The 466,718-nt window shown below is 42.3% G+C and overlaps 2 protein-coding genes and 1 long non-coding RNA gene across 24 annotated transcripts; 1 reads left to right on the top strand and 2 right to left on the bottom strand.

Moving 5' to 3' along the window:
- Positions 1-627: 627 nt before the first annotated feature.
- LOC139004947 (uncharacterized) lies at positions 628-21,148 on the top strand. The gene is made up of 3 exons (XR_011470630.1): positions 628-1,006; positions 12,114-12,395; positions 20,744-21,148. It is a non-coding gene; the product is annotated as an uncharacterized lncRNA (long non-coding RNA).
- Positions 21,149-30,205: 9,057 nt separating this feature from the next.
- On the bottom strand, positions 30,206-77,147 carry SLC15A1 (solute carrier family 15 member 1). The gene is made up of 23 exons (XM_070408687.1): positions 76,890-77,147; positions 60,377-60,393; positions 59,895-59,976; positions 59,652-59,793; positions 58,167-58,286; positions 55,767-55,866; positions 55,442-55,532; positions 53,599-53,682; positions 50,537-50,619; positions 47,505-47,591; positions 46,856-46,945; positions 45,180-45,224; positions 45,001-45,033; positions 44,828-44,916; positions 43,226-43,307; positions 41,394-41,513; positions 39,956-40,102; positions 38,861-38,910; positions 34,372-34,479; positions 34,144-34,249; positions 33,164-33,307; positions 31,967-32,074; positions 30,206-30,990 (listed from the first exon to the last, which is right to left on the bottom strand). The coding sequence occupies exons 1-23, from the start codon at positions 76,891-76,893 to the stop codon at positions 30,796-30,798; spliced, it is 2,127 nt and encodes a 708-aa protein (XP_070264788.1). The 5' UTR covers positions 76,894-77,147; the 3' UTR covers positions 30,206-30,795.
- Positions 77,148-123,718: 46,571 nt separating this feature from the next.
- On the bottom strand, positions 123,719-394,685 carry DOCK9 (dedicator of cytokinesis 9). Of its 22 annotated transcripts, XM_070408686.1 has the most exons (56): positions 281,605-281,872; positions 261,189-261,305; positions 242,181-242,270; positions 238,343-238,425; positions 236,366-236,435; positions 234,219-234,314; positions 233,102-233,236; positions 227,557-227,731; positions 224,509-224,576; positions 214,978-215,052; positions 213,573-213,713; positions 213,109-213,312; positions 212,706-212,828; positions 206,897-206,979; positions 206,148-206,270; positions 202,733-202,812; positions 202,464-202,651; positions 202,263-202,328; positions 200,995-201,087; positions 199,838-199,961; positions 199,375-199,496; positions 198,177-198,263; positions 197,697-197,786; positions 196,290-196,405; positions 195,977-196,046; positions 194,991-195,116; positions 194,336-194,407; positions 187,518-187,664; positions 187,214-187,297; positions 186,470-186,581; positions 182,895-183,073; positions 182,577-182,690; positions 181,096-181,216; positions 176,893-177,029; positions 174,775-174,889; positions 171,111-171,177; positions 169,434-169,481; positions 166,514-166,581; positions 160,302-160,417; positions 158,091-158,228; positions 157,792-157,974; positions 155,785-155,898; positions 155,450-155,665; positions 154,170-154,227; positions 153,149-153,226; positions 151,770-151,876; positions 142,363-142,485; positions 141,314-141,427; positions 141,098-141,103; positions 140,611-140,646; positions 139,654-139,800; positions 135,930-136,140; positions 130,690-130,880; positions 127,304-127,404; positions 127,030-127,168; positions 123,719-125,015 (listed from the first exon to the last, which is right to left on the bottom strand). In XM_070408686.1, the coding sequence occupies exons 1-56, from the start codon at positions 281,728-281,730 to the stop codon at positions 124,893-124,895; spliced, it is 6,336 nt and encodes a 2,111-aa protein (XP_070264787.1). In that variant the 5' UTR covers positions 281,731-281,872; the 3' UTR covers positions 123,719-124,892. The 22 variants fall into 22 exon arrangements, with proteins under 22 accessions (XP_070264787.1, XP_070264783.1, XP_070264767.1 ...); XM_070408682.1 differs by lacking the exons at positions 141,098-141,103; positions 281,605-281,872 and adding an exon at positions 394,542-394,685; XM_070408666.1 differs by lacking the exons at positions 140,611-140,646; positions 141,098-141,103; positions 281,605-281,872 and adding exons at positions 186,125-186,166; positions 317,002-317,247.
- Between the last annotated feature and the right edge of the window lie 72,033 nt (positions 394,686-466,718).

The raw sequence follows: 466,718 nt of genomic DNA, 5'->3' as shown, positions 1-466,718 counted from the left end.
CGGTCTTTTTTTTTTTTTTTAGTTTTATTCATTTCAAACGGGCCGGATCCGGCCCGTGGGCCGTAGTTTGCCCACGTTTGGTCTAGGGAAAGCTTAATTGGATGGGTGACGCTGATGAGTGGGGATACTACCACCATGACTGGTTCTCGGGCAGAAGGACTTGATATTCTGTATGCTTACACTTTTGGCTGCAAAGGCAGCAGAAAGGGAGGCGATGTACTGTGCTTGCAGGGGAACAAGTGATAAGGAAGAGTCAGACAGATGTGCTCTGTGCCTGACTGGGGCCAAGTCCCAGGAGCAACCCTGGCTAAGCTGTGTGAAATATGCTTGTGATGGATGTGTGCTTGTTGCCATGGGAAACCTAAAAATAATATTTTGTATGATGCCTAGTGAGGTAAGACGTTGACCTTGAGAAACCGTTTTTGGTAGAAAATGTCTAATGTCGATTGCTTTTGCACACTGTAGTGTAGGCAGTTAGCACTCAGGTCAACCACAGCTTTGCATCTGCTGGTTCTGTGCCAACCCCTGAAGCGTCACCTTCATTCATTTTGAAATTGCACTGCATTCTGCGACATGATCACGAGCAAGCGAGATGGCACAGCTGAGGTTAGGAATGGTTAACTGTGTTCCTGTAGTGCACAGCGAAATGCTGGCCGAGCCCCAAGCCTCTCCTAAGTATCTCCATTAATCATTCAGGCTCTCTGTGACATTTCCAGACCAAATGAGGACACACGGCTTTAGGAGAGAAAAGAACACGACCCAGCCTGGGACTTATAATTATTCTCATGAAGAAAAACGCTGCACGTTGCCTCATCCTAATAAAAAAACATTTGAAACCAACTGCTCATCTATCGGTCACTTGTTTTTATTGGAGCATCTTAACAGCGTTAGGGCGATCGGCGCGCTGCAAAATGCACTGGTATCCAGGTCAGGCGAGGCTGTTTTCTTCACCAGGCGCCGCTAATGAAAAGGACGCCAGGGTCTGGATGCTTGGCATTCTCCGTCGGTAAGCACGTTTCAGTTTTGTCTTCCACATGTTTTCCCCTTAATGGAGTTTTAATTTGATTGAAAAGGGTAGTCACTAAAATAGGGTCGGTGATAGCGAGGAAGTATCAAGATGAGGAAGCACAAAAATGGAACAGGAAGTGAAAAAATTTCCAGTGTGATGACTGACAGTTAAAAACGAGAAAGGCTGAGAAAATCTCCCAGAGCTGATAATGGCCTCTGACACAGTAATTACACTAAAAGGGATCGGAACGTGATGGGAGACAGTGGAGTTTGACAATGCTCGGCTCAACATCTCTGAGGGCTTTTTCAGAGCTTTTTTTTTTTTTTTTAAAAAAAAAAGGTCCATAAAGTGAACCTTAGTGCATTCACCAGGTTGAATATTCACAGGGGTGTCATTTTGAGACATTCTCAGACCAAGCAAACGTTACCGGTGTCGCCATCTGACGGGGACAGCTCCTCATCCATTCTGGCTACGTTTTGATGATAAGATCAAACCTAAACACCCCTGTTACCTGGTGCTTTCAGCCACACAGATGCTTGTTAGCATTTGCTTTGTCAATTCCTCTCTTTTCATCCCAGTGCCTTATTTCTCTGAGGCCTACAGGGTTTTTCTGTGGACAATAGCAAAAGCAAACAAAAGAAGAACAATACTGGAGTTAGCAAGGACACTTAGTGTCCAATCTCATCTCTGATGGGTGCTGACATCTGGAGGCTTGGTTATGTATGCTTCTTTATAATCCTTGGGTCATCCCACATGGCTGAGTTAACGTTCTCTCAAAACATGGGAGAATCAGTTTTAGTAACATCATAGTCTTTCTCCTAAGGGTTTAGCATAAAAGATAAAGGCAAGGGACATTTCTGAATATTTTTCTGGAAAGTTATTTCATTTCATGAAAGAAGAGCTGGAGAAGGTACGTGAAACTATCTCAGGAGGTCTGAGTCACTGTTTCTTTTTTTAAAATATATTTTTATTGATTTCAGAGAGGAAAGGAGAGGGCGAGAGAGATAGAAACATCAATGATGAGAGAGAATCATTGATCAGCTCCCTCATGTACGCCCCCTACTGGGGATTGAGCTCGAAACCTGGGCATGTGCCCTTTATTGGAATCAAACCCTGGACCTGTCAGTCCCCAGGCCAACGCTCTATCTACTGAGCCAAACCAGCTAGGGCTGAGCCACTGTTTCTATTGGTAACCTGACTCAGCTTTGTCTGAACGTGGTGGTTGGGATGGAATGAGGTGGCAGGACCGATGGTAGGGTAATGGGAGGACTCTGGAAGGAAGAGGGCCTTTATGCTGCAAGCTGGAAAATGGCATGATATCTTTCATAGCTTCTGCCTGTGGTGACCTTGACCATCATGCCCAGTTCTGCAAAGCATCCTGGCTTCCTGGACACATCCTCACAAACTTACTTTGGCAGGAGGGGAGGCCTTTGCCCCATCATGCACCCCACCCATTTCCAACCCTGGAAGGAACCTTCTCTCTTCTGAGATAAGTGAAGTTGGTCTTATCTTTGTGGAAATAAACAAAGACCAACCCAATGAGAAAAGCAGAGGCTACTTATTCAGAGCTTGCCCTAGCAAGAGAGGCAGCCACCAATACTGTGGTTGGCAGAGACTCAAGGCAGGCAGAGGAGTGGAAGAGCTTCATAGAGGCAAGAGGGGAGGCTCCCGGTGTGCCCTGGTTGGAAGCTGCTAACTGGAACTGGGGTGTCCTGGATGATTGGCTAAGGGAGTATGTTCAGCTTTTCCTGATTGTTCCTAAGTTGGAAGTGGGGACAAATATGAGGGAAGCTTACAGTTATTAATCAAGTCCTAGCCATTTTTGGCCAATTGTTAGAAGGGCTACTGTTTAGCTTCATAGATGGGCTGCTAGAGCTAGTGGTCTGACTTACTACAAGTCTGACTTGCAGATAGGGGTCCGGCTTCCTGAGCTGGTTGCTGCAACTGCTACTGTTATATCTGGTCTGGCCATTGCCCATTTGTATATTTAGTCTCTTTCCTTCATTTTATTGCCCCAAGTATCTCCCGAAAAGGATAACAGATTGAGGACCACCAATAACAAGATGAAGAGTAGAATGAGGTGGAGGAGCCCTGTATTCCCAAACCAAAACATGTGGACGATCAACAGCCCTCTCAGGTCACTTACAAAATTCTGTTCCCATAGATTAAAACACATAGATTCAAAGCCCACAGATTAAAAAAAAAAAAAAAAAAAAAGTCAGTGGCTAGGACTCTGGGAGAGAAGCCACAGAGAGCTGGGTCTGAACTGCCTTTGTTGGGTCTATAGAGAGGTTTCCATGTCTTCCTGCTTGTCCTTGACATGAAATTCATGTCCCTGGTGCTGTACAAAGTGTGGGGAATATAATCGAAAACAAAATACATGCCTAACCTCCCAAATCTCTCCACAAAGGTGGAAAAGAAAACAGTTATATTACTGAATAAGCATTAAACCAGAATGAGAGGAGGATCACAGGCAACCTGCTGAAGGGACTGCAAAGACAAAATAATCTTGCTCTGATGCTGCTACATGGATAAATTGATTACATTAGGTAGGTTTCCACAAGGTGGAGTCAGGTAACAAGTTAGGCCATTGGCTCCCAGGAAACTGGGAGATAGAGTGTTATCTTCCTCAATGATTACATTGCAATGAGGTGGCTCCCAGGTCCTTGAGTTGTAAGACTGGCAAGTGACTTATATGGCCACGAAAAAGATTTAAATACATTTGAAAAGGACAAAGAAATTCTGAAAGAAAAAGGAGAGGTGAGGTAAGCCCTTTCCCTTTCCTCTCACCTGGGAGAATTAAGCCTCTTATTTTTAAACTAGAGGCTTGGTGTATGACATTCATGCACTAGGGGGGAGGGGGAGAGGGGGTCCTCAGCCCAGCCTGTGCCCTCTCACAGCCCGGGGAACAGGCCTAAGCCGGCAGTTGGACATCCCCCGAGGGGTCCTTAGCACTGCCGAGGAGGTGGGAGAGGCTCCTGCCACCACCGCTGTGCTTGCCAGTCGTGAGCCTGGCTTCTGGCTGAGTGGCACTCCCCCTGTGGGAGTGCACTGACCACCAGGAGGCAGCTCCTGTGTTGAGCATCTGCCCCCTGGTAGTCAGTGCGCATCATAGCAACTGATCGTTCTGCCGTTTGGTCAATTTGCATATTAGCCTTTTATTATATAGGATTTATAGTTGCCCTTAGAACAGCCCCACCTGATTCAGGACTCAAGGACTTGGGCAGGTTTGGAGGGACTCCAGGGACCTGCAGCCACCAAGCCTGGCAGGGACACCGGGCTGTGCAGGCAGTTTCCCTTCCAGATGAGGTTCTGTCCTCCCTCTGCTCCTGCAGCCCACAGTGAGGGAAGAGGGCTCCACATTCCTGGCTAGCCAAGCCCTCTTGGGCAAAGGTGGGGGGTTTATAAGGGTTTATGTTCCCCTTTGCTTCTCCCCACTCAGCCTTAACCTCCACCCACCCCCACCCATTCAATGCTCACGTTTTTATCTCTCACCCTGACTCACAAGATAAGGTTTCTATAATAATGGAAATAAGAGCAAAAACAAGCCTCAGGTGGTGAGTCAGAGTCATTCAACAAGCAACTTAGGAAGCCCTGCTCCCAAGGCTGATGCTGGGCTGCAGCAAGAGGTGGGAGAGAGCAGGGACCTGCCAGTGCATCACAGTCCTATTTGCACACACTTTCCCCATTTCCTGCTGTGCAGGCAAGATGCCTCGCCTCGCCTCAGGGTCCTTTTGTAAACAGACTGTTAGCTCCATTTTCTCTAATACTTTTCCTTATTTCTTTAAAGGTATTAAAGGAGAGTGGTCCATGCATCCAATTACCTTGCTGATCTTGCATAACTGGGCAAGCCCAAAGCTCTCCTTCTAATATAGCTTGCCTGAGACATGATCCCATAACTAAGGAACTAGTCGATGAGCAGAGGTGGAGGATCAGGAAAGGGTTCCTCTGGCGGTGGGGCCTTAGGTATTACAGGCTCTACTTTAGGAGGAGGAGGCGGTGGTAAATCCTCCTGGCATTCTGAAGGCTTTTGATCCTCAATATGAAGTGGGCATAGTGCAGCTCGAACAAGAGCCCACATAGTTAATGTTGACAAGGGCACTCGTTTTCCCTGGGCTGATTTCTCTTTAAATTCCTACCTACTTGTTCCCAGAGATCAAGGTCTAATGATCCAGCATCAGGGAACCAGGGATTATCCTATATAATAAAAGGCTAATATGCAAATCGACCAAATGGTGGAACAACTGGTCGCTATGATGAGCACTGACCACCAGGGGGCAGATGCTTAATGTAGGAGCTTTCCCTTGGTGGTCAGTGTGCTCCCACAGGGGGAGCACCGCTCAGCCAGCGGCTGGGCTCATAGCTGGCAAGCACAGCAACAGCAGCGGGAGCCTCTCCCACCTTCATGGCAGCACTAAGGATGTCCAACTGACAGCAATCAGTTGGACATCCCCCAAGGGCTCCTGGACTGCGAGAGGGTGCAGACAGAGCTGAGGGAGCCCCCCTGAGTGCAAGAATTTCATGCGCCAGGCCTCTAGTAAATTATAACAGTCTGCAGCAGGCTCTTTAATTGTTCTTCTATAACCGAGGCACCATTTGCTTTTAATAACTGTTTCAGTAACAAAGAAATCTCTTACTTGGTGAACAGCTGCTGTCCTATTGTGAAACCTTAGCTGAGAAACAATTCCCTTGAACTTGGAAATCCCAAACAAGCTCCAATGACTTATTACACAGTTACTTTCGTTTCCTTCCTCTTTGTTTTCGAGGTTTCCGCCATGTCTCGTTGTGTTCCTTGGTCCTCACAAAGGGCACCACTTTGCCGAGGCTGACCAGCAGACCCTGAGTGACGGATGAATCATTACTCTGACACAACGTTTGCTGTGAAAGAGAGGGCTAAGGGACTGCCTGGCTAAAGGAACCAGACAACCTTGATTGCCTGCCTTGTTAGGCTTTTATTGTAACAGCAGTTTGAGATAAAGTTTATCTTTTAGACACAATCAGTAGGGTAAGTAATCTTGGGAGGGCACATGTGTCTGCAGTGTTCTTTAAGCAAGGACACCCAAAGATTAAGCATAAGGATTCCAGTAAACACCTGGGGGTCTGCACAATGCCAGACTTGTTTGGAAAGGTCAAGGAACAATTAGGGGCACCACCTTCAGCACTCCCCTAAATTGGAATTCCGATAAACAAGATGGGCCGTTTTCAGCACACTCATTTTTTTTCAGAATGTCCTCCTTACAAACTTTCCAACCAAATCCCGTGCTTCCCTACATTGTAATACTATATGTAATACTTTAAACAAGAAAGAATTAAAAAAAAATCCTCTGTGCTCTTCCTATTCATTCTTTCCTTTCCCCAATCCCTGGAAACCACTGGCAAAACTACGGAGACAGTAGAAAGATCAGTGGTTAGATATTGATTTTGAAACTCAGCTATCCCATTCAGCCAAAAAAACCCCAAAAACATTCAATGCCTCTGTAGTCCTAGAGGACACCCTTACTTAGGCTGAGTGGTCTATGGGGAAATTGAGATGGGATGAGGTGGGAGTGAGTGAAGGACAAAGAAGGCAAAGGTAAAAGCGTAACCAAAATAGCTGAAGAAGCTGTGAGCTCAAGAGCTTATGATAACACTAGAAGCCTGGTGCACAAATTCGTGCATGGGTGGGGTCCCACGGCCTGGCCGGTGATCAGGGCTGAGGGGCAAACTGGGACAGGTCAGCGGGGGGGGAGGGATTGTGGAGGTTGACTGTGGGAATGCACTGACCACCAGGGGGCAGCTCCTGCATTGAGCGTCTGCCCCTGGTGGTCAGTGCACATTATAGCTACTGGCTGGTCATCTGGTCATCCGGTCGTAATGGCCGTTTAGGCTTTTATATATATAGATTAGTCTTGCAGCTCATCCTGTATGGATCCCCTCTTCCTTCTCAAGGAGGGGATATCTGCATATCTTTTTGGGACCGGTGCCCTGTTTGGTAGGAGCATTTTAGCACCTGCATCCTCATCTTGTCTCTACTCCTGTTCTAAGTTCTTTTGTCTAGAGACCTTGTTCCTCCAGGACTGGGATCTCACCTTGTCCCCTACAACTTGAGGGCCCCAAAGCCTGCCCTTGAAACCCTGAGCTTGTGGCTACACCCTTATTGCCCACTGTCAGGTTCTCTTTCTATCTCCCAGAGCTTAACCCTGTATCTCTCTCACTGCATGGTCCCCTCCTGAGCTGAGCCCCTGGATGGGCTGGTTCTGCTCCTGACAGGCATGTGCTAAAATCCTAACAGTGGCACAGATGCCCTATTAAGTATAGAAATGTACTTGAGCAGATCTTTAAGACAGAATGAACTGGAATTCAAGAAATCTTTGGAACAAACAGGTAAAGGGAGAAAAACATACCACAAGTATAGGCATTTTAAAAAACAGCTCTTATATCAAGCCACCCCATACCGGTCTTGAATAGATACTGATTACATCAGTAAACAGGAAGTGGGGACCCCAGGAGTCAGATAGCTGGGGAAGGGTAAGAGAGCAACTCACTACAACAATATCTTACTTCACCTTGATTATATGCCTAAAGCAGTGGAGCAGATGCTCAAGAAAATTTGCCATATAATTAAATGAATTGAAAATCTTATGTCTGCCTTTTCAAAGCAGGTTTGTTCATATTGGATTTTAAATTTTACAATGCTTATGGTTTTTTTTTTTTAACTTAAACTGTTTATTCTGAAAAAACTGATACCAGAAAACTTACAAGAATAGTATAATGAACTCCATGTACCCTCTGCCAATTTTAGCCATTTTTATGCATTTGTTTTCTTGCTTTTTTGTGTTGTTGTTAATCCTCACCTGAGGATATTTTTTTCCATTGCTTTTCAGAGAGCAGAGAAGAGGGAAGTGAGGAGGGGAGAGAGGAAGATATCGATGCGAGAGATAGCAATTGGTTGCCTCCTGCCTGCACCCTGACCATGGGCAGGGAGTGAACCTGCAACCGAGGCTTGTGCCCTTGACTGGGAATTGCACCTGAGACCCTTCAGTGAGCAGGCCGACACTCTAACCACTGAGCACACCGGCCAAGGCTGTTTTCTTGATTTTATTCTCTACTCTCTCTCTCCTTTCTCTAATAAGAACAAAGATATTCTCATATCTAAGTACAATTAATCCAAGTCAGACGATTTCACAATGCCACTATATTATGTAACCCAGTGGTTCTCAACCTTCTGGCCCTTTAAATACAGTTCCTCATGTTGTGACCCAAACATAAAATTATTTTCGTTACTACTTCATAATTGTAATGTTGCTACTGTTATGAATCGTAATGTAAATATCTGATATGCAGGATGGTCTTAGGCGACCCCTGTGAAAGGGTCGTTCGACCGCCAAAGGGGTCGCGACCCACAGGTTGAGAACCGCTGATAACCAATTATCCAGTAATATCCTTTATAGCAATTTGTTTTTCTCATCCAGGATTGCACTTTGCATTTAGTTGTCATGTCTTTTTGAAGAGTACAGGCCATTTGTTTTGTAGATTGTTGTTCCATTTTAGCTTTGATTGTTTCCTCATGATTACAGTCAGCTTTCTTTTTGATTAGAATTGGGTTGTTCATTTTGGGCAGGATTTCTACATCGATGATATTGGGTCATTCTTAGTGCATTGCATCAGGGAGCCTATGATGTTGGGTTCCCTCATTATTAGTGATCACTCTGTGAAGGTGATAGCTTCTATGTCTCCACTGCAAAGTTCCCTTTTGTCCCTTTGCAATGAATAAATGAATTGTAGGGATATATTTTGACATGTTTAATAGCCAGTAACCCATTGTATTAAGGTTCTCCAGAGAAACAAACAAACAAATCTATCTATCTATCTATCTATCTATCTATCCATCCTAGAGGCCTGATGCACGAAATTCGTGCAAGAGTAGGCCTTCCTTCCCCCAGCTGCCTGCACCAGGTTCCCTCTGGCACCCGGGACCCGGGCTTTCCTCGCAGCCCCAGCTTCATCTGGAAGGACGTCTGGTCTAATTAGCATATTACGCTTTTATTATTATTGATATAGATATATAGACATACTAGAGGCCTGTTGCACGAAGAGATTCATGCAAGAGGCCTTCCCTTCTCCTGGCTGCTAGCACTGGTTTTCCTCCGGCACCCGGGACCCAGGCCTTTGCTCTGGCCAGACCGTCTTCACTGCTCCAGATTGCCTTCAGTCTTCGCTCCACCACTTGGAGCCTACGTATGCAAATTAACTGCCATCTTTGTTGGGTTAATTTGCGTACTCTCCTGATTGGCTGGTTAGCATAGCGAAGGTATGGTCAATTTACATGTTTGTCTATTATTAGGTAAGATAGATAAGTCTATATAGAAAATAGGGAAATATTAAAATTGATTGATAGATTATAAGAGATTGGCTCATACAGTTATGGAGGTTATCAACTCCATATATCACCTGTAGGGCAGGTGAGGATATGTTTATTGACTATTTTAGAGAAAGGCCAGGGGGAGAGAGAGAAACATTGATTGGTTGCCTCCCATATGGGCTCCAACTGGGGATCAAAACTACAACCTAAATATGTGCCCTGACCAGGAATCACACACGCAGCCTTTTGGTGTACAGGATGACACTCCAACCAAGTGAGCTGAAAAGTCCATGTTTTTTCCAACAAATTGATAAGACACTTTTATCAAATTCTAATTCCCTTATAATTTGGGTTTATTTTGATTATTATATTCTATTCCATTTGTCTGTCTTTTCATGACCTGTATTCATTATAGAGGTTGTATAATATGCTGTGCTATCTGTTGAGAGACAATTGTCTTAGGGTTTCTTGCATTTTTTACATCTTTTGAACTGAAGATACCTTTGTTCTGGGCCTTTTTCAAGGGGTATGTGTGTAGCAAACAGCCTTGTAAGTGAAAGAGTGTCTCCTGAAAGCAAAAGTTATGAAAGATTTGGGCTTCCTCAGCTCAGTTTCTGCCTCTTAATGCAACCCAACTGGCCCTTTGTGTCACCTGTTGGAATTAGGGCTTGGGGAACCCATACAAACAATATCAGGTAGATAACGCTGCCTGGGCCAGGTGGTTCAGTTGATTTGGAGTGCACCAAAAAGGTTGTGGGTTCGATTCTCAGTCAGGGCACATACCAGGTTGCTGGTGCGATTCCTGATCAGAGAGAATACAGGAGGTAATGGATTGATATTTCTCTCTCACATTGATCTCTCAATCTCTCTCTCTCTCTCTCTCTCTCTCTCTTTCTCTCAAATTCACTCTCTCTCACTTTCTCCCCTCCATTCCCCTCTCTCTAAAATCAATAAGCATATCCTCTGTTAAGGATTTAAAAAAGAAAAGAAGGTTGATAATGCTGACACTTTGACTTTACCCAGCATTTCATGTCTCCTACCAGCCATGTAACGGTGCCAGACTAACTTTTAGCTTGCAAGAAGGGTACTATCTCTGATTCTTCCTAGTTCTTGACATCACCTCTTAGGGGAGTCCTTTCTCAATGCTCTTCCTGTTTAGTGTTTCCCTGGTATTCTTGCATGTTTATTTGTACAACTTTAGAATTAGTTAACCCCAAAGTAATTCAATCAAACAAACAGAAATTTGTATTTTTATACGGAGTGTGTTTATTTTTCAGATCAATTTAGGGAGAACATATAACTTCATTGTTAAATGTTCCTCTTTTCTATTCTCATGGTAAATGTTTTAATCCAGGTCTTATCGATTTATACCTGAATTGCAGCTCTTTTTAAAATCAAAACTTGGATTTGTTTTAAATAAGTTGGGGGAAAGCCCTCTTAAACCCTGAAGATGAAAAGCATAGTGGACAAACACATGCTTGACACTTAATAGACCCTAAGCTTCATCTGTAAATGGGTAACAGAACACACCCCACAGGGCTGCTGTGAAGAGGAATAAGTTCATCCATGTGGGTCAGGCATGGTAAGAGCTCAATAACTGGTAGTAATTGTAACTTCGTTATTATAACTATTTTTTTTTGTAACAGGGATATTTTGTTTCATTTATTCAGAAAAATCCCAGCTCTAACCACTCTAATATGTACAAATCTGTATGGTAAGGAAGCCTGCGAGAATTCTTAAAATAATTTGATTAACTGGACACCAACCTAAGGTGATTCATTAATTTGACTATATGATTGTGATCATTTATAAATAAAAAACTCTTTCTCAAGTGTATCTTTTAATTAAAAAGCATTTCACATTCCTCATGGAGGCCACTACTCCATCATTTTTACAGCGAAATGAGAAGGAAAGCCCTGCTTATTCAGGAAAGTGATCATAATGGATGGCTTTGTTCTGTATCAGAACTATTACGGTAGTTCTGAGTCCCCTGTCCTTGGAAATGCTTGGTTCATAGATGAAAACTGATAGGAGACATAGCAATCTTAAGAGCTTTTAACTGGAATTTGGTTATTTGCTCTATTCTAAGGCATATTTTTCAATTCTTATTATTTCATTTGGATATTAAAAGTCATGCCTTTTATGATATAATAAACTACCTGCATGACATGCTAGCCTTTTCTTTACAAAAGCCTAAATCTAAAACGCAGAGGGAGTTCTGGGCTGTTAAGAACAAGCAAGGTAGCCTCCCCAGACGCAGGAACAAAACTGAGGCAAGGCCTGTGTGGGCATTTGGAGCAGCCGGTGGGGTTTGAGGCCTGGTCTCCAAGCCCAGCCCCACCATCCCCTAAATCCTTAAGACCCAATCTAATGGGGGAAGGGAAACCAAGAAGCTAGTTTCACATCAGCTGGTTAGCAGGGGTAAGAAAACCTGATGAACACATTTCTCTGGAAGAAACATGTTTTATGAGGAGTTACGGAGGCGAGCAGGAAAATGGCTGTAACATCAAAGTCAGCCCTGACGGGCGCTCTGGTTTTAAGACTCCGTCTCGCTCAGGATCCCTCTCCCACTCTTGGCAGTTTAGAGGATCAGAAACTGCCGTGATCTGTAGGAGCAGATACACTGCGGTGTGGCCAAGCTCCCGTCTTGTCATGTTAATAGGTTCTCTCTCTTCGGTGCTTTACCTTTCAGAGAAAGCATCCAGGGTATTCACTGGTTCTCTCAGAAGGTTGTAGCTGAAACCACATTTTGTTTTTTCCCAGGTATGGTTTCCAGAGGCCCTTCGAAGTCCACTCTCCATCCATCTCCACTCTGCTCTCTGCCCTAGGGGCCTGGTCTGTCGGAACTGCATCAACGGGCTGCCTTGCTCTGGCTTCTGGTTGGGTTCGGCCAATGGAAGAGGGAGGCCAGGGACACTACTTTCTTCCAGTTGCCGTGAGTGAGCTGCACACCTCCATCGAGGACCCCAGCCCTCTCCTGCAGCCTCGCTGTTCTCTCCGGGTTTCAGAACGGCTCCCTTCCTTTGCCCCCTGAGAGTGACATTGGTAAGGTCTTTTTTAGACCCAGGTGCTTATCCTCATGTTTGGGTACCAGCAGGCTCATCCACACTTTTGCTTATGGTTCCTATAGATTCTCTTCATTGCCCCGTTTGAGTGTGCTCTCTGTCTTCTGCTGGGGCCTGCATTAATTTCCTGCCCTAACCAATCATCACAAACAGGGTGGCTTAAGGCAGAAGAACTGTGTCCTCTTACAGTTCTGGAGTCTAGGCGTCCTCGATCGAAGTGCCAGCTGCTGCAGAGGCGTGCTCTCTCTGAAGGCTCTGGTGGACCTTCTGTCCAGGAATTTCTGTTCCCTTCCCGAGTGCCAGCCGGTTGGCATGCCTTGGCTTGCAGCTGCATCACTCCAGTCTCTGCCTTCCTCATCACATGGCACTCTGCCCTGTGTGTCTGTGTCTATTCTCTTCTTACAGGGACACCTGTCATATTGGATTAAGGGCCACTCTATTCCAGCACAACCTCATCTTAACTCAGTGGTCGGCAAACTCATTAGTCAACAGAGCCAAATATCAACAGTACAACGATTGAAATTTCTTTTGAGAGCCAAATTTTTTAAACTTAAACTATATAGGTAGGTACATTGTTATTAACTTAATTAGGGTACTCCTAAGGCTTAGGAAGAGCCACACTCAAGGGGCCAAAGAGCCGCATGTGGTTTGCGAGCCGCAGTTTGCCCACCATGGTCTTAACTTGATTACATCAGGAAAGACCCTATTTCCAAATAAGGTTACATTCACAAGTGCCAGGGGTTAGGACTGCACACAATTTTTGGGGGTGGGGAGGGGACAATTCAGTCACAATAAGGCTTGACTAATGTAGTGTCTTAAGGGGGCTTTTCTCTCCCTCCAGGTTCCCATGCCCCCAAATCTCCCTCCACTGGTCCTTCCTGCCTCGCCCTCTTCAAGTTGCTTTCCTACTTGATTTCCCAATTACTTCATGTCCCCCTGAAAATTCTTCTTTCTGTCCTGGTCCTATTGCCATCACTCTCGTTTTAAGGCATTCATTTGCTTTGCCCTGTCCGGTTGCCTGACTAACTCTTACCCCACCTCCAAGACCTGAGCCCATTGTCCATTCTCTGCTAACAGTTATCAGAGCAGACATGGCTGACATGTGGTATACAATGAAAATGAAAAGAAGGAATTTTGTTTGGTGAATAGGGATAAGACTGTTTCTTCTTGTCTTTCTTTGAGCCAAACTGACGACAACTGCCAGGAAGCAAAATCTCAATGGATTAAGAACATGCTCAACAGAACGGCAGTTTATTTTACACATTAGAATAAAAGGAGCCATAAGGAGTGTTCCCTGAAAATCATTGGTGGTAGATTAAGGGGGCAGAAGAAAGCAAAGCAGGCAATTCTCTGAGATTGGATAAAGAGTAAAATGAAGAGACAAATACTTCTTTTACATTGGCAGGTACAGGACAGCTAACAATGAACATGTACAGCACATAGAGCTGGTATGTGGGAAACAAGATAACCACAAGGGGTTCTGTGGTCCCCTGCTCCAGTGGGAGATTGTGTCCTGAGGGGTCTGAAAAAAAGGGGATTACTCTGATGTTCCAAAGGTATATTGCTGTAGAGGCACAAAGACAATAGACAGGCTCATTTAAGGTAAAGATTGACCTTTGTCAAGGAAGATACCGGCCTAGGACATGACTACCTTCCATGACTCACTTTTAGTTAAGAAGGTGTTTTTTTTGTTTTGTTTTTGTTTTTTAAATTTTATTAATTTGCAAGAGAGGAAGGGGGAGGGAGGGAAAGGGGGCGGGGGGAGAAACATCGACTTCTTGTTCTGCTTATTTATGCATTTATTGGTTGATTCTTGTGTGTGCCCTGACCAGGGATTGAACCTGCAACCTTGGTGTATCAGGATGATGCTCCAACCAATGAGCTACCTGGCTAGGGCAGTTAAGAAGTTTTAATTTCAGACCATCCTATGTGGTTACTTTAGGTCTCTGTGCTGTGAGGCTGCCATGCAGGCCTCCCCTGAGCTTGTCAGGGTCCGTATGTGGCCCCTTTGCCCACACTGTCCTGTGCACACACACTGAGCATGCCTCTGGAAGCACTGCTACGGGCACAGCCTTCCATTGGCCACGAGGGGAACTGGCTTTAGAACGAGACAAGAATAGTGTGGATGGAGAAAAACTGGAAGGAGAGGAAAAGCCTGAAAGAACTGGGTTGCTGCTGACACTGTAGAACAGCTGGATCGACCAGCCCGGAAGGCTATCACGCCTTCGGACTTTCAACTATGTAACTTAAAACAGTGTTCATGTCACTTAAATTGGTCTCGGTTGGGGTTTCTGTTACTTGCAGCCAAAGGCAAGTAAGTACATGACTGGGGCTTTTCCTGTTTCTATGTGACTAAGCAGACAGGAAAAAATGAAACACCAATCAGAAAACAAGTGTCCTGGATGCAAGGTGGCCGCATGGGATCCTGAGGCTGCCTGGTTCTCAGTGAGGAAGGTGATGGGGACCACGTTTCCTCTTCCAGATCCCCGGGTCTTCAGCCCCATGGCCTGTGTGCACCGCGTGCCGCACTCTGGCTTACGGCCTGAGACCCTGAGGGAAGGAGAGCGGGTGGCCGGCTGGCCTCTGTGGGGCCCAACAGACGGCTTTGGGTTTGGGAAGGACAGGTTGGCAAGCTACCCCTGGAGGGAAAGGCAGCTTCCCCAAGCATTTGAGCAAACTGTTGGGAAGAGTAGAGACGGAAAGCATGTTTAATATAAAGAAGGCTGCACTGGGACTTGTGGATAGAGATGAGAACGAAATATAAACATTTACATTTACTTCCTCCTTAAGCTCACTAAATGACAGCGAAGATGGTAAAATATATTCTTTTAAATGTATAAGCCCACAAGAATTGGAGAGGAGACAATATTGACAATTTTGGAAGCCAAAAAGCAGTGGTAAGTAACTTAACTGATTTCAAAAAACTGGATCAAAAGCTTGTTTTATAGGCAAGCCATAAAACAAGTCAGATTGCACGTGCGCACACGCGCGCGCATACACACACACACACACACACACACACACACACACACCTTGGGATCAGCAGACTGGTACCTGAGGAAGCAGGGGGAAGGTGGAGCAACAAGCAGGGATTTGATCCTTAAAGGCCCTCCTGCCCCTGCACAGTTGAGAGCTTTTCCTGCCCCACCACCCCGGTGGCAGCCAGTCTTTGGGGAGGGTAAAACCCAGGGTCTCCGGCTCAGGAGGCAGCTGGCACCATTGGGGGCAGGGTACTAGATGGCAAACAGAGTGTAAGCGAAGCTTTACACCCTGAATGCTAAGCTCTTCCTCCTCCTCCCCCACCTGGAGCTCAGGACAGTCATCCTTTCATCCTCCCGTCTGGATTAGCTGAAGGGAATCGGATCTAAAAGTGCCACCTTCCGGGCCTGTGCATAGAGATTCCAAGTGGCTTTTTAGACCCCTCGTCTTCACTATGAGCAGACAGCCAAGAATCATAGGACACTGGAGGAAATGCACTATTTGGAAAAACAGAGTAAGAAACAAACAAGCCAGAAAAAGAGCAACTTGGAGGGAATAGAGACTATACAAAGCACCCATAGGAATAGTGTAAAAGTTAGACTAGAGGATGCTGTCATCAGGAAATAGGAGCTGGGTACTGCCATAAGTAACAGTTCAGAATTAAAAAGACTCTGGATTAGAGACATGATGGTAGAAACTTAAAAAATACATTAGAGAGTTTGGAAAATAAGTTGAAGAAACCTCAAAAGTAAAACAAAAATAATAAATTAGGAGAGAAAGGATAAGAAAATTAGAGGGCTGTTCAGGTGTGAATAACATCTAAATAACAGGGAGTTCTAGAGAGAACAGGAAATGGAAGAGACAGAGTTTTTTAAAATTCATGAAAATGGCCCAGGCTCAAAGGACATGAGTTCCCAAATAAAAAGGCCCACTGAGCGTTCAGCAAAGTAGACAAAATGGACCCACACCAACATACATCACCATGAAATTTCAATTACTAGAAGCCAAGAAGCGACCTGACCAGCTTCTAGAGAAAAAAAGTTTTCATACAAAAGGTTGATAGTCAGAATGTCTTGGGCTTTCAATAGTGACACTGAAAGCTAAGAGATGATGGCTTTCACAATTCCCGGGGAAAATGGCATTCAGCGGGAATTCTATACCCATGTCAATCAAAGGCGAAGGGAGAATAAAAGCATTTTTATGCATTCACGACCCTAGAAAAAATTTACCTCCCATGTTCCATTTCCCAGGGAGATATTACAGAAAAGTGTACAACCAAAAACCCACAAAAGGAATGAATCAAGAAAAAAAGGTGACATAGAAGAGACCAGTGGTCAGCAAACTCATTAGTCAACAGAGCCAAATATCAACAGTACAACCATTGAAATTTCTTTTGAGAGCCAAATTTTTTAAATTTAAACTATATAGGTAGGTACATTGTTATTAACTTAATTAGGGTACTCCTAAGCTGGCCTTTGCTAAAAATGTCCTCATCTACATTAATAAAAGACAAACATGCAAATTGACCATACCTTTGCTATGCCTTAAGCAATGCCCACCAGCCAATCAGAGCAACTATATGCAAATTAACCCAACCAAGATGGCGGCCGGCAGCCATGGAGCTGAAGCGAGCAGGAGGGTTGGTTGCCCCAGTGATGGAGGAAGCCAAGCTTCCCACCTGCCGCCGCTGGCTCTGAGCTCCACTCAAGGCAACAAAGTTTCAATTATAGAAGATAAATAAACCCCAGATACCTGCTTTCAGCTGGCTGTGGCCATGGAGCTGGAGCGAGCAGGAGGCTTAGGTTGCCCTTGGCGATGGAGGAAGCCAAGCTTCCCGTCCCGCCCTGGCTGGCTCTGAGCTCCACTCAAGGCTACAAAGTTTCAATTATAGAAGGTAAATAAATCCCAAAAGAAAAAAAAGAAAAAAGAAAAAAAGGAAAGGCTGGGAGCTTCCGTCGCCGGGGGGCTTGGCCAGCCTGAAAATGGCCCTCAGCCCCTCACCCAGACTGGCCAGGCACCCCAGTGGGGACCCCCCACCCTAAAGGGGGTGTGGCCAGCCTGCAAACAGCCATCAGCCCCTCACCCAGGCTGGCCAGGCACCCCAGCGGGACCCCCACCCTGATCCAGGACACCCTTCAGGGCAAAGCAGCTGGCCCCGACCCGTGCACCAGGCCTCTATCCTATATAATAAAAGGGTAATATGCAAATTGACCCTAACAGCAGAACGACTGGGAATGACTGGTCACTATGACATACACTGACCACCAGGGGGCAGATGCTCAATGCAGGAGCTGTCCCCTAGTGGTCAGTGCGCTCCCACAGGGGGAGCTCTACTCAGTCACAAGCCAGGCTGATGGCTGCCAGCACAGCGGTGGTGGCGGGAGCCTCTCCCACCTCCTCAGCAGCGCTAAGGATGTCCAACTGCAGCTTAGTCTGCTCCCTGCTGGCAAGTGGACATCCCCCGAGGGCTGCCGGGCTGCCAGAAAGATATCTGACTGCCAGCTTAGGCCCAATCCCCCGGGGAACGGGCCTACGCCAGCAGGTGGACATCCCCTGAGGGGTCCCAGACTGCAAGAGGGCACAGGCCGGGCTGAGGGACCCCCCCCGAGTGCACAAATTTTTGTGCACCGGGCCTCTAGTTTTATAATAATAAAGCCATCAACACAAAAGAATTACAATTCTTAAATTGATGACAAAAATACCTGTAGTATTTGCAGCTGGTTGGAAAAATACAGGTAACTTTATGCTTCGAGTAGGTACTTTTGTCACCCGCATGCGATTTGTGGACACGACTGGCACTAACCACTGCACATGAGACTGCTGACTGACTGGCTCACTCAACTGGTGCATGAATCGCGCACACCTCCCCCGTGCTGTGTATCCCACGGCCTGCCTGTGCCGCGTCTGCCGTCGCCCAACCGACCGCCCCCCCCCACTTCTTCTAACGCCACTTCTTCATAATAGACTCACCCAGGCCGAAAACCAACTTCTGCACATGGGCCACGAAGTTTCAATCGCACTGTAAGTGCACGCCTGCATGTGGTATTTTGTGGAAGAGCCACACTCAAGGGGCCAAAGAGCCTCATGTAGCTCGTGAGCCGCGGTTTGCCGACCACTGGGATAGACAATGCAGGAGGTGACAAAGTAGAGAGGTAAAGGAAACCCCAAGAAGGATCCTCCTGGCCTTTAGAAGGTTCTAGACGGAACCTCTTTAAAAGTGATGAAATGACCTCCCCTAAGCCCCCAGTCTTTAAAACCCTCAAAACAAAAGTCCCAACAAGTGGTCTCTCTAACCTCCCTAACAGGCGTGCACCTCCTAACCTCCAAGGGACCCCAGGAGACTTGTAACCAGGAAGCAATGGGCAGTAGCAACTCCTCCAGGGCTAACCCCGGGACCTGTCCTCAAGGCCCCCCCCCCTGTTCTCTGACTTTGTGAGCCAAAGCAGCCCAGCCTACACTCATTTCCCTGCCTAGTCGCTTTCCTGTTGCTTCGTTTAGCCTAAACCCTTCCTTGTTTCAGCTTTAATAAACATCTCTAATAAAAAAAATGGTTGAATGAATGAAATGGATAGAACAGTTAGTGTCTGTGATCATACTGAGAGAAGATTTCCTACACCAAGGGAGATTTGGAGGTTGAATTAGTAAAAATGTGTAGAAAGTAAGCAAAATTGTAAAAGAATGCCAGGGAAACCAAACTACAGTATTGTGCAGAGAAGAAAAAAGTTGTAGTACACTATGTGGCTTATGTGAAAATAGAGCTTACAGGAGCATAATAATGTGACAGTGAATATTAATCTAACAAAAATCACTATATAGCTATATTGGGGAACGGGGACCCGCCCCTCCCCACACAAACAAGTCTGCATTTATTTGTAACTGGTGTAAACGGCAGCTGTGCGCAAAGAACCAAATTCTCACCCTCGATAGTAGGAAGTTAATACGGAAAGTTTAAAACTGGAGACCAACAAGTAGTTTTAGAAGAAGGCTACTTAGAGATCAACAATCAGATGAAACAATTCAAAGTGGTTCCTAGAGAGAAGGAATTGGGCGGGGCAGGGGAGATGGAGAGCTGCTCTTTTTCAAAATAAGTCCTGTAGAGATCTTTGCCTTCTAGATTTTGCATATACAGATTTGATCAAAACACTGATGCAATTAATTTAAGAAATATACTACATCAGTGGTTCTCAACCTTCCTAATGCCGCTCCCCTTTAATACAGTTCCTCATGTTGTGGTGACCCCCAATTTCATTGTTACAAATTGAACATAATTAAAGCATAGTGATTAATCACAAAAACAACATGTAATTATGTGTTTTCCGATGGTCTTAGGCGACCCCTGTGAAAGGGTCGTTCGACCCCCAAAGGGGTCGCGACCCACAGGTTGAGAACCACTGTACTACATTAAATATAGAGTATTTGAAAGAATGGATTGAGTTGGACAAACATTTTGATTCGGGTGGGTGTGGAGAAATTTCATGCACCCAAAGCTCTAGTGAGAAGCTGACTGGAGCCTGAGGTAGCAGGTGACCAGCCACTCGGCATGCGATCTTGCCCAGCCGTTGGTTAAGGGCACCTGCTCTGCAAGCCTCGCGCTCCACCATGTACTGTGCCTTTGCACCTCACTGGGTGCTCTGGAGAGGAACAAAGAGGGGCCAGCAGGATGCTCTTTCCTATCTCTGCTGCCAAACCACATTGCTGAGGGTGCACCATTCTTTGTGGTGTGTGTGTGTGTGTGTGTGTGTGTTTAGTTGCAAGTAGGTAGAAATGTCAGAGACCTGTCGAAAAGTTTCATTTAATCTCTATTAAATGCTATATTCAACTGATATTTGATTTTGATTCACATGAATTTCAACCTTCAGCTTAAATGTGGGAAACATGGAGGTCAACATCTACATCTAAAGGCTTCCTGGGCCCAGGGCTGGTGCTGCTGGTGCGGCGATTGGAGGAGTCGGGTGAGGAAGGGGATGGTCGAGAAGAGGGCTTGCTGGGTTCAGGAGAACTCCTGGAGGGAGTTCCAGCAAACGGAGGGATGTCCAACCTGTTGGTAATCGGTTATCTTTCCAGGGCAGAGATGGGAGCCCAACTCAGGCCAGGAGGGAATCTCATCACATTTTACTTCCCAATAAAATGGGGTCCAAGCAGGGCATGTGTACATAGTACTCACACTTCCTCTGTGCAGAGGTCTTGGCTGGCATACCTTGCTGGAGAAAATGATCTAAACATTACACACATCTGTACCAGGGTCCCAGGCACCACTGAGGTCTGCTTAGGAGACCCCCAATATAATATTTTTCTCCAGCTCAAAGTCAACATGCTCACTCAATTAAATTAATATCCTTGTTTCCATAGATTCCTTCAGCAGATCACATGCGGATGTGGACAGATGAAAGAGCAAAGGCCCACAAGGAAGGGCAAGGATGTGAGAAGGCTTTACACTTTACGGAGATGTGACCACCAGCATCTCATTATGCTTGTTATTAACCACAGCACCACGGAAATCCAAACCTTGCTTTGGAGAAATTTATATCTAAATTTCACATTCTGAAAAATATACAGGAAAGGAAATATGCCTGTACTTAGCTCGATCACCATACTTATTATGCCAGTCATCACAGCACTGAGCGACTCATGATGCTTCAGAAAATGCATTTTCCCAATAAAGATTCACCTGGGTTGATGGGAGGCAGGAGTTCCCACGTAAAGTGCTTCGTTTTGAAGGGCTGTCTTCCATGACCCAGGCCTCATTTCCAATCACTGACTAGATCAGCCGTGGGCAAACTACGGCCCGTTTGAAATGAATAAAACTAAAAAAAAAAAAGACTGTACCCTTTTATGTAATGATGTTTACTTTGAATTTATATTAGTTCACACAAACACTCCGTTCATGCTTTTGTTCCGGCCCACCGGTCCAGTTTAAGAACCCATTATGGCCCTCGAGTCAAAAAGTTTGCCCACCCCTGGACTAGATCTAAAGTTGTCTTTCCAGAAAGGCACATATTCCTAACCACAGTGTTCACCTCATGTTTTTGCAGTTTTTATTTTGGTTTCACACATGATTTCGAATGCCGTGGTTTTGAGCCGTGGCTACTTCTTAGAATCCCTGGGAGCACTTAGGAAAAAAACAGCTGCCCAGCTGCAACCCCAGAGCTCTGATTCCAGGCATGAGGGTGAGGCCCAGGCATTGGAGTTAGAGCTCCTCAGATGGTTTTAATGAACAGGCAGCATTGAGAGTCCCTGACCTGATAGCTTCCCAACATGCAGAAGACAAATCCCAAGGTCCCTATCATGGCCCACAGGCCTTCAGTAGTCAATCTGGGTCACCTCTCCCTCATCCCTTGCTCACTACACTCTGGACACAGGAGCCCCTTTGCTATTTTCAAACACACCAACCAAATTCCCATGTCAGGACATGTGGCCTCTTTAGGACTCCTTCTGGAATGTTCTTCCCCTAGGCATTTTTAAAAATAGATTTGTATTATTTCAGAGAGGAATGGAGAGGGAGAGAGAGATAGAAACATCAATGATGAGCCTTAGATGGTTTGGCTCGGTGGATAGGGCATCAGCCTGCAGACCAAAGGGTCCTGGGTCCTATTCTGGTCGGGGGCATGTACCTTGGTTGCAGGCTCCTTCCTGGCCCAGGCTTTGGTCAGGGCTCCTGCAGGAAGCAACCAATCAATGTGTTTCTCTCACATTGATGTTTATCTCTGTCTTTTCCTCTTTTCCATTCTCTCTAAAATTCAATGGAGAAATATCCTTGGGTGAGAATTAACAAAAACAAACAAACAATCCTATATAATAAAAGGCGAATATGCAAATTGACCAAACGGCAGAATGATCGGTTGCTATGATGTGCACTGACCACCAGGGGGCAGACGCTCAACATAGGGAGCACTGCTCAGCCAGAAGACAGGCTCACAGCTGGCAAGTGCAGCTTGGTGGTGGGAGCTTCTCTCACCTCCATTGCAGTCGGACATCCCCTGAGGGCTTCCGGACTGTGAGAGGGCGCAGGCCGGGCTGAGGGACCCCTCTCTGAGTGCACGAATTTCATGCACTGGGCCTCTAGTAAATAAATAAAGGTGATTAAATGTTAAAAAAAAAAAACAAAAAACCATCAATGATTAGAGAGAATCATTGATCAGCTGCCTCTTGCATGCCCCCTACTGGGGATTGATCCCATAAAACCCCAACCCAGGCATGTGCCCTTGACTGGAATTGAACCTGTGACCCTTCAGTCCCCAAACCGATGCTCTATCCACCCACCCAAATCAGTTAGCCCTTCCCCTAGGCATTTGCCTGTCTTGCTCCCATACTCCATTCAGGTCTCTGCTCAAATGTCACCTCTGAGGAGAAGGCCTCCTTGGTGACCCCATCTAAAATACCAGCCTCCACCACTCTCTATCCCCTTACTCTGCGTATTTTTGCTTCATTGCACTTATTGACACCTGACATATATTTATTAGTTCATCTGGCCTACATAAATACATGTAAACAGTAGAAGCTTAATAAATATTTTTGAATGAAAAAAGAGTGGACAAGGATAGATGTAAAATAATGCAAACGCTGGCATGTAGACAGTGCTTGATAAATGTGAGTTTCTTTCCCAAATCACATAAAGCCAGTACTTCCACATGCTGCCTTGTGACATACTGAGAAACAGTGACCCCTGCTGGAACTTGTATCCGAGTCCCAGGAGGCTAGAAGTCCGCTAATCGCCAGGCCCAAGAAACTTTTAGAGATATAAAAACCCAGTATCTGATGAGGCCTTTTGATGTGCATTGACGAAACATTCCCAATAAGACATTTCTGACATTTGCAAAAGCCTTTTTTTTGGCACCACATTTTCCAAAACATGTTCTCTTCTGCTGTCTTGTGGCCAAGATGGGGAATTTCCAGGCTGTGTGATGAACCCGTTTAGTCAAAAGGAAAGTTCGGGGCAGCTGGGCTGGCCCAGAGCCATTTGGCAAAACACCTGTGGTCATTTGACCCGGCCCGGCGCTACCCAGCTTCTCGGGCTTCCATTTTTTAGAAACATGAAACAACTGAGGTGTCTGCCTTCTTTGGTGACTTCTGCAGGGTGACACCTAAGATCAGTGCCTAAGGGCCACCTCCCGGGGCCCAACCCCGTCTGAACTCTGTCCTCCCATCTTGACACAGCTCCCATTATCAACCAGTCGCAGCCAGACCCTGATCATAAATTCTTGTAAGCTCCACAAGGGCAGGCTTTATCTATTTTGTACGCCCTATTTTGTGGTTTTGTATCAAACCACGTTTAGCACAGAGCAGGTTACTCAGTAGTTGTTGAAGGAATCAGATAATTGCTAGCACTTACAGAGCACTTACTATACGCCATGCGCTGTAGCGAGCCCAAGCACTTTACATACATCCGTTCATAAGTTTGTGTTCATAAACTCGTCCTGGTTTGCTCAGAACTGTCCCTGGAGCTCCCTCAGCCCCTGACGAATGGGGACAGTTGGCCCCTGTACAGAGGGGCCTTGACTTACGAGTTTAATTCGTTCCGAGACTGAGCTCATTAAGGAACTCGTTAAGGAGCTCGTTAACTCAAATTACTCTATCAACTCAATGCAAAAAATCCTCGAGAGACAGCTGGTATCTCAAAAAACTCGTTAGTCGGGACACTCGTAAGTCAAGGCCCCACTGTATGAGTCATATCAGGTTGCCAATCTCTACACCACAGGCCGGGGAGCTTAAACAACGCAAAGGAAATGGATATTCTCACGGTTCTGGAGGCTGGAGTCTGAGCCGCCATCAGGGTTGGTCTCTGATGGGACTCTCTTCCTGGCTTGGAGGCTGTCTTCTCACTGCGGGGTGCGGGGGAGCTCCTTTCCTCTTCTCGGTGATTCCATCACGAGAGCTTGCTCACTCCCTCGTTCCCGGCATGCCTGCTGCGGGGCCTTACTACTTATTGGGCACACACGGGCTGTGGCTTTCAGTAGCGGCGTGAGACATACAGGTGTACCTTGTCTCATTGCGCTTCGCTCTATTGCGCTTCAGAGAAGTTGCGGTTTTTACAAACTGAAGGCAATAGGACCACGGCTCGCTTTATTGCGACGCCTGCTTTATTGAGGGGGTCTGGAACCAAACCCACCATATGTCTGAGGCATTCCCTGTGCAAAGAATTCTTGCCAGGCTTGTAAACCAACCAGGACCTAAGAAAGACTCGTGACCTCCTGAAGTTTAGTTTGAAGGTCCGTCCTACCAAAGACTAAAATCTGGGCCGAACAGCAGGGGGCAGCAGAGAACGTCATCTCTGCCCAAAGGTACAGTTTGGGGAAGGAGGGGCTCTTGGTCTCTTCGGCTGCAAAGCTGGGGAAAGCTGGCAAGCAGAATTCTGGCAACCTCCTCTCTCTTTCCTGGGGGTGAGGGTGGGCGGTGGGGGTTGGGCGAGGGGGGACGAGAGGGGAAGAGAGTGTTGTAGGAGCCTCCTATGAAATGGAGACCTACGGGAAACTTCACTGACCCAGTGCGTAGGATGAGGCAGTGCCCAAGCACAGCGGCCTGCGGTGGGGACCAATCCTCTGCCTCCCCCACAAGTAGGAAGCTCTTAGGGCCCCACACTGGCCCCCAGAACATTCAGCCTTAAGAAGTACAAAGCTCGTTGTTCCAGGGTCACCAGGATGGTGACCTAGCAGATCCGACCCACGTTCCTTTTGAGCCTTTAAACACATGTGTGGATTCTGCAAGTCTCCTTAGAACAAGCCAGGTCTCACATCGATAAAATCTCTGGTGGTTTTCATTGCCAGAGGTTAGTAGAATACAGGAAAGTGAGATGGACAGCCATCCTGGTCACACCGCAGTGGATGGAGGAAACTGGGGTCCTTACCCACATACCTCAGGGCCCCGAGAGGCCTGGGCTCTCTCGTTTACCGCCTTTGATCAGGTTGGAGATGGGCCCCCTGACACACGGGGCTCCCTCTGACATCACACGATGAAGGCAACTGGAAGGAGAAGTGCTTCTTGTTTCTCTGGAGGCCCGGGGGGGGGGGGGGGGTAGGGTGGACGAACGGGGGGGCGGGCGCAAAGGGAATGGGGAGTTGGTATGAAGTTTCAGGTTTGCAAGATGAAAACAGTTCTGGAGATGGATAGAGGCGATGGTTGCATAGCAACGTGAAGGCTCTTCATGCCACTGAACCGCACACTGAAAAAATGGCTACATGGTCAATTTTGTTACGTATATTTCACCACAATTAAAAACAAAACAAAAGGGCCTGCACTTCTCTGCTGTCCTGTGTGGTGACCTCCCTCCTCCTTCCTTCTCCTGCACGGCCACGGCCACTCCTCCTCACACCCACCCCTCCCCTCAAGCCAACTGCCCCTGAAGGTGAGACACTGGCCTCTGCATGGCAAGCGTCAGAGCGAATCACCTTTTAGGAGCCAACACTGGGACTCCCATTGGCAATGGGGATGTGTAAACCTCAGACCTGCAGGGCGGGGCTCCAGCATTGTCAGGACGTCAGAGGTCCTTACAGGAGGCCCTGGCTCCTTCTAACGTGGTAAATGTGTTGAATCTTTTCTGTTTAATCCAAAGAGCAGGACTTACAGCCTCTCCTTCCTACACACAGCCCCTCTTGTCCATCTAGGCCAGCCCTGGGGTGTCCAACCTGGGTTTCAGGTGGACCATTGCCTCTCTGAGGCCCTCCAGCATCCATTTTGCTCTTGGTCCCTTTACATCACTCCCACCATCACATGTTTGCCTTTCACTGTGTGAAAGGAGACAGTATAGCCTGGTGGTTAAGAGACAGGCCCTTCTGTTCAGACATGCTTAGGTTCAAATCCTGCCTCAGCCAACTACTTGGTATATGGCTTTAGGTAAGTTGCTTAAGCTCGGTGTTTCTCAGTCTTCATATCTTTAAAACAGGGGTAATAAGACCTCCTTAGTGTTATAAGGATACAATGGGGTTAAACCACACTGGCAATTAAACATTGGCATCAAGAGGCAGGTTTGTGGAGTGACTGGCAGCCTGGGCTCAGGACCTAGACCAACGATGGCGAACCTTTTGAGCTCGGCGTGCCAGCATTTTGAAAAACCCTAACTTAACTCCGGTGCCGTGTCACATATAGAAATTTTTTGATATCTGCAACCATAGTAAAACAAAGACTTATATTTTTGATATTTATTTTATATATTTAAATGCCATTTAACAAAGAAAAATCAACCAAAAAAATGAGTTTGCGTGTCACCTCTGACACGCGTGTCATAGGTTCGCCATCACTGCCCTAGACGCTACTTGGTTTCTCTGTGCCTGCTTTCTCCTCTGTGGAATGAGGATAATAATAATGATGATGATCTATACTGCAGAGCTGTTACAAGGGTTATATGCTTATAAACTTCATGCAACAGAGTGCATAACATGCTATCTACACATACTCAGTATCCAATAAGTGTCAACTACTATTGTTTGTCATTAAAAAAATGAAGCTGAAAAAAAAAAATCCCATGACAAAATCTATGGCTAAAATGTCAACAAAAATCAAACTTGAACGTACATTTAATAAAGTCATTTTATGAAGCCTAAGATAGACTGCAAAACAAATATTTTATTACCCGGAAAGAACTAAAGAACACCCACAAAATTAAAAAAAAAACTTATAGAGAAATGTGGAATCAAAACAAGAACAGGTTGATATGAAAACGACTCATATGAACATTATAAACACTTTTCATAATGTTCTGGCTTTTTGGTATAAGCAATGAAGTCCTGCTATTTTCAATGAAAGCATTCCATTCTCTCCAACCCATGTTGAATTGTACTTCAACAGTCAGCCAGTCTTTCAAGTGTACTATTTTTGTTATACACTGGTCAGCCCAGAACTTAGAGAAAGGCATCAAACACAAAAAAATGGGGGCCGAGGAAAGGGAAGAAGACCAGAAGTTATTGACCTGGCCTCATGCGTCCCCTCCACCATCCCTACCCCATGACATTTGCCATTGTCTTATGTCTCACATCTAGAGCACCCATGTTGGCACCCATCAATCTTAATTATGCTTGGAAGTGGTCAAATAATAGCCAGAGGGAAGATTACTCTGAAAACTCTACCCTCATGACCCAAGTGCCCCAGCTCTCCTCCGTGCCTTTATCATATCGTTTAAAGGCCTATGAAGATGATGTAGGAGTCGTTTCCATCCATATGCAAAGCACCCTATACAGGGGCGGGCCTTCATTCAAATATTTGGAAGCCCATTGTATGCCAGCCACCCTCAAACAAAGGATTTTTGAAACGCAGATCATCTAGGGTTCTCTCTGTTTCATAGAAGAAAATGAGATCTAAGAGGTCCAGAGGTTCCCAAAGTTACCCTGAGGCTGCAAGAAGAGTTAGAAGTAGCATATCTTTCAATTACTGACAAGGAAAGAAATGAAAATTGAGTGCTCATCACTGTTAGCTTCCCCCATCAAAGGCATAAAATAGAAGTTAGAGAGTAGAAATCATCAGAGAGGCAAAATTAGCCGTCCTGTATACCCAGTCTTTTACACTAGACTTCATTAATTAGGCTCATTCAAATCACTACTGAATGTTAAGTTCTTCATCTCTTCCATCTCATTCCTCCAGCCCAAGGTTCACATTTACTTAACACATAGAGGCCTACTGTGTTCTCGAGAATAAAAGCAGAACAGGGTGCATGCAGAAAGCTTCAGTCTAGGGCAGGGGTGGGCAAACTTTTTGACTCGAGGGCCACAATGGGTTCTTAAACTGGACCGGAGGGCCGGAACAAAAGCATGGATGGAGTGTTTGTGTGAACTAATATAAATTCAAAGTAAACATCATTACATAAAAGGGTACGGTCTTTTTTTTTTTTTTTTTTTTAGTTTTATTCATTTTAAACGGGCCGGATCCGGCCTGCGGGCCGTAGTTTGCCCACGGCTGGTCTAGGGAAAGCTAGATAGTTACAATACAGTGAGGGTGTGTGCTGGGAGAGACCTCAAAGGAGACACAACCCGATGCAGAGGAATGGGGGCAGGGAAACTCTTGGAGGAAGTAGCCTCAATCCTGAAAATGAAGAGGACCGAGCCAGACGGAGAGGTTGAGTGAACAATAGGTAGAGATTAAGTATCTCAGGATTTGATTTTTCTTTAGCCTTTGACCTGGAAGTGAGAACCTGATGCATTCCAGGAACTTGAAGAAACTCAATGTTGGTTAGATCAGAGTGAACAGAGTAGAGAGCTATGTCCAGAGAAAAAGGAGCCTCATGGGCCCCAGTTAAGGAATGAGCACTTGATCCTAAGGGTCGAGAAGGTCTTCAGTGAGGTGTGATCATCTCATGTGCATTTCTCTCTGGATTTTGAGTCCCTCCCCTCCCCCCCCACCCCCCCCCCGCCCGCTTCCCCCACCAGCTTCAATCTGTGTCCACAGTGCAATGACAAGCATGTGCATGAAACACCTCAGAGATCCAACATGGGCCCTTCCTGCCAATCCAGGAACCAGTTCCAGCATTCAGGGCTGTGTACAAGTTTGTCTAAGAACAGAGCTTGTTTTTATGAGTGCTAATGTAGACTTGTTTTGGGTCTGAAACCTGGGAATGGTTAAATGAAATGTATCTATAGAATGAATTAGGCATTCAGTGTTTATAGTGGTTTAGAAGAATTTTTATTTAAGCAAAAAAATGCTTTAGTGTTGAGAAAATCACTTTGAGATGGTACATAAATATGCACATAGAAAGATCTTAGTAATAAAAGAGAATATATATATATATATATATATATATATATATACATATATATATACTAATAAAAGGGTAATATGCTAATTAGACCGGACATCTTCTGGACATCCTTCCAGACAAAGCCATGGTGGTGGGAGCTGAGGCAGGGGCGGTCAGGGGTGACCAGGCTGGCAGGGGAGGGCAGTTAGGGGTGACCAGGCCGGCAGGGAAGGGCAGTTAGGGGCAACCCGACTGGCAGGGGAGGGCAGTTAGAGGTGACCAGGCAGGCAGGCAGAGTGGTTAGGGGTGATCAGGCAGGCAGGCAGGTGAGTGGTTAGGAGCCAGTGGCTCTGGATTGTGAGAGGGGTGTCCGACTGCCGGTTGTGTCTCCTGCGGGATTGGGCCTAAACCGGCAGTTGGACATCCCCTGAGAGGTCCTGAATTGGAGAGGGTGCAGACTGGGCTGAGGGACCCCCCCCACCCCATGCACGAATTTTGTGCACCGGGCCTCTAGAATATATATATACATATATATATATATATTCCTATATAATGAGAGGAATATACTAATTAGCTGTTACGCCTTGAGGTGTAACAATCAAGCATGTCACGACCAGATCATGGATCAGCAGGAGGGTGGGCCAGTGAGGTACAAGTGGGCTTCGGAGAGCTACAGGAGGAGGCAGGGCAGCAAGCTATGAGGGGGGGTGGGGGAGCTACAGGAGGGCGGGGCAGTGGGCAGAGAGCTACAGGAGGGCAGCAGCAACCTACTGGCTACAAGTGGGTGGGCAAAGAGCTACAGGAGGGGGCCGGGCAACAAGCTATGAGGGGGTGGCGGGGGGAGAGCTACAGGAGGGCGGGGCAGCAGGCAGAGAGCTACAGGAGGGCGCCAGCAACCTACTGGCGCAGGGATTCGTGCTCAGGGCTACTAATATATATATATATATATATATATATATATATATATATATAATCCCTGGAGAGAATAAAACCAGGAAGAAACAAACCTCCATATTTCATATTCCTTTCATTTGTTAATGTGGGCATTTCTTTTGTTCATGCTTTTATCAATCTCTGATGAAATTTTAACGTGTGTACAGCTTTAATAATCAGGAAACATGTTAAGAATTACTCTACCCAAAGACATGCAGACATTTATTCTTAAGAACAGGAATTTATTTCATACCATTGAGACTCTAAAAATCATTATTGACTTTTACCTGAGTGGTTTTTTTAAGTTACACATAATTTAAAAAGAGGTAGGGAATGGAAAAACAAAACAAAAGACAAAAGGTAAAGGTATCACTTAATACTAGCTTATTATATACCATCCATAAGCCTATAAATTCACTTTCACATTGTCTCTGGACTTGTTTAACATTGTTTCCATATAGTGTTAGGATGCAAACCATATGGAACGTGGTCACTTTTTCCAACAATTAAGTTAGTCCCAAATAACTTCATTTGTGTGACAGGAAAAGAGTTGAATGCAGGGAATGCTCATAGTGGTGTAAAAATGTGTATGTGCACGCATGCGCACCTTAAATAAGATTTCTCTTTAAAAAAAAAAGGCTTCTTCCAGAGTTTTAGGTTCACTGAGGGCTGCTTAGAAAATTGCTTTCTTGGTTTGGTTCATAATGGTGACATCGTCCCCATTAGGGGCCACCCAACAGTGTCCTGCCACCTGGAGACACAAGTCAGGCATACTCTGGGCCCAATTCGTCCTCCACTGGCTTCCTGACATTCACATCTTTGTCTGCAACGTCTGTGAGGCGGAATCTATTTCGGCATATGTGGTTTCTGGCTTCTTCTTTTTTTCATCCTGATCAAACTGAGCTTCAATTTCCGCTGGATTGATGTAAGTATACAATCGAGCCATGATGGCAAAGATGACGCAGACAACCAGAAGCAACGAAGCAAACAGAATGTACTCGGCCCACTTTGAAGGAATTGGAGTTGGAGCAGAAAAAAAAAACAAAAACAATCCCGGTTATAGTAGTGGATATAGCACATGTATATTCTCTTGCTATGCCCAGATGGGAGGTACTTTGAAATTAAATTGTGAGGGAAAATTGGTAGGCTTCTGCCATAGACATAGAATGGTCAGTAATTGCCAGATACAGAAGGGCCAGCTTTCGTGAATGCTCAAATATCAAGATAACATTCTTTCTTATAGCACCGGAAAGTAGAAACACAAGACTTTGGAAAGATGAGGGAAAATTTTTGAAAAACCCAAGTCATAAGGCACATAGCTGGGCCCTGGGAGACCAAAGAAACACCAGGCAGTACTCTTGAAAGAAACAGAATATGCCAAACTGTTTGAGGGAAGAGCCCCATGCTCTCCTTTGCTGTACCTCAAGCCCATGAGCACACAGCAGTAGCGCATGCTCTGAGGGGACCCAGTAGGGGAAGTAATGGAACTGATAAGGCGGGGTGAGGGACAACCCCCTTATGAGGATATGCTGATGTGCTGAAGGAGAGAGTTTACTAGTAAGTGTCATAGAAAGCCCTTACTTTATTTTAGCCGGAGAAATTACAACCACCTTTACGATGCCTTTAACTTTAGGAATAATGCCAGTTTCTGGATAACATGCCTAGTTTGGGGCCATTACGTTGCATTCACTGAAGCCAGGACAGAACTTTTCTTTGATAGTAAATGGCATCAGGGTGTATGTATGTGAACTCAATCTGGTTATTTGGGTTGTTACTTTTCAACTGTATAACGCCCAGTGGACGTAAGAAGGATCAGCACATACTTGGCCATAAGACCATTTGGTAACCGCCCCATCTGGCCGGCCTGGCAGTTTTATCCAGCCGCTCACTGAGATGACCGTGTATATATAGATGGCTAGGAAGGGTCACTGTGATGACCACTGATGGGTGAGACAAAGGTAGCTCTCCTCTCCCACCCCTACCTGTTCCTTGATCTGGCCCGCTCCTGCCACGATGAGCACGATGATGTTGCCCACAGCCACTGTCAGCAGCCATCCTGCTTGCAGCACCGACTTCATGTTGGAAGGAGCCTGAGGAAGCAGAGCAAAGAGAATGCCAATCTGGATCTCAGCCTCAACAAGAGAACACAACCAGTGATTCCTGCAGGTAAGCAGTCACCCTAAACATGCACATGAAAGGTCAGGCTGGTTTGAATGTAAAAGGGATAATTGCTTGGGTGGCAAGATACCCCAAATCTTCAAGTGGCACGAACATACAAGGAACCCTTGTTTTTCACTCTCAAAGTTGCCATCCTAATTAGACAGACAAACGTACAGGTGAACGGATCCTATTTCTACAGAAGGGCTTCCAAGCAAAGCCGTCCAGCACAACACCTTTGCGCCCCCCACCCCCTTCCCCCATGGAGGCTGTGCTCTGGGCGATGAGCTTGCTCTCCTGTGAGCTTCTCTGCCACGTCACCAAAGGCTCTCTTCTAACTTTTGTCATCTATGTTATATCATCTCCTGTGAGGTCACCACAGAAAGGGATCATCCAGCTCATATTAACGATTTTTACTGCAAAACTTGAAGGTACTAGACATGATGGGCATACCCTGACTATAACTGTAGCTTTGATAAAATCATTCAGAAATTAAGCTCTGAGTCAGGTATCGGCAAACTTTGCCTCATTAATACACTAAGCAATGTTTTGTTTTGTTTTTTTAATGTTTAAAAGCTAGGCCCTAATCTGTGTGTTTACTAGGAGCTATAGAGAGACCATGACTGAACCATAAAGATAATGAGGACACAGGCCTGGAAGTGAGCACTTTTATGAATCATTGATACCATTGGTTTGTTTCAGAAAGAAGAGCCCCCTCGCTCTCATGACCCTGGTGACGGTTGTTAATATAGTTTTTCCTACTTAGGACTATAAACCTCTGAGTATGACTGTGGGAATATAGACACAGATGATATACACACTCACAAAGCTAAACAGTAATGCTATCAGTCAATAAAAACAAGGCGTGGTGACCTCAAAAACCTGGTTTGGTGGAATATACCAGAATGCTTTCTAGAGCTTTTTTAAACTATAAATGTATAGTTAACACAGATTTCAATGAAGTCCCAGCAGTGTTTTGAAGGCAGGGTAGAGGAAGGGTGGTAAGAAAATGAACAAGAAACCTGAGAATATGAGAACTCCAGTCCGGTGACAGAGAAAACCACCTCGCCGCAGGTCATGAGGAAATACTGCGGGATTTGCAGGGCCATGTTAACGGTGTTGGGTGCAATATCTTCAAATTCATCCAGTTTAGGGCATCTATCACTCTAAACCAATAAGGCAAAAGTGAGAAAAAGAAATGAAAATCAAGACTGCTGCTAAAGTAAAAATTGCTCAAATTGGAAAATTAAGTTTTGACTTCTAGAGTTACGTCAAATGATTTACCAAGTAAGTACACATTTTTTTCTTTAAAATTTTATGTCTGTTTATCTATCTATCTATCTATCTATCTATATTTATTTACTAATCCTCACCTGAGGATTTTTTTCCCATTGAATTTTAGAGAGAGTGGAAGGGAGGGGGAAAGACGGAGAGAAACATTGATGTGAGAGAGACATCGATTGGTTGCCTCTTGCATGCTCGGGGATCAAACCTACAACAGAGGTACATGCCTTTGACTGGAATTGAACCCGAGACCCTTCTGTCCGCAGGCCAATTCTCTAATCACTGGGAAAAACAGGCTAGGGCAAGTAAGTACACATTTTCAATGTAAATATGCAGCCTTGCAATCTGTATTCATGATGAGATAGCTATGGTGGGATTTGGAAATATGTTCCCTAGTGTATTCCTTTTAAATAAGAGAGTAGATTGGGAGTCAGATTTGTTTCAAAGATCGCCATCTCTGTGCACTAAGAGCATCAGATACTGGTCAATGTGAAGTTTTGGTGAGCGTATGTCAGTCTGCTCAATGTTATTCTAACAGTGAACTTAAGTCAATGACAAGTTAAAGACTTGGTGGTGAACTTGATTAATTCTAAGCCCATTTAAAAATACAGATCCTAATATTACTCTGGTTAAAACATGACTGTGTCCTAAGTGTCTGTGAGACTCAGATGAAGACGGTTTGAGAGGCGCTTCCGGCTTGATGGAATGGGCTACTCACCCTGGTGATTACATATGTGTATGCGCTTCCGAATCCGAAGTCGAATGATTTGAAAGAGTTACTGCAGCCTCCTGGAATCTCTAGTGAGCTCAGTGTGATGTTTTTTCTATGGAAAGAAAGAATAATATAGGTTAACATTCTGGGTATTAAAAGTTTCAATGTACTGTTTAAAGAATAAGACTTGGAATCCATCAACTTTGGAACAAAGTATTCAGTATAGGTACTTACGTGCCGTAAGAAAAAAACTGGTATGTGCTGGCATTGTAACTGGTAACGTCTTCATAGAGGATCCCATCCACTGTGACGTTGAAGCTCCCACCAAAAGCATTTACAAATCTGAAACAGAAAACCATCTTGCTTGTGGCTGGACTAGGGAATGATTTGCTCTCAGTCACAGTATTTTGCACCTGAAGCTGGGTTATGCTCCCTCATCAGAGGGAACTGAAGATTTCTAGAGTAAAGGCAGAAGGTAAGCCATCCCAGGCTCACCCACTCAGGAGGACACACCTAAAGCAATTTATTTAATACAGTTAAATACCAGGAACTGTTCTAAGTACGTTGTAACGAGGAACAATTTCAGTGATGTTTGGGATATTAGGGACAGGCTGAAATAGGTGCTGATCCCTTCCCCTTTAAGAAGGTAGCCATGCCTTTGCGTTCCTTGCTTCAGAAGCTTTAGAGCTAACGCGGTGAAAGACCAAAAGCAGAAGTTGCTGAGGACGTATGAATTAAACTCAGGTCTGACATCCTTAGGCATTCCCCTTGGTGTAGTTTGATAGGTGATTAATATAAAAGATGGAAGCTGGTGTGTGTCACCAGGAGCCTAATATGTAGAATGAACACTGCTTCAAATGGTCAAAGCTGCTTTTATTGAAGACTAAGATGAACCATTCAAACACGTGACAGTGGGCAGAATATAAAGTTAGGAAGTGTCTTTATAACTTATAAGGCTCTGAATAAATCCCACCCTCAGACTAGAGTACTAGGGTACTCTTACCTGCCTGACATATGCCTCAGGCTGGTATAAATTCCAAAAAGAATGAACATAATCTAAAAAAAAAATGCAACATCCTACATATCAGATGTGTTTTCACATGAAAACACATAGAAAATGTAGAAAATAGTTGAGCCTAAGCAGCAAACACACTCTGAGTGTTTTGAAGGGTGAGGAGAGTCCAGACCCATGATTTATTGAGCTCTACTAGCTTTGATCAGACACAGCCAGTCCTAGGCTCAGGGTAGCTTGGGCCTCTTAGGAGTGCCAGGATCGAACGCTACAAAGTGAACCTGGAATGAGGTATGGAGAATGGGAACCAGCTGAGAAAATGACAAGATGGGACCAGTTCCTTAAAGAATAACCAAGGTGCTGAGAGACTGCGTCCTTCTCATTTTTTTTTTTTAAAAAGTGGGTTTGTGAATAAATTTCTATACCACCAAAATTCAGGCCAATTTAAAGTGTACAATTCAGTGGCTTTAGTACGTCCACAGGGCTGTGTAACCATCATAATAATCTAATTCTCATCACTCCAGAGAAACTCAATACCCATTAGCAGTCACTCCCTTTGCCCCTGCTCAGTCCCTGGCAACCACTAATCTGCTGCCTCTATAGATTTGCCTGCCATTTCATGTAAATGGAATCATATAATATGGGGTATTTCCAGTTGGCTTTTTTCACTTAGCATAATGTTTTTAAGGTGCATTCATGTTATGTAGCATATATCAGTACTTCATTCCTTTTTATGACTAAGTAATATTTCATTGAATGGGTAGACCTCAGTTTATTTATCAGTTTGGGCATTTGAGCTATTTCCACCATTTGTCTATTGTGAGTAATGCTTCTATGAACATTCATCTACAAGCTTTTGGGTAGACATATGTTTTCATTTCTTTGGGGCATATACCTAGGATCATATGGTAACTCCATGTTAAACATTTTAAGGAACCGTTTTTCAAATTGGCTGCTTCATTTTACATTCACACCAGCAGTTTATTATTGTCTGTATTTAAAAAATTAGAGCCTAGTGAGTGTGAAATCTCATGGTGGTTTTGATTTTCATTAGTCAAATCACAGTCATTCCCTAATGAGTAATAATGTTGAGAGCCTTTTCATGGGCTTTTGGGCATCTGTATATTTTCTTTGGAAAAATTTTAATTCAAAAATTTGTCCCTTTAAAAAACTGGGTTATCTGTCATATTACTATTGACTTGTAAGAATTCTTTAAATATTCAGAATATATCTCATCAGATACATGATTTGCAGACATATTCACTAATTCTGTGAACTGTCTCTTCACTTTTCTGATGATATCACTTGTAACACAAAAGTTTTCAATTTTGATGAAACCAAGTTATTATTATTACTTTATTTTGTTGCTTGTGCTTTTAGTTTCATACTTAAAAGACCATTACCTAACCCAAGGTCACAAACAGTTACTCCTGTTACTCTTCTACAAAGTTTATTGTTTTCATTATATTAAGTTTATGATCCATTGATTTAATTTTTGTGTATGGTATCAGGTCGGGAAGATCTACTTGAGTCTTTTGCATGTGAATTTCCAGTTGTTCTAGTATCTTTGGTAAAACCTTCACAACTTTTTAAATGAAGATGTTTTTTTTTTTTTTTAAATCTATTTAAGGCCACTATGCCTCTCTCTCATTTCCTCCTTAAAGTATTTTTATCAGTATGACAGGGTTGAAATAAACTGGACTTACAGCTAGACCTTTGCATAGCTTTTTTTTTTTCAAATTTTAAGTTTGAGATTTTTTTAGAAACCAAGGAAGCATACAATCACATTATCTACACGAATGATTTCTTTACCTATAATGTGACTGTATTTGAAGACAGGATCTTTAAAGAGGTAAAATGTAATTAGGATGGCCTTCATCCATTGTCAGTTTAAAAATATGTTATAGTCATCCAATAGGTGTCATGAACTCACTGTGGTTTCAATTTATATTTCCTTAGCGGCCAATGATATTGAACATCTTTTCATGTGTTTACTTGTTAATATTTGTAAACATTAGTATATCTTCCCTAGTGAGATGTCTGTTAAAATCGTTTGCTCTGGTTTTTAACTGGGTTATTTTCTTATTATTGAGTTTTGAGAGTAATTTATATGTTCTAGATACAAATTCTTTGCCAGATATGTGTTTTGTACATATTTTCTACCAGTATGTAGATTATCCTTTTATTCTCTTAACAGTGAGATTTATAGAACAAATGTTTTTAGTTAGGATGAAATCTGATTTATCAATATTTTCATACATATGAAAGTTTTCATTGTGTATATAATATATATTATATATAATGGAACATGAATCAGTCATAAAAAGAGGAAAATCCTGCCATTGTGACAGCATGGATGGACCTGGAGGGCATATGCTAAGTGAAATAAACCAGTCAGAGAAAGACAAAGTACTGTATGATATCATTGATATGTGGAATCTGACAAAAAAAAAAAAAGCTGAACTCATAGAATAGAGTAGAATGGTGGTTGCCAGGGACCAGGGAGTGGGAAATGGGGAGATGTTCAGTAAAGGGTATAAACTTTTAGTTCTAAGATGAGTAAGTTCTGAGGATCTAATGTATGACATGGTGACTATAGGTAATAATACTGTATTGTATACTTGAAATTTGTTAGGAGATTAGCTCTTAAGCAATTAACACATCCATTAACAATTACGTTAATGGATGTGTTAACTTAAGTGTGGAAATACTTCACAGTGTATACATATATTAAATCATGATATTGTATACTTTAAATATATATACAACATTGTCAGTTATAACTCAATAAAACTGGAAAAAAATAAACAAAAATAATACTATGATTTTGATAAGAATTTCAATAAACCTCAGATCAATTTGGGGAGAACTGACATCTTTACAATATTAAGTCTTCTAATCAATGAACCCAGTATATCTCTCCATTTATTTAGCTCTTCACTAATTTCTTTCATAAGCCTTTTGTAGCTTCAACTCTCAAATCTTATATATGTTTCCTTAGACTTATAACTAGTATTTCACCTTATTTTTGAGCTATTGTAAATGTTATTTAAAGTTTCAGTTTCCAATTGTTCATTGCTGGTGTATATAAATATGTTTGTTTTGTGGTTGGCCATGTACCTTGGACTCTTTCTAAACTCACTTATTGATTCCATGAGATTTTCTTGTAGAGTTCTTGGGATGTCCTATGCAGATAATTATACCATCTGTGAGTAGCGAGTTTTATTTCTTCCTTTTCAATCTAGATATTTTTATTTATTTTTCTTGTCTTATTGCATTAGCCCCTGGAAGGATGTTGAATATAAGTAAAGAAAATAGATGATCTTACCTTGTTTCTGATCTTATGGGGAGAGCTCTTTGACTCTGACCATTAAGTATAATGGTAGCGTGGGGATTTTTTTTTTAGATATCCTTTTTCTGAGTAAGAAAGTTCCCTTCATAGTTTGCTGGGAATTTTTCTCAGAAATGGATACTGAATTTTATCAAATGTTTTTTCTGCATCAATTGATATGATTTTATGGATTTTCCTCTCTATTTTATTAAGATAATGAACTATATTGGTTAATTTTTTTAAAATATTGAACCAGCATACCCTCTTGGGATAAATCCATATTCTCATTTTAAATCCTTGTTACAGTTGGACATTACTATGGGTATACATTACTTCCATAAGAAGCTGATACAACTTAATTTTTAAAGGCATACACATACCTGATTCCATTTTGTCCTTTTTCTGGCTTCTGGTTAAGGCCATCCTTTATCTGAGAAAGAAAACATTTTAAAATCTAATCCATTGGAATACATTTAGATGATCATTTCAGCCTCTGAGAAGAATGATGTTGACATTTATCCTGGGAGCTAAGGGCATGATGATTACATTTGCAGGGCTCCATCCTTCAGCCCTAGTTTTCCTTGAAGTTAACATGTGTTTCTACAAGTTTTGATGCTTGCTTCCCAGTGGTTCTGCAGAACACTGTGCTCCAAGAGTTCAGAACAATCCAGTCAACAGCTCCCTAATTAAACACACGACTCAGAAGTCTTAATTCAATATTGCAGTTCTATAGAAGCTCACTTACATTCACCTTGCAGAATATCCACAACTCCCTCATTTAGTTCAATGACACCTTCACAGCTTCTTTATATGCATATCTAGATCCTATACTTTGTCATAAAATATTTTATGTGATTTTTATTGCTTTTTGATGTATTCACTATACTTTTTATAGAAACTGCACCAATTTCTCAATTACTCAGGGCAAGATTTTAAAATTAATACAATTAAAGATATATTTTAAACTTTATTTCAAAAAGTCACTGAGAATGCACACACATACTCTGTGTGACTTATGTATGTGCACACACACACACCATGCTCAAAGGTTCTTTTTTAAAAAAAATCCTCACCCGAGGATATATTTCTATTGATGAGAGAGAGAGAGAGAGAGAGAGAGAAGAGAGAAACATTAAGTTGCCTCCCATACATGCCCCGACTGGGGATCAAACCTACAACCTGGGTATGTGCGTTGATTGGGAATCAAACCTGCAACATTCTGGTGTATGGGATGATGCTCCAACCAACCAAGCCACCTGGCCAAGGTACTCAAAAGTTCTTTATAGATTTTTTAATATTAACCCTTCACATCCACCAGTCAAACTTTTATTGGGAGTCAACTGACTTGTGTGATTGAAGAAGCAAGAAATTGAGGGTTATCTAACATATTATGACATAGAAGTAAAAGTCACACCACTAAAAGACCATGTCTCCAACAGCACATCTAGTAAAGAGTCAGCTGCCCAGCTACTTACCACTCGGTAATCATTGGGGCCCCACACTAGAAGGGTATGGCGATGGCCTGGCTGAAAATCAGGAGTTACTGGAGTGACTGGTGATCCAGGAGAAGAAATGTTTATACTTGTCAATTTGTCCAAATCAAAAGTCCTAAATTCATTTGTCTGTAACAGGGGGAAAGGAGTCATAGTTAACACTGTGTAACTGAACACTGTCATGGCATATTATTCGACATTCCCAGTGCACGTTCGTACATGTTAAAAAGTGCCTTGGGGGAGCTGGCATGTCTCAGCCCCCCACCCTTACAGACTCTGCCATGAAGTTGTTCAGTATTACCACAGGAATTACACTTTCCATCCAGCATTTTACTATCATTTTCTTTTATGAAGATACATGCTATAGAAATCATTTCTATCATTGGGCAAAGAACAGCATCAGCCCTGGAGATAATCAATACTGGGTTGCCCTAAGCATTAGGAGTCAAACTTTTTTTTTTTTTTACTTCAAGATTATTAATTTGGCAAGATCTAAGGTAGTGGTTCTCAATGGTGTCTAAATAGGAATGAGATAAGATAAGTTCAATAAAAATCTATGGGGGTGGGACCCAGATATCAGAATTTTCAAAGCTCTCCAGGTGACCAAATAAGGACTCAAGATTGAGAACTTCAATCCAGACCAATGAATGTCCACATTAGGGTTTTCTAACCTTGGCACTATTGACATGTGGAGCTAGGTAATTCTTTGTTGCGGGGAGGGACTGTGTGGTGGCATCCTGGCTTCTACATAGGAGAATAGCACACTTCCAGGTGTGATAATAAAAAAATTTCTCCAGAGATTGTCAAATGTCCCTTAACTACAGAACACCTGATTTCTAGGACCTGATCTGATTTAGACTAAAGGCATTAGGAGTCAGTGTGGCTCCATTGTGGGTGCAACAGGCATGTGAATTAGCTTGGAAACTAACCATTATTAGTAGAGTTAGAATACAAAAGGGAAGAAGTCCATAAAAAAGATAATTTACACACTTTTGAAGTATTTTGTGAGTGCTGAATTTCTTTTAACTAGATCTTTTAGGAGTTCATAAAAGAACAAGTTTTATAAACTTCTCTCCCATTATATCGCCCCTGCTGGAGGACCACTGACGCAGATCTTGCTGTTTAAAGTGTGGTTCATGCACCAGCAGAGCAATATCACCTGAAAGCTTGTTAAAATGGAAGGTTTCAGACCTACTGATCAAGAGTCTGCGTTTTAACAAGCTCCCCAGGTGATTCATATGCACATTAAAGTTTAATGTGCACTGGTCCAGAGCGAAACCAAAAGGAGATGGAGATATTAAGACATTTCCCTCTGGGCTTATCTTGGAATTTATACCAGGACCAAGAAGATCAGATTCTGCAAATCCTATTATAACTCAGGCCAGATGATGAAAAATAAATTTCTGTTCCTTCTACTTACTGCAGATATTTGGCCAACGTGCACCGTCTCTCCAGGAAAATATATAGTCATGTTATTGCTTCCTATGTTCAATACTTTAATTTGGACTTGGTTTCCTTCGGGAAAGACCGGAAGAGTTTTCTGAACAAAATAAAAGACAATTGGCAGTGAGGTCTTCAGTTTGTATGGAATATACCTCAACCAGAGGACTAGAGTCCCCTTCCCCAGCCACGGAAAGCTGTGCTGGCTGAGGCACACCACGTACTTAACCAGCCCCCAAAGCCTCTAATCACTCCCTTCCTGGCACCCATAGAAAATGATGTTTGTACAGAACATAGAAGTAATCAGAAAGAGGCTTTCTTCCTCTTACCTCCAGGCCGAGGGATGCCAGGTTACGAAGCCTAATAACTGGGGGGCAGGGGTAGGGGTGTCAGAGGAACCATAGCTTAAATGAATGCCTGTCTTGTGGCACCTGAGAGCTGCTTACTCGGGATGCCTCCCCTCCAACTCTGGACGCCCAGACCTCAGCCCTGGACATGGTGCTCTAAACAGCCTCTCACAAATGTTTTATGCCCTCCTGCCTCCACACCTTTTCTCAGAGTTTCTGCCTTTTCCCTACATGTCCTCTCTCAAACCCCACTGTCACTGAAGCAATCTATTTCTATTTCAGCTCCACAATTAATTTTCCACAAAACTAGCTCTGTTCAAGAGAAACTGAGTACACCCATGATCATAATAGCATTATTCATAATAGCCAAGAGGTGGGACAACCTAGGTGTCCATCAACAGATTAATGGATAAACAAAATGTGCTATATCCACAAAACAGAATATTATTCAGCCTTCAAAAGAAAGGGCATTCTGACACATGTTCCACATAGATAAACCTTGAGGTCATTATGCCAAATAAAATAAGTCAGTCACAAAAAGATAAATACTGTGTAATTCCACTTAATATGGTACCTAGAATATTCAAAGTCATAGAGACAGAAAGTAGAATGGTGGTTACCAGGGGTTGGGGGCTGGGGAGGAGGAATGGGGAGCTATTGTTGAATGGAGGTAGAGTTTCAGTTTGGGAAGATGAAAGCGTTCTAAAGATTGTGTGCACAATAATGTGAATATACTAGTATTTAGCACTGCTAAATTCTAACGGTACACTTAGAAATGACTAAGATGGTAAATTTTGTTATGTATATTTTTATCATAATTAAAAATATAAATTAAAAAAGAGGGAAGGAAGGAGTGAGGGAGAGAGAGAGAGAGAGAGAGAGAGAGAGCTCTTCTACCTCTTATTTTACATACTACATAACACCAGGTTCCTAGGACCTGATCTTAGACTAAGGGCATTAGGAGTTTAGTTTAGCTCCATTGTGGGTCCAATAGACATGTGAATTAGCTTGGAAACTAATCACTATTAGAAAAGTTGGAATACAAAAGGGCAGAAGCCCATTAAGAAGACAATTGACAGAGTTTTGAAATACTTTGTGAGTGCTGAACTTCCTTTCACTAGCTCTTTTAGGAGTTCATAAAAGTACTAGTTTCATAAACTTATCTCCCATTATAAAAACTGAAAAGGAAGTTCCTTATGTAAATGTGGTCCAGCTTTTCTCCTAATTAAGTGTACCTATCGACCCTATTCCTGGCTGCATCCTTTGCAGAGTTAACACCCAGCAGTCCATGCGTCAGAAAGGGACTATTTTGCCCCTGGGGTGCATTGTCCAGTTCCAGGACAGTTTATTAGCAAAGATCCTGGCCTCCCCTAATCCTTTCACTCCTGGAGAAAGAAGACTTCTGAACACCCCACCTGAATGCCTGAGCCAGGAAAGGCCACTGGAGAATCAGAGGACAACTCACATCAATTTCCAACTGCACAAACGCAGCCACCACGAAAGACATGGAAGCCAGGAACATGCCGACTGTCATCTTCTTCAAAGGGCTGATGGGATAAGCAAGAGAGTGACTCCCAACCAGTCTCATACAAACAAGCTAATGCTATGTCCCCCAAAGACACACTCCTCTCCCACCATCCCCAAACAGACTAACTTCCCTTCTAAAACACATGCGATTGAAAGCAGCTCTTCATTTGTTATTCATGACCAAGACTAGGGACACTAAATGTAATGGAGAGTCTCATTTGTGTTTTTACATTTACTTTCTAGAAATTATAATTCGGGTGATACTCTGGATGATAGTTAACATTTTATCATCTAGATCAGCGGTTCTCAACCTGTGGGTCACGACCCCTTTGGGGGTCGAACGACCCTTTCACAGGGGTCGCCTAAGACCATCGGAAAAACACATATATAATTACATATTGTTTTTGTGATTAATCACTATGCTTTAATTATGTTCAATTTGTAACAATGAAAATACATCCTGCATATCAGATATTTACATTACGATTCATAACAGTAGCAAAATGACAGTTATGAAGTAGCAACGAAAATAATTTTATGGTTGGGGGTCACCACCACATGAGGAACTGCATTAAAGGGTCGCGGCGTTAGGAAGGTTGAGAACCACTGCTCTAGGTTATGGGGGAGGAAGACATTTCCCTCTACCCTTCTAGGTTCTTTCTGTTGGTCTGATAATTAAATTGACATGAGATAGATTAACAAGCGAAAGTAACCAAATTTAATTGCATATATATGGATGGGAACCCCACATACATGAGAGGTTCAGAGACAGAAAGGGAAAGTGGGATATAGATAGCATCCTGAGTCAAGATGCCTTGGGCTTCAGAGGGGAGGAGGGCAGCTTGTAAGATAACAGAAAAGCAGTTGTTCAGTAACTTGGGTGTTTATCCTGCCGTTTAGATATGTCATAATAAGTTATTTCTGGTAATGACTCATTATAGGCAAGCCCCCCAATCTAAGTTCTCCAAGGGAGAAACAGACAGTTTTTTTTTTCGTGAGCCCACAGGGTGTAGATTGGGTTCAGCTCAAAATATAAAATACTCTCTGAGCCAAAGTGGCACATCCTGGCGACACCTGTTCTGAACAACCTTCAGCATATCTGAGAGAGCCTTACTCAGAGGCTACTTCAGGCGGCTGGTAATAACATTTTATTTTAAGGGAAAGTTTTCAGAAACATCAGCACACAGACATCTAATTCAAATGTACTTCTTTTTTTAAAATCCTCACCTGAGGATATGTTTTTATTGATTCTAGAGGAGGAGGAAGGGGGAGAGAGAACATTGGTCGGTTTGCCTCCTGCATGTGTTCCAACTGGGTATTGAACCCACAGTCTTTTGGTGCACGGGATGACACTGCAACCAACTGAGCCACTTGGCCAGGGCTCAAATGTATGTCTTTAAAAGCCCCATCACATAGATGGTGTTGTGGGAGGGAGACAGCTTCTTTTTTCCACGGAGGCCTGGAAGCTGAGGGAGTGCAGCCTATAGTTGCAAAGTCCTAGGACTAACGGAGCCTCCACCCAACCCTGCCGGTCACCTACGTGAAGTTGAAGCCACACTTTGCAATGAGAGGATACACCACAGCGTCTACGATGGGGACCATGACAACGATCAAGATGGCATTCACAGTCTGCAGATGAAGTGGAGATGGACTGTTACCACTGACTCACAGGTGACTTGGATCTCTGAAAGCAACTTAAATATTGTCTCTTACCTGCATCTGATCCGGCTGAATGTCAAGAAGTCCCTAAAAACAGAGGAGGGGGGTGAGTCTCATTGATAAGTTCCCACAGGTGATCAACTGGGGGGTTGGGAATGTCATGAAAACGAAGGAGAAAGGGAGCAAAGGGACTAAAACAAAGGAACAGTGACCAGGGGATGTCTTAAACTTACAATTTTCCCATTCATCGTTGTTGCTTGCAGCGTCCACCTTGAGCCCTTAAAAACAAATAAGTTCACTGCATCATTTGGGAACATGGGCTTTTAAACATTTTACAAGTCAATGTTGATTTTTTTTCCAAATCAGGAATGAGGTCTGAAATGTTATGGGATTTAAAATTTTTTCAAAGCCGAGTTCATCTCCCAGCTCCATGTAATACTGGGTGAGGAGAAACAACTTGGATTTCTGCTCTGCAAGTTAACATAACATATAATACCCCGACCCCAACAGAGCACCTACACAGCTCTGCTCTGAGATAAAGCTGCCCTGAGGAAAGACAAAAATGCATTTCTGAGGTTGGTGGGACATTAGCTGCCGGGTGAAAGCAGCTTCACAGTTTGAGAATATTCGATAGTCACTGGCACCACAGTTTCGAGAGCATTGTTATGGCTAAGAGCCATTTTGACAGCCCAAGCTGTCCCAAAATGTGATTCCATGAAGAGAGTGACAAATTTAAACCTGAGCGGCCTCGTTATGTTAAACCTATTTCATAGGAAAAGATGACTCAGGACTGTACAAGTATCATTATTCCCACAGAGGACTAAAGATGTACATGTTTCAACGTGACCGATCCACTCCACTAGGAGGACATCAGAGGAAGTCAGGAATATGGCACTGTTCTAATTCTTAATACAGGGGTATATGCCCTAGTTCTCCATGTTGATCCTCACAGCCTTGCCACGGGTTACTATCCTTTCAGCAGGGTTAAGGGATCACCTCAAGACACACAGCTACAAGGTGGTGAGTGTATTTCTAGTGCAAGTCCACATCCAGTAACAGGTTTGAATCAATGTGCAAAACTGCCCCCCTGGTGTGTCAAATGCTGTTCTTGATTTTGTACTTACCAATAAGGAGGTTAAATGTGTACACTCAACTTTCTTACAAGAGACGGTTTACCCATACAGTAATCCTCCCTGAACCATAAAATTACACATGCCTGTGAACTTGTTAAAAACTTCAGTTTCTAAAAGGAATAATATCTTATTCCTTTGACTAATAGGCATCATACATTCAGTTATGTAACTCTACGTTGAAACATTCCTAGGCCAGCATCTCACAGCTGTGGGAGAAAGAGCAGGTGACAAGGCAATGACCGGGGTCTAGTTCCTGCTCCGGTTAGAACGACTTCGGGCGTCACCGTGCATCCCTGGATGGTGCTTCTAAACCACGCATCCCATATAGATGGGAAGATGTCAAGTGCCTGTCAGTTACAATATTCTGTGGATCCCATAAAAGGGACTGCATCTGTTTACCATGATGCATCAATGGGAAAACGCTTTATTCTCAGTGTTTAGTTTTCTTTTTTTCCTCAGTTTTTCTTTTCTCAATTTTTCTTTATTCTCAGTTTTGATTCGAAAGAGTGTTGGACACTCTGATCCAGTCTTTCCTAAGTCTCGTTTACTTGAACACGCCTAATTTCTTCTTGTTTTGCAACAGAGATGAGGTGGCTAGAACCATCTAGAGTTGATTTTTTAAAAAGAAACTCAATGTGATTAAGTGATCAAATAAATGAATAAAATTGAAATTGGAAGAGAACGTTTTAAAGAACCAGATTCTATGGCTTGGTACATGGTAGCACCCAAAGAACGTTTGCTACATGAAGATGTACGAAAACATAGTTTCACATTACCTGCTGGTCGAACAAGGCCCAGAACATGGGGAGTGGAATATACAGGAACATCACCTTCGTCACCATCTTAATTTGAGAGATAAGCCGCTCCTGTGGTTGGAGTGAGGGAGGGACTAATCAGGCAGGATTATGTCACAGTCATCAGCAATGTTAGGTTCAGTGTGGGCTTATCTGCATCTGGAGACACGCTGGGAGGTGATGAACAATTCCGAAAAACCCTACCCCAGGTTCCTTTTGAAAACAAAAACTTCCAAAGCTATTTCAAATATGAGTGAAACCGTCTGTGTAGGAGGTAAATTGCTCAAACTTATATAAACTATTAAATGTACACTCCACCACCATCACCATTTAACTCTTCTAGATTCAAACTGAAGTTATGTGATCACAATTACATATATTAATTGGCAGATTGTACCGAATGAAAATCTATGACAAGATAATATTGTTCCCAGGTACATTATATCTATTGTTAATCAAGTTCATCTCAATATAAAACAATCACACTCCCAGCGTCTTAGTTAACACGCTGTTAAAGGTTCTGAGGACACAGTTGGTGATCTCATCCAGGAAGCCCTAAGAAGGTGAGTTGTAACTGTGGGCACAAGCTAGAAGAAGGTCCCTGGGACTCTGCAGCAATATGATCACTTACGTCATACTTCTCCTGGGCCCAGTCCAGCCAGTGCTCCCTTTTGGGAAATTCCTTACTCCGGTGCCTGAACCTATTTTTGATGGCAAACTGAAGGAGGGAAGAAAAAGCAAATTTCAGAATAGAACTGGTTACTTTATGAGGGAAACACATTTCAATTAAACTCCTTTTAATGGAAGACTTGTGAGAGACGCAAAATATAAAATTGTATGCACTAGTATAATGACATTGCTAAAAGGCATGATGCATTTATTTCTAAACTCTTGCTATCTTCAAGTGAGTTGGGGTAAACAAAGTCACACTGTTACTATTGTATTCTATAGAGTGGCAGTCAATAGAAACATAACCTGTAACATTTATGTTTTCCCGTAGCCATATTAAAAAGCAATGGTGATTTATTTCGATAAATAAATAAGTAAGTAAATAAATAAATAGCTCCAGAAGTGTGATTCAAAGAAAAGAAAGAAAAGCAAAAGGGAAACAGGTAAAATTAATTTTAAATATTTTTTTTTTTTACCCCACAAACCTAAAACATGATCTTAATATGTAATCAATATTTTAAAAATTCATAAAAAGTTTTACATTCTTTTTTATACTAAGTCTTTGAAATCCAGGGTATACTTTACCCTTACAGCACATTTTAATTTGAGTGCTAAATTTTTATCAGGAATATTTGATCTGCATTTATATTTCATAAAATTTATCTTTGAAAAACTAGAGTTAAATACTTAAGTTGTTCCAAAGATACTTAAAAATTTTCCAATAAATGAATTAAGTATCGGTTTTTAGATTTAAAAGGATCCACTCCATAGAAATACATATATAAGGAATTATATAATTTAAATTACTTTAAGGGAAATTTAAAATTCTGTTCCCCAGTTGAACTTGCCACCTTTTATTTTACTTTTTAAAATAATTATTTTATTGATTTTTTTTTTTTACAGAGAGGAAGGGAGAGGGATAGAGAGATAGGAACATCGATGAGAGAGAAACATCGATCAGCTGCCTCCTGCACACCTCCTACTGGGGATGTGCCCGCAACCAAGGTACATGCCCTTGATCGGAATCAAACCTGGGACCCTTCAGTCCGCAGGCTGACGCTCTATTCACTGAGCCAAACCAGTTAGGACAGACTTTCCCCATTTTAAATGTTCAATAGCCTCATGTGGCTGGTGGCCACCATATTATACTGAAGGTCTATAATAAATGGTACAGCCATATAAAGGACAGTGAGAACCCACTACACAGAAATGGGTTTATAAAAAGTAATGGCTACAGTTAAACATATTTTAAAACACGGTAACACTGATTAGAAAATATACTGACCCACCATCATACAATTAGGGGCTTATAGGATTCCTTGTTGGTAAGAGGCCTTCCGGAAAAGCCACGTGCATTGTAACTATGCATCAGCAGAGAAGCTGGTGGTGGGGCTAGCTGGGGTCATGCATGACGGAAAGGCAGTAACTCAGAGCTGTGGGCTGGTTTTGGATGCAGGGTAATACAAGTCTCATGATTCTAAATAGCATGAAGCTGTTCTTTTGGAGTTTGAACAAAGTTGTCAGTTACTTGGGAAGGAAGGACTTGGAGAGATCATTGGTAAGATCCCCTCCTGGCTTGGAAAAAAATGTGTGATGGGGATCGATGTAATTAATGTTAGAGGAAAGTACGGAAGGAAGAAGGAATAGCTGAAAGGGAAGAGAACAAAAACAATTCTGAGAGGACACGTTAATTTCACAAAGTAAAGTGCCCATATGTAATTTAATGCAATAAAGCCAGGCAAAGAGAAAGAAAGTGACCTAACATTATCTTTGAGGATTTTTTTTTAACTGATGTTATTTAGAGAGAGAGGAAGAAAGGGAGAGACAGAGACAGAGAGGGAGAGAGAGGGAGAGAGAGAGGGAGGAAAGGTTAGAAAGAGAGAGAGAGAGAGAGAGAAACATCAATTGGTTGCCTCCTGCACAAATCCTGACCTGGGATGGAACTAGCAACCTTTTGGTGTATGGGACGACCCTCCCACCGACTGAGCTACTCAGCCGGGGCCTAACTTTATCTTAAGGCTGCCTTTACATCCAAAAAATTATTCCCAATTATTTTTTTATAAAGTGAGACATTTCCCCCTGATTATACAATATACAGAGTCACTAAAAATATGGGGCGTAAATAGGGGAATCAAGTTATTTGACTCCATTACTTATATCCTGACTTTAAATGTGCCCGTATGTGCATACACCACGTAGCTGTATATGGAAGAAACTATGTTCTGCATGTTCTCATCACCAAACAGTCTCTGAAGACGAGACTTCCGAGGGCTGCGTAACGCGGCACAGACGTGAGTTAGCCGCTGGCCTCCCATTTTTGGTGGACTTATGGGTTTGCTGCTGCAAATATTTGTTTTGTTTTGTCGTTTTTGCTGTTGTAAACATTACATTGATAATCTTCAAATGTGAATTTGTGCTGGTTTTTTAGCCTTGATTTGTGTCCAATTGTCAGACTCCTGACACGCAGCACCAAACCACGCCTCTTCGTTGTCACACTGCTGCCCAACAAACATCAGACACTGCCTACCATTTTGATAGGTGAGGGGTCGCTTGGATTTGATTTTCCATGTCCATTGATCTCATTTTGTAAGTTCAAGAGTCATTTCCATCCCTCTTTAGTTGAGTTCTGTTTTGTGTCCTTTTCCATGTGACGAATTTTATAAGAAAATTCAATTTATCAAAATACAGGGGTGGGCAAATGTAGGTTTACAGTTGTGAGCATGCAAAACAGTTTATCCTTGTATTATTATTTATTAATTATTGCACTGTTTATTTGTGTTATTATTATTGTTTTTTATTTCGTATCCTTACTTGTGATTTACCTTTTAGGTAATGGTGGCTGGTAATTTAGCCCACTTTTGCCCACCCCTGTAGTAAAGAACACTAATACAATGCTCAAAGGAAAGTCGACACTTCATTGAATTCTAATTTGAAGGAAGTGAAAGGTTCTGGGGTGACCAAATGCCACAGAGAGAGCGAGACTGAGATACTTACCCCAATGCACTTGGCCACCTCACCCATGATGTTCCCCTGGGGCTGGTACTTCGTGTACATGCTACTGCCAGCGATAAATACAACTGCAGGGCAAAAGAAGATGTGTAACAGGGTGTTGTCAGAACTACCTGGGACCCAGAAGATGTGCTTTTATTTGAGTTATAACCTTATTTTAGATATACCAGGGTTACTCATAGGATGGGGGTACCTCTCTCTCTCCCAGTGAAGAAAGTGCGTTTGATTCTAACAAGCACAGGAGTTTCTGGGTACTGTTATATCTGTGTTCTCACATACAAACAGTGACGTCTACTTCTATCTACTTCCCAAAACTTGGGGCTGCTCAAAGATTTATAAAGTGACACATTTCTTAGTTCAGCTATTTAGGCACAAGTTCTATCACTATGTAAAGGGAGACAAAGAAATAAGTGCTTTTACATTTAGGCTAATGTATTACTCTATAAAGACAAAAATTAGCTTTAATTTTTCAGTTGCAATGACAAGAAAAAGTTCTTCTTTCTTAAAAATATAGTTTTATTGATTTCTGAGAGGAAGGGAGAGAGAAAGATAGAAATATCAATAATGAGAGAGAAGCATTGATTGGTTGCCTCCTGCATGGCCCCTACTGAAGATTGAGCCCGAAACCCGGGCATGTGCCCTGACTGGGAATCAAACCATGACCTCCTGGTTTATAGGTCCATCCTCAATCACTGAGCTACACTGACCGGGTAAGTTCTTCTTTTAATCATCAGAAAAAAATAAGGACTATCTGTTGAAACTTTTACTTACATTAACAGAATTTATTCTGTGGTCATGGTACAGAATCACAGTTACAATTATTTGCATCTGCAGCTCCAGTTTTACACAAGTAAAAACACTTTTACAATGAGGCAACTCTTAGGAAAGACATATTGTAAAAATAATGCAGGGAAAAACAGCATTTCTGAAAGAAACTCTGAAAACAAAATCCATATACTAGGATTTCTGATTATCCAATACCAGAATTAAAAACATTTTAAAACACTAATTGATCATCTGAATTATACTTTTTCCCTCAATTAAGAGAGAGCCTAAGATTTTTGATAGGTGCCAACTCTCAAGCATTATCTCCAAGTATGTGCCTTATTATAGATGTTCTTGATAATTGAAGAAAGGAGAGTTTACTTACATTTTAACCGAATGCCAATTGTCCTTAATCAAACATGAATGGAAGAGGTGCCCAACAGACTAAGTCTACACTTTAAAAAATATGTTTTTCATTGATTTCAAAGAGGAAAGGAGAGGGAGAGAGATAGAAACATCAATGATGAGAGAATCATTTATTAGCGGACTCCTGCACACCCCTTACTGGGGATTGAGCCCGCAACCCGGGCTTGTGCTCTGATGGGAAATCCAACCCACCTCCTGGTTCATAGGTCAATGCTAAATCACCGAGCCACACTGGCCAGGCCAGTACATTTTTTAATTAGCTAATATTTTAATATTTAAGCTTCTGATTAACTGAAACCTAATTCAAGCATAAGATTGCTGCAGATAGAAACTTCTAGAGAGGGTGTTTATACATAGGATTTGGCTTGTTCTCAATTCCTCCACAAGAAAAAGCATAATCTTTGATGTAAGAATGACTCATACAGACTAAATGACCATTTACCTAATGACAACTTAATATGGTGTCCAGCCTAAAACAACAGTTTCTGAAGTCCTTTCTATCTCCATTTCCTCATGCAGAATTAGAGAGAAAAAGGTATACATGAGTCTTTTAGGGGAGTGTGGCTGTACTTAAACAATGATGCAAGGAAATGGACATAGACGAAGGGGAGAATTCTGAGCTTGAGATGGCAATTGGGCTCTGTTTCCTTCTTGTACCCAGAGATGTTGAAGTCCTCACCCCCAGGACCTCAGAATATGGCTTATTTGGAAATAAAGTCGTTTCAGAAGACAATCAAGGTAAAGTGAGGTCATTATGGTGGCCCTACTCCAATACGACCGGTATCCCTATAAAAGGGGGTCATTTGGACACAGATGTACACACAGAGGGAAGGCCATGGGCAGACTGACATTATGTTGCCACAAGCCTGGGTACCACAAGAGGGAGAGAGGCCTGGAAGAGATCCTCCCCAGGGCCTTACGTGGGAGCATACTCTTCTGACACTTGATTTTGGACTCCCAGCCTCCAGAACTGTGAGATAATAAATAAATTTCTGTTGGTAAAGCCACTCAGTCTGTGGTATTTTGTTATGGCAGTTCCAGGAAACGAAGACCCCCATCATCTCTCAAGCCAAACTATCCCATGTAGAAATCTCTTCACACTTTCTAAAAAGCCAGTGCCAAGAACTCATGTGTGAATGAATGCATCTAGCACACATATATTCATCCTAGAGGGGAGATATTCTAGTAGAAACATTTTGAGATGCTACACTATGGAACTCTAGATGGAATTGGAAGTATTTAAACAACTGGACCAGGTTGTCATGTCTTCAAGTTGTAGATGAGCACATGTTGGTAAGAAGGAAAGCCTTAGCCGAAATCGGTTTGGCTCAGTGGATAGAGCGTCGGCCTGCGGACTGAAGGGTCCCAGGTTCGATTCCGGTCAAGGGCATGTACCTGGGTTGCGGGCACATCCCCAGTGGGAGATGTGCAGGAGGCAGCTGGTCGATGTTTCTCTCTCATCGATGTTTCTAACTCTCTATCTCTCTCCCTTCCTCTCTGTAAAAAATCAATAAAATATATTTAAAAAAAAAAAAGAAGGAAAGCCTTCAGCTATGGGTTCAGCTAGTCCAGCAGATTCGCCATCTTCATCTCAATCTGCCTAAATAGTATCACATGTTTAGATGTCCAACTCAGTTGATCCCTTTTCCTGTAAACACTTTTCTGATCTTATTCCTTCTGAAAAATGCCAACTCTACATTCTTTGACTTCTCAGAGCATGTTTAACATGGGTTGGCAAGTCTTCATACTATTTACCATTACAATTTGTTACATGACTTTTTAAAAAGTGGTCACAGTGATTAAGTAAAGGCTTGATCTGATCATAGGATTGAATTAATTTAACTGATTCTACTTACTCAGAGCGACGGCCATGAGAGCAGCAGGAACCCCAAACGCCAGTGGGTAACAAGCTTGCTTACTGTGAATTCCACATTCTTGAACTGGGGAGAAATTACCAGATTAAAATTCATTATGGCATTGGTAATGCCCATACAGTTTCCATTTTCTAAAAATCCCTAACTGGTTATTACGTATTGTTTTTCACTTAATGTTTTAGACATGTCCATTTGCCTCACTGATATCAATGTCAGAGGAGCAAAGCAGCTTTGTAGTAGAAAGAGCAGGAAATGGAGACAGGTCTAACCCCCGCCCCTGTGTAGATCTCTGATACCGGTCATGCCAAAATCAGTTCTCATATTCAGTGGGTTTTCTTAGTGGGAGAGATAAAAATGACCTGAGTACTCAGTAAATAAAATCAAGAGTGGTTTGGAAAATTAATCTTGTATGTTCCTGAATTCATGCTAACTTGAAAATACTTAGATGACACAGGGCAGGGGTCAACAGACATTTCTGTGAAGAGCGAGAGAGCAAATATTTCAGGCTTTGTGGACCATTCAGTCTTTGTCCCAGTGACTCAAGCCTGCTTCTGTAGGATGAAAGCAGCCACAGACAGCACACAAATGGATAGTCTTCTCTACATTTCTGGATTGGGCCTAGAGGCCAGACTTTGCTAGCTCTCAAATCCTAGGGTTGGTATACAAAAAATTAAGACATTGGAAGGGGCAACAGAGAATTCTGGAAATCATCTTAATGGAATGCTGGAGCCTCCAGGAATCTGATCCTAAAGGGGTTTTAACTTTGTCTTTGACCAGCTATTTCACAGTTCTGTAGAGAAAGAAGTTCACTAGTAGAAAACATGCAATTACTTCTGTTAATGGCAAAGCAAAATAAATTCCTTCCCTGAAAAGAATATAAATAATCTCTGTTAGTCAAATCCCTATTGGCACTGACTAGTAGCTTTCCAGTTTCCTCATTAATTATTATGTTATATAAAATCGTTGTCACATGCTCATTTCATATTTGTGTGAGAATCATGATTTCACCTTTAAAGAAGTTATCCTGTAACACATTCTCTAATGCACTGCATGCATAGTAGATATTCTAGTAGGTGGGAAGGTGGGGGAACATAACATAAGAATAAAAACTACTAAATTTTTATACAAAACAAGTTGGAATGTGTTTTAAGTATCATCTCCAAACTACTAGTCTATGCAGAAATACATAAACCCCCACAAAATATTTTATGTCATAATTTAATCTAATCCCATGGTCTAATTTGACCCCAAATATTCCCTTTGATGTGGAAAATCCACAAACTCTCAATGGATCCTTAGCAAGCACAAAGATCTGAGTGCTGTTGCCAGTTGCTGTCTCATCCTCTTTCTCGGGCAGTTCTTTTTGAAATATCTGAGATGATAGGAAAGCAAAAAGTAAAACCTTGCCCACAAAATTCTCCCTAACTCACTGAACATTACCTGGGAGCAAAGCTGGAAGGCAAAAATGTGTGTTTTTCAGAGCTTCTACTGCCTTGTCTCTTACATGAATAAGGACTTTGCATTAGTGATCATTTAGAAAAAGTGGCTTCTGTGCTAAGGATGCTATAGATCCTCCAGTGGTCATTAGGATAAGGGATTCTAATAAGATTGAAGAGGAGATAAAACTGGAAGGAAAAGAAGCTCATACTCTGGATTTCAATGTGTCCTCTGTTATGTGTCTGGTGGCTGAAGTATAATGGAGGAACAGAGGACAAAACAAGCAAAGCAAGGACAAAACAAGCAAAGCATGGACAAACTTTCCACGTGATTTTCTCCCCACAGTTAAAAAAAGAAAAACAGAAGCCCCCCCTCTGATATTTTTTACCTCTGAGAATGGGAGTGATGATAGTAGACAGCAAACTTCCAGCATTAATGGCCAAATAAAAGATGGAAAAGAATCGGTTTCTTTGTTTTTCCTATAATAAGAAGGATAAAATTAAAGTATAATGACGTTGGCTATATATCAACTGATTGAACCTGATTATATAGCTGATAATCTGACCTTGCTTCAAACTTAGTTTTGGTCAGTATCTCACTTTCAAGTCTACTTGAAAAGAATCCAGTGGCGCACAGACCTTGTGTCGGTGGAATTTGATTCCCAGAAGTTTAGAGTCCATTTATGTGGTTTCTGTGAAGGCACGTGCTCTTACCTGGCCCTCTTCAAACTGATCTCCACCAAATGCAGACACACAGGGCTTGATTCCTCCAGTGCCGAGAGCTATGAGGCCCAGGCCGATCATGCACAGCGCCCTAAAGGAAGAAGGGGGTGGAGGTATTGCTGAAATGTGAGATCTTAAAAGCAGGCACCTCCTGTTTCTTAGCTTCCCTCAGCAGAACAGGTGCAGTGGTAAGCACAGAGAAGGGACAGCAACCTCTATACAGTGGTTCTCAACCTTCCTAATGCCGCAACCCTTTAATACAGTTCCTCATGTTGTGGTGACCCCCAACCATAAAATTATTTTCGTTGCTACTTCATAACTGTAATTTTGCTATTGTTATGAATCATAATGTAAATATCTGATATGCAGGATGTATTTAGGTGACCCCTGTGAAAGGGTCGTTAGACCCTCAAAGGGGTTGCGACCCACAGGTTGAGAACCGCTGCTCTATGAGAAGATAATGGGCAGGAATGCAGTCTTGACAGGTGAAGGGGACTTGATCTCATGGGCCTCCATGTGTATACTGTTATCTAATAACTTACTAGCTAGAAAATGTAAAGCAATAGCTTGAATACTGAACAAGGATTTTTGTATGGGGTTCTTCTGCAGCCTTATGATTTTTAGCAAAAGAATAGGTAAGTGATATGTTTAAGCATTGTCTCTGTATAATCTTAATAGACTCATAACAGTCATTAAAAGACATTAGAAAACATGATTTAATGGCAAAGCAGAATATCAGGTTAGTTAATATGATCTTAACTTATTTACAGAAGACTGGAAAGTAAAATGTTTATTATAATCTTTTACAATATTAAAAAAGATTATTTATAATAATTAGAAGGGATTAAGGATCATTTATTTGTATTTACTTTTGCATTATCCAAGTTATCTGTGTTTTATTTTCTGAATTGAAAAAAAAAATCACCCATAGAATTTGCCAACCCTCATTTGTAGTTTTGTTAAATGATAGCAGGTACTACAAATTTTAGGTTTTATGTGTGTGTTTTTCCATATCGCTTGATTGCTATGTTGCTTTAAAGTGCTAAGAAACATTTTTTGAAACAAAATCTAGAACTACTGCGCGTAGAAAGAATTCTTTAAAAAATCACATTCATCTTCCTGAATTAGCTGGTTGAAGCACCTCTTTCCTTGTTTGCTTCTTAAGAACTTAAGTGCTGTCACTCTAAGCATTTTAAAAGACAACAAAACATGGCCAGTTGCATATAACACACCCTGCACTCTTGTGAGAATTGAGGGTATGCCCTAACAGGAACCCCATGAGAAAGAATAGTAGCTAAGCTTTCCTGAGCACTTGTCACTTGCCAGGCAAGCTCCAGGTGCTCCATCTGGATGAACACACACAGTCCTATCTGAGGAAGGTGCTATTACAAATGAGGAAACTTAGGCACAGAGGTTAAGAAACAACTAGTAAGGAGCACAGCCAGAATTTGAACCCACAAAGTCCATGTTCTTAATCAATGTTGTAGATTAGGAAATTGAGGCGTGGAGAAGATAAGTTGCTCCAAGCCTTACAGCTGCTCTGTGGAAGGGCTGGGGGTCAGAAGCTGCCAGACTGAGCTTATAGCCACTGCCCTCGACCAGCAGTTTCCTGTGGGCACCATGGGCGTTACAACAAAGGACCTCGTCTGGACAGCAATCTGATTGATGAACAAACCAGAAACTCGGGGGCTGCAGACAGGAATTTAAATTTCTTTCTTTTTTTTAAAAAAATATATTTTTATTGATTTTAGAGAGGAAAGGAGAGGGAGAGAGAGACATTTTAATTATATTTTCCCAGCCGATAAGGTGGTTTACTTAGAGATCAAGGATTGAAGCACATGAACAGGAAACAAAATAAATCTTGGTAACTTGTCTACTAGACCAGACTGCAGGGAAGGGAAATCAATCTCACAGAGGAGCACTTGTCAATGGCAGCGTCAATGGCAGCGTCCATCAAGGACTCAGAACATAGGGCTCGAACAAATATTTATGAAACTGAGTTAATGGGAACTCAGTAAAAGTGTAGTATAAGACAGAAAACCAAAGGTACAGAGTCTTGAGGAAACCGGTCCAATTGAGGATCAAGGTCAGTGGCAGTAACGTCGGTCCCTCCAGGGAAGATGACGATTAACATAAGTATCCCATGCACTGACCACGCGCCACATGACATGTACCCCAGACAGCAAGCCTTCGAGTGAGCAATGACTCCAGACAACTGTTAGGATGGCGACATAACAGTAATGAAGACCCAACACTTAAGTCAATTAAACGGCTTTCTCTCTATCGCTGTAAAGGCCTCCTTACACTTATGGTGAAGTTCAAGGTGAAACATCGGAGCACCAAATAAGCAACCAGTGGGAGGGGGTAGGGTAGCAGGTAACATCAACTCACACATGTAAAGGAAGATTGTTGGGGGTCCCATCGTGGTCGAAGTCTGAGAGGTCATGAATGGAGCTTACTGCGGTGACTGCCTGCCCAATCGTGTAGACGATGGATAGTGACACAATGGTCCTGTGTTCAGAGGGGTTAAGAAAAATCCAAGTTAATTGTACAGTTTGCTTCCTACTCCACCACAAAAGGCCCCCGGCTTCAAACTTTCGAGAGCCTGGTCATGAATGTACTTGTTTCTCAAATTGAGTAAAACTGTGACTCTTAGAAAGGCAACCTGCTGACCAACCTGTTGCCCAGCCTGCAAGTGCAGAGCAAAGACTTGCCCAGAGGAGCCGGAGCAAGGGGAGAGATGCATTTTATCTTCGAGCTCTTTGTAAGACCCAATGTTTTATGTTACCTAACTACTGAAATCGGTACTTGTCTCTTTAGACCAGCGGTTCTCAACCTGTGGGTCACGACCCCTTTGGCGATCGAACGACCCTTTCACAGGGGTCGCCTAAGACCATCCTGCATATCACATATTTACATTACGATTCATAACAGTAGCAAAATTACAGTTATGAAGTAGCAACGAAAATAATTTTATGGTTGGGTCACAACATGAGGAACTGTATTTAAAGGGCCAGAAGGTTGAGAACCACTGCTTTAGACAATGAGAGATACTTACCTGATGCCTGGTAACAACATTTGGCCAGGAGTGGACCACTGCTTGTTCGTGTATTGAGTTATTTTGAGAGAGTGAATTTTCCTGCTTCTGTCAACATCATGCCTTGGCCTGGCAGAACCTTCACTTCTTTGCTGATTAAGTCCTGGGGACTTCCTGATAACCCCCTCTCCAGTGCACTTGACCAAGGGCTGTGTGGGTGCCCCGTGTCCTCTCTGTCCATGGAGCAGTGTGAGCCTTTTGGCTGCTGGGACATCAGTTGGGGAGCTTCTTTGTTCTCCCTGCCCTTAACTCAATGCTTCCCACATCATTAATGATAGATGGTGTCCCTGCTACTATTTCAAGATGAGACAAAGATGTCATTGCTGTCCTAGCTGGTTTGGCTCAGTGGATAGAGCATCGGCCTGCAGACTCAAGGGTCCCAGGTTTGATTCCGGTCAAGGGAATGTACCTTGGTTGCGGGCACATCCCCAGTGGGGAGTGTGCGGGAGGCAGCTGATCGATGTTTCTCTCTTATCGATGTTTCTAACTCTCTATCCCTCTCCCTTCCTCTCTGTAAAAAATCAATAAAATATATTTAAAAAAATATGTCATTGCTGCTTGAAGGAGGAAAGGAGAACCTACAAAGCCACTTACACTCACTGCTAAATGCCAGGCGCTGTGCCACGCTCTGGGGGTACACTGATGAGCAGAAACAGGGCCTAGCACACTCTCCTGATTTAGGTTTCTGACTCTTTCCTCCCCGAGTCCATCATCTCAAACCACTAAGCTAATAATTACTTTTTGGCTTGCCTGGGAACAAGGACGTTGCAACTACTCACGAGAATTTTCCCAGCCAGGAGTCGGCAATGAGAGCACCAAGGATAGGCGTCAGGTAGCAGAGGGCCACAAACGTGTGGTAGATGGCGGTGGACAGGTTGTCGTCCCATTTAAAGAACCGTGTGAAGTACAGAATGAGGAGTGCTTTCCGAAGCAGACAGGGCAGGGGAGGGAAAAGCACAGTTAGGAGTGGCCACGGCAACTGGCGCTCTGCACGCAAGGGGGTGGGTGTCGGAAATAGTTACCTTTCATGCCATAGTAGGAAAATCTCTCGCAGAACTCATTGATCACGATGAAGAAGATGCTCAGGGGATAACCAAAGCAACTCTGACAAAAACAACCACAGTCCAGGGTTAAAATATGCTCCTTGCTGGCCCATTTTCACAAATGAGTGCTAATGGCATGAAAAGTAACCTCTGCCTATTTAGTAACTTGTCAGTGACTATCCAGAGGTAGAATCTTAGAATTAAAAATTTATTATTCCCTTACATTCCACACAGACAACGATGAAATGAAGCATCTAGTTTTGTTAGTCTGAGAAGGGCTGCACAAAGCATTTCCTAAAGAGAAGGAACGTCTCATAGAAACTCAGGACTACCCTCTCATGAATGATAGATGCACGATGCACATTTGTTATGTGAATGAAGCACAAATGTGAACATTTTGGAGCAAAACAAACTAGAGTCTATAAGGTGAAGCTACACAGAAAAGAAAAAGGGATACTTACATATGATTTGGACGTCCCTGAAAGAAAAACAAAAATGCCACTGTTAAAGTCAAATAATTAAAATGCTTTCTGCTGAGTCTAAACTCAGACCCTGTGACTTTTCCTGACAGTCAGATGTGCTGTCCAGACCACTGCAGCCACCCCCAGGATCCCAGCCCTAGCCATGCCTCTTGTCCAGAGTCGGGCCTGGAAGCTGCATCTGCTTTAATTAGCTCCAGACAATTCTCCTGTGGGTCAGAGTAGAGAACCAGAGGCACAGAGAATGGTGCCAAACCCATTTCCTCTGTAAAACACTTCAAAGGCTGCCCACTGCCCACAGGCTAAAATCCAAACTTTTAGCATGTTCTTTACTATCTCACAAGGTCAGCAGATTTGGTGAGGATTAAATAATGGAAATATAAAATGCTTAAGGGTACTTAAAACACAGTGAGGGCCGAGACCGGTTTGGCTCAGTGGATAGAGCGTCGGCCTGCGGACTGAAAGGTCCCAGGTTCGATTCCGGTCAAGGGCATGTACCGTGGTTGCGGGCACATCCCCAGTAGGGAGTGTGCAGGAGGCAGCTGGTCGATGTTTCTCTCTCATCGATGTTTCTAACTCTCTATCTCTCTCCTTTCTCTCTGTAAAAAATCAATAAAATATATTTAAAAATAAAAATAAAAAAATAAAACACAGTGAGGGTTCAACCAGCATTCTTGTTACCTGGGCCCACCTTCCTTCCAGCCCCTTCCCCAGGCAGAGAGGGCTCCCACCATACCCAACCATTTGTTCACTGAACCGGTATGTACCCACCCAAAGTCCTTCATGCACAAACCACAAATCCTTTGCCAGGAATGCTCCTTGTATGCCCCCCTTCCCTTCATGAAGCCTTCTCTGACCTCCTATGCTGCCTCAATGCCATAACAGCTTATATTTCTGCCTCTACTTTAGTGGAAGAATCATCACGTGCTGTCCATCTCCACTTTTCCAATACCTACCAGAGCAGGGCCCATTGTTAGAAGAGCAAAAAGACAAAGGGCCAGAGTCCAAGTGAGTTGGTACAAACCACGTGCCATTGACCACCTTCTAAACTTAGTGCCCTTCAGCCCTGTTGCCAGCCCCTGCTCCTCTGTCTCCCCTGAATTTTGACAAGATTTCACCCAGAGTCTTGTCTCAAGTCTTAACATTTCCTCGTGCTTCTTTCTGTACTAACGCATTGCCCAGTGTTAGTATAGAAGGAAGTCTGTGTCTGTTACATGCTAGGCCCCTTGCCATGGGGAATCATCTCCCTCCTCCTCTCAGCCCCCATTGACCACTTCTTAGAGTTCTTTGCTATTAGGGTCCCCTGAGCAGTCCTCCTCTTCTATTAGGAATCAGTGACCCCCCAGCAGTGGTTCTCAAACTGAAGTGTGCCTCAGCATGACCCTGAGGGCTATGAGAACTGGTTGCTGGACCCCACGCCCAGAGTTGCTGTCTCTGTAGGTCTGGGATGGCCCATTGAGTTTGCATTTCTAACAAGTTCTAAGGTGATATTGCTACTCGGGTCCAGGGACCCCACTTTGAGAACCACAGGTGAGCTGTGATGTTGAGTTGCCCGATGGATCTGCACAAATAAGTTTTGCCACTTCTCTGGCCCTGAGACCCAGACAGATCCTTCTGTGCTGGTTCAGAGCAGGAAGTGAATACAGAAGCTGCCCAGCATGCAGACGTCTCCACCAAGCCTCCCCACCTCAAACTCTCACATGGTTCCCCATTTAGGGCCCTTCCTCTCCCATCTGCCACCTCATATTTTCATTATGTGCAAATCCAGGGCCCATCCCACAAGAAACAAAACTGTGGACTCTGCTCTTGGCCCAGACCCACGTGGTCTTGCAGACCTTCCCCCGCTCATCTGGGGGGGCCTTCCTTCCCGATTTTGGTCGTGTTGTGCTGTGGGCATTTGCACTTCTCCAGCTCAGCACGGCCGCACACCAGATGGTCTCACTTTTGCCCACGTAAGAACAGTGATGCTATTTTAGTCCTTGTCCCGAGATGGGAAATAAACTGTCTGGTCTCATGGGACTCCAATTCTGAGCTCTTCTTGCCCATAACTGTTCTGGAAGGAGATTCCTCAAACCTAAAAGACTGGTTTTTCTCCCTAGTTAGACTTCCTTGTGGGGATGGGCTGCTTTGAGGGGCATCATGTGAAGATGCGTGCATGGGGCCAGACATGTGGTTGAATCTCTGTCCTGTTGCTTTCCAGCTGTGACTTTGGGTGAGCCCATCTTTCCTCGGACAGGCTGCCTATCGGATGAAGATAAGGCCACCCACCTTACAGGACTGCTGTGAGTGCTCGCCGGAAAGCCCCAGCCAGGCTTGACTTGACATTCAGCAGGACATGCTACTACCTAGGAATCCTCAGCACCTCGCATGCTGCTTTCCAGGGTGGATATTAAATGTTTGTTGAATGAATATGTCCTCCAAAGAACCAGTAGTATTGCACATCAAGCACCATGTTCAGATCCTGGCTCTGCTACTCGCTAGTTCCATTGGCGCTCCCCCCCCCCCCCCTCCCCGCCAGGCCCGCTAGCCACCCTCTGCCCATGAGGTTGACCTGCACGGATTTCATCAGTGTCCCCCCATCCTCCTGATCCCCCATATGGTTTGGCCGGTGGGGAGCCCCAGCAGGAGATCAGAAGATCAGGTATTCCTTTTCCTGGCTCCTTCCCGGAAAGGTCACCTGAGACTGCTGTGTCCTCAAGCGACCAATACCGCTCCTCTGCAGTCGACACTTTCCACGTGGCTCTCTCCTTCCGGGGCTTGGTCACTGTTTTGACTTTCCAGGGGTGGTAGCAATGGGGTCGTGACTCCGGGTTCCTGCACTATCATGTATGGTCCCCACAATCAGTCTTTTCTAATCAGTCTTTTTTAACAAATGCTCCTATTTTGAGAATGCCATTTGTTTCCTGATGGGACCATGACTGCCATAGCCCACAAGTCAGATTTCATCACCAGACTGGGGAGAGCGCCGCTCCCCAGGGAAATGAAAGGACCGGTGCTTCTGTAAAGCCCTCTGGCGGTATTTGGAGCCCAGTTTCATTGCAGTGGTGCCCGGTCCACTCGAGGACTTGGACGCGGACGTGGCAGGACCGTACCATGGTCTGCCTACTTAGACGTCATATAATGTGGTCTCACCACTGTCTCCCACAGACCAGGCACAGCAGGGAGTGACACCACATGGGCTCCAACCTTCTCTAGAAAAGCAGGAGGGAGGTATGAACACCCAAACTCAGCAGAGAGAGCCTGGGGCTTCCTTGCAGTCCTTCCTTTTGCAGATTTCTCAGAATTTTGGTTTCCAGGGAAAGACTTTGCTAAATATTATTTAACACTGATTACTGCTAAATAATACTGGCAAAGGTTTTGTTTACTTCAAACATAAATAGTGTTATAGAAAAAAGACCGAAACAATCAGAGGGCTTAGGTTTTGTTGCAACCATCGCACCCAGAACTACATTATGGAAAATGGAATTTCTAAAGCCACGCAAGAGAAAATCTGAGTCCCCAGTCATCGCTCGGGAAGCTTGTCACTCCCTGGCAGGTGTGCATTCCAAAGGTGCGCGCTGCCGGGCAGAGGTCGGCAAACTCTTCTTCTGCAGAATTCGGAACTGTTTACTGGATGTGATACTGCAGTCAGCGTTTTTCTTTTTTTAATATCTTTATTCACCTGAGTCAACAGGATTGCTATCTTAGAAAGTGGACGTCGTGTGTAGGGTGAGTCTTAAGTCTGAACTCAAATTTCAACTCAGTCACAAGAGTCTGTTTACTTTGGTACAATTGTGTCTGTTCTTGGCATCGAATCAGCAGAGTGGAGTGGTCTGATGTTTCTAGCATCATTCACGGGTCACCTGGATTTAACTGCTGGTCTGAGGAAAACAGTTTAGAATCAGGCTCGCCATGAGCTCGCTTGTCAGCACGGGGCACAGGGCAATCGCCGAGTCAAGGCCTGTTCTTATTGTTTCGAGGCCCAGCAGTGCCTTTGTCTTTTTCTTTTGGCTAAAGAATCTAATAAAATAAATGTACACGATGGATTTCTATGATTACTGACTTGGGGGGAACAGCAGGAAAAAACAAGAAAGACAGTCTAATCACTTCCCATTACTTAATGAAATCTCTCATTACGGTGAATATTTCTTGCTGTCTAACAAAGCACATGCCATATTTTGAACCATTTAGGGATGGAAATACGAACTTATGGTTTGTTACCTAGACATTAGGAACACCTTCAGCACCAGGATGGGTGTAAACAGTAAGTTTCTAGCCCTTGGACGCGGGAAGGGAAGGGATGAGGTACTTTGCTGAAGTCTAAGGGAGGAGAAAAGAGTTCCCTATCGTTACCAGGAATGAAACGGAGGGAATCCTGTAAGCGTTGCTGGCTGTGTTAGAGACGATGTTTCTGAAGTTGTAGGGTGTGGTAGGCAGAGCAGCGGTGCCCCTGAGCTGTCCATGTCCTACTCCCTTGAACTTGTGGCCCTGTTACCTTCCATGGCAAAGGGACTTTGCAGATGTGACTCGCTAAAGACCTTGAGATGGGGGTTCATCCTGGACTGGCTGGGTGGCCCCAGTGCGATCACGAGGGTCCTTGAAAGAGTCAGAGGAGGAGATGTGAGGAAGGAAGCGGAGGCTGAGCGGTGGCCGTTGCTGGCAGGCCACCAGGACAAGGAATGTGGCACCTCTAGGAGCTAAAAAAGACAAGGAAATGGATTCTCCCCTGGAGCCTCCAGAGGGAACTCAGCCCTGCTGACGCCTTGGTTTTAGCTCAGTGAGACCCATGTTGGCTTCTGACCTCCGCAACCGTAAGATAATAAATGTGTCATTTTAAGCCACCAAGTTTGTGCTAATTTGTTACAACAACAATTGCAAATAACACATGGGTTTGCCTAAAGCTTTGTAAACAGGTTTTTAATCACTATTTACAAAAAACCAAGACTCAAACTTCCTTGCAGTTTTATTTGTTGGTAGGATGCCCTTTTAGTAAACCCCGCCCCCACCCCCCAGCTACATTTTCTATCTGGGGCCTTGGAAGTCCATATCTGGCGACTGCCTTGTTGATGCAATTTGGGCGCTGCTACTTTCTGCAGGTTACCGACTCTCCACTCTCCATTTCTAATGTGGGGCTGCTGCCAAGCAGGAGTGGTCTGCAAATGGTTCCATTAACCAGGATTAAAATAGGTTGATCATTGTTCCTTTAGGTCAGGGGTGGGGAACCTTTTTTCTGCCAAAAGCCATTTGGGCATTTATAACGTCATTCTCGGGCCATACCAAATGATCAGCTTAAAAGTTAGCCTGCTATATTGGGTCAAACATCTAGTTAACTCACCCCTAATGCCTTGGCAGGGCCAGACCAAATGATTTTGTGGGCCTTATACAGCCCGGGAGCTGGACATCCCCCACCCCTGCTTTAGGCCACGAAAGTGCCTTACAAAGTAGGTTATGTGAGAGCCCAGAGAATGCGGTGGCTTCTGCTAGGATATAGCCTCGCCCTTGGCCTGAGTGGTTTCTGTTAGACACATTGCCCCTGTGTCTCACAGGAGGAAGGACGTGGGCCTTGGAGACAGGGAGGCTGGACCGCAGCTTGGAGACATTCTTCCTAGCCGTGGCTTTGTTCAAAGCACTTAACCAGGGGACCCCCCACTCCTTCACCCAGAGAGGCTAGCACCTTCTTTGCAAGTGGATGTATCAGACAGAGTCTACATGAGGTTTGTTATTCACTGAGTGCCATGAAGACCGCTGGGTAGGATGGATGGGTGTTTGGAATGAATTGACTTAAAATGAAAACATGGCCCTCACCGGTTTGGCTCTGTGGATAGAGCGTCGGCCTGCGGACTGAAGGGTCCCAGGTTTGATTCCGGTCAAGGGCATGTACCTGGTTGCGGGCACATCCCCAGTAGGGGGTGTGCTGGAGGCAGCTGATCGATGTTTCTCTCTCATCGATGTTTCTAACTCTCTATCCTTCTCCCTTCCTCTCTGTAAAAAAAAAAAAAAAATCAATAAAATATATTTAAAATGAAAACATGGACAAGAATTTTCCATGGAGAGCCTTGGCTGGGGTGAGAAGGCTACCCAAGAAAGATGCAGTCCCCTCCAGGATTGCTCACATTCAAAAGCAGAAGGCCCTTCTGATGTCACCCGGGGAACTTCAGGCATGGAGATTAGGATAGAGAAAAGCCAGCCTTCTCAAGTACAAGCCATAGCAGCAGGCGCAGCTTCTCTCAATCCAGCTGCTTTTCTGATGGGCAGACCACAGTGTGTGGCTCCTGGGTAGCTGGAGGGGCTTAAGGGTCATTTTTAATTCCCAGGGCAGTGGTTCTCAGAGCGGGGTCTCTGGACCAGCAGCTATACCTGATTACTCATCAGAAATGCAAACTCTCAGGTCCGTCCCAGACCTACCTAATTAGAAACTCTGAGGGCGGGCCTGCCGCTCTGCATGCTATCAAGCCCTCCCGGTGCTGGTGCCGCCCCACGTGCTGTGGTTGGGGGTTTGGGAGGACTCACTGCTCTGGAGTGACCCTGAGGCGTAAAGAAAAGGGCCTGAAGCGAAGGCGTGCACACCAAGCGGGACTCCTATCCAGGTGATCAGCTCCTCTGAAGTGATTCTGCTATTCCGTCCTGCTTTCTGAGGCTCTGTCTTAGCTTACCTTCCGGTCTCCTGTCCACCCTGAGCTTCCCGAGATGGAGCTCTCCAGGACTGCTCTCTGGCCTGGCTGACTCTCTGCTGCCTGCAGGGTCAGACCTGCTGCTCATCCCAGCAGGTGAAGCCCTTCGGCTTCTGCCTTCCGCCTTCCTGCGCCCCACACGGAGGAAGGCACAGGACTTCCTGCTCCACGCAGGCTCTTCACAGCTGTCTGCACCATTAAAGCAGTCAGCACCCACCTGCCCCCTCAGCCTCCCAGATACTCTCTCCCCACTCTTGGGTCTCTTTAGCCTCTTTACAACTGCCCCCGACAAAGCTAGTTGTTCTGATTTTTGAAAAATGTTACAGAGCTGCGTATACTATTTTTCTTTTTTTGAGAAAATAGTGTGTACCACTTCAAAAAGAGCCTACCAGGATATGCCCGAGGCGTGCCTGTGGCTGACCTGAGGCGAGGTGACGGGGACAGGGGGAAGCGGAAGGAGCTTGGGTGCCTTGTGCTGCACACTTGGTTTGATTCCCGCTCCCTTCCCCACCCCAAACACACACACACACACACACACTCTTGATCAGCTTTGATTAAGAGGAGAAATGTGCTTTTCCCCCAGATCAGTAGTCAGGTTAACTCAAGAACCAGTTCTGGGCTTGTCACAGCCCTTGGTTCTGCAGTGGCTCTCCTCGATGCTGTTTCTTGCCCGAGTTGGTGAGTTTCCCCCCTTATGTGAATACTTTGCCACATTCCCCACCCCCAGGGTTCCTGCTAGTCCATATGGCACTTTTCTATGCATTAGGAAACCGTGATCTTGCAGGCCAGCTGCTGCCCTGGGACGTGTGGCTGATGAGTGGACAGTAGCTTGGCACCTAGAAGCAAAGGTGCCCCGGGTGGATGCATTGCTTGGCAATGGAGCAAGGGCTGCATCCCAGGCTGTTCTGGGCTGCATATCTGGCGCTTCGGCCAGGCGGGGCACGCTGTGCTCTCTGTTCCTAGAACACATAGATAAGAATGTGCTGGTGCTTTGGCCAGGCGGGGCATGCTGTGCTCTCTGTTCCTAGAACACATAGATAGGAAGGTGGTCACTGTACTGATGCTGTACTGTGTCAGGAACAAATTGTGTAAACAAGGCTTTGTAACTAACTTTGTGATTTTTGCAAATAAAAACGCTGTAACTCTTGTAGTCAGCACTGCAGCTCAGCCTTTGCTTCGGCAGGGTGCTGTAACTGTAATCGCTGGCCAGCTTAATAAAGGCTCCTAAATCTTGACCTGAGTCCCTGGTGGTCGTCTCCGTGGGTCACCCCATTACAAGGCCCTGGGGCCCCTCTATGGACCGTGACCCTGCCCATCTCTCAATTGTGAGTGTGTGATTTTTTTTTTTATAAAAATAAACCCCTTTCCTCAACTACCTTCTTCCCCACCACAAGAAAACCTATTTTTTCCTTGATACATCAACAAGTAGCTACATAAACAGGGAACACACTGGTGTATGGTCATCAGAATGCCACACTAATCCGGCCATGGGCTGTCTTACTGCACCATGGCTGAAAGCAAATGAATGATCAGTCCTTTGAGAACTAAGAGTGTCAGCTAAACCCCAACAACATGAAGCTACTTTAGAAACGTGGGGAAATCAGTGTTAATGGGACAGCATAGGTTTTATTAAATGACTTTGGCATGATGCCACTGCAGGGAGTGGCTGGGCTCTGGGGCACTGGTGACCTTGCTTGTACCCACGCAGGCCATGCAGGCAAAGGTGGAAGCCCTGCTGAGGAGGACGGGGCTGTCTTGCCCCCTGAGAAGACAGACACAGAATGTAAATCCATTTGGCTACAGTCTGGCATAGGCTTCTCAGCAACAGGGTATCTCATGATGTGTACCACCATCGTCCTTAGCCGTTGTCCTGGTGTTGCCCTGTTGTTATGGGAACAGGGCCCACAGGGAGGTGGCACCTTTGCCCAGCCTTCCATTGCCGTGTGAGTAACAAGCTGCCTGAGTGTACCACAAACGGAGTGGCTGAAAACAATGGAAATTTATCGGCCCACAGTTCTAGAGGCTGGAAACCCAAGGTCAAGGTATGCGCAGGGCTGGTTCCTTCCGAGGGCTGTGAGAGAGAATCTGTTCCAGGCCTCTTCCCTGGCTTCCGGGGCTTACTGGCGAACATTGACGTTCCTTGACATGGAGGAACATCTCCCCAACTCTGCCTTCATCCGCATGGGCCTTCTCCCGTGTGCCTGTCGGTGTCCAAATTTCCCCTTTTCGCGAGGACACCAGTCACATTGGATTCCGGGCCCACCTACTCCAGAATGACCTCATCTAAACCGATTATATCTACGATGACCTTATTTTTAAACAAGGTCACATTCTGAGGTACCAGGAGCTAGAACCTCAGCACATGAATTTGGGGGGTGGGGGGGGCACAATTCAACCCATAACAGTCAGAGAGCCCCTGTAGTGCACAATCTATTCTCCTTTTAAAAAGATTTCTACATGATTGTCCAAAGTGATAGGCTTAGAGGCCCATATAGCCGCCTCTGATAGTTTTATAAATAACTATGACTTTTATCATTGCTTCCGTAACCAAAGATGTGCATCACTGACCCCCATTTCCGTTCTCTTTCAGAAAGAAATGATCCTTACGGGCCTCAGGATCCGACCGGCTTCGGACATGCCCAGAGATGGTTTGATCCTCAATTCAGGGAAAGGGCAGCCAGGCTAGAGGGTGCTAGGAGTTCACATGCAATAAGCTGTCATGCAAAACAGAAAGATCCAGGCACAGGCTTAAGCTCTGCCTCAGCTACTTCAGCAAGATGGGTGTTAGAAAGGCAGCCCTTGCTCTCCAAGTTATGTCCTTTATCTACACCTGGACATTCCTTCATTCAGAAGAACATCCTTTCTTCTGAACTTCGAGCTAGGCTCACTTTAAATGCTGTGACTGCTGGGAGTAAATAAACAAATCTACTCTCAGGTTAAGGAGAAGCCAGACATCCTCAGAGCAGGCTCTGAAAGGGAATGGGAGAACAGAACAAGAAGGGAAGCTGCTGTCAGCCTCCTGAACAATACCCTCCCACCACAGCCAGCTGCACACACCCAACACACAGTACGAACAAGGGAATTAGTAGCAGCCCTGGTAATATTGTTTATTGGTGGAGAAAACAATACCAAGACACGCAAGTGTCACTAAATCAAAAGGAACCGATCTCTTGGTCCTTTGAGGGGAGGGGTAGTTTTGGAAGCAATTCAGTTGGAGACCCTAAATATTAGAGACAAAGATTTTTTTACTCTTAGATGTGAAATCGTGGCTAGAAAATTTGCTTTATGATCACAGTAAGTGGGAAGTTAGCTACAAAGCTATGCACGAAATGTACAATTCTCCCCAGTTGATATTTAGACTGCACATGCCTCCTTCCTATCATGAGTCTTCCTATAAGACACTTCTAGAAGCAGAATGCTGGTAAAACGTTTGCATATTTTATTTTGTTACATATTACCTAACAACTCTCCATAGAAGTATTAGGTGACTAATTTTTTCCAGTCTTGTAATTTTAAAATGAGCATACGTAGAAGAAAAAGCTATAAAAAAGTTTAAACATTATCCATAGCTAAGTGTTGCCTGGAAACTTTATCCACAGATGCACACTACAATACCAACGGAGCGTGCACATAAGTTTTAGAATTAATTTGAGGTAAATTACCCGAGTCTATGACATCGTTGTGAGCATTTCTGATTCACCTACTATTACACATGGTGCGGGGAGTGCTTTCCACACACTTATTATGTCATTAAACGGATTGTTGTTTAGGATGGATCAGAACTGTGAGCAGACAAAGGTGCGGGGCTCTCTGTGCTGGGGGAGACGCCAGGCACCAAACGTAGCCCCAAAGCAGAGGGTGCTGCCACAATACGCTCATCCTTACACACTAAGAATGTTCCCTACCTAAAGTTATGTGTAGGTGATGCACGTATTTCAGAGAGAACCTTTCTATTACCATGTGTATGGGTTGGAGAGGATGTTCCCCCCAAACTCATTTCCTTCTCAGAATCTCAGAACATGACCCTATTTGAAATGCGGTCATTTCAGGCAAAGTGAGTTAAAATGAGGTCATACCGGAATAGAGTGGGTCTTTAATCCAGTAGGACTGGTGTCCTCCTAAGAAGACAGCCAGATGAAGGCAGCTATGCATGGAGGGGAGACAAGACGAAGACACAGGGACAGGAGAAGGTGGCCACGTGACCACGGAGGCAGGGATCAGAGTGGTGTATCTACAAGCCAAGGAATGCCAAGGATGGGCAGCAACCCCAGAGGCCAAGAGGAAGGCCTGGGAACTGATTCTCCCCTGGAGCTTTCTGAGCCAGCGCGGCCCTGCCAACACCTGGATTTTGGACTTCCAACCTTCAGAATTACGAGAGAATACATTTCTATTGTCTCAAGCCACTCCATTTGTAGCCTCAGGAAACACACCACGTGAGCTTATGTGTGTTGACTAATTGGGGAAAAGGTTTGTTCCTCCAAGAACGTCTCAGATGTACCTCCGGATATGTCCTAATCGCTTTTATGACAAAATCGTCCCACTTGAGGCAGATTGTAGGAGCTTTAAATGCTTGGCCTGGGAGCTTTCAATGACTTATGTAAGTACGTTTTGCGAATTTTCCGATCTCAAGTCTGATTCTCAAACCACATTTTCCTTTGGTTTTGTGCTCAGTTTCACAAGCCCCACACAATAACCGATGACTTTACACCCTCACCCAATGACAGGCTCCTTTCAGCAGCCCAGTGGGAGGCCTTGGCTGGTTTCCAATCGGGAGTAATTAAATCTTCCTCTCATTTTAGGAGCATCTGTGAAGATCAGATCCCTTCCCCTTGACGGTGGTTACTTCCGACCGCTGAGACCGTCCTTTAGCTCTGTGCTGCCTGTGGACTGTAGCTGCACTTGCACCCAATCTCGGCAGCGAGCAGAAGCATGGCCCGGCCTGTGTGACACAGCCCTGTTCACATCAACCGCATGAGACGACCCCGTGGTTTCCTCCGTGACATATTTCTGGCCTCTGAAGCCAAGGCATGAAGTTGCAAAACAATGATTCTCTGGTTCTTTGTGTTGCAACCCCACTCTGAGTCAACGTTCTCATCTGCTGACAATACTGCTTTCCTTCTTTCATCACCCTCACGGAGGAACGTGGAATGTTCCTCGGATTCCACCCTTGTTTTTATTTCCTTATCAGCTCACCTGGGACACCTACCTACTTTCTCTCCAGCCAGGGATGAAATCAAGATGCAACTGTGTCCTAGAGCTCCCTTGAGAGGGGACTCAGCCGGCTGTGGAGTCCCAGTCCCGAGCTTCCATTCATTCCCTGTCAACCGTCCCTCTCACTAGCGAGCTTTCCTGCTAGCTCAGCTAGCCCATTGACTAACCTCGCCATCTGTTCTCTGCTTTTCAGAAACTCAAAGGGCAGCAGGAAAATCATTCATCAAAAAATCCGAGTAAAGCAAAAATGGAATAATTCCATCCAGGACATCGTGCAGAGGTATGAAGGACTATGGAAAAATTTAGCGTTAAGGTGGCAAATCCTCCAACTCTGACAAGCCACTATTAGCAGCTGCTTTCACTGGTCTTATGATACGTCATGCACCTCAACTGTAACACAGTGTGGAAAAACGTGTATGGGCGAGGGTGTTCCTACCCCTGAGGATATGCATTTCTTCAAGGCAGGACTATTTTATACTTTCTCATGATAATTAAATATCTGCACACATATTTAAGGAATGTAGGCCTGCCCCCTGCAGCCTGTGCTGAGCCACATGATTCATCACCTCTATGCTTTTCTACCCTATGTTCTTAGCCTCTGCAAGCTAATTTTCAAATCCTAACTGCTCATTTACCCCAAACTTGATCACCCTGGGCAAGCCAGGGGCCAGACTGCATGAGCCATGATTTCATCTGGGGGCACAGTGGCAACGTTTTGGTGGGGGAGAGCCTGTCATTTAGAGCAGTGATTCTCAAAGTGCGGTCCTGGCCCAGCAGCAGCTCCTGGGAACTTGTGCAAACACTAACCCTTAAGCCCTGCCCTAGACCTACCGACGCAGACAGTCTAGGGCAGTGGTCGGCAAACTGCGGCTCACATGTGGCTCTTTGGCCCCTTGAGTGTGGCTCTTCCACAAAATACCATGTGCGGGCGTGCATGTACAGTGCGATTGAAACTTCGTGGCCCATGCGCAGAAGTCGGTATTTTGTGGAAGAGCCACACTCAAGGTGCCAAAGAGCCGCATGTGGCTTTCGAGCCGCAGTTTGCAGATCACTGGTCTAGGGATAAGGCCCGGCAACCTGTCAGAATAAGCCCTCACTCAGGGGATCCTGATGCATGCTGCAGTTTGAAAACCACTGACAGTCACACCAGCATGGGGGAAACAATGCCAGTCCTCTCTTTGTGCTGTCTGGGAGGAAGCTTCTCCCAGGGATCAGAGGCCCAAGGCCACCTTTGGTGTGGCGCGATCTCAGCGTAGCTGTACACGTGCCACCTGTAGTAGGAGTGCCAGCTCCCCTGTGACCTCAGCATTGTTCTTTGGTTTACCCAAGAGCCTCTGGAGAGAATGCGGAAGGATTTATAAATGGCCAGGTTCACAGCACCTTTCCGGTTAGTCCATCATTTTATGCTCAGGCAGGAGGCCCCCTCGCAAAACTCACCAGAATCCCATACAAGGCCAGCAGGAGGCTGAGAGTTGGGGGGATAGGGGGTTTGAGGGGCAGGAACATAACAAAGTATCCTTCATTAAATGAGTGGATTTCTCAAATCAGCCTGGAGGCCCTGGGAGAGGGAGACAGGAGTTTGCTTCATAGAACTTGAGTCCTCCTCATATTTAATTTTCAAAGTCAAATATGTGTCAGTGGTTTTTCAGACCAAAGTAATTTGCTATAGCAACAACTTGAACTCTGGGTAAGGAAGTGGGGTGGGGTGAGAGGAGAGATGGAATATTCGAAATCTTCAATCAAAGCATCTCAACACCCACAAAGGTCTCCGCGGTGGCTCTCAGTCACTTAAGAGGTTCTCAGCCATTCTGAGACCTGACTGCACAAGACAGCCCTTGGGAGACCGACCCTCTCTCCACCCTCAGCTCCGATCAGCACACCCATACTTTACTTTTTAAAATATTTTATTGATTTTTTACAGAGAGGAAGGGAGAGGGATAGAGAGTTAGAAACATCGATGAGAGAGAAACATCGATCAGCTGCCTCCTGCACACTCCCCACTGGGGATGCGTCCGCAGCCAAGGTACATGCCCCTGACCAGAATCGAACCTGGGACCCTTGAGTCCGCAGGCCGACGCTGTATCCACTGAGCCAAGCCAGTCAGGGCCCCATACTTTATTTTTTTTAAATATGTTTTTATTGATTTCAGAGAGGAAGGGAGAGGGAGAGAGATAAACATCAATGATAAGAGAGAATCATTGATCCGTCACCTCCTGCACGCCCCCTACTGGGGATGAGCCCGCAACCTGGGCATGTGCCCTTGACTGGAATCGAACCCAGAACCCTTCAGTCTGCAGGCCGATGCTCTATCCACTGAGCCAAACCAGCTAGGGCTGCACATCCATACTTTAAAGCAAGGGTCGACACACTATAATTTACGGGCCAAATCCGACTCACCACCTGCTTTTGTACGCTTGCAAGCTAAGAATGGTTTCTACATTTTTAAATGACAAAGAAACAATTTTTAAAGGCTATATTGTGACACATGAAAATTACATAAAATTCAAATTTCCGTGCCCATAAAGTTTTATTAGAACACAGCTCCTCCCATTTGTTTACATATTTTGAACTATAAGGGCGGAGTTGAGTAGTTGCCATGGAGACTGTAAGGTCTCCAAAGCCGAAAATATTGACTCCTGGCCCTTTCCAAGAAAGGTTTGCTGACAAAGGGTTGGTTGGCAGTTTAAGATTCTAACCAGATCCTGCAGCCAGGTTTAGCTATGTATCCTCGCCCCCAAAGCAACGTTCTATCCAGTTTATTCTTGTGTATCCCCGTGCTTATGTTACTAAGTCTAACGAGTGCCTCAATGGTACGGTTCTGACTCTCTTCGCATCCCTCACTTTCCTATTCGGTCATAACTCCTGCCTCTCCATTTCCAGGGCGAGTGAAAGAACCTGGCGTCAAAATTTGTTCCAATGACAGGAGAGGAAATCAGCTCGAAGCAAACATTTCTCTCTGCACCGTTTCCTGCTTCTCTCCCTGGGGCGCTCACCAACTCTTCCAGCTGTTCCCCTTTCAGTCACCAGGGGATCTGAAACAACGTGGCGTAATCTAAGCACCAAAGATCTGTCCTGAAGAGGGGAAGTTACTGCTAGTTCTTTACTAAACACATTTTCTAGTGATCTGCGTCACTTACTACACCCAGATACTGAAAATTTAGGACTTGAGTAAATTGGTGTCTGCATGTCAACATTTTGTAGCTGCTCACACACTATGCCAAACTCAGTTCCAAAAAACACCCACTTAAGGACCAATTTGCAAACTGGAAAAGAGTCCATTCACTGGGGCTACGCGTCAAAAGCTGCGTTTATTCCCCAACAATCAGCTCTCCTGATGGGAACTCTTGGGGGAGTTGTCATGCAGAACAGACGCTTCGCAGGTAGTAGCCACCTACAGATGGAAACAAACGCTCAGAGCCCCTCCCAGAAAAGTTTACACGGACTGGCAAGCGAATGGTGGTTGAGTTGGGATCCAGAACGCTAGCCCAGGAGGCAGCGGCCTGGGGAGCGCACCTGCTGACAGCCTGCACCTGAGAGCACAGCCTCTGGACCAGCTGTCAGCCACACTCCACGCCCCACGCGGGAAGCGCTCCTGCTGCTACTGCAGAACCATGGCACTGCCGGGACAGTGCGCCTCTGGGAGCCCACGCCCGTGCTACGCGCTTACACACCTCAACTCAGCCACGGGGGCGGCACGGATACTTCTATCGGATGGCTGAGAATTTCGGTCCAATGAGCTTACTTGACTGATGCAAAGTCACAGAGGTAGCAAGTGGTAGAAGGAGAACATTAGCGCAGGCAGGTGGAAGTCCGACTTCCAAAGCCCCCCTGTCTGCCTGGGCCCTCGCACGGCCCCACTTAGGGGTCATCACTCGACTTGCTCCCCATGTTGGAGGGAGAAGGGGGCTGACTGATGTCTGGCCTCTTCCAGAACCTGCGCTCTTGCGCCTGCAATCGTTCCAGAGCGCTTTGTTCTGAAGCGGGCAGCGGGCACTTGTTTGCTAGCTGTTCTGCTGACACCCCGTGCGTATGGAGAACAGGCCTCCCTCCTCGGTGCCTTCTCTTGGAGCTTAAGGAGGGTGGCAGGGTGCTAAGAGGGGCCCCAAAGGGCCAGCCCCAGTTCCTCTCCGGCCAGGCAGCACTCCCGGGGGATAAGAAAAGAAAAACATATCCTATTGCCTAAGCGCCCACAGCGGGTGAAGTTTCTGCGCGCCCTATCCAGCGCACCACCCAGTCAAGCCCAAGAGGAAACACAAGGACTGAGATTCCCAACAGGCGCGGGCTGGCAAAGTGACGGCATTCACTCCAGCAACCTCTAAGTCTGGGCGCGCGGGACCCTCTGCCTCTGCAGCCAGGAGACCGCCCGCCAGAGCGACGCCTCGCCCGCCCGGTACCTTCCCCGGAGCCACGGACTCCCGGTCGCTCGCAGCCCGGGCGCCGCGTCCCTGCCCCGCGCCCTGTGCCCGCCCACGGTGCCCGCCCTCCCGGCTCTGCGCGCAGGTCCGCGAGCCGCCGACAACGGCGGGAACCAGCGTCGCAGCCCGGCTGGACCCCTGACATCCCCTTGGCAGCGCCCCGATCGCGCAGCTCATGCTCCCCGACGACCCCGCCCCAGCCCGGTCACCCTCGCCTACCCATGGTGGCGGCTCCGAGGGCTTCCAGCGACCGGCGAGCGAGGAGTCCAGGCGCGAGGGACTCCTTTCCTCTGACGGCAGCCCTGCCTTCTTCGCTCCCTTCTGGCTCCTATGACTTGGTGTCCAGGCCCTGCCCAGCCACCTGCGCGGCTGGAGGTGTGCAGACTGGGCGGGCGGACTCCACCCTCGGGGCCGGGCGGTCGGATAGCAGGGAGCAGAGGTCAGCGCCCCTTGCGCCGCCGCTGGGAGACACCTGTCCGCTGTCCGTGTCCAGCCCCGGACTCCTCAGTTCCGCCGAGGCCCTCGGGGGAGGGCAAGGGGCAGGGCCGCCGGCGGCAGCGGGAGACCTGGACCAGGGACGCTCCAACGTGAGCGCTCCTCTGAGTCACCTGGAGGGCTTCTTAAAACGCAGGCTCCCGCCTCTCCCCTACTGGCTGAGCTGGTAGGCTGGGGGTGGGGCCCGAGAATTTGCATTTCTGATAAGTTTTAAGGTGCTGCTGCTGCTGCCCCGGGTCACCACCTTGAAACCACTGCGCTGAGAAAACGCACTGCGGGATGGGGAAGCAAAAGCGGGCCGGACGTTGACCAGTTTCACGTGCGTGCGCGTGAGGTTTTACCTGGAGCCTGAGCCCAGGAAAGCATTTCTGGAGGGAGGATTCCACCTACCATTTGAGGGAGGTGCGTGAGAAGCTAGGAAAATTGCGTGGCATGTGGAATGGGGAAACTGAGGCAGGCAGCTGCAGAAACTGGTTGAGCCATTTATAGCGGATACAGAAGGTCACCAGGGCGGCAAGCCCCAGTGCCTAACAGCAGGCAAAACTGGTGTGGGACCTCCCCCCAGGTGGCCTTTCCTCCATGGCATATCGCTGGCCACGTGATTTAGACCCCCCCCCCCCCCCCCCCACGTCCTGGTGCCGGCCAATCAGAGGAGACCACAACTCTGGAAGGGCAGGCCTGGAAAAGCTGGTGAATCTTCTCCTCAGATCCTCACCTGAGACTTCCCCTAAACAGTCTCTAAAACAGCGGTTCTCAACCTGTGGGTCGCGACCCCTTTGGGGGTCGAACGACCCTTTCACAGGGGTCGCCTAAGACCATCAGAAAACACATATATAATTATGTATTGTTTTTGTGATTAATCACTATGCTTTAATTATGTTCAATTTGTAACAATGAAAATACATCTTGCATATCAGATATTTACATTACGATTCATAACAGTAGCAAAATGACAGTTATGAAGTAGCAACGAAAATAATTTTATGGTTGGGGGTCACCACAACATGAGGAACTGTATTAAAGGGTCGCGGCATTGGGAAGGTTGAGAACCACTGCTCTAAAACCTTCCAGATGAAGGGCCCAGGGCCTGCTCTCTCCACCTCCCAGGCACACCCAGACCTTTCCCTCCTCCTTCTTATTCCCCCAATGGTGTGCATCTCCTAAACTCTAAGGGACCCAGGAGACTTGCAATCAGGGGAGCAATGGGCAGCTGCAGCTCTTCTGGGGTAACCCCCAAACCTGTCCCCAAAGCCCCTTTCCTCTGACAGCAGCCCTGCCTTAGCTCACTTCTTTCCCATATGTTTCTGGAGCGCAAGCAGCCCAGCTAAAGTGAAACAACAAGTTGATGTTTCTCCCTCCGCACCCCCAGCCCTTCCTCTCTCTCTAAAAATCAATCAATAAATTTTGAAAAAAATAAACAACAACAAAAGCAGCCCAACCTAGATTCGTTTCCCCACCTGGTCCCTCTCCTGTTGCTTCTTCTGCCCTGAGCCCTTCCTTGTTCCATCTTTAATGAATGTACTTTCAAAATCACCTGGACTTAATGTTATGCAATCTTTCCTACATGAAGTCAAGAACCTACACACCTCTCTGGGCCTAGTCCCCTTTCCATTAACACTTTCTTTAAAATAACAAAAACAGCCCTGGCCCGTGTGGCTCAGTTAGTTGAGCATCGTCTCAGGAACCAAAAGGTCCCTGGTTCAATTCCCCATCAGGGCACATGCCCAGGTTGCCAGACAACCCATCTCTCTCTCTTTCTCCCTCTCCCTTCCTCTTTCTCTCTAAAATCAATATAAATATATTTTAAACATAAGAAAATAAAAATAACAGTGATATAGCAATTATCTCCAGATAATTTGTGTGTGTTTTTTTTTGTCTGACTTGATTTGTACTCTCCAAAAACTGAGAGGAACATTAAAAATGGAAATGAAGGTGAGTTTCTATTGCCTTAAGAAAATTGTGGTAAAATATACATAACATAAAATTTACCATCTTAACTATAAGTGTTCATTAAGTGCCATTAAGTATATTCATATTGTTGGGCAACCATCACCTCCACTCATTTCCAGAACTTTTTCATCTTTTCAAATAAACTACCCATTTACCACTAAGTCTCCACTTGAAGTATGGTAGCAATTATCTCAGGTAAAAACTATAGTTTCACTTTAACCCTGCTGTTTGGCTTCTGTACTTATTTGCTTTGTTTAACAATAGAAAAGTTATTTTGATTTTCTGAATTGTATACATCATCCCATTCGATTGAATGACTATCCCATTGATTGTTATCTTACTGGTCATCGAAGCACATTCTTCTGTACCTGGGAAACAGGACAGCACAATTATCCTAAATTGTTTTAGTGGCCACAGATGGTGTGTTTCAGTTGACTCAGTGGTCCCAAGACCAGGACAGCACAATTACTCTAAATTACCTCCATGGCTCTAGATAATGAGTTCCTGGCAACTCAGTGGTCTCAAGACCCGAGGGCTCTAGATAAGGTGTTTCTGTCAATTCCGTGACCCCGAGACCTGAAACTGTAATTAACATGCTTAATTCTGCTTCTGTAAACTGCTTTTTTGCAAACCAGGTTCCTCTTTCAAAACCTTGAGATGTAATCAATACCTTTGTGATTTTTGCCTATAAAAGTCTGGTTTTGCCACCATCTTATCACTATGAGATTTGGGGAATGGCCCCTCATAGTCCCGGATTGCAATAAATGTGACTCTTTAATTCGACTTCTTGAGGCGTCCTTCTGTGATTTTCGGGGTACATTACAACACACTCCCTTCTACTTTCTGTCTCTATGAATTTGACTACTCCAGGTACCTCATATAGCTGGAATCAAAATGTATTTGTCCTTTTGTGTCTGGCTTTTTTCACTTAGCATAATACCTTCAAGGTCCATCCATGTTGTAGTGTGCATCAGAATTTCCTTCTTTTTTAAGGCTGAGTATTATTCCATTGAATGCACCTACCACATTTTGTGAGTATCCATTCACCTGTCTGTATTAACTTTCGAGTCTTAGCAATTCCCCCAGCCTGACTGGAAGACTATGGTGTGGAGGGAGAAACCCAGGCAGCTCTCGACAGGAGTGCCTGGACCTGCACTCCTCAGGCTTTCTTCAGGAGGAGAAACCTCATCATGCAGTGGCTTCATTAATACACCCAGGGCTGCAGCTGATGTTACCTAAAGGCATGGGGCTACAAGTAGAAAGGCTGCATCAAGTAGAAAAGTGCAGCATTGACTGAAGGAAAGAAAACTTGCTCTTGAAGGGTTGGAAGCATGCTTCATAGTTGTCCTGCTATCAGATAAGCCAGGGGGTAGAAAGGGAAAGCTTGTGCCCAGCTGGTGTGGTTGAGTGTCAACCTATAAACCAGGAGATCACGGTTCAATTCCCAGTCCCCAGTGTGGTGTGTGCAGGAGGCAGCCAATCGATGATTCTCTCATCATTGATATTTCTATCTCTTTCTTCCTTCCCCTTCTCTCTGAAATCAATCTCCTCATATAAAAGCCTAAGCGACCATTATGACTGAATGACCAGAACGACCAGTTGACCAGTTGCTATGACGTGCATTGACCATTAGGGGGTAGGCACTCAATGCAGGAGCTGCCCCCTGGTGGTCAGTGTACTCCCACAGCCAACCTCCCACAGTGGGCCGGTGGCATTGGCATCCAGCATCCGTTTCTTCCGTGCCCAGCCCGGCAACCGTTGCCTCCCCCGCTGACCGCTTCGGACCCCAGGCTGAGACATGGAACGGGGGTTGGGGGGGGGGGGGCGGTGGCGGCGGACATGGCCCTTTCCCTGCGGGGCTGAGGGCCGGCTCCCTCCTTGGGGCCAGCAGCCAACCTCCCACACCCTTTCCCTCCCCCCCAGACGGCAGGCCCCAATCAGTCCAGCGCTGATCAGCCCTGATCAGCCCTGATCGCCCGGCCAGGCCTAGGGACCCCACCTGTGCATGAATTCACGCACTGGGCCTCTAGTAAGGATATATTAAAAAATAATAATAATAAAGGAAAGAAAGGGAAAGCTTGTGATAGTTTCTTTTGATTAAAGTTTTCGCTACAAGGTGATATTTCTGTTGAGCTCATGAAGCTTGGAATCCTGGCACTCTTGTTCTAGGCCAGTGGTTCTCAACCTTCTGGCCCTTTAAATACAGTTCCTCATGTTGTGACCCACCCATAAAATTATTTTCGTTGCTACTTCATAACTGTAATTTTGCTACTGTTATGAATCGTAATGTAAATATCTGATATGCAGGATGGTCTTAGGCAACCCCTGTGAAAGGGTTGTTCGACCGCCAAAGGGGTCGCGACCCACATGTTGAGAACTGCTCTTCTAGGCCATGTTATCCCCAAAATAAAAGGTGTCTTTCTTTTTTTTAAAAATATATTTTATTGATTTTTTACAGAGAGGAAGGGAGAGAGATAGAGAGTTAGAAACATCGATGAGAGAGAAACATCAATCAGCTGCCTCCTGCACATCTCCTACTGGGGATGTGCCCGCAACCCAGGTACATGCCCTTGACCGGAATCAAACCTGGGACCCTTCAGTCCGCAGGCCGATGCTCTATCCACTGAGCCAAACCGGTTTCGGCAAAAGGTGTCTTTCAAAGTGAGAGACACCAAGCATTTATTTGAGATCAAACAGCTATGGGGAAGCACTGATTCAGATAGAAGCCCAAATACTGTTCTGATTATCAGACAAAAGCAATGGGTATTTGAGAAAGGGAAGGGGAACAATTACATCAATAGAAGGAAGGCATTTCTGTTGGTGCAAATGAAATAACACAGCAGTGCTAATTCCAAACAATGTTTTCACTTTCACTCCAGTAGCCAAAATAACTGCTGTCTTATTATCTTTGTAAATGGTCTTTGAGGCACAACGTTGCTTTAGGTTCAGTCCAAAGGCCCTGCCCCGCTTTGACATTCTAAAGACTTGAGGCCTAAGACCTGCAAGGTAGTTCCTCTGGGGTGACAGCTCCAGCTCCATTTTAAGTGGTTCTCAAAGCGAGGTCCCCAGACCAGCAGCATCAGTATTACCCGGGACTTTGTAACAAAAGAGATTCTCAGGCTCCATCCCAGATCTACTGAATCAGAAACTCTGGTGGGGTGCAGCCCACTTTTCAGTGGTCATGAGGCAAATGCGATTTCTTCCATAGGTTTATTTAAATTCTTTGTTACTGGCTCTGAGTGGGTCTCCATTAGGGCAGGGGTGGGCAACCCTTGGCACGCATGCCAAACATGGCACGCCAGTAACTTTTGCTGGCATGTGAAACCCTCTCTTATAATCTTCCATTTACAATTTTTTTCTTAATATCGACTTTTTTATTTTTCAGATAAATTCAGTGTGGGTGCATCTTAGATAAATAAATAATTTTACGTAACATGTATACATTAAAAAATAAATGTATTTTTCATCATCATATACTGTGTTTTTGTCGCTCGAATGAATTTTATTATTTCTTCAAGGTTCTTCACATACGTACATCTTAAGAGATATCAAGTAGGCGTAACATGTTCTCAAAAAATTAGGGTTGGCACGCAGAAGAATTTTGAGTCAGAGATTTTGCTGGTTTTGGCACGCACTCACAAAAAGTTTGCCCACCCCTGGCCTAGAGCCTGGCAGCAGCGTGTGGGTTCTTGATTTCATGCAGGAAAGATTTCACAACACGAATCTAGATGATTTTGAGAGGACATTTATTAAAGCTGGGGCAGTGAGATAAGGATGGGCCTAGAGTAGAAGAAGCAACAGGAGAGAGACTAGGTGGGGAAATGAGCCTAGGCTGGGCTGCTTTGGTTCACTAACAAGTCAGAGAAAAGGGGGCCTTGGGGAGAGGTCAGGGGGTCAGCCCAGGAGGAGCTGCCACTGCCCACTGCTCCCCTGAGATGGGTGTTTGTGGAGGAAGAGGGGGAGGGAGGGAGGGGGGAGGGAATGGCAGGAACACGCCTCCCCAGAGGGAGAGCCCGCAGAGTCCTTTGTCTGGAGGGCTTTATCCCTTTCAGGAGGGAATCTTAGGGGAGGTCTCAGGGGAGGGTTTTTGCAGAATATTCATCAGTTTCCCAGGTGTGCTCTTTCAGGGCCATGGTCTGTACTGATTGGTCAGCGCGCATTGCAGCTTGTCATGGCATGTTGTCCTCCTGGTTTGGCTGCTTTTCTGGGCCTGGAGCTGAAATACAATTGAGGCCTAAATGTTATCTCTAGGGAAGTGACCTTCTGTATCTGCTATAAACTGCTCAGCCAGTTTGTTCAGCTGTCTCAGTTTTCCCATTCTACTTGCCAAGTAATTTTTCTAGCTTCTTACTCTCTTGCCTTACCTTCATTCAGCCACTATTTATTTATCACCTCCAAAGGAGAAGTACTGTGCTAGTGACAGTATTGTGCTGTCACTGTTGGAAGTTAATTGTTTATTAGTTGAATCATGACCACAAAGGCTCGTATTGTCTTGTTCTTGTCTGTCCCAGCTCTGCATTCACAGAGCTTATAGTTGTTATTGTTTAAGCATGACAAGAAGAAGCATGTTACTCAAGATGGAGAAGCAAAAATGAAGAACAAAAACGGAGGGTACAGAGACAGCTCTGCTGACCCTGAGTCCATGGGCCAATCCCTCGAGCCCACTGGAATTCCCAGGGTTTTCTGGACTATGAGGCAGTGCTCTCACTGGATGCACCCTTGTCTGTGGTGTATGTAGGGAGTACCTTGGACGTGGTGCTTCCACCTACTCACCTGTCTCGAGTGAGTAACACCGTGTCAGCCTCTATTTAATTCCTCCCTTCCCCTCAGCCCTCCATGTGCTGACTTCCTGAGGCTGCCATGAACAAATTACCACAAATTGGCGGCTTAACATACAGTTATTTATTCTCTCACATCCTAGAGGCCAGAGGTCTGAAATCAAGATGGCGACAGTGCAGTCCCGCTGAAGGCTCAAGAGGAAGACCCTTCCCTGCCTCTTCCAGCTTCTGGTGGCTCCAGGTGTCCTTGGCTTGTGGCTGCATCACTCCAATTTCTGTCTCTGTCTTCATTTCCTCTTTTGCTCCGTGTCTCCTTAGGGCACTTGTCATTAGATTTAGGGCCCACCCTAATCCAGGAGGATCTCACCTCAAGATCCTTAACTCCATCTGCAAAGACTCTTTTTCCAAGTAAGGTCAGGTTCAGGTTCCAGGAGGACGGGTCTGGGGCACCAGTGACCCCACTACACATCGCTGAAGTGCCCCATATGCGGAACTTGAATGTGCAGAACTGGCAAGCTGGTCCTGGGTACACAGAACTGTCACTTCGCTTCAGAGGACTGTCCTCTAAAAACTACTGGGGGAGAAGTGAAGGTTAGTGATAACAATGAGATCAGCACAAAATGGTTGCATTAAGATCATTCAAACTTAGACCTTCCATTATTATCTTTTCCCAAAGGCATGGACAGAGGTTTCACAGAGTTTATTTCAGTAAGAATGCTACCTAGGAAGGTGGCTTGTGAGCTTTTTGGAGTGATAAGAGTATCATTTTCTCCAGCGCTGTCCCTCAGATTTCTTGGCTGTAAAGACCTTCCAATTTGGTCTCAGAAAAAAATTGAGTAGAAGTTTTGCTAATAAAGCAACTGGAATCAAAACAGAAATAAACAACAAAAAAAAGTGGGTCCCACTGCTACCTATTTGAGAAGAGCCAGAGATTCTGCAAGTGGCCTGGGATGGGGGAAGGAAGAATTTGAGGTCTGAGGATATACTAAGGGTCATTTGGAAAACAGGTTCCAGGAAAAGAGAATCAGCAGCCAGCTCATATTGATTCAAAGATACTTGTCGGGTTTCGTGACTCATACCATTTCTGCACACGGCTGCTGAGACTGTTCTGCGGAGCACCTTGTTGGGCAACATGGGAGGCATGTACACACGTATCAGGTTTCCTCTTTAGACTTTAGCTACAAGTATTTGTATCTGATCAAACTCTTTTTTTTGTTGTTGTTAATCCTCACCTGAGGATATTCTTTTCATTGATTTAGGGAGAGTGAAGGAAGGGATGGGTGGAGGGGAAGAGAGAGAGAGACAGAGAGAGAGAAACATTGATGTGGGGAAGTATATAAGGCATTTCCCCCTGATCTGAGGTGGCGCACACCCAGTGTGCCCATCCACCCTGACTGTCCTATAGAACCCCTTAGCACCTGCCACCCGGTGCAGAGGATATCTACATGGTTTTGGCACGCCCAAGATGCACCTCGTAGGTAAGTTTCCTCAAACTCTTAATGTAACCAACCATGGAGTTGTCAGCCTCTTTCTCTTGGCCCCAGGAAATTTTACATAAAAGTCCTAAGTGTACATAGGCCTTCAAATGCGGAGGACCAACACTTCATTACTTTCCTCATGTGGTTAGAAGGAGTATACATCTCACTAGGAAAGAAGTAAGGGAGAAACTGGAGAATATTTAAAAATTGTGATATGAATATTTACAAGTTAGATCCTTTGTTATTATTGGAATCATTACCTAACCACCTTAGAAACCTTTTGGGAATGTTAAGAAATTGGTAACCAATAGAAATGAGCAACCAAAAAACACTGCATCTAGTTTTAGTTTTAAAATGCCTCCCCAGGGCATTTATTACAAAAGGAAAAGCAGTAACTGCACAGTGGAGCAATGCCACACATACCACTTTGACCACGTGATCAAGGTCAACATGCACCAAGAAGACATGTCAACGTCATGAACCCCCAATATGATGTATTGAGATGAGCAGGACATCACTTCTGTAGAATTCTTGCAAAGAATGCATGACTTTAACATGAGAAAACATCAGACAAACCCAAACTGAGTGACATGTTACACAATAAGTGACCAGCATGCTTCAAAAATGTGGAGGCTCTGGAGGACAAGGAGGACTGAGGAACTGCCATAGTTGAGAGGAGGCTGCAGACTCAGATGACTGAATGCAATGTGCGATCCCGGAACAGAAAACAGGTGTTAGTGAAAAGCCAGTGAAATTCCAATAGGTCTGTAGTTTTAATTAATAGTCTTGTATCATTGCTGATGTACTGATGTTACTCTACCATCCTATATAATAAAAGGCTAATATCCAAACAGGCCAAACAGCAGAACAACCGAAACAACCAAACAACCAGTCGCTTTGACGTGCGCTGACCACCAGGGGGTGTGTGTGGAATATGGCAGGCATAGGCTGTGGCAGGATGGTGAGCAGGGGTGCCAGAGCAAGGCAGGGTGCTGGTCACTGTCATTGGGGTGAGCCTCTGGTGGTTACTGAAAATTCTTTGCTCCTGCACACTGCATTCCCACCCAGTGCTCACACCCACTGCCAGCGCCAGCCCCACTCGCACCTGCAGCTGGCACTGGAGCCGCTGCTTACACCTGCTGCTGGTGCTGGTCCCAATCACTCAGCGCCATCAGTGGGTGTGAGGGGTGGCAGCCGGCCCTGATCGCCCCTGAGGGCTTCTCCACCTCCCCCTGCTCCTGAGGGGCAATTGAGGCAGCAGCCACTGCTCACACTGACAGCGCTTGCCCCGCTTGCACCCACTGCTGAAGCCTGCCCCAGTCGCTCTGCACCCTCAGCGGGTGTGAGCGGAGCCGGTGCTGTCAGCACGTGGGAGTGGCGGAGGTGGGAGTGGGGCTACTGGTAGACAGGGGATGGGGGGGCTTCAGTGGGAGGGGTCAGGTGGGGGCGTGGAGAATGGGTCGAGACCTGCCCCTGTGCCTACCACAGCCTCTCGGCCCATAGTTCCTTTCAATGTGCACGAATTTGTGCACTGGGCCCCTATTGGTTATATAAGATGTTAACATTAGGGGAAATGGGGTTATAGTATATGGGAACTCTCTGTATTATTTTAGCAATTTTCCCAGAAGTCTAAAGTTATTTTAAAGTAAAAATATTTTGAAGATATGACATCTAAATTATATATTTTTGATAGATGGTGGCAATTTAAACATTTATGTACTATAAAATAATTTTTTTCTTTTATATTACATTGCCTCAGCACTCTGGGAGATTTCTTTATCTTTCATCCTTAAATTCTTATTTAGCAAAAAGTATTTTTTTTTTAATTTCGAAGAGCTCTTTTCATTACATTTAAAAGTGGAATATCTTCTTGAATCTCCCTGAGGATACCTATTGAAATTTCAAAATAAAATCCCCTCCTGTCTCTAAATCATCCCAGCCCCCATCCAGGGTCTTGTTCACTGATCCAGAGGCTCCTCCTTTAAGTTGCTGGATTTCTTCCTCCGTTTGGCGAGCCTTCTTTTTTTTGTCCCTTAAAAGAATGAAGGAATCGGTAGTCATTTGTAGGCATCTGGCATGGGTTTCCCCTGCACTTGGGCAGGTAGATGGGTGTCCTCAATGGGCTTTCCCTCTGAACGGAGAAGCTGAGGGTGGCAGCTCTGGAGTGTGAGCAGCAGTGGTGCACTGGGGTGGACCGTGAACTGATTGCGCATATCTCTTCCCAACTCCACCTTTAGACTTCAGATAGGTAGCTTGATATCAGCCATGGTGGGAGCATTTACACCAAAGAAATTGGCAAATGCTACTCAGGACTGTCCCCCGCCCAGAGAGCTGATTTTTATCATTCTACATGATTTATATCATTATAAATACCAATTACACAGTTTTTATGTATCAGATTATCTTAAGACCATATGTTTTTCTGTTTCCTTTATGTTTTGTTTCAAATAATATAAAACCTATTATTCATATTAAATTATACACGTATCTATAAAGACCTACTATATTTAGTAATGCTCTCTAATATCAGCTCAGATTATATTGTGTACATTTATTTCTTGAAAAGGAAACAGAAAGTGAATGATACGAACCTAACAAGGGTACAAAGCACTCACAATTGCTGTATGAATCAGCTTCCCAAAGCTGCAACGTAGACTAGGTATCAAGCGGGGAGAAAACTGTATGTAAGGTTGTAAATGAGTAATGTGAGAGGTGGTGCTATTTTGTTACAAGGGTCATGATACACGTTTCTTGCTAATGATTATACAAATCCCATGGTCACAGAATTATTTATGAAAATGTGTTCTTTATAAAAACTATGGCCTTCCAAAATACCAATGTGCTTTAATAAATGTTTTGGAGCCTTTCATTGTGATGACACGTTATCAAGGATATGACTGCATAAAATTGGGTTTTGATTCTCAGCTTCTGCTACATGTAAGTTCATGGACTTGGGCAAGAAGAGAGGAGGCAAGACTATTGTTAATTAGGGTTTTCAGTCTTCTTAAAGCCTTTAAAGAATTTCCCTTAACTCCTCTGAATGTGAGAAACTGTTCTTACAGTCTTTTTAAAAAAAATAATTTTATTGATTTCAGAGAGAGGAAGGGAGAGGGGGAGAGATAGAAACATCAATGAAGAGAGAGGATCACTAATTGGCTGCTTCCTGCATGCCCTTTACTGGGGACTGAGCCGCAATCTGGGCATGTGTCCTCACTGGGAATCTAACCGTGACCTCCTGGTTCATAGGTCGATGCTCAACCACTGAGCCACACTGGCCGGGCTGCCCTTACAGTCTTAATTTTCTACCTTATGGCAAGGCTTTGTTTTGTTTTTCCTTTGTTTGTTTTGTTTTTCTTTGAAAGAGTATGTTAATTACCACAACTCGGTGGCTTAAAACAATTGAAATTTATTCTCTCACAGTTTTGGAGACTAGAAGTCTGAAATCAAAGCGTCAGCAGGGCCATACTGCTGGAGGCCCTAGGGCAGAATCCTTCCTTCCTCTTCTAACTCTGGTGGCCCCAGGAGTCCTTGCCTTATGATCATGTCACTCCAATCTCTGCCTCTGTCTTCACATCACCTTCTCTTCTGTGTGTCCTCAACTCTCTCTCTGCCCCTTTTTATAAGGATACTAGAGGCCTGATGCATGAAGATTCATGCAAGAATGGGCCTTCCTTTCCCTGGCTGCCGGCACTGCCTTTGCTCTGGCCGGAGATGCCTTTCTGTCTTTGTTCCAGCCCGGAGCCGCCTTTCTGCCTTCCCACGCTGCCCAGAGGCCCGGAGTGGCTGGGGCGGTATGGAATGCAAATTAACCCACCATCTTTGTTGGGTTAATTTGCATACTCACTCCTGATTGGCTGGTGGGCGTCACAAAGGTACGGCCAATTTGCATTGTTTTCTTTTATTAGTGTAGATATGTGATTGCATTTAGGATGGATCCTATGTACCAGGTCCATCTTAACCTAATCACACCCACAAGAACCCTGTTTCCATATACTTAACATTTACAAGGTTCAGGGATTAGGACCTATCCTTGGGGAGACCATTCATCAACCTACCACACTTACGGGTCTATTTTCTTTTTTACTGTTGCTGGTCAGCCTCTAAGACCCTCTCCTCCTTTGGGAAGGTCATTGATAGAACATATTTCACCTCAGTGAAATGTGAGAGAGGTTGCCACATCTGGCACAATGAATATAGTCTCAGAGTCAGTCCATGGCAAGGAAAAATCATCCTTGGTACAAAACTGTGTGACTGGAATTGAGTTGAACTGATGAACTGATCTTTCTTTGAATTGGAGATGCTCCTGAAATTTCCAAATCCCAAAATATTTACAATATAAATATATCGGTAAACTGGACAGTTGCTCATCAAAAGCTCATGTTTACATATTTGCGTGTGTGTGTGTGTGTGTGTGTGTGTGTGTGTGTGTGTACTTCATCCAGGACCGGCTACTTAATTTATGGATGTGGGTCCAGTGCAAAATGAAAACAGAGGCCTGCCTCTTGTTCAAAAAGCAGGATAAATGTGCCATTGACGGTGCTAAAATACATAGCTTTTTCTTTCTTCCACAGTTTCTCTCTTAACTTGTCTCACTGTTCATTTGCTATTTAATGTCATTTTAAGTAAAGAAAAAATGTAAATTATTGGCCTCAATTTTACTGTTCATCTTTATATTCTGTGATGCTCGTTTAAATGCAAGTATAAGTACATTTAACTCATATGCAAAATCATCAAAATCGTATAATTCATATTCCATAGCTCACACATGCATGGGTGCTTTGTTCTCACCAGAAGAGTGGAAACACTGGGAGAAACTAACTTACTGTTTTTATTTCAATTCTTGCCACACACACATTCTACCAACACTCTTGAACTTTGGTTTACTGATGAGTAAGGAGATCAGAAAGGAAAAGGAAATGAATTGCCCTATCTTCCTTTTTCCTTCTATGTCATCATTTTCAGTATAAGGCAAGGGCTAACAGAAAGTAAGACTACAAGTATGCGGAACGATATGAGAGAGTTCCTTGGCTGTGTTTCTTTTATAAAAAAAATCTTTATTGTTCAGATTATTACAGTTGTTCCTCTTTTTCCCCCCATAGCTCCCCTCCACCCTGTTCCCACCGCCCCTCCTGCCCTTACCGCCCCCACTGTCCTCGTCCATGGGTGTACGATTTTTGTCCAGTCTCTTCCCACACCCCCTCACCCTCCCTTCCCCCCGAGAATTGTGAGTCCACTCCCTTTCTATGCCCCTGATTCTATTCTATTCACCAGTTTATTCTGTTCTTCAGATTTTTTATTCACTTTTTAGATTCACTTGTTGATAGATATGTATTTGTTGTCACTTTGTTGTTCATAATTTTTATCTTTACGTTTTTCTTCTTCCTCTTCTTAAAGAATACCCTTCAGCATTTCATATAATACTGGTTTGGCGGTGATGAACTCCTTTAGCTTTTTCTTATCTGTGAAGCTCTTTATCTGACCTTCAATTCTAAATGATAGCTTTGCTGGGTAGAGTAATCTTGGTTGTAGGTTCTTGCTATTCATTACTTTGAATATTTCTTGCCATTCCCTTCTGGCCTGCATAGTTTCTGTTGAGAAATCAGCTGACAGTCATATGGGTACTCCCTTGTAAGTAACTAACTGTTTTTCTCTTGCTGCTTTTAAGATTCTCTCTTTGTCTTTTGCTCTTGGCATTTTAATGATGATGTGTCTTGGTGTGGTCCTCTTTGGATTCCTTTTGTTTGGGGTTCTCTGCACTTCCTGGACTTGTAGGTCTATTTCTTTCACTAGGTAGGGGAAGTTTTCTGTCATTATTTCTTCAAATAGGTTTTCAATATCTTGCTCGCTCTCTTCTTCTGGCACCCCTATAATTCAGATATTGGTTCATTTGAAGTTGTCCCAGAGGCTCCTTGCACTATCTTCATAATTTTGTATTCTTTTTTCCTTTTGCTTTTCTGGTTGGGTGTTTTTTGCTTCTTCATATTTCAAATCTTTGCCTTGATTCTTGGGATCCTCTAGTCTGCTTTGGACCTCTGTATATTATTCTTTATTTCAGTCAGTGTATGCTTAATTTCTAATTGGCCCTTTTTCATATCCTTGAGGGTCTCACTATATTTCTCAGAGGTTTCTAGAAGATTCTTGAGTAACCTTATAACCGTGGTTTTGAACTCTATATCCAGTAGTTTGCGTTCCTCCATTTCTGTCATTTGTGACCTGTTTCTTTGTCTCCGCATTTTGGTTGCTTCCCTGTGTTGAGAGAGTGGCTTTGTGTGCTAGGTGTCCTATAGGGCCCAGTGGCTCTGCCTCCCCAGTCACCTGAGGAGGACACTCTTGGTGCACCCCTTTGTGGGCTGTGTGCACAGTCTTGTCATAGTTAAGCCTTGATTGCTGTTGGTATCACTGGGCGGAATTGACCTCCAGATCAATTGGCTGTGAGGACCAGCTGTGTCTACAATGGAAGAGCTACTGTTCAGGAGACACCCTTATGGGGCAGGACTTGCTTCAGTGGGACTTTGGCGCTCACTGAGTCTGCCCCCTGAGTGTGTCTCTTATGGATATGAAGAGTTGTAATCTTAATGGTCTCACTCTGACCACTGGGTAGACTGGCTCTTGGATCTCCAAGGAGGTGCAAAGTCAGCCACTGCCTGAGGCCACCCAGCAGGAGCTACAGAGAGATCTGCAGATTCCTCCTCTTTGTTTGGGGTTTGGAGGTGCCCAGATGAGGCGCAGCTGTGAAGTAATGCAGGCTGCTGATTGCCTTAGGCCTTCTTTTAGAAGCTCTGGGGTTCTCTGACCCAGCTACAGTTTGACAGGTTTTTAGGCAGAGAAAGGCCAGGCTATTGGTATGCAAAAGCCTCTGCACACAGCTTGGGTGGGGTTGTAAATTGGGTGGGGCGGGGTCTCAGGGAATCACCAGGGCAGAGCAAACCACAATGGCTGCCAGTCTGCTTTGCCTTGGAGAGGTCCCAGGGTCTGTGTCCCACGGCCCCAGTCAGGAACAATGAACGCTGCAAGCACCTCTGCGAGAAAGCCGCCCTCACTTTCCAGCCTGATGCCAGACAGTACAGTTTCTCTCTGTATGAGTCTGGGTCCCCAAATTCTTGCCTGGAACTGGATTTCAGAGCAGTCAGGAGCTTGTTTCTCCCTCCTGATTGAAAAAGACAGCAGCGTACCCAGCTGCCAGCCCCTTTTGAGCGCACCTCCGTACCTCCACACTTCCACACCTCTGCACTTCCTACCGGACTCAATGCGCTTTTCTCTTTCCTTCTAGTTGTAGAATTTCCACTCAGCCAGCCTTCCCATGGTTCTGGATGATATTCGTTTTGTCTTTTAGTTGTAGTTTTAATGTGGCTGTGCGCGGCAGCAAGTTGAGGTGTTTACCTGTGCTGCCATCTTGGTTGTCTCCCTTGGCTGTGTTTCTTGGAACATCATTGCCTTCTTTCTGCATTGGAAGCAAGTTCTAGGTAGTTGGAATGGAAAGGGTGGTCTCTCACAGATGTCAGCGCCCCTGCTTACTAAGTTGTAGATATAACTCTTTGCCTTGCACTCACTCTGGATCTTGCTGAACTCACACACATCACAGGTCCATTGGGATCTCATGGACCACTGTGAACACGATAGGCCAATGGGGCAGCAGGGAAGGGCAGCAGACGATGCTTATGAGCATATCTCCACTGCTCATGCTCCAGTGTCCCATCAAACTTCACTTACAAAACATAAATGCAAGGATAATATTATTAGGAGTTTCAAGATGGTGACACAGAGTATTAAATGAGCACAGGGCCCTTCTGAGCTCGTGACCCTGGGTGACTGCACGGGTTGTTGGTCCATAAAGCCAGCCTTTGCAAAGTATAAAAAATGTTTAAGGATTGCTGGCTCAGTTTAAGTTCTTTTATACCCTCCTAGCCCCAAATTTTACTAATGTCCCTGTTAGTGACACACTGGAAATCCCTCAAGCTCTGGAGTCAGATGTATCTGATTTGAGATCTCAGTTGTGTTGCTTATCTTGTGTATAATTGGGCAGATTGCTTAACAAAAATGAAAAAATGCAGATAATGATACTTAACTGATGGTGATGTTGTGGGGATTAAGGGCATATAAAATGTATAGTCCCAGGAGTCCCATAAAACAAGGAAGCACTCAAAATTGGAAGCACTATGGGTAATAATAAAAGCGTAATATGCTAATTAGACCGGACATCCTTCCAGGCAATCTTCTGGATGAAGCTGGGGCTGCGAGGGAAGCCTGAGTCCCAGGTGCTGGAGGAAAGCCTGGATTCCGGGTGCCAGAGGGAAGCTGGTGCTGGCAGCGGGGGAAGGAAGGCCTACTCTTGCAAGAATTTTGTGCATCGGGCCTCTAGTTTCTTATAAAGAGAGAATGATTTGCCTAAGTATACCTACAACCTGCTCCCTCTTAGTTCTTCCTGAGAAAACACAGTGTTGAGGAAATGCATGGAATGAGTAAATCTGAAAACCGAAGACTGATTCCTGCTTAATTAAATGGTAGCTATGTGAACTTGGGTAAGTCACCATCAAGTTTCATGTATGGCTTCCCTTTTTGTAAAAGAGTAATAAAATTACCTTTCTCACAGAGAAGCTTAATTAAGATAGCATATATATAAAGTAAAATAAGCATCCAATGTTATTGTTGAGGGTGATGAATGAGGATCATTTAATAGAAGCTGGACTGAAGAGAGACACTTTGCTCATCCTTTTATTTTCCATCTTTCTAAATCACTTTGTTTTGCACATGTCTCCTGCACACAGCATAGAGTTGAGATTTGCTTTGAGAGCCAAACTGAAACACTTTTATTTAATAGGTGAGTTAATCCATTTATGGATGTTTGATTTTAGTTCTGTCATATTATTTCATTTCATATTTTATGTTTTCATAGTTTAAGACTTCATTACGTGGTCAATTTCTTTGCAGTTTTAATTTTATAGAGATAAAATTTATACAACAAAATCTGTCCATTCTAATGTGCAGTTTGTTGAACTTTAGATCTTTGTATTTTGGGAACTTAGTTTTTCCTGACATTTAGGGAAGAAGACTTGTATTTTTGCACAAGTGACCAGTTTATAATTACAATCTTATGTAATACCCTTAATTATCTATTTCTTTAGATATTATCAAGTGTTCCCTACTATAAGAAATAACATGAAAATATTTCTCTTCCTTTTGAATTCCTTTCCTCTTCTTTACCACCCAACTTAAGGGAGTTCTCTTTCTTGGTGTTTGTGTTTGTACTTTTACTTGATTTGTCAGCTGGAAGGAATGTTTTTGACTCCCAGCTAGTATAGATGAGGCAACCAACAAACCTACTCTCCTCTCCACCTCCATCCCATCCCTCTTTCCCCAGCGAGTTTTATCAGTTGTGTCCTTTCTAGCTTCTCAAGGCTCAAAACATTTACACTACGACCTGTTACATTTTTTTTCTCACATTTGTTTTAGTCTTAATTTAATTTTTAAATATATTCAGTGCTCCCCACTGGTCCCTTTACCAGAATTTCCCAGTTATCTTTTGGTGAATACATTTCATTCATTCATAGCTCCTGTAGGGTTCATGGGGACAATATTGCCTGAAAAATATTCTTTGAGCAAGGTGAACTGTATCACTTTAGTAGGGACAATATGAAATCAGAAAGCATACTTTCCCTTTCATGTGTTAACGTAAAAAAAAAAAAACAACAACATTGAAACCTGTAAAGAATTTTTGTGAGTTTATTTGAGCCAAACTGTCGACATATGCAGGGAAGCAGAACCTCAACGGATTGAGATAATGCTCCAGAGAATGGTGGAGTTACATCTGCATTTATACATTGCAATCAAAGGAGGAACATAGGTGGGTTACATGAAATTCATTGGTAATAGATTAAGGAGGAGGGATAAGCAAAGCAGGGAAAAAGTAAAATGATGGACACATACTTAGGTGGGTGCAGGAACAATTAACATGATGATGAAGGAATTTGTGGTATCTGTCCTGGGACCCAGCACATTTGGTTGTGCCCCAGGGGCTCCAGATAAAGGGAAGTCACAAGTTACCCAGACATTTCAAGGGTATGTTATCACAGATGCAAAAAGACAGATAGGCTCAGTTAAGGGAAAGGTTGACCTTGTCAGTGAAGATACTGGCCCAGGACGTAACTGCCCACCATAACTGCTTTTAGTTAAAGTTTAATTTCAGACCATCCATTGTGGTTACTTTAGGTCTCCGAGTTTGCCAGACTGCCATGCAGGCCTCCCCTGAGCCTGTCAGATCAGCATGTGGCCCCTTTCGTCCACACATGCAAGAGTCTGCGATTAGACAAGAAAAGCAGCTTCAATGAACTGAATGTGCTACTGATCTCTGAAAATAAGGTTTTCTGGGACAAACATTAGTGTTGTATCACTTTGGGGGTCCTACTTTCTAAAAGCTGACCGACAAGCAACAGGGCCAACACAGTGGCCAGCAACTCAAAGAAGAAGTTCACTGATTTCATTGAGCAGGCAAGCCCAGAGGAAAAGAAGTAATTCTCTGCAGGGAAGTTTTCTTATCTGTAAAACAGACTAATAATGCTTTCTCATCGTCCAGGAGAGTGTGTCCTAAGATCACCGTGTGTCCTTTAGTGAGAACAGACTGGATCTGCAGAGATTAGATATGCTTTAACCCTCCCCACCTCAGTCATTTAGTAAGTAATGTTTGCTCTCTGCAGTAAATGTACTGGGGAATTTTTGTTTTAATCATAGTTTCTTTAAACCTACTCACCGAGAAGAGCTAACATTCTTCCTGAAGATAAGAAAGTTACTCCCATGTTATCAACAAAATCAAGGAGACAATTTTTTTTTGTATCTTTTTTCTTTTTTACCCTCTGAATGTAAAAGTAATACATCTTCACTATAAAATTTGTTGGAACGTTCTTAAAAGTGTGTCCAAAAAATCTATATATAGTTAAAATTAATATTTATTGTACTTTTCTGCAGACTTTTTCTTTGCACATAAATTAATAAACTCGGCGACACTGGATCGTATCATGCATGTTGTTTATAACCTTCTATTTTCACTCAACCTTATCTCCTGGACGCTTGCCCATGGAGTCTTAAATTATTATTTTTTTTAATGGCTCTATTTCTTTTTAAGTAGATACCATAAATAATTTACGTTTTTCCCTTTTATTTGAGCCTATAAGTTGGTTTCTGATTGGGGCCTTTTTTTTTAACAACACTGCCATAAAGACTCTAGTACTGAAATAGCTGTGTGTCTCTCCAACGCTTTCCCAGTATAAATTCCTAGAAATTGGAATTTCTTGTCAGAGGGTATGGAAGCAATTTTAGGCTCTCTTTAAACACATTGCCACGTTGTCTTCCAGAAATACTTTTTCTCTCCTCAGCAGCGTATGAAAGTAATGGGCCAAATGTATTGAATGTGAAAAAAAAAATCTCATAAACATAAGGAGAATATTTAACGTCATTACTTCCTTAGAGGATCTGTTTCCAAGATTGCTGCGGGCACCTCCGGATGGGGACTGCCTGTGCAGCATTTTATAGGCAACTGGCCAATGGTTCGCTCACTCACTCAGGTTAGAATCCCTCCGCAGCCAGGTGCGGCTCTGCGACCATCTGCCTGCTTCTTCCTTCCTCCTGCTCATCCTTGGGCATCTGCTCTGCGCCCACCTGCCGCCCTCTGCTCCCCGCCCCAGACGCAGCCCACACCGAATGTTAACGAGCTGTGCACAGCACACAGCTGTAGCTACGTGTGTCCTCAGATTCGGCTCTCAAGCTGGTAACCTCAGGACAGGTGGTAAATTAGTCATTACTTGCTGCAATAATATATGACTAAGGCTGAGGAAGGGAGGACTCTGGTGGGAGGACTTCAGGGGGAGCCCAGGTGTACCCTTGGGCCTCAGGAAAATGTTTTTAAATAAGATGGAGAAGGGCAGACGAATGGTACGTTTGGCTGGAAGGGGAGCACATAAGCAAGGCCTGGTTACCTCATCTCTCTAACCCTTAGTTTCTCTGTTCTGTAACCAGAAAATTACCTTCTTGGTTGTTACAAAGAAGAGAGGCAGTCTATGTTCGGTGTGTGGCATATAATAAGAGCTCTATCGGTACTGTTTTGAAGAATTATCATTAGTTGAGTGACGGGAATATTCAGAGGCCCGAATGTATAGAATCTGAATTGAGCTGAGCATCAGTTTTTGGAGGAACTGAACTTCTGCCTGTCCTTTTGCCGACTGGATTTCACCAAATCTAAGATGCCAACTATCAGGAGCAGCTGCATGCATTACTAAGGAAGAAAAAACCACAGCTAACTGATGACACAGGCTTTCTTATTGGCTATAGGAGACATCTGATTTCAGAGATGTTTACATGGGAAAACACATCTTAGACTCAGTGAGTGATGGGTTGCTGTGCTTCAACAGATAAGCTCTGTGACCCCTGGACTCTACCTGGGCAGGGAGCAGGGGAAGGAGTGGGCACGGGCACAGGCAGGTGAAGAGCCTCTGAGAGTACAATCAGGACCAGAGGGTGGGGCCCGGGAGGACTGGGTGACTTGTAACCCTTCGCACGTGCATGGATGTGCCTGGGAACAGGCCGAGGATACACAAGTTACTTATACACTAGCTACACTTCCCAGTGGCACACCTTGGAGGAGGCTGTGTGCTCAGAGATGGACGCAAGAGGCTGTCAGATAACTTCTGGAGATCGGAACATTTTGTCTCAAACTTCCTGACTCTTAAACCATCAAATAGGGTCTCTAACCTTGTGAATGTGTTTTATGTCATTTTTCAGGGTGACCTGAGGAAATACAGATTTTACAGCACAATTCGAAGAGATAATATTCTGAGGAGAATTAATTCTTTTGTTCAAAAGTATTTACTGAGCACCTATCATGTGTATCCTATTAAAAATGAGAAGCTCTTCCTCTCATAAAATTTCCAGTCTTGTGGGACAGGCTATGCACACTAACGAGTGAACTTTCTTTTTAAAAAAATCTTTTTCTTTTATGGATTTCAGAGAGGAAGGGAGAGGGAGAGAGATAGAAACATCAATGATGAGAGAGAATCATTGATTGGCTGTCTCCTGAATGCCCCACACTGGGGATTGCTCAAGCCCACAACCCGGGCATGTGTCCTAACCAGGAATTGAACTGTGACCTCCTGGTCCATAGGTCAACACTCAACCACTGCGGCACTATGTTTTACTGGCATTGTCAGTATTGTGTCTGTTGCAATTTCTAAAGCAACCTCTTAGAAAATAATTTAAAATGCGTAATTAAAAAATCAACAGGAGTTAAAATGATATGTTATAACATACTAGAGGCCCAGTGCATAAAAATCATGCACGGGGGCGGGGGGGGGGTCCCTCAGCCCGGCCTGCGCCCTCTCGCAGTCCAGGAGCCCTCAAGGGATGTATGGCTGCTGCGGAGGCAGGAGAGGCTCCCGCCACCGCCGCTGCACTCACCCAGCTTCTGGCTGAACCTGACCACCAGGGGGCAGCTCCTGCGTTGAGCATCTGCTCCTGGTGGTCAGTGCTTGTCATAGCGACCAGTAGTTCTGGTTGTTCTGCCATAACCATTGCTGGGCTTTTATATATATAGATTTGTTTAACATGAAAGAAGGCAGTGATGATTAGAAAGAGGAACAAAAAAGGACATGAGATATACAGAAAACAAAAGCAAAATGGCAAATGGAAATCCAATCATATCAGTAAGCACATTAATGGGAACTGAATATCAACACTCCAATCAAAGACCAGAGATGGTCAGATTGAATTTTAAAAACAGGATCCTTCTGTATTTTGTCTACAAAGGACACATTTCAGATTAAAATCACAAGTAGCTTCAGAGTGAAAAATGAAAAGAATATATGTCTTGGAAAATGGAAAAAATATAAGAAAGCCCAAGTTGCTATGTAAATATCAGACAAAATAAGTTTTATGACAAGAACTATTTCTAGAGGCAAAGAGGGACACTTCATGATGAGAAGAGGCTCAATACATTAGGAACATACGTATAACGATTATAAATGTATGCACTTGTAATAATGGAGTTCCAAAATATATGAAGAAGAAAACCAACAAAGTTCAATACAAAATAGATAATTTAACAATTGTTGATGAAGACTTCTATATCCTACTCTCAATCACTTATAGAACAAAGTTAGGAAAGATATAGAAGATATGAACAACACTGCCAATAAACTAGACTTAATTGACATCGAAATAACACTACACCTAAAGGCAGAATATCAATTGTTTTAAAGAGCACAGGGAACACAACACACTAAAGTTTATGGGGTGCAGCTAACGCATTTCTTAGAGGGAAATTTTGTAGCTGTGAATTTCTATATTTAAAAAGTAGAAAGATTTCAAATCAATAATTTAAACTTACACTTTCAGAAATTAAAAAGAGAGCAAACTGAATCCAAAGCAAGAAGGAAGAAAGGAAATATTAAAACCAAAGTGGGGAAAAAATGAAATATAGAAAAACAATAGAGAAAATAATGAAAACAAAGTTTATTCTTTAAAAAAAGAAATAAAATTGACAAATCTTTAGACAGAGAGAAAGGGTGGGGGGAGAGAGAGAGCAAGAGAGAGTGAGAGAGAAACTCAAATTACTAAGATCAGGAATAAAAGAGAGAAGAACCCTGGCTGAGTAGCTCAGTTGGAAAGAGCATTGTCCCGATACACCAAGGATGTAGGTTCGATCTCCAGTCAGGGCACATACATGAATCAATGAATGAATGCATAAATAAGTGGAACAACAAATCAATGTTTCTCTCTCTCTCTCAAAATCTATAATAATAAAAGCATAATATGCTAATTAGACCAGATGTCCTTCCGGAGGAAGCTGGGGCTGCAAGGGAAGCCTGGGTCCCAGGTGCCAGAGGGAAGCTGGTGCCAGCAGCTGGGGGGCGGGGGTGGGGTGGGGTGGGGTGGAGGAAGGCCTATTCTTGCACAAATTTCATGCATGAGGCCTCTAGTCAATAATAAAAAAGAATAAGAGAGAGAGAGAGCATCACTATTGACCTTACAGAAATTAAAAGGATTATAAGGAAATAACATACAATTTTATGAGAACCAGTTTGATAATCTCAATGAAAAGGACAAATTCCTAGAAAGACACAAAATGCTGCTACTGATTTTAAAAAAATAAAAAAATCTGAATAGACTTATAACAAATGAAAAGGTTGAATTAGTAAATAAAAATCTTCCCCCAAAGAAAAGCCTAAGTCCAGATAACCTCGTGAGTAAATTCTACCAAACACTTAAAGAAGAATTAATGCCAAACCTTTATAAACCCTTTGAAAAAATGTAAGAGGGGGAAAACTTTGCAATTCGTTGTATGAGGCCAGCATTTCCCTAATGCCAAAACTAAAAACATTGCAAGAAAAGGTCAGCATGCCTTATGAATAGAAGGAATTTCTCAACAAAATACTAACAACCTGAATCTACCAATATAGGAAAAGCATTATATGGCATAACTAAGTCGGATTAATCCCAAAATGCAAGGTTTAACTTAGAAAAATCAAGATAACATGCCATACTAATGGACTAAAGGACAAAACCACATAATCATTCCAATAGACACAGAAAAAGCATTAAACAAAACCCAACATCTTTTCAGGTTAAAAACACTCAACAAACTAGAAATAGGAGGGAACTCCTTCAGTTTGATAAAGACTACCTTTCCCCTAAGATCAGAAACAAGGCACGGATGTCTGCCCTAGCAATTTTACTACTAGTTAAATCAGGAGAGAACTGAAAACACAAACACTTGTGCTCAAATATGCACAGCAGCATCATTCACAAAAGACCAAAAGCGAAACAGCCCAAGTGTCCATCACCTCGTAAAGGATAAACAAAATGTGGTCTATCCAGACAGTGGAATATTACTCAGCCATAACAAGGAGTGAAGTAATGACACAGGCTACAACATGGATGAACCTTGAAAACGTTATGCTAGTGAAGGAAGCCAGATACAAAAGACCACGTAGTGTATAAATCCATTTAAATAAATGTCCAGGATAGACAAATCCATAGAGAGAGTAAATAGATTAACAGCTGCCAGGAACAGGGAGGAGAGGAGTTGGGAGTGACTGATAATGGGTACAGGGTTTCTTTTTGGAGGGATGGAAATGTTCTGGAATTAGATCACGGTGATAGTTGTTCAATAAATATACTAACTACTGAATTATTTACTGTAAAGGGTGAATTGAATGTATGTGCATTATATCTCAATTTTAAAAATCCATGAGTTAAGAAAACTGTGCCTGAGATTCTAACCAGATCATAAGCTTGAGGAATTTTCACCCACATGAGCGCATCCACATAACCATCACCTAAGTAAAAATAAACAGCCCCACAGTTCCAGAAGCATGCCTGTGCCCCTCTCATCACTACCCCACCCCAAAGTGACCACTCGTCTACCTGCTAATAGCAAAGGTGAGTTTTGAACTTCATACAGATGGATCATACGATACATACTCGCCGTGTCTGGCCTCCTTCATCCAACATTATATTAATGAGGTTCATACATCTGGTTGTGAACTTGAACAAAGGGCATCACCTGCCTGGAACCATGTGGACCACACCTCCCTCCTTCGGCCCCTGCAGTTGACCGTGTCATTGTGAAGACAGACTTCCAGGTCTTCTCCTGAAATTAAATATTTTTGTGTTAGCTGTGTCGGCAGATAGTGTTTCTTATGTAGGATATTCTCGCTGTGTCCAGTTAATCTCCCCGTGTTTATGGGGCCTTGTTTTGATTTTAGCACCATGTTAGGAATCAGGAGGGGCAGATGACATTTTCGCCCTTGGGACTAGCAGCAAGTTATGATCAGGAGACCTGGCTGGCAGAGATTAAGTAGCCCTGTGGATGGTGACTGTGTCCCAGGAGAGCAGTCTGATTGGAATTTCTATGTGGACAACATCTCTGCCCTGTTCTCTAGAGATAGAGAGCAGACAGAAAATGTCACTCTCCAAATAGGTGTAAATGAAGGTGAACCAGATGCATAGACAGAGAAACATTTATAAATGTGCACTGGTCCAAACAATCTGAAAGTTTCTTAGGGAGGAAATGGTGATGTCTTTTGAGAGTCCACCTGGGCCAGGTGCTAGGGCAGGTGGCTTCACAGACTCTCACATGAGCTGCCTGTGGGGCGGGAGCTACCACCTCCATCTTCCAGGTGAGCACATGGAGGGCAAGGACTGTTAGAATAGCCAGTTGGGACTCCTCAAACGAGGACATTATCCTCCCCCACCCTCACCCCAGCTTTACTGATGCCAAATTTACACACAACAAAATTCTCCCATTGTAAGTGTGCAGTATGATGACTTCTAGAAATTCTGCTCTAGGCTTCCAGGATAACCATGCCAAAGAAATGTGCACGAGATTAACTTTCTTTTTTAGACCTCACACATTTATTGAAGGGCAATTACATGCCAGGCACTTGCATAGGCTCTGAGAGTACAGATGCGAACAAATAAAAATGGGGTTAATCTCTCTTGCAGTTCACGTGTAATTTTAAGAAATACATGAGACTCTGTGCAAAATACCTCACAGAACCCTGGCACATTCCAGGCTCTCAGGAGGTGCTGGTGGAATTGAAATTTGAAGAAAAGTGAGAAAGGTCCATAAAAAATGTAAATGACCTGGCAAAGGCAGTGGATAGTACCCAGTGACTTCCCCTCTTCCTCGGGCACACTGCTGCCCAGAATAAAGACTACATTTCCCAGCTTCCCTTGCAGCTGGGTGTGAGCATGTGACTAAGTTGTAGGGGAGCTGTATGTGGATGTATGTGGTGATAGGGAGTGAGTAATAGTGGAGATGGGGTAATGAATATCTATTTTAGTCATCTATTTAAGCAGTTACATCTTGAATAAACAGCAGATCTTGGGAGAGCAGGGACTCTAAATAAAATACTTGAAAAACAAATTTTCCTTGATGTACTGTCTATTACAACAGTTGAACTAGGGCCCTCTTGAAGACAGAATTGCCTGGTCTAGGGACCAAGTGAATACTCTGCAACTGGTAGCCTCCAATTCAATTTCACTGACCTTTGAACCCTTCTGTATTGATACTTAATGATGTTACATTTGCTGTAACATTTCAGTCACTCAATTCAAGACCTTCTAATGACATATTTGAGCAATGTAATATATTTCAAGTGTAAAGCTTAGGCCTCAGATTTCATTTTCAATCATAAAGCTGGACTATTTCTTTATCTGACAGTCAGTTTACAGGATGAGAGCTTTCTAGAATCCTAAAAGGCACACTCAGGGGTCAGTTAGTCTGAACATAAACTCTAGAACAGAAGGTATTTTACTTTTTAGATGACCATAATGTCTTTTTGGATGGTTATTACAACTAATCCATTTCATAAAATGACTCAGGTAAAATTATTTGAATGTCATGATGGATCCAGCCCACAACCCCTCTCCAATCCCTCCTTTGATCTGCTACTCAAGTTATGTTTCAGACCTCAGAGCTGGTCATGTCTCCCTCTTCCCCATCTACCCACCACCTAACAAGACCTTCTGGGACTTCTCACGGGATAAATTCCAAATTCTAATCCTATATAATAAAAGGTTAATATGCAAATTGTCCCCTTGACTGGGAGTTCGACTAGGGGGCAGGCCCAGCTGGCCAACTGCCTGCAGCCCCTTCCCCTGTCTGGCCCCGCCCCCGATCAGCCCATCCCACCCTGATGTGGGTGGGGCCGGCCAGCCAACTGCCTGCAGCCCCTCCCCCTGGCTGGCCCCACCCCCAATTGGCCCTCCCACCCCGATTGGGGGCAGGGCCAGCCTGCCAACCTCCAGCGTCCCTCCCCCTGATGGCCCTGATTGGGATGGGCTGGCCGAACCCCACCCATGCACGAATTCGTGCACCGGGCCTCTAGTCTATATATATAAAAGGCTAAGTGACCATCTGACTGGCTGACCAGCCAGTACCTATGATGTGCACTGACCACCAGGGGGCAGACGATCAATGCAGGAGCTGCTGAGCTGTGGTGACTTGGCAGCAGTGGTTCTCGGGTGATGCACCCCGGAACCAGAGAAGAGGAAGGCTGATATTAAAATATTTCTTCTAATTAATTTTCTTTCAATGTGCATGAATCTGTGCACTGGGCCAAAAGTAGGCACAGAAGAACCTTCAACTCCAACGCCAACTTTGTTTCCAGCACTGATTCCTGTCATCTCAAACTCCATGTGTAAAGTTTCCCAAACATAACTGTGTTTCCTAGATCCTTATAAGAACACAGGCTGAACTTTCTGCCCCAAATACCCTCCTCTTTTGAAATGTCTGCCTTTGTTAAGTTGGTTCAACTCTCCCTTGGTGCTGTATATATTGTTTTGTTTCAACACTGATGACATGGTATTGTCATGAGGGGTTCCCCACAATGCCGCACAGGGCATGGCACACAGGGGTTGGCCAGCATGTGCTAGTGTAATGAGTAAGAGGACCAGAGGGAGATTTCTGTCAACTTTTGGTCAACTTGTGACGGCTTTAGTATGGGTGGTTCAATTTTACAAGGACCCAGGTTTGCTTCTCCTAGCTTCCTTGTTTGCTTTGTGATAGGGCAGAAAGACAGGAGAGATGCCAGAACAGAATGCATTGATTTCAGAAGTGTTCTTCTGGCCTTGATCACAGAATCAAGCTTTCCCAAATTACCAAAAATGGTGAAAACTTGCCGGGTTAGTTACCACTCATTAACAATAAGGTGTGTCTCATAGCCGCCCAAGGAACTATGAGCTACTCAAATAGCATGACTTAAAGTAAATGAGTTCACATCCAAAGTCACAAATTCAATGACCATGATGGCCTATAGTCCTGCCAAAGTTTTACTGGGTTACCTATTATTTATGCAAGCCCAAGTAAACAGATGATTACACACAGTGCCATGTGCTAAGATGGGGAAGTCCAAATGCATTGGTGGCCAATCAGAGGAGCGCCTAGCACAGACTCATGAGTCAGGAATTTCTGTTCAGGAGAAATAACATTTACATTACATATACTTTCAAGAGAAGGAAAAGTGGCCAGGCACCCAGTGACACAACTGTGTGGGGCAAGAGGGCTCTGTGTGAGGAGATAAGGAAGCCAAGGGCAGAATGGAAGATGTTGCCTATTTCCTTAAAGCTGTTAATAAGGAGTCAGCTTTTCTAAAAAATCGGGACACAGCATGGTCATATTCACATCTTAGAACACAAAGGCAGCCATTTACAGAATGACCTGGACAGAGGCAGCTTGGAGATAGGGAACAATTGTAGTATTTCAAGAAAGTGGTGGGGAGACTAAAAACAAAAGTAGGGTTCATGAAGAGAGAAGGAAGAAGAGGGATTCTGGAAATATAAAGGAGACAGAAATGACTCGATTGGATAATCAGGGAGAGGAAGACTACGAAGCCATGGACAGGGAGGTGATCCAGTCTTGCTAAATCTTTGTTTCTCTGCTACTGATCTTATTAATATGGTTACTTTGGGCTACAGGTGACAGAGACCTAGACTGAAACGGACTTAAACAATGAGGACATTTATTTTCTTGCATCAAAAGGAGTCCAGACAGAGGGGCTGGTGGTTCTCAGGGCTCGGCCCCACTTCTCTGCATCTCCTGGCTCTGCAGGCATCTTGGAGAACTTCCCCATCAGTCTGGGATCAGGCCAATGGCAGCGATTCCAGATGAACAGGAAACTTTTCTGGAATCTCCCAGCAGCCTTTCTCTTGGGTTTTACTGGACAGAATTGGGTCACATGCCCGTACCTGAAGTCCTCAGTGGCCAGAAGCCTGGCATTGGTATGAGCAGTGTAGACTAATCATGATCCTCCACCCAACCAGGAACAGGGGTGGTGGTCCTGTTTGGAGGTAGACCTTTGGTGATTCAGGTCTACACGTGAAATGAACCAGACCTGCAGGGATATGTACCAGACTGTGTGGTGGTGCCCTTTGTAGAACTGCTTTATTGACTTGTCCTTCCATATGCCACCCTTGGCTTTCTGATATGAGGTCTACTGGAAGCTTGTTGTCAAAATGACCATTCTTTAGGGACCCTAAGGAGAAGTTCATGTCCTATCTCGGTTTCAGGACCACTTACGTTTTCCTTCAGCAATTGTCTTAGTCATCTATTGAAAACTGAGTTTCTTTTTCACTGACAACTAAAGATTCAAATGTGCGCTTTCCTGTGGATAAATATCTGGGTCTTTAATTATACATTTTTGTCTCAGTCCCACTTCTTGCCTCTATTTTATATTCCTGGCCTGGTTTTCTTCTTTCCACACACCTTGCACTTTGCACCTGAAGTTATTTAAGGGACAATGTGAAATACAAGTAAATTAGTGAAACATGTTAGTTTTAATATTACTAAGAAAAGGGGAGCTCTCTTTTTCTGCCTTATCATCTCTTTAGCAGCTCCATGAGCCACTGCTGTTTGTTCCGACGCAGGGAACACTGGCATCAGGGACTTGGAGTTTTGGTCCTGAGTGTGCCAGCAAATCACTATACCCTTTGAGCCTCCTCTTCCTGTTATGGAGCTCACTGGGAAGTGGTGAAGAATAATAAGATAAGCACCAGACACGTGGGCCAGGTGCTTTATCAGCACAGTAACAGGCGTAATTGTGGAGAGAGTTCTGCTGAAACGGAACAGCCCTGGGGTTTCAATGGGCAAAGAAGGGCAATCAAGAGCAGGCAGACAGCTCAGGGGGCAGGTCCAAATTCTTGCTAGACCATGAACTCTTGACCAGTCAGGGAGATTATTATTCCGGAAGTGATGTGTTGTTGTGGGTAGAGAAGGAGAAAGCAAAGGCTTCGAACTGATGACTTTCAGCTAGAAGAACATCTGGAAGCGATTCTGAAGCCGGAGAGGGGACTGGTGGGAGTTGACAGGCTCTGGCATCTCACTGCTTTCCTCAGCCCCCCTTTCAATGGTCAGGCTGATGGCCATGAGAGTTATACTTCAGGGAGCTTCATTCTCTTGGACTTACAAACTTACAATTCTAGTCCCGAGTGTCTTGTGGAGGTGACCTCTCCCCTTCCTCCCTTCCTTCCTTCCTTCCTTCCTTCCTTCCTTCCTTCCTTCCTTCCTTCCTTCCTTCCTTCCTTTTCCCACTCCTCTCAATTCCATTAATCCAACATGTAGAATACAGTTAGCCTTCATATCTATGAGTTTCATATTCACAAATTTAACCAACCATGATTGGACTGAAAATATTCAGAAGAAAAGTAGGTCTTGCATTGTTGCTAGACCTACGATGGTTGCTGGGTTCATCTGTACTGAACATTATAGACTGTTTTCTTGTCATTATCCCCTAAACAACACATATAACAATTATTTACATAGCATTTAATTGTATTAGGTATTATAAGTAATCTAGAGATGATTTAAAGTATACAGAAAGATGTGCACAAGTTATATGCAAATACTATGCCATTTTATATAAAGGACTTGAGAATCGGCAGGCTTTGGTATCTGCGGGTCTCCTGGAACCAATCCCCTGCAGATACCGAGGGAAGATCATATTTACTAATTGCCCAGCTCTGTGCTTGGCAACTTCCTTGTGAAGCCCACTTTCTGGGCAGGTTATTCTGATACTTAGGAAATAACAGGGGGTGGGAGAGTGAGTGGAGGTTTTCGAGGCTGCACCCTCTGTAACTGACCAGCAGCTACTCAGACCAAGAGCCTTATGGGAGCTTCACAGCACTGGAACATGCAATTAAAAGATTTGTGGGATCTTCTTATTTTGAGATTAAAAATCAAGATTATTGGACATAGACAATAGGGTGGTGAAGGCATGGGGACAGGCTAGAAGGGTCAATGGGGGGAAAAAGGGGACATATGTAATACTTTCAATAATAAAGATTAAAACACAAAATCAAAATTATGGTGGTATCTGTCTTCACACATTATACAGTGTATATATATATATATACACACACACACATATATACATATATAAATATATGTGTATATATATATATATATATATATATCCATTAGGCTAAATCCATGGTTGGCAAACTATGGCTCACGATCCACATGCGGCTCTTTGGGCCCTTGAGTGTGGCTCTTCCTAAGCCTTAGGAGTACCCTAATTAAGTTAATAACAATGTACCTACCTATATAGTTTAAGTTTAAAAAATTTGGCTCTCAAAAGAAATTTCAATCGTTGTACTGTTGGTATTTGGCTCTGTTGACTAATGAGTTTGCTAACCACTGGGCTAAATCATTCCTTAAAAAAACACCTTGAATTTGTTAGAGAGAACTGGCTATTTGGACAAAACTGTCTACATTTTTGTAGGAGATTTGACTTTTGCTATCAGATCCCTCTTGGCACTAGGCTAGAGATTGGAGATCATTTAGAGCAGTGATTCCTAAACTTTAACAGGTCTTATTGAAATGTAGGTTCTGATTCAGGAGGTCTGGGGTAGAGGCCAAGACCCTCTATTTAACAAGCGTGTGCACTGTCTGCTTGAGGCTGCTGGTCTGTAGATGACATCTTGACCAAGGATGGATTAATTAGATCAAGGCCTCTCAACTGTGGCATCACTGACATTCTGGGCCTGGCAATTATATGTTGAGGGACTGCCCTGTAACATTAGAGACCATTAGCAGCATCCCTGACCTCTGCCCACTAGATTCCAGTAGCACCCATACCTCCAAGTGTAACAACCGAAAAATGTCTCCAAACAATGCCAAGTGTCCCCTGAGGGCAAAATCATTCCCAGTTGAGAACCACTGGATTCGATGACTTTCAAAGATGCTCCCAAGTCCACGTTTCTATAATCAAAAGTCCCTATCAAAACTTCTTATTTTGAAAACACACGTGTCACTAAGCCTGGAAAAGATGCCCCCAGGGCTGGTCTCATTGTCCTTATAAAGGTATAAGGTCACAGAGAAAACTGTCTTCATCACAGCCACATGCAGCAGCAAACCCCCACCCCGACCCCCAAGCACAGGCTGGGCGAAGTGGCACTTGCACCCTGGTGTGTGGTGTGAATGTGTGGGGGTGGCAGGGAAGGCATGCCTGTTTTACCTGTACAGATGCTCCCTGACCAGGACAGATGTGAGCCTACCTCCTGGAACAAGTGCCCTTCACCCCTGCTCAGCAATGGAGCTCTTCCTCAAGAGGCAAGAAGGCAATTCATCTAAATCAGCAGAATGCGTTCCTTTCTTTACAAGAGGACTTTGCTCCCATTATCCGAGGGACCTAGCGGGTGTGTGAGGGCTTTAAACGGGACTGGATGAGCGGCCGATTGCTCAGTGCACATCAGGACCCTGGCAGAGGTCCAACAGTAATTGAAAGACAGGCACGTGGGTCCCACCCAGGATGGTGGAGAGCCTAGAGATTGAAAGCCACAGCAAGAGCGAGCAGAGAGGATGATTATGAATGGCTATTGCCTGTTTAATTGAAAATGCGCTATTAGCTTTTATTGCTCTGAAGGAAAGATGAGACAGGATTTCAACAGTTGAACAAACTACTGTGCTTCCCATGTAACGAAAACAAGTCTTCAGGTGGCAAGTTCCCTGTAAATGATAGAGGAAGCTCCAGAGAGAGCCCCAAGTGGGAATAGTGTGCGTGTGTGTTACGTTGAAAAAAATGGGAGGATGATCTCAAACGCTTAAAAGGGTTTTCTTGAAGGAGAAGGAAAGACTAGAAGGGACAAGCATAGAAGCTAGACTTCTTTAAATATGTCTTTTTTTTCTTAGATATTTGACCTTGGAACTGTGTGAATTAAAAAGATAACAGACTTTTAAAAAATATAAATTTTATTGATTTTTTTTACAGAGAGGAAGGGAGAAGAATAGAGAGTTTGAAACATCGATGAGAGAGAAACATCGATCAGCTGCCTCCTGTACACCCCCTCCTGGGGATGTGCCCGCAACCAAGGTACATGCCCTTGACCGGAATCAAACCTGGGATCCTTCAGTCCACAGGCCGACGCTCTATCCACTGAACCAAACCGGTTAGGGCCAGACTTTATTTTTTAGAGTAGTTTTATGTTCACAGCAAAACTGAGGTGAAAGCAGAGAGTTTTCACATACTTCCCACCCACCCCACAGAAGTACAGCCTCCCCCATTATGGACATCCTGCGCCAGAGTGGGACAACTGTCACACGCCATGATCCAACATGTCATTATCACCCAAAATGTACAGTTCAGAGTGGGGTTCACTCTTAGTGTTGTATGTTCTATGGCTCTGACAAGTGTAAAATGACATGTATCCATCATTATAGTATCATACAGGATAGCTTCACTGCCCTAAAATGCTGCTATGTTCTGCCTATTCACCCCTCCCACCCCTGGCAACCACTGGTGTTTGTCCAGAATGTAAAATAGTTGGAATCACACAGTATGTATGCAGTCTATCAGGTTGGTTCCTTTCACTTATCAATGTGCATTAAAGTTTCTTCCATGTCTTCTGTTGCCATGTAAATATTTTACCAAGTTATAAACAAGATTAAATTTGAAAGGAGAAATCTTTACAAAATGAAAAAACAAAATGATACCAATGAACTTAACTTTCCAAGTGACTTTAAAGCACAGCAACTTGACTGGCCATCCCAAGTTGGACAAACCCTAAGGACAAAATAACTGCAAAAAATTGTTTTTAACAATTTTCAACACTTGGTATTATATAGTGGTTTGTTTTGTTTTGAGGTAGTGTTGGTACTGTTATTCTGAGGTTGTCAGGTATAGAATGTGGGGTAAAGCAAACAGGTTATTAGTGATAGTCTATCCTTCCTGATGTTCTGAAAGCCAGGATTGTCAGTGTGGAAGAGAGGGGGTAGAAGTGGAAGATAGACGAGGTTAAGTAAACAATTGCAATTCCGGATATAAGTTGACAGTAGCATTAGGAGCTCATGGGGTAGGAAATATTTTATAGATGTGTATTTCCTAGCTGTCCCACCATAAAAGCCTAAAGCCAGTGACCAACTCAGAGCAATGAGCATCCCTGGTGTCCACACTATGATTTGCAAACTTCTAACAAAATGAAACAAAACAAAAACCAGCACAGGGATCCTTGGAGAATGGGCTGATTCCACATCTGTCCCAGGGAATGTACAAGGTGAGTATGGAACATGTCATTATAGCAAATAGGGAGAAGTTACCAAGTTTGAGGGTCATGACAACAGGGCTTTGGTGCAGGCGAAGGCGGCACCACTTGCCAAGGTGGGGCAAGCTGAACATCAATAAGAGTAATTACTGCAGTGCAACATCAATTACGTTTGAATCTGTGCGTTCAGAATGGCACTAAAAAGAAAACAAACTGGTCACTGTAGGAGGATGGAGGCAAGTGATCTAAGTAATTAATTTGAAATATTGTAATTAAAGAAGAGTTAAGTATTTAACCACTTTTCTTATATGAACTGTACTGAGGTCTAATGAAATGGTGGATCAAAGGCAGTGTTTCTTATTAGAGGAATTCCTGTTTGTAAATAAAGAACATCACCATTTTGCAGACTCTAATCAAGTACTAGAATTCTCAACAGGTCCACAAGACATTATCTACCTCAGGATGAAAGAACACATTGCCACCTGCAAAATAGTCTCACCAAAAAATAAAAATAATCCCATATTATAAATTGATCAAGGCTCTGGATCTCATTTCCCACTGATGGGCCACACAAAGGACAGAGGAACACATTAAGGGACATTATAGGGATGCAATCTGTAAAACCTAGTGGGAAACTTCACGGGACAAATGCCCTCTTTCTTCAACAACTACATTTCAAGGAACTAAAAGGTAGAGGGGAAACCTATAAATGAAAAAGGCTCAAAAGAAATGTCTACTTCTCAAAATGTGGATAACAATAAAAAAACAACTTTAAGAAAGTCTGACATTAATGAGACAATGGGATATAACACTGACTGGGTATTTGCTGATATTCAGGAATAATTGTTAATGTTGAGGTATAATAGTGGTACCTTTATCTTTTAGAGATACATCCTGAAATACCTGGGGATGAAAGGAGACACGCCTGGGCTGTGTTTCTAAATAACACAGGAGGGGAAAGCGGTGGGGGGTGAAGTGGGGGGTGAGAGTGAAACAAGATTGGCTGTGAGTTGGTTCATCGCTGCTGAAGCTGGGAGAGGGTTCATGGGGAGTCATTGAACTGGTTTGTCTCTTGTGTATGTTTGAAGCTCTCCATGATAAAAAAAAAGGGAAAAATAAATGTAGGTGTGGGCAAAATAGGTCTACAGTTGTAATACAAATAAATAAGACAATGGTTAATAAGTAATACTAATACAAGAATAAACTCCTTGTTTGGCACACGCACAAATGTAAGCCTACCTTTGCCCACCCCTGCACATCAGAGTCCAGTGCATATGGAAACCACAGGCCCAAAGGAAGAGGTGTCTTTGCCTCTATATTCCATTTGCTTTCAGGCTCTCTCACCATTCAGTACCTGATCTGTAACTGGGGCCTGGATGGAGCCTTGAGGATCATTAGTAATGGTTCTCGTTCCGCAGAACAGCATGATGGTTAAGAGCATGGACTTGAGCCGAGTGCATTGCTCCAAACACCAGCTCTGCCATTCCCTCACTGCGTCATGTTGCACCAATTAGTCATCCTCTCTTACCCTCAGTTCCCTCCTCTGGGAAGTAGGCTAATAGAAATACCACTGTATTGTTGGTTGTTGGGCAGATTAAATAGGCTCACATTTGTCAATCACTAAGGCAGTGCCTGCCACCTAGTAAGCACTGAATGTGTGTTAGCTTCCTCTCTTGTTCTTTCACTATTTCTTCAGCTCCAGCTCAGGGCGAGGAGAGTAGAATAAACAAGCGCTAATTAAGCACAAAGCACTATGTGGGTGCTACCTCTGCTTGTGCAGGGAGTGGGGGTGGGCCACACCCTAAAGGATGCAACAGCTAACCAGCACCCACAGTATGGAAAACTGACCCACAAAGAGGGCTGTGTTGGGGCAGGGCCTCCCAGGCCAATGCTATTTCATGTGCAAAGGTGCAGAACCCTGCAAGGCTGGGGCAGAGCTCAGTGGGCCACAGCGGGACAGAGAGGAATTCCAGGGGTCCCCAGGATGTTTCTGAAACTGCACCCTCAGGGCAGTGCAGGGACAGATGAAAAGGCACCTTTCCTAAGAAATTACTGGGTGCCAGGCCCTGTTCGCAAGGGACTGCAGCAGCCCTGTGATGTTGGCAGGGTAAAAGAGCATGAGTCATCTGCCCGAAGCTATGCTGTTCGCAAGTGGCTAAGCCGGAATTAGAACGCACAGGCCTGTGTGATTCCAAAACCTTCTAGACCAGTGGTTCTCAACCTTCCTAATGCCGCAACCCTTTAATACAGTTCCTCATGTTGTGGTGACCCCCAATTTCATTGTTACAAATTGAACATAATTAAAGCATAGTGATCAATCACAAAAACAATATGTAATTATATATGTGTTTTCCGTTGGTCTTAGGCGACCCCTGTGAAAGGGTTGTTCGACTCCCAAAGGGGTCGCAACCCACAGGTTGAGAACCGCTGTTCTAGAGATTTTTTTTTTTTTTTTAATATATTTTTATTGATTTTTTACAGAGAGGAGGGGAGAGAGATAGATAGTTAGAAACATCGATGGGAGAGAAACATCGACCAGCTGCCTCCTGCACATCTCCCACGGGGGATGTGCCCGCAACCCAGGTGCATGCCCTTGACCGGAATCGAACCCGGGACCTTTCAGTCCGCAGGCCGACGCTCTATCCACTGAGCCAAACCGGTTTTGGCAAGATTTGACTTCTTTCGGATTCTCCCTGGCTCTGGGAAAGTAACAAACAAATAAACAAAAAAACGTTGATGGCAGTGATCTGCAAGGAGCAGGAAGGACTACGGCTATTTTGATTCTCATTTATATTTTTCAGTATTTTATACATTTTCTACTAGGAGCAAGTATTGCTTTCATACTTAGGAAAAAAAAGAATAACTACATTTTTAATAAAGAGAGGAGAAAAAAGTTTGTTGGATTTGCCTTCACATGAGACTGTGAAGAGATTAGAGATACAGTCATCTCTTCTAAGCTAAATAAGTTTAGAACATCTAAAAATGTTTAGAAATGTAGGGAATTTGAGTTTAGAACCTAGGTGGATTCTGTTTTTCATGACTGCACATTGAGATAAATTATCATTTTAAATACTGTATAAAAGAGTCTTTTTAAATACTTTAAAAAGAGTACAATAACTGAAAAAGCAGTATCTTAAACTTTATAGTTTTCTTTTCCCTACTGTTAAAATTTTCTTTAATTGATTGATTTTAGAGAGAGAGAGGAAGGGGGGGATGGAGAGAGGAAAGGAAGGAAGGAAAGAGGGAGAGAGAGAAAGATCGATTTGTTGTTCCACTTATTTATGCATTCATTGGTTGATTCTTGTATGTGCCCTGACCAGGGATTGAACTTGCTACCTTAGGGTATCTGGATGACACTCTAACCAACTGAGCTACCCAACCAGAGTCATTTTCCTACGTTTGAAAGTGTTGTACTTTTTCTTTTGGCCGCCAAGATGCTCAAAGCTAAATTTTGGGCTTAGTCCATGTTGTGTAGTACAGACATATCTTGGATATAGTACGGCTTTGGTTCCAGACCACTGCAATAAAGCAAAGTATTGCAATAAAGCAAGTCATAAAGTTTTTGCTGGTGGAGGGTCTTGCCTTCAATTTGTAAAAATATGCAACATCTTTGAAGTACAATAAAGTGCAATAAAATGAGGTATCCCTGTAAATATCTCCTCCCTTTATTCCTTAATTGCCAGTATGTTATGCTTGCTCAGATGGTTTTGTTTAGTATGTCTTTATAATAATTTTCCTACCATCTTTTTGGAGAGGGTGAGGGTATAATATTAATGAATGCTCTGATTTGAGGGAAAACCTCTGTGAAGTCAAGAGGACCAGGATTTTTCTCATTTACGGATGACGAGACTGATGCTCAGAGATGGTGATATAACCCACATTTACTGCATTTGAACTAGAACCCAACTTTTCAGACTCCTCATCCAGTACTCCATCACTGTGCCAAGGTAACTAATGGGGCATTAGGATGACTCCCTGGGACACTTGTCAGGGATGGTGACAGGAAGGGCTATATGCTGCCCACTCCTGGTAACTCCCTATCTGAAAAGGTGCAAACTAGACCAGGTGACATACCCACATTGCTGTTTATCGACTCCTAGGAAGCACATTAGGAACCAGTCAAACAAGACTGCCAAAGTCAATGATGACAATTAATATTTCCCAATCTTGGTTTCAGAACAAGGGTTAGTTCCTCCAAACACTTACTGCCCTCATTTTTCTCCTGGTTCAGTGACATTTTTTATTCAAACTGCTGTCCCTCTGTAGGTTCCGAGTCTCTGGTACATGCCCTGGGGGAGCCTTTGCTCTGTGTTCCCCCATGGACCGGGATCTTGCTGCACTAGTACCACAGACTGGGGCTTATGCAACAGAAATTTATTCTCTCACAGTTCTGGAAGCTGGAAGTCTGAGATCAAGATGTCAGCAGGGTTAGTCCCTTCTGTGGTCCCTCTCCTTGGCTCATAGATGCCATTTCTCCTGGTGTCTTCACACTGTCTTCCTTCTGTCCAAATTTCCTCTTGTTATGAGGAAGTCCTTCATACTGGATTTGGGCCCACCCGAAGGACCTCATTTTAGCTCGATTATCTCTATAAAAGAGGTCACATTCTGAAGTGCTGGGGGTTATGACTTCAACATGAGAATACTGGGGGACATATTCAGTCCATAACACCTGCCCTTCTGAGGTTTGGGCTATAGTTTCTGCAGAGGCCTGCATTGCCAGGTGGCCCCAGGCTGGCCAGAGTATACCCACTCTTCTTGAGCCAATAGCTGACCAGCCTGCCAGTCAGACAAATTAGAACCCCAGCTCCACCACTCACTGGTGGTGTGACCTCTGGCAATATCCTCCACCTGTCTGAGGTTTGGTTTCTTCATATGAAACCACCACCTACTTAACAGGATTGTTGTTAGGATTAAGAGTGACACGTCTGTAAAGTGCTGGTACCTGGGAGGAGCTCGCTGAGAGGAGGCTATGGTTGATACTTAAGCAAATCACCAGCTTTTGCAAGGAGATGCCAGGCCTGTTCTACCTCTGAGCTGATGGGTCAGTCACACATAAAACAAAATTTGTCCAGAACAGTCTTTGGGCCGCCTCAATCAACATTCTCCTCCACTAAGCAAGTTTCAGAGCTCAGTTCAATGTCTATGTTCAAAGAAAGAAAGAAGTTCTCCCTCAACTTCTCTCCTGCCTAGTGACTTCAAATCCTAATAGTGGGTTTGGGCCCTGAATCAGGAGTAATGCTGCTCCGATCTCTAAGGCTTAGTTAGCAGCTCAGCCTCATTTCTTCACCATGGTTCCCTTCACAGATCATAGGTGTGATGGTTGATTTGTGTGTGTCGTTCCAGCTTCACCGAGCCATAGGACACCCAGGTACTTGGTCTAACATTGTTTCTCTAAGGGTGTCTGGATGAGATTAACATTTGAAGCAGTAGACTGAGTAAAGCAGGTTGCCCGTCCTAATGTGGGTGGGCCTCATCCAATCACTTGAAGGCCTGAGTGGTACAAAAGGCTGACCTCCCCTGAATAAGAGAGGATTCTTCCTGCCTGACAGCCTTTGAACTGGGACATTGGCTTTTTTCCTGCCTTTGGACTCAAATTGAAACATGTCTCGAGCCTGCTGACCTTCACACAGAACTACACCATTGGCTCTGCTGGGTCTCCTGCTTTCTGACTCACCTGAGATCTTGGGACTTGCCAGCTTCCATAATCTTGAGCCAGCTCCTTAAAATAAATCTTTATACTCTCTCTTCTCTCTCTTCCTCTCTCCCTCTCTCTCTGATGAACCCTATTGGTTCTGTTTCTCTGGAGAGCCCTAACACAACAGGCAAATCCAGGTGACTACCTCCAGCATACCTGTAGGTGCCACCACCCCCATCTCAACCAGTGAGTCCACATTCCAGCAAACTCTAATTGACAATGACTTCAAGGAACTACTGTAGACATTGTTCTCATTTCTTCCAAACAAGAGGAGGGTGCTCCTTCTCAGCCCTGATGGTCCCCTGCAATATGCACAGCACCCCCACCTGACGTGGGAGATGACATGGCTTTCCCCTGACTTGTAGAGGGCAGTGCAGAGTGAAAGATGAATTTGCTCAAGTTACATGCAGACAAGGAAGGAGCATGCTCCAGACTTTTGTTCCACACCTTTAGCTCTTCAACATCCGTGCAGCATGACAAGCCCCAGACCCTTGCTGGACATCAGGCTGGTCTGTGACATGCCCTTTCATAGATCAAGAGCAAGGCTCAGCTGGTCTGGGGAGGGGCAACCCTCTCCCTCTTCTGCTGATGTGAGTCTTACCTCACTGCATGGACCAAGGGCAGCAGCACATGACTGCCCAGGTAGAGAAGTGACTGCTGCACCTGTGCTCCTGGCTAGAGCCTAAACAAGCATCTCAGAGCCACTTCTCCACATGGATCTGGGAGAGAGAGCAGGGCAGAAGATGGTTTCATGTGGTCAAAAGGAGCAGTCTCAGAGTACTGAAGGCATGGCCTTGGATCCATCAGTTGGTGAGGAGGGAATGGGAAATGATGGGTGTGCTGGCCAAGGGAACTGTATGGTTGACAGCAGGACCCAAGGCCAGGCTCTTCCGGCTCTGTCCCAAGGTGTGCATTACCCAGAAACTTGCGAGGTCAGATGGGACTGACATGGTCTCAAACTATACAGGTGCCAAGAGAATGACGAATGTGCACTTCAAACTCTGTGGGGAACCCCCTTCCAGATTCGTCACCATGGGGACATGCATACAGTTATGAGGAAGAAGACCAGAGAGCGAGTCAGGAAAAGGAAACTTCATTATTTTCATACCATGTGAGACCAGCTTGCTTAAAGTGGCATTACACTTCACTGAAACACTGGACAGGTATTTATGACCCTAACTCTCAGCTGAGCCCGGTCACACCCACTCTGCTTGATGCTCAGCTGTGGTCTTGGCTCAGACAATCCCCCTAAAGGCAACCCAGGCCATCCCAGCAGTAGGAGCATTTGGCTGGCAGGACAAGACAGGCAGCTTCGGGTAAACATCATGCTACCTTTTTACAGCCCCTGGCTTCCTCCCATCCTGTCTCCTCTCTAATCCCTGACAGCCAGTAACCTCTCCATTTCTATAATCTGTCATTTCAAGAACAGAATCATGCCGTAGATAACCTTTTAGGACTGGCTCTTCTCACGCAGCGTCATTTTCCAGTCACAGGTCGTCGCGCGCACCGGCAGTTCCTCCCACCTTTCTGGTGAGCAGCACTGCGGGGCCTAGATGCACCACCGGTTTGCCTGCTGGAGAGCACCCAGGCTGTTTCCAGTCTTGGGCTATTGTGTATAAAGTTGCTATGAACATTGGTGAATAGGTTTCTGAGTGGATATAAATCTTCCTTTCTCTGGGACAAATGACCAAGAGTGCAATTTCTGAGTCACGTGGTTTTTACATGCTTAGCTTTTTAAGAAACCGTCCAAGTTTTTTTGCAGAGTGGCTGTGCCACTTTACTTTCCATGAGCAATGGACAAGTGATCCAGTTTCTCTCGCCAGCGTTTGGTGGTGTCACTGTGTGTGATGTTAGTCATCCTGACCAGTGTGTGTGTATGACCTCTCATGTGGTTCTGATCTGCCTTGCCTTCATGGCGAATGATGTTGAGTACCTTTTCATTATATGCCACCTGTCTTTCCTTTCCAGTGAAATGTTCAAGTTGCTTACCCATGTTCTGAGTGGATTGTCCAGAGAATTATGCTGAGAAAGGAGAGCCAGTCCTAAAAGTAAACATTTCTGCTCTGAGAAGACCCTGTTAAGAGGATGAACAACAAGCTACTGACTGGGAGAAAATTTTTGCAAACCAATATATCCATCAGAGGACGAGTTACCATTTTAAAGTGTACAGTCCTATGGCATTAAGTATATACACATTATTGTGTAACCAGCACCACCATCCATCCCTACATTTTCATGTTATCCAACTGAAACTGTGTACCAGCTAAACACTAACTCCCCATTTCCTTCTCCCCACCATCCTGCTGCTATGATGGTAACTGCTTTAGGTGCAGTTATGAGTAGGATCCTATGAATAGGATCATGCAGTCTTTATCCTTTTGTGTCTGGCTCATCACACTGAGCACAATGTCCTTAAAGTTCATTCATGTTGTAGCATGTGCCAGAATCTCCTTTTTTAAGGCCGAATAATATTCTGTTGTACGTGCACACATTTTGCTTTTCATTCATCCACCCATGGACACTTGGGTTATTTCCATCCTTTGGCTGCTGTGAATATTGCTGCTATGAACATGGGTGTACAAATATCTGTCTAAGGTCCCTACATCCATTTCTTTGGGGCACAGCCCGAAAGTGGAATTGCCAGACCCTGGATGTCTGGTAAGAAAAGATGCTCCAGACTCATTTTGGACACCTGTTGTCCTAAGTCTCGAAACAGCCTTCCTTCAGGGAGCTCTGGATCCTTTTGGTAGGAAGGTATTTAAAGAACAGGATTTGGACATATAGGGGTGATCATTAGCTACTGGCTTGGTCATTGTTTTTAGGCCTTTTCAGTGAACCAAGTTAAGAAATAGTGTAGATGTTTAAGACAAACTTATCATGAGTTCAAATTGGTATTTCCACATCAAATTCAAAACTAAAGGGCTTTAATTTAACTTTTTTGGTCTTATAATAAATTATTTTTTAATATATATTTTATTGATTTTTTACAGAGAGGAAGGGAGAGGGATAGAGAGTTAGAAACATCGATGAGAGAGAAACATCGATCAGCTGCCTCCTGCACACTCCCTACTGGGGATGTGCCCACAACCAAGGTACATGCCCTTGACTGGAATCGAACCTGGGACCTTTCAGTCCACAGGCCGACGCTCTATCCACTGAGCCAAACCGGTTAGGACTTTTTTGGTCATATAGATGCAACTTTGTTTTCTCCCATGACAAAAACTTGATTTCCAATGATATCAACATAATTACTCACTTTCTCCAGCAATAAACATATAACAGTCTCAGAATAATAATACAATCTCACAAAAACAAAACACTACTTCCACAAACAAAATGATTACTGAAAATGGTTTTATTATTCATTGGTTTATTTCCACTACTTTTGTCCTTAGGGTACATCCCACTGGGATGCACAATGAAATTCCGATAAAGTCATTTGAAAAAATTCCTGTGTATTTGTCACCAATCTTCTATTGGCTTATGTTCATTTGTTTCATCTGCCTTCAATTTTTAGGAATTAAAAATAAATATTATGGAAATATTCACATGATTCTAAAGGTAAGTATATAAAGCAAATTATATTTGGACAGGTTTATCTTCTACCCCTGTCTCCTATATCTCATTCTCTATCGCCCCTATAGGTAATAACTTAAAACTTTTTCTCTTCCATCTAACAAAATAAATGTGGCCTGGCCAGCATGGCTCAGTGACTGAGCATTGACCTGTGAACCAAGAGGCTGCAGTTTGATTCCTGATTAGGGCACATGCTCAGGTTATCCTCAATGCAGGGTGTGCAGGAGGTAGCCGATCAATGATCCTCTCTCATCATTGATGTTTCTATCTCTCCCTCTCCCTTCCTCTCTGAAATCAATAAAAATATATTTAAAAAATTTAAAAAATCAAATGTGTTTATTTATATATCCCTCCTTTCTTAAATAATGGGGAGTACACTATTCACACTTTTCTTAGTTTTGTGTTTTCCACTTACAGTTTCTTGAAGATCACTCCAAGCAGTATACAGAGATGTCAATTCCTTTTTATAGCTACACAATCCTCCACTGGGTAGATGTACCATAGTTTATGCGAACGATCTCCTGTTGATGGAAATCAAGTATTGTTTTGAATGGTGTTTTTACACAGAGTAACTGTCACATGGTTAAACAAATCCTCATGGTCATTTCATAAGTTACCTCTCAATGTTCCATCCTCAGTCTCTGCAGCTTTCTCCATGCCAGGGGCTGGCTCTGTTTATGGCTACTACCTAGAATTAGTTAGTTCCCAAGTAGCAGCTATGCCTGATGAGGTACTAACTGGAGTTTTATGATTTGTGTCTTTATTTCTATTGTTGACACTGTTAGAGATGTTCCCATTAACCCTCCCTTTGCCCACCTCCACCCAGCCCACGTCCCACCTTCCCTCTGACCATCACCATACTGTTGTCTGTGTCTATGGGTTATAAATACACATTCTTCGGCTGGCTACTAACTAGAGTTTTAATTTCAAAGTTATTTCAAAAAAAATTTTCCTAAAGGGGGAATAGGCAGTTATTGTTTAATGAATACGAAGTTTCTGTTTGGTATGATGAAAAGTTTTGTGGATGTATGGTGGTGATGGTTGCACACAATGAGAATGTACTTAATGCCACTGCACTGTGCACTTAAAAATTATTAAAATGGTAAATTTTATGTTATGTATACTTACCACAATTTAAAACAGAATAAGGCTTATGGGAAACACTAAAGAAATTACTGAAAAACAGCCATAAATACTATTTTAAAAATATATTTTTATTGATTTTAGAGAGGAAAGGAGAAGGAGAGATAGAAACATCAATGATGACAGAATCATTGATTGGCTACCTTTTACACACCCCACCCTGGGGATCGAGCCCACAACCCAGGCCTGTGCTCTGACTGGGGATCGAACCACAAGCTCCTGTTTCATGGGTCAATGCTCAACCACTGAGCTACACCAGCCGAGCATAAATATTCTTTAATGTTAAAAAATTTCTCCAATACATTGTTACTTTAATATATAACTTTATATTGAAATTAAATTTCAATACAAAAACTAAATGAGTTTTTTTTTTGTTTTGTTAATCCTCAACTGAGTATTTTTTTTTCCATTGATTTTTAGAGAGTGGAAGGGTGGGGGGAGAGAAAGGGAGAGAGAGTGTGAAACATGGTTGTGAGAGAGACACATCAATTGGTTGCCTCCTGAATGTGCCCTGACCAGGAGCTGGGGATCAACCCTGCAACCCAGGTACATGCTTTGACCAAGAGAATCAAACCCACAACCCTTTGGTGCGCGGGCTGATGCTCTAACCACTGAGAAACACCGACCAGGGCTAAATGAGGTTTTTAATTGATATGAATGTGTGTCATTGCAGTCAATAGTAGATGTCCTCAACTTAGAGATGGCTCCTTTCTCCACTGGTATAATAAATGAGGGTTGGTCACCTTCCAAGCGGAATCTTATCTGACAATGACATTGGTACAGATTACTCTCCAAGTTTAATGATGAGATAGCAAGTTAGCTCTTCCTAGACTTTTATTTATGTTACTACATGGTGACTTGAGTTTTATGGCTTCTCTATGAGGCATTTATGAGTAGGAAATCCAGCACAGTGACAAAGGAGATAATATCTTATATCTATTCCTGTTGATGTCAGAGTCCAGGGTGGGGATGTCAGACCCTCAGGGCAAACGAATATAGAAAAATTTCTTAGGCCCTAGATCTCGATCCACTAATGAAGGGGCTGTAGCCTCTGGTGAGTTCCTATAACACTTTACCTTCTCTTCATGACCTGTCTCCATCTGTGAAATATAGCCTCACCACGGAGAGAGAACATTTCAAAGACATCAAAGGATCCCGGGCATCTGAGTGCTCCAGATGTACACACCATCACATTTCCTCAACTGGTTATGTACAAGGACAGCCTTTAAAACCCTTCAAGTAGGAAAGCCAGCCGTTTCACTTCTTGTGGGAAGAATCCTCTTCCTCCACCACTGGAGCCACACGGGGCCGAGTGACAGTGCGCTGACTCACCTGCTGGGTCACTGGGCACACGAGAGGCAGGCCTGGCCCCTGCAATCTGAGCCATCACTTGACTTGGGTTCAGTGTTTGTGATAACATAGGGCACAGGGAGTGTGAGCACATGTGGCCACAGAAGCACGGCCGGGGCAAAGGACCGCCTTGTCCCAGAGTATTCATCTTGAAGCAGCAAGGGTGATGACACAGGTGAAGCCTGGATACAGTTGAAGGGGAAAAGCCAGAGGTAATACAGTGTCTATGTACACGTGGGGAACGACAGAGCCAGACCACGGTGCGACAAAGCATTTATCCAAATTCTCCGGGAGGTCTGTTCCTCACACCTACCTGCCTCTTGACATCTGTATTTCGGAAACTTACATAAAGGCAGAGAAACTGGTATAAAGATTTCCCGTATACCCAACCTCTGCCTCAAGAATTACCAACATTTGTCAATCTTGTTTCATGTACTTAGCCTCTTTTTTCCTCCCTCAGGTATTTTAAAAGAAAGTTCATATACCACGTTTTTTCACTCCTGAGTATTTCAATATCCTGTCCCTCCCAGGACTGTTAAACAATAAATACCCAATATTCACTACCAGAAAATCAGCATATTTTTAATACAGATGTGGTACAGAATGTTTAATTACAGCAGGGCAGAGATTCCAGTTAAATAAAATTAAAAACCTTTATTTTCCCCAATATAAAATTACTAAATTAATGTCTCAAAAGAAAATATAACATGGTGAAAGCTTTAAACCACACCATTGTTCACCACAGGGTTTATGATTTACCAATGACATACTCCACCACTTTGGCAAAAGGATGAACTTTTCAAAAACAGTTTAAAAACCTAACATAGCAAAGACTGTGTACATCTCCATATTGCACGTTTTTATGTACAAGAATAAAACAGTAAAGTCAAGTGTCTTGCATATGCTAAGAACAGCACAAATCTGTCACAATTAAATTTAATGCAGAAGCTCATGTGAGGAGTATTAAAAATGTAGAAACATAACACATGTATGTACAGAACGCCGAGACTGTATTAACAAACATTATGTACATGACAATACACTGCATTACTTTAAACTTTTTAGCATAGTTGGGTTTATTAATAGAGGCCTTTGGTTCTAAACTGCTTGACTAGTTTGAAGCTCACATAGTTTCTTAAGCGTTTCTGGTTTTTTTTTTTAGACGCAAGTAAGTAAGTATAAAAGCACTAAACCTCCTGGTTCACTGGTACAAAAATTACAGCGGTCAGATCCCTCAAGTCATCAAAAACTAGTCACAAAAATAGTTCTTGTATTCAACCTGAATGTGCCACAGGAAAAAATATTTTCAAGATTTCCCAGCTTAGCCTAGAGGCAAAGGGCTACCCCAGCCTCAATTTCAGTGCTATGTCCCTGCTATGTTCATTCCAGAACACTCGTTTTTTTCTCTAGGCCATTTATCTTAATACTACTTTGTAAGGAAGAATAAAATCTAGCTTCAGTGTATGAGGGTCCACCACACGCCTCTGTTAAGACATCATGAAAACTTGGAATATTGCCAGAGAGACTTAAAAAAAAAAAATATGTGCCCTCTCCTGACTCCTCTAGAAAATCTGCTATGAAAGAACAGTCCTCTGTTTCTTCCCTCTCCCATTCCCCTGGTTTCTCCTTGTGCTCGGTCTCCCCGTGTCCTGCACGAGCCCAGTGATTAGCTTCGGAAATCATCCTGAGTTTGCAAATGACAAAGCAGGTCCCCACACGCGGTCCATGAGGCGGATCACAGAACTGAGGACGAGCTGGTCATCCCGTGAACCATTGTGCTTGTTGGAGTCCCACTGATGGCATTGAAGATGTGAAGGGAATTCGGTAAAACGCTCGTCTTCTCCTCCAGGGGGCAGATCTTGAGGCACAGAAACACAACATTTACCCAAGTGCAATGCCCTGAACAGCATTTTCCAAAACGGTGCGTTTCATGCAACCCACCGGACTTATCTCATGCAGTGGTAAGTGTTCCTGTGGATGACGGTCTGCTTAGATAGATAGTTTGGTTTTGCCAGTTTTCAGAAGGATTGTGTCGGCTCATCTAGTGAATGATGTTTTTCAGATCAGGATGATAAGGAGAAAGTCCAGAACAAACATGTTTTTGTCTCCTTTACAAGTTAATAAATGGAGAGCCTTCTAGACTCACCAGATGATAAGGTGGCTTGAAGTTTATCTTACACATACTTGATGGGGACACGACCTAGCCTTGTCCCCTGGAAAAGTCTTTTAAGATGAATCTGGAGCATCTGTGTTTCTCTACTGGCTCCTTTTCTCGGGGTCCTACAGATAGGGGCTGCCCCTTTGACCCTGAGCTCGTCTCTTTTTGCCTTCAGTAATGCAGGGAAGGACCCTAAGGGCGGGAAGTGACCGACTGCTAGGCAGAAACTGAGAAGAACATACACACTCAGAGGCTCCCCTGGACAAGCCAAAAGCACGTCTACTCTGGGTTATGACCCTTTTTCTTTAAGTGTTCAAAGGAGTTTAATCTTCATAGTTGTTGAGATAATGGAAAGTTCAAGTTTAGAGCACAGCACTGCATCAGATGTCCATACAATCTGGGAGTTTATTTTAATATTTTCAGCCCATAATTTTTTTCCTACTTTCACCTTTTCTAGTGCCAAATGCTGGCACGCACTGATCAAGCTCTCCATTCTACAGGAATCTGGAGGCCCATGGAAAAGACCCTGCGTGTTTTCCAAACACTTGTGCTCCTGAGGCCCTCACATTCTGGTTAGTTATTCACACACTTATTTCTTTAATCATTTCCTACTTTTCTAAGTGCCCAGAAGAGGGTTGCCTTCTTTTGCACATGCATTTGTCCTTATGCCAACATCTGCAGTTGCCCAAATTCAGGAATAACTTTATGTGAGTCAGTAAATCAAGTTTCAGAAAAATAAAGTTAAAAAAATGACATTACCATCCCATCTGATGTGTGAGCATGAAGGAGGGAAAAAAAAGTAAGCAAGTTAAAGCTCAGACATTTGCTTTCCTACAACAGAAATTTCCTAAGTAAATCATCACATGACATGTTAACTGACACAAATGGTCCTGGCTTCGGTTTTGCAAGACTGAGGCAACAATGCGGGGAAGAGACAGAAGCAGTTCTGTGTTAGCAAGGTGCTAGCACTACCTATAAAGATGGCTCTGCGACTCGGAAGGAGTCACTATGGTTGATGGAGAGCGGACCTCTCTGCAATTATGTGGAAGCTGCTCTTTGACATTTACTGGGTTCCCTGGGCAACTGTCCTCTCTGATGACTACTGGGCCCTCATCCACAATTCTCCTGAAAGGAATTCATACAGGAAGGCAATGATAGCAGTACAATCAGAAAAGATCCCATAATGACAGGGAATATAGAAACAGCCAGGGCTAATCTACTGGGGCACCCAAGTCAGCTTTAAATAGTTAAAAACTGAACAACTCTATTTTTGTAAATGGCAAAAGACATTTAATACAACAGGTAATTCCTTAAACTAACGGGTAAACCCTGTTCTTTCAAAGGACTGGGTGAATAAAGAAAATTCTACCAACAGTATGGGTATTTCTTCTTTATGTGAGAGGGTTTTTTTTTTTGTTTTGTTTTGTTGTTGTTACTGTTGTTTTATGCTAGATTGGGGTGGGGAGGGGCCACCTCTAAGAGTGTGGAAGAGGAGGTAGGAGCTGCTCTCCTCTGGTCACATTAGGTACTAATAGGTAGGCAATCTGTTCCTCGAGCTATTCCTCAATAAACTGTGGTTAGACAGTGGCAGCAGAGTAGAGTGCTACATAATTCTCCAAATCCTGGAAGGTTGTCAGAAGGGTAGGCCATCACAGGGTGTACTGAAGACCCCAACACTTGCTTCCCAAACATGAGAACTCCAGGTGGCACTTACCTGCTCATGCATGATTTCAGAAAGCTCTTTTGCCATTTCCCTATAGTTGGCCTTCATTTCTTCCTGATACTCTAACTGGTCTTCCTTAATCAGACGTTCATTTACCACTAAGGCTTGACCGCAAGCTTCCACAAATTGCCTGAAGTGGTAAAGGAGAGGAAAGAAAGGATGTTGAGGACAAAGAATGAGTCCAAGTGGCAGTGACTCTTCCTTGATTGAGCTCTGAAGCTGTTCATACTTGAAGAGAAAAAGACATTTCTAGTGTGTGCTTTACCTGAAAACTTCTTTAAGCAACTTCACTTTATTGTCCGGATATCTCTTTGTGTTTGTGTCATCTAAGAAAGCTCGGGCATATGCCAATGGACCAGCATTGACCTAAATAAAGAACAAAGTTTTAAAATTATGTTATAAAGAAAATGACCTTTAATTTCAGTCGGTATGCGCTAAAAATGATGTCTGTAGTCATGACCCCTACCCTCCAGGAACTTACAACCCAAAAGAGGAAAGCATGAAGAAAGCTACATGTCATTTAATTTTACCATCTCAGCCATCCTCAGGGCACTGCTGCTGATGGTTCATTCTATGTAGGAAGAACCAAAGCTTGGAAAACATAAGGGCCTATTCAACGTTGAACATCCAATAAGCAAAACACCTGAGATCAGAGCCCAAGTCTTCCTATTGATAACTGGCTACACTATACTCAACCTGATTAGTTCAGTGAAAAACTGAAGAAAAAAAAAAAAAGTATGTATGCCAATTGTTTAAAAACCAACTGTTCACCTCACTGAATTGTATAGGCAGCCATGGACAAACTGATTTGCTATCCTTGAATGGAGTAACCATCGGAGGTGTGTGGCAAGTGCCAAACATTAGGGGCATTTAGCAACAGGATATGTGAACCAGAACCCTGCATATCTCAATTAGCCAAGAAGAGTTCTCGGTTGGGAAGGTCAACGTGGGAATGTAGATAAAAAGAAAGTTAGACACACTGGATGGGAAGGAAAAAGTCCCAGGCAACCGAGACAGCTTGGGAAAGGACTTTACCACGTGATTCCTGCATAATTTCTCCTGGAAGATCTGGTGGGCTTGGGGGGTAATTAAGTAGGGAGGGCCGTCTATCTTTTCTGTTGCTGTTGGTGAAAGAATGGGCTGTGGTTCTGATCCATGGTGTTCAGGACTTACACGGCAACGGCAGCAGATCTGCAGTGTGGGAATTCACCCAGAGGTGGGGAGCACTCTGAGCCAGGATCCGCTAGCTAGCCTAGTCATCACACTGGGTGTGCGTGTGCGTGTGTGCGCGCGTGTGTGTCTGTGTGTGCGCGTGTGTGTGCGTGTGTGTGTGTCTGTGTGAAGATGACCAAAATGACTGATTATCCAAAATGATACAGTTGGCTTTCTGTGTCCAATAGTTCTGCATCTGCAAACTCAACTACCCATGAATCAAAAATATAGTTAAATAAATTACAGTTTGGTTGGAGCACTGTCCCATGCATTAAAAGATTGTGGGTTCGATCCCCCATCTGGATGCATACCTAATGCAACTGATGTTTTTCTCTCACATCAATGCTTCTCTCTCTCTCTCTCTCAAGACATCCTTGGGTGAGGATTAAACAAAACATTACATTGTTGTTGATATGTACTATGTAGTTAAGCCTAAGACGGTTGTTACTGTTCTGAACATGCACAGACTTTTTTCTTGCCATTATATTCTAAATAATACAGTATAATAATTTACATGGTATTGGGTATTATAAGTAATCTGGAGATGATTTAGAGTATACAGGAGGATGTATGTAGGTTATATGAAAATACTACCCCATTTTATGTAAGGGACTTGAGCATCCATGGATTCTGGTACCCTGTGGGTTCCTGGAACCAATCCCCCAAAGATACTGAGGGATGACTCATTCAATTTTAAGAAAATGCAAAGGGGAAAGTTGATGAAATGTCCTAAGGTCTAATGTAACAAGGTCTTGGAGTGCAGCGCCATGGAGCCAGCCCAATGGCTCTGTCCTGCACAACAGCAGCCCCCGTGAGGCTCTCGGTGAAAGAATGACAGAAACGCACAGATAAATTGATACAGCGCATTTCCTCCGACTCTAACGCTGCGTTAACGTTGGTGGGTACACATGTATGAAGTTTATCTTACTTCATCATGCAATTCTTTGCTTTTTAAGATGATTGAGCATCTGTAAAACTCTAAGGTCACAGTCGAATGGCAGGGCACATTTTGTCCTTTAGAAAGCTCAACCAGTCCAGCCCCACCTTTTACTGGCGCCCACACCCTTCTGCTGGCCTTTCGATAGAGGCTGGAGGCTCCTGGGTGACGCTGCTGAGTGGTTTTGTTGCTAGCTGCAGAAACTGTGGCCTCTGGCCCCGTTATGTAATCACTCACGTTGCTGGAATGATTATCATATTCACTTGATAACTTATTTTTGGCGCATAAGTCTTTTGGGCCATAAGAAAAGAGGTTGAAAACATCTATAAATACTTTTGTGGTGAATGACATTTAGAAAAATGTTAGGCAGCAACTCAACATGAATCTCATAAAAAGTTGACAAAAACTGACTTCAGAAAATGAACCAAGGAAACTCCAAAATCTATATATTACAATCTACATGTAACTTTCATAAACACCCTTCTTGAAAGAGAAAAAATATTAGAGATACATATAAACACACACACATAAAACATGTGTTTGAATTACTTACATACACTTAAAAATATCAGTGAAGTAACAGGCATACTGCTCACTGGAAGGAGGTGATTTAGCATTTACCAATTTCATAGGAAACTATATTAAGAAACCTTTTAAAAATGTATTTTTGAAGTGTAATATACACAGAGAAAAGTATACATAATGTAAGTGTATAGCTTGATGAATTTTCATACACTGAACATATTTGTATAATCATCCCCTAAATCAAGGGTGATCTTTTTCATAAATGGTGCACACCACTTGGATAGCTATATGGAAAAAAATGTGTTTTGACCCCTATCTGCTACCACATACAAAAATCTAGATGGACTGCAGGTCTATATAGGAAGGTTAAGCAAAGAAGGAAAATATAAATATGTTTCAAAGATGTTCTTTTAAAAACAGATTTCTTCAAGTGGACATAGATAAAAGCTACCAGTAAAGAATAAATTAATCTATTGGGCTACATTAAAATCAAGATTTTTTATATTAATAAAAAAATACCATTAAGAGAGTAAACTTAAGGTACTTTTTCAGGTAACAAATTTTATAGAAACCAGACAACAATAGTTTTATAAGAAAACCTAGAGCTAATCTTTATATTTAGAAGAGTCTTAATGGTTCCAAGTAGGCACCCAGAATCCCCCAAATTACAAACAAACAAAAACCCAGATTAGTGTGGAGAGCTGTCTCCTGCCCCCGGCAGACAGTTTAGTGAGAACGATACTCTTGCAGATGGGGGAGAGTGGAGAGTGAGGGGTAGGGTGGGGTACCCTATGGTTACTGGTATTAGGAGAAACTGCACAGATACGGGGGGGCAGGTAACGGGAATCACCTGGTAAAGCCAGAGATCTACACTTAGACCTTGCTGGTGCGAATGACCTGAACTATTCCCAAGGTCTTCAGTAAGGAGCCTTCCCCTCGGTTGCCCTGTGGTTTGCTTTGCCCGGCGCCTGGCTCACCTGAACACTGACGCTGCCCTGGAGTTTCAGCTGGAGTTTGATCATGTCCACGTCAGCCGAGGAGCACAGCTGCCGCAGCTCAGCCACCTTCTTACTCATCTCGTCAATGGCCACCTCGATGGGGTTCAGGTCGGTGTGGTGCTGGTACATGACGGGGATCCGCTTCTTCACGTAAGGGAAGCAGTGTATCGCTGCGGAGGAACGGGTCCCAGAATTACCCCATGGTCTGCACGATCTTTACTGCTATCGAGGTAGACGTCATTGTTATCCCCATTTTACAGAGAAGGAACGAAAGCCTGCCACAGTCATACATCAGGACTTCACGGAACCAGAATGCGTGCTGTCCTTCTGTATCACTGTGGATGTCTGGTGACAGGTTGTATCATATACAGTACGGGAGTCGGGTGTTTGTTAACGTTTACTGTGAGAAGTGTATCTTTGAAGAAATTGCTTTATTGTTCCCTCCTCAATTTTCTCATCCATGACTGCCTTGCCTTCCTTGGAAGTTGAGAGATCTGAGTGAACTAGCAGCTATAAGGTGGCTTTGGATATATATATATAAAAACTAAATAGTTTAAAGATATCACATACAGCTTAAGTCCAGAAAAAATATAAGAAAATTCATTTTTATCCACAGAACAACTTTGAATCAAAGTCTGCATAAATCAGAAAAATTAATGAAAAATAAGAAGTGAAGATATATTTCCAAGCAAAGTATTTTATGAACCAGAATGGCAAAAACTGTTGAAGTAGCAATAATAGAGATATTCTGAAACAAATAAAAAAATAAGTAAAAATATTTACTATTTTTTATACATTTTTAAACCAAAAAAATCAATATTGTTTTCATTTATCATAATAAGACACCAAAGAGTTAAGTTTAAAAATGAGCAGAGAAACAGCTGGATCTACTTTGGGTTGTTTCATGTTTCTACTTTGCTGCTTTATATGGTATATAAATACCTGTACTATTCTCATTTAACATAGATTTACTGATAGATCTTTAGATATATGCTTTCTTATTTTTTAGTAAGCAAAAATAAGGCAAGGAGAGTGTGAGTTTGGATTCATTATTATTTATTAAGTGGCTGGGGTTGGGGAATTACTCAGAAAGGACTGGTCACAAGATGAGAAAACAGGCCAGTAAACAGAGTTCCCATGGGCCACATCTGGACAAGGCTGGAGAAGATGTTCAACCTGACCAACCTCCTTTGTCACACACAGGCCTGTTCTAGTCTCTACATGTTTTATCAACCTTAGTCCAAGAGTCTGTGTCTCCTGTTTCTTCTGTGTTCCTTGTGGGCAGTTCCTAAGTCGCAGCACTGGGATGGGTAAATCCAACTAAAACCAAAGGCTCCTCTGAGAAGGTGACCTGACCTGGGCACTGCTGCTTGCCGGCCAAGGACACGGGAAATGATCCTGGGAGCAGAGGTGCACCCGGATGAGGCAGACTGACAGGTGTATGGGGAACTACAGCTTTCTCATTTGTAAGGAAGAAGCACGCGTGGAAACGTTTATGCAGCCACGGCCATGCTAAAACACAGGCCGTTGTTTTGTCACAGTGCTGAGGGCTACGGTGTGGTGGCACCACCATTTCCGAGAGAAAAGCCAGCTCTGAGGATGTGTGTATGTCCATGGATTATACTGATTTCCCGTAGCGTAAGAGTCCTGAGTCCCTGCTTCTTGCAATAATAACTGGAAACTTAAAGAGGTGAAGAGGTACAGTGTGGGGCAAACGTAGGCTTAGAGTTGTATGTAAAAAACAGTTTATTCTCGTATTATTATTTATTAATTATTGCCTTATTTTTCCATATGAACAACCATAAACCTACTTTTGCCCACATGTATAATGTACAGAAAACTCAGTCTGTGCAGGAGCCTACCAGTTCCATGTGATCTGGGACTCTCCCCCGCCTCCCCCCACGCCCTACCTGACTTGCTGGCCTCATCTCTCCTCCTCTTCCTCAGCTCCATCACATCCCCCTGCTGGCCGTACCCTGAAGGTGCAGGGCATGAAGACACCTGCCCTTGGCCTTGGACTCAAACGTCATCTCCTCAATGAGGTCTACCCCATCACCCTACATAAACCACAGTCCACCCCCTCAGCCCCACATTTCCAATCTCCTGTTCCTTTTGTCTGGAACACATACCACCTTCCAACATGGGTACATTTATGCATTGCTTTCTGTTTATCATTTGTCTCCTGCTAGCATCTCATCTGCACAGCCGGAGCTCTGTTTTGTTAGCAAGCCGACTTGGAACACCACCTGTACGCAATCAGTTTTGATGGGTTAATGACTGTATTGCTGCTAAAATGGCTAAGTGAAAGCGCAAAGTGGCTCGGAAGGTGGAAAATTAAGTGACAGACTCAGCGAGCCATCTCTAGTGATCTGCAGCTCTTTAAGAAGGAGGGTGAGGAAGAGACGGCTGAGAAGTGACTGTCCATCTGCTCAGACTGAACAGAAGATTCCAACCTGAGTGGGAATCTAAGCATAATTTGGGAAACTATGGAATAGTGATTGGAAGGAAACTCCAGTGATTGGGTAAAAATCATTCCTAATATAATTCTATATTTGTTAGGAAGTTCTAGGAAAAAAGAAACGAAGGGGATCATGCTGGGAGGGAGGCTCAGAAATGCACACCACAGGGGCCAGGAGGGTGATTACTAGGTTTTTTTTGAATGATCACAAATTGCAGTTGACTGGACTATCCTGAAAAGTGAGTGTTTGCGGGATTCAGAGGGCAGGGAGGCCTAGGGCTCCCTGTATCTTGGAAGGCCAAAGGTCAGGTTTGAAGCAATGCAATGACAGAAGAACCTAAGAGATTAGTAACATGAGGGACACTCTCAAGTTCAAAGTCTTTCAGGATATTCTTTAACTAAAGGTTGTATAGAATTTACACGTTTTTAGTAGCATTTTTATCTTTTAAAAAAATATTTTTTATTGATTTCAGAGAGGAAGGGAGAAGGAGAGAGATAGAAACATCAATGATGAGAGAGAATCATTGATAAGCTGCCTCTTGCACACCCCCTACTGGGGATCAAACCTGGGCATGTGCCCTTGACCGGAATCAAACCTGGGACCCTTCAGTCCGCAGGCTGACACTCTATACACTGAGCCAAACCGGCTAGGGCTTTAGTAGCATTTTTATGCTACTAAATCTCTAAATCTTTACACTGCCCAGTAATTACCTTTTCAATATTCTTAAGACTTTTCATGGCAATTATTGCATTCTTATTTTTGTGCTTTATTTACTGCAATCCCCTTTTGGTCATCATCAACTTCAGAGGCAAGGTGAGATTTAGCAAAATGAAGTACATTCTTTTCCCTCCTGGGCATGATATACAAAATGTTTAATATGAGATGGAAAGTATAACTCTCCTTTTACAGAGGAAGAAACCAAGGCACAGAGAAGGTTAAGTGACCTACCCAAGGTCACACAACGAGGATGTGACCCGGTCTGCAGGACTCAGGCTTTGCACTGCCCACACTTTCTCAGCCTCCAGCTGTGTAAGGTGGTTATTTCCTGAGCCAGCAGCACACGTGTCTACTCTGCCTCTCCTGCAGTGGGGTTACTCTTGGTCCCCTCTGTCCCTGCAGGTACAGAGCTTTGCTCCCTTTGTTTATCTAATCTAAAATACTTCTGTGACCAAGTGGTAACCCTCGAGGAAATCTGCCCAAGGAAAACACCTGGTAATAACTTTATGAATCAGAATGCCACCTGAGCGGAATGATCATAATAAAAATCCTGACCCTGACTCATCAGGGAATGAGGTTTATTTAAAGCAGCAGTTCTCAAACTTGAGTGGCATCAGAATCAACTGAAGGGCTTATTAACCGCAACTCGCTGGGCCCCACCCCCACAGTGTCTGAGTCATAGGTCTGGGTGGGGCACGAGGATTTGCATTTCTAACTAGTTCCCAGGCAATGCTGATGCTGCAGACCCAGGAACAACCTTTGATAAGCACTGATTTATCACAACTACAGTGACAAACAACCTAAGTTGATAATTCCCATAAAATGACTCCGTTTGGAAATGTAGTTATCTTGTTTATTAAGAAGCATGTGCTACTGTGTCCCTTAGAAAAACAATTCATGACATATGGGAAGAGACAATATTGTTTGTGTTTTACATGTTAAGTTATTATTCTAAGAGCAGGGGTAGAAACCCTTTCTTTAAGAAAGCAGATTTAAAAAAATTTTTTTAAACTTTTATCCCAGGTCCCTTGTAGAAAGAGTGAAAAATTCTCTGCAATATGCTGTTCTGAGCTGTTTTGTATGAGCTGTATTCTTTCTTTAACGGCTTTACTGAGATATCAATCATGTCCCACAGAATTCACCCACCGAAAGTGTACACTCCAGTGGTGGGGGCGGAGCCTCACCCGTGATGCAGCACCGTACAGTGCTCTTCCATTATTACTGTAATGTGCGCGAGCTCACCCAGGTGGGGCACTGGGCAACACTAACTCTACACAAAAAAAGTGGGTGCTTCCTGGCTCAGTAGAACTATGGCCACTCTTTGGAAAATGTGCCCAGGCAGTGGACACAGACACACCTGGCCTTCTGAAAGGGCCTCCCCACTGACTTTTTTAAAAGTCAAGAAAGTGTTTTACTTTAGATTACTGCAGTCATGTTGCTGACCCTAACCTAAGAAGGGATGAGTCAAGCTCCCTCAAGAAGGTAAAAATCACTCCTAATATGATTCTACGCTTGTTAGGAACTTGGAAATAGTGCAAAACACAATTTTGAGAATGGGTTATGGGTGGTAAACAGCACCAAAGGATTAATTAAAACTCAGCAACAGCTGAACAGGCGGCCTCTGACTGCAGCGAGGTCCCTGGAACTGGAGCTGCTCAAGCGGAAGCTGACCAACGACTCTCAGAGGCCAGGTGGGAGGGATGCAGCCTCAAGTCCCATTTACTCACTCAGCGATAAATCTCTGAGCAGGTTCAGGCTGGGACCTGTGCGACCGAGATCACGGGGGTCTCTTCCCGGGAGGAAGAAACGGTACTGAGTGCAGGGGTTCTTGACCTGGGTGCCATGGGCCCTAGAGGGGTCCAGGTGGGTTTCAGAAGGAGTCTGTAAATCTCCTAAAATGGTATGCAAAAGCATCCTGAGGAGGGAGGGGCCCACTGTTTTCATCAGATTCTAAGAAGGGACCTGACCTGACATTGGATATAAACTTGTGGTCTGGGAGAAGAGAGTAGAATCATGTAACTAGAAAAATGCCATGAGCCATACCTGTCAATATGGTGCGCCGTTTGCACTGCTCCTCGACCCCACCCTGCCTCTTCCCAGCCTGCGTGAAGGGCATCTCAAACATGAAGCGGCGAATGTTATGAGATCTTTCAAACTCCGTTTTCCTTTCTTGCAATTCTTTTTCATCAAAGAACGGGGTGACGTGAGTCACCTGGATATACGCATACTTGGAATCCAGATCCTTAGGGTTGACCTTTAAATGAATAATGAAATGGAATATTGGTGCTAGTTGTCAAAGCATGCCTATGTTGTATTTTCCCACTTTTTATTAGTAAACGTTTTGAAAAAATTCAGAAAAGTTGGAAAAAAATAGTACAAAGAAGACCCACATACCCACCAATTAGAGCAATTGCTAATACTTTGCTGTATTTGTTTTAAATATACACACACATACATATAGACTTTTTTTAGCTAAGCCATTTCAAAGTAAGTGGTATATATCATGATACTTCAGCCAACATCTCCTAAACATGAGGACATTCTCTTCCTAACCAATATACATTATCATATCCAACAAAATTAACACTAATTCCCTAATGTCACCCAATACCCAGTCTGTATCAAAATGTCTCAAATGTCCCCAGAATGTTATTTATAGCTATTTGTGTTTGAACCAGAAACTAATCAACAATTCACATTTTATATTTAATGTTATGTATCTTTCGTCTTGTTTAACCTAGAATTTTAATTTCCCACAATTTTTTTTTCATGACATTAGATGTTTATTTTATTAAAAATATTTAAAACCTAGGTCCCCAACTGCCTTGTCTGGGTGGCTCAGTTGGTTAGAGTGTTGTCCCAATACGACAAGGTTGTGGGTTTGATCCCAGGTCAGGGCACATATGAGAATCAACCAATGAATACATAAATAAGTGGAAGAACAAATCGATGTTTCCCTCTCTATCCTCTTTCTCTCTGTCTTCCTCTCTCTCCCTGTAAAGTCAATAAATAAAAATTGAAAAAGAATAAAACCAAGTTCCTGAAATTATAATTAATCTGGAGGTAGATTAGATGCAAACAGATGTAGATGAATTAATTTAATACAGGCACAGATTAATCTAAAACTAATCTAACAATAAGTTTAGTTCCTGATCAACTCAGCACATAACTACTTTCACAACATTTCTGGAATTAGCGGTGCTCCAACTTCCGGGACATGCTACAAAATTAAACATGGGCATTTTCCATAGACAATCAACAGTTCATTTATTAGGGAGTCAAATCAATTTTGCACATATCAATTGCATCCAAGCTTCTTAGAAAAATAAAAGGGGACATGAAAGAAAGGCATAGAACCTGGAGACTACACTGGAAGCAGGGCAGTCAAACAAATATGGCCAAGATAGTTTTACTGGTCTCAAATTATCATGCACCACTGTTCTCCTAGGGATGTTTGTGAAGAGAAACGAAAACCAGATGTGAAAGCGCCTTAACCTTTGGAAGTTAAGAAAATACATAGTTGTGAGTTACTTCTATTTTAGAAAAGGCCATCTGGCCAATCACTATACTAATTGCATTCAAACCTATTAAACTTAACTTCCTTTAGCAGAAACCAGTTAAAGCAGTGGAAATAAACATTCCTGACCATTGTTTTAGTGGTGTTTCCCTAGTCTGCATTTTCAAAGTTGCATATAAGTTCCTGCAGAAGGAACGGAGGCCTGGTGTTTAGGAGAAGAGAAGATCTAGAAAGTCTCTCAGCTGCTACATCAGGGACTACATGTGAAAAGGGGAAGAATGCATGAGAACCTTGAGAAAAGGCTATGATGTTCAAGTCGCAACTTGACCCAGACAAAGGTTTCAGTTCCAGAAAGAAAGGCAAATTGGACCTGAGTAATTTGGTCTAGGAAGAAAGTAGGCCTTAATACGGTTGTATTGAGGTTCCTGGTTAAAAGTGGACCAACAACATGTGTTTATCCCTTTTACGTTGTGCAATCTGTTAAAATGACAGAACAGAATTAACAGGAGAGGACCAAGAAAAGAGGATGGCAGGCAGCAGTGAATTGGAGGGTTTACAATTTCTGGAAGGTAGGCGAGCAGAGGTGTGCTATCTGATTCAGCAGAGCGAAGAAGTTCTAATCCAAGTTCCGACAGAGAAGGGTAACAGGTGACTCAGAGCACCCCTGAGAAGCTTGCTGCTATAGACTGTATGTCGGTGTCCCCCAGAATTCACAGGCTGAAAGCCCAACTTCCAATGTGGTGACATTAGTGGGATGGAGGTGATTAGGTCATGAGGGTAGAACACTTATGATGGGACTAGTGCCCCTTATAAAAGAGACCCCACAGAGCTCCCTCACCCCTCCCACCCTGAAGGACATCACCAGATAATGAATCTCCTGGCACCTTGACCTTGGATTTCCCAGCCCCCAGAACTGTGAGAAATAAATCTCCGTCGGGTATAAGCCACCCAGTCTATGGGGTTTGCTACAGCAGCCTGAACGGAATGATATTGTAGAGCACCAGCACTAGGATTGGGGTGACCGAGAGAGGGGTGGGGCAGAGACCAGGGCGGGTGGCCCAAGTCCATCTGGAGTGGAGGAACCCCAGGTTCCTTCCCTAGTCCTTGCCCCACAAGAGGAAAATGCTCCTTAGAGAAAATGGTCTGGAAAAAGTCTAAGTGGGGTCACCAGTGTCAGCGGAAAACAGGAGTGAGGTACAGAGTAGAACACAGGGCGAGTAGGTGAAAGGCTGCAGGCAAACTCTATGTCAGCTTGTGCCTGTCTCTTGCATCTAGTATCCAGAATCGCCCCCCCCCCCCCTTTTTTCCCCTCTTTAGCACTGGGCAGGAGACTGGAAGATTATTTCTGGAGAAAACAAAGGGCCCCAAGATTCCAGACACTGGGGCTCAGGACAGAAACTGCACCAGGGAGCCTCCTGAAGGGCTTCGGAAGAGGGAGAGCTTGTCATTGCTGCAAACTGAGCAGGGGAAGCATTTTTAATGCCAAGAACAGGAGCCTGAGTTTCAGGAAGCAAAGGGATAGCCCACTTCCTGGAGACATCCTGAACCAGCGGGACACAGAAATGTACCGGGAAAACAAAGCAGGTTCAGAAAGGGTCTTCATGAGAGCAATAAGGCAGAGGACAGCCTCTCTAGACAGAAGGTAGGTCTCATTCCTATAAACGTGCTGGCTAGTTAGTCCATTCCTTGATGTGTCCATCTGCTGGTCCATCTGTCCCTACGTCCACCAATCAATCAGAGTGTCAGCTAATAGATAACCCAGTGTGGAGTGCAGGGGAAAGTGCTACGAGAAACAGAACCTCAGGCCCTCCTCTTACAGAGTTTCTAACTTTCTGGACTAAAAAAGTTATATTCTTTCAGATGTTATTTTGTAAATGAATGTCTCTTTAAAATTATAAAATAAAAATCTGCTTAATAAAGAATTTCTAGAAAGCAAAGGAAGGTATTAAGAAGAAAAAAAAGAAAAAATACATACACTTGCCACTCAAGGCCAACCATTCTTAATTTTTCTTGGGTCTTTGTTTTTTCTATACACACTTATGAATATACTAGAGGCCTGATGCACGAAATTCGTGCAAGAGTAGGCCTTCCTTCCCCCAGCTGCTGGCACCGGCTTCCCTCTGGCACCCGGGACACAGGCTTCATCCGGAAGGACATCGGGTCTAATTATTAGTATTATATTATATGATCCATCATGCATAACCAAAACAATATTATATTGCCATAAAATGTTTCCAAACATGGTCCTACCTTTCCAGAATCCTGTATCATTCTGACATTTTCAGAACCAAATTTATCTGAGTAAAGTTTAAGGAGTCTCTGAGAAATTTCGGACAGAGGTGTGAGTTTGGGTTCTTTGTAAATATACTCCTTCCCGTCTTCATCTTCAAAGAATCCCTGTGACATAGAGCGCAATTAGAGAGCTATCACTGAATACAACCCCACAGCTACCACCCAGGAAGGATTATAAGGGTTAAAAAATAAAATATTCTAAAATAAAATCCTAATTAAACAGACTTTTCAAACAGGAAGGAAAATGGTAATAATATGAAGTCTGGGTGCAAAGATAAAGTTAAAACACAAAACTGCAAACGCGTTCAAGAATGCTGTCATTAAGTGCTGAGTGAAATGAGAGACTGAGGATTCAAGACTGTGTTCTCTCGGTGAAGTCTGATGATGGACTTCAAGCCTGTTTCACATTCCCAAGAAACAAATCAACGGGGAGAAGCTCATACAGCACTTTAGGGCACACGAGGAAGCTTTTAGGTCCGGGGTAGGTTCAGCAAAAGCTAAGTAAAGTTTGTGTAAATTCTATTTTGTTTTACTGATGAGAAACATATTAAAGGGCTGTAGCATGATATCAGAAAATATTTTCATTATCACCAGTCATATCTGGTGCCATATCTCCAATATTTCTATTATCATCAATTTTAGCACCAATCATGCCTGAATAAAACAAGGCTTAGAATTGCATGGGAAGTGAAAAAGGTTGAAAATTTGGAAGTCCAGATTGGGGTTAATATTTGAAATAAATTAAAACAAAACATTTCTCATCTAAAATAGAGGAGGAAAAATGGTGCCAAAAACATAGTATATATAAAAAAATATACAGGCTAACATGAAACAGAAAACATCCACATCAAACTAGGAGTTTAGATGCAGTACTTTCACTACAATATTTGCTTATTAAGCTTTTACTGTAATTACCTCCACATCTGTTTCACTGTCTGTAAACTGGTATTGCTATAAAGTTATAAAAGACAATAACAGGATAAATTGAAGGTTATATAATGCTCATAGAAAAACCACATGACCTAAATAAATGGATTATAATTTATACTATTTAATCATGTTAGAGTCTTGGAGGTTAAACATTCAGTTAAATTTAAGTGAACCCTTTTATACGGGGTTTCTGAAATATAACAATGGTAAATATACTGTGGAGATGATATATTACAAGAGGTAGAGATACACATAGACAAAAGAAACCAGGAAGTCTTAATTTTTGTTTAAAACATGCAGTATAAATGTATGAGGAAACAGATGATTTACTTCTGTAAATGACATAAAATGTTAATGTTTCTGGAGTCTGTGATGACTGGACAGATATACATATAGACTTGAAAAGGAAACTTGCAAATCATATGAAGTACCAGAGATGCCACTAAGAAAGTCTTATGGAGGGAGAACTTACCGCTGCCTTAAGAAAGTAATAAATAAAAAACAGGAAGAAAGGAAAAAAAAGAAAAGCAGAAAGTTTACTACTGAGGAAGAATCATACTAAACATGACAAATTCATCAAATTAGCATTTATAGAGAGCAGAAAATTGACAAAATACAATTTTATAGAGTTCAGAAAAAAAATAAAAAAGGGACTGGGGCCAGCCTACAGAACAGAGGAGAGGCTCACCTGCCCGAAGAAGGCCACTCGGAAGTAGGTGCCCAGGAGCCTGCGGCCCGAGTGCATGACCTCGGTGACCTTGCTGTAGGCCCGGTGGAGAGTATCGTACAGATGGGCGAGCCTCTGGAAAGCAGAACAAAACCCAGTTCTCTCTACTTGCAACGCGTACAACCAGTTTAAAAAAGCAAATGAGATCACGTGGGTGAAAAATCCTTGGACGTGAGTTTTTAAAAAAATCAAGACTACATTTGGATTGCACAACTGGTAGTGATCCTTTTTGTAATGGATTGTAATGTTTCCTACCCAAAGGACCAGTGTGCATATGAGAACCCATCAAATTTCCACAACGCAGTAAGCAAATCCTGCTTTCAAGTTAACACGAAATGTCAGAGATGATAAAGTCCTATGGCACTGATGATAAAGGGATGGCGAACCTATGACACGCGTGTCAGAGGTGACACTCGAACTCATTTTTTTGGTTGATTGTTCTTTGTCAAATGGCATTTAAATATATAAAATAAATATCAAAAATATAAATCTCTGTTTTACTATGGTTGCAAATATCAAAAAATTTCTATATGTGACACGGCACCAGAGTTAAGTTAGGGTTTTTCAAAAGGTTCGCCATCACTGTCCTATGGTGACGTTTTCAGTGCTTGATCTCCCCACTCCATCTGATATGCTAAGAGAAACTGGACGGCCTCCCAGGCCAGGAAGCATGGAAGGAACACTGTTTTCCCAGGTAGGGAGAGCAACTAAGCGTCCTGAGAAAAAAAGGCACCGGGTGATTATAAAACTGTTCCGGGCACCTTTCAAAAGTGGAGTGTCAGTACTCCCAACCCTTGTTGTTCGAGATTTGGGGTCTGCCTAGAGGTGGGGTCTGGGTGTGGGATGCCTGATGGCTCAGGGTGGTGACCTGCCAGCTCCACGTGGAGGGTCAGAGACCACACGCTCATCTCTGACCGTGGCCTGCTTGCTCTCTGTGCATGTAAGGAAACCTGGGGGCATATGTCATTTCACTGTCCTCTACACTGGGAAAAAACAAATAACTCAGATACCTCAAAATCTCTCCGCTTCTCATAAATGGGGATGATGAGCTTATAGATGTCGGCGATCAGCTCGTAGCGTTCGGCCTTCCAGAGTCCATCGGCACACTGCTCGAGCAGCTCCATGAGCACATCCTGACCAAAGAAGGGGCCATGGGCCAGAAAGGAGTGTTACTAAGGAACAAAACAGCGTGTCCTTGCAGGATGCATAGCTGGTTAAGATGGCTAGGAGGAAAATGTCAAAACATGGAATATTTTTATTTATTTGTTTATTTATTTATTAAATTCATTGATTTTGGAGAGGGAGAGAAAAAGAGAGAGATAAAGAGAGAGAGAAGGAGAGGGAGAGAGAGAGAGAAACATCGATGTATTGTTCCACTTATTTATGCATTCATTTGTTGATTTTTCTAAGTGCCCTGACCGGGGATTGAACCTGAAACGTTGGTGAATTGGGACAATGCTCTAACCAACTGAGCTACCTGGTCAGGGCCAAAACATGGAATATTTTTAGACACTAACATACATGCTTGTAAATGGCTCATTAAAAAATACCAGGCATGTTTGCAGGCAGAAACGAAGGGTCACACATGGTATGACTCTGTAGTAAATTGCAAGGAAGAAACTGACACTAATAGTCTCTCATAGGCTCTCAATTTTTGTTCTTAGTTCTCTTTTTATAAATATAATTAGAAAAATTTTTTTTTTCCTTTTTGAGGAATGATGACAATGCTGACACATGGGGAATTACTAAGCATGACTTTAATCCAAATTAAACATCTCAGAACAATTCAGCGATGATGTGTGGTAGGCATTATGCCTGCTTCACCAGCATCCTTTCCACCTTCCCTTGGAGATTTCTATTTGCTGAAGTTTGCGTAGTTACCTTGCCTCTTTAAAAATTTTTAAACTTTTGAGGAAGCTAATACTATCCATGACAGGGTTGGGGCATGTGGCTCAGGTTTAAAGTAATCAGCGTAAATCTATTACCTGGCCACAGGCATTGCTCCATCATGGGTGGACATGTGACCTAAATCAGCCAATCAGGGTGAATTATTGGATAGCTTGGGATTTGGGGACAGAAGTGCTCTCACCAGACTGGACATAAGAGAGGCAGCACGTAGTTTGATTGGGGCTGACATCCACCTCATGAGTAGTCAGGGGCCTGTCACCCTTAGTAACAGAGTGGAGGGCTCCCCCTACCTCCCAAAGCAATAGTGTTATTAAATGCTTGGATTGATTGCTGCCAACCTCTCTGTGGAATTTCCTAACGGGAGCCAATTTATTTGACCTTTCCTGTTTAGGCCCATTTGAGTGGGGTTTCACTAATGACGTTGAGTAAATTTCCATGTGCTTATTTGCCATCTGTATAGCTTTGGTGAAGTGTCTATTCGAACCTTTTGCTCATTTCTCCACTGGGTTGTTGACTTTCTTATTATTGGGTTTTGAGAGTTCTTTATCTATTTTACATAAAATTCTTTACCAGACATGTGATTTGTAATTTTCTCCCAATCTGTAGCTTGACTCTGAATTTTCTTAACAGTGTCTTTTGAAGAGCAAGAGTTTTTAATTTTGAATTAGTTCAATTTACCAAGTTGTTACTTTCTGGATTGTCCTGTATATATTATATCTACTTAAGAAATCTTTATTTAACCCAAGTTCACATATATTTTTTCCTATGTTTTCTTCCAGAAGTTTTATATTTTACATTTAAGTCTATGATTCATTGAGTTATTTTTGAATACAGTGTAAAGTATGTGTCAACATATATTTTTTCCATATGTAGGTCTAATTTTTCCAATGCTATTTGATGAAAGACTGTCTTCTTTCCATTGCATTGCTTTTAAATCTTATTAAAAAATTAATTGATCATTGTGTGCAGGTCAATTTCTGGCTTCTCTATTGATATATGTCTATCTTTGTGCCAATACCCCACTGTTTTGATTACTACGGTAGCTCTGCAGTGACATTTCTGACATTTTGGGCCAGACAACTTTTTGCTGCTGTGCATTACAGAATGTTTAGCATCATCCTTGGCCTCTACCCACTAGATGCCAGTAGCAGGAGCAACTTCTGCCCCCACCCCCAAACAAAAAACAAAAAACACCCGTGACAATAAAAAATGTTTTCTGATTTGTCAAATGTCCCCGGGGGGAGAAAGGGGCAAAATCAACCCCGGTTGAGAACCACTGCTTGAAATTAGGTGGTGTGACTCTTCCAACTTTTTCAAAATTGTTTTGGCTAGTCTACTTCCTTTGCCTTTCCATTTAAATGTTAGAGTCAGTTTGTCCATTTCTACCAAAAGTCCAGACGGAGTTTGACTGGGACTGCTTTGAATCTATAAATCAATTTAGGAACAATTGGCATCTTAACAACATTGAGTCATCACTTCATTTATTTACATCTTCTTTGATTTCCTTCATCAGTGTCTTGTTTTGACCATACAGATATATACAGATTTATACCCAAGTTTCATGTTTTTTTGATGTTTTTATAAATAGTAGTGTCTTTTGCCCTAACCGGTTTGGCTCAACGGATGGAGTGTTGGCCTGCGGACTCAGGGGTCCCAGGTTCAATTCCGGTCAAGGGCATGCACCTTGATTGCGGGCACATGCCCAGTGGGGAGTGTGCAGGAGGCAGCTGATCCATGTTTCTCTCTCATCGATGTTTCTGACTCTCTATCCCTCTCCCTTCCTCTCTGTAAAAATTCAATAAAATATATAAAAAATAAATAAATAGTAGTGTCTTTAAATTCTAATAATTTATTCTTTTCAAGGAAATAAAAGTTTGGAATAAGACTGAAAGTCATCCAGTGTATTTGTTTGTAAAAACTATGTAAGATAATTATTAACGATATAGTAAAACTATGGTATAAGGGTCTGTAAAAAGAAGGTTGGTTGATTTTGTATATTGATCTTTTATAATTTTGCTAAATTCACTTATTAATTTTAGTATTTTCTTCCATAAATTCTTTGGGATTTTCTCTGTCAGAGTCAACTGCATCTTAGGTTAAAATAGACAGTATTCTTTCTTTTTCTTGCCTTACTACATTGGCTAGAACCTCCAGCACAATGTAGAAAAGGAGTGTTGAAAACATTTATTCTTATCTTGTTCCCAATTTTAGTGGGAAAGCATTCAGTCTTTCACCACTAAGTGTAATATTAGCTCTAGATTTTTTGTAGATCATCTTTTTCAGGTAAGGAAGTCCCTTTCTACTAGTATTTTTTTTAAAAATCATGAATGGATGTTGATTTTTTTCAAATGATTTTTCTGCATCTGTTGAGATTGTCATATGGTTTTCCTTATTTATTCTGTTAATAGGTTGAGTTATATTTATTGGCTTTCCCATGTTGAACCAATGGTGCGCTTCCAGGGTAAATCCCACTTGGTCATGATACATCCTTCTTTTTTGTATACTCTCAGATTCAATTTATTAATATAATTTGTAAGAGTTTTAATAGTTGCTTTTTAACATGTTTGATCCTCTGTCATAGCGTCAATGAAGGGTAGACACTGAATTAAGAGCAGCAGGGGTTTGTTTATTTAACAGTAGTCAGTGTGTCTCTGGGTGAGTACTGGGGAGGCCAACCCTCAGGTGAATGAAGCATTTCCTGCTCTCACTGAGCTGAGGCTATTGTGGAGGCAGCTCCATAAAGAGATTATAAAAGATGGTGGCAAGTGTGTTGACAAAGACATGTGCGGGGAATCAGGGATGCAGAGAGGTTCGGCATCCATCCAGTGATGAGAAAAGGGGTGGGCAAGGAAGGCTGCAGAAGGTGACCACTGAGTGGTCAGGAGTTAGTGAGGCGAAGGAGAAAGGTGGGAGTGGACGTCAGAAGGATGAGAGGGGAGACATTCCAGGGAGAGGGAACAGCAAAGGAAGACACCGGAGAGGGCAGCAGGTGTGGGAGGAATTTACAAGCAGTATGAGGGGCTGGGGTATAAAAGCTGAATCAGAGAGTGGCAAGAGATGAGGCTGGGGAGGTGAAAAGGATTAATTAAACAAAGGCTATGTTGCCACACTCCAAGTTTTCTATGTCAAACATAAATTAATAATTAAATGTCGATAATTTTATGAGACATGAAAATGCATACAGACATACATCAACTACCACAACAATGAAGTAATATGTAAGACAGATGTTAGTTGATTTTGAAATGATGTTCTGTCACCCTAGCTGGTTTGCCTCAGTGGATAGAGCATCGGCCTGAGGACTGAAGAGTCCTGGGTTCGATTCTAGTCAAGGGCACATGCCCGGTTGTGAGCTCGATCCCCAGTAGGGGGCGTGCAGGAGGCAGCCGATCAATGAATCTCATCAATGATGTTTCTATTTCTCTCTCCCTCTCCCTTCCTCTCTGATATCAATAAAAAATATATTAAAAAAAATAAAATAATGTTTTGTCTCTCCAGGTAAGGCATCTGTGTATGGCAGCCTTTCAGGTATATTTTTAAATGGCCCTAGATTTAGTCACTTAACGAATATATATAAAACAGAGTTTATGTGGGTAATCTCCTAGGCCAAGTGCTCCTAAATGGGAGACTAAGATTTGAACATTATTTTTACTCTTATTTAGTCAAATCAAGAACACATGGAAAGTTTAATAATAGTGAAGCCTGAATTCAAGTAGCAGATCAACACTATAGACAATTGAGCTCATTATGAAAAAAATCTGCCATATTTGGTACAAAAAGATGAACTTCAACCAGGGAAACTGCTCAGAATGGCTGGAAAATGGGAAAGTTTGATAAAGTGAACTGAGCTTAGCAAATAACTTTGCAATAATTATTATGATATGATGGTAATCAAAACTTGGGAAATAACACATCTTCAACTTTCATATACTACTGGACATTATTTTTATCTTTTTTTCTGATTCAGGAGGCATTTCTAGAATCTATAGTTTATCAGTCTGAATTCACAATGAATACTATAAACAGCAGAGTCCATGCAGATTTTATCCGATAACAAACTAAAGATGGCTTTTATAAAAAGGCAAGTCCTTCTCTCAGAAAAGTAGAGTATAGGTTACTGAATATCAAAGCTAAATTTGGTAAGGTACGTTATTCAAGATAACATCAATGCTACACCTAGACTTTTAAGGCTGGTGAAATCAAGTAACAATTCTTTGAACAGAAAAGAACCAGTGATCACAGGTAAGTTAGAAAGACCATATGTCAACAACACAAAATTATTAAGTGTCATAAAAACTAAGACATCATAGTAACTAAATAATGGAGCACAGAAATCAGTAGGAAGTCCATGTATTAGCTGACTTTGAATTCTTAGTAATCACTGCACCTGAAAACTAGAACTAATCCAGACAATGGTCAGATAGTAATGACTTCAAAAGGCAATCATACAGAAAGACTGATGGTTTTACCACCTTGTTCAAAATTTAAATGCCAAGATTTTATTTTTCAAAATTGTTGATATACACAAGGAACTGCAAGTAATTATTGGTTGGGGGGAGGGGGGAATCCCTCAACAAACTCTATGCATCAGAAAAGTATGCATTTTATGACTAGTCTTAAAAAGACCTCAGTGCACTGAGCTCATGAGCCCTTGAGGAAGCTGTTTAAGACGCCATCAGCCAGCCCCATTTGTAAGTGTGCCACAGCGATGCGGCTGAGGGCACTCACCGCCTATCGGTGGAAATAGCACACTAGTGCTGTGTATGTGCAGCTTATTCAAAATGTTTGTATTTAAATGCCAATTGCTCCATTTTAGGATTAATTTAACTTAACCTTTCCTATGAAGTTAGTTACTAGTATTGTCTCTATTATCAGCCACTTGGGAATAACTGTGAATGTGTGACTTCGCTTGGACAATGTTGTACTTTATGACATAATCCCTATTATCAACTATGTTATTATTTCTCAAGATACAGTTGAAAAGTCCTTGCATTAGAAAAATCACCTGGGATGCTTGTCAAATACAGGTTCCCAGGTGCCACACCTACCCAGCTGAATGTGTGTGTGTTTGTGTGTGTGTGTGTGTGTGTGTGTGTGTGAGTGTGTGTGTGTAGAATGGGAATCTACTAGTACACTTGTAACAAGAATACAAGTAATTTCTAAGCACACTAATGTTTGAGGACTACTGCACTAAGTGAAACTTTCTGAGGCAGGCACTTCACTTGTATATCCCAAAGTTAGCACATGGCACACAGCTAGTTTATGGAATGAATACAGAAATTTCCAGGTCACAAAGAACTCAGACACCTTGCAATTCATATTCTAAGGGACCGTGGCTTAGGTGTTTCTCGTCGATGGGAAAGAAAGCGTCAAAAGCAGTAGAGCTGCTAGGATAGGGACAACAACTTGCTCACCCTTGTATCTTCAGCACCTAGCTCAGTGCCGAGGAGGCTCAGCAAGTATTTGCACAATGAAGCAGGGACATATCTCCAGATATGAGCCAAGGGTAGAGCATTAGACAAGCGCCACGGGTCGACACTCTACTCCTACTGCTATTGTTTTTGGGGAATCATTGTAACTTTTATGGTTCTAAGAGCACTCTGGGTCAAGGAAAAGTGGATGGTAAGACACCTTTATTGGTTACAGACAATCAGCAAGCTTGGATGAGGTGTAAGTAGAGGAATCATCCAATATGTTGTTAATGTATCTATCTCTTGAGATGTCCTACAGATGTAAACATTTTATGTTGGTTACTGGCAGCTGTTTCTGAATAGAAACAGTTCGGTTGATATAAGCCAGAGACTTGTCTGGTTAACTTCATATGTTTGCTATACCCAGTGGTGACAGTTGCTACTCTGTGAAACAACAATTGAGTGTGCTAGATACAGTTGATTCTCATTCTCATGGTAATGACACTGTATAAAGGCACCATGATCAATGAATTAGTGAAGACTGAACCACCCCTCCTTGGGGAAATACAGGGTTAGGTTCCCAAGAGCCTCTGGCTACAAAATTTTTGAGAACCAATCAGTACATAACCTTGTTTTACATGTGCTTCTGTGTCAAGACACCTACTGTAGTATATATTGTTGATTCATTAACATTGGACTCATGAGCCAAAAGTACTCACGCCTGAAAAAAGCTCATCGTCCACAAGTATTTTCTCTGTAAGGTACATCACAGATGTCCTGTGCCCAGAAACACGAGACAGCACTACACTTGGGGGCCATTTGAAACAGCAAAATCACAAACTAAAAGAACAAAGATGTCCAAAACATGGCACTGAGTAGAAAAGGACACCTGTTTAAAGCACGAGAGCCAGACCAAGAAGGCAGAAGGTTACCCTGTGCCTCCTCAGCTAGGAACAGGCAAGCTCAAATTTTTAGCCGCTCTGTGCATGTCCCCAGTGACCACACAGGCACCTCGGTGAATACTGATGTTGAGGGTTACAAAGAAGTTTTAGCAACTGGATTGCAATTTCCACTCTCCCCTCTAGAGTCCCAGTCAGCCCTGCCCTCCCTCGCTCTGTGTTCTGGGAGGTGGATGCACTAGAACCTTCGCTTGCTCCCTGTCTCTAGCTCCTGGCTGACTCGGCCAATGGAAGGCTCAGGTGCAAACTGCAGGTCAGGAGGAGAGTGAGGGTGGGGTGGCTACTCGAGGCTCCCTCCCTGCAAGGGCGCCAGGATTGTGCCCTCCCCTAAATAAAGCCCACAGTCCTATCAGGCAGTCCCTTGGTGTAGTTTCTCTTTCTCTCCAACCTTAGTCCATAGGTTGAGAGACAGTAATCCAGCTGCTGTTAATCTCAGGGAATTGCAATATTCCTTGTTGGTCTCCCTAAGTCCTGTCCAAACTTTCAAAATAAGTCCCTTTATTAGACTTTTCTCAATTTCCTACTAGCATGCCACCTACTAGTATTTCCTTCCCTGCCTGTCTGGCATAATGACGGAGGGATCGCAAAACCACATGGGCTGTGAGGAATTCTGACACCATAGAGGATTCAGAATTCTGTACTCTGCACAGAATCCAACTTGTGAAACAAAATTACAAACAGAAATGGGATGTTCCTTCCTTTTTATCTAATCAAAAGTAGCCGGGGGGAGTCTGCCCTTGCGATCAAAGTCAGGAAACATGAACTGCGACCAACAAAAACTCATCGGAGGCCTGCTGGGAGGAGCTCTATGTATTTTTAGGTAACTTCTCTAAAATCATTTAGGAGATCATTAAAGGCATTCAAATATATCTAACAATGCAGCTTAAAAGGACAATGATTTTTAAACTATGTGTTATACACCTATTCCCTTCTCCGGGAGAGATTTTCAACTTTCTCTTTTTCCTAAAACAACCTGATAGCTAAAGGAGAAAGGTAAGTGGCAATGTCTGTTTTCCTGGCTTTTCGAACACATTATCCTTTCCGTTCCTGACTAGCTTCAATCTAGATGTGCCCGGCTTGCACAGGACTTTATGGTCCTGCTGTGTCACATCCTAATCATCACAGATCATGCCCTATGGACCTTGTTAAAGATTTACCAACTGCATGCTTCAAGGACAGGGTGGGCAATCCATATTCTGAAAATGACTGATAAAGCTATCCCTATCACGTGTTTGGCTCTTGTGCAGAGTAGGTGCCATTCACAAATTTCCCCAGTAAAACCTGTACTTTATTTCACTGGGTAATTCTCTAGGCAGTAGTGATTATTCCAGCCTCATATTTAATCAGATGAGCAAACTTGAGCTTTATGGTATCATCCCTGTGGGACAGGTTCCTGAGAATTGTTTACTTTCAAATCTTTCATTGTTGTTGACGTCACTGTTTTCCTTACTGAATTCTAAACGAAAGGCTGCGCCCCAAAGGTCTGACTTGGAATGGGGGACAAGGGTGATTTCTACGAGGAGAAAGTCCATTCAAGCTTCTTCTCGGGGAAAAACCCAGTTAAAACTTGCCTTGAAGTGAGGAGTTCAAAGCCAGGAACACACGGGCCCTGTTACCACAGTGATTTCAAAGTAAAAAGTTAACATCTATCCAGGCATTTCAAGGTGTGGAGATTGCTGAACAGTTAATGGCATGTAATAACCAGTTTGCCTTTTGAGTTCAGGATGCTAATAAAACTTTATCTATTTTGGTTAAAATTGTTTTAATATTTAAATATGAAAAACAATCAATATATTATCCTCCTTTCTCATGTTTTAAGGTAGAGCGTTATTTGAGACTAGACATTTTAGGATAGTGATTTTTAAACTTTCATCACAGAGTCTGACCTCTCAGCCTCACTTCACTACTAACCAGCTCCTCAAACTCTCCTTGGGGAGTCCAGGATGGATTCCTAGGAAGGGAGATGGAATGGTAGAGCTGTCCGCTGCTCTGTTCCCAGTGTTTGGAGCATTACTTTAGTTAGACAAAGTGTGTCAACAGCAGCTGCAGAGAGAAGGGCCTTTGTCCCACGCACTGGCAGGGTAAACCACAGGGGCAGAGGTTCTCGTCATTGCAAACGGCATGGGCCGGGGCACTCACCTCGTTGAAGTGGACATCCTGCATGCCGACATCTTCCATCATGGAGGCCTCCTCCTCTATGTTTGGGGTGATCACCCTGAAGGCTGTGCATCCCTGTCTAAACATGCCTAGAATTTAGACAGCAGGGGGAGAGAGTGAGTTATTAACCCATAAGTGAATGAACCGTGAGGGTTCCTCCTGCCCTGAATGTTTCTGTATTGAATGAAAGAACCGACTTTGAAATCCCCTGGGTCTCGGGCCAGTACTCCCGGGGGAGCCCGGGTACCACTGTGTGCTTTTCTTCACTCGCTTCCTTGATGTTTCTTTTTCTCGCCCTGTTTTATTTCTCACCCACCTTTATTAAAATGTATGCAATCTTTAAACTGTAAATGAACTGAACTAGGTATTGAATCGAATTAATTATAAAATGATGACCAATAAACAATAAATTTGATTTGGTAAGATGATATATACTCAGATACCAAGAAAAATAAAGAAGCCAAAGCCAATCAAGGAAAAATATTGGATTCAAAAACAACTATATTTCCGTCAAGCTGTCATCTCACCTACTCTGGCTGGGGGTAACCCAGAACCTGCCCTTCCTGCATGAAGCAGTCTATAAAACCAAGATGTAATCCAGCAGCCACAGTGATGAGCCGAGAGGCTGTCTTAGCTGGTTCCACATGGGCTGTCTAGGGTAAGGAGAGGCCTCTTCCCGCTACAGCTGGAGAGCAAGAGCACAGAAAGCATGAGTGCTTCAGGGGCCTAGGCACTCAGCTCTCAAAGGGGGGATGGAATAAGGTTGCAGCTGGGATAAGGTAATAGCAAAAATGACCCATTTGGGGTCTCTGCAAACATAATCAAATGAAGGACTTGGAATGTCTTTTACTCTATTTTGTGATCATTGTTTTCAATAAACCAAAACGGAAGTCAAAACTTGAATTCATATTTTGGGAACAGGAGGAACACAGAGAATTCTGAAATCAAGTCTTAAAGGAGTAGGACCTAAAGCCAGAGATTTTCCTACTGGTCAAGGATTCCACATGAGACTCTGCCCCTATCCTAGTCTAGACCTGCTTTTGTTTAATGGAGACAAATGAAAGCCCTAATCCAGGAGCTTCATTAACGCACAAAAAGCAAAACTGCAAAAGCCAACCACCCACTTTTAGGTGACAGAGTACACTGGAAGGTACAATTTAACTCCAGTGGGACAACTACAGTGGTGGCCAGAAGGCTTTCCTTTCCTTGCCCACTGAACGGAGAGGCAGGAACAGAAGGAGAAAGGAGAGCTGAGGCCAAGGCCGTCCAGGCAGAGTTGAAAAAGAAAGTCCCCACACCTCTGAGTGTCATGTGGATGGGACGGCTGGGGCCCCATGGACCGGGCCGACCCCCGGGCTCACCTCCCTGGCGCCTCCTCTGGCAGGTGCTGTAGCTGTAGGGGGAGAGGGTTGGCTCCCGTCGGAGGGCTATGTCTGCTTCTAAACATGAGGAAATGTATTACCTGACAATAGGTCTCAAAAGGAAAGCGTGCTGGTAGTAAGAGAATATGGAGCTCTTCTTGAATTTCTTTCTCTCTCAGGCTCTGATGTATGGCAAGCCTAAGACTCCCTTAAATTTCATTCCAAATAGCCAGCTGCACCAGAAATATAGACATTCGCTGGCCAGGCATCTGTGACTTCCTATCATTTCTCACTCTGTAAACACTCTCCTCATTAGCCAGACCTGGAACTGCTGTGCTTGTCACGTGCACACACGGCCAGATTTTCTAAGATCCTCGTGCTCCAAAAATAAACGCCGCCATTGGAGGCTGCACTGATTTTGCAATGGAAATGAGCAACTGGTGTTCAACCAAAGGGAACACACGAGAGTATTCACGGCCTGCTAATCTGGGAACAGATATGAAATGCACAAACGGGCACCATTCACTCACTGCCCTTTCCTTCCACGGGGAGGCAAGGTTTCCAGCCAGCAAGCTGCCTCCTCACACAATACAGCCAACTGGGCCGTGGTCCAGAAAACGCTGTCCGATGAGCTCCCGTTACAACTGTCTTTTGATAGATAAAGAGTTCCAGTGGGAACTATCTTAAGGGGAAAATAAAATCTTTTCAGCTCAAGATTGGCCTCACTTCACTGCAAAGCTCATTAACTGGTCTTTGGGTGACGGAGCCATTAGCAAGAGATGATACGACATGTCACCCACTTTTCTTTTTGATGTTGGCATTTCTGCTGTGCCTACCAAGTCAGGCAAATGTCACCCCCCGCAAACAAAACAATGAATAGCGTACACACGTACACACACACACACACACACACACACACCACACAACCCCCCATCTCCAAATCTTTCTCAACGGCTCCTGCTTATCTTTGCTGGTTTGTACAGTTTGATGTTCATTTCACAAAACACAGGAAACTCCTCACCTTTCCGTGTGAGATATTCTGCCACCAGGGCTGTGACATGGACATAGCACATTGCCGCCTGCAACAAGAGACACATGCCTCAGAATCACCATTTATACAGCGTGTCAAAATGCTCGTAGACAGAAATCTAATGACTGTGTGTACTTATGTTAGATCCCAAGGCACCAACTCATGTTCCTAATAGTTGACATCTTTACCTTTGGAAAGAAGTGGAACAATTGTCAAACAGAATGGACTCCATAAAAAAAGTTACAAACTTTTTTTCAGATATGGAACGTAATTTTACTAATTTTAGCAATTACAGAAGTTTAAAAATAAAAGCATGCTGCTTTGTTAATTCCATTGATCATGCCTACATGCCTTAGCACAACCCTAAACACAGTTTTCATGGGAATAAGAACATGCCTTAGAGCCTACTGTTTTCCTGATTCCATTTTACAGATGTTATCGACACACAGGGGTTAAAAACTGTGTCACAGAGTCAGTAAATGTTGGATCTGGGATTCGGCACTTTTCCGGAGCACACACCCAACTCCTCCCCACACTATCAGCTTACTGAGACATGGCAGCTCTGAACACGAGGGGGCGCTCTAACATCTACCAAGGCCACAGATGGCAATGAACAACCTCAAAAGGGGAAAAACCTATGCCCAATCAATACTTTAATAATAGGAAAATTTAATTTTATCATAAATAGAGGAATTTTAGAACTAGAGGGGATGTTGGATGCAGACACTGAGTGCACTTGAATTAGCAGGCATCTGCATGAACATGGATGTTTTCTAAGAGCTTTCAAACAATACCCTTTTGTGACATACATATCTCCTTACAATTTGGTAAATTATTAAAATGCTTACATGACTATGAAGTAACCCTGAGCCTAACACTGTTTAAAGTATCCCATATTTTTAATTGGCTTCTTTTTTATTTTATTTTTGTTAATCCTCACCCGTGGATATTCTTTCCACTGTTTTTTAGAGAGAGTGGAAGGGAGGGTGGGAGGAGTGAGAGAGAAACATCAATGTGAGAGAGACACACTGATTGGTTGCCTCCCCCAGGCACCCTAACCTGGAAGGAGACTGAACAACGGGGTTGCCCTTGATCAGGAATCAAACCTGAAACCCTTAGGTGTGCGGGCCAATGCTCTAATCACTGAACACACTGGCTAGGGCTAACTGGCTTCTTTTAATTACTGGGCAATTTTTCTCAAAATTGGCTTCTTTTAGTGAATGGGGCACAGTTTTCCCAAAAAAAGCCCGTGGGAAGGCTTGCAGGGCTACCTCGGAGAGATCCCCGTTTTTGACGTGGATCCTGGCCATGCTGTCCAGCCACGTCTTCCGGAGCTCAGGGGTGCTGGCGTAGGACTTGGCCAGGCTGTACTGGAGGTCCACCAGCATCTCAGGGTCGTTCTCGTGCTCCTTCATCTGGGCCGTGGCCATCAGGACCGTGCGTATCCTTTTGGTCAAGTCCTTCACGTCCGAGGAGAAGGTGGTGTGCTGAAACAGGAGTGGGAGAAGGACACATGGTTTTCAGCTGTGCTCGGCCTGTCCACGTACACGGTAGAGAGGAGGCAGAGTCTTGGGGGTAAGAAAGACAAAGGCACCAGGCCACCCACCTTGATGAGCCTGTCGCTGTTGGCACAATTGTTGATGATAGACAAGGACTGCTGGAATCTGGTTCCCCCGATCCCCACAACATCTGCTATCAGCTGGCTGACGGAAATGATGACCTTAGGGACAACAAATGTGAGCAAATCAATTCACCTGCAAACGACTCCTCATCTGGGCTCAGCTCCTGCCTTCAGGTAGGTTGTGCAAGAAGTATTCCAGAAGGGGATTATGCTATCACTAAGTATTTTATTTGCACAGGAAAATGGTAATAAGAGAGTGTAGAGCAGTGGTTCTCAACCTGTGGGTCGCGACCCCTTTGGCAGTCGAACAACCCTTTCATAGGGGTCGCCTAAGACCATCCTGCACATCAGATATTTACATTACAATTCATAACAGTAAAACATTACAGTTATGAAGTAGCAACGAAAATAATTTTATGGTTGGGTCACAACATGAGGAACTGTATTTAAAGGGCCAGAAGGTTGAGAACCACTGGTGTAGAGGAATGAGAGGGCAGGGGCAGAAGAGTGGTTTGGAGAGATTAACTGGGGAATTTATATGCCTACCCCATGGACACAGACAATAGTGTGGTGAAGGTCTGGGGATGGTGGATGTGTGGTGGAGGGAGTCAATGGGGAAAATAAAAAGGGGGACATCTGTAATACTTTAAAAAATAAAGGTAAGTTTTAAAAAAAGAGAGAATCAGATAAGCCCATACCATTTGGACAGTTACCTATCACTTTCTCTAATAAAAAGAGAGACCTTAGATAAATACTATACCTTGGTTTTTGGTATGAACTTTCAATAAGTGGACTGTCCTTTGCATTTTTTGTTAAAAGGTATACATATTAACTATGCAATAGGGAAATCTTTCTTTTTTGGGGGTCGATGAATAGCACTGGCTTTACCCAGTTACTCAAGCTAAAATGCATAGATGCCATCCTTATTCCCTTCTTTTCCTTCACCGCACCCAAGCGCAGCCAATCACAAAGTGCTGTCACCTCTACCTCCTCTTCCTTCTAACCTCACCACGACTGGTCCAGAACACCAGCCTCTCTGGCCTATCTTGGACTGTGGTTTCCCCACGGTCTCCCTAGATAAGGTCTTGACTCCCCCAATCCACTCTCAACACTGAGGTCCAGGAAATCCCTCCAAAGAGGCAATGATGCCCCCTCAACTTGTTCTCACCCACATTCTCAACTTCACTAAGGATCTTCTCCAGTTCCCTGGATGGGTCCTTTCCCCTGGGTTGCTAAGCAGTGTTCATCCTTCACACCCTCTGGGAGCTTCTTCCCCTCCTTCCCCCGGGTCTCCAGCCAGATGCCCCTCCTTGGGGCACTAACATTCCTCTATTATAGCCCAGGGCACACTGCACTCCGAGGGTGTTGGGGATCCAGCTGGACGTGTACTCCGTGGGGGCCAAGAGGGGGTTCTGTTTTTTCCATGGATCCTTGTGTGTAGTTTGCAAACAATAAATACTTGTTTAAATAAAAGAATAAATACAGGGATGAAGAGGGCATTCCTCTATACGTTTGCAGAAAAAGAGTCTCTAACAAAAATACGCATGACTTTTCAGTATCTGGCATGGTTCCCAGAGCAGAGAACTTGAGACATTTTAATACTTGAGAGACAGGTGTATATTAGTAGCTGGAAGACAGACAGGAACAACTTTGGACGTTTTGTGTCTTACCTAAGATGGTTACCATGAGGCATCCTCACACAGATTCTAATAAATCTCCATTCAATGGAATTTCGGTCAGTCTCATGTTGATCCAACATGTAAATATTAATTCACCAATAGAAACACATCCTGGGCCTAAATCTTACAAGGTTAAATCTTACAGTGTGCAGGATGAAATAAACCAAACCTGTCAATGTGACTTCAAATATATCACCTCCAGGCTGACCTCATAGTACTTACGCAGAGGTAATTCAGCACACGTGACACACAGTTTCCCTTCCGGAACAGAATTTCAGAGTACGCTTGTAGGGGAAAGCTATACTACACTCACTTGCAAATGCGTCCGGACGAAGGACTTCTTCCCAGTGTAGTCGAAGTTGTTCCTCATCAGGAAGTAGAGCAGCTGGGAGGCCTCGGTCCTGATGGAACTCAGCTTGGAGTTGCAGAACTTCAGGATCTCGTAGCACAGAGCGGCACACATGTCAGCTCTCCCTTCGTAGAACGTCGAGGGGAACTAGGTGGAGCATGAGAAAGCAAGCAACCAAGTCACGGTCAGCGTGCCCCGCCCCTCCGGGTGCAAGAGGAAAACGCAGGACAGTCGACGACGACCTCCCCGGTGAAACAGCTTACCTTATAAATTAACGACCTCAAGGCAGTGAAGACGTTTTTCAAAGCCGTTTCAGACTGATGTTTTTGAAGAAAGCACAGGTAGACGTCAAAAACTTTTTTCATGAGAGGATTATGTCCATGGTCAGCCAGGAGCTGGTTCTAAAACACACAAGGACGGCTGCATCAGTGGGGCACACCAGGCACCCAGTAGGTCTCACACCATTTTGAAGTTCAAAGGTTAAATTTTCCAGGTACTAAGACAACTTATAATGTCGGTCAGTCTCATGTTGATTCAACATGTAAATATTAATTTACCAATATAAACACATCCTGGGCCTAAATCTTACAAGATTAAATCTTACAATGTGCAGGATGAAATAAACCAAACCTGTCAATGTGAATTTGAATATATCACCTCAAGGCTGACCTCATAGTACTTATGAGGTGATAGTACTTAAATGTGCTTTTATGAGAAGTGGAGATAAGCAAAAAAACTCTGCCATGAATCCTCTAAGAAAGCACAGAATCCTCTTGTGCTATTATAAGTAAGCCTGTTAATAAATTTATGTTTCGGAGAGTTTACTTTTTTCTATAAAAAGAGGAATTATAAAACTTCCCAGCAAACTGTTACCACACTTTATTGTTGGAAAAAAATTTAAGGGATAAGTTTTTTTTTGTGATTCACAGATGCATTCACAGCTGGTAGGACACCTGGAAATCACAATGATCTTTATATTATGCAACACCAAGGCACAGTATTGAATTCCATCATGAGAAGAAGCAATCTAATGAGCAGGAAGCGTGTTTTAATTAACTGAATATTATGTAATTCTCAACCATGAGCAACTGTTCAGCAACCAAAAATAAAAAGGCTGCTTCTAGCGTTCGGGGAACTGCTTACATGGTTTGTTGTCTGTGAGCACCACTTTCCCAGGAACCACAGTCCTTCCTAATTATGGTGGAGTAAGGTCTGGGCGAATCTGGATGTGAGCTTTTATTTTCTCAGCGCTCTTTGCGCTGAGGGATCCAGAGGAAATGGTTCACAAAAATTGCCAAGACCCCGTTCCTGTTGTCTGAATTGTTCCCGTCTCTAAGTTCCTCCCTCCGGAGTTGAATTATTTTCCCTTCACTCTCTCTGATCAAGGTATTGCTTCCCATTTTCAGGATTTAGTCTTCTTAGGTTCTGATCTCAAAATTTGCTTGCGAGAGTGGAATTAAAGCCCACTTACACAAGATATAAATAAGCCCTCACTTAAGGGAATAAAGGACCTTTCATTTTAGGAACACGTCCCCCACACCACCACCACTAGCTGCCTTCCTTAATTTTCTAATGAATTTCCGCCTCTCTCTCATTAATTAGAAAGTCATAGACACTAAACATAAAGAGTCTGGAACATTCACTGAGGCCCACAGGAATGGAGGTTCCTTGTGAAAAGACACTTATTCTGTTAGGATCTGCACATGATACCAGGGCAAATATTTTTACTCTAAGAAAGAAACGTGCTTTTATGAGAAGTGGAGATAAGCAAAGCAGAGAGTGATTTAGGTTCTGTCTTCCAAATACCCTTGCAAATAGACTGTTTCAAGATTCACAGCATATTAATATTCATGCAGTTTTTCCCTTCTGTGCTGGAAATGGAAGCAATCATTTAGCAAGAATGGGAAGCATTTGGTTCCTAAAAAGAAGAGAATGCCTGAAGAGACCCTCTTCATCTGCCTGAATATTATTTCCCAAAACCCAAACATCAGACCAAAACAACCTTTTCTATCCCTGAAATGCTCCTACCATTTACTTGAGTAACAGATTTTTTTAAATTTAAGAAGGTGAGTGCGTTTGTACTTTAATGCTTCTTTATGGATAAATAACTCGTTTCAACCGCTACCACACTGAGACTTGTTTAAGGAGGGGAGAGGCAGAGATGCCTGGTACGTTCTCGCGTTTATCATCCTGGAGGGCACAGCAAAAGCCTGTTTCCCAGGTACACACCGCTGTTTCCACTGCTCACACACCTGTGGCACACCCTGACCAGGTAAGCTTTATTATAGTTCGGGGAATTCAAGTCATTAACTGGGGAGCAATTTCATTAAGGGCATTGAAGGATGAATGGTTCCCTTACAGGGGCAACAACAGTGAAGTAAATAGACAACACAGAAGGCCTCGCCGGTCCAGCTGAAGCAGCACACGAATGTAAAAGGTGGAGTTCTGACCACGAACAGCCGTTCAATACCAACCTTAAACGCCAGCGTGAACAGAGAGAGAGTGTCCAGAGTCGTGAGGCACACCTCAGTGGCAATGTTGGCTTCGAGTAACGACTGGTGAAGCACGTCTGCATCCGAATGGCCGTAGCCTGCATGAATTACAACACAAGGTCACTGCCGGGGGCTGCACACAGAGCAGAGCGGCTGGCGGGATGGTACAGTCAGTCAGCTTTTGATTATTTATAGAAGGCTTACTTATTTTGGGGGGTGTGGGGGGGCTGGTAGTTAATAATGTTTGCATACAATTGTAAGTCTTTTTCAACTCCAGAAGGGAAGTAATGGCAGCAAGTATTTATTGTGTGCTTGCTATATGCCAGCCATAATTCTATGAACTTTACAGGTATTACTTCATTGAATCCTTCTACAGCCCTATGAAATATGTACATTATTAAACCCCCTTCGCAGATAAGGAAATGGAGGACCAGAAAGGCTAAACAACTTGTCTTAAGTCACACAGTTAGTGAACAGTGGAGCCAGGAAGGCACCTGGGCCGGACTCCATCAATCTAGCCACTTGGCTGAGCTGAAGGACGGCGAGAGTGGTGAGGGAGGTGGAGATGTCCAAAGCTTCCCACACAGACAGAGGCAGCGCACAGCACAGGGGGTAAGAAGATGAGCCAGGCTGCTGGTCCCTGAGTCCAGCTTGGCCACCTGCTAGCTGTGTGACCTTGGGCAAGTCATTTGACCTCTTTATCCTCATCTGTAGAATGGGGATAATAACAGTATGTATCTCAGAGGCTGTGGTGAGTATTAAATTCGTTAATATCTGTGAAGCTCTGAAGACAGTGCCTGGCACAGAGTGAATGCTATGTAAGCGTTAAGTCAATAATGTAAAGAGCTGTGTTATCAGCTACAACCATGATTAATAATCAAGAGTTGACTGTACTGCTAATAGTATTCTACTTGCTTTAATAAAAAGCACAAAAGCCAGTGTGTCTGAAAGAAATGTTTAAGGAAAGGAAAGAACTTGAAGAATCATAATTTAAGTACAAACTGATATCTTCTTATGTGGCTGTAAAATCAATTTAGTACCAATAAAAATGGAGGTCGACATACAATTTGAGATATTAAATTATGAATGGTATGCATTAGCAGAAAATACAGAGATGCAAAGATGTTACAGTATTGATCTAGATTACAAGGAAAGATGGCAATATAATAAAACATCATGTAATGTCTTTCTCCAAGGAGCAAAAACAAATCAACACTTACTATGTAGGTAATTTTCTTAATACTCCAGAGAGGAGGACATTTTGTACATGGATCAGGAAAATGAAGTACAGAAAACTTACAGAATTCTCTTGAGGCCAGAAGTGGGGGAGAAACAGAAACTACACTGCAAATTCCTTATGGAGGTCACTGTATCATACTACACATTACGAGGATAAAATAAGGCAACTAGCATGATGTTATTCTGACTTTAATAAATGTCAGCTACAGGATAATTTTTAAAAGGTAGAAAAAAAAAAAGCTTTTCAAAGCTACCAAGTTGCTTTTCAAAACATGATAAGAATACTGCTGTGTGCTTTCATCCGATTCTTCTTGGCTTTTAAAAGGTGGTTGAAGTCCTGTGTTTGTGGACTGCATTATTTTCACACCGCAGCACAGTCCACGTGCCCTTAGTGACCCTACATAACACACCTGGCACCATGCTAGTTCCGGTTCTTTTTATTTCTGCATTTTGGGTAAGAAATCTCCCAGAGACAAGGAAGATGGCTATTTTGGGGACTAATGTGTATTGTACTGCCTTCGTAAGCCAAGGCATGTCCTCATTCAGTGAGGTTTGTTTGGAAAGATTCAGAGACAATGAAAGAGGAAAACAGAATGATCACAAACTGGGGCAAGAAGGAGCAAAAAATTACACTTTTTATTAGACCAACCAAAACTATCACACAGCCCTGAAGGACCCTTTACTGAGGGCTGCTGTTTACCCCAGATAAAGTTTTAGAGTCTGGGTTAATCTATAACAAGAAACTTGCTTTGGTGATTATTTTCATTCTTTCTCTGCATGGAATTGTCTTTTTTTCTTTCTTCTTCTTTTTTTTTTGAGGTAGACATAATATTAAATCCTACAGATAAACAGCAATCACACTAAAGGTAAATGGCACTTTGCCAAATGGATGTATTCTCCAAAATGCATTGGGAAGTTACAAATCTTTTGTGAAAGTCATCATTTTTTAATTTAAATGTTTAATTGAATTTATTGGTGTCCTTTCTCTTTCTAGATAACACTGGCTAAGGGTATCCAGGTGATTATTATAGATGAGGTGGCCTACACACTTGAAGAGTCCCCACAGAATTTACCTAATTTTGAAAATGCTGGCAAATGTGCAAAATTACATATCCAAATCAAAGAAACATCTCAGAACCCAGGAAATGTGACTTTATAGTATTTTATTTGCTATCTTGAGTATAGACATTTAAAGTATCCAGCCCATTTCACCTATTTTTAAATATATATTGTCCATGCTTAGGCTGTTTAAAATACTAATTTTACTTCAGAGAATATGCATTCTCTGCATTTTTCATATTAATTCACTACTCTGTGTAAAAAAGAAATTTAATTATCATGTATTCATTGTCCTATTCTCAATTCATAAATATCAAAGAATTTTGGAGTAGGATGAGTTCTCATATGATCGGGTGCTCACCCTGTCTCTGTTTTCACATCTGCCCACACTGGCTAATGGGCATTTCAGGTAGAAAATGTTTTCCCATGTTGACCTGAAATCTAAACTCTGCAACTAAATCCAGTGATCTTAAACTCTTATGTTGAATTACAGGAAATACAGGTTTTCTTCAAGCATTTCTACCGCCTGGCTGCTCTTTCCCACCCCAGTGGGGAATATGAATTAGCATGCAAGTTAATTTAATATATTCCTCGACTACTGTAGAACATCAAAATAAATACAAAGTTTATTTTCTATTATTTCTGCAACTGTATCTCTTATTTGCAAACATGTTTCACATCGTTTCTCCCTCATTACCTGGTTTATATAAAATATTCTACATACAGCCATCACTCTCAACTTGTTACTTGGCACAAATCTCTTCTACTGACACACAATGAGTGCACTTTACAGTAAACCAGTCAATGTCTTAATGATGTAAACATTTACCTTTCATGTACCTGGGCAATGACCCAAACAACAAGCCTCTATCCTTTGAATGTTTTTAAAAGTTAAAAGTATTGTCCACGAGGGGATTTTCCATTTTCATTATATTCTCTTAGAATCCGAGAGTAAAGTCAAGTCCCGGCTAGAGTGACATGTGTAGTGCCTATGATGTCTTTTCTTATGTTCTAGTGATAGGTGATGGGAAGGTATAACTTGGCCCCATTGGATTAAGTTTCTACAGTCCTCTGCTGCTCCCTGCTGGTCATGCTGAGGGCTGACAAAACCTTTCCTAGCAGGACAGAAGAGAAAATAATAAATACAAGTGTAGAGGGGACTCTTCCTGTTTTAATTCTTCTCTAAAATAAATTCATTTTATACTCTGGAATCCTAGAAAATATCTCACATACTATATCTACTTCATATTGATTGGCCCAACAGAAAGTACTGTATTCATTGTTAAATAAGATTTTTTTTAAGAGACATATATGGCTATAAATTTCCCATAAAATGTCTAGGTATAGATGTAAACAATCATGTGTGTGCATATACATATAAATGATCACACACATACACATGCATACATATAGTACATACTCCCTTCTCTGTGGTTTTTGGCCGACTTAATGATTTGAATCTCAAAAAGCTAAAAAGGGAAGGGCGAAAGCCACCCAAATACATATAATCAGAATTAGAGCTATAATGAAGACTAAGTCCCAGGGGAAGATGCAAGGACTATGAGACATCCACTTGGGAATGAGCAGGAATTGTAGGAACACAGGCAAAAGGTAAAAGAATCACTACACGCTGTGTATTGGGAAGGCAGAAGAAGAAACTGATTGAGGATTAATGTCACTGAAAACGGACTAAAGAAAAAACTCCAGGATGAAGAAGAAGAAAGGCAAGAAGGCCAGGCTCTCTGTGGGCAGCAGGAAGACAGAACGGAGATCAACTGTGTTAACAGTGTGGTTTTTGGCAGCAGAACCCAGCCAGCTGTCTCTCTCCTCCAGGTCAAGCCACCACCGCAAAGGCCATTCATGGTGGGAGGAGCTGCTGCACATCCTAGCGGATTCGTTATTCGCCTGTTGATCTCTTATTTTGGTTTGTTTTCTGCGTTTCCTAAATGATTATCTCTGGAGGTGGGGCCTTCGTCTGCTTAGGATTCTTTTTAAGACATGTGTTAACGGTTAAATATTTATGTCAACTGACAGGGAGGCAGTCCCTGTGTTATACATGGTCTGGGCTAAGGCAGTGGAGCAGGTCCTGCAGCTTAGTGGAAGTTTAATTTGTTTGTTAACTAGGAAATGAAAACCGAAAATAACCAAACTCCTTGTTTTGTTCGTTTCAATCCCTTGTCTGCAGAGCTAGGGAAGCCCTAACAGTCACGATGTTGGACCATCAAGGATGGCAGCTGTAGCCGTGTCACTAATGCACTCTCGACAGGTCAGTCAGAACTCAGAACTAGCGTTTGCAAGCTACCAATGCAGTATGTGGCAGACACAATCCCGATTTAAATTAAGCCTAGAATTTTCTAAAGAGAATCAATGCCCATTACATTTAATGTGGTCAGGGGAGGAAGAATGGGAAGCTGCTGTATTTTGATTGCTCAGCTTTCTTACTTTCACCTACAGCTGATCCTGGAACAATACGGGTTTGAACTGCATGGATCCACTTATAGGAAGATTTTTTTTCCCAATAAGCACTGTAAATGCATTTCTCTTTCTTACGATTCTCTTGATAACATTATTTTCTCTAGGTAACTTATTGTAAGAATACAGCATATACTATATAAAATACGTGTTAATCAACTGTTTGTGTTACCGATAAGGCTCCCAGTCAACCATATGCTATTAGTAGTTAAATTTGGGCAGAGTCAAAAGTTATACGAGTATTTTTGACTGTGAGGGTGATTGTGCTCCTGGCTCCCATGTTGTTCAAGGGTCAGCTGTATTATCAATGTAATGTGATGGGAATATTGTCTTTACTCCTGGCCTACATTAAGAAAGAGGTATGGAAGTCACAGTGAATGGAGTTCCTATGATTAGAAATGATGAGGAGATATTAATAACCATGTACTAAAGATGTTACTTAAAATGAGCACAAAAATGGTCTAGATAGAACAATAACTAGCTATGTCATGCTTGGAGAAAAGATGGAACAATTCAGAGAACACACCACTAACAGAAATGGTATTTATCATAAATGATCACGTTAGTTTTCAAAGTGCTGCATGGTTGATATCTTTTAGGTTTTCTGCTTTGAGAAACCTTTAAGAAGATGAAACACTTAAATTTTAGGAACAGCACATTCCCACTGGTGACGGAAGAAAGTAAAAAATATGGGCCCACATTTTGGCAGAGCCTCTACTGTGCAGTTAGAAAGCACCAAAGTTAGGAAGGCAAGATGAACAAAAGGTCTCGATTTGCAAGTGAAGCAGCCTTTGGAAAGCAGACTTCAACCTGATTAAATCTTACCATTGTCTACAGAAATTCCAAGCACACTTGATATCTTTCTCACACTGAAAACACAGAAAAAGTCACTTTGTTATTGGCTTTTCCACACCCTCACAAATTGATTCACCGGCTTTATGGTTTCACAGCAGTTAAACATACATTCTAAGCTGGAATGTCAGAATGTGGACGCTGATCAATTACATGCGTGGGATCAGGGCAAACAACATCTGTCCCAGATGTTCTCAGACATTACGGGGGGCGGGGCGTGAAGGGGGAGATCAAAGATAAATTGGTGACAGGCAATGAATCCGAATATTAAATTAAAAATATCATAGAATGTTTGGCTATTGAACCTGCCAAATTTTGTTTTAAAAACACAACCAGAGAGGTTGGGGCCAAGGGGCTAGCACTTTTAGGTCTGGTGTCGTAGTTGACCGTGGTCCACATTGTGTCATTCTCCTCCGAGGAAGGGAACTGCGCCTTGAGCTCTTCATCCTACTTGCTCTGAGCTGGAAGAAAAGTCAGGTTGGTGATGTGGTGTGTGGTGTGGCCTGGGGCTCTCCCCTCTGAGCTGTCACATGAGATGGCTGGCTGTTACGATGGTATGTCATGGGACTTACTGTGGTTAAAAGTGAGAGAGTTATCCAGGCTGCCCAGCTGCTGCAATCTGGCATGCATCATTCCTGTTCTGTTATGGGAAACAGGCAATGTCTGAGACTTTCGATCATGAACTATGGGTCCCAACCCTTCCTGGTTCCTGCAACATGAGTGAAATGGGATAGAAGCAAAAGTTAGACTTGTTACACTGCAGAGAGACCGGGAGCGTTAGTGAGGCGATGACACAGCGGAGAGCAGACGGGCCACGAGAGAACCAAGCACAGAGAGCCTGTCTGTGAGCCAGAGACACACAGGGCTCACAGCAAAGCACCAATGACGACGGAGAAGCGAAAACCAAGCCAAAGCAGAGAACTTTCCAGTTTTAGAAAGTACTTTAGAGATGCTACTTAAAAAGAAAAAAATGGAGCCCAGCCAGTATGGCTCAGTGGTTGAGCATCGACCCATGCAGCAAGAGGTCACTGGTTCGATTCCCAGTAGAGGGCATACAAGAGGCAGCTGACTGATGTTGTTTTTCTCTCATTGATGTTTCTATCTCTCTCTCCCTCTCCCTTCCTGTCTCTCTAAAAAATCAATTAAAAAAACATTAAAAATATTTTTAAAAAAGAAAAAAATTGAGCACCAGTCAACAGGGTGCTAAAGTTAGCATTCTGACAACTGCCAAAACACCACAAATCTTTTTAAATTATATGTGCTATTAAAGAGCAAAAAAACTTTTAAAAATTAAAATAATGCATTGGAAGAAACAGAGAACAAACATGCAATGGGAAGGATTATATGAAGCAGTTTTAACACCTTTATTCTTACCCAGGCAGGAAGGAGAAGAGCCACACACTTTGTTAAACTTGTCAGCAGTCAAGTAAAGAAAATAGAAAAGTGATCTGGGTTAGCAATCAAACAGCTGAATTCCTGTTGTGTACCACCACCAGAGCAGATGAAAAATGAGACCAGTGCTGGGATGACGCCTGTCCCCATCCCTGAGCCAGCCGTCTCCCTCATTGTGTTATCGTGTGGAGTAGAACAGGGCATGCATGGGGTATCATCGGGCAGCATGCTGCTGGGTGATTTCAAGGTGACACAATGAGGAGGCGCAGGACTCATTAAACCAGACCACCGTGAACAGCAAACACTGATGACGTTTAAATCACCGCTCGGAATCGTTTTCCCATGCAGCAGAGACCGTGGTGATTTTCTACAAAGCATGGTGTGTCTTTCCACAGAGCACGTGACAAAGCACCACACCCCAGCTCTCCACTATCCCCTGCTCATCCATTTTTAAGGTGGTCAAAAGGTGCATACTTTTATATGCAAGTATATACAAGGTACTTGTGAAGTTGGAGGATTTTCTTTTAAAAAATCAAATGTGTAGTCACTGAAAAGTGAGTTAACAGTTTCACAAAACCCAATTTTAAAATCTTTTGTTGGGGCAGAAAAATGTCAGCTTCCCACATTCACCATGTTTGGCTCTGAGGCATGTTATTCTATTTTGCACATTTTCCTAATGTCATCTTGTGACGTAGGTCACAGTGAGTGCAGGAAGGGTGGGAAGCTTGCCTGGTTCAGTGCCTTTTTGTTACAAATACACTGCCCATCTCCACGGGACAAAGTCAAAGGGGATCTATTGTATATGGATACCTTGTGTATACTTGCATTTGGTACTTAAAATCTCAAATGTAAAAATTACTGTTATGATAAAAATAAAAGAATTAAGATTAGAGAACTTTAAGTGCCAACCTATTTCTATTAAAAATAGAAAATATTATAGGAGGAAAGCATAAAATATTCTCTCTAAATTTGGTCTTTTTAAAAGAAAACATATACTTTTACTTAACATAAAATGTAATTCTGAAAATTTCTCAAATATCCCAAGAGAAGAACAATATTAACATAAAAAGCAAAATTTTCATGCAGACAGAAAACATATTAAAAATCTCTTTCCTATTTCATTGCTACTAAACAAAATTATAGGTAAGAGAAAAAAACTCAATTACAACTAAATTTTAAAGATTTTCTTAAAACAAATGTTTACTGATAATTAAACTATTAAAAACAATAGCATTAGAAAAATATGATATTTAGACCAGGACCCCATAAGTACATTATCACAGAACACACAGCATAGAATAGAGCACAGACACACTGAATGGCTACAGGGCAGGGGTAAGAACTTGGTAACAACAAGATGTGCTCCGGGAAATACCTCCCAAGAAGGAGCTGCCTGGGTACCCGTCAGCCATGAGTTTCTAGCTCTCCCCAAACTCAGTGCAGAACCAAGCGTTTATTGTGGGACAGGGCAGTGTGGGTTTATGATACGCCACACAGGGTTCTGGTTGGGTAAAAACAAAGGGCACGGGTAGCTAGCTTACTTAGAAGTAGAGGAGAAAAGGCTCCATTTTAGAGTTTTTGTGCAAGTCCAAACACATTTGAGATGGACTAAAAACATTCTCTCATTAAGGAAAAAGGAATGTGGTTAGATGAGAAATTAGTGTCTTTGAAGTTGGAAGATGGAATGGTTAAAAAAAAACACACCACCACAAAAAACCTTTGAAAGTAAAACAGGGAAAGAGGAATAATTGGGGAAGGAGAAAAGAGCCAGAAGACACGTCAAGGGGAAGTGGGAGAGGAGAAAAAGAAGACAGAAGGAACAGGACATGAGGGAGAACTTGGAAGCAAGGCTAGAAGTGTAGCAACAGGCCACGAAGGAGGATCTTTCCAAGAGATATGCATGAGAAAAACGAAACAGAAGGAATGTAGGCGAAAGATGCAAACAGATTTTATGGTCGCAATCCAAAGACCTGCCAACTGCCTTCATGGCTGTTTATGAGAATCCCAACTGCCAATCACCACAGATGACAATTCCCACACATTCAGATCCAAGTAATACAGAAAATGACATAATACTTGAAACTGAAACCCCCACAGTACCTGGCTATATATCGCTTCCCCATGTACTGGAACTGGTGCAAGCAGACTCTGCAGACAGGATGAAAGATTATCAGGGAAACACGAAGATAAAATTATTTTCAATGCATTGTTTTATTTAAGCCCATCAACAATAACACACTCAATAAATTCTTACTAGCCCAGTGGTCAGCAAACTGCGGCTTGGCAAACCGTGGCTCATGAGCCACATGCGGCTCTTTGGCCCCTTCAGTGTGGCTCTTCCACAAAATACCGGCTCTTCCAGAAAATACCGACTTCTGTGCATGGGCCTCAAAGTTTCAATCGCACTGAACTTGTGTGCCCGCACGTGGTATTTTGTGGAAGAGCCACACTCAAGGGGCCAAAGAGCCGCATGTGGCTCGCGAGCTGTGGTTTGCTGACCACGGTACTAGCCCCTTACTTCAGGTTGTCAGAAATTCTCTGGAAGGCCCCTCTAAACCAAGATAAAATTTCTAACCTGCAAAGGAGGCCCCATATTATGCTGCTGCCAGAATTGTGGTGGGCGGCGTAAGCCACACAGAAGAAAGGCTTAGTACCCATAGGACTGTCCATCCACTCAGGGTTCAGATGTTGACCCCAGGCAGTGTGCCTTAGAAACCACCATGGAAAATGTATGCCCTACTGCACTGCTCTGAGTTGCTTATCCGTGCTCATTCAAATCTATGTAAGGAGCTCTCTCTTTTGGCTTAAGTAAATAGACTGGCCCCTTACAGACATCATTTTTTGTTTTGTTTTAATATACCCACAATATTGATTTTTTAAAAAGCATATAATTAATAAGAGGCAGTTAAAATAATGTCCAGTAAGTTCTTCTGATGCTGAATTTCGTCTCACCAAGTGACAACTCCCACCTTTAATCATTAGAGAGAACAGTCATGAGACTATGAACCAAACGCACAAAGCTCAGAGCACCATAGGGTTCCAACTGAATTTGTGCAAATTCATTTGGCCGTGAATCAGGACCCCACTAACAAACATAAAACTACTTATAGTTATGATTTACCCAATGATTATGAATAATGACAGTACTGCAGAAATAATTTTTTACTGCAGAAACAGTAATGTGTTTGACTGTGGGTGTTGCCTGAGACCCTGCTGAGGTCTTATGGAGTTTACTCTATATGCAAATTTTTCAAAAATCCCAAAAATTCTGAATTTGGAAAATCATCTGGCCCCAGCAGTTTTGGATAATGGATTGTGGATTCGTGTAATGATCTTAAAGAAAACCAGAAACTTAAACTAAAGAGAAAAAATGAGATAACATATGTAATATGTAAGATTTTACTTATCTTACATTTAAAAATTATAGCAATTTTTCTATCTCAGTTTCTGCATCTATTTGAGATAGGTTAGACTCAACTTAATGCAGCATCCACCCAACTCGGCTAATACATTTTCTATCATTTTATTAAAATGGCTTATACTCAAGAGTACTAGTAGTTACCTCTTATAACAACCTCATGTCTAATAATTTAAGGTTGGTCACTGACCACTGAGTCATAAGCTCATGAGAGCAGGTGCTGGGATCAGGTCCAGGAGAAACAGCTTAAGAGTATGGATATGAATATCTGCATTCCTGGTTCAACTACACAGTATTCTTCACACCTCTTCACTGGCCAGGGAAAATCAAGAGGCAATTAACAAAACAAAACTACTCACTCTGATATTGTAAAAAAGTCCATAAGTTCAGATGTTGAAGCCTTGTTCCAATACGTAAACAAAGCATCTAGAAAGTAAACATTTATCAGGTCAGAATCATGATGCGCATTCTGTACATTATGAGATGGGACGAGATCTCAGAGTATAGGCCTCCAAACCCTGCCCCCTTTTACAGCTAATCAGAGGACGAACCACAGTGACCCATCTGGATAACACATACAACGGGCTTATTCAATCTAAAGAAGCTATGTTTGAACCTTGAAGCTTAATTTCTTTGTACATCATCTAGTGCTATCCTATATAATAAAAGCCCAATATGGTAAGTGTCTGGTTGTCTGGTTCAACCAATCAAAGTGTAATATGCTAATGATACGCTAAGGCTGCTCAACTGTTGCTGTGATGTGCACTGACCAACAGGGGGCAGAGAGTTGACTGGTCGACCAGTTGCTATGATGTGCCACCAGGGGGCAGACGCTCCAACCAGTAGGTTAGCTTGCTGCTGGGGTCTGGCCAATGGGGACTGAGGGAGCCAGGTGGGACATGCCCTGGAGCCCTCCTACGGTCCCTCCCCGGACCCAATCGTGAACTGGTGGGGTCCCTTGGCCTGGCCTGCACCCTCTCGCAATCCGGGACCCCTCAGGGGATGTCAGAAAGCTGGTTTCGGCCCAACAGCGGAACAACCGGTCGCTATGACGTGACTGACCACGGGGGCGGGGTCAGATGCTTAACGCAGGAGCTGCCCCCTGGTGGTCAGTGTGCTCCCACAGGGGGACTGCCACTCAGCTAGAAGCCAGGCTCACGGCTGGCAAGTGCAGCAGTGGTGGCAGGAGCCTTTCAGTCAGACATCCCCCGAGGGCTCCTGGACTGGGAGAGGGCACAGGTCAGGCTGAGGGACGCCCCACCCCCCACCCCCCAAGTGCACGAATTTTGTGCATCGGGCCTCCACACACACATGGAAGCATGTATACTATACTACACACACTGTTTTGCCCTTTGAGTTTTAATTCAACAATATGGCCTAGATCTATCTCAATGTTTTTCAAGCTGCATAATATTCGACTATAACTGATTTAGCCAGTCTCTTACTGATAGACACTTACTTGTTTCCCCCCTAATCTTATGCTATTATGAATTGTGCTTCAACGAACATCCTTTTGCATGGGTCTTTGCACACCTGTCCAACTACGTCTACAGGACAAATTCTTAGATGTGAAATAGCTCTGTCAGATGGTATGTGCATTTTCAACTTCCACAGATACTGCTAAATAAACTTCCAAACAAGCAGTGCCTGCTTCCCCACACAATGCTACACTGTACTCTTAATGAAGAACCCACACTTACTCTTCATTGAGACCACCTGTATATTGTAATTAAGGCAAATTCTACAAATTTATTTGCAGGAAGTATGTTCTGTGTATGACCCTTAACCATTTAGCACACTCCACAGACTGTTACCATTTGATAGTTAAATATTTTTACATTCTTATAGTATTTTACATTGAGGTTCAGAAACAGGTGAAGAGATTTCTCTCTGAGACATTGATTTGGGAGCCTGAGGTTGAGTGAGAAGGTGGCTGTAGAGATGCCGATGGCGCAGGAAGATGCATGGCCTTGGACTGTTCCTCTACATTGTCAGGAACAGTGACATATGGGGTAGCCAGGGGATATAGATTGAGAATCTGTTATGTGCGGGCACTGTGCTAGGTGGTCTCATGATGTCACATACAGTATACCATCAAATTCTCACCACAATCAGAGGCAGAGAGTCCCAATTTACAGAGAAGCTAATGAAGGCTCAGGGAAGTTAAGTTATTCTCCAATTTAGTACACCTGATTTTAAAAGCCGTATTTGGCCTATTGGGCTAGTGACAAGGGTGGGTCAGGGAGCTTCCATTTTTCAGGGGTTTTGAGTTTAGATTCCAGAGTGACAGACTCTGGTTATTTGAACCTGGTCATCCTGGTGTTGTGAGAACCCAGGGAGCCAAGTGAGTGCTGGTGGGCCTCTCCAGGTCAACTTGCAGACATGTGTGGCCAGTCAGTGGCCAGGCTACTGGCTGAGAAGAGGGGGAAGAGCAAGCCAAGCTCCATGAAGAAGGGAGGAGGCACAAGAAGGCGCAGAGCGTGAGGGCCCAGCATGTGGAAGGTACTCGTTAAATGTGGAATAAAGGAAAGAATAGACACAGAGTTACACAATCAATTTTGGTTGTCTGTCTGGTCAACTATGCTGAAGAGTATTTCTCCCCTACCCCACTCCATACACGAAAATCCATTCTCGGTAGCTAAGCTTTAAATGTGAAAATTTAAATAATAGAGCTTTTAAAGAAAATATAGGAGAATATCTTCATGATCCTAGAGACAGTTGAAGATTTCTGAAACATGACACACAAAAAACTCTAATTATAAAGGAAAGAAATGAGTAACTTCAGGTAATTTAAAAAATACTATAAAACTCTTTTGAAGAGGTTGTTGTATCTTAAAATCTGTGCATAGCCTTCCTAAGGGCCAACTTTAAAGGATAACTTTCACTTGGATGCAAAATTTCTGGTATTTGTCTTTAAAAAGCAGTTATGTTATAAACCATATTTATTGTTTGAAACTTAAAATATTTTAAAAAATCTTTCAACATAGGAAAAATAGGATCATAGCTGGCTAAAAGTCACTACCATAATAGAAAGTTTAGAACTTTTGACTTAATGAAAAGAATTTCAACTTTATAACTTTATAATTTCAACTTTTATTTAACCCAAATATCAGAATAGGTGCCCAGTGCTCTTGCATTTGGTCATCAAAGAAAATCTTGTTTGTTCTTTTTTTAACTAGTTATTTAAAGGTAACAAACTGACAGAAGAATGAAATAATCCAGTCCTGAAGCACTTTAAGGACAGGTATGCTGTTCCTAACATCTGAGTTGTAAGATCAGACTGTATTGCTGCTAAAATGGAAGCTTGTTATAAAAGGAACACCCTGGCCATTGTGGCTTAGTTGTTAGAGTCTCAGGGCTAATTCCTGGTCAAGGGCATGTGCCTGGATTTCGGGTTCGCTCCCTGCCTCTGAAGGGGCACGTGCGTGAGGCAACCAATCAATGTATCTCTCTCACATCAGTGTTCCTCTCTCTCTCTCTCTCTCTCTCTCTCTCTCTCTCTCTCTCTCTCTCTCTCCTCCTTTCCTCCTCTCCGCTCTCTATCCTCAGGAGAGGATATTTCAATAACACGATTTGCTTCCGGTAAAGCCAGCAATGTCGCACACTCTAAAAGGAAGGGATGCTGAGGTTCCCCAACACTGTATTTTCTAATTCAAGAAACAGACTAATAAAGTTGTGCAAGTTGCCAGTATGTTTGTTTGAACAATGACATTTAAAACAAAATCAAAAAGCTGCTTTGCTTCTCTGCAGCTGCCTCCTTTAGTTAAGATGGTAGGTCTGAGTTCAACATAAATGTATAAAATAGTCCCATTCACATTTTAGAACTCATTTTCTAGAATAAAATAATAAAATACTTTTCCAAATTAAGACTTTTATTCTTACTCCATTTAGAAAATCAACATGTATTTTAAACGAGGAAAATTGTTTTAAATCCTTATATCCTTTCAACCAATTATAATCTTTAAAAAATAACCCAAACACCGAAACAAGGAAAGTAAAGGAGATATCTCCATTTTTACCTACCATCAGACATGCTTTTCAAGATGTAGAGGAAACACATCAGCAGGCTCTTAATCTCAGACTGGTCCAGTTTGTCACAGCGAACCATGGCATTCCCCAAAGTGCCACTCTGTTGGTGCTAAAGAAAGGAAATACGGGTGGGTTTTTCTCTTTCAACAGCAGGTAACACAAAGTCAGCTTCACTTTTCTACCTTGGAAGAGAAAGGTTCTTAGAATTGAGCCCAATCATTCTGACTGGAAGGTATAGATAATTTGTCAACACACATCAGGCGCCTTCCCCGGATACACACAAGTGCTGCTCCACACAAGCTCTGGCTTGTCTCCTGCGCACACTCTCCTAAGGGACAAGCCGGAGGCGCCAGCCTTTCCAACTGGATGACCATCGTTGAGTTACCAGCTTAGTTCTGAAATGCCAAGTCAAACCTCATGCAGAAAAGCAGGAATGATGATTCAGACGACACTGCAGAACCAACCACATCCTCAGGAAAGTGTCCGTGGCTAAGACAGCAGAAGTCTATGGTGCTGCTGAGTACCAGCCACAGAAGCCTGGGGCTGAGTTGCTGCCATTCAGTTACCTCCTGGGGCACCCTCGGGGAAAACCATGGGCAGGCACCCGGCAGGAAAACCTGGGGTCACCTCAGCACAGCACTGCCAAAGACCCTAAGCTGATGAGGTCACTCCATCATCAGCTTAGCTCAACACCGCAAACGCCAGAAAACTCAGGATGCAGGGCGAGGGCAGTTTTGCCACTAGACAGCAGGTTCACAAGTTCAAAGGGTTCACATTAAAAAAAAAGAATAAGAATCGCATCTCTTGATAAAAACAGAGAAGATTTAAAAATCCTCAAAGTTACATTTCCAACTGAAGTCAGGGAAATTTTTTTGCCAAATACCAAAGCAGAAAGATCAGTGAAAAACTCTCTCTCATTCAAGGTATTAGTGGGCAATTGAGAAAAAAAATATGATAAATAGGTCTAACTCATAACATCCATGAATATTTGTAGTCAAGGAAGAAATATGGGAGCTGTTAGTGGCAAAACCGGGGTGCAGATGCATCACCTGGCCCACCCACTTCCTCAGAGCCGCTGGGAGGACTCCGTGCTTCCTGCAGCGGGAAGGAAGGTGCCGCAGGCAAGGTTTCCTCTGGCAGAGGCGGGATGGTGAGAAGGGAGAAGTCCACAGTGACCCGGTGTTTCCTGGCTGGCTGGCAGCTCTCCTCCTCCTCCTCCTCCTCCTGGCCAGCGCTGCGTATGACGCAGGCGGAGTGCCTCCTGAGCAGCTTCTCCCTCTACACGCGAAGGCATGTCAGGGTCAAGGGAGAAGTTCGACAGGTCATGACACACACCTCTACACACAGCAGTTACGGACAGCCATGTCAATGCCAGCCACGGAAACGCGCGATGAGATGACAAACCTGGTGCCGAGGAAGGATGTGTCCCATGTTTCTGAGAGCTAGGAATACATCCCTAAATGGTTCACATGTTTATTCAACGTACATGTGCTTGCCTATACCTTGAAATAAATTAGGACAACAGTGGCCAAGTGAGACCAACCTGTCACGGTCTCACGTTTAAATCCAAGCTTTATCCATTCCCACAAAGTCCCAAATAATCTGAGCCTTAGTCATTTCAAGACAGAAGGTTTAATATGAGGAAGATCTGTTGGGCTGGGTTCGGGCAGTGTGAAAAAGTGATGTGAAATGAAGCCTTACCCTGGAATCACCTGTATGGTCAATTAATCTTTTCTGCAGCTGGCTTTGGAACCAATGCCGTGTGTATGGACAGCTGTGTTATAAATGGTGTTCTCCGGCATACAGACCACAGGGGTTCTAAATTAGTGGCATTCTGATTTCCCTAGTTGTCCAACCTGCCAGAACCACTTGCCAAACTGTAAACACTGCCCGAATCTGGTATTCTGGAAACAGGAAGCAGGGGGTTCCAGGGAATGGGCCCCATTCTTAGTTACTACTCTGACGATCTACTCCAGATTAACTGAGGTTTTTGTAGGGTTTTTTGTTTTGTTTTGTTTTAAAGGTCACACAATGAACACTAGAACATGAAGTATGTTTACTTTGGGCTAAATCTATTTGTTATAAGAAACACATAACCTGAAAAGAAATTACCTTATCCAGGGAATTGCTCTTCTCAATATTCCTTTCTGGAAAGCTGCTGTTCCCTGAATCGGTGCTAATGAGGGATCCTCTCGAATCAGCATTTTTCACACTGTTGATGTTTGGAGTCGAAGTTGTATACGGAGAAGCTAAATGAGAATTAAGCCAAGAATGAAGTTTAGGTGAGACAGAACAAAGTACAGATAAGCACTAAACAAAGAAAAATTACTTTTACGGCACTTATTTTTTTTCTGTTAGGAATTTGGCTCAAGAGTTGCATTCAATCACCTATCAAGTAGATAAAAACAAACTTTAATCAGAAACATTCAGCCATAGCTACCAATTCACTTATGAAAAACCACCTTTGATGGCGAAGACTAAAGGAGCATATACTGTTTCAGAATGGGAGAGAATGAAGACTTTTAAAAATATTTAAAAGATAAAACCACCTACAACTTATTAAATAAAAAAATTAAATCATGCAACACACCCATCGTGTTCAAACCGTGTGCTGAGGTGTCCTAGAAAACTTAGAGGGGTGTCTTGAGATAGTTTACATTTTCAAGGAAAACACAACGATACTTGACATCTGTCGGAAACTGTAGTTTCAACATTAGATCATGCCACATTCCTTTCTATGATGTCATGTATTTGTGAAGTGGGGTATTTTTGGCAGCTGCTATGATAAAAAGCAAGTACTGGGCAAAAATCAATGTGGAACAAAATGAGGAGGACTATGAGCAACCTGATTCAAAACTGGAGAAGCTGGGCAGTGCCCAACAGACACACACATCCCATTAGTAGGTGTTGTGGTTTTTAAAAATAATACAAATGGTTTTCTTTAAATTTATGGATATTTTTTCAAATGCCTACTAAGCTGTTCGTATATAAGTACTTAGGTTACTTGGTCCTAAATACTTAACAAACAGAACTATTAGGTGTTTTTTTTGGTCTGAGGACCCCATGAAAAAATTACTGTGACAATATGAGTGATGTGAACTGAGGATTTGTGGGAAGCTCTGCAATAAACAGTGACAAGCAGACAAGAAATCTAACTTGGACGTAAAATTCGTGACATCCGATAAAAAACAGCATTTGAAGGCAGAAATCAGCACCCACCACGGTGCTGTGCAATTTTTCAATGTGACCGATTGACTTCCTGCTTAGATAAGATGTGCGTAAATCACATAATTAAAACTGACTCTGAGACTTGTACATCCTGTGCTGAACCAAAATGCATGCCTCCAACGGAAAGGCCTGGCTGGCTGTGCAGGGGCACGAGGAGCCTTTTGGCACCACTCTAGCAAGCTGTAAGCACGGTCTCCCATGCCCAAGCTGAGGATGCCTCTACCTGGTACCTCACAATGGGCTGGCCATTTCAGGTTTCAGGATGCAAACTAAATGCCATGGACTAAGACACTTCTAAATGAATCCCTCCCCGGACCTAACACTCGGGTTTATCCACCACCATCCCCGAAACCGATTCAGTGTATTAAAACCAAGAAAAGAAGAGCCAGAGGAATTAAAAGATGTAAGTGAAGGATGGAACAAGTGATCCCCCTGGCCACAGGCGGCTCCCCAGAATAGAAACGATGTGACTGATCGTCACAAGGAGCAGGTGAAACCCTATGAAAAAACTATAGCCTTTTTCTATAGTGAGAGAGAAAAGAAACACACATTATGACCAAATTATAATTATAATTATAGCCCTCCTAATATACTTGGGCTTCATAGATAATGTAGGACACAGAACTCGGGAGAAAGAGGTCCTCAGTAAAATTAGGTCCTAAATTCTCGGAGTTTTAGACTCAATTCCAGAACTACCGTCCTAATCTGAGGAAAACAGATGGAAATGCAACAAATCAAAATCAACATGCTTAGTAGAATTATGTTCCTATATGTTATGTGTGTGTGTTTATACTTTATATCCTGGCCCAGTGCATAACTTTTAAAAAATCTTACTCAACATGTAAGTAAAATAAAAAGAGGTGTAGTCCACCTCTCTCCCTCTATACAGACATCCCAGGGCAATACACTGAGTAGGTGATAAAAGGAACCCTGAGCCTAAGAAGGTGTGCCTTTTAAAATCTCAGCGAGTCTGTATCCAGCAATAAATCAGTTTTAGAATTTTCATGCAGCATGTTTCAAAGACATCAACAAACACTGCTGAAGGAGCATTCTCAATATTCACAGAAACAGGATTTCTTCTAAATGGAAAAGTAAGGAGAAAGTCTGCTCTTAAAGGATAGGCACTAGATCTAAAGTTAACTGCAAACTCCTTGATGACTAAAAGAAGAACTGCAAAAGCTACCAGAAAACAACTGGTAAACCCAGTTCATAGGTGGGGCTTCCCTGAAAGGCATTCCTTGGGAACAAGAATTTAAATCTTTAAAGATGGGAGATGGGGGATGGGGGATGGGGGATAGATAAAGCCTGGGTTTAAATAAGTCTGTTGTGGTGAATTCCTATGAAAAGTGGATTCAGATCTTGAAATGCAAGAAAAAGTGAAAAGACACTAAATCAGTAACTTCTCCATGAGCACAGAGTACTGAAGGCCATTTATGCCATTTGAGTCATGCTGAAGACACCCAATGGTTCATCTTTACATGCTCAGTGCATCCCAAACCTAACAAGGTGCATGGGGAACTGGAGAATAAAGTCAGAGTCAAAACAACACCTCATTCTAATCTGACCATTCCCACAGTTCCATGCATGTGAAAGATGGAACAAGAATCCTACAGAGTACTGGTCAGGGAATTAAAATTTCAACCCACTCCTAGGCCCTAGGAAACTGAGAGTATATCACAAAGCATTAATAATGCTAAAGAACTGTGCTTATTATAATAGCAGTCAGATGTTAACATTATGCCTACCATGCCAAGCACTGCGCATATCGTGTTAGCTCTTTATCCCTCACCGTGACTCTGTTTTGGAGATGTGGACACTGGGTAAAGAGACGAGAGATACTGCTTGTGGTAATTAGTAAACGGTGGAGTCTGGATCCAACACCACATCTGTCTGACTTAAAGCCACTTCTGTGAACCACCACAGACAAGACCCTCTGAAGAGAGCCCCTTCTCGAGCCTGGAGCAGCGGCTGGTGTATGAACAGAGCAAGGCACAGACAGCCGAGGTCCCAGGAGAATGGCTGACGGGAACACTGTGTGCAGGCTCTGCTCTGTGTGCATGAATTAACGCATTTACTCTCTGACGCCAAATGAGGTTAAGTATAACTGTGCAAAACATACATGAACATAAGTAAGAATAAGGGTTGGTATTGCTATTGTAGGATAAATTCCAGCATCAATATGAGGTTTCCAGTTCTATATTCTGCCCAGATTCATCACCTACATGAAACAGCATGTTAATAAGAACAACACAAAATGAAAGGACATAAACTCAGAATGAACAACAGTCGTGCAGATCACTCAGCTAAAAGGACTGCCCTTCATCCTGCCCTGAGAGTTTGTCCCGTTATTGGGTGGTCTAAGCACTCGCCATGGCAAGACGTTTCATTTATTCCCAGTGTGGTATACGAGAAAGGGATAAAGACAGACCAGGAATGTGTCTGTGACAATTCTGTATATTTTTTGTATCATTTTCTGTATGAAGGAGCTGGCACAGGGGCTCAATTGTTCAGAATATTAACAAGTACATTTCTCAGGCATTTTCTTTTGGAGAAACGACTCCATTTGGATCTTGATTTCTGCCATCTGTTTTCCTCCTCATGGGGGCTGCTCTTACATTATTTCAGATAGAAATATATTCCAGGAAAAGAAGATTTAGAAAACCACTCTCAGGATCGCTCTCTAGCCATAAACCACTCGCCCCTGTGGGAATTATTGTCACGTTTCATCTAAATTGCTAACACTACAAATAAATCCTACCACTCCTCTCGCACGCACCTGCAGAGATTTTCCTTTTCTAAAAGCATAAACACTCCAATTTACAGATTTAAAATGATAAATTAACTTAGGCATTAACAAAAAGCCAACAGTACGAATACGTGATCAAGTGCACCAAATTCAGAATTCATGAGACGCTGGGATCTCTTTTCCGGTGAGGGGGTTCAACCATTAACTATCAAAACCAGGAAAACAATATTCAGAGCAGAAATGCAGACTTCAGAGTACTAATCTGAAAGCTCACTAACGACTGGATTAAGGACACCTTCGGAATTAAACCAGAGTGAAGCCCAGGAGAGCGCCGAGCATACCGATGCCAGAGATGGCGCCAAAGAGGTCTTTGTGCAGGCTGTTGTCCAAGGTGTTTCCAGACTTCTGTGGTGTCACCAACGGGTTCACAGCGGGCAAAGTGAGTGTCTCCTCTTTCGCAGTCTGCCAAAGGGGAGAAAGAGAAGGAATAATCAAAGACGATTTAAAAAGAGTCACCAGCTGATCTTGAAAGGGTGACGGCAGGTATTAGCACAAGACAGCACAGCCTGACAAGTGAAATGTGCCCGAGTGGGAGGAGCAGCCACACGGGACCCCAGAGAGAGAGGGAGGTGGCGGGTGGATCACGGAAAGAGCAGGGAGAAGGGAGCACAGACTATTTAATGGGGGCGAGGGGCAGAGAAGTCTTGGCCCAAGTGTACGCTAGATGACAAAGTGGCAAGATTAACATCTGAGCTGGTTGAGGGATCCAGAATGAAGAGGAAAAGGAAATTGCTGAACTCTGCCCAAATGAATGGCAGGTGGCTTCCAATTAAAAAGCTTTGAGATAATTTCTGGGATCACCCTTCAGTCAACTTAATTTCCAATCTACAGATTTAAAATGATAAATTAACTTAAGCATTTTAAAATGAATGGACGAAGATAATGTAAATTAAGATGGTCAGTTCTTGGTGGTGGGGCCTGGACTCTCTGACATTGGGCTTGACTTTCTAATTTTACAGACAGAGACTTTAGCCCAAAGAGGTGGCTTTTCAAAGACTGCCTTGCATATTACAATCAGAACTGTATATTACAATCAGGGCTAGCACTGAGCTTTCAAACCACACAGATTAGAACTATGCCTCTTCTTTTTTTACCCTCCCTCCTCTATAAAGATTTGTTGACAACACAAAGAAGATCCTGATGTTTTTGTAAGATATCAGGGCACTAAGAAAGCATGATTTTTATGATGATTTTTAACAAGAACGACAGGTTCACTGACCTCCATCTTCGTCAGAAATGCAATTTACTAAGTACTGTGTATTATTATTGTTTTAGTGGCACAAAGAGAGAACAGGTACGTACTGGGTTGAATTGGGTCACTTCCAAGTTCATATCCATCCAGAACCTCGGAATGTGATCTTATGTGGAAATGTAATTAAGATTTAAGGCGAGACGAGGTCCCTAAATACAATCCATCACTGGTGTCCTTATAAGAAAAGGAAAGGACACCAGGCACCAGAGACACAGACACACCAGGGAGGAGGCCACGCAAAGATGGATTAAGGCCAGAATGATGCGGCCACCAGCCAAAGGCCACGGGATTTTAGGAACCACCAGACACTAAGTGAGAGGCAGGGCTCAGACTCTCCATCCGGAGCCTCCAGAGAAACCCACCCTGCTGACACTGTGATTTTGGACGTATGGCCTCCTGACTGTGAGAGAGTAAATTTCTGTTGCTTTGGGCCACCCAGTCGGTGGCACTGTGTCAGGGCAGCCATAGGAAACAGGCGCGGGCTGTGCATATGTGCATATGCTCACGTACACTGCCGGGGTTCACGGGGAAGGGCGACACCTCTCTCACGTTGATTCGCTGGACATTTTCAATCAGCAGACCAAACAGGGGCAGGTAGAGCGTGGCTATCCGTGCTTGATGGCTCTGAAACAAAGACACACAGCACACGCTTACCCCAAGGTCTGAGCCGGCACTAGCCACCTTCCCATAAAGACCACCATGAGATTTTACTGCACAAACAGGGAAAAGTCTTAATGCTGTCGCACTAATTTTATAGTTGGTTACTTTCTTTATAGTACTTAAAGGACATTTATCAATTCATGTTTTCTTCCATCGGGGACCCCTCACCCTGGAAGCGTATCTGTCATCAAACGAATGCTTTATCAGCAGGTTCTTGAGCACGCTGATGGCGATCAGCCGGACCTCCCGGAACTCCTGGAGGGCGGTTCCCACCTCCCTCAGTAGCAGGCCCACCAAGAAGTGGTTTCTGCAGAACTCATCGGTTAACGAGTAGTCGAGCTGGAGATCTGAAATGAGGACAGAAACTGCTTTAGTTAGCCAGAATGTGCCGCTCTTTGAATAAAATAAAAACCAAACCCCACCCTCTACATTCAGCCCAGTCTGGGTGTGGCTTCCAATGGGAAAAGCTTCATTATCTAAAACGCTGCTCTACTTCCTAACACCCAGGGCTCTTATATGAAAACAAAATTTAAATACAGATAATTGCACTGGATTTTTATTTTCAAGCATATTACACCTATATAATTCAGTAAGTGAATAGTTTTAGTGCCAATTTTTATAATATAGAACAACATATATTATGTTACAAATGTAATATTGTTATTGACATGAAATTAAAAAAGTTATTGTGCTGACAGTCTTATACGAGAGTGGCCTATGGATAACAAACATGTAATTAAAGAAAATAAATGTACATGGTTTATTTAAGTGTTCTTTACTAAATGAGTTCATTTACCCATTTCCTAGTCATTAATGCCTATATATGCCCATTAAAATCCAATGTGTTTAAAATGAACAAGTTAGCATATAACCTATGTATTTTGCTATCACTAAACGAAAAACTTATTTAATGCAGAATTTAAAAAATATACTCTTAATACTTCTGCACCTCTAAAGGTGAATAAACTAAAACAAAAGGGACAAAACACCAACCCAGACTCATAAATCATCATCAGGCTAAATGACAACACTAAAAGCTCGTCTGGAAAAGAGATAGAAGCAAATGTGAAATCTCCTCAGACAGGGCAAATAAAAGCAGCCAAGCATCACTCAGAAGCTGAAACACACCTTTTCAGTATGCTGCAGCAGGATTGTAATTCTCATCCTTAATCTATTATCAGAGGAAAATCTATTGGCCCCTCCTTTGACTTTAGTTTCATATGAGTTACTCCTAAACCTATCTGAAATACTAACCCAAGCCCTATGAAACCCTTTAGCAGAAGCAAGAGAAAGATTATTTGTCTTTTCAGAATAATCATGTCCACTCTTTACATTAAGCCCCATATATCCAAATGATAGTTCACAGCTTAAATTCACAAAACCCCTTAGAAGAAACCTATGGGTTAACTGTGTGTGTGTGTGTGTGTGTGTCAGTGAAAAGGGAGAGAGGAAGGGGAGAGGTAAAAAACACTGATTCCTGTCAATGTAAGGTAAACTACCTATAGGTGACCCACCCCTATCTGCCTGGGCAGTCGCTCTTGTCACCAAATACCCAGCACTCCACTGTGAGTTTGTGCCAATCTGCTGGGCACCTGAAGGGTTTCCACTTTGCTCAGTTCTGCAGGATAAGCAATTGGACCTGCTGGGCCAGAGCGGAAGGCAGGCATCAGCACACGGTCCCTGCCCAACCATTGGGTCTGAAGAGCTGCCCTGACAGGGGAAAGGAAAAGACAGTCACGGTCCCCAAGTCCAGGGCGGGGGGGCTGGCAACAGACTGTGAGGTGAGGGAGAACAGTTAATTCCAGCTGGGTGCTGGGAGAGGGTGAGGAGGGGACCTGGCAGGCACCATGAAGGAGGTGCTGAGTGACTGGCTGGGGAGGCCGGTGAGGACTCCCCCAGGGAGGTGGCTATTTGAGGGGGAAGGTGGGGGTAGGTGTTTCACGGTTGAGGAGCTGGGCGTAGCAAGTGTGTCTGAAATATGGGACTAGTGGGAAGCGAGACCAGACAGCTGGCAGGGTGGGATCAAGGGATGCTGAGTAACGGGCTGCTACCTCGGCCCAGAATGTTTTCCCCAGGTGTATGCACGGGCCCCTCACTTTCCTCAGATTACCATTTCCTGGTCACCCTATCTCAAATGTCACCCCGTTTCACACCCCTTTTCTTGCTTTGTTTTTCTCTCTTAGCAATTGTCACTCTCTAACATTCTATATATAAATCTCCCTTAGGTAAAACAGCCAGGGATTATCATCCTTGTGTGGATGAAAAAGGGGTTCTAGGGAAGTAACCTCACAAATTCCCAGGTCATGGTGGGTAGTGATGCCCAGGCATATCACTATTTGAGTAAAAGGTTTATTTTTGTCTTAAGCAAGACCTATTGTTTTTGTGCATCTAGATTACATTCCTTCAAAATAAGAGTAACTACCCTCAAAAAAAGCACATATTCTTGTTAATTATCCTATAATCTCATTCCCACCTTGCTTTCTCCCACCTTCATGGAATCTTCCTTAGGTTCCCTTCTTAATAATTCAAAATGCATAAAGGAAGCTGCTGACTGCCCTTCCAAGAAGTGTTTGAGGTCTTGCTTCTTGGCAATTGTCATCAGTTTGGCTCAAATAAAATCTTACAAAAAATCTTCACAGGTTCAGACATTTGTACATGGACATTTGTCCACAACTGTATCCTGAGGCTAAACATAGTTGGTGCTGGATAAATATTTGGTGAACCCCTGAATGGCCAACTCTAGGGCCACAATCCCTCTTCTCATTCCTTCAAAATCAGTCTGAGTCTGTTTGAGGGGAAGGTATTTATGTCTCTGAATGAATGCCTTTGTGTATTTCTCTCTGAATTTCAGAGTCGGTTGATGTAGGTGTTATTAATAGTTTGATGGCATCCTTCCACTTTCTTCTTTCCTTTAGCATAAATAATCCTGAACACATACAGGCACCAAACCTAGTAAAGATCACCCGACAGACCTGGCAGGCTTCATTGATTTATTCAGTGAAGATACAGAAATCAACGTGAGCTGAGGATACAGGACAATGAGTACAGACCCAACATGCAAACGTAACAGCATGTGGAAAGCCATGTGGCTTGTGACTTCGGCTACTGCCACCACAATGGACAAGGTCTGTGAAAATGGTGGAATCATACACTTTTGGAGTGAGCAGGCTCTTTGTTTTACCCAGGAGCAAAAAGCAAGATGCCTCCCTGGGATGTCACAGCAATGTCTTAGCAACAGTGAGTAGACATTCACTGGTTTATCATGAGTTAAGGACTGACCGAAGTATATGAGAAATGCCTGGATGAATAGCATGTGCAAGCATTTCAGCAATCACTTGCATTCTTTATCTATTAAAGGAGGAAAATGCAAGACAGCAAGCGTCACACCCCACACCTACCTACAGGAGTGTCATTTGACTCCACAGCTGGTGAAAGAAAAGCTAATTCATGAGAAAAAGGAAAAGTGAAACAAATAAAAATAAACTACAGTAAGTAAAATGGATTTCTAGTGTTTAAGCAAAGGAATGTTTCAATGAAAAAGTTACACTAACATGATATAGTCTGGTAAGTTTGTGGAAAAGTTCCCGTAGAATATTTTATCAATATTTTAAAATGGAAATTTTACTAGAAAATTTTAAAAAAAAAATTCTAATGTCATGTTGGATTCAGTTCTCTCATCGTATTAAAAATAAATGACTCAAATAGTGAAAAAGCTAAGTAAATAAATATAAAGGTAAGATTACCTTGGTATCTTTGAATTCTGCCTTTTCCAAAGGGCATTGGTAAATTCAATGGGATATAGTGTTCATGATTGCACACCACACGGAGAAATTCAAACTTGTATTCAAAGAGGGTCTGCAGGGAAAAAATATGTTTAGTCCTAAGTTAAATACCTCACTGGATACTTTATCCAGCATCCTAAAAGGCCCGTAAGAAATAACGGACCCAGTCTTTAGCTTCTTGACCTTCTTGGAACAGCAAGCTCTGTGCTATTTTAGATTTCAGAATGACTGCAGGGATTTGTTTGAAAATTGAGAACACATTTCATTAAATGATGTTCTCCACTGACTTTTAGGGCATTTATGATTTATGCTCCTCCTACTTCAATAAAGGATTTCAAGCAGCTTATAGTTATAGACACAGACTGAATACAATCAAAAAACTGAGCGAGAGAAAAGGCCTCGGTCACTTCTATTACCTTGCTAAATAAACTGTGACTCCCAACACGCATACTTTCAGTTTTGCAGTGAAGTCATTTCACGTGTTTATGAGAAAATCAAATAGATATGTTTATTTCACATTTGGAGTTCCTGTGTCCCTAACATCTCACACATTAATGCAAACGAGTGCTATTTAGTATCTTCAAGAGGGGAGTGAGTCATGCCTCTGGGACTGAAAGAAAATTCTGATGTGAACCAAGAGAAACAGGTGAGTTTCTGGATGTGAGTCAGCGAGAAAAAAAGAACAGGGTGTGACACACACACTACCTTCGGGTCTCCAGGAGCAAAGCAGCTGGTGTAGTTGTTGATCTGCTTGAAGACGAAGCCTCGGTCCATGAAGGTGAAACATCTCTGTGGACAAAACAACCCATAACGTCAAGTATCTAGGCCCAAACTTTTTGGAAAGTTGAGTTCTAATCTGTCTTTACTGTTAATAAGTCTGTCCTTCAGCATACAAACATGCCATTGATGCTGACTGAGCAACTAACTGTGAACTACTACATACTAGTGACTCCTCTAGAAAGGACATTTCAGTCACTTAGCAGACGCCCTCTCCCCTGGCGCTCCCCACCTTGATGAAGACAGCAAGGCTATGATTCGCATTCTTAGATGCCTCTGGGTTATCTCGAAATTTCTGAGTGATGTGTGGCATCAGCATATTCACAACTGTTTCCACTGCATGATGATAGGACGCAGGAAATCTCTGGTTTCGCAATACCTGGAAAGAATTTAGAGTGAACATTTGTTAGTTTTTAAGTTGCAACCCTTTGGGGGGAATATCTCATCTGTGAGTCCATTTAAATAACCCAGCATTCTAATCTTATTTATCTGGAATTAGATGAGTTATTCTTTCTACTCTCAAGGCACTGTACAAGTATTCTAATCCTCCAAAGAGGTTCTGTGGATTAGACCTGAGGTTTCAGACTTGAGCGAGATAAAGACCTGCCTGGAGATGCTGACAGAAACGTGGAGATGTGCCTGCAGTCAGACACTGATCAGGAGCTGTGCTTTTACCCAGTACTTCTGGTGGTTCTAGCCTGTACCTCTCAGGGAGCCCTTCAGAAAACACCGCACGCATTAGGTTTAAGCTTCAAGTATTCAAGCTGCCACGACCAGTTGAAACTGCTTAGAAGCAGTCCTCTTCGAATTAATTTCAAATTCTAATTTTTCCCTACCGGGAATGCTTACCTAAGAAATCACACTCAGACCATTCAACAATTAGCTACCACTTGCTGTAGATCTTTGACATGTCAGGAACTGCACTAGACATTTTCATGTACTTTTCATTGAATTATTATAAGATCCCTTATGAGTTTAAACCTCAGTTCACAGAGGGTCAGGTTAAGCAAATGTGTCCTCAGTCACACAACTATCACCTAACAAAGATTCCAATCCAGATCGACCATAAGGAAACAGTCAGGTATTGCATGCTGAAAAGTCGCTGTATTAGTCAATACTGTCCTAACTAAAAGTGGGACAACCGGATATTGTATGCCGCCTGGTGTGGTGCAGTAGTGCACGAAGCATCCTTGGCAAAAAGCAAATCAAACCTGCATGGGGCTGAGCCTCTAGATATCACTACAAGTTCACAGGAAAGAGGGAATACAGAACCATGTCACAGAAAACTGTGACATTACCATCAGCCAAATCTAGAGTGTGGGAAACTCTGATAAACTCTGTGGAACAGAACCCCTATAACTAGCTTGGACTTTCATGTGGAAGAAATAAACTTTTTTCTTAGGTTACTGTTATTTTAGATCTCTGTCACGTGGCTGAACCCTTGGCCCCGAAGCTTAAGATATCCCAAGCATAACTCATCATGTCCTGTCTTTCCTGGTAAACCATGTCCTAATTATCTCTCAAAAGCTCCATTCTTCTATGCTCTCAAACGTAATATTTAAGTGCCCCCCGACCCCCCCCAAACCCCAACTTTACTATGTTCTGTTTAAATCAGGCTTAGTAAGGTTTAATTTACATATACTACTAAAATTCACCGTTTTAAGGTATACAGTTTGCTAAGTCTTGACCAATGTATACAGTTATGTAACTATCACCACAACCAGTTCCTCGTGTCCGTCCCTCTGAATCCCTTCCCTCTACCTCAGCCCCTGGAGACCACTGCCCTCTTTTCTATCCCTGTAGTTTTTCTTTTCCTAGAATGTCATAAAATGGGCTCATTCACACTGCGTGAAGTCTGCATGACCATCACAGTGACTTCCTGCACTTAACATAATGCCCTTGAGATCCATCCATGTTGTTGCAAGAATTAGTAGTTTCTTCTTTCTTATTAGTAGGTAGTAGTCCATTGTATGGAGTTACCACTATTTGTTTATCCATTCACCAGTTAATGGACATTTGGTTGTTTCCAGTTTTTGGCTATTATGAGTAAAGTTGCTATGAACATTTACATGCAGGTCTCTGTGAATATGTTTTTTAAATTTTATTTATTTATTTTTAGAGAGAGAAGAGGGGAGAGAAACATCAATTTGTTATTCCATATATTTATGCATTCATTGGTTCATTGTTGTGTGTGCCCTGACCAGAGATTGAACCTGCAACCTTGGCCTATGGCAGTGATGGCGAACCTATGACACACGTGTCAGAGGTGACACGCAAACTCATTTTTTTGGTTGATTTTTCTTTGTCAAATGGCATTTAAATATATAAAATAAATATCAAAAATATAAGTCTTTGTTTTACTATGGTTGCAAATATCAAAAAATTTCTATATGTGACACGGCACCAGAGTTAAGTTAGGGTTTTTCAAAATGCTGACACGCCGAGCTCAAAAGGTTCGCCATCACTGGCCTATGGGGACAATGCTCTAATCAACTGAGCTACCCAGCCAGAGCCTCTGTGAATGCTTTTATTTCTTTTCACTAAATACTTATAAGTAGAATTGCTGGATCAAATAATTAGTTGATTTAATATTCTCTCTTATTTATTTATAATGCTTTCCATCCTTATCCTCAGTCCCACCTCATTCCCTCCAATGCTGGATCTTCATCAGCATCACCCTAAAATGTCATTTCATATTATTGAGTTAGAGAGCTAACATGACAGGTATGTTCATCTGCTCCACAGGCTAAACTCCAGGGGGACAATACACTCATTGATATAAAAGTTTCCAAGCCTCTCTGCTGACATTTATACGCTCTTTCGTCTTGTCATTTCTGCTCAAGAACCTACCTACCTCTCTATGGGCTTTACCGAATCATCGGCTGCCTGGCCTCAAAGCCCCTCATAACCTCACTGTTGTTTCTGAGTGGATCTTGTTTTTCACTCTTTCCCTCTACTCTCAGCCTGAGCTCCGCCACAGAGGCCTTTCCTGGGCATGAGCTCTTCCCTGTGCTTCTGCTCGTGCTCTTCTCTCTAACGCTGGCCTTTCTAGGCCCAGGTAAGGTTCCCTCTCTACCTCCACATTCATCTCCTGTCATTCTGGAGCTCACACATACACCTTCCTGCACTCTCCTCCGACTGTTCCAAGCTGAATGTCTTCATTCTCCAAGGGCGATGTCAGCTTCCAGGCTGAGGATGTGTCCTCTACTCCGCGTGCATTTCTGCTCAATGCTCTGCACAGAGCAAACAACTGTTCAAAGCATTTATTCATGGATGAAAGCACGGATATAAACATCCTGTCATCGCCTGGGTACAGGGTTAACAAATATGGTTTAGGGGAAGTCCAAACAGTCCATTTAGAACATGAACCATACCGTCCTCCTTCCACTTTTCAAATGAAAGCTCTTGCCTTGCTCAACTAAGCCTGAAAATGGTTGAAGGTTAAATTAGTAACACTTAACGGCATATAGTCATCCTATCCTATGCCAGGTTTTCCAAGTACACCTGTGGAATGCCAGCAATTTGCTGGATTCGATGTGGGAGGAAAGGAAATGCAAAATGAGTCTGCTGAAATTATAGTTGCTAAATATAAATGATAGGAAAAAAAAAACCTACCTAAAACATGTTGCCCATTGAGGCACAGTGGGGTTGGGGGTTACAAACTTAGTGGGTCTCAGAAGTCTATTCAAAAGCCACTTATTAAAATTCCAAGCACATGCCACCTACGAAATACTCGAGTCTAGCAAAGAAATTGCTTACTTTAGATGCTTGTTCAAAGACAGGCTGTGATCCGCAGCCTTCCTCAGCAAATGTAACAAAGAGTAGTTGATTGGCTGGGGGTGGGAGGGTGGGCACATGTGGCCACCTCCATCTTCAGAAAGACTGTGGCATCAGAAGCAGGCAGGCAGCGTGCAAACTTCTCCCTCCACATAAATGTGCACAACCCCACTGACACAGGGAGTGTGCACTGAAGGCCTCGGCTAACATACACCCTGTCCCCAAAGGCCGATCGATGCCACGTACTTTCAACACCAAAAGCATGATCTGGCTCTGACACGGATCATGGCCCAGGCGTGTGCCTGGTCATGACATTGGAAGAAAAACTTGCCAATGAGGAAGGAAATCAGCTTAGAGTTATAAACACATTGGATGATATTAATAATCTTCAGTCAAAAATAGAAAAACTCTGAGAGGATTTGATCATGATTTTGGAAATCATCAATGGTACAGGAATGGTGGTCATGAACTTGTTCCTCAAATTCAGAACACTGGTACCAGGGACTTGGATAAACAATTCTTAAGATGTAAGTATAAGACAAACGTAAAAGTAACTAATCCAAACACTTTATAAAACTCATTAGTCCTAAAATATAAGGCAACTGAATGAAGGCTTCAAAAAATGAGAGAAAAGTTTCTAGATCAACAATGTGTGACTTAGGGAAAAAGCGGCGTGGTTTCCGGGTGACATGGAAGAGAAGGTCAGAGGGGAGCCTTCCAGAGCGAAAATGTTCAGCTCTCCCAGGTGGTAAGCAGGCATTTGGGACTCTTTTTATAGTAAATTATGTTATAGTTAAGTTTTCTCCTTTTGGATGCTAGTGTTTATTTTTTAAGCTGGATAACAATTTTAAAATAAGCTACTTCCCAAAACTCTCGGAATATTGTTTTAGGACCAAGACGCAATTAACTTCCGGAAAAGAGTGTGCCTGGTGGCCTTTGAGAGGTTTGTTCCACAGAGTTCCAAAAACAAACGACATCCCAGGGGCCCCAGAGAACTAGATTATGAGGCGGGACATGGCGGAGCATCTGGGAAAGACTGATTCTGACTCCAGCATAAATCAGGTCTTGGCTCTGCTCAGATGGATAGCCCTGGGCAGGTTACTTCCTGGGTCTGTACTTCCATCTCACCCGCTGTGACATAAGGGAGAAGCTGGACCAGAAGGGAGCTCTCAGGTCTCTACCATCCCTAAAGGTCCATGGTTTAATTTGGCCTCTGGAGTAAAGAGCACATACATTTGAGTTTCTTTATTAACAACCTATCACAGGTCTCAGAAAGAGATCATGGACACTTGATTTTAAATATACTTCTTGTGAGTATTTTCAAACTGTTCATTACCTCCCTAACCATTGCTGCCTGGGTCTAGTTGTACACTTTCCCACCTAAATTCGTGAGGGCACAAACCACACTACATTTAACTTCGTAACCCTTGAGTCTGCATATAATAAAGGGCTCAAAATATAACAAATCAGTTATATATTTAAACATAAGCAAGTCATCAATCTTTCTGAAGTGATTATATTGATTTAGAGCAAAAAATAATAAAATATCCAGTGGGACCTTGTTATGGTCTGAACTGTGTTCCCTGAAAACTCATATGTTCATGTCCTGCACCTCAGAATAGGACGGAATTTGGAGACAGAGTCTTGAAAGAGTTAATTAAGTTAAAACAAGGTCATTCAGTGGCCTTGATCTAACAGAGCTGGTGTCCTTATAAGAAAGGAGCAGATTAGAACACAGGAGAAGGATAGTATAAAGACGCAGGAAGCCATCCACAAGCCAAGAAGAGAGACTCAGAAGAAACCAAACCTACAGACATCTTGATCTCGAACTTTCAGCCTCCAGAATTGTGAGAAAATAAATTTCTATCGTTTAAGCTGCCCAGGCTGTGGTAGTTAGAATGGCAGCCCAAGCAAACTAAAATTAAGGTCTAAAGCTCATCTTGCATATGACAACATTTATTTATTTATTTATTTATTTATTTAACGACAACATTTTTAAGAGAAAGATAATATATCCAAAAAACCTGCCTACGTGTGTGTGCGTGCACATGGGTGTATGCATGCGTATATAAGCACGTATACTAGCAGCACACTGCCAAGTAGACAGTCTGCTGGAGTTTTTCCTTGGCAGGCTGTCCTGGCATGATTCCAATGATACGTTACTCGGTGGAAGGCAGGGCCCACCTCCATCTGGCATCTCCCTGTGTGCTAAAGCTGGATTTAAAAGGAAACCATCTGGTCAGGCACCCGCGCCGGCACTACTAGAGGAAACTACAGCTTTAGGGTCTGAACCACCAACCTTCTGCCTGACAAAACCCACCAGCCTTTCTTTCCCAAGGCTTCCTCCTGGAGTCCAGATGGCCCAGATCCTGACCCTCCCTGCCTGGGACTCCGCCCTCCTCCCCACATTCATTTAGAGAGACTTCCTGGCACCACAATGGCTGTTCCCTGCATAAGCACCTTGGGCTCTCACCCAGACCTCACCAGCTCCCACTTCTGTACGCGACGATGTGGCAAGAACTCATAGTCACAACAGCAACTGCAGGACTGTGCATTTCAGGAGCTCTGCAGCATGCCACCTGTGCTTACTGCCTTAGGACTTTATAAAAATTCATCTGTGCTCACACAGGCAGCAACCAGTCATGCCGCGACAGGCAACAGTCCAGAGGTGAGCCTGGGACAGCATGGAGACCCAGAGAGTCTTACAGGCACACACACAGCACCTCGGAGAGGTAGGCCTGGGGGAGACTATGTTATCTGAGTCCATTCATTGGCTACAGAGAACGTGAAGTAGCATCAGACATGCTTCTAAATCCCTGAGAAAAATGTCTAAGATATTCAAGACACTTAAGAAACACCAGGTAAATGCATTTTAAATGAATGCTTAAACTACTATTCCCATTCAACAAACTGGGAGATTTCTAACCTAGTCAAAGGAAAGGACACATTTTTTCTTTGGATTTAATAACAGTGCTTGAGGAGTATGGGCATGAGCCAGAGTGATCTCAAAACCTGGCTCCCTCCATTCACCAGCAGCTTGCATGGCCTCGGGCAGGTAACGCAAGCATCCTGGCCTCAGTTTCTCCATCTGTAAAATGAGGGGTAAGACTAATACTCCCCTCACCCACATTAGGATTGTTATAAAGCTAAAATGCTTTATCACTGGAAAGTAATTAAAGTAGTACTGTAAGCAGCACACAGGAAGTTTAATAAATGTTAGCCACAAACACAATGAAAGATACTTTTCCCTAAGAACCGGATGGAGCGACATACCTTAACCTTGGAGTTCTCGATCAAGTGCTGAGCCATGGATTTTATCAAAACATCAAAGAAAAACCATGAGTACTGAAAGAAAAAAAAAGGAGTCCAGTAAGCAAAACAACCAGTTGGAAGAGACGTTCATTCTCTTAGGCTGGCAAAGTCACTGACATAAATCAAATGTGACCAAAAAACCACGGCTAAACCTCTTGGCAAATTATTACCGGACCAGAGGTTCTGCAGGTGTTCTCCTGCTTTCACATGTCTGACAGTAAGTGACTCCATCCCGCCAGGGAACAGGGCACATAAGCTCAGCAACCCACAAAGAGGCACCACTCGATTACATACGCAACCTTTCCTCTTGCCTGAGTCTCGCCTGCTGACACTTGCCTGTAAAATCTCTAACTCACGGTCCTCCAATTATTCAAATATGACTTAATAATACCTAAGAGGCCATGAAGCTTTGAGTATAATAATAATTTGCAGCTTTGATAGGAGCACCGGTACAAGGGGCAATGTAGGTACTGAAGAACTAACTCTGTTACTGCTTTTTAGGAGGTGATGATCACCTCTAAAAGAACACAAAAAGGGTGAATTGATCTAGCTGAGGAGTCTGAAGTTTCCTTCATCAGTTTCAATACTGCAGAGTCACACTGGCCTCCCACCATACCTTAAGTAGTTTGTTGCTGGTGAGAAAATCGGCAGAAGGCTTGAGAATTGCGGTCATGGATTTGGCCAGTTCTTCATGCACTGTCTTATATTCGGCGGCGATATACGGCTCAGCCTTGTACGCGTACTTTGAAGAAAAGGGAAAGATGCTTTAATGCACTGGTTCTCCAAGCTGAGCTGAAAGCTGAAGAGGCTCCAGAGGAGGAGGATCAGGGACCCAGGTACAATCGCATGGGTGGGAGAGGAAGGTGTGGAAACGGAAGGTGGGAAGGGTTGTTGTCATGTGACAGAAAGAGGGAGCTCAGGATGTCTTCGGGGACCCACCTAAATATGTGAATCACCTGACTCAGGTCAGTGGTCCTCCAGCCCACAGCTCCACCTCCCAAGGACTTCAGGAAACGTGTCACATGACACTGGGGAACTGAGTCCCTGAACAACCTGAACTTCACTTTTTAAAGGAATACATAGCTAAAACTCATACTGTCAAAGATTAAATGGAACGTGTGCAACTGTTTAGAACAATCGCAGCCACCATGTTTACTGCATATTGTCCATAAATGAAGACCTTGTTGATATTTATCCCAGCATGTAGATGGAGGCGAGAGCTAACCTTCCTATCTTGGAAGAAGCAGTATTCCTGGGAATTTTAGGCGGGAAAAAGAAAAATGAAGACAAGAAGCCATGCCAGAGGCCTAGCTAAGAGTGAGTTAATACTCTTCTTTAAACTTCCACATCATGTGCAGAACCCATAAATAAGAAATGTAGTTGACAAAATGATACTAAGTAAATAAATGAAAGGCTGCCCTCTTTGGACTTCCCCTCATCTAGGTGGGAACACTGGCTATGTGATACAGAAGAGAAAGCAGAGGTATTAAGTTTCATCCCAAAATATACCCCCAAATAACTAGATTTTTTTAAAAATAAGTTCTTAGAAGGAAAATTGGAGAGCCACAGATTTAAATGATTGGGACAGTTTATTTTACATACCTTAACATATGACCTCAAGTGGCTCTCCAATTCTTCCTCATGGCACTGGGCAACCACATGAATAATGACCCTACACACCATAGGAATGAATAAAGCAATGAATAGTAATGCGAAAATGGAAACATTTCATTATTATCACAGTAGAACAATGATGATGCTATTGGCACCACAGGAAACAAAGAATTAGATGAGACCTCTACATATGCCTTAAATATAATGTTTAACACACACTAGCATCCGGATATGTATGATTATGCTCCAGATGTGGATAGACCGAAGGGGAAGGAGAGTATCCACCTTACACCTCTCTCACCGTGTCACGTTGACGGCGACTTCCTCATGAGTTGCTCTGGTGAGGACACGGAACAGCTGGTTTAGGATGGTGGGCAAGAAGGCGATCATCACATGGCCTTCCATTGCGTGTAGGCTCTACAGGCATGGAATACCAAAGTCCGAGTTATCCTTTGACATTAAACCAATTTTCACTGAGCAACTTTCACTCAGTTTCAAATAAGGATGGAGGAAGTGCATCTAAACCAAAAGGGAGGCAGTGGCAGGCAGGATAAGGGACAAAGAAGTCCATGTCTGTGAACATGGTACATGGCAAAGGGAATTAAGGATGCTAACCAGCTGGCTTTAAGATACGGGGACGCTCCTGGATTTAGTCAGGTGGGCCTGGTTGTAACCACAGAGGCCCTTAAAAGTGGAAGAGGGAGGCAAAAGAGGAGAGTCGGGGGAGATGTGTCTAAGGAAGAATGGTCAGTGGTGCAACCTGTTGGCTTTGAGATGGATGAAGTGGCCACAAGCCAAGGAATGAAGGCAGCATTTAGGATAAGAACCCAGATTGACCCCTAGTTTCCAGAAAGGAAACTCACTATTAATAACACCTTGGTTTCAGCCCAGTGAGGCTCATACCAGACTTCTGACCTACAGAAGTGTAAGATAATAAATTTGTGTTATTATCTTAACACAAGTTTGTGGTACTTTCTTACAGGACCAATAGGAAACCTATACAAAGGTTCTTCTTCAAGTCACCTGGCTCTCTCTGAGGCAGCCCAAAGGTGATTGGGCACAGCTGTGATTTCAGGATTACCCAGTCCAATTTCTTTGCTTAAATCAAACAAACTTCTGCAGTTCTCACCTTTCTTACATTTTGTCCCCATGCCTAGAATGCCCTTTTAGTTACTTTCCTTTTAAAAATGTTCCCCTAGAATCATGTTCTGGATGTAACTCCCTTAGAGAAACCCTGCTTGCTCCCATGTGCAAGGACTCTAGGAGGGTCCCTGGCCCTGCACAAGGCTGGGGTCCTTGCATGGATTATCTGTTTTGTTTTGTTTTGAACCCACCTGCTAGGCATTCTCGAAGCTTATGTTATCTCCTACAATGAACCAGAAGTTCCTTAATGGTAAGACTACGGTCACTGCTTCTACGTGCCTGATTCTGCGCTGTGAGCCCAGGGAGTACTCCACACGAGCGGCCTCTGTAAGTGAGGGGTTTCCCATGCAGGGAACAGTGTGTTTTAGGTCTGGCCGGAGAAAAGCATGCGTGGGACTAGGACGAAGGTAGGAGGAGCACTATTTCTGAGTGCGCTTCTTAGCACTATCTCAAACCATACAGAAGCTGATGGTGCGAGAGTATCTAGCTAAGAGCACCACCAAAGAGAAAACCCAATCAACTCCAAACTCATTAAAAAAGGGTCACTAAGAAAGCCATCTGATACCTTAAGGTACTTCACAAGTTCATTCCCTAGGGCTTGGGCTCCAGATTCAGTTTTCTGACAGTACTGGAAAAAATTATGCAAATGCTGATCCTGGGAAGGGGGAAAAAGAAGTTTATTAGCATATCTGCTATAGAAATAGAAGTATTTGCTTCTTACAGCATGCATGTTTCATTTAGACTATGAAAACTGATGATACAAAAATGCAAATATCAAAGAGATAAAAATGAAAACAAATTTTAAAAAATGCTTCCAAAGATCCTCCAACAAAAGAGGAAAACTGTTAAAAAAAAAATGTTACTTGTACTCTTCATTTATTTCAGTACCAATGAGCACCTTACCTGTACTTCCTTTCTTCAAAAGAGGACTTATAGAGTAAAAATATATCTACAGAACATGCCAATTAGACTTTTGTTTTGAAAAAAAATTATACCAACTCATTCACAGAGCAATCACTGCTAATTTTAACGGACTAGCGCATACCTGGGTATACACCGTAGAAACCAGATGAGTTGAAACTTTCAGCAGTGGCTTGCTTCCATCGACCCATTTAATTTCTGGACCACAATGCTGAAAAATATGGGGGGGGGGGGGGGAGATATCCCAACAGATGAGTGATCTTGGCTTCAATCACCATCCTGAAAAAGGATCCTGATGAGGTGCGGAAGCCCCAACAGCTCTGGTGACTTGACAGTCATGCCTATGCCTGGCTAACAACAGGATGAAACCAACACTAATTCCTGCCCGCTTTCTTTCCCCAAGTGCAATGTTCTTCTTCCTGGATTTTATAAGTTATCTTTCCTGTTGAGCTGCAGCTGTAAGGATTACTGTCCATTTGAGAGGGAAAGAATCCTATTCCACCAATGACTTAACCACACTCGAGCTCAGGGCTCTGAAAGTGATGGCACAAGGTACCAGATACAGCGGATAGGACAGGAAGTACCCCTGGCACAGTCAAAGGGTCAATATCTGTTTGTGCCTATTTTTAGTTTCAGAAACCTTCATTTTTCTCATGTTCAGATTAGGAACTATAACTGAATGTCACATGATTTAACCTTATTTTGGAATATTTTAACTATCTGTTCATAATATGGGCCCACATTTGGCTCTATTTAAAATGTAGAGAAACATTAAAAGCCATTCAAAATGAAAGGAAACAAAAACCTTTTCTGAGCATCTTATAAAACTGAAGTCTATATAATCCAAGACAGCTTAAAAAAAATGCAAAACCAACAAACCAATAGGAGGAATCAGAGACAATCCAGGCATTAATGAATCAGAACAAGCTACCATGTGGATGAGATATTTGCTTACTGGACTTATTACATTATGTTGGAAGGTAATTCCTAACCATTTGCATGACCCTAAGAATGCATCTTTATTTGAGCATGGCTAGTTCGCAGAGATTTTCTTCCTTATCCAATATCTCCAAGTCTTCATGTCCTTGCTGAGGCATTGCTACTTCTGGGCTTACACTAAAATGCCCAAACTATAATTCTACATTGTGATACTGTTAATATCACTGTTTCCCAATGGCCTAAGTTTACTTGAAAATGAGTAACGAAAACCAAAATGCCAAGACTGGGAAAAATACTATGTGCTTTTTTTGTGTCATTGTTGCTTTAGCTGATCTTTAATGTTTTGTGAAGGAATGGGATAAATCAATCTTAAATTCCGATACCCTGCCCATCCCAAGCTCCTGGTAGCCAAGGTAGCCAGATGGGAGATTGGCTGAGACAGGAACGTGCTGCTCATTGGTCACCACCCTTCCATCTTTCAGAAGAGGAAGCCAGGAATAGCCAACTGTTGAAACAAAGAACAAAACAGATTCACTGTAAGGGTACGAAAACTGATGAAAGAAAGCCAATCTTACTAAATTACCCGATCTTCAAGAACTGTTAATATCAATCAGGGTTAAGAAATTGAAGAGACCCTGAATACAATCTCTGTAGAACATTGACTGCTTTGGGATTAGAATTCTAAAATTACCTTTTATAGAAACTTACATATACAAACCAGGCATGCTACCTTCACGAACATCATCTAAAAACTCCTTTGCAAAAGAATGCAAATTCATATCAAAATAAAATCTAAGAACCTAATGTTAAGTTATCAAAAATCAAAGGGATAATGAAATTTCAAACCTTGTGTTTCAACAACATCCTTCTTCTTTGTGCTTCCTTTGTTTGAATTATCACAGCTGACATGGAAAAATGTGAACAACAAGTGGTGCTTTTCGTGTAGCTGGGTGGGCAATTCTATTTTAATCTGCAAGGAAAACAAAGCAACAACTTTTCTAATATTCCAGAACAACAAAATTTCTTGGTGACAGCAGCCACACGTGTCACCCAATGCCTAAGGGTGCATTTGGTCTCCAAACTAATAGTAACATTTGTAGTTAAAGAAATCTGAGACTGTAAATTGTGCTAAGGAAGAAATGGATCCTTGATACAATGTTACACTGTTATGGGCTGAATGTTTGTGTGTCCTCCCCTCCCCTGCCCCAACCGCTTCCCAAATTCACATGTTGAAGTTCTAACCCTCAAAGGTGATGGTATTAATAGGGGCTTTTGGAGGTGATGATGTCATGAGTGTGGAGCTCTCATAAATGGGATTAATGCTCTCATATAAAAGAGATCCCACAGAGCTCCCGAGCCCTTCCCACCATGCAAGAATACACCTGAGAACCTACGACACTGACCATGCTGGCACTCTGACCTCGGACTCCCAGCCTCTGGAACTGTAAGCTATAAATATTTGCTGTTTATAAGCCAGTTAGTCTGTGGTATTTCGTTATAACAGCACAAACAGACTAAGACATGACTGACCCAAACTAGAAGAGTCAATATTTAAATTCCAGAAGGAATTGGAAAACACATGAGAGAAACCACTACATTAACTTAACACCAGCCAGGCATGGTGAAAAACCAGGGTAGAACATTTACCAGAATTCATATAGTGGTTTTAATGACCTACATATAATTTTACATAAGGAAACCCAACAATAAGAAAGGTCCAACAGATGTAACTATACTTAAGTATGAATTTGAAAGAAACTATGTCAGAATTATTAATTGTGGTAGTGATAGAGGAGGGATTTTTAAGTTTTCCTTTTCTACATCATCTGCATTTTCCAAGTTTTAATTTTTTACAATAAATACATTACTTTATAATTAGAAAAATGTATGTAAAATAAATAATTCAACATTTTGTTCTATCACTGTCATTTCAGCATAGTATGCAAAGAACTTGGAGTTTTCCTTAAAATGGGTTAAACTGGGTTTTCCCTTGAAAATCTTACCTCATCATAAAATTCTGGGTTTTGATGATGGTGCAAAACTGCAGCGAAGGCGCTTCTTGTGAACACGGGCCCACCAGGCCTGCCATAAATGCACTGAAATCAGAGTTAGCAAGGGAAACACCAGCATTCAATTAATAGAGTAAGAAATCAAACTCAGATGTGTTGTAAAGAGCACTCCCACAGCAAAGCTTAGCCATCTCTGATGGATTTCTTCTGCCTGTGAAGACTCCAGACCTACAAGCCCTTTAGTCCTGGGCCCAACTCACCCTCCAGCTCCCCTCCCACCCACTGAGCTATCTCTGAACCAGACCTTGCTCACGGCTCCCTTTCCCACTGCCACGCCTCTGCTTATGCCATCCTCTCTCCCAGGGATCTTCCCTTCTATGTGCCCCAAGCAAACTCTCATGCATCCTTCCAGAAATGAGGAGCTCCTTCCTCTGTGTCCCTTCAGCATTTTTCTGTTCTAATTACTCAGTTTTGTAAAATAAACCCTCTTAATACCTTCCGTATGCCAGGAGCTTTTTTTTCATAACTGTCTTTTCCCACCAAACTACAAAATTTCTTGAGGGCAAAAACTATACTACATTGTTCTCTGCAACTTTGTCTCCTTCCCCTCTTGCAAAGCCATTTTCATATAGTTTCAGTAAGGAATTTGGGCTCTGGGGCCAGACTGCCTGGGTTTGAACATCAGTTCCCCTAATGTATGACCCTAAGCAATTTATTTAAATTCTGTGCATTAATCTCCTCATCTAAAAAATGCAGCTACTCATAGTACCTAACTCAAAAGACTGTTATGAATCACAGGGGTTTAGTACCTATAAGGCTCTAAGAGCAGAGCCTGGAATACAATGAGCACTCAGTAAGCATCAATAATATACTACTATTATTATCACCATACTATAATAAGCATTTAATAAATGTCAATCTATTATTATTATCAATACTATTTATATTATCAATGTTACTAATATAATTCTTAGCATCCATACAATGCCTGGCTCATAGCAGGTGCACAATGTGTTTACTGAATTGAACATGCATAAGAACCCTTCACCCCTAAAATGTATAACAAAAAAGAAATAGTGAATTAGGAATAAGAACTCAATTATTCCATATTCCGTAAGGTTCAGCATGTGTGGTTATATGTTGTGATGTCATGTATTTGTGTGTTTGTGTCAATTAAAATGTGCCAGATTCCTTTAGTTGTGCCATAGCACGCAACTGCATTATTAAAGTGGGACAATGGGAATATGTATAAAAAAACAAACCTTCAAAGGCTGAGAGTCTTCTTCATCTGAATCTTTGAATTCAATGCAAATAGCAATATTTCTGGCCTGCAGCATATTTAAAGAAAAAAAGGGGAGGAGGGGACAAAAAGCCAGGATATATAAATATTTATAAAAGAACATGAGAAACTAAAACCCAAGAGAATTTAATACCAAAAATGAAGCCTCATTCTTTATACTCACCTTGGCAAAAGACTTCTGACTGTCATATTTCAAGTACTTGGGATAAACATAAAGGTGGTTATTATAGGTGGTGTACGGCTGAGTATATTTTGCTAGGCAGGGCACAAATTCCTCTACTTCAAACATGATTGGAGTTTTAGTACAGGTTTCAAATTGCTTTGTGGGAATGTATGATGAATTGACATAATCTGAAAAATTAAAAACAAGCAAATTGAAGTAAAAAAAACAAACAAAATTTTGTCTGTTTATTACACAGAACTTACACTTACTGGGAAAGTCTGAGGAAACATTATCGATTGTAATGTCTAGATTGCCCAATATCACTGGGAGCTTAGCCATCTTCTCAGGTCTACAAACAAAGAAGAGAAAAATCCAACATTTATAAGTTAGATGAGCTCTAAAACCTAAATTATAGAGAGCACTTCCCAGAGAAATACAATGCAAGCCACAAAAGTAGTTTTAAACTTTCTAGTAGGCACATTTTAAAAAGTAACAGGTAAAATTAGTTTTAAGAATATATTTATTAAACCCATTATGTCCAAAATATTATATTTAAATATATAAACACTATAAAAAGTGCATTCGAATTATTCAAAATCAGATGTGTATTTCCATTACAGCTCATTTCAGTTTGGACTTGCTATTTTTCAAGTGCTAAACAGCCACCTGTGGTAGTGGGTACTGAGTTGGACAGCAAAAGTCTAGTTAAGAACATCAGCAAAATGTTAAAGTTTTCCTGAACTATTCCAACCTCACCATGCATTCTTCGCTCATTTAGAATCATGAAAATTCAGAAGCAGAAATCATCTTAGTCTCTAGTGTCTAGCAAAACGCTGGGTACCAAGCAGGTACTCAATGAAATGTACAGTGTCTGTATTTGGTCTGACTCAATCCATTACAGGAATCTCCTCTACAGTGTGCCTGACAACACCGCCACTGCTTCACCCTTCCTAGTGCCAGGAAACTTTCAGCACTCAGACTGCTCTTCCACATAGCAAGGGAATGGCACCTCTCTGAAACTTCCACTCATCAAGGGGCTTGATTATGCTTCCCTATGGAGCACCTTTCAACCATCTAGAAACAGCCTTCGGAAGTCTTCCATTCTTGGCCCTTCTGCACCTTCCCCCAATGCCATTTCTCTCCTCGAAGAAGGTCCCATTTATATTGTTGCACCCAGAACTGCATAGATCAGGCCCAATGGCCTGAGCAGTGAGGGTAGGATAGCTGTCTGTTTTTACTTTATCTTTTATTGATTGATTTTGAGAGAGGAGGAGGAGAGAGAGAGAGAGAGAGAGAGAGAGAGAGAGAGAGAGAAAGAGAGAGAAAGAGAGAGAGAAACAGAGAAAGAGAGGGAGAGAAACACTGGTTCGTGCACTCATTGGTTTATTCTTGTATGTTCTCTGACAGGGAATTGAACCTGCAAACTTGGCATATCGGATGACGCTCTAACCAACTGAACAACCCAGCCAGGGCCATATCTATCTGGTTTTGAACAATACACTCATCAATTGATGCTATTACTTTTAGGTAGCCACACCTAGTGATTCAAATGAAATTTACAACCACCTAAAAGTCCTAAATCTTTGTTCACATGCTTTACTATCATGCCACATCTCTCCATTCTGGATTTATACAATTATGTTTTTGGAACTCAGAACAGGATTTGATTTTTGTCTTGATGAAATTTCATTTCTTTATATATTTTGAGGCATTTCTAGTTTATCAAAAGCCTCCTAAATCCAGATATTAACATCTAATGTATTAGATATTCGTAACGGCTTTGTGTTGCGAAGACATTTCACCAGCATGTTATAGTCTCTTATAAAAGTCATTGATGAAGATACTGCACAGAATATTGCCATGAACAGGTTCCTCTCAACCCTCTCGATGCTCATCGCCAGACTGACACTAGCCCAGGGGTGGGCAAACTTTTTGACTCGAGGGCCACAATGGGTTCTTAAACTGGACCGGAGGGCCGGAACAAAAGCATGGATGGAGTGTTTGTGTGAACTAATATAAATTCAAAGTAAACATCATTACATAAAAGGGTACGGTCTTTTTTTTTTAGTTTTATTCATTTCAAACGGGCCGGATCCGGCCTGAGGGCCGTACTTTGCCCACGGCTGCACTAGCCTATTCATCACCCTTTTTGGCATCTGGTTACTCTAGCAGTTGAACATCTGTCCACTCAAGTGTACTACACTTCTCTGACTTGCTCATGGGACATGTTGGGATATACACTTGTCCAAGGCTTTGCATTCCTGTTGTACCAGCTTAGCAGCCCAATTAAAGAGAGAAGCAGAAATGTGATTAGAATGACTAGTTTAACATGACATGACTTATTCCTAGAAAACAGAACAGTTTCGTGGTTCTTCATAAGCCACCTGTTCAATAATGTCGTTTAGATAGTGCCAAGAAACATCAAAGCTCTCTGGTCGACAGATGAAGCATTTGGTTTTGTCCCCATTTTTTAAAAGTTCCTAACTCCTGCTTTTAAGATTCCTTTGCCAGGAAGGCAAATCAATAATTTTTCACACATCCTGCCTCCCGTCAAAAAAACTTATGGCCAAAAGATGCCCAGCAAAGGAAATCAGTTTTTATAAGTTCAGAAATGAACTCCTCAGATTCTCAGCCAGATTAACTTTCACCATTGCCCAACCTCTCTTTATCACATTGTTATGGGCTGAGTTGTATTCCCAAAAAGATATGTTTAAATCTTAACCCTAGTATCTGTGAATGTGACCTTATTTGGAAATGGGATATTTGCAGATGTAATCAAGTGAAGATGAGGTCACTAGGGTGAGCCAATATGACGTATTCTTGTAAGAGGAAGGACATTAATCAGACACACAGGAAGACAGCCATGTGAAGACAGAGGCAGAGTTTGGGGTTATGCTGCCACAAGCCAAGGAATGCCTGGGGCTACAAGAGGCTGGAAGAAGCGAGGAAGGACCCTCCCCGGGAGAACTCAGAGGGAGTGGGCCCTGCCAACACCTTAATTTTGGACTCCAGCTGCAGAATTGTGACAACTAACTTCCACTGTTTTAAGTCACCCAGTTTGTGGTACTTTGTTATGGCAGCCATAGGAAACTAATGCGCTCATTAATAGATATAAAGCCTTTAGAACTATAAACAATAAGTACTATATAAGTTATCCTCCCTCCACCGCTACCCAAATCACCCATTCAGTTAATAGTACCAGGAGCACTCCACTGTGTAAGTCAGAAACCTGGATTTATTTATCTGAGACTACCAACAATTTTTTTTTTCCTCTTTCTACCCTAATGTCCAATCAGGAAACCAAGACCCATTAAGTGGGCCTCTCTGACATAACTTGAATTAGTTTCATTCTTCCTGTTTCCACTTGTAGTGGCTTTGCTGAAGGCCCTCCCACTTCTTACAAAGGTTCCTCAACTGCCTCCTTCTTCCCCAGGTTCATCTCTACCCTCAACCCACCCTTAACAACCACCAATAACATCCTTTACAGAATTCAAATCAACTAGGTTACTTTTCCAATTTTAAACCCTCTCTTCCTTCCCAAGGACTTGAGGTAAAGTTCCATGCTCACCCAACATGCCCTGGGAGGTTTGAGTGGAGCAATTTAAAGACTGCTCCTGCTTCCTCCCTCCCCACCAAACAACTTCAGTTCTCAGAAGTGGAACTAAGCAAGGCCTGGAGACTCACTTCCGAAAGTCCGCCAGGAACTTCAGCATGTCGTCATTGGAGAGCTTATTGCTGTCTTGCTTGTAGAGAGCAGAGAATCTGGCATTCTTGTCAAGGTTTCCAGACGTATCCCTAAACAACGTCCTGAAATAGCAAAACAACACTTCCAAACTGAATTTCCAAAAGACCAAAATAAACCCACGACTTAACTCTGGTTTCTGTGTGAAGACTAATTATTATTCCATTGGCTGTAGCCAACAGAAATCTCATTACCTAAAAACATGGAAGATATTTATGAGGATGAACAAAACTAACTCAATTTACATAGGAAACATTTCCAGCAAATGGCCTGTGCTTGGAAACAACATACACAGTCGAGTTCTTAAGAAGCAGAGATCGAAAAATAAAGAGGACCGGCAGACCGCACGGGCAGTCGCCCATGCCCAGCTGGAGACACGGCTGGAACCTGGAATACCATCTCTGCAACACACATTCCTGCTCATCCTGCCAATTCCACACAGCTACCCTCCAACCAGCATCTTTCCTTTCTGTGACTCTAATAAATGATCATTCAGATACAGGGCTTACATACTTTTCAACTTTACACATTTAAATCCTATTCATCTCTGGGCAATAAAGAGAATAGTTTGGCCGATCTATAATTCGGTCTGTCTATCTATCTATCATCTATCTATCTATCTATCTATCTATCATGTATCATCTCCATATATCTACACCTATATCAAAGATATAAAAGATGTTCCCCTTACCTTGCTGCCCAAGCAAATGGCATCCTGTACTGTCCGAGTCTTTGGCATGCCTGCCTGGCATTCTTCAGCACCTTCTGAGCAACCTTGAAGACATCAGAATAAAGCCATGAGATGCCAAATCCCACTGACAGAAGAATTATCATCTAAAGAGCTTGTGCAGAATCCCATAATTTGGGGATAAATATTCATTATTAAAACATGATAGGTGTTGTTAGGGCAAAGTTTTAATTTTTATATTTTTGCTTTCTAAGTATAAATTCTGCTATTTTCACTTCCTAATAACTAATTTTGGCTTTTTGTGGGTTAATTGATTAACCCTATAGTACAGAGTGAAGCAGATTTGCTTTTAGCTTATTATGTACACATGGCAGGTCTATTAATCAACTATACACCATCGCTAAAGCAGATGACACTTTATTTTCCAAAATTTGCTTGTACTGGGATATGGCATTGTTACCAATGCAAAGTCTGATTCATTCAGAGTGATGTGTTGAAGGGCTTTTTACATTAGTTAAGTACATCCAAGACAGACCAAATTTAGGAGAAATCATCTAGTTCCTGTGAACTGGTGTGTGCTCTGCAGACTGCAGCATCAGCATCAGGGGGAAGCTGTAAGGGATGCAGAGCCCCAGGCCCCACCCCAGGCCTCCTAGGTCAGAATCTGCATCTGACCCGTGTGCACTGGGACTGGGTTTGAGAAGTGCTCATCTAGAAGGCTCAGAAGTAGAATAATAGAGCTGTCTGTCTCTAAGTCAAATTGAAACCAGCTGTTTGAATCTAAAGGCCATTACACCTCTCTAGGTTCCACTTTCCATACCTTAAAAATGAAGGGCTTAGTTTATACTTTTCATTACAAAACATTATGTTTCTGTCATAATCATGCTGTGGGAATTGCTGCCTTCATGAGTGAACTGGAAAACACATCTTGATTCAAACAGATGCCAGAAGCTCAATTAGGCCCTCCCTTTCTTCTTCAAGTGGGATGTATTCATGTGGGGACTCGGGGACACAGTCGCAGGGTAAAATGGCCTACTTTCCTGGGGTGGCAATTTGGGGAGAAACTATTATTTTTCGGTTTAACAATAATGACTATATTGTGGAGTAAAAATGCAACATCTGCATAAAACTTAAAGCTAAAACACAAGGCTTCAAGTAAGTTTCACTCTTCCCTGCAGTGAATGAGGACTGAGTGCTCAGACTTCCCAAAAGTGCAAATGGATCATAATGTAGTGAAAGTCAGAGTGAAAAATTCATATTTTCCCTTTGGGTTTGTTTCTTTATTTCTTTTCTTTATTCTTACCTTCCTTCCTTTCTTTCTTTCAAATCTGTTCATGATGGGCCTACAGAGACGTCTCATAAAAATTTTCTCGAAAACAAAAATTTACTCCAAAAGATGTTCTACACCATATTGGAAAACACAAAGAGACAATTTTTATATGCAGAAAAAAAATCATCCCTCTGTCATCTCTCTGCCAAACCTTCCATTCGGATGTAACATAGTTGAATGTTAATCTCTGCTTTAATTTGCTACCTCAGAGGTGTGACTAAATGGAACAATGTGCACGTGGTGGAGCTTTGCATCGTAAGTGATGAAGAAACGGCAGACATCAGCAGATGCTCAATGGACATGGGGCGTGTGGAGTGTAACGTCCAGCCCACAATGATATGGTTTTTGAACCAACATGATCAGCTATATTTCAAACTGTGCATGAGGCAGACAGAAGTAGCAATGGTGCGTATGGGCCTTGGAAATGTGTCGTATGCACACTCAGGGGAGTAGATCTTATCTTGGGCCTTCACTGATTATCAATCAAAGCATCAAAGAGCTAAAAGCGCTCTCGTCCTCATTTTTACAGGTTTGATTTAAAAAATAAAATAGCTTCTCTCTAGAGACCAAACTTTACTCAGCTTTTATCAGCCAGAAACACATGCCGTCTGAAGCAATGCACCTGGTAAATGGGCTTTTACTTGACTGGGGCTGTAAAAATGGTAACGAGGTCCTGCATGGGCCAGTGGTTTGTGGAGTCCATATTAGCACTGTCTTTTACATTGTCTGTTTGATCCTAGCACTATCCCTGAGAGAAAGGTATGAGCAGGGAGCAACATTATCCTTTAACTACAGGATTAAATATCTGGGGCTCAGAGAGGTCATATGATTTGTCCAAAGTGCCCAGGCTAGTTAGGTGCTCAGCACTTACGTGTCTGACTCCTAGAACCTGTTCTTTGAGGGCCATCCTGTGTCCTGGTGGACACACTTGTGATGCATGGGTGGCCACAGAGAGGGAGAGAGGAAACTGAGTCAGCTCAGCAAACCTGTTGGAGCCTTTGGGTGTCCCCTCCTCCTGCTGACCAGTCCTTGGTCAGTATATTAGGGCAATCTTCAAATGACCGTGTATAAAACATTTTTAAAATAAAAATACTATAAAACTGGCAGGACAGCACTCAACAGCTTACTCTAACCGGGTAGCTCAGAGTGCAAGCAAGTGACAGTCAAGTGTCCTTTGGCCACTCTAGCTGTGGGACACTACGGAGGTAACTAACCCTTTGAAAACCTTAGTTTTCTGAATAGGAAAGGAGGTTTTGCACTAGATGACTTCTAATAATCAATAAGTCTATGGTATGTCTGCATCTACACATTCCCCAGGTAATAAACATTACTTTGCACAAACACCAAACATATATCTTCTTGTTCCCCTTCCTTCTTCGACCTAAGGTCGTACTACCTCTGCCACCACACCCTGCCCCCCCTGACAAAACACAAATAGACCTGAATCACCAATCCTACTGGCCATACCACCTGAGCCAGACTGTCTCCCAGTCTTGTTTCATTTTTAAGTATAAATGGACCCAAATATAATTCCAGAACCTGAGAGAGACACCAACAAGTGAAATAAACTCTATCTATCTACACTAATAAAAGAGAAACATGGTAATTAGCGTACGAACGCTACCCTTTTCATTGGCTAATTAGCGAGTATATGCAAATTAACTGTCAGCCAAGATGGCGGTTAATTTGCATATACCGGCTCTGAGCGAAGACTGAAGACAACATGGAAGCCAAGGGCTATAGAAGGGAGCAAAGTAGAGGCCGAGGACACAGTAAAGGAGCCAAGGCTGCAGAGGCAGGAGGTGGGAGGGGAAACTCAGCCACAGTGGCTGGGAGTGGGAGGGGAAACCAGGCAGCAGCGGCTCGGGGCGGGTTGGGCAAACCCACCAAGATGGAGCGGCTGGGGGCGGGTTGGGAAAACCCACCAAAATGGAGCGGCTGGGGGTGGGTTGGACAAACCCACCAAGACTGAGCGGCTGGGAAAACCCACCAAGACTGAGAGGCTGGGGGCGGGTTGGACAAACCCACCAAGACTGAGCGGCTGGGGGCCGGTTGGGCAAACCCACCAAGATGGAGCGGCTGGGGGCGGGTTGGGAAAACCCACCAAAATGGAGCGGCTGGGGGCGGGTTGGGAAAACCCACCAAGACTGAGAGGCTGGGGGCGGGTTGGGCAAACCCACCAAGACGGAGCGGCTGGGGGCGAGTTGGGCAAACCCAGCAGCAGCGGCTGGGGGCCGGTTGGGCAAACCCACCCAGCAGCAGCGGCTGGGGGCGGGTTGCGCAAACCCACCAAGCTGGAGCGGCTGGGGGCGGGAGCGAAGCCCGCCTCAGTGGGTTTTGCTCCCTTCTCTGCTTTCCTCCAGCCACAGTAAGCCCTATTCTTGCAGGAATCTTCCTGCAACGGGCCTCTAGTCTATCTATAAAAGCCTAAGCGACTGTTACGATCGAACAACTGGATGACTGGCCAGTAGCTATGACACACACTGACCCAGACCTTGCTGCTGTGGCCCTGACAGCCCCGAATCTGGTTCACCCGCACCCCAGACCCAGACAGAAGGGAAGAGGAAGTCTGATTCCTCATGGAATCGGCCGTTGGTTAGCTTGCTGCTGGGGCCAACCTCCCGTAGTCCCTCCCCGCAGCAGGCCACCCCCCTCCCCCAATCAATCCCAATCACCAGCCAGGCCAAGGGACCCCACCCATGCACAAATTCGTGTACCGGGCCTCTAGTTTGAATATAATATGTGAACTTTATAAGGACAGAAATCTTGCTATTAAGCTGGTAATTCCTCTGCAAATTGTTTCATGATGTTAGGATAGTCTAGCCAAATGAAGCATTTTATTTACACACTAGAGGCCTGGTGCACAAAAATTTGTGCACTCGGGGGGAAGGGGGGGTCCCTCAGCCCGGCTTGTGCCCTCTCGCAGTCTGGGACCCCTCAGTAGATAACGACCTGCTGGCTTAGGCCTGCTCCTGGGTGGCAGAGGGCAGGCCCAATCCCTAGGTGCAGCCCCTGGTCGGGCTCAGAGCAGGGCTGATTGGGGAGTTGGGCCATCGCCCCCGTCATGCACAGAGCAGGGCAGATTGGGAGGTTGCGATGCCACCCTCAGTCACGCTCAGGGTAGGGCTGATTGGGGGGTTGGGGCACCACCCCCTATCACACTCAAGGCAGGGTCAATGGGGAGGTTGCAGCGCCACCCCCTATTATGCACAGAGCAGGGCCCATCAGGGGGTTGGGGAGCTCCCCCCTGTCATGCACAGAGCAGGGCCCATCAGGGGGTTGGGGAGCTGCCCCCAACACGCACAGAGCAGGGCCCATCAGGGGGTTGGGGAGCTCCCCCCTGTCACGCACAGAGTAGGGCCGATAGGGGAGTTAGGGCACCGCCCCCTGTCACCCACAGAGCAGGGCCAATCAGGGGGTTGGAGCACTGCCACTGTCACACTCAGGGCAGGGCCGATGGGGAGGTTATGGCTCTACCCCGTCACACACAGAGCAGGGCCTGTGTGTGTGTGTGTGTGGGGGGGGGGGGGGGGGGGGTTGGGGCGCCGCCCCCTGTCACACACAGGGCAGGGCCGATCAGGGTGTTGGGACATCGCACCCTGTCACACACAGAGCCACAGGGCGATCAGGGGGTTTGGGCGCTGCCCCCTGTCATGCTGATCTGGTGCCAGGAGGCCTCGCAGCTCCGCTGATCCCAGTGCTGGGAGGCATATTACCCTTTTACTATATAGGATAGAGGCCTGGGGGCCGGCTGGTTTGCCCTGAAGGGTGTCCTGGATCAGGGTGTGGGTCCCCACTGGGGTGCCTGGCCAGCCTGGATGAGGGGATGATGGCTGTTTGCAGCTGGTCACACACCCTTCAGGGTGGGGGTCCCCACTGGGGTGCCTGGCCAGTCTGCCTGAGGGCTGCTTTCAGGCTGACTGAAGCTCCCAACCGCTCCTTTTTTTCTTTTTTTTTTTTCTTCTGGGCCAGCTTTAGCTCTGGCTCTAGCTCTGAGGCTTCCGCTGCTGGTTTGTTTGCCGTTCTATAATCGAAACAATGTATAACTTCAGCTCTGAGATCCCGGCCGGCTATATTTGTTAGAATGTTTCAAACTGCCAGCTCAGAGGCAAGTCAGGCAGGAACGTTGGAATCTGCAGTCACGGGAGCAAGCAAGCCTCGCGTTCACTTCCAGCTGCCTGGCTGCCGGCCGCCATCTTGGCTGACAGTTAATTTGCATAAGGATACGCTGATTAGCCAATCAGAAGGGTAGCGGTCGTACGCCAATTACCATGTTTCTCTTTTATTAGTGTAGAGATAGGACTACTTTTCACTGAAAATTGAACATATAAAGTTAAATATAAGAGTAAATCTACGTACAGCAGTCTACATCTTTTGAAATATAAATATGGTTTAACTTTGACTTCAAGCATCTCTACTTCAATGGAAAGCCTTCTTTTCCGATTGCTATTTATCTTCACAAAGCACAGAAGTCATCCCTACCTTAGAAGAGTCTGAACTTTTCATGTATGGCTCCGCGCCGTGCGTGATGCTCCCCTGGAGGACCTTTTCGATTCTAGCCACGAGAAATATATCTGGATGAGGACACGTGACTGAAAATATTCCCTAGGGGACAAAACATTTTCTTCAGTAAACAGAATTCACAGCCACATTAAACAAATCCCATGAATATTAAAGGTTCAAAGAAGGGTGAAACCGTTTAGCTATTAAGAAGCACACAGTGCCAAACTGGTTAACTGATCAATAGTTCATCAACTGCTCAAATAGGCTTTTGGTGGGGGAGGCAACTAGCAGACAATTTAGAAAAAAGAAATGAGAAATCCAAAGCCACTTCTCTCAGCTTGCTTTTACAAAGTCTCTATGACCGCTGGGCTCAGGTCCCCACCTGCTTCGGATACTGCATGGCGGCTTCATGGAGTATGTCCGGAAGGGTGGGCGAACTCTGCCCGCTGCCATTCATCAGAGCCGAGGACGGGGTGGCCAGCATCTGCCTCACTGAGAAATGGTTCAGGTCCACGTGGAAATCGGCAGAAATCTTCCGGTTGCACTTTATGTCAAACAAGGATAGAGTAACAAAGAAAGGCTCTACCTGAACAAAACAAAACAACCCAGACCATCACTCAGGCTCAAAGAAGAAATTACTGGACTTATTTATGATTGTGGCTATAAATTCCCGCTAAAGAGAAACAGCCTCGATCCCCATCCTTTGTGACAAACACCCTGTCCCCACATCCTGACCTAAACATTGTACCTCCTTGATACCAAGAACTAGAATTTCATGTCTGCACTGCAATGGGAACAACTGAAACCTCTGGTGTGTTTTTTTAGGAAATCTTTTTAAAAAATTACATTTGTAGTGGGTCCTTCTTCATTTTCGGCAACACAGCATTGCAAATTGAAAGACAGATCATTGCACTTGACAAGAATTCTTTTTCCAAACTTCTCTTCAAATGGCTTCACTTCTGGTTCAGCTGATGGTAAATCAAGCTTCTTTAAAAAAAAAAAAAAAAAAAGCCAACATGTAAATACATTGCGCTTGCATTAAAAAAATCCCATAATAATTGTACCCTAAAGAAACTGCCATATGGAAAAGCCATATACACTATTACTCACAATAGTGTTACTACTTTATAAGTTTATACAGTTTATAAAAATGGTCAAAAATGATGGTATATCTACTTGATGGATTATCATGCAGAGTTTAAAAATCATGGTTATGAGCAACTCAGTGTCCATCAACAGATGAATGGATAAACAAAATGTCATATATACATACAATGGAATAGCATTCAGCCATAAAAAGAAATAAAATTCTGACACAATCTACAACATGGATGGATCATAAAACATTAAGCTACGTGGAATAAGCCAGACACAGACGGATAAATATTGTATGGTTTCACATAAAGGAGGTTCCTAAAATAGGCAAATTCACAAAGACAGAAGGTAAAATAGAGGTTCCTAGGGGTGAGGGGAAGGAGGCATGGGGAAGTTATTGTTTAACTGATAAAGAGTTTCTGTTTGGGATGATGAAAAAGTTCTGGAAATGGATAGTGGTGACAGTTGCACAGCACTGTAATGTTCTTAACCCTAAATTGCACATTTAAAAAGGGTCAAAATGGTAAATTTCACATTATGTATACTTTATCACAACAAGTAAAATATTGTCAAAATATATATGGTTATGAAGCCTGTGAAGAAACACAGAAAAACATTTATTATTAAAGTTAAGTGGGGGAAAAGAAGTTCTATAAAAAGACTATCAATGAAGAGGGGAAAACATAGAAGGAAATACTGCAGAACCATTGTCCCCTCAGAGCCACCCTACTGTGGGCAGCCCTGTGGTCCTCGCCACGCCGTGCCTTGGATTTTGCTGGGACACCGATGTGGATCACATGCACTACAACTTGGGTTGAGCTTGAGCAAGTCAGGAAATATCACTGAGTGCTGGGCATCTGCAGTGATACCTGTTCTTTTCTGACTATTATTTTGTGGGGTGAATTATATGTTCTTTGTGGACCTGAGAATGTCTTTGGATAACTCTCAATTTTCAACAATCAATTTAATATCAAATATTCACAATGGATGGGCTACACAATGAGATTACAGCCTGTTTTTATTTTTCCTTTTCACCTTGAATTTTCTATATTGTTGTTATATTGCTTGTCAATCCAAAATAAACAAATAAGTAAACAAAGAATCTGTCAAAAGTTTTATTTTCAAACTTGGTTTTAAACATTAAAATAGTTCCTACCTGGGCATCCGGGTCCAAGTAAAAAAGTTTAACTCTGCTTTCACTTTTCAGTTTGATTTCTGCTTCTCGGGTACTCTGGTAACAAGATAAACAAAAAATATAAATTACATTTTAAAAATAGCCCTTTTCTTACAGGGGTGTCCAAGTTTGTTTGAAAGCCACCCCCTCCTGAAGCGCCAGGCTGCCAGACGACTCTGCCCTCAGCTTGGAGAGTCTGCCTTTCAAGGAACCAGGATGGAGCACACAGTGAGAGTGTGGTGGTGGTGGTGGTGGTGGTGGGGGCGGGGGGGGGGGGGGGGTAGGGGTGTCAATATCTGATCCCTGACCTTATGAAGCTGACAATCAAATGGAGAGCCAAAAACAATACAAAGAAAGCAAAAGAGAATAATTAAGCATTCCTATCAAGAAAGGCTTCCTAATGTAATGGAATAGGGGCCGGGCTTTGAACATAGCGGTGGAATTTAGATAGCAAAAAGGAGAACAACAAACATTTCAGGCTGAATGAAGAGGATGCACAACATGGATAGATAGATACTGTCTGTGAAAATGAGCCCAGCTGGCAGAAAAATTTAGGGTCCACTTAAGACCGAGGGTACAAGCAACAAGAGAAAGGAATGTGTTTTGAATGGCAAGATAGAGAACACTATGGCAGATACTGAAGGACAGCCACAGGTGTTGGTGGCAGGGAGGGGGCACTGTTGATTCATTAAATAAATATTTATTGAGCACCTATTGTGTATCAGGGACTAGGGACACAAATATGAATGAAACAAAGTCCCTACCCCTAAGGGACACTAGCTGGGAAGACAGGATATAAATAGGCAATAAAAATGGCAAAAGAAAGCATAGGGACAGTGAAATCTAGCCTGGACTGGGAGGAGGCAGTCAGGAAAAAGCTCCCGGAGGAAGACCCATCTTGAAGAACCAGAACATTTGGGTAGGAAAAGACAGAGGAGCATTCTAGAAGGAGGTACTGCAAGTACAAAGGTGCAAGTCATACCTGAGCAGTTACCAAACCATTCGTTATGACGGAATGCTTGGATATAATGGAAAAAGTAAAGAAAACTGAGTTGGGGATTTGTATGTTAAAGACTGGAGATTCCATTCAAAATCCAAATAAATCCCACAGTATTTTAAGCAAAGGAATAAAATAACCAGTTCTGCGTTTCAGAAGCATCACTCGGGGAGGGCTGAGGAAATGGATTAACAAGGGAAAGACCAGGAAGCCACATGATCTTTCCTAAGCATCACAGCCACCCCTCAGTTGCACAGCAAGGCCCATAACCAACTCCAGGATCCTAGCCTGAGAAGCCAGTAACTAAGATGGATAATTCAAGAGGAAGAGCAAATCTGTGGAGAAGGAGATGAATTAGAGTTTGAAGATGTATCTGGGATTTCCAACTGGAAATACCCAGCAGACAGCTAGAGATGAAACTTGAGTACAAGGTAGGGATGAAGGCTGGAATCACAGACTTGGAGAAGAGGCCATTAAGACCTATGGTGGCAGATGGGGGCTGCAGAAGTGGGAGTGGGAACAGAAAGAAGAAAACTCTAACATAATCACAAGACCTACGTCATCTCCAGCCACATTATTTCTCACACCTGGTGCCTCTAATCTATATTCTGTTCTTTTTGTTACTCTGAATCTCAATGGTTAAATCTATACACTCACAGAGTAAGAATAGGATGTCCTCTCTCACGTGCTCCTTTCTGCAAAAACCACAAGTCACATCGTCACACCTCAGCATGGGAGGGGAACAGAAAGAAGAAAACAGGATGCAGACATATAAAAGAAGAAAATCAACAACCTGCCCAAAATAGACTCAAAGCATCCTGATGTTGCCACTAATATCCAAGAGATATAGTCTCCACTGGAGAAACCACTGAAAGAAGGGACCACTTTAGAGGTAAAAATAACCTAAGAGTTTATAATCCACCTTACATACACTGACAGCTCTGCTATGAGACAGAGGAAAGCAAACTCGGCTTCTGAAAGTGCCTCCCGCCCCTCCCAAAGCCCAGGATGCATTAAACAGAAGAGATGCCCGATAAATAGTGTTTGAAGAAATTACCACGCAAAGCCTAGACCGTAAGAAAATGAGGCTTGGGAGCAGCAGGGCTTTGCCCCTGAGCCAGGGAATAATAAGTATCTGGAAGCATCATAATGATAAAATGCATATTTATTGATAATAGCAAACATCTCTATACTGGGTATCATTCTAAGTGCACATTTAAATTTTGTACAAACTTAGGAGGCAGGCGCAATTACTGTCCTTGTTTAAAAGAGAAGACATTGAGGCTTCTGTGGTAAATGCTTTGCCTTGGAACTCACAACATCAAATGGAAGCCTGGATTCTGAGGCTGACTGGCTTCAGAGCTCAGACTCTTAATAGACAAGAAAAAAAACAGGTAAAGAATATGAACAGGCTCGTCAGAAAATAATGTAAAGAAATAAATATATGAAAATATGAATAACATCGCTACCAAGCAGTGAAATACAAATTAAAGCAGTGAAACATCATTTTTCATTTTCTCTGGTGAGGATGCAGAAAAGTGGGAATGTGACTTATTTCAACCTACTGGGAAAGTAACCTGTCAATATTTAAAGTATTAAAGATACAATAACCTCTGACCCAGAAATCCCACTTTGGGGAATTTCTCCTACTGAAATAAGAGTGCATGTATTTAAGCTCATAAATATATTATAATGTTTATTGTGTACTGTTTGTAGAGGCTAAAAACTGGAAGTAACCTAAATGTTCGTAAATAGGGAGATGGTGAAATAAAGTGAGCAATATCCATATCTGGAATATCATGCAGCTATGAAAATAAGTAAACTAGATTCAGGGGTAGCTATGAAATGTTTCTAAGTGATAGAACAAGTTGCAGAGTAACATATAGATCACGAGCATATTTTTAAAAATAATTAAAAACACTATCCGGGGGGCAAAAAGGGAGAAAAATGTGAAACATCTGTAATACTGTCAATAATTAAAAAAAAATTAAAAATACTATGTTTATGTGTATGTTTCTATGAGCAATTGGTTTGGTGAAAGAGGAATTACGACAGGTTAATAACATCGGTGTTCTCAGGAATGTGGCAATGGAGGACGAGGGAAAAAGTTATCTTTTCTTTATATAACTTTGGATATTTTTATTTATGATGGCAAGCACAGTTATTTTTACTTAAATTTTTGGTAAAGACAAAATAAATTCCTGTTATGTACTCTTACAATATAAAGGCCTACAAAATATAGCTATAAACAACAGCAACAACAACTTATCCCACAGACTAGGCCATCCTGCACTTCTCAAAGGGACAGGAACCAGCTCCGCTCCTAAAATAACCTGTGGTTAGCTCCTACTGTGGAGGTAGGAAGAACTGGACTGGCTCTTCCCCAAACCCTGTCGCTGCCTTCCTACCCAGAGCCCATCTAATATTCTGGGTTCAGTCTAGAGGAAAAGGAGAGGAAAATGAAGAAAATGACAGAGCTGTTCTCTGTAAAAACTGACACTTGCTCAGAAGTCAAAGAAGAGAATGATTCCTCTATTCCTCCCACTTCTGTATACCCTAAGTTTAATCACTAAGGACACCCTGACAATGTCCCTCCCCTCGACCCCCGCCCTTGTCCTAAGGAATAATTATGGACCAAACATTTCAGAGTTTCAAGAAGGACTGCTGTAGGCCTACTTTATGTCCTCAGTTTACCTCTGAGCAGACAAAACAATCGGAGATCAAAGACTACGGCCAACAGCGTTTCATTTTGAGAATTAGTTATCAGAATTATACTGTGTTGATTGTTGGTTCATTTAACCAAAATGGATTGGAATAGGAAAATTTAGCAAAATCCCTGGAGACCAGAATATATACTTTTAATTTAAAGAGCTTCCATGATTTGTTTCCACTACTTCCAAGATGGCCAACTCCCTGGGACCATCACCTGGTCCTGGGTCACAAAGCTGTAGGGGAGCATTTTAGAACAAGGAGGCCCAAGAAACAAACGCCAGCTGACATCACAAACACAACCCTCGCCAAGTCCTTTGTATCATAATACAATCACACCGTTTTCTGGATTAGGAGGCAGAGAAGGCAGCATCTGTCACTGACCTTAGCCAAGGTGTATGTGAAACTGTTTGGATTCTGACATGGACTGCTGCTTGGCCACCTGAACCTTACTCAACCTCGATGAGACTGTAGAGTCTGAGACACTATACTTTATTCTGTGCTCAACTGTGGAAGATTTATCCAGAAAGATAAGTTCATTGGCTAAAAAGAAGCTATACGGTATTTGGATATGAGCAATTTTGGGTTAACATGAAACAATACTTCTCTTTCAGAACCATATGGGGAGATCAAATTAAGATGAGTTGCTGTTCTCTGAGGGGGGAAAAAAAGATCAAAAATAGGAAAGCTGTGGAGGAGAAAAATATAAGGTGGAAGCATGAGGATTTTCTTCATTCTGTTTTTACACAAGGCGGGATATATGTCCCTATGTCACCTAAGATAAATATAACCAGAGAAATAAATTATTAAATAAATAGTAAGCAGGTTTACTAATCTCAGCATATTAACCCTAGACTTTGAAGGGTTAGCTAACTTTATGTTTATATAATCAATAAAAATCTTTAAAAGAGTAAATACTCTGATACTATAAATGCCGTTATATTTACAATAAACATGTTTGGTGCCATATTAGACAACAGGAAGAAAAGAACAGTATTGGGGTAAATGCAGCATGTCGCCTAGTAAAACAATAATAATGTTCAGTACTAATTGTCTAAACCACGTAAGGGCCAAGAATACACAAAATATTCTGAAAACCTAAGTTCATATCGTCCCTACCACATGCAAAAGGCCCCTCCATTATATTCCAGAATGAGACTTCAGTTGTTTTTGTACTAAAACAACTTCCTGTCACTCATATCCTCTTTGGTCATGTCTCAGTCACAGTGGAAACAAAAGCCGGGGCAACACGATAAATGAAACAGAAAGAGGGGTTGACCAGAGAGGACCTGCCATTGAGTTACACCTTTAAGGGCCTTCTGCCTGCCCCCATTGTTCTAGTCCTTTCTCTGAAATCTAAACTGTGTCCTGATCCCCTGCTGGGCCCTTTCTTGCACCTTCCTTCCCTGGTACTGACCTCTTCACATCTTCAGCTCCTGATTAAACTCCCCTCCTTGCTCAGCTCTGCTTTCCGGCTTCTCTATCCTTCCTACTCGGTACTTTCATCTCAGACTCTCCCCTATGGAATCCATTCTTTCTAAAATCAGTTATCGGCTAACTTCCCTGCCCTTTTCAACAGGTACAAATGATCACCCACGCACACTGAAGGAGACTGCGAACAGCCCAAACCACACTCACACTCGGGGCCCTGGGCTGTAAAGGAGCTGTGAGCGAGCACAGTGGATGCCTGGGCCCCTCTCACTGCGCCCCACAGAGGCACCACCTTGGACCCTGCCGCCTGCGAGCATGACGGCAGCACAATGAGTGAATGATAATACATTTCAATCTTCTTTATTGGCCTCTAAAACAGCGGTTCTCAACCTGTGGGTCGCCAACCCGTAGGTCGCAACCCCTTTGGGGGTCGAACGACCCTTTCATAGGGGTCGCCTAAGACTATCGGAAAACACATATATAATTACATACTGTTTTTGTGGTTAATCACTATGCTTTAATTATGTTCAATTTGTAACAATGAAAATACATCCTGCATATCAGATATTTACATGATAATTCATAACAGTAGCAAAATGACAGTTATGAAGTAGCAACGAAAATAATTTTATGGTTGGGGGTCACCACAACATGAGGAACTGTATGAAAGGGTCGGGGCATTAGGAAGTTTGAGAACCACTGCTCTAAAAAGTTACCTTTTGCTTCTTTCTACCTTCTTACATCAAAATAGCTTTAAAACACTTGAGAGCCAGAGGAGGAAGCAATTAAGTCCATTATGCTGCTGCATTTTTCAGGCTTTGACCATGATCCACAGTAAAAAATACATTTACATCACAACCCAATGCACACACAACATCTGTATCTATACCTATAGCTATAAAGTAATATCTATCATCATTAAGGGAAGTGTACTTTCATATTCTCTATTCAATTCTACCCTTTAGAAAAAAAAATCTGGGTCACACAATGCTGAGCTAAAGAAGCCTGACACAAAGAGTGCACACTGTAGGATTCCATTCCTAGGAAGGTCTAGAATAGTTGAGACCAGCCTACGATGACAGGTCAAAAGAATGAGAATGCCAGCTGGGAGGGGTTACAAGACAGCCTGCTGGGTGCTGGAAATGTTCTCTGTATTGAGCTCTGGGTGGTGGTTATGTGTATGCACAAATGGGAAATTCATCAAGCTGTATAACTGTACTTGAGAATTTTACTGTATGTAAGTTCTACTTCAATAAAAAAAAATACAAATGAAACAAATTGTAAGTAAGAAATGGAGGGAAGTTGAAACCAATTAAATTGATTTTAGCAACTAAAATAGCTTCAGTGAGGATGGTTTTTACCTACAGTTTGAAAATAGCTCCAAATATGTTATACATATATTTTAAAAAGAATATATATGTGCCGTAACCGGTTTGGCTTAGCGGATAGAGCGTTGGCCTGCGGACTCAAGGGTCCCAGGTTCAATTCCGGTCAAGGGCATGTGCCGTGGTTGCGGGCACATCCCCAGTGCGGGGTGTGCAGGAGGCAGCTGATCCATGTTTCTCTCTCATCGATGTTTCTGGCTCTCTATCCCTCTTCCTTCCTCTCTGTAAAAAAATCAATAAAATATATTTTTTTAAAAAAGAATATATATGTATTTTCATGTCAGACTTTTTTTCCTTCTTTTTTATTTTATTTTTAAAAATATATTTTTATTGATTTCAGAGAGGGATGGAGAGGGAGAGAAAGATAGAAACATCAATGATGAGAGAGTCATTGATCAGCTGCCTTCTTCCTGCATGCCCCACACTGGGGATCAAGCCTGCAACCAGGGCATTTGCTTGACCGGGAATCGAACCCTGACCTCCTGGTTCATAGGCTGACGCTCAACCACTGAGCCATACCGGCTGGGCCATGTCAGACTTCTTTAGCTCAATATTATGTGACCCAGATTTTTAAAAAAATGTACATATGTATTTTATTTTTTTAAAAGTCTCCCTAGGTCTTAGGACCAAGGCATTCTATATTATGCTGGCTAGGTAGTAGTACGCAATGAGAGAAGAATGGAGGGCACAACTCCTGTATGTCTTCACAGGAAATGATACAGATTTCTAGTTAATCAACATTAGGCTCAAATAATATAAGTCTGCTCCTAGGGATCAACTGTTCACCCAGTAAGTGTAGAAAGTTGTGTTTTGAATTCTAGATTGCATTGCATATATTATCTGTTTCCACAAAGGTTTTGCTTTGAGAAATTATGAACCTCCAAACATCTAGAAATAAAATAGCTAATCTCAATGTAAAAAATATGATACATAGAAATTCATAACTCAAAAAAGCAAACACACACACACCAAACTCTTTCCAGCCTAAAAGGTGGTTACAATGGTGGCACTAAAATTAGCTTTAATAGGCAGGTGCTAAAAAGATACTGTGGTAACAGTCAAGTCCTAAGAAAAACAATATTCTAAAGTCCTAGCCAGGGACGGAGGTTTTACATTTTAGAACAACCATGCTGTCTGAAGTAAAGGTCAGTGCTGAATGCTAGTCTATTTATAATTGTATATAGATAAACCACGTTTTTTATTATAGTGTTTAAGATGTGGGTGTGTGCAGTCTCTGTTTCATTGTATTTGAGAAAAAAAGAATAGAAAGGCAGTAACAGAGTAAGAATATAAAGAGTTAGAGAAAACAAAGATAGTTCTCTCATTTAAAAAAGAAATCATTCGTAGATGCACACTAGGAGACACATACAAGAATACTCACTGTAACACTGTAATAGAAAAACTGGAAATAATAGAACAGCTATGATAAATGCTTACGCAATACAATAAAAAGATGAACTAGATCTATACACCAACTTGGATGGATCTCAAAACAATGCTGAATTGAAAATAAAAGCAAGGGCAGAATAATACATTACCATTTATATAACATTTTTAAACATATAAAACACAACCATATATCTCATTATAACAGATACTAGTGGCCCGGTGCATGAAACTCGTGCACATTAAAAGGGAATTAATTAGAGGAAATATTTTAATATTGCTATTTGCCCTTTCTCTATAATAGAAGTGTCAGAGATGAAAGAACATTAGTAAAATGTATATAAAAATCTCACTCCTGTCAGAGTCTGGGGCGCGCCTCGGGACCCAGAGTCAAGTCCCCACCCACCCACGTGAGCCTCAAAATCGCGTGAGACCCAGACCCGGCCGGCCCCACCCCTATCAAGCCCCGCAGTGCGAGGTTGCAGCCTCAGGTACCCTGGCCTGGCGTCAGGCAGGGGGCACAGCCTCAAGTCCCCTGTCAAGCCCCGCCAGGTGCAGGGCATGGCCTCAGGTCCTCTGGCGCAAGGGTGTGAGGGTGTGATGACCGTTTGCATATTAGCTCTTTATTATCTAGGATATTGGTAAAGATATGAAAGTAACCCCAGAAAACTCTTAATAGTGGTTGTTTCCGGTTGAGGTTGCAGGAGAAGGAGGGAATGGAATAAGTATAATGTTTTAAAAAACCTTTATAATGTATTTTTTTTTCTTTAAAAATATGGAAGCTAAAATTATAGTCACAGGTGTTGAATCTGAGAGGTGGGAATACAGTTGTTTTGTTCTTTGTGCTTTTCAGTAACGTGTAAGTTTCTCAAAATTATAAAGAACAGGTATAACTTCTTTTCTTTCAGAAAAACCCATGAACAACTAATAGAACACAGGCAACCCCTCTTTGGTTTGGTGGCAAGATTCACATGGAACCATCATCTTTGGAATTGTGTCTATTAACTTGAATAAGGGCTGCATAAGTACTTTGTTCCCTTGGGAACATTTACCTGTGTATTTTGGTTATTTCTTCAATGCTTGTAATACGATATTAAATATTATGGAGGGAAAAAGACTTAAAGCAGTGATTTTCAACCTTTTTCATTGCATGGCACACATAAACTAATTACTAAAATTCTACAGCACACCAAAAAATGTTATATTTTTCTGTCGATGTGACAAAAATAAAAAATAAAAGGTATAATTTGATTCAGTCACACTAGAGAGCTATTTTGTGTTGGCTGTTGGAGGTCAGTGCCCCTGATTAAACAGTCAGGTATTGGATGTTTTAAAAATTCTTGCGGCACACCAGTTGAAAATCACTGACAAAGAGTAATAAAAAAAAAAAACTTTGTAAGGCACTTTCTGGAAAACAGACTGAAATCAACTCAGGTGAGCAGTGTCTTTCACCTCAGCAAATATTAAAGTTAGAAAAGAACGAGCAGTAACTACAATGTCATTTTAATGATTGACTATAATGTAACTGCTAATCATTTCAACAGATGCAATGAGAATTATTCCAGTATCATTCTATGAAGAGCAGAAGACTTAAGATGATGTTACCTTGACAAGTTCAGGCAGGTAGCTATCTAGACCAGAACCAGAACCTTCCAATTTGCTTTGTTCATCATCTGAAATGGCAAAACAGATAACCTGAGTCACTTGTAGTTGAACATACATATTTTTTAAAACAGGAGGAGGAAGGCCATTTCTCTTACGTGCCCTGGAACACACTGAATTTCAACCCTGGATGCCCATTAGAGACACTTTGGAGCTTAAAACACACACAACTCTGATGCCCAGGCCCACTGGTGAGAGTTCAAGATTTGACAGCTGGTACGGCATGGGCACTGTCTGATAACCATGAACAGCCCACACGCTACTCCCACCAGACGAGCTAAAAGTCAGGCCTCCCGGCACCACCCCAGGCCAGCTAAGTCAGAATCTTTGGTGGGACAAAGGAAAGAATATATTTTAAGAGTTCCCAGGCATTTTTAAGACATAGACAGGTTGAGAATCACCTGTCTAAAGAACAACAACAAAAAAACTGAACACATGAGTTGTCAAGAAAATAGATTTCCCCCATCAATTTAATCAGAGGCTTCTCTGCCCATCCTAACTTAGTCTTGGAAGTTCCAAACAATATGATTAATGATAATGGTAACAACTATAGCTAGTATTTTAAGTGCTGGCTCTATGCTAGGTTACTAGACATACATTATCTTATTTAATCTTCCCATTAACCAACAAATTCCATTTTTTATTCCCATTTCACAGGTGAGTAAAGCAACACTCAGAAAATGTAAGCAGCTTGCCCAAGGTCTCACAGCTGAAAAATTGTATATATTGCTGGGATTCAAACTCAAGTCTTCCTTTCTGCTTCCAAAGCTGGGGTTCTTCCAATTACATGATTTCCTTATAAAAATAACTAGAGGCTCGGTGCACAAAAATTTGTGCACTGGGGGTGGGGGGGTCCCCCAGCCCGGCCTGTGCCCTCTCACAGTCTGGGACCCCTCGGGAGATAACGACCTGCTGGCTTAGGCTTGCTCCCGGGTGGCAGAGGGCACACCCAATCCCTAGGTGCAGCCCCTGGTCGGGCTCAAAGCAGGGCCGATTGGGGAGTTGGGGCGCCGCCCCCTCATGCACAGAGCAGGGCTGATCAGGAGGTTGCGATGCCACCCTCAGTCACGCTCAGGGTAGGGCCGATTGGGGGGTTGGGGCACCGCCCCCTGTCACACTCAAGGCAGGGTCGATGGGGAGGTTGCGGCGCCACCCCCTGTCACGCACAGAGCAGGGCCGATCAGGGGGTTGGGGCGCTGCCCCCTGTTACTCACAGAGCAGGGCCAATCAGGGGGTTGGGGCGTTGCCCCTGTCACTCACAGAGCAGGGCAAATCAGGGGGGTTGGGGCTCCGTACCCTGTCACACACAGAACAGGGCCGATCAGGGGGTTGAAGAGCTCCCCCCTGTCACACACAGAGCAGGGTCGATCAGGGGGTTGAGGAGCTCCCCCCTGTCATGCACAGAGCAGGGCCAATCAGGGGGTTGAGGAGCTCTCCCCTGTCACTCACAGAGTAGGGCCGATAGGGGAGTTGGGGCACCGCCCCATGTCACACACAGAGCAGGGCGGATCAGGGGGTTGGGGCGCTGCACACTGTCACACTCAGGGCAGGGGCAATGGGGAGGTTATGGCTCTACCCTGTCACACATAGAGCAAGGCCCGTGGAGGGGGGTTGGGGCGCCACCCTCTATCACCCATAGAACAGGGCCGATCAGGGGGTTGGGGCGCTGCCACTGTCACACTCAGGGCAGGGCCGATGGAGAGGTTATGGCTCTACCCTGTCAAACACAGAGCCGCAGGGCGATCAGGGGATTGGGGAGCTCCCCCCTATCAGGCACAGAGCAGGGCTGATCAGGGGGTTGGGGCGCCTTCCCCTGTCACGAACAGAGCAGGGAGGATAGGGAGGTTGTGGCCCCGCCCCTATCACACACAAAGCCACAGGACAATCAGGGGGGTGGGGAGCTCCCCCCTATCAGGCACAGAGCAGGGCTGATCAGGGGGTTGTGGCCCCGCCCCCTGTCACACACAGAGCTGCAGGGCGATCAAGGGGTTGGGGAGCTCCCCCCTGTCACACACAGAGCTGCAGGGCAAGCAGGGGATTGGGGAGCTCCCCCCTATCAGGCACAGAGCAAGGCTGATCAGGGGGTTGGGGCGCCTTCCCGTCAAGAACAGAGCAGGGCGGATAGGGAGGTTGTGGCCCCGCCCCCTGTCACTCACAGAGCCTCAGGGCAATCAGGGGGTTTGGGCCCTGCCCCCTGTCACACTGATCCCAGTGCTGGGAGCCTCGCTGCTCCGCTGATCCCAGTGCTGGGAGGCATATTACCCTTTTACTATATAGAATAGAGGCCTGGTGCACGGGTGGGGGCTGGCTGGTTTGCCCTGAAGGGTGTCCTGGATCAGGATGGGGGTCCCCACTGGGGTGCCTGGCCAGTCTAGCTGAGAGGCTGAGGGCCGTTTTCACTTTGGCGGGTGACTGAAGCTCCCAGCTGCTCCTTTTTTTCTTTTTTCTTTTTCTATTCTGGGCCAGCTTTAGCTCTGAGGCCTCGCTGCTGAAAACATTGATACAATTTTGCGGTCAGGCTGGCTGAAAGCAGGCTGATTGAAAGCTGGTTTCTGGGGTTTCGTTTAGCTTCTATATTTGCAACATAGTACATAGTTGCTTAGAGTTGCAGCTAAGAGGCCGGCAACTCAGGCGGGGAACATTGGAGTCCGCAGTCACTGGAGCAAGCAAGCCTCCCTGTTCGCTTCAGTGCATGGCTGCCGGCCGCCATCTTGGCTGACAGTTAATTTGCATAAGGATATGCTGATTAGCCAATGGGAAGGGTAGCGGTCGTACGCTAATTACCATGTTTCTCTTTTATTAGTGTAGATGCCAGGGTAATAAGTTGCAATGTGACAAAAACCTTTTTTGGACAGGCTGTCTGTTAAAAGCTCACATCTGTCTGACCTGTCATTACATAGGCAAAATATCTGTCTGCTTTCCACACCTTCTGTCAAAAATAAAGGACACTCACAGAGTGTGCCTGTGCCCGGGGAAAGCTGGTCTACCTACCTTCATGAGAGTCTCCGTTTCGCCTTTCTTGCATCGCAGCTTCGAAGTTGAGCTGGAGAATCTTGTTTAGAATTGTGATCCATTCTTCCATTTCCACTTCACTGTCTGCTGCCAAAAGATAACTACTTTTGTCCTGCATCTTGAGCTCAAAAGCAAAACGCCTGACTTTGTTGTTCTGAAATGGAAAAAAACAAAAAAGGGTAATGAGACAGATGTTAAAAGAATTGGGATGGCCTTAATAAGTTTTCTCTTTATTATTTGCTGGTGGATGCTATCACATTGGCATTTGTGGACAAGCCTCCTCCCCATAAAACCCCTACTATCCACCTTCCCTGCTTTCTTTTCTCCGTAGCTTTGTTTTTCCATCTGACACATTCCCTAGTTCACATATTCATCTGATTTGCTATCTGCTCCCCTCCAATGGAATGGAAGCTCCTCAGGGCAGAGATTTCTTTTGCTCAGGGCTACATCCCCATTTCTAGAATACAGACTGGCAAATAATATAGGCTTTTGAAAGATATTTGAACGAATGAAATTTCATTGAAAGTTTTCAATTCCCTTAGCTCCTATTTTTTTTTTTAAATGAACTAGTGGGTTGTATTACATTTTTAAAATCAAGCCATTACCTATCAATATGCTCGACTTCCTTATCTGGAACTTTCTCATCACTGATGAGTCCCAAAAGTATTGGGGCACTTCCCCTTCCTTCATACCTGTGGTTTTATGCCTCTGAAAGGGTGCCTGACTCAAAGTATAAAAACAGTAGTCCATGTGCATTAAATGATGAAGGATGAACATGCCAGGGTTTCTCTAGCTCTGCACTACTGATGTTTGGGGCTGATAATTCTTGTGTGGGAGTGTCCTATGCATTGTAGGTGTTTTATTAAACGTCCCCGTTAGATGCCAGTAGCCTTCCCCTCTAGTTGTCAAGATCAGAATATGGCTCTAGATATTACCGAACATCCCCTGGGGGTGTCTGCATTAGGTAGCGATCAAGCTCTAAGGACCATGGCACAAGATTTCTTGTGGGTCCAGGCTGAGGGAAATCACAAACTCCTGCCACCTGTTCAGGGCAGAGCCGACCCCTCACCCACTAAAATTCTAGCTGGTTAGCTGTGGGTGCTCCTGAACGCAGGTCTCAGGGACAGGGCCACCATCCCAAAGGCATCTTTGTGCAGTTCTCAGAAATATGAAGGAGAGAGCCGCTCCCGGCAAAGCCACACAAACTACTGTGCACAGACTGCATGCTCTGGGCGCCCTAATTGCTGCCCTGGACCTCACTTACACTTCAAGGCAAGAATCAGAGTCCAAGTCTGGAAGAGAAACGAGTTTTCTTTCCCCCACATTCCTCACATACTCACAATTATGAAAAGTGAAAAGTGAAAAGGGGGGCAGGAGGAGACATGAGGCCTTGATCCTGGATTATTCCTGTTTCCTTATCTATAAAACAACTACAATCACTCCAAGCTTCTAAAATACTTTTAGGGCTTAACATTCTAACCTGGATTCCATTCAGGTCCATTTTAAAAATGTACTTTAGGCATTTCTTTGAACTCATAGCATTAATCAACTAATTTTGCAATAATGTCCAATAGCGATGTATTCTTTTAAAACCCCAACACACTTAAACCACAACTTTTGGAGCTTAGTTTACAATAAATGTGGATGAAAACAAGTGCTTTTAAATTTTTGAAGCCTTAGATACAAATCATTAAATGAAAAACACCATCAGCCATTTCTGCAAAAAGAGTATGAAGGAGGAGATGTTCACTGAAATCAGAACCTTCGATTCTAAAATGCACACCATAATGAATGATAGCCCAGCATGCTGTGCTTATAAATAAATCATTTATGCACTGTGCTGAAGACGGGCACCAAAACTCCTATAAAACAAAGTAATTACTTCCTACTTTCCAAATGCCAGAAAATTCAACTAAAAAGTAACTTGAAAAGTCTCTCAACTTAAAAATATAAATCAAACTCCTACTTGGGAGTCCCACACAAGAAGTTAACTTGCTATCACTGGCAATTCACTCTGGTACTCCTTACTATACACTCTGATTACACATACTTTGATATAATTTGGTTTCTACAGTGGCAGCTTTCAGGTGAGGTTGGGTTACCAGCCAGGAGATATCCACATGCCAATTAGCTGATGGCGTACACTAATTTTCAGTGAATGTTAAGTGATGCTATCCTCTTGAACCAGGGCCCAAATACGCTTTCGCGTATTCCACCCCATCCCATTTTATTATTTTTATTTTTTAGTTTTACAGTTTTTGCTTTTTAAATTAGTTAGCAATAATTAAGAACACCAAGGTTTAACTAAAATTCTGTATTTTTGCCCTTCTTGAAAAAACTCAATGGCCTGGCAACCCTGAGCTGGTATTTCCACCCAGCAGTATCAGTCCTCTTTAAATGGGTCCACCTGTCCCCAATTTGTCCCAGTCCCAGTATTCCCTATTGCAGTGATGGCGAACCTATGACACGCGTGTCAGAGGTGACACGCGAACTCATTTTTTTTGGTTGATTTTACTTTGTTAAATGGCATTTAAATATATAAAATAAATATCAAAAATATAAGTCTTTGTTTTACTATGGTTGCAAATATCAAAAAATTTCTATATGTGACACAGCACCAGAGTTAAGTTAGGGTTTTTCAAAATGCTGACACGCCGAGCTCAAAAGGTTCCCCATCACTGACCTATTGCCTCACAATCAGGCCTCTTCTTTCACTTAATTACCTGCTTAGCCCCTGAAAACATTGAGTTTAGACCACCAACTTCTACTGCTGGCCATGATGAATGAACAGGGTCTGGACTTACCCTCCCATCATAACTACTAGAAAACTGGACAGAATAGAGGGAACAACTGCTTTCAGATATTTGACAACAGGGAGGGCAGGCCTGGGGTCCCTGAGAGAAGGGAAATAAATGAAGTGAGCCTCAGCACCACCTCACCTTTCTGCACGAGTACCTAGAAGTTAATGAAGTGCCTTCAAATTCTAAGGTAAAATTTACCTTGAAAATCTTCATCCAGCCAAACTATTAGTCAAGTGTAAATGCAAAAATAAAGATAGTTGCAGATATGCTAACCCTCAAAAAATTAACATCTTTCACACGATTCCTCAGGAAACTACTGGAGGATGTATTCCTCCAAAACAAGAAAGTAAATCAAGAAAGAAGACAACATAGGATTCTCAAAACAGGGACTCCAATATAGGGAAGAAGGTAAAGGGAATTTTCAGGATGGTAGCTGTGCAGAAGCTAAAAAAGAAATTACATTTGATGCTTCATTAACATGGGTTTGAACTGCACGAGTCCACTTACATGTGATATTTGGGACAATGTGAAAAAACTTGCAGATGAGATGCATAGCCTAAAATATGGAAAGTTAAAGAAAAAGGTAGCTATATCATAAATGAATAAATTATATATAGATATTAGTCTATTTTATAATTTACTACTATTGAATATTCAGAAATCTATTATAAAAAGTTAAAATTTATAAAAAATTCTGCATATGTAATACCCTTTGTAATACTTTAAGCAATAAAAAAAATGATATAGAGAATAATATAAAAAAAAAATTCTGCACATGCTTAGAGACCATACATGGCACCATTCGTAGTTGAGCAAAATGTAAACAAACATAAAGATGCAGTATATATGTATAACATACAAAATATGTGCTAATCAACTGTCGTGTTATTGGTAAGGCTTCTGGTCAACAGCAGGCTATCACTAAATATTGAGGGAGTCAAAAGCTATGCATGGATTTTAGACTGTACAGGCGGTTGGTGCCCATAAACCCAGTGTAATTCAAGGGTCAACTGTAGTCCAGATTAGAGCAGAAAGGAGGGTGGCAGGAGCTACAATGTCATCACTAGCACGTAATGTCCACAACTGATGAATGAAGAATACAAACACTCCTTATCTAGCAATATGAAGACAAATCCAGAAAAACTAATGAAAAGAGTTGAAAATGATCATTTTAGGAGAGTGGAGAATGGGGGAGTAGGGCTGATGCAGGCAGGAATGTGGCTTTAGTGCTACCTTTCTGCACTGTCTGACTGTTCACATCAGATGAACAATTACTTAGATGAAAATGTAATTTAATTTTAAGTAAACAAGTATACCTGAGGGTCAAACCAGAGAGCTATGTATCTAACCTTAACCACACTGGTTCTACAAAACAACCTTTCTTATAGAACTGAGATTCAGGCTGATATCATTAGGCAACACTGAGTCATTTTAAGAAAGACTCCTCTGATAATGGTGACTGTATCTATTGTGAGGAGTTGTCAAGGAGACTGTTCATTAATCCCACAGTGTGTCCTCTGTATGAGGGCCCCCAAGAGAAATGCCTGAATGATCTTCATTCTGAGACTGCTCAGGCAGCTTCTGACTAATTAGATTGTATCTATGGGTGCTGTGCGACTGCATGGGTCTCCAAGCTGGGAAGTATAGGGTCCAGTTGGTTGCCCACCTAATTAGGTCTTTGTAACATACTTTTTCCTTAATTCCACTTTATCTCCTCCCTACCCTGACTCTTTGTTTACCTTTCTGCTTTCAAACCCACTTGAAATTTATGGTGTTCTGTGTTTTATGAATCCTTGTAAGTTGCTGCCTGAAAAATGGCAGGGGAATGGCTGGATGGAAGGATAGATGGGAAAACTTCCAAAGACAATTCTGTAAAGGTAAGGAAGGAGAATGCCAAATTGGTAAAAGCAGGTCTTTGGAAAAGGGAAAAATTGGGGTCAATGAGGACTTCCACATTCTCTGTATTGCCTGATATTTATAATATGTACATATTCATATGTTATATATAATTTAAAAATTCTAAGAATAATTCTACGAGTGCAGCAGAACTAGGATAAAATTATCTAATACTAGCTGCTAAATGTTTGCCATGTGCCAGCACTGTCCTAAGCTCATACATCTATTAATTAATCCTCTTAGAAACCATATTCAATACTATTAACATCCCTATTTAACAAGTGAGGAAACTGAGGCACAGGCAGGTTAAGTGGTATCTCCAAGGTTACAGAGTGGGTAAGTGGGAGAGCAGGGATTTGAATTCAGTTTGGATCTTAAACTAATCTCTTGACCAATATATTACTCTGCCATTGGAACTACGATAAAAGTCATCACTGAAATGCTAAGAACTGTTCTAAATATTTTCAAGTTAGCTCATCCAATCCTCCAATTTACCCTACTCAGGAAACATTATCACTATTTAAATTTTGCAAATGAAACAACAGGTAACAGCTGCCCAAGATCACACAACTAAAAAGTGGCTGAGCCAGGTTTTAGACACAAGAACTCGTGCACAAGAGCATTTGTGGCTACTATAACATAATTCTGCCTCTATGTGATACCTGCCATCTGTTAAAGTGATGAAAACAAGCCTTTTCTCATTTAAAGTCAGCTATTATATTTCTACCACAAAACTGCCATTTTTGGAAGTGTTTGCTTCGATCTGCTAATTCACAGATGGTACCTTTACAAATAAGAAAACTTGATAAAACTCTTTTCATATCTACCTGAACCACACCCATACAGGAATCCAAAAATATCGATCCTTTTGGCTCTTTGGAGATCTTTTCATCTTTGTAAAAATTCAAATTGTAGGATCCATCACCAAGTTGAATCAGGTGGAAAAACCGTCTTTTAAATGACTGAAAGAAAAATACATACACAGCTATTGTTCAAAATGAAAAGAATCACAATCTCTTGCAATTACTCACAATTTGACACATAGATTAAAACCAGTTCAATTCTCCCCAAATCGAATCTAATTCTGGCTAATGCCCCCAGGTAACTGGGTGAGTTAAGACCTCCTTCACATCTAGTAATTTCACCTGTAGACGTTAGGAGGTGGTTCACCTAACATCTACAGGTCATTTTTCTCACCCACAGAATTTGGGATTTTTATATAACTATCCAAAAGCAGTGCAGTGAGTTCTGAATTGGGATGCAGCTCAGAGGGATGGAAACTTTCTCAAATCCCCAGGGTTTCTGCTCACACAGCACAGAAACCATTCTCTGCCTCGTGACTCTGAGCGACTTCCCAGCCTCAGGACTGAGACAGTCAGCATTTTCCCTGATTTGATATCTCCCTGTCTATCCTACTACACCCTCCCCCCTTCCAGTGCTTCTTTTCTCTTTATTATTATCCTGGTCTTTCTCTGGCCCTATTTCTGTCCTGGGTAGTTTTTTACTCTGGTGTTACTGTCCTCTTTGGAACCTTCTCTCAATGTAACCATTTTCCCTTTAGTCCTCAATTTCCACTTCACTTGACTTTATCACAGTAGACCTCTGAAAAAGTGCTTAGGTTTAGCTTCTCAGTGACATTCTTTGAGGTATCAAGTATCATTTTTGTAGTTAATACAGAGAAAAAAGCCTGTGTTAGCCCATCACACCTTCATACCAGGTCAGTGATCTCTTCACACTGGTGGTGAGAGGGTGACAGGTAAGCCGGTGGAAGGGTTTGTACGAATGGGGGTCAATCTTACTAACCAAAGGGAGGCATCTTACTAACCAGACAACGTCACTTTTGTCAGAAAGAACAGCACGCTCATTCATCTTGAGCATTATTCCTAAGACCTACAGCATCAAACGTTTAATCAGAGGGGACAACAGGGCGATGGGCCTCCTTACCCTCATGGTCACGCTTATTGCACTGTTCATGTTGCCTTTGTACAGCCACCCGTGCTTGGTGATCCCGCCCTTCTGAGAGCCGAGGGAGGCAGCATCCTGGGAGCGAAGGAAAACATTGCAATTAATCTCTGTTATTTGCTGTGAGTCTGGTTAGTGGAACAATCATTCATTTGGTTGCCCCTTGCCCCTTTACTGGAGTAACCGTCTGACACTAACACCTACAAGTCACTCTAGAGTCCACATAACAGGGAAAGAGAGGGACAAGCCTACATTTCTGAAAACCCTAGTCCATGAAAAGGCAAAGCTAGTTCCACTACAAACTTTTGTTTTTAAGTGTTTAATGAGCCACAGAAAGTACATAACATACTTGACCACTCAAGTTCTAAGGTCTTGACTGGTTTCATGAAAAATGTTTTCAAATGACACTCCCCTATGACTGAAGGACAAAAGCAAATTCCTGGAAAACTTCCCAGAGGCTTGGTTCAGGGGAAGGTGAATAAAGAAAGAAAGGAAGGAAGGAAATGTGAGGCAATAAAGAAATGACAGGTAACATGGCGGGGCAACCAGAAAAACAAGGAAAGAGAGGGAAGAATGCAACAGGGATAGAAGAAAGAAGGAGTTAGAAAAGGGAAAGGAAACAGCTAGAAAAGTAAAGAAACAAGTTCTGACCCCAAGCTCTGAGATCTGGGTTTAAGGGGGTGGCTGCTAAAAATATAGGCATATATTTGTACACATAATAAACAGACCGATGAAATATATACACACAAATATACAACCCAGCAAGTCTTCCACCACAGCCTCGCACACTCTTTAAGAGTGCTCCCTTATGGCTTCTTTCCCCCTTTAAGGCTGTGCTCAGTGTACCCTTCAGTAGGTGCTCTGGGAAGAGAAGGCCACACAGTGTCCGCTTGCCCAGCTCACACCTCCTAAAACTAGTCTCTAATTACGATCCTCATTTCTGCACAAGCAGACGACTGCATAAAGGCCCATTGTATACTGTGTGTTAGACCAGCTCAGTATTAATATCGGTGGTTTCACTGTTGTTATTATTAGCAATAATAGAAATAACTTATCTGTCCAGGACTTCACAGTTTGTTTTGTGTGTCCTTGCATGCATTATTTTACTTGGTCCTCCTCTTACTATTAATCAGCACCACATTCTTAATATCTTGCTTTTCATTTTGAATGACTACCTCCTCTTCTCAGAATTATTTTTTTTAAAGCGGTTTCTAAAATAATTTGCTACCAAGGACATTGTTAAAGTTCATGAGGGGCTGGTGTTATTGGCTTAGCTGACAATTTAAAAAGAAGAAAAACTAAACTCACGATGAGATACCCAAAAGTGAGTAGGGGAGAAAGAGAAATACAGAGACGGGCAGCACCATCTTTTAGTAGGTTTCCCTTGCTCAGTGGACATAGTCCCCTTCACGCCCTGCTGTCTTTGTACACTTCCCTAGCCATTATCATTTCTCCAACAATAGGAGAAGCGGTTGTTAACATCAGAGCTTCTGGGTACTACATACTTCACTCAATGCAATCACTGAAAAACAGCAACTTAAAATGTACTGGCTACCAGATTGTTTAAGACATCCTGTTGAAAAACAACATAGTCCTGGCTGGTTTGGCTCAGTGGATGGAGTGTTGGCCTGTGGACTGAGGGGTCCTGGGTTCGATTCCGGGGGGAGGGGAGGCACGTGCCCGGGTTGCAGGCTCGATCCCCAGTGGGGGGCGTGTGGGAGGCAGCCGATCTGTGATTCTCTCTCATCATTGATGTTTCTATCTCTCTCTCCCTTCCTCTCTAAAATCAATAAAAAAATATATTTTTTTAAAAAAGAAAAGAAAAACAACATAAACTTAAGGTCTAAGTAATCTTGATATCTTTTAACAGTGCAGCCAAATCTTACCCAGGCCTTTGAAAATGATCTCAGAACAAATAAACAGGGCCAGGAGAACATGCTGCGTATGCTAAGTAGTCAAGTTGAAACGGAAACTTTATTTCAATCAATCAAACAATACATTTAGTAAAATTCTTCCCTGTTTCAAGAAACATTCCAATTGCTGTTTTGGGTAAATGTTGGTAATTTTCTAATTAATCTTCTAAGTCTGTAAAAGAAATCAATTTTAAAATCTGTGAGTGATCATCCTACCTCGTCTTTGTCAATCTCCTCATCAACTTCATAGACATGAACTGGAAGTTTATCCAACTTGGCCCCTTTGCTTTAAAAAGAAGAAAAGAACATGTTTTATAATTACCTGGTCCCTGGAGAGATGCTGCATTTCTTCTCCCATCAGAGGAACCAGCATTTAACAAACCCCAAACTGGCCCACTCACATAAAGATAAAAACCATCAGTGCCATTGCTTTTCACAGTGGAGTTAGGAGAACCCCAAAAGCTATCCATAGCTTGTTGGGAGCTACATAGGTAGGTATTTTAAAAAGGGAAAGCTATTAGTAAATAAAGACTTGGTAGGCATTAACAACAAAAACATGACAGTAACAATAGCGGCCAGCATTTATTAAACAATTACGTGTTAGGCACTGTGCTGGGTACTTCACGTGTTTTCTCCTTTAGTCCTTTTGATGCGGGGACTGGTGTTCAGACCATTCACTAGTAATAGATGAGGAAACTGAGGCTTACAGAGAGCAGAGCAAGTAGATGACTTAGGCAGAGATAGAAGAGAATCTATGTTCTTAGTCACTGTTACAATCTTCCCTCTCATCTTCATCACAATAACCAGAAACTCTTATTTATGCCCAAAAGTGAAGTCTACCAGCAGTAAAAGCAAAATATCATATAGATAGGAAGTACAATATATCTCACAGTCTATTCTCTTTTAGCCATGAGAAAAGTACGAACAAGACTATCAGTGAAGATAGGTTAATCTGATCAAATGGGAAGAATTAAAAAATCCCCACAGGAGTACAGGGTGAACATAGAACTAAGAAGCACACCCATCTGGAGAAGATAATGTTGGAGGAGAGTGTTCTCAGCTGAGGTTTAAAAAAAGGCATCTGGGAAGCTGGCTAAACACGCTTAAGGAGTGGCTGAACCACACAAATAGAAAAAACAAATAGCGAGATCCATCAAGAATAGTATAAACAAATCAAACCCATAGGTGCAACAAACACAAAGAAAAACATATTAATAGGATCTCAAGTAAAATTTTCATTGGAGATGGTTACTTTTGAAACACAATCCATCATTATTTGCTTTCGATTTTCATACTGAACCATATTTAAATTTGCCAACTGCATCATTTATGGGTGTACCATTTTATAACAGACATCCTCTCAAGGGGAGACCTACCTACCCCTGGTTTACTTTAACCACCACTAATCAATCTAAATGTACCTGCTTTTGGTGTATTTTAGAATGAGTTAATACTTTAAAGGAGGTAAAGAAATTTGTCTGGGGAAATGCTTGTTCTTTGATATACTTTTAACATAAAATTTATTCAGTAGAATTTTTTAATTTTCATTTATTCAATATAAAATAAAACAAAAAAAAATTTTGTTTCTTAAAATATTCTTTTTAGCCCTGACCGGTTTAGCTCAGTGGATAGAGCGTCGGCCTGCGGACTCAAGGGTCCCAGGTTCGATTCCAGTCAAGGGCATGTACCTTGGTTGTGGGCACATCCCCAGTAGGGAGTGTGCAGGAGGCAGCTGATCGATGTTTCTCTCTCATCGATGTTTCTAACTCTCTATCCCTCTCCCTTCCTCTCTGTAAAAAAATCAATAAAAGTATATTTTAAAAAAAAATTCTTTTTTTAAAATAAAACACATTGTAGCATATTTCAAAACCCTTACATTTTCTTTGTTTTTATTTCTCACTGAAAAAATTTCACCTGTTTGTGTTTTATCAGTGGCACCCTAAAAAGAACCACTAGAAGTAATTAAACCATCCATGTGTTTATTACCACCTGCCAATCCCAGAGTACTGGGATTGAGTCCTGTTATCACATGCCCTGTAAACAACAGCTATCCCATATCATACAAACCATGTAGAAATAGTTTCTCCGATTACTCTGATTACTAGAAGGTACATATCTCCCTAAACATTTTAAGTACAAAGACTTTTCCCTATGTGTACAACCCCACCTTGCGTGGTCTGCCCATTAACTTACTTTGGAAGCTGTCGAAATTCTCCTGAGTAATCTTCATATTTATAGTTCACAAGATGCCAGTCAGAGTTATAGGTTTTGATGCACTATTGGGGGTAGATTAAAAAAATAGAAAGTATATGAGAAAAATAAAAATCATTTCCCCTTAATGCTCTCACGCCTGAAATTCCATCATCAGAGATTCCCATGAAGCTTAAGAACCACTTAAACATCCCCCTTGGGAGAGGGGTCACGTTAAGTGTGATCTGAGAGCAGATTTTACAGGAGACACACATCCCCTCCTCTTGCTACATTTACATTACAATGTACAGTTTCTGAGTTAAAAGCATTTGGTTCTTAAGAAGTTGTGTGGCCTCTACTAGAATATGAAAGTGAACAGAGAGTGTGAACCATAAGACAGTTTCATGGCATTTACTAATATTACAACTGGCTTTGTTCGTCAATATTATATAAATCTGTCCTCAGTTTTTTCTTCTATTTGTAAGGGACAGAGTGAGGTATTAGGAGGAAGGATTCCATTTCACAGGGGCACCATGACATCTCTGTGTGTACATGCATGTGTGTACAGAATGCACAACGTATGCAGCACTCCATTGCCAAGGATTCTATCAGTGACACTAACCTGCACAGGCTGCATTACCTCCTAAAAGACAGACTCAACGGGCCAGCATGGTGTCTTTCATTCATCTACACAGCAGGATCCACTGAGTAGCAATACAGTCTTAAGATTATAAGATCTTCCAGATCTTCAAATACGAACAACTAGAAATCTATAGGTGAAGTCTTTGATTTAGTTACCATCAGCTTAGCCCAAATAATTTTTCTGTGTGATCAGCTCTTGACTACATGTATGTAGACTTCAGTATGGCAAAAAAAGTGAATAAGTGAAAACATAGGTAGATAAATGCATGTATGTATTACCGAGTTGATTTGACGCTGGCTATAACTAACATGAACAAAGTCTCTTTTCGGCTTACTTCTCTTCATTGTTTAATTGTGAACCTTTCTATCTATTTCTTAGCCTATGCCAGAAGGCCTTTTGAGGCAAACTCTCCTTCACCCCAAAATCATGAAAATAATTGCAGCAACAACAGCAAGTGCTTCTCCTGTGCCAGGCTCTCTATAAGCACTTGACTGGCAAGGTTGTAAAGGGAAGGTAGTGTAAGCTTTGCTATCATTAAGGTAAGATAAATAGGAGAGGTGGGATAAATAGCAGAGAAGGGTTAAAAAGAGGGTTAGGTGTGCGAGCTAAGTAACTTTTCAATTTCTCTTCTCTGTACTTATAAATACTATTTTATTCTTGTAAATGCTTTAAAAAAATTTTCAAAGCATTTTCACCTTTAGAACATCAGATATCCACACTTAAAATTACATCCCCACCCTAGCCCATTTGGCTCACTGGATAGAGCGTTGGCCTGGGGACTGAAGGGTCCCAGGTTCAATTCCGGTCAAGGGCATGTACCTTGGTTGCGGACACATGCCCAGTAGGGAGTGTGCAGGAGGCAGCTGATCGATGTTTCTCTCTCATCGATGTTTCTAACTCTCTATCCCTCTCCCTTCCTCTCTGTAAAAAATCAATAAAATATATTTTAAAAAAAAATTACATTCCCAAACCAGTATGATTTCAGAATTATCCTTAGATTTGGATTTTCCCACTACCGTCTGTAGGTCCATTATCACTAAGTCAAGTCTGACTGTGTATTATACAGTCTCGTGGACAAGCCCCTATTCTCTTTGTTCTGGAAGTCAAATCAGGGACAGCAGCAGCACTCAGGGCCATGGTGGTTTTGCATAGAGCAGGGCCACTGAAGTTGTGCCACCCAAGTCTCTTGCAGGTCATTACAACCATTCTGAAGTATAAAATGCACCTGCCCAATTAAAACATACACAATACAGACATACATGATCGTGTGCATTTATGAACGGAATACCTGAGTGCCCAAATTTTTAATACCTCAGATAAAACTAGTAAGAAACATAATTATAATATTTAAATATGTTAAATTATAAGGAATTGCAAAAAGCATAGTTAGCCAGGTTAAGCAGCCAGAGGTTCATTCATTTCATAAGCCATTGTTGATTGCCCACACAGCAAGCACCTACTAAATTCCAAGGTAGAAACAGAATAAGGCAAGCAACACCCATCCCTCTGGGACGTGGGAAGTCTAGGAGACAATGGGTTCAATCAGAAATCAGTATCCACAGAACCATATCTCTAAAAGCACAGAGATCTGATTTCATGACTGACCTTTCAAACTTGTGAAATTCAATAATATTTTGAACTTCTACGGCAGGTTTTTTGAAGTTGTTTTTTAAAAAGCCATTAGGTCATTCTCCTCGGGACGAGAGGATGGAGAGGAAGTGCTGTTCCACTCCACCCAAGGGAAGGCTCTCCAGAGGGCTTAGTTATGTTGGCTCCCGCAGCAGAGGATGGAGCCGCTATTGCTCAACCTGCAGCGATTAAAGAACTTAATGGAGAGCTGCCCTTTAAAAACTGTATTTTTTAAGCAATTGGGAAAACTGAATTAGTAATTAATAATTTTGCTGCAGGCTTTAAAACAGGAGTCAACAAACTTTTCCTGCAAATGGCCAGACCGCAAACATTTCCAGCTTTGAGGGACATACTGTCTCTGTTGCAACCACTCAACTCTGAGCTGTGATATAAAAGCAGCCACAGGCAATAGGTAAACAAATGGGTGTGGCTGTGCTGCGACAAAACTTTATTTATAAAAACCGGCTGCAGGCCAGAGTTTGCCTGTAGGTCACAATTTGCCTACATCCTGTTTTAAAATAAACATTTAAGATCATATAAACATACCTGGTTGTATTTGTCTAGAACTAATTTTACTAATATAATAGCAAAGGAGGCAAGATAAAAAGTTACCTTTTCAGAAGGATGAGAGAACACACTTTAAAAATTTTAAATACATACTGAATTTTTTTAAAAAAATCTCCATGGAAATTAAATCGTGTTACTTTAATTGGTCTTCACTTACAAAAGCATAATTTCTTACAGTGGGCAAATTTATCAATAGACATATTTATCATCTAGAAAATGAGGATAAAAAACGGCCCCTGCTTCTTTCTGGATCAGGGGCCAATGGCCATGCCCAGGAGCCTTTCTGCTCTCCCAGTAAAGCAGAGGCCCATTTAGAGAGCCCCTAACCCCCCAGGTACTTCAATGAAGGAGCACTTCAAGAAAGAACATTAAAACACCTAATTAGTTCATCCTACCTAAAAGCACCTGGAGGAAGAAACCAACACCCCAAGGTGTGTGTGTGGGGGCAGGGGGTGGGGGGGGGGGGGAAGGGATGGGGGGAACCAGCAATCTAAATGCAATAACTTTTCTTTCCTCATAATGATCATTACTTGTATGTTAAAACAAAAGTAATAGTGACCACACATTGATCAGGGATCGGCAGGCTCAGCTCCTTTTCACCTGCCACTTTATAAATATTGAAATTGAACTGGTCTTGAAGGTAAGTTCCAAGTATAAATATGTAATAGTGTAAATGATTACATAAATGTGTGTGCCGAGTCTCCATTAAATATCCATGACGAAGCCTCTGACATTACACCCAGTGGCTTTATTTCATAAGCTCCTGCAGAATTTTCATGTTCTGTTGTCAGAAATGACCCCCTTTGGCATTTCTAAGTTTTGGATTCTGAAAACCGCATGTCATCCTCTGATTTTAACTTCTATTATAAAAAATATATATAATTACTTCCCTGACACTGTCTTGAAAACATCATTAAAATTTAAAGAAAAGGGGGTGGGGGAGGCCAGCCTTAGGAAAAAAGGACTAAAATAACGTACATGAATGTAGAAGAAACACATTACCTCTGTAACAAATAAGCTCTGCGCTTCCTCCTGTGCATGAGCAGGAACCGTGGAGCATCTGTAGCGACCCTGGCGTCTCAGGATGGCAGTCTGCGAAGGAAAGCACCAGGCAAGGGCTGAGTGAGGTGAAGAAGGGAGGGCAGCCTCCAGGTCGCAGGCCTGGCATGGACAGTCACTTCGGTCTCTACCACCTCCTCCTCAGGTCACACAACAGAGCCCACTTGACACCCTACCATTCAAAGTCATGCGGGGCCACGACCCTGCTTCTCTGGATCAGGGCCCAATGGCCACTCCCGGGGGCCCTTCTGCTCCCCCCAGTAAGGCAGAGGCCCGTTCAGAGAGTCCCTAACCCCCCAGGTACTTGATCTAGTCCCACCACACTGCTTTTTACTTGCCCCAATTATCTTTCTGTATTACGGTTAAATAGATATGACATAAAATTTACAATTTTAACCATTTTCAGTTGTAGAGTCCCGTGTCATTGTACATGTACACTGCTGTGCAACCATCGCCACTATCCACCTCTGAACTGTCCTTTATGTCTGTGTTCACTACCACATCTCCAGTGCCCAAGAGCAAGGTAACCAGAGAGGTTGAAGGCCCTTATTCATTATTTGCCGACTGAATCTATGAATTGCGAATTCTACCTCCCCTCCTATGAGCCTTAGAACTATTCTTGTTTCATGAGGCTTAAAGGCTTATTTTAAATAACAAAATGCCTCAAGACTTGAGGCAGATGCACATCTATTCCAATTAACATTGTTTGGGCGGAACAGTAATGTCAATACAGGAAACAGGACCTCAGACTTCAGAAAGATTTCCTCTTCCACGGACTACAATCTTTGGAACTATTAACTGATCATAAAACAGCATATATGAAACATTTTGCTAATGGAATCTACACTGTTGGCTCTTCCTGGCTAATTACTAAGCTGGGGTCTCCCAGCACCTGTCCCGGCTGTTTCTCTTCTTCCTTTGATAAGAAGCAGCTTTGGGTCAAATTTGTGATATCCTCCCAACCTGTAGAGGTGGAGAACTCCAGGGCATATATTTTATGGATAACTTAATTTTATTTCCTGCCCACATTTTCTCTGTGTTGTGTTTGATTCACCGATATATATTCTCTTATTGCACTGTGTCCATCTTTGAAATTAATCTTACCTCCCGTTTTTTAGAATAAGGATCCCTTAATTCTACAGGAAGGGAAGGAAGGAACTCTATTCTCCACCAAAGTCCTTCACAGGTGGATTATTAATTCATTCAGCCTCCAAGAGGGCTTGTAAGACCCTGGGTGTCTTGGTTTCTTTGCGAATATCTCAAACAAAGGGTGATTCCCATTACTCACCTGTTCACATGAAATGCCATAGAGATATGTGACTAAGCTTTGCAGAGGCACAATCTACTCAAAAAGCTTCAACATAACACATAAATTATAAGAGACTGTCAAAACTAATATTAGTAAAGGGGAATTGCCTAAGAAATTGTGTATGCTCCTTTTTTTCAGATTCTATTTATTTTTTATATTTTCCCTTCTCTCTTTTTTTTAAATCTTTATTGTTGAAAGTATTACATATGTCCTCTTTTTCCTCCATTGACCTCTTGTGTTTGTGTAAACTTCTTAATATTCTTACTTATTGTGTCCTTATCTTGATTATTTGGGTCTATCAAGATTTTATAAACTAATGATTATACTTTTAAAAATGTTCAGGAAATGGCTCAGGCTAAGAAACAGGACTATTAGGGTCATTTCCAGCCCATTTCCCATCACAAGACAAAGAAGAAAGAAAATGTATTACAAAATTTTCCCAGAGAATTGCCAACTCAAGAAACTTTAATTATGTAATACTTTTCTAAGCACCCCTTTAAGAGAAAAATAATAACAAATGAGTCTTTTTGATTCTCACGGACCAAAGTACCATTATGCTCTCAATTTAAAAGAAAGCAAAAATCATTAGAGACTTGTCCTTTACCAAATAATTAAAGCAATCACTCACGTGTTTATTGCCACCCACCAATACCAGAATGCTAGATTTGACTCCATTACTATGATCCTCATAGTTTTTTTTTGTATATCTGTTTTAGATCCTCTTTTTTAGATGCCTACTATCCTTCTCTATATGTTCATGCTGTTCCTCACACCAAAAGGTGGAAACTATTTCCTCTTCCCTTGAATCTGGGCTGTTTAACACGGATAAAATGAGGTAGAAGGGACCTTGAGCCAGTTCCAAGCCTAGCCTTTAGGAGAACTGGCAGCTTCTGATTCTTCCTTCTTGAAAGACAACGAGCATATTAAAAGATCCACCACCTGAGATCACCATGCTGTGAACAAGTTCAAGCTAGTCATAAGGAGAGGCCGTATACAGAAAGATGCCCCACCAGCCTCCAGCTGGTCCCAGCTATCCTGGTCGAGTGAAGAAGTCATCTTAGACATCCCAGCCCCCAGAGATTCTAAATAAAACAACTACCCAGCTTAGCCTTAACCAGATTTCAGAATTATGAGAAACAATAAATTATTGTCTTACTAGACTTTGGGGTAATTCAGCAATAGATAACTGTAATAAGACGGTAAAAGGCTAGGAACATCTCCTAATTAAAGTATTGGAGAATACTGCCATTTTCATGGAAATATCTTTCAAATGCGAATCACACTATAGGTTAGGACAGAAGCATGGAGGGGATACAATGCAATCTGGTTTCCATACTTACCCTCTATTCAGTCAGTGTCCTAAGCGCGGGCAAGTAAGAGAAAAATGTCTGCTAGACTTGGAGAATAGACTATAGTGGCTTCTCTTCCCAAAGAATAGCCTACTGATCACGTAAGGCTCAGTATAAATATCACTCCATCCATCCATCCATCCATCCATCCATCCATCCATCCATCCATCCATTCCATCCATCCATCTGTCGGTCTGTCCATCCATCCCTCTTTCCCTTCCTTCTCTCCCGCCTTCCTCCCTCTACTGGGTCCCTACTTTTTACCAACAGACAATGAACTAGCATTGGAGACACCACATTAAATAAAATGTAGTTCTTACAGAGTTTACAGTCTGATGGCAGAGGAAATAAATTATTAGAGTGTGATAAGTACTGCAGGAGGGTATGAGAAAAAAGAGCACAGATACACAGGCTGGTAAGAGAGGAAAGAGTAGGGGAGTCTAAATTTGACACGGAGGAGAAGAGGACATCAAGAAAATGTGTACTGGCTGGCCAGTATGGCTCAATGGTTGAGCATCAGCCCATGAACCAGGAGGTTGCGGTTCAATTCTGGGTCCAGACACATGCCTGGGTTGTGGGCTCAACCCCCAGTAGGGGACATGCAGGTGGCAGCCGATGTATGTTTCTCATTGATGTTTCTATCTCTCTATCCCTCTTCCTTCCTCTCTCTAAAATCAATAAAATACATTTTTTAAAAGATGTGTCCTGAGGCAAAAATGCTTAAGCTAAATTGTACTTGTACTGCATACACTTGAAACTTGGAGAGAGGCTTATTACCCTTGGAAAGTTAAAAGGACAAAATCAAGACATAATAAATGTGGTTAGCTCTTTGCACACACACAAAGGAAACAAACCCATTAAATCCTAGAACTGAAAAATCATTCTATGTCAAAGGAAAAACTTCCTAGAACTCTAAATTTGAATTAAACAACACTAAAACCCTACCAACCCACAGGCTAGTCAGTGGTTTTAATTCATCTGGGGAAAGAATGAGCCAACAGAAAGAAACGGGCTTTGAACCAGAGCACTTTTCTCAGTATCTTTAAAAGAAAAGGCTGGGATCCATCAGGCAGGGACCAACGGGGGGGGGGGGGGGCCTACAGGACTTGGCACCAATAAGTCCCGTGTAATACTACCAGTTGGGGGGGGGGGGGGGGCTACAGGACTTGGCACCAATAAGTCCCGTGTAATACCACCAGTTTGGGGGGAGGGGGGGGCTACAGGACTTGGCGCAAACGAGAAGTCCCGTGTAATACCACCAGTTGGGGGGGGGGGGGGGGGCTACAGGACTTGGCACCAACGAGAAGTCCCGTGTAATACCACCAGTTGCCAAGGTCTCCCACTCATTGCCTTGGCTCTAAGTCCAGCCTCAACAACCCACTTGTTTATAATGTGATCCCCATTTAGACTTCACTAGTTAGAGAAGAACGCACAGCCAATGAATACATCCTGATTTGCTTATTAATTCCAGTTCTGAATGCACATTTTTAAATATTCTCTTGAGGGCTTGGCTACTACAAGTGAATTCATCCGAGCCCAAATAATTCTGGTTATATTGTCCAAACCCAGTCTTTGGACTTACAAAGTATAAAACTGACCCTAGACCAGTGGTCGGCAAACTGCGGCTCGCGAGCCACATGCGGCTCTTTGGCCCCTTGAGTGTGGCTCTTCCTAAGCCTTAGGAGTACCCTAATTAAGTTAATAACAATGTACCTACCTATATAGTTTAAATTTAAAAAATTTGGCTCTCAAAAGAAATTTCAATCGTTGTACTGTTGATATTTGGCTCTGTTGACTAATGAGTTTGCCAACCACTGCTAGACCATGATGGCTTGTCTGATAGCTCATCATCTCTGATTCCACTATACAAAAGTCTCTTGCAGGCACATCTTTTTTTGCCCTACCAGACCGTGGATTCCTCTGAGGGCAGGAGATGCATCTTTCTATTTGTATCTCTGTGCCAAGTACTTAATAAATAAATGAATAAAATAGACAATGGAGAAAGAAATAGAAACCTACCAATAATTATCCATTACTTGCATATGTTTTTTCTATTACTATAAAAGTTCTCTGATCTATTATGAAAATTGACAAGGGAAGTCTACAGCATAAGTGAATTCTCTGTTTTAATTTCTCCATACATTTTTATGTATTAAAAGTTACATTCGGGTAATAGTCAACTGTATGCCAAATCAATTCACGTTAAATTTCTGTAGTTTTATTTATCTGGTTTATAACGAATTCAAATCAATACCAAGATATACTCCATGAACATTAAAGCCCTTCTTTAAAAATTAGCTTAATTTTCTTTTTCATGGTTATGGTATTCTTTTTTTATTTTACTTTTCTATCAGTTAAAATCATATTCCTGCTAAAAGGTGGGTCTTTGTCCACTTTAGATAAGTCAGTATCAAGGTTGGACATTCATAGACTATCAGTTTTATTTTTACGTTTGGAAAGATACTATTTCCATTCTACTAAGAAAGCTTAGTAGCTTCTGACTAAGTAACTTTCTACATTTGCAAGTGGGAAGGGAAAAACATTTCACATTATGAAATGTGATAAGACCTGAAAATTAAATCTAAACGTAGACAGACAACCATTAGGATATAAATCTCACAGCACAAAACAATTTAAAATTAAAAGCCCTCTTCTAACTATAATAATCTAAAAAATCATCTATATTTGGTCAGTACCATTACTTAGGCTAAACACTGGTGGTCTTTGACACAGAAATCCTTAATTACCGTGGCCAAGTATGGGCAGGAGTCTTATGAGGAATTCCACAAAATTTTGGAGTAATTGAAAAGGATAACTGAACTGCTAAAGAAGAGAATTCTAGCAAGGGGGGAAGTCCTCCCCCAAAGGCCTTATGTAATGATGCACAAACACCTGAGAGCCCCAAGTAAATCTGTATAAGACTTTTTTCTCCAAAGGAATGAGATGAAGAAGTACAAAGTTGTCCCCGCGTCCCCGCTCCCCCCTTACCCCACCAGAATATGAAGAGTAAAATTTAATAGTGATCTGAAAATCTAATTTGGAGTAACAAATTTCAAATAGATGCTTTTTTATTTTAAAAACTTTTACTTTCTCTTGGTTCAAATGACTGCCTCCAAAAACTGAGAGAATCTGATTGTCTATGAGCCACATCTGAATGCTTACCCCAGGGAGGCAGAGCCATGGGCCATCTAAAGGGAATGTACAGAGGTATCAGGTCTCCATGCCTGGGCCTTCCTGGCATTTCCCACCCCCTTCTTCGTCACCCACTTCTCTTCCCTCATGGCCTGCTGCAACCCTGTTTCTTCAGCTTCAGCTTGGAATCCCTCTCTACTATCAGAATTCCTGACCCCATCTGGTCAAGGCTCTGTCTTCCTTCCGTCAGTGCTAGACAACACACTACCTTGACCCCTCTGAGGCTGGGATACGAAGAAGCTTGTGTTTCAAACCACGAGCAGCGTGAAGCACATAATTTAATTAAGCTTCCTATGGAAGAATTTGAGAAGTGATATTGGAAAGCGGTTTGGATTGAGAGCCAGGAAACCTGAGTTCTCATCTGAGCTCTGCCTCTAATTAACTGTGTGATCTTGGGGGAAAGTTTTAATTTTCCACATCCATAAAACCAAGAGGTTTTTAGGATTTCCAGGTTTCCTTTGTGGTTTAAAAATTCCACAGTTCTGTGAACATGGAATTCTAAGTCTGTCTCACACAAATGGTTTATGTTAGTGCTATGCATTGCTCAGTGAGCCACCAGAACATAAAAGACATCCAGGAAAAAAAAGTAATTCTGTAACAGCTCTGATTTATAGTCCCCATTTATTTTGTTTAATAAAAGGAATTGTCGGATTAAAAGGAGGGAAGATTCACCATAAAGATTCAAATAAATAGAGGCATGAGTGTTAACAAAGACATGCTTTCTTTATTTCATCATTTCTTTATTTTTCTAACCCTTGAAACTCATATGGTACTGGATTTTTTTTTTTTATCATTTTACCATAAGCATGAAACTATAACAAAACAGCCTTCTTAATTCCTGATGGGAAGTATGCATATCCACTGGGTATTTAAACTATCTTATTTTATAGGGTTTTGATTAAGAGACTGAAACAATGGCCCTCCCTGCTCCTGGGACCACATGAACAATGAGCTAAAGACAATATTCCAGAGAAGTGGGTGGGCTGCAACCTGAGCCAGCTGTGTGGATCCACCACAGACTGTCTCCCCCGTCTCTCCTGTTCAAAGGAGCAGAGGGCTGGGAGTGTCCTGCCTCAGACAGAAAACAAACATCACAGGGCAGCCAGAAGGAGTGCAGGCTTTGAAACAGGGAGAGATGGCTTCTAGTGTCCTAAACAGAACAGCTGAGTTAGATGAAGGAAAAGGGTCCTCTTCTAACTGGCCAGTAGCCACATGGCTGCAGAACAGAGTGCAGGGAAATGTCCTAGGTACCTGCTGTCTTACCTCTAAGGTGCAGATGGCCTGAAGTCAGAGAAGAAGGCCCAAGAGCCATTCTGCTGACCTGCTGGACAGAGAAGCCCACAGATCTCAGAGCCTGGTCAACCCCAATCTATTCTTAGGCTCAAACATAGACTATCTTCCCTTAGCAGTCAACCCCTCCTGTTTGTAATTCCATATAAAGCATCGGTACTAGTGTTTATTTTTGTATTTAATTTATTTAATAGCACTATCCCTTCAAACCGTTGAGAGCTTGATGCAATCATCTGCCAGGAGAAGGGCATCCTTGCAGCGGGGGTAGGAGGGGCCAGAGCTCAGTGCCGTGAGGGAAAAGGATGCTGTCAGAAATGAGAGCTCAGGTGGGCAAGGTAAGACTGAGAGCTCTTTAGGCAGCTTCCCTCAGGCCTGGCCCATCTCCCTCACTAAAGATTAAGCTCTGAGTTGAATTTTTACTGGGCCAACTGGGCCGTGTGGATAGTGTCCACTTCAATGTTCTAAAGTTACCTCGGATTTTCAACTACTCCCTGTTAGAGAGATGGCTCCCAGTGCCTCCTTCCTTTTGTCTCTAGACCTGATCCAAACCACAGGTGCCTCCCTTGTCTGTGGAGTTAGGTGCCTTTGATGTCTGCAGATACACTCCCGGCTGGGTTTGCCTGTACATTAAACGTTTTGTATCCAGGGCCACGTTAAACATGACTGCGACTTACTGAGCACAGCAGTAAGGACGCCTTCCCAAATATCTGGTAGATGCGTTGTTTCAGAGCAGATGACTTGCTTTGCAGAGGGTGCAGTCCCACACACGGCTGGGAACTGCAGTCCACACAGGGTGTGCCCCACGGCTCACTGCCAGATCATGTCTTGGCAGCTGACCAACATGTTCTATTAAGATCAGACACTTCCAATTTCAGGCAAACAGTTTCCTGAGAATTTTCAATGTTTAATTCACTAATAATTAAGAACCTGGACAAAGCATGGGACAAGGGAAGGGTCTAGAGCTGGAGAAGGAATTCTATTTGGGTTTCTGAGGGATCTAACAACAACAACAACAACAACAACAAAAAAACAACTCCCAAGGAACTAATTAAAGCCATACAAGGGCCGAGCCTTGATTACGTGCAGGGACATGGACATCTCTCTGTTTCTAATAGCTCCTCTTCACTAGCTCCTGCACGGTCCCAAAGCTTCCATCTTTAACTGCCTTTCTCCATTCACTCAAGTGTCAACGCCTCTCTTTGCTATACATCCCTATGACAACACACAGAATGAGGGTGCTCCCGTATGAACCTCAGTGCAGCACCCTCCCTGACTGGCATGCCCGCCTTCCTTCTATCATCCCTCTTATCCATTCTCTGCTCAGCTGCCAGTCATCTTTCTAAAACTCTGATACAGTAGCATCACGCCTCAGATTAAAAGCTTTCAATGACTCTCACTGCCACCAAAGTCCAAACTTCTCAACATGACCTAAGACCTTCCAAGATCAGCCGTACTGACGTTTCCTGACTCTTCTCCTGCCCTTCTCCACCCCTCCAGCACACGGGGTACTTCTGACTCCCCCGCCAACACGGGGTACTTCTGACTCCCCCGCCAACACGGGGTACTTCTGACTCCCCCGCCAACACGGGGTACTTCTGACTCCCCAATGCACCGACCCCACTGCCCGGCTGCAGAGCTGCTCAAACCAACCTCAGGACTCCTGCAACCACTGCCCTCAATGAGCATGTGTGTCATTCTGCTGAAATTACTCAAAAACCTTCCTGTATCTCCTTTTAGATTTGAGAACCTCCAATTATACTATTCACCTTTGCTTCTCCAACACCCAGCATAACATCTGGCACCACATAAATGTCTGCTGAGTGAATGGGCAGATTTTTTCTAATGGAGATTATTCTATTTAGTTGTGCGATCCCTTGAGATTCCAAATTAGACAGGGTTTCAGCAACTGGTGAGACATCACGGAGCTTCTGCATAATGTCCTGTTTCCTAAAATATCATGTTCATTTAAAAATTTCAGTAGACCTTTAGGAGTCATAAAAAATTTATTCTGCTACCTTTTCAAACCCACCAATTATACATTATAATTGCCTGTTCAAATGCAGTAAACCATAACTAAATAAGTTCAATGTTCAGAATCCTGAGTGAGCAGACTCATCCTTTCAAAAGAGATTACTTTTTGGCTTATGTTTGGTTTGGTATTACAAAGAAGCTTGTTTTTAATCTCTTCATAAATACCACTGCACAAGTGAGGAGAGTGTGTTTTGGGGGGTGGTATCCAGAAAACCAGGAGTGGCCTTTGGGTCATTAGGGGGACAAGTGGCAGGCCCAGCTCCCTATTAGGGAGCCTGTTCCATATGACATGGCTTTGCAATTAAAACTGCTATCCTCAAAAATATGTTACCTAGACCAGAGGAAGAAGGCTGCAATAAGAACCCTAGCCCCTCAGCTCCCTCCCAACAGGAGGACATCAGCCAGGTACACAAAGAGCTTTCCCGAACGGTCAGATCTCATTGGCTTCTCATCCATCTGTGAGGATCCAAATTTTAGGGCAAACGTTGCCTCTGAATTACCTAAAAGTGACTTTTAGGAGGGTTTATTGCTAATCCAAATACCCAGATTAGTAATAGACAGACCTGGGGCTAACATCTAGGGCAGTGATGGCGAACCTATGACACGCCTGTCAGAGGTGACACGCAAACTCATTCTTTTGGTTGATTTTTCTTTGTTAAATGGCATTTAAATATATAAAATAAATATCAAAAATATAAGTCTTTGTTTTACTATGGTTGCAAATATCAAAAAATTTCTATATGTGACACGGCACCAGAGTTAAGTTAGGGTTTTTCAAAATGCTGACACGCCGAGCTCAAAAGGTTCTCCATCACTGATATAGGGTCACATAACTAAGTTTTGGATCTTGCCACTGACCCTATCACCCAGAGCACCTACCATCCTATCACCCAGAGCACCTACCATCTCTCTGAGTTATCTGCATTCCACTCGGCAACATAACCTTGAGAGAGGTACGAGCAAGCATAGTTTCTTTGGTTTTCTAGTTGTCTGTGTATGGTGCTGTATGTCTATCTTTAGAACGCAATTCTAGCTGCTAAAGAGACCATACCTTTGTGTGGACGCCTAGCATAGTGAAAATGCTTCATGTTAAACCATGCCCACTATTTACATATTGCAATATATATACCAATGAACTTGCCTTTCAGAAGGCACACTCCCCCATGTGCCCCTCATTCATGTGTAAGGTTTCACTGGTGCATCCAACAGCATTTCACTCAAATCCCATGCGTTTACCAGCACACCACCACGCTGGTCTTGTTCAGAGCAGCACTGCCGCTCCTGGGATGCCATCCAAACTCTAATTTTAAACACCACGGAGCAGAGATTATGCTTTGCAGATAAAATGCTAAGCAGATGGGGAAGACCTGATTCGAGGGCTTCTGACATCAGAGGACCTCGCTGAACTTCATCTGTCCCCTCTGGATTTCATGCACACACTCAAGGTGCTGCTGACACAGGCTGCTCAAACCCACGCAGGACACACTTGGCAGTGGCCAGGCTCCGCCACACAACCCTGGAGGGAAAAGGCAGAGGTGCGGACACAGCAGGACCCCTGCAGGTTGTGGGACCCATAAAGATTTTGCACCTGGTAATATGTTAAATGGCATCTCATAGTTCTGAGGCCAAAGCCTAGATTTTCTTTTTCTTTAAGGACTTTTGTTTTTTGTTTTTGCATGCATACATATTGTGTCTCTCCTTCTCTTCTACTCCTGATCTATGCTCTTACAACCTCAAAGGCAGCTGGTGCCAAGATCCCAAACCATCCATTTCTTCAATACATATTTAGTGCCCACCATGGATAAAACCCTGTTGTAGGAACTCTAGCAAAGGCAGAGGTGAATTTTCAAAAAAGGATGGTTTGTAATAAAAACCAAATAATTATGGTTTGCTACTCTCATAGAGATTTTATTTTCTATTGGGGAGAAAATAAAGTCTTATAGTTACAAATAAGTTATAATAAAGAACGATATCCAATGACTGCTATAGATACAGTATAAATACATGTCCACCTGCTTAAGCTATCTCTGTCATAAGATATCATCTTGGTTTAATTCTTCTTCTATCTGTGTGGCATTCACATGAATGAACAAGAAACATGTAAGTAAATATGTTAGAAGCAGATAGGCAATACAGTGAGAAAAATAAAACCAAGCAAGGTAAAGGGGGCCAGGAACATCTAAGGGGGTTGGAGGTATGGCAGTGGCAAGGGCCTCACTGAGAAGGTAAGACCTGGGAAAAGGTTTGCAGGAGGTGAGGGACAGCCAGGTAAAGAATGTACCAGACAGGGGGAACAGCCCGAGAAAAGGCCCTGAGGCAGGAGTGACACAGGAGCCCCTCCCCCCTCCGTGGGGCCCAGTGTGGCTGCAGGTGAGAGTGGGGAGGGGAATGGGGGCCAGTCAGAGAGGCAGTGGGTAGACACGGACCCTTCAGACCACGGTAAGGCCTTCACTAAGGGACTTTAAACACAGGAGCGATGTCATGTGACCTGCCTTTTAAACTACTTAAACAATCACTCTGGCTACTCTGTCACGATAGGCTGAAGGGAGCAAGGACAGGATCCAGAAGACTTGTTAGGAGGCTCTTGCATTAACCAAGGCAAGAAAAGGTAAGAGCTGTGGCCCTGGTCACAGCAGAAGGAATGCTATCTGATGACTTACTGTTACTCCTCCCCATCCTTTTTTTTCTTTTTAATGAAGTTTTTTAAAATATGTTTTTATTGATTTTTAGAGAGAGGGAAGGGAGAGGGATAGAGAGATAGAAACATCTATGAGAGAGAAACATCATCAATCAGCTGCCTCCTGCACGCCCACAACCCAGGTATGTGCCCTGAGCAGGAATTGAACCTGTGACCTCTTGGTTCCTTGGTTGATGCTTAATGGCTGAGCCACACCAGCCAGGCTCCTCCTCATCCTTTTCCCCATAGCCTGCTTTCCAAACCCTCCTTACTCTCCCCAAGGCTGCACCTCACCTGGGCCAACCCGAGCCCAATTCACCTCTAAATTTCCCAATATCCAGTCCTCTCTTTTCAGTTCAGAGATAGAACTCTTTCTCCTCTCTTTCCTGAATTCTTCCCCCCAAAGTCCCCATCACTAAAGCATCTTGCCTCAAAAGACATCCCCATAATATCTTGCATCTTCAATCTCTTCTTCATTTCTGGACTTCCCTCCTTAGCCCATTCTCGCATCTCCCCAATCCTGATAAAAACTTCTTGTTATTGCTGAGCCAAATGATTCCTTCTCTCTCCTACTATTTACTGCTAATCTCTGTGCTGAACCCACTCACTTCTTCAGCCTTGGCTAGAAAACATCTTCATTGGCAAAGACTGTTACCGACTCTAAGGACCTTCCTCCCACCTCATCAGCCAGGAGTGCGTGACTGCTGCTCAGTCTGCCTGCCTTCCTCTACCTGCTCTTGCTGCCTTCCAAAACCCCCGAGTTTCCTGGTTCTGTTCTTACTTCCTGTCTCTGCTTCCCACCTCCCTTCTTCCCAGTGAAGGTACTCCCCAAGATGGGGGCCCCATCAGCACTCTCATGCTCATAACCCCTGGGGCTACGCTAACATTTCTGTGGTGAACCCTGCCTTCTCTCTGAGGCTGGGCTTCTGCATTTCCAACACTGAAAGGACTCTCAGCACCTGAATGTCCCACTATCTCAAACTCAATAGAATAAATTCCTATGGGCCCCTGTTTATGCCACGACACTGGTCACATTTTCTTCCTTATTACTAATATTAATTACCTCCTCTCTTAAGTTTTGAGCAACTTGAAAGCAGAAACTATATATAAATATAGTATAAACTATATTTATACTGCTAAGCATCTCTCAGCTGAGCTCTCTGCACAAGGAGAATAACCATAAACTATAAGCTAAATCAACACACTCTTCAACTCAGCTGATCAGTGCTATCTGAAAAACACGCTTTTCTTTTTTAAGGCATATTTGATTATAAAAGAACGATCTGCCCCTGTTTTCTGTAAAAGGTATTAGACTTGAATTAAAATTAAAATGCTGATCTCCTGAAGCTCTGGCCAAGGTCAATTCAGAAATATTACTTATCCAGGTTTTTCAGGAAGGTACAGTCCTGGGCATGAATATCCCAGAAACCACAATGTTCACAGAAAGTTACATTGTTGGCCACTGAATTCCGACTGATGAAAATTTCTAGGAATTTATTTTAAAAAACCACTTTCCAATCAAAAGCTCAAAACAAAGTATTGAGGTAATTTTTTGGCAGCATATAATAAAAAGTGAGGACAAAACCCCGTAGAAAAAGAAAATTCTTTAAAAAAAAAAAAAAAAAAAAACAGATGGGAAATGAGATCAGAGACTTCCAGACCCTTTGTCAATAGCGGGGCCTGGCTTCCTTTTCAGGCCAGTGGTTTGTAGATCATTATCAGCCTCATGTAAGTAGAAGAGGAAAAGAAACAGAGGAAAAATAAAAATCAGGATGTTATTTAAAGGGAAATGGATTAACCACACTTTTCTATACAATGCTGAGAACATGAGGATTCCCCTGTATCCAAACATTTTCAAAAGTGAACATTTCTAGGATTGCCAATTATTAATAATCTTTGCTGTATACTCCCATCTTTCCTTTAAAATTCTTTTGCTAAGAGATTTGACGTTGATAATACTCTATGAAGTACCAGTAGAAAGAGCACCACAGAAATTTCTCATTAGACTTTACACACAGCTTTAAGGATGACAACAATTTCACATCCACATAGCACAGAAATCCCATAACATGCTCTTAAAAAAAACACACACAAAATCTGTGCTAAAGCATCCATACAATATAAAATTTACCATCTTAACCATTTTTAAGTATACAGTTCAGTGGCATTATCATTGTTGTACAGCCATCACCACTCACCTTCCACAGAACTCTTTTCATATTGCAGAACTGAAACTGTGTACCCATTAAGAAATAACTCCCACTCCCTCTCCCCCAACCCCTGGCAATTGCCATTCCACTTTCTATCTCTATGAATCAGAACCTGTATAAGTGGAATCATTCAATATCTGTCCTTTTTTTACTGTCTTATCTCACTTAACATAATGTCCTCAAGGTTTACCCATGTTGTGGTATATGTCAGAATTTCCTTCCTTTTTAAGGCCATATCTTATTCCACTGTGTGCATCTACCACATTTGGTTATCCACTCATACATCAATGAATATTTGGGTTGTTTCCACCTTTTGGCTATTGTAAATAATGCTGCTATGAACCTAGGTGCAACCTACTTTCAATTCTTTTGGATATATCCCCAGAAGTGAGATACAACATGTTCTTTTATTCCTTCCATACAAACAGTATCCCTTGTTAGTTCATATCACACACCAAAGTCTAATATTTATACAATATAAATGATATCCATAAATTGCTTCCCAACATACTTTTTTACTATTTACTACCTTTTCCATATTTCAACACTTTAGTAACTACACAAACATTAGTAAGCTATGCAACAACCCAGGATGCAAGAGCTCAAAAAGCCAGCTGTAGATTCAGTGAATTGATGGCAACAGTTAAGAATGTCACAGCAGTAGCAGCAGCAGCATCTGGCAAAGGACTTCCCTTGAAGGAGAATGATGATTGGAAATCTATGGGCAGACCCACACTGAATTCTATGTCTCTGATAGGAAAGGGAGGATTCCTGGGCCTTACTTTCAGTTATATATAAAGTTGTCATTTCGTAAGCAACAAATCAACTTATATTTCTTGATCTAAAACATTTTAACCAAAAAGGTTATCATCTCTATCTAACTTGCCCAATAAAGTTTACGTACAATGTACCCATGGAAAAGTAAGTTCTCAGAATAAAGGTTTGTAAGCTATCAGAAGATATATGCCTTTTAAGACTGTTTCACCTCCATTCTTTCATTTCAGAAATTATCCAACTTCCACCAATCCAAATCACTGATCAGGCAAAAAGTGTTACAAATCCAGTTACTGGCATTTCCACATGTGCTCAATGATACTCATATTTACTTCCTGAATCAAAGAAAACTACCCAATATTTACAATAGTTTTACTCATTTTAAATGAAGCTAAAAGTACCCAACCCTAGAACCCAGTGTGCAGAGATTATGTGGATGCAGAGATGGACAGGCAGGAGGGAGCCCAGAGAGGCACCAACACTGTGCCTGAGCCTTCCTCGGGGCCATAGCACAGTGGAGACACTTGGACACAATATGCGTAAGAAGCCATTAGTGAAAAGCCAGTGTACTTAGGCATCAATGTACACAGTGTAAGGCAGTAAGCATTAGGGGAAAAAAGAGAGTGGGGGGAGGGGAGAATTAAAGTGGCCTCAGAAGGTGAGATGGTTTTACAACAGGGGTGGGGAACCTTTTTTCTGCCAAAGGCTATTTGGCTATTTACAACAACATTCGTAGGCCACACAAAATTATCAATTTAAAAATCAGCCTGCTATATTTGGTCAAACCTTTAATTAACTCACCCCTAATGCCTTGGCAGGGACAGACCGAATGATTTCTCCGGCCTTATACGGCCTGAGGTCCAGACATTCCCCACCCCTGTTCTAGAAGGATGGAAAAGAAGAGAAGATTTTGTTGGCAAAGAGCACCCCAAATCCAAGATAGGGAAAGAACAGAACAGACCCCAAAATACCAGGGTCTGATTCTGAAAAAAGAAGTGTAGCAGGCTAGTAAGGGCCATGTTTGCCATAGCATTCCTGTCTCTGGCCATGGCTAATAAAAACTTACTCATAAATATTCTGATAGCTGAAAATTGTCCTTTTGTTTTTTAAAATCCACATTTACTTCATGTCTCTTAGGTTTTATTTTTCTCCGACCCTTAGGCAATTACATCCCACAAACAAATCTCTCCCTAAGACTCATTTTAGGAGCTGACCAATACCAACATTGTCCTCAAGATCGGTACAAATGTATCATCACTATCCACATTTATATTTTAGTAAACTAGAGGCCCGGTGCACAAAAATTTGTGCACTGGCGGGGGTGGGTCCCTCAGCCCAACCTGTGCCCTCTCACAGTCTGGGACCCCTCGGGAAATAACCACCTGCTGGCTTAGGCCCGCTCCCCTGGTTGCAGATGGCAAGCCCGGATGGCGGCGGGGCGGGCGGCGGAGCGCGCGGCGGAGCGCGCTGCCCTGCCCCACCACCCTGGGTTGCACACAGGAGGTCCAGATGGCGGTGGGCGGGCGGGCGGTGGCTCGCGCTGTGCCACCCTGCCTGCAGTATGCAAATTTAACGGCCATCTTTGTTGGGTTAATTTGCATACTCTTCTGATTGGCTGATGGGCATAGCGAAGGTACGGTCAACTAGCATCTTTGTCTTTTATTAGTGTAGATTATTACCCTGAATATATTTGAAAGAACTTCAGATAATGTTCTATTATTTTAATAGTTACCGAATATTGTTTAATTAGTAAGTGTAGTATTGCAAATCAACCCCCAGCGTGCACTTTGCTCACTATATGGCCCATTTGTTATCCAACTTGCTATCTTTTTCCATATGAAATAAAATACTTTCACCTGATCTAATTTTTTCCCTGTCTCTAATAATACAATAGTAATTCCACTCTATACTGCCTAAGGAAATGAAAACATGGACAGACAAGGAATCTGCGACATTGCTAAGACATTTTGCTTATTCAGCTAACTAGACAGTTATTGAAATTACCAAGACAAACTGGCAAGAAAGCTCAGTGCAAATGGCCTTACTTATTGGAAAATGGGAGTTTCCAAGAAAACAAGTAACACCATCCAAATTTAAATAGAGACCATCACAATCACTGTGGTGGGGATCAAAGCTAAAATTCAAGCTCCTTAACCTTTGGATAAACTTCCCCAAAACAGAAAATAACACTTGCTGGTTCCGTCTTGGCCAGCAAAACATCAGTGAGTTTCTTTGGCCTTTCCGAGAATATTTGTGCCTGGTATCCCGAGAGAAGTAGATGCAGGTGAAGAGGACAAAGACGTTTTTCTCAAAGTTTCAATTACTTGATTCTACAACTGCTTAAACATTTAGGTTCCTTGTTTCTGGGATAAAAGATGAAATTAAATTAACCATGTCTTGTTTCTTTGGTTTGTTTGCTTCTTAAGCAACTTTATCTCAAGGCTGCAAATACAACTTTTCATTCTAGGCTACAAAACTTGAAAAAATGTTGTTACTCTAATTAATACCAAGAATAATACATACTTCATGCTCAGAGAAACTTGAGATAACCTTTAGTTTCCTCTGAGCACACTTCAGGAAAAATATGTCAACATGGATTGCAATTTGTAATCAACTGATTAACGTCTCATGTTAATTTGTTGCCAAAATCACAGGCAGGAGGCATGGTTTTAAAGTTTCCTTTTATTTGTCCTTTAGCTGGGTAGTCTATGCAATGAAGTTTTTAAAGCCTCATCCTTTTAGGCATGATTTGAAACCATTCATCAGTAGAACACATTTTGGCAGCAGCATCACACTACGGTACTTAATGGTCAATTTCATTTCCATGGCAATCCTTACTTTCCAGGGAAGATCTAAAGGACAATAATTTTCTCCATATGCACTTCTAAAAAGTTAGAAATAGTGAACATTGGTGAAAATTCCCAGCCTTGTTGTAAACTGAAGTCTCTTAAATTTGGTGAGGAAAGAAAATGTTAAGGAATATAATTCAACAATTATCATTAACATGGAAGTTTCTAAAGACAATTCAGTATGCACAGAATTGTATATAATAGGTTTTCTGAGAGTGGGATTAGAAAGAAGGTGGTGGGGGAGGCTTTTAATGTCAAGTATTCCAATAGTGCCTCTTTGTTTGTTTACAAGTATGTAGTACTTTTAAAATTAAACAACAAGGAATCAATGAAGTTGTTAAAAAACTAAGGCAGCTCAATTCACACAAGACAGGGCTCAGTAATAAAAGAATCAGATAGAGAAGCCTCGAGGTAGAGAAGGCGATTAGGTTCCAGGAGAGCGAGGAAAGTAACCAGACCTCCAAATAGACCGAGGTAACTCCAGGTTACGAGGTATCTAACACCACTGTATGGGGTTCCTGGAGGAAGAATGTTCTAGCTCCTCACTACCCTCAGAGTTCCTGTGAGTCACTCAGCCACAGGCCATAATCTGAAAGGCTTCTGGCAACAATCTAGAGGACAGCTCAGAGCAGGAGCTGTGCTGAGTCCTCTGTTGGCAGCTACTAAGCTCCAAAGAACAGCACCTGCCACTGCACCAGAGAGGTAGGCGTCAGGACACACCTGTTACCCCCAAACCCTTCTTTGTGAGCTCACACACAGTTCAAAGCCTCCCTCATGGCACTTTCCTAAAAGGATGCATGACAAAATCCTCTACGTCTCCCCAGCAAATCTCAACCTTAAGATTCTAAGGCACTAGGGAAAAAACCTAAATTCCTCTCCAAATAAATCTCACAAGACATAGGAGGCACTTGCCCATTAAAGCAGCCCACAGAACAGTACTTGTATTCAAGACAAAACACACACACACACACACACACACTTATATATATGACATCTATGTTGTATATATGCTTATGTTTGCATACATACATATACATACATATATAACATATAAATTCACATCTGCATATATATGCAAAAACAATGCCATTAAAAAAATCAACTCATGAAAGAATGCCTGAAGAATATAATGACATTTTCCCCTCTTAAATAACATCATCTTTTCATCTTTTAAAAATCCTAAATTAAACAAATAATAAAGCAATAGATAAATGATCATTGTAAAAATCAACTGCATGATTCTCTTTACAGAAACTGAAAAGTTACCTACCTGAAAGTCATCATAAGGGAAGAGCAGCATCTCCCTTAAACAATCATTCAGGATCTGTGTCTTCTTCTGGACGATGACATTTTCATAGTCAAGGGGCTCAATCAGCTTTGGCTTGGCCTGGAAAGTGAAAGATAAGGACTTGAAACAATATTTTTGTTTGTTAATTCTCAACATGAGGATATTTTTTCCATTGATTTTCAGAGAGAGGAGGGAGGGAGGGAGGGAGGGAAGGAGGGAGGGGGGAGAGAGAGAGGCATCAATTCAAGAGAGACATAGTTATTGGTTGCCTCCCTCATACCCCTGACCAGGGCTTGGGATCAAACCTGCGTGCCCTTGAACAGGAATTGAACCCGTGACCCTTTGGTGATTGGACCAAAGCTCTAACCATTTAGCAACACTGGCTAGGGCGGAACATTCTTATAGACACAAGCAATTTCTTAAGATTAAAGAACTCTAAATTCTACTGTATATGTGTTTGCATTTTCCTACTTTTCTATAATTAGAGTGTGTTAGTTTTGCTACCAGGAAGAATCAGAACCGAGAGGTAAAAGTTGTTTTCAAAGAAAAAGAAGACACTTCGTGGCACTGTCTATATATAGTCGTGCTTGCTTAATTCTTTAAACACAAAGGAGGCGATGGATTCTGGTGGAACTTCCAGTCATGTCTTGGGTCACCCCTGGTGAGGTCAGTCCCCTCCCAAGCTTTAGGCTCTGCCAGAGATGCCCACTTAGGGCTCCAGCCATGGTCTGGCAGTGGAGGCTGGATGCCCACAGTGGCTCCAGCCATGACCACCTTTCCTTGGCTCAGGGCTGAAAGCATCCACAGGGCTCACTATTTCATATAAGACTCTATAGAACTCATCTCTGAGTCTCAAAATATCCCTGTCTATCCTGAAATATTTACAACTTAGCTATGCAATACCTAAACATAGAAAAACCAGGCAAACGGGGAGAATAAAAGCACTACTTAAACCAGTGCTTATGGGTGAACCTCATGGGCAGAGATGGCCATCCCTGCCATGCACTGAGAAGGGGAAAGAGGCAACAAGCAAGTGGGGAAAGAAAAGAGATAACATGCCTTTTCTAACTATTCCCAAAGTTATTCTTCTCAGTAAAAACCTCTCTCATCTTTGCCAGTCATTGCCATAGTGTTTACTGGTCACTTCCCATTTGCAAGGCACTAACGGTGAGGTCAGGGATAGAGATATGTAATTTAACTAACTATATAACACAGTATGTGAAGTGGTAAAACAGGTACACACACACATACATAGAGCAAGATTATTTCTGAAAATATTAATAAAAAAGCATCTAATATCAACAAATGCTTTGTATACTACAATGATAATTAATAAATTAATATAAGAAGATATGAAAGACATCTGATATGTAGCATATAAATTAGATATTGTGACTGAAGCTATTACCTGTTCCCAAAATCTGTCTCTTTTCCTCCAAATACAGTCGGACTACATTTCCCAGCCTCCCCATGGTTAGGTGTGGCCATAGGACTGTCTTCTGGCCAATGGCATGTGAGTGGAAGGGATGTGGTCATAAAAGTCTCTGCCATAGACTGAATGTTAGTGTCCCCTCAAAATTCCTATGTTGAGCCGTAACCGGTTTGGCTCAGTGGATAGAGCGTCGGCCTGTGGACTCAAGGGTCCCAGGTTCGATTCCGGTCAAGGGCATGTACCTGGGTTGCGGGCACATCCCCAGTAGGGGGTGTGCGGGAGGCAGCTGATCGATATTTCTCTCATCGATGTTTCTAACTCTCTATCCCTCTTCCTTCCTCTCTGTAAAAAAATCAATAAAATATATATTTTTAAAAAAATTCCTATGTTGAAACTTAATCCTCAATGTAATGATATTAGGAGGTGGAGTCTTCGGGAGCTGATTAAGTCATGAGGGTGGAGCACTCATGAGTGGGATTAGTGCCCTTTTAAGAGAGACCTCCGAGAGCTCTCTTGTCTCTAGTGCTAAGGGAGGATACAGAGAGAAAAGGACTGTCTATGTACCAGGAGGGGGCCACACCAGAAAAGGAATGTGCTGGTGTGTTGACCTTCCTCTACAACAGTCCCAACCCCAAGTCCATAAAAGAGTATTGCCCTTTTTTGTTTCTCTGGACTTGCATGTGGTTCGCTTTGGGACCACATGTCCTGAACTGCAATTCTTTGTTGTTCCCAAACAAAACCATTTTTCTGGAGAAATATCTGACTATTGGTTTAAGGTCAGTAGTCAATTTAGCACACCAAAATAATGTTTTTGTTAATTAGATAAATTAGTTTTTGCCTAAAGATATCTTGGAAGTATTTAAGGACAGAATATAATGTTGTAGGTATTACTTTTGTGTGTCAGTATGTAACGTTCAATAACTTGCATATTTTCACACAGGTGATCACACTTAATCCACTGTTAAACTAATTAAACAGGAAGACCATTAGACCAGTGGTTCTCAACCTTCTGGCCCTTCAAATACAGTTCCTCATGTTGTGACCCAACCATAAAATTATTTTCGTTGCTACTTCATAACTGTAATGTTGCTACTATTATGAATTGTAATGTAAATATCTGATATGCAGGATGGTCTTAGGCGACCCCTGTGAAAGGGTTGTTCGACCGCCAAAGGGGTCGCGACCCACAGGTTGAGAACCACTGCATTAGACAGAGGTGCTCTAAGGCCTGACAGCCTATGTAAGCAAACCAAAATCTAAGCCTGTAAATGCCTCATGGTTACAAAATCAAACCACTAAAGACAACTAATCACAAACAGCCAACTAGGCTTTAGGGCGCTATAGCCAGTGATGGCGAACCTTTTGAGCTCGGCGTGTCAGCATTTTGAAAAACCCTAACTTAACTCTGGTGCCGTGTCACATATAGAAATTTTCTGATATTTGCAACCTTAGTAAAACAAAGATTTATATTTTTGATATTTATTTTATATATTTAAATGCCATTTGACAAAGAAAAATCAACCAAAAAAATGAGTTCGCGAGTCACCTCTGACACGAGTGTCATAGGTTTGCCATCACTGCTATAGGCAATCAAATACAGTGGGGCCTTGACTTATGAGTGTCCCGACTAACGAGTTTTTTGAGATACCAGCTGTCTCTCGGCAGATTTTTTGCATTGAGTTGACAGAGTAATATGAGTTAACGAGCTCCTTAACGAACTCCTTAATGAGCTCGGTCTCTCGTAAGTCAAGGCCCCACTGTAATTTCTTTTCTTTGTTCCTACCCTTTATATAAGTCTCTCCCCAGCTTCTGTCAGTTGAATGCTACTAACCATTTCCAGTTTGGGGCTGCCCGATTTGAACTGAGTTTTGCTCAAATAAACTCTTAAAAATTGTAATATGCCTCTCTTTATCTTCTTAACACCCCATAATACCAAAGGTGGGCATGAAGACATTGCTCTGTTTTACTGAGGCTGGAAACTGAGAGTGACAAGTTGAATTAATTACCTAGAGTGCCCCCCGCCCCGTCCCCTGTCCCCAGAGTAACAAGCCGGGTTAGAAGGCAGTCTTTCATCTGCTGGAACTCTTTCTTCTCTAGGCTGCCCTGTTATGATCTGGGATCACCACTTTCAACCAGAGTAAATTGTGGAGAGTTTATTAGCAACATTTCTGTTAGAGATGAATGATGCATGTTAACCAGGAAAGCCTACAGGATTGATTTCAACAACAGAGAGACCTCATGGAAGAATGACACGTCTGTCTTCTTCAGTCTCAAGGATTACGAAGATTTGAAATGTGTACAAACCCTTAGGTCACTTCATGAAATGACTCCTTAGAGACCTGGCTGTGCATAGGTCTTTTGCAGTAGCAGGGAGCACTTTCCAGGACAAACCACTGACTCCACGGAAAAGGGGTCAACCCTGAGTGACTCACCTGCTACTTAAGTCAAAAACAAGGCAAAAAGCTCTCGCTTCAAATACAAATAATTGGCACAATGCCCCCCTTCGACACGTGGCCCTGAGGAAGAGGAAATAAAGAAGTTGTCAGAGGAGATAAGGCTGAAAAGGGAGATCGGTGAGGGAAGAAGATGGGGGGAGAAAGAGGCAAAAGAGACAGACACCTGCAGATAAGGGAGGAAGAAGATGCAGAGATGGAGGAAGAGGAAGAGAGAAAGAAGATATAAAAAGCAGTAACAGAAGAGAGGGGCCTGGGAGACTTGAGGCGGGTCCATGGGCAGTCACATCATCTACCCACTAAATTATTGGTTAAGAGTATAAACACCTATTTTCTACTCTTCTTTAAACTGATGGTTCAATGGGTAGAGCTGTTCACTGTTCTTCAGCTTCACTAAGCTTTTCCAAGTGGTCACACGAGCTGGGGGCAGCCCACAAGGGTAGGGAACTGACTGTCCTAAAGCAGCACTGGTGAAAAGAACGTCACCTTCACAGTAAAATGAAATTAGGCTGGTTACCGGACAGCCAGTCCCCGTCCCCTACTCCTGGTTTAGAAGAAAGAGGTTTGGCACAGATCTGGCTCACGGCCTTGGTTTTAAAGTCATCTCAACATGCTTAAGGTCAATCTTTCTCCATGTGATAGAGCTACAAGAGCTAAGTTTTGATTGTCTATCAAAAGCAAGATGCTGTGCTCAGAATTACCCAAATTGCCCAATGGTCATGAATGGAGCTGCTCCCTAGCCCATCAGAAACACCATGTTTTGTAACCAGGAGAATTCAGCAGTTTGAATTTTAAATATTCAAGGGCACTGTGTTTTCCTAAGCATGATGGGGCTCAACTACCCTGAGTCTGTGGCATCCAGAACTGTTGCAGTGCGTGGTTATGCTGCTTTCATAGTGTGTGAAACATGTAACTCGATCTACATACACAACTCCTTCAGATTCCTACCCAGTTTGGGAGGTTAAAGGTCCTTATCTATGGACATTCATTTCTCAGGTTATTATGAAATCGGAAAGGGAGAGGACGTGGTACTTTCCACTTAGAGCAGACTACAGCAATGGTTCTCAAACTGGGCCCAGGGACGGCAGCATCCGCATCACCTTGTGCACTGACACAAAAGTAAACTAGGGCAGAAACTCCAGGAGTGGGGACCGGATATCTGTGCTTAAAGCAAGCTCTCCAGGGGATTCTGAAGAAGCCCAGGTATATAATGATGTCCAGGAACTATGCTGGAATTTGTAAATTCGGGGGGGGGGGGGGGGGGGGGGGGGACACAAGCCCAGTACTGAGCTTCTGAGCCTCCTTGGGGTTATAGTCTCTTTTAAAAACCTGGGCCCAAGCCCTCCCCCAAAATGTATAGACACATTAGTTTCCAAATTTTAAATACAGTTTTGGGGGGAGGGTTGTCACTCCCTGGAGAACAGCCATGAAACTGAGTTGAAGACACCCTGCACAGGCAGGCTCATAGACACTTAATTCAATACAGTGAGGAGCGGTGCTGGCAGAAGTTACATACAGAGTCAAGGGAGAAGGCGGAGCCAATTGCCGCCCATGGGCTGTGAAGTTTCTTCACGTCGCCACGGAAGGGATACTCTTCTAAGAGTGGTGAGAGAAGAATGAGAATTCTTCAGGTGGGCAAAGTTTTGAATTCCTTGACAACACAGCTCTCCTTGGCTAGGCTGAAGTGCAGGTTCCCATCACACATCTCTAGCCCTGGGGTCCATGACATAAGCAATGCAGTTCACCATTTCTGACCTGAGCCTGCCGCTCACACCTCTGCACCTGTCACAGTCCTACAGCCTTTCAGACAGTGGTCTACCAAATTTTTATTTTAGGAGTAGAATCCTTCCTCTAAAAAACAAATATGCCAAAAACGCTAAAGCAGGGTTGTTCTAGCCCAGGGCATGTAGTACTTGGCCATAAAACTGGGGCACCACCTCCCTTAACCCATTAAGAGGTAGCCTTTCTCTTCTCTGACTACTGCATCCCTGGGCAGTAGCAGTCCTGGGATGCAGTTCATTCTGCTTGGATTGAATTGGCTCATGATCAGCTTATCTCCCCAATTATTAGTGCCTTGGGACAGGGCCGGGTCTCATTATCTCTGTGTCCCCGGAGCATCCCGCCCAGAACCAAGAGACATATTAACTGTGAGATTAATAAAACTTAATGCCCCTCACTTGCACAGACCACTCTCCAGGTACCATGTATGTGTCAAGTTCAGCATCTTGTCTTATTAGGATGATTTGTAGGAACACACCCACTGTGTCAGTCTACCCAATGTCCTGACTCATGACACGGAAGTGCAGAATGAGGGCCTGGATATATGGCAATACAGAAAGATCCCAATTTGCATGGCCCCAGAGCTGCTTGGGGGCATTTAAGTTATTGTACAAACTGAGAATGCCCCCAAATCATATAGCTCATATAAGAAAGAAACCTAATAGATATTTTTCCAGTCCTAAAAATTTATATGATGTTACCTAATGTGAAGCTGGAAGGAACTTTACTAAACTATGATTAGTAAAATACAAATTTCAATTAATCATACTATGGGAAAGATTAAATGATCTATCCTTGCGATACAGAATGATAAAACAAAATCATGATCATATGAAGAGATGATCACAGTATAAAGCCAAAAAATGTAGGGAAGAAAGTATTCCTGAGTTGTGTCAAGAGGTTGATTAAAATTTATTGTTTTACTATATTTCTGACATTTATGGTTTGAGTTAGCTTTTTAAAATTTGTAATTGTTGTGATTTCTTTTCAAATTCTAAATAGTCACTTCCATGCCTTATTTTGTATTGGTAACTTTGACTCATTGTTCTTAAACAAGGTCCCCCAAATTCTAAGCTGCATTGCTCACAAAACCTGGATCTGCCCTGATAGGGCCATAGATCTCACACGTATTAATCAAACTGAAGGCAATAAAGTGGTTAAGAAAGCTGAGTTGTGCAGTTACATGCGGCTATTATTGGGCTCCATTGAGTTAATGCAGGTAAAACACTTGGCAGAGTTTGGCAAACTGTAAACACATAGTAATCATTGCTACAATAACAATAACAATAATAATAATAATAATAATAATAAATGTGTTGCTTGCATAACAGTGATCTTGGATTTTTTTTGAGTGCTCCACGTACATTCAGTTTTACCAATCTGTTTACAAAAATTTTCCTGCACCCTCCAGGAATGTATGGAATAAAACAGACAACAATGGCAGGGGCATTCACAAAAGAGAAAAAACTAAAGGCCAAAGACAGAGGAAACTAACTGTACAATAATAAATAGAGATGACACTGGAGTTCAGGGCCTGAGCCCAAAAGAAACATAAATAGATGCTTAGATTATGAACTGAATTGAGGAGTATTGATCAAGTTTGTGTCAGGAAGGATTGAGAAGAACAACAATGGTGGGGGGCGGGGGTCAGGGTGTATAGAGAGGCACTTAGACCCATTTCCAGTAGGCAAGCTGCACCAGAGCAGCAGGACCTAAGATTCCGGAGGAGGAGAGGGGGCGAGCAATAAACCCCAAGGCACGCTTCTCAGAGGGTTCTGTGGCAGAAGAGGGAGACAGACTCAGTTGGGGAGTCTGGGAGGCCCAGGACCCACAGATGGTTTTCTAACAAAGATTCAAAACCTTGCCTTCTGTGGAGGAGACCGACAGGCCAGGCCTGAGGCCAGGGCCATGTGATCAGAACACTGAAGGAGCTCCATCCCAATGGACAACATGTGCACAGGTTAGCCCCTGATATGGAGGCCACCCCTGGCCCCATCTATTGGTCAAAGCAGCAGGCAGCATGGCAAACCTCCAGTGATCATGCGGATCTCACAGGTGCCAAAGAGCACGACTCACATGCCCTCCCATTAGCCTCCCTTTGAGGCTCTCTGAACTCACTCTTTCCTACAGCATCTGCTGCTGCGGGTCTGGCTGCTCAACATCTATGCAAATTGAAATTCCAGATCCACAGGCAATCAGAAACCAGGGAGTCTTCTCTATGCCAAGAAAATGAGATTCCTTAAGAATCCAGCACAACTGGAAAGCATCAGACCACAAACGAGTTCAATTTTGGCCAAACATGTATGAAGCCTAGAATACCATGGGAAGAGCTAAGCAAAAAGGCTGATTCCACCCTGGCCAGGGTTGTTCAGTGGTTAGAGTGTTGGCCCGCACACCAAAGCATCATGGGTTCGATTCCCGGTCAAGGGGACGTATCTGGGTTGCAGGTTCGATCCCAGCCCAGTTGGAGTGTGTGCAGGAGGCAACCAATCAATGTGTTGGGCTATTATTCCTCCCTCTCACTTTCTCTAAAAGTCAATGGAAAAAATATCCTCGGATGATGATTAACAAGAAAAATAAAAAATAAAAATGTTTACTGATTCTATTGCTCTTCTCTCTGCCATGAACTTCCTGTGACCTTTCTAGTCATTTCTTCTTGCCTATATATGTCTCTGATAATTAAATGTTAACATAAGCTGAAACCCTAAATGCCATTTCTTGAAATAGCAAATGAAGGAAATGGCAACTCTATGAGCATTCTATTATAAGAGAGGAGAAATTCATCATTTCTGCTTATGAAGAATTTAGGACTTTCTTGACTTATCTGCATGGCTATGAAAGCTACTTGATCAGCTGAGATAAAAACCTTTCATGGAACTTGGTCCCCTTTCAACCTTGCCAACAGGACACCAGTGCTGTTGCTGGGGAGGGGGACAACGAGCCTGCTATGAGAAGGAGGAACTTCTGAAGCCAAATAATAATCAGTGTGGCCCCACAAGGCTTCCTGCACTACTCTACTGTACACACTCTCACTATATATTCCCACCAAGAACTTTTTGAAGTTATCAGATTTGAAGGAAGAACCCTCATCTATAATAATAAAAGCCTAATATGCTAATTAGACTGGATGTCCTTCCGGGCGTCCTTCCTTCCAGACAAAGCCACGGTGGGCGGGGGTGGCGGCAGAGGTCCCGCGGCCGCCACAGTGGCGGGGACCAGGCCCTTGCATGAATTTCATGCATTGGGCCTCTAGTTTTCCTATAATTAGAGTGAGCACAGAAAATTAGCAGCTGCCTCCCTTCCTCATTTGCAAATGTTACTAGCAGTTATGTGTTTCTTCTCTCCAAACTTTTACCCAGCCTGTCCATGTGCACTGAGCCAGGTCTTTGGGACACCAGGATAAAAAAGGCATGGCCCCCACCAGAGAGCTCACAATTCAAACTGGAGACAGATGTGTGAACAGTTACAGTAGGATGACTGACAGCAATGGGAACCCATGCGTGACATCTGACCCACCAGAATGAACCTGACTTCTCCCAACTGGACTACAAGCTCTACCAAGGCAAAGATTTCTCTACTTTATTCACTACTTTCTCCAGCACCTAGAAAAGCACCTGGCATAGAACAGGCACTCAATAAAACAAGTTGGGTGAGAGAAGGAACCCAACAACATGGAATGCTTCTTAAAGGAAGTTGTTAGAGCTGAGTCTAAGAGAAGAACAAGTTAGCCAGGATTCAGGGTGGATTGGAGACTCCTTGCAAAGAAAATGGAGAAGCCAGAGAGCATGCTCATAGATGGAACCAGATTTTGTGGGGCCTAAAACCTGTATAATTGGAGGAAGGGGTGTTAAAAACATATAAACTTATGAATATGAAGTTGCTGGAGTCCCTCCCAGGGCCTTGGAAGGGAGCCTGAAACTGAAGCATCACTAGCTTCAGGACAAGTCCTCCTCTAAGTATGGTGAGTTCAGGAAGCAGCAAGCAGCTCACAACAGCTGAGGCACAGTTGCATAAAGGGTTCGGGGTGGCAGCAGGCCAAAGGCTTGGAGCACAGTCTCTAGGGGAGCTACAGTATCACTGGAAATCCAACTGGATGGAGAAAACCACATTTATGAGAACTCCTACCTGAAAGGGTACTCTATGTGACTGCAAAGGTGAACTAAGCAACTGCAGATGGACGTGCTTGACAAACAATGGATGGTCAACCTTAGGGCCTTCGTTTCTCTGGAGTCAGAGAGGAGTGGCTGTGTACAAGGGTCCCTGCTGCACCTCTGCCCTAAGCAGCCTTCAGTCTCTCATCTAAAATAGCATACAATTTGAATAGCACCCATTTGAGGGAGCACCAATGATGAGCTCACCTGGTATGCCACATGTCTCAAAGCCACCCCTGGCCGATAGCCTGTGGTGAAAGATGAGGCCGGAGTGGCAGGTGGGCTATGTAGAGATGGGCCTTAAGGAAGCCAGCAAACTGGTGAAGGAAGAAGAGGACTGAGACAAAACTAGACCCTGTACCATCCACAAGCCATGAAAAATGATCTCTCACCACCTTGTAATAGCCATGTTCTTCTTTCCTTTCCATAACCCAGGACATTAAAACTTAGGAGACCCTGATAATCAGAATAGGGTCACATTCCTTTTCAGTAGTACATGTTCTTCTCCAGACTGTTCATCAGCTTGCAAGGAACATCGGTCTTGGCAGCTCTTCAGAAGCATGCTTGTTTCAAAGGAGCTGGGGCTTCGGTAACATGAGAACTCCAGTTGTGCAAACATTGGAACCTGAGATTATCTGGTCTGGCCCTCTCGTCTTACAGACAGGGAAACCAGGGAGCATGGGAGTTAAGTGACTGTCTTGGGTCCCAGGAAGGGTTGCTGCAGGACTGGGCCTAGATCCCAGGTCTCCTGGCCTGTGGTCCATGCTCTTCCTCTCATCCTCTGCGTTTTAATTTTCTCACTTTCTTTGACAACATGCACAAGCACATGATACTTTTAAAAAGTGGTGAAAGAGAGAGCCTTGGACTGAGAAGCAAGCTCAAACCTGAGCATTAAACCACAAGTGAATGAGTTCGAGAAGGTTTAGAATGTATGATGACCACCTATCTCAGACATCTAAATATATTTCTCACACTGAAATGTGGGTTTGTCCTCAGAACCCCAAGAATGACATAATTGTTAATCTACTTTTTTATCTTGTAAACATGGATAGATGTTGAATTCCCTTTTTATACAGCACTTTAAAAAGCATTCAAATTAGAGAACTTGTCACTGAGTGAAGGTTTTATTTAATTAGGCTTGGCAGCATTAGCAAAACTTGAAGACTCAAAATCAATCAATCAGAAGGAAAAGAGTTTGGGGTTTTGTATTTGTCAGTTTTATAAATAACTGTGGTTTTACAAAATTATTACCCTATTACTAAAATGAACAGAATGAAAGACTGCAAAAAATGTCAAATCAATAGTACCTAGAAAACGGTGTAAGAGAAACATAATAATGGAAATTGAGCTAATAATAGAGATAATCATTCCGATTACTGAAAACCCCCCAGATGCTCACATTTAGTTCCCTCAATGGAGATGCACTGATAATGCTAATGAAGAAAGAAGGGATAGCAAGGACTTAGGGGACTTTCTCCTCACCCACGGAACACACAAGCAGAAGGCTGAGTGGAATGGAGCAGTTGCCCTTGCAAACACAGACTGGAAGTGTCATCTATCCTGACACAGACACGGGCTAAGAGAGGCAAAGGAGGTGTAAGGAGAACAGAGAGAGAGATAACAGACACAGAGCCAGGGTGGCTGGCTCAGCATGTGTCTCTCACACATACAACCATCCCAGCTTCTGCCTGCCATGTTTACACATGTGAAAGGAAAAAGGAAAATAATGCACCATGATAGTTGTATACATAATTCTATCTTAAAATTATACTACAGATTATTTTCCGGCCAATAACCACTGCCCCCGACCTCACTTTGTAGCATTATGGTCTGAAATTCTTAATTCTTCCTATGTCCATAAAAGCTATTTTTAGAACTCTGAAATGAGGAGGTCAAGTAATTAAGCTAAAAGGCTCTAAAAGCCTGATTGAGTCAGATTTCAAAACAACTTACCTTAAGCTACTTATTTGAAGATATTGAGGATGGCGATGGAATATTCATAATGTATATGATTCACAAAAGAGTTTCTACATACCTCATGGCCAGGAAGGCAGTTCAGAGACCAGTAAAGGGCAGATGTAGGGAGTGAGGATTAAAATCCTGGTCCCAAAAATGTTTACTATTATTGGAGGTGGTGACAGGTAGCTGGGGGTTCAGAATGCCAGACCCATGTTTCTTAGTGTGGCCCAGACTAGCAGCATCAGGAACTTGTTAGAAATGCAAATTCACGCCAGACCCACTAAATCAGAAATTCTGGGGATGGGGCCAAGCATTTTGGGTTTTAACAAAGCCTCCAGGTGATTCTGATGTTCACCCATGTTGAGACCCTCTCTACTAATCTATCAACTTCTGTGTATGTCTGAAAATTTCATATTAAAAGTATTTTCAAAAAAATCCTGATTCCACTGATTATTGGCTATATGGCCTTCGGGCAACTTATCAAGTCTCCATATCTGCATCTGAAAGTGGGAAAATAACTTTTCTTATAATCATCACAGGGTTATTGAAGGGTTTCAATATATAATGCCTGTAACAGGGGAGGAACTCAACAAATGGTGATTATGGGGATCATACATAGTTGTGTCATTCAGACATAAGAGAATTTTAGCCCCTATAACATACACATGACTTTAAAAAAATGTTTTTAAATATGTTTTTATTGATTTCAGAGAGAGGAAGGGATAGGGAGAGGGGGATAGAAACATCAAGGATGAGAGAGAATCACTGATAGGCTGCCTCCTGCATGCTTCCCTACTGGGGATTAAATCTGCAACCTGGGCATGTGCCCTGACCGGGAATTGAATGGTGACCACCTGGTTCATGGGTCAATGCTCAACCACTGAGCCACAGGGGCTGAGCCCACATGACTTTGCTGGATCACACATGTTCTCTTATTAAACTTCCCCCATACTCTATGGTTGTAGTATCACCACTTCACAGATGAGGAAACTGAAGTTCAAAAGGGTTATATGAATTAATGAAGGTCACACAGATGGTGACCCTTGGATCTCCTGGTTCCAATAAACGAACAACTGGCAGTAATGATGGAATTTCAATTCTAGGACAGGAAATGGTTGCCCAACCCCTCCATTTCCCTTTGTGGAATTACTAAATAACACCACTCCACAGCTCTGGGAGGACAGAAGTATAAGACTCTGCTCTCTGCCCAGCTCAGATACCTGGAAACGTAGGCCACACTGAACTGCCCAGGCTCCAAGACCTCACCGAGGAAGAGAGAAAAGGCAGAATCCTTTTCTGAGGGATACTCATTTTCTGTCTCGAGAATATTAAAAATCATATCCCGAAATACTAAGTCTTCCTGAAGAACCAGGTTGGAATGTTGGAATACATATGAATGCCAATAGGTCGCACTTAATTTACTTTGCCCATAAACAGTTCCAGGATATGGTGGTCTTTGGAAGGAAAACCTACCCTTACACGTTTCCACAGAGAATCAATGTATTGGAAAGCTGGCAATAAGGCCACACAACGGTTTGTCCAAGTGTACTTCCACCATTATGGGTGATGTTATGGCTTCAGATGTGGCTGACAAGGAAGAGGTGGGACTGATGACAGAAGGGGTGCTAAGAGGAAGAGAGGAAAAGCTTCTGACTTTGGCCCCTTAAGTCTACACTTCTGTACCCAAGCATGCACACAAAATGTTATTTTTAATTTAGGTCAACAATAACAGAAGCACCTGCGAGTTTGGTGGCACAATACCCACAGCACACTCAAGCAGATTCCTCGGGGTGCATCTATTTTTTTAACCTTTTTTTTTTTTTTTTTTTTTACAATTCAACACATTTGGATATGAGTGGCTAAACCTTTGAAGGTGGAAGAGGGAAGAATAAAGGAGAATTATCCCCAGATCTAGTCTTCCCTGGAAGCACCTTTCTGCAACCCATTTTTGCCAAAACATTCTGCAAAGAGTGACCAGGATCATGTGGAGAAGCAAAAGAAAAAGGGGGGGGGGGGGAGGATGGGGGAGTGGGGGCAGGTAGTTTTGACTTTATGTCAGAGATGGAATACAAACTAAGGGATGTAAAACATAGCATAAGGAATATAGTCATTAAGACTGTAATAACTACGTATGGTGCCAGGTGGGCACTAGACTTATCAGATGTATCACTTGTAGAATTATTTAAATGTCTAACCACGATGCTGTATACCTGAAACTAACATGAAATAATATTTGATATCAACTGTAATTGAAAACAAAAACCATGGTTCCTACTAGGCATACCCTCCCCGTACTAGTGAGGGAGACTAGAGTATAAACCTTAGCAGCAATATGGCAGAGATGCATAATTAACACACCAGGACAGTGATGCCATGATGGGTCGGCCACAGGAGCACATGGTCTATGAAAAGGTTTCTTGGAGGAGCTGGCATGTGAGCTAGGACTTGAAGGACAAAAGGAAATGGTCAGGCACATGCCAGGCAAAGGGAGTGATGCCCACATGTGGAGGCATCTCCACTGGAAAAATATAGGGCCCAGAACAGGAAGAATTTTGGAAATTGCAGGAGATGAGGCCAGCAAGTAAGTTCAGGGCCAGCCGCTAAGGGTCATGTAGGTAACCCATGCTGTACAGAGAAGGCATTTAAGCAGGAAGTTAATAACGTTATCTGTGTTTTGCAACACACACACACACACACACACACACACAGTCAGGTGTGCTAGCACGTTGGAGTGTGGCTCAGAGTAAGAAAAGACTGAATGCACCGGTAAGCTGACCTGGGCAGTCCAGATAACCTTTGGAGATGAGGCGTCTAGAGGGCAGACACTACTCCTATCTCCATCTGATAGAAACACAATCTTGGCTTAGAAATGTCAAGTGGTGTTTAAAAGACACAAGGCCCAGGTCCCCTTTGCACCACTCACTTCTACTTCTCCCACAGTAGGGATAACTCTCCATAGCAAGGCGACTCCAAAACAGAACCACAGGCCAGCTCCTCCCCAAGAACCTGGCAAAGCCCTCAAGAGACTTGCAGGTAAGTGGCACATACACTTGTCTGGAAATCAAGCACTAAAAACATCTAAAGTGTCAAAATGTCATGCTTGGAGAAATGCAGGACTAGCTATATCACATTACAGGGATATTTCAAATTCTGGAAAGTTGAGAATAAACTATAATTTCCAAGCCTTCTTGGTCCTAAAATTATACTCATAGTCCTATGTCATCTGTAGGCTCAAGTTGGCTTCTTGCCTCTCCTGTGTCGTATTCCCTGCTAACTCCAAATTCTGCTGCTACTTTTACTTATTTCCAGGTTGGTCAACACATTCCACTGGTGTTACTCATCTACACTGGGTGAAAAGCCAATAAATATCCCGTGTTGCAGCTGCTACAACTCAAAACCCAAACAATTTTGGATAAACTAAACTTAGAACCTAAAACTAAAATTGCCAGGGTCTTGACCTGACTCCATCACAGGTTATTCCAGGATCAATGCTAATAGCCCTGAGACATTAGCCCCAGAAGAGATCTTAGAGATTATTTATTACATGCTTCTCATTTTACACATTTAACGGCTTAAAACAGTGTCTGGAACAGAGCAAGGCACTATGTATTTTTTTCCTATTTTATTATTACACCAAAAAAAAAAAGAAAAAAGAAAACAATTGGCATTACTGTAACTTCCACATTGGTGACAGATATGAGCAAAGAAACATGCCAGAGCTCAGTGGATTTTCATGTTCTACACAAGCAAGAAGCCCAGAATGTAAGAGTGGCCCAGTATGGCCATGGGATAGTGACTCCGAGCTATGGAATCCCCTTCTGTGAGACAGTTTTCCATTCTGGTGAAGTTATTAAATTCACACCGACACTATCTCCAAAGAGTCCTTCCAGGGACCACTACGCAAAGTCTATGTGCAACTCTGGGGGCCTCATTCACACAAACTGTTCATATGAACAGCCAGGGGGACCTGTGCCTTGGGAAAAGCTGGGCTAGGCCTGCTTTAGGTGCTCAAAAATCGAGAATGCGTCCTTGCTGGAGCCAATGATGATTTAAATGTTGTCTGTCTTACCGGGAGAGGGTGGGTGAGAGTAACACTCACTTGTGCCTAATGAGCACCCTGGGAAAAGCATGTGGAACAAAGCTCCTCCTTACCCAGACCTTGCTGCTTGGGGAGATGGGGGGGCGGTGGGGGAGGGTTGGTCTCACTGACCTACCTCGCCAATGCCAGTGATGGAGAACCTATGACACGCGTGTCAGAGGTGACACACAAACTCATTTTTTTGGTTGATTTTTCTTTGTTAAATGGCATTTAAATATATAAAATAAATATCAAAAATATAAATCTTTGTTTTACTATGGTTGCAAATATCAAAAAATTTCTATATGTGACACGGCACCAGAATTAAGTTAGGGCTTTTCAAAATGCTGACACGCTGAGAACAAAAGGTTCGCCATCACTGCACTATACAGTAAGCCTGGCAAATCTCAGTGCTTAGAAATATGGGTCTAATGAACAAAAGAATGAACAAATGAAGGAGCAAACCAAAAAGCATGGCGAAGGCTTGCGGCTCTAAATAGGTAAAATGTCCCGTGTCCCCCGGGACTATGTCACTACATAAACCTTGCAGGAACTTCCTTCCTCCACCACTCACTATTTTAAAAACAAAGAAACTACTTGTTAAGTATACCAAGGTAGTTAATATCCTTAATTATTTCTAAAGACATCAATAGGGATGCAGGAAAACCTGTGGGCAGAAGGGGGTTAGAAGTATAATGTAATTAACTCAACCACAGACATCTGAAGTCTTACAGGATCTCATGATCATGGCCCATAAGCTTATACTTCAGGGCTTGTGCCTCAATTCACTTCTTCTGCTATTTCTAAAGTAAAGAGAACTTGGGGAGAGAAAACGTTTTCCCAGGTAGTGCACTGACTTGACTCTCCTGGGAAGAGTGGCTCGGCACTGCCACGGGTAGTGACCCGAGCTGTGGAAGCTCCTCTGAGACAGCCCTCCATGCTGGCGAGGTTATTAAATTCACCCAGAAGCCAGGCTCCTCCTCCTTTCTACACTGGCTCACATGCTGCCTTCTCACCCAGTCAGTTAGCTAATCATCTGCTCATTCCAACATCAAAGGAGGAAAGAACTCGGGTTCCCGTTTTTAACACTTGAAGATCCCTGAAGAATAACATAAATAGAAAACGTGTCTCTGAAAAGAAACTTGCCAAAAACTACCTAATGAGTGTTTCTAACATGAAAATTCAGCTATTTTCTATCTTCACATCTTTCAACCTTCAAAATCCCCCACCTAAGACATGTGCTGCAGTCAGTCCTGACCTGGTTGTGAGAGTAACCCAATGAAAGGACAACACAAACGACACATCCCCAGCCACTTCTGACTCTTTGAGGCCGCACCCTTTTCCTCTAAATTGTTGGGCAGTGATGATTAGAATAAATTATTTCCAGGAATTACTTTAAACTTTGGGGGGCAAAAAAATAGGTATTCAAATGTAAGCAGGGTAGCTAACTGGGAGACATCAAGAATACCCAGATTGTTCCCCTGTTAGTCATTCACAGTCCACAAAGGCATTTTTCAATGGGGCTGGCAGGGAGCCTGGTGGATAGGAACAGGGGAGTTTCACCATGCACTTCCTCCCCTGCTTACCATCACAATGAGAGGACAAGACCTACGTAGGTGCCCGTAAGTTGAACAGTGCAGCCTCTGAAACTTTATAATGTCCAAACACATACTTCTCTTATAAACACTGATTTTACTTTGCACAGAACAAGCAGCCACTAAGGGCAACCTTAACCTTGACAAAGGGGAAAGAAACATCATTGCCAATGAATGCCCAGAGGAGACTTCTGATAGAAGTTTTATAGAATTAGTACTTCTGACTTGATAAGTGCTTTACTAGTACTAGTACATTCACTGTTAGTCACTCACAGTCCACAAGGTAATTTTTCAACGACTGTACATTTCAATAATTGTAAAGAATTGGAAGCAAGTTGAATAACCATTGAATTATGGTACAGCTATAAACTGGAATAATATACAGCCATTAAAAAGAATGGCATAAATCTACATATAGTGACAAAGATAGATGTTCTTGTTATGTTCTAGGAGAAAATTGACGCAGAAATCTATAGTACTAGCACATTTTTACACACACACACACACACACACACAGAGCTATACTTTTATATGCACAGGAGAAAGTCTGGAAGTATATACACCAAATAATTAATACTGGGCACTCTATTTTTCCATCTTTCTACACTATTTATGTTTCTTATTATATGCATTAATTACTTTTATGCTTTCTAAACTATGCAATATTTCCCCCCAAGGACTAATTGAGTACATAACTAAAACCAGCAGAACTTGATTTCAAATGTTATCTCTGGAATAAAGTAAGGTATTTACATTTAAACGTAATAGACCTGGGATTTTCACTGAACATGTGGGCTACTGACATAATAACGAATAGCACTACAAGAAACAAACCTCATGGGTGTGCGGACATACTTTTTCAAAACCATCTTGGAAAAAAGTTGTACTCCAAGCAGTTTGTTGAATTCTCATTTGCTGTGAGCAGCGATGATCACAGGTAGGATCCACCCTGGGCAGAGGCCCTACTTAAATATCGTTGCTTCTCTTATCTGATACTAGTTAGCTCTTTTTATCTTGCTCACCCCATGGAAGAAGAGAAACACTATCAGATAAGGAAAAGTGTCTTGTAGTATCACTGTTGCCTTCACCTCTCCCTCACACCTCCCTCTGCAGGTGCACAGAGCCAGAGCTCTCCGTGCTGCCAGAAGCTTCCGAGCCCTGGTGAGCATTCCCCCCAGGTGCAGCTGCAGCCAGCACAGCCTTATCCATTGCAGTGGGAGAAAAAACTCCCCGTGGAAATGCCTGGAGTGAGATCTGACCTAAACCAATAACTGGGATATGAGCGGCCGATTTTTTAAAAAATATATGTTTTATTGATTTTCTACAGAGAGGAAGGGAGAGGGATAGAGAGTTAGAAACATCGATGAGAAAGAAACACCGATCAGCTGCCTCCTGCACACCACCTACTGGGGATGTGCCCGAAACCAAGGTACATGCCCTTGACCGGAATCAAACCTGGGACCTTTGAGTCCGCCTGCCGACGCTCTATCCACCGAGCCAAACCGGTTCTGGCAACGGCTGATTTTTTTTTTTAATTTTTATTTTTTAGCACCAGAAAGAGAAATAATTTTAATAGTCACTTGTGGAATTAAAAATAAAGCACAAAGCATCTTTCTATAGTGTATCTAATCATCTGGACACGTATTTCTACACTTCTGAAGCATCACTGACAAAGATTTTTAAGAAGATTCACAAGGGAACCCAAACCACACAACTTCCTCCATGAAATCGTAAACTACATCAGCGGGGAGCTGATTAAATCTATAAAACAAGTAAGCAGGTCAAACGACTCAGTAAATAAATGAACTATTATGCTAGCAGAAAGGATTCCAAGATAATGAATAACATCTCTAAACAATGTACCAGGGTGGGAGCCTATGTCTCTCAGAGGAAAACCTGCAGAGAAAAGGCCCATCATCCTTGATGGACTTTCTCAGTTCAGGTAGCAATACAATTTTGAAGGCAATACAATATAAGGTGGTCTCACACATCAGAGGGAAACAGTTTAATTCAAATCAAATCCACCACAGGAAAGTTTAACTTCAGATTCTTAAGGACATTAGAATGTTGAAAATTAAGTTAGTTAACCAAACACTTTAGGATAATGGCAATTGGACCTCTGTTTTTTTTAAAAAAAAATCACTCTATAATATCACTAAGTACTAGTTTAATAATCCCTTTAGCAGCTCATTTGAAAGGCTCAATTGTCCTCTTTTGCAGTGCGTGTTGGTGGTTTTTTTACAGCTTGCTTAAAAAAATTATGTGCTTTTATTGTACTAAAGAAATTCCGAGAGAGAAGCACAACCTACTCATTGATGCTAACAACACAACCATTTCTCACATTCCTCCCTTATAAAGTCTACCGAAGCACTTGAATTTATCAAACTGCTATGAGTTTAGCTAATGCTAAGAACAGAAACTTTTCTATCAATTGGTTCAAAATATAAGTTATTTCTAACTTTGTTCAAGGCAAACCTGTTAAAATGAGTGAGTGAGACCACATGTAACTTCAACAGTTATGTCCCTTAAAACCGCCTAGTGTCATCTTCATCATTTTCACAATAACGTACGTATATTATGTAAAAATGTTTTAATTTTACAAAGGACATCTTTTTCAACCCTATAGACGGCAATTAAAAAGTGCCTCCCTGGGTGTACCTTTGGCAGCCCTGCAGCTAAGTGGGACATCATTTTGAACAATACATGGTTGTTCTATACAAAGAAGCCTCCTGGAAGCCACGTTCGCCCACAAAATGTCAACACATCTTTCCTCACAAAGAAAATCAAAGTGGAGCCGAAAACAATGGACAGGAAAAGAGGGAGAGGAGAGTTCACAGGAGACAGGCAGAGCAAGTTTTACAATCCCACAGAGGGCCAGAAGGCCCGGAGCATGCACACAACACAAGCACCGTGGGGAAAGGCAGCAGGGTTGCTGAGGATGAGCCCCTTACCAGCACTGGCCCCGGGCTCTCTGCTTCCACTTCTCCCTGAGCTGCATCCTTGTGTTGCAGGGGGGACTCGATCACCATCTCCTTTTTGGCACTTCTACTACTTGTCCTGTATTTATCAGCCTGCATTCTCGGCTGAAAATGCAAGTCAGAACGTCTGCAACTTGGATAGCTGTGAGTCCCCAGCTGGGCAAGGCATAAGCATGCCAGTGGCCCGAGGCAGGAGAGGCAGCTAGCTGGCTTCCCAGGCACCAGTGGTCAGCTCCGCGGGCTGGGTCTGTAGAGCCTGCTGGGGTGGGAGGGCATGCCTGCGAGGGCCAGCCTCCAGGGGTGTTACTACTGCTGGAAAAATGGGAGGTTCCCGCTCGCAGGCCAAAGGAAAACAAACCCTGAACTGTACAATACACAGTGTACTGCCTCTCTGATAAAGACCGGCCTCATTGTGTCTGCTCCACACGGGGTGGGCCAAATGGACACGAATCAATATAGTGCAGTGTTTAAAAGAAAACCAGTCACAGTTAGACTCCTTCGTAATTCCTTCAAATCTAAAGCTCCTGGAGCTGAAGGGACAGACAGCTAGGTTGTCTGGATGTTCCAAAATTCTTAGGTTTTGGATGCTTTCCTTTATGTTATGGCTAAACACCAAATGCTTGGCTGATGATCAATGCTGGTAAGAGCTACCAGCAGGAGATTCCGTAGCCTGCACCTCAAGGCTGCAGGTGTAAAGAAAGAGTTTATCCCTGCACGTTAAACTTAATTTATGTGTTATTTTGTGCAAGAAAAACAAGGTCATCAAACATTTTCATGGGCAACCATGTATTGTGGTAAATGTTCTTATTAATCAGAATGTTATTTTAAGTCCATCAACAGGCAGGGGTCTCTCCCTGCAAGCAGTGTCAGAGCTCCTTGAGAAGGCAAGATGAATGGACAGCGTAAGTGACAGCTTAGCATAATTAACAGAGATTTACACAAAGCACAAGAAAGGAGCTGAGTCACCATCCCATGGTTCAATGGGGATCGTACCCAAAATGTGTTTTTCCAAGAAGGCTGCTATTTTTAGTATTTCCTAACAATAACAGTGGAGTAAATTTTAAATCATTTTAAAATCATCTCTTGGGGAAAACTAAAACAGAAGTGTTAAGGGATTTATTTAAAAATTCATGGGAAATGGGCAGTAAGATGGAATTAAATATTAATCTGCACTTCCTGGGCTGCTGCAGTGCTTCTCCCAGTTAGTTATTATTCTGCTTATTTTCTTGAAATCGGGGATGATCTGGTTACAGAAGATAACAAGCAGTAGTAGTAAAGAAACAATGGAAATGGGTGTCATTTACAGCAACAGGTGCCATAGAAACTACTATATAAAATATAGGTACAAATCTCCCACTTTCCAGGCCAAGTAACTGGCTGGGAGGGCTCAGCCGGGGGAAGAGGGGAGACATTGGGGGAGCAAAGATGTCACCCTATGCCTGCCTGTTCTTCCTCCCACCAGGATCTCTGTCACTCAAACACCAGCAATAATAATTTAGATAATAACTTATTTAATCTTCATAACACCCCTATGATGTAAGTAGCGTGGTTATTGCCATTTTATAGATGAGAAGACAGATGCACAGAGATGTTATATATGTGCAGAAGGTCACACAGCAGGCAGTAGCAATATGGACCCAGTGTACATACACTTAACCCATGATACCATGCTGAACCAGTTGTCTATTCCAACTGCTAAGAAGTATAAATATGTAAAAGCTACTGATCATCAATTAAAGATAAAGGCAGCATCTCAGCTTAATTCCACAGAGATAATTTAGTGAAGAGGTAAAAAGGTGAAAATGGCATAGCACAGTGTCTGGTATATAGTAAGTGTTCACTTAATGGTAACTACTGTTATCGTTGCTGTTGTTATTGCAATCAGAAGAAATTTACCTTAGTCCTGAATTCAGGACTTAGCTGTGTGATCTAAAATAACAACTCCACCGAAGTGTTGCTATAACACTTTACACAAAGTACTTCAGCAATTTCAAATCAACTGTTCTTCCCTCTTTGCAGCTCAACTATGACAACTGCCTTCAAACAGTTTACTTGACATCCCTGTGCTCATGCCATGAGCCAGGCCTCTTCTTGAAGTTGTTCTATTTTTTTCAAAATTTCAGCAGTGAATTTATATATCTTTTGTAACCAAGGGGAAAAAATCGAATTTCCTCTGAGCTCCCAGGTAGCCAGGACAGAAGGGCAAACATAATTCATATCATCAAAAAAAAAAGAAAACAGACAAGGCTGTCAGGCAAGTGAATTTTTAAAAAAGTTTCTCACACAGAGATTTACGTAAAAAGGGACTGATTAATGTACGAGACAAGGTTCTCAACATATTTATTGGAAATGCAGCAGCCAAATTCACACAGCTTTCTCACTATCATCTCAGAGCATTATGCTTAAATCCCAGATAAAATAAAGCAATTCTGAGAGCAAGACAGACATTTAGTCTATCACCTTCAAATGGGTCCAACTTATGGAAGAAGAAAATTCTCACAACCTAGAGCAATGGAGATGCTATTGTGAGCCTTCCTGCTACATAACTTCTCAGGCCACGTAAGGTCTTTGTTATATTCTGCTCGTTTAGGACCGGCCAACACTAGAAATCTGACCAGCAAGGAGAGTTACATGGTACAGCAGTTAACTCTAGGACCTAAACCTCAGGGTAGGATGTGGTTTCTCTAGGGGGTTTATGAGATCGGTGTCTGAGGACAAAAGAATGACATTTGGTCAGAGCAGCCACAAGAGGAAATGCCGTCTTAGAAGGGCAGGAAATAGGTGGCCAAGGTTTCCTCTACACCATTTCAAAAAACAAGGTGTATGCTAGACCTCTGGATTCAAACCCACAAACATCGACTGAGCTCCTACTACCTAGCAACCTCAAGCTCCTTCACACATTAACTTGTCTAACTCTTACAATTATAAACACAACTATGAACATGTATTAAGGGTATAGAGTTTTACTGTTAAAACAGAATGGAGTAAACCCCCATGAGGAAGTGGGAACACTTCAGAGGTAGGATGGAATGCTTCTGTATATGGGTTTCAGTTCTCAGATTTTAATACGCATACAAATTATTATACAGGTTAGGTACACAAGACCACAAAAATATTATGGGAAATTTAGAGGATTTTCTAAGGGTAATTTCTTACTATAAGGAAGGCAAACTTTAGATTCTAAAAGTCCCCATCTTCCCCTTCCCACTGTACAGTGAAGTTCTATCACATTCTGAAAAGCAAGAAGTAGAAGGACCTCTCACCCAGAGGACTCCTATGCATGCCAGTTTAGATAGCACCTTCTCTATGCAACTCCCTTGATCCTCCTAGCCAGACTTAATGAGCTCTTCTGTTAAACTTTTATTTACCTCTGCTTTGGAGCTTTTCACAATCTACCTTTTATTAAGTTTGTACATGTCATACTCTTTGGTGAGACTGTAAATTCATAAGGGCAGGGACTATATTTTCACCACCTTTGAGTCTCCAGTGTCTTGGGTACTGCAAGCACTCAAAACATATTTGCTCAACTTAATGCTTATGTCAGTTTTATGTCAGAGTTATCTTTAACCCTGAAATGAAATTTAGTAGTTGTAAAAATATGCAAACATTTTTATTTGTTAATAGCCCAAAGCATTCAACTGTTCATAAACTGAAACCCAACAGACCATTTACTAATAATTAAAATGTTCCAGCCCTGACCGGTTTGGCTCAGTGGATAGAGCGTCGGCCTACGGACTCAAGGGTCCCAGGTTCGATTCCGGTCAAGGGCATGTACCTTGGTTGCGGGCACATCCCCAGTAGGGGGTGTGCAGGAGGCAGCTGACCGATGTTTCTCTCTCATCGATGTTTCTTTCTATCCCTTTCCCTTCCTCTCTGTAAAAAAATCAATAAATATATTTTAAAATGTTCCTGCCCTAGCTGGTTTGGCTCAGTGGATGGAGTGTCAGCCTTCGGACTGGAGGGTCCCAGGTTCGGTTCCGGTCAGGGGCATGTACCTTGGTTGCGGGCACATCCCCAGTTGGGGGTGTGCAGGAGGCAGCTGATCGATGTTTCTCTCTCATTGATGTTTCTAACTCTCTGTACCTCTCCCTTCCTCTCTGTAAAAAATCAATAAAAATAATAATAATAAAATGTTCCTTTTTCCCCACCTAAAAAATATTATACTGAATAACTTGCTCTAAGATACAAATATAAGCCTTTAGAGTGCATACAAAGTGTATTTAAATACATAAAGTATATAGATATGTAGCACACATATACATATTTTGGAATAGAGCCTTAAATATATATATAAATATTAAATATATGTACATATATGCCTCTATTCCAAAATAATCAATCCTTTTCTCTTATTCTGGAAAATTTTGAAACAATAAGTAAAAATTATTAAGAAAAACTGCAAAAAGGAGCAAATGACTAAATATTTTCCACAGTGTATTATTATTATTGGTCAGCCTGCCGGCCAAAGAAAAGAAAAGGTGTCAGAAAAATGACCTGCCCTTCTAAGAAAAACAGAAGTATGGCACATAGGAGGCACAATAAGCAGCAAAACAGAGCAGAACAGGATTAGAGGCAATGAGTGACAAAGAACAATGTGGGGACAGGTGGAGGTGAGAGAGGAGAGAGGGTCTCTACATCAGACCCTGAGGGCCTCTTAGAAGAATTAATATAAAAATACATTCTGAGATAAAGTCTGATGCTCAACTCAATTATGTCATTAGAGATTTAATCCAATAATCACAAGAAATAGAATATGCATTATCGTCTAGTCTAGTGTTTCTTAGCCTGGAATCCAAGGCTGAACTTGTGGGGAAAGTGGTCCATGAATCCTTTAACATTACATTCAAAATTCTGTGTGCCTGTGCTTTTTCTGAGGGGCGGGGGGCGGGGGGGGGGGGTGGCGGGGGCTCTGGAATTCATTTAGTTCTTAGAGAAGGGACCAAAGGAAAATCTGCTACTCACAGAATAAGGGAACTGAGGTCCAGAGAGGTAAGCTGGAGAACCACCCAAAGATTGAGGATACAAAGCTCTTCACTTTAGCAGGTTTGAGTCTATTCAAGTAGAGATAACAGTAATTTAAACACCAAGCCCCTGTTAAATAAATAAGCATCAGATGGCTATCAGCAGTGTCAACACCCGCAGTCTCCTCACTGGTTGATGGATGGCCAGGTCTGCAAATGGATCATTACATGAAGCCCAATGCCCAGCAGACAATCCAAGGCCAATAAAGTATGACTCCAAAACAGGATAAATAATATAACCAATAAAAATTATGTGTTCTGAAAACTTTTAATGACATTGAGAAAATGCTCACAATTAAACACACATACAAGACGAACAAACAAACAAAAGAGCCCTGGCTGTGTGGCCCAGTTGGTTAGAGCTTCAACAGCATCAACCTGTACACCAAAAGGCTGTGGGTTCAATTCCCAGTCAGAGCGTATACCTAAGTTGCGGGTTTGATCCCAGGTCAGGATAATTATGGGAGTCAACTGGTCACTGTTTCTTTCTCTTTTCTTTCTTTCTTTCTTTCTTTCTTTCTTTCTTTCTTTCTTTCTCTCTCTTTCTTTCTCTCTCTCTCTCTCTCTCTCTCTCTCTCTCTCTCTCTCCCCCATCCCTTCCACTCTCTCTAAAATCAATAAACATATCCTCAAGAAAAGACTTGTAAAAAGTGACTTCTGACTACCCCTGGTATGTGAGACTATTAGTGATTTTTTTCTATAAATTGTTTTGTTTTCCAAGTTTTCTTCAAAAGCACTTATTAGTTCTATAGTCAGAAAAAAATGAAAACAATGGATTACTAGATAATGGTACAGAAAAGCTCACACTGACGTTTTAGCCCACACTATGCCACTCAATAGCTGTGTGATGTTACAAAAGTCACTTGACCTCTCTAGGTTCCACCTCTCTGGGTCCTGGAAAACGAAGGACTTAGACTGAAAGATCTTTCCAGCTCTGCATACCTGACATGTGAACTATCAAAACTTCCCTTATTGGTGACATTTGGGGGAAAATAAATCACCTCAATGGAATGATAAACATTTCCAAGTCACATACACACAAAAGAAAAACACAAAGACATGTTTCTAAATGTGTCAAATCCTCATTTCCGACAGAGCAGGGGAAGAGCTGAGAGGCTGGCAGGTGAAAAGAACTACAGGATGTTCTATTGATAAAGAAGGGTCAAGGGGGAGGCCTGTGCCCACAGTGCTGGGACAGCAGGGGAGAAACCACGATGGGCAGAGGCCTTCCACTGCTAGAGATGGCTCTCTGGTACTGGCTGTGTGAATTTAGGACAGCGATCCGGACAGCGACCACACCACTCTGGGGACCCCGGGTCCCTCATCCGGAAAACAGGAATTAGAACGCCCACCATTACAATCCTAGCTAGACTCTGTTCATTCCCAAGGTCCAGTGGATAATGGATGTGTCCCACTGTGTGCAGGAGCACTGCCTGCAGCCTCGTTCAAGAAGCTTCTCAGTAAAGACAGCCCACTGCCTCCTGGGACAGGCCCTTTCCTGCTTCCTTTTTTCTATAGCCTCTATCACCATCTGGGATTCTCTATCCTATTTTTCTTATTTGTTTAATGTCTATCTAACCACAAGTTGGAGGAGGAGGAGGGGGAGGAGGAGGAGGAGGAAGAAGAAGAGGAGGAGGAGGAGGAGGAGGAAGAGGAGGAAGGGGAGAAAGAAGAAGGACAATAAGAACAAGAAGTAGAAGAAGCAGTAGCTCCACAATGGCAGGGATGTTTGTCTATTTTGTTCACTGCTCTACTCACAGGACAGGCACTCAAAAAGCATTTCCTGAGTGAATTTACTGAAGGGTCAGGATCCCCTCAATTTGGATAGAGAGTTTTTACACTACGGACACCAATAGTTTTCCTGTAAACTGTCCATTTATTTTAATCACAATAATGACAAGTCAGCCAGCAGCGTCCATGATTTGTTTTAGAGATGGAAAATTACAAAGCCAAGGAAAACACAATGTGCCTGGGATTTTTCTGAGGAAACAAAACTTCCAGGCTGTTACCGAAGCCTGGCCTGCCACACAGGCCCAACCTGAACTGGAGGGATCCCAGCATGTTTTATTGCCCCTCGATAGCTCTGAACACTGTGTGTGTGTGTGTGTGTGTGTGTGTGCAGGTGTTGGCACACATGTGCACACACACTCTATGTACTGTGTACACAGTAGGCAATCCATAAAAATTTGCTTATAGAATGAATGATGAAACTGCCTCATCTTGGTTTGATTTATCACACACCCAAGCCTCCTGGGAGTCCACATGGAGCAGAGTTTTCTAACTTTCCTCACTACATGACAAATGTTGAAGTTAAGGGCCAGAGAGTAAATGCTTGGTGAGAAAAAAGATCACAACCTTTTTATAAAGTGCTAAAGTGTTTCTTTCTAAATAAAATGCCTCGTTCAATTATAACTGGAAGACAAATTCTTTTCTTCCTCTTCTTCTCATATCCACCTCCTAAAGCAACCTAATGAAAAATGCAAATAAATACCCTCCAAGTCTATAGCTTTTGTAATATCTTTGTTGGTGTATGTTAAAGTTACTTAAAGCGAGTTATATCAGTGTTTATAAAGTGTAATACCAGTGGGTCATCTAGATATATAGATGACAGAGATGGCAAAACTGGTAAATGTCCCACGACTCTGGCTGCTCCCAAGTATCAGAGTTCATGGCCATCAGCTACCTAACATGGGGAAGGAGAGAGGAAAGGCCTGCAGGAAACCTCAGGGCACCTTCTTCTGTGAAAAAGAAACCACCCCCAGGCTACAAGGGGAAAGTCTGCTATCAGGAAACTTTGCAAAGGGGGTTGTGGACTCTCCCCTGGCACCTCTGGCTTAATATAGCTTGTATTTAAATGATGATGATCATTTACAATAACGCCAGGTTCCCTAACAATAACTGGGAAGTTCCCTCTTTTAAAAAGCCGTAGATTATGTCCCTTCCATATGATGAACTCATCAGCAGCAAAGATGATGTATCCCCTCTCATCCTGCTGCCTAAATGAGGGCCTTCCACTTCTTCCCAGCTCATTGTGACTGATTTCCTATATGAAATCAAGAGGCTGCCAAGGAGTAGAAAAAAAAGCCAGTGAGTTTGAGGGAACTCAAACATTATTCCTGGGCAACACATCCTGCTAAGTCACACTTTCTCCCTGAGTGCCTATAAAAATGTGTAACCAAACTAAATGACTTTCTTCATAGATTCTATATAATAAAAGCCTAAGTGACCATTTTGGCAGAACTACCGATGGCTATGATGCACACTGACCATCAGGGGGCAAACGCTCATCGCAGGAGCTGCCCCCTGGTGTTCAGTGCGCTACCACAGGGGGAGTGCGGCTCAGCCAGAAGCCAGGCTCACGGCTGGCGAGCGCAGCAGCAGTGGCGGGTGCCTCTCCCACCTCTGCAGCAGTGCTAAGGAGCAGCGAGCAGGCAGGCAGTAAGGAGCAAGGGGTCTCAAACTGTAAGAGGGTGCAGGCCGGGCTGAGGGAGCGCCCCCCCCCCACCCCCACCCCGCAATGCATGAATTTCATGCACTGGGCCTCTAGTGCTACAATAAAGGTGCCAGAGTTGGAGATCCAAACAGGGTAGGTGGGGAGGGTGAGTGCCAAAGAAGGCCATCAAAGCTTCCTTTCTCTTCACTGCCAAATCGAAACACATGCATCACATAACTCAGAGACCAATGAGCAATGGGGGAGCTGCAGCCACCTTAGGTCCTTTACTAAAGGTTGTTGCAGAGTCCAATGTTACTTCTCTTACATTTCTAAAGCATTACACATGCAACACAACAGGCTTTGCTTTCCCCTCTCCAACAAGGAAAAAAAAACTCTTCCAGAAAACATGTGGTTAAAAGAGAGGGTGATGTTTAATCAAGCTCTGAATACTGGCTGTGAATATTCATTCCACTGGCCCATGCACAAAGAGGGGCCAGGTCTTAAAAGTCCTCCAATAATTCAAAAATAGCAGGTTAAATAATTACAAGATAAACAAGGCTTCCAATGTTACATAAAGCATTTGGGAACTCCCCAGGCACATTCCCCATTTACGCTTTGCCAAGACCTAAATCTAGAAATCAATATTTATTTATTGTTTTTATTGTAACTGTCATAGAGGAATTTCAACACAGAAGGGGAGAGGAAAGGGAAGAGAATGAATGGCAGAGGTGGGCGAGGGAAACATTTCCCAAGTCCCTACTATGTCTAGGCATTTGACATGCTTGCACATTTCATTTAGATCAATTTAACCCTTACGATAAGATAAATAATAACAACACTATAATCAGTTATTTTGTTTCTAGAAACTCGTGTTCTTATGAACTAAATAGCATACCCTAAGTTCATATAGTTATAATGCTTTGGAGCTATGTTCCAAAATTAATCTTAAACCTGGTAATTAAATAGATCAGAATATTTTAAGTTTTATTTCAAACATAATGTTCCCTCCCTTTTGAACATATATCTCTTTAGGAGAGCCACAAAGAATATTGGAAGGTTTTCTAGGGCCTGAAAATATTAGAATGAAAGATAACAGAATATAAAACCCAAAGGTTATTATTAATAGTGGTTGTGTCTGAAATATGGAATGGAGGATTTTCTATTCCCTGCTTTCAACTTATCTATATTTTTCAAACTTTCCTTAATAAGCATAAATTGCTTTAAGTTAAACACATTTTTTTAAAGTTTTAAAGCCACTTACTACTATTTGGGAAATTTTAATAATTAATGTCCACAAAGTGGCTGGTGCACATAGTGCATCCGCCAGGGTTGGGATTGGGGGGAAGTGAGTGAGGCACTCAATTCAGGAACAGAATTTCAGAGAGCCTGAAAACCTCAGTGACCAACATAAATACCTTAATGAAATACTCAAATAAAAATCAAAATTAATAAAAAAAAATCAAAACATGAAATAGAGACAGAATCAGTATTATTGATTGTTTGGGTGTTTGTTTGTTTTCTGCCTCAGACTCCAATATGGCTCTGCTCAGCCTGGCCTTCCTCTGTGCCAAGCACTGTGATCAGCAGTGTATTTACTTCCCCACCGATCCCCAGGCAGGTGCTCTTATTTTATGCAGATGAGGAAACTGAGGCATGAGAGTTAGGGTTTTAGTACTAGGTCACAGAGCTGTTATGTGGATAAACAACTTTAAACAGATTAAAAGTCATTTTTATTTGCCTTGACCATAAAGATAAAATCAACATCTATTTTTAAAACTTGGTCTACAAGTTGATCAGATCTTCAGATTCCATGCACAACTTAAAAGATTTAAAACTCAAGTTTAACATAAGTTCTTCCTTAGAAGATTAAGTAATACGGGGGCAATTGGGGCAAAGGACCCAAACCTCACTCTATTAAAACCATTTTATTTTATTTTATTTTATTTTATTTTATTTTATTTTATTTATTTATTTTATTGGAGGGTTTTAAAATGTAAACCATTTTATTTTATTTTTTTATTTCATTTTATTGTTCACACATAGGTGAAACCTCCTAATGGTTCAAAGTAGGGAACAGAATGAGGGAAAGAGGAAATGCAGGGGCGAAGGCAAAGACTTTCTTCTCATTTTAATTCCCCAAAGGAAGGAAGGAACAAACAGTAAGCCCTGGAGATCTGGTTCCCAGGGCAAGACGGTCTCGCCATGTGATCACTCCCGTGATCACAACCCCTCATCCCATGGCCCTCAGGGTAACAAGGCACGCAGAGGTTTCATCCTCCTCATCACCCCATCCTGAGCTTTATGCATAAGGAGCACTGACTGTATTGCCTCCTCCAGGCTTACCTTCAGGCCTCCAAAAATGCTGTCCATCAACCTGGAATGTTCTCCCTGCCACCTCCTGATCTTAATCTGTCAAATGCCTGCTCACCTCTGTATTGAACAGACTCCAGGACCCCACCCAGAACTTCTGAATTGGGATCTTGGGCTGAGACCCAGTGAGCTGTATTTTTCACAGCTCCCCAGGTGATACCTATGCTGCAGTCTTTCATCTATCGATATCTGAGAATCACTGATCTTGATCTAATAATTTAAAAGATTCAGGAAGAACACTTGCAATGTTAAACCCAGATCCAATACAAGGACACATGGATGGGTTCCCAGTTATGTCGCTGCTCAGGTATGAGAAAGATGACTGTATCGGGCTGAAAGTTGAGGGTGGGTTGGGAATGAGACCAAAGAGTTTACTATCCTCCATAGGACCTTAGCCTGGTTGAAAATGCCATGGCAAGTTGTGACTTATTAATGACTAATCATTTCTATTTAGCTGGACTTTTTGGAAAATCATAACTTTGTGGGTAGGTTCTTCCACCAGAATTACCCTTCACCCACCTTCCTTGCTCTTTTCTCCCCCACCTCTGCCAAAATAAAATGCCTTTTAAGTCAGTATGAAAGGACCTACAAAACAGCACAAGCCTCACACATCTCTCAGATATTGTTAATGGTGTGATCATGTAATTAAACACTTGCTTAGCAGTATACTTTCTAAAGATAGTGAAGAATAAAACCAACAGTAGGGTTTTATTACCTACAATCCCTTCACAAACACCTTACTTGTTTGCCAGCTGAGTTGTAAGCTCTCATTCAAGTTCACATGTGTGACCCATGTCCCTAACTAAAAGCAATAAAACCATCTGTTTAGAGAAAGGCACCATGCATTTCTAAGGATTTCCTTTTTCCCTGCCATAAGAGGAATAACATGCCAAAGTTACATCCGCCATATGCATCCTCCACAATTCACTGCAATTAGGCCAGCAATGGGAAAAAAAAAAATACCCCCATCCAATATGGCAGGCCTACTGTACTATTATTTTCTTTTTAAATAGAATGTCTTACTCAGATTACACCTTAGATTGATGTAGTTTCATGGGCTTTCCTAGTCCCCGATTTAGGACTTGAAGAAAAGCCACTAAAATAAACAAAACAAAAAATCTTAAACAACTTTTGTTGGCAGCCTTTTAAAACTGAGTCTATGTTACACTTTCCACAATAATCTCATTTTGAAATAACTGGCATATCCTACAATATGTGTTCATTAACTTAGAAGAAACACAGGACTTCTACATTTATTGCAATAGAATTAAATCAACCAGAAGTATCCACAGAGTCAGCTCCCTGGAGCTGATGTGCAACCTCCAAGTTTCTATTTGACTGGGAGAAACAAGTCCATCCAATGAGAACATCAAAATAGCTGATGGTCAAGTTTCTTTCACCTCAAACGTTCTGCAATTCAGTGATTTCATATTAGTTCCACGTTAACTGTGTTTGCTTTATTCTTCTACTGTGACACTAATTTTGTCATACTCTGTGCAACCAGCACTCATCACAAAAGAAAACATCTTAGAAACTTTCACTAAGTAATCAAAAGAGCCAAGAGGAATGTTCTTCTGAATTTATGCATTAATACCTTGCCTGCTCAAACACTCAGCAAGTATTTCTTAACCGTACGGTACTGTGCAAGGACTGAGAGGTAAGCAACACACAGAAATTAGGTGTAAGAAGTGCACAGTCCAGTGAGGGAGTGAGATGGGAAGATGGAAAGGAGTGATTTCAATACCAAGTGAGGCAGGGACCTGCTAGACCTGTGCTGTCCAATATAACAGCCGCTAATCACGTGGGGTCACTGAGCATTTGACATTTGTCTAGTCTAACTGAGACATGCTCCAAGTGAAAAATGCACACTGGATTTCAAAGGCTTTGTACGAGAAAAAGAGTGTAAAATGCCCTTTTCATGCTTTTTTATTGATTACATGCTGAATAATATTTTGAATATACCAGATTAAATAAAATATATTATTAAAATTAATTTCATCTGTTTCTTTTTACTTTTTTAATGCAATTACTAGAAAATGTAAAATTACGCATGTGGCTTGCATTGTTTTTGGTGGGGTTTTTTGTACAGTGCTTGGCTAATGCTTCCTAATACTCTTTCTTCCTCCTGGGCAGAGAGAAAGACCATGTTTCCCAAACTCCTTGACAGATGTGTTGAAACTATGTGACTCAAACTATGTGACCACGTTCTGGCCAAAAGAATATAAGAAAAATGAGGTAGCAAAGTCTAGAGGTAGTTATAAAATAAGGTGCACAATCATCCCAGCGTGGGCTTTCTCTCTCTCTCTCTCTCTCTCTCTCTCTCTCTCTCTCTCTCTCTCTCCCTTCCTCCCTCTCGGCTGTAAGCGGACATTCCACAAGAGGCCTCTGAGGGGGTCCTGGGCAGGAGAGAAGCCAAGAATGTGAGGAAGCCAGCTTCCTAAATCATCACATGAAAGACCACCTGATGTGCGGGCAATGAGACCTTGTCACAACTTACAGTGTTAAGCTCTTGCCATTGGGTTATAGCAATTAACATACTTTGATTAATTAATGCACTAAGATGGAGTGCTTTGACAAGAGGGATGACTACTTACTCAAGAACTGTCAAAATAAGCTTCAAAGATAAGGTGCCATGTAGGAGGTATCTACATGTGGTGGTTCTCGAACTCCATTGCTCAGTATCACTCAGAGAGCTTGTAAAAACACAGGCCACTGGGCCCTCTTCTAACCCTCTCTAGGATGACCAGCTAGGGAGGGAGGTCTGTGTGAGAGTGCTGGCCCTCTAAGAGCACCATGCCCACCCCCCCACTCGTCGGAGCAGAACAGCCTCCCTTCCCCCAATCCCTCCAAGCAGCAGGTCTGGAGCACAGCTGAGGATATGCATCTCTAACAAGCTCTCAAGGTGCTGCTGATGCTGCCAGTCCAGGGAGCAATATCTTGTTAAAAGATGAGCAATCTTTTGTCAAACTGTGAAGAGAACAAAAGGCATTCAAGGGAAATGGAAATCTCATATATAGAAAAGTTTGGAGGGTTGGAGGAGCATGCTGGGTTCCCGGGAATAGCAAGAGTCCTGGTGAAGATGCACCACAGGGGGTGGAAAAGAAATTTGGGGAGAAAAGGGAAAGGCAGACTGGTACTCAGCAGCCAGGATTCTGACTTCTGCCTCTTCAATGAGAACTATGAGGCAGAGCTTTCGTTTCCACTTACTCTAAAGTAAATATGAATACTGACTAATTCGTATACTAATACTTCAATTACCTACAAAATTCCTGGGAAATGACAGGAGCACAGCATGCTAACTTGGTCATTATGGTCCAAGAGTGAGACTCCAAAAATCATAATTCTTGGATCAACCACCCATTTATTATAATCTTATGTGACTTGAGAAACAATTTAACTGCTCTGTGCAGAATAACATTTCCCTTCAATTTTCTCCATAGAAACCTTGGGAGATTAGATGTGGAAAAATAAAGAAATGTCTTCCTAGGAAAAAGTATATAGTTTACATGCAAAGAGTCTCTATTATTTTAACCAGGTACTACTCAACCTCATGAGATACAAATGGCTAATTGTTTTGGAGAGAAACTACTGTTATGGGGTAGGGGACTGAGTCATGAAAAAGTTACAGAATGTCACAATGTTATAGAACAAAGGGTTACGGAATGTGTTGAGGGGGGAAATGAGACATGAGAAATTGAATGTGCTCGGAGGGAGAGGGGGAATGTATGAGTAAAAAGTGTGTCAGGGTCAGTGGAAGAAGGATTGTTAGATTGTCTTAGAAAAACAATGTGTTATGATATGCTCCAGCCAGGTGTGACTCTGTTTAACCTTAATGGAATGCTTTGTAGTTAATTTTTCTTAACACTGTCTTGCTATAAAGGATCATACTGCACCCTTGGTCTCTACCACATGCCGCGAGGCTTCCCAGAGGGGGAAGGTACGGGCTGTGGTCAGCTGGCCAGCTTAATAAAGGCTATTAAATTTAAATTCTGAGTCAGTGGTCTATCTCGTTGAGCCAACCCTTAACACTACCAGAACAATAAAGACCACAATGGAAGACATATGGGCTTGTGATGGTTAGGGAAGGCAGGGACTAGGAGGAATACCATGAGCTCACTAGGAATCCCTTCCAATAGTAGGATCCTGAATGCCCTCCTTCCCACTTTTCAGGACAGACTGGGGAAAAACAAAAACAATTCTTAACTCATTCAACTGGATTAAAAACCAGATGTTCCTGTCTTCTGAATAGCTGTGAACAAGATTCTATGAAATCACAGCCTAGTTTATGACTATACCAAATTTCCATCCCTACCACAAGTATTTATATATATACAGGCACCATAACAAGTAAATGGTGAAAGTAGGTTGCTAAGTAGGTACAAGATGCTGAAACAGGAGTGCTAACTGTACTGTATCCAAATGAATGCTGGGGAAAATATTTTAGTGTCTTTCTTTCTAATGACACAAGAAGAGTTCTGTTTGAGCTAATATATTCTTTGCTCCATACAGAAATCTAATGGTCCCTTTATGATCATTTAGAGGGAAAAGAAACTGATCAAAATGGTTTGCTGACAAAAAACATGTATTAAATGTTTTTTTCTCATTGTAGTTAGAATTAGATGAATAATACATGGAGTTTGTTTATGTCAAAAATTCAAGGATGTAAACTGGTTTTACCTCAAAGAGAAAAAAATTTATGATATTACTTCCAGCACCATGCCTTAATATTATCAAGCTACAAGATGAGAGGATACCTTTTTGATAGTCTCCATTCACATACAATTTTGTAAAAGAAGTGTCACATATATTATCAATTTATTTTTATCAGGGCACTGTCATAGCTTCCCAACATTTATTTTGCCAAGTAATAACACTAAAATACAAAACCCAAACAAACAAAACCAAATAATATTAATCACTACCATTATTTTGTAAAGAAAGTCTATTAAAACACACAAACATACATGCTTGAAATTAGAAATGGCAATCTCAGAATTTTTTTTAAAACTAAGAGTTCACCACATTTTCCTATTTTTCTCATTTCCCCACACGTTAAAAAACTCACAGGAATTGATGGGTGATCACCTGCCTCCTTGCAAAGGTGGTTTTGAGTTAGCTCTTAAAGAATAGTTAAAAGCTGGTTGATGCTTCAAGGTTTTTTAAATTAAACCAGTGAAATATATTTCCCTTACTTCAGGGAAGTCCAGAATGAAATGCCTACTGTAAGTGGAAGGCTGTCAGCATGAGTCCCAACAGAAGCGGGGCATGCCCACCATCTCCCATGATGGGACTCTGATGTGGACGGACACTGGCTTCTGCCTGTGTTGGGCTTATTTTGGGGCACTCACCCTTCAGACTACAGACTTAACCTGAAGCATCAGATATTCTAATCCTGTGGTTTCAACTGGGAGCAACTTTGCCAAGGGATATTTGGCAGTATCTGGAGACATTTTTTGGTTGTCATGACTGGGGCCAGGGATTCTAACCAGCTTACAATGTACCAGACAGCCTCCTACAACAAAGAATTATCCAGCCCAAAATGTTAATAGTAATAAGACTGAGAAACCTTTACCAACCCTATTAGAGACATATCATCCTGCCCTCAAATGTATAAATCTTCTTCTGCAACTAGGAAACGCATGTCCAAAGAGTTTAGTGTATTCATCCTATAATTATCTATAATAATAAAAGTGTAATATGCTAATTAAACTGGACCTCCTTCCAGATGACTTTCCAGATGAAGCCAGAGCTGCAAGGGAAGCCCGGGTCCTGGGTGCCAGAGGGAAGCCGGTGCAGGCAGCCAGGGAAAGGAAGACCTACTCTTGCACGAATTTTGTGCATCAGGCCTCTAGTATCCTATATAATAAAAGAGAAACATGTAAATAGATCGTCCCTCCGCTATGCTCACCAGTCAATCAGCAGTGAGTATGCAAATTAACCCAACAAAGATGGCGGGTTAATTTGCATACACAGGTGCCGGGTGGAGAGCAGAGCGGGAGAGCTGGCAGCTTGGGGGGACGTGGCTCCCTCGGTCACTACCCCAAGCCGCCAGGCGGAGAGCAGGGCAGGAGAGCCAGCAGAGAGTGGAGCAGCTTCGGGAACTTGGCTTCCCAAGCCGCCAGACGGAGAGCAGAGAGGGAGAGCTGGCGGCTTGGAGGACTTGACAGAGTGGGAGGCCATGGGATGGAGACAGAGCAGAAAGGGAAAACCAAGAGCGCGGGGAGCACCAGGAATTCTGGGAATAGTAGTTCTGGTGGCAGCCCCAGGACCTGAAGTGGAAGCCCAGAGCACAGGGAGCACCAGGAATGCTGGGAATCGTAGTTCTGGTGGCAGATGGATCTCCTAGACACTACAGCAGCAGTTCTCAACCCATGGGTTGCGACCCCTTTGGCGGTCGAACAACCCTTTCACAGGGGTCGCCTAAGACCATCCTGCATATCAGAAATTTACATTACGATTCATAACAGTAGCAACATTACAGTTATGAAGTAGCAACAAAAATAATTTTATGGTTGGGTCACAACATGAGGAACTATATTTAAAGGGCCAGACGGTTGAGAACCACTGCACTTGAGCAAAGTGAGCCTGGAGCAAGTTACTGTTGCAGTGGAGGATGGAGGGAAAGCAAAGGTGAGAGACATTAGTAAAATCAGAGTGTATAGGAAAAACTAAAGGGAAGATATCCTAAAACTTCCAGGAAATCTCCACCAATGAAACAAAGAAAAAAAATGCCTCTATTATTCTGTGAGCAACAAACCAAACTGGGTTGGGGGTCTCAGACAATTCGCTCATATGATTGCAAAGACAGACAGAAACTCCTGGATTGGAGAGGGCTCCCCTGAGGGCTCCCAGATTGGAGAGAGTGCAGGTCGGGCTGCGGGACCCACCCCCAGTGCATGAATCTTCGTGCACTGGGCCCCTAGTTTATATATAATCATATAATTATGTTGCTAATCAAGATCAATAAATTCACTGTCTTTGTTCTTTCCTCTCAATTGTGCTCTTAATGTAATATCTTTTATTCTGTATATAAAGTGGTAGTTCCTCTTCCCTTTTCTTTCCATATATTCTTTTGTATGATTTGGGGCAGGAAGGATTTAAAACATGCTTAGCAAAAATCTAGGCCTCACATATAATTTTTTGTGTCAAAATTATGTCATTATTACATTTTAGAATAGTACATTCCAGAAGCCCAAGAACATGAAACACTGAGTGTGATGTTTCTGTTTAAATTATAAATAAGTAAAAAAGCTGTAACAAGTTAGTGAAGTATAATTACTAACATTTACAAATAGGAAACTGTGTAAATGACCCAGGTGTTCTAAAGAAATGTTTATACAGAGAAAAGGTCACTAAGATTTAAATCATGCTCTTGGAAGTCCATCTAGGTGGTCAATGGCTCTCAACTGTTTGGATCTACGTGCAGGTCATCAGGCCCACCATTACAGAAACACCTTTTCCCAGAAAGGCCCTTGGGGCACTCTATGAATATTGTTCACTCATATAAAGCTAATGCCAGGGTACTGTTTGAACTAATAACATTGCAAAGGTTCTTCTTTTATGCCAGCATGTGGGCTGGGAGAAAGGCATAAAGGGAGACGTGTTAACTGTCCAGGGTTTCTACAAGCATATCCAGAGGTCAATGGAATCAGCTAGTAAGCAACTAGCAATATAACCACTCGTTTATTTGCAACTGTGGTAAGTGCACTGAAAGAAAAGTAGAAGATGCTTAGTTAACCTGCAGTCAAATAAGCCTTCTCTGAGAACTCTTGAGCTGTGGCTAGAAGGAAGTGTGAAAGACAAAATGGCTGAGTTGGTAGTTATGGGCGGGGAAGATAGCATATGCAAAGGCTCTGAGACACAAAAGAGCTTGTTCCTTTTGTGGAGCCGGAGGGTGGCCCAAGTGCTTTCAGTGCAGTAGTACAGGGGAGAACAGCTCACGATGAGCCTGGTGTGGTAAAAAGAGGGCAGATCGTGCTGACAGGCGTAATAAGGAATGCCTGTTTTAGCCTGAGCTCAATGGGAAGCCATTAAAGGATTTTAAGCAGAAAAGGACACATGACCACACGTGCAAGGGGATGAGAACAGAGCTTCAGATGCAGAGACAGTGGGAAACAACATAGAGCAGCCGTGGGCAAACTATGGCCCGTGGGCCAGATCCGGCCCTTTTGAAATGAATAAAACTAAAAAAAAAAAGACCGTACCCTTTTATGTAATGATGTTTACTTTGAATTTATATTAGTTCACACAAACACTCCATCCATGCTTTTGTTCCGGCCCTCCGGTCCAGTTTAAGAACCCATTGTGGCCCTCGAGTCAAAAAGTTTGCCCACCCCTGACATAGAGGCAGGTGGTGGCTAAACAATGAAAGCGAATGATATCACCTACAAAGAGAATGCTGGCCCAGGACGGAGCCCCCAATAACACAGGCGCTACCAGTGATTACCACAAACCCCCTTCTTACCCACATTGCATCTGTGATACAAACACAACTTTTTCCAGATCCTGAGTACTAATAGCAATTCATCATTAGCTGACTTATGTTATACCTTCCAGAGTCATCCTGAGCTAACAGCAAAACTAATGTTATATATTTAATCTTCCTTGTATTTATATTTCATACTCCAACTGGACTGTGCTTTACAGTTCCCTGATGATCTATATTTATATGTATATATGCCAATAATCTATTTCAAAGTCAAAGAATTTCTTACCTGGAATGGATAACCTAATGCAAACTTCCCCCTTACACACAAGAAAATAGTAGCTTAGGAAAATTAAGCAGCCTGGTCAGGTCTCGCCACACTGGTCATGGGCTATATTGTTTTCAGAAGAATGACCGTGAACACACTGCCTAATTTCCTATGTAAATTTGTTTATGTTTTATTGTAATAATAATTTGGAATTAAACTATTCTGCCATTGGGAAGGCAAACAGCACTAGCACTCTGTTTGAGTGTTCTGAAAACCAAAGATACTCCATCTGTTCTAGGCCCCATCAGTACTCATTTCTCAGCTGGTTTAACAGAAAGAAAAGCAGGAAGATGAGTGTTCCCCTGTCCGCAACCTCTGAACAGGAAAAGAGGCCTGCACGGGGCACTCAGTCCAGAACACACCTGCTTAACGGGACGCCTGCCCGAGCAGCCGGAGGGGTCAACCATCTCGGTAATTCCAGGAAACAGACAGTGAAACTGTTTCGTTGAGGCCCCCCATAGAAAACATCACACTTTCCACTTGTTAATTAGGCACAGTTTCCTACCCCACCACCAAACAGGAGCGATATAAAAACTTGGGATAAAGAAGAACTCACCAATTTGGCTCAAATTTCCAACTAAAGCCTTCTCAGTCATGCTGAAAAAGACTAATTAGAGTTGCTCTGCCTAAAAATTTCTAAAGAGAACCTCTCTCAAGGTAGAGAACCTCTCTCTTTGATAACATGTCTCCCGGCTGACCACTAGATTCCTATTTGCCAAACCTAAAGTAAAAGCAGACCAGTAACAATGGGCAGTAAGGTTTGTCTTTAACCCTTTGAGTGCCAACCAATATCCTAGGAACTATGCTAAAATTGCCAAGGCATTTTTGCTGATTTTACAGCAGTTTAGGAAAAAAATTATGAATCGCAAGCAAATGAAATTACATATTCAAAAACTTAAGGGAACCTTTACTACATTTGTTTTCATCTTTGACATATATTGTTTGCTGATTGTATTATAAAATGCTAGTAGAAAAAAATTTGAACAAAACATATAATGTTAAAATAGATGGACACCCTTCTCCAATATCTTCCACAAAGTCGTCATCTTCACAGCAAGAAATGACAGACTTAGCAATATCATCATCACTAATAAAAGCAGACTTAGAACTGGACACCATTTCGAAGCTTTACAAAATCTGAGTAAACTTCATAAAATGGTAGAACCTGTAAAAAATCAGGCAGATAAATGCCAGTGGTCAATTTTAGAACTACAAACATTCGGCATCATAAGCAATCTGCACTTGGGTGCCATCTGTCAATAAAGAGTGAACTACTAGCATCTAATAGTGACACTGCAGGAGGAGCGCAATAGCGCTCCCGGCACTTTTGGCGAAAGACAGGAGTGAGATCACGCTCCCCGGCACTCTAGGGGTTAAATCTACCCACTTCTCTGACACCCTTCCACTTCTCTCAACACTTCCCTGCCTCACCCCATCCACAGGGCCCACCTCTCTATCTTCAAACTATTTTCCAGGGATGGGCATGCTCAGCCTTCACTATTTCTTCCTGGAAATTCACTTTCCCTCTCTGGGCACTGCTGATTCATTCACAGCTGATCAGGACTATATGTTAAGTCCTGGGTTGATAAGGAACACTCCAAAGACCCCCTGACTTTGTGCATCTTTGTTACAGAATAGAAAACACTTCCATGTAGGATGTTGGGGGCAATGGTGAGAAGCACACTGCTTTCCAACCTCATAATTAAAGGAGGGTTTTGTTCTGCGTAGGTGTGCCCAGTCCGCCCTCTGCCAACAGGACAAATCCCTGTTAAATCCCCAGAATCCTCTTTGCTAAAGCCCCGAGAAATTTCACAGACTGTGAGGCAGAGGCCAGTATGCTATTCTAAGATGTGCTGCAGGCCCCAGAAACATCTCAGATGGTGGTAAAGTTACACGGTAGTGCCCAACCTGACACCCTCCTCTGCTTCTCCTTTGCACATGGTGGACCTTCCATGAGTTAAGTCACAGCCGAGAACAGCTAACTCAGGACCTGGGTGCTAGGTGGAGCCAAAGGGTGTGCTGAGGGGACGCATCACAGAGAAAAGCCACACCGAGTGTGACAAAGTTAAGGTTGAGGCAGCCTCTCACCTCTGCCTATGGACCTCATCTCACTAAATGAAATGGAAGTCCCTGGAGGTAGGACCTAACCCACCTTCATGGTGCAAGTTGTGCTCACGCCCTGGGTATCAACTATGGGCTGATCTTTTGTCCAGGAAGACAGACAAATGGAAAAGACCTGTCACCAATTATGTGATGAGTCCTTTTTAACCTCGAGTGTACTTACAGCACTCCTGGCCTCGGTTCCCATCTGAGTCATGTAGGCAGAGTCCCAAGACAAAGTGCCAAAGTATTTTACGAGTTTCCGATCCGAGAGACTTGGTAAAATCCATAAGGGAATGAGATGTGGTCAGGACGCATGGTCGTGGTCAGCACCTCCTCCTTCCAGACCAACTTCCGTAACTCCCCACCTAGCTGAGCTCTTCCCAATCTATCTCACCCAACAGGGTAAGAGTAACACCCAAAGGGAGGTTACAGGACTGCTAACACGGCAGCTTAAACTCTAGGCATATAATTTCTTCTGTCATTCGATTACTCTCTATTACTTCCAAAATAGTAATGGAAAGAGGTGTTGGGGCACACTGTCCAGCAAGGTAGACAATCCAAAACCATCTATACTTGCCTAGATGAGCAACCAGATTCATCTTCCTAATGTTTCACTCAGGGCTATTATCAAAATTAGTTTGCAATTCCAAGCACACAGTGAGTGGGTGGTGGAGGAAGACAGCCACAATGTCTCTGTGGGGGGAAGGAGAAGGAGAAGGGGGAAAGGGGCTACACGCTTAGAATCGCAGTTTTACTATATAAATCATCCAACCACAGATAACAGGGTGGACAGGAAGTCAAAGCTATGCATCAACTCCCCCCTTTTACTTTTGTGACCTAACCCAGACTCAGTTTGGCACTCGACCCTCATACACTGTATATTTTGGAAATAAATGGCCAAAGTAGTCTCACAAAACCTAGTATGGAAATTCTCTTGAGTTCCTCCAACAGACTTTCCAACTAATTAATCTTGCTGTTCATACATAAGCTCAAAGGGTGGCTATGCGTCCTGGAACAAGGTTCATCGGAGCAGCTTATGAACACCGTCCCCCACCCCCTCGTCCCCAGGACACACACATGCTGGAAAGAGGCCTAGGAGAGGATAGCAAAACAACTGTTTTTAATATGAAAAGTAAAAATAGCTTTAAGTTTTGTTGTTGTTTTTTAAAATTCATTTCCCAACAGAAGGAATTCTTAAACAATGAACTCTCTTGCCTGGTTCGAGATCATCTGGCCTTCTCTTGGATTCTCTAATTGCCTGTTGCCAACCAAGCCCTTCATGGCTGGGGCTGCAGGACAGACAACATAAGCAGTCCCAAAACCTATGCTCACTGTTTCTTTTTTTGTGTGTTCTTTTTTCCAACAGAGGGTGATTAGAAATAATAACAAAAAGTTTTAAGGTTCTGGTGCAGCGAGGGGTTGTTTTTAAAATTAAGAGCATTACTGCCTGCTTTCCCTTTGGACAGTGCTGTGTGTGTGTGTGCGTGTGTGTGTGTGTGTGTGTTTCAGATAAACACGCATCTGCAGAAACTATCAGAGTTTCCACATGTTTTACAACACCGGTCACAAGAGAGTATGACTTGGATAGTGGCCTGCATCCTCCTGTAACACAAAGGCCCAGTCTAAAAGGTGATTGAATTACAAGGGTGAAAAGTGAAAACGGAAATTCAGCACTGACTCTCTTGAATTGAAGTTCCCAGACACCATCCATGCACCTGTATTTGTTAATCTGGCAAAGAAAAACTAGTGCAATCCTACTCTTTTTAGTGGAAAAGGGAAACCAAAAATAAGACAATGATGTCTACTTTTGGGGGTGGCTAAAATGTTCATGGCTCTGCCTGACTTCAATACCCCATCCCAACCAACCCCCCAAATCAGATTTATAAAAGCAGGAAAACCTGGTCTGACTTAAGGCTCTGGGAGAGAACATAGAGGAGGCTTTAGGTGATAATGTGCAACACAGACTCAAGAACACCAGCCAGTCATAGATTCAAACAAAAAAGCAACATCATGGTGCCCTGTCTTTACAAGGCCCAAAACTTCTGCAGATGTTTTTGGCTCACGAGAGCAGCAGCCAGCCTTCCCAAAGCAAGATGCGAGATTCCCAAGCTCAACTTTCAGGGGCCTTGGGAGAGGAGCTGGGCAGCTTGCAGGTGGCAAAACACAGCAGAGAACACTACCAAGAGAAACCTCATGCTCTCCCCAATTAAACATTTGAAATTTGCTCTAGATAACTATACACAGAAAACTGTGGCCCACTTAGAAAACAAAGAAGAAAAGGAGGTAAAAAACATTCTCCTCCTGCCACCGAAACAAAAACCCCAACTCACACAACAGAGACTCACTGGCATACAAATGCTATTCATTCTGCAGTTTGGGAATAAATGACAATCTGCTCCCAAATCTTCCATGATCACCTGCAGTGCTACCCTTAGTTAGCAAACGTCCCTCTAAAATGCAGACTCCTTGGCAGACACAATTCTGTTAGCCATGTATACCATGGTGTGAATGGTTTCATCACACAGGAGCCTCATGCCAGCTGAGATCATTCGCACGCAGAGACCGACAACGAAGGTGAAGAGGAGCGAGGGTGGAATTCAGGAGCACGGAGGGAGGATCAGCCACTCTAGCGGGGGCTCCGAAGGCCAAGCAGCAGCAGGAGGACAGAGGACATTTTACCCAAATACAACCTTGTCCTTGGCGGTGTCTGCGATTACCTCCCTGCAAGGGAGCTATCCCAGGCAGACTAAACAACCATTCCAGTGCTCCCATTCCCATTCTGGAAGTATTCCTGGGAGGCCTATCTAAATGTGATGCCTTCCATTTACTATTATGAAACCGCTTTCCATCTATTTGGGAACCATTTAAATTTGGTTTCAAAGGTTTTATTTAAAGTGAAAGGTTTTAGGTAAAATGGTTCCCCACCAAACTCTTTCCTAACAGGAAGAGCTAGAAGTGCTTCAGTTCAATTTATACATGGCTCCTAATTCCTGGGGATAATCTAAACAGAGAGAGCGTACTTCAGAGCATAATCCTCTTTTGGTCGTTGGTATCGATACTAGGCTGAGCCTCTCATTCCATACAAGCTCTTTGTGGCATTTTCTTTCTGTCTCTCTTGTACGGCAGAAAGACCGGGGAGGCAGTTAGCTTTTCTGCAGAAAAGTCAGAAGGCACGGCATGGACTCCTCTGGACACCACGTTAAGGTAGCCCTTGGATTAAGCTTAATTACCTCTGACAGTCTAATAAACAAGATGGTGACCAGCCTGAGGTTGGGAGGAGAACCCAGAGAGCCTCCGACATCTGCCATGACACAGACCCAGATTCCCCAGAAGTTAATGAAGCTTAACACATTAAGCACCCTGTCAGTCACCGGTAACTGACACTATACTTCCCTTCCGGAAGACAAAACTAGCCGGGCGCTTAACGTGTTAAGCTTCAGGGCCCTTCCTTGTGGAGGCCCCTCCCAAGGTCCTGCAGCTACTTTGGTGTTGGTCATTTTCTATCAGTTTTCTTAAGGAAGGACTAAACTGTAAAAGCTTCAGGGCCCGTAAAAGCTGGATCTGACCCTGATCTGAAGGCTTCTCAGGCATTCGAACTCAGCAAGACCAACAGTGAATTCATGATCTCTCTCCTCCTTTCCCTGCTCTCACACCAGCTAGACGTTCACCTGCCCTCCCCTTCTGTGCAAGCATTTGATTAATGGCATCACCACCTCCCAAGTCAGAAGACTGGGCATCGTTATTCCCTGTTCCCAGTAGAGGGGGAAAGCAAGGAAGTTGTTTCAGGGTTCTCTTCTGACTGCTCTTCACAATAAATAAATCATAGAGAAAGAATAATAACTTGTAAGACTGATTCTTTGATGATGCAGTTGCCTATTTCATAAACCTAGAAAATATACAGGGAATACCAAACGAGGGTAAAACTATTTAGTATATAGGACTGCCACCAAACCCACATCTTAGAATTCTAAAAGCAAACTCTAGGCATGGAGACTCTGTAAAGGCAGAGCCTCCTCCAGAAGAGAAGAGGAAACCTCAGTGGGCATCAGCTCCATGTCCCTCTGCTTAGGTTCACAAGTCACATCGACTCCGGTTTTCTCAGATATGGGTTTTTCTTTGGCAGGGAAACAAATGTTTATTGAAATGCATCCTAGAATAGAATAGAGCCTTGGACTGTTCATTGACATGTGAAAAAGTACCCCTTTATCCAATATTCCAGTACTGAGATGACAACAAAAAACACACACAACTACACTCAGTCACACATGCATTCACAGAGACATACACGTACCCAAACCACACACACATAAACTGTAGGTAAGGAGGGAACTAAATTATATTTGAAATTCATATAAGGTATATGTAAAAAGAAAACTAGAATTTACTCTCCCTCTATTAAGAAACAGATGTGTTTCCTGCAGACACAAATACACTTGTTTTGAAAACTCTGGTCGTACTTCTGCTTATATTTTGCTGGAACTCTTTTTGTTAGCAAAGACCGGATATACACAAAATGTAGATTCACATCAAGGCTACTTGAGGATGCAGCTGTCACACTGGAATTTTTCTTTCCTCAAAATGCACCAGAAAGTCCTTATCAGGACAAGCTTAACCTACTTTATGAGCAGGCTATTTCACACAGAAACAGGTTTATAATATGTGCTTTTTAGACTACTTAATTCAGCAACTTATGCAGTATATAGCCTACAGAATTTATGTTTTTCTCTCCAAATTGCTCCTATTCTTACTAAACTGCATTTGAATAGACAACTGAATGAGCACTTTGCTTCTCCAATGGACACAGAGTAGCACCATAACAAATCCTAGTATGTGAAAGAACACAAGATATAATGAAGGAAGGATCACAAACCAGTGAGTAAGGAATGGATTATTCAACAAGCAGGATTGGGGGGAAAAAGGTGTTGAGCTAAGGAAGAAAACAAGTTAGGGCCTTGACTAAGCTATATATCCAAGTAAATTCTAGATTGACTAACGCAGGGGTCAACTAATTAGTAAAGGGCCAACTAATAAATGCTTTAAGCCAGCAAGTAAATATCATAGGTCTCTGTCGCAACCACTAACCTCTATCACGATGAAAGCAGTTATAGACAACATGTAAACAAATAGGTGTGGCTATGTGTTAATAAAACCTTTTTTATAAAAACATTTGGACAAAAGAGCAAAGTAGTAAATAAATAAGCAAACAAATAAATTCCAAAAGAAAATACTGGTGAATATGTGATCTGAGATAGACAAGAATTCCTAAGCATAAAAGTAAGGAAAAAAAATCTCAGAGTTGCTGATCACCTACATTTAAACTTGTCAGTAAAATAAGTACTATAAAGGAAGTAAACAAAATTAAAGGCAAGTGACAAAATGGAGAAATATTTGAAATGAATATTACAAAGTATTTGGAGTTTGAAATTTGTCTCTCAAATTGGCCAAAATGATGCTGGAAATCATCATTTTATAAAACAAGATTAATTATAACTGGGAATGTAAGTTGGATCAATCAACAAAATACCTTAAAAAGCTTTTAACACATATATATATCTTTATTGATTTCAGAGAGGAAGGGAGAGAGAGAGAGAGATAGAAACATCAATGATGAGAGAGAATCACTGATTGGCTGCCTCCTGCACGCCTCCTACTGGGGATTGAGCCCACAACCTGGGCATGTGCCCTTGGCTGGAATTGAACCCAGAATCCTTCAGTCTGCTCTATCAACTGAGCCAAACTGGCAAAGGTCTTAAAAGGCCTTTAAAAAATTCATCCCTGCCTTACCAAGTCCATGTTTATGAATCTGGCCTATGGAAATAAGTATAGATCTATAGAAAGATTTTAGGGTAAATATGTCCTCTATAATCTTAATTTATAACAACCTGAATGCCTAACAACAAAGAAACATTTAAACAAATTCTAGTGCATACATGACAAATGTAATATTATGCATCTAGTATTAAATCATGTTTTAGTGGAACATATAAAACGTGGTCATAAAAATTATAAGTGGAAAGGGCATCAGAATTATTTATGAAATTTTATATCATTTTTAATATTTGCATAAGTAGGGAAACTATTAGAAAATACACACTAAATGTTAAACAGTAATTATTTCTGGGCTGTGGGATTATGGCTGATTTTTGTTTTCCTCTTTATTCTTCTCTGTAGTCTATAAACTTTCTGTAAATAATTATGTATTCTAAATATGAAAAATAAATGTTAATTTTGAAAAGCAAAATCAGTTGTTGCTTCTCACTAAATCTGTGGAAGAAACAGGAATCAGCAACTTTGATATCCAAAACGTAAGACCTGAGGCAAAGCACTAACAGCTTTACTCATCTGTTTCTACTCAGTATTTCTGGGGCTCTTTCCCACTTCAGTCTCCTTGAAATAGCTCTTCCAGTTCCAAAAGGGTAGAGACCTCCCAGAACAAACACATTCCAGCCCCCACATGGAACATTTCAGAATTCTCTTGGGATACTTAAGAATGCTAGTGATCATGCTTCCAGAAGTTGAGGCAAAATTAGTGCTAATTTGAACCCCAGTATAACTAACTGTTACTTGCCAAGGTATACAGCATCTAAGTCAATGTTATTCTGTTCAGCAAACAACTTTGTCAATAGCTTAATAAAGACGAATATGGAGGCAAATTGCTTGAAGTCACAAGGGGAGAAAACAAGTTTTCTTGTCTTTAATTTTTAAAAATCTCAAAATAATCTTTCTGGTGGGCAATATAGCTATATATATAAAAATTCTATAAAAAGTAAATAAGGCCCAGCTGGTCTGGCTCAGCTGTTGAGTGTCGACCCAGGAACCAAGAGGTCATTTCATTGGTTTGATTCCCCATTAGGGCACATACCTGGATTGGGGGCTTAATACCCCAGTAGGGGGTGTACAGAAGCAGCCAATCGATGATGTTCCTCTCTCATCAATGTTTCTATCTCTATATCCCCCTCCCTTCCTCTCTCTCTAAAAAAAAAAAAAGTAAATAAGATTGACCTGTACTCCAACTTTAGAAATCTGTGCTCAGAAAACAATTTGACATGTGTTTAAAGTACACATGCAAAGATGTTAATCAAAGCATTTACAATTGTTTTAAAAAATGAAATTGTGGATATAGATTAAATAAAATGTCACATCCTTCAATGGACTGAAAGTCTATGTCTCTTCTAAATGGATATGCCAAAACATAATGCAACAATGTGATGATAATAAAAGGTGAGGCCTTTGGGGTGATTAGATCATGAGGGTGGGTCCTGCTTAGACAGAATTAGTGCTCTTATAAAAGAGACCCCACAGAGATCCCGCCACCATATGAGAAACATGAGAAAACAGCCATCTATGAACCAAGACGTGGGCCCTCTCCATACACCAAATCTGCAGATGACTTGATCTTGGACTTCTCAGCCTCTGGAACTGTGAGACATAAATATCTGTTGTTTATAAGCCACCCAGTTTATGGTGTTTTGTTATAGCAGCTTAAAATAAACTAAGACACACCCATACAATGAAATGATGCCATTAGGAATGAGACATAAATGTAAACTCACTGACATGGAGAGATGTTTGTGATATATTACGAAGTATCTTTAAAGCAAGTTACAAGACTATAAAACAAAATAACACACTTATTATACGTATGTATTAGTCAGCTAGGGCTGCCATAACCAAATGCCACAGACTGGGTGACTGGAACAACAGAAATGCATATTGTCACAGTTCTGGAAACTGGAAGTCCAAGGCTAGTGTGACAGCACTGTCAGTTCTTGGTAAGGACTCTGGTCATGGCTTGCAGACAGCTGCCTTCTTTCCATGCCTTCACATTGGGGAGAGAGAGAGAGAGAGAGAGAGAGAGAGAGAGAGAGAGAGAGAGAGAGAGGGAGGGAGAGAGAATGAGAATGAATTTATTCTTATAAGATCACAGTCCTATCAGATTAGGGCTCCACCCTTATGCCCTCATTTAACTTTAATGATTTCCTAAAGACCCTATCTTCAGATGCAGTCACATTGGGGGTTAGGGCTTCAACATATGAATTTTGGCAGGGCACACAATTCAGTCCATAGCAACCTGTTAGATATACATGTTTTTTATGAACAGTGCTATACATGGATGAAATTCTGAAAGGTTTTGTCTCAAAATGTTTAAAGCAATGATTACCTCTGGGTAGTGAACATGCTTAGTTTCTACCATAATTATTTATAATTTGCCAAATATTAAAATAAATGAATCCCGTGGGTGAGTAAATGGTAAGTTTTAGTAAAGCACTGGGAAAGGTGCGGTGTGCTCTTGTGCTAGCTAGCTCACACTGCCTATACCCACAGAAGCAGCGTCAATCGAGCAGTGTGATCTCAGAAGACAGGAAATGGATCTAGGGATGACAGCAGACTGTTCCTTGAAAACATCAGCCCAATTTGTTGTTGTGATCAAAATAAATGGCAAAGCCTTGGGCATCATTAAGAAGGATAGTAGAAATAAAATGTAAAACACAGCCTACCCAAAGCCATTGTCCTGGGACCAGACCTGTTGAACCAAAGAAGTGTTCCAGAAGGCAGCCAAGCAGATCTCTGCTTTTTTACCATTTTCAAGACTATTATAACAATGCAAGAAACACTTATGAAGAGAACACCTTAAAATAATCAAGATCCAGCTTATACTTTCCTGTCTTAAGCTGACAGGTATTATAACATTTTTCACTGACCACTTGTCATTGATTATACCACCATCTCCCCTCCCCTCCTCCACTCTACGCCTGCCATCCCACCCATTCCCACCTCCCGACACACACAGACACAAACAAGCAGGACTGTAGGCTCTTAGGGGCCAGATATTATATCACCTTCAACTCTTGTTCCCTTTGCAAATATTCAATGAATGATTATTAAATAAGAATGTGAGAAATCAAAGGATTTTCACAGCCAACGGGTTTTTAAATTACAAATAACTGTTTAGCCTGGGGAGAGTATAGGTAATCGGATAAAATTCTATACATACAGTAGTAAAGGCTGAGGACACATTGATGATGTGTAGCAAATATTATAATAGCAGAACCATAAAAAAAAAAACTCCAAAGCTCTAAGGAGGTAAGAAAAAAAATTAATTTAAAATGGGTAAAATTATCACTATATTATTCTAACATGGCACACACACAAAATTGAAAAGAAAGTTTGCTTTTGCCCCATGTGACTTCCAGCAGTTTGCTTTCATTATTGCTCTTATGCAGCTGCCAACAGGGTCCTAGCTGCTGTCAAAGTTATAACTGAGGGACTTCTTCCACTTCAGGTACAATCGGCAGAAAGAGACACGGGGCAGGATAATCCCACAGCTCCTCAATTCTTCCACAGACATGATAAGAGAGGGGGCGATTAGATGACTAGCTAGAAATAAAGCAGGCCAAGTCCTAGCCACTAAGGCAAGGCCCATCACAAACCTCCGCAGACAAGGAAAAAGGAATGTACAAGCATTTCATCTCAGCTCAAGCCCCTCCTCATGGAACACGCCTGGGCTGGTGCCTTCAGGCCCTCTAACAAACAGTGCCCTGTGAGACCTGTGTGTCAGCCGGCCCCCAATGGGGACGTGAGCTTCCTCATCACTTCTGTACATCCAGCACACAAAAAAGCACTCAAGTAGTTTCCTGAATGAGGTAAACTAATACATTCAATTAATTAGAAAAAGGAGACTTTAGGAAAAATCTATACTCAGGAATAAAATCTATCCCAACTCAGCCTTGCCCTTCCGTTGCAATAGAATAACTAGTCAAAATTTAAGTGCAATTGCACTTGAAATTCGGTCAGTCCACAATTGCCACATAAGCCCATTTCCCAGAGGACTACCCACCATGGGGCTGATTCATGCCATTTAGATATAAAAAGAAGCTTCCTGTACAAGACTGCCTTACAAAGCCAAAGTCTGCACTCAGCACATCTGGTTTTTGCTTTAGAGCCAAACTTAATGTTGCAGAAAGGCCTTTTCTTCACTATGTAGTTCTCTATTGGCTTATTAATTTATACCTTGCCTTTAAACCCCAAAGGATTTAATGTGATTTACATGAATACATACAAAATAAGATTTAAAAATATTTTAAAAAGAAGATGAGAAAAAACAGACTGTAATAAAACAGTAATGCAGGAAAAATAAAAAGCAAAGTTAAAAAGGAATATAAAAAAATCATTTGATAAAAATGAAGTAAAAAATAAAAAATCATTTGAAAGTCTATGTATCTGTTAGAATTGGGTCATAAGCTTGGAACTAAGCTTTCTTTTTTCTTTTTCTTTTTAATCCTCACTCGAGTATATGTTTTTATTACTTTTAGAAAGAGAAAGAGAAAGAGAGAGAGATCAACTGGTTGCCTCCCATACCAGCAACCTAGGTATGTGCCCTGATCTGGAATAGAACCTGCAACCAACCTTTTGATGCATGGGATAATGTTCCAACCTACTGAGCCATCTGGCCAGGGCCTAAGCTTTCTTTTACTAGTCACATGAAGAGGTGGCTAAGATATATTTTCTGATATACTGCCTCAGGCAAGGGAAACAAAAGAAAAGTAAACAAATAGAACTACATCAAACAAAAAAGTCTTTGCACAGCAAAGGAAACCATCAACAAAATGAAAAGACAACCCACTGAATGGGAGAACATATTTGCTGATACATCTGATAGGGGCTTAATATCCAAAATTTATAAACAACTTATAAAACTCAACACCAAAAAAACACAAAAACTAACAATCCAATTAACAAATGGACAAAGGACCTGAATAGATACTTCTCCAAAGAGGACACAAAGATGGCCAACAGGCATATGAAAAGATACTTAACATCACTAATCATTAGAGAAATGAAAATTAAAACCACAATGAGATATGACCCCACACTTGTCAGAAGTGGCTATCATCAATAAATCAACAAACAAGTGCTGGCAAAGATGTGGAGAAAAGGGAACCCTCATGCACTGTTGGTGGGAGTGCAGATTGGTGCAGCCACTGTGGAAAGCAGTATGGAGTTACCTCAAAAATGGAACTGTCTTATGACCTAGCAATTCCACTTTGGGGAACATATCCAAAGAAACCTAAAACATTAATTTGAAAGAATATATGCACCCCTATGTGCATTGCAGCATTATTGACAATAGCCAAGATTTGAAAGCAGCCAAGTGCCCATCAGTAGGTCAGTGGATAAAAAAGCTGTGGTACAGCCCTAGCTGGTTTGGCTCAGTGAATAGAGTGTTAGCCCAAGGACTGAAGGGTGGCAGGTTCTATTTCACTCAAGGACATGTACCTTGGTTGCAGGCTCGATCCCGGAAGTGGTCAGGGCGCCTGTGGGAGGCAACGATCGATGTGTCTCTCTCACATCAATGTTTCTCTGTCTCTCCCCCTCCCTTCCACTTTTTCTAAAAATCAATGGAAAAATATCCTTGGGTGAAGATTAACAAAAACAAAAAAGCTGTGGTACATTTACACATGGAATACTATTCGGCCATAAAAAAAGAAGGAAATCTTACCTTTTGTGACAGCATGGATAGACCTGGAGACCATTATGCTAAATAAAATAAGCCAGTCAGAGAAAAACAAGTACCATATGATTTCACTCCTATGTGGAATCTAATGAACAAAATAAACTAACAAAATAGAAACAGACTCATAGAGAACAGATTGACAGAGGGGAGCGGGATTGTGGCGCTGGGTGAAAAGGGTGAAGGGATTAAACAAAATAAATCCAAAACTCACAGACACAGACAACAGTATGATGATTACCAGAGGAAAAGGGGAAGCGGGGGGTGGGGGGGGTGGGGAGGGCGGGGGAAGGGGCAATAAATGGTGATGGGAGGAGACTTGACTTAGGTGGTGAACACACACTACAATATACAGATGATGTATTATAGAATTGTACACCTGAAACCTATATATTTTATTAACCAATGTAACCTCAATAAATTCAATAAGAAAAAATAAAATTAAAAAAAGAGTGAACCCCTGGGTAGAAGTGTCCCAGGAGAGAACAGCAAGGCAGCCTCAAAGGCTGGAGCAAAGTGAGGAATGAGGAGAGAGTGAGAAGTAAATGAAGATGAGGAGGAGGGGGGGGGGGGGCATGCTGGGGACAGACCTCGAGGCCACTGTAAGGATGCTGGATCTGATCTGAGCAGAGAGGAAACCATCTGACTTTCCTTTTCACAGGAAGGCCACTGTCTGCCACATGGAAAAGAGGTCATAGGGTCAAAGCCAGAAGCAGGGAGACCAGTTCTGAGGGTGCATCTTTCACATGTAGGCATGATCATATAGCTTTCCCCATCTGCTGGTGCAGGTGAGAGTGGTGGGCAGAGAGCATCTGACCCAACACATAGGAGCAGTGTCTCCAAATCCAGTCCAGAGCACCAACAAAGCCCCTGAAAGGTTACTGTTTCCTCGTGCAGTAAGACAAAAAGAAAAACAAGCAGTCTCTCAAAGGTGGGTTAACTAAAGACAAGTTAGTGTGGCCGGAGGGAGCAGACGCTAGTGGGAGAGGCGTTGCCATCGCTAGTCAAGCCATCCCAGGGCTGTCAGGGTTATGGATCACACTAATGGGACAGACTGGAATGAGCTAGTCCTCATTTCTGATCCCAGTTATTCTCAAAAGCCCATTCCAAAATACATTAGAGTTTAAAATATTTAATAGTTAATACAGCACCACTTAAATCCCATACCCACACATAACACTGCTTTCCAAAATGCATCTGATGCTCCAGTGATGTGATCCTTTTCTTCCTCCCAAGTATTTAGAGAGCTCAAGTCACATAAGCCCCTCCACAAAACACACCCTCTTAGGGGGCCCTGCAAGGCTGGGGCAACCCGATCTGATCCCGAGATTCATAGGGCACACCAGCACTCCCTTTCAATCTCAGAGGGCAGCCCAATAACCAGGAAAGGTTTGGGGTTTCGGCACACCTCGCCCTCACCACACTGAGTAACTGCTGGCTAGACTCACACACAGCAACTCTCACATGTACTATTCTTACTCATTTTGACAAAAACTGTGATAAGAACAGAAGGAAAAATGGCAAGGCATCCTGAGGGAGGAGGAGAGCCATATGTAGCTTCCTCGCGAGCCTGGAATTTGTTGGAAGGCGGTAGCGAGGCACACCCATCTGTGACCTGACACCTCCTTGAGCATTGTAAAGGGAGTAAAACACTGCATCCAAAAATAGTATATATAGTTGGATGCAAAATAATAAAGCTGTATTTGTCTTATACCCATTACAGTTTCTTTCTTGCTCCCCTTGAATGTCTCCCCCGAATCAAAGAACTGACCTCAAGCCATTAGTAAGAAAAACCTGGCCAAGTAGAAGACGAAGATGTAAAGGGACTGAATAATTCTCTACCATTTGAAGAGGGTTCAATATCTAATGCCCTAAATATACACGTTACCAAGTATTATTTCTGGGACGGTACCAAGATCATGTAAGCTCATAATGCTAACTTAGAAAACTGTTCTGCAATCAAATATCTGACTCCAGCTTTTCTCTGTGTGCTTTTAGCTTTAATACCTAACATTCTCACACATACCCATGGGCACCTCCTAATTTAAACTGAAGGCCACTAATGACCCATTAATACCACACAGACTATACATATATAGAAATAAATATAGTTGCTTTACAAGACTAGTTTTTTTAACACCACCAAACTACTTATAAATTAAGCAAAATAGCATTTACCAGACAGTAGGAAATCAATAGTTCTGAATCTTCTTTTGTCCAATTGTATGCTGTATATTCAAGGGCATTATTCTCTCCTGGCTGTTTGCACATATAAGCACAGTTTCTTTCAAAAACGGTGCGGATGCCTTTAAACAGAATCACACTAGTAGTGCAACCCATCCCCGAGGTGTGGATGCTCAGATTTCTAGCAGTCTCTACTCCATTTCCACATCATCTTCCTTGGCTCTTCAGAGCAGGCTCCCACTGTACCGTCTTCATGACAGGCAGCTGCCGGCACCGGAACAGAAGGGAAGCTCCGAGCTGTCGCACTAGAATCTGCTCCTGCCCAACAGCCTGGCAAAAAAAAAAAAAATCCAGGCTCCGAGTGTAAAACAGGAGGCGTGGTGCAAACGCAAGATGACACACCTCGGATGCACCAAAACCTTTAAAGTATCGCTTTTTCCAGTAGATTGCTTCACTGTTAATACCAAAAAGCAAATAAGCAGATCTGCCTGTGGTTCCTGGGAAACTGCCGGCTCCTGTGATTTGCTTGGGTGGTTCTGAACCTCAGAACCTGCCCAAAATGAAAAAGATGGGACCAGACAGCCACCCTGCTGCAGATACCGCTGGAAGGCACAAAGAATGTTCATCTGCCGCAAGAAATCACACTCCCAGAATGCTTAGCCCAGCATCTATATTAGCAAACATCTCTTTCCTTGACCTAAATATGCTGTTTGTTTAATCCTGCATCAGCAAGGAACAGAGAAGCAAAAGAGGGGGGGGAAAGTCCAAAAACGAGTGAAATCACTAAGATGACTGCTGCTATGGAAACATGTGTAAGCCCACTTCAAACAACCATTTGCCTGTGTGGGTAATAGCTTGCTGACAGCAAACCACAAGGGAATACAAAACTGCTGTGTTGATCTTGACTTCTGTCCACTTCTACTCTTTGCTGGAGAGAGGGCTAGCAAGTTTACACTGCTTAAAAGGATTCTCCCATCTCTGGTGCCCAAAGATGCAGATGAGAACATGGATAAAGAGTATGCAAATGAGAACATGGATACAGGGTTACCTGGTCCTTCTTTCTGAAGCAGCACACCTCAGTATGCAATGGCAAATACACACCCAAATCCCACAGACAAGGTTATAATTGTTGTGCATCAGTAATCCAGATGCTTCCACTGCAGACTGAACTCACTGACATGCAACCTTATGTGTATCTTTGGGGATGGCTAATTAGAGAAGCTTTCATTAATAAATACTAAGTTGACTCTTGCCATTTTCCTTCTAAAAAATGAAGGGAGAATTATGTAAAAAGATACAGGTCAACCCCTTCCACCTATGCCATGCATCTGGAAAGAAGTGATTGCTCTTTTAAGAGCTATTCTAATAGTCTTCCTTATTTTATAAGGCAATGAGGGTTTTCATTTTCTATCTATAGATTTCAAATTTAGAGTGGATTGGAATGACTGAGTACCTACAGTTAGTAACAGAAACCTGTAGAATGTAGTCAAAGCAGCTCTTTAGAAAACACCATGCATGCAGTCACATAACCCCCAAATTTGTTTTCTATGGCTAGTTTACCGATTAGGCTCCATAGATAAGCAAAAATCTAGTCTTTGTCTATCTCCTGCATTTTTATGCAAAAATCTAATAGCCACAGGAGATCAAAGGAGTAGAGATAATGGCCATATGAAAAAAACAGAGGAATTATATGTGGCCTAGAATGTTCTGCTTCAGAATGGTAATTCTGTTAATACAGAGCAACAGTATTCAAGATTACACCCAAGACCTAATATCAGAAGATATAATCTTCATGCAACATCACAATGCTGGCATATAAATATATGGAAACACATCTACACAGAAACTGAATACTAGAGACTATAAAACACTAAACACATAGGGTAAATTGTCTGTTTTGGAAATTCAGAAAATTCACCAATTAACCTACCTTCTATATTACAAGAGAAACCATTTACAATAGTTCACTGAATATAAATAAAGATTGTACCTAGAAATTAAAAACTTAATGTATTATTATTACCCATTTTACACATCCTGGGTGTAAAAGCCAGGGAACATTATTTGAGATGCAAAAGATTATGTTTGAACTTACAGAGCAGTATAAATGATAACCAAGCAAATCTGAAGCTACTGGTATATATCTGATTTACTTTAAAAGCTCTAAGTTAATATTTAAAACAATGGGAGAGAATGGAACAATTTTCTAACAGTCATTCAGAGGAAAAGGAAATGTTTCCTAGAGATGCATTAATAAGTATTTCAGCAACTGTACCAATTTTAAATACTAATCATTTTCAAACCAACAAAATTTGTGGGCAAGAAAAACATCAGAAACTATTTAGAGCAAAGGATTCAACAAGGCCAAAAAGTGGGTTTCATGCTAATAGGAGCATGACAAATAAATCACTCAAAATGTGTGTTTGGTTTTGCTGATTTTTCTGCATCAGAATGATCTTAGATTGGTCTAAAATGATAATGAGCATGAATTCCATCAGGGGACAGGAACAGATGAATGCTATCTATTGACAACCAGTTCAGTCACCTACAAAGCACACATTTCAATTTAGAGATAACGTTTACTCTCACATCTTTAAATGTTACCTCTAATTTATACAACTCCCAAGACTGGATGTCCCCCTTCACTCCCTTATGAGATCCAAGCCCATGTTTTCCTCTCCTAATGCTCCCATCACCACACACTCTCAGATGGTCCAAATCAATCATCTTTTAATATGACAAACTAGTACAGCCACACAATGGAATATTATTCAGCCATTAAAGGGAATAAAGTGCTGATACATGTTACAATATGGATGAATCTCAAAAATGTCATGCTTAGTGAAAGAAGCCAGTCACAAATGATCTCGTATTATATGCTTCTATTTCAATGAAATGTCCTCAACCGGCAAATCCACAGAGATTATAAATAGATTAGTGGTTTCCAGCGACTGAGGGAGGAGGAAATGGGGGCTGGCTGCTAATGGATACAGAGTTTCTTTCAGGAATAATGAAAATGTTCAGAAATTAGACAGTGTTTCTAACATCTACATTATCTTTACACAATATGTAGTCTATGAATATACTAAAAACCACTGGATTGAGCACTTTTAAAAGGTGATCTCACTCATTTGTGGAATATAATGAACAACATAAACTGATGAACAAAAACAGATCCAGAGACAGAGAAGCATCGATCAGACCGTCAAACCTCAGAGGGAAGGTAGGGGAGGGTGGGGGTAAGGGGGAGAGATCAACCAAAGGACTTGTATGCATGCATATAAGCCTAACCAATGGACACAGACACCAGGGGGGTGAGGGCATGAGTGGGGGGGGGGGCGCAATGGAGGGCATAAGGACACATATGTAATACCTTAATCAATAAAGAAAAAATAAAAATTAAAAAGAAATTAAAAAAATAAAAGGTGAATGTTATGGTGTGTGAATGTAATAAAAACCTGACTCCATTTTTGATGTTTCACTGCTGAGAGCTTTTATGTCGCTCCCTCTCTCTTTCCCTCTGTCCCACATCTGCGCAAGCTGAGAGGAAGTTCCAGGTGCTTCCCTCCTGTAGTGCCAGCGGGAAAGTCAAACCACTCACCCAGCCTCACCCCTCACCACCACGAAACCCCAAGCCAGTCTCCTTTCCCTGCTCTTTTAAGCCATTTTAGGACCTGCTTGGGAACATCCCTGCTCTTCCAAGAGAGTTTCATTACATGAGTAACAAACTTTTGGCCAGGGGTTGTGTCTGTTTGGTATCATTAGTCTCAACATCCAAAGAAAATGTTGGGCTAGACCCATCCAGTTTCTGTGGTGGCCCCAACAGTGAATAAAGCTGTTATTAAAAATGGTAGGGGGGTGGGAATCTACTCTACCCACCTCATAAGATTGTCAAGTTCCAATATGATAGATAATAGGCAAGAATTCAACCAAGAAATTGCTATAAGCATGTATGTGGCTATAGTTTTCTACTTCACAAAGGATTTACTGAGTAACTCAAAACGGCCTCTTTGCTTAATGAATTTAACAACCTCTGAGTACTGCTTTGGCCCCACTTCTCAGGAATACACTCAGCAAGTAACATGGGAGGTGCCTGCTTTGGGACATGCATTTTAGACCAGGCATAATGGCCCCTTGCTGTACAAACCACCAGAAAGCCTGTACAAAGAATAAGTCGAGGGTAAGATTTGCTGGCCCACTCAGTGGTCGCAGCACACCTCAGCCATTTAGTCACAGAGACCTTAGCAAATAGGTCTGAAGCTCTGAGCCCCCACAAGGCGTGTCTGACTAGAGATGCTCCCATCTTCAGCTCTTCCTCTGCCAATGTCTTTCTGTTTTAAATATCAACTAAGAGTCAGATTCGTTTGGTAGATTTGCTGACTACCCTCCCAGGCTAATGAGGGTAAAAACGAATCTGACGCGACACCTAAAAATCTAGAACTACAAACGAAAAGTAATATTGTATCTCAAACAGATATGCCTTCTGTCTGGGTTAGACCTAGGGTCCTACCTTAGGAGGCCAGGACGGAAGTGAAATTCTGTCCGTTCTGCAGTGGCTGAAATGAAGACCTCACATTACGATAGTACATCACACATGATACAGCCACACTCACAAAACCCAAATGAATGGAGCAGGTGTAGAACTCAATCTAACATGTCACTTATTCTATTTAAGTACTACGATGATGGCCAGTCCATATGAAGAGCTTATTCTCACCCCTGACAGTACATATTTTATATATTAATGTAGTGAATTCTGCTGAATAAAAATACCTGATGTAAGGTGGCCTGTCAATACCCTATCCATTTTATATTCAACCAGTATAATCAAAGGTAAGTAAAGTGTCTAACATAGGGCCTAGTATACTAATATACCAACACACGCTCAATAAATGTTGATCTCCCTTCCCCCTTTTAACTTGAATTAAATATTTTTCTTCCTTAACATTAAGAGTAAAGAGTGGGCATAATTCAAGGATATGAGAATTTCAGATCTAATAAAGTCAAACTACAAAATACTTCTATTGATAAAAATGGTTAAAACAGGGAAATGCTGTATTAGCGGGGGAGGGAGTTAAGATGATGAAGAAGTAGAGCTTTCGGCAATGATCATTAGAATGTATTTTTTAATAAGGGAAATTAAGGAAGTATAATTAAATAAGGACATTTAAAAAGATAAGGAAAAGGGGAACTCTCCTACCATTGTGTATTTCAAGAATACTATAAACCTCTAATTTTGATGAGGGGAATAGGATGGATAGACTTATGCATATCTAAATGTATCCATCATTTATCATCCCCACCTCAAAACACTTTGAAATGCCAGGGCCAGTGGCATCTCTAAGTGAACAGAGATGACAGGTAGCCCTAGAGGACTTTGGTACAGACAGGAGTCTTAGACCCCTAGGAGAGCTACAGTTTGTATCCCTGTCTACCTCTGTGGTGAAACAATTTAACTTTCCTAAAAAGCGTATCTCTAAAGTCATGAGCACATAAAATATTGAAGTCAGGTCTACTGCTAACACAGTGGTAGTTAAATGTTCTCAAAAGTAGAGAACGCAAAGTTACACAGGTGTCTCCATGTTGGTGCTGGAATATAGGGAGGCAACCAGCCCCTGTGGGGTGCTCTGGCACCTGGCACGAGCACTGGGTGAGACCAAGTAAAGGGAGTGGAAGTGACAAAGTGGGCTCCACAGAACTGAGGGGGGTGGTCTTCCCGAGGTGCTCCGTCTTTCAAACGTAAGGAGAATCCTTCCCCTTTTTTGGCATTAGACCAAGTTAAAAGCTTTTAAAATAAAACAGCTCTCCTAGGGTTGGAAGATGGCGGCGATATAGGCAGACGCGTCCCAGGTCTTGTCCCGGAGCAAACGGAGTAAGCAGCTGAAACTAATAACACCCACCCCGAATTGGCAAATTTACTCAGCTGGTGAGACGGCTTGCAGCCTGGAAGGGCAGACCTCCCCTGGAAAGGTTAAAAACCAGGGATCTGGGCAGGAAAGTCTGCCAGACCTGAGCCCAGAGGGTCGGAGGGAGACCGCATGGCAGACAGCCGCGTCTCTTGGGACAGACACAGACCCTGACCAGGGTAAGGAGTTCCGCGGGTTTGCTGGCGCCAGGAGATTTGAGATTTGGATTTTGTGACTGCGGAGAACTGAGACTAAAGGGGGCATCCTGAGGAACTGATCAGACCATGCAGTGCCCATAAGAGAGGAGCGTTTCCCAGACCGGTAAGAGGGGAGCGTTTCCGCGGCCGGCCGGCGTTTGTCTGTTTCTTTGTTTTCACTGAACCCTGCTCATAGGACAGTTCGGATACAGACACTCACCTGTGCTGAAGAGCTGGTGAAGGTGCAGACGAGGGGAATCTGGGGAGAGGCTGAGGAAAGAGGGGGAGCCGGAGGAGGTGGCAGCGAATTGAGTGCTGAGACCCCCCCTGGGCCCAGGACTGGGGCAGCCATTCCTCCAGAGGGTGGAATTCCTCCCCCTAGCCCCCCAGGCAAGGAGCACAGCCACTCCCAGATTCCACCCTGTATGAGATAAAGGACTAAAACAAGCTGATTAGCCCCTGGGAGTTACCAGGGTCTGGCCTATAGAGGGATTTTCAGTCCCACCAACAACACAGAGCAGGGTAAGGATTAAAAAAGGATAGAGAAGCTGTATAGCCTCAGAGGCCAACCCAAAAACACTGCCACCCAGAGGCTGAGCCACAAACTGACTCTTAGGGGAATACAAATTAAGGCAGACTGGATCACAAATACGGCCTGCTTTAAAATCAGGACTGTGATTTACAACACGGAGGAAGAGTGTAATGCAGGCAAATTCAACACTCTCCTAAATACCTGGCAGGACTAAGGCGAACCAGGCTGAAGAGTAGAAGAACCGAAAGACCATCACTACTGCAAATTTTTTCTTTTTCTTTTTCTTTTTAATTTTTTCACCTTTTTACCAAGAAACCAAATTTTTTTTTTCTCTTTTTCTTCTTTTTCCATCACCTGATTTTACCCTTTCAATTACCACATTTTTATTTTTAATCAGTATTATTACTGCTACCATTTTACCATTTTTTAAAGTGCCATTTTATTTTCTCTTTATTTTCTTTTGGGATTAGTGTTCTCCATTCTATTTTCATCGTTCCTTTAGCATTAATTTTCCCTATCTCAATTCCACCTCTTTGCTAAAACCCTCTTCCTTACTTTTCCCCTTTTGGTGTCCTGTTTCTCTTACCCTATTCCTGCTCCAGACTTTCCCAATTCCCTCTTTTTACCCCCTGTCTAATTCCACCCTACTTATATATCCTATTTCCAATCTACTGCTCTAAATCCTTATACACCTATTCTTTATCCTTCTTCACTTTCCAAACATTTTTTTCTCTCTTATCTTTATTGTTTTCTTGATTGTTGAATTTATTGGGCTTTTTTTTTTTTTTTTTTTTTTTTTAATTTGTTTGTTTGTTTTGTGTTGTGTTTTTTCTTCTTTTTTAGAACTGGTTGTGAGGTTGTTTTTCTTTTTCTTTTTCTTTTTTTTCTGCTGGTTTTTCCCTTCCCTCCTCCACCCCACCCCAGTTATTTTTGTGCTTCTGTTTTCCCTTACCCCTCTGGATATTATTGGTGGTTTGTAGTTTGCATTCATCTCCAGGGATCTGTTGCTGGAATTTGTTGAGATTAGTGGCAGTTCTATTGGAGTTTGCTCCTCATACGGGGAGTCTCTTCCACGCTTCTACTTCATTCTCTTTTTTCGCTCTCTTTTTTTCCCCCCTCTTTTTTCCCAATTCTATTTTTTCACTCCTTTTTTGTTTGTTTTTTTCTTATTTTTCTTTTCTGTTCTCTCTTTTATCTTCTTCTCTTCTTTATCCCTTATCCCCTAATTCTCTCAATTCGGGTGGTCACCTTTATTTGGGGTTATTAATATTGTGAATATACTTGTGTTCAGTGCCTGGTACGTTGTGCCTTGCTCTGTTGTATTTTGTGCCTTTAAATCAACGCAGCAGATCCAAGCAACAGCAGCCCCCTGATTACCGCAGCCTCCTGATCACCACACCCTCTGTCTGTGGAACAGCAACTGTACTTGAAGCCTCCCCCTACCAGCCAGAAGAGCCAACACAGCTGTGAACAACACCCACCAGAGGAGCTGCTGCCAACTGGAAAGCAGCTGCTACCGCAACCATCTGAGCAGCAACCACAACCCAAGGAGCCCCTGCCACCCAGGGAGCAGCCACTGAACATCTCAACATCTACATATGTCAGCGAGATCAAACATGGGTAGGCAAAGAAACCCCCAAAGGAAAGAAAAGGAGGACTCCCCAGAAAAGCAGCTAAGTGAGACAGAGATATGCAACATGACGGAAAAAGAATTCAGAATAAGGTTCCTAGAGTACATGCACCACATGTTCAAGAAGCAAGAAGAAACAGATGAAAAACTCAACTACTTATGCAAGAAGCTAGAAGAAACAGATGAAAAAATCAACAACTTAAGTAAGTCCCAAGAAGAAATGAAGAGTGACATAGCTTCAATAAAAAACTCCATTGAAAGTATCAACAGTAGACTGGGAGAAGCGGAGGACCGAATTAGTGAATTAGAAGACAAGGAAGCAAAACACACTCAAACTGTACGGCAAATGGAGAAAAAAATTAAAAGACAGGAGGAGAGCCTAAGGGAGCTTTGGGACAACATGAAACGAAACAACATACGAATAATAGGGGTGCCAGAACAACAGAAAGACGAACATGGATTAGAAAACCTATTCGAAGAAATAATATCAGAAAACTTCCCTGAGGTGGGGAAGAAAAAAGTCACACAAGCCCAGAGAGTTCCAAACAAGGTGAACCCGAAAAGACCCACACCAAGACACATCATAATTACCATGGCAAATGTTCAGGATAAAGAGAGAATCTTACAGGCTGCAAGAGAGAGACGGAAAGTAACATACAAGGGATCTCCCATTAGATTATCAAATGATTTCTCAACAGAAACACATCAGGCCAGAAAAGAATGGACGGAAATCTACAAAGTGATGCAAAGCAAAGGACTGAATCCAAGAATACTCTATCCAGCAAGGCTATCATTCAAAATTGAAGGGGAAATAAGAAGCTTCACAGACAAAAAAGGGCTAAGGGAGTTTATCACCACCAAGCCAGCCATGCAAGAAATGCCAAAGGGACTGGTGTAAAAAGAAGAAATATCAAGCTCAGAAAGAAAACAGCCACATACACACACACAAAAAAGAAATGGCTACAAACAAATACCTTTCAATAATAACTTTAAATGTAAATGGACTAAATGCTCCAACCAAAAGACATCGAGTGGCTGAATGGATAAAAAAACATGACCCATACATCTGCTGTCTACAAGAGACCCACCTCATTAGAAGGGACTCACACAGACTGAAAGTGAAGGGATGGAAAAATATCTTTCACGCAAATGGAAAGGAAAAGAAAGCTGGGGTAGCAATACTTATATCGGACAAAATACATCTCAAAGTGAAGGCCATAACCAGAGATAAGGAAGGCCACTTCATAATACTAAAGGGATCAATACAACAAGAAGATATAACCCTGGTAAACATATATGCACCCAATGCAGGAGCACCCACATACATAAGAAAACTTCTGGAAGATATCAGGGGAGAGATCGACAACAATACAATCATAGTAGGGGACTTTAATACACCACTGACATCACTGGATAAATCCACTAGACAAAAACTCAGCAAAGAAACAGCAATCCTAAATGACTCACTAGATCAGATGGACTTAATTGACATCTTCAGAACACTTCACCCCACAGCTACGGAATATACATTCCTCTCAGGTGCTCATGGGACATATTCAAAAATAGACCACATATTGGGTCACAAGCAAAGTCTCCACAAATTCAAGAAGATTGAAATCATAAAAAGCTTCTTCTCAGACCACGATGGCATAATGTTAGAAATAAACTACAATAAAACCAACCCAAAACACTCAAACACTTGGAAGCTGAATAGCATGTTATTAAATATTGATTGGGTTACCGATGACATCAAAGAAGAAATTAAAAACATCCTGGACACTAATGACAATGAAAACACAACAATCCAAAACCTCTGGGACACAATGAAAGCAGTCCTGAGAGGAAAGTTTATAGCTCTACAGGCCTATCTCAAAAAACAAGAAAAAATGGTAGTCAATCATCTAACTCTACAACTCAAAGAATTAGAAAGAGAGCAACAAGAAAACCCCAGAGTGAGCAGAAGGAAGGAGATAATAAAGATTAGAGCAGAAATCAATGAAATAGAGACCAAAAAAACAATACAGAAAATCAATGAAACCAAGAGCTGGTTCTTTGAAAGGATAAACAAGATTGACAAACCCCTAGCCAGGCTCACCAAGAAGCAAAGAGAGAGGTCCCAAATAAACCAAATCAGAAATGATAGAGGCGAAATAACAACAGACCCCACAGAAATACAAATGATTGTTAAACAATACTACGAGCAACTCTACTCCAACAAACTGGACAACCTGGAGGAAATGGACAAATTCCTAGAAAAATACAACATTCCAAAACTCAATCAGGAAGAATCTAAAAACCTCAATAGGCCAATAACTATGGAAGAAATTGAAGCAGTCATCAGAAAGCTTCCAGCAAACAAAAGCCCAGGGCCAGACGGCTTCACAGGGGAGTTCTACCAAACATTCAAGGAAGAACTAAAACCTACCCTCCTCAGACTATTCCAAAAAATTCAAGAGGAAGGAACGCTTCCAAGCTCATTCTATGAAGCCAGCATCACCCTAATACCAAAACCAGGTAAAGACATCACAATGAAAGAGAATTACAGGCCAATATCCCTCATGAACATAGATGCCAAAATCCTCAACAAAATCTTAGCAAATCGGATCCAGCAGTACATCAGAAGGATCATACACCATGACCAAGTAGGATTCATCCCAGAGATGCAAGGATGGTACAACATCCGTAAATCAATAAATGTGATACATCACATAAACAAATTGAAAGAAAAAAACCACATGGTCATATCAATTGATGCAGAAAAAGCATTCGACAAAATCCAACACCCATTTTTGATAAAAACTCTCAGAAAGGTGGGAATAGAAGGATCATACCTCAACATAATAAAAGCCATATATGACAGGCCCACAGCCAACATCATACTCAATGGACAAAAACTAACACCATTTCCCCTAAGAACAGGAACAAGACAGGGATGCCCACTCTCACCACTCCTGTTCAACATAGTACTGGAAGTATTAGCCATTGCAATTCGGCAAGAAGAAGGAATAAAAAGCATCCAAATTGGAAAAGAGGAAGTAAAACTGTCCTTATTTGCAGATGACATGATATTATACATACAAAACCCTAGAGACTCCATCAAAAAGCTACTAGACTTAATACATGAATTTGGCAATGTAGCAGGATACAAAATTAACCCCAAGAAATCTGAGGCATTTCTATACACCAATAGTGAACTTTCAGAAAGGGAGATCAGAAAAACAATCCCATTTACCATCGCACCAAAAAAATTAAGATACCTAGGAATAAACTTAACTAAAGAGGTTAAAAACCTCTACTCAGAAAACTACAGGACGTTGAAAAAAGAGATAGAGGAAGACATAAACAGATGGAAGAACATACCATGTTCTTGGATTGGTAGAATCAACATCATTAAAATGTCCATACTACCCAAAGCAATCTATACATTCAACGCACTTCCCATTAAAATACCAATGGCCTTCTTCACAGATCTAGAACGAACTCTCCAAAAATTCATCTGGAATAAAAAAAGACCCAGAATAGCTGCAACGATCCTGAGAAAGAACAAAGTAGGTGGGATCTCAATGCCAGATATCAAGCTGTATTACAAAGCCACTGTTCTCAAAACTGCCTGGTACTGGCACAAGAACAGGCATATAGATCAGTGGAATAGAATAGAGATTCCAGAAATTAGCCCGAACCAATATGCTCAATTAATTTTTGACAAAGGAGGCATGAACATACAATGGAGCCAAGATAGTCTCTTCAATAAATGGTGTTGGGAAAATTGGACAGACATATGCAAGAAAATGAAACTAGACCACCAACTTACACCATACACAAGAATAAACTCAAAATGGATAAAGGACTTAAATGTACGACAGGAAACCATAAAAATTCTAGAAGAATACAAAGGCAGCAAAATCTCAGACATATGCCAAAACAATTTCTTCACTGATACAGCTCCTAGGGCAGTTGAAACTAAAGAGAAACTGAACAAATGGGACTACATCAAAATAAAAAGCTTCTGCACAGCAAAAGAAACCATCAACAAAACAACAAGAAAACCCACTGCGTGGGAAAACATATTTGCCAACGTCATATCTGATAAGGGCTTAATCTCCAAAATTTATAGGGAACTCATACAACTTAACAAAAAGAAGATAAACAATCCAATCAAAAAATGGGCAAAGGATCTAAATAGACACCTTTCAAAAGAGGACATTCAGAAAGCCAAGAGACATATGAAAACATGCTCAAAGTCACTAATCATCCGAGAGATGCAAATCAAAACAACAATGAGGTACCATCTCACACCTGTCAGAATGGCCATCATCAACAAATCAACAAACGACAAGTGCTGGAGAGGATGTGGAGAAAAAGGAACACTTGTGCACTGCTGGTGGGAATGCAGACTGGTGCAGCCACTATGGAAGGCAGTATGGAGGTTCCTCAAAAAATTGGAAATGGAACTCCCATTTGACCCTGTGATCCCACTCCTAGGAATATATCCCAAGAAACCAGAAACACCAATCAGAAAGGATATATGCACCCAGATGTTCATAGCAGCACAATTCACCATAGCTAAGATCTGGAAACAGCCTAAGTGCCCATCAGTAGATGAATGGATTAGAAAGCTGTGGTACATCTACACGATGGAATACTATGCTGCTGTTAAAAAGAAGGAACTCCTACCATTTGCAACATCATGGATGGAACTGGAGAGCATTATGCTAAGTGAAACAAGCCAGTCAATGAAGGAAAAATACCACATGATCTCACTCATTCATGGATAATAAAGACCATTACAAACTTTTGAACAATAATAGATACAGAGGCAGAGCTGCCTCAAACTGATTGTCAAACTGCAGTGGGAAGGCCAGAGAGAGTTGGGGGACAGGAGGGAGGGGAGTAAGAGATCAACCGAAGGACTTGTATGCATGCATATAAGCATAACTAATGGACATAAGACACTGGGGGGTAAGGGAGGGTAGGGGTTTGTCAAGGGGGGGGGGAAAGGATACTTATGTAATACCCTTTGTAATACTTTAAGAGAAAAAAAGAAAAAAAAACAGCTCTCCTAAGGGAGGAAAAGTTTGGGTTAGGAAAACCACCTTACTTACTGGTAGGAATGTAAATGGTGCAGCGGAGTTTGGTGATTCCTCACAAATTAAACAGAATTACCACATGATCCACCAAGTCCACTTCTGGGCAGGTACCCAAAAGAATGGAAAGCGGAGTTTTGAAAGATATTTGTACACATGATCACAACAGCATTACTCACAATAGCCAAAAGAGGGACACAACCTCAATGTCCATCGAAAGATGAGTAAACGGAATGTGGTATCTACATTCAATGGGATATCATTCAGCCTTGAAAAGGAAGGACATTTTGATACATGCTACCACATGGATAAACTTTTCAGGACATTATGCTAAGTGAAATAAGCCAGTCACAAAAGAACAAATACTATATAAGTCCATTTACATGTTACCTACAATAGATAAATTCATAGAGAAAAGAAAGTAGAAGGGTGGTTACCAGGGCCTGGAAGGAGGGAGAAATGAAAATAGGGAGTTGTTTTTAATAGATATAGAGATTGTTTCAGATGATAAAAAAAAGTGTAAAGTTACTTAACACCATTAAACGATATAAATTATAAATTTCATGTAATGTAAATCTTACCACAATAAACAACAGAAAGAAAAGGAAAGAAAGAAGAAAGAAAAAGAAAGAAAGAAAGAAAGAAAGAAAGAAAGAAAGAAAGAAAGAAAGAAAGAAAGAAAGAAAGAAAGAAAGAAAGAAAGAAAAGCGGGAGGGAAGGAGGGAAGGAGGGAAGGAGGGAAGGAGGGAGGGAGGGAGGAAGGGAGGAAGGGAGGAAGGGAGGGAACCCACTTACTGGGCACAGCTTTCCTAAGACTCCCAGGAACAAGTGATGTAAAATAACAGAAAACCAGGAGGGTAACTAGTCTTTTCTCCCTTTCTCTCCCCCTACCCCTCATAAAGGGCAGATAAGCCCAAGGAATTGGCTTCATAATATTTATTTTCCTCATAACTATTTCTAATATTTATATTAGATTAACTTACATGCTATAGTTTACATAATTATAACTAATAAGTATTTCATCATTCTGCTTGGTAATGCACTTGTTTAAAAAAACACCTTTGAACTGTGTACCATCACAGAAAAAAGATAGCTGAGATTTAAACTCCTGATTCATAGGCAACTTCCACTTCTTTCACTGGAGCTATAAAATGAACAAACCAACAGCATTTATCCAATTTATCCCTCAGCTGCAGGGAATGTCAGAACTTCAATTACTGTTATGAGAGGTCATGAAACAAAATCACGGTTTCTGAGGGAGCTCAGTTCTTTGAAGAGAAAACAATAAATCCATAAATGCTGATCCTATGTCAACTATGAGGAGTTACCCAAAGAGGCCACCTATTTGCAAAGCTTTACATTCCGTACAAACATCTGTAGGGGCAGAGCAGAGTGCAGGGAGCTGATGGCACAGAGATTGAAATGAATACTGTTAGCGCCCATGTCCAACTGAAAACAAGACACTAAGTGAAAAAGCAAGGAAGCCGAGCAAGCTCACAAAAGCATAATGAAATCAGAGCTCACAATGACCTCTTCTTGGCCTCCGCCAGCCTCTTCAAGGAAATTCTATTTTAGGAACACACATCTGAAAAGATCACTTAGCAACAAGGTACACTGTCTTTAAACAATAGAAGAGGTACACCGCATAATTCATGTGCAAGTGCACCCATGAAATGGCTTATGTGCTTCAAATATGGAGTTAAGGCTGCTGGAAAGGTGTCCTTTCATGTGAAGAGAGACTGATATTAAAATTCTATACCTCAAGAACTTGTATATTACCTTTTAGCATTTTAAATTTTTTCCTCTCATTGTGTCAGTAGAGAAATATCATCTCCATGTGGAGAAGGAAAGGAAATAAATAAAAAGGAAAGCATAAACATGAAATTTAGTTTGCCAGTTTAAAAACTATTACAATATAGTCAAATTTTCAATTAGATGAATAAAAAAGTAGCAAGATATTAAGATACTACAGTAGTTACCTACAGTAGTTACCTCTCCAAAAAACAGAGGAGGGAAAATGCAATCTTTAAAAATATCCTTATGGTTTGCCGAAACCGGTTTGGCTCAGTGGATAGAGCGTCGGCCTGCGGACTGAAAGGTCCCAGGTTCGATTCCGGTCAGGGGCATGTACCTGGGTTGCGGGCACATCCCCAGTAGGAGATGTGCAGGAGGCAGCTAATCGATGTTTCTCTCTCATCGATGTTTCTAACTCTCTATCTCTCTCCCTTCCTCTCTGTAAAAAACCAATAAAATATATTTAAAAAAAAAAAAAAAAAAAATATCCTTATGGTTTAAAAAAAAAAGCATAGTGAAAAGACACAAAATAAATTATGTACTCCTTTGTCCAGGCTTCCAGTCAGGTCAGAAGGAACTAAATATATCACAGGTCCCCACTTATGGAGGCTCACAAAACTCCCTCCTCTCCCTGGCTCTTTACAAAGTTTTCATTTCTTTTTACAACAACACAAGTTCAGAACGTTTGTAAGATTCTCTTTATAAACAGCCTATGGCTTTACTATAACTGTGTTTTAAAAGGACGGTTACTTCATCCAAACATTCCCTGATGCATAAGTAGATTTCACTAAGTCAGAGAAGTGGGAAACGATTTGGGGAAACCACTCTCCATATAAGAATCGGACAGATTACAGATATTGCCATCTGTCCATGCCAACTAAAAACAGATAGGACCCAAAGAAGATATACAAATGGCCAAGAAGCAAATGAAAAGCACTGGAGAAATGCAAATCAAAAGGATGAGATAGCACTTCATATCTCCTAGGATGGCTAAGATCAAAAAGACAGACAGTAAGTGTTGCTGTGGATGTGAAGAAATGGATCATTCGTATACACCTGGTAGGGGTGTAAAATAGGGCAGCTATTTTGAAGAACAGTCTTATTGATGCTCCTCAGATGGTTAAACATAGAGTTACCATATGATCCAGCAATTCCACTCCTAGCTATACACCCAAGAGAGTTGAAATTTTTGTCCATACAAAAATTTGTACATGAATGTTCTTAACAGTATTATTCATAATGGCCAAAAAAGTAGAAACCCAAATGCCCATTAACTGATGAATAAGTAAACAAAATGTGGTATATCCATATAATGGAATTATTATTCAGAAATAAAAGAAATGAAGTATTGATACATGCTACAACATGGATGAACCTTGAAAACGTGAAATGAAAGAAGTCAGTCACAAATGACCACATATTATATGATTCTCTTGATATAAAATGTCCAGTATAAGCAGATCTATGGAGACAGAAAACAGATTAGTGGTTGCCTATGGCTAGGGCACTGAGTAGGGTGGAATTGGGCAGTGAAAGCTAAGGAGTACAGGGTTCTTTGGTGGCTAATAGAAATGTTGATTATAGTGATGAATGCACAACTGTGAAATACTGAAAACCACTGGATTGCACACTTTAGACAGGTAAATTGTATAATATCTGAATCATATCTTGACAAAGCTGTTTAAGAAACCGATAGGCCATATCAGGGGCGCACCTATAAAACACTGAATTTCTCCTGAAGGCATTCTATCCTCAACACAATGATCTCTCCACAACATACCAACTTCCGATACAGTGAGTTTCCAAAAGCATTCCCGGCACTGTATATGTGAAAGGGCGTACAGAAGAGAGTGTAAGGTGATTTCTTCAACCAGGGCCAGTTACTCTGCTTTATATTTACAGAACACTTAAGGAAACCTTTTGTCTGGTCAATAACTTTGGCTCATTCATTTTTTTAGACAAGATCTGGGCCTGAGAGCTGAGTATTCTATCCCAATTCATTCTAAGGAATTAATTTTGCAGATCTTTTCCCACAAAATTTCCATCTCTGCTTTAACCACAACACCCCCAAAAATTTTTTTTTGTAGAAAAAGTCAGAGGAGGGGTAGAAAGAAATTATTAACAGAGGATCTGAAATTTCATTCAAATCACAGCATTTTCTCTATTTAGGTCATTCTAGAAGATTTACACTTTGAATGCCAATTGTATTGTAAATTTTAAGAAAAACATTACTTAAATAGTGTTAGGCACATCTTCAACAGTGTCACATAGACCTAATTCCCGCTACATGCCTGACACTGAACAAAGAATTCAGCCGCATGGTCTCTTCTAAACAACTCTAAAAGTGAAGTTTTATAGATGACCTCACTCATGTTTGCTCTTCTCTGACGTTGTTCCAAGTACACAAGATTTCCACAGAAACCCGAGCTTGTGTGTGGGCCCACGGAAAGACGGAAACCCACACTAACATCAGGGGAGTGGGAGTGATAAGCCCTGGGGATTGGAGATGAATGACCCACAACTTCAAATACCTCCTTAGACCAGTAGCTTTCAAAGTATCGTCACTATGAATTATATGAAGAAACTAATTTTAAGTCACGATACTGTAAATCTGTAGAAGAGTATTTCCCCCAAAATATGTACCCTTACTGGTTACACTATTTTATTTTCTACTCCAGCCTCTCCTGTCTACTCTAGTTCATTGAAAGGAAGGAAAGAAGGGAGGGAGGAAGGGAGCTGGTCACAGCCCACTGAACTGTTCTCAGGACCGCTGTGGTTCATGGCCTACAGTTTGAAAAACAATACATGTGCCAGTTACTAAGTAGACTCTGTCAACACTTGGAATTCACCAGTCTCGCCACATATCTCATTACCTACAAGCAGCTGGCCCGATAGAAGACAGGAATGGCGTACTAAAGACAACAGCTGTAAGACAACATTCTGAAAGGATGGAGTTCTATTTCATACAATATAGTATATGCTTTGAATCAGCTGCCTCTCCCAAAGTCAGAAGATACTGGCTTTGAATCAAGGGGCAGAAGAGGAGTGGCTCCTCCCCCACCACCCTAATAACACATTCAAAGAACTTTTGTTTCCAGTCCTTGCAGGTATGGAGGCCCGGTTTTAAAGGGAAGAACGGTCCCTTTAAAGGGAGACAACATTTGTACAGTGAATCCAAAGGTGAGACTGCCACCAGGCCATGCTCACTTCCTCAAACCGCTGAACCAAGAGGCAAATGAAGAGGATACTCTACCAGCTGGAGCAGGAGGAAATAGGGCTGTTGCTTCCAAAAGGGTCAGGAAGGACTATGGGTAGAATTGAGGGTGGATTCTTCAGAGCACCAGTTAGTGCTCTATCCCAGAGAGTAAAAGTTCAAGCAATCCCAAGAAAGGCAGGACCACTGAAAATTCAGACCTTCAGGTGAAGAAGGCTAATCAGTCGAGGTCCTGCCTGAGGTAAAGGAAATGAGTTATGAGTAATAGGAGGATAAAGACATAAACATCAAGTACGTGTGTGTGTGTGTGTGTGTGTGTGTGTGTGTGTGTGTGTACACACCAATTTCTTCTCCTTCCTCTTGTATTATTTTAAACAAACATTGTTGTTGAAACTTAACTCTATGATTTAGACTCTGGGTAGCATATATCCATGCAACACTGCAACTGAATTTAAGGATTAATTAACAAAGCCCAGAGATGAATAATGTGTGTCTATTTCAAGATGGCTACAATGACTAATGAGACTGTGACTCCTTGTTTTGGGGAGTCAGCAGTGAGAACACCTTCCTTTGCATGAAGAGTATCTGTCTTCTGTTAGGCTGAACCATAGTCATTGTTGTTGCGTGGAAGTTCAAATATGTGTGGAAGGTAGGTCTGCATGCTGAGTTCAAAGGGGAGGACCGTGCCAGTTATTAAGCTATTGTCCCCTGGCTCCAACCCACCCTTTACACACTCAGTTCTGTGATGCTAGTTAGGTCCGGCACTCTGAAAACCACCGCTTAGGCTCCCCACAAGGGCACCAAAGGTAGACCGAGCTGAGGCAGGAGGAGGAGCTTGCTCGTTGGTGCCTGCTTCCTCAAGCTTTGGTTCCTCGTTTCACCCAGCAAGACTTCTTCACCCTGGCAGTAGCAGAGCCTTCCTGTGCAGCATCTGAATCAGGCTTGCAGTTTTTCCAGCACTTAAAAAACCATCCTCCCTGCACCCCTCAGAAACACCATCACCAGCCACCCAGCATCCGCTCCTCACACTCCTCAGAGGTCTGCGTTTCAGCTCCGTGGGGCCCCTCCTCTAAGTTTCTAAGATTTAATAACATAATCTCATCTCTCAGTCCAGCCAGCCCCAGGGCTGCTGGCTGCTTCCTGCAGCTACTACTTCTATAACATGTTAATGTTCTCTTCTTATCTTTTCAGTTCCCTATTTAAATTCATACCTAATACCAACTCTTTATATTTAACTCTATTAAAATAAGTGGCGTGATTTCAGTTTCCTGGCTGGAACCTGACTGCTATACAAGGTTCTAAACAGTTCCAAAAGACTAGGATCACCAAATAGTAAGAATGGCCAATAAGCACATAACAAGATGCTCAAGATCATTAGGGAAATGCAAGTTAAAACTTCAGTAACATCCACTGCAGACTATTAGGATGGCTAAAATTTTAGGATGTGGAGTAGCTGGAACCCTCATACATTGCTCATAGAGCCACTTTGGGAAACAGTTTAACAGAGCCTAAAAATGTTAAACAACGTTACTATATAACACAGCAAACCCACTTCTAGGTATCCACCTAAGAAAAATGAAAGCACACGTATAAAAATATTCACAACAACATTATTCATGATAAACCAAAACATGGTAAGTCTATCAACTGGTGAAGAGAAAAATAAAATGTGCATTATTTATGAGGGTTGGGGAACGTCCGGCCTGCAGGCCATACAAGGCCCATGAAATCATTTGGTCTGGCCCCACCAAGGCATTCGGGGTGAATTAATAGTTTGACCAAATATAGCACGCTAATTTTTAAGTTGATAATTTTGTATGGCCCACGAATGATGTTATAAATATCCAAATGGCCCTTGGCAGAAAAAAGGTTCCCCACCCCTGTTCTAGACAATGCGATGGATTACTATTTGGCAATAAAAGGGAATAAAGTACTGATACATGCTACATCATTGATGAACCTCAAAAATATTAAGCTAAGTGAAAGGAGCCAGACACAAGGCTACACACTTACTTATTCCACTTACATGAAATATTCAAAAAAGGCAAATCTATAGAGAGAGAAAGTAGATTATTGGTTGCCTGGAGCTGTGGATGGGAACCAAGAGTAAATGCAAATAGGCATGAGATTTCTTTTGGAGGAGATTGAAATGTTCTAAATTTAGATCACTGTGATGATTGCACAGGTCTGCAAATTGACTAAAACTCACTGAATTGTACATTTAAATTTTAGAGTGAATTTTATGACATGTAAATTATTCCTCCATAAAGCTGTGAAACAAAAGAATAGAAAAAACATTTAAAGAAAATCTAGTGTCAGAGGCAAATGAAATAAATCATGATAAGAAACCACAATGCACTGATAAGTAAAATAAAATGTTTGTGTCTGGACATACATATAATTTCATGTGATAAATACAGCATGCTTAAAACTAAACACTTTCAGTAAATGAAATGTCTTTCTTTCAAGTGCTTAAGAACAGGTCTGGAATGAGGCATTAAAGAAATGCCCAGCTTGAATGAAAGATGGTTTGATTGCTTCAAAACATTAATAAATGGGATAACACCAGCATTCAGATCTAGCTAATGTCAATAAAGAGGAAGATACTGTTTTAAAGTTGAGAAAATTCTCTCATTTGAAAGGACAGGCTTTTTTGCCCCTTAGGAATGCCTCTTACCAATTACAGTGAGGTTGACAAGGAAGACAGATTGATGATGCCTCATTACAAAACAGGAAGACTGACTGTCCGTAGGCATCAAATGTTGTTATCACTGAAATTGTGCTTGACTTTGAAAATAGACTTGAACTCAGATACCATTACAATGTAAAAGCAAGGGATCTCTAAAGATGGAAACACTCGCTTCACTAGAGAAACCATTCAGAAAGGCAAATACTTTTTTAATGAATGGCTCAGATTTTGAACTCACTTGTTGATTCCTAGATGATGAAAAATGTCCATATAATATAGCCAAAGTTCATATTTTATTCACATTTTACCTTCATATTTTAAGATGACTCCCCCCAAAATCCATGTAAAATATCTCAAAAAGGAATACACTGATAACGTAGATTTTATAAAAAATATTTTGTTTTTTGTAATTAATGTTTTAAAAAGAAGTATTTATTATGACTTTTAAAAAATAATCTTTGGTAATTTTATGGTATAAAATTATTTTCTGTAATAAAATCCAAATATGTAACACTGTGCCTAAGGGAAATACATGCTGAATTTAAGATATATCTCTTTAACTGTTATCTAGTAACTAATAACGAGACATGGGTCACCTAATCAATCCCATTACAGACGACAAGACCGAGGCTCAGCTAACTAACTTGATCAAAGTCAACCGCCTGGTATGTGAGATATGAACCAGGGCTCCCTAGCTAGTAAGTCCCTGCTCTTTCCTGCATGTCACAAATCCCGTTAACAATCACGATGATTACACAATGAGGGGTTAAAATTTTAAAGTTTTTAGCCCTAGCCAGTTTTCCTCAGTGGATAGAGCAGTGATGGCAAACCTATGACACGCGTGTCAGAGGTGACACGCGAACTCATTTTTTTGGTTGATTTTTCTTTGTTAAATGGCATTTAAATATATAAAATAAATATCAAAAATATAAGTCTTTGTTTTACTATGGTTGCAAATATCAAAAAATTTCTATATGTGACACGGCACCAGAGTTAAGTTAGGGTTTTTCAAAATGCTGGCACATCGGGCTCAAAAGGTTCGCCATCACTGGGATAGAGCGTTGGCCTGCGGACTGACGGGTCCCAGGTTCAATTCCTGGTCAAGGGCATGTACCTTAGTTGTAGGCTTAATCCCCAGCCCCTGTTGGGACCAGTGAGGGAGGCAACCAATAAATGTGTCTCTCTCTCTCCCCCTCCCTTCCACTCCCTAAAAATCAATGGAAAAAGTATCCTGAGGTGAGGATAACAACACCAAAAATTATAAAGTTTTTATACATGTAAAATTCTGAGGGAGAACATGAACTTCCAGGTCTTTTATTTAGTTACATTAGTTCATTTAAACAGAGCTGGTCCTCTATTTGAGAAACCTAAGGCTGGGGCTATGTCCTTTCATCAACTGAAAGGGGAGGTGTACACCCCAGAGCCAGAGAGCATCAAAGAATATCCTCAGTAAGTAGCCAGGTGTCACTTTTATTATCCCCGACCTCCAACAAAACTTCTAAAGCAGCAAAGATGTTCATGGAAAGCATAAAGTCTCTGTATGAAGGGTCTCCTTCATTTTCTACTCAGAGCACAAATTCCTCACTTCCACAGCAGGTGAGGAACTGTTTTTTCTGTTCGTGATGAGAACCACAGGGAATTCTGGGACTGATGCCACAGTTACCTGCTTAAAACACTCCCTCAACAAACCTGTGATGTGAGAAAGAGATTAGAATCCTCCAGCTTCCACAAATGAACAACCTCAAGGCCACTCTGAAAAGACATGCTTCTTAATTTCATAATATCCAATAGCTTTACTGTACCTATTAGGTGATCAAAGAAATACCTTGATGATTGAATATTTCCTGGGAAAAATTTCTTCTTTTATCTTGTCAGAGATACCAATGTAGGTCACTAACTGGAAGTCACCGGGAGATCAGGGTTCATCCTTACGCTAAATGGCCTCAGTCCAAGAAAGTTTCTCATTTTTTAGTTTTCACACAATGCACAGGAAAATGGCCATATATACTCAGTGTTACCTCAGTACCACTGGAGATTCAGTGGAGATTATATACCAATGTTAAAACTGATTCCAAAATCAATTTAAATATATGAACCCCTAAGACTCCTCTATTTGGGGAAGAAAAAACTGAGGCCAGGTCCTTTGCATCAACCAAAAGGGAGGTACTATAAATGTATGAACGTATATGCTATAAATTAAAGTGGCCTTGTTGTTTGGTAGCTTTTTCACTGAGGATACCAAACCTGTATAATTTTAAAGAAATTCTGCTTCCAAATACCACAATCTCTTTTGTACTTGGCAATAAACAAGAATGTCAACTTATGTGAACGCCTTCATTCAGCAGATGTCTAATTATGAACAGAAATTGCAAATGGTGAAATTACCCATTCCCATAGAAAGTTCAAAGCTACGTGAAAATGTAAGTTTTTAAGTTTCACTTCATTAAACAGTAATAGCATATTCCAGTGGTCTAAGATATCATTGCCTTTTAGGAACAAATGTGTCAATAATTTTTAAAGAACAGTTCCTTGCTATGAAATCTAACAATTTTAAGATATCTGATGTTTTAATATTGCTGAGCACAGATAAAAGATTTAAATATAACTGGCTACTTTCCTACCCATCAGGTGAGAGCTAACACTAGGAAAGATTTTGATGATTTTTTTTTAATTTCTTACAGATCATTTAATTCAGGCAGGCCCAGTAATAGAGAAGGCAAAGACAAATGCTCCCTCTAAAACAGAAAATTTGAATATGAAAGACAGATTAGATTTACAAGAACTGGGCTGCTCTGGAAAGACCAATATGTAAAAATTCTCTAATCACCAGTGTTAGGAGTCCACATAGACTAAAATAGCCTAGACTATTTGGGAGGAAATGAAACTGCTGCACCACTGTGTGCTCGCCAGGTGAAGATATTGCAATGGCAAATGAACTAAATTACCTCAAAGATCCTGTTGGGTCCTATGATTTGATGGGTTCTCCACTCTATAGATTATTGGCTGTGAGTGTACTTCCAGTGAGACAAAAAGGGAGCTAGAGTGTCTTTGGGAGCTGAAGGGATGGTCAGGAAGTCCCGATATACCTAACATGTATGAGGTGCATCTCACATATCACCTAGTACATAGTCATACTGCTCAGTTACATGTGAGGACACTGAGGCTCAAAGATGACATGACCATCGGACCATCTGAGTGTCTGAACTAGAACATCTACACCCCTCACCCCCAGGCCCCCAAAGAACCTCATATATTCCTTATACAGAGAAGTACTAAGTAAAAGAAAAAATTATATTTACTGAGGGAAAAACCCATAGATCAAAATGCCTGACCAACATCAGGGGTTCTGCAATATGGCTCTAATGTGAAGATCACATCTTTTCTTCCCGCTTCTTATCATGAAATATATTCAAAGCATGTGCTCCATCTAGTGGATTAATGGAAGATCCTCAGGATTAGGGAAATGCACATTTAGAAACCCTGAAGCATGCATTTGCTATACCATACCTCTACCCAAAATAGCTAAAAAGGAGATTATAAAGATTACAAACATTCAAGAGTTGAGGATGAATTCATTCTAACTGATTAAAACTGCACTCTAAATTTGTTTTCTCTCCCTTGTTCTCGTGTTTCTCCAACATCGTACAGGGTCAGTGAGGTAGCTCACTTCACAAGTAATCAAAGAAGGAGGTCTCAGGTGGCATATACCCAGCAGGTCTAACTCAGACCTGACTTGGAAGCTCACAAAGATTCTATAGCCCCTTGATATTACTCCAGTTACTAATCTTCATCTTAAATCCAAGAGTAGATCTTCCTCTCAAAGAAAAGAACATGAGGTAGTGAGAAAAAAACAAGGTTCAGAACTTAGCCAACATTCCGGGTCCTGACGAGTTTCTGAATGTTGCAACCTTGAGTAAGTCATTGAACTTCTGCCCCGGTTCCTCCTGTGTATAACATGGATGATGGTATGCCCCAGTGGAGTTCTGAGAGAATGAAGAGGGATGGCCGATGAGGAGCACTTCACACTCTTCCTGGAGGACTAGAGCACTCAATGAATGGCAGAGACACACAGATAGATCTAAGTAGGCTCACTCCTCCAGTTTTTAGGCCCTTTCTCTCCTTTTCTTTACCTCCAAATTTCTATTTTAAAAAGGTAATACAAATGGCAAGCTGAGTTGCTGGAAGACAGGGAATACATAACAATGTGGAACAGTCAAGAAACTGTCTCTTATTCAGTGTGACCAAAACATAGGTGGTAAAGGTAGATGCCGAGTTGGGGTGAAACAAGAAGGTGGGTCCTTGTATACCATATTAATGTGCTTGGATTTCTCCCAACAATCCATGGGGATCCACCAGATTATCTTTTCATGACCCCAATCTGTCACATTCACACACTGCTCTCAAACTCTGTCAACCTATTTCCTAAAGAATAAGGTAAAATGTTCTTAATAAGGTGGATTTCTATCTTATGACTCAGCTTCACAAGGTGTATGTCAACTTTCCTATACAGGTTCACCTAAGACTTACGTTTTAAGTGCTGAAAAAAGATCGAATTCAATAACACCAATTACGAATCTTTTGTTGCATCATCACTCTCAACCTTTCAGTTTTGAATGAACATTTAATATTAGCAGTAAAACCCTCAACTCCAATTAAACTTTTAACTGTAACATAAAAAATATGAATGAACACTGTCAGGAACTGTTGGTTGCCTCCCTGGCTCCAATACCTATCCTCCCCTTTCAATATAATAATAGAAGTATTCATGAGCTTATGACCATCCAGCCAAAGATTACGTTTCTAAGCCTCTCCTGCCTTGGGGTGTAGGCAGAAGTGATGTGTGCAACTTTAAAGTCATGCACTCAATGAGAAAGAGAATACCATCCTCTCACCATCTCCTCTTTCTGCTAAACAGAATCTAGACAAGTCAGCTGAAGCTGGAGTACCAATGATCTAAAACTACAAAGAAGAAAGATTATGTGGAAAATGGCAGAACAACAAGATAGAAGGAACCTGGGTCCCAAAATAGTAGTCATCAATTTAGCCCGGGCTGTATAGATTTGGACTATTAGGTAAGAGAGAACTTAACTTCCATCCTTTGTAAGCCACTGCTTTTTAGTCTTTGTAAAAGTCAAATCCTAACTAATATTGAAACAACTACTACCTGAAAACAAAGATTTTGCCCATTCAACAAATATTTATTGGGAACCTATTTTGTGCATGTGCTAAGCATAGTATAGACCAGCCGTGGGCAAACTACGGCCCGCGGGCCGGATCCGGACCATTTGAAATGAATAAAACTAAAAAAAAAAAGACCATACCCTTTTATGTAATGATGTTTACTTTGAATTTATATTAGTTCACACAAACACTCTATCCATGCTTTTGTTCCGGCCCTCCGGTCCAGTTTAAGAACCCAATGTGGCCCTCGAGTCAAAAAGTTTGCCCACCCCTGGTATAGACTCTAGAAATACAAATGAGAATAAGATTCAGTTCCTGCACTCTAAGAGCTCACACTCTGATGGGCATTTTAAGACTTCGGACTAAAGTATTTTAAAAAAATAAGATAATGTGAATGTACTTAATGCCACTGAACTACATATTTGAACAATGTTTAAACAGTAAACTTTATATTATGTATAGTTTACAATAAAAATAATGCCAAAAGAAAAATTCAGAAAAAAACAAATTTTAACTCAGTGACTTAAGATTTTTAAATTATATATCTGATAAAGGACTTGTATCTAGATATATAAAGAACTTTTGAAACTCAATGATAATAAAAATCAATTAATAAACAATTTAAGTAAACAAAAGATATATAAAATATAGTACATGAAAAGATGTTCAACAACATTAGTAATCAGCAGATTTTATTTTAAAACTCAACAAGCTACCTCTACACATTTACTACAATGGCTAAAATTAAAGACTGACCATAGCAAGTGCTGACAGAGATGTGGAGCAAAGGAACTCTAATATACTCTGATAACGCTGGTAGTGGAAATATCAAATGGTATAACCACCTTGGAAAACAGTCTGGAAGTTTCTTAAAAAGTAAAACATTCAGCAAACATATGACCCAACCATTCTACTGTTAGAAAAATTAAAATATGCACCCATACAAAAACTAATACACAATATTCTTGGCAACTTTATCTGTAATAACCAAAAACTAGAAACAACCCAAATGTACAAGTAAATTGATTGACTGATAAATTTTAGTATATCCATATAATCAAATACTATTCATCAATAAAAAGGATTGAACTACTGAAAAATAAAACATAAGTAAATCTTGAAATAATTATGCTGAATGAAGTGACATCAAAAATAGTTTGTAACATCTGACTGCATTTTTATAAAAACTAATTTATAGAAACAGAAAGCAGATCTGTGATTACCTAGAAATAAAAAAGAAACAAGAGGAATGGATTACAAAAAAGCACAAGGAGACTTTGAGGTGATGGAAATGTGTACTATCTTGAATATGATGATGGTTTTATAGATGTCAAAAGTTATCATATTTTACATTTTAAGTGTGTATAGTCTAATGAATGTCAATTATCCTCAATAAAGCTACTTAAAGAAAAGGTCTTTATGGTAGCATTTTCATACAGACACAAATGTACATTCTCTTGTCTTAGCTTGGGGCCAATATAATTCAGATTCTGCTCTGCGTTATCAAAATGCCTTATTATTACTAATTACTAAGCTGAAAAGCTGACATTATGCCATTTTTAATTAAAAATAAAACTAGCTTCTGAAAAAAAAAAAGGCAGAAGAACATGCATTTCACACTGTCCATTGAAAGTAAGAGAATTTCAGTTTTTCCCCATACCATTTTTGGCTTCTCCCATGGGAAAATACATTTACACTCAGTGTGTGCACATGTATATTCTTCAAAGGTGGGTTAAGAAAGAAAAGGATAAGTAGTACCTAGGAGTTATCAAGCATTAGTAGATGAACCAAAGTTCTCCTAATTCCACTAAGAGAATTTCTCAAAACAATGAAAAACTCATAAATATGTGATATCTATTGGCTATCTAGAAAGCTATACACATTTGGTGCTTGACAATTATTGTTCCACATCATCCTCTGAATGACTGTAAAACATGAAAATAGTAATTTAACTTTATAATCTACTTGATTTATATTTACTTCCTCGGAGAGTTTCTAAATAAAAATCTGTGCTATTGCTTTTGCTATACCCAGCATGAAGTACAAAAACTTTTCAGGAAACATCTTTTATAGATTAATTTTTATTGCATTATTTTAAAAACAACATTTGTTTGGGCAATAGATCCAGTAAATAAAACACTTTACTTTTTGAAGTTAAAAAAATGTATTGTTTTGTACACATAATAATTATGTTAATAAAGTGTCCAATAAATAAGACAGGATCTTAACATTCCAGCTCACAAAATAAACCCTATAATTTATGGGTGTTAAAATGGCTCTACAACCTAACTTTTAAATGACACTATTGTCAACCATGACTCATGGGAAGAAAAAAATGTTTTTTATTTCTTAACACTTGGGAGTTGTTTTATTCTTAACTACTAAAATAGAATAGAGCCTCATTCTCTCAAATGAAAATGTGGGGAAAATGTTACAAAGAAGAAAACTTGGTAGAAAGTCATACATGTAATACTTTAATTGAATATTATTAATAATAAAGCATAATTGGCTATTCGCTACAAAATGATGCTATTCTTTCAACAAGCATCCTGCTTGGTGTAGGAAACACAGTGAAGAAGAAGTAACTCAATCCCACAAGGGCCTCTGTCTAGTAGAGTTTTCTACACAACATGGGAAGACCAGCCCATTCTTGGTAACAGACTCTGTTTCCTCCTCCATATTTACTCAATCATCAGCATAGCAACACCTTCAAGGAGGCCAAGTCCCATTATACTGCTTTAATTATAAATTCTGCCTGGACTGCCTAATGGGGGTTATATTTTTTGGATAATACTGAGAGGGTGCTCAAAATCCAGAGGGGCTCTGGAGTCAGACAGCCCTGGTTTGAGGAGTTCCAGCTCCACTCCTTACTGAACAAGTTACTTAACCTCTCTAAGGTTGTTTCCCCATCTGTTAAAGGGGACAGTAACAGTACCTACCTTAGCACAGTAAGTACTTCATAAATGCTAGCTATCACTATACAGTTCTTTTTATATCACACTCAGCAGGAGGGACATCTACAAATATTGCTGAGACCTGAGTGGAAACAGAAAAAACTTGACATTGATTCTCTAAGAAGCCCAAGATAACATAGTCAGAAATAAATAAATTTTAGAAAACTATGTGCACAGTGATTGTGTAAATCAGGGGTGAGGAACCATTTTTCTGCCAGGGGCCATTTGGATATTGGTAACATCATTCGTGGGCCATACAAAATTATCAACTTAACAATTAGCCTGCTATTATTAGGTCATACATGTAATTAACTCACCCCTAATGCCTTGGCAGGGCCAGACCAAAAGATTGCTTGGGCTATATGAGGCCCACGGGCTGGACGTTCCTCACCCCTGATGTAAATAAAGCATTCGACTTCAAAATTCAATCCAAATATTTAACCAGAGATTTAGTGGCAGCATAAAATATTCGTGAATCTCCAGAATTGAAGTACTCAGTCACCAAACATGTATGGTGCTCCAGACAGGAGGGAGAGGAGACACAGAAGGAAGACCTGCTACCCTCCTAAAGGAGATGGGGAGATTAGGGGGAGGGAGAGAACAGGGAGGTCACAACTCACAATAGAATGTACTGACCAACCCTTTTCTGCCTTGCTGATCCACCCACAATCCCCAAAGCATTCCTACATGAGAAGATCCTCCCTGCATCAGCAGCGTAACAAAAGATGGCTTTATTACTTTAAAGCAAACGACAATGAAAACTGGTTTGGTAGTCCACACAAATGCTTGGGGGTTGGTTTCCCTGTTCCCAGGCATTCTACTCACACCCAAGGTGGGTCCTGCAGAACCCTTTGTCCAAAGGCGTCCAAGAGCTATCAAGTAACCGTGGGGTTACTGGGTGTGAGGGGCTATATTCGTCTGCTCTGGCTGCCATAACAAAGTACCACAGGCTGGTTGGCTTACACGACAGAAATATATTACTGCCTCACAATTCTAGAGATCAAGGTGTTGGCAGGGTTGGTTTCTTCTTCCTGTCTCCACATGGTCTTCCCTCTGTGTGTGTCTGTGTCCTGATCTCTTCTTATAAAGATACCAGTCATATTAGATTAGGGCCCACCCCAATTATCTCATTTTAACTTCGTTACTTCTTTTAAGACCCTAACTCCAAATACCATCACATCCTGAAGTATTGGTTAGGACTTCAACATACGAATTGGGGGGGTGGGGGGGGGGGGCAGCTCAGCCTATAACAGGAAGGACTGAGCATCTACAGCCAGAGCATCTTTGAAGGGGTACAGGGAGGCATGAAGATGTTCAAGCAGGACAGCAGGTGAGAATACACTCCTTTCTCCTACTCTGCTGGAGGAAGACATGTTCTGGATGGTATGTTGTTTTGTTTTTTAAATATGTCTTTATTGATTTCTAGAGAGAGAGAGAAGGGGGAGAGATAGAGACATCGATCGGTTGCCCGCCGCGCACCCCCACTGGGGATGAGCCCACAACCCGGACACGTGCATGACCAGGAATCAAACCAGTGAACTCCTGTGCATAGGTCAATGCTCAACCACTGAGCTACACCGGCTGGGCTCCTCTGTATGTTTTAAATGTTCTACCATAAGCTAAGAATGAACTACCTTGATGTCTAAAAGTACCATTCCCCTCAGAGTTAGGCACCTAGTGCAGACCACGGGGTGACCCTGGTACACTTGCTAGTCATCAGGATACAGATGGAGATTATACTGAGTTGAATGATAGCCCCCAAATGATATGTTCATGTCCCAACCTCCAAAACCTGTGAAGAAGGGTCTCTTCAGATATTAAAACAGAGGTTCTCAACCTGTGGGTCGCGACCCCTTTGGGGGTCGAACAACCCTTTCACAGGGGTCGCCTAAGACCATCAGAAAACACATATATAATTATATATTGTTTTTGTGATTAATCACTATGCTTTAATTATGTTCAATTTGTAACAATGAAAATACATCCTGCATATCAGATATTTACATGACGATTCATAACAGTAGCAAAATTACAGTTATGAAGTAGCAACTAAAATAATTTTATGGTTGGGGGTCACCACAACATGAGGGACTGTATGAAAGGGTCTCGGCATCAGGAAGGTTGAGAACCACTGTGTTAAAAGGATCTTGCAATCAGATCATCCTGGGCAAGGGGACCTGAAATCCAAAGACAAGTGACCTTAGAAGAGACAGAAGAAGAGAAGACCAGACCCGGAGGAGAAGGCCATGTGAAGGCAGAGGCAGAGATCAGAGTGATACAAGCTGAGGAGACCTGGAGCCACCAGACGCTGGAGGAGCCTTCAGAAGGAGAACGACCCTGTCAGATTTCAGACTCTGGCCCCAGAACTGTGAGTGAATATGCTGTTTTAAGCCACCAAGTTGGGAATAATTTGTCATGGCAGCCCTAGGAAACAAATACAGAGACCAATATTATTAATACAAGAAAATGTAGAGAATTTTCTGGTGCCTTCTATTGACAGCCTACGGCTAGGCAAATTTATTTCTGTTGTAGCCAATAACTCTAACACTCTGCAAGGTGGGTATTATCTCTGTTCTGCAAATAGTCCCTGATGCACCAAAAGTTAACTTGCTTGAGATCATGCAGCAGCATATAGCGGGGCAGCATTGCACGCCCCTGAATCCACTAAAGGTGGTCTTTTTCCTATACTTCCATGCCTTCCATCAAAAAAATGTGTTTAAGTTCGCTGCACTGTCCAGCCTCCTCCTCCTGTCCATCAGCTACCCCTCCCCCCCCCACCCCCCTCCCCCCCAGCACCATCCTAGAGGGCAGAGTGATGCTTCCCAGACTTCTAGATTCCCTGTCAAACAAGGAAGCAACCTGGACATGTTTAAAGTTGGATTGAAATATGTTAACACCAATGAATTACTACTCCCCAAGCGTTTACATTTTTAGATGTTTTACTTTCAACTGTGGAACTAAAAGATTTGTCGCCATTATATAAATGGGTCAAAGACTACTTCCATACGTTGGCCTCTCGGTACTTTATTTCTTCCCTACAGGCTGAGAGTGGTTAGCTCGAAAGCCCGCCAGTACCAAACACAAAGTGTTACACATCCAATTATTTCTAAAATGGCACAAGCAAGCAGATTTTCAGGCATTTAGCCTGCTTTACATAGCCTGTGAACTTCACCTGACATTGATAAGATAGGGTCTTATAGACAGAAGGCCCTAGGCCAGTGGTTCTCAACCTTCCTAATGCCGCGACCCTTTAATACAGTTCCTCATGTTGTGGTGACCCCCAATTTCATTGTTACAAATTGAACATAATTAAAGCATAGTGATTAATCACAAAAACAATATGTAATTATATATGTGTTTTCCGATGGTCTTAGGCGACCCCTGTGAAAGGGTCATTTGACCCCCAAAGGGGTCGCGACCCACAGGTTGAGAACCGCTGCCCTAGGCCTTCAGAGTTCACCTAGACACGAGTCCTCTCCAGTATCCTTGACCCAGGAAGTCCCCTGCCCTCCTCCCCTCTGAATGGAGGTCCATTCACTATAAGCCTCTGGCTGGCCTTATACAACCCTTCTAAACACCATCTAATAAAACGTGTGTTACTCTGATCTCTTGTGGTTGTCCTTTTTCCTTTGATCAGCTCCAAATCTCTCGAGCCCCCTACATCACACCAACAGGACTTAAAAGCAAAAGAAAGAAATGGAAGAAATCATCCTGTCTTTTCCTTGCCTTGGAAATAGAACTTTCTTTAGAGCTGGCCCCGAAGACAACCCACCCTCAGTTGCAAGCACCTGGGATGTGTGTCTTGGGGGACATACACCCATCCCTGTGCCCCACACCTCTGAGGGGCCTCCCTCATCCAGCAATCCTGGACAAGCCTCTTTCCCCATGCACAGAAGGCTCATCTGGCTTATTTCTCTAGTCTTGTGATCTGGGGTATCTACCCCTCTAGTTTCACATCACTTACAACATGATACTCAGGAGCATGGGACTCAAGGACTCTATAGGTTCATGGAAGAAAGAGGTAGGCAGCCAGTCAGGTGCACAAACCGGACCCAAGAACAAAGTGAGATAGACAAGGTGTAGCTGCCAGGGTCTGTCTCTATTCCTAATCCACTAGGGGTAAGGAGGGAAGCTGAGGACACCCCAGAGAGAACTGGGGTTTCAAGTAGGCAGTGTAATAATGGAGAACTGACTCCTTTACGGGAATCATTTGTCCATAGCCCCACACTCAGCTCAGCTCCCCTCTTGCCCTCCAAGACCACACACGGCAAACTGGTGTTCGCTCACCCTTGCCCCCCACCAGCCTCCCTATGTTTCATTATTGTAGCTGGGACAGCACTGGTATGACCATCCTCCTCCACACTACCTGGGCACCAGAGGCCTCTAGTAAATGTTTGCTGAATGAATGAGTGTGAGTGTTTACATATCATTTACACATAATTACCTATAATTCTCATTTATATGACACACTAACTTTGCTATAAAGTTATCTGCTAACAATAGCTCAGGGAGGTTCAGTCATGGTTTGCTGGTCACAAAGCATGTTCAACTGCTCCAGCAACATTGCTGAACATTCATTCACAAGTGGAAAACCAGGGCCAGCCCTGACTGTTCATTGCCCCGAGTTTTAGTAAGTAAATTGATCTTAAACACAGACACCGAGAGAAACAATTGCCCAACCTTCTTGCAATTATTTCTGTTGGAGTCACTGACTCAATAAACAAGAACCCTGCAGGCAACTCAGTCACTGGTAGTGGATCGTACTCAAGTTTTGTTTCCTCAGCAGTATGCAGGATGCCTGGTATACAGTAGGGCATCAATAAGTGCTCACCCTGAGGTTTCCTGCAGCAGCAGATGCTTCCTACAGCTGATGTGTTTCAACCTCTGGAGATAACAAATGTCCCCTCACCTGGCTGAGGGCCCCTGCCAGACCCACACCACTCAGGATGGTGATGTGGTGGCAACTGGAAAGAAACAATAGACCATTAGTTATGAAAACCAGGATTGCTCCCTACTTCTTTATTTTAAAGTAATACAGAACAACTACTCACTGATGCTTTATAAAAGTGCAAACTTTGTCACAAAAAGGAAAAAAAAATAATTTGGAAGTCCAAAAGCTTAGAAAAAAGAATTGAGTTATCTTAAAAGAAACATATTTTGGGCTCCTTTAGAAATTGTTTCCATACTGACAATGGATTGAGGACAAGAGCAATCATTTTCCCCACAATACAGTTTTTAAAACCATGGGGTAAAAGTAAAACTAAAGAATCATTGCCTGATTATACTAGTACATGCAGCTGCTTAAATCACACATGTATGTGTTCCTTCATTTCTGCGTATGTGTTTCAGGGACAGGATGGGACTTTATCATACTGAGGGAAAAGGTGGGGAGGCGGGGAGGACTTCCACCCTAATTCCAGCCCATAAACACATCACTACCCAACCATTTAGCAGCAGCAGACCTTCTGCAAGAGATGCCTTGGCGGGAACTCCTGTTCCAACACCAGCAGACCACTCCGAGTGAGATGAGTGACTATTCACTTGGAAGACAGGAGGGTGGAACCCTCCCCAACAGGTTCTGCCGGAATAGGCCCATGGGCTCTGAGTAGGAGGATCCTGACCTGAGGGCCACACACATTACATAACCACAGGCTCAGCGCTGGAGATTAAGAAAGGAAGTCGTTTGTTGGTTTTGAGGTTTTCAAAAGGAGGAAGGATTTTACACCCAGTGTGCTAACCCCATTGGCTCTATTCTGGAAAACAGCAATTAAAAGGTTGCCCAACTTTAAGGACCTGTCTTAGCAGCAAACACCCCAGAGAACTTGCCAGGTTATTAAGAGAGACTGACCTCACAAGAAAGTCAAGGGCCTGCAGAGGGGGTGGTCCTAAAGAGCCACTCTGAATCACTGCTTGTTAAATACCTTGAGTGTGTTTCATACACACCCTTGAAACCAGTTGTATTCAGAGTATAAACTTCGATACTGATTGTCTCTAATTCCATCATTTACTTTATTTCATTCTTATAGTCAACTCTTGACCTCTAGCTCTCTTAATGATGGTCCCAGAAATAGGTCATGCTTAGCTTCACACGTGCACTGATACTACAAAATGTAGCTCTGAATGCTTCTTAAAGGGTCCTGTTCAGGTTATACTTCAGGTGAAAGCCCATCTTGAAATTTCCTCTCCCACAGGCTGAATGTGGGGAGAGAGAGAAAGAGGGCGCAATCGTCAGGTAAATCAAAGTTTAATCTCTTGTATCCACAATAATTAAAAGATAAAATAGTTATTTAAAATCATGCAAAGAGACACTGAAATATGTGCCATTTTTGGACTCACATATGGGGGCCAAATAAATAAAATGAACCAAGCCTATCACTAAACGTTTCTCAATGGTAAAATGTCACAAGATGATAAGCTATAATTAAAATACATTCCAGTTGAACCTGGAAGTAACATATGGCCTATTTACCCAAGAGAATTTTATATTCTTTTTTTTTTAATCCTCACCTGAGGATACATTTTTATTTTTATTCTATTTTTTTTAAGAGAGAGAGAAACATCATTCGGTTGCCTCCAGTTATGAGGCCCCACGGAGGATTGAACCCACAACCTAGATATGTGCCCTGACTGGGAATAAAACCCAGAACCTTTTGGTGGGATGACACTCCAACCAACTGAACCACCTGGCCAGGGCCTACATTCTTGATTTCCTCAGAACACACAGTCTTTCCAATTGGATCCAAGATGAATGACTGTAAAGATTCCAGATATCCCTAGATGAGGCAGAGAGCCACCAGACTGAGAAATGCGGGGCTGGACATGAGGCCCTGCCATCCAAATACTGTGGTTTCAAATGAGCACTTCTGTTACTGTCAAGGTCCTGAAATTAGATAAGAATTAGGGATTTTTTTTTCAATTTTTAAACTTTTTTTGTCTAAGAATGTCTTCTTTGTTGCATTGTTTTTCAGTCCTGGGATGTTTGAAAGTAATCAAACAAAAAATTAAAAACGAACTTCATAGTCAAACTTGTTCTCAGAAGCATTAGCCTTCAGCAATAGCCTTTCCTGCAAAGTGTCCCTGGACACAAATTCAACATTTCGCTCCCCCTTCCTTTTCCTCGCCTATTTTGGAACTCATTGTTTTCCCGTTTAGTACTCCTCAATAACAGAGCTTCTACTGGTCAAATAAGTGGCTCTGACAAAATTTCAGCCTGGCAAGGCCCTTGTCAGTGGGAGGCACCAGGGACCACAATGGCAGCAAACGCATTAGCCAACACTGGTGCTCAGTATCAATGCTCACTGATAATATATTCCACTGGCTCCAGAAAATGTTCACATGTGTTAAAAATGATTCACCATTGTCCATTTCTTAGTTGACTATTTTGTTTGTTTGTTTTGTTTTTCTTGGTTCAAAGCTCTGGCAAGAGTTTCACCAAACTGATTTTGGGGAAAGAAGCAAACCTGGAGACAGCCTATGGGGGTGGGAGGAAGCGGGGGGGGGGGGGGGGGGGGGGGGGGGAGGGGTGCGGGGGCGGCGGACAGGACTCTAGGCTTCCCCGAATTCATTCCTCACTCCCACTACTTAATGTTCACCACTCTGCTACTATCTGGTACCTACTTGGGAAGAAAAGATAAGGTGAAATTTTTAATATTGAGTATTTTGTGTTTATTAAAGTGACATGTACACATATCGGAAAAATATAAATATAAACAGAGGGCTTCTAATGAACAGCAAATGTAGCCTGGCTCACCCCACTCTACTCCCAGCCTTGCTCCTCAGAGGCAAATCCTTTCAAAGACTTTAGTGTTTCTCTTGGTAGTTCCCTCCATACCTCTAATATATAGATTTTCTAAATTCACTCTTTCTAAGCATTTCCAATCAGCTTTCTACTATGAGAGGTAGGACAGTACACAAACAACACTCCCATCCTCTCACAGTGTCACTATTTTTAGGTCTCTTCAGTTACCTATGTATCTTTAAGTAATATACTTTATTATACTAATCCATCCCTGACAGGCAGTTTCTCATAACTTCCCACGCTGTAAAACTATCAGTACTAGAAAGTGAAAGCTGAGTCACTGGAATTTGGTTTTACTACTGATAATCAGCTGATAAATTATGTGGCTGGAAATACAATGAAAAGGAGTAGTTAATGCTTTGGTATTGTATGTGCTTCAGTAAATCTCTGCTCCCTCTTCCCAACTGGCAGTGTAATCAATGGCTATTCTTATTCAACCCATTTATTACTTAAGAAGTTTAGAGGTGAAGCCCAATTGTGAAGCAAAAATTCATAAACAGTGACCATGAGTTCATCTGAACATGTTTACAATACCTGACCCCTCACCTTCCAACTTCAGAGTAACTGGCTAAGGGAAGGTTACAGGTGATGGCAAAGGTTTCTCATCAGAGCAGGTGGCTTGGCCAACCCAGAGCTCCAGGAAGCTAGCGATAGCCGTGGAGTAAGGACACAATAGAAAAAGACAATCTGATTTGAGGGGGCCAGTTAAAGGCTACTTAGGAAACAGATAAATTTTTGAAGGCATGACACATACTATGTGGCCAGGTAATGATTCCTAACCTATAAAATTGAATTTCAATAAGAAATTATTGATCTTTCAATGTGTCAGCACTCCCTGAGACCAACAACTTCAGCATACCTAAAAATACAAGCAGCAATTACAGTATAAACAACAACACAAATTTTAAGCCAATATGTAAATATATTTAAAATAACCTGTGAAGCTTTCAGAGTTAATAGAAGATATGTAGGATCCACCTGATTACATGTTGGATCCTGTCTGAAATTTCCAACAGGAGACAGCAGGCAAAAACAAATCAAAAAATGAAACACACATGGAATGTGTAGTTTATGTATATCACAAAGCAGAAGATAAAACTTCAATAATGCTTTAATTATAATCCATTACCTGCAGCTCATCTGTATTTCAGGCCTATAGAAGCAAAGTAAACAAAACATCTTCCCTAGGGGTAATGCACCAGTAGAAACATTTGCGAGCAGAAATATGAATCAACAACAATCGATCCTGAATGACTCACTTACTCTATTGTCCATTCAATAAACATGTCATAAGCACTCATTATGTTCCAGACACTGACAAATAAGTCCCATGAACTATTCATCTATAACCTGGAGCAGCTGCAGCCTTACCCACTCTAAGGTGCCATTGGCTCTATAATTAGATTCCACTTCATACACATGACCTCCCCAAATGCTGGTTCCCCTTTGACCCAAAGGTGCCTGACTCTCAAAATCAATGATCAAAACTTTTGAGACAGCTACCAGTATGGAAAGCCAGGCATGATAAACTCATTTCCCAAAGTGGATGTAAGGGCAATGGAGAGGCAGGTAGGAGACTCTTCCTCCAGCGCCCACCTTCACACTCAGCCCCCTCGTGCATGTTTGCCAGGATCCCTCCATCCAGCAAGAGTGGGTGTGAGGACTACTGCCCTCTGTGTGACTTACAGCCCTCTGCACTATCACCTGAAGCACAGGGGAAAGGATGAACTTGAAAAGGCCAAAGGGAAACCTGACCCAGATTTTTTTCACTTATTTGCCAGATCAATACTTTGCTAACAGGGAGCTGGCAATTGAAACTGTAGACTTTCCCAGGCTACCCATCCCCCCTAACTTATCAGGTTCAAAGCTTAATTATTGCTTTTTAGTTCACTGATTTCCACACACTCACTATTCATGCACACCACACCTGCAACCTTTTTCAAAGTCCCTAAAGACAGAGCCCAAGGATACACATCTCATTCAGGGATTGGGGCCAAGGGCCTGGGGACGTTTCATCCTCCCCCTTCACCCCCACCCCATATCAGGAACCTGAAGCCTGCAGCTTTCATGCCAATGAAAGTAGCACCCAAACAAGAAAACTGGTTTTCTAATACCCAGGACTGAAAGAATGATTTACAAGTCACTCACGGACAGATATGGAGCAAATTAAAGAAAGCACAATATGAATGACGAAGACAATCTAGAGCACTTGACCTAGCTAAAGAATTGAGTTTTTCACCATCATCACATTCATCCTTATTACCTGCAATGACCTCAATCCACTGACAAAAAATAATAATAACAATAAATGGTCCTAATTGCTATAGATGATCCACAATGTACAAAAACCCTCTCAAAAATCATCAAATAAAAAGTATGTTTCAGTCTGGAGAAAAAGAACATGTTTCACCCCTCTAGTGGCTAAAACAAAAAGTCAGAACTGAATCTGCTGAATTTCCCTCATTATAAAGTTGCCCACAAAAACACAAGAACCACAGGAAATATCTCATAGAAAGGAGAAATGAGCTGGCTTTTTGAAAATAGAGAAGAAATTCAAGGAGCAACACAAGCCAAATTGATATTCAGCCAAGGTATCATTCCTGTTTAAAGATTCAAAACATCCTTAATAACCATAAGTCATTGGCTCTTGGCATCCTAGCATGACCATTTTCTCCATGGAAATGCTTGGACACCAGCAGAACTAGGGTGATGGGCATGAACCCACCACTCCACAGCTCTCGAGGAAACACTGAAAGACTTGCCAGGTGTAGCAGACACCCAGCAAAGGAAGGAGTGCGCCAGAATCCTCTCCTCTACAGGGACTCCTCCCCTGGCCCACTATCCACTACCTGGCCATAAAGTAGGATGGGGAGATCTCATGTTAAACGGCTTACTCCCCATCTCCCCAGATTCCTTGAAAGCATAATAATCAACAAAATATCCTACTATCCTAAAATATTTCCAAGTATCAATTTCTCCAGTCACTCCTTGCCACAAATTTCCAAGGAAGAAAGGCTATTAAAGAGAGTAAAATTATATTATTAGTTATTGATAACCACTAATACTATATTATTTTTAAGAAGCGTCATAAATTCAATGCCTACCATGCGTCAAAGCTTAAGCCAGATTTTCTATACACATCATCATTCATCAAGGCAGATTAGAGTATAAAATCAGTGACAGAGAAAAGGTGCTCTGGATCATTGCTGAGCCATTCTTGCCAGAAACAGTTGCCCTGATAGTGAAGTTTCACTTGTTCAAAATTTTGTCACTCATATGGTGTTCAAACTGCAGCAATGAATACTATAATCTTATTGCTAACTTGGTCATCAACCAAGGCCAAACTGGTAGGCTTATGACATGGCTCTCCCATTTTGTGTTTTTCCCCCACTCTGTTCTTATGAGGTCAGTTATCTCATAAAATACTTAGTTAGAAAATATCATAGAAAAACATATTTGCACCAAGATATTGGTGAGTTAAGACATTATTGCTCCCAGTGATACATACTCAATAAAAGGAGACCACAGGAAGGCAGCTGTGCTTAACACAAACAAATGCATTACTAACGGTAGATATTTTTCAGGTCTCAATAATAAGGATTACATGGTGGGATGAAGTCTTTCCCATTAACCTTCAATCAGACCATTTCTAGCACCTTGTTTCTCGGTTGTCTCAAGGAGCCCAGTTTCTAAACAGCCCTGGAAATACCACATCTGAGCAGCGACCTCTCCACTGTGCCCACCCCCCACAATGAATTATTATTGACATCACCACTACTCCCTCTCCTAGCTTGCACTGTGTTTACTCTCCTATTGTCCTTCTCTTTTGAAATATGTTGATTATAGCTTAAAACTACATAGATAAGTAGGACTTTGTTAAATGAGAAATGTAAAAATTCACATGCCTATTAAATTTGCAGAACCAAGAAGATAAATTTTGTCACTTGTGTGTTGTTAAAAACTACAGCAATGAGTACTATAATTTCCCATATGTATCAGAGGTGCTGAAGAAAAAACTACAGCAACTCTGATATGTATTTCCAAAATACTACATTATGCTTTTAGAAAAAAACTAAGAAAAAATTTAATTATTCAAATTAAATGTATTTCAATTTAATTATTCAAATTCAATTTATTCAAATTTAATGTAATTAGATTAAGTGAAGTTGTTCTCAAAGATATTTTTTCTATAAGCCACTTGAACCAAGAAAGCCACCTGGTTTTATTTAAGGCCAATGGTAAGAATTTCCTGAGACAAACAGAAATCTCTGTAACTCAGATAGTTGTACAAAGGAATAAAGATATAAAAACAGGGTCCCAGCTTTCAATAAGTACTAGAGGATATCGCTTCCTGCCACAGCCTGGAGTCAGGTTCAGTTACTGTAACTAAGAAAACTCAGGCTGTTACCTGCTCCCCAGTGATAGATAGTACAGCATGTGGCCTGGGCCAATCAGATAGCACAGACTCCGAGGGCTATTAGCAAAGGGAGCAAAGCACCCCATACCTCCCACCTGCACTCACCCACCTTCCTACACCCAAGAAAACACCAGGTGGTTCTGGGAGCAAGGTTAACTCTGCATTGTAAAAACACACAACAGATAGGGCTGAGATGTTTCAACACCACCTCTCAAAGAAAAGTATCTGCCCTGACACATTAAACAAGAAGGAAGGAATCATGGAGAAACCTAAGTCAAAATCTGGGGTGAATTTCTATATAACTCATTTTTACCTTTCTCCTTTCCTACCATAAAAGATGTTGTGATGCTTTGCCATATGTCAAAGGAGGAGACTGTTCTGGTGGCTTGCTCTGAAATCTAGTTCATGAGGATTATCCAGGTCTATTTATAAACCCCAATGGGTGCAAAATTACAAATATAACTCTCACCTAGAAAAAAGAAGTCTCTGTTCTAGAGTAACTATAACATAGAAATGTGATTCTCCACTCCATGAGGCCCTAATGGGACTTAACTTTTGTTCTAGCTGAAGATTTGAGAAAAAGCGGGCCACACGGCCCACTATTACCTAGAACTCTAGGCCAAGTTAGCTTAATCATAATCTTAGTACATCCTAACAATCAGACGTAGGCACTGAGTTCACAATAGCAGAAATAATACAAATCATGGTGAAGCAAGTTTTACAGGTAACTGGAGAAACCACACAAGCCCACACAATACAGTTAAGTTCCTAACTGTGGCAAACCGAAAAACTGGGCTTTTCTTGCTTATTGCTTTGTTGAACCAGTATTTGAGGGTAAGTATGAAAGAAGCACAGGCACAAAATAACATCAAATTTCTTTTATTGCTATTGCTTTGCCCCAGGCATAAAGCACCAAGGTTTGATGAAACCTGCACCTCTTTTTACCTTTGCTACGTAGATTCTCTCTCCTCTGCTAGGAGACTCTTAACTACACTGGTATCACTCACAGACCAAGTGCAAACAAAGACACCACCATTCTGAAGGTAAGGGATAAGGCTAAAGGAGAAAGGAGGAACCCTCCAACCACCTTTCATCTGAGCTTGCCTTTACTATGAGCCACTTTTAAAACCAATATCCCACGAAGAAGATATAGAAGATGATATCTCAGAATGATGTGGTGCCTTCTCCATTTACCTTTCCAACTCAGAAAACAGGTTTTCATCCAACCATTTTATGGACCAAGAAACAGTTGTGACTTGCTATTAGTAAATATGAAGTAGGGAGAGAAAAGCTCTCATCCATTTTTTATATAGAAAGCCTCTGTTATGAAAATTTCTGAATGAACATATAAATGAATGGCTCATTATGCCACTACTTGGGAATTCAGTGGCTTAATTGATTCTGTTTAACTTACACAGATAATGTGATAAGAGAGTAGAGGAATAATTCCCCTCCTAGGTATAGACACAAAGAAACTGAAAGCCAAGACTAGAATAGATACTTCTACACCAATATTCACTGAAGCATTATTCACAAAAGCCTAAATGTGAAACAACTCAAATATCCACCAAGAGATGAATGGATTTATTTAAATGTGGCATATAACTATAATGGAATATAATTCAGCCATAAAAAAGAATGAAATTCTGATACATGCTACCACATGAATGAACACTGAAAACCTCATGGCAAGTGGTAAAAACCAGAAACAAAAGGATAAATATGTATGTACGATTCCACTTATAAAGACCTATCTAGAATAGGCAAATTCATAAAGATGGAAAGTAGAATAGAGGTTACCAGGGGCAAAGGAGGAGAAATATAGAGTTATTGTTTAATGGTTACATGGAGTGATGAAAAAGATATGGAAATAGATAGTGATGGTTGCACAACATTGTGAATGAAATCAATGCCACTGAACTGTACACCTAACAATCATTTTAAAATCCTCGAAAATTTAAAAACATTATTTCCACATGATCCAGCAATTCCACTTCTGGGTATATACCCAGAAGACTTGAAAGCAGAGACTTGAAGATATATTTGTACATCCAAGTCCATAGCAGCATTATTCATAGTAGCCAAAGGTGGAAGCAATCCAAGTGTCCAACAGATGAACGGACAAACAAAAGATAGTATAGTTAAACAATAGAATATTATGCAGCCTTAAAGAGGAAAGAAGAAAATTATGACACATGCTACAACATGGATCAACTTTGGGGGCATTATGTGAATGAAATAAGCCAGTCACAAAAGGACAAATACTGTATTATCTCACCTATATGAGGTACCACAAAAGTCAAATTCACAGAGACAGAAAGTGGAATGGGGGTTGCCAGGGGTGAGTGGGGAGTTACTATTTAATAGGTGCAGAGTTTCAGTTTTGCAGAATGAAAAGAGTTCTCTGAATAAATGGTAGTGCTGGTGGCACAACAATGTGAATGTACTTTATGCCACTGAACTACACACTTAAAAATGGGTAAGACAGTAAATTCACGCTTTGTTCACATCCTGCAGGGGAGTCAGCTGGCTATGGCCAGCCTGGGCCCTCCGTGCACTCTCTTGGAAGGCTCTTGAGAAGGTCTGGGCAGAATCCAGGAAAGAGTGAGTTGTGTGGCTCCAAGGCAGGGTCCATTTCTCCCCACATATGCTACCAGCATACCGTTCCTGTGCAGAGCCCTCCCTTCACATGACCAAATGATGGTCTGTTTGGGCCTGATGAACTCCGATGGCCTCACTCTGACAACTCCCTGAGACCCCACATCACCACAAAGATCGCAGGCACCCAGCAGGTGGCAGCTGGCCTTGGTGTACCCTGAAACTTTACTGAGTGGCCTCAGAACCAGTACTGGTGCTGAATTTGAGTCAGTTATCAATCAGGTGAACACCACTCATTCCTACCTCATGACTCACTGAGAACCTACCTCACCGCACGAACTGGCATATCACCAGAGGATCTTTCAGTGGCTGAGCCTAAGAGGGAGCTAGCAAGAAAAACCAGGGTGCCCTGGGCCTTTTGCTGACCTGTGCCTGGACTTGGTGCTGATGAAAGCCAGCCTTGCTGCACAACTTGGCCTCTCCCGTGCACACCCAGGCTGATCACAGGAAGCTACAAACTGTGGATTGCAGTGTAGTGTCAAACAAGTAGCCCAGGGCTGGTCACAGGCAGTGCCTGACACTGATCCATACCAGAGTACCTCCAAGAGGTCCCCAAACCAACACACTAGTGGTGGGGCTCAGACCATATCACAGCACAACCCAATTAACTCCACAAGCAGCACACCCTGAGGGAGATCTCAGCAGGCACCACACATGGCTGGGGCAAATTCCTCTTCATGGAGTCAGTCTCCACATAGCCGCATATACACTAGAGTCAGGGTCAACCCTCATACTCGGCTAGTCTGAGAATCAACCCCACCCATGGATGGATCAGCAGCAATCATGACTCAACTACAACAGAAGGATTCACATGGCCCACAAAAGGGACATTCCTGGAACGCCTAACTTAGGTGATCAGTGAGACAGTGCCACTGAGCTCCACAAAACAGCAACTACATAAAGCCACCATACCAAGACTGGGAGGTATAGGAGATCTACCTAATACACAGAAACAAATACAGACAGGCAGCCAAATGGGGGGAGAACGAAACAAGCCCACACAAGTCCCAGGAGAAATCCCCAGGAAAAGAACTAAATGAAATGAAGGCAAGCAAGGTACCAGATACTGAGTTCAAAACAATGGTCATAAGGATGCCCAAGGAATTTAGGGGAAGAATAGATGAACTCAGGGAGAACTTAAAGAGAAAGTTAACATAAAAAAAAAAAGAAATCATAGAAAAAGAACCAGTGAAAAATGAAGAATAAAATATCTGAAATGAAAAAATACACTAAATGAATGAATCAGCAGCAGGTTAGGTGAAGCAGAGGATTGAATCGGCGATTTAGAATCTGCTACCTTTAAGTAAGGTAGCAGAAAACACCCAAACAGAGCAGCAAAAACAAAAAGGAATTCAAAAAAAAAAACAAGAATAGTTTAAGGGACATATGGGACAATATCAAGGGTAACAACATCCACACCAAAGGGGTAACAGAAGAATAAGAGAGAGCAAGAGATTGAGAACCTATTTGAAAAAATGACGACTAAACATTTCCCAAACCTGGAGAAGGAAATAGACACACAAGTCCAGGAAGCAGGAAGCATCCCAAACAAGATAAAACCAAAGGCCCACACCAAGACATATCATGATTGAAATGCCAAAGATTACAGACAAAAGAGAGACTCTTTTTTTAAAAATATATTTTATTGATTTTTTACAGAGAGGAAGGGAGAGGGATAGAGAGTTAGAAACATCGATCAGCTGCCTCCTGCACACCTCCCACTGGGGATGTGCCCGCAATCAAGGTACATGCCCTTGATTGGAATTGAACCTGGGTACGGTGGTGCGGTGGTGAGGTGGTGCGCGCGCAAAGCGGGCTGGCGGCTGAGGGCGCGGTTGTCGTTTTCAATCAGGAGTGAGTCTCAGACTCTGGGCTACAGATCCGGGCGAGTCTCTAGGGACCCAGACTCAAACGGGAGAAGCGGGACTGTCTGGCTACGGCCCCTCCGAGGTTTGCAGCGGTTGCTGGGACAGAGAGGCAGAACCCCTGAGGACGGACTGAGAGCGGCCATAGCGGCTCCCTCCCCCCGCCCTGTTGATCCCGCCCCGCCCAGGCCCTGCGCAGCACAGCCATTTGCCGATCGCCTCAGGCAAAGGCTGGATTAGCGCCTCCCCAGAAGACAGACGTTTTCCGCACAGCTGATTCCTACGGCCTGGTGGTCAAATCCCTCTAGTGTTAACTACAACAATTAAGGCTTGGCTAGAACAAGACTGCACACAGAGACCACAAGGGGGTGCACCAAGAAAGCATAAAAGATGCGGAGACAAAAAAACATGACAGAAATGGAGGATATGGAGCTAAGAATCGCAATTTTGAGGGCTTGCCATAAATTTGTGCAGAGCCTCACGAAAACTAATGAGACCCTCGATGCTATGATAAAGAAATTAGAAAGTAAGCATACACGGACTGAAATAAAGAATATTATACCCAATAGCAGACCAGAGGAGCTCAAGAATCAAACCAAAGATTCGACAAAAAACACCCAATTGGAAAAGCAAAATGAAAAAAGAATCCGAAAGTGTGAAGATAGTGTAAGGAGCCTCTGGGACAGCTTTAAGCGGTCTAATATCAGAATTATTGGAGTGCCAGAAGATGAGAGACAGCAAGATATTGAAAACCTATTTCAAGAAATAATGGCAGAAAACTTCCCCCATCTGGAGAAAGAAATGGACTTACAGGTTCAAGAAGCACAGAGAACCCCAAACAAAAGGAATCCAAAGAGGACCACACCAAGACACATCATCATTAAAATGCCAAGAGCAAAAGACAAAGAGAAAATCTTAAAAGCAGCAAGAGAAAGAGGCTCAATTACCTACAAGGGAATACCCATACGACTGTCAGCTGATTTCTCAACAGAAACTTTGCAGGCCAGAAGGGAATGGCAAGAAATATTCAAAGTGATGAATAGCAAGAACCTACAACCAAGATTACTTTATCCAGCAAAGCTATCATTCAGAATTGAAGGTCAGATAAAGAGCTTCACAGATAAGGAAAAGCTAAAGGAGTTCACCACCGCCAAACCAGTATTATATGAAATGCTGAAAGGTATCCTTTAAGAAGAGGAAGAAGAAGAAAAAGGTAAAGATACAAATTATGAACAACAAATATGCATCTATCAACAAATGAATCTAAGAATCAAGTGAATAAATAACCTGATGTACAGAATGAACTGGTGATTATAATAGAATCAGGAACATAGAAAGGGAATGGACTAACTATTCTTGGGGGGAAAAGGGGTGTGGGAGATGCGGGAAGTGACTGGACAAAAATCATGCACCTATGGATGAACACAGTGGGTGGGGAGTGAGGGTAGAGGGTGGGGTGGGAGCTGGAAGGAGGGGAGTTATGGGGGGAAAAAAGAGGAACAAATGTAATAATCTGAACAATAAAGATTAAAAAAAAAAAAAACATAAAAAAAAAAAAAAAAAAAGGAATTGAACCTGGGACCTTTCAGTCCGCAGGCCGATGCTCTATCCACTGAGCCAAACAGGTTAGGGCCAAAAGAGAGACTCTTAAGAGCAGCAAGGGAAAGACAATTATCTACATGGGAGCTCCCATAAGAATCAGCTGATTTCTCGGAAGAAACTTTGCCAGTCAGAAGGGATTTACATGAAATACTAGTATTCAAAGTGATGAAAATCAGCCAGGCTATCATTTTAAATACAGTTTGCTTTTTATTGTTTTTTTGTTTTTTGTTTTTTTTAGTGAGAGAGGGAGAGAGAGGGGGAAACATCGATGAGAAAGTAACATCTATCAGTTGCCTCCCGCACACCCCCTACTAGGGATCAAGCCTACAACCTGGACATGTGCCCTGTCCAAGAATCGAACTGGTGATCTCTGGGTGCATGGGATGACACTAAACCAACTGAGCCACACTGGCTAGGGCCAGGCTACCATTTTAAATTGAAGGAGAAACAAAGGGCTTCCTGGACAAGAAAAAAGCTAAAAGAGCTTATTAACACCAAACCAGTATTACAAGAAATGTTAAAGAGATTTCTTTAAGAAGAAGAAAAAGAGAAACATAATTATAAAGAATAAAATGACAATAAATACATACCTATGAATAATCACTTTAAATGTAAATGGATTAAACGTGCCAATCAAAAGACATATGGTAGCTGAAGGGGGGTTGGGGGGACACAGGACCCATATATATGCTGTCTACAAGAGACCCACTTCAGAACAAAAGATACACACAGACTAAAGTGAAGGGCCAAATGGATACTTCATGCAAATGGGAATGAAAAAACAAAAAGCTGGGGTAGCAATACTTATATCTAACAAAATAGACTTTAACACAAAGGTTATAACAAGAGGTAAAGAAGAACATTATATAATAATAAAAAATATCAATCCGATAAGAGTATATAATCCTTGTAAACATTTATGCACCCAAGAAAGGAGAACCTAAATATATAAAGCAAAACCTGAAGGACATAAAGGGAGAGATGGACAGTAATACAGTCATAGTAGGGGAGTTTAAGTCAGTCAGAGAAAGATAAATGCCATATCATTTCACTTATATGGGGAATCAAAAGAACAATATAAATGAACAAACAAAACCAAAACAGGCTCATAGATACAGAGGACAGAGTGATGGTTGTTAGAGGGGAGGGAGTTTAGTGGACTGAGTGAAAAAGGTTAAAAAATTAAGAAGTACAAATTGATAGTTACAAAATAGTCACAGGAATGTAAGGTCCAGCTTTGGGAATACAGTCAATAATATTGTACTAACTATGTATGGTACCAGGTAGGTACTGGGAATATTGTGGGAATCACTGTGTAAAGTATATGACTGTCTAACCACTATGCTGAACACCTAATTGAGAAATAAAAATTTAAAAAATTATGTCTCTGGGAGATATTCCAAAAACTATAAAAATAAATATAAACAATGGTTAAAATAGTAAGTTTTTTGATATTTTAAATACAACCTTATTCTGATTCCAAACGAAAAGGAGTGGGAATAACAGTAACAAACAAGATTTTTCCACTGAATATTGTGATGTGACTGCCGCAGGCTTATATTTGAAACTCAATAAGGAAGCAACTGCTAAATCAGCTAAATATGCAGGTCCAAAACATGAAGGTATTTTTTAACTGCCATGTTCATTTTTCTCCTTCAGCATCCCAAAGATCAAGCACAGGTTCTGTTTAGCTTAAAATAGTAAATTTTATGTCATACTATTTTACCACAATTTTTTTAAATTAATAAACACATCAAAAGCCATTGCACTGTACACTTCAAATGGGTGAATTATATGGTATGTGAATTATATCTCAATAAAGCTGTTAGAAACAATTGGAGAAAGAAGGAACAGTGCTCTTTGGCTAGCTGTGGGCTATCACCCCAGCTGCAAAGCCTGCTGTCCCACTTCCGGGTGCCTCACCTTCCCGCTGACCCCAGGCCACACAGAACAAGGAGGGGTAGTAGCACCATGACCCTCTCCTCTCCCCACTTATTTCTGCAGTCTGGAACACAGAGGACACATGAGAAATGGCTTATTGAGTGAGTGAGTAGGAGAAACTCGACTTAGTAAGAAAGATCATAATTGCATTCAACCAGTTACTAAGGTTCTCACTATCACACTGCATTGGATGTTTCAAAGTATACAACATTAAATACTGCTTGACCATGAGAAGGCAGGGTTCTTTGGAAAAGACAATAATGCTAGGGGTGGCGGGGAGGAGGCAGCAAGAAAAGAGGAAGATCAAATATGAGATGGATTGATTCCATTAAAGAAGCCATAGGCATGAGTCTACAGGAGCTGAGCAGGGCTGTTGCGGACTAGACATTGTGGGACATCATTCATTTGTAGGATCTCCAGGAGTCAGAGCTGACTCAATGGCATGTAACACACACATAAGCACACAAATACAAGACAGAATTTTAAAAAGGCCTAAAAGTACAGAGGAGCCTGGCTAGCTTTCTTGTACTCATGGGGTTTTAGAGTAGAGAAGAAATCTTATCTAGTTAGTGCTTTTTCCGTGTACCTTTAGGAAGATGATCAATAATAATCCACCCTAATGTAAACAACTGGGGTTTCTAGATCAAGGGTATGAGGGACTTACTGATTCTATTGCCTTTTTGTGTATGTTTGAAATTCGATAAATGTTCCAAAAAACAGAATAGGAGAAAAAAATGATTAATTTGCCCTCTGTGTAGGGCTCCTTCCATTAAAGATCAACATTAAAGGGGCTTTCTAGAAACTTTCGATGACTCTGTGTCCCCTTGTAGAAAGAAGCAAAACAAGGAAACTCCCTGAGAAGAATCCAAAAGGAAAGAGGGAGCTCCTGTGGGACTGGGAGATGGGACCTGTGTTTGGACTGAGGATGTTCTAGTGAATGGAAGAAGGTGACTGCAGGACAATGCTATACCTGGTACAAGAAAGCTAGGCTCCTCTGTCTAGAGCAGCGGTTCTCAACCTGTGGGCCGCGACCCCTTTGGGGGTCGAACGACCCTTTCACAGGGGTCGCCTACGACCATAGGAAAATACATATATAATTACATATTGTTTTTGTGATTAATCACTATGCTTTAATTATGTTCAATTTGTAACAATGAAATTGGGGGTCACCACAACATGAGGAACTGTATTAAAGGGTCGCAGCATTAGGAAGGTTGAGAACCACTGGTGTAGAGAAATCAGTGGGAGGGGTTAGAAGAGAAGGGCAGCCTGGCAAGCACTCCCGCTGTGGTCATTCAAAAATGCAGGGCAGAGCAGAAAAAGAGGCACAAGAAATCTGAATTTGGATTTTAATGGAAAAATATATGCAATTACATGGGCCATAAACTATGTAATTAATTACTACTGTGCACAGAGGCAACTTTTCTCTAAGCTTCTAACAGGAATAAGCCTGCAGAGCCTCTCTCCAGCCTTGAGTAAAGTCAGATAGCAAACACGGGGAAGACAGCTCAGAACAGATCCTAGAAGTTTGCAGCAACTAGACCCAGGATCTGAGGCCTGTTATAAATCCCTAGCCCAAGGCATCTGAGCTTTTTCCGAAATAAGCCAAGCTTTCCAAAAGCACTGTCAGAACCAAATATCAGCTGCACTAGCATCACAGGGACATGGAATTTTAACAACAAAGTGCCTTTGTAGCTGAATGAAACAGAACCTCGTCTGGTTATTGTATACCACACCAAATGCTTTAAAGATGACAAATTAAAATTCCTAAGGTCTTCTTCCAGTTTAGTGAGCACAGTGTCTCCGTGGAAATATTTTCTTTTCAGATAAAAAGAGCACTAACTATATGTTGGGGTCATTTTTAGAACATACATGTAAAAAATACTTCTGAACACTTATTTGTGAGATGTTTTGCCATACAGACTAATGACAGGCAATTCAGCTTCCCTGGACATCCAGTTACTTTCTTTTTTGACCGTTTTAGCACATTAAGAGGTCCTGATGAAGCTATTTCTGAGTTTGTCTTTTAAAGCAACAAATCTTAATGGAAAACATCATCGAAGGGAGGTTTAAATACTAAATATTCAGAAGAATTATAAAGATATGTCAGTATCCTTACGAAGGGAAGCTAATATTACTTTGTACATTAACGATGGGTGGAAAAAAGCTGTCTGTAATGATTCAGCTAGGCGTGGCCCAGGCTGTGTGCTGTGTAAAACCAGCTCCTAACCACCCAGAACAAAGAAATGAGCAATCAAAGTCATTTCTGAATGAATTTATGTTTGGGAGCAACAAACATCCCTCCCAATTCTGTCTTTCTCAGTTAAAATAAATTTCATGGCATATCTATCGGAGTGGCTGCCCAGCACCTCCCTTTCCCCATAAGACACCTTTTGTCTGAGATGTCCCTTTTTCCTTGCCCCCCCCCCCCATTCCCTACCCCACCTCCATGCAGTAGGGGTCACTGAACAGGCTAGGCTGAAAGGCCACCCAGGCCGGTTCTCTGGGGTGGAGAAGCAGTCCTTGCTCTGACAAAAGATAGTAACCCTATGGATTTATAGGTACAACAGTGGGGCTCCCAGAAGCGACATTCCTACAATGACCAAAGATCCTAACCACAGTAGACGGTTCTAAGGGTGAACATCATACCCAGATCCCCTCCCTGGGGTTTAGAGCCGGGCCTGAGAGAAGAACCATTCTCTTGCAGTTAGCCAGACTCAGAGAGCCATTTCCCACCATGCAGACTGGGAGCAAAAAAAATAAATCCCCAGGTAGAAAAGGAACCAACAACAAGGACAACAGCAGAGATAAAGGAGATCCTTGGAGGCTGGGAAACCTCGCGATACACCTAGCTGCATCTCTGCCCTTAGGCTCTGGGGGATACCCTGTGTTCTTTCCCCCCCTTTCTACTTAAATTACTTGGATTTAGTTTCTCTTACTTGAAAACAAGAATCCAAATAGATACACAGAATCCCGAGCATATACACCTAAAAACTGGTCTCACAATACTAGGAGTTGATAACATTGTGCTTGATATCTTGCAACACATAATAGATAAGCATGGAACAGAAATAAAAGGATAGTTTTAAATCTGAATTTTTAAATAATCACCCTGACCCTCAGGAAGGGAAGTCTTGGCTGAACAAGAGGACCGGGCTTCATTTCACCTCTGATTTCTGTACTAATCACTGACTCAGGGTCAATTTTGCAGTTAGGGTACTTCCACATCTTGCTATTGCACAATATTTCCCAAATAAAATAATCATGGTTATTTGAGCACCTAAATGTTTCCGTAACACTAATGTGCTTCCTTTAATAAAGAAAAATTAACTGTAACTTATAAAAGGTTAAACGTATAAATTATAAATTAAAAATGACAGTGCCAAGCGATCGAGATCGGTGCCGGGTCCAGCAGCAGAGTGGAGCGGGCTGCGGGTGCGAGTGGGGCAGTCACTGGCAGAGGGTGGGAGAGGCTGCTGCCGGCCCCAATCGCCCCTCAGGAGCAGGGGGAGGTAGAGAAGCCCTGAGGGGCGACTGGGGCCAGCGCCAGCAGCAGGTGCAAGCACCCAGCAGGACCACACTGCGCGGGAGCAAAGGATTTTTAGTAACCACCAGAGGCTCACCCTGATGACAGCACTGGTACCCTGCCTTGGTCTGGAGCCCCCACTCACCTGCTCCACCATCCCACCACGGTTGATGCCCGCCATGTTCCACACTCTGATGCCTGCTGCCAACGCCCGCCATGTCCCGCGCATGCCCCCTGGTGGTCAGCGCACGTCATAGCGACCGGTTGTTTGGTTGTTCTGCCGTTCAGTCTATTTGCATATTAGGGTTTTATATATATATATATATATATAGATATAGATATAGATAAGTGGAACAAATGAAGTTTGAAAGTATAAATGATAAATGTATAAGTGGAACAGCTTCAAAGCTCTTTGAAGCAGTAACTATCCCCTGCTTAAAGAACAGCAGTTTCAAAAACACAGATAAGCAGACCCAGAATTCCAGGCCGGCTCAGAACAGACTTAAAGACCAGCAGGCACTCTGTTTATCTGTGTTTTTGAAGATACTGTCATTCACATTGATTTTTCTTATCCAGATAATTCACTGTAACTTTGTTATGCCAAAAACTGATGAGACCTAGATTTACAATTCTAAGAGAATTGCGTAACTTTTACTAGACAATATTTCAAAAGGCAAAAGAATGTGCCAAAACCAGGGGTGGGGTGAAGGTGGCTATTACTTCCAAGTGTTTATAAAGTATTGCTCTAAAAACTGAGAATGACCAACAAGCCAAGAAAAATATGTAATACCCCAACTTCAAAAACCCAGCACCTCAGTGATTCAGACCCACCACACAGCAGTCCACATCTTGACATAAACAGTGTGGGGGCCAAGAAGTGTTCGGCTCTACTAGACCAAGTGAAGAACCAGATGGGACATTTGCTTGTTTCAGGGGCCCTGAGGTCCTCTGGCCTAATGCTGCATCTCCCCTCGCCCTCCAAGCTGTACTTGCCCCATATGCCTGGACCACTCACCAGGGTTCCCCCCTCAGACCCTGGTCAAGCACTCAGGGGCAATTCCACAGAGAAGGCTGTGGAAGCACATATTGTGCTATGAGGCCACACCATCGGAGGGGGCAGAGCCAAGGAAAACATGCTGGATGGTCCTGCCCATCAGCACAAGAACTCCACCTTTGGGGAGCCCGAGGGTCACATGGGGCATCCCCAAACAAGCTCTGCTCTGGGGACATGTCTGCATTATTCATGGCCTTTACCTAAGGCACCTTTTGTTGGTGAATCCAATGACACTTTGCATCTCTTACCTCTCAAAGCTTAGGACACCCTGGACCCTTCCTCACTTTGAAACACTCTTCCCTTAGCTTCCCTGACACCCGCCCTCCGGGATACCTATACATATATATCCTGCTGGTTCTGTTTCTCTGGAGAATCCTGATTAATACATCCATGTACAAGTTTTTGTGTGAACATATATTCTCAATTCTCTTACATATATACCCAGGAGTAAAACTACTGGGTTATAGAGTAACTCTATAATTAGCTTTTTGAAGAACTGCCAAACTGTTTTCCAAAGTGTCTGCAGCATTTTACATTCCAACTGGCAATGTATGAGAGCTCAAATCTCTCCACATCCTCACCAACATGTCAATAACAGATATGCCTGTATTTATATAGTAGCCATCCTAGAGGGTGTAAAGTGGTGTCTCATTGTGGTTTTGAATCACACTTCCCTGATGACAAATGATGTTGAGCAGATCCACTTGCACATGTTCTTTAAAGAAATATTTAGATTCTTTGCTCATTTTTCATTAATGAGTTGTAACAGTTATTTATACATTCTGGATAAGTCCCTTTGTCAGATATATGATTTGCAAATTTTTTCTCCCATTCTGTGGGTTGTCTTTTCATTTTCTTCATTGCGTTCTTTGAAACACAAAAGTTTACATCGTTGTTATACTACTGTTGGTACCATATCTAACAAACCCTGGCCCAATCAATACAAGGTTATAAAAATACACACGCATATTCTTTTTCAAAGAGTTTTACACTTTTAGGTCTTACATTTAGATCTATGATCAATTTTGAGTTAGATTTTATACATGGTATGACGTAAGGATCCAACTTCATTCTTTTGCATCTGGATATCCAGTTGTCCCGGCACTATTTGTTGAAAAGACTTTTCTATACCCATTCAATGATCTTGGCACTCTTATTGAAAATCAATTGGCTATAGATATATGAATTTATTTCTGGACTCTCAATTTTAGTCCACAGATAATCCTATCTAATAACAGACAAACATGGTAATTGCCCATACCTTCGCTATACCTCCCACTGGCTAATCAGTGAGATATGCAAATTAACCCAACCAAGATGGCAGCCAGCAGCCACAGAGCTGGAATGAGCAGGAGCCTTGCTTGCTCCAGTGATGGGGGAAGCCAAGGTTCCCCGCCTGCCACGGCCCGGCTCTGAGCTCCAAAAGCAACCAAGCTTCAATTATAGAAGCTAAACAAACCCCAGACACCTGCTTTCAGCAGGCGGTGGCCACAGAGCTGGAGTGAGCAGGAGCCCAGCTCTTAGCTCCAGTGATGGCAACAAAGCTTCACTTATAGAAGCTAAACAAACCCCAGATACCTGCTTTCAGCATGCCGTGGCCTCAGAGCTGGAGCGAACAGGAGCCCAGCTCTCAGCTCCAGTGACGGCAACAAAGTTTTAATTATAGAAGGTAAATAAATCCCAGAATAAAAAAGAAAAAAAGAAAAAAAGGAGAGGCTGGGAGCTTCAGTTACCGGCCAGCCTGAAAACAGCCATCAGCCCCTCATCCAGGCTGGCCAGGCACCCCAGTGGGAACCCCACCCTAAAGGGGGTGTGGCCAGCCTGAAAACAGCCATCAGCCCCTCACCCAGGCTGGCCAGGCACCCCAGCGGGACCCCCACCCTGATCTGGGACACCCTTCAGGGCAAACCAGCCGGCCCCGACTCGTGCACCAGGCCTCTATCCTATATAGTAAAAGGGTAATATGCAAACTGACCCTAACAGCAGAAAGACTGGGAATGACTGGTCACTATGACACACACTGACCACCAGGGGGCAGACGCTCAATGCAGGAGCTGCCCTCTGATGGTCAGTGCGCTCCCACATGGGGGAGCTCTGCTCAGCCACAAGCCAAGCTGATGGCTGCCAGTACAGCGGTGGTGGTGGGAGCCTCTCCTGCCTCCTCAGCAGCGCTAAGGATGTCCGACTGCAGCATAGGTCTGCTCCCCGCTGGCAAGTGGACATCCCCCGAGGGCTGCCAGAGGGATGTCTGATTGCCAGCTTAGGCCCAATCCCCCGGGGAGCAGGCCTAAGCCAGCAGGTGGTCATCCCCCAAGGGGTCCCAGACTTCGAGAGGGCACAGGCCAGGCTGAGGGGCCCCGCCCTGAGTGCACAAAAATTATATATACCTCCATCCTATGCCAGTATCACATTTTTTTATTACTATAGCCCTGAAATAAGTTTTGAAATCAGGAAATTTAAGTCCTCCAATTTTGTTCTTTTTCAACATTGTTTTTGCTATTCTGGTTCCCTGCATGTTCATATGAATTTTAGGATCATCTTGTCGATACCCACAAAAAAGGGAACTAAAATTTTGATAGAAATTGTGTTAAATCTATAGATAGATTTTGGAGTACTGCCATCTTAACAATAGTAAGTCCTCCAACCCCTGAATATTAGATATTTTCCACTTATTTAGTATTCTTTCATTTCTTTTAATATTTTTTGGTATACCCATATTGTACTTCTTTTGTTAAATTTAGCCTTAAGTATTTTATCCTTTTTGATGGTATTGTAAATGGAATTGTTCTTAATTTTATTTTGCTTGTTCATTGCTAGTGTATAGAAAGACTACTAATTTTTGTATCGTGATCTTATGCCCTGCATTTTTGCTGAACCCCTAAATTCACACATATTAACATGCTCTAGAAGACCCTTCATGTTGGGCACCAGCTCACCTCCTCAGAGCCACAGTGACCTGCTCTTAGTTCCTGCTTGATTCCATGCTTTTTCTTGCCTTGCAAGCCTTTGCACATGCTACTTCCTATGACTAGAAGAGAGTATCCCCTTTTATCTGACTCATTTCCTCTTATCCATCAGTTCTCAGCCTAGATGTCACTCCCTCTGATCCAGAGTAAGTGCCTCTCCCATGTTACCACAGGAAACCCTACATGTCTCTTTTTGGAGCTCTTCTCCCACTATATTGGAACTGATTATCTACTCATGTTCTGATCAGACTTTAAGGTCTGTGAGGTGTCCAATCTATAGTACTATAGCCAGGTTCTGGCCCAGTGGTGGTATGTAACAGTACTCAATGAATATCTGTTATTTAACAAGTTACCAAAATCAACAGATTATCCAGATCAAGCTTCTACACTTTCCATTTGACATGTTAATCCTATATTACTCATAACAAAATGGCTGGTGGATTTGGTGATAAATATGTTTTCACACATAAAAGAAAGCCCAAGACAATTTAATCCCATGCCTTATAAGGATTTCTCTCACTCTATAACGTAAAATTGATTGAAAGTGTAACCTCTGACAGCTGCTTGGTGATGTTTACTGACACAATTCGGTGGAATGTACATTTCCTCCTCCTCCCCTGCCCCCCCAAAAAATTTGTTTTACTCTTCTTCATCTTCTCTTTAATATATTTAATATATTCTTTATCTCCCTTATACCCAAAGTTCTCAAAGATTCTCTGTCTCTCTCTCTCTCTCTCTCTCTCTCTCTCTCTCTCTCTCTCACACACACACACACACACACACACACACACACCACTCATGGATATACTAGTAAATCTGTCTCTTCAGAGAATCTCATTTAGCACTCCTTCTCCTTGACTGACAAGATGTAAAATGCAGTGAGTTAACTAGACTTTAGTTTTCTAATTCTAAACAACCTTGAAATAGTCAGATCTAGACCCGTAGCAGACTGGGGAAACCAGCCTTAAAGGGTATGAAGTCATCACTGAAGGTATGGCATGCAGGCAGGACAACCTCCCTGGAGATTCTAGGAAGATGATCCCTGTCTCTGCCCCCATCTCCACTGCTCCCAGAAGATACTGGTTTTCCCTCCTTCACCACATGGCTCTAATTTCCATTTCCATGGCTTTCCAGCCCATTCCCAATCTGTTAAATCGACTATATGTGTTTTCTAACTTTCCTATAATAAACACGTATTGCTCTTGTAATAAGAGAGGAAAAAGTTAGCTCTTTTTTGAAAGTACCAAGAAATGATCCCCTAAGAGTATACTAGTATGACAAGCCATCTTATAAATCTAACTCAACAGGAATTTGCCATTTTAAGTGATTTTTAAACTTAAAAATAAATAAAACTTGGATAGAGTTTACATTTACTTTTACAGTTCATTGCCCCATCCCAGGCAAACTTAGAATGACCTCATGGGAAACAAAAAAAACTGTTTTGGTTTTCTAATTTGTCATATGCTATACATCTTTGAATCTGACAAGTTTTTAAATCACAAAGAATAAACATAACCTTCTTATTAAGCATCATAAATAATAGGAAACTTTGACTTGGCCTGCAAAGTGATTGATTTCCTCTCCATCTCCTCCTATTCCTTAAAGACACAGAAAAAATGAGGTGCATTTGTCTGCATTCACTCCCCCAAACCTTCTCCAACAGGATATGGCCATCTGCTGCTTGCTTTTTGTTCACTACTCGTAACAGGAAAACTCGCTTTCCTGCTTTCTCAATACCAAATGGGCTAGTCCTGCAAGGAAAAACATCCCCCTCAGAACCCACCCCAAGGCTACAGAGAAAGCAAGAGAAACAAAAGCTGGTCCATTCTTTCCCCAAATATTCCTCTGGCAGGCAGCCAAGGATAACGCCAGCCCAGGGGTTTAATATCCTGTCGTTTTGAAGGAAAAGATAGAATTATGAAGTTGCCAGTCAGGTCCAGAATCTGCTCTGCTGGTGAAAATATCTGCTGAGTATCCTTCGTGACATCACCTTTCACAGAAAGAAAAATCGTTCATTGTCAGACGAGTGATAGAATTCAGGCCAATGGAAAGGTACATGGCTTAGAATCCAAGAGGTCCAGGAAAACTATCAACCGAGGGAAACTTTCTTCATGGTGAAAGAATTTTAAGGGTTTGAGAAACAAAAAAAAAGAATCACCATTAAGGCTTGTGCAATATGTCTAGGCAGAGTCAAAGCAGGAAAGCGCAGGGACAAATCAAAGATGAAAGCAAGCTCAGGGCACACAAAGATGTGATACCCTAGCATGTCTAGTGAGTCGAAACAACAGTACTAGAGCCCTGGCCAGTGGGGCTCGGTGGTTAGAGCATCACCCCACGCACCAAAGGGTCACAGGTTCGATCCCCCATCAAAGGCATGTACCTGGGTTGTGGGTTCACTCCCCACCCCCAATCAGGACACATATGGGAGACAAGTCAATGTATCTCTCTCACATTGATGTTTCTCTCTTTCTCCCTCCCTCCCACTCTCTCTGAAAAGCAATGGGAAAAAATATCCTCAGGTGAGGATTAAAAAATAAACAAGCACTACTAGACATGATCCAGAAACCCCTACCCAGACCTCAGGGAATCGCTTCCAGCCTAGAAGGTCCTGCCAGCCGGGTAATACAGTGGTTCCCTCCTTATCCGCAGTTCTGCTTTCTTTCTGCAGCTTTGGTTACCCAATGAGGTCCAGAAATGGTAAATGGGAAAATTCCAGAAACAAACAATTCATAAGTTTTAAATTGTGCACCGCAATGATTAGAGTGATGAAATCTTGCGCTGTCCCACTCCACCTGCCTGGGATGTGACTCCTCCCTCTGCCAGTGTCTCCACGCTGTGTGTATACACTCCCTAACCATTAGTCACTGAGCAACCATCTAGGTTATCAGGTCAACTATCGTGGCATTGCCATGCTGTGTCCAAGTAACCCTTATTTTATTTAATAACTAGAGGCCCAGTGCACAGATTTGTGCACCGGTGGGGTCCCTCAGCCTGGCCTATGGGGATCAGGCCGAAACCGGCTCTCCAACATCCCAAGGGGTCCCGGATTGCGAGGCTGTGGTTCTCAGGTGATGCACAAAGGAATCGGGCTCCCTCCTCTCTGGTTCCAGGTGCGTCACCTGAGAACTGCAGCTTCCAAGTTACCGCAGCTCAGCAGCTCCTGCGTTGAGCATCTGCCCCCTGCGTCAGTGCGAGTCATAGCTACCGGTTGGACAGTCGGACGGTCGCTTAATCTTTTATAGATGGCCCCCAAGCACAAGTGTAGTGCTGCTGGAAATTTGGAAATGCCAAAGAGAAGCCATAAAGTGCTTCCTTTAAGTAAAAAAGGTATGTATGTATAAGAAAAAAATAGTATATAGGGTTCAGTACTATCCATGATTTCAGGCATCCACTGGAAGTCTCGGGATGTATGGCCCACGGGTAAAGGGAACTACTATATATACATTCCTACCAAATGCTGGGGCTGGGCCTCACCTCGGTGTGGGCACCACGTGTCCAAACACTGTCCTCCACCCCCAACTCCCTCAACTCACCAGACTCCATCTCACTAGGGCCTCCTTTCCCTTAAGAGCTACCCAAACCAACCACTCCAAATAAAGTTACCATCTCCACAACCCTATAACAGGCCTTTTCAAACTACTTGTGGTGAAGGTCCACTTCTTCCCACAATCCGCTGAGGACCAATACTTGTATAAAATACAAAATAAGAACAACAACAACTAATAATAAATAAAGACATAAAATGTAAGTCCCAAATTATTATTAGATTCAGCAGACTTAAAGTTGCCCTCTCAAATTGTTAAAGATTTCTAAATTCTTATCCTCAATTTCTGTACGTATGTCATCACAGGTCAGTTATAAACAGTTCACAAACCCCTGTGCATGGATTTTACGTTGTGCAGCACTGCCATACGGCAAGAACCGGAGGTTCAACACCTTCACATCTTCACTTTCTGCTGTGCTCCTCTACTCGGAAGGCTTCCACTAAGACCTGTAGATCTTCTCCCATTGGGGGAAGTTCTCATTTATCGTCCTCCCTTTTTACTCATCATATTCCTCCACCAACTGGCTTTCTCCCGACCCTCACAAATGTCTTAGTCAAGGCTGGAAATAAAGACATGGGGATGAGTCATTGAAATAAAGGTAGTGGCTAAACTCTCCGAAAGGTGGGAGAAGAGCAGCAGCAGGTTCTCCTTCTTCTGAGGGACGACTAGAGTAGGAAGCTGAATGGGAAAACAGTGAAAGAGAAAGACATGAAAAAGTAGTTATCATTATTACCATGATCGCCATCCTGATGAATAATCTGGCCATAATAACAGCATTTCAATGTCAAAGGAAGACAGAATTTCAAAGAAGCGTGATCTGTAGCAAAGAAATCCAAGAGGAGGAAAACTGAGAACACTTTTCTATCTGTAATTTATCCATCCATGTAGTGGCTTAGCTTGTACTTGACAATGTTAAAGAAGCTCACATCCAAACATGAACTGGGGCTCCTATTGTACAAAGCAGTCACATTTATTTTCTCTTACCTCAAACAAGTACACTATAGAAGTATGCACACAAAAAGGTAACAAAATTAATTACCTAGCTCTCTTATCACTAAATAATTGTTTATGAACATACTATTATAAAGGCTTCTTTAATTTTTCCCTTTAAAAGGAGAGAGAGGAAAGTTCATCCTAGAAAATCGATATGAAGTCAGAGTGGCAGCCTTGAAGACAGTGGTGGAGAAAGCAGCTGATGGGGCTTCATGGTTTAGCACACACCGATTATGACTATTTTAAAGAGGGCTAGAGAGATGGTTTTTAAAGCTGCCTGCTCTACCCTAAACGCTCTCTAAAAAAATGAAGGTCCCTAGCAACTCACTGCTAATCTTTCTCTGGTGGTGGTTTATAATGGGAGATAAGATTCTAATCTGTCTGCAACGGTTTATCTGAAAGCTGGAGACCAGATAAATTTACACTCCCCTCAAGGCCTGGTAACCGGGGTGGGTGTTCTCAGATTTCTTTATCACCACCTTCCAGGTCTAGCAGGGCTGAAACCAAAGGCTATATTTCATACCTCCAGCTTTTCAATCTCACCTAGCCAGGAAACACCAACCTCATCAGGGTGTGGGGGGGATGAACAATTATTGATAAATCTTTATCAAATAAATAATCTAATTTAATCAGGTTCAAGTACCCATCCCCGTTATCCCAAAATACTTCTTATGCATAACTTCTTTACTTCATGACCTCCTTATTAACTGCTGCCTAGACTATGGCAAAGGTTTTCTACACAAAATCTAAATACCCAGCTCTCTGCCCCCATCAATGCCCCAGTCACTAGGCTCCAACAACACAGTCACCATATTTCCATAGCAAAGCTCTGATTTAGGAGCCTTCCAGCTCAAAAACCCACAACACAAAGTTAACAGTCCACAACCTGGCCCTTGTCTACCCTCCCCCTCCATGGATAACCCAGATCTGTGTACCCCTAACTCTTCCTACACTTTATTCCCCAGATACACCCCATAATTTCCTTCCTCCGGGCTTTGGGTCACACAGGTCCCTCTATCTAAAACAATTGTTATCTCTCAAGTCTGCTTTCAACTCAAAATGCCTTCTCCTTCATTAAACTGTTTCTGATTCCCTGGACAGAAGGCACTCTCTATCCGTAGGTCCCTTTAACACTTTACTTATAACTCTCCAATGACACTGTCTTCTATGTAAATGTGTATAAAGCTTATTTTGCAATGTATATTACAAATGTACAGATGTACAATATAGATGTTCTCACATCTATAAAATACACATGCTTGCATATTTATTTGTCAATCAAACACTTGCTTGTTTCTTTTCCCATGGGATTATTAACATGACCCACACATGTGTTTACTGGCAGGAAGTTAAAAAAAGATAAAACTGAAAAGAGGGTAGTTCAGTTGGTTAGAGCATCATCCCAAAACACCAAGGTTGTGGGTTTGATATCCTGTCAGGTCACATACAAGAATCAACCAATGAATGCATAAATAAGTGGAATAACAAATCGATGTCTCTCTCTGTCTCTCTCTCAAATCAATAAATAAAGAGATAAAACTCAACAAAAATCAAGCCTCAATCAAATACATGAACTTTTACATAAGAACCAGTTTTAGTATTTACAAATGAAGATGTTTCTTGGCACTTGAAAAGCGATGCTTTTCTAGAAGCAATGACCAGTACCTTAGTTATGCTGTCATTAGCCTACCTGCAATCATCAGGATGTCACCTTGCTTATAAAAACCCCCATGCTAAGTATTCGGTATTTTTTACATTCACTTAAAAACCCAGGAAATAACACCATGCAAATCTGTGTTCTGTGGAGCTTAAAGTCACTGATGATTTTACATAAAAAAAAGTAATTTTCTTTTCTCACACAGTTATCATAATTAATTCAGGTTATTTTTAAATTGGAGCCTCACAAAAATCAGTTTCATTTTCAGCTCTGAAGAAATCAGAGGTTTTATAGTTGTTGTACCCTCAAATACAGTATATAAAGAACTACAATAATATACTGCATATTATTTGATATTAGTTTAAAATGCTAGCATGATACTACATTATTTAACATACATTTCATATGTTACTTCTGGGTTAATTAAGGACATAATTGAGATTTAAATCTTTGCAAATTTGAGGGTCTTTGCACTAGGGGACATATTCTAGATGCCAAGAGAAATAAATCTTTTAAATGCCCCGTTATTCCCTAATTAGCTTGAGAGTAAAGTACATGCATATAACTAAAAATCTTAATTTTAAGTCTCTGTAGAATGTTATTAGCTACAATACCATGAAAATAAAAAGCCTTCCCTCCAACTTTCTAGATTACTCTTTTGAGCCCTGATCCACAATCTTTATTGCACTCTTATCATTGACGTCAGTTTCCTTTATCTCTATCCAGTATCTTCATGAGAAAAATATCCTATCATTACTCCTACAATGAACAGCACATGGTTTCCTGGGTCTCATGGAAGCAGAGTAATAGATGTGGAGGCCCGGGTATGTTTCCACTTCCCAGAAAGCTGACTTTAGTCTCAGCATCCTCCTATGAACTTGATAAGCACTGGTCACACCTTCCTTCTTCCTTCAAGGATGCAAAAGAACCAAGAGGTAGAGGACTCTCACAGAGGAACCAACCCAAAGGCTCCCTGGGTCCCATATATGCTCCTTTTTCCCTCTAGATTACATGCTCCTTGAGAACAAGATCTATGTCCTAACCAAATGTTTGTCCTTAAGTGTTAGAGTAAATGAATGACCAATGACAACGGGGAAGCTACTGAATACTGAAGCATGGAAGCTTTAAAACATTGCGATAACACTGCATTTTTATTGGTAATGTCATTAATAAGAACTCAAAAATGTCTCAAGACCTGCTAAGATCCTGCCTAAAGTTAAACAAGAGAACACTGAATCCTCAGAAGACTCCCAGGCACAGCACCCGGCCTGATAATGTGCAAGAAGATCACAGGGAAGGTGGAGCAGAGAAGACTAGGCTCCATCTGGCCTCTGGCCTGTGCCCTCCCCTCTCAGAGGTCACTGCTGATGGAAACTAGCTCCAGGCAGCACCAGGCCTCCTACAAACCAAAGGATTTGGTCAGAAAGAAGTAGCTTAAATCCACTCTGGGCCTCCCCAACTGTACAGGTGTCACAACCCAGGCACCAGGCCAACACCACAATGGAGTAGGCATCCCAGGCAGAACCCAGTTCTCTTACCAGGAAATGTACTGCTCACGGGAATATGCTAGTAGTTTGTGGGTAGGGCTAATGTGGGGCTTATTTCTCAGAGTAGAGGACAGCCAAACACCACGACTCCATATTGTGAAGATGGAAGTGAGCCTTCTGTTTGACAATGTACTGAAACCATGGAAAAAGACATCTGTGATTACCTCGAGTTCTAGAAGCTGTTCTGAAACCCCCTTCCTCAAATAGAAGTCCCCATAATATATACACCAAAGGAGCCTATGCCCAACACCCATCCAGTGGGGTCTCCAGAGCCCATAATCTTCAACCTCCTCCTCCCCAGCTTTGAAACTCCAGACCTTGATATCTGACTTATAAAATGTGACTGTCCTCAATTCAAGAAACCATCATCTATGACTGGTCATCACTCCTCTCCCAGGCTACCTCTTACACATTATGAAAACCTCAACACCAATGTGTTTACTCAAGTCTGCCCAATATATTAACTATTCCAAGAGAAACTAACACAATGCCAGGAACCTTTGCCCTCTCAGGTTTAAGAGGTTTAAGATCCTTTTAAAACTTGATATATTAATTGGGTTTTTCACAAAATTACCTTCAAAAAAGTCAGTTGAACACACACAGTCTTCAGTTGAAAAGAAAAAAAATCATGTAACAGCAGTTACTTCTGATCTTTTAGGGAAAAAAATTATTAGCATTCTCTCAGAAGGTTTTCTTAAAAGAATAAAGAAAATAAAAATGGATAAATGAACATATTGAAAGGCCTGGGAAGAAAAAAGTTCACCTAACAGATTAAATATCCTGTAAATTCTAGCTAGTATAACAGTTTACAAATGAATCTAATATACTATAAATATTATGGCACCTCTGCTATCACCATAGGAACTCTGCTTTCTACTTAAGAAAACAGCAATATGTTAAAATGACAGCTTAAGTCAATTCTCTAAACAGTCTTAGAAATGCAACTCTTTCTGTAATAATACAATTTGAACAAAATTGCCATTTATAGCAGAATATTTACTTTAGCCAAGGCAAAGCAGCTTGCAAGGTAAAATGAAATAGATTAACAGTTTATTCTACATTAAAGAATTTTAGATTAATAGGCCTGGGAAGGTTTTCTCTCAAGCCACATAATTATTTTAACCAAAGTATACATAAAATCGTGATTTTTCCATCCTTTAAATAACTTATTTGATTACTAAATTAATTCTTCCTTCTTCAATAAGTTTATATTGAGATCTTCTTTAGATTAATCCTGTAATTCTTGCTTTTTATTTCTTTCTCTTTTCCCACCTAATACCCCTTAAATAGAACTATAGAATTCCTTTTTGGCTTGTGGAAAAATGTATTTCAATTTCACCTACAAACTGGCCTAGGCCTAATGAAATATATAAGCAGGGAGGAGATCCATGGTGCAAATAGATGTTTCATAGTCTGATATTATCTGGTTACCATGGTCTGTAAAAATACTTGATGAAAAGTGCAAGTGTAAACAAAGTCAATTCAATTATTTCCTGTGGTCAGTGGAAAATACATTGGACCAGGAGTCAGTAAACTAGATTTTGTTCTTGTCTGTAATACTAACTAGCTGTATGACCACAGACAAATTGAAGACGCTACTTCCTCATCTGCAAAATTAAAAAACTGAACCAAATGGCCTCTAAAGATACCTTTCACCTCTACACAGCATGATTTCATTTCCACGTCACAAATTTCAATCAACCCAGAGAATTCATGGTACTTTCCAGAAAAGTGCTTGAATTTCCAAGAAATTCAATTTTTAAATTATCTTTTAGACAATCCCAGCCATCTAAATGGGGAGGAAATCTTAACTATTAGCCAGGTGACCTTAAGTGAGTTGAAAACCGGGAGGGGGGCGGGGGCGGAAACTATCCCTGTTTGACCAGATTTTCCAGAGGCTCAAGCAAGATTTTTTTTAAAGAACTTTTATAAAACTGTCAAATGCAAAATTTCATTCTTTCACATGGGCTTCCTTCCTCTATGAGCATTTAATGAGCAGGGCTCCTAACTAGTTGACAATATTTTTGCAATCAAGATGCATGTGTATGTCCCACTTAGGAACACATCTGACATTAAGAAACACACCTAAGACATACAAGAGTAATTTTCAAAGAGTACTAATGTAAATGTCTTATATGCCAAAATTTCCCTTCTATATCCAGTTTTCTTTTTCTTGATAGGTTATTATCCATTCACTTCTTTTACAAGTAAAACAATCCTATAATATCCTATATAATAAAAGGCTAATATGCAAATTGTCCCCTCGACCAGGAGTTCGCCTGGAAGTTTGACTAGGAGTTTGACCAGGGGGCGGTGCTGGCTGGCCAACCTCCCACGTCCCCTCCCCCGGGCCTGAGGGCCTGGATCGGGGTGGGCTGGCCAGATCCCACCCCTGCACGAATTCGTGCACCGGGCTTCTAGTTAGAAACTATTAGACTATGTAAGGGAAAATCATATGCCTACCCTTTCATGTATTCCTTTCCAACATTTTTCTTAACACACGTTATTTTTTACACAATTGTGATCATACATATTTCCAAATACTAAGTGTCTTTTTCACCCAACATTATAATTTTTCTGTGTCATAAATCCTCTCGAAGCAGGACTTATAAGGGTTGTATGGTATTCATAAATAACAAAAGCTGGCACTTCTTGCGTATTTACTGTGTGCCAGGCCCTTGTCTAAGTGCTTTATATGCATCTGCTCATGTAATCATCACACAGATCTATGGGATAAGTGCTACTACAATTTTCATTTTCAGGGTGAAGAGCTTTCTCAGAAGAGCAAGGTTTAGAACCTCCTGAGAGCAAGTTCTTATCAACTATACCCTATTGTCATTCCTAGCAAGAAAATAACGCTTATTAACAGAAACTTGGTTATATCACCATATTTTCTATGTTTGAGAATTCAGGAACTAAACATTTGATATTTAATGTATTCCTGAAACAAAAAAGAATCGTTTACTATAGCATCTGTAAAATCACAAAACTTTTTCATCAACAAAATACTGCTTATACTTTTTTTTTTTAACATGAATCATTCTGTATATACTGTTTATAATTTTTTAACTTAGCATGGTAAACATCCTTCCATAAAACATTACTATAACCACATGACAGAAAATGTATTTGCTCTTGAGACAATGTATTTTCTGAAAACAGAGTAAGTGAATCTCTAAGTACATAAGAGTTTGAGAATAAACTTCAACTGGTCAGTGGAGACCGTCAGTAATTCAGACATCTGCTTTCAGATTCACTTTCAGATTAACATTCAATAAATGTCAATGGATAATAAATAAGTGGGCATGTCTCTAAACACATGCACTGACCCAGCTAGCCTCCCAAGTAGAAACACTCAAGCACTATCTTAATGGAATTATCCCTGCCAACTTCAAAGAAAAGAGCGGCAGGGAGATTCAAACAAACCATTTGGCATTACAGAATTCTGATCAGATAAGGACCTTGCTACCAATTCACTGATAAGGACCCAAGAAGTCCATGAGAGAAAAAGTGACAAAAATGTAAAAGAAATAAAAACAACTTCACTATCCAAGTAAGTGCTACTTGATGGTTTACAAACTTATGGTTTAAATGAATAAAAAGCAGCTCCAATAGTTTTTATTATTTGTATATTTGTTTTACTTATAGTCCCCCCCCCCCGCCCCCCCGCCGAAATTAATGAGTTACTAAATACCTAACAGAAGAGATAGAGCAGTGTTCTTTTACATACTGGATTTCCAGAGAGTTGTGAAAACAAATGGTCCTAAAAAAGGGAATTAACGTTACTTGAGTCAAAAATGTGTGGCTGTTTTCAAAAATTATGCAAAGATTATGCAGATATACTGACAACCTGACCAGCCTTTTCTAAACTATTGCAAACACAAGGCCAGTGCCAAAGTGATACGTGCGAGAATACCACCAATTTATCAGGTGGCAATGAAAAATTAATGACATAATGGAACCTGTGCGTTAGGAAAATTAATCTGGCAGAGAGAGATAGGATTGAATGAAGTCAATAGAAACGGTGTAGAGGAGAGAAATTAGGGACATTGCGGAATCAAAAAAGGATGAAAAACGGAAACATGTAAGGTAGAGTCTTCAGGATGCATTCATTCATCCACAAAATATTCATTGAGCCAGACACTGAAGAAATCACGGTGAACAAACATTCCAGTGGGGGAAATACACACTGACAAATGCATATACAAAGAAATACATAAACATGCTAAGTGCTACAAATTAAAAGAGCAGGCAGGGCATGTTTTGGTTTGAGTGGATAGGCAAGGCCATGTTAGTACAGTTCCAGAGACCAAGGGGAATGGCCTGCCAGATGATGAGGCTGGCCAGCAGGTGATGATTACCTCAGGCGGAGGTAAGAGCTTCTGCCAAAGGCCTGAGACTGGGGTATGAGAGACTCCAGAGCATGTTAAAGCTGGGCCAGTGAGCAATGACAGGGTGGTGCCCAATGAGGAGAACACCTTACTGTCCAAGGGAAGATGCTTCCATTCCAAGGGCAGTGGGAAGCACCAGTGTATTTAAGGATTCAGAATTGAAGCCTTAAGGACAGAGTAAGAATGGCAGCAGAGACCAGATGGGCAACCCTATCCTCTACTACTACAAGGACCAAAATAAGGGCAGGAGACAGAGGGGAGGGACTTTCAGGTTGCAGCAGTCATGCGTGCTACTCGCCAGAGAGTTCTCTCTCCTTCCAGGCATACAGATAGATGGGACTGTACTTCCCCCCCTTTGCCTAAAGTATAGCCATGAGACTTGCTTTAGCCAATGGCACATAAGCAGAAGTGGAAGCTAAGAGCTTATGAGGGAGTCCCCACACTCTTTCCCTCAACAGGGACCCACTACATTCAAGATGGTGGCCGTTTCATCAACCCAGGATCCAGGACATGGACAACATGGTCCCCAGCCACCCTCAATGGAAAGGAAGAGTGGCGGGGGGGGGGGGGGGGGTGCCGAATAAAACCTTTCTGTTATGAGCCACTGAGATTAGGAAGTCATTAGTCCATACTGACTGATGCAGACATAGGACATAATGGATGTAGAGATGATGGAATGAGAGAGGCAAGAGGAGATGAACAGAAGAGATAAAGGAGGAATTTGAGATTCAAAGTTGGTGAGCATGAAAATGATGCAAGAATGCAAAAAGGTGGCTGGTTTGGGAATAAAAAGTGACAACTTGTGCTTCATAGATGCTGAAGGTAAAGAACTGGTAGGACAACCAACTACACATCAGGCAGGTTAGCGGAAAACCAGATCTGAGCTGGGAGAAAAATCAGAACTGAGATAAAGATCTAGAAATTGCAATAAAGGTGTTCAGAGTGAAGAGAGATTAAATTCTATGAACTACTGGTAGAGAAGAGACCCTTTAGGAAACCCCTTGGGTGGTGAGTGCAGCAGGGGGACAGAGTAAAGAAAACAAAAGAGGAAGGAAAACCGCAGAAGGGGATGGAGGAGTACTAGTGCTGCAGACATTTTGAAGACAAATTCAAGGAGGACTGAGAAGCCAACCTACCCAAAGGACAGAAGCCAGGCTGCAGGGTTGCAACTGAAGGTCGCACAGTGGTTAGTAACAAAGACTTAACAGAACCCAGGCAGCCAGGTCCAAGTCCCAGCCTTCCAATACTGTAAAGAAAGAATTCTCTTAAGTCATCATTCTTCTAAAACAAAATTTAATGGTATCACAAATGGTCCACATTCCACCATTTTTTTAAACTACGTTAAGACCTTTAGATAGTTTGCAGTTGGTCAGCATTTTACATTTTCTGCCCTGAAGAGTCAGCACTGTGACTTAAGACACTTTATACACATTTCAGGCTAGTCTTTAGGAGATATTTCCACAAATGTAAGCATTGGGCCAAAGAATAGGAGCTTCTCAAAGTTCTTGATACATATAGATCAACTGCAAAAAGGTTATATCATTCACCATCTTATAATATATAGGAGACAGGATTCTCATAAAATACTATGCGAATGGGGCCCCTGGAGTTGTGGAATGGTGTAGCCCTGCAAATAAGTGTGCCCCGTTCACCCAGGCTTGCAAATACCTTTTCTATCTTTGCAAATTTTCAAATTACCAGGCTAAACGGCACTTTATTTTAATTCATGTCTCTTTAATTATTAGCAAGACTGCACTTCTTTCTAGCTCTGTATTGGCTAATTGTATTCCTTTTTTCAAGGAACTGCCTTATTAGTGCCCTTTCCCATTTTTCTGCTGGAGTATGTTTTGTTAATTAAATTTCAAGAACTCTATAATTTTATAAACTTAATATTATGACTGAGATATAGATATAATAAACAGAGAACAAATACTGTTTCTAAGTCTACTGTTTAACTTTTACATTTATGGTACTTGTGACATACAGAACAGAGGTTTGTTTACATGGGAAGGCAGTAGGTAGAGATTAAGAACACACGGTCTGAAGCCACAGTGCCCAGGTTCAAGACCCAGACCCTCCACTTACAGCTGTGTGACCTGCAGATGACTTACCTTCCCATGTATAAAGCCATAACACATATTCTTTGACATAGCAAGTACTCAATTAATGTGGGCTCCAGATATATTCAGTCAAGATCAGTTTTCCTTTATTAGCATAATACAAGCTTACATTTGTTGAGCACTTACTAATAAGCACTTTACATGCATTACCTTATTTAATCTTTAAAAAAAAAAACTCTCTAAGATAATAATACCTAACAATCCCAATTCTCAAATGAACAAACTAAGGCTTAGTTGAAGCAACTTGCTCAGAGGTCTTAGCTCATCAGTGGCAAAGCCATGGCTCACTCCAAACCCAGGCCAAACTGGTTTTTTCCCCCTTCATTTCATACTTTAAAAATCCTTCTTCAACCTTACATGATTATTCACCCATGATTTGTGATGTTCCTGTTATTTGTTTTATATGTAACTGTTACCTTTAGTTATAATTTATTTCAGTACATGATTTAAGATGGGGCTCCAACACTGTTGTTGTACAACATCATTTACTGAATGGTACCCACCACATTTGACTCCTCCCATGATACCCCCTAAATTCTTACACACAGAGATATTTCTGGGTTTTCTCTTCCATACCACAGACCTCTATCCTGTCCTTGGGCCTGCATGACACAAAACTATCACATTTACCCCAAGATTACACTTAGGGAAAGATCACTCTAAGAAGCATATGTTCATAGGGTAGTTTGAACCTCTTTTCTAAAACAGATTTCACAAAGACAAGAAAAAATATTTTATGTGTTCTCAGCCTATCATAGAAATTGCTCCCAAAATTGGCAACTGTATTTCTCAAAACTTCTCTACCTCTTTCCTAAAACTTGTCCCTCTTTGCCCAAGCTGCTTTCCTTCCCCTTTGCCTATCTGGGCATCCTAAGCATTACTCAGTCTCTCATTCTTTTCTGGAAAAAAAAAGTCCTTCTTATGTCTGTATCTTCCAGGTACAGTTCAACTCTTCATAAATCCTTTCCCTATACACCAGTTCTGTCATTTCATCTCCCTCAATTTTCGGAAGCAACCATTTGACCCTTTAAATTTGCTCCTTTGTGCTATTATCCATCTTTTAATAGATGACTGACCTTTCTACCTGTTTAGATCATAAAACCTACAGGGCAAGGGCTGCTCTAACAAAATAGCATTATCTTTAGCACCCAGCAAAGAATCCCAGCACAAAGCAGGCACTCAATAAATGTGGATAAAGATTTCACAATTCCTTCCTTCCCTTTTCAAATTCAAGGCCCTCCCATCTCCTAGTATTCAAAAAGACTAGAAGCCAAAGAAATAGAACCTGTTGTTGATTATCTAGTTGGAGATGGGCCTCCACCCTGCTTCCTGTATTTTGGGATATTTCTGTTTGTTAGGACTCCACCAGAGGGTGGAGAAAGACAGTGAGGTGAAGCTCAGGCCAGTTCAGTTGCTGATTTACTAACATATCTGATTTAAAATTACAGCCAAAATGAGGTTTTATGTTACCAGAGCATTTCAAAGAACACCACTCGGGTCTCACATTACCTCAGATAATACTGGAATCTTGAGCTGACTGAACTGGGTGGGAGGGTGAGGAAGGCCCAAGCACACACTCTGAGAGATTATCATTCCACACCTTCTGTCCATCCTCCTCCAGTAACACAAAGGAAAACTTAGTAATGACCTGACTTGGTTCCATTTCATTTTGTTTCATTCCGTTCCATACTGTTAGATCCCGGCAGGGGCTTGCCATGGAAGGAGAGTTTGAAACTGAACATACTGAGATAGGATCAGTAAGGAAGCCGGCAGCCAGATGACTTGGGCATCAATACCCAAGAGCATACAGTCGGCAAACCAACGAAAAGAGCTGTGTCACAATACTTAAATCTTTCCGAGAAACGATATTTTTAGGCCTTGAGGGGTATACTGTTATATCTAGGCCATTCTGATGCTATCTTTAATACATTGAGAGACCCAAGGTAAAATGCCTTCAGGAGCTCCAAAAGCAGTCACAACTCAACTCTGCTCTGGGAATTAATTCTAGTTTTTATTCTGAGCTTGCATATTTTGAGCATGCTGCCCTCCTGCTGATTCTAAATCATGGAAAGCTCATTCTGGGATCTGTAAAGATTCTTCTTTCATTACCCAAAATCATAAATTACCTTTCCTGCAGTAACTATTACTGGAATGTTACTAGTAGTACATCTTCTACTCTTATAGAAGCAGCCTGATAGTGGGGAAAGGAACTCTAGAAACAGTTCTGTAAAGCCCCCTGTTTAATAGAACAGGAGTCCTGAGGTTCAGAGAAGTTAGGCCATAGCACAAGGTGACTTAATTAGCTGGAAGAACATATGCCAAGCACTAAGAGCTTCACCTATATTGCTCATTTAATCTCCCAATAGCCCTATAAATTAAGTGCCATTATTATCTCTACTCTAAAGATGAGGAAACTGAGCACAAAGTTAAGTTATATGCCTAACATTGCATAGCTGATAACAGGTAGAGCTGGGATTACAACCCAGGAGTTGTGTCTCCAGAGCCTATGCTCTGAACTACCAAATCTCTAGGATTAAAACCTGAGATTCTTTTTTTTTTTAAAATATATTTTATTGATTTTTTACAGAGAAGAAGGGAGAGGGATAGAGAGTTAGAAACATCGATGAGAGAGATCGACCAGCTGCCTCCTGCACGCCCCCCAGTGGGGATGTGCCCTTGACCGGAATCGAACCTGGGACCCTTGAGTCTGCAGGCCGACGCTCTATCCACTGAGCCAAACCGGTTCGGCAAACCTGAGATTCTTGACCCCACCAAAGGTTCACTCCATCATAAATCATTCTAAGACTCACAAAAGAATAAACCACATTTGAAAAGGTCTGCAAACCATGTTGGAACCTGATTAGAACAAACTACTAATCAAATTAGTAGTTTCACCCTAGCTGGTTTGGCTCAGTGGATAGAGCATCGGCCTGCAGACCAAAGGGTCCTGGGTTCAATTCCAGTCAGGGGCACATACCTTGGTTGCAGGCTCCTCCTTGGCCTGGGCCCTGGTCAGGGCGCATACAGGAGGCAACCAATCGATGTGTTTCTCTCACTCACATTGATGTTTCTCTCTGTCTTTCCCTCTCTCTTCCACTCTCTCTAAAAGATCAATGGAAAAATATCCTCGGGTAAGGATTAAAACAAACAAACAAAAATTAGTAGTTTCTTAAACAATCTGGAAAAACTGAATAGTATATCAATAGATGATTAACTTTATCATAATGGCACTATGTAATTATGTAAGAAAATATCCCTATTTTTAATAATACATACTACGCACATAGGGGTGAATGGACAGGAGGCTTGGAACTCACAATCACACAAAAAAAGAAAAAGAAAAAGAAAGAAAAGGAACAGCTGAAACAAGTCTGCCAAATCTTTTTTTAAATATATTTTTATTGATTTCAGAGAGGAAGGAGAGAGAGAGAGAGAGAGAGAGAAACATCAATGATGAGAGAGAATCATTGATTAGCTGCTTCCTGCCCACCCCCTACTGGGGATTGAACCTGCAACCCACGTATGTGTCCTAACGAGGAATCGAACCATGACCTCCTGGTTCATAGGTCTATGATCAACCACTGAGCTACGCTGATCCGGCTGGCAAATCTTGATAATTACTGAATCTGGGTGATAGAGCATGAGGGTTCATTATACTATTCTCACCACTTTTTGTTTATTTTCAAATAAGTTCATGTAAAACCATTTTTAAAAGTCCACAACCTAAACATATAAAAAATAAGCTATGAAGCAATGAAAAATTTATGAGCATATCTCACTTTTACATTTTAAAGTCTGTTTGTTAAAAGGCAGCCTTTATAACCCACTGAACTATTTAATTTTGTTGTTTCTGAACTCACACCAGCCACTCATCAATACTAGAAGCATGGGAAGAGCTAGTTAAATCGATATCCTGTTCGTTTTTTCTTTTAGTCCATCTGCAAAACTGCTTTATTAGTCAGCTAGTTAAGAATATTTAATGAGTGTTTATTATGCTGGAGGCATTGTATTAGCGCTGACACAAGTCGTCAAAGACAGAGCAGAGTAATATTTCCATCCAAGCATAGATCAATGGACCACAGGATTCCAAAGCCTGGCTTGGTTGTGGCTCCGCTTCCTGCATGGATGAGAATTACTTTCTTAGATCCTCCTAGCATAGCTGAGCCAGAGCCTGTGCAGCAGATGCACCTGCTGTAGCTTCCTGGCAGACCCTGGGGAGTAGCAAGAGGGAGGCAGAGTACCTGGCATGGGGGGAGGGAAGTGAGGTTTATGGGTAATTTTTAGTATCTGTAAGCTACCCCAAATTCCTCCTTCTGCAATGCAGAACCATTGCAATGCATTTCCCTTTCAGGGGGAGTCTTGCACTCACCAGACCAGGCCCACCTACTTTTCTGCATTTTACATTTGTTTCATCAGACAAGTGATCACAGATAAACAACCCTAGGGACTGAGACAACCGCCAGACTTCTGGCTGTTCATGCTTGAGGGTATCCAGGGAAAACTGATCTATTATTAAAAGTGTCATAAGGTGACACAGTAGAAGTATGTCACACACAGGTATGAGCACTAAGTCACTATCCGTAGGCCATCCTTCAAAAGGAAGAGCAGATATCCAAGGACTGTGGAACATCAGTAATTAGCAGTGTTGCATCTCTGTTGGCACTTCTGTGCTCAACCTAATGGCTTATTAAACTAATACCTCCTCTTCAACCCTGGCCTCCAGCACTTTGAAAATTATGGCACAGTCCTGTTTTCATTTACTCTTCTTTTGCCTCAGATCCCTGATGAGGACAGTAGCCCCCAGTTTAAAGAACTAAGTCTCGTGTGAAAACAGAAAAGGTGCCACAGATGTTTGTGGGCTTTATCCTTAACATATACATTTTGTCTGAAGTTGGGAAGATGCAGACATCCTACTTAAAAGCCAAAGCAACAGAAGTTAGCTCCGATTATGGATGAGATGCCAGGTTATGGTCTTTTGCCAGCTCCTGCTCTGCTCCTTACCATCAGCAGATCAACTTCAGTAAAACAGAAAAAACTCAATCCTTATTTATTATGGAACAAATTGGAGTTTTCAGAATCTGGAGTGAGTTGGCAGAGCTAGCAATTGAGAGAAAAATCAAACCAAGCCAGCTGAATCTGGATATCAGCGAAACTTCATCTCCAATCTCCACAAACATCATCCATGTCATCCTGGGTCTGCCCAGGAAAGGGATCTATCTGCCACCAAAAAGATGCCCCAGCCCCTGTGGTAGGACCCTGGCACTCCATCCTGATAATACCCCACACACAGAGCCACAAAGTCCAGAGAATCACTTCCAAGGCCCATCTTCTTGCATTGTTCCAACCAACACCACAAGTCACCCACCCACAAACAAGCCCCTTTCAAGAAAACAAACAAAAGTGACAAGGCAAGTTGCTACTAAAAGTTTCCAGCTGCCCCGGACAGCACATTGCTGCTCAAACATCGCTCCTCTCCCCCATGCCACCAAGTGATCAGGCATACTGCATTTCCAGATACAGCAGGAACAGCCCTGCCTGTGGAAGGTGATTTAAAACTTTATCTCCCTCACATCCACGGACCTGTTCTCTAAAGACCTTCTGCTACAACCAGGTTAATCTCGGAGTTGCTTGCTTCAAACTTCGTAGTAATTTACACGAAACTGAAATTACCAAGGGTTCCCATCACGCCCCCTATCCCTTCGTAAGAAGAGGCCAAACATCAGGATGCCGGCTAGAAGAAGGGGATGGAGAAAAGGATGAAGAGCCCCTTCCCTACTGGAGTTCGGCCCAGCCAAAAGGTCCGCAGGGCCAACTCCAACCCTGGGTTGCGGACTGGAAAAGAAAGCCCCCACCTCCACTGCCCTGCGCCCCTCCAGGAGGCAGGTGCCAAGCCCCTCCACATGCCGAGGGGAAAGTGGGTGTGGGAGGGCTTGGGGGCTGGGGGAAGGACAGTCATTTCCCAAGTGGCAGAGGAGGTAAACTGCCGGGGGGTGGGGGGGCGCGGAGTGGCGATCTCCCCCCTGCCCACCCCCCGGGAAGGGACAGCAGTGGGAGAGGACCCCCGGACACAGGTGGGGTCTGGAAGTTACCGCTCCTCTAGTACCGTCCCTTCTCCCCTGTCCAACGCCCCCCGCCCCCTTTCCCACCACATCTTCATCTTTAAGACCCAGCAGCGTCGGCTGCTCCAACTCAGCCCGACCCACTTAGAGGAGCTTGGAGGGGATCGCCGCCCGCCCACCTCCCGCGTCCCCGCGCCCCTCGCCCCGCACTCACCAGAACCACCGAGCCGCGCACGACCTCCGACACGCTCTGCCGCAGCTCCGCCGCGGTGCCCGGCTTGCTCAGCGCCCGGGTGAACTTCCGAGTCTCCGCCGAGGCGGGGGGCAGCGACAGCTGCGACATCCTCGCCGCCGTCGCCGCGCCAGCTCCCGAGGTCCGGCCGGGCCGCGCCGCCGCCAGGTGCGCCCTGGGCGCCCCGCCCGCCCGTCCGCCCGAGGCTCCCAGCGCCGCTGCCTGCGTCCCGCGCCGCGCCCTCCGAGCCCCGTCACGCTCCCAGGCGGCCCCCTCGGCGTCCGCAGCTCCCCGCGTCCGGAGCGGCGCCTGAGCTGGCGAGGGGGGGGGTCACCGTGCCTGTGGCCGCAGCGGCAGCGGCTCCCCCATGCCACCAGCCTCCCTCCGCGGCCGCTCGCCGGGCCGCCTCCTCGGGGCGGGGTGTCCGGCGCGGCGCGGGGCGGGGCGGACGGAGGAGGGGCGGGCGCGGCGGGGCGGGCGGGCCCCGCAGGGCTGTCCGGCCCGCAGGGCACGGCGCGGGAGCGAGGCAGCTGGACGCAGGTAGCGAGCCGTGCGGGCCGCCTGCGGGGCAGGTGGGGACTTCAGGGGGCGCCTCCTTTCAGGTCCGATGCTCCCCAAGCCGCACGCCCGACCACCCAAGGCAAGGGCCGCACACGCTGGAGAAGGGCGAATACCCGGGAACCGGCGCCTGTGCCCTGGGACTCTGGGATCCCTGCCCGTGGAGCCCCCCAGCGTCCTGGGAACTGCAGTCAGCCTCAGGGTCCAGGTTCGGGGGGCACCACGCCCCCCTGTGCGCCTTGGGGGGTCGGAAGTTTCAGGAAAGTGGCCTTCTTGCAGCACCCAGGGAGCACTGGGCCGTCCAAAGCTGTGGTGGTGGGGAGCCGGACGGAGCGCACCAGACACCCCTGGGGGCGCTCCTCGGCCTAAATCCACCATTTCACCCCCGAGGCGTCGAGCGAACTGTGGGCAGCCTGGGGAGCCTAAGGAGCACCCCGGGAGGACGTCGTAGGCCGGGACCATTGCTACCGAGTCACGCAGACCTCCGCCGGCCAGGGCGACCTGCTGCGTCACCTTGGACGGGATCAGAACTTTTGAACCGCTCCTATTTCTTCTATAAACTAAGGCCAATCATCTGCAAGAGGCTTAAATGATACGATGCGCCTCTGCCGCCCCTCCGTGGCCTGGCCAGGCTGCCAAGCGCGGGGCCCAGGAAACCCTGAAGCGCGGGGTCTGCGAACCCAACGTGACCCCAGAGCTGGCGGCTGCTAGCGACAGCTCCCACTCTGAGGATCCTCTTCACATAGCCTTCGCCGCTTTTCCAACCCAAAAGGCACCCACCGCCTTTCCTCTTTTTCCCCTCTTTTTTGAGGACACTCGGCAGCCTAACCGTGACCCCGCCGCGTAGGAGGTGCGCCGGGAGGGAGAATTTGCGCAGGGCCCTAGGCGCATGCTCAGTGGATTGGGTTTGGATTTGGATTTGGGTTTGGGCGGGTCCGGGGCAGGGAACCTCTTTAAGAGTGCTTCTGATGATTGGCCAGTTTGCGCGGGCCACGCCCACACCCTGCTGATGGACGGCTTTTTACCTGCCAGATCGGCTTACTAGGCGCGCGGTGGCAGCTCGCATCCGGCGTTCAGGGGAATCCTGGTCGCTCCTCCTGCCCGAGTGTCCAGGGGCCTCGTAGCCGCTGTTACTGCGGGGAGGGAGGCCCCATGGCGTCCCACCCTGCCAGAAAACCAAACACTGGCCTAAAGCGGAATCTTAAAGTGGTAGAGAAAACTGCCAATCCAGTGCTTGAAACAAAACACCGCCATTCAGGACTTAATGGGCAGGTCTGGCACATAATAAGACTGGAAGTCAGGCATGCAGTCAGCACTCAATAAGCGATTGCTGGATTGGACTGTGTTCCTAGTGAATTGGAACGAAGAATGTGGCACTGAGTGAGCCTGACAGACTGAGAGATAAACAAAGCAAATAATGTGTGGATAACAAAAACAGTCACACAGTAACCTATTTCCGCTATGAAATCAGGCAATGGCCTAGAACAGGAGTGGGGAACCATTTTTTGCCAAGGGCCATTTGGATATTCATAACATCATTCACAAGCCATACAAAATTACCAACTTACAAATTAGCCTGCTATATTTGGGGGGAGGGGGGGGAAGGGGGAGGGTTGTTGTTTTTTTAATTATTATTTTTTACAATATACCCAATAAATCTATTTAAACATTAATATTTCAAGAAAAAGCCTGTTATATTTGATCAAACATTTAATTAACTCATCCCTAATGCCTGGCAGGGACAGAACAAATGATTTTGTGGGCCTTATACAGCCCTCAGGCCCAATGTTCCCCACCCCTAGTTCCCAGGCCTCTTCTGTTCCAAGAGTAGATTGGGTGACCCCAATAGTATAGGGAGGTACAGGCCAGCCCTACCCTGCCTTTCATGGGGACCCTGTGCTGTTTTATATGACCATCCACACCCCAACTTTACACCTCTGAGCTACACTGGTGTACGTTAGCTCACTTCTTAGAACTGCCAGATGCTAGTCTGAGAATTCTAAATTAAGATTTCCCTTTGAGTTTCTGACTTCTGAAGAAGTCCCAAACAGCACAAACCTTTATCCACTATGTTAACTTGTATCACTAATCATTATCTATCTAGATAGATAGATAGATACTCTCATATTTCATATATATATGACAACAAAAAGCACACAAGGTTGTGGGTTTTCTTTTTTGTTTTTAAATTTTAGCTATTGTGGTTTGTTTTTAATTTTTTTATTTACTGATTTTAGAGAGAGAGAAACATTGGTTTGTTGTTTCACTTGTTTATGCATTCATTGGTTGTTTCTTATATGTACTTTGACCGGGATCAGACCCACAGCCTTGACGGACCCCGATCACACCTGGTCAGGGCATTTCCCTTTGTTTTGTTTGGTTTAAGAAAAGAGCACTAATAAGTGGAAAGTGAAGAGCTCCACAACCTTCTTTTTTCTTTTTCTTTTTCTTTTTTTAGTTTACTTCAGAGAGGAAGGGAGAGGGAGAGAGAGATAGAAACATCAATGATGAGAGAGAATAATTGATCAGCTCCAACCTCCTAATTTCGTCATCATCTCTACCAGCTCTAAATTCTGTGCTTGCTAGCTGACTCCTTGTATTCTAGAATTGGCAGATTTTCATTTAGAAAGCTGGGGATGGCATTGAAGGTGCTGACAGGAGTCACTGGCAGTGTCTAACCAATTGCAAGCTCTTACAGTCAAAGAAGGAGGCATGGAAATGTAAACTAAGCCCGGAAAGACTGATGTTCCCAGCAACCTAGAGTTGAGACCCTCCTTCCTGGTAAAAGTGTGCTGTTAACAAATGGAACATTTCTCATGTTTAAGTTTCAACAGAAACTTGGTCCTACTGTTATGGGTTGGATTGTATCCTCTCAAAATACATATTGAAGTACTAACCCTGGTACCTGTGAATATGATCTTATTTGCAAATAAGGTCTTTGCAGATACCAAGTTAAAATGAGTTTATACTGGACCAATATAACTGATGTCCTTATGAGAAGAGACACAGACACAGACACACAGGGAGAAGGCCGTGTGGTAATAACGGGCAGAGATTGGTATGGTGCATCTACAAGTCAAGGAACACCAAGGATTGCTGGCAAACACCAGAAGCTGAACCAGACAAAGGATTCTCTCCTTGAGCCTTTGGAGAAAGTATGGCCTTGTGCTGACAATTGATTCTGAACTGTAAGAGAATAAATTCTGTTGTTCTAAGTCACCCAGTTTGTGGTACTTTATTACAGCAACCTTTGGAAACCAATACACTTACCAAAGACTATTTTTTTAAATCCCCACCTGGAATTGTGGGAGTTCTTATTCCTGGAGAGAGGCAGTCACACCCTTACAGAAGGAGCAGCAGCTCCAGGCACAGGCACTTAGTGGAATAGGAATGGATAGTGTGTACGGTGTGTTCGAAGATACATCCATCCACTTTAGCTTGAGGAGTAATCCAGTCTTGGTTTTCCCAAAACTATAACAAGAAAGTTTTCCTTTAGTTGAGGATGAGACCAGTAGGTAGTGGAGATGAGATACAATTGCAGCCTGTTTGGAAAATATGCATATAAATGACTGCACTATGCTCAAATATTTGTAATTCAAATATTATGTATGTTTAATTAGCCACTTACTGCATTGTTCTCTTGTTAGGGTTGCCATACGACAGTGATGGCGAACCTTTTGAGCTGGGCGTGTCAGCATTTTGAAAAACTCTAACTTAACTCTGGTGCCGTGTCACATATAGAAATTTTTTGATATTTGCAACCATAGTAAAACAAAGACTTATATTTTTGATATTTATTTTATATATTTAAATGCCATTTAACAAAGAAAAATCAACCAAAAAAATGAGTTCACGTGTCACCTCTGACATGCGTGTCATAGGTTCGCCATCACTGCTATAGGATTTATATGTGTCTTAATGATACATAATTATTATAAAATCTTTTCCAGGAATATCTTGAAAGAGTACATCTGTTTTTAGCATAAATATAAAGTAACCTGTAAAGATTAGTCAGGCCTATGGATTGTAGCATCCAAGAAAGTGCTGAGGAGGCTTTCACGCTTTATTTTATCCTTACATTAATTGCAAATTTAAAATAAGCGTCTATTAATTTTATACCTCATTTTTTCCTATGAAAGTTAAACCTATAAAAAAGATGAACTCTGTTGTATATAAGGCATTACTGGAGATAAAAATGTATAATAATAAAATTCTGAAGTTTCTTATAAGCTAATGGTAAATAGACTTGGGGTTTTTATTGTGGTAAAATACATGTAATGTGAGGTTTACTATTTTAACCGTTTTTAAGTATACATTTCAGTGGCATTAAGTACATTCGTATTGTTGTGCAACCATTATTAACATCCATCTCCAGCACTTTTTTCATCATCCCAAACTGAAATTCTCTACCCATTAAACGATGATTCCCCCCTTTCCTCAGTCCTGGCAACCACCATTCTATTTTCTATCTCTATGAATTTGACTACTCTAGGTACCTCATGTAAATGGAATCATACAATATAATTCTTTTTGTGAGCTTATTTCACTTAGCATTTGTTGGAATTTCCTCCTTTTAAGGCTGAACAATATTCCATTGTGTCCACACACCACATTCTTTTTTTATCAATTCATCCATCAATGGACACTTGGGTTTCCCCTTTTGGCCATTGTGAATAACACGGCTGTTGTTATAAACATGGGTGTGCAAATGTTTGTTTGGGTCTCTGCTTTCAATTGTTTTGGTGTATACTCAGAAGTGGAGTTGCTGGATCATATGGTAATTTTATATTTAATTTTTTTTTGAGGAACCATTACACTGTACTTCATTTTCTACATGTTTCATTGTATCTGTTTTCTAAGAACATTGGTTAATTTATTTAGAAAGCAAGCTTTTTAAAATGTTACTAACATCAATAGAAGACACAACCTTTTCTTCAAAATAAGGCATCTGGGGAAAGGTATGCAATTAATCTAACAGATAAGTTTACAGACACCATTTAGGGTTAATAGTATTGGAGGAATGTAACCCCCTCTTTCACTTCTATTTTAGTCAGAAGAGATTCCTAGAAGAGATGAAATATGAGGCCTTTAAGCAATTATTGAGACCAGGGCCTCTCAAACTTTATAAGGCATATAAGTCATCTGGAGATCCTGTTAAAATGCAAGTTCTGATTCAGAATGTCAGGCGTGGTGCCCAAAATTCTTCAGTTTTATCAAGCTCCCTGGTGATGTCAAACTCTTCACAAATGCAGGTGGTGCTGGTCCACAGACCACATTATGTGAGTGGCAAGCATTTAGACATCCATTTCCAGCAGTAGGGAAAACTGCAGACCCTTAAAAATCCTCCAACTGGCTCCTCCTCCTCCAACACCATGGCAAACAGGCAGCAGCTGGGTGAGCCAACTCTGAGCTGAGTTGAGGGGGAGGTGGGCTGGGAGTAGGGACCTCTGCTTCCCTCTCTAAGCCTCAGTTTTGGCATCTAGAATATGGGCATGACAACCCAGTTACTGGCTCCTGTCAACCCAGGTGCTCAGGAAGCCAAGGCCCAGTCTGGACTCATTAGCAGGGAAGGCCCCGGGAGTTAAGGGTGGGACTGGGTTACATGAAATTCACTGGTGATAGATTAAGGAGTGGGGAGAAAGCAAAGGGGGGCGGGGGGAGGGGGAATTGGATAAATAGTGAAAAAAAATCCTCCAATTGACCTTCAAAATTTAAGGGGAAAGAAAACCAAACACTCGATAGGAAAATGGACAGAACTCATAACCAAACAATGCACAGAAAAGATATAAAATGACTGGTCAGCACTATCCTGATAAATACCATCCTACTTTTTATATTTAGGGTTGATTTAAGCCCCACAAATTAGACATTGCTAGTTTTGTTTGATATAGTCACTATTTGGTTAGATATGCTCACATATTTATTAGTTTATTTGTTTACCATTCTTTTTTCCATCCCAAGTTTTTCATTTGGGATCACTTTTACCTTACCCAGAAATAAACCCAATGACAATTTTGGTTCCTATGTAGTTTATTCCTTTACTAGAGGCCCAGTGCACGAAATTCATTCATGGGAGGGGGGGTCCCCTCAGCCCAGCCTGCACCCTCTCCAATCCAGGACCCCTCGGGGGATGTCCGACTGCCAGTTTAGGGCCAATCCTCTCACAATCCGGGACCGCTGGCTCCTAACTGCTCACCTGCCTGCCTGCCTGATCACCCCTAACCGCCTCTGCCTGCTGGCCTGATCACCCCAACTGCCCCCTCCCAGCCTGGTCACTGCCCCCTGCTGGCCTGGTAGCCCCCAACTGCCCCCCCCCCCCCCCCACCGCCAGCCTGGTCACCCCACGCAGCCTGCTGTCCTGGACAATTTGCATATCCCTCTATTATTAGTACAGTGGGGCCTTGACTTACGAGTGTCCCGACTAACGAGTTTTTCGAGATACGAGCCGTCTCTCAGCCGATTTTTTGCTTTGAGTTGTGAACTAAAATTCGGGTTACGAGCCAGCTTCAGATACCCCACCGATAGTTGGCGCAGCGAACATCACAGTGAACGCCACAACATCAGCCCAGCATCATGTGTCTCACTCGTTCACTTTTTGATTTGACATACGAGTAATTTGAGTTACGAGCTCCGTCACGGAACGAATTAAACTCGTAAGTCAAGGCCTCACTGTATAGATAAATTTCTAAACATGCAAATTCTTCCCTCATTATGCTGTATCATGAGTGCATGGAAGAAGTAAAACAGTCACTGAGCCATTGGTGTCATAACCAGACTTCCTGTCCTAATCTGTTCTCTCTGAAAAACTGCAGGCAACTTGGTTAGATACCCATTCTCAATACTTCTGGCATCCAATAGGCAGAGATAAAAATCCAGCTGCATCAACAGCCCTTCTGAATAAATGAAATTTGCCATTAAAGTAAAGGAATAGTTAAACTGTAATATATAAGCAAAATGTAAGGAATTGTTAGTAAAAGGATTATATTAAATTATAAAGATTGTTTTTAAGTAAGTGATCTGGGGACAGAGAACAGGGAACCACAAGATATTTCTTGCTTCAGATTTTTTCCTTTTATCCTATTTTGACTCTTTTCTCAGTCATTGAAATATTGCTTAGATAATTTAGAATGATCTGTCTTTTTCTAACATCAAAGTACAAATTGAAAACATTCTATTATCTTTCACATAAGGAATGTACTTAAAATGACATTTAGAGAGAGCATTAGGAAATACTCATCTCTGTAAAACATTAAATTTATCCTCATCTTTTGTTAATTGACACAAATTTATTCAGTCAACAAATATTTACTGAGAATCCACTATGCACTAGACACAATTCTTAGTACAGAAGATATAGCATGATTTTTAAAAGATCAATTTTCTTTGTGGAGCTTACCTTCAGGTGCAGAAGACAACCCATACAAACGTATTTTGACAAAAGCAAGAGCTAAGATAACTAAGCCAGGAAGGGACTATGATTTATTTTGGATGAGGCGGATTAAAATGTAAGTAGTATGGCTGGGGAAAGTCTCAAAAAGAAAGGATTGGGCTGAAACCAGCTCTCCAACATCCCCCAGGGGGTCCTGGAGTGCAAGAGGGCACTCTGCAAAGTTCTGCAAAGTTGTTGTCATACATGGTGTGGAACACAAATGCAAGTGTGCAAGAAATTAGATTCAGGGCCAACAGTGCCCCAGCAACAATATAACCCACGGCCAAAGGTGGAATCAGGCTCCTTCCTCTCTGGTTTCGGGATGCATCACCCAAGAACCGCCGCTGCCAAGTCACTGCAGCTCGACAGCTCCTGCACTGAGCATCTGCCCCCTGTGTTCTAACTATGACCATGGAAGTAGTCATGAAGAGAAGAATTGAGGCCCTGGCCAGGTAGCTCAGTTGGTTAGAGCATGGTCCAGATGTGCCAAGATTGCAGGCTCAATCCCCAGTCAGGGCACATACAAGAAACAACTGATGAGTGCATAAACAAGTGGAACAATAAATCAATGTTTCTCTCTCTCTCTCAAATCAATAAATAAATGAAAAGAGGGGAATTGATTCAGTGATACTGTGTGCTTGCCCAGCAAAACCAAATCCCCAGCCAGATCTTAAAAATAGCCCTAACCGGTTTGGCTCAGTGGATAGAGCGCCGGCCTGTGGACTCAAGGGTCCCAGGTTCGATTCTGGTCAAGGGCATGTACCTTGGTTGCGGGCACATCCCCAGTAGGGAATGTGCAGGAGGCAGCTGGTCAATGTTTCTCTCTCATCAATGTTTCTGACTCTCTATCCCTCTCCCTTCCTCTCTGTAAAAAATCAATAAAATATATTTAAATATATATATATATATTAAGGTTTCACACCCATTAAAATGGTTCCTCTTCCTCCTTCTTCCCCCCATCCCGCCCACCAAAAAAATCCAGGAAATAACAAATGTTGCGAAGGATGTGAAAAAATTGGAATCCTGTGTACTGTTGGTGAGAGTAGTGCAGTTGCTGTACAAAAAAAACAAAAAAACAAAACAGTATGGTGGGGCCTTGAAAAATTAAAAGTTGAACTACCATATGATCTAGTAGTTCCACATCTTGGTATATATACAAAATAATTGAAAGCAGGGTTTCAAAGAGATATTTGTACACCCATGTTCTTATCAGTATTATTCACAATAGCCAAGAGGTGGAAACAACTCAAGTGTCCAATGATAGAGGAATGAATAAGCAGAATGTATCCTATACATACAATGGAATATTATGCAGCCTTAAAAAAGAAAGAAATCGCACACATGCAATAACATGGATGGACTTTGAGGACATTATATTAAGTGAAATAAGCCAATCACAAAAAGACAAATCCTATATAATAAAAGGGTAATATGCAAATTGACCCTAACAGCAGAACAACCGCTGGACCAGTCACTATGAGGTGCACTGACCACCTCTTGGTCCCTTTCCCTGGCCAGCAGGCTCCGATCGCCTGATGGCCACTCACAGCAGGGGCAGGGTCGGCAAGCTGGCAGAAACAGCCAACCTCTCAGTCCCTTCCCCTGGCCATCAGGCACTGATCACCTGATGGCAAATGGGGAACAAAGGGTGGGTGGCAGTGGGGGACAGGGCCAGCTGCGGGCAGCTGGGGAAGATGACCCTGATCTCAGGCCAGGCCTAGGAACCGTACCCGTGCACGAATTTTGTGTTCTGGGCCATTAGTGCATCTATAAAATGCCTTTTTTCCTACAATTTTTGTTTGCATACACCCTTATAGTCTCTTCAAGACAATGATTTTTGTAATATTTTTAATAGAAGGAATAGAAAGAAAATTCAGTCTTTCTTTAAGCACCCTTAATTGAATTTTTATTATTGATAACTTAGAAAAGTTTCTTTTAACTTTGCCATAAGTTGTTAGTAATGTCTTGTAAAACTTTCTTGGATGTTGTCAAATTTCCAAGAAGAAGTTTCTTTCATAAAATAGCTGTAATATTTCAGTGCATTTTAAAGTTTGTTGTCAATGTCTTCCAACTGGCAGTATTCAATAGCCAGTTTGTCATTGACATCCTCGTTGTGTTGGAGTATTAAGAGTTTTATGTTCTTATCAATGTCAATATTTCCTGTTTAATTCATAAGAACTTAAAATTATTTTCCAGTTAGTGATTGCAATTCACAGTTTTCAAACAATCCAAATACCATCTATTTCTCCTGATAGAATGTCCCTTCCTCATAGCGAATGATTGGTTTTCGTATGATCTGAAAGTTTTGTGTTATGTTTTCCTTCTGATCCCAGAAAGCTTCTACTGACTTCATCACTCCTCTTAACTGTTTTGTTTCCATTAATTTTAAGAAATGGAAAATAAGCTACCTTTATGTACATTTAAATAGTTTATAGTTTCTCATTATTTCATTGAAATGTTCCAAAACATCTTTCTAAATTCCATCTTTCTAAACTGAAGGATCACAAGTTCGATTCCAGTCAAGGGCATATGCCTGGGTTGCGGGCTTGATCCCTAGTGGGGAGTGTGCAGGAGGCAGCCGATCAATGATTCTCTCATCGTTGATGTTTCAAGCTCTCCCTCTCCCTCTCCCTTTCTTTCTGAAATCAATAAAAATGTTTAAAAAAAATAAATTGCAGTTAATATGGTATATTCCCAACTTAACTTTCCTTTAGCAAATCTCAAAACTGTCCATGAAGGAGCTTGAGATGGAAAGACACTGTGGGCTTAACAGCCTGCAGTTAAAATACCCTGCTTCCATAGATTTTTAAAAATGTAAGACTATATGAGTACATGACTAGGACTGCTTCCAACGCTTTGGAAAGAGCAGTGCACACCCGGGCCCTCAGAATTAGGCAAACCCACTTCTGCCTCCAGCCCCAATAGAGCTGCACCCTAGAAATAATGCCCAGAGAACCAGGCCAGCAGTTTGCTAATTGTTGAGCCATACGTTAATTTTACTGTTTTATAACTGCCTCCTGTCAAACTCCTCCTACTCCTGCTATAATTGGGTGTAACGAAGACTTCTTCCTTTCTTCCTATCCCTCCTCCTCCTCTTGCTGGCTGCCTTTCCACTCCTCTTGCATTCTGGGAAATCATGCTCTGGAGCCCTGCGGCTGCTGACAGATTTCATTAACCTGACGGAAATGTTTCTCCTTCTCAGGCCCTCCTTTGGCTGCTGCCAAATTCCTCTCAGCCTCCCATGGTGCAGAGTCTCAGCTCGGGTCTACACTGACCGAGAGCCGCGGTGGCCAATGTGCCCGTGAGAGCAGGTCAGTGGGTGACAGTCAATGGAAATACAACCCCGTGCCCCGCATGCCCGCCCCTTTAATTCACACAAAGAAAATCTATTTTGACCAATGAAAATAACAATACAACTTAGAATTCCCCAAATATGATCTCAATTTTCGGCCACTCTTTGCCTTTCCGTGTATCTTTGATATCACATGAGTGAGCTGAAGATTCGGGAGCATGAGGCTCTAAAATGAGGTGACATTCAAACTGTCAGGTGCATTATCAGCACCTCATAACTGCAGTTTTTAGAATATGTAAAATAGAATTACACTCTCAATACTACGAAATGATCATTTCAAACAGTAGCCTGCTCATAGAACTCTTATTTTTAAAATTATTTTGCACTTTTATCTATTGTTTTAATTTTTTTATCAGAACAATTTATTGATAATGATTGGTCAGCTTTTGTTGTTGTTGTTAAATATATTTTTATTGATTTCAGAGAGAAAAGGAAAGAGAGAAACATCAATGATGAGAATCATTGATCAGCTGCCTCCTGCACGCCCCCTACTGGGGATGGAGCCCGCAACCCAGGCATGTGCCCTTGACCGAAACGGAACCTGGGACCCCTCGTCTGCAGGCTGCCGCTCTATCCACTGAGCCAAGGAGGCTAGGGCTGGTCAGCTTTTCAACGCACAAGGCACCAGTAAGTAGTCTCTAGTGAGCAGGAGAATTTTTAAAATAAAAAGATAAGATTGAACAAGATCAGGATCCAAAGACAGTGGTTTACCAAATCAAAATAGGAAATTCACTTCCACTTCATTGGTAGTACAAATTCTGGTCTTCTTTCTCAATTCATCTGCTCCATTTACTCTTCAGAGTCCTCAAATAACTGCACCACACAGATTTTGTAGCTGCATTCAGTGAGAGACAGGGTAGAATATGCTTTCTCCATCTTACCTAGGACCAGAATGCCTAAGCACACGGCATTTTTATACTGTTTTAAAATATACTGAATTTTCCAGGAATGCACGTAATGTGTAAAATCAGGAGGTAATGTATTTGATCTTGTTTAGAACTATATAGAAATGTGTTCTTCATCTTCTAAAGTCACCAAAGGCAACACTACCCATGGCATTTGGGTTGTGCTGTTGGCCAGCAAAGCACACCCATATGAGCCTGCATTTGTAGTTTTGTATTCTCCAGTGATTCTTCAGACACGTACGTTCTTTTTTCTGACTATTACTTTGGGCTTTACCTGAGGCATTAAAATATTGAAATAGATATTAGTTTATTATAAATTGTTTAACCTTTCTTTTTCTTTATAGCTAGAGAATCATAGTGATATTTTTTAAATGATGTGCTTTGCTGGATTAAAGAGGCCTTTAAATCTTGTGACACTCCTCTTGTCTAGAAGTGCTTTGGGGGCTGGTCAGGCATCTCCCTTTTCATGTAATCTCAGGGACTCTCTGTGTATTCTCTGGAGCACGTTGGTCTCATACATGGCAGCTCAGGGCTCCATGAAGAATCCCAGAGCTACAGAACACAGGTGCAAGAATTCCTACAATCTAGCATTGGAAGTCCCAAAGGCCACGTTCCATTGATCAGGCAAGTCACTGAGGGCCAGCCTGGGTTCAGGAAAGGTCAACGCAGGAGCTGCTTAGAAAGGGTTGGTGCCAGGAATGGCTTGTGGATAAGATAACGACCTGGACAGCCAAGGCTCTCCAAACTCCAATCAATGAATAAGCTGCTTAGCATTGAGTGAGTCTTGATAATTCATAAAACAAATAGAGAGGAAAGTGCCTTTCATTGGGTGAATTTGCATGTGGTGCACATGGTATATTTCTTGTCCTTGAGCAGAATTACCAAGGATGTCCTTTCAATGCCTATATGCACAGAGCAGTATCTATTTACTCAATATCACAGTGCTAAATATGTAGGTGATACAGTTAATAAGTCTCTGCCCTTCAAGGTTCCAGTGTTATTGTAAAAACATATATACAAATATTAATAAACCGGTATGCAAAAATAGCCAATAAAAAGGTTGTTGAATTCAGAAAAGAGAGTTAACTATTTTCACTTCAAACCATATATCTGCTATTTCAACCCTGGCTTCCCAATGGTTTCAGGGAAACCATTCACCTGGGGAAATTTTTAAACATACTATACCACCACCACCACCACCACCACCACCACCCCCACCGAGATTATGATTTAATTGAGGGGTAAGGCCCAGGCATCAGTATTTACAAAGAGCTCTCCACATGATCCTAATGGAAAGCCTGAGCTGTGACCAATGCCTGGCCTCTCCCTACTTTCCTGATGACAGACTCCATGCTGGGTTCCTCTGTGAACTGTATCTCTTTCCCCAGGAGCCAGGCATTCAGCAGGTCTGAGTGAGACCCTGAATTTATATCCCAATAATTACCCAGGTGATTCTTGTCATCAAGGACGTTTAGTTAACAGGGCTGTGTGCCAATCCCTTCCCAGTGTTTAATGCAACTTCCACTCTGAACCTAAACTTTCTTTCAGTCTCAAATAAAGAGGCCATCCCAACCTCAAAGCTCTAACTCCAATGCCAGCCTTATACAGTATTGAAACCTAGCCTAATGATTCAATTATCACCCTATCGCAAGGGTAGGCAACCCCTGGCATGCGTGCCAAACATGGCACGCCAGTAACTTTTGCTGGCATGCAAAACCCTCTTTTATAATCTTCCATTTACAATTTTTTCTTAATATCGACTTTTTTATTTTTCAGATAAATTCAGTGTAGGTGCATCTTAGATAAATAAATAATTTTACATAACAAGTTATCTTAAAGACCATAGACATGGATTGATGAGAGAGGGGAAGAGCAATTTCTATGCCTCTGCCTTAACTCTCCCTGCCTTCCTAGATCCAACCAGTGTTTTGGTTTCATCCACATAAGCTTGTGAATCTTTGTTCTCAGTGATGAATTTTGTTAAGTCTCATAATAGGAGTAGCCTGATGGATGAAAGTAGTAGCTTGTGCATATCTCTGAAGGTCACGAAATATAAACCTGATGTAAAATCTCTGTCATCAGTGATGCAGCAGCAAAAGTCCCACTGATAATATCAAACGAGTCATAAAGTTTTCTGTGGGACTATCAGTGTACATGTATACATTAAAAAATAAATGTATTTTTAAACCAAGATGGCGGCATAGGTAAACACCGGAGTTTGCTGCCTCGAACAACCACTTCAAAAATACAACTAAAAGATGGAACAGACATCACCCAGAACCACAGGAAGGCTGGCTGAGGAGAGATTCTTCAACTAGAAGGAAAGAGAACAGCATACCCAGGCTCAGAGGAGGCACAGTGTGGAAAATACAAAGGTACGGAGGTGCGTGCGGAGTGGGCTGGTGGCTGAGGGCACTGTTGTCGTTGTCAATCGGGAGGGAGTCCCAGGCTCTGAGATCCAGATCCGGGTGAGTCTCTAGGGACTCAGATTCAAACGGGAGAAGCGGGATTGTCTGGCATCGGTTGGAACGCGAGGGCAGCTTTCTCTCCGAGGTTTGCAGCGGTTGCTGGGATTCTGAGAAGCAGAGCCTCTGGGAATGGGATTGAGAGCAGCCATAACTGCTCTCTCTGCCCACCCTGTTGATCCCATGCGACCCGCCCTGCCCAAGCCCTGCGAAGAGCCATTTGCCGGATAGCCTCAGGCAAAGGCTAGATTAGCACCTCTCCAGAGGACAGAAGTTTTCCCACTGCAGACACAGCTGATTCTCACAGCCAGTCGGCCTGGAGGTCAAATCCCTCTAGTATTAACTACAACAATCAAGGCTTAACTACAACAAGACTGCACACAAAGACCACTAGGGGGTGCACCAAAAAAGCGTAAAAAATGCAGAGACAAAGAAACAGGACAAAACTATCAAGGGAGGATATTGAGTTCAGAACCACACTTTTAAGATCTCTCAAGAACTGTCTAGAAGCTGCCAATAAACTTATTGAGATCTACAAGAAATCTAGTGAGACCCTTGATGCTGTGATAAAGAACCAACTAAAAATTAAGCATACACTGACTGAAATAAAGAATATTATACAGACTCCCAACAGCAGACCAGAGGAGCGCAAGAATCAAGTCAAAGATTTGAAATACGAAGAAGCAAAAAACACCCAACCGGAAAAGCAAAATGAAAAAAGAACCCGAAAATACGAAGATAGTGTAAGGAGCCTCTGGGACAGCTTCAAGCACACCAACATCAGAATTATAGGGGTGCCAGAAGAAGAGAGAGAGAGCAAGATATTGAAAACCTATTTGAAGAAATAATGACAGAAAACTTTCCCCACCTGGTGAAAGAAATAGACTTACAAGTCCAGGAAGCACAGAGAACCACAAACAAAAGGAATCCAAAGAGGACCACACCAAGACACATCATCATTAAAATGACAAGAGCAAAAGACAAAGAGAGAATCTTAAAAGCAGCAAGAGAAAGAAACTCAGTTACCTATAAGGGAGTATCCATACAACTGTCAGCTGATTTCTCAACAGAAACTTTGCAAGCCAGAAGGGAGTGGCAAGAAATATTCAAAGTGATGAATGCCAAAAACCTACAACCAAGATTACTTTATCCAGCAAAGCTATCATTCAGAATTGAAGGTCAGATAAAGAGCTTCACAGATAAGGAAAAGCTAAAGGAGTTCATCACCACCAAACCAGTATTATATGAAATGCTGAAAGGTATCCTTTAAGAAGAGGAAGAAGAAGAAAAAGGTAAAGATACAAATTATGAACAACAAATATGCATCTATCAACAAATGAATCTAAGAATCAAGTGAATAAATAATCTGAGGAACAGAATGAACTGTTGATTATAATAGAATGAGGGACATAGAAAGGGAATGGACTGACTATTCTTGTGGGGGAGGGGTGTGGGAGATGCGGGAAGAGACTGGACAAAAATCGTGCACCTATGGATGAGGACAGTGGGTGGGGAGTGAGGGCGGAGGGTGGGATGGGAGCTGGAAGGAAGGGAGTTATGGGGGGGGGGGGAGAAGAGGAACAAATGTAATAATCTGAACAATAAAGATTTAATTTAAAAAAAATAAAAATAAATGTATTTTTCATCATCATATACTGTGTTTTTGTCACTCGAATGAATTTTATTATTTCTTCAAGTTTCTTCACATACGTACACCTTAAGAGATATCAATTAGGTATAATATGTTCTCAAAAAATTAGGGTTGGCACACAGAAGAATTTTGAGTCAGAGATTTTGCTGGTTTGGCACGCACTCACAAAAAGGTTGCCCACCCCTGCCCTATTGCCTACTTCAAATTTTAACTCTCCAATCCAATCGCTAACACCTCTGAGGAAAAGGCCCCATTTTAAACTCTATTTTCTTATTCTTTTCTCCACCTTTATTTCTATCAGCTTGATTAATCCTAAATGGGAGTCACTTGGTACTTTAGCTTTAGAGACAGGCTGACCTCTGCTTGAATTCCAGCTCCACTTTTAGCAAGTTGCTTGATCTTGCTAAGACTCACCTTTGCTTATCTGTAAAATAAGGATGATATCTGTTTTATGAGATTGTGTGAAAGAATTAAGGAAGTGATGTCTGTAAGTCATTTAGGGTTAATAGATGCATTAACATTCTTTCCACCTCTGTGATGACTCCATTCCAGGCCTCAACCCCAGAAACCTCAGTCTAAACTCCTGCTTTAGAAAATCTAAACATATACTTGACCTTATGGTCAAAGAAAAATCTTATCTTACGCAAAAAGAGTCAGAAAAATGATGAGATAAGAATGGTTTGCTGAGATGTCTGCTCTTTCCCCCTTCTGCCTATCAGTGAAAGTTCAGAGAGCAAGTTTTAAAAGTTTAGATCTATTTAATTGGTAAACTTTTACTAAATGCACTAAAGGCATATTAGCAACAGATGCTTCATATTCTTTCTTTCTGACCTCATTTATAAATCTACCATAGTTTACTCTGTTTATGTTTTTGAAACATTTGTTTTTCCTTTTAGACAGTCATTACATTTTCTCTAGGATTTAAGTTTCACCATAAATCCACACAACTCTAAAGGAAGCAAAATCCTGTATAGGGATAATTTCAGTTTTGATATTTTCAATATTTTAGAATATAGAAAATGAAAAATGACTTTTTTCCCACCCCCTTCCGTGTATTCCTTGCCATACATAGGCTCTCTTCTAGAAGTAGGACATAACCTACTTTTATGTCAGTTATTAAGAAGGATCAAGAGAAAGGAAAAATATATTTTAACCTAACTTTAAAAATGGTTCCTTCTTTGGTAAGTTGGAAATGAATGGATATGGAGTTCCCAATAAAAATGGGAAAAGAGCCCTGACCGGTTTGGCTCAGTGGCTAGAGCGTCGGCCTGTGGACTGAGGAGTCCCAGGTTCAATTCTGGTCAAGGGCATGTACCTTGGTTGCGGTGGATGTTTCTCTCTCATGGATGTTTCTGACTCTCTATCCCTCTCCTTTCCTATCTGTAAAAAATCAATAAAATATTTTAAAAAATTAAAAAAAAATTAAAATGGGAAAAGAAAAAAATCATTTACAAAAAAAATATAGTCACTGTTAGGTTTGATCAAATAATTGAATCGATACCCCCTCCCCTGGGAATTGACCTTTAGGCCACTTCACAATGGACCTTCTACTTGCTTAGACCACATTCCACTTGCTAAGACCATTATCCCTCCCCTCCGGACTTTCCCAGAATCCGGACGTGCGCAGAGAATTCTCCACCCAGAAAAAGCCCGCCTAGAGTCCTTTAAAAACCTCTGACTTCCCATCTTTGGGGGCTGGCACCATTTCGGGGCTCAGCTCATCTGGTTTTCCAGATGACCTAATAAATTCATAATTCTTCGCCCTTTTTGGCCTTGTGTGTTCCTCCTTTGGCAACTCTAACAGTCACATTGAATACACATACAGTCAGATTCAGGGAAATGATATTAAGGTAAAGAAAGTGTTTCTCTATTTATTTATACTTAAATTGAAGGAGGATTTGTGTGTATACGCAAATTTTCTAGGTTTAAATTTTTTCATTTTTCTCAAAAATTCAAAAACGTAATTAAAATGAAATAGAAAATATTTAGCTCAAAAGACACAAGGTCTTTTTGCTAAACTTTTCAATTCCCTTCTATAACTTCTAGGTTAATCTAATTATCTCTTGTCAGTAGTTGGGTGGTTCTACAAAGCAGAGGTCTTGATTCAGTTTTAAAAGGGGCAATGTTTCGCCCAGTCAGCGTGGCTCAGTTGGTTGAGCATCAACCCATGGAGGTTGATGGTTCAACCCCGGGTGCTTAGGGGACATGCCTGGGTTGTGGGGTCAATCCCCAGTAGGGGGCAGGCAGAAGGCAGTCGATCAATGTTTTTCTCTCATCGATGTTTCTATCTCTCTCTCCCTGTCCCTTCCTCTCTCTGGAATCAATAAAAAAATAAATAAAAATAAATACATAAAAGGAGCAATGTTTCACATCCTAATTAGGATGTAAGAGTATCATTTATACAAACTTGCCGAAGTGACCCCAGGCAGACTTACCAATATGTGTGCATTATTGTCATCCATTCGTAAATCTAAAGCTTTTAAGTTTCAGACAACATAAGATGAATCAAAGCCCTTCTCGACCCATAGGTTGACAGGGTAGCAAAATATGTTTCTTTCAATGAGAGACAAACTGAACAAATGTTGAGTGCCTTTACTCAACAGGGGGATGAGCATCGCAATGAGAAGAAATCCCAGTGATGGCCTATAATGGCAGACCAAAGGAAAAGGAGAAAGACATTGCTGTTTGAGCAGCACCTTGAACTGTGAGCCTGGAATGGCAAGTAGATTAGAGACAGGAGCCTGGCGGTAAAGCCCTACGTGTGTCTATGGCAGAGTTGCTTTCCCTGGAAATATGTGGAGTAGAGCAGTCTTGCCCAGACTAGGGGAGGGGATATTAGCCACAACAGTTTTGTCATAACCTTCCTAATATCTCATAAAGCACAAGCACCAACCCGAATGGGAGCTTTTATAGGCTGCCATGGGCAAGGCACTACATTGACAAAAACTTTCTTGGACTGATCAAGGAATTTCAAACGACAGCATTAGGAACAGTTCAAGGGAGGTACATGTCAGTCCAACCCAGAAAAAAAAAAAAGTCCTAAAAACTGGAGTGCTGCCTTATCTTGGAAAGTCATCCCCACCGGCCACAGCAGCCAGAAGCACCCCTTGATGATTTCTGACTTTGAATGAGTTCGGCCCTTACGCCTCTCATAACCCAAACAATCTATAGTTCTGCTGAATATTAGTTACTCCTCCCTGCAAGCAGGTGGGCTTGGGCCAGGCCTGGCGTCCCTTGCATTGCCCTAAAGAACTGGTGTTAAACAGCGCCGGGTCTAGTGAAAGTGTTGCAGTCCAAGCCTTGCATCCTCCATGCCCCTGATTAGCCTGGGCTGCTGGCCCTTCTGCCCGGCTCCGTGACACGTATTTTCATCTAGCTTTCCCTAAAGGAGGAAGAGCTGGAAGCCCTGCCCAGCTCGCCTATTTCCTTCTAACCTCTTTACCCAGGCTTGGCTCTGTGTCAGGCTTTTCTCCCTAAAGGAACATCTATATACTTCAGCCAGACAGCTGCAGGAAGGCTGGCATTTCTATGTCATTCCTGACAATTTCATCATTGGGGCCACTAGCAACTACTCGTAGCCTGATGTCACCTGGAATTGTTGTTCTCACTGTTCATCTTCACCCCATTATGACTCAGGTTTTCTACATACTCCCTCAAACTTGTCACCTCCATTGCTGCAGTGTTTTTCCCCTGTTCACGTGGCCCCCTTCCCCCTTGGATACTACTGGATTTAAGGAATGAATGTCATATTCCCTCCTTCAGGTCAAAAGAGGGGAGGGGGTCTTAATTCTTCCTACTATAGCAGATATTCCTTTTGGATTCATTTCCAATATCAAAGGCTGCTTATAGCTGAGTCCTGAAAAATCTCCACTTGAAGGCTTTCTCTGGCCTTGGGAACACTGTGCCCCCGCATGGGGAAAACAGAAATGTCACACATTGAATTACCCTGAAAGCACCCTGAATCAATGGAGAATTGCCCCTTGGCTGGATTAATTCGGAGCCATGGTTTTGAGAGTTCCCCACTACGATTGAACTCTCTTCGTCCACAATGGTAACTTGCTTGATAATGAACGCTTTGTTGCCTTTCATCCCTTCCCTGACTTATGCCCATGATTCCAGTGTTTCCTGGGACCCTCTCTTAAATAAACTATTTGAACTTGAATCTTTATCTCAGTGTCTGCCAATGTGTGAGGCCTGGCACAGTGTCAAAGCACACAGTAGGCACTCAACAAATAAATAATTAATTAATCCTTGGCAAGTCATCTGTCAATGTTGTAGATGGGATTGCTGCATTGGGAGAGAGGCTACACTATACGACCATGAAGAATTCTTCCAGGAGCAATAATCTGCCTGCGTAGAAATAAATGTCTCTCCAATTAGGAGAACTGGAAAAGGAGCTATAAGATGAAAACATGTGAAAAAAGAGACTTTTCTCCTCTCTGTGCCAGTGTGCTTTCAGATGTGCCAATGTGCTTTCAGGACCGGGGAAGACAAGCATCACAGGTTAGGTATGAAATCATTTAATTTCTCGAGCCAGCACATTGCCTTTTATGGGCACTGCAGTCCGGGGTACTGTGTAGGGAGATTTCCCATCATGGTCTATATAGTTGAGAGCTTCTAGTCACAGCCAGCAAAGCCAAAAATAATATAAGATATTCAAATCCAAAAGTATTAGAATATAAATACATAAGGTCAAAGTGGTATATGAAATAAAATTTTAATTACTCTATGACCAGAATTCTCATAACACTCTTTCATGGTTGGTTGGCACTGCATTAGTATGTCTGCGCTACAAATGAGGAAATGAGTCACAAAAACCATAAAAAGAATGTGCTGAGGACTCTACTAAGGCTACTGTCTTAGGAGAGCTGGAAGAAAATGTTCCTGACCACTCTTCTTACATGCTCAAGCTAACATGGGCTTTTTATCACAGTTTCAGACTCTCACATCTTTCTGATATATTTTTATAAGAGAACAAAACCTGTGGTAATGAGCTACATAAGAGACATTTGTGAAGGAGAGTTTGATAAAATTACATAATTTTGGACGTAAAATGAGAATGTGAAAATCAGATTATTTCCCCCTATAACTAGTAAGAGTTTAATATGGTTAAGCAAAATCAGATTCTTTTTCATAACTAAGAGTTCAATATAGTTGAGCACATGCAAAATGAGGTCCATGGGGCTGCCCTGCTGGGAAGTCTCTGAACTCCACATCCCTTCTATCAGACAGGAGCTTAGGGATAGAGTGGATGGGATGGGACAGGACAGTCCAGGAGGAGTCTGCACCTGGAGTCTAGACATGCTCATGGGGCAAAGACAGATGCTTAGAGAGAGAGTCAGACAGCATATCACCTGGTGAGAGGACTGTGGCTGCCAATGAATTGGGCAGTGCTCAGCACTTCCCAAGTCCAGAAAGTAGTATATTGGTGTTTGCAGACCACTGAGGCATAGCAGCAGGGAGAGGGTAATACAGACAGGTAGTAATGCCTAGCAGCCACATGACTGACTAAAAGCAGCAGTCATTGCTCTGGTCAGTGTAGCTCAGTTGGTTAAGCATCGTCCTATGCACTGAGAAGTCAATGGTTCGATTTCTGGTCAGGGCATGTGCTCAGGTTGTGAGCTGGATCCCCACTAGGGGGCATGCAGGAGGCTGCCAATCTATGTTTCCCTCTCATCAATGTTTCTCACTCTCCCTTCCTCTCTCTCTAAAACCAATAAAAACATACCTTTAAAAAAATAAATAAAAGCAGCAGTCATTTGTTGGGCTACAAAAGTAATCTTGGAAGTCAAGAGACACAGGAACTGAATACTAAGTAGGGCGGGGCAGGGTGTGGAGGTGATCAGCCACTAGGAGAACCAAGGTGTAAGAAAACCCATGACATGGTAGATTCAATCAGGACTTATCTACTGATAGACACTTTGAAGTCCCTGCAGCTAAGGACACAGCTGGCCCCAAGGGTGGGGGGAGCTGTTTACTGACCTTGTGTGTGGGCTGGGGGAGGGGGAAGAATGTTAGTTTATTAGACCTTAGGGACAGGTATAGAGGCAGGGGATCTGGCAGACCATACTATAAGTAATCCCCAAGAAAAAAAACTTTGATTTCTAAAAATCAAAGAGAAAGTGGTACCCCTCTTTTTAAAATTGAGACCCATGATGAAAAGGCCTCCAAGTTCCTCAAAGGAGAATGAGAACAAAAGTAAATTTATTATTTAAAAATAGGGCCTTAGGAAAATGAGGGATTAAATGAAAAAAAGGGGGGGCTCCTAAAGAGTTGGTTTCTGGGATGCATCTTTGGCTTTGATCTATTTTATGTATTTATCAATGTCTTGGATAAAGACATAAGATGCATAGTTATCAAACTAGAGAATGGTAAAATTTTGGGAAGCTAGCAAAACTCTGGACTATAAAAGCAGGTTAAAAATGAATCCTGAAGCCCTGGACAGTGTGGTTCAGTTGGCTGAGCATCAATCATCCCATGCACCCAGAAGTTGCCGGTTTGATTCCTGGTCAAGGTACATGCCTGGGTTATGGGCTTGATCCCCAGTGCGGGGCATGCAGGCGGCAACAGATTGATGTTTCTCTCTCTCATCAATGCTTCTCTCTCTCTCTACCTCTCCCTTCCTCTCTCTCTCTCTAAAAAGAAAAATATATCAACAAAACATACTTTATTTTTCAAAAAGAATCCTGACAAAAATTTCGAGAAAAAGCTGTCTTAAATATCCCCATGTTCTACTCCCTTCCCAACTCCAATCAACTCAGGGCGGATCTAGAAGGTGAGAGGAGAGCCTTGGCCTCTGCCACCTTCTCTTAGTCAGCCCAGGACTTTGCCTCACTGGATCAGAGAGGAGCTATGGGACCAATGGCTAAATCCTGGAGAAAAATCAAAGAAGCCTTGGAGAGGGTTTGGCTTGTGAAGATCTATGGACCCATAACAGTAGGGTTCTACAGAGAAATGGAACCAATAAAATGTGTGTGTTAATATTGACAGAGGGATAGACAGATTGATTTTTAAGGGATTGGCTCATACAAACATGTGTGTGTGTGTGTGTGTGTGTGTGTGTGTGTGTGTGTGTGTGTGTGTCTTGGGAGGGTGGGGTGGGGGTGGGGTGCTGGCAAATCCAAAATCTGCAGGGCAGGCCAGCAAGCTGGAGACCCATGAAGAGTTGATGTTGAAACTTAAGTGAAGGCCATCTGGAAGCAGAATTCCCTCTTTCTTGGGGAACCTCAGTTTTTTCTCTTAAGACCTTCAACTGATTAGATGAGACCCACACACATTATGGAGGGTGCTCTGCTTTACTCAAAGTCTACTGATTTAAATGTTATTCTCACCTAGAAAATAACTTCAAGGCAATATCTACATTAGCCTTTAACTGTCCAATTATCTGAATACTGTGGCCTAGGCAAGTTGACACATGAAGTTAACCATCATAAACCCTTGAGTGAATGGGTAACTCCAGAAAAATCTACTGGTCTTCCTGAATTCCAAGAAGCTGGAAAAGCATTTCATGGAAGAATGGTTCATGTCAGAGAGAGAGATCATTATAGAAGCAATTGGTGATCAAGTAGAATAGTAAAAAATTTCAGTCTTGCCCAGCACATGATCCCTCACAAATATTTGCCTTAAATAACACATTTATAACTAAAAATTTTAGGTTATGGTTTCTTGTGTCCTTTGTGGACACTTATCAAAAACCCCAAGAAGTATCTCAATAAAAGTATTTAAACCACTGCAAAAAAAAAAAAAAAAAAAAAAAAAAGGCTAGAGAAGGAGACAAATGTGTCTTTACTGCTGAGGCTGAAAACCTAAAACCATTTAGCTGAGAACCAAAGGGGTCAGGGAGCCTTTCTCTCAGTGTCACAATAGAGAACTGATGACATGGTAAGTGCTATAATACAGGCCCATGGGGCAAGCATTGTCTTGCTTTTGTCATTCAAAGAATGACTTCAATTTAAGTAATGTGGTAAACAGAATAATAACCCTCCCCCGAAGATGTCCACATTCTAAGCCTTGAAACCTGGGAATATGTTATGTTACAGGGCCAAAGGGATACTGAGATATCATTAAGTTACAAGTCTTAAAATGGGAGAATATTTTGGACTATCCAGAGAGGGCCAACATGATTACAAAGATCCTTATAAGAGGGAGGCAGGACAGTCAGTCAGAGAAACCGAGGTTGGAGTGAGTGTTTTGAAGATAGAGATAGCGCCACGAGTCAAGGAATACAGGCCCTACAATCTGGAGAAAACATGGACATGAATTCTTCCCCAGAACCTCCAGAGAGAAACAACTGTTAGAGTACTTTTCCCCCTTTTATTTCCTTTTAAATTTATTGGGGTGACATTGGTTAATAGGACCATAGAGGTTTTAGGTGTGGATTTCTAAGTTATAAGATTTATATATTGCACTGTGTGCTCACCATTCAAAGTCAAATCATCGTCCGTCACCCAGAGTATTTGTAATATGAATTTAGGGGGAAAAGTTGTTGGAAGAGACAGACAAAAACTTGAATTAAAATATAAGAAGAGCACGTAAGATTTGATCACAACACACACACACACACTCACAGACTTTCTGGAACTAAAAACAATTTGAGAAAAATACAGAGGAGGCTCCAAGATGGCTGCAGAGTAGGAAGTTAGACTCACCTCCTCCCAGGTCCAAACTGGAATTACAACTAAATTCTAGAACACTCAACCTGTATAACCAACAGAAGAGTAGCTGAACAGAAGTCTTCTACCCAAGGATTTACAAAAGAAGCCACATTGAGGCTAGTAGGAAAGGTGGAGACCTGAAAAGCAGTAGCCCCGCACCCACACAGGATTGTTGAGCATCTGGAGAGACAGCTCAGCTGCAAAGATTCCTCGTGAGGTGTGTGGGTCTCAACCCCATGCCAGGCTCCCCAGCCTGGAGCACCAACCAGAGTGAAGATCAGCTGGGATTCTGTCAACCAGGGAGAGATGGGGGTCTCCTAGAAACCCAGGTGCCCTCTTACAAAGCTGACACACAAAATCTCCTGTGTGGCCACTCACCCTGGGCTCCAGCAGAGGAAAGGCGAATCGGAGCAGACTGGAGTCCTGCAGGGAAAAACGGGGTTGTAAGGCTTCAGAGAGAGAGCTGAGGGAGCAGCGGCCAGGGTCCCTGTGCTTAGTTCTCCCACAGATGCCCCCTTTTCTGCGTTGCGCACTCCCCTCCATACTGCATTAGCTTGAAGAACTGAACTAGCCTCACACTCCCAACTCCCCGTGGCCCCGCCCTGCCACGCTCACGCCTTGAGGAGGAGTCAGATTCCTAGGCCTGTGGGGTAGACTTTCTTGGAGGGCTCTTGAGAGAGAACTCATGGGTGTCAGAGACTGAGTTGTGTGGCCCTGGGGTGGGAGCCATTTCCCCTCCCTCTTCCCTTGCAAACCTCCACAGGAGATCCATTAGCCCCACCAAGGGAAATCCGCTATCCCCACCTTTTCAACTCCTGGTGGCTCCGTCCTGCCACCTCCAGCTCTGCAGTGTTGTCAGCTGACTGTGACAAGCCTGGGCTAGCAGTGCAGGCGCTTTCGGAAGACTCGCGAGAAGGTCTGGACAGACTCAAGAAGAGACTGCATTGTGTGGCTGCAGGGCAGGAGCCATGTTCCCCTTGCATGCCTGACAGGTGCCACATTCCAGCACAGAGCCCACCCTTCACGCAGCCAAATCTTGGTCTGTATGGGCCTGATGAACTCTGCTGGCCTCACCCTGAGACCCTGCCTCACCACAAAGTCCGTATGCACGGGGCAGGTGGTGGCTGGCCTTGGCGTACCCTGAAACTGACCCAGCACTGACACCGAGCTTAAATATGTATGAATCTGATGAACACCACTAGCCCTACCTGGGTACTCACTGAGAACCTACTACACACAACTCACAATCCATGTACCACTAAAGCAGTGGTTCCCAAACTTATTTGGCCTACCGCCCCCTTTCCAGAAAAAATATTACTCAGCGCCCCCTGGAAATTAATTTTTTAAAAATTTTATTAGCAATTAAACAGAAAGATATATGCCCCCAAATGCACCTGTGGCCATCACCGCCCCCCCCCCCTGGATCGCTGCAGCGCCCACCAGGGGGCGGTAGCGCCCACTTTGGGAATCACTGCACTAAAGGCTCTTTCCGTGACTGAACCTAACAGGCAGTCGGCAGGCAGAGGTGGATCATGGGCCTTTTACTGACCTGCGCCCAGGCTCAGTGCTGGTAGGAGCCAGCCTTGGTGCGCAGGTTTTCCTACATTCTCCCAGGCCCAGCAGAGGCAGCCACAAACTGTGCATTACTTTGTAGCTCCAAACAGATACCCTGGGGCTGGGCATAGGCAGCACCTGACAATCACCTGCATCGGAGTGCTCCCCAAAAGGCCCCAGAACCAACACACCTGGTAACGGGATTCAGACCACATCACCGCACAACCCAATTAACACCACAAGCAGCACACACTATGGGAGATTTCAGTAGGCATCGGACCCTTCTGGGGTGAATTACTCTTTGTGGGGTCAGCCCACACACAGCAGAACATACACTGGGGTAGGATCCAAAGATAGGCCAACAGCAATCAAGACTCAGCTATACCAAAAGGATTCACATAACCCACACAAGGTACATTTCTGGAACACTTAGCTGAGGTGATCAGGGAGACTGTGCCAATGAGCCCACAGAACACCTACTACATAAAGCCACTATACCAGACTGGGAGGTATAGGAGATATACCTAATACACAGAAATAAATACAGAGAGGCAGCCAAATGGGGAGACAAATAAACACACCCCAAATGAAAGAACAGGAGAAATCCTCAGAGAAAGAACTAAATAAAGTGAAGGCAAGCAAGCTACCAGGTACTGAGTTCAAAACAATGATTATAATGATGCCCACGGAATTTAGGGGAAGAATAGAACTCAGTGAGAACTTAAACAAAGAGATAGTTAACATAAAAAAGAACAAAGAATTCATAAAAAAGAGCTAGTCAAAAATGAAGAATAAAATATCTGAATTGAAAAATACACTAGAAGGACGCCCTGACCAGTTTGGCTCAGTGGATAGAGCGTCGGCTTGCAGACTGAAGGGTCCCGGGTTCGATTCCCGTCAAGGGCATGTACCTGGGTTGTGGGCACATCCCCAGTAGGGGGTGTGCAGGAGGCAGCTGATCGATGTGTCTCTCTCATCGATGTTTCTAGCTCTCTATCCCTCTCCCTTCCTCTCTGTAAAAAAAAACCAATAAAATATATTTAAAATTTAAAAAGTACACTAGAAGGAATCAGCAGCAGGTTAGATAAAGCAGAAGATTGAATCAGTGATTTGTAAGACAAGGTAGCAGAAAACATCCAATCAGAGCAGCAAAAGAAAAAAGAATTTTTTAAAAAATGAGAATAGTTTAAGGAACATCTGGGACAACATCAAATGCAACAGCACCCACCAGAAGGAGAAGAGAGAGAGCAAGGGGTTGAGAACCTATTTGAAAAAATAATGACTGATAAATTCCCTAACCTGGTGAAGGAAATAGACACAAAAGACCAGGATGTGCAGGTAGTCCCAAACAAGATAACACCAGAGGTTCCACACTACACATATCATGATTGAAATGCCAGTTGTTAAAGACAAAGAGAGAATCTTACAAGTAGCAAGAGAAAGACAGTTACCTACAAGGGAGATCCCATAAAACTGTCAGCTGATTTCTCAAAAGAAACATTCAAGGCATGAAATTGGCATGAAATTTTCAAAGTGATAAAAACCAAGGACCTACAACCAAGATCACTTTACCCTGCCAGGCTATCATTTAAAATTGAAGGAAAAATAAAGAGCTTCCCAAAGAAGAAAAAGCTAAAAGAGCTTACTAACACCAAACCAGTATTACAAGAAATGTTTAAAGGATTTCTTTAAGAAGAAGAAAAACAAAGAGAAACATAGTTGTAAAGAATAAAATGGCAACCTATCATAATAACTTTAAATGTAAATGGATGAAAAGCTCCAATCCAGGACCCATATACTAGTATATGCTACAAGAGAACCACCTCAGAACAAAAGATACACACAGACTAAAGTAAAGGGATAAAAAGATACTTCATGCAAATGGAGATACAAATAAATGGAACCATATACCGTTCTTGGGATACAAATAATTAACATCATTTACATGTACATTTGACCCAGAGCAATCTATAAATCCAATGCAATTCATATCAAAATACCAATGGCCATATTTCACAGAACTAGAACAAGTAATCCAAAAATGTATATGGAACCAAAAAAGACCCCAAATAGCTACAGCAATCTTGAAAAAGAAAAAGAAGAACAAAGCTGGAGGTGTTATATTACCCGATATCAAACTATACTATAAGGCCATCGTAATCAAAACAGCATGGTACTGACCTTGGCTGGATAGCTCAGTTGGTTAGAGCATCGTTCCAATACTCAAAGGTTGCAAGTTCCATTCTTGGTCAGGGCACATACAAGAATCAATCAATGATTGTATAAATAAGTGGAACAACAAGTTGATGTTTCTCTCTCTCAAATTAATATTGTAAAAAAACACACACACACAGCATGGTATTGGCATAAAAGCAGTCATAAAAATTAATAGAATAGAAGAGAGAGCCCAGAAATAAACCCATACATAAATGGTCAATTAATATTTGACAATGGAGGCAAGAACATAAAATGGGGTAAAGATAGTCTATTTAGTCTATGGCCATACCACCCTGAACGCGCCCGAGCTCGTCTGATCTCGGAAGCTAAGCAGGGTCGGGCCTGGTTAGTACTTGGATGGGAGACTGAAAGATAGTCTATTTAATAAATGGCATTGAGAAAATTAGACAGATATATGAAAAAAATGAAACTAGACCACCTTCTTACATCACATACAGGAATAAACTCAAAATAGATTAAAGACTCAAAACCATAAAACTCCTAGAAGAAAATCTAGGCAGTACGATCTCTGACATTTCTCTTAGCAATATTTTTCCTGATATGACTCCTTGGGCAAGGGAAACAAAAGAAAAATAAACCAATGAGACTTTGTCAAACTAAAAAGTTTTTGCACAGCAAAAGAAACCATCAACAAAACTAAAAGATAACAACACTTATTCAAAAGAATATAAGCCCCTCTATGTTCATTGTAGAATTACTTAAAATTTTTAAGTTTTTGAAGCAGCTGAAGTGCTTATCAATACATGAGTGGATAAGAAAATAGTGGTACAGCCCTGGCCAGGTGGCTTAGTTGGTTGAAGCATTATCTGTACACCAAAAGGTTGTGGGTTCCATTCCCAGTTAGGGCACATACCTGGGTTGGGGGTTTGATCCTAGCTAGTTAGAGCAAGTGCAAGAGGCAACAAGTCAATGTTTCTCACATCAATGTTTCTCTGTCTCTCTCTAATAGTCCATTAAAAACATATCCTCAGGTGAGGATTAAAAAAAAGTAGTGATAGAATATATATAATAGAATATTACTCACCCATGAAAAAGAATGCAATCTTATGATTGCAACAGCATGGATGGAGCTAGAGGATAATATGCTAAGTGAAATAAGTCAGTCAGAGAAAGACAAATACTATGTGATTTCACTTATATGTGGAATCTAAAGAACAAAATAAATGAACAAACAAAATTGAAACAGATTCAAAGAAAATTGAAACAGACTCATAGACACAGGAAACAGAGCAGAAGGGAGTTGAAGGACTGAGTGGAAAAGGTGAGGGGATTAAGAAGTACAAATAGGTAGTTATAAAATAGTCACGGGGGTGTGAAGTACAGCATAGGGAATATAGTCAATGATATTGTAACAACTATAGTCATGTAAAAGTGCATGACTATCTAACCACTATGGTGTTCATCAAAACTAATACAAAATAATATTAAGTATAACCTGTAATTGAAAAATAAAATTTAAAGTTCTTTTAAAAAATACATTTTAAACTAAATTATTAAAAGATGAAATAGTCATGGTTAGGATCCAATGTGGTGGCATGAAAGACAAGCAGGAAAAAGGCTTACAAGATAAAACAAATATATAAAGTAATCGAAATCGTGAGAGGAAAAAACCCCTCAAAAAGCATGAGTAGAAGAAAAAAAACCAAGTAACAGGATTACAGAAAGGTAAAAAGATAAGGGTTTGCTAGAAAATAGTCAGATTTTCTGTGCTGACATGTTCATGGGGAAGCAGCAGGGAGGGAAATGGGAATAAGGCAGAGAAGGAGAAAGAGTGGTTACAAAGGGGGTTTGGCCCCGTCCTGACGGGTGGTATAAGCTACTGCACCTCATAAAGGCTTCTCAAAACATGAGAAATTACTCTCCAGCTCTCATTGGCGCGCTGTCTCTCATTGGGGACTCCAGTGACCAAGAATGTTAGATCATTAGTTACTGTCCCTCAGGTGCCTGAGTCTCTGTTCACTTCTTTTTTCAGTCTATTTTCTGCCTTTCTTGCTATCTGATCTTTGAATGCATGGTTAATGGCCAATGCCCATTGTGCCTGCTATCAAATCAGCATTTGATTATATAACTGTCCTTATTTGTGCCTCAGCATTTCACAAGAACGGAGCCTTGGAGACATGAGTCACAAACAAAATATACAAATGGTCAAAGCAGCCAATGTCTAAATAAATAAACCATTAGATTGAAAATTAAAGCTGACTGCCAGGAGACTGACAATGAAATGTCCATCATTAAAAATCAAATCTTTCCTGACTTGATTAGCAGACACTCACTAAAATATTAACAAGAGGAGAGGGGAACCTAGAGGTAACAGATTAGTGTATCAAATAACAGTTTGGGACATCTATTTCTATTGTTGTTTTGTGGTTTACAACATTTTCAAGGAGAAAAACAAGTTTGGTTCATCTGGAACAAAAAAATCCCTAATCCCCAAGGAACTGTGCATGGACTTTTTGCCAGTGCTCAGTCTGATTGTATAAAGTTCATCGTAACTCTAGGTTCTCCTGGCTCTCAAGCCATAGGAGGCTCCGAGTGTAAATATGTGACACACTGGCCTGAGGAGAGCAGAACTGCTGCCATCAACCCCTTACTCCCTCCTACCCCCTCTCAGAAGACAGACCTAATGCTGGAAAACTCAGAATGACTGTGACTCGAAACAAAAGCCCCAGAAGTCAGAGCTTTGGCAGCTAAAATGCAGGAGAGCTCTTCTAGCCAATATGAAAGGGGAAGTGGGGGAGAGAGGAAGAGGTGCGACAGAGTTTAATAAGAGGAAAGAGGTATTAAGTGTATTTACTTTACTTTTTAATTGCTGTTTGACCCTTTGCTCTCATATCCAAAGCAGTGAAGGAGTAAGGAAGAGAAAGACCAGTCCTGTGAAGAACACAGAATTTGGTTAAGTAGATTTTAACCAACTTAGAAATTCACTGGAAAAGTTCTGTGGGGCCTGGCTGATGTTGCTCAGTGATTGAGCATCTACCCATGAACCAAGAGGCCACGGGTTCTATTCCAGCCCGGGTTGCAGGCTCAATCCCCAGTGTGGGGAGTGCAGGAGGCAGCCAATTAATATTTCTCTCTCATCAATGTTTCCATCTCTCTATCCCTCCCCTTTCCGCTTTCTCTCTCTCTCTAAAAAAAAAAGGCAATAAAAAACACATTTTTAAAAACGTCCTATGGGGAAAAGATTGAAAAGACTAAGTAAAAAGGAACAAACTTTGTTTATTTGTTTTTAAAGTCAAGTTTAATTTTCTTTAAAGGGTCAGGACCAGCACATAATTTTCAGACCTTAGCGTATGATGGGCGTTAAGTGATTCTGAGCTTAGAGTGTGGAGGAGCTGTGATGAGCAAGTCAGTACCAGGTAAGGATCAGGTAAGCGATCAAATAAACCGGGGGTGCCCTGACCGGTTTGGCTCAGTGGATAGAGCATCGGCCTGTGGACTGAAGGGTCCCAGGTTCGATTCTGGTCAAGGGCATGTACCTTGGTTGCGGGCACATCCCCAGTGGGAGGTGTGCGGGAGGCAGCTGGTCGATGTTTCTCTCTCATCGATGTTTCTAACCCTCTATCCCTTTCCTTTCCTCTCTGTGAAAAAATCAATAAAATATAAAAAAATAATAATAATAATAAAAAATAAACCAGGGGTCCTCAAACTACGGCCCGTGGGCCACATGCAAATACAAATATTGTATTTGTTCCCGTTTTGATTTTTTTACTTCAAAATAAGATATATACAGTGTGCATAGGAATTTGTTCATAGTTGTTTTTTTTTTTTAAACCATAGTCCGGCCCTCCAACTGTCTGAGGGACAGTGAACTGGCCCCCTGTTTAAAAAGTTTGAGGACCCCTGAAATAAACCAACCCAATGAGTGGGAGGCAACTCCAGGTCATTTAAACCAGACTTCTTGGTGGAAACTCAAGAGAAGTTAGATGATGTGTTGCAGAAGATAGGGAATGTGTGCAAAAAGGCACATGTGTGTGTGTGTGTGTGTAAAAGAGAGAGAGAGAGAGAGAGAGAGAGAGAGAGAGAGAGAGAGAGAGAGGTCTTAGATATTACAAACTAGATCATTTAACATGTTGGATGATGTTATCGCTCTTCTTTGATTCCCTTGCATCCCTTTTTACCATTTTATTCTTTCCTTCTTTGTGATGCTTTTGATTTCAACAAACAACATATACTGCATGCACTTTTATGAAAAACAACCTGTTACTTACTGGATCCCACTTGCCTACAGGCAAAGTTCCTCAGGTTGGTCTAGAACCTGTGACCAATGGTTAAATCTACCAATCAGGTAGGAGAGACTATTGCAATTCTCAAGGTAGGAGGGTGGGTTAGAGTGATGCTAGTGGATGTGGTGATAAGATGTAGGTTTCAGGATATAGATATTGTGAAGCTAGAGCTTAGCTGATGTATTAAATATGGTAGTGGGGGTGGGGAGGGTAAAGAGAGGGAGAGGTGATGACTTGGAGACTTTTGGCCTGAGTAACCAGGTGGACAATGATAGAACCGATTGAGATGGGCAAGATTTTAGGAGTAACAACTCTAACCTGTTTTAGAAACATGCTTCTACGTGCCTAGTTTCATAACGTTCACTCATTGTCTACTAAGATTCTTTCCATCAAAGTGAAATGCTGAGCCAAGCTATATAGTCAACATGTCAGAAACTGTCATTTCTATGTTGCATATATTCATAGGTAGTGACTTAGAGCCCAAGAGAGCTAACATAATACCTGCAAGGTCATCGCCTCACCCAGTGTCTGATTGTGACCTCTTTCGGAGACTTGAACACAAGATATGCTATAAATGGGAAACACTGACACACCTCTGTGTATGAATTGATTTTAAAAAGTCTGACTAGTTTGTCCTGAATTTACAATTTAACTGATGAGTCTAATCAGTTTAGTGACGTGGCCTGGGAGCCCAATAGCAAACAAACAAACAAAAATCAGACCAGTTTGTACATGTTCAACGGGCCATGGTCTGTGAGCTCATTTGGTGGAGGTGGAGGAAGAGGATTGATTTTTTAAGAGACTTTGAAAATTTAAAATTCCACACAGATGATTAATACTTCTATGCAACCTAATGGGTGTTGGCACATAATGGGAAGAAAATCTCATTGAAAGAGAAAAACCAAACAAAACAATGTTGTGGAATGATCTCCTCTGGAAATTTAAGCCAATCTCAAGGAAATTTCAAAATCTGTTTCAATTTCTTCTTTAAAATATGTTTTTGTTGTGAGGTTTTTTTTTTTTTTTTTTTCTGGAGATAGAGGAAGGGGAGAGGAATAGAGAAATAGAAACATCAATGATAAGAGAGAACCATTGATTGGCTGCCTCCTGCATGCCCCTACTGGGAATTGAGCCCACAACCCAGGCATGTGCCCTGACCTGGAATGGAACCCTGCCCTCCTGGTTCATAGGTCAATGCTCAACCACTGAGTCATGCTGGCTAGGCCGGTTAGGCCAATCTCTTTTTTTTCATATATGCCTTTGACAGTAAAATTACTGGACATGCCAGAGAGCAGCTGCCATCTAACAGTTTAGTTCAGCTACTGGGGTGAATTGTTAACTCTTTTGCTATCATTTTGCCCATCATTATTCTCATGAAGTCTATTTTACTTCCTGATATGCAGTAATATTTGAGTACGATTAAGTTTATTAGTAGCCATGTGACTAGTGATGAAGAGAAGCAGCCAAGCCTACCTTAGGTCAACAAGACAAGTGGTCTCCTGCAGATTGCAATGTTGGGAGCATAGGGGAGTGATGAAGACCACATTGAGCAAGACAGCCCCTGGCTTATAGTTATGGTCTTGCTTAGGAAGGAAATTGGAAAGTAGGAGTCATGCAGAGACAGGGAACTAGAGAGTAATCAGAGGTAAAGGGTTTATAAATAGATCATCATGAGTCTGAGGGAATAAAGCTCAGGAAGAGACAAATAGTAGAGGACAAGGGTCATCCAAAACTTAACTCAGGATCTCTTCTCCCAAACCTGTGCCCTTCCTATTATTTTTTCCCACCAAATATCAAGGACCTTTTGGCATGGACCAATTGTCTCAATGGATGTTTTGGACAGGGTCAAATGTCTGCTAATTAGATAGATAGATAGATAGATAGATAGATAGATAGATAGATGATAGATAGATAGATGATAGATAGATAGATGATAGATAGATAGATAGATAGATAGATAGATAGATAGATAGATAGATAGATTTAGATAGATTGATTGATTTTAGGGAAATGGCTCACACAATTGTGAAGACTCAGTGAGTCCAAAACCTGCTGAAATATCTGGCAGGCTAACGATTCAGGGAAGGGTTGTAGTTTGAGTCCCAAAAGCCATCTTCTGTCAGAATGCCTCATGCTCAGAGGAGAGTTAGTCTTTCTCTGTTAAGGCCTTCAACTGATTGGATGAGGCCCATTCATATTAGGGAGAGCGATCTGCTTTACTCAAAATCCACTGATTTAAATGTTAATCTCATAAAAAAGTCTTCATAGAAACATCCAGAATAATGTTTGACCATTACTTACATCATTTTTTATGTAGGTATTTTTATATGAATAACATACTTTTTTTCCCGTTTGCTTGGTTATTTTATAATTGACTATTTTATGTATAATTTTTAATAATTCACTATTTTATAATGTATATGTTCTGAGATTAGGTACAGTATCTTTATTTTACTGGGTACCACGGCCCAGCCAAGTGGACACCTAAAATTAACCAGGATACCTCCATACCCACAGGTTGCATATAATTTTGTGCCAAGTAGACACTTTTCAGGGTAGAAAGTGGAAAGTGCTGGGGGTAGCTTAGTCAGGGGCTGCCCGTTACAGCTGCAGGAAGCCTGGTTCTGCCACAGGGCGCAGAGGTCAAAGGGGAGCCAAGCTGTGAGGCTGTCTGTGCTCATGAAGTTTCCAATATTACTCTGTGTCATATTTTCCTTTTCAACACTGAAGAAAAAAAGGTGTTTGAGCCAAAGCAAATAGCTCCATTTGCCTAAATTTACATTTGGAAGCTAAAATGGAACATGTATACAATTGTTACACATTTTCAAATCAAACTAAAATCAATCCTTCATTTTTTAGTAAAACTAAACTACCTCTAAAAGAATTCTGAAATTTTTAACCAGTTAACTTTAGCCATTTGATTTTATGTAAAAAAAAAAAAAAACACAAGACAAACAAACAAAACGTGTGCTCCTTCCAGCAGATATTCTCTCATAGGTACTGGAAAGAACCAAGACCAAAGTATTTCACTTTAACAATAGAAAAGCTTGGGCTTCTCCTTTTCTAGAGATTGGAGAAATGCCATAATTCTTGGGATATTTCCCTACACCTGAGAAGTGAAACATCTTCAGACTCCCAATGGCACTAACCCATGTTGATGAAGAGGTGTTGTTTTTACAGGAAGAACCATTTATTTATTTTTTAATTTTTAAAAAATTTATTGACTTGAGAGAGAGAAAGGAAGGGAGAGAGAGAGAGAAACATTGATTTGCTGATCTACTCACTCAAGCATTCATCAGTTGACTCTTGTATCTGTCCCAACCGGGGATGGAACCTACAACCTTGGTGTGTTAGGACTATGCTCTAACTAATTGAGCCACCCGGCCAGGGTGATGAAGAGTTTTGATACACATACAAGTTAAATGATTTCTTCTCTGCAATCCCATCTTGATGGGGCTGGAAAAAGATTTATTTAGGCTTTTGAATAAAGTAGCCAGTTTGCTTAATCTAAGATGCTTAAGACATATAATACATGAATTTTTAAAATAGATTATTTTAAAATATTTTGTGCTTGATTCTATTTATTTGAGATATCTAGAATAATCAAATTCATAAAGACAGAAAGTTGAATGGTGGTTGTAGGGGGCTATGGGGAGGGGAGAAATGGGGAATTATTGTTTAATGGGTACAGAGCTTGAAAGGAAGAAAATGTTCTGGAGATAATGGTAGTGATGGTTGCACAACAAAATGAACATATTTTATGCCACTGAATCATATACTTAAAACAGTTATAATGTTAAGTTTTATGTTACATTTATTTTACCATATTAAAAAAAATATTTACTGCAGGAACTTAGCTGTAATCAGTGATTCAGGGGGTTACACCACCTCCTTGGCAATGACCAGAGACAATGAGCTTGATGATTAGGCCTGACTGACTATAAAAATCAACAGCTTCAAGGAGTATTGCAGTGGTTTTCATGATAAAATATAAGTCTATTTTCTTTTTTTTAAATTGAATTTATTGAGGTGATATTGGTTCACAAAATCATTCAGTGTTCAAGTGTACATCATCTGCACACTGCATTGTGTGTCCATCACCCCAAGCAAAGTCTCTTTCCATCCATATCACCCCCTTTACCCACCCCCACCTACCGCTACTGTCCTTTCTCTCTGGCTATCACCACACTGTAATCTGTGTCTGTGTCTATATGTTGTGTGTGTGTGTGTGTGTGTGTGTGTGTGTGTTCTGCTTAATCCCTTTGCCTTCTTTTATCCAGCCCACCAACCTCCCTTCCCTATAAGTCTATTTTCTGACTTACTGACAGAATAGGGAAGAATGTGATTAAGAGAATGCTCTTAAGGATAAGAGGTCAAAAATTTGACCTGTGCCCTATGTTAGCAATGGGAAGCATGTAGGGCAGGAAAAGAATTCTTCTCACAGAGCATGAATTCTCTACAATTTCTTCTTAAAGACCAGTACTTAAAAAAAAAAAAATAGTGAGTAGTCATGACCTAAGGAGAAAAAATACGTGTGTGTGTTTTTTTTAATTGTTGTTGTGATGCACACAATCTACAAGTAATACATTCTTTGATTTTATTAATTGTTGCCCTCCCATCCTTTTGACTAATATGCACTGATATTTTAACTACCAATGTACTTTAAATCAAAGTCTTTTTTAATTAAAAAATATGAAATTCCTAAACATCACTCTACCTAAATAGAAAAGCTATACTTCATTTCTCCTGAAACTTTACTTTATTTTGGAGCTTATATATTACAAATTAGTGAATTGTTAAGCATCATACATAAAGTAGCCAAATACAAAATTATTATAAAACTAGAGGCCCGGTGCACAAAATTTGTGCACTCAGTGGGGAGGGGGGTGCGTCCCTCAGCCCGGCCTGCGCCCATTTGCAGTCCAGGGCCCCTTGGGGGATGTCCACCTGTTGACTTAGGCCCACTCCCCGGGGGATCAGGCTTAAGCTTGCAGTCAGACATCCTTCTGGTAGCCAGGGAGCCCTCAGGGGATGTCCGACTAAAGGCTTAGGCCCCCAAGGGATCGGGCCTAAACTGTTAGTTAGACATTCTTAGTGCTGCCATGGAGGTGGGAGAGGCTCCTGCCATCACCTCCGCACTGGCCAGCCATGAGCCAGCTTCTGGCTGAGTGGCACTACTACTTGGTCTGACCTAAACCCTAGAGATTAGTACTTCATTTTACAACTTTTTCTCAGTTTATAGGCAGCAGCAAACTCAGACCAAACAGTCGGGTGTGCAAGAAATGTTTCTTTCTTTATTGTTTAGTAACCAAACCTAACTTCAACTTCAGCCCCCATTCTGCCAAGTGAAAAAACAAAAACAAAATATTATTAAACTTAGGTTCCCCACCCCCTTCTCTGGAGTTGTACTTCCATGTCAGACAGTTTATATCTCAGGCAGAGGTGCCAAAGAACCGAGCAGGGTCAAGAACATGTGGACCTCAGTCTTCTGTCTGGACTGGCCTCCACCCAGTGCCCTTGACCCTCACCTGACCCTCACCTCAGAGCTCAAGTCCATGCCGACCCCTGGTATATTCTCCTCATCTGGGCCTTGAGGCCTCTTGAGTCCAATTCGCTCTCTTCATCCCTCCCTGCCACCTTATCTCTATCACACAAAGAGCTATTGGGCTCTCCGATCGCCCTCCGATCGCCATGGCCTGCGCCCGGGCCCTCCCGCCCTCCGATAGCCATGGAAATCGCTCCACACAGGCCAGCTAGCAACCCCGGCCCCAGTGGGGTCCGGGGTTGCCGCTTGGCCTGCGCCCGGGCCCTCCCGCCCTCCGATGCCATGGAGATCCTGGGCGCAGGCCAGCAGGCAACCCCGGCACCAGTGGGGTCCGGGGTTGCTGCCTGGTCTGCTCCTGGGCGCTCCCACCCTCCAATGCCATGGAAATCCTGGGCACAGGCCAACCTACAACCCCGGCCCCAGTGGGGTCCGGGTTGCCACCTGGCCTGCGCCCAGGCCCTCCCTCTCTCTGATGCCTGGCGATCCTGGATGAAGGCCAGCCGGCAACCCCGGCCCCAGTGGGGTCCGGGGTTGCTGCCTGGCCTGCGCCCAGGCCCTCCCGCCCTCCGATGCCATGGCAATCGTGGGCACTCCCGCCCTCCGATGCCATGGCGATCCTGGGCACAGGCCAGGTGGCAACCCGGCCCGGGGGTCCGGGGTTGCCGCCTGGTCTGAGCCCTGCCCTCCCGCCCTCCGATCGCCACCATCGATTGGCTCAGGCCAGTTGGCAACCCCAGCCCCTGTGGTCGGGTTTGCCGCCCGGCTTTCCAATGGCAATCGGCTGCCTTTGCCCACCCCCTAGCTCTTGCCTGCCACCTGGGTTGCCGATCAGCATTCTTCAGTCCTTCCCCTTTGCCTCCCATCATTGGGTGTATGCAAATTAGCCGCCATCTTTGTTAGAGGTTAACCGCCATCTTAGTGGGCAGTTGATTTGCATAAGAATATGCTGATTAGCCAATGGGAAGGGTAGCGGTTGTACGCTAATTACCATGTTTCTCTTTTATTAGTGTAGATAGCCAAGCAAACTGAAAAATATATATAAGTATTATTTATATAGAAATATCTACATGACAATTATATAATGCATAAAAACTTCTTAAGACAGGGTCTAATACATAGTGAAGTGCTTAAAATAAAAGTTGTTTTTAAATTTGGCAATGTTAATGTCTTTAATTTGCTTGATCTTAAGCCCATGCATATGTAATAAACATTTAGTGTATTTTTACAAGGTAAAAGTCATCTTACAAGGCTATATGGGGGAACAGAACGTTGAAGGAGATATATTGTTGTATTGTACCCTGCGAATCACAGAAGGACACCTCAAGAAGTCGAATTAAAGAGTCATATTTATTGCAATCCAGGACTATGAGGGGCCATTCCCCAAATCTCATAGTGATAAGATGGTCGCAGCTCCAAGGTTATATAGGCAAAAAAATCACAAAGGTATTGATTACATCCCAGGGTTTGGAATGAGGAACCTGGCTCGCAAAAAGCAGTTTACAGAAGCAGAATTAAGCATGTTGATTATAGTTTTGGGTCTCAGGGTCACTGAATTGACAGAAATACATTATCTAGAGCCCTCGGGTCTGGAATGAGGAACCTAGTTTGCAAAAAGCAGTTTAAACACATTATCTAGAGCCCTTGGGTAACCTGGGTTAAACTTAGGCATGTTATCTAAATTACAGTTTTGGGTCTAGAGCCCTCTGACCTTGGGATAACTGTGCTGTCCTTCCCAGGTGAAGGAAAAATGTGCTTTCTAAGACCAGTATGACCACAACCCATGGGATATTCACATTACAATCAATAAGGCATTTAATCGAATGGGATGATTTATATAATTCAGAAAATCAAAATAACCTGTCCATTGTCAAACAAAGCAAATAGGTACCATACTTCAATATACACCATTGAGAGAAAGATGAATTCTTCTAGGGGGAGGGGAGAAAACAATTACACTAAAAAAACAAAGTATTTCACATAAGAGAAGGTGCCCAAGAATATAGAGATTCATATAGGTCAGGGGAAATTTCATAGAAGAAGAGGTATTTATTTTGGACCTTGAAGAATGGACGAGATTTCCCCTTGCAAATATGACAGAGGGAGGTGAGAAACATTCTAGGTGGAGGGAGTGGGGAGAGCACAGCTGCAGAGAGTGAGGAGCGAGTGCAGGAACCAGATTTTCAGGTTTGTGGGGAACTCAAGATGGTGGCAGGAGAGTTCTTGGAAGTTAGCCTGGGAAGGCTGGTTGGGGGAGGAGCATGGAGACCTCAGATTCTGAGAATCCCTCAGATACTGAGACTAGGAGAACCCTTGAAGGTGTTTGTACATGAGAGAACATGACTAGAGGCAGTTTTAGGAAGATTGATCTAGAAGCTTCCTGCTTCTGCTGTGTTGATATAAAAAGGGAAATACCTTTTGTATAGGAAAATGGTTAGTTCTCATCTCACAGATGTAGCCACTGGCTTGTCTTGGGGCAGAACCCACCCTTGGTTTTCAGACTTGAAGGCCAATGTTTTTTTCTATTTCTGCTTGTGCTTTAAAAGGTCTACTTGCCACTACTACAGTATCTGCATGGATCTGCAGGCAAGGTAGCCCAGCGGCTCCCTTGCCCTTTCAATGGGAAGGCTTCCTGACTGAATCTGAAAAGCAATTAGTAGGATCTGTGTCCTTCGATGCTCTCCAACAGCACTGGCTGCTGTTCACCCTGCCCCTCCCATCCTGAGCCACGCAGCACACCTCAGTATTCTGGATGGGGTGAGAAACAGGTGGCTCTCTTTGGGGGTATCCTGCACAGCTGGAGAAGCCAGGTGCTCACTCACACATCCTCACCTTCTTCAGGAGAAATCACCAGCAGAAAAGGTCTCTCTTGGCACCCAGCTATATGGCATTGGGGGCAGGGTGACAAGGATAAAATGAAACTGTTCCTCTTACCATCTTCAATGCATTCAGTCCCCCACCTTCCCTCCACTGCCACCCTCACCCCCCAGTGATGTGCTGAAACTTCTCTATGGTACTCCTGGACTTCCAAAAATATACTCTCACCTGTGGGAGACCATTAAAATTTGGAGGAAAGAGTAGTGTCAACAAAAGTTTGCTGCCACCAATCTAATATCAACAGGAGTCTCCAATCTGGGGTGCAGAAAGAGGAGCAAGTTTATTCAGGTAAACAGTTTGTAAACTGGGGAAATATAGCCTCTAATGGAAACTGAAAGTGTGCTCCACTGAGACAAAGGTGAGACCAATTTTTATAAAGTCCTGCCCTGACCCTTGATCGATTCATTTTATGCAAATGAGGAATCCAAATTTGCACAATCTGATTGGTCTAAATAGCACTGTCCTGATTGGTTGGAATTGCATGTTCTGATTAGTCATTATGGAGATGCTCTGGTTTGTCAGTAAAGATGGATGCAAATGAGGATATTGCTATGCAGTTCCAATTGGATAGGGCAGGGGTCAACTCATTAGTTGAAAGTTGATGCCAGCAATTTTTTTGTGTGTGTACTTAAATGTGTTTTTTTAAAAAATTGTTGATAGTATTACAGATATCTCCCACTTTCAGCAACTTTTTTTATAAAGGTCAGCTCAGCTGGCAGGAGCACAGTGTAGGAGGCTGCAGCTCAGTCTGTGGCTTTTCTCTGAAATGCAGTGCGTGTATGAGAGGCCTTTAGTAATGGCTGCTAGTCTCTGGTTATGATTTTTAATGCAATTCACCAGCAGGAGTCCTCCCTGGCACATATTTTCCTTCTCCGGGTCAACAGTAGAAAACTCTTATTCAGTCATTTTGCTGATGTCACTCCACAGGCCCCCTTTTAAAGAATGAGACTACACCTGGGAAGATTAATCTATCTGTTCATTCAGACCTTGCAAGAATTATTTTATTTATTTATTTTTAAATATATTTTTATTGCTTTCAGAGAGGTAGGGAGAGGGAGAGAGAGAAACATTAATGATGAGAATCATTGATTGGCTACCTCCTGCACTCCCCATACTGGGGATCGAGCCCACAACCCAGGCATGTGCCCTGACAGGGAATCAAACCGTGACCTCAGATGCTCAACCACTTAGCCACGCTGGCCGGGTGAGAATTATTTTAGTTATTCTTTCTGCTTGTGTAAGATCTAAGCAATTCAGGGCGTTTTCTTTAGAATCAACTATTGAATTGAAGGGTATCAATAGTATTCAAATGATGGATAAATTCAACCCTTTGTGAACTGGTTTAAACCAGGGTGACTATGAAAAAATGAGCTTCTGTGCTGTCTCTGAAGGAAATTCCAAGAGAATTGGTCTCAAAAACAGTTTTTAAAACAGACAGCAATACTTGAATTAAATACATGGCGTCTCATAGAACCTGCTTTGAAGGTCAGTCCTGTGTTGGCTTTTCTTAAATTGAACACATTTGTTTTCAAAACTGAACTTCATTCTTTTATGAGTTGTTTGTAACAGAGGCTGCTAGTGTTCACCAGTATCAAGCTTTCCTCTCCTTCCTGGTCACACAGCCTGACTGTACCTCCCAGGTCCCTGTGGTCTAGGGGTGTTCATAAACTAGTCTTGGCAAATAAAAGGTGGAGAGAAGTAATGTGTGGCATTTCCAGATGTGGCCCCTAATCCTTCCTGGATTCCCCATGTTTCCCTCTTGCCTTGTCTGTTGGCTGGATGCAGAGAATCTTCTGAGGACTCCAGGGATCTAGAGGATAGAAGGGTCACTAGATGAATGAAGCCCGAACCCCTTGCCTGACCCCAATCTATATTGGATTGTGACTTCTTTCTGTGAAGCCAATTAGATTTAGCTATTGTAGGTTATTCCAGTGAGCTTCTCCTGAATAATATACATCATACCTCTTACATTCTGATAGCATTGCTAAGACTCTATAGGTGACACCTACCTGGACACAGCTGCTGCTCTTGGATCTGTCTGACACTGGTGTTGTGCTCTTTTAGCGCCCCAGGCAAGCCCCTCCTCTTGATTTAGTTTTGTTTCACTTTCAATCAGTGTCAATCAGTCTAATGACCTTAGCAGGAGATTTCCATGAGGACAGTTAGCTCTGTTGCTGATAACAGGCACTGACTTTCCAGGGTTCACTGCTTTACAGCTTGTCACTCCTGTCTTCACCAACCCTATCAGCAAGCCTTAGAACTTCACCAACCGCCACCCCCGATACACACACACTCTCGCAAAGTGCCCGGAATCCTTCCCACATTTTCTTGAACATGGGCTTGGAGATTATGAACTGTCAGCACACAGGGCCATAACTCTCAATGACATAATCAGTCCACCAAATTCCCAGAGAATCAGAAATCTATTTTAACATCAGCCTCAAGTTCTCTTTTTGTCTCCTCAGGGAGAGATATGAACAAATTCATTCTATTTGTGTTGTGGAATGAGTCAGAGTGCAAACTAGTCATTTGACACAAGTGACCAAATTCTCAAGTATTAAGCTCAAAAATCCTCAGTAGACCTAGTAAATGAATGAGTTTTGCCGGCTGCTCAAATTTGCTAAATGTATATTTTTATGGACTTAGCTACATAGACTAACTGGCTTAATGGAATACAGACAGAGGTCTGGATATTGTTGTTTGTCTGTACATCTCCTGGAGGGAACCAGATGCGAAGACCATGTCTACTAGGTAACACTGTATGTAAATGTGGGTTGTGATTCTGAGAGTTAGTTGCTGATAGTTGTGGTGAATAGGAATGTTTTATAATATTTTGCTTCCAGCAAAAATGTTTATGGTTGTATAAAAATCAAAGTAGCCCATGGTTATGTATTTTGGTTGAAAAGAAATGATTGAGAACCACTAGTTTAAGTAGCCCTGGATTTTTTTAGACTAACATTCTAATGAATTTGAATTGCTTGTTACTTTCCCAGAACTACATTCCTTTTATGTGAACTAAGTGACAGGTTGCATGGCCCGAAATGAACTAAGAGAAGTTATACACCTCATAATGCATAGAACTGGGAATAAAATTAAGGGTTCTTGGTAAAAAATTTTAAGAGGCCTCTAAAGGAGATGTTATTGCTCTGATATTCACAAATGTAGGCAAAATCACACCTCTGAGGATTAAACTGAAACATGATTGTATATAAAGATTCTATATAAGCTATGAAACACTATATTAAATGACAGTTATAATTGCTTCTTTTACTAGACATGTTTATTATGCATCAATAATATTGTAAGCCAGACACTGTTCTTACTCAGTTAGATGTATCAGTGAATAGTTCAAAGTCCATGAATTATTACATATATTCTAGTTCTAAGCAGGCAATATAAATATAATAGTTTTTAATAGAAGGTCAAGAGGTGACTGATGGTGCTGTGATATAAACTAAAGCGAGGTAGATGTATAGAGAGTTACAGGGGCTGCTATTTTACATAGTATGGTCAGGGAAGGCCCCTCTATGGAGGTGACATTTGATGGGAGCCCTGAGAGATGGGATGGAGTGAACCATGTGGGAATATGGGAGGGGGTAAAGATATGAACGTGGAGTGTTCAGCCTATGAATGTTATTCACAACCATGGATTTGGATGAGATCACTAGAGAGAAAATGTTGAGAGAAACTAGATAGACAAGAGAAGAGAGGCACCCCCAAATCACTTCATCATTTAGGATTCAAAGAGGAAGAAGAGCCAGCAATAGAGACCAAGAAAAAGCAACGAGTCAGGTGGGAGGAAAACCTGGAGCGTGTGATGCCCCTGAAGCCAGGTGAAGGAAGTGCTGTGCAAAGGGGGCCTGACCAAGTGGTTATCCACACAGAAACAAGCATTATAGAGAAATTCCCACCTTCCCTACATTACAAAACAGGCTCCACTTAGACTAAAGTCCTACGGATGAAAGCAGAACTTTAAACGTTTTTGAAAAAAATATATGTAGATATTTTTATGACATCAGTCAATGGAAGTATGTCTTTGAAAAGGACATAAATAGCACATACCACAAAGAAAAAAAAACGAATACATTTTAAATTTCTATTCATTAAAGAACAGTATTAAAAAATAACATAGCCCTAACTGGTTTGGCTCAGTGGATAGAGCATTGGCCTGTGGACTGAAGGGTCCCAGGTTCAATTCCGGTCAAGGGCATGTACCTTGGTTGCGGGCACATCCCCAGTAGGGGGTGTGCAGGAGGCAGCTGATCGATGTTTCTCTCTCATCGATGTTTCTAACTCTCTATCCCTCTCCCTTCCTCTCTGTCAAAATAAATCAATAAAATATATTAAGAAAAAAAATAACATAAAAAAGCACACACTGAGAGAAGACATTTCCAGTATATATAATCAGCAGAGCTTCTTAATAATTCAGAAATATAAAGAACTCCTACAGATTGATAAGTCACATAACCCAATAGAAAAATGGGCAGAAGACATTAATAGGCATTTTTTCATTAGGGGAAGCCTGAATGGACAATAAACATAGGAAAATACGTTCAACCTCATTAGGAATTTGGAAAAAATGCAAATTTAAATCTGCAAAAGATATCATTTTACACCTACCAGATTGGCATACATTTAAAAATCTGACAATATCAAGCATTGACAAGGATATAGAGCAAGGGAAACATTATTCATTGCTGGTAGGAGTATAAATTGGTACATTTTGAGTCAATTTTGTCATTATTTAATTACATTTGAAGATCCACAAACCCTGTGGTCTGGTAATTGCTTTCCAGAGAAACTTTTGATCATGTGCATCAGGAAGACTGAAAAAGAATGATCATAGAATCATCTATAATAATAAAAGCGTAATATGCAAATCGACCGAACAACCAAACAGCAGAATGACCATCTGGACAACCTTCCGGATGACCTTCCAGACAACCACGCTATGACACTCACTGACACCAGGCCAGCCAAAGCAGGTGCAATGCTATTGGTCGGGGGCCTGGCCATTGCCCCAGATCACCCTGCAGAGGGAGGCCCAGGCCACTAGCCAGCAGGGCAATTGATCAATTGGGGGGCTCCATGATCACTCCAAAGAGGGAGGCCCAGGCCACCAACCAGCAGGCTGCGGCTGGTGGGCAGGGCCTCCCTCTGCGGGGGCGATCCATCGCGGAGCCCCAGTCAGGTGGGCAGGACCTACCTCTTTGGAGTGATCAATCACGGGGCTCCCGGACTGTGAGAGGGCACAGGCCGGCCTGAGGGACTCCCCCCGTCTCCCCGCCTGAGTGCATGAATTTCGTGCACCAGGCCTCTAATTGTTTATAATAGCAAAAAAGAAAAGAAATAACATTAATGTCATGAACATGAGAATAGATCAATAAATTGTGATATAGTCATGTGGTAGCCAGCCTCCAAGATGGCCACTGGGGTGAAGTTTTGGTATTCATGTACTTTGTGTAGTCCCCTCCCACTCCAAATAGAGCTGAACTGTGTAACCAATAGGACAATTTAGAAATGATGGTAAGTGACTTCCAAGGCTAGGTCATAAAAGTCAGTGTGACTTCTGGCTTGCTGTCTTGGATAACTCTCTCTACAAGAAGCCAACTGCCATGTTGTAAGTATACTCAAGCAGTGCTGTGGGGATATCCACATGGCAAGGAACCAAGGCCTCCTTCCAACAGCCAGCACCAATTCTCAGTCTTTTGAATGAGACATAATGGAAACAAATTATTCAGCCCGTCAAGCCTTCAGATGACTGCATATTTAGTCAACATCATGACTGTAAACTCATGGGAGACCCTGAGCTCGAACAGCTCAGCTAAACCTCTCCTAAGTTGCTGACCTATAGAAACTGTTTATCATTGTTTTGAGCTGCTAAGTTTTGGAGTAGTTTGTTATGCAGCCATAGATAACTAATACAGGCATATAAAAGAATACTACTTTTCTTTTCACAGCAGTGAAAAGAAACTATGGTTACAAGTAACATCAAAGATAAATTTCATAAAAATAATGTTGAGAGAGAAAGGTTACAAAGACATGTCCACTATGTTATCATTTATATAAAGTTCATAAAATGAAAATTAAATAATTCATTGTTAGAGGTTACACATATATAGTGGAACAAGGCAGGATGGCAAGGGAATGATAAGCACAAATTCAAGAGAGTAGTTACATCCAGGAAGTAGGAAGGGACAAGCAATCAGAGAAAGACACATGAGAGTTTCTGTGGAAATGTTCTACTTTTTAACTTGATTGATGGGTACAACTGGTATTTATTATATTAATATTTACATCTTTTTAAAAATGTATATTTTATTGATTTCAGAGTGGAAGGGAGAGGGAGAGATAGCAACATCAATGATGAGAGAGAATAATTGATCAGTTGGCTCCTGCAAGCCCCCTATTAGGGATTGAGCTCGTAACCCAGACATGTGCCCTACCAGGAATCAAACCTGTGACCTTTTGGTTCATAGGTTGATGCTCAACCACTGAGATATGCTGGCTGTGCTATATCTTTTGAATGTATGAATAATGTCATATTGTTTTTTTAAAGATGGGAATAATTGACTGTCTAAAGGTGCCAAGAGGTTACTTATGCTAAGGACAAGGACTGACCATTGAATCTCGCTAGGTAGAGGTCATTGATTATCCTAATGAGCACAATTTCACTGAGTCGGGGTGAAAAGCCTGCTTCAAATGGGTTAAGAAGAGAATTAGGAGTTTAGAAATGGACACAGCAAGTACCACCAATTCTGAGATTCTTTGTAAAGGGGAAGAGACAAAATAATATGAATACAAAAGGATAATAAAAAGATAGCTATTTTTGGACAGGATGTATTTTGAAGATCTAATAGGAAGTGAAAATAGTTGTTTCAGGAGAAACAAGTAAAAATTTCATATATTCTTGAATAGTTGAGATGATGAGCTATCATTTAAAAATGAAGGATTTGACCTTAGACAAGAGTACAAAAATTGCCCTAGCTAGTTTGGCTCAGTGGATAGAGTGTTGGCCTGCAGACTGAAGGGTTTCAGGTTCGATTCTGGCCAAGGGCACATGCCCGGGTTGTGGGCTCGGTCCCCAGTGTGGGGCATGCAGGAGGCAGTCGATCAATGATTCTCTCTCATCATTGATGTTTCTATCTCTCCCTTCCTCTCTGAAATCAATAAAAAAATATTTTTAAAAAGAGTACAAAAACTGTATATTGATATAATTCATAGACTAGTGGTAGCACCAAGGCTGGGTGGGCAGTAGTCTTTATTCAAGAGAATAGAGCACACAGACTTTCATCATGATATTGGTGATGTGGAAGACATCAATACCATCCCTGAGATCTTAGGACAGGGATAAAGATAAAATTATGGAGCAGACACATTGTTTCCAGGAGCCACCCTTTGATACTTCTTTTGTCCTTATGGTCCTCTCTCCTTCTTTTTCTTCAGATTCTCTTCTCAGATTCAACCTTTCAGAATCTGATATCAGACAACAAAATCACACTGAAGTATAAGAAGCTAGCAAGTTCACATGGCTCCCTTTGGGGAAACTTGGGCACTTTAATTCAATTCCGTAGTTGAAGTTCTGAGTTGGAATATCTCCATGTCTCCTCCCTCAAACATGTGTGACTCCATGAATTTGAGGTCCTTAGGACAAGTTAGTGGACATGTTCTCAACCCAATTTCAGTCAACTTGGAAGGCAGGTATTAATATTATACTTCATGGTGAAGTGCGAGGTTGGTTATGAAGAGCCACCCTTCTTTTATTATATAGGTGTAAGTTATATGGTACTCCATTTATGTCATGTGGTCAAGATATTGTAAAATTTGACCAATGCTAGAGCTGGATCCAACCATCTCTATACTTAGAAACCACACCTGAGAATGGAAAATAGGGGGGAAAAGTGAATCCTTTAATGATGTAAAATACCTAGGAGAAAAGTATATCTTTCCAACCAGAAACTAGAGATATCTAATCCACTGTATTTCAATCTAATTTGGAAGTGGCTTCTTCTACTATTTAAAATCCTCTACCTTAAACAAACAATTCTGCATTCCCCAAACCAGTTTTGGGGCACTGGAAACATTTTGCTAGCTTTATGGTATTTTAAAAGGATTGCTTTAGTATAGTTCTTGCAGTCAGATCCTTTATCTGTGTTGCCTCAAATTCATCTGACTAGAATCTGTTCCAGTGCCCTAAAATGAAACAGGGTCAGTTTATGTGAAATTATTGTTCTAAAGTTTCTATTCTTGTTCTGTTAGTGGGGGTTTGAAGTGTGGGGACCTGTGTGCTAGGTTTTTTTTATATGTGTGTGTATATATATTTTTTTCATGTCATAGGTTAGAAACTATAGCATTTTTCTGCCTCTGAGCCAGAGAGAGGAAAGAAATGTGACATGAGTTTGGCCCACCCTCCTGCACTGAGGGACAGGTCATTTCTCAGCCCCAATGTGTATCTGGTCATGTTCCTTCAAGGCGTCCTCTCGTTGTGCCTCTTTTGAAATAGGGAAGAGATAACCAGGGACGGGGTGAGGGTGGTAATGATGTTTTCAGACAGAGAGGGGTGTGGGAGCAGAATTCTCAGCCAAAAATCTGGGCTGGGCACCTTTGCTAAAGCTGGTTCTCAGCAGGGCAAAGCACTCCTATGTGAATTCAGGTTAATTGCTGCTAAAATTATCCTGAGTTTTCTTTTCTTTTTATTGTCATAAGAAAAAATCTAGGAAATTCTGCAATTAATTTTTCATAAAAAAATGTCTCTCCAGGCATTAAAAATCCGCCTTATCCTCCATGGCAAAGACTGTCAATTGCCTACCTGATATCCATTCTCCCCTTCTTCCTTACTAACAGAACCCTGTTTTTGTTTAGGAGAGCAATGTTCCCCACAACTGTATTTCCCACACAGCCTTGCATATGGATTGACCGTGTGACACAGTCCTAACCAATGAGATGTGAGCAGAATCACTGGGTACCGCCTTTGGAAAAGCTCTTTCAAAGGGGTGCAGAGTCACTGGACATGCCCCCTTTTCTTCCAGCTTGGAAGGGATCACAATGTCTGAGGGGCAGGAACCATGTTGGATCCCTGGGAATTAAAGCCATACCTTAATGATGGCAGGTAGAGAAAAGAGGCCCTGAATATGGTGGAGCTATCATATCAGCTCTGGACTGCTTGCCTCCTGACTTGTGGCTATGCAAGGAAATACGAACCTCCTTCTATTTGGCACAGCTACTGTGAGTTGAGTTTTCTGTTATGTGTAGGCGAATCTATTCCCCATTGATAAGCCTGGACTTCTGCTTTCCTTATCTCTTCATCTCACACTGGTGCCGGTGGGTCCCAGGTGTCTTCGTTGCATAGCAGAGTGCTCAGCATATCACACAACACACTCAACATGTATTTTTTGAGTCTGCAATTCCCAGATGAGGTTTTATGTGCCTCCTACTATGAGGCGATAAGAAGTACAAAACATCATCTAGAAAGGAATCTTGCCAAAATTGCTTAACCCGGTTCTAATCATGAAGAAACTCCCGGACAAATTCGGCATGGAAGACAATCTTAACTCATCTGGAATCTTCCAAAAAGTTCCATGTGACCAAAAAAAAACACGAAACCAGACAAACAAACAAAAAAAACACAGCACAAAAACGTGAGGGCAGAGGGAATTACTCTAGATTAAAAGAGACTGAACAAATGTAACGATCAAATGCAATATGTAAACCTCAACTGAGTCCTGGATCAAACAACAAAATATATCAGCATCACCCAGTACGCCCACACTAGCTGCCAGAAATCCTGAAGACATCCGCAGTGGCTTCTGTGGTATAGAATGGGCACTTCTCATGGAATAGATCTCCCACTTAGAACCCCACAGAGACCACTCAGATCAATAGAGAAACTGAGAGAGTTGTTTACCCCAATACTCATGTAGCTGGGAAATAGAAATCCGGGAGTTTCTTCACCATTCAAAGGATCAATATAGTCAGAGAGGCTTAGGAGAGCTCTTACATCTCTATCAGAGATGCTCCTGCAGAGAGTGACAGGGCTGTTGTAACCAACACATGTTAATCCTGCACAAGCCTTGGAAGCCACCAGGGTTGCTGCTGGGAGGTGAGAATCTGTGCCTCTCATAGGCGTGCAGCAAAACTCAGCCACTGCTGCCACTTGCCGCGATACAGCCAGTGTGGTGCCAGGGCTGCACGACTGTGAAATGACTTCTTGCTGAGTGGGAAAGAAGTGGGGGCCTCTACCCGAGTCCTGTGTTAGTGAGACCAGGCAAGACTAGAGGATCCACTAGGGGGCGGTGGAGTACGGGACTTAAGGGCAGGGGCTGTGAGTCAGAGACCAGATCTGACTAGCTTCTCCACTTTGCAGATAAACGTTAGTCACAACCCCTCTGAGCTTTAGTTTCCTCAACTGTAAAATGGAGATGAGAAGACTATTTACAACAGAGTTTTGTTGTGAATAATACATGTGCCTGACATATTGGAAATATTCAATTACTATGAGCTATCACTATCACCCACTGAAATCATGTATTATTCACAGGAAAACTAGAGGGTAAGGCTGCCCCTGCACATACATATACATCTTGGGGAGGGGATGCAGCAGAGGGAAAAAAGGTCACAAATGCAGTGGAACTTACGAAGCAAAGCCTGGAAAATGCTGCTCATGAAGGTGAGTTGAGGGATGAATCACTATGGGAACATGGAGGTGTGACACATCAGGCTAGGGGTCGCCCACCCATATCCTCCACCTATAACTTTTGTTTAGTTCCTTTAAAAAATGTTTAAATTATGGTAAAATACACATAATATATAATTCACCACCTTAACCATTTAAAAATATGTTTTTATTGATTTTTAAAGAGAGGAAGGGAGAGGGTTAGATAGAAACATTAATGAGAGAGAAACATCATTGATTGGCTGCCTCCTGCACTGCCCTCCCCCCCCAAACACACACACACACACACACACTGGGGATTGAGCTGAAACCCAGGCATGTGTCCTGACCAGGAATTGAACCAGTGACTTCTTGGTTCATGAGTTGACGCTCACATATTGTTGTGCAAACATCACCACCATCCATCCACAGAACATTTTTCATTTTGTAAAACTGAACCTCTGTGCCTATTAAATAACTCCCCATTCTTCCCTCCCCTAGCCCTTGGCAACTACCATTCCACTTTCTATGAATTTGACTACTCTAGGTATCTCTTGTAAGTGGAATCATGTAGTCTTTGTCTTTTTGTGACTGGCTTATTTCATTTGTCATAATATCCTTAAGGTTCATGCATATTGTAGCATGTGTCAGAATTTCCTTCATTTTCAAAGCCAAACAATATCTCATCATAAGTATATGTCACATTTTATTTATTCTCTCATCCTTCCATGGACATTTGTAACCCTTGTTTAGTTCGTTTTGAACCAGGTAGTCCATCGAGTATTTCTGGAGGAGGTTAAGCCACCAAAGAAACCAGTGGCTGATTTTTGGAATGAGGCAAAACCTGCAATAGGGCAAGGGCCTAAGAGAACAGAAAGAGAGGAAAGCAAATTCAGCCAGTATAGAGACACACATGTGTATACAGTCCCTAAATGTCACTCACACAGTTGAGGGCTTTGTGTAGTCCCCATGACAGTCACTGCCTCTCAGCTCCAAACCCATGCTTCTCTATTTAGCTTTGTCATGCTGGGCTGAGACCCTGCAAACCCCATGTTGGGCTCTGTCAATGAGGGATGTCACAGGAAGGCTGCAACCTCCTTTCCACTTGTGGTTCCTCTGAGCAACACCCCCAGCAATGCCTCTTCACCCAGGAGGGGCAAGGCCTTCCTGTAGCAGCAGCTGAATCCTGTTTTCAGTTGTAGAGACGGTTTCATCGCTCCTGGCCATCACTAGTCAGCCCGCAGCCCTCCTCAGAGGTCTGGGCTCCACGCCCATGGGACCACTCTTCTAAGTTGTAGGTTTCAATAATTCCAGACGCTGGCCTTGTTTGCCCAGCTTGAGAGGGGGTAGCTGTTTCCTCTGTGCTATTTTGCAATTCTCTCTCACTTTTTTAATATCTTTTTTAAAAATTGATTTCAGAGAGGAAGGGAGAGGGATAGAGAGATAGAAACATCAATGATGAGAGAAAATCATTGATTGGCTGCCTCCTGCATGCCCCACACTGAGAATTGAGCCCACAACCTGGGCATGTGCCTAGACTGGGAATTGAACCATGACCTCTTGGTTCATAGGTCGGTGCTCAACTACTGAGCCACACCGGCTGGGCTGCAATTCTCTCTTAACTCTCATGCAGCTAATAGTTTTTTATATTTAGTTCTCTCTTTTCAAGTTATTGCTGTGGTTTTGTCTCCTGGACGAATTCTAACTGATACACCACCATTTCAACCCTTTACTGTTCTCCCAGGCAGCATGTTTAACCCCAGTCCCCTCACTCTAGTAAGGATGACCTGGCCTCCAGTTTTATCTCTAAAATTGAAGCTGTTATAGTTAACCATAAACATGCCTTCCCACCACCCAAATTATAAAAATGTTTATAGCCAATGTGATTTTCTTCAGTCTGAAATAATAAAACATTTTCTCCCTGTGTAATTCCAAATCTTCCATAGGTGGTTTTGAGTCCATCCCCTCCCCACCCCATATCTTCTGAGTCCCTGTTCTGTCCCTTATACATATCCTCTCCCAATGTTTCACATGCTCTTTTCTATTGTCTCTGGGGAGCTGACAAGATACAGGTTAATGGATTGGTAGAGACATCTTTTCCTCCTTCCTGTTAACCCAGCGGTTCTCAACCGGTGGGTCGCGATCCCTTTGGCAGTTGAACGACCCTTTCACAGGGGTGGCCTAAGACCATCTTGCATATCAGATATTTACATCACGATTCATAACAGTAGCAACATTACAGTTATGAAGTAGCAACGAAAGTAATTTTATGGTTGAGTCACAACATGAGGAACTGTATTTAGAGGGCCAGAAGGTTGAGAACCACTGTGTTAACCACATCCATATTTCCCCCATAGCATAAACATCCCCAAGTCTGAATTTCCGGAATAGCTCTGCGTTCCCAGCCTCAAGCACAGTGCCTGGCAGGAAGTGCCACTCAGTAAGTATTTGCTGAATGGATAAAATAGACAGAAGTCATTCCTTCATTGCTGGAGGAATCAATGAATGGGCAGGGAATCTTGTAGTTAGCAGAGTTCACAAAACACCCCAGGTCACATTTTTCACAGCGTGGTCCTTAGACTTGCTTGGGGAGCTTGTTAAAATGCTGGTGTAAAGCTCACATTGATGGAGTATGTCAAAGACACAGGAGCCAACTGAAAGAGCACCCAGTGCCCAAACTGGGACAAGTTGAGCAAGAAAAAAAGTAGTTCATATTAAATTATAACCCAAAGTATAAAATAAATATACATGAGTCCATACTGATATAAATGAGTCATTGAATAAGTAAATGGGGGAGAAGACACAAACCTCCTGTGCAGAAGAATTCCAAATAATGTATATAGATACTCTGTCCTGAGAGGACATAGCTCCCCCTCAGACATGGGCTGCACCTAGTGGCTTCCTTTCACAGAGGACAGTACGAGGGGCGGGGGCGAGGGGGGGGGGTTATTTTACAGAAAAGAAATCTGACTATCACTGTCTGAGCCAGGAATTCAAGGTCGACATCAGCAGTGATGAGTTGGGTTGATAGTATGCATATTTGATATGATGTGATGAAAATGGTATTTTAGAGTGAGCACCAAAGCCCCATCGAAGCAAGTCTAGCCCCAGAGGGGTGTCTCCAGCACAGAAGTTCTCCCACTGAAGACACAGCTGACTCTCACAGCCAATTGGCTTGGAGGTCAATTCCTCCCAGTGATAACTACAACAATCAAGGCTTAATTACCACAAGACTGTGCACAAAGCCCACAAGGGGGTGCACCAAGAGTGTCTACCTCAGATAATTGGGACACTTAGCACAGAAAGGCACTCTATCAACACAGCGAAGCATAAAAAATGCCGAGACAAAGAAACAGGACACAAACGACAGAATTGGAGGAAAGCAAACTGCTGGATATAGAGTTCAAAACCACACTTTTAAAGTCTTTAAAGAACTGTCTAGAAGCCGCTGATAAATGTAGTGAGATCTTCAAGAAGACTGGTGAGACCGCCGATAAATGTAGTGAGATCTTCAAGAAGACTGGTGAAACCCTTGATGTTGTGATAAAGAACCAACTAGAAATTAAGCATACACTGACTGAAATAAAGAATATTATACAGATTCCCAACAGCAGACCAGAGGAGCGCAATAATCAAGTCAAAGATTTGAAATATGAAGAAGCAAAAAACACCCAACCAGAAAAGCAAAAAGAAAAACAAATCCAAAAATACGAAGATAGTGTAAGGAGCCTCTGGGACAGCTTCAAGCACACCAACATCAGAATTATAGGGGTGCCAGAAGAAGAGAGAGAGCAAGATATTGAAAACCTATTTGAAGAAATAATGACAGAAAACTTCCCCTACCTGGTGAAAGAAATAGACTTCCAAGTCCAGGAAGCACAGAGAACCCCAAACAAAAGGAATCCAAAGAGGACCACACCAAGACACATCATAATTAAAATGCCAAGAGCAAAAGACAAAGAGAGAATCTTAAAAGCAGCAAGAGAAAGAAAATCAGTTACCTACAAGGGAGTATCCATATGACTGTCAGCTGATTTCTCAACAGAAACTATGCAGGCCAGAAGGGAGTGGCAAGAAATATTCAAAGTGATGAATACCAAGAACCTACAACCAAGACTACTTTATCCAGCAAAGCTATCATTCAGAAGTGAAGGCCAGATAAAGAGCTTCACAGATAAGAAAAAGCTAAAGGAGTTCATCACCACCAAACCAGTATTATATGAAATGCTGAAAGGTATCCTTTAAGAAGAGGAAGAAGAAAAAGGTAAAGATACAAATTATGAACAAATACACATCTATCAACAAGTGAATCTAAAAATCAAGTGAATAAATAATCTGATGAACAGTATGAACTGGTGATTGTAATAGAATCAGGGACATAGAATGGGAATGGACTGACTATTCTTGGGGGGTGGGGGAGGGATATGGGGGGTGAGGGAAGAGATTGGACAATAATCGTGCACCTATGGATTAGGACAGTGGGTGGGGAGTGAGAGCGGTGGGTGGGGTGGGAACTGGGTGGACGGGAGTTATGGTGGGAAAAAAGAGTAACTAATGTAATAATCTGAACAATAAAGATTTAATTTAAAAAAAAAAAAGAAAGAAAATGGTATTTTACCTTTGTGGTCTTCCAACAACCTGTAATCTCGATCATATCATGAGAAAAATGTCAGACAAGTTCCGATAAAGGAATACCCTACAAAATCTACACAATACCTGACCGGGACTCCTCAAAAGCAAGGAAGGTCTGAAAAACTGTCACAGCCAAGAGGAGCCAATAGACTAATAAAATGCAATGTGGTGCCAACATGGGATCCCAAAACAGAAAGAGGACAGCAGGTAAAAACTAAGGAAATCTGAATCAAGTATGGACTTTAATTAATAATAATGGACCAGTATTGGTTTATTAACTGGAAAATATAATACTACTAGAGGCCCAATGCACAAAATTTGTGCAAGAGTAGGCCTCTGCAGCCACAGTGGCTGCCTGGATCCCTCCCTCGCAGCCGAAGCAACTGCCTAGATCCCGTGGCTGTAGTCCTGGCTTCATCCCGGAAGGACATCTGGAAGGATGTCTGGTCTAATTAGCGTATTATGCTTTTATTATTATAGATAAGATGTTGACAAGAAAAACCAGGGTAGGGTTTATGGGAACTCTTGGTATTATCTTCTCAATTTCTCTGTAAATTGAAAACTTTTCTAAAAAATACAGTTTACTAAAAATGTTTGGGTTTTATCTTTTTTTTAAAATATTTTTTTATTGATTTTAGAGAGGAAGGGAGAGGGAGAGAGAGGTAGAAACATCAATGATGAGAGAGAATCATTGATTGGCTGCCTCCTGCACGCCCCACACTGGGGATGGAGCCCACAATCTGGGCATGTGCTCTTAGCCGGAATCGAACCTGGGAACCTTCAGTCTACAGGCCAACGCTCTATCCACTGAGCCAAACTAGCTAGGGCTATTCTTATTTTTTCTTAATTAGTATGTTTAATTCACTGAAGGCAAGATTAGATTGATGCATATCCAGAAATGCTATTGCAACGCTTTTTAGAGGATAGTATAAATGTCATAGTAACATTATCTTTAGGTATTGCTAAACACAAGACTTTCCCTGAGGTGTAAGCATCAATTAACTTGAACAGCTTTTCACATCAGCTCCATTAAACAGTTTATTACAACACTACATCTATTGTAATCAAAGTGGTGCTGTTTATAGGCATTTATTATGTGAAAAAAAATGTTTGGTTTTTAAAAAAATGTAAACTCCTGAGCTTCCCCTCAGAATCCCAGGTAATGCAATCTAAACAAGCATCTTAGTAGTTTTGTGCAAACTAAAGTCTAAAAAACAGTGTCTTAGAGATTCTGCTCAGGCACATAGAAACTCCTGACTTACTGTGGTTTGGACCCATGCCACTGTACTGCACAACTCCGGAGTCATCATTGATATTATGGTCAATTTGCAATGTTAATGGCACCCCATGAGCTGTGGAGTGAGCCTTCCTTGGGCATTATTTTGATTGATCTACATATATCAGTATGAGCCAAATTCTTCATTCAAGTCCAAAGCTCTGGCCTGCATTTCTATATCCTCCAGTACCTCCTGACATTCCTGTGAAGTGGCTCAACTCTTCAGATAGGATGTGTGCTGATCAGTTCAATACATTCTCTACCACTCCTTATTGTCCCTAACACTTTAGGGGCTGCTATTATGCCTGTATTGTTGACTTTTTATAGGAAAAACAACAACAACCAGTTTTTTGTATCTGTGTCACTGTCCAAAGTGGGAAAATGAAAGAGTAATTAAGCAATCCTGTATTTTTAAAAACTGGGAGAGAACACATTTATTTGTGTAAGTGGGAGAATATTACTGGATGATTGACATGCCAGCTAAGTATGTCCGTTGATTGCTTATACCCAGCCTGCTTCCCTCAGTGATGGCCCATCTGAACCTCAGGCCAGTGAGAGTAGCTGCAGTGATAAACAGAACAAAGATCGATTCTGCAAGGAGAAGGGAAGAGAATGAATCTTCTCTCCCCCGTGCTTCAGCATACCCTGGGGACACTGTGGAGGCCATAGCTCAGCTCCCGGGAATCAGCATCTGGTGGAACTAAGCCAGAAACTGCATTCCGTGTCCTTTATCAAATTGCATGATCACTCCTCTGGTTCTTCATTTCTAATCATTACTTAGGAACAAACTGTCTCATGAGTGTTCTGGCACAAATAGATTGATTTTGAGAACTGTTTTAGCCTCCTTGCCAAGGATCAGAGTATAATTGCTAAAATGATAATAATAAAAGAAAGAACTTACTATGGGCAGGACTTGCTCTTAGTGAACACGTCCTTGACTTCAGAGAGGAAGGGAGGAGCTCCAGTGGCGCAATCGGTTAGCGCGCGGTACTTATACAGAGAGGAAGGGAGACGGAGAGACATATAGAAACATCAATGATGAGAGAGAATCATTGATCCGTTGCCTCCTGCACATCCCTAGAGCCCGAAACCTGGGCATGTGCCCTTGACCGGAATCAAACTCGGGACCCTTTAGTCCACAGGCGGATGCTCTATCCACTGAGCCAAACTAGCTAGGGCCTTAGTGTCTTTTTAAAAAAAATGAATTAACTAATTTAATGCTCAAAAGACCCCTAGAGGCAGTATTATTATTACTGCCATTCCCTGTTTATGGATGAGGAAATGAGGTACCCAGGAGTTAGGCAGACCTACTTGGAAGTCTACACTAGTGGAGAACAGAACTGGGATTTGAAACCAGCCTCCAGGCTCCGAGCACTTCACCACCACACTACACTACCCTGGCTCTCCCAGAAGTTAAACAGATGCCTAGAGTTGTTTAATTCTAACAATAGTTCAAGGAGCCATAAAAGACGCCGAAGACAATTACCTATTTATATTTTATGTACACAGCACATTTGTGTTCACATTTTAAGGTGATAACAAACATATAATATATGGTAATAGTATATGAATCATTTCTTTTAAATAGAATTGTTGATAAAGGCCTTGGCCTGTTCGTACCTGGCATGATGAGCTGTTAGCTGGAATTGATATCAACTATTGGGGGAAATGTTGTTCTGCTGTGAACTTATTGGAATACTTTTTAAAATGATACTTTTAATCTTAGAAATCCAGGGGGGTTGTTTTCCTTATCAATCCAACTCTTGGCTTTGTTGGCAGATTCTATTGGTGTCTCTTTTCCTTTCCTTTAGGAAATCTGCAGTAAGAGATTTGACCTTGTCAGTTATTTTCACAAATATATCATGATTAATGATATTTAATGCCTCTATTTATATACCACTTAAACTCCATGGTGTAAGAATAGTATGGAAAATTGGAGAGTATTCAAAAATAGAATCTGTCTATATAAAAGCCCAGCCACCTGAACGGCAGAACGACCAGAAAGACTGGAACAACTGGTGGCTATGACACACACTGCAACAGCCAACCAGCCTGTTCTGGGCCCTGATCGGCCCCCCGACCCTGGCCAGCCTAGCCCCGGATCGGCCCCCAACACCAGCTGGCCCTGCCCCCAATCGGCCCCCAACACCCCGATCTGGGACAAGGCTGGTCAGCCAACTGCCCTCAGCCCCTCCCCCCCCCCGCCAGCTCAGCCCGATGGGCCCCCATTGGGGGGGGGGGCGGCCAGACCCCACCGGTGCACGAATTTGTGCACTGGGCCTCTAGTAAAAATAAATATAAAAGGATTGAAAAGTTACAGAAATATTTAATCTGGAGACAAGGGGCTGACGATGTTTGAAAAACTCACTTCAAAGAGAATAACAAATCAGGAGGATATTAAACAGATGTTCTAGTAACTGGTAGAGCGGGTTTGGTTAAGGATATTACATCGAGCAACCATAAGAGAATAAAATAGGGGCATGAGCACCAGAGATCAGGGTTATAACCAACAAAGGGCACGTTTTGTTGGCAGAATGGTAGGAGCACAAAGGCAGTGGTTTATTAAATATGTCTCAGCCACAGGGACATATGGTCTCAGGGACTGTCCAAGGTCAGTGTCAAGATCCCACCACTACTGTGGGCGTAGCTTCCTCCTTGGAGTCTGGCTTCCTCATGCAGGGTCCACCTGAGTGCCAGTCTATCAGCCTGGCATGTGTGCACAGGGTGAATCCTCCTTGGCCTGCACATGAGGACAGACTGCTATCAGCTGGTTCAGAAAACCCAGGTGGTTATTCTGTCATTTCTTTTTGGCCATTGATGGGCTCTCATTGCTGAATAATTTTCTCATAAATAAATACTCCAATTCCAGCCGGTGTAAGGACATAAATAATTGCCAAATCAGAACAATCACCTCACGGTTTAACCAACCTCAGTTTTTATACATTTGTCACTGAAACAACATAAAGGAGAATGTTAAATCCCCCTGTTTATGCAGCTCTACCAGCAGACTTTCTGAGACTATCCCAGAACATAGTTTATTTTACAATGCTTTTGGAAATCCTTTGTCCATACTTGGTAGGGGAAGGCGAGTGGAGGGTAGGGAGGGAGATGGAGTTGTCTTGAATTGTACCTGGGATTTGTTTCAATCAGGCATGGTGTGATGAGAGATGTGGAGACGACTGTCTTTGAAGAAAAGTTTATTAATATAGTTCCCAAGAGGAGGAAGCAGGTCAGGCCATACAGGGTCATATGGGGAAGCACCAGGTCAGTCAGGAGGCAGAAGTGAGGTGAGAGCATGGCCCAGAGCCTTTATTGTGGTTTCTGCAGGATTGAGTGAGCGAGGAAGGGTAGACAAATTTAAGCAAGTTAAGGATTAAATAGTTTGAATAATTTCCATGGGCTCTGAGCTATAAGGGTGGTCTCTAGTTGTCTGGGCCCTGGCCCTGAGTGATTCAGGGCAGAGGAATACTGGCTTGGTGTTTGAGAGTTAGATAAAGGGTTGGTTGATCTGTATATGAAAGGCATGTTCACAGGCAAGTTGTTTACTATCTCTAGAAATTAGCTAGCCCTGCAGTCTCTCCAGGCCCCAGGATGTGAAAGCACCATAAAGTATAGAAAATAAATAAATAAACATGACTAATACAGAGGTCTCATGTTCCAGAACCAGATCTGAGTGACCGCTGTAAGAGGCCGAGGGCAAGTCTAGTCAGGCAGGCTGCACACACGTTCTGGGGAGTAGTGCAACCGGCAACAGGGAGTGTCAGGGCACATGGCGACGGGACATGGATCATCTGTCTGCAAGGCAGCTGATGAATCTGGCATTCTCAGGCAGGTTGTTGGTCCTTGGAAGGGGATGGGATGGTATATTAGGGTTCTCCAGAGAAATAGAATCAGGAGAATGTATAACTATATATTTACTATATGATAATCTACCTCTCCATATCTATTTATCTATAGATTAGCTTTATGGAACTGGCTTATGTGATTATGGGGGCTTGCAGTCCAAAATCTGCAGGGTTGACCAGCAGGCTGGAGACTAGGGGAAGAGCTGATATTACAGGGGATTCTGAAGGCCACCTGCTGGCAGAATTCCCTCTTCATCAGTTGAGGTCTTCTTAAGACATATCCTTCCTGTTTTGTCATGATCCAAAAGAAGTCACTTACATAGTATTGATGGGTAGCCACATCCATCAAAAGGAGGAAAATGCTGGCCCCACAAAAATGTCCCTCCCTGGGACCAGTGTAAGAGGACAAGAGGACTTGGCAATTTGGACTCACTTCTTTCTTTCCACTTTCAGCAGATGCTGCTGGTGTCCCAACCATGCCCTCTTCACCAACCCTAGAGGTCACCTAACTTTTGCTGGACAATTTTCATACAATCACCTCTCCGCCTGAGGGCTTCCTCTGGATGGGCAAGTGCAGGGCAGTGGGGGTTGGAACGCCCAGAAGCAGCCTTCATCCAATGAGGGAAGGAAGTTGGTAGGCAAATAGCTCAGCTTCCTTGCCCATTGGTGAGATAGTTTTGAGGTGTGTTCTGCTCAGTCTCTTAGAGGGCTCTAGTGCAGCAGGACAGTATGAAGTTAGGAAAATTCCTGGACAAGTGGAATGGGGAAAAAGAGACAAGAAAATTAAACAAGACCAAACAGTTCAGGCAGCTTGCAAGACCTTATCTGCCCTAACCGAGGACACTTGAGAGCAAATGGTGTATACTCTCCTCCCTAATCAGAATATACGTAGCTTAAATCACCCTGGCCTGGGAAAATAGAGAACAAAGACCAAATTCATGCAATTTGTGCCAACTAAACCCAAGGACAGATGAAGTTGGGAACAAATAACAAAAACTCCATTAAAACCAGACAGACCAAGGATAAAAGTAAAACAGACCAAAGAATAATCCAAAACTCCTCTATATGCTCACTTTGATGCATCAGCATATTAAAAATGCATCTGACAGCTGATGAATATTCTACTGAAAACCTCTCCTAAGATTCTCACCTGCAATTATAAGTATTCTAAGCAACGGTCAGTGTTATGGAATATGTATGCCCATACTGAGATAATTAAAAGCTTCTGTATCTCCTATTTATATATCATATGTCTAAAACAAGGTATAAGGAAATGTCTTATACATCTGATATGTAATTCTGAAGATTATCTAAGATTGCATTGTCTTTATTTTCATTAAGCTATTCGGAACTCAATTACAGTTTGTCAAATCTATGCATGCATAAATGGCATGTTATCTAGTCTAATGGTTCTCAATCTTAGGAGACCCAATTCTCCTTTTTATAACAAACTAGTGACCTGGTACACGAAATTCATGCACAAGGTGGGGGATGGCCCTCAGCCCGGCCTGCACCCTCTCCAATCTGGGACCCCTCGGGGGATGTCCAACTGCCGGTTTAGGCCCAACCTGTGGGATCAGGCCTAAACCGGCAATTGAACATCCCTCTCACAATCCAGGACCGTGGCTCCTAACTGCTCACCTGCCTGCCTGCCTGATCACCCCTAACCACTCTGCCTACCAGCCTGCTTGCTCCCAACTAACCCGCCCCAGCTGACTTGCTCACCCCCAACTGCCCCCCCCCCCTTGCTGGCCTGCTCGCCCCCATCTTCCCCCCATGCTGGCCTGCTCAACCCAAACTGCCCCCCACTGCTGGCCTGCTCAACCCCAACTCCCCCGCCCCCCACTGGCCTGCTCGCCCCCAACTGTCCCCCCTGCTGGCTTGATCACCCCCAACTGCCCTCCCCTCCTGGCCTGATCACCCCTAACTGCCTCTGCCTCGGCCCCGCCACCATGTCTTTGTCTGGAAGGATGTCTGGAAGGTCTCCTGGTCTAATTAGCATATTACCTTTTTATTACTATAGGTATTCTTTAATTCTGCCTCTAATATCCTAAATGAAACTCAAAGAAAATATGCTATACATAATTTAAATAAGCAATATAACACCCTTACTTTGGTATGAAGAAACAAAGAAAATAAATTTATTTTAAAATAATACATATTTTGATCTGTAAGGTGTTTAGACTACACTAGGAGACAATGCATACATGCACCTATACATATATATCAGTTTGTACATAAAACAAGTAAGAAGATCTGAAGTGATGCCACAAAGAATGTATGGAAAAATGAAAGACCAGAATACAAACTAGTGTAGGATGAGTGAGTACATGTGTAGCACCAACATACCAGACATGTTTGTATGTGACATGAGAAAGAGAAGTAACTTTAACTTAGCCTCCAAGAAAGAGCAGATGGTCAGGGTGAAGAAGATGGGGAAGTGTGACTCTCTCATAAATGTGACAGGCTCCAGTTGAGTGGTTTAAGAATACTTCCTCATATTTTAAAGGGTTAGTGATAAAGTTTGACAAAAAACGGATCTTCTGTTCTGAAATCCCACCACATATGCCTCATCTCTAGAACACAGATCCTGGAGACCACATCCTTTGATATGTGATAGGAAACAGAGATGAATCAGAAGAAAAAGCCCTAGAGAAATGATGTGGTGGGCTTCTAAGGTGGGTCCTGGAGGAAGACTAAACAACAAAATGCAAACCAGCCCCATCACTTCTCTAAAAAAATCCCCAAACCATAATTTCCACATGTAATTTTCTCAGCATAGCCTTCTCTCTGTGCTATGAAAACCATAGGCAGGGTGGTGCAGGCAATACTGTCAGCGTCCTGCCCTATCCCTGGAGTCAGGGCATACTTCCCAAATGCAGCTCTTTGCCTGTGGGCTTGCCCTGCTACCAGAGCCTCTGTCCACGAACAAGGGGGGCTAAAAGTGATGGGAAATTGTACTGCTTGGGGGTAGCCCTCAATGATTGATAGGAGCCAGGGTACGTATACTCCAGCTGCCTTGCCCTCTGGTGGGATGATGCTGGGCACTGGCTCCAGTTACCCTCAGTTAGCACTGTATCTGTTTGACAATTCAGCTCTACTGTCTTCCATCTTTCCTTTTCCTGTCTCACTTCCCCATTCTCATACTGGCCTTTCTTAGGACCACTCCCAGAAAACTTGAAACTTTGTCTTAGAGTATGCTTTTGGGGAGACCCAAACTAAAACATATGATGATAATCTGAAATATTTTTAAATTTTTGATTGATGATATTTAATGAGGTTCTGATTCTGATAAAAGAAATCTCAAATGTTCTGTTACATTTTGTTGGTTTTGCAGGAATTGCTTCACTGCACTAAATCCTTTTCACTAAATATGCAGTTGGAAATACTATCTATAATAATAAAAGCGTAATATGCTAATTAGACCGGACAGCCAAACGACCTTCCAGATGTCATTCTGGATGTCCTTCTGGATGAAGCTGCAGCGGCAGGGGCCGAGGCAGAGGCAGTTAGGGGTGATGAGGTAGGCAGGCAGGCCAGAGGTTAGGAGCCAGCAGTCCCGGATTGCGAGAGGGATGTCCAACTGCTGGTTTAGGCCTGATCCCACAAGCGTCTCAGATTGCAAGAGGGTGCAGGCCTAGCTGAGGGACCCCTCCACCCCCATGCACAAATTTTGTGCACTGGGTCTCTAGTACTAAATAATGTAGCTCCCATGTTAAAGAAAGATGAATGAAAATCTTAGCCAAATTAAAAACTTTTTGTAATTAGATTAAATGATACATTTTGTTGCCCAAATCATATTTTATCCCAATTAACATTTCCTGCAAACATTGACTAATATGTTGCATAAATTTCAAGTGTATTAATCACCTAATCTGATATTATAAATCCATACTGATCTTTAGATCTAATCACTATATGTTTTTAAATAGCATCAGTATTAGCAATATAATACAAAACCACTAATTTACATCTAATTTTAACTGCTACAGATAAAACAACTGTAAAAATTCTGGCCAAGAAAGCTCTTGAAATGATGCAAATTTGTTGAAAAATCTCACGATAATCCTTCTTTAATAATATCAATATCATTTGCTTGCAATTTAAGGACTTCATTTAACATTTCTAATACATGTGGAATATGTATCAAATCACTTCATAATATTTTGCTATCACTATTTAATTTTTATTGATTGAAACAAATATTGCATGTTAGTATTAAAGAATACATTAAATATTTAAAAACTATTTTCTTTGGAATGCTGTTTAAATTCCATATGTAGGATAAGGCAAATCCCTTTTAAAGTCACAGCAAAGATTACAAAATGATCTTACATAAAATGCATACATTTTAATTTTATTAGTAGTACTGATATCACTCATTGATTTGTGGGCTTTGCGCTAAAATTTTTGGTGACTGAGGGTGTTAATGAATAATTTAATGACTTGCAAACATGGCTGTTGTTACTCTTGTCACTAGCTGACCATGGTTTGCTGCTCCATCTGTTGCACGGTGATAGAGAAAAAGAAAAAGTTTTCCTGTAAAATTATTTTAATAATTTCACACTTTCACAACTCTTAGTATCCATTGTCTGTACATATGGAAACCAATTTTCTGCTCAATGTTTTTTTCCCATGAATTTTACATTTGTGGTCAGCAAAGTTCATTATCGTATGTACGGGTTACTTGCATTCATTTGCAACAAACATTCTTCTAATTGCAGGTCATTTCATAGCCTATTTTCTACCTCCTTGGATTTCTCATACAATGTGATTGCTCAACAGAATAGAAGAAAACACTTAACTCTCTTACTATTGTAATAGTAACCTCTTTTACAGCTAGTAAAATTTTCTCTGCTATTGTTTGGATTAGACTGCTATTATTTGTGCTATTCTGTACAAAATGATACTTTATTTCCTTCAGATTTGATTTAAAAAAAACATTTCAGGGAAAGTACTATGATTTTCAAACTTTCCTCAAATCTCTGAAGTTTCTACCTTTGCAAACTCTATCTTTTTAAATGAAATATTCATTTAATCTAGATGAATTAAAAAAACACTTTGTCAGTATGGATACTTTCAAATATCCAACTGAATGTTCTCAACATCTTTTCTTTCTTAATTTTATTAAAGTTATTGGGCTGACATTGGTTAATAAGATTATATAGGCTTCAAGTATACAATTCTACAATACATCACCTGTATATTGCATTGTGTGTTCACCACTTAAAGTCAAGTCTCTTTCCATCACCATACATTTGAGCTTCTTTACCTTTTTTTAAAAAATATATATTTTTATTTATTTCAGAGAGGAAGGGAGAGGAAGAGAGAGATAGAAACATCAATGATGAGAGGGAATCATTGATTGGCTGCCTCCTGCATGCTGGACCAAGCCCGCAACCTAGGCGTGTGCCCTTGACCAGAATCGAACCTGGGACCCTTCAGTCTGCAGGCTGACGCTCTACCCACTGAGCCAAACCAGCTAGGGCTTTACCTTTTTCTTTACCTCTACCACCCTGCTCCCTCTGGTAACCACCATACTGTTGTTTGTGTCTATGAGTTTCTGTTTGTTTTTCCTGTTTGTTAATTCATTGCTTTCAGTTTTATATCCTACCAGCAGTGTATGAGGGTTCCTTTTTCTCCACAACCTCTCCAACACTTATTATTACTTGTCTTATTGATAATAGCTATTCTAACAGGGGTAAGGTTGTATCTCATTATAGTTTTGATTTTGATTTCCCTAAAAGGTAGTAAAGTTGAGCATCTTTTTATATATCTGTTGTCTATTTATATATCTTCTTGGGAGAGGTATGTCTGTTCAGGTCCCCTGCCCATTTATTTTATTTTATTTTTTTTAAATAATTCGTTATTGTTGAAAGTATTACATATGTCCCCTTTTTACCCCCATTGACCCCATCCAGGCCGCCCCCACTCCCCATCCCAGGCTCTCACCACCCCATTGTCTGTGTCCATGGACCATGCATATATGCATGCAAGATCCTTGGTTGATTACCTCCTACCCACCCACCCTCTCCTGCCCTCCCTCCGAGATTCCACACTCTGTTCCATGACTCCATGTCTCTGGATCTACTCCGTTCATCAGTTTACTTTGTTACTTAGATTCCACATATGTGTGCAATCATGTGATACTTGTCTTTCTCTGACTGACTTATTTCACTTAGCATGATATTCTCCAGGTCCTTCCATGCTGTCTCAAAGGGTAAGAGATTCTTCTTTTTACTGCTGCATAGTATCCCATGGTATAAATGTACCACAGCTTTTTTTATCCACTCATCTACTGATAGGCACTTGGGCTGTTTCCAGATCTTAGCTATTGTAAATTGTGTTGCTATGAACATAGGGGTGCATACATTCTTTCTGATTGATGTTTCTTAGGATATATTCCTAGAAGTGTGATCACTGGGTCAAATGACAGTTCCATATTTAATTTTTTGAGGAAACTCCATACTGTTTTCCATAATGGCTGCACTATTATGCATTCCCACCATCAGTGTACTAGGGTTCCATTTTCTCCACATCCTCACCAGCACTTGTCATTTGTTGATGGTAGCCATTCTAACAGGTGTGAGATGATACCTCATTGTCATTTTAATTTGCATCTCTCTGATGATCAGTGACTTTGAGCATTTTTTCATATGTCTCTTGGCCATCTGTATGTCCTCTTTGGAGAAGTATCTATTTAGGTTCTTTGCTCATTTTTTAATTGTATTGTTTGTCTTCCTTTTTATTAAGTTGTATGAATTCCTTATATATTTTGGATATTAACCCGTTATCAGATGTATCATTGCCTCCCATACAGCGGGCTCCCTTTTCATTTTGTTAATGGTTTATTTTGCAGTGCAGAAGATTTATTTGATGTAGTCCTATTTGTTTATTTTCTCCTTAGTTTCTTTTGTCCTAGGTTATACATCCGTTAACATATTGCTGCAAGAGATGTCTGATATTTTGCTGCCTATGGTTTTTTTCTGGGATTTTTATGGTTTCACAACTTACATTTAAGTCTTTTATCCATTTTGAGTTTATTTTTGTGTATGGTTTAAGTTGGTGGTCTAGTTTCATTTTTTTGCATGTATCTGTCCAATTTCCCCAACACCATTTATTGAAGAAACTCTCTTGACTCCATTGTATGCTGTGGCTTCCTTTGTCAAAAATTAATTGAGCATAATGGCTTGGGTTGATATCTGGGTTCTCTATTCTGTTGCATTGCTCTCTATACCTGTTGATATGCCAGTATGTTTTGATTACAGTGGCTTTGTAGTGTAACTTGAAATCTGGTATTGTGATTCCTTCAACTTTGTTTTTCTTTTGATTCCATATAAATTTTTGGAGTATTTGTTCCAGATATGTGAAATATGTTGTTGGTATTTTAACAGGGATTACATTGACTCTGTAGATTGCCTTGGGTAGTATGGACATTTTAGTGATGTTGATTTTGCCAGTCAATGCACACAGTATATTCTTCCACTTGTTTATACCTTCTTCTATCTCTTTTTTCAATGTCCTATAGTTTTCAGAGTACAAGTCTTTTGCCTCCTTAGTTAAGTTTATTCCTAAGTTTCTTAATTTTTTTTGTTGCAATGGTAAATGGGATTTGTTTATTTCATTTCTTTTTCTGAGACTTCATTATTGGTATATAAAAAAGCCATCAATTTTTTTGGGTGTTGATATTGTATTCCACTACATTGCCAAATACATTTATTAAGTCTATTAGTTTTTTTAGTGGAGTCTTTAGGGTATTCTATGTCCAATATCATCTGCAAATAAGAGTTTCACTTCCTCCTTTCCAATTTAGATGCCTTTTATTTCTTCTTCTGCATGTCCGATTGCTGTGGCTAGTACTTCCAGTACTATGTTGAGTAAGAGTGGTGAAAACAGACATCCCTGTCTTGTTCCTGTTCGTATGGGAAATGGTTTTGGTTTTTGCGCATTGAGTGTGATGCTCACTGTAGGGTTGTCATATTGTTGTAATGTACCCCGCGAATCACACAAGGACACCTCAAGAAGTCGAATTAAGGAGTCACATTTATTTCAAATTCGGGACTACAAGGGCGCATTTTGCTCTCCAAATCTGGTAGTGGTTAAATGACCGCAACACCAGATTTACATAGGCAAAACTCACAAAGGTATTGATTACATCTTGGGGTTTAGAATGAGGAACCTGGTTTGCAAAAAAGCAGTTTGTTACAGAAGCTAGATTTAGTTGATTAGTTATCTACAAAGATTAATTATAGTTTTGGGTCTTGGAACCACTGAGTTGACAGAAACACATTATCTGGAGCCATCGGGTCTTGGGACCACTGAGTCAACGAAAACACATTATCTGGAGCCACTGGGGCAATTTAGAGTAATTGTGCGGTCCTGGTCTCCAGGTACAGAGGAATGTGTTTTCTAAAACCAGTATGACCACAACCAATAGGGTATTCAAATTACAATCAATAGGGTATTCAATCGAATGGGATGATGTATATAATTCAGAAAATCAAAATAACTTTTCTATTATTTTAGCAAGCAAATAATGACAGAAGCCAAGTCAACAGGGTTAAAATATTAGACAGCAATTCCCACCAAGCATGGTTGCCACCGTGCTTCAATATATGGCCTTTATCATGTTGAGATATGCTCCCTCTATTCTCACTTTGCTGCGAGTTTTTATCAAAAATAGGTGTTGGATTTTGTTGAATGCTTTTTCTGCATCTATTGATATGATCATGTGATTTTTGTCTTTCAATTTGTTTATGTGATGTATGCCTATTTTTAATTGGATTTGTTTTTGTTGTTGGTATTGCTCAACACCTTTTCGTAATATTTAACATTATATATAGTATTTTAAAAATAAGGGGTAAATTAGCACATCTTTATGAAAGATGTAGAATCACTAAGAATGCACCAGCCAAAATGTAAACTGATATTGGGGACTCAAATGTAATGAGCAGTGTTAATGTAGATGGTATGGTTTTTTGAATTGGTGAGCAACTCTTACGTTCCAAATAACCAAAACAGTACAATAGTTGTATTCCTGGAAAATTCAGAACGAATTAAAACTCTGCAAAGCACACATGTTTACATATAAAATGGAATTGGTTTTAGGCTCAAATATAAACAGGTTATTACCTACATAAGAAACATAAGGTGGGAGACTCAAAAGTTGGTTAGGAAAGAGAACAATTCTATTTTTGTAAAAGGATTGTGTCTGGCATCACTGGACACCATGTAGTATCCCCCAACTCACGGTGACAATCAAAACTACTCAAGAATTTCCAAAATGTCCCCTGTTCAGTAAACATCTATTATGAATATTATTGAATCAGTAAAAATATGTAACTGCCCTTTAAAAAGCTTCTAGACCTATTTTCTCATAAATATTACTTTCACAGATATTATATGCTGAAAGTGCATTTGAAGCAGTATGAAGGCTATTTTATCCAAGGATTGACCATCAACCCTAGTCATTATCTACTGATTCCTAGTCTAAAAGATTGCTGATAGAATTCCTGGGAATTTAGAAAGGAGGCCTTCAGTCAGAATGTGGAGAAGGAAGTGGCCTATAAACTTCAGGCACAATAGCTGTCATCTGTTCAGAACTCGATACTTTGGATGTTTGTGATTCTTATTTTTGTTGTTGTTGATGCCTCTACTACTTAGTAATGTTTAGGAAAAATTCTAGTCTATCTCTGCTATATGAAAGGAACACTGTGCTAAAGGAAGGGTTAAATATACAAGAAAGGCACTTGTCAAGGATGTTGGTCAGCAACCTTCTCCCAGGACTCACCTGGAGATTTTTCTTCTTGTGCCTAAACCTTAGAGATGCTGTGCTTTGTTCTATTAAAGGAAGGCAATGCCTTCACCCCAAGAAACTAAAAATGGGATACATTTTGTAAGACACATTCCCTTCTTGTTAAGGGTTCATTCACCCTTATAAGCTACCACTATTACCTCAATGTAGAAAGCAGATTCAACAAGACACAGCAACGCAAACGATGATCCCCAGTAACTGATAGGATTAATTCTTCATAACACAATTATAGAAAAGACAAGGTGGACCTATAGGTAAGGACAATAAAAATGACATACTCTAAGAGATCTGGGGCTGCATGATAAAGGTTGGATGAATTACACTAGTGTAAGGTTTCTCAACTTTGACACTGTTGACCTTCTGGGTAGAATTCTTCATTGTGGGAGGCTGCCCTGTGTATTGAGGATATTTGCAGTTTCCCTGGCCCCTGCCCATTAGATACCAATAGCAGTCCTCTCCCCCAAGACCAAACTATCTTCAAACATTGGTGTGT

This window comes from Myotis yumanensis, unplaced genomic scaffold (genome assembly GCF_028538775.1).
Source record: "Myotis yumanensis isolate MYYU_CA2020_CCGP unplaced genomic scaffold, mMyoYum1.0.hap1 SCAF_3, whole genome shotgun sequence".
NCBI lineage: Eukaryota > Metazoa > Chordata > Mammalia > Chiroptera > Vespertilionidae > Myotis > Myotis yumanensis.
Note: the sequence above shows the minus strand (reverse complement) of the source record. Positions and strands in the feature narration are given on the sequence as shown.

Excerpts from the sequence above, each read along its gene's own strand:
- SLC15A1 (XM_070408687.1), bottom strand. Across the intron at positions 45,225-46,855 it reads GGGCCTTGTTCGACCAGCAG|GGCTCAAGGTGGACGCTGCA; the intron begins GTAATGTGAAAC and ends TTTGTTTTTAAG. Across the intron at positions 43,308-44,827 it reads AAGTGTGGCTTCAACTTCAC|CCCTTTGAAGAAGATGACAG; the intron begins GTAGGTGACCGG and ends TTATCCCATCAG.
- DOCK9 (XM_070408665.1), bottom strand. The coding sequence starts at position 317,163 with ATGGGTTGCACTACTAGTGTGATTCTGTTTAAAGGCATCCGCACCGTT. Across the intron at positions 177,030-181,095 it reads TGGCGCCATCTCTGGCATCG|CTTCTCCGTATACAACTTCG; the intron begins GTATGCTCGGCG and ends ATTCTCATTTAG. Across the intron at positions 142,486-151,769 it reads AGGATGTCCACTTCAACGAG|GATGTGCTCATGGAGCTGCT; the intron begins GTGAGTGCCCCG and ends TTCTTTGGTCAG.